The sequence below is a fragment of the Homo sapiens genome, chromosome 2, assembly GCF_000001405.40.
Source record: "Homo sapiens chromosome 2, GRCh38.p14 Primary Assembly".
NCBI lineage: Eukaryota > Metazoa > Chordata > Mammalia > Primates > Hominidae > Homo > Homo sapiens.
The window spans coordinates 81,394,542-81,971,257 of NC_000002.12; the positions used below are offsets into that span (position 1 = coordinate 81,394,542).

The 576,716-nt window shown below is 35.9% G+C and overlaps 4 long non-coding RNA genes and 3 pseudogenes across 28 annotated transcripts, besides 2 other annotated features; 3 read left to right on the plus strand and 4 right to left on the minus strand.

The window, feature by feature from the left end:
- Positions 1,219–1,733: an enhancer, noted in NCBI's record as "NANOG hESC enhancer chr2:81622884-81623398 (GRCh37/hg19 assembly coordinates)". NCBI's record gives its function as "activates a minimal SCP1, AML or CMV promoter by ChIP-STARR-seq in primed H9 embryonic stem cells {active_cell/tissue: H9 hESC(primed)}" and the evidence as "EXISTENCE:reporter gene assay evidence [ECO:0000049][PMID:30033119]".
- Positions 23,874–24,809, minus strand: CHMP4AP1 (CHMP4A pseudogene 1; annotated as a pseudogene).
- LINC01815 (long intergenic non-protein coding RNA 1815) lies at positions 66,818–72,405 on the minus strand. Its single transcript, NR_110161.1, has 3 exons — positions 72,033–72,405; positions 67,913–68,300; positions 66,818–66,899 (listed from the first exon to the last, which is right to left on the minus strand). It is a non-coding gene; the product is annotated as a long intergenic non-protein coding RNA 1815 (long non-coding RNA).
- Positions 72,406–87,196: 14,791 nt separating this feature from the next.
- LOC102724542 (uncharacterized) lies at positions 87,197–456,192 on the plus strand. Of its 25 annotated transcripts, none has more exons than NR_187701.1 (6): positions 87,197–87,563; positions 154,077–154,206; positions 175,781–175,872; positions 427,729–427,850; positions 454,212–454,303; positions 455,647–456,192. It is a non-coding gene; the product is annotated as an uncharacterized LOC102724542 (long non-coding RNA). The 25 variants fall into 25 exon arrangements; NR_187699.1 differs by having other exon boundaries at positions 427,729–427,833; NR_187693.1 differs by lacking the exon at positions 175,781–175,872 and adding an exon at positions 403,277–403,977 and having other exon boundaries at positions 427,729–427,833.
- RNA5SP99 (RNA, 5S ribosomal pseudogene 99) lies at positions 101,697–101,786 on the minus strand (annotated as a pseudogene).
- Positions 263,243–264,442: an enhancer, noted in NCBI's record as "P300/CBP strongly-dependent group 1 enhancer chr2:81884908-81886107 (GRCh37/hg19 assembly coordinates)". NCBI's record gives its function as "activates an origin of replication core promoter dependent on BRD2, BRD4, P300/CBP, MED14 and CDK7 cofactors, with strong dependence on P300/CBP, by STARR-seq in HCT116 cells {active_cell/tissue: HCT116}" and the evidence as "EXISTENCE:reporter gene assay evidence [ECO:0000049][PMID:35650434]".
- LOC105374828 (uncharacterized) lies at positions 314,291–315,219 on the minus strand. The gene is made up of 2 exons (XR_940293.3): positions 315,114–315,219; positions 314,291–314,369 (listed from the first exon to the last, which is right to left on the minus strand). It is a non-coding gene; the product is annotated as an uncharacterized LOC105374828 (long non-coding RNA).
- An 18,033-nt stretch (positions 456,193–474,225) lies between the features above and the next one.
- Positions 474,226–477,751, plus strand: LOC105374829 (uncharacterized). Its single transcript, XR_001739195.1, has 3 exons — positions 474,226–474,264; positions 475,123–475,242; positions 476,764–477,751. It is a non-coding gene; the product is annotated as an uncharacterized LOC105374829 (long non-coding RNA).
- RN7SL201P (RNA, 7SL, cytoplasmic 201, pseudogene) lies at positions 572,538–572,833 on the plus strand (annotated as a pseudogene).

Genomic DNA, 576,716 nt, shown 5'->3' on the forward strand with positions numbered 1-576,716 from the left:
CAGCATCTTTCCCCACACGATGTATTATTGTTCTTTATAATGGAATATAAATCCTTTCAGATAAGGATGTGCTGTTCATTTCTCTTCAGTTCCACACTCCCCTCATTTTTTTTCCTACACTCTGTGTGCCTCTTTGTTATCTTTCTGGTGGCTAAAGGCATTAAAGTTTGGAATACCTGATTTAAGCATTTAATTCTCTCTTTTATATATTTATCCCACTCTTCAGTTTGAAGAGCTTTCTACTTGCTGCTGGTAATAGAAGAAAAATTAGACTAGGATAGGCTTCTGTCTCTTTGACATCTATTAAAATAACAGCGCTTGCCTCAAGCAGTTGACCTTCTTTCTTGTTCATCCTCCCACTGAAAACATTGCCTGAAGAACCAGTTTTCTGATGTTTATTACTGTCATAAGCCACAGCTCATTCTGAGCTCATGTTCTGCCACTCGTCTTCTACACCTTTGTCACTCTCTTTTACTCTTCCATGGATATATGCATGTCTCTGAACCACTTATAATTAAAAAAGAAAATAAAGAAGGGGGAGGGAGGGACAGAGAGAAAGGGAGAAAGGGGAAAATAGGAGAAAAGGAGAAAGAGTCCAGAATCTTGAAAGAAAAAAAGACATTGGACTTCCTTACTATGCATTTTACATTATTTTCATTTGATTTTTTTAAGTTATTCATGGTTCTCAATAAAAATTCCATTTTTTACATGGTAATTAATTTTGAATCATTTTCCTTTCTAAAGTGTCACTAAATCATAGCTATATTTTATATACAAAAATCTGCTTTCAAAAACTTTATGAAAACTGTCAATCGTTGAGCAATCTCCTATTTTGTTACCATAAGCTCTCAAAGGATATAGTCCCATCTAGATCATGAATACATTACTCCTGTTGATATTTTATTTCCCTGTTGACATTTTATTTCCCCCTCAAAGTTTCAAGTGATTAAATGTATCTAAAATGTTTATATAACTTTATAAAGTAATACTATCAAAACTACTCACATCAATGAAAGTTCCCAATTTTGGTCGGCGGGGGGTGTGGGGGCTCAGAGAACAATAACCAAGTATAGTGCTCTGGCAGGCTGAGTACTTTTGAATTAAAGGAAATTGGAAGGACTTAGAAGCTGCCTCAGAATGAAGGACTTTCTAACCTTTTTTTGTTTTTCTCCTGCCAAGTACAGGGAGGCATTCTCCCTGGAAGTTCCCTTGTCTGACTGGGAAAAACTTCTTCCAAAAGAAATGCAATTGTCTTGTAACCTCTTTAGGAATATTATCAAATAACCAGAAAAGATTAACCACCAGAGAGGAGAAAAGACTAAAAGTCATCACCATGTGCAGACAAACTTTTCACCTATTCTTCTAAGGGTAGCTCTGAGAGATTACCTGGGAGACGGTATCTGCATAATAAGAAAAACCTTTGTTCACAGTGAAGCTCCTTTTCTAACCTTCTTGAGGTTAATTGCCATCTCTCTTAATGAGCTCAGAGAAACATTGTCCCAGGTCATTGTTTATTCTTGAGGTCCCGTTCAGTATTAAAAGAGAATTATTTACAAACTATTGTCTGTTCCTTGGGCCCAGATTAAGTCTTCTAAAAATCATTTACCACACCCTCAAAATTGCTTACATTCCTCCATCTCCCTCTCCCTTATGAAGAGGGCACTATTTAAGCTTTAATCATTCAGCTCTTCTTTGAGTCATATTTTGTATGGCTCCTATATACATTTGAACATTAGTAAAACTGTATATTGTTTTCCCCTGTTAATCTATTTTCAATTTATTTTAGCAGACCAGATTTACCCGTACCCTACCTAATATTTTCCCTTTGACAATAAAGCTTTTAGAAAATAATAGATGTTTGATACATATTTGTCAGTATTGAATTGAAACTAACTTGAATTGGGGAATTTATCAGAGTTATTTTTGATCTACTAAGAATAACATCTTACAACCTTTCTTGCTACATCACCAATAGTGCAGTAAATAGGTGTTCAGAATTTATGTTCCTGTTACAGTAGGTAGCTAATCAGCCATGAGCAGGACAGGAAAGGGCTCCCCCTACCCACCAGGAATGTCAGGCAACCATCAGGTGATAGTCCTGCAGTTGTTACATTGCTTCTCTAAAATGATAATTGGTCACAGCGGGTGCCAGGGAGAGGAAATTTCCCAGTAGATAGAGACACCTGAAATTGGTGATCGGTAGCTTCCAATAAGATCTCAGGAACTGGGTGAGTGGGCTTGAGCATGCACATTAAAAGGAAAAATGGCACAGTATGACCTTCTGGGGGCACTGCACTGGAAAAGAAAAAAAAGTCTCAGGTGAGTATGCATACACCTCCAGTAAACACACTGTGCATGCTTACCTCCCCAGTACTAGCAGGCCACCGTGCATGCGGGGAGATCACTTTAAGAGAAGAATCAGGGGGAAAAGGATGCAAGACCCCAGAAGTATGCCAATATATAAAACTTTAAAAGTAAAAAGATCAAACCCCACACTTGACCTCCAAGAAGCCCATTTGGGTCTCTTCCAAATGTACTTTTCTTTCTTTCCTGCTGTAAAGCTTTTTTAGTAAACTTCCACTCCTGCTCTGAAACTTGCCTCAGTCTCTTTTTCTGCCTTAAGCCTCTTAGTTGAATTCTTTCTTCTCAGGAGACAAGAATTAAGGTTGTTGCAGACCCATACTGATTCGTCGCTGGTGACTTGGATACTCTCCACCACTTACTGTCATGCGCGTCCATGTGAAGAGACCACCAAACAAGCTTTGTGTGAGTAATAAAGCTTTTTAATCACCTGGGTGCAGGAAGGCTGAGTCCAAAAAGAGAGTCAGCGAAGGGAGTTAGGGGTTGGGCCGTTTTATAGGATTTGGGTAGGTAGTGGAAATTTATAGTCAAAGGGGGTTGTTCTCTGGCGGGCAGGGGCGGGGCTCACAAGGTGCTCAGTTGGGGAGCTTCTGAGCCAGGAGAAGAAATTTCACAAGGTAATGTCATCAGTTAAGGCAGGAACTGGCCATTTTCACTTCTTTTGTGATTCTTCACTTGCTTCAGGCCATCTGGATGTATATGTGCAGGCTTGGGCTCAGAGGCCTGACACATTCAGATTGATGATTCTGAGGACTTGCAGGATCTCAACCCTGCAAGTTTGATCCTGAGTTTGATCAGTAATTTCATTACAGAGAAGCCACTAATTGGCTACCATGGCTTTAGGCATTTTAGGAAAATTTTCTATAGTAAAACTTAATTTGTGTGTGTGTAGAGTCACCCCTTGGCTGATCAGGAAATTCATTTTTCTGGCTACTTGGATTTTCCAGATATTTTGATCGAGCATCTTCTCATCATTTTTATATATGATAATTACATACATGCAAGCTTCATGTTGTACTGATATAATCTGTTTTTAAAGCAAGAAAGTTCAAAGGGAATTGAATCAACTATAGAGCTGTCTTTATAAACTAAATTACCTATGTAAATTATTTAACCTTTTCTACTTATCTCTTAGTAAAAGACATTTTAAAAATATCACTTCATATGCAAATCCCTTTATAGGCAGAGAATTTTAGTGTTGGCTTTTCTTTTGAAATTTGAGGTTTGACAGGCTAGCTCTCACCAGCTTCAGATTTTATTTTCCTACCTATTGTTTTAAGTTTGATGCTCAAAATAAGTCACTAGGTAACTGGTATCAACTTGTTTGTGATTTTTAATGCCAAAGAGTGAGGCTTTTCACAGTTGATTAGCTGAGTTAAACAAGCCATGCTCTTTCATTCAATAGTTTAGAAAACAGGCCTAAAACAAAATAAATGTTCCAAATTACATACTATTGATATAGGAGTTAAGGAGGAATTACTTAGGCAGATAGCAAGGGCATGAGAGTCCTTGGTAAGGCTTTTCTTTTTAATGAAACGCAGCCCCAAATCATTTTCTAACAAAGAGCAGCCTGCAAGCTGGAAGCTTGCAAAGGTGAATGCTGGCAGGAACTAAGGATTAGACATCTTCAAAATGGCGGCACAATCTTCCCTTCTCTGCCAGCCACAAGTACAGCAAGAGGAAGACAGTAGGGTATCAATGAATGGGAAAGTCCATTTGCATAAGAAGATTAGAGTGGGGCAACCAGCCTTCCCCACCCACTATGTAAAGGTCACACCTGATCGAACCAATCTGTGAGCCCTAGGTAAATCAGACACCACGTCCTTAAACTGAACTGTAAAACTCTGCGCATTCGCTGCGCCCGCTCTCTTTCATTTCGGAGAGCTCTTACTCTATAGAGGGAGCTGTTTCTCTTTCTACCTATTAAATCTTCGCTCCTAAAATCCTCATCTGTTTCCATGTCCTAAATTTTCCTGGCACGTGATGACGATCCCCAGGTTCATACCCCAGACAACGTAGCCACTTCATTATTAAGAATATTCTAGGCCGGGCGCGGTGGCTTACGCCTGTAATCCCAGCACTTTGGGAGGCCGAGGCGGGCGGATCACGAGGTCAGGAGATCAATGCCATCCTGTATAACACGGTGAAACCCCATCTCTACTAAAAATACCAAAAAAATTAGCCAGGCGTGGTGGAGGGTGCCTGTAATCCCAGCTACTCCGGAGGCTGAGGCAGGGGAATGGCGTTAACCCGGGAGGCGGAGCTTGCCGTGGGTCGAGATCTTGCCACTGCACTCAAGCCTGGGTGAGAGAGCGAGACTCCATCTCAACAACAACAACAACAACAACAAAAAAGAATATTCTAATTATTTGGCCTGCCTGATAGGCATTCTTTTTATTGTTTTATTTTATTTTACTTATTTATTTATTTTGAGACGGAGTCTTGCTCTAGTCGCCCAGGCTGGAGTGCAGTGGTGCAATCTTGGCTACCTGCACCTCTGCCTCCCGTGTTCAAGCGATTCTCCTGCCTCAGCCTCCGGAGTAGCTGGGATTCCAGGCGCCCGTCACCTTGTTGGCTAATTTTTTTTGTATTTTTAGTAGAGACGAGGTTTCTCCATGTTAGGCAGGCTGGTCTAGAACTCCTGACCTCATGATCCACCCACCTCAGCCTCCCAAAGTGCTGAGATTACAGGTGTGAGCCACCAAGCCCAGCCAGGACATTCTTACGTGAAGCAATACCACTGAATAACTGTTACAAAGCAATATATTTCTTAATTTGGTAGATTATAACATATTAATATTTTACTAAGAAGTTAAAAATATCACTCAATAAAGAATGAGGTTAAACTAAACTGATACCTGTTCTCCATTTTCTAATAAATTTTTGAATGGCATGTTCAGCTTGGAGATGAATAGTTATCCAGAGTAGTGGACAAATTGCCACTGAATAGATACCCTAGGAACTAGCCACTTCTTATATATAACATATATAGCTATATATAGATATATATCTAAGATGAGCATTTTGAGGCAAGGAAAAGCACAACGAAAAACAATAGTGTGCCTCTTGCAGCAGCTAGCGGTCATCTGACTTATCAGAAGGAGTCAGACTTCAGGGTGAGGCTGGAGACACAGCCAGCAGGCAGCCCACTTTAAATAATTCTTGCCTGCAGCAGAGCTTTACAGCAATAGAGCAATTAGGAATCGATTGCTTATTAAGATTTCCCACCATGTTGCACTGTCATTTTCAGGTCAGTCTTCAGGGAACTTTGTTTACTTAGAGCAAGGATGGAAAGTTATTTCAGATCTGGAAAATGGTTCTCTGGTAGAAACATTTATAGACTATATTTAAACAAGAATTTGACATTGATGTAGATAGTCTAATTTAAAGTTACAAGGCACCCCTAGGTTTTATGACTTGATGAGTTTGGTTACCATTTGTCAGTTTTCTGATTGATTGTATTTTTTGGTAGAGATAGGGTTTCGCCTTGTTGGCCAGACTAGTTTCAAACTCCTGAGCTCAAGCAGTCACCCAGCCTCGGCCTCCCAAAAGTGCTGATTACAGGCATAAGCTGTGCTTGGCTTCAGATCATTATTTTTCTCGTTGTTGTTGCTGTTGTTGTTGTTGTTGTTGTTTTGGAGACAGAGTTTTGCTCTTGTCGCCCTTATCTGTCCTTCCTGTCTGGAACTAATTTGCTGCTGACCCATCTCTGGCCATAGTATAAAAACCCTATTTCCAACAATATACTAGACATTACACCTGCATGTCACAAAAGCATCCAACTTAGGTTAAAATTGAATGTACACCAATCCCACTTCCCGTGAATACTGGATACTCATGTTTTTATACTCATGTATATTATCTCTCGTAGTTAATATTATTAAATGAGTTTCAAAAAAAGAGTTTCTAACAAATTATTCTTGGGCTGTGACTCATTCTTGGTGGAGTAATATTTTAATAAACCGTATCAAGTGAATGTGGGAACCTAATAGGCAAAATGTGGTATACAAGGCACAGAAAGAAAGGCTTCATCCTGAACATCTTGTGATTTTCATAGATGAGTTCGGAAACAAACTGGAAGCAGAACTATATTACTCCACATCACGATTATCGAGTGACTAAAGTATCTAGACGGAATGTAGAAAAGAGCCTCCAGCAAGGTTGGACATTCTATGGGGTTAGGAATCATGGACAAGATATAACGAATTATATTTTATCCAAATATTTGCTTTTAAAGAAGTTTTCTTTTTTAAAATATTTTTATTAGGAGTGTATATTCCAATATCTCTTCTTACTCTTCATTAAATCTTACATTGCTCAGTAATGCTTATGCAGAAGTGTATTATTTAGGGAAAATTCAAAGAAATGCTGAATTCTCTGGCTAATAATTATCAACTATTAGGCATCCATTTTGTGCCAGTCACTTTAGTTTAGGAGGCTAACATACACTATTTTCTGTTATTTTTACAAAACTTTATGAAATCACTATTAGGAGATAGTGAGACATCTCATAAAGAACTACCCAAAAAAGAGACAGAGAAAGGGTGAGACAGAGCATAGGGAACATAAGACTTCTCTATTATATAACATTAAAATTCATCCAGTCTGAAAGGTTAAAAGCTTGAGAATCAATTTCTTTCTTTCTACCTCTTCATCTTTCCTATCCAGCAAGTTACCAGAGACCATTGATAAACTGTGATAATGCTATCTCACAGCCACTGCCATAGTGTAGAATTTCATCATCTCCTCACCTGGGCTATTGTGCAGTCCTATGGTAGCCTATTTGGCATTGGGCATCAAGGGAGTTACTACCATCAAGACTGGTGAACAGTGACACACAGGGAGACAATGCCACACCAAGGATACATTTCCATCTTGAAAACAAAGTAGAAACAGATTTACGCTTCTAAGTTTAAATCAGATCAGTTTAAACTCTCTCTCTGCTGTACTGTTGCCACAGAATATATAATGCTGTTGTGGTGAAGAGAACATGAGGAACAAAAAGAACCCAGACGTGCAATACTAAAGAATGTACAGGGGAAAAATAGTATAGGCATGTTATTAAGCATTTAAATAGGCCAACAGCAGTTTGTTGATTATATGTAGAACTAAAACCATTTTTAGAAATTAATTATTAGCTGGGCGCAGTGGCTCAGGCCTGTAATCCCAGCACTTTAGGAGGCCAAAGGCAGGCAGATCACTTGAGGTTAGGAGTTCGAGACCAGCCTGGCCAACATGGTGAATTCCCATCTCTACTAAAAATACAAAAGTTAGCTGGGAGTGGTGGTGGCGCCTGTAATCCCAGCCACTCGGGAGGCTGAGCCAGGAGGATCACTTGAATTCAGGAGGCAGAGGTTGCAGTGGGCAGAAAATGCGCCACTGTACTCCAGCCTGGGCAACAGAGTGAGACTCTGTCTCAAAAAATAAATTATTATTATTTATTTAAAGTATTGTCCTTAAGCTTAATACTTACAATAAATATAAACTATTAGGCATCTATTTTGTACCAGTCACTTTAGTTTAGGAGGATAACATACACTATTTTCTGTGATTTTTACAAAACTTTATGAAATCATTACTATTATTTTTAGATTGTGGATGAAAAACTAAAGAGGTTAAATAACTGGTATATTGTAAAGCTGGCGTCTGAATGCGGGCCTCTCAGATTCTAAGGTTTACACTATACCACCTCTCATAAAGTCACACAAAGGCAAAAGCCTTCTAATCCACATAACTTACACAATTTTGTCTTATCAAGATTTATGTTTGAATGAATGCATTTCATTCATTTATACTCTTATCCCTTTGAAACATCTCCCAATCTAGTGGGTCTTCTATAGTGTTACCTGATGTATCTTGATAGTAACAAATGTCATTACATCATTTCATCATTTAAAAACTTTCTATTGATTGACTATAGCATAAAATCTATACTTCCTAGTCTGGCATTCATGAGTTTTGATAATGTGGCTCCAACATTCTTCAAATTATTCTCTTTATACATTACCATGTCATAGTTGTTTAGTCACAATTTCTCATACTTTCTCATCAGAGTATGTCTTATCACAGTTGTGACTTTATGCATACTGCACAGTTTTAATCCTTCAAGTCTTACTTCAATATCAAGATAATTTTCTTTTTAAAATAGGGTCATAGAGTCAGTTTTCCTTCACTACAGACCTAAGTATCAGGTTCTTAGGTTACAGAGAACCCACTAATTGCCTCCAGGTGTGTTTCTCACCTCTTAGGTAAAATCTTTCATCTTTATTAATATGAAGTCTCTCTGCTTTGAACAGGATTTGGACCAGATTTGCCTATTCATAAATTATTTAGGAATCAGTGTTGTGCTAAGCATTTGGTAGACAACGCTGGACTCGACAAAGATAGGCAAAGACCTGGAGGTAGAATGGATGGTCTTAACAATGATACAAGAATATACACCATGGGAAGATCATGGAGGGCTTTCTAAGACACACTAAGTAAATTAAGCTTCATAATTAAAAAGTGGTAAGTTATTAGAATGTTTTGAGTAAGAGTATGAGGAGTCAGATTTATTATATTCTGACTGCATTATCAAGATAAGCCTGGAGAGTAATAAGCCTGGACTCTGAGGGACAAATTAAAGAATGCTGCAGACATCCTAGGAGGAAAGGCAGTGCTTTGGACTATAATGACAATAGGGATGATAAGAAGCATTTAGAAGAGTTGGTAATAGGTTGCTTGTGAAAGTGGGTGTTTGGTGGTTGGATAGTAGAAATCATTTTCATACATTCTGTAAATAACTCAGATTTATATTCTGATTTCCCTGAATCAGCATTTCAATAAAAGCAATTGTGACCATTTTCTAAAGCAGTGTATGAATGTTTCTTAGAGAGTCTCAGCGTCTTTTACTTTATAAGCATTTATTTTTGCCGGTGAGGTATCAGACAGAAATCTCCAAGGTGCTTTATTTTTCAGATGAGTTGTGAAAAGATATAAGTCTTTGTTTCTTCACTGCACAATTTTTCACTGAATTCATGATCAAGGTGAGTAATGTTTTGCAAAGAAGTTTAATGTAGCTTTGCAGTTTCAGCATTCAGCAGCTGTGGAAATAGGGGGTTCACTTTAATGCTGCCTTCCCATTTATTTCTAAGGTCACATGCAATCTATGGAAAGCCTCTACTGTCACTTCAGAAATTGCTCAATCTTTAGTTCTATCTTCCATTTGTAAATATTTCTCACATCTGGCCTTCAATCTATTGGCCTCATACCCACATTATGCCTTAAAGTTTAGTCCTCCTGGAAGGAGACAATTCCTTGCTTATGATTTAAAAACTCAGAAAGTTATTTTTGCAGCCGCCTTCTCAGATTTTTATTATAAACTGGAGATAGAAAGCCTTTATGATGAAAGTACATTTCTGGAATATGTGACTTTAGTCTGGACCTCATTAATACTAGCTTATATTGGATTTTCCCTAAATTTACAGATTAGAACTACTAAGGAAGATTCGTGATGATTCTGCATTAACATGTTAATAAACAGTTGAGGAGCCTAATCTTGCTACAATTCAAGATTTACTTTGAGTGAGAGAGGTAAAGTAAAACTCGAAAACATCCTGAGAGAGTCATGCTTAATAGAATGACAAGAATTATAGAACCTATGTCCTGCAGATATTTCCTTTTTCTCTTCTCTTTTTTGCATTCGGAAGATAGTGCAATGGGAAAAAAGTTTAAGAATTTAGATTTTAGGAGGTCAGGCAGACAGTCTATATTTGAGTATGCACATTACTTTAAAAAACTAAATGAAGATCCATATGGAGGCAACTGCTAATAGCATGTACTTGTGTGCACACACAAACACACACAACAAGGCAAACGGCTTAAAGAGCTATGTGACCTAGGGATTTTTAATATTTAAAACCGTGTAGAATGTGAAATACGTCACAATAAAAAGTGAAACTTAATTCTTACAGATTAAAAAAAGGTAGAAAGATTCTACTTTAAGTAAAATAAAGATATCGTTTCCTTTAAAATATCGTTTGACATTTGGAAACTTCTAAAACTCCCAAGAGTACATGGAAAATTGAAAGCAGTTTACAACAGTGAAAACTGAAGGATTTGCTCAGTCATCACCTCATGGCATGCTCAAACTTGGTCTCATGAACAGAGAGTCAAAACATTGTTTGCTGTCACTCCACCTATGGACTGTCCTCTCACTAAAAGCCCAGAATTTCTTAGAATCTGAAAGTGGGTGGTGATTTTGGACTTGATATACTAAAACCTCCCTCGTCTTTTCAGTCTATTTAGAGAAGAAAAAAAAAAAAACTCTAAGAAAAACAGTTTGCCAGAAAAATAAGCAGATCAGTGGTAAAGAGTTAGATCTAGAAAGAAGGGACCTCACTGTAAAAATGTTCAGATAGAAACTGACAAAATGAACTCAAATACCAGACCATATTGTAATGCTGCAGAAACCTCATCCTTTCAAAGTATCATGAACTAATTAAGAAAGGGAAGGTGTCATTTTAGCTTTTAGGCAAAACTGCAATAAACAGAGTATAAGATAATTTGAAGCACTTGAATATTTACAAAAAATGAACAAAAGGACTACGAGGGAAACAATGATAGGTCAAAATGTAGAAATATTAAAGATTAAATTCTGAGGGCTCAATTCACCAAATCTAGAATATAATAAACAGTGGAACAAAGATACTTCAAACTATAAAAGCATGTCCCTGTTTTTTGTTTTGTTTTGTTTGTTTGTTTTCAGCTGTGTAACCACTTATTTGCCTTCTGGCACTAAAAGCTTGCTTCAGGCTCATCTGGAGCGTTACCTGACCCATCCCTAAAATCAACCATTTCTACAAGGAGCCCTTGTTGTTTTCATTGGATAATGGTATCAGGAGCCAAACACCAGGTGATAGACATGCTCATGGCTTCCCAATTTAGACTGGAAACTGGTAAGTTTCCAGTCTAAACATCACTTTTCTGGTGTTAATTCGTTCAACTCCTTATCTCCACCCCATACAGTGAGGTCATGTTGTGTTTTTTATTCAGTTAGATTCATTTATCATAGTCTCCATTCTATTTTGGGATCCTAGGCACTTGGTGGGTTTTTTTTTAATACATTGAAGTTTATCCTTAGGGATGTACAATTTTATAGATTTTGATAAATGCATAAAGCCATGTATCCAGCACTCCAGTATCATACAGAATTGTTCCATTACCACAAAGATTCTCTTGTGTATCCTTTTATAGTCAGCCATCCTTTCTCTACAACTAACAAGCATTGCTCTATTTTCCATTCCTTAGTTTTGCCTTTTTAGAATGTTACATGACTGGAATAATACAATATTTAATTTTTGAGTCTGGCTTTTTTCATGGAACAAAACACAATTTGATCCATGAATTCCAAGGCTGGGTCAGAAAATCTCCAAATAAGTCCAGAATATTTTGTTTTTACAAATAAAGGATGCTTTCAAAAATGCCTACAGTAGCTTTAAAAAAGCATTAAGAAGTTGCCCTGATGGAAAGATCAAGTAGTGACCACTTAAATGTTAAATATAATAAATATTTATAGCTAACTAGAACCAGTAAAGTTTGTAAGGAACCATTAATTCATAATGATACTCAAAATGAACAAATAATATAAAATATACCAGAGAAAAATCATACTGACCCAAATTATTCATGCTTACTCCTTGCTAAAAAAAATGAATTATTGAATTTTTAAATGAAATGCCTGTTTGTTTAGTTCATACACCTCATACTCCCTAATAAATTATTCAAATACTTACCATAATAATAGGAATTAAAACTTGTTTCTGCTATTTTGCCAGAGATATGTAGACCTACGCAGCTTATGTTCCAATTAAAATGAATCATTGACAAGGAAATTAACTACAGAATTGAATCTAAACAGCCTGCGCCTTTGAGAGACTGGCTGGTTATAGAAAGTAGTACTGTTTGATTCACCTAGTCTTAAAACACACACTTGAAATATTTCATAGTTCATTGTACCTAGTGAGCACAGTCAAATAATCATATTCTCTAGAATGACTGGGAAGGGAATTAGTTCAGGAAGGAAAAAGAACAGAAAACACACTTGAGCAAACAGTAGAAAAGCTGTGGCACTGAGGACAGTCCTTACCCTATTTTTCATGTCAGCACCTGTGTGTCTCTGTAATGAACTCTGGAGTTCGTAGGGTGTCTTTATCTCTACTGAGATTTGTTCTATGTGGTTTCTTCCCTAGAAAATCATCTCCATAAATTTCCATACCCTTTACCATTAAAGTAACTTTCATTCATCTTCAACTTTTGCTTCCTCTATTCTCTCCTTAAAAATCTTTGCATTTATCCCACCAGGTATAAATTTTGATTACCATACAATTATTATTTTAAAAAACTAAAGATGAAAATAAAAATAAACCAAAGCAAAGGAATGAAGTGCCCAAGAGATATCAAGGACTTAGGTAAGAAACAAAAGGTTAACTGGTAATCTAATGCAGTAGCTGATATTTTAAATTCACAAAATTGATCAACCATTAGGTAGCCTAATAAATCATAAAAAAGGGAAAAGAAATCCAGATATCTAACAGTAAATTAACTGAATATACAGAAGACAAAAATATAAAATTTTTGTTTGTCATTAAACCATTAGTTATGCCTCATTAAGGGATGGAAAAGCCACACCTATAAAACATCTTTGAAGAATTTGAGGCAATTATCTAAGGACGAGACTCCACCTTATGCAACATGCCCATATTGATTCACAGGTGAATTACTTTCACCTATTAAGAAACTAATGGCCAGGTGTGGTAGCTCATACCTATAATCCCAAGCACTTTGGGAGGCCCCGGTGGGAGGATAGCTCGCGCTCAGGGATTTGGGACCAGCCTAGGCAACATAGTGAGACCCCATCTCTTCCCTCCCACGAAATTTTTTTAATTAGCTGGGTGTGCAGTGTTGCATGCCTGTAGTCCCAGTTACTTGGGAGGCTGAGGCAGGAGGATCACTTGACCCCAGGAGTTCAAGGCTGCAGTGAACCATGTTTGTGCAGCTACACTCTAGCCTGAGCAACAGAATGACAGCCTGTCTCAAAAAAGAAACACAAAACCCACTAACAATTTTTACCTAATTTACTCCTAAAATGAAGAACATTTTCTATTTTTAAGCCAGCATAACAGATATGAAAATAAATAATGAAGATTGAAAAAAAAACTTTACAGGTATCATTTATTGAGCAATGATATAAAATATAATATAGAAAAGATTGGAAAGTGAAATCAAATGCATATTAATGAATAATTCATTTTGATGTTTATTTTGGCAAAATGAAAGTAGAATTTAAGGAAGCCTATTAATATAACTCAAAATTGAAAATAATGGTTTCCTTAACATATGCTAAATGTTTAATATATAAGAACTATTCCTGACATTTATAGAAATTTCATTTTTTTTGGAGATATGGTCTTGCTCTGTCACCCAGACTGAAGTGCAGCAGCTCAATCATAGCTCGCTGCAGCTTGGAACTCCTGGACTCAACTGACCCTCCCACCTCAGCCTCCTGCATAGCTAGGACTGTAGGCACGTGGCACTATGTCTGGCTAATTTTTTTTTTTTTTTTTTTTTTTTTTTTTTGAGACGGAGTCTCGCTCTGTCGCCCAGGCTGGAGTGCATTGGCGCGATCTCGGCTCACTGCAAGCTCCGCCTCCCAGGTTCACGCCATTCTCCTGCCTCAGCCTTCCGAGTAGCTGGGACTACAGGCGCCCGCCGCCACGCCTGGCTAATTTTTTGTATTTTTTTCTAGTAGAGACGGGGTTTCACCGTGTTAGCCAGGATGGTCTCGATCTCCTGACCTCGTGATCCGCCCGCCTCGGCCTCCCAAAGTGCTGGGATCACAGGTGTGAGCCACTGCGCCCAGCCCGTCTGGCTAATTTTAAAATATTTTTTGTAGATTGGGATCCTCATCTTGTTGCCCAGGCTGGTCTTGATTTCCTCGCCTCAAGCAATCCTCCTGCCTCGGCCACTCAAAGTGTTGGGACATTTTAGAAAAATATGTTTATGCCAATATAGATAGATAACTTCTTTAAAAATAACTTAAAAGTAATATAAAAATTGTGATTAATTATGAATCATAAGAAACAGTCTAATAAATTTCAGGAAGAAAATAATTTCCCACCTACAACATAAGTATTTAATGTTCTTTTGGGAGTGAATGGCACATAATGTGAAGAAATATAAATGAAAAAAATCAATGAATTAATGAATTGTTCCATTATTGGTTTTGAGAACCATTTGCTCATCTATCTAGGGGAAGTAAATCTGGTTTCTTATTCACTCCATACCTCAAATCATTCTATATGAATAAATAAAGGTAATATAAAAAGAATATACCTATGTGTTAATCAAATGAAGTGTGCATGCTTTTGAAGTAAAAATTTTTCTAAGAAATCACATCTAAAATCCACAAAAGAAAAGGCTGATTGATTACATACATTTTTGCTTAAAGATAACAATATTAATTACAATAACAAAAATATCTCAAATATTTAAAAAATTAAAATGACAATGCAAATATGAATCAGATAGTTATTTAGCACAAAATTTTCATTGAAATATTCAAAGAAAACAGTAGCCTGGTTGAAAAATGGAAGTTTATAGAAAACAATTATTACAAATGACAAATTGGCATAAGAAAATTTGTTAAAACTTTTCAATAAAGAAGAAAATAGGACTGACAATTACAGTGAGATAATAGCTTTTATAGATAAGATTGAAAATGCTTACCATTTGATGATGCTCAGAAAAGAATATGGAAAAATAGCCACTTCCATACAATGGCAATAAAATAATAAATTTGCTAATTTTGGGGGGCAATTCGTTAACGTTTATCAATATTTTAAATGCATATGCCCTTTTTAACACTACAATTTCACCAATTAAAATTTGTCTTAAAGAAATATAAAGATTAAAATAGGATTTATATTAAGAATTAACTAGAAACAACTCAAAAGTATAATCAGAAAATAACTAGTTCATTTAAATATAGTACAGCTTCACAATAAAATTCAATGTATTGTATTTTATTGTGAGACTATGTCATAGTTAATTAATTATTCATTTTTATTAACTTTTAAATTAAGAAAACAAAGCTGATTGGGACCTAGTGTGTGGTTTAAAAATTATAAATGTATATATGTAATAATGCATAGAAAGAATATGGAACACACCAAATATATACATAAAACTGTAACGCCTGTGGAGGAGGGTTGCAGAGGGAAATTTTCCTTTTCCTTTTAGAAATAATCAGATAAGTACTTATGGATAATTAGTTTCAGAAATATATATAGGACATAATAGATAATGAAAGACCTCAGCTGGTGAAGAGGCCTGTGAAGGAACAGGAGAGAAAAGAAGGGAGAAATAAGGAAGGGAGAAAAATTCAGGCTCACATATAATTTTAATTCATTTTTGGAATGTCCTCAGTAATCTGTTTTAAAATTAAAAGTTTTGCTTTCATGATTTTATTTCAGTGCCCCCATTTCATTTATTTTGACACACTATTTAAAATTCCCCAAAAATAATGAGCTAAAAAAAATGATTAGTAAAATGCCTAGATCTGCAACTTTATTTGGGATTTTTTGCATTTGTACCAGGAAAAGAGATTACTAGCTTGGCAGTAAACTTCCCTCATTAGCTGCAGAACTTAGCAAAAGAATGTCGAGTAAATTCACACTGACCGTTATCTTCTTTCATCCTTTTGGCATACTGGGCCCATTTTGTGTTGTCCTTTGTACTTTCCACCCTTTGGCTACAAATCTCATTTTGATCATTTTTAGTATTTTTTAAGAAAGTACAACACTTGTCGCTTTCTGCAAAATTCTGTCAGCTATAAGACTCGGGGTACGATCTACAACTAAACAAGTACGTGCTCATTTGTAAGTATCTGGAATAGTCCTACAAACCATTGTACCATAAGAATGATAAAATTAACCAAACACAAACAAAAAACACTGAAAATCTTTTTCACAATTAAAAACTGGTAGCTATTTCAGCCACATTTCAAAATAATTTAGTTATTTTTTAAGGCCCAAATTCATAAGGGCCACTTTTAGTTTTCCTTTTGTTTATTCACTTATTTAAAACAAAAATGAACAAAAAATAATACTCCTCCCCCAAATATTAATAATTCAATTGGTTTGGGGTGACCATATAGAAGATGTTTAGAAAGGTTTACTAGGTCACTAAAAGAAACCAATTTGTGAACAAAACAAAACAAAATGTACACTTTTTATTTAAGTTTCAATTCCATCTCTTCCATCTCTTCAACTTTGGCCTCAGAGTATTTGGGCAGTAAGGACTGATGAGTTCTAAATTAGTGGGAGGAGGAGGAGGGGGAGAAACTGATTCGATATAAATTTTTAAGAGATTCCTGGAGGTGAGGCCGGGCGCGGTGGCTCACGCCTGTAATCCTAGCACTTTGGGTGGCCGAGACGGGCGGATCACGAGGTCAGCACTAAAAATACAAAAAATTAGCCGGGCATGTTGGCGGCGCCTATAGTCCCAGCTACTTGGGAGGGTGAGGCAGGAGAATGGCGTGAACCCGGGAGGCGGAGCTTGCAGTGAGCCGAGATTGCGCTACTGCACTCCAGCCTGGGCGACAGAGCGAGACTCAGTCTCAAACCAATAAAAATACAAAAAAAAAGAAATTCCTGGAGGTTAAGATTACGAAATGGTCCAAACTAAAGACAGAAAGAACAATTTGTAGAGTTTTGTAATAATTTGATTGAAAAGTGATAATTGTCTCAAATAAGTACAGACAGTGGCAAGGGTTAAGATGTGATGTTTTAGAGCATTATTAAAGAAATAGCATTTACTGGACTTAGTAAATGATTAAAGATGCATGATAGAGAATTACTTAGGAGTCATGTTAGATGTCCTAAATTGGCTATGTAACTGAGCATATATTGTATGCAATATTTTCATTGCGTTAGGGAATAGAAAGGAGATGTATATTTGTTGTCAATATGATACAGGAAACAGCTTAAGTGAGCATGAGAGAGAAGTCCAAGAGGAAGTGGGGGAAAGGAGTTAAGGACGCAAGTGAACATGTTTCCATCACAAAGGAGAAGTAGGTAGAATTCCCTAACATCTCTTCTCTGAACTTTGAGAAAAGAAGGGAAAGATAGTTAAGAATATAGAATGAAGTTTAATCTTGGTAGGAGAGAGGGGTTGTTTAGAGGAATTATTCATGGAAGCTCTAACACCCCTACAAGAAATGAAAGGAAGGTTGACTTCTGTCTTCTGGGAAAGAGAGAATGTGCTTGAGTAAGAGACTGTTAGAGAATATTCAAGTTTTAAAATAGCAATTATGAGGAGTCAGAAAAAAACAAAAAGCAATTGGTGGGTTGTACTGAAGCTCTTAGAACAGTAAATGAAAATGGTATTTTTCTTCTAAAGTTCACAGTAACTCAGACATGCAAATAGAGAATCCAGATTGTAACCTTCATCCAAGATGGTCTGTTGTTAGAATGATCTGGCACGTAGCAAGGGCGGGCGTGGCATTATCGGTGAGAGAGTAGGTCAGAGGTGTTATTTAATTCATTTGGTAGAACAACTATTTACCCCATCATTTTACATCTGTTATGGAATGGCAGAGTGATATATCTACAGCAATTACTCCTCAAATTGATACCTCACCAAGAACAGGATACAATCTGAGCACTCTGTTTTGTCAGTACATGGCACAGCCCTTCAGGATCTGACCCCAACTTACCTCCCTAACAATGCCTCCTAATAAGTTTCCTTTTTTATACTGTTACTATGGTGAAATCCTCGGTGAATTATTTTTGAATGGATACCAATTAATACATTATCCATTATGCATTATGTCACACCATTCCTACTCGTGATAGCCGAATTGTTTCAATCCTTCATGGTTTTACACAGCTTCTTCCCTCTTCCTAAGATTCCCTTCCCCTATCTGGGGAATCATAGTCCACCATCCACACAATCACTGCATATCACTCACACAGTCAAGCTTTCACTTCAATAACTTCAACAGACTTTGACCTCTGTTTAGTGAATCACTCTTTCCTTTATACAAATGCTGTGACTAATACATACTTCTTATCATAATTTATTTCAATTGCTCATTTAAAAATGTTCTCCCACTAGATTGTGAGCAGATTAGTACCAATGACTTTGTGATGCTTCAGTATTTAGGACAGTATGTGAAACACAAAAGTTAATAAATATGCATTAGTAACAAGAGAGTGTGGAGTTGAACATCAGGGAAAAGGTGGGTTTGAAGAGAGAGTGAGTGTCCTATGGGCAATTCTGAAAGAAAGATGATGTCTTAGGCAATCCTTGCATCACTATAAATACCTGGCTAGGTAATTTATAAAGAAAAGATGTTTAATTGGCTCACAGTTCTGCATGCTGTACGGAAAGCTTGGTGTTGGCATCTGCTTGGCTTCTGATGCAACCTCAGGAATCTTACCACCATGGCAGAAGGCAAAGGGAGAGCACGCATAACACATGGTGAGAGTGGGAGTAAGAGAGAGAAGGGGGAGGTGACATATGCTTTTATACAACCAGGTATCATGAGAACTCACTCACTATAGTGAGCACAGCACCAAGGTATTCATGAGGAACCCATCCCCATGACCCAAACGTCTCCCACCAGGCCCCACCTCCAATACTGGGGGTCACATTTCAACATGAGATTTGGAGGGGACACATGTCCAAACCATATCACATGGGAAAGTAAAAATGAGGCTGCTGAACTTGGAAGATGATGATGGATCTGCCTTTATAGACTCCTTCAGAGAGTAGAAAATCGTATGAATATAAAGGTCAGAGGAAACAAGACTGTAGAAAACTTTAAAAACTGTATGATGGAGATTAGATGAAATGTTAATAATAACGAGAGTTCTGATGATTTAAATGTCTCTCATTCCATTTTTGGAAAACATTGGTTTAAGAGGTGAAATTACTCAAAAATATTCCATTATACTAAAATGTTTACCACTTTTTACTACAACCATATGTTAAAAGTATTTTCTTTATTCACTTAACTGAGCTTTTAATGGATTAAATTGTTCAAAACATCACTATTATGCTTTGGGGCCTTTTAGTCATCACATAATTGCTATGTACTCTTTTCCAGCTGTATATTAACATAAAAATGCAAGCATTATTTTTGCAAATATTGCATACCAAAGCTGAAATTTTGTTTGATAATAGAAAAAATTAAGACAAAAATGCTTTAGAGTGCTCTATAGTTCACATGATTTGATAGCTATGTACACTTTTTTTTAATTTGAAGACCTCAATTTAATCCTAAATATTAGGTATGGTTTAAGACATTTGCTAATTAAAGAAGTAAAATCTAACATTTAAATGAAATAAATTGATATGAAAAATCAAGTTATAGCTTGACAAGTTTACTTCAGTTATCACTGCGTGCATCACTTAGTTCTTTTAAAGCATTTACACATTCCCCATGGTACTGCAATTCTAGGACTAGAAACAGGCATATGCTCAATGGGGCACCACTTGGAACTTCTAAAGATGCTACACCAAGTACCCTTTTCAGGTTTACATAGGCTCCTAATTTTTCATTATGTTTCATCTCAGTTCACATATACTCTGCTTGCTTTCTTCTCATATAGTAGATACTATCACATCTTCAGTTTCCTCTCTGCCTCTGAGTAAAACAAATTCCAGGGGCAGACTTAAAGGTAACCCCCTCAGTTACCAATTTTCTTGATGGTCTCAAACATTGACAGTTTCTACTTAAGGACTTTAAATTTACACCCCTGAGGGAAAAACCAAAGGAGGGAGGAGTAAGCAAATTATAGATAATCAGAAATAATTCTGCATATTTTTTGTGTGGCAGTGAGTTTACATGCTTGTGCAATCTCCACCCCAACCCCATGGGACAGGTCCTTTTTAAATTCTGGTTTTTCAAAGGAAACAAATGAGTTTTGGCCAAGTAACATGCTCAGAGATGCACAGAAATAGTGAAACAGACATTAAAACCTAGGTTGTCTGATATCAGAACCCCAAGTCTTAACTTCTACATTACAATGCATCAATGAATAATTAAACATTAAAAAAATCTTACCTACCTCTTAAAGATATGCTTTATAGCTTCCGAGGTGGTAAATCTGGTGCATAAACCATAGTATTCCTTTGATATTGCCTTTGATTATCTCAAATCCTGAAGATGAAAGTTACATAAAATAACAGATTTACCCTGTGCTTTGAGGTTTCAAAGTGTGATAACATTTCTCTTAGTTTCTCTCATATTTCTACTCTCCAGGAAATATTGTTTATACTTTTGCCTTTAAAAGTATGAAGGCAATTCCATCCCCATTCCACCCTGCCAAGAATGGTCAGTGAAACTGGGAAGACACTATTGGATATTGATATTTAAGATTTCTTGGTCACCACATAGCAGATGAAAGGCATTGTCATCTCATTTGTTAATCAAATGGATGACAAATTTGCTCAGGCCCCTTGATATTAAGATATCTTAAAAGCCGAGCATTGGCAGGAACTGTTTTTCCAATAATTGAGAAAGATCTGCTTAAGCCAATCTTAGATCGTCTACACTCCAGTGCACTTTGTAATCAAATAGAGTTAGTTTAAAAATTGATTTACTCTTTTTATTCCAATAACAGGTATTAGAGATCCCCCCTGTAGTCTCTCCAATAGATATCAACTCCTATATTCTTCATTACTGAATGAGATATTCACAACTGCTGTACCAGTCAGGAAAGCAGAATTATGCTGCAGTAATAAACTATCCCCATTTTTTGTGCATGGTTTATTCAAGAATATATTCATTTTAGGTACAGCCAAAGGAAGAAGAGCCTTGAATAATTACAGGTAGAGGAAATAAACCAAAAATGTAAAAATTAAAAATGGGTATGAATGACAAAGAGATCCAAAAAAACTGTATCACTGGATCAGTAACCTTTGTTGACATTTAAAATTTTAATTTTGGAGAATCTTAGCTATGGGAGGTTAAGGAAGGGAATTTGAGATAGAGAGTTCTCCTTAGACATGGAGATAAATGTAGCTAGATGTCACAGCTAGAGAGTAATTAATTGCCTAATGCTACCAAGAAGAACTCAGAGAAACAAGGAATAAGTATGGGACTGGGATGAAATGATGGTGAATGACTTCTTGGAAGGGGTAAAAATTCAAATGGAATTTAAGTTTGGTGAAATTATAAAGTAATTAATTGAAAAGAGGAAAAGCACTACAGGTCCATACAATAAATAAAGGCCCAGGAGCCATATGAGAATAAGTCCATAAAATAAATAAAGGCTGGGAGCCATATAAGAATAAGCCACACAGGTAAGGATAAAGTTAAACTAGACTGAGAAGAAGACTGCTGACTTCCAGCCTGTGCTGGCTGGGTGCATTACTTTCAATTGGTCATTTAAATTATTTTCTAACCTGAAGAATGAAAGTGTTAAATTTTGACCTCTTTAACTCTACAATAGAATGACTTTTTTCTTTGTATTTTATGTCTTCAGAACCTCACGTTTCTTCTGAGCAAGTTGCTTCTCATTTTTAGACTGCTATAATCTGATGGTGTCTGAAAATGTCTAAATGCAGAGATGTAAAATGTGTCATTTAGCTGATTCCAAATACAGATAATTATTTGTTAATTTTTTTCTATATTTATGTTCATTTTTTTTTGAGAACTGTGTTCTTATTTAGGTATGTGTTAAAAGCCAGAGACCACAGTAACTATGAAGAATTTTAGGTATAAAATACCCAACGAGAACCACTTCCAGTGTTACCCTGGCTAGCCACAAATAGCTCTAGGGTAGACAAAGAAACAAATTTCAGTCTATTTCAAGAAAGTGCAGAAGATTCTAATAAGCAGATTCTAACAGTAATGTGTGAGATATATATGTGTGTATATGTGTGATATATACATATATATGTGTGAGATAATGTGTGTGTATATATATACACACACACATACACACACATATTTATGTATAACATACATAAATATATAGAATTAGAGAAAGTTGTGTTATAATTAGTGTATATTTGGACAGCAGACTTAAAAATTTCTAAAAGCATTGCAAATAAGTAATCTGCCATCAGTTATCCCAGGCTAAGTATACGGACTACAGTGGCAAATAATTTGGGAAGAATGATAGAGTGAGATTGTATTCCTAGACTAGTTATTCATCAGTGGACAAAAACCAAAGCTGACCAATAAGTTTGATTGTCCTGCTTCTACATTTAAGCAGTTGGGGCTCAGAAAGTGATACCCTTATAACTGGCATTTTGACATGTTGAGAGGCCTTGGAAGCTGCCTCAGAATCAAGGTCCTACAGACTTCTCTTGTTCTCCTGATAGAGAGGGACTCTCTCTGGAATTTTCTTATCTGATCAAGAAAGATTCTTTCCAAAATAAATGCAATTGCCTTAAATCACCTCCCTTAGGATCTTATTGAATAATCAGGAAAGATCAACCATAGAAGAAAAGAGACTGGGAGTCACCGCTATGCCAGAAAGACTTTTCATCTATTCTAAGGGAAGCTCCAAAAGATTACCTGAGGAACTTTGTATAATAAGTCAAGCTTTGTTTTTGTGCAGCTCTACCTCTTGCCATGAAATTTGCCTTCCACCTCCCAGGTCCATGGATCTCTCTCCTATGAGGAGAATATTTAAACATCAAACATCTGGTTCCTCTTTGACTTAATATTTTGCATGACCCCCCTATGCATACGGGTGCACATTAATAAACTTTGTATACCTATCTATTGATCTACCTTTTGTTAGCAAACCTTCAGAAAGTAAAAAAAAGTTTCCCTTTGCCCATATAAAGCCTGAAGTGAAATATTGGATCTGGCCTCTTTCTATGATGATAGATACATGAGACTATGAATAGACTCAATCAGGACACCTAGTGCCTCTAGTACCTCCCTTAATGTCTAGGTGAAACTGTCCTAGACATACTTCCTTCTATCTTTTTTCCTCTCTTTTTAAAGACAGGGATAGGGAGGAGTGAGTTCACCAGGTCTTCCTCTAGGTATGCATTTTGCCTTTCTTAGTGTCTGCCAATTTGAACAATTGTGTCTGTTGTAGGTTGATGTTGATATAATAATTATCTACTTCTTATGTATCACATTTTTCTATCTTTTTGCATGCCTAGCATTCTTTTAATGTCAGAAATTTGAAATTTTATGTCTTTGGTTGATGGATATTTTTATATTCCTATAAATATCATTGTGGTTTGTTTTGGGATATAGTTATTTGGAAGACATTTGATCCTTTTGAGTTTTTTTTTTTAGATCCATTACTAGCTGTGTTATTACTTAGAAAGCTTCTGATTAGTTTCTTCAGTATCCCAAGGAATATAAAGTTTGCAATTCTGGGTGATGGGCACCATATGTGAGTATTGGATACTATTCCCTCTATCTTTCCTGGTGGCTCTTTCCAAGGTCTCAGGTATTTTCTTTTATGCATATGTTTATATTGCAACTGCTTTTAAATAGAAAGGAGCTCAGGTCCTCCTCCTACAGCAAGTTTCCTCTTCAGAATTGAGCCAGGGCTAAAAAGGCAACAGACCCTTTTCTCTGGGAGGGTCATACTACCAGCCTCAGCAGGATTTCCTCCAAAAGTTATACTCCTTTTGTTCAGCACTTGGCACTTAAGGAAAAGGGAACAACAAGACCAGCCCAGACTTATCGGGATTCCCACGCAGCCACTCCTTTTGTGCTTCTTTGTCTTCATCTGCTTTGGGAGCCGACCCTCCCAGGAAGGCAGATAGTGTGGAGGATACACTAGCCATTTGACTGGGGTTCACTTCCTCCTTGTTGCCCCACATTTAACAATTCTTGGGCCAATTCCTCCTCCAGCTTCTCTAGTTCCTCCAACAGTTCATGATCACCCACATCTTCTTCAAAACCCACAGGTCAAGAAATGGCATCTGAGATCTGCTGGGCCACCTCCTGCTATTCTGTGATGTCATCCATCAGTTCATCTACCTTGCCAATGTCCAGGTCCTGGTAGGCAGCTAACCATGCCTCAGGCAGCTAACTACAAAGTACAAAACATTTTTGCATTGGTAGTGGCATTCTCAATGACTTCATGCTGAAACTCTAGGGTGGATGATGTTCTATCAGTTTGTGCCAGCTGCTGTTCCCATCTTTTTTTCCCCTGTAAAGCCTGCAGAGCAGCTCTCTTATTCTTGGAACCATGGTTCTTTGAAAGTCTGTTCTCAATGCTGCTAATGAACAATTCATGTTGAATTGTCTGCTCCAGAAACTCCTGTTTCTTGATTACCATCTCCTCTGTCTCCTTCAATTTCTATATTGTTTCTTCAGGGGTTTCACTCCTCTTCTGCTCCTTCCTCAAGAGTTTTCTGGGACGACTCATGGCAAGCTTGCCTCTCTAGCCTCTGCTTCTGGGCATCCTCCACAGTTCTGCCTTGTGTTGATCATTATTCTGCCCAATACTCAAGAAGGACCCTCTGCAGGTCTATGGACTTCTCGCTCTGAATATCACTAGAATTATCTCTCCATGCTCCTCTTTCTGTTACAAAGTCTATCCTCCTTCGTCTCGCTGGATTCCACTTCCATATTCTCGACTCAGAGAGTCTCCCAGACTCTTTTTAGATTCTGTTTTCTTGCGCTGTGTCCTGGAAACTCTCTTAAGGCAATGCACTTGGACAATTTTAGGGCTTTCTCTTTTATTTCCCATATCTCAGGGAACACTGTTCTTTGTTTCCTGATATATCTTGTTTTGAAGATTGTTGTTTCATATCATTTCCCCCCCGATTTTGAGTTTGCTTCACATGTAAAGTTTCTGCTACACCATCTTGGCCAGAAGCTTCCCTTATGCTTTACAGGTAGATATAATTTCTACTATTCCCTCCAGGATAGAATATTGCTTCTGATTTACCATCTGACTGGCAACGAAGAGAGGCAGTTACACAGCTTCCATTTCTACAGCAGCTGTTATACAGGACAGTGACCAATTTTTGAGTTCTACCAAATTTTTTATAGTTCATTTTCAATATACTTTTGTGTACATGGAAAAATAACTGCCAGTTAAGTTTGTGGATAGAGAAGACACACTGAGGGCCACAGCATGTGTCACAACTTCGTTTATTATCTGTTCCCTTATGTTTTTCCCATTAGAGAGCCTAATGATTATTTTGGACCCTGAATAGAGTATCAGCCTAATTTCTGTGTCCAGTCATCCTCAAAATGTTTGTGTATTTATGTTTCCTGGTATGCCCTTCCCTAAGTAAGTGGCAATTGTATTATTCTGTTCTCAATACTGCTAATAAAGATATACCCAAGACTGGGTAATTTATAACGGAGAGAGGTTTAATGGGCTCACAGTTCCACATGGCTGAGGAGGCTTTGCAATCATGGCAGAAGGCAAATGAAGAGCAAAGTCACATCTTACATGGCAGCAGGCAAGAGAGCTTGGGAAGGTGAACTCCCATTTATAAAACCATCAGAGCTCATGAGACTTATTCACTGCCACAAGAACAGTATGGGGGAAATCGCCACCCCCCCACCCCCCCGCCCATGATTCAATTATCTCCACCTGCTCCCACCCTTGAAACATGGCGGTTATTACAATTCAAGGTGAGATTTGGGTGGAGACACAGTCAAATCATATCAGCAATAGATCCATTTGAGGAAGTACTATGGGAATTATTGTAACATCATTCCCCCCAAATACTCATTGTCTACCGTAGTCAATTGGTACTGGATCTGAAAAACTGTCCCTAAACAGAAATTAATTCAGAAATTGTGACTTGTTTGCGTATGGTTGCCTTTAGCCCCTGAATAACTATATTTGACTTCTTTGATTCTATCCACCTCATCCCTACCTTGGTGTTTCTCAACCTCAGATACATGGATATTATTGTTTGCATATTTCTTTCTTGTGGGGGCTATTCTGTGTATTGTGTGATGCTTAGCAGCAACTTTGGCCTCTACTATTCTGATGCCAGCAGCATCATTCTGCCAAAGTGACAGCCAGCAATATTCCTAGACCTTGTGCAATTTAGAAAACTTTTTCCTGGTTGAGAACCACTTTCTAGGAACTTTAAGTATTTTTAAGCATCTTTATAGGCCTCTCAAATATTTATCAGATTATATCAGATCTTCTCCAGTTACCTCTCAAATAATCCTAATTATTATGATCAGTCAGCCTTCTGTCTACCACTTGTTTCCTGTTTTTCACAGTCATCTTTATTGCCAATTATGCTCCAAATGTTTGAGTAGCATTTCTTATCATCAGTATGGAAATGTAGAAAGTGGCCACTGAGCTTCTCAGGAATGTGTGCATACTTTTCATCAGCACTGGGGTAAAATGAGTATTCTCTAGTCCCTCTCATGGGATATACTCAACTGGTGGGTTTTCCAGTCTTATGTTGTTTATCCATACCAGCATTCCTACTTCCATTTTTTCCATTTTATGCCATATCAGTTTTGGCATTTCAATTTTACTTTGTTTGGGTATCACCTTTCTCAAACTTCCAAAAACAGTATGTCAATTTCATTTCCTAGCACATTGCCAAGATGTTAAATCCTGTATTATGAGAGAGTGCTCTCATATCCACAAACTCTTCTTCTTTCAATTTTGCATTCTCTTATCTTCTCCCCTTAGTCCAGCCTCCTCAGTATCTAACCCTAATTCTAACAGTAAATGTTGGCTGAGCCCAGCAGCAAATTCTAGGTATAATCTCCTACTTATGGTACACCCTGCACTTTCCAGCTTGGTTATCTTCTAATTTAGTTTCGATTATTGAACTTGCAGACTGAAGGGTGTTAGTGTGGGTAAATTCTAATGGGGGTTTATAGTTTCTTGCAAAACAGCAACCTATACATTGATTTCAAGCAAGAAAGGCACTCTAGCAATTAACAGAGAGTAGTGGGCCTTTAATATGGGCCTAGAGTCTTCACAAGTATCTGAGCATTCAATAGTTTGAATTGCATTTACCCAGATAACCCTATAATATGCCTTTGAGTCCCAATTTACATAATCAGAACCCTGGTTTTAGTAAGGTAGGCATTCATTCCAAGTTTGAGAATTCAACCCTCTTGATAGTTTTGCTGCTACTATTATTCTTAAATCCTGGGCTTGATTCTGTGTTTTGTCTGCTCATCAACTGCGGTAAAAGAGAATTTCAGTAGAACTAACCAAGGAGGCCCTCTAGTTTTCGCTCTTAGCTTTTAATTGGTGACTAACTACCCTTAGCCTTTTCTTTATCGAATACATCGTAAGTCCTAGTAAGAACCATTCAACTCCACTTTCCTAATGATAATTACTTCCCCAGAATTTCTTAAACACCTGAAATATGCCCCCATTAGTGTATATGCCCAATATTACTTTAGCGCAATGGAAAGCTTAATGATTACATTGCCAGAGCATGCAAGACGCTAACAGTGTTACACATTCTACCAGTGATGGAGTTTTCATTGCTTGCAGTATGGTGGTTAATCTAGCTCCAAATTTGCGCTTTCAAGTAGGCTTCCTCAGTGATTTTTGGCATCACCTGTCTAAGGTAAATTTCTCTAAGAAAAACCTGAAGCTGAGATTTGTGTGAAAAAAATATTAAGTAAGGAATGCTTCTGGGATCAACAACAGTAGGAGAATGAAAGAAGTAGGACAGAGCAGAGGGATGTTGAACCGTGATGAAGTCACCACAAATCCTTCAGATGGTTCTGTGGGGAATTCTGGAGTGGAACACACCTACAAAATTCTTTACTTAAAGCAAGGGAGCAAGCCCTTTAATTCCTACATTGACCCATCAGTGGATGTAGGCTGCTTCTCATAAAGGTGGTGTAACCCTGGCCAAGTCAGCTTTCTTTTGCAGAGTACAGTTACCAGAGAGGGACTTGGTTGACATTTTTATGCTGCCAACGTCTCCAGAAGCTTGGAAAATAAGCAACTCAGTCCTGAAGTGGAGAGTGGCATCTCTGTGTTACCCCACACTCATTATGTTGCTTACACCAACAAATGAAGATGTGATTGTAGGACCTCCCTCACAGGCTTCAGTGAGCTAGATGATTTTTTTTTTTTTTTTGGCAGGGGGAAGGATGGCTTCTTGGCCCCTAAACAGATGACTTCTTTTCGTAGGGACTCAGGCTCAGCCCTACTTAAAGACAAGGTGAATAACTCAAGAGTATTTCTAGTGAGATAATTGGCTGTCTCCCCTGTGCCCCCGACCCTGCTAGTTTTGTTATTGACCTCATTCCAGAGATTGCAATTAATCAGTGATGTTTCTTCTGATGACTGGTATAGATAGTGACTTTCCTAAGTGGCAACTCAGAACTTTTTATTCTGAGTGACCTAAAAGGTAATAATGCGAGCTTGAGAAATATAGCCTGCATTGTTGTGGCCCTGAGCATTTGCTCCCATAAATAATACATGATACAGTCTTCCACATGGACTGTAAATTATTAAATGATGTGTGATACTTCTGAATTTAAATAGCACTGCTATCTAGATGCAATAGACTTTGCACACACACACACACACACACACACACACACCCCACTTCCCTGATAACAAGTAATGTCTGCAGTAGGAGACAGTGTGGTAGTAGAGGAGCTAAGATTTTTTAAATGTTCTATTTAATTTTGTGAGGAACTTTTTAAAAAGTGAAAGTTCATTAAATGGAATGTTACCATTTGTAATTTTACTGGCACTTCCTGTCTGTGCAGTGGAAATTAATGCCCATTTTCATGTTCATATAGGGATCAGTATCTTAAACTAGACCTGGAAAACACGTGTTGTACTACATGCCAATGTTTCATATTAGTTCTGCCTTAGTGGGCAGTAATTAGGTCATGCCTAATTACTGAATTTTTTTTCCATTCTCGTTCTTTTGCCTCCATTAAACCCACACATTTTTTCTTATGTCTGCCCCTTTATTCTCCCTTTTCTCAATACTCTATTTTCCCATTCACCTTAATGGATTGATTAACAGGTAATAGTACACAACAAATTTGTTATCACTGATAATTTTATTTATTGCATATAAAATATTCTTGGCAATCCAATTTTTTAATCTTGTGGGCTATACTCACCAAGTTCATTACTAAACACAAACCTTATGAAATTATAAAAAGTGAAAGTGCAATAGCTGCCTTTTAATTTTTTCATTCTTTTACCAAACTGCTGAATTTGGATGAAAATTCAATATACTATAATTGTGAAACATGTGGAATATTTTCTCACCTGAGGGATATTTGTATATTCTATAACCGTCATCCACTGAGGTAACAACAAGAAAGAAATTATTTAGGTTCTCTAATGTATACTTTCATATTTTTTACTTGATTGTCCCAAATTCCTATACTCTTTCCTAGCAAATTGTACCACTCATTGTTTTATTCATATATTATACCTATGAGCATTTCACACCTTACTGATTCTTCCTTTACTCAATTTTCCTTCACTCTTTTTTTTTCCTAAAGAAAACTTACTTAGTCTGTGAGAGTAATCTCTTATGTCACCTCCTGCCAGATGGAAACCTAATTATCCTTTTCTCTGTGCTTTTACAACTATTTTCTGGTGTTTACCCAATATAGCAGTCATTAAATTTTATTTTCTTAAATGTGTTCCTTTACCTGTGTAACTTGAGAACAAAGAATGGGTCCTTCCATCACCACATTTGTTACAGTATTTTGTGAAATTTTTTGACCAATGGCATTTTGGTTTCAATCAGGGATGGAAAGTGATGGGAATGGAAAACCCCATTGGAATGATGCTTCTATTTAGAGCAGTGCATTGTATACTGGAGGAAATAGTATACTGGAGTGGTAGAGCAAATGGGAAAGCCCCAGACTTGGGATCAGGAGAAGTTGCTTGCAATAGTTTCCCTAATATTCTCACATTGCATACTTCTGGGTTTGCTACTTGAGTCCTTTGAGCCTCATTTTCTTTATCTGCTGAACATAAATAGAAATCCCCATGTCATCTTTATGCTTTATAAAGTTATGACTTAGATGTAGCAATTATAAAGTGAAAGCCACAAGTAAAGTGCATGAGAAGAAACTATATAATGGCTCAGAGCACAGTCTTCAGAGACATACCTGTTTATATCCATTCTCTGTCATCTATGTTAGGCAATGACTTTAGTCACTTCCTCCCCGCCCCAGGTGTTGGGATAGTCCACTGGAGCCAACCTGGTCATGGGAAAGAGCTTGGAATCTAAGTCTGCAGGGGTTGGCCTGGGATAGGGGTGGGTCCAAAGCCAGGGGGATTGAGATCAGTTCTGGTGGTGGGGCAGGCTTGGAGGCTCTGTGGATACCAGCCTGAAGCCTGGGGCTGTGGGATAGACCCAGTGTTGGGATCTGAGGCAAAGCCTGGTGCTCAGTTTCCTCTCCATCCCCAAGCAGAGAGTACCTTCTCTCTGAGCTGTGCCACTTGGAGTCTGGGGAGCGTAACATGGATAACGTAAAAGTGTTCTTCCTATCCTTCTCTATGCATCTTCTCTTATTTCTGTGCTATACTCAAGTGCTGTAATCTCACACTTTTTGTGAAAGTATTTTCCTGTGTGGATAGTTGTTCAAGCTGATGTGGCTTTTTTGGGTGGCGGCAAATTGAGTACTGGAGAGTCCTCTTCCACCATCTTGCTCTTTAAATGGCCTTAAGCATTTTTATTAGCTCCACTGAATTCTAGTTTTTCTCAATATAGGGACAATATGCTCATCATAGATTGTTCTAAGTATTAAATAAGACAATACATGCAGAGCACTTACTGAAGTGCTAGTATATAGTAGTGCTCAATAAATGACAGTGGTGGTTGAAGCAGGTAGTATTGGTGGGCTGTGATTTCAGATGACATTTGGCTTGGAGTAAATAATACAGGGATGCCAACAAGTGACAAGAAACACCTTATTTATATTAGCGCATATATAAAGTATCCACGTTTCAGTCATAGTCATGTTTATGTAAAACACCTCTTTTTGCCTTTATCTTTTAAGTAAAACTAAACTTTTATTAAATGAAAGCATGCAAAGCAAAACTAATATCCATAAAGTATATTTTTAAAACAAAAATTTAAAATGATAATTAGGTACATTTTCACAAATCATGAAATATTATCAAACTTCCTCAAATTATCTGTTTTAATTTAAAGAGTGAAACCTTTGGCTTGTCTCACTTATCATTTCACTTCATATAAACATTCCGAGGTTTCATTTCTGAAGCGTTCTTCATAAATGAGGCCTCTCTACTATCAATGATTGATCTCAAAGCAGAGAAACAGGAGAGTGGTAGAAAATTATAGTGCCTATCTTATGTGGCCACCCGTTAGAGTTGCCCTTAAGTTTTCTTGTATTTTGAACTAACATCAAAAATGGAAAGGTGTGCATTATATCTGAATTTGCTTCAGCATCAGCCTCATAAATCCTGCACTTCTCTTTGCCCAATGAGAAAACAAAGACTATACATTGGAGGAATGTGTTGGTGAAAGTCTTCGTAGAAAGTAGGTTACTTTATAAGTTAGAGCCAAGGATCTTGACAAATCTTTTTCTTAACTTCTTGTTTTACTTAATATGATAAACCAAGAACATATGCTGATACCCTTGGCATTTTATAACTTGCTACCATGTTCATAACCACTCAGAGAAATTAACAAAAAATAAAACCATTGTACCTTATACACTAAGGAATACCAACTTACAGATTCCTATTCAGATTATAAAAGGTGGAATAGCTAGAAGTCAGTGGATCAATACAGGGCAGTTTAAGGCACAATACCACCCCAGTGAAAGAGATGATTTGGGGCAAGATGTGTTTTTCAATAATTCTTAATTAGATGCTCTGTAGGAAATTACATTTTTACTTATAATTACTTTCTTTTTCTTTTTTTGAAAGTCTCACTCTGTTGCCCAGGCTGGAGTGCAGTGGTGCAATCATAGCTTACTGCAGCCTCAAACTCCTGAGCTCAAGTGAACCCCTATAGCTGGGACTACAGGCATGTGCCATCACACTGGCTATTTTTTTTTTTTTTTTTTTGGTAAAGACTGTGTCTCACTATATTGCCTAGACTGGTCTCAAAATCCTGGACCCAAGTGGTCCTCCCATCTGGCCCTTCCAAACTGCTGAGATTACATGTGAAAGCCATGGTGCCTGGCCTATGGCATTTTTTCATATGATGCTATCATCAGAGCAAGAATGTAACAAAAACACCATTACTTTCCTAGGTAGAAAAATTTTGGTATAAATGATTGTGAGTTGTAAACGTAGGCTGGTGCATGTGTCATATCACCAGTTTCACCAGATGGTACATAGCTAAGGCTATGCACCATCTTCAGATATGCCTACCTCCAAAAGAGAAGAGGGTCAGTATGAAGGTCGATCATGGGGATAACTGATTTTTGTAGGTTGTGTAATATCATATGTGGCCCTGGATATGTTTAGATTACCACATGGGACTTAGAGTTGTATTTTAGCCTCCAAGATATTTTTAAATTTTAACTTTTCTCAGACTCTTAAGGAAGAATCATGTCAATTTACCTGTAACTTCACAAATTAAAGGCACTCTTTGGACATATTCATGAAGCTGACCTTATATAAATCTATATTTCCATAATTATATATTAGAAAATAAATTGAGTATTTTCTACTGGGTTATGCATTTTGATTTTAACTGAAGTAGCAGAAGGTAATCTGAAATTGTATTAAAATGCTTAGGGACATTAGTGGGTTGAAATGACAATAAAATGCTTAAAAATAATAGTGTATTTACCATCTTCTTTTCTTAATTCACCTTCTGCTATTGGCCTAGGGTGTTATAAATACAGCATCCATTGAAGCTGAAATAATACTTTATAACTCCTGTTTTGTCATGATTGAGGCATAGGCTGAACACATAAATGATAGTCAGTACCAAGTATACATTAGATGCCTTGCATTTTCATTTAAATAAAATTTGAACTGAATTTTGCTAAATTATTTTCCTTTTATTTGCAAAGCTGGAGGTAATTACTTGGAATTATTTGCTGTTTTGGGGTAGTATTGGTGTCTTAATCCTGATTTCCTATACTTTGCTTCTAAAACAGAGGTTAGGGGTGAACTGGATCTTTTCTGTCTTCAGTTTTTCTCTTCTTTCTTTTGGATTGCACACACAATTATGTTCAGTAAGAATTTTGGACAGTTTAAAAACGTGAATACACAGGAAATGTCAACTCTGCAGACCCAGGTTGCTCAAAGTGCATATCCCAAAAAAGGCCTGTTTTCAGGGCTGGCTTTTGACTTAACTCCTGGAAACTGAGCTCCTGAAGTGTTTTATTTGATGAGTGCTTTTGTAAGCCTAAGGCTTTGAACCACAGTATCTAGTATTTCCAGATAGTTTTTGCTAACAATATTATATATGGTGAGCACCTGCTTTTTCTTTGGTGTTCCGGAGCTTAAGTAACTGAGGTCAGTTCCACTGGTGCTGCATGCCTACAGGGCTGACCCTCAGTAAAAGTCCTGGACATCTAGACTAGGGAGAGCTTCCTAGGTTGAAAACATTTTGCGTGTGTTGTCACACATTATTGCTGGGAGAATTAAATGTGATCTATATGACTCAACTAGAAGGGGACACTTACAACTGGTTTCCTGCAGACTTTGCCGCAGCACCTTTTCCCTTTGCTCATTTTCATCTGCATTCTTTTCCTCTCATAGGCAGTAAATAGGAGTATAACACTTCTAGGATATCATCTAACCTCAGGGTGGTCTTGGGGACCCCTGACACAGCGGGCTATTCTCCAGTTTCAGCTGTAGCAGTGCAAATATAATTTGGGCATCACAGGCTATCAGTTTTAGATTTCCAGTCTTTTATGCCATCTATTCCTCTTCTTGTCCTCTTATCATAAATCAGATAAGCCTCGTCTCAGCTCCTTACTTTTTCCTCTATTCTATTCTATTCTATTCTAAATTCTATTCCACTCCACTCCACTCCACTCCTCTCCTCTCCTCTTTTCACCTCTCCTCTCCTCTTCTCACCTCTCCTCTCCTCTAGTGAAATCAATGAGGTCTACAAAAATAATTGTGAGAAGAAAATATTGGAATCAATGAAATACCCCAAATTGGTCATTGTTAATAATTTCCACTTTTGTCCCTCAATTCATTCTTGCCATTCTCTCTTCTGGCTCTCTCTCCCCACCAAATCAAACTGAAATCCCTTTGCTTGGCTTCAAGACAACAAAAATCTAGTTTTCCATCATCCAATCTATTTTATTTAACACTACTTTGCAATTATAACTTCTTCTTTTGTATAAGCTTAGTTTGTCCACTTTACTATTCCCACACTATATTCATTTATTTAGCTCAATTATACACTCAGCTACTCTCTTAATAAAAAACTCACTTATTTGGTAAATGGGTGTGCCATACACAGAGTTAGACATTATAAATATACAAATAAAAACACAGATATCTTGCTTTTATGGAGTTTACAGACCTTCGATAAATGCACAAATAATTAACTCCTTATAATTATGAGAATGTTTTCAAGGAGAAGCATATCTTTGCTTAAATCTCCTCATCTACACTTGTATTATTTGTTTTACTATTATGCAACATCCTCCTACCTACAACAATGGAATAACTATAAATAGATGTGACATTTGAAATTATTCTAAGAAATACTAGAAAATTTCTATACTTTGGCAGTATAACTTAGAATGAGTTCTCATATACCCATCAAAGTGGGAGCTAAAGGTAATCTCTTTTAAAGAGACACAAATCTTTTCAGGCATATTCTGCATTGTGAGATATCTCTTCCCAATTTTTTCCCCTATCACATTAAATAGAACCTAGACAATACCCCTCACCCAATGGCCCTCTTTGAAATAAGAGTATGAGCCACAATTTTTTGCTCCATATGTATTAACTAAAGAAAATTAAGATGTAGTTTATAATTTTTTTACCACAGATTTTGAAGCAAAGTGGGATCTTATTGTTTGTGTGTGTGTTTCTACTTTTTGTTCTTTTTTGTTTTTATTTTCTGAACATTTATTGTTTTGCTGCTTGTCATATTATTAGTGCTTACACTTAACGACATTTTACTTTCTGTATAAGATCAATGTTATTGTATGTGTATAATTCAGCAACTCAAATTCTGCTATAAATACACATGCACACATATGTATACACACATACTCACACACTGATACCATAAGTTTAAACAATTATTTCTTGTCTAGCTATAAGAGGACCAATGCAACTAGTTCATCATATCCCTTATTTGCTCCCCAAATTCTGTATATTTTAAATATTTCCAGGAATTAGGAAGTTGGCTAGCCCTTTGTATTTTGTCAATCTCTCTGTGTAGTCTAATGTAAGTTTTTGTGTAATACAAAGATAAGGTAAGTTAGAGTTCAATTGCAAATTCAGATTAGGACTCTCAACCCTAATATATCATTACTTAAAAGAACTTCAAATATATATATATATATATATATATATATTTATTGAATATATATATTCAATATATATATATATTTATTGAATATATATATTCAATATATATATATATATTGAATATATATATTCAATATATATATATATATTTGTTGAACACTTCCAAAAAGAGTAAAATAGCAACTGTAAAAGGAAGAGACTTGATACAGTTCATGTGCTTATTTTTAAAAATTCATTTGCAATATGAGTAGGGCACCATAATCTAAATTTTACAGATGAGGAAACTGGGACTGCCCTCTGTGACACTGAATAATAAGTCCAGGGTCACAGCAAAAGTAATTAGAATAGATCGAGGCCACTAACTCCAATATTAGTGCCCCTTGCATCACAAATTACTCCCACTTGAGGATTCTTTTTACCTTCATGATGGCATTTTTTTTATTTCCGACTCTGAGTATTTGTTTTCAAATACATATAACTTTAACTTTATTACAGTTTTGAGTAAAAAACTTGTTAATTTCTTATAAAATTTTCTCAATGCATCAGATAATTCTGTTAGTAAATATTGAGTTGATGATTTAAAATTCTTATTTATATTATCATTTGTTTTAAAAATAATTGGAGATGACTTAAAGAAACACAGACAATATCTTGAGTGAGCATGAATGGACAGTAATTAATGAGTTATTAATTGATAAAAGAAAATTTACTTGTGAGTGTCCTATTTAAGAAGGTTGAAATAAATTGAACATCTTTAAAGAAATATAATATTTAATCATATAATTATAGTTCAGTTGTTAAGAATTTGGGAGTTGAATCAGAGAATCCAGATTCAAATTAGAATATCAATCATTCCATAGCTGAGGGACGTTGAGCAACTCACAAAACATCTGTAACCCTCAGTGGAGTATCTAAAAAAGCGAAATAATAATAGTATATTGTGAGGATTCAATGAAATAATGAATGTTAACAACTTAGTCCCCTACCTGGAACATAGTAAGAACTTAATTAAGATTATGTGTTATTTTAAAATTATATATAAAATCAACCTGAGTAACAGTATTTGTTATACCTGCTACAAAAACCCATTAAGTGCATTGTCTCTTTTAACCCTTTACAACCACACCATAAAGGAATTATTATTAGAGAGGAAAAATCACTCACTAAAGGCTTCATATATGGGGTAATATATGGCAGAGGTGGCTGGTTACTGAAGTCAGGCTTCATAAAATCGTCTTAAATCCTCTTCTCAGCTTCCCCATCATTCATACAGAGGCAATGAAATAACAAATACATAAGTTCATAGTTTTTATTAGTACCCATTTAGATACATATAAATTTTCTATTTACCATTGCTAGGTTTACATTAGTGATTATTTCTGGCTAAATTAAGTGCCACATGACAAATGTTAATATTAGTTTGATAACATATTTCACTTTACTATATATATCATGGTGGTTTCTATTCACTTTGTGGGGAGCAGGGGTGGGGAGAAGACCCACCTGCAAATAAATGAGGCTGGTGAGAGATTGTGCCAAATTCTCAAACTTAGAGAACTGTTGTCAAAATGGAACCTGAGACTTGTTACTTTGACATTGTGAAGCACAATCGTGAATGACATTATGAAGCACAACAGTGACCCTGGACGATCAAGGTCAGATTTCAGGATCAGCCAGACAATTGCGTTAAGTCCCCTATTTAATATTCTCCAGAGGCAGAAACTGGCTATTGTACAAGCTACAAATAAATTATCATTTTAGCAACTCTTCCCGTAAAGTAACTGAAAGATTCAAACGTGATGAGCAAAATTACTCAAATACTATGACCCAATATAAAATTATTTGGAAAAATTGGTTTTGTTGATTCTGATATTTGATAAAATCAAGAAAACTAATCAATACTTTACTTAATATACATTCTTCTTACTGGTCGTATATGAAGGCCCACCAATATCTTCGGGGATTTGGAGATGGATTAGCAAAGTCCAAAATTCAAGGAGGTTGTAGCTTTGTAAGAGATAAATACAATAAACAATAACAATACTAGTGTAATAGAGCCAATGATGGGACACTCATATTTGAGTAGAAAGTCATTCTGTGCACAGAATGGTGTAGAGATATCTTATTATGTAGGCATAGTGAAAGATGATAATTAAAATTTGGAAGGCAGCAGAGGTATTATCACAAAGGACATTCAGTTCTACGAAAGGTTTTCAGGAATGAAAGTTTCTCAAGCACTGGTAAGAAATTCTACCTGGTCGGGAGTGAAATACTTAAACTTATGGCAGTGTCACTATAAACATTACAATTGTTGTTCCGATGTCTCTTGTGCTTCTGATGATCCTATCCAAAGCTAAGTCATATTTCTGACTAACTGAAACTCTATCTTTGCTTCTCTCACTCAAATTAAAATATCTCAATGTAAGTGAGAAATGTGAATCTACCCTACTTCATTTAAAAATAGGTAATATACCCACAAGCAGAGGATATTTGGTAATATATCATTTCAATCTCATTCATGGACATTTAGTACCTCAGTCTATTAATATTGTCAATGATACCACTATGCAGAGAGTTTGCCTCAGTTGATATGTTCAGGGACAGAGATGAACATGAGGAGTGGCTATTTGTGCTGGTTTTCTGAACTTACAGCCTTCAAACCTTCTAAATGGCTCTTCTCTTTAATGTAGGGACTAATGTTTATTTTGCAAGTTGTTCTGCATATCTACAAATTGTTTTTCTTCCAAGCACACTAACATATTGCTTTCACATCAAAGTTGAATGCAATTCTCAGGTGCACTGTTATGTCCCAGTAGTGGGTCTTAGAAAAGAGAAACATATAATTACTCCTATTCTGGTGTAAATTTTCAAAATGATACACAATTAGTGAATTGATCTGGCAAACTCCCCTAAGGAAATCCACTCCTCAGAGTGCTCATTAGCTCTCCAGGATTCAGCACTGTTTTAGCACCTTTTCTTACTAAATAGCAGCTCCCCTAGGGTAAACTCTAATATGTTTTTCATTCCTAACTTGCTTTAGCAACAAGATTTGTGTATGATAACCACTGAAAGTCCATCCCATCTCAGCAAGTAGATGCTGACTATGTTACCTTAACCTGTTTATGAAGACTGGGACATGACATTTGCTCTTGTAGTTAGGGTACTGCAAATTTCTTCCCTGTGACTGGTCCTCATCCTGTGTGGAAACTTTGTCTTTTCTGTCCTTCTCACTCACTCACCGATTTTATTTGTTATCCTGATTTCATTTAACAATAAATATTTGTTAGATCAAGCTTATCCAACCTGCGACCCGTGAGCTGCATGTGACCCAAGATGGCTTTGAACGCAGCCCAACACAAATTTGTAAACTTTGTAAAACATTATAAGATTGTGTGTGTGTGTGTGTGTGTGTGTGTGTGTGTGTGTGTGTCTAGCTCATTAGCTATCGTTAATGTTAGTATATTTTATGTGTGGCCCAAGACATTTCTTCTTTTTCCAATGTGGCCCGGAGAAGCCAAAAGATTGGACACTCTTGTGTGAAATGCTCCTCCTGTACTATCAGTCATATCCATAAACAGAATGTTTTCAGTTACACTCTTCCTTGCATTTTGACCTCATATTTATTGGAATTTATGCTAACAATTCTAGCTATGTAAGGATTGTAGGTTTAAAAGAATATATTCATATTTAATCTCAAAGATGATGCTGATGATAGAAACTTGGCTACATTTCAAATATGATGAAATAGGGCCAAATGTGTAGTCAAACCTCCTTCTCCTTAGTACAAAAACCAGATATTTTGAAAATCCATTACATTTCAGGGGAGTGGAAAGCATCAAATATGTAAAAATTGACCCTGGACTTTAAATGGCTGAATTAGCAAGTTGTACTTTCCAGAGATTCAAAAAAATCAATAGTAAGTAAACATAATACATGTACAAAAGAAAGTAAAAATAAAAATACTCAAATAAGAAGAGTGGAGCTTTGAAAATAATTTTCCACTACTAAAAACTCCTTGAGTAGACCATATATGTCCTTTCCCAGCTCAGAGCTCAACATAGGAATATAGGTTTTTGAAATTGAGGAGGGAATTTAAGGTGTTACTAATCTGTTTTAATTGGTCATATGAAAAATTGACTGTGACACCACAATATGTAGAAAATTTTTCAATAACGAAAGTATCTGTAACGTAAAAACCAAAAACTACAACACAAAAACATACATAGTTTGACCTGAAATATAACACTCGATCAGAATATTTCATAGGAAGCTTGCCCTAGAAAATCTTAGGTGGACAATCATTTAAATATAGTACAGATACTACTATAATCTACATAATTTAAAATTATGTGTATATATACATATAGGTTCACAGACATAGCAATGTTCAATGCATGATATTACGTTTGGATAGTATTTAACCTTATCTATGGATTATCATGCAGAATCATAGCAGTTGAATGTCACGACAGTTTTGTAAGAAAGACCAAATATTATTATTATTCCAATTGTAGATGAAGAAATTGAGGTTTAGAAAAATTTCTTTAATTACAGTGTAGGTGGTTCTTCAGATCGAATCCTTGTATATGGAAGTATGTTTAATATAGTAGCCTAGTCACTGATTTCTACTTCTTGCTAATGGCTCTTCAAAAGATGCTGTATCCGTAGGAGTCATAGTATGTGTGTGGGTGTGTTGAAGTACTTCTACAGCAAGACCATGATTTAAAAACTTTGTCATCTTATTTTTTCAGACTGTGTATATTTAACTCTCTACATTATTATTATTTTAAAATATTTAATAAGTCAATATAGCCTTCCATTCTAGTATTCTTTTGACATTTCTGTGACTTTTATTCATTCTTGTGCTTAGATATACAATGGAAAAATTATCCTTTACCTCATCTTAGAATAGAGTTTAGGTTTAGCATCAAAAACTTTTGAAAAACTGCTTTACTAATTTCTCCTAACATAAATTTCTTTCAAATTACTTTAACCAGAGTTGGAACTAATGAAACTGGTCAAATCTTTAATATGAGATACTGCAGCTCCATTAAAAAGAATCATGGCCTTGACCAAATGGGAATTAATTAATGTTATCTATCACATCAAATAGGCTAACAAAGAAAAATCTCATGGTGATTATCAGTAGAAGCAGAAAAAACATTTCACAAAATTCAACAACCATTCATAATAAAAACTCCTAGTAATCTAGGAATGAAGGAGAACTTTCTAAACTTGATAAAGAACATCTACAAAAACCCTACAACTAATATACATAATAGTGAGAAACTAAAAACGTTTTCTTTTAAATCATCTAACAGAAACATCTAAACTGATGTTTGACCAAATAATCTGCGTACCTTCACCTAGCCAAGTTGACAAATAAAATTAGCTAGCACAGCCTAGTTACCATAGACAGAGGAAAGAATTTGAGAGTTAATTAGTAAATAGCAATAAGCCTAACTTAAATCCTTTCTTTCTATAGCATCCCCTGTTCATTCAGAAGTTCAACTATTCTCTCCCTATGCTATTTTCCTCTGCTGTATGAACATATTCAGTATCTCTTTAAAAATCAGTTCATTTATATATATATATATATATCCTCTCTAGTTTTTGCTTGTTTTCACTTTCCGAGCCATCAGTAAAATCATGTCCATAGCATGCACCTGCACAATCTGGTACAAAATAAGCCTGCAATAATGGCTGAAAGTTGTTAAAGTTATCCTTTCTTTCTATGGTTTTAATCATTATAAAGATAATGTCTATGTTTCCTCAGATTATTTTTCAATTGTCTTGAAATCTTGGACTTCTAATTCTTCTCTTTATTCCTGGCTGTTGCTTATGGTGGATTTTTCAGTTTTTTGTTAATTTGTTTTTAGGTAAACTTTGAGAGTTCCTTTTACTGTTGGGAATTCCTTGCAGCCTAAGTTGTAAAAATGTCACTCCACAGTGCTAGGAACCACAGTAGTATTAACAACTTGGGAAGACTATTTTTGGTAGTATTTTTGCTTGTGATTTTCTGCCGAAAGTATTAGAATAAATTTAAATCTCTAATGTGTATGACATTTAGGGATCTTCCCTGGATAGTACATGAGTCATACGAGTGGAAGCAGAGACCTCTACAAAGCCGGCATTGTATACGGAAGGGCTGTACCCATGGTGAAACATTGGACTAGTTACCAGAGAAGAGAGTCAATTAAGCAACATCTCGAAGTCAGTGGCTTACAAACTTGGCTGCACATTAGAATCACCTGGGTGGCTTTCAAACAAACAAATGTACAATAAAGGAACAAAAACCACGATGTGTAGGTCATTTCTAGCAGAGTAATTAAATCAGAATATCTGTTGGCACTAACATTTATGGAAAGCTTCACAGGAAATTCCAATGTGCAGCCAAGTTTGAGAACTACTATCAGAGGTGATCTTTTCTGAGAATCTAGAACCCTAGTGTTTATTATGGTTTTTGTTTGTCAAACTGTGGTTGAGAAGACACTAGACAATTTGTTGCTCTGTAATTGCTCCAGTGTTAAGACATTTATGACATAGAGGCTAAAATCTGTGTTTTACACCACAGTAGCCATTCATGTGGTTATTTCAATTCAACTTTAATTACTTGTTAAAGAAATCAGTTTCTCATTCATGTTAGCCACATTTCAAGGGCTTAATAGACACATGTTTTTAATGGCAAGTGTGTTGAATAGCACAGATAGACTACCTATCCATCATTTTTGAAAGTTCTATGGGACAGTATTAAGCTAGAAAACTAGAATATCTTCTTGAGGCAGTCGGCCCTATTACTCTGGAAAATTATCCAAAGTATATTGTTAATTCTCAAATGTAACTTTTGAACAAAATTGTAATTAAGGCATATGAGACAAAAAAATGTTAGTTTATTTCCTTTATTATAGAACAGTTACAGAGGATTTTATGTCCTTAGGCTTTCTACATGATTGCAACACGTTGAAGTTTCTCATTTTACAGTCAAGAAGTTTAGAAGCTTCTCCAAGCCCAGGCGGCTAGTTGAAATAAGAAGAGGTAAATTGCAATAGAGAGAAATGAACCCAGAGCTGGGCCTACTGCTCCACAGAGTAACCATGTGCAGATGGGTATACTAAAATGTGCAAACACAGTTTCAGAGTGCCTGGTGCTAAGACACAAGGACTGCTTTTGTACTTCTACAAGCGCAGCATGATTTCAATGATGTGTAGATGGAGCATCTATAAAAAACAAGGTGGCATCAAAAATTCTGACTAGGCTTGCCACTAGAGTAAGATCCTCAGGAGTCTTTGGCTTAAATTAGCTCAGTATTTCCAGAGCTGCAGCACAGTTACCTCTAGTGTACTATTTAGCATTACAATAAATCCGTGCTTCTTTGTTCCTTCAGCTCTCCACAGCCTCCATGGACTGAAGCAGCGCAAGATGTTTATATTCTATTCCAAATGCACATGCTTTTACACAGCTCATAGTTATGAGAATGTCTTTGGATATTCTTGGAGTTTTCCATCAAGTAGAAGAAGTTCAATTCTGTTTGCTAATTATTATCATAGAAATTCAAGTAAATGCCAGAATACAGTTTTTAAAATACACTCCTTCGGAACACTCTCTCTTCAATTATCTGAGTCTTAGGCAAATCATTTCTTTTGTAATTCACATTTTTTATTAACTTTGACTCTTCAGTGATTTGTTTGAAAAAGCTCACTACAGAGACATTTAATATAATAGGTGCACTCCCCACCAACACACGTTTATATTTCTCCCTTAAGATAGAGAATAGACTAGTAGTATTCATCAAGAGGAAAATATTCAGATTTCTTTTTTAAAAAACCCAAGTCTAGTGACTGATTTTTCAAACTTTATGTCAAAGAATGGGCAGACATAAATTCATTGAACAAAATTATTTATTTGTTTGTTTATTTATCTATTTACCAATTCAGATTAAATTTGATTTGTTGTTAAGTGTAAAAGGTCCTTTCCTATCTACCTGGAGACTTTCTTTGGGTGTTATGAGCCTCAGAATCACCTTTAAAAATATACTTACTCTCAGCAAGGTTACAATGTTAGTACAAATCAACATCAATGGCTTTCTCTTGCCACCGTCTTTTAGACTACAAGATGAGGACTTTGATGTAAACTGGACTGAAAACAATTCTTTTGAGTCTCCAACAGTTTAGCAAATTCTAATTGGTTGAGAATAACATGCCATGGTTCTCAAAAAAACCCACCTCCCCTAATAACACTCTCAAAAGATACAAAGTAGAAAGAATTATTTGAAATATGTGCTTTAGACCTACTTATGTAAGTGAGGAAAAAAGGGCCCACAGATACATAAATGGTGAACAAGAACAAAAAATAAAAGATGTTCAGAATCATTACTCATTAGGAAAACGCCAATCAAAACTCAAAAAATTATTGTAGTTGTATCTGGCATTTTCATTATGTTTTGTTTTGTTTTAATGTTTTTGACAGTTCTCTGTCAAGTCCTCAAAATTTATTTTGAAAGTTTTTTGACCTGGTAAAAGAATCTTAACATTGCGACTCACTAAGACTAGAGCAAGTATCTTTTTCCTCTTCAGCTAAATTTGAATGATATCATTCTGGGATTCATGACCTAATTGCTATGTAACTAACTCAAATTAGGCAGTCACTTGCAAGAGCTACGATGAGACAAAAATAAAGGAAAACAGTTTCATTTTTTCTTAACACAGAGGTTATAAACTAGTAGCCTACATTCCCTATGTAGCCCAAAGTTATACTATGGGCAACAGCATGGTTGTTTTAAAACTAAGTTTTACCCCAAAGTATAAAAACCCTGGAAGACAACCTAGGCAATACCATTTAGGACATAGACACAGGCAAAGATTTCATGCTGAAGATGCCAAAAGCAATTGAAACAGAAGCAAAAATTGACAAATGGGATCTAATTAAACTAAAGAGCTTCTACACAGCAAAAGAAACTATCAACACAATAAACAGACAGCCTACAGAATGGGAGAAAAGTGTTACAAACTATGCGTCCAAAAAGATCTAATATCCAGCTTCTATAAGCAACTTAAATAAATTTACAATAGAAAAACAAACAACCCCAATAAAAAGTGTGCAAAAGACATAAACAGTCACCTCTCAAAAGAAGACATACAAGTTGCAAACAAACATGTGAAAACAAGTTCAACATCATTAATCATTACAGAAATGCAAATCAAAACCATAACGAGATTCTATCTCACACCAGTCAGAATGACTATTATTAAAAAGTAAAAAAATAACAGATGTTGGTGAGATTGAGAAGAAAAAGGAACACTTATACACTGTTGGTGGGAGTAAAGATTAGTTCAATCATTGTCGAAGAAACTGTGGCAATTCCTGAAAGACCTAAAGACAGAAACACCATCTGACCCAATAATCCTATTACTGGATATATAACCAAAGGAACATAAACCATTCTATTATAAAGACACATGCACATGTATGTTCATTGCAGCGCTATTCACAATCAACCTACATGCCTATCAATGATAGACTGGGTAAAGAAGCAAAGACATGGAATCAACCTAAATGCCCAACAATGATAGACTGGATAAAGAAAATGTGGTACATAAACACCACGGAATACTATGCAGCTATAAAAAGGAATGAGACCATGTCCTTTCCAGGGACATGAATGGAGCTGGAGGCCATTATCCTTAATGAACTAACACAGAAGGAAAAAACAAATATCACTTGTTTTCACTTATAAGCAGGTGCTAAATGATGAGAACACATGGACACATAGAGGGGAGCAACACACACTGGAGCCTATTGCAGGGTGGAGAATACAAGCAGGGAAGGTAACAGGAAAAATAATAGGTACTAGGCTTAATACCTGGGTAATGAAATAATCTATATGAAAAAGCCCCCAAGACACAAGTTTACCTATGTAACAAACCTGCACATCCTGCACATGTACCCGTGAACTTAAAATAAAAAATAAAAACAAGTGAAGTAACTCAGGAATAAAAAACCAAACATCATAGGTCCTCACTTATAAATGGGAGCTAAGCTATGAGGGCACAAAGGCGTAAGAATGATACAATGGACTTTGGGGACTTGGGGGGAGTAGTGGGAAGCAGGTGAGGGATAAAAAACCACACATTGGGAACAGTGTACACTGCTTGGGTAATGGGTGCACCAAATCTCAGAAATCACCATGGAAGAACATTGTAACCATTCACCACCTGTGCCCCCAGAACTACTGATATTTTAAAAAAGTAAATGTCATCTAAATCAAAACAAAAACCCCAAAACTGGGTTCTAATTGCCAATTTTTAAATGTATTATTTTACATTAAAACTTGTATTTCTGGATTATCTTTAATAACCCTGAATTCACAGTCTGACATGGGCAAGAGCAGCAGGCATTCCATCTGATTCAGTATGCATTTACGATTGGACTCATTGCTCCCCATTTTCTATCATCTCTTACATTTGTCCCACTTGACTCTTGTTTTATTCATATGGCCCTCTGTCTTCACACCAGCTGAAATAAGATAATTTGATCAAAAGAAAAATTATCTAATAAAAGATAACTCTAGTTCATTCTTTTTCAATGCTCTTCTTAGGTTGTCTTACAAACACATTGATGGTGAAAATATTCCATTAAAAAAATTCGAACAATTGTTTTGAAGTTTTGTTCATGTTTATTTATTTGCTTTTGTCATCTCGTTTTCTAAAAATTGAATTCAGGACAAAAGAGGAAGAAACCTCTGCTTTTAATTGTGTAATTCAGCTAGTTTTTAAATGTTTTTTTCCCACCTTACACCTAAATGGCTATCTACTTCCATAGGTAGCAGTAGATAAACTGGGAGGCATGTGTCTTTCACAGTAGAACGGACTTAGCAGGGAGAGGGGCTCTCAGGGTTCAACAGAAGATGGATGTTACATAATTTTTTTTAAAAGCTCAGCAATTGATACTAAGAAACTGTTCCTCCAATACCAAAAATTACTCCCATAGAGAGTTATTTATTTTGAGCCTTTCCAAACATGTCTGGAAAAGCTTGGAAATCCCTCCTGATTGTTTAAAAATACATGAATGGATGCATCTAGGGCATGTCTAATAAAAAGCCATATTACTAAGGGCTCTGGTGAATGGATAATTAGCTCCAGAAATGGGATCAAGAGTCACAATAAAAAAAGAAGGAAATATTTTCTTCTTTCTTCTCACCTCTCCTTAATGACTTTGTATTCTATTTCTTTCAACTCAGAATTGAATAAGGAATAGAATGACAAACTAAAAAAAGAAAAGAAACAGAAAACCACCCTGAGTGAATTAATTCATATAGTTGAATGAAATGTTTATATCCTGAAACATCACCTCTTTTATATTTATCTTGCTTACATTATGTGGCAATATTTTTTTCTCACTTCTTTATTTTCCTTATGCTTAATGCACCCATCTCCCATTTTAACTCTTTTCAACGTATCTTTTCACCTTCTTTCTTGTAAGATGACACATTAATCACTTCAGTGGAAAAGATACAGCCTTGAAAATTAGTATTCATTAGTCATACTCTCCCTCCAACCCAAATCAGTATTTTGGCCCATATCTAACTTATTTTTGTTCTACTACTCCCAACCCCAGCTCAATTTATTTTTTCTCTCCCATCTATGTCCTGAGATTCAAACAGTCTGGTTCCTAGGCCAGTTCTGCCTTTGAATAAGCTGGATCATGTCTTTGAGCCTCAGTTTCCTCATCCATAATCCCCAACTTTCATTCCATCACTACCTTTCTGTGCTTCTCTAGGATCACACACCTGTGGATTCAAAGGTTTCCTCTACACCAACTATGCCCCAGCTTTGTGGACCTGGAAAAGATCTTGGCCTAAGCAAGTTGAAGGCACATATTGTGCTTTGCCAAGGGTATTATGGGGGTGGCCAGAAGCAACTTTAAATCTATATGGTACATATTATCTGCTCTTTCCATCTTTTCCATTTGAGCATTAGTCCTTTCATTTATCAATTCATTCTTTGAACATCCATTCTATGAATGCCTACTACCTCTTAGATACATTGCTGGGTGCGATGGATTTAAAGACAATGGCAGAGACAGACCATTTAAATAAACCTTGCCAATATTCCAAAATAACTAAACAAACAGCAGAATATTTTATCTTTTTTACACATCACCTGAAATAAAGAGGAGACATGATGTCAAAATATGAGGATGCCAGCCTTAAAAACTTTAAAAAGTAGATTTACATGGGAGTAAAACAAATCCTTTTTTCCAGAGGAGAGGAAGTAAATAAAAATGTACAGATTTTTTCCAAGTATATAAGAAAATGTTAAGTGAATTATTACTTGAAGATATATTATGAGTATTTAGTAGTTAGAAGAACATGGTGAATACCTCTAATATGGAAGGATGACTCCATGGAAAGCTTTCTTAACACCGTTTCCTTATGCCCTCATCAGATATAGTTCCTGACTGGTGGGAATATGAAACGTAGTTTCAAGGCCGTTTCTGATTCCAGCGTATACTTGTGTGGCCTCATTCTGCAACATTCCCCACTTACAGTTAATATACCTGCTGTTCAACCCTCTCCCATTTCCAAACACAACTTCTTCTCTCTTGACCCTTTGTCTTTGCAAAGATTCTTCCATAAGCCCAAAATATCTGTTTTCTTTTGTCTACTGGTACACGTATAACTCATTTATCAAGGTGATCTTAAAATTTCCTTTAGGAAATTTTCACTGACTTTCAGCCTAGGTAAATTTCATCCTCTGTACATAACAATTGCATGTAGTACATTATATTATATATAATTCCTTACATTATTGCTATAACTTAGTAGGCTTTTAACCCTTGTGATCCTAAAAATGATGTCAAATTCACATTAATAACTTAAAATTCTAGTAATCACTACCAGATACATATTTGTATATGTTTATTATACATATATGTACTTTTGAGAAAGAAATGAACAAATGAATGTGCAAATTAATGCTGTGTCTACTAGAAAATTTGATTTTGTTGAATGTATTGACTGTTGTGAGAAGAGAATATAAATCACTTTTTGTTTGCTTTATAGACTAATTGTTAAGTCATCAATCCCTCTTTAGTGCTTTTGTACTGAAGATAGGAGTTATATCAGCTTTATGGATAAGGATTTACATCCCAAATTCAGAAGAAAATATTTTTTATGCTGGATTTCAGATTGGTAAATATTGAGTAACAGAGTAACCAATAGACAATTATTCTACAGTTTAATTGAACAAAAAATATTTCTTGCCTCACATAGTTGATGCTTACTGCTTAGATTTTCATAATTATATCACTTCTTCCACAGTCCTTTCAATACTTCAGTTTATTTTTAGCAGACAGGTTACTAATCTCAAACACCACCCAGGGAGAATAAGAAAAATGGTTACTACTATGGGTGTAATATCTCTTTGCATTCCTGACTTTTCTTATAAACTGGAACCATCTTAATGTTTCACTGTTGCAAAAGAAAGGTAATGTTTGCATATAAAAGTACCTAGAGTTCTTTTAGCTGTCACTTAGGAAGACCCAAACATTTTATATAGCATGATTTATATAACTTTTGACCTTTTATATTTTATTTTATTTTATTTTAAATTTGTTCCAAATGTCAGGAACCATCAAGGTCACCTCAAAGAAGAAAGTTAGTCCTGGGGTGAGTGACAGTGTTTCTCTGTTGTCTGATACAGGATGTCAAGTACTAATTGTAGAGTGCCTGAAATGATAGCTTATTATCTTCACTGATCCCAGATTCACAAGAAGGTTTCAGGAACTTCTGCAGCTATTTCCAATGCAAATCTTGTGAAATGTGACAATTATCCAAATCTAACTATCATGGTAAATGTAAGTCAGTGTCTTAAAATGCACGTCTTTGTGAAAGCCATTTCTATATTCTCCAAATAGAGTCCGTATTTATTTGAAAGTTCTTCATCACTGTCCCAGGTTATCAATACGGAGGTACCACTACAAACTAATTGCCATGTAGGAGTATGATTTTTGCTTATAACAATGTATTCGATTGAATATCATTCTTACTGCAATTATATGATAGAATAAGCATATAAAAAAGCACAAGTTTGTTGCAATGAAATAGAATCACACTCAAGACTTTTCTTGAATAGCCAATTCTAAAAGTAAATGAGTTAACTGAATATCATGAAATTATTATAAGTATAAAATGCTACGGTTGTGATGAACCTTCTCGTCTATTATTAAAGAACAGTTTTGTTCTTCAGAATAAAGCATGAAGATCGAAGGAAGCTGAAGCTAAGCACCTTGCGCAGGAACTACAGCTCATTACTGAAAAACTTAGGGCTGGAAACCTGTTTCATATCCTTCTGCAGTACATTCTGTCCCTACACAGTTTGTGTCTACTACAATACACAGGTAAACTAGACTTTAAACTTTGCTATTTGTTTGAATTGTAATGACCTACTGGTTTCAGGAAATGTTGATGTCAAGTCAACTTTTAAGTCTAGGCGTTATGGTCATAGAAGAGTAATAAAAAGAAATAAAGATTGTAAGACAAAATTTATGGTTCAGTTTAATGTTTGAGATTTAAAGAATTTATAATTTATAATCTCAGAATATGTACTATTTTACTAAATCCATGAGTTCAGATTTAGAAAGTAAGATGTCAGTCAGTAGACTCCCTTAATATCTTATTTGCAATAGACTCTATAGTCAAATATATGACAAAAATAAAGTTGAAAGATTTTTTTAAAAAAGTTCTGTAGTAACCACTGGAATGGAGACTCTGCTCATGTTCAGGAATTAAGGAAAGGAGGGACTTACAATGCAAATAATAGCCAGGAGTCATCTCAGCTGCCTAAAGTAGCAAACTGGGTGAAAACAGAAAGTCACTAATAAAACCTTACTCCTTTCCTCAGTCAAAGCCCACCACCAATCCCGTATCAAAGCCCTCATGTCTGTTCTAAGTGGGCCAGACACCTGCCTTCCACTGTTTGGAAAGTAATGACTTCCCTTCTTACCTGTCTTCCAACCCTTGTGCAAATGCTTCTCATTGGTGCAATCTACCATGCCAGAAAAGGGAGTCTGTGGAACAAGTTTTTCAGGTCTCCAGCCACTGACAATACAGAGAAGAATGCAAAAATTAGGTGGATTCATGCTTAGATGCCAACAGGCAATATAGCATGGTTTCTGTCCTAAAGAAGACATACCTGAATGTAAGCATTTGTATTCTTTATTAGCTTTGTCCCATCTTTTTGGGAATGTTTTTGTCACATAAATAGAATTCAGTCTTATATTGTCAGAAGTTGATTTGGTTAATTTGTACAAAGGAGATCTTCATCTTGGCTTCATTACTTTCTCATTTAGACACGGAGCATGAGCTTGAGCAAAGATAGGTAGTTGGAAGTGGTTATTGGAATCAATGTATTTCTTATTTGTGAAGACAATAGTCCAGAATTGAATAAATCTTACCTCTTAAAGTGTTCTGGCTGAGATTTGCATGTTGTGACTTTATTTTAGAAAATGCAGGCTTGTCTGGGGAACTGGACAAATACACCATTCTTCAGAAATGTAACTTTTAGTCAAAGTCGTGAGTGGTGATATGTCTATTTTATAGCAAAAGTCAAAGGTTACCCTATAGCAGTCATCCTTCACGTAAGGTTCCAGGATCAATAACATCAGTATCACATAAGAATATGTTAGAAATGCAAATTCTTGGGTCCCATCACATATCTAGCAGACTAGGTCTCTGAGCTTGGACCCAGATGTCTGTATTTTAAAATGTCCTCCAAATAATTCTAAGCCAAGATAAATTTGACAACTGCTGGCCTACATTATGTGTAATTGGGAACATGGCTTCCGGAGCTGAATTTAAGAGAGCAGGCCATTGCTATTGCCAAGTTTGCTATGAGTGCAGTGCAGGTGACTATGTAGAGAATGTTACAATGAATCAGCACTTAGAATATAACCGTTAACATTAGAGACTCTACTAAGATCCTTCATTCTTTCTCCTGCTCTTCACTCTGTTTCAGTCTTCGGATGCTAGCATTTACATGGAGGTGATTTTTGTGGTTAATATTCTCCAACGAGCTGCTATTGATGTACCCCTTTATCCAAATTTCCAGGGTATAAGGATATCCGGTAAGAATGAGGATACAGTATGCTGATAAGCATAAGAATATAGTTTGACATGCTTGATTTCTAAATGATTGAAGATATTCATTGGGAGACAATTCTTCATAGGTCTCTCATGATTCTGGACATCACACACATACAGAAATTGACTCCTTGTTCTGGACTAGCTTTTTAAAATATGGTTATATAGTAAAAAGTTTTGGGGGATATAGTGTCTCCATCTAGATCAAAAGGCAGGTTTCTTACAGTTTATGATGAAACAGATAGTGTCTCCCTTCAAAGAAAATGGTAGTTCAGCCTATTCTCCTTTGTAAAAACTTGGATTCCCTAAATTCATGAGTCCTTTCCTATAATGCAACCCACTGCACATGCAGGCATTACTTGACCCTCTTTCTATCGCCCTGTCCGAATTGAGGTTCAAGGAACCTATGCAAACACTGAGAACTCTGGCTACGGGTATTGCTGTGAGTAATAAATCATGCTTCATCTCTAACGCAGAAGTCTGTTATCCTGTATCAGCACTCATAAACAATTCAACTTGCAATTAGGTTAAGAACTCTTAACAGTTTTTGGAAATGCCCTGTGATTTCAATATTTGTATGGACCAGTGACTACTCGGGCTTTCCAATTTTTCCCCTTTTGAATAAGAGTATCTAGAGCCATCATCCTAGGTCTGCGGCATCATTTCATGTTGGGTATGTGGGGACAAATGACTCGTCTGTTTATTTCACAAACCTCTGTACAGGAAAAAAAAAAAGAATTCAATGTGTTGTACCTGATAAAATGCACCTACAGAGCCTCATATTCACCTGGGCCTAACTGAATGAACGTAATCCTGAAACTGGAGCTTGATCCTGATGCCTACTAGGACAAGATTCGGGAGGGGACTATCTTGGAAGGGGATGAATATGTTCTATATGGAGGGGTGCACAGTTAGGATTTGCTGTGGCTGGAGGGCAGACTTTCACAGGATGTACTTTCCAAAGAAGGATATCACCATATCTCCCATTCTATATGCTCCTCATGAACCTTGACTGAGGATAATCAGCTCTAAGGAGATTATTGTTAAAGGTCCTAGTGGTTTTCATTTCAAACCTGCAGAATCAATGACCCTAACTGCTTCTTACATATATATTTGTAATCAATCCAGTAACAATTTTGTCTCCAAAAATGAACAAAAGTTTCTTTCCATTAGGGTGAATCAAGGTCCTTAGATTATTATTTGGGATACCAATTTATATTTGCATGTACAAGCTATTTAATTAGTCTTAGTGGTTGAATTAGTGAAAACAGTTTCTGCCATTATAATAAATATTAAGGAAATACAACAAGGAGTTAAATGTGCCTTATTTGAAGACCTTGTACATGAATTAATTCCATAAATATATAAATTACTGCTATTAATGAGAGCAAGGAGCAAGATTGACACTGGCTGGAATTGTCAGAGAAGATATCACTTGATGTGTGGAGATTAGATGAGGTCTTCAGTGATGACATAGTTTGAACAATTTTCTAACTGTTAAACTTTTTCTTGGTCTTAATATATTGCATCACACTGATTAGAGAAGATCATTCTGTTTTCTTTGAATTTTTAATGTGCACCATCCATCCTGGCTTTGAGGGACTTCCTCCTACCCCAAACTTGACTACAAAATGAAAAACTTACCTTCCATACTCCTCCTCGTTGCTTATTTCCACTTCTTTCCTAACACTAAAGAGTGGCGAGCAGGCCTTTCTTATTTGCAAGATTTATCTCTATTTACTGGTGGTTGGTAGAGAAGAGAGTCTAAGAGTAATAAAATAAAAAATATGGGGGACATATAAAATCTAATGTCCATTCTTCTTTTCTCTCTGTATCAACTGACACTTTTTTAGCAGTAGGGCTCAGAAGAGCACTCTTTGATCTTTGTGTTACCTCTCTCTCTTTCCATTCTCTCTCTCTCTGTCTCTCTGTGTGTTTGTGTGTGTGTTTCCTTTCTAACAAACACACACATGCACCACACTAAAGTTATTCTCCTGTCATTACTATTAATTGGGTAAAAAATTTAAGAACCACATCAGTGACCACTTAATAAACACTGAATAAAATTGAATGTCACTTGTATGTTTACTGTGTTCACTGTGTATTTCCAAATAAATTGCAAATTTGTCGAGAGCAGGGTTCATACATCATACACTATTGGTCCCATTGCACATACTCTTGGTCCTCATACACGTTGGTCCAGCACGGTGCTAGCAAGTAAGGATAGTTCATAAACACAAGCTCTGTTTCTGCTTACCTTCTGTCATGAAGGACCCCACCATTCATTTATGATCATCTCAGCATTAGATGAAACTAGTTCTCTCTCTGTGTAGCCCTGTCCTTTACTTAAGTGACTGTGTTTGAAAATAAGATGTTCTTATTTGCATTTCACTACTAGAGCAAGAAAACATATGTGTGAAATTTTACATAGAGAGCAAACTGAGCCAGAAATAATCATGAAAGTATGATATATATTATGGTTAACTCTATCATGGTTTTCCCCTCATTCTCTAATTATATATATGATTATTTATAAGAGATAATACATATATATGTATATATATAATTAGATATATATAATTAGGTATATATAAAATTAGACATATATGTGTGTGTTTGTGTGTGTGTGTGTCTGTGTGTGTGTGTCTCTCTGTGATATTCGGTGATTTTATGCTCCTCAAATTATAAAGATTTTGCTTGATTAGCTCTTAAATTTTTTAATAGCTAAAACTTCAATTGTTTTACTTATTAAATCAGTTTTGATTCTGTTTTGAGTTATTCAGTAGTGTGCAGAAAAGCTTGCTAGAACAGTTTAATAATTATTTCTCTGTGCTTGTAGTCAATTATAATTTTTACTTGTTTTATTTGTATTGTACAATCCATGTTGAAAAACCATCCAATTATTTTTATGCACAACTTACATCTTAAATAGGTATATGTATATGTGTGGATATGTTTTGTGTGTGTCTAGCCACTAGATGATAGTCATTGCATCAGTGTTGTTTTATTTATCTAAATAACTGAACAAACATTTGCAATGTTTTTTATATTTTACATACTTTGGCAATTATAAAATGAATGAGGTTCCAAGAACCTTATAAAAAATCATTTCATACTCATTAAATTAAAACAAGAATAAGTGGTTTGGGATTTTGCAATATTTCAAGAATTATTAGGGTTTTGATAGGTGGAAAATAAAATGTTGGAAGAGGGTACTATGAAGTTAAATATATTAAACAATTAAACTTTATTGCTCAGTCAATGAAGAGTAAAATTACTAGACTATCAATGTTTGACAATGAAATATATTTGTATTACAATAAATCTGGAAATACATATCAGGAACCCAAAAAATAAAAACATAGCTTGTGATGTAGATGAAAATGAAGTGGCCATGGGAGAAACATAGACAAGGAGAACGAGAGAGAATGGAGAGAACTATGGAGAATTTAAATCTTCTGAGTCAGAATATTAGAAGAAGCTGGGCAACTGAAAGGAGGAGGCTGCAGCAGAGCACAATTAAAGATGTCCAAATGCAAAAGGCAAGGGAAGGAAAACTGATTTTCAGGAAGAAGTATGAGATTAAATGCAGTCAACAAGGGGAAAAAGAGGCGAATTGCCTTTGTAAATTTCTATGTTAGCAGTACACTTTGAGGAACAGTCTGAGTGTAGAAAATGGGAACAAAGCTAGATGTCAATGAATCTAAAATCTGATATCAAGTGTGTGGAAGTAGAACCGGTGGGGAGGTATAAGTAAAGAATGAGCAATGCCATCATGAGAAGTTATTTTTCAGGAACAGGAAACCTTGACTGTATTTTAAATATGTTGAGAAAATAAACCATGAGGGAGAAATTGAAGGTAAAAATGGAGAGAATGACTGAGGGGACACATTTTCAGAGATGATGAGAATTGTGGGCAATAATAGCAAGGGTTCAGGTGGTGAATTTTTCAAAAAAGAGCAGAGATAATTATTCTGAGACAATGGAAAATAAATAAATATGATGAACATTCTGAGAAATGTTGAAATAAAAAGAAGGAAAGGTAGTTTTTAAATAGAGAATTGCTATTAAAGCTTTCCAGATTATTTTTAGGGTCTGCGGGGGCAACTTGGAGTACTGGGAAGAGCCGTGAAGTAGAATCAACAATACCCGTTGTGATTTCCAGATCTATAACTTTCTATGAGGCCTTGAACACATTTATTTCTCCTTACTTCTCTTGTTCTCATATTCTTCTATTTTAGAACGAAGTTATGATGGACACAGAGACAGGATGCCCAGACTCCTTATCAAAAACAAACAAACAAACAAAAACTTGCAGCCCTAATTAGTGGTAGTAACATCTGTAGGCAGCATTTAGCTGTCAGCCCCTTCAAAGATTGCCTCAGTTGCAGAAAGCTACCTTACTCAAGGCCAAGGACTTCAGGGGATAGCCCCATGTGCAATGACTGATGGAAATGGACATAAAGGCCTGCCCATTTTGAGCCAAATATGAACCAATCTGATGGGACATTTTAGTTTTAGAGCTACCTTGGGGTTGGCCAACATAGTTGCTTGGGTCTGCTGTGCAGCTGGACTTTTCTTACAAATCTTGCTACCTCCTCCTGTCTTCCAGATATGTTAATTCCACGGCAACCCTGTTATAAAACTTCCATCCTTTAAACTCTGCCTTAAAGTAACTTATAAAAAACCCAACTTGTCACCAGAATTGTTGAGAGTTTTCAAGGAGGTCATGGTGAATATGAAACTGTTTTACACTGATTAGATGCTCATAAATACCACAGATGATAGTTTATTTATAGCTCTTATTTCATAAAACGCAGGCCATATTCTTCTGAATATTCCAAAATGGTTTGTTTTAACTAAACCTTTTCTAAACACAGTTATTTTGTAATGTCTATTTTGTAACATTTGCTAACGTTAGACAAATGTTACAAAATAGATATTATAAAATAATGTAGTAAACATTATGTAACAAAATGATGTAACATTTTATAACAAATTTGTTACAAAACAATGTAACAAAACATGTCCAGTGGTATTCGACCAATTTTTTTCAGGAGTCTGATTGAGTAGTTTTGTAGGTATTCCTAAATATTAACTTTTTAAGCATAGCTATCATATGGAAGGGGGCATTATACTAGTGTGTGGACATGTTTGAGGTTCAGTCTGTAGCTATAATAAGAGATCAGTCCCTGCTAAGAGTTAGAAACCATTGTGTATCCGGGATGTGGAGCTTTTCTGAGACATGATAAGGAATTTGTTCAGAGACAGATATATGGGGGCAGCTTATGTCTAATGACATCGGCAAGGAACACAGGGAAGTTTTAGCCAAGTGTCAATGACTGTATGCCTTCTGCAAGGCAATGGTAAGATGTTACTTAGCCTTCTCTGCTGATTTCAGTGTCATACTTAGTGTAAGCTCTAATTATTACAACTCATGGAGTTCTCTTTCTTTCTTTTACTCCTATTGCTAAAGATTTGTTGTCAATAGCAATCCATTCAGTATCAGTGTCTAGTGTTTCAAGAACTACAGCTTCCCTGAAGTGAATGGAGATTCATAGCTGATAGCAAACCATTGTCGAGAATGAGTTCACACCAGCAAAGCTATAACTCCAGTCAAAGGACCAGCAGTTCAGTCTGATAGTGTCCTCCTGAGACAAATAGTTCCCATTTAAGCGCCAGGATGTGATAAAAGGGTAGGAAATCGTTGCTTTGTCAGTATTTCTCAATGGATTTACTTTGGATAGCTATGACCTACCTCTGCTTTATAAATCATCTCAAAAGTTAACTTCTGAGTTTATGCTGAAATATGTCTCTGCCGGGAATAATCTGCCATTGATAGAAGAGTTAACACAAAGCTTTTTTTTTTTTTTTTTTTTCATCTTTAGTCAGGACCATCTCACTTCTCTTTAATATTTCCAACTATCTTTCTTGCTTTGGTCTGATTTCACCAAATGAACAAAGGACTCAAGAAAAGCACCAGTTCAGGTAATGAATGGATTAGAGTAAAAAACATCATTTGGTTTTGTGTGACTTATCCATGAAAGCCATCTGTATTAAGTGAAGCAGCAACTTTGCTTTACTTTCCGTGGAGATGAAAGCTTGAATTATGTGTACACAATTTTAGAATGATTTGTCAAATGAGTGAATTTAGTTAATTTTCAGAGGGAAAAAAATTACCAGGACAGATCTATTTAGTCTGTTTAGGAGGTCCAGTAGTCCTGATAAAACTAAGCCTTGAATAGACATAAAATTCTTGGCAGCAATTGATGTAAACCCCAGCCTGATTCTGCTCAATAAAAATCTAGTTTATCCATTAATATCATATTTTCTCTTTTTCTGTTTTCCTCATAGTTTGGCTGACTATATCATGAACATTTACATACTAACAATGTAATTGTGTACATATTTATATAGAATAAAATTAATAAATTAAAAAAGGTACACTATGAAAATTCAATCTCCCTTCCCTTCCTGGCCTAGGCCATACAATATTCCCATCAAAGGTAACCACTGTTATGAAGCTATTCCAGCATATACATATTAATGTGTGCATGCTTACATTCAGACACACAATTCAGTTTTGTACAAATATTGGCACATTATATTTCCTATTCTACATATTGCTTTTTTTTTTACTTACCAGTATGTCTATGATCACAAGATGAAAAATTTTAAGATGCTGCTACATTGTTTGTAAACATACCAAAACCACACTTGAGCCACTTTTAATTTGTAACTATATCACCCAAAGTAAAGAAGTTTGTCCCAAATAGAATTACGTCTTAGATAGAGAAAAGTTTAACTGTAGCTCTGCTCATGAGCTTTGCAGATTTGTTGAGCTACTTTGTTTAAACAATTCACTAATCAATTTTACTAATCAAAGAGGCCTTTGCTACTATTTCTCCACTCCAGTCTTTCCTTTGTCTATGATGTCAGTCCATGTATTTATTCAATATCTGTTTGAAAAGTACCAGCCATATATCAGGCATTTAACTAAGTGGTCAGGATTTGAAAAACATGATGGACCCAGTCAAAGTTGATACTGCTTTGGTAGAGGTGATTCAAAGAACAGTAGGAAGGAGGACACCAGATTAAAAAAACACAATGCAACTCAAGGTGATACACACACACACACTCACACACTCCACCACACACACACACGTATATACACATATATTTTTATATATTTATATATAAATATGTAAAAGATACATTAATCTCACAAAAGGAAGGAGGGGTTATCTTTACTGAATAAGTCAGAGAAATTATGACAGAAAAAGCAACACTTGAATGTAGTTTTGGAGAAGGAAGTTTTCAAACAACGAAAACAACAAAAACACATACAGTAGCATTCCAGGTGAATGAAGCCACATTCAAAGAGCACACAGAAGGAGGAAGAGGAGCAGAAGCAGGAGGAGAGAAAATTTTAAAGAAAATAGGAAAGGAAAAAATGTGCTGTATATGGAGAGGTACACATATTTAGTTATGACTCGAGGTTAAAGTTTAAAGGTAAAACATTGGAGAAACAGATGGAGAGATGAGGAGAAGACAGCTTATTTAGATAACAGAAAGTGCACAAATGTCCTTTGGTAGTGAAGTGTCCCACTGGAGTACTTTAAGCAATGGAGAAGGCATTTCTTTGTATTTAAGTAAAATAATGCATCTTGCTGAGTGGAGAAAAGCCTGGAAGAAGAGACTTGAGGTGAAAAAGTATTTAGAGGATACTTGTCTTGGCTCCGTCTAATGAGGCTCATAACAGTGGAAGCAGTGAGAGCATAGTGAGAAATTATCTGGAGCAATATTTAATAAAAAGCACTAGGTTTACTGGTAATGGGAGTGAGTGAGTGGAAAGGAGTGAAGATAACTCTCAGGTTTTGGCACAGCAAACTGGTGGATAGTGATGGCAAAATCTTCCACTGTGGAGATGACTACGTCAAATACTCCATAGTTAACATCATGGTCAAATCACATTTTGGAAGGGTCTTATTATAAAAACAGATTGTATTAAAATATATATTCTTTAAGTATATAAGATTTATTTTTTATGCAAGGAATTGTCATTAGGAATTTGCTACATATCTGCCATATGAACTGAAAAATACATTTTAATTGAGTCAGGAAGAAAAATAGTATGCCTTATTTCATCCACTTATTTTAGAATAACAGGAAATTAAGACTCAGAGATATTATAAATGACTTTACAACTACTATTAAGAATTGCTTACAGTCTTACAGTTACCAATCTTTGTATTGTATAAAATGCCTCAATACAAGCATACATTAGTTTATTGGGTATTTGCCATGATTTTAATTTAGCTCTGCCATTGGTTAATCGAGCTATATTTGACAAGTTGCCTAACTAATCTATATTTCAATTTTTTTATTCTTTGTATAAGAGAGATAGTAAAAACTTCACAAGCTACATCACAGCTCTGCAACAGAATAACTGATAATACCACGAGAAAAAAACACAAAATATTTGAAAGAACATTATTTATGAATGGCAAAGGCATGTTTTTCTGATTATAGGTATGTTAACTACGGGTCAAACATGAAAATTTTATAAATAAGGTGTTTCATTAGCAGATTACTAAAATGTCATTTATTTTCAGTGTACAAAGTATCTGAACCAGGAGGTGGTAGAAATTTACTGGAAGAAACTCTAGGGCAGGAAAAAAAATTGATATTAGGAAAACAGCAAAGTCAAATATGTAAACTGATGTAAGAACTTGCTTGTGACTGGAAGGGATTTAGGTAAAATGTAGAGATCAATGGAAATATTTCTTTAGAATTTGACAGTGGTTTCAGGGTTAGTAGATGACTCAGCTAAGATTCAAGGTCAGACTCTAGTCTCAGAGGGTGTTTTGAATGTAAGTATTTCAGGCAGTAGGTATACTAAACAGATTGTGCATACACAAAGAGAGTTCAGTAAAGAGGCTGCAAGTCAATGTTCAAGTAGCTACCTCTCTTAACATTTGCATTCAGCTGCATGTAATAGAAATGAAAACACCAGAGACTTCAACAAGATAAGAGGTTTATCTTTTACTCAGATAACAAGATAAGAGGTTTATCTTTTACTCAGATAACAAGATAAGAGGTTTATCTTTTACTCAGGTAACAAAATATTTGGGAAATAGATAACATAGGATTATGTAATGACTTAGGTATACAAAAGCGGGGAATATCAGCAGTGACATTCAACATTTGAAACCACCAGTGTGGCATGGACATAGAACTAATCGGAATGGATACCTGGCCAGTCAAAATGGGTTCTGGGCAAAAGCAACCAGTAAAGCTCTACTAAGATATAGGAGCCAGCTGTAATCTTTGCCTGTGATTCAAATTTTATATCAATGCTTCTGGCAGAAAAAAAGAAAAATAATAAGAAAAGGACATGTGTTAATTGAATCAATATCCTTTCTAAGAAATTTCTCCCAAATCCTACCCAGTGACTTCTGCAGATCCCTCATGTGCCAAACTATTCCAGCAAGAAAACCAGCTGCAAGAGAGCCTAGAAAATACTGAGCTATATTTCTTTTTGTTTAATTTCCTTGTTTATTTGCTTGTCTGTTTACTTTTAAATTGGGCACATTTCTACCCCCCATCCCCAAAATCAGAGGTCTCTTAATAAAGAAGAAATGGAGGAACAGATATTGGGCAAACACTTCTGAAATTTAGCCTTTTCTTCCTCCTATGATGACTAGAGCAGAAGCAATCATCTTGACAAAATGACAGAAAACCCAGGAAACTATAAAACTTCAGCCCTGACTCCCTTGAGTCACTGAATTAATGTCAGTTATCACTTATATGGGGATTTAGAGTAATACAAAAATAAAATAAATTCTAATTAATTGCTGTTATTTGATTTATCCATGTTATGAAGCAGAACACAGTCTCTAAGTAATAAATACACTGTCCAAAGGTGTGATCAACTCCGAGTCTATAACTAGGCTTCAGTGTGCACTTAATACCTAACTCCATCAACTGATATAATGCTAGACTGGGTTCTCATTGTCTAAGGACAAAAGTCTGAGTCTTATGAACTAGGTTTTCATTGTTGGCTGCCAGCTGAAGTTTGAACAGGCAGAAGATGAAAAAAAAAGTTTAAAACTTGATAATAAGGTCTATCCATGCACCACAGACTGACATTTTGGTCACTGATGGACTGCATATATGACAGTGGTCTTATAAGATTATAATGAAGGTCAAAAACTCCTATTGCCTGGTGACATCACAGCCACTTTGATGTAGTAGCACAACACATTACTCATGACTTTGTGGTGATGCTGGTGTAAACAACCTATTGCACTGCCAATCACATAAAAGTGCGGCACATACAATTGTGTACAGTATATAATACTTGATAATGAAATAAGCAACTATGTTACTGGTTTATGTATTTATATACTACACTTTAAACTGTTTTTTAGAGTGTAATCTTTCTACTTTTATATAAGGAAAGGTAAAACAGTCTCAGGCAGGTCCTTCAGGAAGTATTCCAGAAGAAGTCACTGTTTTACATCAAAGATCCATTTATGTTATTGCCTCTGAAGACCTTCTAGTTGGACAGGAAGTAGAGCTGGAAGATAATGATATTGATGATCCTGACCCTGTGCAGACTTAGGCTAACGTGTGTGTTTGTATCTTAGTTTCTAACAAAGAAAGTTTAAAAAGTAAAAAAAAAAATTAAAAAAAAGGTAGAAAAAGTTTATAGAATAAGGACATGAAGAAAGAAAATATTTTTGTGTAGCTGTGCAATGTGTTTGTGTTTTAAGCTAAGTGTTACTATTAAAAAGTCTAATGGTTTTTTAAAAAAGTGTACAAGGTAAAAATATTACAATAAGCTAAGGTTAATTTATAACCCAAGAAATAATTTTAAAAAATAAATTTAGTGTCATCTAAGTGTTCAGTGTTTATAAAGTCTACAATAGTATACAGTAATGTCCTAGACCTTCACATTCACTCACCAATTATTCACTGACTCACTCAGACCAACTTCCAGCCCTGCATGCTCCATTCATGGTAAGTGCCCTATACTGGTGTACCATTTTTTATCTTTTATACCATATTTTTTACTGTACCTTTTTTAATGTTTAGAAACACTAATGTCATGGTATAACAATTGAATATAGTATTCAGGACAGTAGCAGCCCATACAGATTTATACCATAGGAGCAATAGGCTATACCATATAGCCTAGGTGTGTAGTAGGCTATACCGTCTGGATTTGTGTAAGTACACTCTATGATGTTTGCATGATGATGAAATTGCCTCTTCACATATTTCTCAGGATGCATTTATTAACAGACACATGACTGTATATTCTAAAGTCAGAGAACTGAAATTGGAATCAAAAGATTCTATTGGTTTGAAGGAATACAATATGCACTAAAAAAATTGAGGTGAAATATGAACTTCCAACTTATAATTCAATTAATCATCCCAGATAAAAATACGCTGTTATATTTAGAGTACCAGTCTAGCCAAGAAAATTTGGTACTTGTGCAGTAAAAAGGATATTCAAAAGTGAGAGGGAAATTGGGTGTTGGGAACTAAGAAATGAGAAAACTGGAATCCAGTGGTAGAATTTCCACCATTGAGGGAGTTGAGCTTCAGGAGTGGAATTTCAAATGACTAAGTATAAGGCAGGAATTCACAGGACAAGTGAAGGAAAAAAAAGAAAAGAAATGTAATGAAAAATATGAGAATTAAAACAGAACCCATTCAGTGTAGACTGTGATGCTGGGTTATTAAATTTGATGCCAAATTCTTAAGTTTACATCATAGAACTCCTTGGAATACTTTTTGAGTACCAGGGCTGATTCAAGAATGTGAAATAGAAAAGAAAGAAACCTTTCAGCAGAGGTTAAATGGCTTAGTAATGTGAATGTGAGCAATTGAGTATGGAAATTCCAAGTAGGTCATTACAACTCAAGCATGATTTTATGACTTTCAAGATATTCAGATACAGAATAACCAAACATTTTATAATACCTATAGCAAGGTCTATTTTAGGTTAGCATAGGAAGCAGTTGTATGTAAATTAAAAGATGCGGGAGTTCATATTAGGATGAGAAACCTTAATGAGAAAGTGCTATACTATATTGCTATTATCACTGAATTCCAATTTAATTTGATTTTTCATACCATTTTAGCAGTATTTATTAAGGCAAATAAAGCAGTAGAAATTCAACCTGTTAAGGTGTAATCAGAATAGGTCAAGAAAGAATATGCCACAGAATGTTTCTACGCCCTTGTCTTAGAGCAGTGGTAGAAATTATTGGGAATGAAGAAGGTTAAAAAGATATAGGAATTTAACTATGGCTAGAAAGAGATTCATGTAAACAAATATGAGATTAAGTGAATATGAAACAAGTGTGTCATCCCCCCCATCTTTATAGTTCAAGACTTTGTTATCTATAAGCATATTCTTCAAAAGTGAAAATGACCTTGAAAGTTTCACACTTTAAATTACAAGCCACTAATAGATCTGCATGAAAAAATACTTCAATTAAATTCAGCAAACATAAATTTAACAGTATTAAGTTACCTAGACACACTGTTCCACCTCAGGCCTTTATGGTAGGCAGACTTCTAAGGTGGCCCACAACGAGAACCATCTCTTGGTATTTAATTCAGTCCCTTTGTGTGTGGGCTGGCAGAAGTGACTCACTTTCAACCAATAGAATGAAGCCAGAGCAATGGATAGTCAATTCCATAATTAGGCTACAAAAGGACTCTCTCTCTACTATCTTCTTATACTCTTTGATAAGCAAGTTGCCATGTTGGAGAGGCTCATATGACAAGGAACTGAGGGCATTCTCTAGTCCAACAGCCCTTGACGAACCAAATTCGGTCAACAATTAAAGCTCTTGGAAATAGATACCCAGTTCAATCTTCAGATGATTGCAGCCCAGCAGGTACTTGAAGTGCAGCCTTGGGAGAAACCCTGAACAAAGGACCCAGCTAAGCCAGGCCCAGGCTCCTGACCCACAGAAACTGTAGATAATAAATGTATGTTGGTTTAAGCTGCTACATTGGGATACTTTGTTTGCAACATTAGGTAACTAATAACAGACTTTCAGGAATAGAAAAAAGGATGAGATAATGTCATCCAGAAATTCTCAATACAGGTGACAACATTTCTGAGAACATTAATAACCAAACTTCTGGCTGGAATATGTAGATCTGGATCTTTATAGGTACATATACACATTTTTGTATGTGTGTGTGTGTGTATGTCTGTGTGTCTGTGTCTGTGTGTTTATATGTACCTTTTGGAAGCACTAACAAGTGAGAATAGGCAAAAATAAGAAAATATTATCAAGGGGTACAGTTTTATCAAGCATATTTCGATTTTTTTAGAGTGAATAATTAAGAACTTATTAAATGGATAGAAGTGTACATCCTTAGAAGAAAAGGGAAAGCACTTTTGTCTAAAGTGTGGGGTACTTAGTGGGTGGGATAGTGGCATGTAGGCTAGAAAAGTAGATCATGAAAGAAAATGGAACATCTTAAAGGCAAAACTGAATGGGTTGAGCTACACTCCTTAGGTGATGATTGCTTTCCTTCTTGCTTGGAATCTGCAATCAGGCCAGGAAATGAGGAATAATCAAAGAATTGGCATTGTCTAGCCTTGACAAAATTCATGCATATCAGCATGTGGAAATAATTGGCTCTTCACAGTTTCTCAGTTGGAACTGAGAAACTAGAAACTGGAATGAAAGGCCAATACAGTCACCAAAACAGAATAAAAGTACCTTAAGGGATAAAAAGTTGTAATCTATAATAAAATAATTCAATAGTACAAATAGAGAGAGATAGAACATGTCTTCTCATGAAAATATTTAACTTTTCAATCTGCTTGTTGGAAACAACTACTAATACCTAAGACTACAGACCAACACTTTCATGGGAGAAAGAATTTGATTGGTGGCACATTCCTTCCCAGTTATCCTCCCTCATCAGAGCATGCACTTTTAGAGTAACATGAAAAAATGCCATCAACATGATGAATAAACTCAAAAGTCTGCCATAAAAAATATTGATGAAATAGTATGAGATGTAGGGGCCGAAAAATAAATAATCAGTAAAATGGGGGACATTTTAAGTGTCCTTATATATTCCAAAAGTTGTCATGTATAAAACAGGTTAGCATTGGTTATGGGAATCCAATGGACAATATTAGATCCAGTGACATGCATGCTACAATTCAATCCACAAACAATTAAAAGACACTTATGGCATATCAGGCCCTCGATAGATATGGGAATATAAAGATGAAAGAGATAAAGTTATTGGCCTCAAGGAATTTACAACATAGCTGGATAAATGGCTAATGTAAATATGCTATAAATGAGAAGAGAGATTTAAATATTTACTGAAAGGAGAGAAGAGGGTTGGTGTTAGAAGTCATATTCCCACATACAGTATACTAAAATGTGAAGGAAACGTTAGAAATGGAGTTTCTTCTTTGCATAGCTCAGAATCTAAGGAAGTAGCAGTATTCATGGTTTAATCATTGTGTCAAACACTGTGCTGAGCCTTCTTTTGGAGGAAAAGCTGTGAAGCAAATTGGAGAAATGTAGGAGAGGCCCAGAGACCCCCTTTTTCCAGTTGGCATCAGAAATCCAGGTTGCAAACAACATGATGGGTCAACTTCTTGCTGTAGCACCCAGATAAGAGATTGATCATCTATAAAGCTTTAAGCAATAGTGAGAAAGGAGTATGATGCATCACTTGTGTGTTCTCTCAAAGAGGCAGCCAATATAAGGTGTGATTTATCTGACTTAGCAAATCACCACTCTTTTCTCTCAGAAAAGCTGAATATATGAATAGCACTATTTATACTTGGTGTGTATCTTAATCCCTTTTGTGTTGCTATAACAGAATACCCAAGACTGGGTAATTTATAAACAATACAAGTTTATTTGGATCATGGTTCTAAAGGCTGGGAAGTCCAAGAAAATGTCACTGGCATCTGGCCCCTGGTGGAAGACAGAAGGCATCACATGGTGAGAAAGAGTGAGAGCATGCAAGGCAGAGGAATAAAGGAGGCCAAACTCCCTTGATAACTAACCCACTCCTGTGATAACAGCATTAATCCTTCATGAGGGAAATGCCCTCATGACATAACCACCTCTTAAAAGTCTCACCTCTTAATACCATCACAATTGCAATTAAATTTCAACATCAGTTTGGAAGGAATATTCAAACCAGAGCAGCATGTATAGAAAGCCTTACCTAGGCTTCATGCTGAGACCATGTGCCAATTCAACCTTTTCCCAAGGCTCTTTTCTCTAAGTCAAAAAGTACTTACTATTAGTAAAATGCTACATTTTAATCAGTATCCCTCTATTTATTCCCCAGGGTAAGTAATGATTGGCACCAAAATACTAAAACATCCCTGATATATGATAAAATTAATTTCAAATGTCATCTTGATTCCTAACCCTCCTAATCCTCCTAACTCCATACCTGCTACTACTTTTGAGAGTTAATACTAAGTAGACCCTGGATTAAACCTACTACCCCAAATCTGATATTATTATCAGCTTCCAAGCTCATTGCCAACCCATTCCACAACTCTACTATGCCTTCTCTTGACCCTGTTTTATTGCTTCCACTTTTTGGTCCTGAATCTATTCCTTTTCTCCACTGTCTGCCTGCCTGTTACCCAGAAACCATCATATCTCCTTACTATAGGCACAGGAAACACATTGGACTCTGCAATCAGTCCTACACCAATTTTAATCTCGACTTTATTTGAATGCTGTGCCACATTGAGCAAGCCATGTAAATTCTAAATGTCCACTTTCTCCTGGGGAAATATTAAACTTAATGCACCACAGAGTACCTGGTAAATAGTAGGCATTTTATAAATGTGAATTATGTTCCTTCCTCATTTCTATAATCTTATATAAATCAATCTGAAGAAAATGCTTAACTGTGAGGAAGAAAAAGAGAGAGCAGTATTATACAGTTTCTGAAGAGAACTCACCTTTCTCTTGAACGATTTATCTGTCAGAATAAAGAACTGTGTTCACCACATTCTTTCATTCTGTGAAGTGGTCACACTCTAGATGTGGTGATGAAAGGAAGATGCCTTCTTCTTCACTTGCACAGTATAGCATGCTGCTATCTGGTGAATGTTTCCATAGAAACAGCAGAATGGCTGCCAGGGCAGGAGGTACGCTGGAATTCTTCATGGAGCCTTTTCTTCCCTTTAGCAGCCAGTGGCAGTCCTGGTTTGGTTGAACTTATGAGCAGACAGACATTGATTTGAAGCTGCATGTTCAAGAAGAACCAAGCTCAAAGCAAACTTTCAACATGTAGTCTTCTAACTTCAGGCAGAAAGGGGAGAGTTTCAGACATACGTTCTACTGGCACTAAATCAAAGAAAGTGTCAATCACCCATTATTCAGTTAAACTGATACTTGGGGCTAGTAAAACCAGCAGAACTGGCTGTGCATTTGTGGTCAAATGATTGATTTAAATACTTTGGTACTTTCGTAGGTCTACCAGCCTATGAAAGAGTCACCTCTACATTTTTTACCAATAGATGATCGTATGAACTGCATGATTTCCAGGATTGGAAAGATCTCATCGGTAAAAATAGTCCATTACACTGCTGCACAGTTTTAAGTCTGTTCTTCAATTTCACTGAAATTTGTTTTTCCCTCTATTTTTCAAGCAGAAGTATAACAGTAAAAATTATATCTATGGCCATGTTGAATTTGGAGGTAGGCATAGGTAAGGAGTAGGAATTCTATTAATCTTGAATAAAGGATGTTTCTCACAAATTTTTTTTTGTTAGTTTCTATCATGAAAGAGGATTTTAATGTTTTGCATTCTCAGAAATATTTGGGCTCTTCTGTGTCCTAGGATTTTGCTTTGTAATTTATGTAGCTCATTTCTTAAACAGCTTATTTGAACATAAGTGAAGTTCTGTCAAATTTTTGACAGATTCTTATTCCTCACATTCTCCCTGGCCTTTAATAAACAGAGCTATCATGCAAAATTTTTGGGGGTGTGTGTGTGTGAACCAGTTATGGATCAAGTTATTTGAAGAGTTTGAAAGATTTATTTGGAAAATCAAAGATAAATTAGTTTTTGGAAGAAAGTATCTCAATCAAGTGTTTCTATACTCATCTATACCAACTGAACCTGCAGAATTCTTAAGTTTTATTTCTCTAAGGCTGTGCATAAAAAATAGTTATGCATGTGTGTGGGGGGAAGTTTTTGAATCACATTACAGTAACAAGTTTAGGAAAATAATACACTTCAAGTAATTACATTGACTTTTCCTCTAAATTTTTACTTCAGTCAGTGAAAAGGCCTTTTAATTGAAGAGTGGCATGATTTAAAAAAAAAAAGCTTTGACTACTTTTAAATGTTAATCTTAAATAGAAAGGCACAGATAATGTGTTAGAGCATGCAATATTGCTAAGAAAAATATAGGGAGATTTATTATATGGTTACTGTATTAGTCTCTTCTTGAATTGCTACAAAAAAATACCTGAGACTGGCTCATGTATAAAGAAAAGAGGCTTAATTGGCTCACAGTTCCAGAGGCTGTGCAGGAAGCACCTTAGCATCTGTTTCTGGGGAGACCTCAGAGAGCTTTTACTCATGGTGGAGGGAATCTTTTACCCATGGTGGAGGGCAGTGGGGGAATAGGCATCTTATATGGCAGGACCAAGAGAGAAACGGGAGGTGCCACAAACTTTTAAACAACCATACCTCATGATAACTCACTATTACAGTGACAGAATCAAAGGAGATGTTGTTGAACCACAAGAAACCACCCTCATTTTTAATTACCTCCCATCTGGCCCCATCTCCAACACTGAGGATTGGACTTGAACATGAGATTTGGGTGTGTCCAAACCGTATCAGTTACTTATTTGCAATTTTCAGATGAGATGGAAAGGCAGAAAGGGATAAATAGTTGAAATGGCAAAAAAAAAATAATCAACAGGATAAGGTTTATATTTCACTTTCACCACATTATATTTTCAATATAGCTTTCTTTCTTTCATATGCATTTGAGTAGTATTTAAAATTGCAACTTCAGTTAGAGTTTCCTTTTGTAACTCTACCTTAGTTACCGTAGGCCTTTTGGTAATTCATTATCCCCTGAAATCTCAGTTACCTAATGACACACAGAACCTTACTAGTTCTGCTGATCCTACCACACCCTTTCTTCCTAAATTCTTCACTTATGATGATGTATGCATATAAAAGCTCCCCATTATTCTCACCTTTTTCCTGTCCAACATTTTTCTAACCGTCTTACATTAACTGAAATTGGACTGTCTTCTGATGTCATTAAATTCCCTCTCCAACTTCACATTTTCTCACACCTTATATATCTTACGGTGGGGAGCTGGGAATGGAATTATCTTCATGCATCAGAATCAACTCTAGGTTATTACTTCCCCTCTATTTTCTAACACTGTCAGCTCTTAAAGTTCATTCCATTCACCTAAAACCTTCTCTTTCCCACCTGGTTGCTGAAATCTGTAGGCATTCTTCATTGAAATTTTGTTTATGCTCAGTGATTGACAACGTCATCTCCAAATTCCTTTTCATCCTCTCTATTTTAGCCACACAATCCCAAGGTTACACCATAGATTTTGTTAACAAACACTGCAGATTGCCAACATCATAAATTCAAACTGGCTACAGTTTTCTAGATTTTCAGCTCATCTAATTTATGACATTGAAAGCAATCTTTGTGGCAGAGAAAGTATTTGCCAAATTCCCCAAATGAAATGAGCTTCTGTTTACTTTCAAAACTCCCTTGGAGCACACTGAATTCATGTGGCTAATTCTAGTTAAAGTATACCAAATGAAAAGTGGTTGTACAACCTCTATCCCATGCTGCCTCTGCTTAAACGACTTTGGGAGTCATGCATTAAAATAATAGCATGACAACACGGATGAAGGCTAAATCAACTCCTAGCTAGATGAAATAAGGAGTCCTCACTAACACATTTCAAGATGGTCTTGCCTAAGAAATTACCTTTTGTTATACTAGCCAATGAAAATTTGAGGATTTGTTTCTTGTGCGACGAGTGTTAATTATCCCAAAGAAAAGTTGGCTGTCACAATCCATTGAATTCCTTTCCTTTTATGTAGTGACACTCCCTTTCTGCCTCTACTTTCCTTTTCATCTAGCTTGTATTTTATGGTCCATACTTATATTCAGCATTTTGTTAATTAAGTCTATCACTCTTTATACTTTCTCCTGTCAAAACCTCACCCTTGGATCAATAAATCATCTGCATTCTCTAGTCTCACACCAAGCACCCAAATGTTTTCTTATCTACAATGTCATGATTACCTCTTTAAAAGAGTACTCTACATGGGAAGATGTTTGATTATTATTTTTTAGTATGTTTACTCCACAAAATGCTTATTACATACTTTTAACTTAATATTAAAAAAGTCTCTTTCTGCTTTTATTTTCAGTTAATATGTTTCACACCTTATTGAGAAAATAGAAACCATTTAAAAATAAATCTCTTCTTCTACCCTCAAAACTATTTTAAAACTATCATCCTCTTCATTAGTCATTGTCTTCTTTTTTCCACTCACTTCTCCATTCCTTCATTCTAATGAAGTATTTCTATTTGTATGAAGGACTTATTCATTCCCATATGTTCAGTTTCCATTACCTCTCATCTTCTCAAAGAACCTAGTATTCTCCTCCACATGTCTAATAATAATTCTATCTGGAAAAGTCACAAATTTATTTCCTGTCTCCTTCTACCTACTGCCCTAATTCCTGTTCCACTTCACACTCAAACTTGTGAAATAAATGTTTTAACATTTACTGTGTCTACCTCCTCACCTAACCATTCTCTCCAGTCCCTGACTCCCCTGCACTATTTGGCAAAGACTGTTCTATGTATATACATATATATTTACAAAATGTATTATTTTACTACCTCTAATTTTAACATATATCAGGCACTTCAGAACATCTAGAAAGACTAGACCTTACAAAAACTTTAGCATTGTCAACTATATATACAGTAGTGAGAATAAAATGCACACAAAACAATGGATAGAGTATGAAAAGTCTTCTAAATATGACTAGTCTAGCACAGAACCTTCTTTTCCTTCTCAGGTCTTCTGCTCCATGTCCTCTAGCCCATTGAACAAACGTGGACGTGTTGCTTCCAGAAGTGGTCTAATAACTCCATTTCAAAAAGTCAACTCCAGAAGACATTTTCTATGACTTCTTTTTAAACTAATGAGAATTTGCAAGGTGTGTGATTTTCTAACTCTACTTCATACGTTGGCAACCTCTTTACTCTAGAAGGGCTGGATGTGGCAAATGTTTTCTTTTAAAAGGTTTTGGGGGAGAAGTTGAGAGCAGCTTTTTCATATTATATAGGCAGGCATTCTATAAACAGCCAGTAAATCTTCCCAAAAGATGGTGGGCATTTCCAGCGGGCCAAATGGGGGATGTCATTCTGCCATTTCTCTCTTCCGACAGCAAGGTCGATAGAACATAGAGCAAGTGCCGCTAACCGTTCCACTCGTTGTAGGGACTCTGCTCACCTTCCAGGCCCGTTAAGGCCGTTGTCCCTTGTCGTCAGGACTAGGTACGTCTCTTGCTCATTCGGGACAGAGTGGTCACCCAGGACCTGGATCTGCACGGCTCTGTGACCTGAGAAGGCAGCTAGCTGAGGCAGCGTCTGTGACCGCCTTCCTGGACCCTCCACACCCTAGCGGCTCTGTCACGTGACACTCAAGTGGCCGCCATTATTATGGCCCGACACACCTGCCGCCACCCAAAGTCGCTGAGTCCTCGCGGCTCGGCAGGGGCTTTGTCTAGGCCCGACAGGATTGGACCGAGAGACCCGGCGGCCAGCGGGTTCAGGGCTGGGAAAGGCCGCCGCTGCCATCAGGTCTCCAGGCGGAATAGGGAAGAGAGGTTCGCCGCTGCTTCAAAGCCTGGCTGCCCGGCCTTGGCTGCCACAGCTAGGTCTCGGGGCGTCTGCAGGGCAGAGGGCGCGCCCGCTGCGTCCCCAGCTCGCTGCAGGCCCAGGCAGCGTCCAAAGCGCCCCCGGGGCGAGGGCAGCTGGCCGTGCTTGGCTTGCTCTCTGCCAGAACGGAACTCAAGACCGTTAAGACATATACCTGACCACTGTCTTCCTGCATAGAAGAGAACATTTTTTTCTCCTTATCTTTTTAGAACTCATAACAACAGAGTTAAGCACTTTTCCTCTTTCGAAACACATTGGTATGTTTCAAATGGCCACTCCCTCTTTATTCGCCAAATCTCATTGTACACAAATGTTTGTTTCTTCTGTTTCCATCCTTTTACTTTCTATTTTCTGTTACTAATTCATTTCATTCAGTTTTTACGTCTGTGAATATCCTCTCTAATGCCTTAACTACCAAAATTTTCTCTCTCTTTTTTGTTTTTAGAGAAAGGGTCTCACTATGTTGCCCAGGCTGGAGTGCAGTGTTGTGATCTCAGCTCACTGCAACCTCTGCCTCCTGGGCTCAAGTGATCCTCCCACCTCAGTCTCCTGAGCAGCTGTGACTGCATGTGCACCACCAGGCCCTTTTTTTTTTTTTTTTAATAGAGACAATCTATTTTGCCCAGGCTGGTTTTGAACTCCTGACCTCAAGCCATCCTCTTGCCTTAGCCTCCAAAAGTGCTGGGATTACAGGTATGAGCCATCACATCCGGCCAAAAATTTTCTTTCTTATTTTGACTCCTAAGCATATTCAATTAGTGCTTGATATCTTCACTAACACCGTTCAAAGTTTCCCAAACTTAACATGTCCAAAATGAAATTCTAAATATTTTCTTCCAAGATTTCTCCTGCATTTTTATATATTTCTGTAAATGTGCTGCTGCTAAAATGCTGGAAATCTGTCATTATTAACAATTCACTCTAGCTCAACACAATGTTCTATAACCAAGCCTGTTTATTTTACATTAAATATGTACTTATAATTCATGCTTTTTCATTCAAATCTTTGCAGCTACTGTTGACTCAATCTTGTTGTATTAAAGTTGTTTCTTTAGTGTTGCCCCTGTTTGAATTTTCTTACCTTTATCCCACCCATCCTCAATTTACAATCCATTCTACTACACAACTGATAGACTGTTTAAAAAATCATGAGTGAGATCAAATTTCACACAAGGTTTAAATTACCAATTGTGAAAAATTGGCATTTTGAATTGTGAAAAAAATTTCAAACACCTTTGCATGTATTACAAAGCCCTGGTGAGCTGATCCCTACCTAGCTTTTCAGCTGTGTCAAGCATCACCTTTCTCCTGTGCTTAATATGTTCAAGACATTTCTTTCAGTTTTTCAAATTAACTTTTAGAAGTTTTACATATACAAAAAAACGGAGGAAGAGTATAAAATTTCCCACACACTTTATAGTCAGTTTCCTCTATTATTAACATCTTACATTAATCTGGTCTATTTGTTACAATTAATGAATTAATATTTACATATTAATAATAACCAAAGTCCATACTTGTGTTTTTTTTAGTTTTTACCTAATGACCATCCAGGACCCCATCTGGCTTACCCACATTAGAGTTAGTCATTATGTTTCCTTAGGCTTCTCTTGGCTGTGGCAGTTTCTCAGACTAACCTTGTTTATGATGACCTTGACATTATGGAGAGTACTGATCAGGTATTTTGTAAAGTGATCCTCTATTGGGAATTGTTTGATTTTTTTCTTATGATTAGACTTAAGAGTTTTAGGGAGAAAGTCCATATCCCATTATATCAAGGGTACCTACTTTTAACATGACTCATTACTGTTGATGTTGACCTTCATAACTCAACTAAAGTGTTATAAAAGTAAGTATAAAGTTATTCTGTTTTATTTTTTTCCCACTTCTCTTCTCTTTGGAAGAACATCATTATACACAGTTACGCTCTACCTTCTTCATGGCAGAGAATATATATAAATTATTTGGAATTCTGAATAGGAGATTTATCTCTTCTTCTTCACTTATCAATTCCTTTAATTATTTATTATATTTATATAAACTGGTAGATATTGATTTTATACTTTGGAGTTTAATACAATACTGTTTATTTATTTTTTGGTTCAAATTGTTCCAGCAATTGGCTATATAGGGAGCTCTTTCTATTGGCTCCCGTTTCCCTTCAACATATTCCCATCATCTTGGGTTTTTGGTTTTGTTGTTTTTCTGAGCACTTCCTTACTTCTTTGCATTACACGATGCTCCAGGCTTATCTTGTATATGTCCTGCCCTGTGTTTGTATCAGCTATTTTACCAAGCAGTCCTGCTTCCTTTTATTGTAGAATGTTAATAGACCCTGAAATCTGGGAGCTATGTGTGCTCATTGCTTTTGCGGTATCAATGTTTCTAGGGTCTTTTAGCTGACAGAGCAAGAAAATGTATGTGTAAGCAAGCATCTCTTCATATTTCTATATGTAGCCATCTGTATAGATATTAAGCTAAAGCTGAGTTCATAATGATGTCTCCAATTCTACTTTATTAACACCTGGACCTCTATAACTTCCTGCTCTTGCTTATCTGTAACCTCTCTTTGCAACAGTGAGAAATCTGGCTACTATCATTGCCATTCATTTGCAATTGTTTATGTTCAGTGTGCACATTAGCACTCTTAACTGGAGTATAGTGCTTATATACAGCATCTTTTGTCTTTAATTTTAGATTCCTTTTCCAAAGGTATTTAGGTCACCTGCCTTTACCCAACTTCATTCAGGGAGGTTGTTTTATATTTCTAATGCCATTTGATTTTTTTTCCACATTCTGCATTCCATCCTGGATTTCCGCCAACCTCGTGAAAAAACATATATATATATAATTGAATATATATATATATATAATTTTGAATATATATATATGTGGAAAACCATCCAATATCACTAAGACCAAGGGACCGTGCAACAAAAGAAGATTCTATATTAATCAATGCAGTTGCTAAATTAACTTTTAGTCATTTTTATATGTTCAGAATACTTGAGCTTTTTTTCATGGGTAATTTTTTACTAGAATTGAAACGATTAAGAAGAACAATAAAGAACCATTAGATCACTAACTCCGTTTATCTCAATTGCATTCTTTGGTAATAAGTTTCTGTTTAATAATTTTGCATGTTTCTGTCATTCAATTTTTTTTTTATTATGCACTTGGACAAGTTTCCATTGTAGGATAGTTTTGGTCATAGTTTTGGTTCTGTTTGTTTGTTTTGTAACCCATGAAATTAAAGATCAAAAAACTACCTTGAATAATAATACCATTTTATTGTCATTACCCTCCTTCTGTCTCTGATACCTCTTCTCTTTCCTTACCAAACTAAACCTCATTGGAATAATAGAAATAATAATACTGTATGTGAAACATGAATGAAATAGAAACAGTTTTAGTAAGCAAAATAACATAGCTTTGTATATCATATTTATCTGGGCTTGATTTCTCTATGCTTACATGTTTATACTCTTGAACATGGTCTTCTTTTCACCAGAAGAAAACAATCAAAAATAGTTTACTTAAATTTAAAGTCACAGTCTATAGCCTGACGTAGCGACCATCTCTACATGACTCAGTGTGCCTAAATATGTTATTTTATTACAAAAACAGTACATTCTCACTTAATAAAGACATTTAAATAAATGAAAAAATGTTCAATGGTATATAATCATATAATCACACTGCCTGCATATTTTATTACTATTTTCATAGTCTATGAAACACATTTGTGTGATTATATTATGTATATGTGCTTATACGTAAACTTAAATGAGTGCCTTACAAAATGAAATGATATACATAGATACCATATGTATACACATACATCATGACATACATACATTACATATATAAATTACCATCTTTATGTTGGCAAATAATTCTATGAAAATGTAATACCATATTTGTTTAATATGTATAGCTATTTAGATTTTGTCCCATTTTTTACAACTTTAAACAGTGATATACATCTTTGTATTAGTATCATTTTCAATTGTATTCTTTTTAATATAACTGTGTGGAATTTTGGAGTCAGTATCTGATCATTTTCTTTTAACTTTCAAAACATTTATTAAACAACCTGAAAGGAAGTATTTTGCCAATTAGCAATCCTAACTGGTATGTGTGACATGCCCCATCAATTAAAACTTTTTAAATTTTGGCCAGTCTAGAAGGCAAGGTTTTTACATATCTCTTATTTTTGAGTTCTATTTCCGGTAAGTTTGACTTTATTTATTTATTTATTTATTTATTTATTTATTTATTTATTTCTTCTACACCACAGGCAAATTCTGAAGAGTCAGAACGTGCTAGAAGGAGGACATGACCTATGTATTACCTACAATATGTCACAAATTATCTCCCCATATTAAGAAGAAAGCTAGTAAAAGCACATTACTGAGTATGTGGTGAACCTGTTCCAACACATACAATAAATGACATGTCAGACCAGGCTGGCTTTATGGGTGTTGCAACAGGATGCATTTGGCCATTTTGAAGTGACTTACTACCAAAAATATCTCCTGCTTTGTTTAGCCACTGTGCAGATATTTTTATTTTTTACCATTCCTTTTAAATATATTTTAAGTAAGAAGCTAGATACGAGAACAATTTAAGCAGGAGTAACTCTGTATTACATTTAGCTTGGAAATATTTATTATACTTAATGGAATACAACATCTGTGGCACTGATGAAAGGGAAGTCCATTTTCATGGTAGATCTCAAATCAATAATTACTCTTTCTGAGGTAAGGAACAAAATTTAACATTACTGCTTTGATATATTAGTAAATTTTGAGTTTCTGTAGGAGGGGGATATGTAATTTACTTTCTATTTATATTCGTTTATAGTAATACTAGAAGTCCTAGTAGAAATGTTCAACTTATACTACTTTCTGTCATTTTTATAGGTTAATACCCTCCAAATATTTAAAAATCAACCGATAAGTCTTTCACATCTAGTGTTATTTCTTAGACATACATATATGTATCTAAGAAATACACACACACACACACACACACACACACACACACACACCAGTAAAATGATGGCCTTGCATGCAATAGTTCTTTCCGATATTCCTCAACTAAATCCACCTGGCCATAGTCTGATGGGTTTTCAGGGCATTGACAACTTTAGATAATTTAAGTCTCACTAGCGCTACAAGCTAAAGTCATTAGTATGAGAGATTTACTACACTGTTGTAGATCAGGTATCTTTTCACTTTCTATAATGCCTCCATTTTAGGCATACTTTCTTAGTTTGAGAACAAAATATCACACACACACACACACACACACACACTTAAACACACAAAGATATATGCAAGTGATTAAACCCATTAATATTTCTATTTTCCTGAAGATAAAAAGAAACTTACAAATCTTTGTTAGCACTTCATCCAATGCTAATTATATGTTACTATTCTCTAATATTTTAGTTCGCTGATATTTTGTTATCCCACATTTAGACATCATCAAGATCTTTATTATTATTATGTTAGACAGTTCATATTTATTTATAGTACCCATGATTACTAATATCTGGCTCTCTTGCTTCTTAGACATTATTCTTGCTTCTCAGACATTCTTTCTGGAGCTATTTTACTTTGTCCTGTTTTCTTTCATAATAATATCCAACTATCATATCTCTTAGCGTAGGCTAGATTATACTATAGAAATAAATATGCCCAAATAACCAAAGGTGTATGTTTCAAACTTATGCTGTATACCCAACATAGGTTGTTTAGGATCTTGGACTGAAAAGGCTCTATCTCAAAATATGCTTCTACCATCAATGCAACAAAGGAAAGGGATTGGGCCACTGCATTCTGGCACTTAAAGCTTATTCTGGAGAGTGGTCGTGATGTAATTTTACATGTCAGCATGGCTAGGCTATGTGCCCAGATGTTCGGTCAAGCACCCGTATAGATGTTTCTGTGAAGGTGGTTTTTAAATGTGGTTAACATTTAAATCAGCAGGATTTGAGTAAAGCAGATTACTTTTTATAATGTGAGTGGGACTCATCCAATCAGGTTAAGGCTTTAAGAGCAAACACTGAGGTTTTTCAGAGAAGCAGTTTTGCCTCCAGACTTTCTGCCTGAGTTTCCAGCCTGCTGCCTTACAGAAATTGAATTCAAGACTGCTACATCAGCTGGGCATGGTGGCCCATGCCTGTAATCTTAGTACTGTAGGAGGTTGAGGTGGTCAGATTGCCTAAAGGCCAAACCTCATCTTCACAGAAAATACAAAAAACTATCTGGATGTGGTGGCACGCACCTGTAGTCCCAGCTACTTCAGAGGCTGAGGTGGGAGGATCACCTGAACCCAGGAAGTTGAAGCTGCAGTGAGCCATGATGGCAACACTGCACTCCAGCCTGGGCAACAGAGTGAGACCTTATCTCAAAACAAAAGCAAAACAAACAAAAAAGACTACTACACCAACTGTTGCCTTAATTTTCAGTATGGTGGCCTGCTCTAAACACTTTAGATTTCCAGCTCCCACAATTGCATAATTCTGTTTAACTTTTTGAGGAAACATCAAAATGTTTTCTCACCACAGCTACACTATTTTATGTTTCCACCAGCAATGTATGAGGTTTCCAATTTCTCCACATCCTCACCAACACTTATTGTCTTATTTTAAAAAATATTATAGCCATCCTCCTGAGGATAAAGTGTAGAAGACTATTTTTAAATCAAATTGATGTGAACTTTTTATTTACCTTTTGCTTTTTTAGAAAATGTTTTCTGTTTTCTAGGTTTGAATCATAATTAATTATAGTCTGTCTAATAATTTTATTAAATTAAGTCCATGTTTCTTTTGTTTGTTTCTGCCTACCCTTTTCTATAGTGAATTTTGTTTTTGTTTGAGCTTATGCTTTCTAGCACTGCGTGAGTAATTATAAAAGGTCTGAGCATTTATCCCTCCAAACAGGATTTTTCTTTGCTTCTGCCAGGCAGCCTAGTGGTGGTAACAAATGTTGGGTCATATTAAGTTAATTTCGTAGGTTGGTGTTACATCCTTATAGCAGTGTAAATTTTAATGGCAAATTAATGTAAGGATAAACTGGGTTTCACATTTTCGGTGGAGTTATTTTTTTTCTAAAGCTCAACCACATTCTCTATTACTGTTTAATTTTTGTTTGTTTATTATGATGAGATTTTTCAGGTTCATTCAATTGAATTAATCATAATTCTTGGCTATCACTAACATTGGTCATTAGTTAATGGTGGACTTTCTATATTGGTCTATGTATGGATTGCTTCTTTTTTTAGTTAGATATATATATCACTATTTTAAATAGCATAATAAGCACCTATAAGTCTACTGTTGAAATAAATGCTGGGAATTTAAAAATTATCTACGTGTAGCCATATGTTTCTCCTGCCCACCCAAGCTTGTGCCATCCCACAACCAACATAATCATCAAATCATTGCCCTGAATTCTCTTTATTATTTCATTTCTTTTTAATATTGTTTTATTATATCTGTATGCACATTAAGATGGTGTGTGTATGGAAGTACTCTGTATACTAGCTTTAATATATTTATTTGTACTCTTTAAATATCTATGTATAATTTTAGTTGCTTTTAATTGTATAAAAATATATGTCATGCTACATATAAAATTTGTAGCTGGGCATCCGAGTTGTACTTCCAGGTTTTTGTTACAATACCTATTGCTGTTATAAGCATTGTTATACCTGTCTCTGATTACAAAACTTTCTCTGGGTATATGTCCAGAGTTGAATTCTTGATTCATAGAGTATGTGAAAATTTAACCTTAGGAGTTAATAACAAAGGTGTTTTTTTAAAGGGGCTGTACCAAATACAGCAGACCAGCAATGTATAAGTTGCAGATCTATTTAATTCGTACCGTTTCTCCCTGAAGTTTTAATTTTTGCATGTTCAGTGAGATATAAATGATATGTCATTGCAGTCTTTTCATTTTGTGGTCATCAGTGTTGTTGAATACCTTGTTTAAAGTTTACTTGTAATAGGTTTGTCTCTTATATAAAATGCCATGCAAATTTCTTGTCCATTATTCATTTATTTCATGTTCTTCCTAGTAATTTTTCAGAGTTTTTAATACATTCTTCACCTTAGTTTTTGGTCAGTTCAATGTAGGGTGAATATTTTCTCATTTGCATTTTTATTTTCACCCTGTTTAAGGCATGATTTGTTAAATAAAAGTTCTTAAAGAATGTCATGTTTCTGGCCGGGCGCGGTGGCTCACGCCTGTAATCCCAGCACTTTGGGAGGCCGAGGCGGGCGGATCACGAGGTCAGGAGATCGAGACCATCCCGGCTAAAATGGTGAAACCCCGTCTCTACTAAAAATACAAAAAATTAGCCGGGCGTAGTGGCGGGCGCCTGTAGTCCCAGCTACTTGGGAGGCTGAGGCAGGAGAATGGCGTGAACCCGGGAGGCGGAGCTTGCAGTGAGCCGAGATCCCGCCACTGCACTCCAGCCTGGGCGACAGAGCGAGACTCCGTCTCAAAAAAAAAAAAAAAAAAAAAAAAAAAAAAAAAAAAGAATGTCATGTTTCTGAAGGGTTTCTTTTATTATAAGTGTTTTGTATATCTTGTCTCATACATTTTGTTACCACAAGGTCTAAAAGATGTATATTTCTATATTCTACTATGAGATTTGACATCTATTCTGATAACTGAAACCTTAATTTATCTTGAATTGGATCAGGTCGAATTAAGTTTGAAATAATTTTCTATGGATTTCTAATTTTTAGAGCTCCACTTCAAGAAGAGTTCCTCCTTATTCCAGTAATCTGCATACCAATTTTGTCATTTAACAAACTCCCATACATCTGTGGGTCTCGTTAATGTTTCTGCACCCATACTACATTGTTGTTTATTATAGTTGTGTAGATACAATTTCTGTATCTGCCAGGGAAAGTTCCTGGTCTTTGAGTTTCTTCATCAGTAACCTAAACAGCACAGTACTGGTACCAAAACACACAGGCCAATAGAACAGAATAGAGAACCCAGAAGTAATGCTGCATGCCTACAATTATCTGATCTTTGACAAAGTCGATGAAAACAGCAATGTGGAAAGGACACTCTATTCAATAAATGGTGCCGGGATAACTGGCTAGCCATATGCAGAAGGTCAAAACTGGATTATTTCATTACACCAAGTACAAAAATGCACTCAAGATGGATTAAAGACTTACATGTAAAAGTAAAAATAATAGAAATCCTGTAACATAACTTAGGAAATATTCTGGACATAAGACCAAAGATTTCATGACAAGCATGCCAAAAGCAATTGCAACGAAAACAAAAAAGACAAATCAGACCTAATTAAACTAAATATCTTCTGCATAGCAAAAGACACTACCAATAGAGAAAACAGTCTACAGAATAAGAGAAAATATTTGCAAACTCTGCATCCAACAAAGGTTTAATAGCTAGATTCTATAAGGAACTTGATCAAATTTACAAGCAAAAAATAAACCCCATTAAACGCAGGAGCAGAAAATCAAACACTGCATGTTCTCACTCATAAGTGGGAGTTGAACAATAAGAACACATGGACACAGGTAGGGGAACATCACACACCGGGGCCTGTCGGGGGGTGGGGGCCAAGGGGAAGGAGAGCATTAGGACAAATACCTAATGCAAGCAGGGCTTAAAACCTAGATGACAGGTTGATAGGTGCAGCAAACCACCAGGCCACACGTATACCTATGTAACAAACCTGCACATTCTGCACATGTATCCCAGAACTTAAAGTAAAATAAAAAAAGAAAAAAGAAAATTAACAACAACAACAAAAAGTGGACAAAAGACATGAACTGACACTTTTCAAAAGAAGTCATACATTTGGCCAACAGGCACTTGGAAAAATACTCAACATCACTAATCACTAGGGGAATGCAAATCAAAACCACCATGAGATACCATCTCACACTAGTCAGAATGGCTATTATTTTTATTTTTTTGAGATGGGATCTCACTATGCCACCCAGGCTGATGTGCAGTGGCATCATCTCAGCTCACTGCAACCTCTGCCTTCCTGGCTCAAGAATTTTCCTGCCTCAGCCTCCCCTGCAGCTGGGACTACAGGCATGTGCCACCATGTCTGGCTAATTTTTGTATTTTTTGTAGAGATGGGGTTTAGCCATGTTGCCCAGGCTGGTCTGGAACTGCTGGACTCAAGCAATCCATCCACCTGGGCCTCCCAAAGTGCTGGGATTTATAGGTGTGATCTACCACAGCCAGCCATGGCTATTAATAAAAAGTTAAAAAAGTAAAAGTGCTACAGAGGTTACGGAGAAAAGGGAATGCTTATACACAGCTGGTAGGAGTGTAAATTAGTTCAGCTTTTGTAGAAAGCAGTGTGGCAGTTTCTTAAATAACTTAAAACAGAATTACCATTCAACTCAGCAATCCCATTATTGGGTATACACCCAAAGAAATACAAATGATTCTACCATAAAGACCCATGCACGTGTATGTTTATTGCAGCACTATTCACAATGGCAAAGACATGGAATCAACCTAGATGCCTATCAATGGTAGACTAGATAAAGAAAATATGATACATATATACCATGGAATACTATGCAGCTATAAAAAAGAACTAGATTATGTCCTTTGCAGCAACATGGATGGAGCTGGAGGCTATAATCCTGACTGAAATAACACAAGAACAGAAAGCCAAATACCACATGTTCTCACTTATAAGTGAAATCTAAATGTCAAGTACATATCGACACAAACAAGGGAACAACAGACACTGGAGCCTACCTGAGGATGGAGAGTGACGGGAGGGTGAAGATTGAAACACTACCCATCAGGTGCTATGTTTAAATTGGTTCACAGTTTTGCAGGGCTGGAGAGGTCTCAAGAAACTTATGATCATGGTGGAAGGGAAAGCACACATCTTTCTTCACATGGCAACAGGAAGGAGTAGTGCAGAGGGAAGGTTGGAAAAGCCCCTTATGGAACTATCAGATCTCATGAGAACTCACTCACCACCCCCATGCTCTAATCACCTCCCACAAGGTCCCTCCCCGAACATGTGGGGATCAAAATTCAGATTCTCATTCAAGATGAGATTTGGGTGGAGACACAGAGCCAGACCACATCATATAGGATGATCAGTTCACACAGTTGCCTCTCTTCGCTTATGGACAAAATGATGGTAATCTATTCTCGCTATGATATGTGATCCTCCACACCCTCATTTTGCATGTTACATGCTCTACTATCCCTTGTGTGGTCACTAGGAATAGAGGGAACCCACCAATAGAGAACCTACAAACCCTCATTTTGCACATTCCATACTCTGCTATCCCCTGTGTGGTCACTAGGAATAGAGGGAACCCACAAGGGTACACATTAATTTGGGGTCAAATTAAGAGGCTTTTGTCCAGGAACTTCTCTTTCTTTAACTTTTATGGAATGTATTGACACCTGGAGACTTATCTTTCAGTTTAGTAGAACCATCTTTGACTTTTAAAAAAATAGGATTTTCTAACTACCTATTGGGTAGTATGCTCACATGGGTGCAATATGCCCATATAACAAACCTGCATGTATACCCTTGTATCTGAGATAAAATTTGAAATTTAAAAGAAAAAACCAATTAAAAAATTTGTCCAGCTTTTGTAGATGTTTTGTTTCACTATTTTTGAGAACATATTGCTTGACATGTTTCTAGAAACAAAAAGTAGGCTTATTAATTTTACAGAATTATATCATCCTCATAAAGCTCTGAATTAAAAAAATCTTTATATCATTGAATATATAAATGTCTACACAGGATGGGCTTGAGTTGTTTCTTATAAATAAGATTCTGAAGTCCAGGTGTAAAATTTTAAAGGAAATTAAAGACAGATGTTTGAAAACACATATATTTATTTGCCTGGGTGTGTTGTGTGTTTGCTTTAACTAATCTATACCTAGTCTAATTTTCTTTCATTTAATTCTCTTTTTTGGCATCAGAGATATTTTCTTAAACAAAACTCAAGATGTCATTGCCATGTGTTAAAAATAATTTTTTTCCCTCAATCACCTACATAATTAATAGTCAAGATTGCATAGCATAGCAAATCAAGCAATTCAGTTTTGAACTCTCATTTTATTGGCCGGGCTCAGTGGCTCACACCTGTAATCCCAGCACGTTGAGAGGACAAGGCAGGTAGATCAGGAGGTCAAGAGATTGAGACCATCCTAGCCAACATGGTGAAACTCTGTCTCTACTAAAAATACAAAAATTAGCTGGGGGTGGTGGCACATGCCTCTAGTTCCAGCTACTCGGGAGGCTGAGGCAGGAGAATCACTTGAACCTGGGAGGTGGAGGTTGCAGTGAGCCAAGATCATGCCACTGCACTCTGGCCTGGTGACAGAGAGAGACTCCGTCTGAAAAAAAAAAAAAATCTTATTTTATCTCATCCATCTGTAAATCCGACACTTCAGCTTCAGCCACTGTGAAATACAGGTAGGGTAAGAACACGAGATTCTTAATCACACCTCTCTTTCTTTGTGCATGCTGTTCTGTCATTTGTAGTTTTTTGTTTTGTTTTGTTTTTTGCTACTGAGTCGTATGAGTTTCCTACATGTTTTGGATATTAATTTCTTATCAGATGAATGCTTTGCAAATATTTTCATCTATTTATTGGGTTGCCTTTCTTAATTTTAATTTTATTTTATTGCTATTCAGAAAATTTTATGTAATCCTACTTCTTTATTTATTTTTGCTTTTGGTGACTGTGCTTTTGGTGTCATATCCAGAAAATTACCATCAAGACCAATGTCCTGGGGCTTCTTCTATATGTTTTCTTCAAGGAGTTTTAGAGTTTTAGGTAATACACTTACATCTTTAACCCATTGTGAGTTAACTTTTGTGTATGATGTAAAATAAAGATCCAGTTTCATTTTTTTGGTGTGTGTGGACATCTGTATTTGTAAATACTGTTTGTCGAAAAGAGTATCCTTTCTTCATTGTGTATCCTTGGTGACTTTGTTGAAGATGAGTTGACTATGTATTCATGAATGTATTTCTAGGCTCTGTTCCATTGGTCTATAAGTATATTTTTATGCCAGAACCAAACTGTTTTGATTACTATGCTTGTAATATAATTTTAAATGAAGAGGTGTGATGCCTCCAGTTTTGATCTTTTTTTCTCAAAATTGCTTTAGCTATTTGAGGTCTTTTGTGGAGCCATACACATTTTAGAATTTTTCTTTTATTTCTATGAAAATATCATTGAAATTTTGATAGGGATTGAATTGAATCTGTAGATCACTTTATGTAGCGTGAACATTTTAAATTTGTGATATTTTCTATTTATTGACACAGAATATATTTCTATTTATTCATATCTTCTTCAATTTCTTTCATGAATGCTTTATAGTTTTCAGTTTTCAAATCTTCTACCCTCCTTGATTTTTTTCTTTAATATTTTATCCTTTTTGATGTTATTGTAAATTGGACAGATTTTTAGATAGCTTGTTAGTGCCTCAAAACACAACTGATTTTTGTATGTTCATTTTGTATCCTGCAACTTTACTGAATTAGTTTACTAGTGCTAACAGGTTTTTTTGTGGAATATTGAGAGTTTTTGATGTAAAAGATCATGTCACCCGCAGAGACAATTTAACTTTTCTTTTTCTACTTAGCTGCTTTTTATTTACTTTGCTTGTCTAATATCACAGGATCCTTTGGGTGTCGCTTCGCCAGCCTGAAACAACTGTGGCCGGCAGTGCCTCTACTTGAGTTTGCTTGTGCCCACTGGGCTCGTTCTGCTCACTTGGCTCAGCAGGCTATGCTCGGCCCAGCAGGCTATGCTCATGCTACTGGCCTGGATCATACGCTCCCTAAGGGCGAGCCAGGTGCAGAGCAGCGAGCGGTGTGTGAGTGAGCGAGCGCAGGGTCAGGCCACTGTGCACAGCTAAACACACTGGCTGCTGTGGCAGGGCAGGAAGCTCCAGGCACTGACGTAGGCACTGGCTCTGTTTGAGGCTGCCGCTGGACTAGGCATACCACAAGCAGCTTTTGATGCAGACGCCGACATCGGGACGAGGGGAACACGGTGACGCCCCAAAACTCGAGACACCAGCAACAATGGAGCCCCAAGTGGTGGGGGGATGTGCTAGAGTTCTCTCACGCCTGCCGCGCACAGCTCAGCGAGCCATGGGTGGGGGATTACATGTTTCAGCTAGTTTACTGCCGCCACCTCGCTCTGGAGGGCTGCTTCCGGGCTGGCTCAGCCCTGCCGCCACTTCCGGTCACATGGGGCAGCTGCCGGACACCAGGAGACGATGGAAGGTCTATAGTGTTACAGCTCTGACCCAGGAAGTCCCAGGGTCTTGCCTTCCAGAAGGGTCGCGGCTCTTCCCTCCCTCAGTCCAACGAACAGGAGCACGTCACCTCCCGCAGCTCGGGGAGCTGGCCAGGAACGTGTTACAGCCCGTTTCGCTCCTGTCCGCAGCTGGGTGAGGCAGCCAGGAAAATATTACAGCTCTTCTCACGCCCGCCATTCAGCAGGTCCTGACTTCTTGTGTGACATCCAGAAGAAAGGGGTTACACAGACAGCTGGAGGGTGAGCAAAGTGGAGAAGTTCTCAGCAGAGAGGAGACTGGAGTGAGTTGCCCCTACCCGCAGGTGGGTAATCCTGACGTGTGGCTGAGCCTGGAGTTTTCATGGGCTCACAAATGGAGGAAGTATATGCCGGTTGGTCCGTGGGCAGGCCTGGAAAAACACCATTTGATTGGCTGAAAGGCATCAAGAAAGTTTTTACTCCAGGTTGCCAATCCTACTTGGAACTGGTAGCCTGGTTTTTAGGCTCCAGGCTGTCTTTGGCTTGAAGGTCGGGTTTCACAGGGGACCCAACCATTCCTCCTAAGAATTGGTCTGCCTCCTGCTGCTATCACGAATTGCTTTGATTAGGACCTCAAGTACTATGTTGAATAAGAGTGGTGAGAGTGGGCCTCTTTATTTTGTTCCTAATCTTAAAAAATTTTCATCTCTTTATAATTGAGTATGATGTTAATTGTGGGCGTGTGATATGTGGCCTTTATTGTGTTGAGATACATCCCTTCTCTATTTTATTTATTCAATTTTTATCATAAAGGATAGCAAATTTTGTCAAATGCTTTTTCTGCATCTATTGTGATCATTTTATTATTTATTATTTTAGTGTTCTGTATATATTTGAGATTTGCATATGTTGAAACAGTCCTGTATTCCAGGAATTTGATCCTGGTGTATGATGCTTTTAATGTGATGGTGAATTCAGTTTGCTAGTATTTTATTGAGGAATTTTGCATCTACATTCATCACATATTGGCATATAATTTCCTTTTCTTGTAGTATCTGTGTCTTGCTTTAGTGTCTGGGTAATGCTGGCCCGAAGAGTGAGTTTGGAAGTATTCTCACCTTTTTAATTTTTTGAAAGAGTTTGAGAAATATTGGCCTTTATTCTTCCTTAAATGTTAGGATGTTCAATTTACCAATGAAGCCATTTGTTCCTGGTCTTTTCTTTGAGGGAGGTTTTTGATTACTAATTTTTTTTAATTTTTTATACTTGTATTTTAGGTTTTGGGGTACATGTAAAGTTTTGTTACATAGGTAAACACACGTCATGGTTTTTTTTTTTTTTTTTTTTTTTTTTTTTTTTTTTTTAGTAATTTACCCATTTCATCTAGGATATCCAATTTTTGGTGTACAGTTGTTCATAGTAGTGTCTTAAGATTCTGTATTAGTCTGTTTTCATGCTGCTGATAAAGACATACCAGAGACTGGGCAATTTACAAAATAAAGAGGTTTATTGGACTTGCAGTTCCATGTGGCTAGGAGGCCTCACAATCATGGTGGAAGGTGAAAGGCATGTCTCACATGATGGCAGACAAGAGAATAGAGTTTGTGCGGGGATACTCCTGTTTTAAAACTATCAGATCTCAGGAGACTGACTCGCTATCACGAGAACAGCATAGAAAAGACCTACCCCCATGATTCAATCAACTCCTATCAGGTTCCTCCCACAACACATGGGAATTGTGGGAGTTACAAGATGAGATTTGGGTGGTGATACGGAGCCAAACCATATTAGATTCTTTGCATATCAGTTAGATTCTGTGATATCAATTGTAATGTCCCCTCTTTCTCTCCTTTCTCTCCTTTTTTCTTAGTCTACCTGTTTGTTGATTTTATTTTTTCAAAAATCCAACTCAGTTTATTTTTTTCTATTTAAAAAAAAATCTTATTTTATTTCTGCTCTGGTATTTGTTATTTTCTTCCTTCTACTAACTTTGGGCTTATTTTATTTTTGTGGGTCCTTAACATGTAAAGTTAGGGTTTTTTTTTGAGACTTTTAATTTTCTTTATATAGGCCTTTATGGCTCGAAGCATCCCCTTTAGAATTACTTTTGCTGCATCCCATAAATGTTGGTACCTTATATTTCCTCTTTTGTTTCAAATTATTTTTCCATTTCCTTTTTGATATCTTCATCGACCCATTGGTTGTTTAGGAGTATGGTATTAAATGTTCACTTATTTGCGAACATACTCATCTTCCTTCTGTTATTGGTTTGGTTTCATAAACTTATAGTCAGAAAATAAACTTACTATGATCTTAATCTTCTTAAATTTGTTAAAACTTGTTTTGTAGGCTAACACATGATCTATCCTGGAGAATGTTCCATGTGTGCTTGAGAAGAATGTGTATTCTGGTGCTGTTGGATGGAATTCTTTGTATTTGTCTGTTAGGTCCATTTGGTCTAAAGTGAAACCCATGTCCAAAGTTTTCTTATTGATTTACATCTTGATAATCTACAAATTGTTGAATGTGGCATATAGAAGTCCCTTACTACTATTGTATCATTCTCTATTTCTGCCTTCAGAACTTTTAATATTTACTTCTCATTTATAGGTGCTCCAGTGTTGGGTGCATATATAGTTAACAATTGTTGTATTCTTTTAATGAGCTGACTCATTTATTATTATATAATGACCTTCTTTGTCTCTTTTTACAGTTTTTGACTTAGAGTCTATTTTGTCTAATACAAAGGCTATGATTTAAATGCTGATGTTCCCCCCAAAATTCATGTGTTGAAATTCTACCCCCAAGATGATGGTATTAGGATGTTGGGCCACTTGAAAGTGATTAGGTCATGGGAACAAATCTCTCATGAATATAATTATTGCCCTTATTAAATAGACCCCAAAGAGCTTGTTCACCCCTTTATGAGGACGCAACTAGAAGGTATCATTCATGAGACAGAAAATAGTTTCTGTTGTGAGGAAAATGATTTCTGGTTGTGAGGACACAACTAGAAGATATTATTCATGAAACAGAAAATGGTCCCTCACCGGACACTAAATCTGCTAGTGTTTTGATCTTGGACTTCCTAGCCTACAGAACTGTGAGAAATTAGTTTCTGTTACTTAAAAGCTTCCCTACTTATGGTATTTTATTATACCAGCCAAAATGTACTACAACAATAAGTATAGCTACTTATATTCTCTTTTGGTTTCCATTTACATGTAATATCTTTTTTTTATCCCTTTATTTTTAGTCTACGTGTGTTCTCAAAGGGGAAGTGAGTCCCTTAAAGGCAGAATTTAGTTGGATTTTTAAAAATCCATTCAGTCACTCTATTTTTTTTCCACTGGAGAATTTAATCAATTTACTTTAAGGTAATTATGCATATTTTAGAGTGATTGAAAGTTCTGTGGATGAAACTAGTTTTTTAACAGATAACCTATTATATCTCATAAATCTCAATGTGGACATTTTAAAATAAAGCATTAAGATGTTGATTAAACATCCGACCTTAAATTTGATGTGTCTTTAAATTATAATTTGTAACTTTTTGTTTCTTTTCTCTATAATTTGTAACTTTTCTTTTTTCTTTCTCTTTCCCTTTTGTTTTTCTTTATTATAGTGGTGTAATTTAAAATCAGTGGCTTCTTAAGCTCAAAAAAATTTGTTTTCTATCAAATCAAATATATGTTATGTTTGTATATCTGTATGTGTTTACAAAACTAGTGGATAATACCTGCTTAAATAATTGGTTTTCTAGAAAATTACTGCTTTCAGGATGTCCATGGGGATATAACATTAAATGCCTACATTACTAGCAAAGTTATCATATGGCCCAAGACTTTGTTTATAGGCTGTGGTAACCAGCCTTTCAAATAGACCCCCGTGATCTCTGCCTCCTGGTATTCACATTCTCATGTATTGCTTCTTACATTTTACTAGGCTTGGTAGGTGTGATCATTAGCATATGGTAGAATAAAAATGTAAGAAAATATTTTTATAAACTTGGAGATATGAAAAGTTTTCCAAAGTCATAAACAATACTCCGAAACAAAATAAAATATTTACTTGTCTGAGTATAAAAGCATTAACAAATACTATGGCAAAACAAGGTTAAGAAACATAACATTTTTTTCATTAAAAGTTTAAACAATAGCACCATAATTTGAAGAAAATTTAAAAAAATACAAAAGAAATATCTATAACAAAGAAGAATCTACAAATTTTTAAGGTAAAACATAATAAAAACAACAAATGGGCTAAAAGCAAATGAATAATACCTTGAAGTAATAGCAATAAAATTGTATTAACACATTAAAATACATGATAATTCAAATTAAGGCAATAATAATATGTCATTTCTGACCCATTTCATTAAAAATTTAGAATGAGAGATAGTAATTATTGTAGTCAGGGGGATGCAGGAAATGTTACATTATAAATAGTATAATCTTAAGGGCAATTTAGTAGGATATATCCAAATAACAAAGTGTACCTTCCCTTTAAAGTATTGATACTCTTTCTAATAACAGTATATAGAAAAACTTACACATATGAAAAAATATATGACAATGATATTTATTACAGCAGATTTTATAATAATAAAATTTTAGAAATAACACAAATGTTCATTGATAAAGGAATACATAGTTATCATACATGCATATTGTTGAACCCCACATAGCAATTAAAAACAGTGATACCTATCTATATGTAGTGACCAGAAATTATATCTAATATTGAAAAGTAGATTAAAGTGGATTATCTTATGTGATACCAAAGGTACAGGCAACTAAATAAAAATAGACAGACTGAACTTCATCAAAATTAAAAACTTTTGGCCAGGTGAGGTGTCTCACGCCTGTAATAGCAGCACTTTGGGAGGGAGAGGTGGGGGGATCACTTGAGGCCAGGAGTTTGAGACCAGTCTGGCCAATATGGTGAAACCCCATTTTTACAAAAAATACAAAAATTAGCCTGGCATGGTGGTAAGAGCCTGTAATTATAGCTACTAAGGAGGCTGAGGCACCAGTATCACTTGAACTGGGGTGGCGGAGGTTGCAGTGGGCCAAGATTGGGCCACTGCACTCCAGCCTGAGTGACAGAATGGGATATCACCTCAAAAAAATAAACAAAACAAAACAAAACAAAACCTTTTGTGCATGAAAGGAAACTGTCGATGAAATAAAAAAAGCAACATACAGAATGAAAGAAAACATTTACAAATTATGTATCTGGTAAGAGAAACATCCAGGATGTAGAGAGCATTCCTAAAACTCAACAACAATAAAAACTCAATTCAAAAATGAGATTGAATAGACATTTCTCCAAAGGAGATATGCAAATGACCAATAAGCACCTGAGAAAGTGCTCAATATCATTGATCTTTAGGGAATGCAAAACAAAACCAAAATGACATACTATAATATGTCACAGTGCAAAAGTCACAGCATTCCTATACACCAATAACAGACAGAGAGCCAAATCATGAGTGAACTCACATTCACAATTGCTACAAAGAGAATAAAATACCTAGGAATCCAACTTATAAGGGATGTGAAGGACCTCTTCAAGGAGAACGACAAACTACTGCTCAAGGAAATAAGAGAAGACACAAATAAATGGAAAAGCATTCCATGCTTATGGATAGGAAGAATCAATATTGTGAAAATGGGCATACCACCCAAAGTAATTTATAGATTCAATGCCATCCCCATCAAGCTACCAATGACTTTCTTCACAGAATTGGAAAAAACTACTTTAAGGTTCATATGGAACCAAAAAAAGAGCCTGCATAGCCAAGACAATCCTAAGCAAAAAGAAAAACGCTGGCGGCATCGTGCTACCTTACTTCAAACTATACTACAAGGCTACAGTAACCAAAACAGCATGTTATTGGTACCAAAACAGATATATAGACCAATGGAACAGAACAGAGGCCTCAGAAATAACACCACACATCTACAACCATCTGATCTTTGACAAACCTGACAAAAACAAGCAATGGGGAAAGATTTCCTATTTAATAAATGGTGTTGGGAAAACCGACTAGCCATATGCAGAAAACTGAAACTAGACCCCTTCCTTACACCTTATTCAAAAATTAACTCAAGATGGATTAAAGACTTAAACGTTAAGACCTGAAACCATAAAAACCCTAGAAGAAAACCTAGGCAATACTACTCAGGACATAGGCGTGGGCAAAGACTTCATAACTAAAACACCAAAAGCAATGGCAACAAAAGCCAAAATTGACAAATGGGATCTAATTAAACTAAAGAGCTTCTGCACAGCAAAAGAAACTATCATCAGAGTAAACAGGCAACCTACAAATTGAGAGAAAATTTTTGCAATCTATCCATCTGACAAAGGGCTAATATCCAGAATCTACAAAAAACTCAAACAAATTTACAAGAAAAAAACAACCCCATCAAAAAGTGAGCGAAGGATATGAACAGGCACTTTTCAAAAGAAGACATTTATGCAGCCAACAAACATGAAAAAAATCTCATCATCACTGGTCATTAGATAAATGCAAATCAAAACCACAGTGAAAAACCATCTTATGCCAGTTAGAATGGCGATCCTTAAAAAGTCAGGAAACAACAGATGCTGGAGAGGATGTGGAGAAATAGGAATGCTTTTACACTGTTGGTGGGGGTGCAAATTAGTTCAACCATTGTGGAAGACAGTGTGGCAATTCCTCAAAGATCTAGAACCAGAAATACCATTTGACCCAGCAATCCCATTAATGGGTATATACCCAAAGAATTATAAATCATTCTACTGTAAAGACACATGAACATGTATATTTATTGCAGCACTATTCACAATAGCAAAGACTTGGAACCAACCCAAATGCCCATCAGTGATAGACTGGATAAAGAAAATGTGACACATATACACCATGGAATACTATGCAGCCATAAAAAGGATGAGTTCATGTCCTTTGCAGGGACATGGATGAAGCTAGAAACCATCATTCTCAGCAAACTAACAGAAGAACAGAAAGCCATACACTGCGTGTTCTCACTCATAAGTGGGAGTTGAACAATGAGAACACATGGACACAGGGAGGGGAACATCACCTACTGAGGACTGGATGGGTGCAGCAAACCTCCATGGCACGTGTATACCTATGTAACAAACCTGCATGTTCTGCAAATGTACCCCAGAACTTAAGTATAATAATAAAAAAAGTTCTTCAAGTAAAATGGAAAAAAAACCCAATGAAGTGTTGGCCTTAATGTGGAAAAATTGGAACCCTTGTACATTGCTGATGGAAATGTAAAATAGATACAGCTGCTATAGAAACAGTATGGTGGTTCCTCACAAAACAGTAAATTGAATTAGCATATAACCCAGCAATCCCACTTCTGGATTGGGGTATATTTCCTTCTTATTTTTAAAGAAATGAAAAGCTGGGTCTCAAAGAGATAGTCATATATCCATGTTCATAGAAGTATTATAGAACAACAGCCAAAACATGGAAGTAACCCAACTGTTCACTGATACATGAATGGATAAACAAAATGGGATATACACACACAATGGGACATTACTCAATTTTAAAAAAGGAGCAAAATTTTGACAAATTCTGCAACATGGATGAACCCTGATGATATTATGCCAAGTGAAATATGCCAGCCACACAAAAAAATCAAGTACTGTGTGAGGTACTTAGAGTAATCAAATTCATAGAGAAAGTAGGATGATGGTTGCTAGAAGCCAGGGCAGGAGAGAGGGGAATGAGAAGCTGTTTTTTAATGGGTATAGAGTTTCAGTTTCATAAGTTGAAAAGAGTTTTGGAAGGTGGATGCCCAACAATGTCAATGTACTTAACATTACTGAACTTCACATTTAAAATGATTAAGATGGTAAGGTTTATGTTTTATGTATTTTTCTGCAATTAAAAAGTAAGAAAAACTTAAAGCAGCTTATGAAATAATATGGACAGTATACTCCTGTTTTTACAGAAAATACATACATAATCTGCGTGCGTTTGTAAAGTATATTGAGGGCTAAAACTCTGAAAATTATAAAAGGTATTAGGGTGGAACTAAATGAATTTTCACACTTCATAGTTAAAAACTGTTTGCATTTTTATGAGTATGTATTATTTAATTTAATACCACGGAGAATTGAAAAATAAGAAAAGAACAACACATTAGTGGATTGTAGAATTTCTCATGTAAAATGATAGCTTGATAGACAATTTGTACAGCTCCTCTCATTTGTCTTTGACTCAAATTATTTAATTTGGAAATTACTAACAACTGCAAATGCAGATGTAAGGTTCACACTTGAATTTAGAATCAAAATCATCTTAGCTAAGGGGTTATAGGAAAAGGAAGCCAGGAAGTTTGCATCTATAGGTAATACTGATAGGCAGCTACCCCAATACTCCATAAACTCTTTTTTTTCTATACCTTTTAAAGTTGATGTTCATTTTTGCCATATTGCATTAAAACATTTCATTATGTGGCAAAGAAAAGCATGTGAGTCATAGCCCCATTTATTATTTTATCTAGATTAGTCCTGGACAATTACCTAGCTACATAGAAGCTAACCTCCCAAGTTGGAGAGAAGGAAAATAACTTCCTTTCCTACTCAATCAACTGCCCAGTCCCTAAGTTCCCTAGCCTCTTTTATGTCAACTACCAACTGCATTTTGTCTGTAATCTTACTTCTGAATAAACAAGGTGTATGGGAGTCCCGAAAACACTGTTATTTTTATGAAGCCTGTCCTAGTCTCTTAAATAGGGAAAGTCACTCTGAAGTCATTACTATTGGTCCTCAGTGGGTGTGGGGGTTGGGGATAGCATTGGAATTTATCTACAAAGTAAGTTCTGCACCTTGTTATAATGTTTATGCTGCTTCCTCTTCCACCTAATTTCAATATAGTCTCAATAAAGCTTCTTCTTTAAGGGTTATGCTCCCCAGGATGATTTGGACTTTTCTGTAAATAAAGTAATTGAGTTAAAGGGATATAAGCTAGGAGTGGGGTATAAAATTTATCTGAGAATGAGTATATTATTCATTTGAATGGAGCCTGCAGAACCCACAAATTACAATAGCTGTGTGGCAGTCAGGTCTACCTATGTGCATGGCCTGCTATAGCCAGGCAGAAAACAGTACCATGTAGTATTTAAATAACACTGATAATATTTATTAAGAACTTGCTTTATATCTTGCACTGTTTTAGGTGCTGGGCTTTAGAATTGGAGAGATCTACATTCTAAATTCACTCTATCATTTCTAGTTGTGTGACTTGGGGCAGATTTCTAACTTCATTAATCTTTTGCTTATTTCTAAAGTAGAGATATGAAAACACTTGCCTGGCAGAATTGTTGTGAAGATTAAATCTATCATGCATTTTATGTGTTTAGCAGAGCACCTTACACAAAATAATCATTTGCTTGTATTTTAATTATTTCCCATAGACTGGCCTCACTATGATTTTTGGTATTCTGGTTTATGACTCAGAAAATCCAGCTATTTTGCTTCACTTTGGTCAAAGCATATGTTAATGAATTTTTATTTTCACACTCTGTTTAAAGCAACTAGGTATAACTTCTATTTCTTCTTTCTGTCTCCCACTTCCCTGTATATTTCTTAGTGTCTTAATGGCTGACAGCAAGGTGATGAAATTTCCATTTCAAAATAGAAAAAGTCACAATTTTCAAAGCAACAAATTTAAAAAAGACTTTTGACTCTGTTGTATCAGATACAATAGAATTACTTCTACTTACTGCCGGGCGCAGTGGCTCATGCCTGTAATCCCAGCACTTTGGGAGGCTGAAACGGGTGGATCACGAGGTCAGGAGATCGAGACCATCCTGGCTAACACGGTGAAACCCCGTCTCTACTAAAAATACAAAAAATTAGCCGGGCGTGGTGGCAGGCGCCTATAGTCCCAGCTACTCGGGAGGCTGAGGCAGGAGAATGGCGTGAACCCGGGAGGCGGAGCTTGCAGTGAGCCGAGATGGCACCACTGCACTCCAGCCTGGGTGACAGAGCGAGACTCCGTCTCAAAAAAAAAAAAAAAAAAGAAGAATTGCTTCTACTTACTATTGTGTTTTCGATGAATATTGTGGTTCCACAGACTTTGATTATATAGTAATCTCATCCTCCAACCCTCCTTTTATTAAAAAGTAAATGCATATATGTATATATAAATGATGAGCACATATATACATACACACATAATTTGTTTATTGATTTTTCAGCACCTGCACATTCAGAAACAATCAGAGCAGAGCAAGAGAGATTACCTGTAACCCAGGGTCACTTCTGTCTCTGCCAGAGTGGGCTGTGTAAAAAGGCAGACTAAGTGACCACCTTCCTTGAGTTAACCAGATGGTGCTACTTAGCCTGAAAAATATCACCTCCCATTGGGCCTTGTAAGGTCATTGTTGGAATGCAAAACTACTTTCTAGGGGAAGGTATCATGTAAAGAGAAGTTAAATAAAATGAGGGAAAAGGAATTTCCAGGACATAGAAGCCTAAATATTGTGATGTTTTCAATTTAAATATTTTGGGGGGGTTGTGAACCTTTTAGGGTCAGAAAGTGCATTTATGGCCTGAATAAGGGCAGAGACGTGATGAGTGATGAAGGAGAGAATGCACTGGGAGCACACACTGTCTGTTTAAGATTAGTGCCCCCTCTTGCTTTAATAGGAGTGATAAAGAGGGTTTAGGGTGGGATAGAGGTAGAGATTGGAGTGACCAACTGGAAATACATACAGTATTCATAGACATTTTCTTTTGTCTGAATGGAGATACTCAACTTGGTGGCCTTCATTGACCTCCTTATCACAATGCTTTGACTCTGGTCACTCAGTAAGGTCTGGAGCACTTGAGATGTTTAATTTTACAAATCTGAAAGCTAATTACATGGTGATGTGGCTGGCTGATTTAGAATTGATGATGTCTGTTTTATATAATCCCTACCACCTCTCAAGTGAAGCAAAGTTGGGTCACTTGACCGGTTTTACTCAATTTCTTGTATCAGTTTATGAGGATGCAGCTGGGATCCTAAAAGCAGATCTCAGGTTATTATTTTAGAAATTTTATAGTATAACAAGGCAACAGGCTACGCACAAGCAGAATCATGTTCATAGTTGGTACTAAATGCATCTTTGTTAAATAAATTAATAAATATCACTGCTACTCAGTTCAATGGGATATTGTGTAGTATATTAGATGATATAATTCTACTTTTTCTTGATATACATTGTGTAATTTTAATAAAGACCAAACTTATATGAGACAGGGTAGGCAATTGCCCCATGATCTCTACTCTAAGGCTTCCATGTAGTGCATCTGCAAAAATCAAGAGCAAAAATAACTTCTCTACAGTGATTCTAATGAGTGACATTTTACCTCTGGAAGTTTGTATTCTTGGAATTCATGAACATCTTCTTTCTAATAGTAACTTTACGTTCATTAAGCCTCTTATGTTAAAGGGCTTGATTACATGTCTTGATAGATTTTGAAAAATATTGTAAAAATGTAGTTCATGAAAATCATCAGCAAAAACAATATTGAAGAGATCATAACTTTTATAGGAAAATGAAAGCAAAAGGAAAATAATGTTCAGATATTTGGTCGTATCGGGCCCAGAGAGAGAAGAGACCCTATTTTGTCAGAGTAGTCAAGTTGTATTAGTCCATTCTCACACTGCTATAGATACTACCTGAGACTGGGTAATTTATAAAGGAAAGAGGTTTAATTGACTCACAGTTCTGCATGGTTGGGGATGCCTCAGGAAACTTACGATCATGGGGAAAAGGGAAGCAGGCATCTTTTTTCACAAGGAGGAACTTCCAGACACTTATAAAACCATCAGTTCTTGTGAGAACTCACTCACTATCACCAGAACAGTATGGGGAAAACCGTCCCCATGACCCAATCACCTCCCTCCCTTGACATGTTGGGATTACAGGTCCCTCCCTCGACACAGGGATTATAATTCAAGATGAGATTTGGGTGGAGACACAGAGCTAAACCATATCACAGGCCTTATCAGTAATTTAGTAATACATAAAGCTATAGATTTAAATGAATTCATAATTGAACACAAATTGCAACAGATCAATAATGAGTGCTGACAGTTTTGTATTTGGAACAGTCCTAAAGTTACATTTGTATGTATCTTGAATGTCAATCATAACTGATTAATTAGTGGGAAAATGGCAGTATAGAGGCTGCGTATTCACTGTTGTTATAACCATGTATTGTAAGAAATGAATATGTAGTGTTAAGAAAAAGTTGACACAACTCCAGGCAATGGAATTAAAATGGCATAAAAAGGACAGCATAGGAAAGCTCAGCCTACCTTTCTGTCAGCTTTAACCTGTGTGCCCCTCCCTAAGCAAATGACAGTGCTGCAGATGACACCATCCAGCAGCCTTGAGAGATATTTTCTGTGATGAATTGGCAGCAGAACAGCAGTGATCTCTACGTTTTTACTTCTATCTTTTGTATTAAATTGCACAACCTGAGGACAAGAATTCAGCTTTTTATCTGAATGTGTATTGGGGTTTGCTATGTGAAATGTCTTCATTATTCTCAAATAACCTTTCCCTTGAATATAGAAACCGTCACCCTCGACAAAACATAGCAGTCCAAAGAGATCATCAATATTCAGTCTTCTTTCCAGATGTTGTAAAGGAATGAGTGAGTTCCCACAATGCTTTAGACTAATTTCACAGCGAGATGTAAAAGGAATAAATTTCTTCTCACTCCAGCCAACAATCCGTTAAAACTCTGAAGCATAAGGCCAGGTATTTCTCGCACAGTGGTTTTTGTCCCATTGACTATACGTATGTGCCATTCTTATTCAAGACAATGACTGACTCCAACCGGCCAACCAATTTTCTCTATAGAACCTTGAAACTGCTAATACCTGATGGTGAATTTAACACTACTGGCAGGATACTTGCATTTATATATATTTTAAATATGTCTGTAAAATATGTGGCAATTTTAGCTTGGTGAAGGAATTTATCTTTTCTTCATCTCTAACTTAACAACATACTGAACCACTCTCATAGGCAGAGGTGGTACATCAATCCTGTTGTACAATTACTCTATGACAGAGAGTCCCAGTGTTAGTGCCAACAAAGACCTCAGAATTCATCTGGTTGACTTACTGAAATCTGGAGAGGTTACGTTACTCATAGTCTCTTATATAGCAGTACTAAATTTAATTGTAGACTAAGAATAATCTGTAATTATTCTTGATTTGTTTAATAACAGAATCAGTTCCAGAAACCAAATCACCAAGTCAAATATTCTTTCTATCATGTACTCCCTGTTAACCAAAATCTCATCATCTAGTCTTTATTTTAAAGTAGGGAAGGGGGAGGAAGAGGAGAAACTATAATTTTTAAAATATTTATGATGAATAAAATATTATGCTAAATATTACCACACATATCTAATCCCCAGAATGCCCCTGCAAGTTATGTATGAATATCACTAATTTTTATATTCTAGCAAAATAAAATCAGAATGTTTAATTACTGTTGCCCAATGCTCTACAGTTAACGAAACATCCATGAATCTACTTTGTACAATTCTGTTGCTAAAGTTCAACTGCAAAAAAAAAAAAAAAAAAAGAATTCTTCAGGTTCTTTTGCAGGGGCAACCTGGAGTGCTCTGACTAAATACCAAAGATAAATACTGAGGTTATGTTTTCTGCTGTCCTTATTAGTCTAACTCTTGTTTCCACTGTCCATATCAGTCAGGGGAACAAAAAGGAAATTTAGATGAAATAGTTATGGAGAATGAATGTGCTTTGCCTCTCTGTCAGCTCTCCATGGTATCACTGCAACCATGACTCTTCCGTTTCAGTTCTATCTCCTGTTTGTAATGGAGCTCACCTCTCATCCTTGCTGGTGCTATCCACTTGGTACAGGCTTGTTTTTCTCAACTTGTATGATTCTGTTGCAGAACCAGTTTCACTAGTTGTCACTGCTCGTGCCTTATAATGTCTCCCTACCAAGTCACTGCTAATGTTATTCCTGCTTCCTGGTTTAAACCTTGCCAGAGTCACACCTTGTCTTTATGCTTACCTTTGCTGCCATCACTCCTTATGTCTCTGCTTATGTTGTCCATTTTAATACCAGCTCCATCACAGCTGCAGCAAGGCTCACAAAAGTGCAAGAGTATTCTTCTTGAGTCCTTTCATTAGGATTCAACAAAGCCCTTCTCTTTCTCTTTTCTTATGGATGCTCCAGGGTTGCAAATAATATATTAATCTTGGTCCCTCACTTTTGAATCAGCCTTGCTGGTTACATTTTTAATATGTATGCTTACCTTTGCTGCCATCACTCCCTTTGCCTCTGCTAAAGTTGTTCATTTTAATAGTAGCTCTATCAGAACTGCAGCAAGGCTCACAGAAGTGCAAGAGTGTTCTCTGTTTCTTGGGTCCTTTCATTAGGATTCAACAAAGCCCTTCTCTCTTTTCTCCCATCCAAGTACTAACCAGGCCTGACCCTGCTTAGCTTCCGAGATCAGACGAGATAGGGCGCATTCAGGGTGGTATGGCTGTAGACGCCCTTCTCTCTTTTCTTATGGATGCTCCAAGGTTACAAATAATATATTAAGTTTAGTCTCTCACTTTTGAGTCTACCTTACTGGCTACATTTTTAATATGTATGTCAACATGGCAGAGAACACTAAATTGCTACCATAAATTGTTTCAAAGAAACAGTGTTTTATCTTGTTATTATCAATCCATCTCTCAGTCCAGTGTCGAGACCCTTCATCTCTTTTCTTCCTCAGGATGCACTTTAAGGGCACATTTCTGAATACTGGAAAGAGATGTGTGCACCAAGTTTCATTTGGGAGAGAATGTCGAGAGACTCACTCCACATTCCTGATATGATTCTTCAAAAGTTTTCCTAAAAGACTCATTAAATGCTCATGCAAAGAAAACTCCTGTTATAACATCTGACTTCTCAGCATCTCTTTACAGTGTATGTCAGTTAGAGTTCCTTCTGGAAGTCTCACAGCACTCACTCTGGCCAAAATTAAATAGAACTTGTCTTAGTAGGCTGTTTCTTCTTGTTATATATTTTACTAGAATTATTCAATTCAACCAGTGACTACATTCACCTCTTAAGATAACACAGTGGTTTACCTCAGCAGTCACAATTACCCTAATGAGTAAATCTGAAGAGGTTCTTTAAATGAAGTTGCTAGGAAAATATTTCAATAATTGGAAAGAGCGTGGGGCTCCTCCAAAAAGCAGGTATTTAGGATGGGTGTTATAATGGTGAGACTCAGAAGAGCAACATATCAAAGAATTCAGTCAATGATAGGGAAATAAAAATGAAGGGAGAGATTGCAGGGAACTAAGAAAACAAACAAAAGAACCCGTACCATCTAGATTGCAATATGCATGAATTTTAGTGAAGATAATATTGCTCCAGATGTGGGGACAGTGGTGGTCGAGGGTCACCACTTTCATGAATGGTCATCAATTTTAATGAAGGCATAAGATGACATGTTATTTTCAATTAAAAGAAGAAAATACTCCCAGGGTACATCAAATTCATTGATTATTTTTTCTCCTTATTCCTGGCTGTTTCTACTAGGTGTTGTACTTCTTGAGTTTTTTCTTTTTTATGATTGGCTTATCTTTTGCTATTGCTGTGGACTAGATGCCACTTGGCACCACCATATGGGCTCGTTTACTTCCTGCTATTTTATTTTTTTTTCCAGGTGTCCAGCTTCAATCAGAGTCCAGTGTATTCTAGATTATGAATATTTAATAATTAGTCACTTGCAGTGGTTCTCCTACCATGCCATAGAGAAGGCATGATCCCTGCCCATGTAGATATAATATGGGTCCAACTATCCTGCTCCTTCCTCCTTAAATGCATCAGCACATATTCAGGCATCTGTCTGTAGTGCTGGTTGTTGCTCTCCCGTCCAGGAGCTGGTAGGAACACAATGACCACAGATACGGCCTAAAAAAGGGTTGAGTGTCAAAAACATGCACTTCCTTGCTTTTTTACATTTCTTAGCCTTTGGTAAGAATGTTCATCACATCTACCACCTTCACACTCATCCCAACTTCTGGGAAACTTAATTCAATTTTGTTACTTATTGGAATCCTAGTCTGAAAAACCAGCTGATTGACTGCATGGGATATTAATAATTTAATGATATACTCAATCCACTTGGGAAAGCTCAAAGTCCTTTATAGTGAGCAAAAGAAGAGCTAATACCCTGGATCATTGAGAGCTACTACCCTGGATCATTATGGGGTTAAAACCTAGGCCAGGGTATCGTAATACAATGGTTTGGAAATGAGTGAAGAAATCAGAAAGCTATACATTCAAATCTTGCTCTCCTACTTTCTCAACGAATAACATGATTTAGGTTGTGTGAACTTCATTTTCCTCTTTGTTAATACAGACTTAGCTGTGTATATGACTTTTGTTAAGACTGAGTGAGAAAATGTATGTAAAGAGCTTAGCTCAGGCTCAGTACAAATGAGCACTCATTAAATCAAAGCTCTTGTTATGATTAAGAATTAACAGCATCCATTTACAGGTTTTAGTGTTTCTGTGAATATTTGCTCTGCTTTTGCAAATACCCCCTTTGAATGTTGGTTCCTCCTCATAGTTGGTGTAGTCTAATAGGATTGAGGCTTTCTCCTGACTGGGAGAGTACCAGGCTTAGGAGTGACTGAGCTCCTGTCTATACATGAGAGAAAGAGACAGCCTTTGGTTTTTCCTTTGGTGGAATTTTCCCCGTGTTCTCTTTTTATTTTCTTCTCTTTCTTCTAAGACCAAGAAAAGCATGGATGGGTAAGATGAAAAGGACCAAAGAATAACTCATCCTGGCTTATAGGCAAAACTCTTTATAGAGCTTCAGAAAGATGTTACAAGAATTATAGAGCCTTTATACAGCTTACTAAACTACTCTGTGCTTCCTTTAGGTCACACAGTTTTTGGTTTAAGCCAAAATTCTCAGCATTATATGTTATCAGAGGATTACTTTTCATTCTCTCTTAGGACCCTTTTAAAATTGGGTGTGATTATTGTGTGTTTCATTACAGATTCATATTTTCAAAAACTTGTCAGGATATAGTTCCAACTTTTTATGATCAATAGATTGAAACAAAAAATTGTCACTGAGCAAAATCAATGATAGTGGATTAAGAACTTTGTAAGTTCCACCATCACTGGAAGTAATTGTGTTCCAAACATAAAATCAAAGCAGACATCATCATTGCCTCAAATTATGATTGTCACAGTTTTTTTTCTTAAGTTCAATTTAGGCTGAAATGTTTTGATTTGTGATAAACTAAATATCTTTCTGAAATTAACAGGCATTATCTAAGAAGATCTCAAAAAAAAGCACTTAAAACATAGCATATGGCTTGAGATCCAGGAGGGAGAAAATCATTACCAGAGCACATAGAAAATACCAATTAAATTAAGGTTACCACCTGCCTGGTCTCAATCAGGATATTTCACAATAAAAGGTCTGTGTCCAATATCTTGATTTACTTTATTTCTAAACCAATCTTTTCCCTTGAGGTTTGAAACCTTAACTTTCACTATATCATTCAGCTAATCTCTATACTCACAGCCATGCCTATCTTCAGAGAAACTTATAATTTATTGTTAGGATTGTTATCAAAAATTCTTTTTTTTTTTTTTTTTGAGACAGAGTTTTGCTTTTGTCACCCAGGCTGGAGTGCTGGATCTTGGCTTACTGCAACCTCCGCCTCCCAGGTTCAAGCTATTCTCTTGCCTCAGCCTCCTGAGTAGCTGGGATTACAGGCACCCACCACCACACCCAGATCATTTTTGTATTTATTTATTTATGTATTTATTTATTTACTTTTTGAGACGGAGTCTCATTCTGTTGCCAGACTGGAGTGCAATGGCGTGATCTCTGCTCACTGCAACCTCTGCCTACTGGGTTCAAGAGATTGTCCTGCCTCAGCCTCCCAAGTAGCTAGGACTACAAGCATGTGCCACCACACCCAGCTAATTTTTGTATTTTTAGTAGAGACGGGGTTTCATCATGTTGGCCAGGATGATGTCGAACTCCTGACCTCAGATGATCTGCCTGCCTTGGCCTCCCTAACTGCTGGGATTACAGGCATGAACTACCACACCTGGCCAGGATTGTTATAATGAAATTCTAATAGGACACCTACTCATAGTCTTGTTCTCTTCCCATCTATCTACTACATTTTTTACAGAACAATTTTTCTAAATTGTATACATGATCATGCTATTCTTCTAAATCATTTTAGTGACCCCAAATTTTCTTCATGAAAAACTTCTAAAGCCTTTGACATATTGTTAGTACAAGGCCTCCACTGGTTTTCTCTATATACTGCTCCTTCTCCCACATGTACCTGTAACTTAGACATTTCAGATCATCTCCAATTTATTATCACCAACATGCAATTTCTCTTGCAATTTTTGCTGAAAAGAATGTCGCTCTTCTTTCTTCCCAAGTCTTTACTAATCCCATAGGTCACTAGGCTGTATGAGGGCAATCATCGTGTGAGTTGTGCTTCCTATTATATTTCCAGCACTTATTAGAGTGACTGTTAAGTAGTGAGTAGTCAATAAATAAATTTTCTGAATAAATGACAAATTACCCAATTTAAACATAACATCATCCAGAAAATTGTCTTTAGATTCTGGGCCTTACTAAACTCAGTATTTTGGTAACAGGTAATGAATGTTTGTAGTCACTGGTTGTAACTGTGTCCTGATTGCATACCATCCCTCTCATGATTAAGAGCTCCTTCAAGATTGGCTACATTTATTTCTGTACCCCAAGTTTTAGCATGTGGTTTGTTTTTGGTCCAAATATTCTCATTCCTTGTTCTGTACTTCATATTTTTGTTTCTATCAAAGTGCAGGGGAGACAAAAGAATTGGAAGAACTCTAACCACACTTGGCAAAGTAAAATTTGTAGATGAGAAGAATTGAAGAAATGGCTCAGAAATAAAGCAGTGGGCTTATTCAGCCTGGGGCAGAAGTCAAAGTCAGGAAATGAGTTAAAACAACTCTAATCATCAACAAAATGGTCAAAAATGAATGGATAGTCACCTCACAAGCCCATTTATTCTTTCTGTGATCATTTACTGAGCTCTTATCACCTGTTAGGTATTATTCTGGTGATGGGAAAAAGCAGTGATAAGCAGATAAAAATCTCGTCTGTGTTGGAGCTTTCTTGTTGGAGAGACGATAAAAAATAAATAAGTAAAAAATGTAGAGCACCATTTGGTGAAGATTGCCACTGGAAAAAAAAAAATAAAATAAACCAAGGCAAGGGAAATTTATTACCAGAGAAAGATGTTGCTTTTAGATTTAAAACAAAAAAAATTAAATGTGGTCAGGGAAGTTCTTTCTGAGGTGACACTTGGCAAAGGAGCTTAAGGAAAACCATATAATTCACAGCGACAGTCTATGCTCTAGTAACAGATTAACTCTGCAATATCAGTGAGATAATTCAACCAAAGATGATTTCTTGCATTTGTTGCACGTTCAGTAAGGGTTGGTGAGGTGCTCTGCTCCCCATAGTCAGTGACGCACCAAGGCAGGTGGCAGCTCCATCTTATTTGTACTGCACAGGAGCACATGGCTCTGGATGTCTCTGTACTGTGGGAGAGAGACTAGAGAGTCACACATCAGTTTTTATGATACATGCTTCAGTCTCAAAGCCATACATATCCCTTCTGCTCACAGCCTAGTAATCAGAACTAATCACATGACTCAATCCTACACAAAGGGGCTATCAAGCAAAACGCGATGTATTAGTTTCCTCTGGCTGCTTTAACAAATTACCACAAACTTAGAGGCTTAAAGCAAGACAAATTCATCATAGTATGGTTCTGAAGATCAGACCTTCTAAAATAGGTGTTGGCAGCTGTGCTTTTTCCAGAGGCTCTGAGGGACAATTTATTGTATTGCCTTTTCCAGCTTCTAGAGCTGTCCTTATTCCTTGGCTTATGGCTCCATTTGACATTGTCTCTTCTCCCTCTGCTTTCATCATTGCATTGCCTTTTCTCCAATTTTGAGCCTCTTTCCTTCCTCTTACTAGGATACTTGTGATTATATCAGACACTCCTGGATGATTCGAGATACTCTCCCCATCTCCAGATCTTTAATCACTTTGCAAAGTCTCTTGTTATGTAAGGCAACATAGACGCATGTTCTGACATGCTCTGGGGCATAGAATGTGGACAACTTTGGAGGCAGAGCATTGTCCTCTCCACCACACTTGATATGATACAACAAAAAGATCTCTACTACTGGAATGAACCCAGTATTCTAGATCTGGGTCAAAAACAACATAGTTAATGGAGCAACAAATTCAAAATCTCTGTGTTGGGAATACATTGAGGGCTCACCAAGGACATGAGTGTGGATAGGTGGAGCACGAGGGAGAATGGCAGGAGATAAGATCTGAAAGGTGAAGGAGGAGTGGGTGGAAGGAGGTCATGAAGAGCCTTCCCCGTAGGCCTTTATCTTAAGTGGTCTGGGAAGCCATTAGAAAGTATTTACCAGATGAGGAACATAATTTGAGAATAGACTGCGGAGTTGAAGTAAAAAGCTGGAAAGAACACATCGAAGTGAGTCAAAACAGGAGAACATTCAAAGTGGCAACAGCAGCTGAGAGTGAGGTCCAATCCAACTAACTATGTTGACTACACCAGCTGATTTCTATTAAAATTCTGGTTTATCTTTCAAGAGCCCTGCGGATTCTGGCAGCAAGAAAATTGTGTATAGAAGAATTGAGACAATTTACCTATCCAGCTACATTTTAGAATATTAGGTCACAATTCTTCCCAAACTTTTTGTCATAATAATTATATATGCATAGTGATTTAGAACAGAATACGTTTATTTAGTGCTCTATGTATATATTTAGTGTAGAAGGTAGGTGAAGAAAGGTTAACACAACACTGTCATAAGAAGGAATTTGTGTGTTATTTTATTCACTAGACTCTAACTAATTAGAGAAAACAGAAGATTTTCTCCCCTTTGAGTTGATATTTAACCAACAGAGAAAATAAGGGGGTGGGGTATAAATAGCTTCACGAAAAGAGTCAACTTTTATTGTGTGCTAGTATTAGTGAGCACAAAATAGCGTAGATTATTATTATGCTAAACAATAAATGTAAGGGGAATAATCTTATCTTCAAATTTAGAGATTAGGAAACTGAATTTGGAGATTAAGAACTGCTTAAACTCAACATCAGTCACAGCATCTAAGTTGTACAGCCAGGGTTCCAACAGGTAGGCTCACCCCAGCATCAACCCTCTCACCACTATGTGTCTTCCATGATCTGAAGTCTACCCCCATCTCAATCAAATATACACAAGTATTTTCAGAATATTCAGCCAATTATCATAGTAATTAAATTAATAATCAAATTAATTAATTTGTAATTTTTGAATTATCAAATACATTTGATGTTCATAGGTAATTCTGAGCCTGTAGAAAGAAACTCATTCAATAAATACCATATAATTCCTGGTGTAGATATCTAACACTGTAAAGTAACTCATATGTTTTATAAAGCTCTCTGGTAAACCACAATTGAAACAAAAAATGTTTTCAAATTAAAACTCATTGTAACTTTTTATCCATAATTTTTTCTAAATTCTTTTTGCAGATATTTTTCTTTCTAGGCTCTTTAACCTCTTGGGAGTAGCAAACATCTTAATTTTGCTTTTTACTGTATAAAATTTGTGATTTATTTGACCTAATTTAAAAATCATTCTGGTATCTTGGGATTTTTATAATCAGGCTTATGCTATATCTCTTTTTCTCTCTTTCTTAATTTTGTCCAATTAATCATATCCCCCTGGACTTCCTGTTTTCAGAATTCAGATTGCAATGTTTCTTTGATCAAGTGTTGGCATTTAATGTGCATATGTGGGGGTATACATGTATACCTGTCAAAGGCATTTGAAATACTGAGGCCCCCTTCCCCCAATTACTCGTGTACACATCATACCTGCCCATTAACATTGCAAAAAATATTTCAGTAAAACATATTTCAGTGGATAAGGTCTTCAACCTAACAGTAGATTTTATTATTTGCTTTCTGTCCAAATATTGGAGAAATGATTCAGTAAGAAACACAGAACAAGAATGTAAGATTTATCCAAAGATATAAAAAATCTTGTGTGTGTGTATGTCTGTGTGTGTTTGTGTTAATTCAGACCATTTTACAAAGTGTATAAATCAAAGATTTAGAAAACAAAACATTCACTTTACCTTTATGAGACAATAGGAAGTCTAATGAGAAAAACGAGTTTATATTCCGTTAAGAATCAGAGAAATGTTTCAATAATTTTTAGAAAAGTACTTTTAAAATTTTAATATGTTCCAGGATAATATTATAATGCCTATGTTTTGTTACCCAAACCTTTATATTATACAGAATTCTCATCACCCTCTCCATATAATGGCACATATTTAAAACTACTTTTGCTTTTGCCTTTTTTTTGTTTGTTTGGTGTGTGATCATCTTTAATCTTACTTATTTCAGTTTCTGTGCTCACTTCTGATTCTAGCAGCAGTTAGATCATAGATATACCCCTTTCCCGAATTCAATCCTATGATATGTGAAATTTACACAGGCAATTGTGTTCCATGCCGGGATTGGTAGTCAGTTGCCAGTTTGAATCAGAGCTTTGCTGTTCTGCAAATGTTTTAAAATTTTTCTGAACAAAGAAATAAGACCACATCAGGGCTGTGGAACTGTATGTCTTTCGCCATATGACCACCCTGTCTTCCTTCATTGGCTGTACAATAGCAGATACGGAATCACTGACTGTGGAGTCATAAAAAGAAGCGGGTTACAAATAAAACAGTTTTTTCTAAAGCTGTTCAAATCAATATATTTTCTTCAAATTGATGTATCTTTTCTTAGAGAAACAGGAACACGGGATTACTTTTTCTTTCAACAAATTCAACATTGAGTGAATAAGGGAACAGTTCAAATATAAAAGTAATGGGAGGCCACAGCAGATTTACTTAAACCTCCCCTCAATGTTTTGCATGTGAGAAATATCAGTGGACACTGGAATGAGAGGAAGATAATTTTCCAGAATCACAGAATCACAGATCAGTTGCCCTTTGTTTGGACCTAAGTGACAGAAAGGGGTGAATTGAGAAAAGAAATAAAAATAAACCAATTCTATACACTGAATTAACTGTGCAAAGCCTATGGCTGAGCATTAATAAATTGCATGATGAAAAGCAGAAGAAAATTGTTATGTCTAAACTAAAGGCCGATTTTTCAAAGACATTAGAGAAAATTAAAAATAAGCAGGATGAGACAGTGAGAGATGATTACCAGAATGCTGATAACTTGGAAGAAAAGCAAACAATTCAGTGGTAAAGTAAAAACAAGGATTTATAGAATGCATCCCTATACATCTCTATCTGGACAGAAATTCAAATAATTTAATAGATCATGAAAAGTTAGTTATTTTTGTAGTAAATCACCTTTTAGAGTAGGGGCTGTAATTTATTTCATACTAAATAGTATGTCTGTTATTTCAGAAACTGTTCTGCGGACTGCAAATTAGAAAGGATTAGACCTTGCTCTTGCTGTCCATTGACTATTATCCATTATTTTTTACTTTATAGTTACAAATACATATCAGAGGAAAGCAACCCAATTCTACTGAAAATGTCAAAATGAATGTTAATTTAAAAAATAACTATTGCTTCAGATTCTTGATTTTTAAGTTTTCTAGGTGATGGAATTTTAATTTGTTTTCCTACTTAGAGAAATGTTTTGACCTGAACTTGTTTGGAATTTAATACACCCACACATCCATAAAATTGCAGCTTTTAAGCACTTCTAACAGATGATCCAGCTGATGGCAGGATGACATTGATGATCTGTTTTTTTCCAATTAAACATTACTCCAGCTGCCACAGTTGTGCTGAATAGAAGGGAAAACTGCAAACAATGAACCCTGAGGGATATAAAAATTAAGTATCTGTCTGCTTGAAGAAGAGGCTGATAATGAACCTTCTTAGCAGTTAGCCATGTGGACCACTCATTTGTCACTTTGTGTATAGTAGACTAAGCAGTGCTGTTACTGTTATTTATATTTTCACATTCATGAATGGCCTAAACGACTAGACCAAAGGCCCTCAAAAGTAGAGCGTATATGCCAATGTTTATATGTCCAATGTTTGGCAAAGTTGCCTACATTTAGCAGAAGTGAGGTAGTATCAAACTCAAATAAATTACAGAAATGAAACACTGAAATTAAATGTTGTATTTGAGAGGAAAGAAATGTAATTCAGGGCATACACACAAACCAAGTGGTCTTCTGTACATCTAAAGAAAAAAACCAGAAGGTTAAAGAAAAAAGAAACTTTCAAGATAAAAGCATCAGTTGAAATGTCCAGGGGAACTACACAATTCTGCTTTTGTTTCTGTAAATATATTAATATATAGTTTCGCTGTAATCTATATTTCTTAAAATTAATATCTGAATTCTTTGAATTCGAATTTTGATATTTTATGCTTTTTAAAATAGCTAAACATAAAATATAAAGCAAATGAAGTTTGAAAATCAGACTATAGCAAAAGGAATACGATGTATATATTACCCCCCCACATTAATGTGGTATATTGATAGCAAAGTAATAGACTTTATAACAATAAAAGATGTAATAAGGAAAAAAGTGATTGATGCATATAATAATAAACAATTTACCAAAAAATCCTCTAAGCTATTTTATGCCTAATAATATAGCTTCAAAAGATATAAAGCAAAAATATACCTAATAGGAGAAATTTCAAGAACATATTATCGAATGTGTCAACACAATGGAGAAGAGTTTTCTAAGAAAGAAAGAAACACATTAAATACAAAAAATAATAAGGATATACAGAAGTTTTGAACAGACATTCTAGAACACAGAACTTGCAAATTAGAAGGTTAAAATTTTTTCTAACTCCTACGTGAGATATTTTTCTTAAAATGGAACAGGTGGTACTTTATTAATGCTCAATAAATTTGAAGGACCATATGTCATAAGCTCGTACTCTCTATAACTCCTTTAAATGCTCAGAAACCAAAGATATTTTACATAAGCTTTTATATTTGAGAATTATTAAAGTTCCTTCTAAATAGGTCTTGGATTCAATAATAAATATTTGACTAAATGTATTAGTCTATTCTTACACTGCTAATAAAGTCATACCCAAGACTGGGTAATTTATAAAGGAAATAGGTTTAATGGACTCACAGTTCCACATGGCTGGAGAGACCTCACGATCATGGCAAAAGACAAAGAGTAAAGGAATGTTTTAAATGGTGGCAGGCAAGAGAGCTTGTGCAGAGGAACTCCCATTTATAAAACCATCACATCTCCTAAGATTCATTTACTACCCCGAGAACTGTATTGGGGAAACCAGTCTGATGATTCAATTATCTCCACCTGGCCCTGCCCTTAACACATGGGGATTATTACAATTCAAGGTGAGACTTGGGGGTCGTGGGGGAACAGCCAAACCATATCACGAAAACATTTATAAATTTAATCAAAAGAAAAAAATGAAAATTCTATATAACATCACATGGGTGCAGCTAAAGTAGTACTTCAGGGTAATTTTATCTTAAATGCTTATTGGGATAATCATCTAAATTAGGAAGTTAGAATAAGGAAAAAACATAAAAACTGCAAGAAGAAATAGAATTAAATAAAGATAGTGGTAGGTATTAACTAAATAAAAAACATTCTTACAGTAAAGAGGAGAAAATGGCTGTAAGTACATTATTTAAAACAAAAAAGTACATAGATAAGCCTCTGGAAGATTGACCAGGAAAAATGAGAAAAACCCTAATGATCATTATTAGAAAGGTCATATTTAGTTAGAAAAGAGAAGAGTTAGGCAACATAAGAGGATATTATTTAAAAAATATTTGAAAACATAGATACTGAGCAGTGCTCAGTAATTAAGGTGAGAGTGTTTTCCAGAATGTCTATTTCTAACCATATTGGCATCTAAAGAAAGTGAAAAGGTTTTGAAAGAATACACAAGGCCTAAATTACTCTATTGACAGTGTCACACAAATTTTAGGAAGAAATAATTCCTATATTATGCAAACTATTCCACTGAGTGAAAAGAGAGTAAAAGTTCTTTTCAACTAGTTTTATAAGGCTAAAATAACCTTATACCCAAATTAGATAAGGACGGTAGATTTACTAGCCAGGATTTTTTAAATAAACAAAACCAACAGGATGTATATATGGAAAGAAATGTATTAAAAGGAATTCACTGTCGTGATTATGAAGACTGGAAAATCCCAATATCTGCAGGGTGAGTCAACAAGCTGGATCCCCAGGAAAGCCAATGGTGCAAATTCTAGTTGAGCTGAAAAGCTTGAGGACCAGGAGAATAGATGCTTTAGCTCCTGTCCTGAGGGCAGAAAACTCAAGACCCGGGTTGAGCTGATGTTTCAGTTCAAGTTTGAAGGTAAGAAAAAGGCAATGTCCCAGTTTGAAAGCAGTCAGGCAGGAGGAATTCTCTCTTAGTCAGAAGAGGATCAGCCTTTAGTTCTACTCAGGCCTTCAACTAACTGACTGAGGCTCATCCACATTAGGGAGAGCAATCTGCATTACTGAGTCTACTGATTTAAATGTTAATCACATCCAAAACACCCTCACACCCTCATAGAAACACTCAGGAAAATATTTGACCAACTATGTGGGCAACCAGTGGCCCAGTCAAGTTTACACATAAAATTAGCCATCACAATATACCAAAAAATTAGTTAACAATATTACTTATAAATATACATGTGGCCGCTGGGCGCAGTGGCTCACACCTGTAGTCCCAACACTTTGGGAGGCCGAGGCAGGAGGATCAACTTGAGGTCAGGAGTTTGAGACCAGCCTAGCCAACATGGTGAAATGCCTATCTCTACTAAAAATACAAAACTTAGCTGGGCATGGTGGGGTGTGTGTGTAATCCCAGCTACTTGGGAGGCTGAGGCACCAGACTCACTTGAACCTGGGAGAAAGAGGTTGCAGTGAGCAGAGGTCACACTTCTGCACTCCAGCCTGGGCAACAAAGTGAGACTCCATCTCAAAAAAAAAAAAAGGTATATATATATACACACACACACACACACACACACACACACACGCACATAGAAAATCCTAAATTTCTAATCATCAAATCAAATCTATGAGGGCCTATCACTGTACATGTATATGTATATATACATATATATTTAACTTTATTTGCAAACAGTAGAAAAGAAGAGGCATATTATCATTATAAAATGCAGAAAAATGGATATCATTTATTTAACATAGTTATATATATGTATAAATCTTTTAAAATTTAATTAGAAGAAAATATACTCAGCCTGATGAAATACAAAATTAATCAGCAATTTTTATCTTTATGGTAAAATCTTAAAGACTTCATGTTAACAATCAGGAATAAGATAATAATTGCCAATATTAATGTTCTTCTTAATTTGTACTTCCTAGATGTTCCTAAAGTGAACTGAAGAAAAATGAATGAAATATATGAAGATTAGAAAAATAGAAAGTCTAATATTACTATCTGTAGGCATGATAATTATTTCTTCTACATTTATACTAATAAGAGAATTTACCTATATTAAGCATGCAATTAGAAAATAAAATTATATTTTAAAAGATCTAAAATTATGTAATTTGACTCAGAGTTAAAAAAATATGAAATTAATATAAACCTGAATGGACTTATGAAGAAAATTAATACTACTAAAAAAGGATTAAGATAAAAGAACAGATACCCAACATTCATGAGGAGGGTGATTATATTTTAGAAATGTCAATTATTTCTAAATTCTCTATAAATATAATGCTATTACAACCAAAGAAAACTGAAAAACTAGTTCTAAGTGACATGTGGATAATTAAAGTGCTAATAATAAAGTGATTTTGAATAAGAGCAAGGTGTTTGTGTCCTAGTTTGAGATCAAGATGTATCATTAAATGATAGAAATTAAAATAAAGGAAAATGACAGATACAAACCCATGTAACAAAGTCAAATCCAGAAACATTTTGCATGCCTAAATCTTAGGCATGTAGATTAGGTGGCAATGTAGAAGATTTGAGAAAGAAGATTGTTCAACAAGCACTGCTAATATAATTGGTTTCCACATAAAAGATAATATTAAATTAAGTCACTCTCAACATTTAATAAAAATTCTAAGTGCATTAAATAATAAATACAAAAATAAACTTCAAAATATGAGAAAATATCTATATACATTTGGGAAATGAAAGAATTTCTCAAAAAAGAGACAAAAAGCATTAGTATAAAATAAAACTGATTGCATTTAACATTAATAAAATATAATCAACCCAAATATAACGGAAAATATGAAAAGACAACCAGAATAGGGAGAAAATATTTACCACTTACTGGTATGAGAAAGACAAAATTCACACTATGTTAATACAGTCTACGAATCCATCAGACTCACAAACACACACACACAACTCAATAGAAAATACACAAAAGATACAAACAAGCAATTTATAGAAGAAACATGATCGACTGATAAACAGTTGTCAAGATTCAGAACTTTAACAGTAATCATGGTAACGCAAAATAATCAAATTATTCTTAAAAATAAAATAAATATTACATGGAATACAATTTTCTTATTAGATTTACAGTTTTTTTTTTTTAACTATGCCAATTCCAACATTAGGGGAAGATGTAAAGCACTGTTTTGCACTGCTGTAGTGTAAATATTAAGAAACCCTCACATAAGCACTTTGGGAGATACAGAAATAAATGTTCATACCCACATTGTTTTTAAAAGAAAAACAAACAAATCTAAAAGCTTCTCCCTAGTAGCATGGAAAAAATACGTTATTTTTTATTTTTGTAATGAAATGCTCTAGCATGATCTCCTTTTTTTTTTTTTTGCAATATTTTAACTCTTAGTCTGAGCTTAGTCACTGTATTAATTTTACATATTTTATATATTTTAAATAGTAGCTTATATACTGCTGGAAAAACAGAAAATCACAGTACTATTTATGGGATACCAGAGATTGTATTGCACTTTTGAGGAGGCACGTCCTTCAGCTGAAGATCACTACTCCTTCTGGGCAGCTACTCTAAACAGCTCTATGTTCTCTGAATTCCACAATGCCCAGAAAACAGCCATCCTAGAAGCACAATTCTCATTTAGTCATGTTTATTTTTCTTCTGAATGATTGCTGAAATCTGTCCATTCTTTTGATCTCTGCAGTCATCAGCTGCCATCGTTTTTCACCTGGATAACTGCAAAAATCTCTTACTTGGTCTCTATATACCTATTTATGGTGCCTTCTAATCTGTTCTCTACACTGCATTGCAGATGAAGGGATAGTTTAATTTAAAAGTCGACAGTCAGACTTTTACATGGCTTTCTGTTTTTCTGATAATAAAGTTAAAATATGTAATCTGATTTTACATGACTTTGTAATTGTATATGATCTTACCCATGTCTAACTCTTGTTTACAGTACCTCAGTTACCACCAGTATTTTAATTTTTACAGTCTGCCATGTTTCCTTCTAAATCAGCACCTTTGCATGTACTGTTTCCTTTACTTCAAGCAGACTTTCATTCTCTCTTGGCTTCATAAACTTCTCGTATTTCTTCATTTCTCTACTCAGATTCACTGCCGAGGAAATCCCTCTGTGAATCTCTAGACTATGTGTTTCCTTCTACAGTATGCTTTCATGGTTTCGTATCACTTTTCTTCATTGTACTAATTTCTGTTTGTAATAATGATCCAAATACATAATTTATCATTTGATTAATATCTCCTTTTCCCACCATGTTGAGTAACAATTATGTCTGCTACAGGCCTCCTGGTATCAATGTTTGCTAGTACAGCACTAATAGAGCTGCCTCTCAATAAATAATTGCTGTGTAAGAGATACAAAAAATTGACTCTATAAGAATTCCATTTAGAGGAAGCCCTGAATTAAACAAAAAACAGGAAAATATTTGGGAGGCCGAGGCGGGTGGATCATGAAGTCAAGAGATCGAGACCATCCTGGCCAACATGGTAAAACCCCACCTCTACTAAAAATACAAAAATTAGCTGGGCATGGTGGTGCATGCCTGTAGTCCCAGCTACTCAGGAGGCCGAGGCAGGAGAATTGTTTGAACCCGAGAGGCGGAGGTTGCAGCGAGCTGAGATTGCGTTACTGCACTCCAGCCTAGCGACAAAGTGAGACTCTGTCTCAAAAAAAAAAAAAATTGTTAAGTGTTTTAGGGTGAAACTCCAGGGGTACCTGAACTTAGGAGATAGTTCTATGAAGGAGAAGACAGAGGAGAAATAGAAGGAGGAGAAGGAGAAGGAAAGAGAAGAGAAAGAACAGGGGAGAGAAAGGGGGAGGGCAAAGAATAGAAGAAGGAATTTTAAAAATTGATAATAAGATCAGTGAGGAAAAAAACTAAGGAGGTAAAATATATATGTAGTGTTATTCAATTGTTTGTTATTTTATTTATGTACTAACTACTAATTCAGCTATTATTTATTGTACCTTTACCATATACTAGCCACAAGGGCTACAGCAATAAGCAAAACAGAATATTGTTCCCCCAGTTTATAATATAATGAATATAAATATTTAAACAATGAATACATGAGCAAGAGCATTTTAAATAGTGCCATGCTTTGTAGAGCCAAACAGGATGTACTGCCATAAGCCTACATGGATGATGGAGAAAGAGTTTGGGATGTACTCCCCTCTCAATATTGAGTAAAATTCTTTAAAGAAGCCAATAATAACAATGTAAAAGCAGATTTCTGCACTTAAGTTATTACCAGTGAGACTGAGACTGCACAAAATAAAGATATACAAAGTGAAATGGAAGAGAGAGCAACAAGTCATGGGAATGGTTAGAAACTGTGGCCAACTTTCTAGATTGACAAAGGGTTAGAAAAAAGCTAGCCTTAGCTGATATCAGTTCAACATTTGCAATGTGTTTAAATTATCTAAAATAACTTGAATCAAAATATTGTAGTTCATCACTCAAGCCTACAAAAGAGAGAATATGGGCACATGTGATACAGAGCTTACGATCTTATGCCTTCTTTGATGAAGTAATATAACATTTAAAAGCTGGATTTTGAGGAGATCAGAGTTAAAGTGCAACATATTTAATCTAAAAGAAATAACATTTTAGAGAACATCTTATTATCTTGATCCTGTCTGTAGTTCATAAGTAGAAGAATAACAACAAAAAAAAAAACTCCATGGAAATTTAGAAGTAAATAATTTGCTAGCTGGGAAAAAAGAAATGCCATCTATTGAAGATTCAATAGAAGAATAAATGAAGTAATGGAGTAAGAAAGAAATGAATTCATTGCTTTCTTATTTTTCTTTGAAATCAATGAAGAAAACAAACATTAGATATAACAAACAGCTTCCTTTGCCACTTCAGGTCCATTTTCCCCCTTCTCTACCTTGCTTTGTGTCCATTATAGTTGGCCTATGTAAATTATGTCTAGAGTTCATTTGCCAGTAGGATTTAGAAGAATTTGGATAATGAGGATCCTTCCATAAGATGAGAAAGAGGGAGGAGGGTGAGACACGTATTTTTCCCTAGCTCTCTTGCTGCAACACAACACTTGTTTTGGGATGACCACATAATTTCTTTTCCAAATTGGGACATACTTGAAAGTGAAAGAGGCAATACTAATGGTTCTACTTGCGCAATAGGGATAAACCTCAACTAGCACAAACCTGTATGTATGTTCATCCTACCTTGGGCTATGATCCTCAGTAAGTCACATTGTTCTATACAATTCCCTCCTCTTCTGGGCACCAGCTACCTCTGCTTCCTCTAGTCCACTGTTTCTCAAACATTATCATGCATCAGAGTCACCTGTGAAAACAGATTGCTGCACACCAGTCTTAATGAGAGTTTCTAATTCAGGGGTGGATTCTGCGAATTTGCATGTCTAATAAATTCCCAGGTGAAGCTAATGCTGATGGTCCGAGTTTCAAGCTTTGAGCACCACTGTCCTCATCCTTTCAGTTTTGGTGCTACTAGCTATTGGTCTCTGCATGGTCACAAGAAGCCCTCTTACGCTTGTTCACACTTTTGCATATGTCCTTTCTGTAAATAATTTTCCTTTATTTATTTAGATTACTATACAATTATGAAAACCAGAGCTTCATCATTATAGATTCTTAAAGTTTCCTTCAACGAAATGTATTCACAGCTAACCCTCACCTCAGAGTGAAAAGGATGGTTAGTTGTGCAGGGCCTCATGGGATTCATAGGCTTCAAGTATGTCCTCAGTGTGCTTGCTTCTGTGGAATAGACACTACTGGAGAATCTATAGCTTTTGTTCTGTCTCACTATATCTAGCAAGTCAAGGTTTATGACCCTATGATTAGGAATGATGGAAAAAACAGAGAGCTGTGGAAATAGATCCATATTGAAGAAAGGACTCATAGCTTTTGTATTATTATTACTAATTCTGAAAAGTTTTTCCTCAGCAAACATCATAATTATCTAAGAAGTAACTGATAGTACTATCAAGTTTTATCTGGTTATTTTAGTCACCTTAATGATCACCAGAACACTTCATGGAATATTTCATTGATGTCTACTCAAACAAATCACTAAACTTGAAAATACCTGTAGCTGAACCAGGGGCTTTTTTATCCACTCAAAGAAGAGTTTGCAAGTTTAGGCCCAAGGACAGGGAGAGAGGAATACAAAATAAAAGGGAGCACAATAATTTGTGTCTTCTAAGGGGCCCTGCTAATTGCCACTTCACAAATGTAATTTGCGTATCAGCCATAACCAGCAACAGTCTAAAATCACTTTGGGGTTGAAGGTTGGCTGGAATGGGAAAGGGAATTTAAATAATTCTACTTTATCTTCTTAAGGAAAAAACAAGCTCAAGAGCAATACTCAAATTTAATGATGCCAAGTGAACTAAACCTAAATGTCTGTGTGTATAGGCCTAAATTATTTTAACATTATGTTTGCATCTCTGAGTGATGGGAATATCTTAATCTGCCATATAACCAATAGATTGTCATAGATTTTGCTAGCACTAACATTTGCTGGGTTTTCTAAAACATACTGTACAATTTGATTGCACCAATGTATTCTTTTCAGTGCTATCTTATACTTGTAATTCTTTCTAATACTCCTATGCAGCTAAGTTCTCACAGCTAAGCAGTACATGGCAGAATTGGAATTCAAACCTGGGTATGTACAACTCCAAAGTCAGGACTCCTAACCATCAAATGATTCTGTGTCTTCAGCCCCTATATGACTTTCCAGATCCCTTTCTTTCTCTTGTTTACATAGAATATACATTCACTCACTCACTTATTGACATAACATTTGTGAAAATCATTCTAATGCCAGGTAACATGTTATGACCACATGATCCAGTATTGTGAGCAAACAGAAAGACAACACCAGTTTTGAGGCAATAAACACCTTGAGGACAGAGATGGGTCTTTTCTCTCTATATCCCAGGGATCAACAGGACCCTCATAAAGCTGTGGTCTCATCTCCATGGAAACCCAGGCAGAGGAGTCATTGATGGGAGTAGGTCTCACAGAGGATGTGGGCCGTGAGTTGCAAACATGAATCAGGAAGGATACTGTGAGGCTAAAACAAAGAGAACTGACCATAAACATTGTGCCCTAGTTGGTACATTGTTTTCTCACAGGGATATAGGTTAGGAATTCCAAAACCATTTTATTCTTTTGCTGGTGTTGAATAAATAAATTGTAAATAATGAAAGTAATGTTTCTCAATGCTGGAGAAAGCATCTGCAATGAAGGAAAAAGTAGGAACTAAAATAAAACCTGTGTTTTTAGACTGGAACTTAAGGTATCAGTATAGGCTGCATGAAAACATACACACACAGAAAGATAAATAGATACAGATATAAATATAGATGTGTATATGCATGAGTTTATGTGCGCATATACATACGTATGAAAGTCTTTGTGGATGCATTTCTGTTTCTCTAAAATGCCTTCCTGTGCTTCAAAAATGTAGTGCTATCCCCTGTGAGAGACTAGGGGCAGTGACATCCATTAGCAATGAGCACAGCCAGCACCCAGATCTTGGCTTCTAATACCATCCTCAACTACAATGAATCAGGGCTCCTTAGTAAACTGGCTGATGGTGGGGCTCGGGCGGGGAAAATAAAGACAAGCCTGGAGCTCCTGGCAGTGCCAGAAAGTAAGAATGTACTAAAAAAAATCCATAAGTTCGTACTTATATGAATAAATATTTAAAAAACAAATAAATTAAAAGTGGACAGGGAGACTGGGCGCAGTGGCTCATGCCTGTAATCCCAGCACTTTGGGAGGCCAAGGCGAGTGGATCACCTGAGGTCAGGAGTTCAAGACCAGCCTGGACAACGTGGTGAAGCCCCGTCTCCACTAAAAGTACAAAAATTAGCCAGGTGTGGTGGCAGGTGCCTGTAATCTGAGCTACTCAGGAGGCTAAGACAGGAGAATTGGTGAAACCTGGGAGGTGGAGGTTGCAGTGAGCTGAGATCATGTCACTGCACCTTAGCCTGGGTGACACAGTGAGACTCTGACTCAAGAAAAAAAAAAAAAAAGTGGACAGGGAGATGTGCCAAGTGTTTCTTGCAAGAAATTTCAATTAATAAATATATAAATAATGAGGAAAATAGAAAATCACCATTAATACATCACAGTAATAAATTCCTGGACAAGATCCACCAATAAATGCTAAGATAAGTAGGTGAAAGTTTCAGCAGAAACAGAATGTTTGCATAACCTCAAAGTATGTTCCCCCACATGTTTAGTAATTACAAAGGGAAAAAGTAGTTTAAGGTGGAGAACCCTGGCAGCCTTCACCTTAGTCAACTGCTTGGGGTTCATATTGCCAGTAAAACACAGCATCACGTACCCTCTGAAATGATGTGCAGTGCACATCAACTCTGTTGTATCCTTCCCACTAATGCATAGCTTTAAAACTCATCTTAAGAAAATGTTAGGCAATTTCAAATTGAAGGACATTCAGCATACTAACTGACCCTTTAAAAGTGAGTTGAAAAATATTAAAGAAGAAACATGAAAAAATGTTATGAAAAACAAGAAAGAGTGACGAATTGTTACAAGTGGGAGGAGACTACAGAGACAGGACCACTAAATTCATGTGAGATCCTGGATTTGATTTTGAAACAAACAAACAAATAGCAACAACAAAAAAAATTGGTAGAAAGAATGGACATTACAAATCTAATGCCTATGAGACACTACCTCACACCTGTTAGGATGGCTATTATCAAAAAGTCAAGAGTGAGGGGGGAAAGAAGGAGAAGAAAAAAAAGTCAAAAGATAAAAAATGTTGACTAGGTTGTAGAGAAAAGGGGACTCTTGTACTGTGTTGGTAGGAATGTAGATTGGTACACCCATTATGAAAATAGTATGGAGGTTTCTAAAGAAATTAAAAACAAAATTCTCATATGACCCAGCAATCTCTCTTCTGAACATATACTCAAAGCAAATGCAATCACCACCTTGTAACGATATCTGCACACTCCCATGTTCATTGTGGCATTATTCACAATAACCAAGATAAACAACCTACGTGTCCATTGAGGAACAAATGGATGAAGAAAATGAAATATTATACAGCCCCCTGAAAAGAATGAGATCTTGCCATTCTCACAACATAGATAAGGTTGAAGGAGATTATTTTAAGTGAAATAAACCAGACACAGAAAGAAAAATATTACATGATCTCACTAATATGTGATAGAAAACAAAACAGTAGTTACTCCTCTGAGGGTGGGGAGAGCAGAATTGGAGATGTAGGTAAGAGAATGTAAAGTAGCAGATATGTAGGATGAACAAGTCTAGAGATCCAAGGTACAACATGAGGGCTATAGGTAATTAAATTGTAAACATGGGATTCATGCTAAATGAGTAGACTTAGCTACTCTTGCCACACACATGCGCGCACACACACACATGCACACACACAAATGGGTAACAATGTAAGATGATGGATATATCAATTTGCTTTATTATAGTAACCTTTTCGCTATCTATATGTATCCCATAACATCATGTTGTGTACCTTAATTATACACAATAAAAATTATTTTTAAAAAAAGAATATAAAAAAAAGAATGGACATTTAACCAAGTTTAATAAGGCAAATAAACACCGTATGGTTATGTAAGTGGTTGAGTAAGGGAAACTGAATGAGGGATATACGAGCACTCTTCGTCATACATTTGTAATTTATTTGTAACAGCCCCACAGTCGGGACTATAGCTAAGAACCGTAGGGCACAGAGAATTTAGAATTCAGATTTTCTCTTTAAAGGATACTAAAGGAGCATAAGCAAGCCTCCCCATGGGAAGATGAAAATGTACAGGGAAATGGGAATACATTTAAGGCTCAGAGATCTCCGTAAGCCTGTACGGACACTCAATGGAGGAAATGAAATCATAAGGCAATGTTTTCAAAGTCCTCATGATGGCACAGAGAAATACCCGAGCTAATGTTACAAGAAAACACAAATAAAATATACACTATATTATAATAACTGTGTGAAAAACAAATTTACTCAGAGAGGGGGGAAGATGAAAGCAACAACCACTGTTAACATTTCCTTATACATCTAGATGATGGGAACAGATGATTTATTTTCTTGTTTCAACTGTTCTGCATTTTATTTATTTACAATTTCACCTTGCTCAAAAGATAAAAGATTTAAGGCAGCTTGATCTGAATTTTTCATTAATAAACATGGCATTTTAAACATGCAAAAAACTTTGAGGATTTTTGAGGCGCAGGAACGCATTTTAGACAAACAAAACCTCATCAACAAAGATATGAAAACACACACTGCATATTTGAGAAGTGGTAAACAGGTGTGATTGGAGCACAGGGTGAAAACAGGGTAAATAATGAGGCTCGCAATGTAGGCTGACAAAAAAATGTGGCAAAATGCTCACAGGCGTATAGAAGAGCTCCTGGACAGATGTGTTGGCGTGAATTTCACAGAGGAGAAGTGGTAGAGTCTGTATATTAGAAAAAATAACCACAGTAAGGGAGGTAGGGAGTAAATGATGTCAGGTAGGGATACGACTCATAGACTGAGACCAGGAAGGGGTCTAGTGGCCTTAGATTGCCCTCTGGGACCTAGGATTCCAGCTTGAGTGTGCCTCTGAACTTGGACTCATTAGTCTGAAACAAATCTCCTTTCAGACAAATCTACTCAGATACCATGCTGGAAAATATCTGATAAACAAATTCACATAAGGGCATTCATGCATTCATTATGGTGAAATTCAGTTATTATTTTCAATGACGTTCTTTTAGGCTGACTTTAGTACCAGGATAACTTCAGAAAATCTATTAAAAATATCTGGAAATATAAGTTGCTGATATCAACATCAGGACACTTGAAAATATTATCATTATTCTTCATAAAAAACGTAATAGAATTACTATTATTTTTTAATTGGGAAAGATGTAAGCTAGATGATTTATTTTGTGTACTCACCATAATAATTTCTATTGCCTCTGGCATATTAACAGCATTTAATCTTAAAAAATATTAGGAAGAGGTTTTAAAATTAGTTTCCTGTTTAAAGTATTGTAGATTGCTTGAATTAAATGAAACTGTCATCACTGTGAATAAATATGGCTAATGTCAGGAAAGAAATATGACTTGTAAAAGGAATTAAGAAGTAGAATTAGCATGATTCTATGTTTTCTACATTAAAAACATACCAGTGATGAATTGAGGTCAGTGTCTTATGTATTATGTATTTGAAGTAGCTTATTTGCATAAATAAGAACCGCTCATTCTCTATATATGCTGGAAGTAAAATATACCTCGCATCTATAAAGGATGAGTTGATATGCCATTTTATGTACACAAGCGAGAATGTTTTTCTCCTCTAAAGCCAACACATACTATTGCTAAACAGACAATCAAATGCCAGAAAAAGAAAGAAAACACAAATTGAATCTAGCTCAAAGAAAGGGGCTAGGTTGAGGAAAAATAAATGCCATTACCTAACTACATTTTGCTAGGCTAGCTCTAGCTGCAGTTTTAAGAATAATCAGCATTAGTCTGGGGATAGGCGGGAGCCAGGGTAAAGAGTTAGAAGCTTTTGTAATAAGTCAGGTGAGAGCCAATGGAAGCTTGGATCAGACAGTGTGTCGGGGTGATTCTGAGAAGTTAGTAAAAAGGTGAGGGATTTTTTTTTTTTGATAAATATGACTAGATTTTCTGATAGATTGTATGTGAAATGTGAAAGAAAATAATGAATCATTACTGAATGCATCTGGTTAAATTAAGAGACATATTTTTGGGGGGAATAATCTGCAATAGAGAAACTATATACAGGTGCTTTCCCTAGGGGTCAAAATTAATAAAATTCTGTTCTAAAGATGTACATGAGATTAAAATAATAAGGAAACTCCCTATTAACAGGAAAAGGTAGACACAAAAGTTTGACGTTTTCTGATTCAAAATTTGACCTATGTCTGACTTGATCAAAGATGATATAGATCTTGGAAAGTGAACCAATAATAAAAAAATTCAATGTCCAACAGTTGAGAATGTTAAAAACAGTTGTCTGTTATGACCTTAATTATAAACAGACATTTAAGTTATTATTATTATTGTGAGACAGAGCCTTATTCTGTTGCCCAGGTTGGAGTGCAGTGGCATGATCTCAGCTCACTGCAGCCTCTGCCATCTGGGTTCATGATTCTTGAACCTCAACCACCTGAGAAGGGATTACAGACACCTACCACCACACCTGGCTAACTTTTTTGTATTTTTTAGTAGAGACACAGTTTTGCTATGTTAGCCAGGCTGTTCTTGAATTCCTGGCCTCAACTGATCCACCCACCTTGGCCACCCAAAGTGCTGAGATTGCAGGCGTGAGACACTGCACCCAGCCATTTAAGTTATTTTTCGTGTTGATTTTAATTACCTGTTTTTGTTAATTAATTATTTCTTAAATGTTTCTTATTGTGACGTGTTATTATTTGCTAAGTTTAACCCTGAATCTTATTGCCTATTTTTTTTTATAAAGGTCTTGCCTGATTCCCAATTTTTCTATGTCCCAGACTTCTCCACCACCATAAATCCTTAATAGAAGTAACTCCCAATCCGTGCTTCACGCATAACTTACCTTGTTTTCTCTTAGTTCCTTTTGCCTGAGAAGTCAGAACAGATTCACAGGTTTCCCCCTGGCCATTGTGCGGGTGTTGGAGCTCTACCAGTCATTTATGCTACACGTGATCCCTTTAAGTGTGAGCTCCTGCTTCTTTCACCAGCCCACCCCTTAAGTTTTGTTCAAGTTTTTCCAAGACGCCTCTACTGAACTACCCTGAGAACTACACCTAAGAAAAAGCAGATACCTCACAAATTACAGTCTCTCATTCCTCCTTTTGGCCTGCTGCCATTGCAAAAGTACAGTCTTCCCATGAAAGGATGGATGTGGTGGAGGTTACAGGTTGGCATTCTCCTTGAGCAGCTCCTTTAACCAAGCTGCAGCTTTCATGAGGTTTTCTCGAGAACAAGGGCTAGCTTTGTGCAAGGATTGTACTTTAGAAAACAAAAACAAGAACAAAACAAAACACAAGGACTTCCCTGAACTGGAATGTCTCTTGGCATTTATTTTCAAGGAATCCAGCAATTGTTGAGCCTTTACTAGAGGTCGGATACCATGATATCCACTTAAAGTCTAAAAACATAAAAAGAGATAGCCCCTACCCTCAACTCATTGTCTTCTAGTAGGGCAGAGAGTGATGCAAGCAATTGCAATATAAAATATACTCTGATAAGTTCTGTAATATACAAGAAACATGAAAGTGTGCAGGAAAAAAATGGGCTTCTTTTCATTGAGAAAATCTGTCATGAACTTTAACGAAGAGTGAGGAAAGGGAAGGTTGTGGTAAACAGAGAAAAGATAGCAGGAAAACAGCATTCTAAGAAGAGCGAAAAGTATAAATAGAAATACAAACACTTGTAAGTACGTATTTGAGCAACAGAGGACAGTCTAAGTGACTGATTTATGGAAGAAAATAAAGAGAAATGACTATGGGTCATTTGGCACCCAACGGAAACTTGTCTTATATACTCTACATCCCTTTTCCTTTATCTTCATCCTATGACATGGGCTCAAGTGTTTGGAAATGAGTTTCTTTCAGAATTACTGTTTAAGTATGTTTCGTCTAGCTTTTGTTGAGATGGGTGGCTCCCTATGAAGTGGCCCTGGCTAAGTGAATCCTGGAGTTTCTCTCATCTGAAGCTTAATTGATTATGTAAGGGCCATGGTGGGTAGAAAACAGTAAGACAATTTGCTTTCTTTATAATCAATACATTTTTTGATGACCTTGTTGTTCTGCATTGCTTTCTTAGAAGAACTGAGGCAGATTTATAGTCAAAAGGTAAGTTATCATCTATGCACTAACAATTATATTAAACAATAATTTACCCCACAAATATTTCACTCTAAGTACCAGAAAATGCTCTAAGCAACAATGGTATACAAATAATAAGACAGCTCTCCTGCCCTGAGATGGCTTACATTGCATGCTTCTTGTAAAAAACAGAATGGTTGTTAGATATTAGCATGAGTTCACTAAAATATTATTTTTATGTAACCTCCATCTGAAACTCTCTAAAGCTTAGCCTCTTGGATTGCAAAACTCTTGGAAGCTTAACCTCCTGAATTATAAAATGTATTTAATAAAGTTTGCCTAAAACATAAGGTTTTATTGAGTTTTATATTCATTATATACAAAATATTTTACATGCTGTAGAGTGTTATACAAATATAAGGTATAATTAATAACAAGACTACTATTTATTTTTATTTTTCAGAATTTTATATCCTGGCAAGTCATGGGTATATCATGTAAAGTGTATCTTAAATTCAGATAGGTAATTATTTTAATAAAAGAGACTTCATCTTTGCCATCGTGGAAGAGAAAAATCACAAATAAGTAAAGTCAAAAGCATTTGAGTGAAAGTAGAGCCAGAGTATGTGCTGAAAAAAACTAAGAAGAATTTTCAAAAAACAAAAGAGTAGATTTCATGAGGTCAATTAATAGAGAACTGGCCAGAAAAAAATTTAATTAATATGTGTTTGGACTGATTCTTTACCAAAATTGTCATTTCCATGCCCACAAGTTCAGCAACAAAGTTTCCTTAAAATGGTTTCTCTTTCTGGATCCATTCCCTCAAGTTGTAAAACTTGCAAATCTCTCTTACTACATCTCATCTCTTTTTTGTAGCCACTTGTGCTCTCCTCCCTGGGTCCAGAGGCACCCAGCAATATGGATAATTTTCTATTTATCAAGGCTACCCTACTGTTACATTGAATATTGTTTTGTCTATCACATGCTCCAAGTCACCTTTTCTTTTTATATGCAGTCCGTGGTTCATTCTGAGGATTTTAGCCAGAATTACAGTGCCTAACTCCAAATTCCCTATCTTTTAGAAAGGGGAGATAGGCAACACTGTACTTTCTTACATTCAAATTAGTGCTTTCTCAGTGCTTCTGGAGTAGGCTTATGTGCCTAGACACTTCATTAAGCTTAATTTCTTCCTCATATACCTACCCTGGGAATTCGAGATAGGCTGATTTTTTCCAAGACTAGAGGCCAGATTTCAGCTCTAGTGTAGCTACTCATGCCCTCTTCTGGCCTGCAGTGAGAAGCCTGCACATCGCCCCCTGTCCCCCCATTCCTCTGCCAACCAGGAACAAGCACCATCATGTTTAAATGTGCCCAAATGGTCAGTACACAGCTCAGACCATCATTTATCTGGGACTGTGCTTTAGCTTAAGTGTGTAAGATGCTTTACATGTAGTCATTTTCTCCATGTCATGGTGGGTATATATATTAATGCATGACATACATGTAGAATAACATGGGGCCTTGGAATCAGATCCTCTGGTTCATTGCCCGGCGCTGCCACTTACTAGCCTGTGATCTTATGTAAATTAACTCACTTTTCTGTATCCAATCCTGTGTCTTCTAAGGTGTGGCAGGGAAGGGCAGAAATCCAGCCAACGATTTAGGTCCCTCTAGATGAGTGAAAAGATAGGGAAGGAAATGTACTACAGGAAAGCATAGCATAGGCACAGTGCAGAAGAAAACCTGTGGTCAAGGGCTCACCTTAAACTCCTTGGAAACAGCATATTGGGCAAGAGGCAAATAGGTCATAATCTACCTGACCTCCTTAAAATCTGAAAGCTTTCTTGATACAGGCTGTGTGTTTGGAAGGGAGGGAGTGGAAAGGGCGACACCATGAGTGGCTGACATTGATTTCTCAGTAGGCTTTTGCAAAGCCCTAATTCTACTCACTCCAGACCCGGGGTTTTGCTAATGACCTCTGTGTGGAAGAAGGGCCTACACTGGCTCTTTTAAGGTAGCCCCAGGAAGTGGTAAAAGCTGAACTTAATAACACCTCCAAAGCCCTCTACTGTTTCCTCCAGACCTCACCTGCAGCCACCCACTACCCACCTCATCTCTAAAATACATACCAATTCAAGACAGCGATCGGTCTCTCTCCTTCCTTGCTTTTTCTTTCTTTCATTCTCTCTTTCTTTCCCTCTCTCTTTCTCTCATTTTTTGTCTTTCTTTTCTTTTCTTTTCTCTCTTTCTTTCTTTCTTTTTTCTTTCTTTCTTTCTTCTTTCTCTCTCTCCCTCCCTCCCTCCCTCCCTTCCTTCCTTCCTCCCTTTTTCTTTTCCTTTCTTTCATATAGTTCCTCAAATTCATACTTCTCTTTTTCTCTTTAGTTTTACTGGAGTTGATTGTGGGAGGAGGAGCCAGCCACCTATATGATTTCCTCAATTTAACAAGAAATTGTCACTTGTTTTTCTAATTCCATACACATGCTGCCCTGTCTATCTTATCTGACTCCTTTTTTTGTTTGTTTGTTTGGAAAACTGCTTCTCATTTCTGCATCTAGTTTATTTGTGATGTAGTCTTGGAAAATTTTTTTCACTGCAGACAAATATGTCTGTTTCCTCCTTGTGCTACTCTAGCACTTGATAGAAGACTGAATTGTATTGCCATTCACTGCCCTTTTGAATTGTATTGCCATTTTTTCTTCATTTCTGTCTCACCAGGGTAAGGAACCATTCATGTTTCTTTTAGTATCCTGAATTAAGTACAGAACCTGACTCATGATATGTATTTAGTAAGTGTTTAAGTGAATTTGAGATGAAAAACTACACTGAAGTGTTCTGTGATGGAAAAGCTTGGACTAGAACCCAGGTCTCCTGCTTCTCCTGTCCATCCTCCTTCTCAGAATAATTTATAAAGTCTCCAAAACGCAATCTTGAAACAATGCCAATTCAGTTGCAGGGGATAAAGCAATGCCACAAGAGCATTTGCATCTGAACGGGCAAGCCGTGCCACACATTTTGATTTGACAGAGCATCTTTAATATAAACAAGTATCCCAAAGAATCTTAACAATTCACAGATAATGGAATTACAAATATAAATAATTTACAGCAGAAGAGATAAAGAAACTAAAAGGATAACAACCAATATGAAAAGGGCAGAGGTAACTGACTTTAGAGTTCAAATTCATAACATATTGGAGAGGTAGATGGGACCCAGGGTCATAGAGAGGCCATTACAGAGTACAAAGTCTTTAGAGGACAAGGCGGCTACTCTAAGTATGAAGAACATTTGCGGGCAGATGGAAAAGAGGCGAGTGCAAAGCAAACAGACAAGACAAGAAATATCCTTGGGAGGCGAAACCAGTGAGCTAAATTCAATCTGGTTTTAATCTCTTTCTATTTTAACATCAAGTTTAATATCAAGTATTTGGAAGGCAGTTTAAGCAGAAAAAAAAATCCTGTGTATAGTTTTCTTCATTTGTTAGAGGATAGAATAATGCAGTCACAGTCTTATAAACTCAAGAAAACAGAGAACAGGCAATACATTCCTGTGACTCTCCTCCAGGGTAATGAGTGGCCTGGCTCGTCTGGGCCTGGATCACTCTGTTTATTATTAATCATTAAGAACTTGCATTCTATTCAGATTCAGTTTTATTAGTTCCCTGTAGGTTCTGCTGGTCAGGAAAGGGTTACAGATCAATCCTTACTTTATAGGTGAGGATGCTGAGCTGTGGAGAGTATAAGGGTTTTAAATAATCTTGGACTTAGACATGATTTTGGTATGACTTGATTTGTTGGCATTCTGCATTGTGTTCATTCATAAACATATGTTTATGTTCATTCATAAACATAAATCTCTCTCATTTGGTTCAATGGCCAAAGCCTAAATCAATTAAGAGAAATTTAGGTGTATAAGTCATCCTAAGGTATAGCTGTACTTAAGTCATCAGTTAGAGATGAGGAAACTGAGGCTCCAAAAGGTTAAATGACTTAATTGCAATCTAAGCAGAGTTGGTTCATGGTATAGGCAGGCCTAGAACTCAAATCTGCTGATTTTCAGTTCTGTTTTCTTAGAAACAATACTACCTCCTGTGTCCTGATTAGAAAAGCATAAGTCACGCTCCAAAGTGACCCTCTAACATGACAAAGCTTACAATAATCTGCTTAGACTGCTGTGAAATAAGTGGTGCTAAAAGATCCGTCAATGGGATGAAATAAATTATAACATAAACTTTAAAAAATAACTTGGCAGGGCCGGGCGCGGTGGCTCACGCCTGTAATCCCAGCACTTTGGGAGGCCGAGGCGGGCGGATCACGAGGTCAGGAGATCGAGACCATCCTGGCTAACACGGTGAAACCCCGTCTCTACTAAAAATACAAAAAATTAGCCGGGCGTGGTAGCGGGCGCCTGTAGTCCCAGCTACTCGGGAGGCTGAGGCAGGAGAATGGCGTGAACCCGGGAGGCGGAGCTTGCAGTGAGCCGAGATCGCGCCACTGCACTCCAGCCTGGGCGACAGAGCGAGACTCCATCTCAAAAAAAAAAAAAAAACTTGGCCTGCTTGGATTTTTGTTTAATATTTTAAATAACTACTTCAAAATAGCCCTTTCAAAGGAGAGCACTTTTTTTTCCTAGAAAAGGAACCCATTAATGATTTCGAAAAAATTAATTTATTGCATCTCACTCATTGGCCCCAAAGAAGACTAAGGAGATTAGATTTAGCATTTGGAGGAGTGGAATCAAGAAAAGACAAAGAATATGAAACATTGTTGAAGAAGAGCAAATATTTCACTGGTAGCAAAGGACTGTGACAGTTCTACCTATGTGATAAATAGACCCAATATTCTTATTTTTCCCCATGTTTTAAATTTAACTAAACACCAATATTCTTGTTTTCCAGTAATGTTAATATTAATATCTTGAATATCTTAAAAATTATTTCATGAATCCTTAATCTTAGCCTGTGAAGAGAAAGATCATAATGTTGGGAGTTGTAGTAGTCAGCCTCCAAGATGGCCCCTAATAATGCTATCTTCTGCTTTCTCTAATCTTTTTTTTTTTTTTTTTTTTTGAGGCGGAGTCTCGCTCTTGCTGCCCAGGCTGGAGTGCAATGGCGCGATCTCAGCTCACTGCAACCTCCGCCTGCCGGGTTCAAGCAATTCTGCTGCCTCAGCCTCCTAAGTAGCTGGGACTACAGGCACATGCCATCATGTCTGGCTAATTTTTTGTATTTTTCGTAGAGACAGCGTTTCACCATGCTGGCCAGGCTAATCTTGAACTCCTGACCTCATGATCCACCCGCCTCAGCTTCCCAAATTGCTGGGATTACAGGCGTGAGCCACCATGCCCCGCCACTTTCTCTAATCTTGTATAGTCCTATTCCAACTTGTACCCCACAGGGTTAGCCTGTGTGACCGACAGCATATGGCAGAAGTGAAGATACTTCTGAGATTAGGTTATAAAAGACCATGGCTTTTATCTTAGGCTGTTTCTCCACTTCCTTCCCTTCTCCTCCTCTTTTTTTCTGCTACTTCTTTTTTTTGTTTTGTTTTGTTTTGTTTTGTTCTTTGTCTTCTTCTTCTCGTATCTATCCCTCTCCACTTCACACATTCACTCTAAGGAAGCCAGCTTCCATGTCTTGAGGACACTGAGGAATCTCTGTGGAGAGGCTCATGTTGACAGGAACTGAGATTTCTAGCCACAGCCAGTAAAGAACTGAGAACTCCAGCCAACTGCCATGCGAGTGTGTCAGCCTAGAAGCATATGCTACCTGAGTAAAGGTTTTAGCAACCTCATGAGAAGCCTTGAGTCAGAACCATCCAGTCTCTGAATTCCTGATGCTCAGAAATTGTTAATAAACTTTGTTTTTTTTAAGCCATCGTGTTCCAGGGTGTCTTTTTAAATGCAGCAATAGGTGACTATTACATAGGCATAGTGGGTTTGAAGAACTCATTAAGATATCACTCTCTACATAAATAAACATGTTGTAAGGACTACTTATTGGCCAAGGAATGCATTCTACCTTAACCTATAGCAATAAATTTGTAGCCTGAAACATAACTGCAATGGACTAAATGTTTGTGCCCCTCCCCCAAGTTCTGTGTTCAAATCTTAACCCCCATATAGTGATAATAGCAGGTGAGGCCTTTGAGAGTTAATTAGATCATGAAGGTGGTACCCTCATGAATGGTATTAACACCCTTAAAGGAGACACCAGAGAGCTCTCTCATCTTCTTACCGCAAGTAAAGATACAATGAGGAATCAGCAGCCTGCAACCCAAAAGAGGACTTTCACCAGAACTTAACCATGCTGGCACCCTGCTCTTGGACTTTTAGCCTCCAGAATGGTAAGAAATAAATTTGTATTTTTTTATAAGCCACTCAGTCTATGGCACTTTGTTATAGCTGCCTGAACTGACTAAGCCAAGGCCTTCTCAGAAAAACACAATATTTCTTTGACTTCCCTTGCATTTAGATTTGGTATTTGACTAAATGTCGGCCAATGGGATATAAGCCGATATATATATATAAAACTTCTGACTCATCTTTAACTTTACAGTTTTGAATGTGGCCTGGACCAGTCTTCTCTTTTCTTTCCCATAAGATGCAACATACTAAGGGATAGCAGAGTTTGTAAATTAATAGAAACTGAGTCCCAGGATGACAATTAAGATCAGGACCAGCCTTGAGATTGTTTGTGAGAAGGGAATAAATTGTTTTCCTTTTTAAATTTGTTCATAGTATTGTGGGGTACAGCAGGTTAGTCTTTCCCCTTATTAATAGAAGGTATTGAAAAGTTACCCAATGCATAGATCATTGCTATCTGTAGATATGAAAATGCCGGGGAGAATAGCTCTAACAGAGAAATGAGAAAATTGGTTAAGGTGGTCAATTGAGGAAGGGAAACTGAAAATAAGAGTGAAATTCAAACTAACTCAATACCTGGAGTACCCTAGTCAAATGCAGGACAAAGACCATTTAAAGTATATACTTTGACGTACCACTTCTAGACAAGGGGACTTCCTCTAGGAATTTACTTCTAGAGTAATCATTAGCCGTTTCTTGCCACCAAATGCAAATAAGACCCTGAAATAGTCTCTTTTAAGTTAACCTCACTTCATTTGAGAAATTCCCAATTCTCTTAAAGTATCTGTCCTTTTCCCTTCCTTTGCCAACTTATTCTTACCTCCTTTATGCATCCAGAATGTTATTTCTTGTTGTTATCAGCTCTCAGTTTAATACTGAGGCTGGCTAGCTTGCATGAGTTAGCTTGGATTAAACTGCAAAGTAGGTTTCTGTCTTCATGAACTACCACTTTTATTGCTCAGGTTTTTTTTTTTTTTTTTTTTTGTGACTGAGATGGGAATATGGGTTTGAGTAAGGGTATTTTGGTCATCTTTAATGAGAAACAGGTTAAATTAATAAAAAAAAAACCTAAAAAATGCTAGAGAAGAAAATGATAATAGTAACTTGAGGTGCTGTAATTGGACAGTAAGAGGCATAAATCTGACATAACCACAAGACTAAGTGTTATTTTCCCTTGAAGTCATGTCTCCATAACTAAAGCCTGTTTATATGGCAAATAACCCGAGGATTCATTTCATCATAATATGTTCAGGTAGTACTGCAGTCTTCTTATTGACTGAAACAATGAGAATCAAATCTCCAACTGTTACTGACTAGTAAAATGTACTAGGTTAATGATTTTTTTTTTTTAATTTGCCTTCATCAGATAACCCACTATTTTTCTGGCTAATTTGGAATTCAGAAGTAACCTTTGTTTCCTGTTTAGCAATTCTTAACGTTTCCTTTTTTGTTGTTTGTTTTTGTTTTAACATAGCAGCAGGATAGGACACAATTACTTCACACAGAGTGGCTCACTTTCACGGTGCTCTTGAGTAAATACAGAGACCCTGCTCATGTCTGCCTGTATTGAGAATCATCGTTCTAGCACTTCCAGTCAGTTCAGTTCCGTGGGTAATTACGAGCACCTTGGGCTAGTAGAATCCCTTCCTTCATAGCTTAAATTTTCCCCAGCTCTTCAGAGCTTGCCCATTTTTTCGTGTTTTGGTTCAGGCTATGCAAACTCTGTAAAGTTTGTCCCAGCTCCTCTTTTTTCCCATTTACATTTCTTGTGTCCAGATCAGTTTTGTTTTTGACCAATGATATGGATGGCATGCTTTATGAGCTCTATGCTGCCTCTTACTTTCTTCTCATCAATTCTATGACCCAAGGCGACAACATCCTGTCCCACATTTAACCTTTTATTTATTTATTTATTTATTTTTCTGGCAGGCTTTAAGGATAGTTGACCAGGGTGAGGAATTCAAACATAATGTGGCACAGGGTTAAGTTAACTAGCTCACATTCAGGTGAAAGAGGAGAGCTTATTAGAACCAAATAATGTAGCTGTTGATTCCATTGGCTCTGCTTTCTAAGTAGTAACTCAACTGGTCACAGGCACAGTACTTACTAGGTGACTGTATAGGGCAGTATCTGTCTAACTAAGATGTTCTTAAAAGCTTTTTTTTTTTTATTCCTGAGGATTAGATGACTCAGTTTTTTATTTTTTTTCAGATAAAGGAACATAGTATCAATTTTCTGAGCCCTTATATGAGCTAGACTGTTTGATGTTCACTGTCTACTCTCTGACACTCCTACCTAGGATCATGAACCTTTAGTAAAAAGGACCCATAATATACCCTGTCTCTTAGGTGACTCTATATCCACTGATAAATATTGTAAATTGCTCTTTAAAATTTAGAGATGTTATGATTAACACGCCCTTCCATTCACTCTAACATCATTTCTGTGAATATCGAGAGGACATATTTGATCTGTTTGATTAGGGCAAGATGGTCAGACAATGGCTGTGCCAGGTCATAGTCTAGCATTTGTGATTACTGGGTCACATGGGCTTCATTATGCTAATAACTATGCTATCCATCCATACAGATATTTAACTTACTGACTTCGAGGTTATTTCAGATATTTTCCATATCTTGGGGAAATTATACGTCATTAGATGTAAAGTCATTTTAATTAAGGGTACATTAAAAGTAAAAAACAAATTATTGATGGGGTAATGTCTCAAGCATCAGCAGACTCCATGAATGAGAGCAGTACTGCTCAGACACCAATCATTCTTGTCTTTAGCTGCAGCTTATTTTATTTTTCAGAACCATCTCTAATTAGAGTTTTGAAACGAGACCCCATAAACAAACTCTAAATTATATTTGACAAACTAGATATTCAATTTTAAATATTCTGCATGTTCTAATACACAGCAGAGAGCCCAGAGAAACATGACCAGCATAGCAAGTGAAGTCAGCAAACATGATCAGAATGCATAATGCAAAATCCATACTCAGTAGTTAACTTTTTTGTTTTTCTTTTATAATTAATGAATACCAGAATATTCTGTTTGTGGAGAAGTTGGATTAAAACCATAAATTATTATTGAAGCAGCCAGGTACAGGTTTGACATTATTATGCACAGTGAGAGGTGTTTAAGCATTAAACTGTTTGAGGCACCATCATCAAATAATTTTAGTTTGAATTTGTTATATTTTAAAGGTCCAGATTAGCCCATATTTCTTTGAAGGCCATCCTTAGATAATATTTTATATATTCCTTAATCATTTCAAATATTGTGCTTATATTGCTTGGAGTCTTAGCTCCAAGGACTCTTCTTTCTAAGAGTATAGTAGGGCTCCACCCACAATCAATAGCTGCTTTAACACATTGGTATGTGGAGACTTTTTGGAGACATTTGGTGTTGTAGAAACTGTGTGTTTCAAGTCTGAAAGTAACATGGTTGAGGTAGATTTCAATATGTTTCATATCACTTCATGTAAACAAGCAGATTCTTCAATTGCTCACATACTCTTTGAAGAAATGAAATTTGATCAGAGGGGGAAAAATATTACCTGAGCCATGGGATTTCTGTGATTTTCTTTGTATATTTCACAAACCCAGCACTTAGTGGAATATTGACTAGGAAACAAAATCACTAAAATTTTTACGGCTGTATTTTGGAACTTCCAATTTCTCTCTTTCATTTTACAAGTGTTTATTATGTACTTACTATGCACTAGGCAATCTTTCTCGAACTAGGAATAAAATGATAAGCAAGAAAGGCCAAGCCTTTGTGCTCATACAACTTATATCTTGGAGAGTGAAACATATGATAAATAATAAACAATAAGATATTGTAAGTTCTACTCCTTGTGACTGCTATGACAAAAAATAAAACGAGAATAAAGGGAGTGAGTGGTGTCTGTTTTATAAAGTGGACAGAGAAGACCTTGTAGAGGTGATAGTTAAGCGGTCTGACAATAGAGGAGGGGGCATTTCATGACAAGATAACAATGACAGACAGTATTCAGCCACTTTCTCTACTTAGCCACCTTCTAAGCATCTTACACAAATAAAATCATTTGATCCCCATCACGACTCTCTGAAGTAGGTGTGACTATTATCCTCATTTGACTGACAGACTGAGAGTCACAGGCACTAGGCAGTTTTCCAAGGTCATGCACTTAGCTTGTGTCAAAGCTAGGCCTTTAACCCAGCAAGTCAGGATTCAGCATCCACATTATTAACTGCTGCACTACCTTGCTGAGAGAAGATGTCTCTAGATAGAGAAAACAGTCAATGTAAGGTTGTAAAGATATCAGTGTCATAAAATGTCAGGGTACTCAATGAATGACAAGCATCTCAGTGTGGCTGAGAAAGGTGAGGAGAAGAGAAGTATCAGATGAAGCCGCAATACAGTATACCATGGTAAGTCTTTGGCGTTTATTTTGGGCACAATGAGAAACCTTGCAGGCTTTTAGGTAGAGAGGCAACATTACTTGTTCTAAGCTTTCAGAAAGACACTTTGGCTACTTCCTGGTAGATGAATTTTGGGTTAGTATGTCTGAAGACCAAAAAGAATGAGGGGTGTGTGTGCTGCTACAGGACAGGGACGTTAGTGGTTTAGGCTAGCATAGCTGTGTTAGTGAAATGTGATGAGTTTGAGATACATTTGAAGGATGAGCCATCATGATTACACAGATCATATGTGGGAGAAAGGCAGGTAAAAATACATCCAAGTGGAGTGGTTTAGACATGTTGAATATACAAATTAAACATTAAGACCATGGGCTAATCTCATCCATTAGTATACCAAAATGCATACTTAAACAAGTTCCAGCACAAATATCAATATATCATATTTCATCATTCTAATATGCAAGCTTTATCACACTTCAATATATCTGGAATTACTATTCTCTTTATTACTGATAAGAGTTTAGGTTCAGGCCCGGCGCTGTGGTTCACGTCTGTAATCCCAGCACTTTGGGAGGCCAAGGCAGGCTAATCACCTGAGGTAAGGAGTTCGACACCAGCCTGGCCAACATGGTGAAGCCCTGTCTCTAGAAAAATACGAAAATTAGCTGGGCGTGTTGGTGTGCTCCTGCAATCCCAGCTACTCGGGAGGCTGAGGCAGGAGAATCGCTTGATCCCAGGAGGCAGAGGTTGCAGTGAGCTGAGACCAAGCCATTGCACTCCAGCATGGGCAACAAGATTGAAACTCCATCTCAAAAAAAATAGATAAATATATAAAACTTTAGGTTCAATAAAATGTTAATTGAACTTTCCTTTCACATAGGAAAAGTTGTTAGCATTTGCTAAGTTGTACCTTTCCTTGATATTTCCACATTAATATTTCTCTTTTCTAGGAGTCTCTACGAGAATATATGGCATGTTCAACTCCTTTACACTGTTTTTTAAACATGTGTTGCATGTATGTTCTGCTTTCAATATTAAAAAAACAAACTGTTTTGGAGCAGGAGTTTCCTCTTCTGTGCATTTTGGTATTCCATAGAGTACCAAAGTTAGAAATAGAGCCAGAGTTAGAAATGAAGTAACAAGCTCAATAAATTACTCTTGAGTTGACTTGACAGGTGTCAGTGGGGTGCTACGCTATTCAGAATTTCCTTTTCCAATGGCAAAATTCAGCTAAATGTCTATTTCTTGAGTCTCTGTTTTGTTGGCTAATTGGCTATTAGAGTAAACAGAAATATCATCTGTATAATCAAAATTCTAACAGGATAGGAAGGGACAGGGAAATATTCTTTAAGGAAATGAATAAGAGTGAAAAGGTTACTGAAGAAAGAGACACAGAGAATAAATGTCTTCACTACAAATACACAGCATTAATAGACATGAGCAGGGCACGAGCTGCCTAAATGTTTATTATATTTCCTTTTCCAGATGAGCTCTTTCCTTTTCCTTTTCAAACTGGCTTATTGTAGATCATGACTAAATATTAGAAAAATAACATCAGAAACGTGAGGAAGTTCAAAAGACCCACATTATATAATAAGATGACTTAAAAAATACATTTTGAAATATGCACATGTAAAACAAACTTACCAAAATGTTACACTGAGTGTTCTTCTGAATACATAATAAAATATATATGTATACATATATATGTTTGTACATATATGTATGTATGTATATATACATATATGTATGTATATATGTATGTATATGTGCATATATACATACATATATGTATATGTGTATGTATATGTGTATATATACATACATGTGTGTATATATGTATATATGCACACATGTGTGTATATATGCATACATATGTGTATATATGCACGTGTATATATGTATATATGCACACATATATGTGTATATATGTATGTATATATATACACACATATATACGTACATATATATGGCTCTATTTCTAACTTTGGTACTCTATGGAATACCAAAATGCGCAGAAGAGGAAACTCCTGCTCCAAAACAGTTTGTTTTTTTTAATATTGAAAGCATAACATGCATGCAACACATGTTTAAAAAACAGTGTAAAGGAGTTGAACATGCCATATATTCTCGTAGAGACTCCTAGAAAAGAGAAATATTAATGTGGAAATATCAAGGAAAGGTACAACTTAGCAAATGCTAACAACTTTTCCTATGTGAAAGGAAAGTTCAATTAATAACATTTTATTATACCTAAAGTTTTATATATTTATTTATTTTTTTGAGATGGAGTTTCAATCTTGTTGCCCATGCTGGAGTGCAATGGCTTGGTCTCAGCTCACTGCAACCTCTGCCTCCTGGGATCAAGCGATTCTCCTGCCTCAGCCTCCCGAGTAGCTGGGATTGCAGGAGCACACCAACACGCCCAGCTAATTTTCGTATTTTTCTAGAGACAGGGCTTCACCATGTTGGCCAGGCTGGTGTCGAACTCCTTACCTCAGGTGATCAGCCTGCCTCGGCCTCCCAAAGTGCTGGGATTACAGGCGTGAACCACAGCGCCCGGCCTGAACCTAAACTCTCATCAGTAATAAAGAGAATAGAAATTCCAGATACAATGAGGTGTGATAAAGCTTGCATATTAGAATATATGTGTATATATGTATACATATATGTATGTTTATATCTACATATAGTAGATATAAAATAGTAAAAAATTTATAGGCATGCAACAACAACAGAGTTCATTAGTCTGCATACTTAGCAAGTTGATTTAAAAATTTAGACTCTCAGACTTTGATCTGCAGAAGGGTATCCTGGTCCTGAACACTCAAAGGTAGCCAGACCTTGGTGCTTTTTGGACTTGGGTAATAACAGACAGCTGAAACCGAAACCTTCCCTAGAACAATTGTGTCTACAGTTCCCTTCACACTTCTAATGTGTATAAAAATCACATGAATTATTTTAAACTAATGGCCACAACTTGGATAAATAAAATGCAAGAAATGAAAATCAGAGACTTTTCTCTCAAATTTATTCCTATTAAATCAGTACATCTTTGGTTCAGAAACCACTGTGAAATTTCAAGAATGCATAACATAGTCAGTACTATTTATAGCAATTTATAAAATACACTACCTAAGCATATAATATGGGATATTACAATATAGAATAATGGGAACACATCGCATTGTTAGCCCTGATTCAAAGCAAAATGAATAAAAGGAAAGTCATACTTTTTCCTTGTTCAGAATTTGTCTTTCAAAGTCAAAGCAAAGACACGAACTGATCTAACTCATATAGTGTCTTGAATATTTCTGGAATATTTATGCATGGCAGAGTTTATTCCAGAGACTATCACATGGAGCAAAATACAAAATAAAGGGGGAAGCTACTCTGCACAGAGCTCTGTAAATTTTTTGGGAATGTTGCACTAAAGAGATTCCAAGACAGCCCTCTGATATCCTGCCCCAAGAACACCCAACTCAATCTGCTAAATGCAAATTTCACTCATAAAGGCTATGTGGGGAATTCAGACGAGAAGTTTAAGAGAAGGGCCAAAAGGAAACCAAAAGACTGGGGAAGGAAATTAACCAAGTTCCAGAGCAATTTGCGAACCAGTGAATTAGGAAGAGCTGCTAAATAATTGGGTAGACATAAAAGCACAAGCTCTCTGGAGGTCAAAAAGAGATAAGGTTCAGAAATAAGGTGTGTGGAGATTTCATGAAGGAGCCCCTTTGAATTACTTCTTTTTTTTTTTTTGAAATGGAGTCTTGCTCTGTTGCCCAGGCTGGAGTGCAGTGGCACAATCTCGGCTTACTGCACCCTCCGCCTCCTGGGTTCAAGTGATTTCCAGCTAATTTTTGTATTTTTAGTAGAGACAGGGTTTCACCATGTTGGCCAGGCTGGTCTCGAACTCCTGACCACAAGTGATCTGCCTGCCTCGGCCTCCCAAAGTGCTAGGATTGCAGTCCTGAGCCACCGCACCTGACCTGAATTACTTCTTTTATTTTACTTTTCTTACTTTCTGAAGCCCACTGAAATTAGTAAAAATTAAAGACACAAAAAACTATCTGTACTCATCTTTAAAATGGCCATAATTGCATACCATATGCTCTGAAAAATATTACCTGGCAGATACAAGAAAAAGAAATAAAGAAGTTAAAACATCTTTTAAAGCATTCATGTAGGCAAGTCCAGGCTATGGTATTGCGAACCGTTTAGCACCCAGGACACCCTCAATCTCTCTTTATTGAGTGAAGAACAGCATGATTTGATTTGGACCACCCATAATTCCAGAACAATGTAGCATTCTGAAAGTGAGCTAGTTCTAAGAGGTCTCATAAATACCTTAACGTGGGGTGTGAGAGACAGCTGTGGAGTCACGCCAATGCAAAATAATGTTACTCAGAGTGAGACAGTTTCTACTAAGTCTAACTGCAGACAAAATGGGACTGAAGATGAGATAAAGATGAGACCATTTTTCTCCACCCACCACCCAAGTCAGTTAGGAGAGTCATCTGAGAAGGTAGGGGTAGAAGATGTAGGAAAGAATAAGCCGCAGCTAGTTGGGTGGCTGCTTAAAGCTGAGTAGTGACAGCTAAATGTCTCCTGACATCCAAACAAAAGGCTTGTGAGGAAACTTTCAAAGAAAGACCTTCCAAAAACAGCTATGCTGGCTAAATTATTTTAAAGTTTCAAGAAACAGATAACTTTCTTGCTAGTTAAACTATTTCAATTGCTAAAATTCTTAGTTTGCTTTTTTACAAAAATGTATCATGTTAGTAAATCACAAGCACAGTGATATTAGCTCAATACCTGACAAAAAGTACTTAAGTGTCATTTCTAAGGAAAAATAAAGTAGTGCCTTTAGTGGTGGAGATGGAGATAGAGATGGGGAAGATGTTGGGGTGGGGTAAGGGTGGACATTTTCTTAAAAGAAAATACTTAATATGAGAAAGCAAAAAACAAAAAAACAAGGGAGAGAAGTTATCTTCATTGAGAAGCATTACCACCAAAGTGAGATATAAGTATCCACTGTCATTAATACTACTTAGCATTATTTTGGAAATGTTACCAATGGCAATTAAGATACTTTGTAAAAAGATACTAGTTATGACTACATATGCATCCTTGGAAAACCTAAGAGATTCAACTAAGATGGCTGTTTATAAAATTAATATGACTATTAGTATTGTTTGTATATTTGGCTGCTCCTATATAATAAGATCAAAGTCACTTTTGTACTACCAAAAATACTGTAAAATGCCTATGATAAATTTTTTAAAGAAAAGCATGTACATAAGTTATATAATGCTTCTGTGGACATTTAAAAAATGAATAAATGAAGAATCACACTTTATTCTTCAATGATAATCTATAATTCAAAAGATTTGTTAGTATATATTACATTATTCTCTAAGCTAATTTATAACATCAATGATAACATCTACAAAATGCTACTGTGTGCAGGGCAGGTAGTTTAGTGATACACAGGAATAATCAATAATATAATCCCCTTATAACTATTTTGTAATCTAATTAAAATGTAAATACTTTAGTGTCAAATGATACAAAAATCAACTTATGAAAAGCAACACGTTTTTCCAAGCATCTATCTCCAGTGTTGTGCCCTACAAATAATCATTGCTGTTTACATTTTTAATTTCTATATTTAAAAAATTATCACCCATACACAATGAGCTTATACTATTATAAATGGACTCATATGCTGAATAAACTACTGACTTTTTACAGTGATGGGTGAGAATTTATCTCACTTGCTCGATATCACTAAAATCCTATTTGTACTTATTATATTGGTTATCAATCTGTAGCTTGAATAACTAGTTTTCTACCCAACATGCATTTTTCTCTCTTCCCTAGGGAAAAAAAAATTCCCTTTGTAATAAGAAAGTTTTACTTCAGCCTGGTGAGAGAGTGAGACTCTTTCTCAAACAAAAAAAGAGAAAGTTTTATGCTTTTTGTAACAAGAAAGTTTTATTCTTGTGACCTTTCCTCACCTTCTCCATTTTAACCTTCCAACCGCTGTAAATTGAATATTTATTTTCATATATCAAGGTTGATTATACTTACATTCAGTTTGCAACCCCAAGTACTCTATATTTCATCTATTGTTTCATTATAAGGGAATAAAATCAATAATTAGTATTTATATTTTTATACTTATGCGAATATTGTTTATTGTAGTTAAGTAGAACATTGTAATTACCTATCATTTTCTTGGGTAATTAAAAATTTTTTTTTTCCTAGCGTCTTAATTGACTTTTTTTTTTTTTTTTTTTTTTTTGCTACATCTGTCTTCATAATCCAAGCTTCTTCAAAATTCTCAAACATATCCTCTAGCTCAGAGGACCCCAACCTTTTTGGCACCAGGGACCGGTTTCATGGAAGACAATTTTCCCAGGGATGGTGGGTGGTGGGCGTGGGGATGGTTTCAGAATGAAACTGTTCCACCTCAGATCATCAAATAGGCATTAGTTAGATTCTCATAAGGAGCACGCAACCTAGATTCCCAGCTTGCGCGGTTCACATTAGGGTTTGCGCTCCTGTGAAAATATATGGCATTGCTGATTCAACAGGAGGCAGTGCTCAGGTGGTAACACTCCCTACCACTCACCTCCTGCTGAGCGGCCAGGTTCCTAAGGGGCCATAGACCAGTACCAGTCTGGACCGGGAGTTGAGGACCCCTGCTCTAGCTCATGGCATTCCTTATTCGTCCAAGACCTTCCTCCTGAAGTCCCTCTCAATGTGCCTGGATGTAATGCTCTCAAATCCAGCTGCACAGGTGGCATCCTGGGTCTTCATTTATCTGTGTCTAAATTCACTCTCCCCTGGATCATTTACATTCATTTTCTTGATTTACTCTCTTCTTCCAATGACTTCCTATGATTAAGCAGATCTGTTAGATAGACTTTATGAGAATTGGCATCTTGGTAAATTTCATGATATTGCTCTCACACATCTAATTGTAGATTCAAACATTACCCTCAAAATTGTAAGGAAATTTCCCTCATTGCATTCTAACAACCAAAGTACTCAATTAAATATCTAATCCCTGTCTTTATTTTAATTTTTTTAAGTTGTTCTCTATTTTCATCAGTATGGAGAAATTTTAAAATATATCTAAATTTGGAATATGAGTCTTTTATTATTTATCCTGCTTGAAACTTGGAATAATTTTTCAAATTTTTGATGTGTATCTCTATTTCACTTTGGAAAACAATTTCACATTGGTTCTTTGATAAATCTCTTGTTTTTCTGTTTCTCTTTCTGAAACTCCCATAAATCCAGTTTTGTGAATTCTGAATTAATGTTCTTTTCTATTATCTGTTCTATATTTTCACTGTCCTTGATATTTGATCCACAGTTTGGGAAGTAGCCCCAAGTTTACCTTTCAGGTTTCTATGGTTATAATTATGACTATTTTGAAAATTGTATTCAAATTTCTAAGAACTCTTACCTTTTGGACTTTATTCATAACATGTTTTTGTTTTAAGAATAGTCTATATTTTTGTAGTTTCTCTTAAGACAAAATCAGAACTTTAAAAGTTGACTTTTGTTCCCTCAGTTTTCTGTTTCTTTTGAGGAAGTTTATTTATCTTGGTTTTCTTCTTTCAAATGTCAGATTATACTCAAATATTTGCTAATTATTTGTTGTGTGTAAGATGATGCAAAGAGAGAATAGGAAATAACGTGACAAATTACATTTTTGTAGGTGAAAAAGGAAAAGCTAATCAAGATGTGTGTTTCCACAAATTCCAGAATATACAAGATTTTACTGTAAGACTTATTCACTTGGTATAAGAGACAAGTCATTAAATTTATGTAGAAAATAATATGTGTTGTTGTTGTTTATCTGATAGATTAAACTATATTTATTTGTTTTATTTTGTTTTTAATATCCTAGGCTCTTCTAGGCATTGGAGATACAACTGTGAACATTAATAGACCAAATTTTCTGCCCTCACAAATAATAAAGAAAAGAAATAATAATATATATAACACATTTGCTATATCAAAACTGAAAAGGAAGGGAAAGAGTATAAGAAATGTGTGTGGGTATATACATTGGGGAAGTCAGGTGAAAACTTTGTTTTGTTGTGTTATTCTTTTGCTTCTCATTGTTTGACAGACAGTCTTTGCTTAGGGAGTAAATATATGGCTTATAGAAATTACTTCTTGAAGTGCAGGTGGACAGTTTTCCATTAAAATAGACATCAACTTGAAAAAATGGCGGTAGTAAAAATAACTAGCCCATAAAATATTTACCATGGGTCAAATACTATTTTAATAACTTTACATTTTCCTAAAATTTGCTATGTAACTCATTCAATATCCATATTAACCCTATGATGTAAGTACTATTAATTATTACTACCATTTAAGTGAGACAAAGCTTAGCTTGAAAACTGGCTTTATCAAGGGGGTTAAGTACTTGAGTATTATATGTTAATCATACTCCCCTACGAATAAAAAATTAACTCATCCTCATAAATATATATTAGTTTACAGATTGTATACCTATGCTACTGTAATTAATCTACATATTTAATGTTTCCAGTTTCATTAGATACTAAATAAAATAGAAGGTTTTTCCCCTCTTCATTAAGTCCACTTCTTTACCTTGTACACACACCCTGCTGCTATCTAGTAGAGAAAGAAGAAATATATTCAGGAAAAGTACAACTGAGTGAATCTCTGTAATCAGAATTGTTTCAGCTGGATCTTGAAGAATTAGTAGTATTTCAAAGCAGGGACATGACCAAAATGCCTTCTGCATTATAAATGTATCAGCAAAACACTGATACAGGAAAATGAAAGAAGCATTTGGGAAAGACTAAGTCAACCGGAACAGAGCAGTATTCATAGAAAAGAATAATGGGAAAAACCTGAAAAATGGATTAGAACAATATTACTGAGGTTTCAATTCAAGAATGTATGGATCTTATCCTTTAACAATGAAAGTTAAAGAAATGTTTTGTAAATGGCTAGTGAGAGAATCAAATGGTGTTTTTAAAGTGCCACCTCATTTTTCATAGTAAAAGCAGCAGTTATAAACAAACACGGTAGAAAGAGATCTTAGATTTTCTTTTTCATGAAAGCAGGAAAAATGTATTTTAGACACCAGGGGATTATCTCCTCTTCCTCCCTTGATTCCATTCCACCTATCATAATAATTTTCTTTGGTAACTCCTAAGTAAACATTTTCACATCCTAGTTAAACATGTTTAACAATTGAAAGATGTACCTAATGCCCTGCAGTTACAGACACATCCTGGAAGTCTGGTTACCTGACTCCCAATCTGTGATTCATCACATATTGTTTCTGATTATCTTCACCCAGTTGAATAGTAAATGCAGAGGCCAGTGTGATGTATAATAATGAAACCCCTGTATTCTTGCTCCGATCTGCCCATTTTATTCCTCCCTTCTCAGAAATTTCAACCCTAAAATGTGACAAAAATATGTATTTTGATAAAGTATTTCAGGTAATTTATATTTTTCTTGTATAATTTTCTTACATATGCATTACAGAAATAAAAATTATAATGTATGATTTCTTTTATATATTGCTACATATAGTTGGCTAATTTTACTGAAGATTTTTCTTCCATGTGAATGGATTTTTTTCCTTGTACTATCAATGGTTTTTGTGTCAACATTTTACAAGCATCATAACATACATTGAGTAGTATTACTTCTCTCTTCATTTATTTCATTTCTTCTCATTTTCATACATTGAGTAGTACTTCTTTTTTCATTTCATTTCTTTCCTATTCCGTATATGACTTTGTTTAAAATTGGAATTACCTTAGAATATATAAACTTAATTATAAAGCAACTAGGCCCTGTAGTTGATTTGTAAGAATATTTTCTTTTTCTGAGCATGTTTGTTTTCTTCTTGTGTCAGTAGTAATAAGTTGTATTTTTCTCAGGATTTATGGATTTTATCTAGATTTTCAAATGCATCAGCATAAAGCTTTTTATAGTATTTCATGATTTTAAAAATTGCTAATATTGTTTATGCCTCAATCTAGCTGACTGCTATTCATTTACTATTATTTTTGATGGAAACTTTTGAATGTATTAGTTCCTCATTTGATTTTTATTTCAATGAATTGTATAAATTTATTATTTTCTTTCTTCCTTTCTCCCTTTTTTTACTTCTTTGAAATGTTTCCAGATTTTCTCCTTTCCACATTTGAAATTGGTTACTTAGTTCAATCTTTTGAATTTTTCACCATTTTGAATGCATATACTTAAGACTATAAATTTCATTTAATTGATACCTTAGCATTATCCCTAAGTTGTAACTATACTAATTTTCTTATCCCATTACAAATATTTTTCATATCCATTATAATTATTTAATTCGTGAGTTATTTAGAATTGTTTTTAAATTGCTAATCATAATTTTTGTAATTATTAATCAAAATACATTGTTGTTGGACTTCTGATATGTAGAATTTCAAACCATTGAAATTTGTCAGACTTGTATACCTAGCACACAGCAGATTTTTAACAAAGTTTATGAATTCTACAATTGTTGGTTGCAATATTTATATTCATCCACTAGTTAGGTTAGTTAAAATAATTGTTTAAATATTCTAAATTTCTATTTGTATTCTTGCTTGTTAAATCTATTAATTAGGAAAAAAGCTAAAACATTTATCAATCTCTCCTTATAGTTCCATCAGTTTGTGTCCAAGTTATTTTGATATGTCGTTCTTTGTGTAGACGAGTTTAGATTCATTGTTTTTAATCATCAAGAAAATTTGAAGCTTTTAATATTATGAAGTAATATTCTTTATTAAAATAATTTTTCTTTATTAAAATCTATTTTAGTTAAATAAAATAAATTCTATTTTACTTGCTATTAATAACTATTTGTTTAATGACACCAACTCTGTTAGTATTTGCCTAATAATTCCTTTTTATTATCTTTCTTAGTATTTCTCTCTTTTTTTCATGTCTTAGGTTGATTGCAGCTGATAGCATAAAACTATATTTTTGGAATCTAGCCTGCTGTTGTTATCTTTTAAACTAAGATTTTAGTCCAATTACATTATTAGTTAATAAAGGCAGTCAGAATATAGAAGTTCAGAATTCTGAATCTGCCACTTATTACCAGGTACATGACTTTGTGCAAAACACAAAGACTTTCTATGTCTCTTCATTATTTGTTAATTTGGATTTATAGTGCCAATTCTCTCATGAAGATATTGTGAAAACTAAATATATTAATATTTGTAAATTCTTTTTAACAGTCTCTGGAATATAGTAGGTTCTATACAATGGTGTGTTATTGTATTTAAATTAAATTTCTCAACTGTTTTGCTCATTGTTTGCAGTATAGTTAATTTATACTGTTTTATTTCTACCAATGTTTTTCTCCTTTTTACCTTTTGTTGATTCATTTAAAAATATTTTAATCACACTTAACTTTAAAAATCTCTCCTTGCTTTATCATCTTTTTTCAAAGTTTATCATGGTTTTCCCCAGCAAACAGTAAAAAAGTCTGTTCAAGAATGAAAGCCAGACTGTAAAGTGCTGCCTGTAATCCCAGCACTTTAGGAGGCCAAGGGAGGATGATTGTTTGAGGTCAGGAGTTTGAGGCCAGCTTGGGCAACATAGAAATAACTTGTCTGTACAAAAAATTTTAAAAATTAGCCAGGCATGGTGATATTCACCTGTAGTCCTAGCTACTTGGGAGTCTGAGGCAGAAGAATTGCCTGAGCCCGGGAGGTCAAGACTACAGTGAGCTATAAGTGACTCCAGCTTAGGCAGCAGAGTGAGATTCTGTATCTTACAAAAAAAAAAAAAAGAATTAAATATTTCCAGCAGATAAGATAACAAATCAACTAAAGTACTCATTAAAATCCAACACAAATTATGGTTAGCAAATACCCTGCTGGCAACTTTCAAAGACTATATGTGTAGTCATTTCTTTTTTGCCAAAATTCAATATAATTTTTCCCTCAACTGAATATTAGAATAAATATTTAAAATATAAGCAGCAGAAATGGAGACATACTTCATTATGGAGGAGATACAGTGATTCAAGTCAGAATTGGCTGATGAGGAATTTAAAAAAAACTTTAGTTAGGCAACCGATTAGAGGTTGCCTTTTCGACAGAAATATTTTAGTTATAATACATTAATATAGGGAAGAAAGGACATTGATAGCATTCCAAAGCTATCAGTGAAAAGGGGTAGTATTTTCAGTGATTTATGTACTGGGCTTTTCTAATTTTCAGATCAAAGAATTTTCTTTCTATATCATTTTTAACATGCCACTAATAAATTTGGTGAATCAAGTCTTCATCAGTCTGGGAAGCCTCATTGCTATCTCCTGTGCCTTGGGTTGCCTGTAAGCATAGGTCACTTTCTATCTAGGTGTTTCTCAACATCCAGACATTAAATGGTAATCCTGTTTAAGCATCACATCATGCTGGAAGGCTCTGAGTGAATATACATTTACCTTTGTTGTGTAAAACCAAACGCTGAATCTGTCCAGACTCAGAACTAATACTTGGGTATACCGCATATTAAAATGGATAAATTAGGACTCAGAAACACCATTTCTGTGGATAGAATAAACAAATTCTAAAGATAGAAATATCAGTACCATCGTGTGCTTTATAATTCTGAATTACAGTTTTGCAGAGTTTGTGGGAACCTTGGATATTATTTGGTCCAATCTCTCATTTTACAGACATGGAGCCTAAGACATCAAGAGAGGATAAGTGACTCATTTATTGCCTTAGAAATATAAATGCCAGCTCAGAGAAACAGCATTCCATGCAGTTTCTTATTTGGCAATATTACGGGTTTGATGTGGTTAGATATACTGATTGCTGTTTTTTGTTTGGCTGTTTTTTTTTTTTTTTGTGGGGGGCATTTATTACATACAGCTTTGCTGTCTAAGTAGATTGTAAACTATTGAGGAGAAGGATTACATGTTGTTAAGATCTGTACAATAGCACCAAATACCATCTCAAATTGATGCCTAATCCCAGGTCTAATACTTATTAAGAATTCAATAAATTGCTGAATAATTTATTTTTGGAGGAGCAGCTGTAGAAATTTTATGTTTTTAAAACAGAAAAGCAATAGAAATAGACAGTAATGCCATAAATACTGGTGATAGAGGTGAGAGAGTAGCAAAACCATTTCAGGGAATACTGCAGAAATCATCCATAATGCCTTTTTTGTATATAGAGCTACCTAAGAGCAAATATGCCCAGATTTAAGGAAAGAGCATGTTAGGCTCATTTTATGAGTAATCAAGAATTCTGCCTAAGGAAAACTGAGGCTTCAATTAATTTCTTTTCTGAAAAGATGATATCAAATTAAACTTCTGTTTGGAAGTTGTCTTATTTTGTATATTTAAACAATAATTCTTGCTTTTCATTTATCTTCTCATGAATCAGCTGTTTTAGAACTGTAGCATATATAAGGAAAAGAATAGCTGGATGCACTTAGTTTGAAAGGATGAGTTATTGATCACCTTTCTTGAAAAAAAAAAAACTGATAGGCAGGAGGATACTCTGGAAGCTGCTGGAGAAAGGGATTATATAAGTCAGGACTGGTTTGCCTGAACCATGTAAACAAATGAGCTTCCAAATCTCAATGATTCAGAGAACAGAGGCTTATATTTTGTACATGCTTACTGTCCAGACCAACTTTCCTGCTTGGAAAAGTGTTGCATTCCACCTCCTCATCAGCCTAGGCTTTTACAATCCCAGGAGCCCTTGCATTAAATTCTTAGAACTGGAATATCACTCCATATCTACTCACATTTTACTAATAGAAGCAAGTCACATGATTCTACCTAACTTGAAGCTGGTAGGGAGGTACCTTTTATTTTATGCCCTGAAATAGAAGAAAACTGAATATCAGTGAACAACCTATTGTCTTTGATAGAGATGCATGTATATTACTGATTTTATGTTTGCTCAGGCTTGAGACAGGAGACAAAGGCGACTATTATCCTCCTTAAAGGTAACACATACCCTCACGTGGTTAAAGGAAATTATTCCACAGTGACCTCAGATTTATTTTGAATAAATAAAAAATAAGAAGGTGGCCTTTTGTTTCTCAATCACAGTTCAAGCCTGTCTATAATTTCATGGCATTTCCCATGAAGATAAAAGTTACTTGTTACATGTCAAAGGCAAAGATTGTTAGTCCTCCTTTGGTCTAGAAATGCTAAATTACTTAGAAAATGGCAAAAGTAGTTTCTTGGCAATTTTTATGAATCTAGTTTCTCAGGTTGTCTAATGTAATGTCACTATTGCTAGGAATCAATTAACTACTAGAAATCAGATGAACTGATAGCTTTAATATGTATGTCTGTGAGTGTGTGTGTGTGTAACAATAACACAACCCCTGGATTAGTAAGGTTAAAAAAATGAGAAGGGGGGAGATCTCTTTTTTTTCTTTTAAAAACCACCACATTAAAAAAAACTTGTCTTACACTAATACAATCAATATTTACAACCAATTATTAATAAACGAAACCTATGGTCCCTCTAGAACTTTTCATTTTTCTTCATTTTTGCCATGGTTTTCCCCTATCACTTTGCCAGTTGTGTCTCTATACACTACTAAATTTTTGCTATGGCCTCAAATATGAATGTATTATTGCCTATACAATAATAGAGTATACTAGAGTGTCTCTTATTTAGGTCTGTGGTCAAAATTCACAGTACAAATTTGTAAAAATATATGTCAAATATTCATAAAAATAGCAGGTGAAATATGCAGCTCCGAGAAATTAAATAACTTGGCAAAACTTCCATGGAGAGTAAGTGGCAGAGTTAGGGTTTGAACTCAGATCTCCTATGTCTGTATCTGGGAAATGTAAATTTAAGGAATATTGACTTTAGCTTGTTTAAATATTTTTTCCTATTGCTTTCCTAAGACATGTAATACCTTTCTTTTCTAAAAATGAAATGATATATTTTAAAATCTTTAAAAGGTATTTTCCATGTGTAATCAAATGGTTATTTTTTGAGCTGCATAATTTCAGATTTCTTGTCTTTATAATAAAAGTAGCTCTCACTTTATGCTAAGAATAAATGTCTCCAAAGGACATACAGAAGAAATATGTATGATATGAATGTCTTTAAATTTGCTGCTTGTAGCCATCAGGGATTTTTGAATTTGTGGAATGAACATTCCAAATTCCAACCATTCTTAAAGTATTAAAATTATCTATCTAGTTGAATGATCCTCCTAAATGGTCATAAGATAATAATTTCTTTTAAATATTATATTTTACTTACTTCAGTTAAGTAAAAATGGGATATGAGATTTATTTACTTGTTCTTGTCCAATCACTATATAGTGAAGTATATATTTATGTAATTAAAAGAGGCTTTAATTGAAGTTTTAACTTACTGTGTGAAAAGAAAATATCATGACTATTTTTGGATGACAAAATCAATTTGACAAAGGAAAGGAACATAGCTTCATAAGGTTATTTTGTGCATTCTTTTCTGAGTAAAGACTTTGCAGGCAGAACTTATTTATGTGTTGGAAATTGCATCTCATTTCTCACCTCAGGTGTCTCTCCACAGGTGCCAACTGTAATACATCAGTAGCTGAACAGCTCATTGCCCTCAAGTGTTCTTGCTCATGCCTGGCTGAGTTATTGAAGAAATTGCTCAGATCTCAAGCCCTTGTAGATCACTGGTCCTGGCAGATGTTGTAAGTTTGGTTTCTTCTCAGCTCCTGTTTCTTTCATCAAAGAGCCACTGTTAGTTGATACAGTAAAAATTGGTGAATCAGTCAATTAACAATCTTTACTGTCTGCATAAAGGAGAAAAAAGACTCATTATTATTCCAGTATGGAAATCTCTACCATCTATTTGAATTGAGTGATTCAAGATCCTCAATACATTATATTATGTTATTTCTGAAAGAAAACCCATTAGGTTACACCACCTAGAATATACTCACTTTCTGGCCCATTTTTAATGCCTGGTTGGCTGACAAAAGGCCACAAAATCTCCAGGGCTTTTGTATCCTATTTACTCTGTGCATGGCAGACATTTGTATCAATGACCATGTATTTCCAAGCATTAGAGCATTTCACGTCTCTGCCCCCTTGGAAAGTAGGCATGACCATATTACTTCTTTTGACCAAAAAAAATTGTGGATCTCCTTCCTAATTGGAAGCTTTAAGAGCTAGTATGCAATTCTCCATAGTCTATCCTCCTATTTCAACAGTCTTGGAAGTATATTTCAAAATGAAGCCTCCAATATTCTAGATTCCAGAGTAACTGTGATGAGTAAAACCCCCAGCTCATCCAAGTCAGATGTGAGTGTGTGTGTTAGAAATATAGTTATGTTGTGTTCATGCACTTACCTCAGCATAACCTGCTATTTTGACAGATAAACTGTGTTTTCCCAGAGTTTGTGCTATAACCTAAATGAGCTGGAGTCCTGGAGGTGCACTGGGACTGTACTGAAATGTAGCACTGCGTCTGCATCAGGTTTTATTTATGTGAAGTTAAGCTCAGAGAAATTGGTTGTTTCCATTAGCAACTTGCTCCTTATTAACCTCCCAAATGATATTAAAAATACAAAGTATGCTTCCTAGTCAGAGAGCTAGAAAGTCAATTGAATATTCATGCTGTTCCTTTCTTCTCCAAGTCCGCCCATATCCTCGACTACTCTTCTTCAGGAAAAGCTTCACAGAGCTGGAGACTGTGTGTTCCTTCTTCAAGCAGCATCGATGTTTTCCTGATGGTGCTCAGTGAATTCTGACCGCACTCTCTGGAATCTTACTTTTTCATGACGCTAGCTGTCTCATCTCAAGAAAGCCTGGGTGGCTTTCTCTTGATCTTTTATTACACATTTCCTTATTCCTTAAAAATAACTCAAATGCAGTTTTAAAACAGCTGACTCTGAAGCCAGATTAGGTGGATCCCAATTTTGGCTCTTGTGTTTGCTAACTTTAGGACACCCTAGACAATTTTATTAAGCTTCTGTGTTTTTCATTTTTATATAAGAATAAAGGAACAGCATTTTCTAACTCATAGGAGAGCTATGTTACAGATTAAATGAGTTAATTAGCATTTACACATTAAATGCTCTAATTACCACCTATGTCAACCCTTTGGAATACATGAGGCTGGCTATTGTCTTTGCATTTCATTCTAGGACTGCATATGATATAATCCACACTGTTACATAATCCACATTATTGCAAACATACATTAATTTTCTTCTTTCATGAAATTAAAGTAGGAACTCCTTAAGCTTAGCAAATAGTGCTTTTTCCACTCTGCCTACCAGCCTTTGTCACAAAGGCCTCTTTTTCATAGTTTACTAAATAACGGACAGGCTAGCCCAGGATGTCATAGACACATGTTGCTTTGCTGGGGATATATGTCATAGGCTGTTTTCATTCAGAAAATTCAAAACTCATTGCGTAATCTTGCCTTTTTTGACCAACCTTTAAATAATTAATGAAAATCAATTATTTCATTATACTATTAAGGTCTCTCACTTGGCGGAATAATATCTTCAAAGCTTTGATTATCTAATCACAACTCTACATTTTAGTGGAGCAAGCCTGGTATGCAACACAGCAGGGTTTTTAAAGACTTCAATATGATGTCCTTCCACAGGAGAAGATTGTTTTATTTTTCTGGTTTTAATTTTGTAATTCTTAATTGATTACTCATTTGAATGTTGTACATAATAATTTCTTACTATGTGGGCTGTTTTGTCCAATTAAAATCATTCAAGTCTCTGCTTTGGAATAAGCTTCAACAAAAGGTAGAGGGAAGGTTTATCATTAATTTTACAATTTGTGTCTTTGAAGATGTAATTACCTAAATTGTTTGGTTTAAAAATTCCTATGTGTTTGATGCACAGAAAATATTTCCATATATATGTATATATATATACACACATATATATATATATACACAAATTTTGTTTTATATTCAGAATATAAATGTTTTTGAAATAAAATAGTATAGGAGACATCAGACAAACACAAGAATATGACATAAATTATAGAAGTCATTTGTCTGAATAAGAAAGAACATTTTGATTTAGGAGATAATTTTAAATTAAGAGTCTACTTTCCATTCAGAGAATAATTATAATAAAGTTACATTAAGATTCTTATGTCAAAATCATAGTGGCAATGTTAGATTCCTGGAATGTCTCTTCTATGACTCATTATCTTCTCAAGAAATAAATGGAGATGTAACAAGTAGTGAAATCTATCTGAAGTAAGCCACTAAGATATTTTATTCATCCTGAAGTTCATATGTTTGACAGCCGTTAGATTATCATTACTGTGAGAAAAATTGGAAAGTGTGGGATCTTTGGTAGTTTGTCTTTTTCCCGGCTCCAGAGATTATGCTGGTATCCCATCAGTCAGCATAATTCCATTGAATTTTTGTTCTAGGTACAGGCTTCACTATACACAGGGTTTTGTAGAAGAGTGTGTAAGGTTTTATTTGTTCATGTGTTTGCCTGTTTTGGTTTCCAAAGCTATCAGGCCACGATCAAGCAGAAGGCAGAAGAGAAACACCCAGATTAGTAATCCATGATTTTTGTGGCTACTGTTGCTCTTCGCTATTTGCCAATGCAGAAGTAGAACTGAGAGATTGGATTTTTACAACGTCATCCGCTTGGGGTATAAATGTTGTCATTCAAGGCACACCTGTGTGGTGTTTTAGTAAAACCCTCATATCCTGAGTAGAGATCCAAACTATTAACATCATTGGGACAATAATTAAATAGCAATAAGCAGGCACTTGTGCAAACTTTGGCTTAATATCGAGTAACTTGTTTCTAGGCCACCGTAGAAATAGTTCAATCTTCAAAACTGGATTAAGGCATTCTGTAAGGTTTTAGCACCCCTGGGCACCAAAAAGGAGCAAATAAAAGTTCTCAATAGACCAGGTGTGGTGGCTCACGCCTGTAATCCCAGCACCTTGGGAGGCTGAGGCGGTTGGATCATGAGGTCAGGAGTTCGAGCCCAGCCTGGCCAACATAGTGAAACCCTGTCTCTACTAAAAATACAAAAAGTTAGCTGGGCATGGTGGCAGGTGCCTGTAATCCCAGCTATTCGGGAGGCTGAGGCAGGAGAATCACTTGAACCCGGGAGGTGGAGGTTGCAGTGAGCCGAGATCCCACCATTGCAGTCCAGCCCAGGTGACAGTGAGAAACTCTATCTAAAAAAAAAAAAAAAAAAAAAAAAAAAAAGAAAAAGAAAAAAAAAAGTAGTCAATAAACAATATCATAGGTCACATGTTTTTTGTCATGATTTTTCAAACTTAACCAAAAATAACTAGAGACACAGAGAGGCAAGGCAACATGAATAAGAATCATTACATACAATAGACAATAACTATATGTAGCTAGAAATTAGAACTATACTACACAGAATTTGGAAAAACTACACTTCTTATGTTTGCAAACTAAAATACAAAATTAAAGCAGTTTTTAGGGAGCTGTCAACTATTTTTTGAATGCTTATCAGATATTTTAAAGAACCAAGTAAGATTTCTAGGACAGCAAACAAAATAATAACCACAATTAAAAATAAAACTTGATTGAAAACAATAGATATCTCTGAAAAAGAATTAGTGAACTGGAATATAAGTGAAGGGAAAATATCCAAAATAAAGCTCAAAGAAATAAATGCATGAAGTAGAGAGATGTTACAAGGATAAGGTATACAATAGGAAGGTCAAGCATCTAATTATTCAAAATGCTAAAATGAGAAGAGAGAATGGAAAAGAGGTAATATATGAAGAAGTAACACCTGAAGTTTTCAAAATTTGTGAAACAAATCTAAGCACATATTGAATAAATCAAACAAAAATAAAAACAAACAAAACAAAAAACCCTCAAGGCAACAAATAAAAAGAAACTACATGCAAAAACACATCACTAAAAATTTGTAGAACATCTAAGGAAAGGAAAAAGTGTTGACTATCTTCAAAGGAGAAATATTTAGACTTTGTAACTGAGAAAATAAAACATAAATCTACAATGTGCTGAAAGACTTGTATATTTAGGGAAAACATCCCTCCAGAACAAAGGTGGCACACAAAAGTTAACAGGACTTTGTCACAAGAAAAACTTCATTAAAAGAAATAATAAAAAGTGCTTTAAGTGGAAGCAAAATGACACCAAATGAAAGTTCAAGGATGCAGAATGAAATTAACAGCAATGAAATTGCAAATAAACTTGTACACACATACATACATATGCATACATATGTGTATGTGTGTATATATATATATGTATGTTTTACATACATTTTTGTTTATATACACACCATTGAAAATACAAAAGTATTATCTCATAAACGCACATATATATGTTTGCACATGTGGCGGTGTTTATGTAAATATATGAATGTATTTAATTTAGTAGAAAGGTAGTAAATAATTTAAAGTTTCTGAAGGACTAAATATCATAAGTGAATAAGATAAAAAAACAAAATTGCACTAGATTATGATATGTCAAGGTTTCAGATTATAGTTTTGACGCTATTCTTTTCAATAGTTTAGTTGCTATTTACATTTAAATGAAGATTAATTAAACTTTAATTAAAAAGTCACACTAGCCACATTTCAAGTGCTCAATAGCCATATGTGGCAAATGACTACCTCATTGGACAGCACAGCCCTAGAACATTTCTGTATGACATAAAGCTTTATTGCAAAGCATTAAATTCAGAGTAATAAATAAAATAACAGAAGTGTATGTGATGTCCCAAATAACTAAAAATAATAATAATTTAAACACCCACCCACATTTTTTCTGGTTTGGCATGTAAGAAGCTGTTAGTTGTTTCTGCATTCTAAAAACAAATGAAAACTGAACAAACTGAAAAATCAACTACTTTTAGCTCTATCAGAGAGGTGTGGTCACAGGGAAAACGATTTGCTCCCAAATTGGAAAGACTGATAGCCCTAACCTCTGCAGGAACAAGTGTTGAGGCAGGAGAACTGGAATTATAACTACTGAGTTACTGGAGGCTCAGCATCCACAAGCCTGAAAGAAAATCTGTAGAGAGACACAATCATAGTGTCTCTTTAGACACTATGACTATAGACAGGAGCTCCGATGCTTCTGTGATTTTTACCGCTAAGAGCTGGACCGGGTTGTCACGATGAATATTGATGGCAAACAAACAACAAAACCTTTTGTACCTCTAGAGGGAGAGGGGTAAAGGAACCATTTAAAAATATGCCAGAGCATTCTGTTCTTAACAAGCTCTGCTCTCAGAAAAAACTAACCGGAGCCTAACCTGCTGGGTTATTAAAGTCTAACCTTGGAGAATGAAAATTACTCAGCTCTAGTCAGCTTTAGCCTTCCATATAGGAAAAAAAAAGAAAAAAAAGAAAAAGAAACACTCTAGTGACTGAGTCCCACCAAAGTGGGGAACAGCCCTAAGAAACACATGTGAAGCTCACAGCCTAGAGGTACAAGCTCAATAAAAGACAGACCCACTTAAAGATTTATAGAACACTCCCACTCTCCCAGGCCTTACCAGTACATCACTGAATGCCTATTTATAGCCTTTCTATTACCCAGTACATCTTATCTAGCCATCAAGAAAAAAATTACAAGACATATTAAAAATATTAAAGAGATAGAGCAAATTAAATTAAAAATTAAATAAAATTAAATAAAAAATTAAAGAGACAGACCTAAATATAGCAGAAATGTCGGCATTATCAGACAGGAATTTAAAATAACTATAATTAAGATGCCAAGAGCTATAATGGATAAAGGACCCAGCATGTAATACCGGATGGACATTGTACATGGAGATTAAAATTCTTAGAAATAACAAAAATAAATTTTAGAGATCAAAAACACTGTAAGAGAAATCAAGAATGTTTTTGATGGGTTTAGTGGTAAACTGAGAATGGCTGAAGAATGAATTTCTGAGCTTGGAGATGTCTCAGTAGAAACCATCAATATTGAAAAGCAAAGGGAAAAAAGTCTGAAAAACAAACAGACAAACAGGAAAGCTGCCTCACACTTTTAAACAAACAGATCTCACTAGAACTCAATCACTATCTCAAGTACAGTTCCAAGTGGTTGGTACTGAAACAATTCATGAGAAATTTGCTCCCATGATCCAATCACCTTCCACCAGGCTCCACTTCCAACATTGGGGATTACATTTCAACATGAAATTTGGGCAGGGACAACATCCCAACTATATCAGACACTGAACCAATAAATAAGAACATATAAAAACAGAAAGCACAAGGCTAATTTGGGTTCAATTGTGAATTCTACTAAACATGTTAGGAAGAAATTGTACTAATTTCTTACAATCTCTTTAAATATTGAAGTAGAGGAAATACTTCCTAACTCATTTAGGAGGCTGTAATATCAAAACCAAAGATATTATAAGAAATGAAAACTAATAGACTAATATCTACTATAAACATAGATGCAAAATCTTCAACAAAATATTAGCAAGTTGAATCCAACATGTATAAGAAGACTTATACACCACTACCAAGTGGGATTTACTCCCTTTATGCAAAGCTGGTTCAACATCCAAAAACTGATTAACGTAATCTATCATATCTGTTGATATAACATAACTACAGTTTAGTGATGTAAGTAAATAAAAAAATTATGTAATCATGTCAGTAGATGCAGAAAAGTGTTTAACAAAATGCAATATTAATTCATAATAAAAACTTTCAGTAAAATAGAAAGAGAAGAGATTTTCCTTAACTTGTTAAAGAACAACTACAAAAACCTGCATCTAACAAAATTTTTAACTGTAAAAAAACCAAAACTTTCCTGCTATGATCAGAAACAAGGCAAAAGTCTCCTCTCATCACTGCTTTTCAGTGTTATATTGAACATGCTAGCTACTGCAATAAGACAAGAAAATAAAATTTAAAAGTATATAGAATGAGAAAAAAAGAAATAAAACTGATTTTTCTCAAAAATGAAATGATTGTTTATGTAGAAAATAAAAGAATTTACCAAAAAAAAAGAAGAAAAACAGTCCTGGAACTAATAAATTACTTTTCTATATACTAGCAATAAATAAAGAGAATTTGAAATTAAAAAAAAACACAAATCATTTACATTAGTACCCCCAAAATTAAATGCTTAAATATAAATCTAAGAATATATGTACAAGATATGAGAAAAACTATAAAACTTTGATGAAAGACATTAAAGAAAAACTAAATAAATGGAACTATATTTTATATTCAGATAGGAGGACTCGGAAATTGTCAAGATACTGGTTCTTCTCAACTTGACCTATAAATAAACTAAGGTATTAATACATTAAATACAATTAAATCCCAATAAAAATCCTACAGAGTTATTTTGTAGATAATGATAAACTGATCCTCAAGTTTATATATGGAGAAAAAGGACCCAGAAAAATCAACACAAGATTGAAGTAGAACAAAGTTGAAGAACTGATGGTATCTGACTTCAAAACAGACTTTACAGCTGTAGTAATCCAGATAATATAGTTTTAGTGAAAGTGTAGACAGATAAATGGAACAGAACAGAATTTTCAGATATAGACCCACAGACATATAGACAACTGATTTTTGACAAAGATGGAAAGGTAATACAAGGGAAATAAGATAAATCTTCAACAAACAATGCTGCAACAACTGGCATGTACATACACACACACACAAAAATGAATCTAGACACAGACCTTCCACCCTTCGTAAAAATAAACACAAAATGGAGTGCAGATCTAAATTTTTATATATACAATATGTAAATATATATATTTACATGCAACACCAATCGTAAAATCTATAAAGAATTGGTAAGCTGGTGATCATTAACATTTCTAAAATATCTGCTCTTTGAAATAAACTGTCAAGAGAATAAAAACACAAGACAAAGACAGGGAGAAAATATTTGTAAAAAACATATCATATAAAGGACTGCTATCCAAAAGATACAAAAAAATTGTTAAAACTCAACAATAAAGACACAAACCAATTCTATAATGGGCGAAAACTTTTGACAGACACCTCACCAAAAAGACATACAGATCCAATTATCATATGAAAAGGCACTCCACATTGTTTGTCTTCAGAAAAATACAAATTAAACTAACAATAAAATATCACCACATGCCTGTTAGAATGGCCCAAATCCAGAACACTAAAAGCACCAAATGCAGATTCTGGATATTAGCCCTTTGTCAGATGAGTAGATTGCAAAAATTTTCTCCCATTCTGTAGGTTGCCTGTTCACTCCGGTGGTAGTTTCTTTTGCTGTGCAGAAGCTGTTTAGTTTAATTAGATCCCATTTGCGAATTTTGGCTTTGTTGCCATTGCTTTTTGTGTTTTAGACATGAAGTCCTTGACCATGCCTATGTCCTGAATGGTATTGCCTAGGTTTTCTTCTAGGGTTTTTATGGTTTTAGGTCTAACATGTAAGTCTTTAATCCATCTTGAATTAATTTTTGTATAAGGTATAAGGAAGGGATCCAGCTTCAGCTTTCTACATATGTCTAGCCAGTTTTCCCAGCACCATTTGTTAAATAGGGAATCCTTTCCCCATTTCTTGTTTTTGTCAGGTTTGTCAAAGATCGGATAGTTGTAGATATGTGGCATTATTTCTGAGGGCTCTGTTCTGTTCCATTGATCTATATCTCTGTTTTGGTACCAGTACCATGCTGTTTTGGTTACTGTAGCCTTGTCGTATAGTTTGAAGTCAGGTAGCATGATGCCTCTGGCTTTGTCCTTTTGGCTTAGGATTGACTTGGCGATGCGGGCTCTTTTTTGGTTCCATATGAACTTTAAAGTAGTTTTTTCCACTTCTGTGAAGAAAGTCATTGGTAGCTTGATGGGGATGGCATTGAATCTATAAATTACCTTGAGCCAGTATGGCCATTTTCACGATATTGATGCTTCCTACTCATGAGCATGGAATGTTCTTCCATTTGTTCATATCCTCTTTTATTTCCTTGAGCAGTGGTTTGTAGTTCTCCTTGAAGAGGTCCTTCACATCCCTTGTAAGTTGGATTCCTAGGTATTTTATTCTCTTTGAAGCAATTGTGAATGGGAATTCACTCATGATTTGGCTCTCTGTTTGTCTGTTATTGGTGTATAAGAATGCTTGTGATTTTTTGCACATTGATTTTGTATCCTGAGACTTTGCTGAAGTTGCTTATCAGCTTAAGGAGATTTTGGGCTGAGATGATGGGGTATTCTAGACATACAATCATGTCATCTGCAAACAGAGACAATTTGACTTCCTCTTTTCCTAATTGAATACCCTTTATTTCCTTCTCCTGCCTGATTGCCCTGGCCAGAACTTCCAAACAAACTTACAAGAAAAAACAAACAACCCCATCAACAAGTGGGCAAAGGCTATGAATAGACACTTCTCAAAAGAAGACATTTATGCAGCCAAAAGACACATGAAAAAATGCTCATCATCACTGGCCATCAGAGAAATGCAAATCAAAACCACAATGAGATAACATCTCACACCAGTTAGAATGGCAATCATTAAAAAGTCAGGAAACAACAGGTGCTGAAGAGGATGTGGAGAAATAGGAACACTTTTGCACTGTTGGTGGGACTGTAAACTAGTTCAACCATTGTGGAAGTCAGTGTGGTGATTCCTCAGGGATCTAGAACTAGAAATACCATTTGACCCAGCCATCCCATTACTGGGTATATACCCAAAGGATTATAAATCATGCTGCTGTAAAGACACATGCACACGTATGTTTATTGCGGCACTATTCACAATAGCAAAGACTTGGAACCAAGTCAAATGTCCAACAATGATAGACTGGATTAAAAAAATGTGGCACATATACACCATGGAATACTATGCAGCCATAAAAAAGGATGAGTTCATGTCCTTTGTAGGGACATGGATGAAGCTGGAAACCATCATTCTCAGCAAACTATCGCAAGGACAAAAAAACCAAACACCACATGTTCTCACTCATAGGTGGGAATTGAACAATGAGAACACATGGACACAGGAAGGGGAACATCACACACCAGGGCCTGTTGTGGGGTTGGGGAAGGGGGGGGGATTGCACTGGGAGATGTACCTAATGTAAATGACGAGTTAATGGGTGCTGCACACCAACATGGCACATGTATACATATGTAACAAACCTGCACATTGTGCACATGTACCCTAAAACTTAAAATATAATAAAAAATAAAAATAAATATAAATAAATAAATAAATAAAATGTTAACCTACATGTGTAAAAAAATAATAAAAAAGAAAGCACCAAATGCTGGCAGAGATGTGGAACAACACGAACTCTCATTTATGGCTGGCAAGAATGCAAAATAGTACAACCACTTTGGAAGACACTTTGACAGTTTCTTACAAAACTGAATGTATTTTTACCACATGATACAGCCATCACATTACTTTGATATATAGCTAAAGGAGTTGAAAACTATGTCCACACCAAAATCCGTTTACAGAATTTTATAGAAGCTTTATTCTTCTATTTTGGCAAAATTTGGAAGTAACCAAGATGTCCTTTTGAAAATTAATAGATAAATAAACCTGTACATTCTGTCATTGAAATATTATTCAATATTAAAATGATATGGGCTATAAAGACATGAAGGAAACTTACAGGAATATTACTGAGTGAAAGAAGCCAATTTGAAATGACTACATACCGTATCATTTCAATTATATGGCATTCTACAAAAAGATACAACTATGAAGACAGTAAAAAGATCAGTGGTTTTCAGGAATTGGTGAGAGGGATAGATGAGTAAGTGAAGCACATAGGCTTTTTAGGGCAGTAAAACTGCTGTTTATGATACTACAATGGTAGATACATGTTTTTATACATTTGTCCAACACCAAGAATGATCCCTAATATGAACTGTGGACTCTAGATGACAATGATGTGTCAATGTATGTTCATCACTTGTAACAAATATATCACCTTGGTGGGGAAAGTTGATAATGGGGAAGCTATGCATATGTGGAGGCAGTAGATACATGGGAAATTTTTCCCTTTCACTCAATTTTGTTGTAAACCTAAAACTTCTCTGCAAAATAAAATCTCTTACATGCACATAAACACATAATCTTAAACAGATCAAGAAAGTAAATGTATACCAAACTGAAAGTAGAAATAGAAAATATATAATGAGGTAATAGATTTAATATCATAATTTTGGCTATCACCTTAATGTAGATGGACTAAGTTCTTCCAATTAAAAATCAAATATTATCAGATTGGGTAAAATAATAAAACTCAACTCAAATGTTTCCTGTGAGAGCCACTTGAAACATTAGCCTGTGAAAGCATAAAAATACAGGAGAGAAAATATTATATCATCCCAACCAGCAAAAGATAGCATATATTAATATCTTAATTAATTCATAGCTATATTAAGCTAATAAAATAAACATTAAGTCATAAAGCATTGCTAGAAATAAAAAAGACTTGTTAATTATAAAAATATTTTACTAGTAAGCTAAAATAATTTTAAATGTGTATGCATTTAATAACCTAAATTGAAATGTGTGAAGCATATCTTCCAGAATTTTTAAAAGAAGCCAAAGAGGCAAAGCTATAATGAAGAGTTTTAACATGTTTTTTAGCTGCTGATAGAATAGAGAAATAACATCAGTAAGGTTAAAGAAGATGTGAATCAGGAAATTAACATAATTGACCTTACAGAAAAATTCAGAGGAACATTTTTACAAATGCAGAAGGAAAGAGATTTAATGCACACAGGGAATGTTTACAAAAATTATCTATTTAATGAGAAATAGAATAAATCATAATGCATATCAAATAATTTCAACTGGAGAAAAATTTCTGTGGCCATAATGCTATTAATCCAGAAATTAAACAGTTGCAAGTTTCCCACCTTCTTAAATGTTTGGAAGTTAAGAAATGTCCACAAAGTAATACTCCTTGGTCAAAGACAACGTGACGATGAAATTCGAGGAAATATTTGATCTTTTTGAATCCTAAATATACATGCACCTAACACTGGAGCTCCCAAATTTATAAAATGGTTACTACTAGACCTAAGAAGTGAGAGAGACAGCAACACAACAATAGTGGGGAACTTCAACACTTCACTGACAGCACTAGGCAAGTCATCAAAACAGAAAGCCAACAAATAAACAATGAATTTAAACTAGACACGACTGGGTGCAGTGGCTTATGCTTGTAATCCCAGCACTTTGGGAGGCTGAGGCAGATGGATCACCTGAGGTCATGTGAAGCCCCATCTCTACTAAAATTACAAAACAATTAGCTGGTCATGGGGATGAGTGCCTGTAATTCCAGCTACTTGGGAGGCTGAGGCAGGAGAATCACTTGAACCCAGGAGGCAGAGGTTGCAGTGAGCCAAGATTGCACCACTGCACACCAGCCTGGGTGACAAGATTGAGACTCCATCTCAAAAAGTAAATAAATAGGCCGGGTGCAGTGGCTCATGCCTGTAATCCCTACACTTTGGGAGTCTGAGGCAGGAGGATCACCTGAGGTCAGGAGTTCGAGATCAGCCTGGCCAACATGATGAAATCCCATCTGTACTAAAAACGCAAAGAATTAGCTGGACATGGTGGTGCATGCCTGTAATCCCAGCTACTCAAGAGGCCAAGGCAAGAGAGTCACTTGAACCCAGGAGGCGGAGGTTGCAGTGAATTGAGAGATTGTGCCACTGCACACCACCCTGGGCAACAAGAATGAAAATCTGTCTCAAATAATAATAATAATAAGAAGAAAGTAAAATAAATAAATAAATAAACAAACTATACCCTAGAACAAATGGACTTAATAGATATTTACAGAGCATTTTACTCAACAACTGCAGTATATACGTTCTATTCATCAGCACATGCAACATTCTCCAAGATAGACCATAAGATAGGCCACAAAACAAGTCTCAAGTAATTTAAGTAAATTGAAATTATATCAAGTACTCTTTCAGACCAAAGTGGAATAAAATTGGAAATCAACTCCAAAAGGAACCCTCAAAACCATGCAAATACATGGAAATTAAATAACCTGCTCCTGAATGATCATTGGGTAAACAAGAAAATCAAGATTGATATTAAAAATTCCTTGAAGTGAACAATAATAGTGATGCCATCTATCAAAACCTCTGGATACATAGTAGTATTCCATTATATATATGAGATATCATATATATATATCTCATATATATATATATACCACAGATTATTTATATACTCATTGATTGATCAGCATTTGGTCTGGTTCCATATGTATATAGTATATAATACATACTATATGTGTGTGTGTGTATATGTGTATACATATATATATATAAAATGAAATACTATTATGTTAATTTTCTAATTCACATCTACTTTGACCTTACTGATGTTGTTTTTCTATTCTATCAGCAGCTATATATACACATACACATATAGAAAATGGAATATATATAAAATATTATATATAGTAGGATATATATAAAATATATAATGTATATAATGGATATAGATATAGATATAGATATATATTTTATATAATATATATTATATATTATATATAATATATGTTATATATATTATATATTTTATATAATATATATATTATATAAATTATATATATATAATATATAATATATATATTATATATATTTTATATAATATATATTTAATATTATCTATTATATATTTTATATAATATATATTTTATATAATATATAATATATAATATATATTTTACATAATATATAATATATAATACGTATTATATATAATATATAATACGTATTTTATATAATATATAATACGTATTATATATAATACGTATTATATATTATATAATATATAATACGTATTATATAATATACGTAATTATATTTTATTATAATACGTATTATATATTATATAATATATAATACGTATTATATTATGTATATTATAAATATATAATGTATATATAGTGGAATACTACTCAGCCATAAAAAGGAAAGAAATAATGGCATTCACAGCAAGCTGGAGGGTATTAGAGACCATTATTCTAAGTAACTCAGGAATGGGAAACCAAATATTGTGTGTTCTCACTCATAAGTGGGAGCTAAGCAATGAGGATGCAAAGGCATAAGAATGATATGATGGACTTTGGGGATTTGGGGGAAAGGGTGGAACAGGGGTGAGGGATACTTGCCTTTGATGTCCATTTGCATGGAATATCTTTTTCCACCCCTTTACCTTTACTTTATGTGAGTCCTTATGTGTTAGGTGAGTCTCTTGAAGACAGCAGAAACTTGATGGTTAATTCTTATTCATTCTTCCATTCTGTATCTTTTAAGTGGAGCATTTAGGCCACTTACATTCAATGTTAGTATTGAGATGTGAGGTACTATTCCATTCATGTTGCTATTTGTCACCTGAATACCTTGATTTTTTGTTTGTGTTTTATATGTCCTGTGAGATTTAAGCTTTAAGAAGGTTCTATTTTGGTGGATTTGTTTCAAGATTTTGAACTCCTTTTAGCAGTTCTTGTAGTTCTGGCTTGGTAGTGGCAAATTCTCTCAGCATTTGTTTATCTGAAAAAGACTGTATCTCTTCTTCTTTTATGAAGCTTAATTTCACTGGTTACAAAATTCTTGGCTAATAATTGTTTTGTTTAAGGAGGCTGAAGATAGGGCCCCAATCCCTTCTAGCTTGTAGGGTTTCTGCTGAGAAGTCTGGAGCAGAAGTAAATTAAATAAAAAGGAGAACAACGTGAATGAATCAACAGAACTAAACTTTTTTTGAAAAAAAAAAAAAAGAGAAAGACAAACTCTTTGTTAGACTAATTAAGAAAAAAGAAACTGTAATCCCAGCAATTTGGAAAGCCAAGGTTGGAGGATCACTTGAGGCCAGAGTTTTACACCAGCATAGGCAAGAGAAACATCAGATCTCTGAAAAAAAAATAATAATCCGAAGAAATAACAAAAATAAATTCTAGAAATCAAAAATGCTGTAAGAGAAGTAAATAATGTTTTTTTGTGGGTTTAATGGTAGACTGGGAATGGCTGAGGAAAGAATTTCTGAGCTTGAAGATATCTCAATAGAAATCATGAAAATCGAAAAGCAAAAGGAAAACAAAAAACCTGAAAAATAAAACAGAGCAGAATATCCAAGAATTATGACACAACTACAAAAGACATAACATACACAAAATGGAAGTTCCAGAAAAAGAAGAAAGACAGAAAAGGACAGAAAAAAATATTTGAAACATTAATGATTATTACTCAAATTAATGTCAGACACCAAATCATGATTCAGGAAATTCAGAAAACTCCAAGCAGGATAAATGCCAAAACAAACAAAACAAAACAAAACCACTACATCTAACCACGTAATTTTCAAATTATAGAAAATCAAATATAAAAAATAGTGTAAAGAAGCCAGGGGTGTAGGGAATTCTTACCTATAGAGGAGCAAGGAAAAGAATAACATCTGATTTTTCTTTAGAAGTCATGCCTGACAAAAAGTAGAGTGAATTTTGCTGAATGGGGGGAAAAAAAGCCTAGAATTCTATACCCTGCAAATTATCCTTCAAGATAATCCGAAAGTGCATTTGGATTAGTTCAAATGTATATTGCAAACTCTAGGAACAGATGGCTTTACTCGTGAATTCTACCAAACATTAAAGAAAAATAAATTCCAGTCCTTCTCAAACACTTCCAAAAAACTGAAGGGTAGGGAGAACTTCCAAATTAATTTTATGAGGCCAGCATTATTCTGAAACAAAAACCAGCTAGACACCACCAGAAAAGAAAACTATAGGTCAATATCCTTGATACAAATACATATTAAAAAATCACATAATTTTATCAACAGATGCAGGATAACGTTTGACAAAATTCAAACAGTTTTATGATTAAAATTCTCAACAAACAGGGCACAGAAGGAAAATACCTCTACATAATAAAGACATATATGAAAAGCCTACAGCTAACATCATACTCAGTGGTGAAAACCAGAAATATTTTCTTTTAAAATCAGGACTAAGGCAAGGATGCTCACACTCACCACTTCTATTCAACATAGCCCTGGAAGCCCTAACTAGAGCAATGATGCAAGAAAAAAGAAAAGCATCCAAAATGGAAAGAAAAAAAAAGGACATTGTTTATATTTCCAGATGACATAATCTTATATATTGAAAACTCTGAAGACTAAATTAAACACAAAAACAAAACTGTAAGATCTGGTAAATGACTTTAGTAAAGCTGCAGGTTACAAAATCAATGCACAAAAAGCAGTTGTGTTTCTATATATTAACAACAAGCAATCTGAAAAACGAGATGAAGAAAACAATACCATTAATGAGGGAATAAAGAATAAAATACTTAGGAATAAAATGCTGAAGAATAAACTTACCTAAGGAGATGTAGAGCTCTACACTCAATAAAATATTGATGAAAGAACTTTAAAACTACACAAATAAATGGGAAGACATCCTGTGTACGTGGATTGGAAGACTTAATATTGGTAAAATATCTATGCTACCCAAAGGGATCTACAGATTCAATGGAGTCCCTGTCAAATCTCAATGGCATATTTTATAGAAATGAAAGCAATTCTACAATTCGTATGAAACCTTGAAGAATTATGACTATCCAAATCAATCTTTAGAAAGAAAAAGAAAGCTGAAGGCATCACACTTCCTAATTTCAAAATATATTACAATGCTACAATAACCAAAATTGTATGGTACTTTCATAAAAACAGATATATAGACCAATAGAACAGAATACAGATATAGTCAACTGATCTTCAACAAGGAAGTTAATAATATATGATCAAAAAATTACGTTTTTTCAATAAATTCTGGTGGGAAAATTGGATATTCACATGAAGAAGAAAAAGTGAGATCCTCATCTTACACCATATAAAAAAATCAAATAGAAATGAATTAAATATTTAAATGTAAAATCTGAAATTTTAAAACTCCTAGGAGGAAATATATGGAAAATGCTTCAGAATACTTGTTTCGAAAATTATTTTATGCATATGACACTAAAAGCATAGGCAACAAAAACAAAATTAAACAAGTAGAACTACATCAAACTGAGAAGCTTCTGCACAAAGAAGAAAATAACAGAGGATAAAGGTCTAAATAATGGAATAAAATATTTTTGAAATGCATATTTGATAAGTAATCAGTTTCCAAAATGTATAAGAAACTCCTACAACTCAATACAAAAAACAAAGCAAAACAGAACTAATAACCCAATTTACAAATGGGCAAAGAACTTAAATAGATATTTCTCCAAAGACATACAAATAGCCAACAGGTTTATTAAAACAAATGCTCAATGCCACCAATCATCAGGAAAGTCTAAATCAAAACCACAGTGAGATGTTATCTCACACCTGTGAGCATAGCTATTTTTTTTTATTTCAACCGCTGTTAGAATATGAAAAAAAGAAACTGTGTACTGTTAGTGCGAACTAAAATGACGCATCTACTATGTTGATATGGTTTGGATCTGTGTCCCCACCCAAATCTCATGTCAAATTATAATATGCAGGCCGGGCGCGGTGGCTCACGCCTGTAATCCCAGCACTTTGGGAGGCCGAGGCGGGTGGATCATGATGTCAGGAGATCGAGACCATCCTGGCTAACAAGGTGAAACCCCGTCTCTACTAAAAATACAAAAAATTAGCCGGGCGCGGTGGCGGGCACCTGTAGTCCCAGCTACTCGGGAGGCTGAGGCAGGAGAATGGCGTGAACCCGGGAAGCGGAGCTTGCAGTGAGCCGAGATTGCGCCACTGCAGTCCGCAGTCCGACCTGGGCGACAGAGCGAGACTCCGTCTCAAAAAAAAAAAAAAAAAAATTATAATATGCAGTGTTGGAGGAGAGGCCTGGTGGGAAGTGATTTGATCATGGGGGACGGTTTTCCCCTTGCTGTTCTCATGATAGTGAGTGAGTTCTCATGAGATCTGGTTGTTAAAAGTGTGAAGCACCTCCTCCTTCTTTCTCTTCCTACTTCTCTGGCCATGTAAGATGTGCTGCTTCCCCTTCACCTTCTGCCATGATAAGTTTCCTGAGGCCTCCCCAGCCATGCTTCGTGTACAGCCTGTGGAAACATGAGCCAACTAAAACTCTTTTATTTGTAAATTACCCAGTCTCAGGTATTTCTTTATAGCAGTGTGAGAACGAACTACTACATATAGAAAACAGTGTGGAGGTTTCTCAAAAAATTTTAAAATACAAGTACTATTTTATCCAGCAATCCAACTTCTGGGTATTCAAAATAATTTAAACAAGGATCTCAAAGAGATACTAGCACTGTCATGTTCATTACAGCACTATATACAAAGGCCAAGATGTCAAAACAACCCAAATGTCCATTGAAATACAAGTTGACAAAGAAAATGTAGTATATACAGACAATGGAACACTATTCAGATTTTAATATTGCAGAAGGAAATTCTGCAATATATAACAATATAGATCAACCTTGAGGACATTATGCTAAGTTAAATAAACCAGTCCCAGAAATAAAAAATCTGCATGGTTCTACTTACATAACGTGTCAAAATAGCCAAACCCACAGACTCAAGGAGTAGAACAGTGGCTGTCAGGGGCTGTGGTGACAGGAAAATGAATGTTACTAATCAACTGGCTTAAAGTCTCAGGTAAGATTCAGAAGCTTTAGAGACTGGCTGTAAAACTTTGTGACTTTAGTCAAAAACAATTTGTTGAACATTTAAATATTTTTAAGAGGTTACATTTCAGGTAAAAACAAAGCTTCTACTAAAAATATAGATAAGACATTTGAACATGCATTTCAGAAAACAGAATATCCAAGTAGAGATTTTCAACCTCATTAACAATAAATACAATGCTAAATAAACCCCAATGATAAACTACTGAATACCCAGTAGAATGGTGTATTTTAATATTCAGCATTTACACTCCTATGCCTATACTCATCAACATTACAATGTATAACTTGTGAGAGTGTTACAATGTTGTGTTAGTTTTTGGTGGAACAAATTATCAAAACTTTAATTGATCCATTTAAACGGTATCCATTTATCATTTTACAGTTCAGTCGGTCAAAATTTGGATTGGCTACATGAAGTTCTTTGATTAGAATCACACTAACCTGTTTTCTGGAGACTCTAGATTTATCTACTTGCAAGCTCATTCAGTCTGTTGGGCAAATGAAATATCTTGTGTTTGAAGGTCTGAGGTCCTCATTGTCTTCCTGGCTGGCAGCACCAGGTATCTCTAAGGTCCTTGAGCCCATTTTCAGGTCCTTCAATGTCAGCAACATTGAAAAATCCTCATGTCAAATTTCCCCTATGCTTTAAATTTCTTTGTCCTCATCTAGGAATAGCTGGAGAAAATTCAGCTTTTAAAGAGGTCCTGTGATTAGAATGAGCTCACTCAGATAATCTCCCTTTTGATTAACTGAAAATCAACTGATTAGTAACTTTTATTACATCTGGAAAATCTGTTTTGCTGTGTAAGGTAAAATTTTCATGGGAGTAATATCTCATTACGTTTCCAATACTGGGGAGTAAGGCATAAAATCTTCGGAGTAGGACACATTTATGGTTTTACCTACCACAAATGTAATATAACAGATAACAGAAAAAATGAACAAACTACTCTTATTTGCACTAACATTGTTGAAACTCATAATATAGAGCGGGGGGAAAGCCCAGCACAAGAAATGTTTACTATTTGATTGCATTTGTATGAAGTTAAAAAATATTGAAAAATGTGGTTCAGACACAGTGGCTCACAGCTGCAATCCCAGAGCTTTGGGAGGTTAAGGTGAAAGGATGGCTTGAGACCAAGAGTTCTAGACCAGCCTAGGCAACAAAGAGAGACACTGTCTCTACAAAACCATAAAAATAATTAGCTGGGTATGGTGCCAGGTGCCTGTAGTTCCACCTACTTAGCAAGCTGAGCCAGGAGGCTCAACTGAGCCCTGGTGTTTGAGGTTATGGTAAGCTATGATCCATGACCACTTCACCATACTCAGGTCTGGGAAAACAAGCAAGATACTCCTAAAAAATTTTCTTTAAATAGAAAAATGCAAATTAGAGCACTTAATATAAATTACAGCATTTAGAAAGACATTTTTGGTACAGAGATTATGAGTAAAAACAGATATTATTATCATAAAGTGCTTGATGTTAATTAACATTGGAGCACATATGAGTTAGAAACTTCCTTATTTTAATTTTTTCTTTTTTTAAATTGTACTTTAAGTTCTAGGGTACATGTGCACAACGTGCAGGTTTGTTACATAGGTATACATATGCCATGTTGGTTTGCTGCACCCATCAACTCATCATTTATATTAGGTATTTCTCCTAATGCTGTCCCTCCCCCAGCCCCCAACCCCCTGACAGGCCCTGGTGTGTGATGTTCCCTGCCCTGTGTCCAAGTGTTCTGATTGTTCAATTCCTATCTATGCATGAGAACATGCGGTGTTTGGTTTTCTGTCCTTGTGATAGTTTGCTGAGAATGATGGTTTCCAGCTTCATCCATGTCCCTGCAAAGGACATGAACTCGTCCTTTTTTATGGCTGCATAGTATTCCATGGTGTATATGTGCCACATTTTCTTTATCCAGCCTATCATTGATGGGCATTTGGGTTCGTTCCAAGTCTTTGCTATTGCGTACAGTGCTGCAGTAAACATACGTGTGCATGTGTCTTTATAGTAGCATGATTTATAATCCTTTGGGTATATACCCAGTAATGGGATGGCTGGGTCAAATGGTATTTTTAGTTCTAGATCCTTGAGGGATCGCCATACTGTCTTCCACAATGGTTGAACTAATTTACACTCCCACCAAGAGTGTAAAAGTGTTCCTATTTCTCCACATCCTCTCCAGCATCTGTTGTTTCCTGACTTTTTAATGATCACCATTCTAACTGGAATGAAATGGTATCTCATTGTGGTTTTGATTTGTGTTTCTCTAATGATAAGTGATCATAAGATTATTGGATCATAATTACAAAAATTATGAGTAAAAACAAAGATATTATCATAAAATGCTTGATATGAATTAACATTGGAGCACATATGGGTTAGAAACTGCCTTATTTTAATTTTTTCTTTTCTTTTCTTTTCTTTTTTTAAGGACAGGGTCTCATTCCATCACCCAGGCTGGAGTGCAGTGGTGTGATTATAGATCATTGCAGTGTCAAACTGCTAGGCTCAAGCAATCCTCCTATCAGCCTCCCAAGTAGCTAGGACTACAGGTGCTGCATCACTATGCTCAGCTATTTTTTTATTTTTATTTTTTGTACAGATGGGGAACTCGCTATGTTGCCCAGGCTGGTCTTGAACTCATGGTCTCAGGCAGTCCTCCTGCCTCAGCTTCCCAAAGTGCTGGAATTACAGGTATAAGCCACAGTGGCTGGCAGGAATTTTCTAATTTGTAATCTGTGTTTGGTTACATTGGCATTAGCCTTATCAAAAATTATTCTGCTGGACATTCATGTTTTGTGCACTTTTCTCTATGTTTCTTATGTTTCATAACAAAACCATTAAAATAAGCAAACAAACAAAAATCCTTGTATGCAAGCATGTTATTATATTCATTCATTCATCAAATATTCATTTGTTTCATGTCCATTATATGCTAGTCTCTGGGTGGTGGAATTCCAACAGTAAACAATAATGAAAAGATGTCCACATGAAGCTTGCAGTCTAGTGCTAAGATGCTGTCAGTTTTCTGCTTTAATTTAACTCTGGATGTAAATAAAGTATCAGCTTTAAAACACTTATAGCAAAATAACTGCAAGGTGAAGCATTAAGCCCTTTAATTACAGTACCACACGAAGTTACTTTTCTATTCATACTATATTCCCAGCATTCAAAGACTGATGTAATTAACAAAGATAAAGTTTTGTAAATAGGTCCAGCTGAGGACCCAGAGAGAGAGAAAGGGGTAGACAGCATAATTATGCTGGGTTCTTGAAGACAAAGGAGGCTGATCCCTGCAAGCACTAGAGAGAGTCTCTACTTACCACATTTTGTCTGCACTCAGTAACCAGGCAATCTTACCAAGAATTTATTTTTTTGGGGGGGAGAAAAAGAGATTAAAAACACATTTTTTCTTCAAGTGTCCTGAACTTTAGTATTGGAAGGCAAAGAATCATGGCATGTTTCTTTGGACTACCTAAATCTCAGTTTTTTAAAGCATTGATAAGCTTTCCTTTCTGAATATAAAATTTTATGATAAAAACCTATACCTCCTTCAGAAAACAGTTTGGGACACAATGTTTATGCAGTTCCAAAAATTATATAAATATATGTGTGTGTGTGTGTATGCAATTTGTAAAATGTTTTGTTTGGGACTTTTAGGAAGAAACGCTATATTTAAATGTTAGTTATAGGCCATAAGAAATGAAATAGTCTTGGAAAGGAGGATGAGGAATGTTTTCTGAACTCCAAGAAAGCTTTACTTTTTTATGAGAAAGAAATAATATAAATTATTCTTGAGATTTACTGGAACAATCTTTTTTCCTCATAGCTTACTGACCTAGAATTCAGTATGGATTCTCATCATCAGTCATATGAGCATTTGCTACATATAGCCCTAATTGTTTATGTAAATAGACAATTACCAAATAATTAACTGGATTCTTCTGTAATGAGTGGTAAGAGGCAGAAATACAGACCTGTATTAATTTATAAAATCTCTATAAAGAAAAACAAGCACATACAGAGAAAGAATTATTCATGAAAATGTTTTCAGGATAAATTATAATAAAAAATAAGCGAAAAGAAACAACTGAAATACTAGTATAATATTGAATATAATAAAATACATTAAGAATCTAAAACATTAAGAACTAAAATCCTATTATATAGAATTTCAATAAAATGCCAGTAAACATTGTATTTACCTAAATAAATTATATAGAAATATATAATTATATCAAAACTACTTTCAATAGTGATGTATAAGTACTTTAAAAATATAACCATAACTGTACTGGCATCTTGTGAAAGATGTAATTAGATACAGAGGACTTTTTTATGTTTGTCCAAAACCGTTTATGATACTCTCATGTATCTCAGCTAAAAATACAAGTTAGAAAATTGACCATTTAATCATTACTTCTCAATCTCTTTCATATCTTTATTTTAGGCATCATCAACTCCTAAGTGGATAAGGCAAAAAGTTTAACATATTCTGTTTCCAATCCTTTCCATCTTCCTTCAGCTGGACATTTTCCACATTGTAGACCTTGTGATCTTCCTAAAATGAAAATATAAACTTACTTTCCGAGAGTTGCAGTGGACAGTATTACTTGTCCACTTTCCATTTACCCTCTCCCCCTTCCTAGTAATTACCTTCTAGATATCCCGTTCTTCTCTCTGAATATCATGATGTTTGAGGAAACTAATATTTTCCTTCATCACTTTGCTGGCCAATCAACAGGTTTACCCGATTAGTTCAAAGTTAATCCTATTCCCTTTATCATAATCATTAGTTCGCTTGACCAACAACTTGACTGATCAACAAGGTACTTCCCTGTTTTGTATAATAAAAAGATTGGCTTCTGTAGGGAGATAGAATCATATTTAAGACAATGAAATATGGGCGATATTATGAGGGAAATATATCTGGATAGTGTGGAATTCTAGACCAATTTATTGCCCATTGAGGAATCCAGCATCAGCCAGAAAACAACCTAGGCAGAAGAGTATAAAAGAGGAAGTCTCAGGGAAATAGGACCAGAGACACTGGGTTGAGTCACCCTGAAGCCCTTCCAACCTCGGCATTTATATTTACGCAAGTCCCCAAGTTTCATTATGGATTTACCAGTTTGAATGGAGTTGCCAGCTTCTTGCATATAATAACATCTAAACTGAATTATAACTCTTCTGACTTTCTTTTGATTTTAAATAAATTTTGAAAAGATGGTATGCCATTATCTCTCTCTATCTCTCTCTTTTTTTTCTCAGCTTCCCAAATTTCACAGGTTCTCTCTTAACTCAAGATGTTTGCAAATAATACTATTTTGGCCTGGAATTCCCTTTCCAATCCCTCTATTCTTGATTAAGTCCTCTATCACCTTTTTGTTTAATCTAAGATTGCTTTTCTAATGCCTCAACTAACTCCCAATTTTCTACAGACTCTCGTGGTACACTAATACCACAGCATACATGGTACACTAATAATAAAGGAACATAGATGTTCCTTATTGAAACATTTAACGAGCAGCATCATATAGAACTGCATTTTTACTGCAGTGAGCTAACATCAAGCACTGTCATTCATTATCCTAGTACTGCTTGCTTCAAGTATTGGATCTAGAAAATAATGTCTGAATAAATAATATGGAGTCAAACATACATAAGTGAATACATGAATAAATATATACGCATTAAAAATTAACTTATGTGAGTTGTTGAAGCATGATGTCATTGTTAATCAATTGAACTCAGAAGAATAATTACTTCTTTGACATGGTTTTATACATGTCTCTTTGTCAGTGCTACATAATGCCTTGGATAGCAAGGAAATCAGTGTCGTACTCCCTTCTCAGCCTTTTGTCAATTAAGTCTCCAATGGCAGTAAGAGCATTTCAAAAGTGTTAGGACAGTGATCAGTATTGTGTGCTGATAGAAGCTCGGTACGATATCACCAATAATGTCTCCTGAATCTTCAATAGTGATAGACAACTGCTTAAAACACAAAATGAGTTATGTGTACAATTTATAAATGTGTATGTGATTTACGGTAGGTATCTTTAAACAGCAATTTTATTCATTTTTTAATGAATGCTTTCATTGAATCAAGTCATATACTATAGGTTGATTTATAGATGTTTATTAGGGGAAAATAGTATAAACGGAATAGAACATAAGAAATAGACCTGGGAATTTCTGAATAGGAGCTGCTTGGTCTGTAACATTTGTATGCTGCATACCCTTGGGCATATGAATCTGTTTCTTGTTTCTTCTAAATTATGAGCTTATGATTACTATACAGTTTTTCTAAGTATTAGAGATAATCTATGTAAAATATTTAGGACAGTTCCTTCTACATAATGAGCTTTTGATAAATAGTGGAGTTTATGATTTCTTTTATTGCTGCTGTTGTTATTATTAAAGATTACCAATATGTTTAAAATTATTGCCAGGCTTACACTCTTTAATTTAATTCTCCTAGATGTTTTTAAAGAAAAAATGATACAACAGAATTAAACATCTTTGGCTGTCAAACTGAAACCAACATTTATCTCTGTTTAGTTTCCGCTGTTTTGAAAACGTGTGAGGTTACAGGTTAGGGGGAGTGAAGAGTTTTCCAAAAAAGTATGAAGATAGGGTGACAAGAGTTTGAGGTTGCAGTGAGCTATGACCATGCCACTACACTCCAGCCTTGGTGACAGAGTGAGACCCTGTATCTGGAAAAAAAAAAAAAAAAGAAAAGGTGAGATGTGGGTGTGAGGACAGAAAGAAATTAGCATTTAATTTGCATTGCCATACATTTTACTTCCGCTTTTTCACAACATACTTCAAAATAGGAATTATCATAACCATTTTACAGATGAAGAAACTAAGGCTCAAGCAATTAAAGTAACTTTTTCTAGATCACATGGACAGTAAGTGTTGAAATCATGAGTTAAACCGGGACTTTTATAAATGCCTAAAGCTATGCTCTTCCTACAATTACATTCGTCTTCAAACTAAATATTAGCAGTCATTGTCCATTGAGCTTTAATAGCAAATGGAGATAAATCTATCAGAAATATTAGTAGCTTTTCAGAAGCTAAAAGGAGAAAGCAATGCTAGCGGCCATCTTGGCTAACTGCCCACCTAATGCAAAACTGATATAATTTAGCAAAAATAAAACTAATTTTCTTGATACCAAGGTTTTCATGAATGTGTCTCTTACATAATGAAAACAAAATTTTCATGGAATAATTACTTTCTCAAATGAAATCATAAAACTGTAAAACAAACTTATTTATATATTATAATTACAAAAATCTAAGCATATTGAATTACAAAAAATGATGAAATTGATGGACTAGGACAAGAGGGCTATGATTTATAACTTTTTCTTCAAAACTGAAGTAAGACTAAGATATTTCCTTAAAGAAAATAAAATTAAAAACAAAAGTCAATATTATAGATTTTTTTTAAAAAGAAAGAAAGAGAAGAAAACTTACCAGACAAATCAAATTTCATGGAAAAAAGTAGTATCTAGCTCTCATATGTAGCATACTTGCAGACGTCATAAAGGATGTCACACGAAGGTCTTAATTCTCCTATTTTTTCTTTAAAATTCTGAAACAATGAAAGATAAATGTGTTCAGGAATTTTATCATCCTCACCTTAAAGAACATTGAAACTTGCAGCTGCTTGCAAATTGTTCATTCATTCACTTATTCATACATGTTATGATCACTGATTATTTTCTATGCACACAGCAAAGTGCTACACAGCAGAGACTACTCTGTCAGGAACGCAAAACAAATGCAAACTTGGACTCAATTCCAGAAGTCTAGGAGCCCACTGGAGCTGATATATAAGGGCTTGATTACATAAATCTAGGTGTCTTCTTGGTAATTAGATGGGGTAGAATATTATCAGTGCTTGAAAGGAATAGTGCAGATAATAAGTTCTAGAGTAAGTCAGAGAATCAAGATATCATTTTGGGCTAGCATCTTCAGAGAAGGCATCACAGAAGTAATCACCATAAAAAACAAGCTAGACATCCTTACAGGGATATCAATACTCTCTTAACCAAAAATTTAAGAGCTTTTTTATCTTTATTCCACAAAAAATGCAAACCTAGTAATGATCTCTCTGAAACTATTCAGAAGTGAATTATTCAATTAATCGGACTGTTAGCCATCCAGTAAGCCATTTAGTCATTCATTTTTTTTCTATACATATTTATTGGCACTAGTTTGGTTTAGGGTATTCTTGGAGATAGAGATTTGGCGGTGGGCTACACAGACTAGTTTTGGTTTTAACGAAGCTAACAGTCTATCAAGAAATATAAGATTTAAATAAATTATCAGCCCAAAATATTACTTCCAATTATATAAGGATTAGGAAAGAGAGTTACAGGTTGATAAAATAATACATTAGAAGAAAGTTGTATCTCCTCAGCATAGGCTATGCAGGCTGTGCACTGCACAACTCTAGGGGCATCTTTCACAGAAATTACAGCATAAATGTATTTGAACTTTATTTAAACTGAATGGGAAATTACTGCTAGGAGTGACATAATCAGCTATGCATTTATAAAAGATGCTTTGTCCAAAGTGTGAAGAATGGATTTGAAATTGAGAACAAGAGTCAGCATGGAAATACTAACAGCTTTTTTAAATGATCCATGAGAAAAATGGTAATGGTGAAGAGAATGGAGTCACAGAGGAGTGAATGAATGTATTTTAAAGACAGAATTGACAAGACTTGCTGCAGGTTGTATATGGGGCTGAAAACAAGGAGGATGCAAACTTTTCAAAGTGTTATTTACTGACAAAGGTCATGGTGTTAAAGATACAAATTTGGTGGAAATATTAAATAATTATTCTTTCTACTTACTTTGTATAATTTACCATGAAACCCCTAAGTGGATAAATCTATCAGGCATGTGGAAACACACAAAATGGGCTGGAGATTTTTACTTGAGATTTTTTTCATAAGACTGTATAAGATATTCTGAAGAGAAGTAATATTGACAAGAGAAACTAGGATTAATTTCACCTCCAAAAATTGCAGTGGATGGGTGAACTTCATCTGTCTTAGAGCATTAACTTTACTCCTCAGTTTACATTCATTAACCTCACGGCTGATGCAGAAATTTTTTTTCTGTTCTTAAGCCTGTAGCTCGATTCCTGGGACAGCCTCAGGGCTAGGCCTCTTGCACAATCTCAGCAGTCATCATCATCATCAAGTGCCTTGGTTCTCCCTCAGGAAGTCCTTGTCAGAATCTGGGGAATCTTCTTATTTTCCTGTATATTTAGCTCAAGAAAGTGCCTATGAGCTGCTGCTCCCTGGCTCCTTGCTTTTATTTCATTTATCTGCACAGATAAACAGACAGACCCAGTTTAAATTTTGGCTCTATTTGCTTTAGGTGAGTGACTCCAGCTATCCTACTCATCTACTTTGTGAATGTTACATGTGAAAATGTATGTAACAGCGCCCAACATATATCAGGTGCACAATGACTGTTATTTACCATTTTTCCAAGAGGAACAATTCTTACTCTGCTTTTACTTCCTTCTAGTCTGTATTTCTGGTCCCTACCTTCTTTTTCTCCCGAAGGTTGCTCATGTTTGTGCTACAGTCTCAGACTCAGGATATCTATGGCTCCATCATGATACATTTCTTGCATCTATTTCTAGATGATTCTAGTTTGGGGAAAATGCATGGTGGGAAGAGTGCATGCACAGAGATTGCTGTTTGTTTACCATGTTAAGAGATATAGTTGCTGTGTACAAAAAATTGGGGAGAGTTTAGTAATCAAAACCCAGTTTAAGAGAATAGAGTGAAATAAGGATAATCTTTGATTCCACAAAAAGAAGAGGGCTCTAGGAGGTCATGCACTAACAATATTGCATATTAGTATGGACACTTTTGTTTATCAAATGCATCACATCATGATTTTTTAAATTACTTACAACAACTTTATGAGGTGAGAATGGATGATATAATTCTCATGTTAAATAAGAGAAAACAAAGGTCAGGACATTTAATAGATTCAAGGGTAACCGCTGGTGGCTCCAAGAGATCTGAATTCTAGACCAGACTCATTAAACTAGCTGTGGCTGCATATAACTTATACTCTCTGAAGTGCTGAGTCTTCTCAGTGGTAACAGAGGAACAGGATTTCTCTAATATCTAATCCAAACTTAAAAGCATGGGATGCTATATCTTGTCTAATATAAAGAGATCATTGGCAGAACTGGGATAAGAATTCTATTCCCTAATTCAAAGCCTCTCCAATACACTACTTTGCTTTAAGACACTTTTCTGGGCTCTGAATAGATAAGAATGGCAATTTTATACAAATAAAACAGCTACATGGGGAAAATGGAGAAGAGCAGACAAAGGAGTATTAAAATCTTCTCATGGTCCTTCCAAGTGCAGAAGCAGGTGATCAAGGTATTGGGTCAGTAGGATGAAAACTGAAAGTAAAAGACTATGGCATGCATACAAATTATAGTGGATAAAATATAAAAGTGGCCCATATCAGTAGTTTTGGAATAGCTGAGACTGGTGTCAAGCAGTTGACTTAATATGGCCTTTTAAATAATCTAGGTGGATTAGAAAGAGGAGTATGGATGGCTAGGAGAGAGTTTGTGGAGATGAAGTGGAAGGATTAAAGTCTTGACTGGAACTGGAGAGATTACAGGCTGAGCCTCAGTTTTCTGGATTGAAGTCATTCTCCAAAGTGTTCCTAAGAAGACACTGTGTCAGCATCTTTTAGCTGGTCATCTATTGAAACTAAGTTAACACTGTTGTTCACAAGTTTGAACTACTAGGGTCAAGGGAGACACCAAGTTATGAATAATATAGTGGCCAAGAAGCTAGTCAGCATGTCTAAATCATCATGTTTGTCTCCTTTTACATAGATTCTAAAATAGTTCCATTTCAGACTCAATAAATACAGGCAGGGTTATTTCAGTAATATAAATGGATGCAGTTATGATAGATTATTTTTTATTTTTTATCTGCTGTAAAGCTGTTACAGTAACAAGATAGGTATGATTTTATCAAAAATTTGTTTTGGTTAACAAAAGAACAAAAACTGGGGTCTTTGAGGAAAGTATCAATGCTGACAGTCATTTGAAAAAAAATCAAATGTGTTACGTAATTCATTTAGCAAATGTTTAAATGCTTATTACATCCCAGACATTTAGTTTGATATTAGATATAAATGTATAAATGGGTATAGATAGGTCAATATAGTTAGATAGATAGTAGACTAAGGTATTACAGTCTCATGAAGAGATGGATATGTAAATCATAAGAGAAAATAATTCTGTAAGAAATTTTTAGATGTAAATTTTCCCTCAACATGCAGGCATAAAAGGATTTAATTCTTCCTGGGGAAATCAGGGAAGAGCTCATGAAGTGCAGACTTCACATAAAAACTTCAAGAATGAACAAGAATGATCAGAGATACACATGTGTAACTAACTTGCTACAGAAAAAGAGAACATGTGTCAGAGATTATTCAAAATTCTCCAAGGAGTTTAATATTTCTGAAGGCTTGAACAAGAGATACATTGGTAGAAGTGAAGTCTTAAAAGGTATAGAGGCCATAGCAGAACATAAAGTGTCTTGTAACCTGTGAAAATAAATTCAAATTACTTCTTGGAAGCCATGAGAAGACTGATGAAATTTAAGAACAGGAATAACATCCAAGGTGTCTTGCAAAGTACATTTCTATAATGCTGAAATCAAATTCATTTTCAGATGAGGAAAGCATCTCAGAGGTAGTGGTCAACTTAAGAAGGGGTCTTTTATTCTAACGCAGATACGTGAACAGAAAAGCCTGAACTAGGGAACTGACCATGAAACTAAAAAGGAGAAAGCATATGCAAGTGGACACAATGTGAGTATCCTGGCTTCCTGTGTTCTGCCTCAGGAAATAGAGAGATAAGTGATATTATTCAACAGAGTCATGGTACCCGAAGCAGTGATGTGGGGGAGATGAGGCGTTTGGATTTGTGGCTGTGTGGGTATTGCCTGGAACTTCTTCCCTGATTTTCACAACTTTAAGTTAAAAGTTAAGTACCAGAGGGAAGAGGTCATTGAAGGAGAAAATCAGATTCATTATTTACTACTGATATATGCTAATTTTATTTAAGGGCAATCAATTCATCAACTTAAATGTAATTTAAGTTACTTTGCTATAGGATATCATTGTTAATGCAAGACTCCATTGCATAGGTTGGCAATCGCATTACTGTGTCCACATATAAAATTATGTTGTTTCCAGTATTTTGATACAAATTCTTTATTTCAGAGGAACTATTATATATTACTATTGTTAACTATTATTGGGATGTCATCCAAGATATGGGTAATGTATACAACTATTACTGTCAGGGAAGGAAAACATAAACAAAATTCATGATGTAAAGCTTCTTATGTGGATCAAATATCATAATGTTCTGGAAGTTTCTTAAGAGCAGGAATGAGAGAAAGAGTTAACAAGTTGCCATGAAGTTAAACAAACTTTCATTTCAAGACCCCTTGCTTGCCTGTCTCTCTTATGAGGAGCCCTAGCAATGTGTTGACTTGGTCATCTATTGTAGTAAAATTTGACCAAGTGTCAGGTTGTTAAGTGCAGGCCGTCGCAATACCAGTGGCCCTATCACACTTGTCCTCTAGTCAGGTGTTGTTGATGGCTACTGGCATAAAGACGTGGGCTAAAGAGAGGTTGTCAGGAAATTCAGAGGCCAGTGAAGACAACCTAAGATGTATAATACACAACCACAATAAGACATGAACAAGAAACTTGTTAACAAGTGACGGCAATTAAGAGTATTTAGATTAGTCACTGGAAGAAAACTTGCAATGTCAAGAAACTCAGAACTCATCTGTGAATGAAGCTCAATAGACATTTTCCTAAATTTGACAAGAATCCTAAAAATGTTCATGATATCACCAGTAATGACTTGTGAAGTAGAAATAAAGAGACTACAGTGAATAAACAAATACCATAGTAAAATAACGCATTATTTTCTTTTATTCTATATAGAACTTAGTATAAACGTCTTGTCTTACAAGGGTGTGATTTTGCAGCCAAAAATGTAAGACAGGGAAGGGGGAATGGAATAGAGTACGGCAAGGCTATTAATGAATACAAATATTATCTCATTTTGTGTTTTATTTTTAAGTTGTTCATGGTATTGGTTAGCTTTTTAAAATTTGCAGTTTGTTGTGATTACTGATTATAAATATTTAATGTCATACCTGTTTATAATCACCATTTTGTGTAAAAGAAGGCCTCTAAAATTATTTAAGCTTCACATCACATAATCACTGTAATATTTCTCTCAAGATCCCTAGCACCAAACTAAAAACTGTAGAGAAAATTGCTCAGTAAAGTTGACCGTTAAACGAACAAGAGAGTGTCAGGATTTGGTAATTAAATGTTAAGTGAGGAACAATAGGGAACACAGCATCTTGATCCTGCTGTAAAAGTAAGGCAAAGTGAATTCAGGGAAAGAGAAATCTCAAAATAAAAGTTTATTCTCAGCTCTATTCATGAACTTTTGACTGTTTACAGTTCATAAAGTTACCTTCATAAATTACATGGGCATGGAGGGAGACAGACATCAAGATCCTGGAGATGAAGGAAGCTAACTCTTATAAGACAATCAACAACAACAAAATTATCTTTGCTCCTGATTTTAAAGGGCTAAAGGAAGAGGAGAAGGGGAACATGAAGGGAGAACACATGCATAGGAAAAATGAGGGGAAATAAACAAAGAGAAATTGTGTAAGGTGAGAAATGACAGTAAAATTCACCTATAATATGGAGGCTGAAAACCATTTTAAAAATGGTGAAACCTTCTATTCTATTTGAAAAATATTTTTTGGTACAATAAAAAATCTTCTAGCACTCATCCATCCCAATTCTTTCCCAACTGAAATGTCAGTGAATTCTACTCTACTCATAATGTATTGTAAAAAAAAGTTTTTTCCCCTTTAACTAAAAAACTTACCTCAATTTTACATATGAACCAGAATGAAGAATTCTACAAGAAAGTAGAAACATGACAGAAAGAAGAGTACAGGAGAACGGGTGAAACTTGAAAACTGATAGAAATGATAGAACAGGATCTATACTTCTGCAGGTCACTGAAGTGAAGAGTTTGATGTTCTTCCTAGATCTTCATAGACGTAGAATTGCCTGTGTAATCTCCTTACCTCACTAGTCTGCCCTGTCTTCCTTCTTGCTAGATGAGAAATAAAGAAAACAAGAAAAGCAAGGGAAAGGAGAGAAAAAAGGAGGGATACAGCAAGAGGGAGAAAGAAAAGGACGAGAAAATAAATTACTAAAGGGAGAAAAGAAAAAGAAAAAAGAAAAAGCAGAGAAGAAGTTAATCCCCTGGTGAATTTTTCACAGGCTATCTGGAACTCAAAAGTTCAATCTTTATCCATCTATCACTAAGTCAACTTCTGGAACCTCTTCTTCTAGAACCAGTTAGGGAAGCCACTGAAGGAGGGTTATAGGACAAAATATATGTTGGTGTGAACTTTAAAAAAAGAATTTGTGTTTAAGGATGAAACTGTAATGGTTTTGAAATTGCACTAACCACATTTGATTTGAGCTGAATCAAAAGTAGAAAAATCAGCAAATTCTACATAAAAAACTAAGGAAGAGGAAGAAGATCCAACTTAGAAAATCCAGTGGAATAATAATTCCATTAGTAAGATAACGATACAGAGAGATGATGACACTGGAGTTTTCAGAGAGCATTGAGGCAATATGTAGCTATGGAATTTGAAAAAAAAAATGGTTCATTTTTGGAAGATTACTACAACAGTCATGTTAGATTAATTGAAATGAAGGTTGGTGTTATAAGGCTTTAAAAATAGTCCAACTGGAAATACGAAAGCTTGAAAAGCAGCTTTGAAAAACAAAGACAGAGGGGAAAGGGATGAAGAGAAATACAACTGAGATTTAAGATATAAAATAACTGAAATCTGGAACTAATCAACTGTGAAAATCAAGCAACGAGAAAGAGTTGTAAATTATTTTAAAATATCTGGCTCGATCAACTTTGCCAGTTTTAGAGCCAGTCTTTGCAAAAAGGGAGAAACAAAACAGATGAGACAAGAAAGGAACATCCAGCATGCTGTGAACCCCCTGAGACTGGCCATGATCTGAAAGAGTAAAGCTCTATCCAGGGAACCTTTTCTGAATCATAGTGTCAGACTTCCTGCTCTTTTCAACTCCCCTGGTTTTATCATCTCTACTCTGTTTCAGCAATCTACTGCCATGGCCACATCCTGAATGTTGACAATACCCTAAACTGTGCCATTTATAAGATCTCTGACACACCAACCTCTCTCCTCTTACAGCTCTCAATGATGTATATGACCTCAGCTTATTCTAATATGCTTACAGATTATACACCCGTGATATTGATGGCAGTGGCTGCTGCTGTCGTGGCTGCTGCTATCACGCCTGCTGCAACACAGAGGTGCGACTGGGGCTGCACATTTCACGGAGGTGTTGGGAGTTCCGCCCCTTCTGATGTGGGGAAAGAGATCCCCAGGTGCCCCTGCATCTGCCCAAACTGTGGCTGTGGATCGGAGGCTCCAGGTTGGCAGGTTGGGAGCTTCCGGGTGCAGCTGCGACCGCCCTCCCAGGTGCAGGACCCTGGTGTTTCTGCAGCCTGCACCCTTGGGGGCCCCAGGAAAGACCCATATCCTTGCAGGCTTGGAGGTGTTTGCTTCTTCTGCCTGGCCTCTCTCGGCTCCCGGTGCATGCTCTCATATCTGAGTGGGGGTTGGTGCTGAGCCCCGGGGCCGTGAATTGCAGCAGGAGGCAGATTTATTCCTGGGCAGAAGGTGGCAGATCCCAAGTAAGGGGACCTTCAAGCCAGGGAGGGCCTGAAGGCTGGTGGCTGGGCTACCAGTCCCACCGACCAGAGTGGGGATTCGTGGGCCTCTTCTGGGCCACCCATAGCCACCCATGGACCAATCAGCAAGCACATCCTCCCCTCTGAGGTCCGTAAAAGCCCTGGGCGCAGCCTGAGCAGGGCAGAGGAAGGCCAGAGGTGAAGGAGTCAGAGAGGCGACAGGATAGGCAGCTGCCGAGAGAAGTACGCCTCTCTGCTGAGACCTGGAGATGACGGGAAGGCCAGATGCAGAGAGGAGCTACCCTCTCTGCTTAGAGCTGCCAGGAGGAGCTACCAACCTTCTCTGCTGAGAGCTGCAGAGATGACCTGCTGGCAGAGAGGAGCTACCCACTGCGGGTCTCCTCTGATCTGTTGTAATGCTGAATAAAGCTTCTTTTCATCTTGTTCACCTTCCACTTGTCTGCATACCTCATTCTACCCGGACGCAAGCAAGAACTCGAGCAAAGGCACAACCAGCCACAGAGGTTTCTGGCCAGAAAATCGACACCCCAAAAGTCCTATAACAATCTGATTCTAAAAGCAACATCATCTTTTCAATGTAATTCTAAAAGAATTTGGGATTATTTTATTTAATTTCAGGATCCCCTCTGAAGAAAATCAACTTACAAAGGATGGCAGGTCTTAAGAAAGGTACTTAGCAAGTGCTGGTACATTCTAAGCAATCAATATTTGTCAATGTTCAGTAATTGTACAATTGTACTAGAGAAAACAATTCCAGGGGCTTAAAATTATCTTATACAAGGATCCACTTTATTATTATTTTTTCTGTTTGTTTTGGATAAATTACTGACTCCTTATCTCAGTTATGTTATGTGTTAAATGTTTACAGTGTTATTTTGTATCTCTCAAGGGCTTTTGTTAGAATTTTCAATGAGATACCTTAAAACCTCTAAAAAGAAAATGGATGTTATAAGTAAATAAAAATAAGTCTGAATGGCCAAAAATATGTGTATGTTTGTTCTTACTATTTATCGCCAAGGACACCAATTCATTGGCCCTTTTTTATAGCAATATGTAACTCAAACTTCTGGTTTATTTGCTTTAGACCTGAAAGACATAAATTTATTTTTCCATTTACATAGCAAGTTGAAGTTGTGAGGACAGATACAGTAGAATGTGTTGATTTCCACAGTCTCTAGAAACTGGCATTTCTCTTATTTCCCAGTTCAGGGATTTTCAATTCACAGTATTTCACATTAATGTTAGACTTGCTATAAGGTTATTTCTTAAAATATCTTATGCGTTGCCTTCAGGAAAACATTAGCTTGCTAGCTTTCTGAGGTATTACTCATTTATATCACTCAAAATAATGACCAGTGAATATATCAGAATGGAGACCCACCTAGAGGCAGCATGCCTTAATTCTGTAGTGCCAGCAGTGTGTGACTAGATGGCTACCTTTCTTACTTATTGTTATATAGCAAATTTTAGAGGCACTTGTGAGAATGATTTTTTTCAGATCAACCACATTTGTGTATGAGCAAATGGAGTTTGTCTCAAGTGATCTAGGCACATGAAATCAAATTATTCTTTAAATTACCTATTGAGAATGTCGCTCTATTGTTACCTGCAAAAAATACATACAACTTCTTAATAATGTATTCCATAGAACATGTTGAAGTTTATAAGGCTCTTGGATTGTAATATCTCATTATATTCTAAAAACAAGTTCAGTTAGGCAGGGCTGGAATTGTGCGTCTCCTTCCAAGAGCCTTGCTTAAGACCAGCTGAATATATAGTAGGGGACAACCACAGATGTTCAGTGTCACCACTAAATCCATTTGGGATTAAGCAGGATCTGTCAATAAATACTTCTGTTAAGGCCTTGGTGTAGTCCTATGGGATAATGCGAAGAACGTAATCACTGTAGGTGTTTTTATGATGCACAACACAATATTATGACATGACATTGATGAATTTGTGATTATTGTAACTGGCTGTCTTTTGTCTCATTTCATCATTTCAATTATACATCAAATAAAATATCTGCAATGAATGGAAAAGTGTTTTACCTGCTGGTATAAAAAACGTTGTGAATATTGGGATTAGACAAAACTGGACATAAATCTCCAGGCCATCGCTTACTAGCTTTGTGTCCTTCAGCAATGTACATTCTCTCTCTGAGACTCCATTTCTTATTTTAAAATAGGGATGACAATGCTTTCATCATATGGTGGCTATGAAAATTAAGTGAAATAGCATGTATAAAGGGCAAATACAGGTTAATAAACGTTATTCTTCTTCCTCTCTCCTATCTTCACCCTAGAGAGCATCAGGGATGCAACTCACATGGCAGTTTAACTACATGTCTAAGATTTCTATCCCTGTATTACATGATCCATATTATCCAATTCTAACACGTGGGAAAATCCAAAACACTGCAAATTGCAAAGAGAAACTGTGCAGTAAAGGACTAAAAATATCAAGTGTGTCATTCAGTTAACGTTAATGTTTCAGGTGAACTGGAGACAGAACTTGTGTTATTGTGCTGAGCTATAACATCTATGCCCTCTCTAAGCCTATATGGAACTGTAATAAAGTATTTTATTACAGTAGTCCATCTAGGTTTGCTTTCTTCTATGAAAATAGTGGGTCCATGTGTTTGATGCTGTACAATGTAATTCGACAATTAGTTAACTTGTAATAAAGTAAATGAGTCAGTTTTGCTCAATTCAACTGACTTTAGGTGAAGCAATACATAATTTTTTTTTTTTTTTTTTTTTTTTTAAGAGACGGAGTCTCGCTCTGTCACCCAGGTTGGAGTGCAGTGGCGAGATCTCAACTCACTGCAAGCTCTGCCTCCCGGGTTCACACCGTTCTCCTGCCTCAGCCTCCCGAGTAGCTGGGACTACAGGCACCCGCCACCATTCCTGGCTAATTTTTTTGTATTTTTAATAGAGACGGGGTTTCACCGTGTTAGCCAGGATGGTCTCGATCTCCTGACCTCGTGATCCACCCGCCTCGGCCTCCCAAACTGCTGGGATTACAGGCGTGAGCCACCGCACCTGGCCAGCAATACATAATATTTTATAACAACTGTTACTCATTCATATCTGATATTTGGACATTAATTGATAAAAATAGTGATTTTATAAAAGAAGTTAAAGAGGTGTTTGTTATGGAAAACATGGGCAAAAATGCTGAATAATATCTGAAACTAAATTATTTTATATATTTAAAAATGTTTCAAAATGCAGGCAGCCCTCTGTTTATAGGATTCCAATTTGCATACATTTCTGTTACAATGCTTTAATTAAGTAACACCAGTCCCCAACAACATGATTTCAGTAAACATGCTATGTGCACTGTAATTGGATAGAAGTACAAACTTCACTGCTATAGCTCTTCGGTCTATCAATCACTACACAAAGACAGATGCACATCATGAAGACTGACCAATCATATAATTTTTTTCAAAGTCTGTTGGTTATTGGCCACTGAACATCTGTTATTTAGTTCACACCTAGACAGCAAAGTTTGTGCTTGTGTAAAAAATGCACTTGAAAATATTTTATGACATTGAAATTACAAGAAGTTAAATATTAGAAGCTGATCTAACCTTAGAAAGGAATATGACACTTTGCCAAGGCATAGAAGAGATACCTGTTCTTTATCATGTTATACAACAACAGGCAGGGAAGCAATGTTCAAACTATTCTTTTTTTTTTTTTTCTTGAGACAGAGTCTCACTTTGTTGCCAGGCTGGACTGCAGTGGTGCAGTCTCAGCTCACTGCAACCTCTGCCTCCTGGGTTCAAGTGATTCTCCTGCCTCAGCCTCCCGAGTAGCTGGGACTACAGGTGCGCACCACCACCCCCAGCTAATTTTTGTATTTTTAATAGAGACGGGGTTTCACCATGTTGGCCAGGATGGTCTCGATCTCTTGACCTCGTCATCCGCCCACCTCAGCCTCCCAAAGTGCTGGGATTATAGGCGTGAGCCATTGTGCCTGACGTCAAACTATTCTTAAACTTTAATTCCCATGTTTCTAACATTTTAAAATATGGTGTTCAAAGATATTAGGTCTACTTTAAAAAATGTTCTATAAATGTATAACTGACAGTGATTTAATGTTTTGATAAAAATTGTAAAGGTCATGGAATAATCGAAATATTTCACATTGACTATTAAGATCCTTTTGTAGATTTCAGGTTTTATTAGCATTTTTACAGTCCCATACTACTGTGCCAAGTGAGGACTACTTGTATTTAAAACATTGTAAAATAGAGCTTATGCCTTGGTTTCATGTTTTAGGTGAAAGAGATGACTAAATCTAGGATTTTTATTTCTTCCATGGGTTATGTGAAATCCAAATATATACTTGGGTAAACTCCTGTGTTTTTATTTCGTCGTGGTTATCAAATGGCTTAATTGAGACAGAAATTCAAAGCTAATTTTTCTTTTAACCTACAATAATCATGGAGCTTAGAAATAGAACAATAATCATGCCTTTCATCTGTGAATGTGGCCATTTCCATTGTAATGCTCTGACAACCAGAGTTCAACCTTTCAGCAGCACATCTGTCCATGAATAAAATTTGAGTATGTAAGAAGCTGAAAGCATGGACAAGCAAGGTTCAAGGTTTGAAGGTTCAAGGCTTTTCATAGAATCTACTGATCTGGAGTATTTCCTTCTCTTTAAGTTCATAGATTCAAATTTTACTTGGACGCTATGCAAACAACTGATGAGTCACATTCTTATATAAGTTCTGATGGATTTGTTTTAACTTTCCAATTCACATGCAGAAGTAACACTTTCCCTGCTTCCTCTCTATCATGTCTATCTGTTGCCATCCTGCTTTTCTGAATTTGATCCGAAGCCTACATCCCAAGGTTAAATGGAGTACCCTTATCTTTTTTTTCTTTTTTTTTTAAAAAAGATATATTAAGACAAGAGAAGAAGAGAAGGTAAAGTTAGCATGATTTTTTCATAGTACAATTTTCAGAATATATGCAACTCATACCCTAAGACTTCCAAAAAGGTTTCAAAAGGAATTTGATTTAAGACAGAGCTTTTGTGTTTTGGTTAGAAGTAGAGACAGATAAGTACTGTTTGGTGACTTTTTTCATGACTTGTATTAAGTTGAGGTAGAGTAATTAAGTGACAAATATCTCCCAAATTTAAATTGTTCAGCACAACTAAAACTTATTTTTCACTGAATTTGGTGTCTGTTGGGTCCATGGGGATTGAGAAGCCTTGGGGTGAGTTTCTGTATCATGAAGTCATTGAGGGTCCCAGATCCATCAATCTGGAAACTCAGTCTCCTGTGTAACCAGAAGATGGACCAAGCAAAAGAGAAGGCCCACCTGTTCATTTTCTTGGCTTGTAGGTGACCACCTCACTTCCAATCATGTTCTGTCCATGAGAATTCACTACAAAACTTGTCTTTACGCAAGGGGCTAGAATATGATCTATTGATATACCCAAAAAAGAAAAGGACCAAATATTGGCAAGCACATGAATTTTGCCCTATGGCCTTATTTAGACCCAGGCTACTTAGATAAAAGCCATCGTAGATCCAGGACTAGCCACATAATTTGGACAGCCCAGTGCAAATGAAAATTCAGGGCTCCTTGTTGTAATAGCAGGAAAATGGGGATAATGATACCTTTGTGGGAGGGTGTTTATAATGTATTTGTACACTAAAAACATAAAAAGTACTAAAATATAAAACTTTTTTTTCTTCTCACAACTCTTTTTTGACATTGCATTAAAAAAAGTTTCCATTTACTATAACCCTCTTTGCAACATGCAGATATTTGCAGGGATTATGTACAGTCTCCCATGCACTCAGAGCACTGGCCCAGGAATCTGTGTCCATTTGTGACTTACCAGCTGCTGAGTTCTCCCTCCTTCCAGCTGCTGAACTGACATGTTTATTGGCCGTGAATGAGGAATTCGATCTCCCTTTCCCTCAGCTTGTCATCCCAGCCCATGGTAGATAGTTGATCCTCAAGGGATTACAAATCAGACATGCTCAGTACCTGCATCTGGGGTGGGCCAGCCCAGAGCCTCATCCCCACTAAGTCACTTTCCCAACAGCTGTGGGGCTGCTAGCTTAGGACAGGGATCATGTCACCCTGAGGCACCATGGAGTGTGCATATCCAACCCTGAGATTCCTCATGACTTTGCCCAGGCCCCTACTAGGGTTGAAGGACCATGACTGCATGCAGGTCTCCTCCTGAATGCAATCCCTGCTCTAGGAGGAGAGCTGTATTAATCCTTGGTCAGGGGAGAAAATATCAAGGCTGCGCAAGCCCAGACCTCAGGGCGCTGGGAGCCAGTGGTTGAGAATCTGTGCTGGAGAGGCAGGGAGATGGTATTGCCCATGAACCAAGATTAAAAGCCAGTATTTGTTCCATTGTCCCATTGGATTTCACTTGCAAACCACAAATTTCAAAGATGAAATCATTAATAGTTTCAAGACAACAGCAGAGCATTAACCCCCTGGGTGCAAGTCCCTTAGAACTGCACTGGCCACACACCCATGAAGCTGGCCCTGCACATACCATATTGGTTTAACCATACCAGTGTCCCTGCAGATGCTCTCAGTAAAAAGGTGGTCTTGAGGTGTCTGTCTTCTCCTTTCCCATTCATTACACGAAAGCATCACTGTACAGAAAGTACGTTTGCAAAGGCTTTTAAGGTAGATGCCCTCTCAAAATCAGTAATCATGAACTTTCTGCCCCATGCTTTTGATATTGTCATATATTCTTGTGAAATATACATATTTTCTTTTCAAAGATTGCTTTTTCTGAAATACTTTAAGGAATTATTTCCAAGTTACCCTTTCTTAAGACCTTCCATGATCACCTAGACAGAAAGAACTCTTCTTCCCTTTAATTGGGTGGTTTACTACAGGTGAGAGTGAGCTTATCAGAATCACCATGGGGGCATTTTAAAACCATCTTTGCTTACTCTTATTCTCCACACTCAGGATTTAGGCATGAGAGGCACCTATAAATTGAAAATGTTCTCTAGATTTTTATAACAGTTTCTACCTCCATTGAAGTATTTGCTTTAATGCCAAGGCTTTATGCAGACATCATTTAAAAAAATCAAGTATCACTTATGTTTTCTATTATGCTTGGGCACATGTCAATCTCCCCTAGATTGCACATAATTTTTGCATAGAAGGTCTTATTTGTCTTTATTTTCCCAAGACACATGTAACCTTAACTAGTATATAGTGGGTACTCAATAAATATTTGTGATTTGAATCAATGGATTGAGATTACTATAAATTTGTGTATATAAAACCTCAAAAGAGAGTGCCTACACAGAGTCTTACCACAGTCTACCAAGTCAAATGCCTGGTGTTGTTTCAGGATGATTATAGATTTCTATGTCCTGTCTTAAATAAAATAAGGCATTCTTTCTGTTTGAGAAAAAAGTCAGTGTGGACATCAATGCTTGGGGCTTGAAGCTCTTCATAACCTGCCTTTTTAGAGAGGTATAAACCCTGAATCCTGTAGGGTCTTTCTTGGTGCTTTGTTACTGTTTTTTTCTTTCAGACAACTACTTTATTATTGCTCTCGTAGGCATTACAAGAGAATGTATCCACTTGACTAGAATGATGATATTCTATTCTAGACTGTACAAAATATTTGCATATTTTCTTAACTCAGAGTACTTAGTCAAATGACTGTAGCCACTGCTTTGGAGCTGGTAAAGTCCCTGTGGATAGCACTGGCTCTTGCAATTACTGTAAAAGCCAAGATGGTTTCTTCACTTTCCATTGCATTATGTCCACATGCATACAGTCAAGGACAGCTTTGGACTGATACTACTTTGCCTTTTACTTGATCAAAATATGCACACGAACCAGAAACTCTTAATGATATAAGATGGTTCTCAAAAAGCATTGCTCAAAAATGTTAAATTACAATATTATAATACGTTGCCATAAAGCTGGAACTTTTTGTAAGAATAACAAGGTGATTCAGCTAAATTAGTTGTGATGTTCTCATTTATGGTAAAGTGTCATTTTTTCTTAAGAGGAGCAATTGCTATTTTTTTTACTGCGTATTCAAGGCCGTTTAAAACTACCAACATGATGAAGCCTTATTTAATTAACTCCAGCTGACCTTGACCATTTGTCTGCATCCCCTCACTTGTTATAGTTTAAGCTTCTTTACATAAAATGTTTTGCATTTATTTATAATATAAAATAATCTAACACAATACCGCATGACTTGACATATAACATTTGTAACTTGGCTGCCACTTATCATATATCTAGCGCTGTTAAGTGCTTTTCATAAATTATATAATTCAGTTACCATAAAAAGTTGGTGCTATTAATATTGCTATTTTATATACAAGCACATTGAGACTTAGAAAGTTATTTACAGCATAATTATCAAAGCAGATTGATAAACCTGGAAATTACAGGAAAACACAAAGGAACTATTAAACCATACATTTTAAAAATAATGCCTATGGATCTACATTTTCCTACCGTGCTGGGTGGTTCATAGCCATCCTAAAAATTGAGAATCACTAAAATACCTTTAAATGTATGTTTGATTTCCTCAACTGGACTTGAACTTTCTGAATGGAAAGGAACACAAGTTATTTTCTCTTCCCAATTTCTCAGTTACTACTATGAGATGTTGTGCACCATGAGATAACTGTTTGTAAAGGCTTTGGGGTAAGACAACTGTAAAAAAATCTCAATTTTTCTAGGCTCTAGTAAAGGACAATCATCAAGTCAACTGCATACCATTACTGGCTGGACTGATGAAATAACGTGGCTCTTGAAGATATTTGACAATTGGATTCCATTTATTGACTACTAAAAGGAAAAACTGATTACTTACCTAGAAAATAATGTCTAGAGTTAGGTCCATGTAATCAAATTTGGGGCATGTCACCTTTTAATAATTCCCCACATGATTTGCAATGTCCTTTTAAAGACAAAGCAGTGAAGGGACTAGGGCAGAGCTAGGAAGACAGAAAATACATGATCAGAAATCAGTTCTGCAATCCGTAGTCAACCAGTCTCAGTACAGGTGTAAGCCTCTTAGAGGATAGTAGAGGGAAGAGTTGGAATGCTTCTCTTTACCCCCTCAACATGGCCAAACACCATAGCCAGAATACAAACAAGTTTGAATTGTTCTCTGAAAAGTTCTGCTCTTATTAGCAGAGTGGTTCCCATAATAGGATGCATATTGGAACCACTTGGAAAAATTTAAAGAACACTGATGCCTTAGCCTCAGCCCTAATTCTGATTTAATTAGCATAGAATGTAATGGACGTGGGGATTTTATAAGTACTCAGTGATGATAATTTGCCTTTAGGTTTGGAAACCACTGCTGGGGGATTGTCCTTTTTGTATTTCAGTGAATAGGCAAAGCTAAGTCTGTTCACTCATTATACTTGCCAACATTGAGCAGATGATGGCAGTAAGTGAAAGGTGTATTCTCACCATCTTTGCACTCATTATCACTCTCTGAGTTTACCCACTTTTTGGGGGGCTAGTCCCGGGATTCTCCACTTCCTCTTGTACCTATTGCCATTTGAGTTGTCTCCCTAAGGAGCAACTCTGCTTATACTCTTGTCCTGCTGAAATTTTTCCAGTGACTTCAGTGAATGAGTAAGACTCTTAAGCAACGAAAAATATCTGATAGTAGACTAAAAGTACTGAAGCTGCACATACATAAGCTTGTTTTTTTTACTGTGGATGGACCTTGCCGTGATCACGTTAATGACTACTTTTACCTATAATCACCAAAGGAAGAGATAAATCTCTGTCCTACTTCAATCTGCTAATGGATGCCTTGAAAGGGAGATGAATAAAGATTAAATAATTCTTCAGGGTTATGGGATGAAAGCTTCACACAGTGATTCTCCACTCTATCTGTATATTGGCATCACCTGAGGAGCTTAGAAAACTGTCACGGCACCACCTCCGCCGTCTCTGATTTAATTTAATGTCACCAGGTCCAGATTTAGGCCTTTTTATAAGGTCTCCAGGTTATTTCACTAGGCAGCCAAGTTTGAGAACCATAGCTCTGATGAAAGACTAGTTTATCATAAAGGAATTTAGTTTAACAAAATAATAATTAAGGTAGGAGGAAGCCAGAAATAACTGATGTGAAATGTGGATATTTAGCAGGAGGAAAGGATGTTGCTAGGCAATGGGATAACCTAGGCTGGGAAAGGAATATTAGGGTGACTGAGAAGAGAAAGCAAAAGCCAGATAAAGAGACACATATTGTCAGACATAATCAAAGAACATGAAAATCCTAAATTGTAGTTTGTGGGACACTGGGAAAAACCCTTAACAGATGTTATTCCAACTGAATATTAAAATCTGCCAAACCAGAAATTACTTTTTCTTCCTGCTGAGACAATTATGGAAATAAATAATTTTGGGAGAGTAATGTTTTCAGCTGTTATTATTTTTTCAAATTTTGTGAATGATGTTTTTAAGACCTATGGTGGCTGTGGGGAAATATCAAAGAAGAGAACCTGCTGGCATGACATGGGTAAAGTCAATTTTTTATTTTAAAGAAGGGGGATAAATTAGACAAAGGGGTCTAAAACTTTAGTTAACATACACACACACACACACACACACACACACACATAAATGATGCAGAAATTCTTTGCTTAGGGTAGCACATAATAATTTAAAATATGTCGTATATTAAATTGGACAATTTGCTGTCCAATTTAATACACAACGTATTTTAAATTATTCAGTGAAACAATGTTCAAAGTAGCATTGATCACTTTCTAGCCCTTTAATATTTGATTGTATTCATACAATTATTTAATATTAAATATTCCCTATTTGATTACTTTCTGTCTTTATAGTATGTTTTATTCATAGGATATACAGAGAAGCAAAGAAAAGTAACTCATTATTAAGTTAAACAAGCTAACTTTTTTCCTCATGTGAAATTTATGATTTTGTGTGAAGAGCATGAAGGTCTAATCACACTTTTGGTTCCATTATGTAGGATATATCAGCTGCTAATTCTCAATCAGAAAACAAAGTTTTGGTTCCTTCTACTTGGTGCCTGCCCTAGTTATTATTGTATTAAAAGCTTAGTTTTTCTTTGAAGGATTTTTTTTTTTTGAAAACTTGTTCATTTAACTCCTTGTCTTTGCCTTGAATACCTTTTCAATAATTTAGATGCCCCAAGCTTACCTAGTTTCCAAAAGACTGTGCCCAAACTGGCTGCATATAAGTCTTGAAGAGCTGTCAGCTAAGATTAAAAAAAAAAAGGAAGAAAGAAAAAAATGTTACATTTCTTATTAGGCATTGCAATGTTCTGAATTGCTTTAAGAGATGTACTGGGTAAGAAATTATTGAAGCTTTAATAGTGGAACCTGAAACATTATTCTGAATATACAAGAGGAAATATTTGGGGAGCTGGAGGCTTTGCTATGCATTTTTAAGGTTTACCATGTATGTGGCCATACCTTCATTCACAAAAGCAATTCAGTTTTCCTCCCCAGAACTGCTGCTATTCATTTTATGCTGCATCTCTAGTTTTCATGATTAATTTTAAAGTCCATCTATTTTTAATTGGTTATTCTTCATTATTTTAGAATATATCTAGCCCTATGAAAAGAAAAACATAGACTAAGGACTCCTCATTTGCTTTAAGATGGAGGGGTTTTCAGCAAGATAGACAATTTTTAAATTAAATTAAGGGAGAGTATGTCTCCAAAGAGAGCCTTGCAGGCAGATCATGGACCAGTTCCAAAGCTTTTGTTCAGTAGAAAGCCTCATGCACAAAAGACAATGGATCACCCTCCTTGTTCTGGGGTATGTATTGTACACTTTATACATTATCATGTAATCCTCAATTGAGTGAAAAAAATCTGAATGAAATAGGCATCCACTCTTCTAATAATAACAGAAAAGATATATAGTTTTTATTATGTGAAAGGCATTATCCTAAATGCTTTCCACATATTCACTTATTTTATCTTGACATTTATTTTATGAAATGGGTAATAGTATATTTCTTCACTTTATATATGAGAAAAAATATGTACATGGAGAGGTTAAATAACTTGCCCAAAATCACAGAGCTACAAAGTAGGAAAAACATTCTAACACAGGTAATTGAAACTGTACTTTTTTGTAAATCACTATGATTGCCCTCATTTTTAATAAGATATACGTATTTGAATGAATTGATGAGATCTATCATGTGTGAAACATATTATACAATTAAGCAAAATTAAATTTAAAGGATTTGAATTTCTCTAGGTTTCATTACAATCAAACAAAGCATTTAAAAATACTTTTTTTTAGTAGGGTTGTCATATTCATTGAGCATTTTTCATAAGTTAAATGAAAATGTAATATTTCAAACCTTTATATGGATGTACCCACTGTCAAAGTATCTTCCCAGCCACCAGTGAAATTATCAGAAAAAGAATTATAGTAAAAAAGAGTATTTGGAGAAAGTGACAAATGTTGTTTCTCTGCACTTCATAGGTATGTCACTACCCAATAATTCATCTATCTCAGGATCAGTACCTGTGAGAGGAGGACAGAATTTCAATGTGAGAATTAAAACCTAGAACCTATTTCCAAGGAAAGAACCCTAGAGTGGATTCCAGAGTGTGGGTCTGTGCTCCCGAACAGCCATTTTCAGCTCCGGAATCCTTGCCAAATCAACTGAACAATAGCGATCAACAAACAAATAAAATCCATTGGGGCTGAACTAATTTGTTATACTAATACGCAATTATCTGAATTTACAGGAAAGTAGACCTTCATTTTATTCAGTTCTGGGGCTTAGAATAGTGACACCTTGCCTAAATAGAAGTCAATCATAAGCACGCTCAGCTGTCTGGAACAAAGAAAATCCTGGGGGAAAAACAAAATAGGAACATAACCATCCAAGCAGCCAAAATGATGTCTAGGTACCAGCATGCCATTGTAGGTTTAGTAAGGCCTTTGGTCAAATTCAATTAAATTTCATTAACATAAATTAAATGAGTTTTCTGCTTGTCTGATACTATATTGCATGAAATAAGCACAATAAATTTTGGCCAACATCAGAGATTATGTCTGAGAGAGTACAATTAAAATAATAGACTATGTGTTAGGTAGAGTAATGCCCCCCCACCCCAAGGTAGCCACTCCCAAATCCCCAGAAACTGTGATAGATTACCCCACAAGACAAAGTGGAGTGAAGGTAAAAGATGGAATTAAGGTTGCTAATTAACTAATCATGAATTATCCAGGTGGGCCAAAGTAATCACTAGCGTTCTTGAATGGGTGGGGCCTTAATGGGCCTTTAAAAGGGAAGCAGAAGCGCATGTCAGGTAGTCAGATAGTATGAAGGAGATTTGGTGGCTTTAAAGATGGAAGAGGCTTGTGAGCCAAGGAATTCAGTCGGTGTCTGCAAGAGGAAAAAGACAAGGAAATGGATTCTCCTCTATAAACTCTAGAAAAGAATCCAGTCCTGCCTGCATCTTGATTTTTAGTCCAGTGAGACCTATTTCAGACTTCCAACCTCCAGAACTGTAAGTAATACATACGTTGTAACTTGATGCAGCAGTGATTGATAGGGAGATAATACAGGTTATTTGGTTCATGAAAAAGTCAGTTTAGGTGATTTGATGATGGGGTCGCCTCCATTCAAAAAAAAAAATAGGCAGCTCAGCTCTCATTTGAAGTTTGTTGTGCCGCTTATTCTGTTTGTCCTTGGACTCTCTTCTCACCCTTTCCCTGCTCTGCTCGGTAGGGCAAAGTGCGTAAACCTGAGGCTTAATTCCCCAGGTTACTGTGCTAGCTTGTTTCCTGATGATGCAGTAGTTTGCTACTTTCCTCCTGAGGTCAGGAGGAAGGGGGAAAACGGAGCATCTCTGCCTAACACTCCCTGCCTCCACTAGTACCTCTGGAGGTGACTTGAGCCTTTTTTTGTGCTTCAGCTATAACTACGGGGTGATGCTTGGCAATTTGACAAACCTTTCTGCAGTCCCAGCTTGCACTAATGTCCCTGGACCCGGTTTCAGCCCTTGTTAGATGGCCTCAAGTTTTTAGCTACAGAAACACACACTCTCACTATTGTCTTTTAGTCCTTTCAGCTGATGCTTACCATAGAGAAGCCTCATTTTCACCTGATAGTCTTCCTAGCTTGCTCATCACCTGTGTAACAAAGTATTTTGCTTAAATTTCCTCTGTTTGGAATACCCAGGGAGCTTTTGTTTTCCTCACTGGAACTTGCAATGAGTAATAAATTCCCCAACAGTATTAGATTGTTTAGATAAATTGAGATATAATTCTAACAGCCACAGTTCTTGATGGGGAACATGGTTTTGGATGACTCTCAGGAATAGGAACCTTGAAGAGCGAATAAATCAGGGAACAGTCTCTGTGTAACAAGATTAAGGTGAGGTTGCTGCTGCTACTCATTATAGTGATAACAATATCAACAATGATGAAAGAATCAAAGAAGTGGAAAACTGCTATTTAATCGTTTTGAGCTGAGCCTTTATCAAAAGTCATACCTGGGTAGGCTATTTGCTATGTAGGAGCTGTGACCCTTGTATAAGCCGCCTCGCTGCTCTGTCTTGGTTGCTGCATCTGTAATGTGAGAATGATAGTAATATATATCTATTACTGATACTAAGGGGACATATAGAAAAAGCTGATAAATTGGAACATGGAACACTCACATGTTGGCAGTAATCCTGAGCTGTTATATTGAACTTAAGTATTAATAAAGAATTCTGACTTTTGTTTAAAGATGAACACTCACTTTTTAATCTAAATTCTCTAAAATTTATCTAGGATTCACCTTTTCACAGTTATTTTTACTCATGTTTCGAATACGCTGCTGGCCTAGGATAAGGAACTCCAAATATTGCTTCTTCCTAGGTCTTACGTTGCCCTATTCCATCTGCCTGATGAATTTCACTTTGTAAATTCAGACCTGAAGCTGCTCATGCCGCCTGTCACCACATACTCTCAATACCAAGCTCTGTCTATCTGATTGGACTATTTCCAATTATTTGATGCTGGGCTGCACCTACACCAGGAAAGCACTTGACTCATTTAACCCTTCTGTGCCCAGCTATAGAAGAAGACATAACAGGAGCCACTTTACATATTATTTGTGAGCACTCATGTGCTTGAGGACAACGATAATACTCCTCATTTAGGATAAAAAGAGACACTTCTCCCAGACACTTAATACTACTGAACAAATTGTTGTTCCCCTTGTTCTATAAAACAATGACTAAAGCCATTTTCTGAAAATGAGTATTGTTAATCATTGCATCATTAACCTTTACAATGTCAATGTGTCCTCCATATCAAATTCAGTTAAATGACTGCTGGAGGTAACAGTTAAGGGAGCATTTCACGTAGAGGAACATAGTAATGCTTTATTTAGTTCTAAATGCACTGTGAAAGATTCAGGTGAGAGCTAATATATGTTAAGAAAGCAAAGTACCAGAAAGAATAATTTCGCAGCAAGAACGTGGAAATCTGACAGACAAAATGTAACCTGCCTTCTAATCTTTCACATTTCTTTGTTCCGTAGTTTTCATTGCTTTTTATATTACTTTCCTTCAATAGGTAAGACACACTATCTAAATTGCATACAAAGTATAGAAATAACAGAATACCTTGTGTGTACATGGTGTGTATGGGTGTGTGAGTTTGTGCGTGTACATTCTGAAGCCCATTTGTGTGAGTGGCATCTCTTCCATTGTGGCTGGAAGCAATTTGTCTCCTCATGCCTTCTGCTTGCGGGCAGGTGGCTCAGAATCGCATTTTATACTTTTTTTTTTTTTTTTTCACTGTTCCGATGCTCCACTGGTTCAGATCTCATCAGAATTCATGACTTACATTTAAGAAAGTCTTCTGTAAGAACAAGTTGTTTCTTGGATTAGCTCCTTACATTTAAATTTTATCAGAAGATTTTGAAGCAACTTCTGTACATTTTAATTTTAACAAAAGGGTCTAGGTTGAAAATCAAAATTGTGTTTACTAAATATCTAGTGTGGCTCGCTTCCTATCAGGGTAGGGACAGAATATTAGAAAAAGTCAGTCAAATTTGTTAAACTTGCTCTGAAAGTGGAGAAATATTTTCTGTATTGGCAAACCAGCCACATTCACAGAAGGAAACTCCTGAATAATTTGGTAATGGTGAGTTAAGACATACAAAGCAGTGTAAGTTGTTGGTCCTCTAGAGTGTTCTCAACATGTCTTCACAGGAGACTCTCAAATTGATGTAATAAGATTATAGATACCCACAAGCTTTCCTCTCCCTCAAGAAAAAATATATAGAGAACAAAGAACGGATGTTATCTTTTACAAGGGATAATTTGAATCTAGATTTAATTATGTAATGGTAAGTCATTTGCACACTTACGTATTTTAACTAATATTAGTAATAAATTACTTAGAGCATGGTTCCCAACAGTTCTTTGACACTTGGTGTGTCTAATCCCTCACTGAGAATCTCAGCTCCAATACCTAATAAACACTGAAACATTGAAGATTGGGATCTGTGAGTGAGGCTTCTGAGATTTGCTATATCAAGAGTCAATCATCAAAGACCTTCACTTTGTGAATACCATCAATCAACTCCAATTTCTCCTGCCATATCCCCATCATTGATGTTAGGTTGCTTCTATGCACTGCCAGATCAGCCAGTCAGATTCATCAAGCGAATAAAAATGTCTGTCAAACCAATCATTCCAGGCCATTTAGACAAGACAACTTACTGATTAAATTAATATTTCACTCCTGAAAACACTGCACTGGTGTCATAAAGACAAAAGTTTTTACACCTTGGTTTGAATATCTTTTTATGTAAAACTACTTCCAGCCACATGCATGTGTGGACAATTTGTCTTCAGTTAATTTCACTTCATATTTTGTACCCTGTTGGCTTTCCGTGGGGACACCTGGACCTCCTCTTTTTACTTTAAAATCCAATCTCAAAATTAATGGTCCTTATGATAAACAGTTATATCCACTGGTCAAAATGTATACTAATGTACATGCAAGTGAAAATTGAGTATGGCTTCTGTAGGATGTATGCCAACAAATGACTTAATTTTAACATTATGTCTCAGATATCAGACGAGGAGAGGTATTTTGAGGACTGAAGAGTGTGTCTGGTGGCCCTGAAATCACTCTGAAGAAAGCAGCCAATCTCACCTACCTTGAAAACCTTCCATGTTAGTAGGTTTATGTGATCTGGTTTATCATTCAGGGCATTTCCTCGTTTGAACTTCTGCAGTGCTTTAAACTTAGGACTGTAAGTACGCCTGTGGTGAAGGAGAACAAAGTATTGGAAGAATTATGTGATTGTCAATATCTGACTAGTGACTAAGCTGGGACTGGAATTTAGACATTGTGGCCTCTAGCACAGATTTATTTTAATTATTTTAAACTTTCTGTATCACTTTGGAAATAGATTGGAATATAAAGGTACAGCTATATGATCAAGTTAAAGTAAGGTGCTCATACATCTCAGTTTGCTGGGAAGAGTCCACTTCATGTTATTGCCTACTGTTATTATCTCTCCCTTTCACTCACAGATGTGTCAGGGTTTGGCTGTTAAAGTAAATAATTGCCTTTAAGTTTTTTTAAAAGATTTTTCTTTGAGAATGAGGTCTTAGTTCTTTAAAATAATTCTATTTTATTTTCACCAAACTTTTACCGAGTACAAAACCTAGCTTTACTTTTATTTATGACCTAAGGTTTCTTTACAAATCTTGAATGTTAAACTTTACATCTTGGACTTGGAGTGTACAGTTGTGACAAACTGACAACTATGCCTGGACATGACCCTGCCACTGTTTTGACTTGTGAGTTCTAACATTCTCTGCCTGTCTTTTCTGGCTCTAAAACTCCTCCATCTTAGAGTTTAGTTTACCGTGGCACTGATAGCTGGAAACATCCTTTCTCTATCATGATGCAAGTTAGCATGCTGTTTTACTTTCCTAACTCTTAAATGACTGTTAGAGAATTTCAGAGGATTAAAGAATTTCTTATCACTTTTATAGGTATGGCCTCAATTCTAAGGCTTCATGATTCAGCTTGTTATGAACAATAGTCTAGTGCATGAGATTGACATTTCCAATAAATTTCTACACGCAGCAGCTGAGCGGTTTGAATGTGTAAATATTAGTGATCAAAATGTTGTCAGAGCTTTCCAGCTGGACCCATCAGTTCATTTGGCAATTAGAAAACGAAAAATAAATAAACCAAGCCCTCTCCTAAATTGTAATCTCCTCAGTACACACATTATACTTTCTTGCCATCTTTTCAATGATCTGGAGGATGCTTTCTTTTTTTTTTTTTTCTTTTGAGACAGTCTTGCTGTGTCATCCAAGCTTGAGTACAGTGGTGCTATCTCGGCTCATTGCAACCTCTGCTTCCCAAGTTCAAGCGGTTCTCATGCCTCAGACTCTTGAGTAGTTGGGATTACAGGCATGTGCCACCATGCCCAGCTAATTTTCGTATTTTTTTTAGTACAGATAGGGTTTCACCATGTTGGCCAGGCTGGTCTTGAACTCCTGGCATCATGTAATCCTCCCACTTTGGCCTCCCAAAGTGCTGGAATTACAGGCATGAGCCACCACACCTGGCCATGGAGGATGCCTCCTTGATAAATTTTAAGATGAGCTGGAAACTAACAAAATAAACAAATACGTGGTATCTGAAGCCCTGCTATTTAAGCCCAAACTGCATTTCCAATATTAACTATGTAATCTTTATTACATTGCTGAATGTCACTATGCCTCAGTTTCCCCATTTGTAAAATGGAGATTGTTATAATAATCTGTGTCAAAGTTATTGTGAGGATTGAATGAATTACAATATGGGAAGCCCAAAGTATATAGTACCTATTAATATTTCAGCCTGGAAGAATTCACTTGGTTGGAAGTAGCTAACATTCAATGAGTACTTATCAAATGGTATCTTTGCTTTCAAACCAAGTTTAATATGTGCCCAAGTTTAATACATGCCCAAGGTTAATGTAGCATAAGCTCTGCTTTTTGAAATCATGATTCTCTCTGCTTTTAACAGTTACATGTTCTTTCTGCTTGTAGAGAAATGGACATAGCAGAAGAAAGGGTCAAAGGAGAAAAGGCTAAGTTTATATTGTAGAAAAGATGGCCACTATTTGATGTCCCTCTCTTATTAGAGAAACTAGGAAGGCTGAGCAGGCTTGTATGAATCTAGAGATTAAAACAGGAGGAAAGATTGTTACCCAAAAACAATGCACCAAAGTTGTGAGAATGTAAGGAAGCAAGAGGAGAATGAGAGGTCTCTGAAAGCTGTAGGACAAAGCCCAGAAAAAAAAAAAAGTTTGAGCCTGATACTTTTAACTTCAATTTCTGGTGCATTTGCAGGTTGCAGGTCAACCCACATGTCTCTGAACAGTTAGAAATAAAGAAGCTTTTTAGGATGGGCAACGTCATTTAGGGAACTGCTGTTGCCATCTACTAAGGAGACTACTGGAATAGCCTTTGAGACTGATAACCTCACATCAATATATAATATCTTGAAAAAAGAAATGAAGTATTCACTCACTGATTCTTTCATCTTTTTCCTGCTTGGAAGTCTCTTGTGAACATAGACATGTAATAAAACATAATTGGATGTATTTATATAAAGAAAGTATGTGAATAACTCTGTTAACATATATAAACAGAAGAAAGGCCAATGTTAATGTTAGATCATGTTGGATTTTGAGTTAATGAACCATTTATGACTACAATTGACAAAATGCAATATGGAGCACTGCCTGTCTGTAACAACAGCACAGATGGCTAATAGAAGCCTTTCTTATAGAAATTAATATTGAATCACACCCTAATGGCTTAGAGGGACAGATCAGCAGAAAGAAATCCCTTCTGGAAAAAGGGAAAGGCCATCCTATTCATGGCACAGATGGCACAGAGTAGCTGACAGAAAAATGTTTATAGGAACAAAGACTGGAGAAGACCTGGAAAATCCTTGATTTAGGTCTGTGAGTAGCAGAAACACTTTGCAGCTAATACCTGCATTAGCTCAACCAAAATATATCTAAGGCAAGTAGAACTCCACTCAAACTAGTTCAAATATAAGTAGTATTGCAAAGATACAGGAATTCTGTGGTACACAGTGATGTAAGTAAAGACACATGACATAGAAAATGAGGAATCATTAGGCAACTATTCTCCGTGCTTCGAGGCACGGAGACATTTTAAATATTTGTTCACTTCTTCTTTCAACCTGGTTTCCTCTTTTGCCTCTGGGACTCTAGCTTGCATATACATTAAATTTCTATAATGCCCATTCTGGACTTATCTCTAATGATCTTGGAATTTAGCTCCCAGAACTAACAACTTAAATTGTTTAGTGTTTCATATCTAAATTCCCTGGAAAGTAGATTAGAACATATTTATTTTTTCTTATTTTCTTACTATAAATTGGTTTTCTCTAGGTCAGTTAATACCTGATCTGATCAACTATGAATCAACCCTTTGGTTATACTGTACCAAACATTCCCAATATATATAGCGTGTATTGAACCATGAAATTTCAAAGAAATGGAATGTGAACTGTGTGGGTATGCTAACTTAGATCCTTTACTTATCAAAGTCAATGACCTCTTCTCATTCTTCTCAAGTTCTCCATAAAATTAGTATAACCAAGTCCCTTTTCTTTCTAAGGTCTATTAAAATATTCCATAAATTTTAATTTCATGCATCTTCCTGGCTCTCTTCCAGGCACTGCTTTCTTGGATTTCAACTTATTCCCCCCCTAGTAAGAGCAACATCATTGTCAGTTTTAATAGCTACCTCTTCAGGGTTGATTCTTGCTTCTCTACTCCCACTCCTAACGCTCTTAAAGTTCAAGCCAACTGCCCATTTATCCACTGTCAAATATCTTTGAACATGTTCTCCTGAATGTTTATCAGTCAATTCTACCTGTCAAAATGTAACTATATTATTCCAATTTGTTTGTATTTCATATTGAATGTGGAATAGAGGTGAGGCTCTTAAATTCCTGAATATTAAACACTTCCCAAATATATTGTAAATCTCATTGATGGGCAGTAGAGCATCACAGTTATTAAATACTTAGATGTCTAGAGCAAAACTTTCCTGCTTCTAATCTCAACTCTTCCACTTGTTGGATTTTCTTAGGAAGGATGTAACTCTTCAGTGTCTAAATTTTCTCCTGAGTAAAATATGAATAATTATAGGAACTACTTTATAGAATTATTGTCAGGATTGACTAGCATGCAACATGATCTGCTAACCTTCTTATTTCTATTGTAATGAATTCATTTCTATAGGTTTGGTAAATGGGAAAGTGTATTGTATATAATTTTTTCAATCCTTTTATATTTTATATTAATATGTAACAGCTCACAGAAAAGTATGCTAGCACAACTGAACACAGCAAGTTGTACAAAACTGGAGTAAACAAAAAGTCACTCCAATCCTTCCTCTTAGATCAATTTAGCCATTGGCTTTGTCTTAGAAGTTCTCAATTCTTCCCAAACTCTGTACATTTTGCTCTTCATAATTCAGATTCAACCCTACTTTTCATCCTCTTTCATCAGCTACATTCAGCATTTTCTTAAAAGACAAAATTCTGTGTTACTATGGTATTTTTCATTAGGAACTTAATATTTCTTTACAGTCATTCTTGGGTATTTGAAGATTGTTACAATTTTTGTTATACTGGTTACAAAGTTTCAAAGGTCAAGTGATCCATTCCAGCTGCATTTTCCCCCTTAGTCTCTGTTGTATTTGTGCACATGATTTTTAGGAATGCAAACACCTGTACATATAAAGTCTTGAGAATAGGACGTGGCCCACTGAGTATATTTTAGGAAATTTCTGCTTTGTCAATAGCTAGGATTTGCATCCTAAAATTTTCTTATTAAACAATGGGATGGGCCGTATTTTCCCTAAAGAGATTCTACCTAGATTATCATCAGGGCAATATCCTTCTTGCTTCTTAGCTTTTAAAAGATGTTGACAAACTAATGGTTAAAGGAAATGATAAAGGTAAAAATAAACTCAGAGTGATATTGAAAGGATTTTTCCTAAAGCTTAGTGCTGAGTCACCTATTCCATGACTCTTCTACCTAGACACCATTTCCCTACCCCAACTCCTGACATACAGTTCTTTTATCTTTTTAGGAATGGAGGGGAGTCTATTAACCTTAATATGTCATTTGTATGAATGATGAAAGAAAGGATCAAACAGTATTAAATACAGCCAAGAGAGCACATGCAGCATACTAGTATTATTTGTGACATCTTCATTCCTCCTCCTGGAAGCTTCAAATCAGCAACATTAACTTTGGAATACCCACTTACCCCCACTTTCATATTAGATTTTCTTTACCTACCCGGGGCATATAGATATGACAAAGGGAAAATTTAAATACCTCCAATGATTCCAGTGAGAGGTTTGAACATTCTTCATCTTCTAAATTCAAGGACTCTCCCAAAACGCTTTCTGATTTATGGTTTCTGCTCTGGAGTCTGCACTTAACTGAAGCAAGATTGTTCTCAGTGTTTTGATACTCTTTGTTGAGAAACCCTACTAGAGATAAGTAGCTCTAATCAATGTTTTGTGTAAATCTCCCTCTCCCATGTTTTCTACTTCAGCAAATGACATCTCATAATTTCAGGAACTCAAACTCAAAATGTCTTTGTCTTCACTCCTTGCCTTTCTCTCAATCCCCCATCTCCAGTCAGTTGGTAAATCCATAGTTTCAATTCTGCAAAATTACTTAAATTATCCCATTTTCCCCCAGTCATTTGATACTGACTGCATACAAAATTCAGCCACTTCTCATCTAAAAGGGTATTTTAGCTTCAAATCATCCCTTCTCACTGGCTCTCAACAATCAATTTTTAGTTCCTTTCCTAGAATCCTAATGATGATTAGAGGTATATTTCAAAGCACTTATACAATCAATATATTCCCTTTATTAAAATGCACACATAGAATAAAAAATTCTAAAACATGGGTAAGGATTTCAAGGCTCTGTGTTTTAGGGTTCTCCAAAGAAACAGAACTAGTAGGAGATGTGTGTGTATGTGTGAGAGATGATGAGAAAGGGGGTGTGCAGGAAATTTGGGGATGGGGGAGAGAGATTTATCATAAGGAATTGGCTCATGTAATTATGTAAGCTGGGAAGTCAGAATCTTCAGTGTGGGCCAGTGGGCTTGAGACACAAGCCAACCTATGGTACAGTTCCAGTCTGAAGTCAGTCTTGCTCTGGAGGTCGGTCTTTTTGTTCTTTTCATTCCTTTAACTGAACAGATAAGGTTCACTGACTCACATTATGGAGGACAATCTTCTTTACCCAAAGTTCACAAGTTTAAATGTTAATTCCGTCAATAAAACACCCGTCAAGTTGATACCTAAAACTAACCATCACACCTCCTGAAACTTATAAGCAGCCACTCAGGCTTTCTATGCCCTGCATGGACTGCAATTTACCCTGTACTCGAGGTACACTAAATGCTTTCTTTTTTCTCTTTTAATTTCGACACATATCTGTTAAGCACCTACTTTATTCTAAATACTGAAGACAATATGGGCCAAGATACAACCTTTATTCTTCTACTTCTGTTCATACTTTCCTTTCCTTGGAATTTCTCCCACTTCTCTACCCAAGATCAATGCTAGTAAGACTCTGCTCCACTGTGGAATATGCCCACTTCTTTCTTTAAATCTTTTAAAAATCATTGCCATATTTATAATGACTCTGTTTTGCAATTGCATATTGATGCTATATATTGTTGCAAAAATTAAGTCTTTTAGTTTTTGTTATATATGTGTGAATACACACACTTGTATTGAAATATTATTATTTTTTTCCCTATCCCATCATGAATAGCTGAGGGAAGAAAGTTTATAGTCCACAGTAACCAACCCAGCCCTTGGTATATGGGAAATGTTGAAAGGGTACAAATAGATATAATACTAGATAACAGAGCCTTTGTAACATTGCTTCTGCCTTATTTATTTTTTTTTTTATTTATTTTTTTTTTATTATACTCTAAGTTTTAGGGTACATGTGCACATTGTGCAGGTTAGTTACATATGTATACATGTGCCATGCTGGTGCGCTGCACCCACTAATGTGTCATCTAGCATTAGGTATCTCTCCCAATGCTATCCCTCCCCCCTCCCCCAACCCCACCACAGTCCCCAGAGTGTGATATTCCCCTTCCTGTGTCCATGTGATCTCATTGTTCAATTCCCACCTATGAGTGAGAATATGCGGTGTTTGGTTTTTTGTTCTTGCGATAGTTTACTGAGAATGATGGTTTCCAATTTCATCCATGTCCCTACAAAGGATATGAACTCATCATTTTTTATGGCAGCATAGTATTCCATGGTGTATATGTGCCACATTTTCTTAATCCAGTCTATCATTGTTGGACATTTGGGTTGGTTCCAAGTCTTTGCTATTGTGAATAGTGCCGCAATAAACATACGTGTGCATGTGTCTTTATAGCAGCATGATTTATAGCCCTTTGGGTATATACCCAGTAATGGGATGGCTGGGTCAAATGGTATTTCTAGTTCTAGATCCCTGAGGAATCGCCACACTGACTTCCACAATGGTTGAACTAGTTTACAGTCCCACCAACAGTGTAAAAGTGTCCCTATTTCTCCACATCCTCTCCAGCACCTGTTGTTTCCTGACTTTTTAATGATTGCCATTCTAACTGGTGTGAGATGATATCTCGTAGTGGTTTTGATTTGCATTTCTCTGATGGCCAGTGATGATGAGCATTTCTTCATGTGTTTTTTGGCTGCATAAATGTCTTCTTTTGAGAAGTGTCTGTTCATGTCCTTCGCCCACTTTTTGATGGGGTTGTTTGTTTTTTTCTTGTAAATTTGTTTGAGTTCATTGTAGATTCTGGATATTAGCCCTTTGTCAGATGAGTAGGTTGTGAAAATTTTCTCCCATGTTGTAGGTTGCCTGTTCACTCTGATGGTAGTTTCTTTTGCTGTGCAGAAGCTCTTCAGTTTAATTAGATCCCATTTGTCAATTTTGGCTTTTATTGCCATTGCTTTTGGTGTTTTGGACATGAAGTCCTTGCCCACGCCTATGTCCTGAATGGTAATGCCTAGGTTTTCTTCTAGGGTTTTTATGGTTTTAGGTCTAACGTTTAAATCTTTAATCCATCTTGAATTGATTTTTGTATAAGGTGTAAGGAAGGGATCCAGTTTCAGCTTTCTACATATGGCTAGCCAGTTTTCCCAGCACCATTTATTAAATAGGGAATCCTTTCCCCATTGCTTGTTTTTCTCAGGTTTGTCAAAGATCAGATAGTTGTAGATATGCGGCATTATTTCTGAGGGCTCTGTTCTGTTCCATTGATCTATATCTCTGTTTTGGTACCAGTACCTTGCTGTTTTGGTTACTGTAGCCTTGTAGTATAGTTTGAAGTCAGGTAGTGTGATGCCTCCAGCTTTGTTCTTTTGGCTTAGGATTGACTTGGCGATGCGGGCTCTTTTTTGGTTCCATATGAACTTTAAAGTAGTTTTTTCCAATTCTGTGAAGAAATGATTGTTTATCTAGAAAACCCCATCGTCTCAGCCCAAAATCTCCTTAAGCTGATAAGCAACTTCAGCAAAGTCTCAGGATACAAAATCAATGTACAAAAATCACAAGCATTCTTATACACCAACAACAGACAAACAGAGAGCCAAATCATGGGTGAACTCCCATTCACAATTGCTTCAAAGAGAATAAAATACCTAGGAATCCAACTTACAAGGGATGTGAAGGACCTCTTCAAGGAGAACTACAAACCACTGCTCAAGGAAATAAAAGAGGACACAAACAAATGGAAGAACATTCCATGCTCATGGGTAGGAAGAATCAATATCGTGAAAATGGCCATACTGCCCAAGGTAATTTACAGATTCAATGCCATCCCCATCAAGCTACCAATGACTTTCTTCACAGAATTTTTTTTTTTTTTTTTTTTTTTTGAGACAGAGTCTCGCTCTGTCGCCCAGGCTGGAGTGCAGTGGCGGGATCTCGGCTCACTGCAAGCTCCGCCTCCCGGGTTCATGCCGTTCTCCTGCCTCAGCCTCCCAAGTAGCTGGGACTACAGGCGCCCGCCACTACGCCCGGCTAATTTTTTGTATTTTTAGTAGAGACGGGGTTTCACCGTTTTAGCCGGGATGGTCTCGATCTCCTGACCTCGTGATCCGCCCGCCTCGGCCTCCCAAAGTGCTGGGATTACAGGCGTGAGCCACCGCGCCCGGCCTGCTTCTGCCTTATTAAGAAAATCTATAAATTCAGGGCTTTTGCACCCATGAGGAACAAATAGTTCATGCACTAGAACAGAGGAGTGATATTATGTTGTTTGCACAATTTCGTTTCATTAAGTCTATGACCCTTAAATTGCAGCTCCAGCCACCTCAACACAGGGAAGATTAGATGCCATTTGTTTTTCAAAGAGGATTTTTTTTTTTTTCCCTGAGGGTCATGCTTAAGAGGAAACAATATTCTCCATTTGTTGGTCAGATTTCCTTATAACATGGTACAAAGATTTCACTGCCTCCTTTTGTGACCATTCACCTCTTTATATTTTCTACATCATACATTCTTTTTCTGTTTTTGGTAGGGGATGATCAGTAAAGCTGAGAATAAAACTGAATGGGGAAGCCTTATTCAGGTAATTTTTCCTTCTTCCCCAGTCAAGTTCTTAGATTACATAATTTTATGGGGTTGTAGATATTTTCTAAATTTCACTAATTTTCAGAACTGGATGCATTATAATGTTTTGAGAAGTCAATAAGCTCAATATGAACATAGTTTTTTACCTACATATTGTTTAATAGTACCTTATGATTCTACAACTTAACACCTGTCCTTGATCTGCTACATTCTCTTGGCATTTGAGAACCTTTGACGTAGTTAAGTTCCTTACCTTTCAGATGAGGAGACCACTGAGTCAGTCAACCAGTATTAATAGCTGCATTTGAACTCAGCTCTCCTGATTGCTGGTCTGAGTGTCTGCTGGTTAACATTGCCTCTTCTAATAAATAGATGCCTTATTTTATTAACCTGACTAATAAAGAGGCAAACTTATTGAACCTCACCTTGGCAAAAGCCATGGGTCCTGAGATTCAAATATTTCACAGGAACCACCTGTGTTTGCATTTTCCTGGGCAGACCATTAGCATGATAAAAATGTAGTTTCTGTAGAGGGAACAGAATGATCAATTTAAAATAAAGCCAGAAGAATTAGCCTCATATACGTGGTGTTATAATCAGCTTAATTAGGAGATAAGCCAGGATGTGTAGCATCTCATCTTTGCACAAATACTCAAAAAGCAGCAGGAAGAAGGAAATAGTGTCACAATCTGGAAGGACCAACAGAGCCAATAAAATTTAACTGACACCAAAGCCACACATCAGGTATAATTTGCTAATGGACTGGCACATTGAGCACCTTGAAGATAAAATTAGGAACCAAATCCTCTTGCATTCAAAAGGTACAAGGAATTAGTGGAGTTAATAGGTTTTATAGAAGCATTTGCTGGTACTTTGCTCTGACTGAATGTAAAGGCTAACCCTGTAATTGCAGAATAATGAAGCACAAGCCAAGGCAGGGATGATAATGTCTATGAATGGCAATAACTTTATCAGCTAAGAAGGGATTTTCTAGAGCTGCTTGATCCAACAAGATGATTTAGCTAAAGGTGCACATATTTTCTGATTATGAAGACCTCCTGATATCAATGGAGAGAGTAAGATAGGAAGGAGAAAAATGTGCAGATGAACAATAAGATATCAAGTTAAGTGTTACAGCCAAGAATATATTAATAATGACCAAAGGAATATTGTGTCTATTCAATTAACAAATCAGGTTATTGTTGTTATCCTTTGGATATTCCCAGGGTCTAATTTTTTTTTTAAAGATGGCACAGCATTTTTTTTTTGTCTTTCTAAATTACCTTTGACTTATAGGGCAGCAATGAAATATAGATTATACCCTTTGTGCAAGTTATCTAGCCTTCTTCCCCTAGGCTCAGGATTTCTAATTATAGAACATTAGACTTGAAAGAGACCTGAGTCATCTAAAGACTTGGTTCCCAAGTGCTGTAATATGGAGCAGGACTGACTGGGAAGCTTCAGATTCAGCTAGGGAATTGAGAACAACAGAAACCTGGGACCCATTAATAGAATTATTGATTCAGTGGGATTGAGACTGGTCTAGAAATCTGAATCTCTTCAGGTGATTCAGATATACGGCAAGTTAGGATAACATGGAGAATTTACAGTATGTTTAAGAAAAGCTTTTTCACATTTTTTTGAAAACTTCTCATGAAAAGGAATTAACACATAAGTCACACTTTACAGACAAAATCTCTACATTGAGACACTAGTTTGCTCCACAATAAGAAATCTACCTTTGTTCTGACCTCTAAATCAATTTATACATTATTTTCCTAATACAATTTGTGTGTACCTGTCACTTAATTCAGGTATACAAACACACAAATCCAATCAAGCCCTCTTTGCATTTATTCTCATTTATACCATTTCCAACTTATTGTTTACAGAAAAAGACATATGGCTATTTGCCAAAGAAGCTGTCTTAGTCTACCCAAGTGTCAGGATATAGCCAAGCTTTTGCCTATACCTAGCACCATGTCATACAAACTACGGTGATTCAGCAAAGCATATATCTTTTTCTATGAAAATTAAATAATGTTTTTTTTATCTGCATGGGATAGAGAATCCAGATATTTAGATTGAGAAGGATGTCATTAACACCTTCTTTATTCCACAAATAAACTGAGGCCATAGAAAAACAATATCCAAAATTATCACGTTTAATTTCAACAAAACAGTAAAACTATAGCATTTGAAAAGCTGTCTTTATTCATATGTATGAATGTGTATCTAGGGTACATGGAATACAGAAGAGTTGCTGAGCGTTGTCTTAGATGGTTTTATGTATCCTTTTTTAGTCAAGTGAAATTAAGGAATTAATCTAGGGGAAAACATTGTAACACACTGACATTCAATTTATTGGACTCAAATAATATTCAGTTGGCTGTTTTGAAAGGGAAGAGAAAATCATAAATATGAGAAGTTTCATGTTCAATTGGAATTTGATCATTTGTAGATCTGCAGTTTAAAAATTACCCTAGAACTTTTTTCCCCTAGTGGGGAGAGTACCAGATAAACTTTAGTTGAATTCATGTAGCATAAAATTCAAATAAGATTTCTGTGCCAAACAAATATGGGCAAATTTCAAACCAGGTTTGAAAGGGACAGTGATGATGATGATAAAAAGACAAGTACTGTCAATATCTAGGTCAAATATACTTTTTCTTCTATTTCTCCATATAGAGCTCTGAACAAGATAAATCTTTAAAAAAACTATGAAAAGTTTTTGCACCTTCCTTTCACTGTGTCCTCATTCCGTATACTATCCTTTTTCTTGTTCCATTCTCCCCTCCTACCAACTGCTTTTTATGAGCACCTATAACTGTAGGCATCATTCTCACTCAAGTCTAATTGATTGAAAAAAGCAAAATTAGTATACTTTTCATTTGACTGTCTGCGTTTTCACAGGAATTGAGTTTCCTTAAGTGGATTACATTTTAACTATGGAATTTTAGGCCTCTTGCTCTTCATTAATTTACCAGTCATTTCCTGATGTCTTATGTGCCAGGACACGGTCTAGAACTTCCGACTATGAAAATGAATAATAATGCTCAGGGTGCCTGTCATTAAGTTATCCACCGTCATGTATGGTAGACAGAAAAGTAAACAATTACAAATTGCACATAATATAGTTGATCTGGGAGCAGAGAGAAGGCACATTTACCTTGGCATGAAAAGTGTTTGTCCCATGTGCAGGGCTGAAATATATTTTTTTAATACAATGGAGACATGAGTTTGTCTTAAGGATCAAGAAGTAGTTATCTGGGTGAATGTGGTTGATGGAAAAAGAGAAAGAGAGCAACATTCCAGGGAGAACAAAGATTTGTGCAAAGTATGGGGGGAATAGAAAGAGTGTTTTGAGAAATAATATGTGAATTGAAGGGCCAAATGAATGGCCTAAGAGATAAGTGAGCATATTAGTTCGTTTTCACACTGCTATAAAGAACTTCCTGAGACTGGGTAATTTATGAAGAAAAAAGGTTTAATTGACTCACAGTTCCACAGATTTAATAGGAAGCATGACTCGGAGGCCTCAGGAAACTTACAGTCATGGCAGAAGTTAAAGGAGAAGCAAAGACCTTATTCACATGGTGGCAGGAGAGAGAGAATGAAGAAAAGTCACACACTTTAAAACCATCAGATCTCATGAGAACTTACTATCACAAGAACAGGGAAGGGGAAATCCACCCCAATGATCCAATCACTTCCTACCAAGCTCATCCCTTGACACATAGGGATTACAATTAGACATGAGATTTGGGTGGGGACACAGAGCCAAACCATATCAGTGAGGAAAAGTGAACTGCAAACGGAAACCACCAAGGGTTTTAGCTCGTGAAAGCAAACAAACACATGCAATTCCATCAACAATTTTTGTTTTTATGTTTTCCTTTGTGCTACTAAGTACCAAAGGCAATGTATCCCCTTTTTCCTGATCAACTAGAAAACAGACCAAATGATAGAATATGTATGGTATAGGACCATGCCCTAAACCCTTCATCTGGTTAAGTTTCTCACTCCTAGAGATTATTTTTGATCGTTTGCTTTTGTATTTCATTATAGCAGTAAAATGTTAAATAATTTTTGGGGCCAGATGGGTAACATAAGTGATCAAATTGTTGCCAAATGAATTGGCTCAAGCCACCCTAATATAGGAGCCCACTATCCCTCACAGACACTGCTATGAAGACAGGCCTTTTCTAAAATAAGCCATAAGTCCTGTTTTTAATATAAAATCTTATTTTCTTATGATCATGTCATTTAAATTTGGAGAAAGGAAGGGAGACTGTATTGGCCAAATAAGCCACATCTTTGAACTGGCTTTACCCAGAAGATGACCAGTTTCTGATCTGAATTACAGCTACTCTCAGTCTTAGAAATATAACCTTCACATGTGTTCAGCAGCCTGAAAGTGTCACATTTGAACACTATGATTTTCAAAATAAATATACATAAAGGAAACATAATTTGGCTGATTTAGTTGTGGTGAGTAGATGTGGTGGAACATAGGAAAAGTGAGTTTCTTGTTTTCATACAGCAGAGGTACAAGAAAAATCAATCTTGTTGACACTTAAAATTCTATTCAACCTTTTTAAAAGGTGACTGACAACTTGAGTGATCTTTTTTTCTATTGCTTTCTGCTGTAGTATGCTATATAATTAAGTAGAATTCAATTATTGAAACATGTAGCTATATCTTTATAATTTCTGGAAGAAAAACTGAGAGGAAGGGTGGGAATAAAACCACATTTTGGTATTTGAGATAAAGGGTAAATTGAAATGTATGTAAGCTTTCTCTCAATGATCCATCCTGGTAAACTATTGTCCCAGAACAATTTTGAATAGTCTTTTAGTTTTAATAATAATGTAGCTATGTGTGCATAGATTGAGGTTTGTGACTAATTAGCCTATTTCAGTTCTCCAGACAAAGAAAGCACCATTAACCCACGCTAATCATCAAGTTTGACATTATGCACTATCCAAAGAAGTAAAGGGTGCGAGTAATCAGAGTTCTAGAAACAATAGTCAAGTCTCACATCTGAATAAATCAAATGGGTGCGCTTAATATTCTCAGATCAAGGCAGGTCTGTAGAAATAGTGTATACTGCAGCTCTGATTCCCACGAAGTGTTCTATATGCATATGTAACAATATAAGTCATTTATTCTCACTTTAAACAAAGCTAGAGCACAATTCATAGTAGAGAATGTTGTATTTGCCAGAGGTTTATCGATGTATTTGCTGGTTTCAGGCCCAAGTGTCACTTCAATATTAATGAGAACTTTTTATTTTATTTTTTAAATTTAATCAAATTATATATGTACACATTTTGAAACAATTATTACTAAGATGTATATTACAAAGTACAACAGTCTCTGCTTTGATTTCTTTGCGACACCTGTCCTGATCTTCTGGAGGCCACCATATTCAGTTTAACCTCCAAAGCTTTGTCTTCATATTTGCAAATAATTTGCTTACAATTGATATTCTTTATTGATACACCTAGATTATATTTACTGACTTTTATGATTGTTTAAAACTTACAATTTCATACAACTTTCAATCCTCCATCCTTAAGCTAATTATATCCTAATTTTTATTTCAGTTCTTTATTGACATGACTATAATTTCATAAATATTCCTTGCTGGTGAGCCTAGTAGTATTTTCACATAAGACTTTCTTTTATAGAATTTTTACAAACAAATCTACCATGGATTCATTCATAGTTATTCCCAAGGTCAAAAATAGTACCAAATGTATCATTTCCATTATGTTCTTGGAACTTTCCCCTCAGTCCGTTTGTCTTTTCAGTGTTTAGCTCTGAGAAACTTATGTCATGATATTATATTGTAAGCAAACATTTATTCTCTAAAGGACTAATATATATAATATTATATCTTATATAATATATAAGATATATTATGTTATATATTATATTATATATACTCTTAGTGATTCATTGTTGTCAGAATATTGAATTCTTGGTTAGAATAAACTTTTCTCAGATTTTCAAGTTATTATCTTACTTTTTTTCAAAATAATGTGCTGTTGGTAAGAAACAAAGCTCTTTATATTCTCCTTTCTTTTGGATGTGATCTGTTACTTTTGTTCCTCTGGATGCTTTTGGGATCTTTTAACTTATTGATAATCTTCAATTTCATAAGGATTTGACTTGCAGTGAGCTTTTTATCAATCACTCAACATACTGTCTACTTATTAATACCTTGGTCAGAAAATACACATAATTCAGTTCTTGCATGTTTATTTCTATTGTATTGAAGTTTCTCTACCTTTATTTTTCCTTCTCTAAAATTTATATTGTTTCTGGTAGTTGGGCCTCCTTTAATGATCTTTTTATTCATTCGTTCTTTCTGTTCTAATTTCTAGGATATCTCCTTGACTTTATATTCAAAACTCTTTACCTATTTTACTTTAGTTTCATTTATTTCAAATGATATTTTTATCCTACATATCTTAGTAGCAGTATTCTTTTGCCTAAATGTTAGAGCTTACTTTATATATCTGAAACTATTAATTGTGTTTTTATTTGCTTCCTATACTGTTTGCATTGTGTCAATTTTTTAACGTCCTCCTTATCCTGTAAACACTCTCAAACATCTGGTGATCATTGACTCTTTATTATAATTAAGAATAAGACACTGGGAGGCTGGCTGTGAGCACAAGTTAACAGATGGGGCATGCTGACTGGAGGTCTTGAATATAAGGTGACTGGGTGGAGTGCTGTTTTTTTGTTTGTGTGTTTGTTTGTTTTGTTTTGTCTTTTTTTGAACAAAACCCCACATATCAGCATCTCAGACTTTTTAAAGGTATTTTAACCCTGACATTGAGTTTCTCTAGAACCTGTCTTTCAGGCTCCAATTTGGGGAGGATATAGAACAACGTCATAGCAATGGAAGGTACCTGAAAATATCTCATCATTCAGTTTTCAGCTTCCAATTTATTCCTGAGTTTCCTTTGTCATTTTTTAGGTGTCCATGTCCCCATCTCCTGCCAATGTAGCCAGAAACCCAGAAGCTCTGAACTTATTTTCAAAGAACAACATTTACCAACAAGCAGGGTGGAGTTAGTTTTACAGCTATAGACTGGGAAGAAGTAAATGAATATGTGAGGATACCAATAGATGTTACTCCTGACAGGTTTTAACTAACCTCTCTGATTGTAGCTTGATGCCTTACCACATCTTCTCCGGTACCCCGTGCCATCAAATTCCAGGTTTACTCACTGTAATCTCTTAAATTTTATCCAGCTCGTTTGACCTTCTAAGTCAGTCAATAATCCTCTACTGTTCAGGTTTATCTTCTAGGACTCTATTGGGCTATTAGCCAAATGCTGGCTAGTATCTCATTTTTCTCAATTCTTATTGGTTTCTACCTTCTCTTTGCTGTTACCATTATAAAATCTTCAGAGAAATACATTTCTGCTTTCAATTCCTTAGGTTTCACTCAGTTGAGATTCAGGATTTTTCTCTGCATTTTTAAGAAGAATTAAAGTGGCCAGGCATGGTGGCTCACACCTGTACCTCCCAGCACTTCGGGAGGCCAAGGTAGGTGGATCACCTGAGGTCAGGAGTTCGAGACCAGTTTGGCCAACATGGTGAAACCCTGTCTCTACTAACAGAGATACAGACCAATGCAACAGAAAAGAGCCCTCAGAAATAATACCACACATCTACAACCATCTGATCTTCAACAAACCTGACAAAAACAAATGGAGAAAGGACTCCCTATTTAATAAATGGTACTGGGAAAACTGGCTAGCCCTATGTAGAAAGCTGAAACTGGATCCCTTCCTTACGCCTTATATAAAAATCAATTCAAGATGGATTAAAGACTTACATGTTAGACCTAAAACCATAAAAACCCTGGAAGAAAACCTAGGCATTACCATTCAGGACATAGGCATGGGCAAGGACTTCATGACTAAAACACCAAAAGCAATGGCAACAAAAGCCAAAATTGACAAATGGGATCTAATTAAACTGAAGAGCTACTGCACAGCAAAAGAAACTACCAACAGAGTGAACAGGCAACCTACAGAATGGGAGAAAATTTTTGCAATCTACTCATCTGACAAAGGGCTAATATCCAGAATCTGCAATGAACTCAAACAAATTTACAAGAAAAAAATCAAACAACCCCATCAAAAAGTGGGCAAAGGATATGAACAGACACTTCTCAAAAGAAGATATTTATACAGCCAACAGACACATGAAAAAATGGTCATCGTCACTGGCCATCAGAGAAATGCAAATCAAAACCACAATGAGATAACATCTCACACCCGTTGGAATGGCGATCATTAAAAAGTCAGGAAACAACAGGTGCTGGAGAGGATGTGGAGAAATAGGAACACTTTTACACTGTTGGTGGGACTGTAAACTAGTTCAACCATTGTGGAAGACAGTGTGGCAATTCGTCAAGGATCTAGAACTAGAAATACCATTTGACCCAGCCATCCCATTACTGGGTATAAACCCAAAGGATTATAAATCATGCTGCTATAGAGACACATGCACTCATATGTTTCATATGTTTACTGCGGCACTATTTGCAATAGCAAACACTTGGAACCAACCCAAATGTCCATCAATGATAGACTGGATAAAGAAAATGTGGCACATATACACCATGGAATACTATGCAGCCATAAAAAAGGATGAGTTCATGTCCTTTGTAGGGACATGGATGAAGCTGGAAACCATCATTCTCAGCACACTATCCCAAGGACAAAAAACCAGTCACCATATGTTCTCACTCATAGGTGGGAATTGAACAATGAGAACACTTGGACACAGGAAGGGGAACATCACACATTGGGGCCTGTCGTGGAGTAGGGGGAGGGGGGAGGGATAGCATTAGGAGATACACCTAATGTAAATGACGAGTTAATGGGTGCAGCACACCAACATGGCACATGTATACATATGTAACAAACCTGCAAGTTGTGCACATGTACCCTAGAACTTTAATAATAATTAAAAAAATAAATAAAAGTACAAAAGAGTAGTGGGTGTGGTGGTGCATGCCTGTAGTCCCAGCTACTCGGAAGGCTGAGGCATAAGAATTGCTTGAACCAGAAAGGCTGAGGTTGCCATGATCCAAGATGGTGCCACTGCAGTCCAGCTTGGGTGACAGAGCGAGACTCTGTCTCTCAAAAAAAAAAAAAAAAAAAAAAAAAAGGATTAAAGTATCATTGAACTAAGTAGTGATTTAAATGGCTTTTTCAATTTTTTAAAACAAAATCACCATTTTTTTTTTCTGAAAGCAGTATTAAGGTGACTAACAGGAATTTGTTTCTATGACTTTTAGTACAATCACTTCTCTCAGCATTAGAGCAGTCGCTAGGTTGTTAGAATGTCTAAAGTGACAGGGAAAAGTACCCACTGGCAAAAATATCTAGTAGGAGAAAGGACCCTAGGATTTCTGCCTAACATAATGGTTTTTTATTTTCCCTCCCTCTGACTATGGGGGAAAAAATCACCTCAAAAACTGACACAAATATATCAACAGTTTTCATTAAAAACACATTTATGTCAACATTAAGTAAGTTCCCATCAATTGTAATGGGACATTTATGCATGTGCAAAGTAAGGAAATAGAAACAGAACAATGTAGGGCACATTGTAATCCATTTAGAAGCTCATCATTTCCATAACAAGATCATAAAGCATTTCAGATGCATGACTTATCACCAGATTACTAGAAAGATTTCTCCATTCCAGTTTTCAAACTTTCTATCCGGTGCTTTGGTTTACAGAATGCTTTCCCATTGAATATTTACAGGCAGAGCTTGTAGAAAAAAATAACAACATAGGCAGGGATGGATTTTGCTCTTACCAAATGATGTTCCAAGAGAATACATAAAACAATATTGATTAGAAACCTGCTAACAAACACTTTCCAATATCTGTCCTAAAAGCACTATTCCTAAAAGTATTAAGATAAATTATGACCTATGGTTTGCACCATGTTAGAAATCAATATATGAAAATGAAAATAGACTTTCCAAGCCTACTTATTCCCTCTAAAGTCTTTCCTGGCCTTTCTGGCACTTGAATTAGATCCCTGCTTTTGAGCCCACTCACACAAAGCCAGATAGATACCTGCTCATCTGACCCAGGGATATCTAACACATCTTTTCTTTAGTGTTGTTAAGTAGTTTATTCTTGATATACAGGATGTTCCTATCTTGGCTTCAAATAAATTCTAGGACCAGTTGAACAAGACACTGAGACGAAGAAGCAATGAATATTGAAATGTAATAACAAGTCTCTATTTCATTTCTTCCTTCTGAATCTTGCCCCTTGGAAATAAATAGTTGGAAAAGTAAGAAATTATAGTAAAAGCATTGATATATATGGGAGGAGTAATTCGTGAATTTATTGCTGTTTTATACCCATTATCATATTTGATCCTCATCTCAGCTATGTGGGGATAGAAAGGAGAAGTACTGGACTTTTTCCCACTTTACCTAATTTTAGTGAGGATAGGTGAGCTAACTTCACACAGAGCTGGAACTAAATAGTTGGAGACACACAGAGGGGTTATTTTGATAGAACATACCTCACAGATTGCGTCAGGGTTTTATTCCAACTTTGATTAGTCAAAATTTCTCTGGTGCCCAAGAGATCATTCAACACTATCCTTAGTTTCCACTTCCATTGACAAATTCATCATTTTTCTTTTATTAATACTGATGAGGAAGGTAGATCACACATCTTTCTACTCACGCTAGAAAATTTTCTCATCCATTTTGATAATATATAACATGTCTTATTTAATGTTTGTCTTATTTCACAGTAAGGCGGCATACAAATATAACATTCTTAAAATACAAGATGGTTTTATTAATGTATTGATGAGGGTATATGAACCTGAATACATTTAGCAATTGAATTTATTGAACCTTTCATCTAATATTGTCACGACACAAATATTTGGTTATAACTTGGTGTCCCACATAGGTGTGCCTATACTGCTGTTGGTCTTTAAAACATCCCACTTTAAAGAGAAACTACAGTATTTGTCTATTTTTCCTTCTTTTAGTGTCACTTAAAACTAAATGGTTTACTACTATGAGTTCTAAAACAGTCATTGGGGTACCTGGCTTCAGTTTGATTTTGCTACTGACAAACTGCTTGACATCAGGCCATTTTTGTCACCTCTAAGTTTTAAGTTTATCTTTTCTCATTCAGTAAAATGAGAGAGCATTAGAGTAAATGATCTTAAAGTTTCAACTCTGATACTCAAGCACTTGCATGAAGTGCTGAAGTTTGTTCTAGGTTATAAGATAAGCTAGCAATGGAATTGGAAATAAAGCCCCTGGGATATATCTTTAGCTATAATCAGATGACCTAGAGAAAAGATAAATTTTATAAGAAGAGAAGAATAAATGAATCAAAGGTGATATGGGAAATAAGGTTAAACACAATAGAGAGAATCATCTGAAAAAGAGCCAAGGATAAAATAAACACATGACATGACTGCATAATTATCTTTCCAGACACTACCAAGTCACAAAACCCAGATTATTTAACTTTGTCATTCCTTTACCACTAAAATTATGCTACGCAAATATCTACCATGTTTAGAAACTCTATTTTTCTATTATTCCTGTGTTCTTTCCCCAGCATCCTCCTGAACGACATTTACCTTTCTTGGTACCCTCATGTGTTGTTGGCCACTCTAAGTGATAACTTCCGTTCCATCCTGTGCCACCTGCTTCCTAAACCCTAGCTGGCTGGAATCTCTGCCCTGGGTGTATCAATCTATAATGTAACCACACAATGAAATAACTTTATTTTAATGCTAAATACTTTTTATTTTCTGGCTGTGGCCTACCAGGGCTTTGCAAAGATTGTGGAGTAATAGCATCTTTCAGGAGGACCATCTGGATGTGGCTAAATGAAATTTGGTAAGGTGTTGATTCAGGAAATAAAAGTGAAATGGATATATTACATAAATCCCTACATATTTTTTTCAAGGCAATATGATGCAATTTTTAAAAACCTGAAAAAGGTACATCCTGTGGGTTTTGCCATCTTTTAACTTGATTTAAATTGGCTGCAAAATAATCCATGATTATTAACAGTAAAATGGTCAGTTACGTGAACAAATATATGCATATCCTAAGAACACAGAAGAATACAAAAGGCTATACAGACATTCCTTGAAGATATTGCAGGTTTGGTTTCAGACCACCTCAATAAAGTAGGTTACACAAATCTTTTGGTTTTTCCAGCACACATAAAAGTTATGCTTGGGGCCGGGCGCGGTGGCTCACTCATGTAATCCCAGCACTTTGGGAGACCGAGAAGGGCAGACAGCCTGAGCTCAGGAGTTCAACAACCAGCCTGGGCAACACAAACCCCGTCTCTACTAAAAATACAAAAAATTAGCCTGGCATGGCGGCGAGCGCCTGTATTCCCAACTCGGGACTCGAGAGGCTGAGTCAGGAAAATCGCTTGAACCCGGGAGGCAGAGGTTGCATTAAGTGGGGATCGCGCCACTGCACTCCAGCCTGGGCACAGAGGCTCCGGCTCAAAAAAAAAAAAAAAAAAAGTTATGTTTAAATTATACTGTATTCTACTGTATAAAATAGCATTATGTCTAAATGTACATACCTTATTTGAAAATTTATTACTGAAAAATGTTAATGATCATCAAAGCCTTCAAGTAATTTTGTGTGTGTGTGTGTGTGTGTGTGTGGAGGATCTTTTGATGTTGATCACTGCTTGACTGATCACGGTGGTGATTAGTAAACCATACAGTAAACTGATGTGCTGTCATTTAGGCTTTGTTCCGTTTATAGAGCACAGGGAGAGTAGATCTAGCATAATTCTCAAGGGCCCTAGGATTTTCAGAATGGTAACTTAGCACTAGCTTCGATTTAGTCACCAGCTACATTAGCCCCTACCAAGAGTCGGCCTGTTCTTTGAAGCTAGGCATTAACTTCTGTTTAGGTATAAAAGTCCCAGATGACATCTTTTTCCAATAAAAGCCTGTTCTGTCTATAATGAATCTGTTTCATGCAGCCACCTTCATCAATTATCTTAGCTAAATCTTCTGGATGACTTGCTACAGCTTCTGCATCAGCCCTTGCTTCTTTGCCTTGCCCTTCTATGTTATAGAAATGGCTTCTTTTCTCAGACCTCATGAACCAACCTCTTCTAGCTTCAAACTCTTCTTCTGCAGCTTCCTTCACCTCTCTCAGCCCTCATGGCATTGAAGAGAGCTAGTTCTTGCTCTGGATTAGGCTTTGTCTTAAGGGAATGTTGTAGTTGGTGTTTTTTGTGTTTGTTTGGGTTTTTTTCTTAATATTTTTCAATCTAAACCACTCAAACTTTTTCCATCAAATATAAGACCCTTACATTTTCTTATGATTCTTGTGTTACCTGGAGTAGCACTTTTAATTTGCTTCAAAGACTTTTCCTTTGTATTCACAACTTGTCTAATTGGTACAAGAGTCTAAGCTTTCAGACTGTCTCAGCATTTGAAATGCCTTCCTCACTAAGCTTAATTGTTTTTAGCTTTTGATGTTAAGGGAGAAACATAGGATTCTTCAGCTGAACATTCAGAAGCCATCGTAGGGTTATTAAATGGCCTGATTTTAATATGGTTTTGTCTCAGGCAGGAGAGACCCTAGGAAGAGTGAATCAGGGAACAGCGAGTTAATGGAGCAGTCAGAACATACAGTGTTTATAGATTAATTTTTCCATCTTATATGTGTGTGGTTTATTGCACTCCCAAACAATTATAATAGTAAGATTACAGATCACCGTAACAATTGATGATAATTTCAAATATTGCAAGAATTACTGAAGTATGAAACAGATACAAAGTGAGCACATTTTGTTGGAAAAATGGCACCAATAGACTTAACACATGGTTGCAACAAACCTTCAATTTCTGAAAAACCCGCTGTCTATGAAATACAATACAGCAAATCATAATAAAATGAGGTAGGCTAGTAGTTGGATTTCAAAGGGAAGTACCTAGAATAAACCATAGTAGGTAAAGGCAAACTCTTCTTGTGTAACCAGAGTAGAATTTTGCAAAGCTCTCTACTCCTGGCCCCAAAGGTTCAGCCCGTGGCTCTACTTTCTTTCAACCTGGAGCTGTGTGATAGCTTCCACATACTGAGAACCTGTAAATCATTAGGACATATTTTATGTAATTTATATTAAGATTTAAAACAAATGCTCATAACCACTCTTCATTTCAGGTACATTTATCTTCATCTAGGAAACAACTAAGTTAAACAACTTCCCACAAGGTATTTAACCACTGTTTGGAGTTTAGTTTGGCTGACTTTAAAATCTAAATCCATAATCTGAACTCCATCTAGCACTGTCTCTTAAACCACCTGGATTTCTCTCCTTCAGTAATTAGCACTCCTGATTTTCTGACATTTGGGAGCTTTGGATGCACATTATGTAGATTCAAACTTGGGTTTAAATCCCAGCTCTACTACTCACTACTCATAGGGAATGATAATATTCATCTTCAGAATCATTGCAAATGAAAAGAAATATATGTATGACTCTTCCTCAGTGTCTAGCATATTGTAGCTATTCAATTAATGGTGGCGGTGGTGATTTTTGTTTGATATTAAGTAACTTGGCATCACAACCTTTTCCTGGGGTATTCCCTAAATTTATCTGACGTCACCCTACTGTCTCACCAGGAATAGTTTGGGCAGCTCTTCTAGGCTCTAGAGTTGAGTATGTGGTTTTTTTGTTGTTGTTGTTGTTCTGGTTGTTGTTTTGTTTTTTACCCATGGTGTGTTGAAAAGTGTCTCCCAAGGACCTTTTGTGGGTAAGAAGTTCATAAGCTAGGAGCCAGACACTTAGAATGTACAAATCATCAAATTATTAGCTACGCCGCTGCTTGGGTGGGAGGATGTTAGGGATAGGTCAATTTCAACATTTAAACTTATATAGATATTTATAAGCACTATTTATAGAAGTTGTATTTGTTAATAGAGTTAATAGAAGCATTTTATTCCAGTCCACTGCAAAAAAAGAAAAAGTTATACTTGTTAAGTATTGATATTACTTCTTTGAGGATTAAGAAAAATACCTTGAGTCAGGTGCAGTGGCTCACACCTGTATTCCCAACACTTGGGGAGGCTGAGGCAGGCAGATCACTTGAGGTCAGGAATTCAAGACCAGCCTGGCCAACATGGTGAAACCCTGTCTCTACTAAAATACAAAAATTAGCCGGGTGTGTTGGCACATACCTGTAATCCCAGTTACTCAGGATGCTAAGGCAGGAGAATCGCTTGAACCTGGGAGGTGGAGGTTGCAGTGATCCAAGATCACCACTGCACTCCAGCCTGGGCAACAGTGAGACTCCATCTTAAAATAAAACAACAAAAAAAAAACCTGAGGCTGAGATTGAAATTATTTAATTAGTTCTTTAGTATACTTAAGTTTGAGCATTTTATTTCTCCTTGTTATGATTGGTCAGCTGAAAGGGCACTGGCATCTCTGAAAGATCATATTCCATTCAGCCACTTAAGAAGAAAACCTTGGGTACGTGTCGTAACTATTAGAGCAGAATTTCTCCTTTTTAATCAACCTCATTAATCTTAAGAGTTTAAATTTCATTATACTTATGGAATAAAACCTTTAAAAAGAAGGTATGTATGTATGTAATAATATACTACATATATATTAGATATAATAGTGATATCCATATATACTAGATAAATTATAGAGAAACATACATATGCATATACCTACTATGGAACATGAATCAAATTTGATATATCCATTCTTATTTTATTCCATACAAGTTAAGATTTTTACATTTCTAAGTTGCTAAAAACATCAAAATAATAGTGCCTTACACATTAAAATTATATAGAATTCAAATGTTACTATCCATAAAATTAAATTTTATTAGAACATTGCCATGCTTTTATTTATCAATTGTTTATTACCGCTTTTGTTATGACAAAGTCTCACGTCTCATCTAATATGCTCATCTGAACCTTTATAAGAAGTTTTGCCAATATCTGATATTAAAAACAAATGCTAATTGTAGCTATTCATTGCTTGCTTGGCTGTTCTTCTGTTCCCCATTGCCCACTGTTTAGGTTTCTGCCTCTTTCATCCCACTAACCCACACCCACTTTCTTGTGCATGAGTTACACCTCTCTATCTCCTCTCAAGCTATTTTAATTCCAGTTCGACTACACTCCTTATCCCATTCACTTTCTTTCAGTAGTCTTCTCAATATGGTGATTACTCCTATCTTTTATGTAAATACTGTTCTCAACTTTTACCTTCCCTCATAGCAAAGGAAATAGTCAACAAAATGAAGACACAGCCCACAAATGGGAGAAAATATATGCAATCTGTCCACCTGATGAGGGCTTAATAACTAGAATATATAAGACATTCAGACAACTGAATAGCAAAACACAATAATTTGATTTAAAAAGGGACAAAAACATCTGAATAGACATTTCTGAAAGACATACAAATGGCTAACAGGCATATGAAAAAAAATTTCAACATCACATTAGTGGTTACAGAGAAATACAAATCAAAATCATGACAAAAGATCACCCCAGTTAAAATCGCTTTTATCAAAAAGATAGGCAATAACAGATGCTGGCGAGGATGTGGAGTAAAGGGAATACTCATATACTGTTGGTGGGAATATAAATTAGTACAAAAACCATGGAGAAAAGTTTGGAGGCTTCTCAAAAAACTAAAAGTAGATCAACCAGCAATTCCACAATTGGGTATACATACAAAAGAAAATAAATTGATATAGCAAACAGGTATTTGCACTCCTATGTTTATTACAGCATTATTCACAGCCAAAATATGTACTCAACCTAAGTGCACATTAATGGATGAATGGATAAAGAAAATGTGGTGTATATACACAGTGGAATATTATTCAGCCATGAAAAATAAAATTCTGTCAATTGCAGTAACATGATTGGATCTGGAGGTTATTACATTAAGTGAAATAAGCCAAGCACAGAAAAATACCACATTCTTGCTCACACATGAGAACTGAAAAAATAGATCTCATGGAGATAGAGAAGATATTAGGTTAATGCTTATCAGAGACCAGGAAAGGTAGGGCTGAGGGAAGGGATGAAGAGAGGTTGATTAATGGGTATATAAATATACAATTTGATGGGGGGAATAAAAACTAGTGTTTGATAGATTGTTATTAACTAAAGCCATACTAATCTATTATATATTTCAAAATGGCCGAAAGAGAATAATCTGATAGTAGCATAAAGAAAAGATACATTTTTAAAGTGGTGGATATTCCAATTATACTGATATGAACTTTAGAAATTATATGAATGTATTAAATTATCACATGTACCCCTAATAAATGTACATATTCTATGTATTAACAAAATTATCATTTAAAAAAATCAGAAGAGTAGAAAATATCTTATACAACTTTAAAAATACCTTTCTTCAGCACTCCTTCCCTAAAATTTCTTCTCAATAATGGACAATTACTTTTATTTCTCCAACTTTTTGAAGAATATTTTACTATACAATAGGCTTTCCAATGACAATTTTACATCATTGTAATTCCCTAAGTATTAGTAACATTTTTCCTGTAGAATCAATACCTGTGACATATACTTTTACTAATGTATTCATCCATTCATTATTTTATCCATCCAAACATTTTATTCATTCCCACAAATGTGTATTATTTACATGTCAGACATGAAGGAAGATAAAATATATTTTCTGCCCCTGCAGATCTCACCTTCTGATATGGAACAAATACGTATCCAATCAGAGCTGAAATGAACAAGAAGTTAGTGAGGGTTATGAGGAACAAAGATTAAAACTTCTGTATTAGAATTGCCTACCAACCTTTACAACAACCTTTCCACTTTGATATTTTATCAATGCTTTTCCTACTATTCATTTTCTAAGCATAATGATCTTAGTTTCTTAAGCTCTTCTACTCCTGTAATTTGATATGCACTTCACTTTATGACCTGAAGATGTTCAGAATGATTCTGAAGTTCTTTCTATAACAGTGTCATTAGGTCTGCTATTCCTGCCCTTACTTAAACTGCTCTTGACCCATATTTTGGTCTCCATTTCTTCCACATGCACTACCAATCCCGATTTGACTTTGCCACTTCTTTTAGCCAAAAACCCCAATTTGTTATATCAAGAGTGTCTTACTAGATCATATACTCTAAAAATTTTGGTTTTCATTTGTACTGATATGGCTAAACCTGATCCTTTAGTAACTTACCAATGTTTCCTCTTCTGCCATTTTCTACATTTGAATGACTGCTGCAGACAATCATAAAAGGGTGTTGAGCCCAGTTGCGGTGGCTCACGCCTGTAATCCCATAACTTTGAGAGGCCGAGGTGGGTGGATCATGAGGTCAGGAGATCAAGACCATCCTGGCTAACACGGTGAAACCCCGTCTCTACTAAAAATACAAAAAATTAGCCGAGCGTGGTGGTGGGCGCCTGTAGTCCCAAGCTACTCAGGAGGCTGAGGCAGGAGAATGGCGTGAACCCGGGAGGCGGAGGTTGCGGTGAGCCGAGATCGCGCCACTGCACTCCAGCCTGGGCGACAGAGCGAGACTCCATCTCACAAAAAAAAAAAAAAAAAAAAAAAAAGGATGTTGAGTTAAACATTTTTGCTGTCTAACATCGCATGGGCTTCAAAGCTACGTAATATTTTTAAAGTGGCTAAAGTACTTAAGCTCTCTTCCGGAAGCTCTCAAACCTTCCTTCATTTTATTCACTGACTGCCATAAAGATACAGTCTCTGACTTTTACTTTCTTTAAAAATAGAAAGCTTGTACCTCAATTTCACCCCCACACCTTTTTACAATCTAGGCTACATGTAGTTTTGTTATATGTAGTTTTGTTATAGCCTCCTGGGTCTTTGGCCAAATTGGGAGTCTAATCATTTCTACCAAAAATGGTAGAAGAGAAACCTCTACATCTCTTCCAGATCAGCAGAGATCATGAGTTCAGTTTCACACAAAGGTAGCGTATATGTACACACAAGTTCACGCACACATATTAGGCCTCTCTAAGCTATTTTTACATGCCAACACTGGAACTATGTCAGTGGTCTTGCCTGACACTGAATTTACTGTTTCATAGCCAAACTCCAAAATAAATATTGACTTTCTATTTTTACTATGATGACCCTTTAGTGCATCAAACGAGATCCATTTACAACAGTACACAATCTCAAAATTCCCAATTCTCTCAGCTGCATGTCTCATTTTATTTCATCTTATAATTTTCAATTTTTCTAAGAGCACTAAAGTTCTTCTAACACAAGATTCGTGTCCTCTTCCAATCCCAGCTCCCCACCTCTCAAGTCCTATTTATTTTTTCCCACATTACAACATGGACCTTATTCCCCTCCAACCCTTTTCATTATTTTTCATTATGTATTCACAGAAAACATTGTTGCCTCCTATTAAATATACATGCCCATAGAAGCTCTGTCAGAGCATCCTTCTGACCGGATAGATGGGTGTTTTGAAAAATACATTTTAAGAAAGGCCATGGAGAGGGTACCTTAATATCTATTTGATTAGAAGAAAACAAATGATTTCCCTGGGCATGTTTCTCACATCCTCTAATCACAAAAGACTATACACTCATTTAAGGTGAGGCTCATACCTTATTTACTTTTGAAAATCCTGCACCACCTGACATGTGGCCTGGTTCAAGATAAAAGCTTAAAATGTGTATTCGGTAAGCATTGAACGGGATCCTTGATCCATGTCCTTACTCAAGTCCCTGCTCCTGTATAATCAGCAAATATTTCCCCTCATCCCTACCTATTTTAACAACCAACATTTACCAAAGTGCATGGCTAGAAGAAATTGTAAGAAAGGAAGGGAAAAGTGAACGTTAGAGACTGGAGAAGTTAAGTCTCTTCAGAATTCTCTTTTCCCCATGTCTTAGAAATGAGGCCACCTCGTTTGTGCAATTCATTATTCTCAACAGTATTCAGAACTTCAGAATTGCATTTATGGAACATAGTAAAGCTTAAGAGAGTAATAGGATAAAAATGGACAGGGTTCTGGCAGAATCTAGATAAAATCTAAAGAAAACACAAACCATTGGCTTTGTGTCATATTCTATGATATAAAGCTATACAGTAAGTCTAACTTTCTTTTTTCTTCCAGGCACACAAACTTTATTATACCTAATATAAGGCAGGTAGGTAAAGTGATAGGAGAGACTACTCAATGTGCAACTGACAGGTGGTGTTCATTGTGCAGACGTGTAAATTGTACCTCTTAAACATTTCTTAGATATTTTCTCCACTCTGACTATCTTAGTTCAGGCCACTTTCATCCTAAACTATTGTGTCAGATCAGTAACCTAAATATCTACCTACCTATGCAATTTACTATGCATTTTTCCCTCACATTTTCATGTGATCCCTTTACTAGAATCTTTCACAGACATACTTTTTTTCTACTGGAATAAAAGGCAAATAACTTTTAATGGGCATACAGCCCTTCAAAAATGATCCACAAGTTCCTGGCTAATTGTTGAGTGCTTTTCTAAGAAAATTATTTTTCCCCAAAGAAAGGCATATAAAAAATGTATCCCTTAGGTTAGAAACCCCAGAAGATTTTGGAATTGAAAGCAAGGAGCTTAGACATTGTTTTATTCTTACTGTCATTTCTTACCTAACTCGTCTTGGCGCAGGGGGTCCTTCAGATCATCTTCATATTTGGATATTCACTAGAAGGATGCCCAGGGCTCAGCTTATAGTCATCTTATGGCTAAGATTTATTACAGTGACATAAGAATATATAGCCATATAATAAGGGAAAAGACACAGGTTGGGTCTGGATCATGTTGGCTTCCTTGTGTTCTCTCTCTCTCATGAGGATTTACATGAAGCATACACCTCCAAGCAGCAAATGCAACAACATGGGTATGATCTTTCTACCCAGGGAAACCAAGTACTGACTTACTTTCCAATTACTCTCCAAAATATGTATTGGAGCTTCGTCATGTAGACACCTTCTAACTTATGTGTACCAAAGTTTCAGACTCTCAGAAGAAAAACAAGAATTCAGGAGAAATTACATTGTTTACATGAATAGTCTAAGCACAAGTGAGACAGCTGTTGACTGGGAACATTCCAAGTGTTCTCAGAAGCCAAAGGATCACCTTGCAAGGAGATAATTCTAAGAATAGTTATCTCAGACTTGCTTTGTTAACTGTTTTCTATATACTCTCTGAGTCCTATATCTGAATAAGATGTGTAGAAAAGTGAGAACCTGAATGCATCAGTCGTGGTGACCTAAAACTCAAGAACCATGAGGCAAGTTGCTGTCCACACTTAATATAGCACAGAAGAGGTGACAGCTGAAAGAAATCAGATGGATGAATATAATTTAGTGTAGCTGGTTCTCCATGAAAATAGATAAAGTCAGCATCTCTTAATGACAAGGATATATTATAAAAACATTTGTCATTAGGCAATTTCATCACTGCATGGACATCATAAACTGTACTTGTACAAACCTAGATGGTATAGCCTGTTGCTGTTAGGCCACAAAGCTGTACAGCATGTTGTTGTACTGAATACTATAGGCAATTTTAATACAATGATAAATATTTTTGTATCCAAGCATATATAAATGTATAAAAGGTACAGTAAAAATAAGGTATCATAATCTTAAGGGACCACCTTTGTATACGCTGTGCAGCACACAACTGTACATGAAAATCTTACACACCTGGCATTGACATGTGACAATTGTGATGGAAAACAGACCATAATATGCCTGACAACAGGACGAAGATGCTATAATGTACAGATGTATTTAAGACCATAGTAAGAACCACAGGTTTTGGTGGTTGTTTCCAAACCCTATTTTAAACATCCAGAAAGATCAGTTACATCTGTGTGTGTCTGGGAACAAATATTATCTATTTCACCCCCAGATACTGATACTTTAATGCCACAATGACACAGTAAACCTCCTTGTGCATTTAGACTCTATCTTGAAAGTTGACAGGACAGGATGCAGAATAGTGAATGAGCATTTAAAAACAAACTAGATCACCCAAGCCTCTCTGTTTGCCTGATGTCTGATATGAATAGAAAGAATATTGAATCCAGTAAGAATGCATTCTTGATGAAAGGGAATGTTAAGTGGCCAGTCTAAGTTGCAGTGCTATCCAGATGTTAAGTGGCCAGTCTAAGTTGCAGTGCTATCCAGAAGGGAAGGTCTGGAAGTTCATAAAGTATTTTATGAGCTTCATTAAATAAAAATTCTTTACTATCTTGGTGTGCTCTTGTTCTACAGTTCTTTTCAAACTCTCATTACAAATAGTTGAACAATATAATTTTGGTTATATCTCTTTCTATAAACATAAAAGTGAGGTGTTATGATAGGGACTCAGGGGGGCAACTTTCATGAAGATTAGTTGATTGGGAAATCCCTCACTGATGAATGATAATTACTTTGAGACTTGATGACAAAAGAGGGCCTCATAAAGTTCTCCATTCAAAGTGTTCAGGTCTAGGGCACAATTAGTGCAAAATATCCAAATATGAAACAACTTTTTCAAGGTTGTGGAAATAAAATATGAAAACGACGTATAGTTTCGGTGAAATGTATTGGTGGCAGTAGTGGGATCCGTTTGGCACATGGAATGAACTAAATATGGGACAGAGAAGGAGAAAAGAAGGGGTCCATGGTGCTTTCCAAATCTCTTCTCTACTTTATATGTTAAAGCTCATTTAAGATGACAATCAAATAATTAAATCTACCTGGCTAGTTTAAGTACATAAGAAATGTAACCATTTAATAAAATGCTGGTAGCATTACTTTTAATAAAAGAATTGCAAAGCAATGCTGAATTCTTTTATAGTCAGGATTTTTATTGCTATAAAAATGCTTTTAAGCTTTCAGGTGAAGAGTAGAACAGAACATCTAATGCTTTTTATGTTCTCTTATGTATTCATGTTTGTCATGGCTAAGGCAGATAAAACAACTGCCTTAGTGAGAATAAGATGTGTATAAACTCAAGGCAGATAGAACAGCCACTTTAGCAAGAATAAGTAGAACTGTATAAATTCCACTAGGGTCTGAATTACTGACCACTTTATAAAGTTTATAATAATGAAGGTATAATGAACAGATAACTGAATGAAATATGCTTCCTACTTCAAGAACATCCTCTTAATTGAGATGCAATATGTAGTGGGCATTGGTGTGCAACAAAATAAAAAAACAAACTTTAACTTATTAAAATCAGGACACATATTTAAATTTAAGCCTTTAATCTTGGAATATCTAGGTTCATTTTCTATCAATTTCAGTGTGCTTTGTATATGACTCAGATGACTTGCCCAGTATTTTCAATAAGATAACTTAAAACACCCTAACCTGAATCTTTAATTCCATTGTCAACAAAAATAAAATACAAATTATCTGAGATAGGAGGCAGAGCAAGATGGCAGAATAGAAGTGTTCACCAATCATCCTTCTCACAAGGACACCAATTTAACAACTATCTACACAAGAAAAGCTCCTTCATAAGAACAAAAATCAGGTGAGCACTCATAATACTTGGTTTTTAAACTTTGTATCACTGAAAGAGATGCTGAAGAGGTAGAAGAAAATAGTCTGGAACTACTGACAACCCCCCAGTTTGGCCACAAGATAGGGTACTGGTCAGAGTTGCAAGACCCTCTTTCCAGGCCCTAGCTCCTGGACGGCCTTTTTTAGACATGCCCTGGGCCAGAAGAGAACCTGCTGCCTTGAAAGAAAGGACCAAGTCCTGGTAGCATTCATTATCTGCTAATTGAGGAGACTTTGGTTCTGGAATAAAGAGCAGTGATACCCAGGTACTATGTTGAGGGCTGTGGGTGAAATTCTGAGACTTGCTGGCTTTAGGTGAGACTCAGCACATTCCCAGATTTAGTGGCTATGGGGCAAGACTTGTTCCACTTGAGAAAAGCAGAAAGAAGACTAAAGGGGACTTTGCCTTGCACCTTAGGACCAGAATGGCCACAACAGGATAGAGCACCAACCAGGCTCTTGGGTTCCCTGATTTTAAAACATGGCTCTTGGATGGCATTTCTGGACATGCTTTCCACCAGAGGGGAGCCCACTGCCCAGGAGGGTGAGTCCCAGGCCAGACAGTATTCACCACAAGTTAACTGAAAAGCCCTTGGGACTTACGGGAACATTGGTGATAGGCTGGCAATACTCTGTGTGGGTCTGTGGTGGTGGTGGCCATAGAGTGAGCTCCTCTGCCTTTGGAAAGGAGAAGGAAAAGTGGGAAGGACTGCATCCTGTGGAGTGAGTGCCAGCTCAACCACAGAACAATAGAATACCAGATAGACTTCTAAGCCTTTTGATTCTAGTCTCTGGCTCCCAGAGAGGACCTCTGGACCCACCCAGCACCTGGGGGTACTCACTGCATGAAAAGGAAGGACACAATTCTGACTGACTTTGCTACCTGCTGAATGTAGAGCCTCAGAGCCTTGAGCAAAAATAAGCAATAGCCAGGGAGTGTTTACAGCAGGACTTGGGTAAGACCCAGCACTGTACTGACTTCTGGTCTGACCCAGTGCAGGCATGGTAATGATGGCCATAGGGTTGCTTGTGTCACTCCCCTCCTAGCTTCATATGGTTGAGAACAGAGGGAGAGACTCTTGTGTGTTTGAAAGAAAATAAGGGAAGAGTACAAGAGTCTTTGCCTGGTAATCTAGAGAATTCTCCTGGATTATGAGTAGAACTATCAAAATAGTACCTGTATGAGTCTACAAGAACCATAGCATTGCTGGGCTTGGGGTGCCCAGATACAGCTTCGATCACAACATTCAAGTTTTTTTTTTTTTTAATATTTGGAAATTCTTCCCAAGAAAGATGGGTACAAACAAGCCCAGACAGCAAAGACTAAAATAAATAACTCTTCAATGCTTGGACACAGACAAATATCTGCAAGTATCAAAACATTCCAGAACAATAAGATCTCACCAAATGAACTAAATAAGACACCAGGGACCAGTTCTAGAGAAAAAGATATGTGACCTTTTAGACAGATAATTCAAAGTATCTATTTTGAGGAAACTCAAAGAAATTCAAGATAACACAGAGAAGGTGTTCAGAATTCTATCAAAGAGATTGAAATAATTAAAAAGAAACAAGTAGAAGTTCTTGAGTTGAAAAATTACAATTGGCATGCTGAAGGAATGCATCAGAGTCTTTTAATATCAGAATTGATTAAGCAGAAGAAAGAATTAGTGAGCCTGAACACAGGCTATTTGAAAATATGGGGTCAGAAGAGATAAAAGAAAAAATAAACAATGAAATATGCCTATATGATCTAGAAAATATCCCCGAAATGGCAAATCTAAGAGTTACTGGGTGTAAAGAGGAGGTAGAGGAAGAGATAGGAGTAGAAAGTTTATTTAAAGGGATAATATCAGAGAACTTGTCAAACCTAGAGAAATATATCAATATTCTAATACCAGAATGTTATAGAGTACCAAGCATATTTAACCCAAAGAAAGTTACCTCAAGGGATATAATAATCAAATTCCCAAAGATCAAAGATAAAGAAAGGATCACAGAAGCAGTAAGAAGAAAACAAAAACACACAATGAAACTCCAATACTACTAACATCAGACTTTTCATAGAAGGCTTACAGGCCAGTAGAGAGTGGCATGACATATTTATCATACTGAAGGAAAAACGTTTTACCCTAGACTAGTGTATCTGGTGAAAATATCCTTCAAGCATGAAAGAGAAATAAAGACCTTATCTGACAAACAAAAGCTAAGGGATTTCATCAGCACCACACCTGTCCTACAAGAAATGCTAAAGGGAGTTTTTCAATCTGGAAGGAATGGGTGTTGATGAGCAAGAAATCTTACAGTGCAAAACTCATTGGTAATAGGAGACAGAAAAACACAGAATATTAGAACACTGTAACTGTGGTATGTAAACTACTCTTAACCTAAGTGGAAAGACTAAATGAGCCAATCAAAAATAATAACTACAATTTTTAAGACATAGTACAATAACAAATAGAAACAATGAAAAGGTAAGAAGTGGGGGGGGGTGAAGTAAAGGCATAATTTTTTGTTTTCTTTTTGTTGGTTAGGCCAACAGTGTGGTTATCAGACTAAAATAAGGGTTTTAATATAGTATTTGAATGTTTCATGGTAACCATAAACCAAATAAAACATAGAGTGGATACACAAAATAAAAAGCGGAAACTAAATCATGTCACTAGAGAAAATCACCTTAACTAAAGGAAGATAGGAAGGAAAGAAAAATATCAGAAAACAAATAACAAAAATGACAGGAGTAAGTCCTTATCAATGATAACATTAAATGTAAATGTAAATGAACTGAACTGTCCAATCAAAAGACATAGAGTGGCTGAGTAGATTTTTTTTAAAAAAGGAACCAATGATCTATTGCCTACAAGAAACATGTTTCACCTATGAAGACATACATACACTGATATGGTTTGGCTGTGTTCCCACCCAAATCTTATCTTGAATTGTAACTCCCACAATTTCCACTTGTGGGAGGAATGTGGTAAGAGCTAATTGAATAATGGGGGTAGGTCTTTCCTGTGCTGTTCTCATGAGAGCAAATAAGTCTCACAAGATCTGATGGTTATAGAAATGGGAGTTTCCCTGCATAAATTTTCTTTTGTCTGCCATCATTTGAGACATGCCTTTAACCTTCCACCATGACTGTGAGGCCTCCTCAGCCCTTGGAACTATAAGTCCATTAAACCTCTTTTGTAAATTGCCCAGTCTTGGGTATGTCTTTATCAGCAACATGAAAACAAACTAATACAGTAAATTGGTACCAGTAGAGTGGGGTGCTGCTGAGAAGATACCCAAAGTTGTGGAAGCAACCTGGAACTGGGTAACAGGCAGCAGTTGCAACAGTTTGGAGGGCTCAGAAGAAGACATGAAAACGTGGAAAAGTTTGAAACTTCCTAGAGACTCATTGAATGGCTTTGACTAAAATGCTGATAATGATATGGACAATGAAATCCAGGCAGAGGTGGTCTCAGATGGAGATGAGGAACTTTTTGGGAACTGGAGCAAAGGTGGCTTTTGTTGCCATTGATTTGGTGTTTTATTCATGAAGTGTTTCCCCACGCCTGTGTCCTGAATGGTATTGCCTAGGTTTTCTTCTAGGGTTTTTTTTTTATGGTTTTAGGTCTTATGTTTAAGTCTTTAGTCCATCTTGAGTTAAGTTTTGTATAAGGTGTAAGGAAGGGGGTCCAGTTTCAGTTTTCTGCATGTGGCTAGCCAGTTTTCCCAACACCATTTATTAAATACAGAATCCTTTCCCCATTGCTTATTTTTGTCAGGTTTGTCAAAGATAAGACAGTTGCAGATGTGTGGTGTTATTTCTGAGACTTCTGCTCTGTTCCACTGGTCTATATATATGTTTTGGTACCAGTACCATCCTGTTTTGGTTACTGTAGCCTTTTAGTATAGTTTGAAGCCAGGTAGCGTGATGTCTCCAGCTTTGTTCTTTTTGCTTAGGATTGTTTTGGCTACCTCTAATACTGGCAAATCCAATCCAGCAGTACATCAAAAAGCTTATCCACCATGATCAAGCTGGCTTCATACCTGGGATGCAAGGCTGGTTCAACATATGCAAATCAGTAAATGAATCCACCACATAAACAGAACCAATGACAAAAACCACATGATTCTATTAATAGATGCAGAAAAGGACTTCAATAAAATTCAACTAAAAACTAAAACCCTTCATGCTAAAAACTCTCAATAAACTAGGTATTGATGGGACGTATTTCAAAATAATAAGAGCTATTTACAACAAACCCACAGCCAATATCATACTGAATGGGCAAAAGCTGGAAGCATTCCCTTTGAAAACTGGGACAAGACAATGATGTCCTCTCTCACCACTCCTTTTCAACATAGTATTGGAAGTTCTGGCCAGGGCAGTCAGGCAAGAGAAAGAAATAAAGGGTATTTGATTAGGAAAAGAGGAAGTCAAGTTGTCTCTGTTTACAGATGACATGATTGTATATTTAGAAAACCCCATCATCTCAGCCCCAAATCTCCTTAAGCTGACAAGCAACTTCAGCAAAGTCTCAGAATACAAAATCACTGTGCAAAAAATCACAAGCATCCCTACACACCAATAATAGACCAATAGAGAGCCAAATCATGAGTGAACTCCCATTCACAATTGCTACAAAAAGAATAAAATACCTAGGAATACAACTCACAAGACATGTGAAAGACCTCTTCAAGGAGAACTACAAACCACTGCTCAAGGAAATAAGAGATGACAAAAACAAATGGAAAAAACATTCCATGCTTATGGATAGAAAATCAATATGAAAAAGGCCATACTGTCCAAAGTATTTTGTAGACTCAATGCTATCCCCATCAAGCTACTATTGGCTTTCTTCACAGAATTAGAAAAAAACTACTTTAAATTTCATATGGAACCAAGAAAGGGCCCGTATAGCCAATACAAGCCTAAGCAAAAAGAACAAAGCTGGAGACATCATGCTACCTGACTTCAAACTATACTAAAAGGGTACAGTAACCAAAACAGCATGGTACTGGTACTAAAACAGATATATAGACCAATGTAACAGAATAGAGGCCTCAGAAATAACACCACACATCTGTAACTATCTTATCTTTGACAAATCTGACAAAAACAAGCAATGGGGAAAGGATTCCCTATTTAATAAATGGTGTTGGGAAAACTGGCCCACATGAAGAAAACTGAAACTGGATCCCTTCCTTACACCTTATACAAAAATTAACTCAAAATGGGTTAAAGACTTAAACATAAGAGCTAAAACCATAAAAACCCTAGAAGAAAACCTAGGCAATACCATTCAGGACATAGGCATGGGCAAAGACTTCATGACTAAAACACCAAAAGCAACTGCAACAAAAGCCAAAATTGCCAAATGCGATCAATTAAAGAGCTTCTGCACAGCAATAGAAACTATCATCAGAGTGAACAGGCAACCTACACAATGGGAGAAAATTTTTGCAATCTCTTCATATGGCAAAGGGCTAATATCCAGAATCTACAAAGAGCTTAAACAAATTTACAAGAAAAAGTGGGCAAAGGATATGAACAGACTCTTCCCAAAAGAAGACATTTATGCAACCAACAAACATATGAAAAAAATGCTCATCATCACTGGTCATTAGAGAAATGCAAATCAAAACCACAATGAGATACCATTTCATGCCAGTTGGAATGGAGATCATTAAAAAGTCAGGAAACAACAGATGATGGAGAGGATGTGGAGAAATAGGAATGCTTTTAAACTGTTGGTGGGAGTGTAAATGAGTTCAACCCTGTGGAAGACAGTGGCGATTCCTCAAGGATCTAGAACCAGAAATACTATTTGATCCAGCAATCCCACTACTGGGTATGTACCCAAAGGATTTTAAATCATTCTACTATAAAGACACATGCACCCATATGTTTATTACAGCACCGTTTGCAATAGCAAAGACTTGGAACCAACCCAAATATCCCTAAATGATAGACTGGATAAAGAAAATGTGGCACATATACACCATGGAATACTATGCAGCTATAAAAAAGGTTGAGTTCATGTCCTTTGCAGGGACATGGATGAAGCTGGAAACCATCATTCTCAGCAAACTAACACAAGAACAGAAAATCAAACACCGCATGTTCTCATTGATAAGTGGGAGTTGAACAATGAGAAATATGGACACAGGGCAAGGAACATCACACCCCAGGGCCTGTTGGGGAGTGGGAGGCTGCGGGAGGGATAGCATTAGGAGAAATATCTAATGTAGATGACGAGTTGATGGGTGCAGCAAACCACCATGGCATGTGTCTATCTATGTAACAAACCTGCACCTTCTGCATATGTATCCTAGAACTTAAAGTATAAAAAAAGTCACTACATAATGATAAATGAGTTAATTCAGCCACAGAGTATAACAACTTTAAATATATATACACCTAACACTGGAACACCCAGATATGTAAAGCAAATATATAAAAGATAGAGAGATAGGCCCCAATGCAATAATATCTGGCGACTTCAACACTCCACTTTCAGCATTGGAGAGATCTTCCAGACAGCAAATCAATAAAGAAACATCAGATTTAATCTGTACTATATGCCAAATGGACCCAATAGATATTTACAGAAAATTTCATCCAAGGGCTGCAGAATACACATTCTTCTCAGCTCATGGATCACTCTCAAGGATAGACTATATGTTAGGTCACAAAGCAAGCCTTAAAACACTCATAAAATCTGAAATAATATCAAGTATCTTCTCTGATCATAAAAGAATAAAGCTAGAAATGAAAAATGGGAGGAATTCTGAAAACTATTTATATACATGGAAATTAAACATGCTCCTGAATGACTGGTGGGTCAATGAAGACATTAAGACAGAAATTTAAAATGTCTTGAAACAAATAATAATAAACACAACATACCAAAACCTATGGGATACAGCAAAAGCAGTACAAAGAGGGAAATTTCTAGCTACAAGTGTCTACATAAAGAGAAAAAACATCAAATAAACTAACAATGCATCTTAAAGAGCTAGAAAAGCAAGAGCAAACCAAACTCAAAATTAATAGAACAGAAATAAAGATCTGAGAATAAATAAGTGAATATGAAATAAAACAATACAAAAGGTCAATGAAATAAAAAGTCCATTTTTTGAGAAGTTAAACCAATTTGGTTTAACCTTAGCCAGATTAAGGAAAAAAAGATCCAAATGAATAAAATTAGAAATGAAAAAGGAATCATTACAGCTAATACTGCAGAAATTCAAAGGATCATTAGTGGCTACTATGATCAACTACGTGTCAATAAATTTGAAAATCTATAAGAAATGAACAAATTCCTAGAAACATACAGCCTACCAAGATTGAACCACAAAGAAATCCAAAACCTAAACTAAGCAATAACAAATAACAAGATCAAAGCTGTAATAAAGTGTCTCCCAGTAAAGAAAAGCCCAGGACCCAATGACTTCACTGCTGAATTATTCCAAACATTGAAAGAAGAACTAATACCAATCCTACTCCAAATGAAGGAGGAGAGAATACTTCCAAACTCATTATATGAGGCCAGTATTTCCCTGACACCAAAATCAGACACCTTAAACTACAGCCCGCTGTCTCTGAATATTGATGCGAAAAACCTTGACAAAATACTAGCTAGCTGAATTCAACAATGCATTAAAAAGATCATTCATCATGACCAAGTGGGATTTATGCCAGGGGTGCATGGAAGGTTCAACAGATGCAAATCCATCAATGTGTAATACATCATATCAGTAGAATGAAGGACAAAAATCATATGATCACTTCAATTGATACTGAGAAAGCACTTGATAATACTCAACATCCCTTCATGATAAAAAGCAAAAAAAAAATGGGTATACAAGGAACATAACTTAATATAATTAATGCAATGTATGATAGACACACAGCTAGCATCATACTGAATGAGGAAAAACTGAAAGCCTTTCCTCTAAGATCTGGAACATGACAAGGATGTCCACTTTCACCACTATTATTCAAGACAGCACTGGAAGTTGTCACCAGAGCAATCAGACAAGTGGAAGAAATAAAGGGCATCCAAATTGGAAAGAAGTCAAATTATCCTTGTTTGCGGATGATATGATGTATTTCAAAAAGCCTAAAAACTCCACCCAAAATCTATTAGAACTGATAAATTCACTGAATTTGCAGGATACAATTTCAACATACAAAAATCAGTAGCATTTCTATATGCCAGCAGTGAAAAGGAAATCAAAAAAGTAATCCCATTTAGGATAGCTAGGAATAAAATGAAATACCTAGAAATTAACAAAAGAAGTGAAAGATATCTATAATTAACAGTATAAAACCCTGACTAAAGAAGTCGAAGAGAACACTGAAAAATAGATATTCCATGTTCATGTTTTGGAAGAATCAATATTGTTAAAATGTTCACACCACCTAAAACAATTACAGATTCAATGCTGTCCCTATCTAAACACCAATGAAATTTTTCAAAGAAACGAAAAAAAAGTCCTTAAAATTTATATGGAACCACAAAGACTCAGAATATTCAAAACAATTTGAAGTAAAAGAACAAAACTGGAGGAATCACATTACCCGGCTTCAAATTATGCTACAGAGCTATAGACACCAAAACAGAATGGTACTGGCATAAAAACAGATACATAGACCAATGGAACCGAATATAGAACCCAAAACCAAATCCACACACCTACAGTGAATGCATTTTCAACAAGGCTGCCAAGATCCATACATTGGGGGAAAGACTGCCTATTCAATAAATGGTGCTGGGAAAACTGGATATCCATATGCAGAAGAATGAAACTAGATCCCTATCTCTCACTATGTAAAAAGCATAACAAAATGGATGAATGACTTAAATGTAGGACCTCAGATTATGAAACTACTATAAGAAAACACTGGGGGAAATCTCCAGGATATTGGTATAGGCAAAAATTTTGTGGGTAATATCCCGCAAGCACAATCAATCAAGGCAAAAATGGATAAATAGGATTGCATCAAGTTAAAAAGCATTTGTACAACAAAAGAAACAGACAACAAAATGAAGAGACAACCCACATAATGGGGGAACATTTGCAAGCTACCCATCTGACAAGGGATTAATAAGCGCAACATATTAGGAGCTGAAACAACTCTATAGGAAAAAAATCTAATAACCCAATTAAAAAACGGGCAAAAGATTTGAGTAGCCATTTCTCAAAAGAAAACACAAAGGGCAAACAGACATATGAAAAGGTACTTGAGATCATTGATCATCAGAGAAATGTAAGGCAAAACTACAATGAGGTATCATCTCACCTCAGTTATCCAAAAGACAGGCAATAACAAATGCTGACAAGGATGAGGAGAAAAGGGAACCCTTATACACTGTTGGTGGGAATGTAAATTAGTACAACCACTATGGATAACAGCTTTCAGCTTCCTCAAAAACCGAAAAATAGAGCTACCATATGATCCAGCAACCTCACTGCTGGGTATATACCCAAAAGAAAGGAAATAATATATTGAAGAAAGATCTGCATTCTCAGGTTTTGTTGCAGCACTGTTCATAATAACCAAGATTTGAAAGCAACCTATGTGTCCATTCATAGATGAATGGATAAAGAAAATGTGTCACATATGGAAAACTGGGTAATATTCACCCATAAAAACGATATGCTGTAATTTTCAATAACATGGGTGGAACTGGAGATCATTATGTTAAGTGAAATAAGCCAAACACAGACAAACGTTGTATGTTCTCACTCATTTGTGGGTTCTAAAAATTAAAACAGTTGAATTCATGGAGACAGAGTATAAGGATGGTTAGTGGAGTCTGGAAAGGGGGTTGGGGATAGTTGGTGATGGTTAGTTGGTACCAAAAAAAATAGAATGAATAATACCTAGTACTTGATTGTACAACAGAGTGACTATAGTCAGTAATATCTCAACTGTACATTTGAAAATAACAGTATAATTGAATTGGTAACACAAAAGATAAATGCTTGAGGATATAGATACCTCATTCTCTATGGGATTATTATGCATTGTAGGTCTGTATTAAAACATTTCCTGTACCCCATAAATATATATACCTACTATGTAGCCATATAAGTTAAAAAGAAAGAATATTATGTAAAATCATGTAATAACATAAGGTTTGCTCTTCATTAGCAAAGTCAAAGTGTGAAAATCTAGACATGTAAAACTGCTAAACTGCGCTTGAAATCTTCTCAATAAAAAACAAACAACTTAATTTCTTACTCTTTTTTCCAAGTTGATTAGACTCCTTTTTTTCTAACATAAATAGCTAATTCCCTCTAATGGGAACCCAATTCACATTTATTCATCTGATTGTCTGTGAGTGGTGTTGTGGTGGGTGTTGTAAATATAGGGAATATGATTTCTATCCACAGATAACATGTGGACCTGAGGGAGTGACTCAGGATATATTGACTCATCTTTTAATGCACAGCCAGTCCTTTTAATGCACAGAAATTCCCATGGGAATTTCTAGCCATTAGCTTCCACACCAGGGGACGTTTGGGGGAGGGTTGTATACCTATTTCAATTCCTCAAGGGAGGCTCAGATAGCACTGTACCTGGAGGATGGTTTCTTTCCACTAAATACTTCCATCATTGGAAGTATTTAGCATGAAAGTGTTCACCATCAGAGGCAGAAGGCATGGGTGAACCAAGAGTTGAGATAGAATTCTTAAATCTGAATATGTTTTCCAAGCAGGAACCTGGGACATTGTCATGTCTCGAGGTGGGTAAGGGACTCACTAACACAGAACACTCACAATTTTACTCATTTTTTCTCTAAAATGCTATATATATTGCTTTGATATGATACCTAAAAATATTCACACATATTGAGTGTTCTGAGTGCTGTGCAAAGTGGGTTTCATTGGTTACCTGCCCCAAATTTATTGTTTTCCTCTTTTCTGGAACTTCCAAAGTACCCAGAAACTAACACTGAATCCGAAAGCCTAATATTCCGTAATTTCCTATGCAGGTAGAGGAGAGCACAAAAACGGGGGTGACAGTGAACACATGAGAGTTCCTCGAAAGTCCTATAAAATAATTTAATCCACTGGCAGGGATTATCTCGCTCTACCAAATTTTTGGCATGAAGACTAGTGCTACAGAAGCTATCACAGCTAACTCATGTCCCATCTGAACCTTGGCTTTGAAACTTTTCCAACAACTTCTGCATTAACTTGACATTCACTCCGTGGCTAAGGATCTCTTCAGATACTGGAGAAGATCTTAACCACCTGTCTCTGCTTCCAATTCTAAATTATCCCAGTCTCTCTTCAGGCCTCAACTTCTTTCTCAACATTCTCTCTTCCCAAACTTTGAAAGAGAATTGTATAATTCAGGGACTGACCACAGACTGTGAATGCTGGTCCTTTAAACACATGAGCCAGAGTTTGGAGGGGTGGGGAGGAGAGTAGAAATGGTTGTTCTTGTTTGTATTCCAAGACCAGTGGTCTGAGGTTTTATTATTTGTCTTAGATGCTATCAAATGAGGGCAAAGTAATGGTGTAACCTGCATGTATCAACTTAAGGAGAGTTCAGGCCAGCCATTGATGCAGTGTGGATAGAGATTAGGTACACTAGAAGGGCAATAGGCAAGATGTGTAACATGTCCAAATAGGCATTATTTGAACCCAAGAATTTTGAAAATTTAACCAGATTTTTAACAAAATCATTGATGTCTACGCAGATTTATACAAAAGTATTTTTGTTGTAGGGGAAAATCTGACATAACCTAATAAGAGAAATATTTATGAAACAAATTCATTCATAAGGTGAAATAATTTAGAAAGTTATGTCAAATTATGCCCCAGTGACTCAAAAGTTAAAAAGCAGAACCAGGCAGCTGTATCTGGGTGGGAGAGTGGTCACATGCCCTGTATGCTGGCAGAATGATGTAGTGTTCTCTGAAAGATGTTGTAAAAGTGTCACAAGACCACCCTTTATGCAATCAACCCGAAGCAGTTCTTGTTGTTGGTGCTGAGATAGACTGCAGGTGGAAATTCCCCAGCTGACCAACAGACCATGTGATGTCAACCGACTGACCACCTGAAACCATTCAATTAGAAACTGTTGATTTGAGACTCCCCTGGATTTTCTCTGTTCCCCTGTGGTTTATTCCTTTGTAATTTCCTACTCCTGGATTCCTTCTCATGGAGCACACTTTTGTTTTGCACCAAAGACTGTGTCACCTAATCTGTAGATTGCTATTAGAAAATAAAGTTCTCTTTTGGCCTCTGCAGATCTCATTGGTCTTTTAACAGTTTCTACAAGTAAAAATATTAATAATTTGATGGATTGATAATTACTTGTTGTCAAGGGAAGATATGATATGCTCACAAACAATATACTCTCCTTTAAACAGACATATATAGGCAAATGTTTAAACATAAAAATCATATATTAAAAAAAGACACTCATCTCTAACTGGTAGTATTATTCTTTCCTACTCTTGGTTCTCACTACTTTAACATTTAAGAAAAACATATAAAGGTCACTTCTAAAAAGTATTTCTTAACACGTCATTTCTGTGGGTTTTAGTAAAATTAGGTTTTTTTTTTTTATTCCTTATGGGCCATTGGAGACATAGATGTTAAATCAGGACATAACTAGAAAATTCATTTTCTTTAAGTCTTTCAAAATTCTCATTGCAGTATGTCTTTTTTCTCAACTTGATATTTTTTTGTAGGCTAGTTCATGGTGCCGTGTCTTGGCTTACTTTTGAGTGGCATGATAAGCTTGTTGACCAATAGCCCCTCATCCCAGTTACACATCTATTTCCTATGGCGAGAACATTTCCTGTACTACTCATATTTTAGAGTCTTTTCTAATCTGCCTGGAATTTTCTTGTATAATTTCTTTATAATACTTCTGCTTGCTTTCACTCTAATTCCTCACTGTGTCCTTTTATTGTACTTTAGCAAGGATAACAAACTAGAACAACTCCCAAATAGCTACTTAATTCATTGTAGCCTTGTTTACTCTGTTTCCTTCATCAATTATTTATATTTTCTTAAGAGGATAGAACTGCTTAGGCTGCAACAGGCCTGACTGATACTTCCTTTGGAAGATACACTCATGTAAAATAGTTATATTCCTGAAATAGTTTTTTCAAGTTTAATCACACTGGAAAGCTCTTATCTTGAAACGAAATTCACTTATTTTGCTGAATTGGACTCTCGGTAGGAAATGCAGCTGGTAAAACAACTTGTTTAAGCTGCAACCTAGCAGGTTTTTTCTTCCTTCAACTCCTCAATTCCTAGATGAAGAAAAAATCTCTTTAGTTTCCTATTTTTTTTTACAGAATCAAAATTTGTGTTCTACAAGAAGGAGGAAACTCATTAAACTACTTTAAAAGCAAACTATAATTAAAATGTTTGAATTCCGGTAGTAAGATTCACAGGATTTATGGTCTTAAATTATTTACACTATGTAGAATTCAGTTTTCTACTCTGAAATTAAGAATCCCTACCCCACTGCATTCTTGCAAAATAAACTAATTCAGGCAATATGACTGAAAATGTATAGATAATAACAATGATTTTCCTAATATGTGTTAGATAGTACAAACAAAACAGTATCTGACACAGATCTTAATCAATTTAGAGGTTTATTTTGTCAAGGTTGTCCATGACACAGACTCAGGAGGTCCTGAGAATATGTGCCCAAGGTGGTTGGCTTACAGCTTGATCTTATACATTTTAGGGAGACAGAAGTTACAGGCAGATGTCAATCAATACATGTAAGGCATACATTGGTTTGGTTTGGAAAGGGGGGACAACTCAAAATGGGGAGCTTCCAGATCATAGGTGGATTCAAGTATTTTATGATTGGCAATTGGTTGACAGAGTTAAGTTATTATCTAAAGACCTGGCACCAATAGAATGGAATGCCTGAGTTAAGATGGGGGGTTATGGAGACCAAGCTGCTTCTTATGCAGATGAAGCTGCCAGGAATCAGGCTTCAGAGAGAAAAGATGTTTAATGTTTCTTGTGAGACTTAAAAAGTTTCCAGGCTCTTAGTTAATCTCTCCTAGATCAGAAAAATACATGGAAAGGGAAGAGAATTATCTACAGAATGTAGACTTTTTTTTACTGTAAGACAGCTTTGCAAGGGCATTTTAAAATACATCAAAGATATATATTTCAGGGTAAAACACTCTGATTTTTTTCAGGGCCTGCTGTCTGTCATATGATGTATCTTGTTGCTATAAAGAGTCTGTTTGGTCAGTCTTAAGATATGTTTGGTTTTTTTGTTTGCTTTTTGTTTTTTTGTTTGTTTGTTTTTCTGACATGGAGTTTCACTCTGTTGCCCAGGCTGGAGTGCAGTGGTGTGATCTCGGCTTATGGCAGTCTCTGCCTCCCAGTTTCAAGCAATTCTACTGCCTCATCCTATGTAGTACCTGGGATTACAGGCTCCTTCCACCACGTCTGGCTAGTTTTTGTATTTTTAGTAGAGGTGGGGTTTCACCATGTTGGCCAGGCTGGTCTCAAACTCCTGACCTCAAGTGATCCACCCACCTGGGCCGCCCAAAGTTCTGGGATTACAGGCATAAGCAACCACATGCCTGGCCTAAGATTCTGTTTTAATGTTAATGCTGGTCAGTTATGCCTGAATTCCAAAGGGAGGAGTGCGTAATGAGGCAGATTCTGTGGCATAAGAATTCTTTATAGGGGTGAAGTGCAGGTTTTCCTTCTACCCTCTGAAGGTTCACTAAAAATTAACTGACAATAAGCAGATTAATAGGAAAATGCGTATAAATTTATTTCGTATAAACAGAGGGGAATTGCAGAAAAATGATTACCCAATTATTCAATGAGATCTTTCTTTGCAGGAGAAGGGGAGATGAGGGAAATGTGACAATTTTTAGAGGTGTAGAAAATGACTTTAGGAAAGATAAGTAGACCTGGGAAACAGAAATTAGCTTGTAAATGATTCTCTTTGAAATTTGAATGAGTCCTAGAGGCAGAAATAGTTTATAACAATGTGCATCTAGGTGTGGTTACATTCCTTAGTCTGTTTTCCTGGGATAGATAATAAAACTTCAGGGAGGGGATAGAAGGCAATTGTCTTCTTTTTGGAGGGTTTGATCATAAGGCAGATAAGAGAATATCAAAGTAAAATTTGCTGGTGTGGGGAGATAGGAGAGGTCAGAAAGTTCTTCATTCTATGATAGTTTCTGAGGCCTTCCCATTTTAGTTCAAAGTCTCAGCATGCCAAATGCCATACTTTTAGGGTATCATTTTCTGAGCCCCAACATCTTCAAGTTGTAAGCATAGGTCCAGTAAGTCAGTAAGACTGTAGGAAGATGCATGAGAAATAATGGAGAAAAACAGTCTTGGGAGAGTTACATTTCTTGCAGGATACCTTGTAATCAGTATTAATAATTATTCCTTATTCACTCTTTTTGTTAAAGCTGTATGTATTACAGCTTCTATATGCACTACTAAGTAATTAGAGTATGATGTTATAGAAGACATACCTGTTACTGCCTTAGTGAATTTTGCATTCTAGGAAGAGTAGAGGCAAGTGAAAGAAACATAAAGATGTAACCTCTCAACAGGTTCATTTTGCCCACTGCCCACATATAGCTGATTCATCAAGACAGGGAAATTGCGATAGACAAACTTTAATCACACAGAGCCAGCTGAACAGGAGAGCAGAGTTTTATTATTACTCAAATCGGTCTCCCCAAATATTTTGAGACTGGAGTTTTTGAGAATAAGTTGGTGAAAAATGTCAGACCCTGAAAAACATGCAGGGGCTGAAAAATATTTTGATCACCAATCTGAAGTTTTATAATAGGGATGTTATCCCTAGGAGCAATTGACGGAGGATTAGAATCTTGGAATCTCTAGCTTCATGACTCCTAAACTGTAATTTCTAATTTTGTGGCTATTTTGTTAGTCCTAAAAAGGCAATCTGGCCTCAGATAAGAAAGGGGTTTATTTTGAAAAAAAGGAAGTTATAATTGTTACATATAAAGTTTTGGTGCCGCAAAAGAAGTAGCACTCGAATATAAAATTTTCTTTTTAATTCTCAGCAAGGCAAGGTACTTCTATAGGAGAGTGCCCCCTTAAAGATGGAGCAATGGTGAGCACACACGTGGACAAGGGAGGGAAAGGGGTTCTTATTCCTGATGCATGTGGTCCTTACTGCTGTATCATTCCCCTATTGGCTAGTGTTAGACTGCACAGGCTAAACTAATTCCAATTGACTAATTTAAAGAGAGTGACGGGGTGAGTGGTTTGGCAGGGAAAATGTTTATGAAATGAGTCAGGGTGGCAAATGAGTCAAGATGGAATAGGTCATCGGAAAAGGTTACCTTACAAGAAAGTTAAGTTTAAAAGTAGAAGGCAAAGAATTGAACATACTGATGTATTCTTTGAAGAGTAATTTAGAATTTAACAACTTCCTCCTCTTACATTTTTCTTACATCTTTCTCTTCAAACTTATTTAACATGTCTTGACTTAGGTGTTGTCCTTGATTTTCCAAAAGAAGAAGCTTCTCTGGATAAGGTGGAGGATAGTTAAGGGAGGTTTTAGTAAGTGCCATTTCTATGAGCCTCTGCACCAACCTACGGAGGCATGGTATGACACAGCACCCAACAAGAATAAGTACACCTATTATGGCTATGAGGGAAGTAAGAATTGAGGCTATTCTTCCTTACCATTTACCTAACCACTTTTCGAGCCATCCTGTAAAGGGGTCATTTACCCCTGAGTTACTGGCTACCTCATTGGATAAAGCAGTCAGACATTGCAATGCCTTTGTTATACTTCCACTAGGGGCAGTGTTGTTTGGGATGAAGGTGCAACATTGATATTCATGATGCAAACTCCTTCTCTATCTGCTAATACCATGTCTAAGGCTATCCTATTTTCCCAAGCCATCTAGGTAGCAGCCCCTAGCTGTTCAGCTATTCCTTTAACATTTCTAGTGTAGTTAATAAATTGCCGTTGGTTGTAATAGATGTAGTTTATCCAATCTATATTTTTATTAATTGTCACCCACCAAAATATTGACTCAAATGCTGCAGCTATTTGATTTCAGGCTTTAAATTGATCTGGTATTCCCTGTGGGACTCCAATTGCATCTAAATAGACGTGAGAGTTGAAGGACCCATAAGGGGCTTCTCTTGCTTTATGATGTCTTATTTTTCCTTCCTGTGGTTGATGAAATGCCACGGTGAAAGGGATAGCCAATTGGACTAAAGCATAAGTGCCACTCCAGTTATTCGGCAGAGTGTCCAGTAAAGGTCCACCACAATACCACCACACATCCGCTCAGGGATGAACAAGGGCTGACTGATTGGTAAGCTCTTGAAAATTCTTAAGCTTACTGCGTCCTTTCAGGTCTCCAAGGAACGCTGTTTCCTCCCAGTCATGAGAGACATGAAGTGAACTTAGTGTTGGGAGATGGAAGCTGGATGGCCCTGGGGGGCTAACCCGCAGGGTGTCAGACTTTGGGATATAGCAGAGAGAGAGCTTGGCTGACTTGTTACCCCAGGCTGTAGAATCCTGGAAAAGAGCTACCATGCAGCCCATGCTCGGTCAACTGGAGGACCACCCTAGTGGAAAGGGGACAATCTGGGCCTCTGGCTTGCCATGTGCACAAGCATAACAATTGCTTTTGTTTGATGTGCAGACAGAATATTTGATCCATTCCAGCCAGGCATTTACAGCTTGGTATCCCATCTCAATTGCCAAAGATTGTTTTAAGTCTTTAACTTCTATCATCGCTATCTCGGCCTTGTCATTAGATGGAGGAGGAACAATGGTTCCGCTGTGAGAGGTTTTGGAAAAAGGCTTAGAGGTAGGTGCAGGCAGCGGGGGATCAAAGAAATGCATTTCAAAGAATCCAATAGGGTCTATTCCTGAAATCTCAGCCCCCATACCATAAAACCGGCTTAAAGAAGGAAACCAGCTTAGAAAAGGAGAAGAACTTTGGGGGCTCAAAATAATAACCTGTTTAGGATTGCACCTGGTTTAGCTGACAGTTAATGTATGGTTTTAGGAAATTACAAAAGCCAGTTGGAGCAATCCATCTTTGCTCTTTGGTGGTCCACAGAAGGTTGGACCAACTATGGCATAAAAGCTCTACATCGGGGGTGGGGTCAAGACTCTTGGTTGCCACTGGGGTCTTTATTGAAATCTCCCCAGATTAAATGGTCCCAATTCACTAATGCCCAGTCTGAGGAGAGCCAGGAGGGACAGAGGTACTGTTCTGAAGTAGAGAGCTGTCTTTGACTTAACCAATCCCCACAGGGTATAACAAGGCAAGCATCAAATGCAATAGTTTGAAGTGAAATTGACTTGGTTATGTTAATAATTAGATGGTCAGCAATAGAGCCAGGAAAGAAGAAAGAGTAATAGATGAAAGAGAGTTAAATTCTTCTTAGCTTTAGTTTGGTAGGGTTTTCTCCTGGGCCTATGGCCCACGACTCTGGAGGGGGTGGTGCTTTCTTGACTTGAGTGTGGTGAGTCCATCCTCTCTCTGCTGAGCAGACTGTGGTTTCAGTAGTTAGGAGCACTACGTAAGGACCTTCCCAGGCTGGCTCTAGCTTCTCCTCTTTCCAGCTGTTGATGAGGACGTGATCCCCAGCCTGATGTTGATGTACTGGGAACTCCAAGGGTGGTGCCTGTGCTAATAGACCTTTAGTTTTAAAAGAAAAGAAAGTAGAAGATATATCAAGTATATAATTTTTAAGGAATTGATCTTTTGTTTCAAAGGTAAGAGTATCAGCAGTGGAGTGCAAATAAGGTAATCCATAGAGCATCTCATAAGGAGAAAGATGAATGTCTTTCCGTGGTGCAGTTAGAATTCTCAGCAGGGTGATAGGAAGACATTTGGTCCATGGCAATTGAGTTTCTAAGACTAATCTGGTTAAATGATTCTTTAGAGTCTGATTCATTCTTTCTACTCTCCCCGTTGAAGATAGGTACCAGGGAGTATGGTATTACCATCTAATGTCTAATGTTTGGGATAGCTTTTTAATAATGTGTGTGGTGAAATGAGTTCCATTGTCTGAGTCAATATTTTCTATTAGTCCAAACCTGGGTACTATATTTTCAATTAGGGCTTTAACTAGATTATTGGCTGTTGCATTTGAAAAGGGGGTAGCTTCAACCCAGTGAGTGAGGTGGTCTACTATCACTAGTAAATATTTTAGATGGCCTATTGGAGGCATTTCTGTGTAATCAACTTGGATATTTTGGAATGGCCTTAAGCCCAGATTCCTTCCCGTGAGAGGTAATATTTTTATAGTATGTCTATTAGTTTTCTTACATAGTAAGCAACTATCTATAACCTGTTTGTCCAGGGTATAAATTCCTATACAATCATAAACTCTGAGAACTGCATCACACATGGCCTGGGGTCCCCAGTGGGTCCCCTGATGTAGTTGGGATAAGACTTCCCTCATAGGGGTTTAGACATTTCTCTCTGGTCTGGCAGTATCCACTTTCCTTCTGAATTCTCTTTAGTACCTATTTTTATTAGTTTCTCTTTTTTCGGTGGAAAAGAAATGGGGATTATGGTAGGAGGAGGGAGGTAGGGAGTTAAGTAAAAAATGTGCATTTCAGAAGACATAGCAGCCTGCTTGGCTACCTGATCTGCTAGGTTATTTCCTCGACTTTCAAAAGAGAGACTTTTCTGGTGTCCAGGAACATGGACAATGGCTATTTCTTCCTGCAACTGAAGATTATTCAATACTTGGGTGATCAGCTCCTTGTGAACAAGGTCTTGACCTTTACTATTAATGAGATCTCATTCAGTCCAAATTTTCCCAAACGTATGGGCCACCACAAAGGCATACCTTGAATCTGTATAGATGGTTCCTTCCTGGTTCTGTAAGTACTTTAATGCTTGCCTGAGTGCAAATAGCTCACACATTTGAGCAGACCAACTGTTGAGCATTTTTCCTGACTCTCTTTCTACAAGAGTTTCTCCATCAGTCACTGAATACCCATTGTGTCTTTTTCCCTTAGTCACCCGGGAAGAACCATCTATGAATAAGTGCTGTCCAGTCCAGAAGGGAGTTTCTCCTAAGTCTGGTTGAACCTTCGTATGGTAATCAATTAAATCTAAACATGTGTGTTCCCTCCTTAGATTTGGATTCTCTGTTAGGAAACCTGCTGGGTTGAGTGAATTATCAGTGGTCAATGTTAAATCATCCTTTTCTAACAAAATGGTCATCCTTTAAGATTCTCGAGTTAGTAAGCCATCTCCCTACTCTTTGGTTTAAGATAGTTCTAACTTGGTGAGGCATGCTGTTGATTTTCCTCCAAAGATTAACTTTCCGCTTTCCTCGACTAGCATTGCCGTAGCCGCGATGGACTGGATGCATTGAGGCCATCCACAAGTGACTGGGTCTAAGACCTTTGATAGGAAGGCTACAGGCTGCTGGCGATGTCTGTGTTCTTGAGTCAGCACTCCTAAAGCTACCCCACTGTCCACATTAACAAAAAGGTGGAATGGCTTTTCTAGGGAGGGTAAGGCTAAAACGGGAGCCGTTATGAGCCTTTCCTTCAGCTTCTCAACCTGATCAACTTCCTCAGAAGACCACAGGAGATGGTTAGGCCTTTCCTGGGCAAGTTTTTGATATAACAGTTTACTGTGCAGTGCATATGAGTCAATCCGTAAGCGGCAGTATCCAACTAACCCTAAAAATTTCCTGAGGTCTTGTTTAGTTTGAGGCAAGGGTAGGGACAGGATTCCCTCAATTTGTTCAGGCCCTATTCTTCACTTGCCTGCACTTATTAAGTGGCCTAAATATTTAACTTTAGGCTCTACATACTGAAGCTTTCTTTCTGAGACTCATAGCCCCTCAAACTGCAGATGGTTAAGAATATGTGTAGAGAAGTCAGTTACCTTCTCTATATCTTTACCAGAGATAAGAATGTTGTCCACGTACTGAAGAAGGCATATTTTTTCTGGGATGACAACTTTTTCTAGTGCTGTTCTAAAATTTGGCCAAAAATATTAGGGGAGCCTGTGATCCCTTGGGGCAAGACTGTCCATCGATATTCTTGTTTCCACCCTGAGGAGGGATCCTCCCACTCAAAAGGAAATATATCTTGGCTATCTTCAGCCAGCAGACATGCCCAAAAAACATCCTTCAAATCTATTGCAGTGAACCATTGATGATTATATGGAATCTTGCTAAGAATGGTGTAAGGATTGGGGACAATGGGGTTGGTAGTCTGGACTATTTGGTTGATCACTCTAAGGTCCTGTACTAGCTGGTATGACCTGTCTGATTTCTTGACTGGCAGTATTGGGGTGTTATAAGGGGGTATACAGGGCTTGAGAAGCCTGTCCTTAAAAAGGCCTTTGATTATAGGTTTTAACCCTATCCTACCTTCTAGGGGAATAGGGTATTGCTTTCTTCTTACTACTTCTTCCGGGGTGTTTAGCTTGATGTGGAAAGGAGGGACTTGGAGCTTCCCTCAGTTTCCTTCTTTGGACAAGACATTAGGATTAATGTATTTTTCATCTGTAGTGTGACTAGGTTTAATGAGGTGAGGAATCCTCTTGGGCTGACTTGCAGACCTATGTCCAACTTTAACATTAAATCCCTCCCCAGTAAATTAGTTCCTGCTTCAGGGATTAACAAGAACTGAATACAAGCTGAGTGATCCTGGTATCTAACTTCTGTGCTTTCTAAAATTTTTGCTCTAAATCCTTCCCCTTTTACCCTGGAGCCTAAAAATTCCTCTGAGGAGGAGATAAGGTTAGACGGGGAAAAACAAACAGAGGAGCGAGCAGCCCCTGAATCGACTAAAATGGTGATAAGCTCATGTTTAGGTCCCACCTCCAAATTTATCAAGGGCTCCTGGTGGGACTCAAGATAAAAGAGACAGAGCCCCTGACCCCCCTATTCTTCCTTGAAAGTCATGAGTGGAGGGGCTTCTTTCTCCTTTTTTAGTTCAGGACATCCTCACTTGAAGTGGCCTGTTCTTCCACATCTAAAGCACCTATCTTGTTCTTCCTCCTTCTGAGTTCTGAGATTCTTTACCCCTGCTCTCCTATACTCTTTAGGGGGCCTGGTAGATCAGTACCTTGGTCCTCCAGATGGAGGCTGGGGTCCTTTAAAAGAGGGTTCGGACCCTTTGTAGTTTCTGGCTCCCTGGAAGCTCTGTCTAGAAGTACGTGGGTTTGGAACCAACTGTTGGAAGGTGGAAAACATAAGTTTTGTCTTTTGTTTCTGTTTTTCTTCATCCCTTTTCATGTATACTTCCTGAGCTTCCCTGAGAAGCTCACTTAGGGGATGATCTTCCAAATTTGTCTATCTTTTGTAACTTTTTTGAAACATCTGGCCAACTTTTAGCGACAAATTGGAGTTTCAACATTCCTTGCCCGAGGGGATCATCCAAATTGAGGCCTGCTTGTTGCCTCATTTGTTCCCTCAGCCTGTCTAGGAATCTCATAGGCCCTTCCTCTTTTTCCTGTTGTATATCAAATGCTTTAGAAAGAGTTTGGGTTTGGGGTACTGATTCCCGAATTCCTTTTATTATTATCTCCCTTAGGTCCTGCATATTTTCCCGGTGACCTGTGTTGTTATTGTCACACCGAGGATCTCAAGTGGGGGGGTATTTCTGGTCTGTGTCAGGAACATTTTCACCAGGAGGGTGCTCACATTCCCAAACTACCATAGCAGCCCTATGAGTCGTACTCCTTTCTTCCCCTGAGAAGAGGATGCCCAAGATGGACATTAACTCGACCCAACTGTATAATTGAGATCCTAAGAATTGGTCAATTTGGTCTGCCACTCCATAAGGGTCATCTAGTAGCAGTTTAAGCTCCTTTTTAAAATTCTGGACTTCTGAACTGGTTAAGGAGCATTTACAAAGCCAATGCCACCCCCTCTCCTTGTGGCACCTCTTTCAAAGGGAAGAGGGTTGGGGCTGACCTCTTAGGTACAGAGGGAAATGGGAAATTCTGCATACTTTTTTTATATTATTCTGCCTCACACTGGAGTCCTTTTAGACAGGGGTCTTTAGGTTGGAGGGAACAGACTGATGGGACTGTAATTCCCAAGAGTCAGGGTTATAAGGAGGAGGGATAACGTGAGTAGAGGGGGAATTTGGAATGGGATCTGAGGCGGCAGTGGCTGTCTGAGGGGAAAGATTGGGGACACTGAGTGGGGGAAGATAGTCTAGGGGATCCCATGCACTGGAGTCTTTAGGCATGACAGCTGGCTCCTCTGACTTTTCATTTTGAGGTGCCAGATTGGGTTTTTCCCTATTTGTTTTTAAGGGAAAAAGGAGGGCAGGTCCTTGCCTCCAACAAAGGGCATAGCCTAGTTCTTCTTGACACACTGGATATATATCATTGACATATCGGATCAGAAGCTGACACATTACATCCTCATTCAACCCAAACTGTGGCCAGAAGATTGAGGATTTGAGGATGGGTCCCTGAGTCCAAATAAAACAGCAATATTTTATCATTTGTTGCTTTTTCCTATGTTTAGTCCTTTCATTATCTTTCCAGTGTTTTAACATGAGACCTCAGGGGCTATCTGGGGGAGATATCTTTGTTACCATCTTTATCCCCCTTGCTTCCTGTCTTGCTTGGGGTATTTCCCATCTTGATGGTTTTGGGGTAAAGTTGAAGGTTCAATTTCCCTTACTGGAAATTTCTCACCTTTTGGGGTGAGGCTCAATTTCCCCCAGCGGAAATTTCTTGCCTTTTCTACTACTACAGGTTCATGTGAGGTTCAATCCCCCAACAGTGGGGATGTCTCACCTCTTTTTAACCTCTAAGCCATGCCGACCAAGGAGTACTTCACCACCGCCCCCCACCCAAAGCCCCCGTGACTTTCTTACCTTGGTCCCAACCACCAAGGAAATACTTTACCAGCTCCCACAGCTTCTCCTTCCTTGGTCTGTGCACAGAGTTGTCTCTGCAGTATGTGAGGATCCTTTAAGCTAGGTTGCTAGCCAGTTTTTTTTGTTTTTGTTTTTGTTATTTATTTATATTTTTTTGCATTGCTGAGAGCTCGGGTTATTCCTTGCACTGGATGGGTTTTGATTTTTCCCCCCTGAGGCTGCCACAAAGGACAGGACATGCCTCCTCACAAGAGAGAAACAGAGACCATCCCCTGAGGGGAATGTAATCATGGGCGAGCCCCCAAATTGTTTTCTATAAAGTTTCGGTGCCGCTAAAGAAATAGCACTCAAATATAAAATTTTCTTTTGAATTCTCAGCAAGGCAAGGTACGTCTATAGAAGGGTGTGGCCTTACAGATGGAGCAATGGTGAGTGCACACCTGGACAAGGGAGGGAAAGAGATTCTTATTCCTGATGCACATGGTCCTTACAGCTGTGTCATTCCCCTATTGGCTAGGATTAGACCGCACAGGCTAAACTAATTCCGACTGACTAATTTAAAGAGAGTGAGTGGTTTGGCAGGAAAAATGGTTATGAAATGAGTCAGGGCAGCGACTGAGTCAGGGTGGAGTAGGTAATTGGAATGAGTCAAGGTGGAGAATGAGTCAGGGTGCAGTAGGTAATCGGAATGAGTCAGGGTGGAGTAGGTAACAGGAATGAGTCAAGGTGGAGAATGAGTCAGGATGAAGCAGGTAATTGGAAAATGTTGTTTTATGAGGAAATTAAGTTTAAAAGTTGAAGGCAAAGAATTGAACATACTGACATATTCTTTGAAGAGAAATTTCGAATTCATATTTAACATTATCTTTGTTTCAAAGTTAAACTATAAGTTTCTCTCAAAGTTAGTTTGGCATATGCCCAAGAATGAACAAGGACATCCTAGAAGTTAGAACAAGGACATCCTACTGGTCAGAAGCAAGATGGAGTTGGTAAGATCAGATCCCTTTCACTGTAATAATTTTCTCACTGTTATAATTTTTGAAAAGGTGGTTGTAAGTAGACAAAAAAAAAACAGTTTATCTTAGGTGTAACGAAGAAAACAAGATTTGGATTATTATGTTAAAAAGCACAGCAGCTGGTCAAAGATGATTTTATTAAATGTGTTAATTCATAGTTCCATCCTCTAAATAATACAATGAAATAACATAGTTCACATGTATCTTTAATCTACAAAATCTACAAATCCTTAAGAGGATTTTGGGATTGTTGCAAGTTTTAGATACCATATTGTGTTGATCATATACTGACAGTTATCAAATCTCAGTGTTAAAATCAGGGAACTTAGAAGATAGGGCAGTGTTTTGACTGTGCTGACAGTCCCTTTATGAGACAATAAATACATTTATTTGTGTATTTCATTCAACACATATTAAGCATGCTTTGTTTCATATACTTTATAAGAAATAAAGGAGTTTTAATGATAAATATTACACAATTTTTATGTTTAAACTCAGAGTTTATTTGAAGAAGAAAAACACAGTTTGTACATTATCAACATTAGAGTAAGCAGATAGTTAGACATGAGCAGGAAAGGGATGCCCTGGTGGAGAAAGCTCTGAAAAAATCTCACATCAGAGGGACTACCTAAAACATGCATGCTAAATATGAGCAGAGGGAGGGGGAGATACCTATGCAGAAGGGAATGCTCTGAAATGCCCTGAAAGATGCCCCAAAATCACTCATTCTGCAGTTAACCTGTCTGAATGTAGCTACATATTAACAAGAAAGGAAGAATGGCAAAGTGGAAATTCCTAAGAGGTATGCAGATGTAACTGCTATATGACCTTCCAGGGGTGGTGGTCATGAGCAGTGCTGCCATTGGGTAGAATTCATATTGATCACCAGGCCCCATGCACATGCATCAACTGACATTAAGCTGTCTTAAGACAGAGAAACTAGACAAAGACAAAGCAGAGACTTACAGCAGAGGTGGGAACTTAAATAAGCAGCCTGACATTATAAAAACCACAGTGCAGAACTCTTCTTATAGTTCCCAGCCAGGTTAGCCTGCTCCTCTCTTGGAGCATACTCTTATTTCCTTAATAAACCTTTTGCTTACTTTACTAATTGGTCTCTTGGCCAAATTCTTCTAAGAAGACTAAGAACTGAGGGCCCCACACTTCCCAGTAACATAAATATAATAAAATAAGATCTATCTATCTATCTATCTATCTATCTATCTATCTATCTATCATATGATGGGATCCTAGCTGTGGCTATGTGGGGATGTTATGGGGAGTGTTTGGCCCTGAAATACTATTTAGGGGAGAAAAAGCTTTCTCTTTACCCTTTTAAATTTAGTAAGTGTAGACATTAAGCATTAAAATTACAAAAGACAGATTCACAAGAGAAAAAAAAAGATGTGATTATGTTTCTATGGAAGTTCATGAAGAAATGTGGTTCAAAGTGATTAGAATTGGGGGCTCATATCTTAATAAGGGATGGAAAGGGCCAAGGGGCACTGCTGGAAAAACACATGACTTGGAAGAGAGAAGAAAGGAATGGAATAACAAATGACATTTTGTAAAAGTAAATGGGACCTTAGGAGAATAGATGAGGGATATGATAGTTTTGTGACAGTGTCTCTTTGAGAGTGGTGCTGAATGAATTCTTATCTCGAGAAGATTATAGTTGCTCCATGGGAAGAGATTTATGACAGTTACTTTCTTTTGGAAGATTCATTTTTAGGCAGATAGGAATTTTCAGAAACTCAAATGCCTTCAGCTCAAATAATTTTTATGCCACAGTGGCTTATTCTGGGCCCCCTTTACTATCTTTAAGAATAGAGACTTTTAAATTGAATTTGGAAGTAGAGGGGAAGATTATACATGGGTAGTACATGCTTGGGGCTGTTTAATTTTACTGACCAGGGGAAAAAACAAGCATGCAGTAGATTGTTAAAGAAATTCAGAGAAGTATTTTAGTTAGACAGTACAAACAGATTTTATTGATGGACTATTGCAATATGCTAGAAGAGTCTTCAGTATAGGACTGGGCTCAATTCTAAATACTGTCAGAACAAACAAGGATTTACAGCCAGCTATCAGAGTGGAGGTCAGCAGATGAACAATCACCAAGAGCAACAATGGAAGTAAGGGGGGATTCTGGCTGAAGACAGTCCAGAGTGATTAGATATTAAGGGTGGGAGCTGAGGAATTTGATTAGATATCGAGGGGGATGAGATATCCAGAATGGGGGATTCCCTTCTCCCTAAACTGACTAAGCGAGATTCTTGCCTTCAAACAAAAAACAACAAGAAAGAAACAAGGAAGCCCATAATGCGGGGCCTGGTAGAAAAGAGAGCTCACAGGAGCCTGGCTAAACTTGAGGCAGGAGAGAGTCTCAGTATGAAACCAGGGAGTGGGAAGAAATGGTGATAGTGATAGAAGCAAACGGCAAGTAGGATGATCTGGAATTCTTCATTTGTAAGGAAATTAACTGCCTCTGATTTTGTTTAAAAATTTTTAGGTTTAGCTTGAGTCTCACCCACTATCTATATAAGTAGTGACATTTACTGGCAGAGATGTTATACCTTTAGATGGCAAATAATTAAAATTCAAACAATTGTTTGGAAGACAGTTTCCAATCAAGCAGGACTAATTACTCTAATGAGGTCAGGGCCTTAGTGGAGAACAATATTGATCATTAAGGGAAAGCTTTGCTGTGGTTGATCTTGAATGGACTAAATTGCTCAGTGAGAAAATTTTCTATTTAAAAGAAGTTGTCAGAGTTCTTCAAGTTCTTTCCTAACTAAGCTTTTGAATTTGAACTATAATTTCAAAAAAAAAAAATGTGTGTGTGTTTGGGGATGAAGAGGGTAATAAAATTCTGTAGCCAGCAAAGAACTGTGAATGGAATAAAAGGATAATTTTAAAACCTTAATGAAAACAGAAAATAACAGCAATTTAGGGAGCTCATTGACATCATTTTACTGTTTGTAATTGGTAGGCAATTAGCATGCAATTGTCCCATGTCAGTTAGTTTTCAGAAAGTTTTCTCTTTTGCTATACATAGACAAATTCTTCATTTTTTTTTTCCCATCCAGACTCTGTTGGCCTTCTCTCACAGGTCTTATTGTTTTCACACTCTTTAATCATATATCCCTTAGTAACTGTGTGCCTTTTCCATAATGTTGTTGCCAAACACTTAAATTCACATGTCTAAAGATACAACCTCTTTGTGCCTTTTTTGGGGAAACATAACTTGAGTTTTGTCAGTGGAGTAATACTTGCCAAATTGTTTGATTTTTAAGGGTAATGCAACATTTTTTTTTTTGCACCAGAGTACTTTTCACATGAATGCTTGAAATCCTCTCATTAAAGAGTAATTACTGGCATTTAGTGTAAATTTCTCCAGCAATATAAATGTCTTTTTTTGTGAGATACATTAAATAAAATCTGTACTTAGAATGGATTTTCTAGTTGTTTTCCTATAAATATATTTTCAAAAATTTCCTCTTCTATAATACATCTGTTCTGAATATAACAAAAATATGCACTTAACCCAAGACAAAACATACAGGGGGATATTTAGCTACCACATCCAGCACCAAATCCTGGATCTATAATCCAGATTTATTCTATCTGATTTTGATATCAATGGATCAATGATCATTGAAATCACAACACAATTCTAAGTAATAATGGAGGGAAAAGAGGATAACTTAAATAAGTCTTCCCTATTGCCATGTTTATATCGTATAGTACAGATAGCTCATCTTTCTCTTTAGTGATGTTACTATTGACAAGCTTGGGTTTTATTGGTCAACCCAACACTGAAAGCACTGTAACTGCCTTATGTGTCAATTCTAGTGTACTCCATTGGATCATAGCCAGAAATCCTATTGGGTAATGGTCCTTAAACATATATCCTACTTTGTGTTTGCAATTTTGGTCTTTTGTAAATGATAGGTGCTTAGATCTCAACCAAATGTCTCTGTGTTTGTAGTTTGCTCAGACATACAGTGAAGGAAGTATTTGGCTAGAGCAGCAAGGCTTTGGCAAGTCCTGTCTGCTGTTCTGCTGCCCCGCCCCCAAGGAAAGGCACTTTCAGTTGAATCACTACCTTTTTACATAATTTGGTGCTCAGCAGGAGATATTTGGGAGGACCCAAGGACATCAGGTTCCCGTTTTTTATCTTTGTCCTCAATGTCCATATCTTATCAAAACTCTGGTCCTCCCTGTTGCTCCCAAATGTGTTCACTTAGAATCTTTCTGTTTTCTATTGGATGTTTCGAAAGGATGTGAGAAGCAGCCTACACACTCCAAATTTCTGGCTATTAAAACTCAAGCATCTCTAACAAGGTCTTTGAAAGCTCAGGGGTTGGTAGTTCAAACATGATTCAATAACAAGCATCATTATTATCATTCATTTCCTTAGGAATAAAGAAATTTTCATTTCCTGCCATCCCATCTTAACACAGTTAATATTCTTCATCACTGGTAGCATTGTATTAGAGTGCAAGCTGCATCTGAAAGATATCTCCTCCAAGGAAACTAAGTGGAAAAGAGTTGAAAATGCATTAACTCATTTACCTGAGGAGAAAAGGGGTTGAGTTGGCCTCTGAAACATCACAAATACAAAACACATAATTTAAATTTTTTTTATTCTGTTATTCATTTGCTCTCCAAGATCCTCTTGACTTTTGCCCTTATTTTTTCCTGGTTTTATAAAGGGAAACTTGGCTACCAAAAGAAATAAAGGGTTATGTTACCTGAGTTTTATAAACCAGGAGAAAAGGGAGACTTTCAGGGAGTCAGTGGATAATGAAACCATCCCTTGATCAATCGCTGTGAAAGCAGAAACAAGGGGGAAGGGTATAATGATTAGCAATTATTAGGTTGCATTCCTATTTCTAAAGACAAGGCACTCAAATGATAGCCTCCTGAGACCTACATGGAAATGAGGAAAGTGAATCCCCCAAAGGAATAAGTGTTTTGCTTTGAGAAGAGATTGGTATGCTTAGCAGAAAAGTACAATAAAATAGAACAGATGTCCACACTGTATAGGTTTTCTCTATTTCCCTTGAGATACATACATTTAATTTCAGATTCTTGAAGCAAAATATTCACTTTCAGAAATAGTTGCCTTCCCTCTTGTTAACTGTAACATAAACATATCTCTGGGGGTGCAGGTTTTATATTTTGATACTTTTGCCAGGGAAAAAATTAAAAAAAAAAGGAGCAGTTGGTTGGAACCACTCATGCTCCAAAATATTTTTCTTGCCATCCTGAGATTCCACCATCTGTAACTCCATTGTATAGGCCATTAAAATCTTCTACAAAAAACCCCATAGAATTGGGATTTTGTGACTGAGAAGAACTGGACGACCATTAAGTAAGTCTGTCTTCCAAGCCATTCAAGAAATACTGCTTTTTAAATCATTAACCACTGTTTACAGCTGACCTTCAATGATGAAGAATCTACTGTCCTAAGACAACCCATTCTGATGTTGGACATTTCTGATTATTGGAGAGCAATCTGAATACACGATGAGAAGAGTCAAATAATAAATACTTTTTAAATGATACAAAGTATTTTTTCTAATATTGGGATGAAGGCTACCATTCTGCAATCTTTTCATTTAGGTTGGAGTCAAAGCAAGTATAATTTCCCTTTCTGAGACAGCCCTTCACATATATTAAGAGACAGCTGCATGCTTCTTATTCATCGCTTTTCCTTCAAGGCAAATATTGCTAACTCCCTCAGCTTTTTCTCATTTAAATAAGTCTAACTCATACCTGTTCAAAAATACTTTCAATTTTTGAGAACTTCTGAGACTTAAGAGGAAAAAAGCGCGAATATCTTTTTTGGTAAACAACAGAGTTTATGGCAGTGGCAGAATTTTGAATTTTCTTGAAAGAGTGAAAGAAAGTGATAGAAACTAGGGAAGACATAAATAGGGGTAGAAGAAGGGAAATTGCTGTTTAAATTACTTACTGCATTTTGTTTGTTCTTGGTCCTCTTGGATAAGACAATTCTGGTACAAAGGTCTCTTCATCACAAATCCTATTCAAAACTATAGTTAAAACTTTCATTACTTAAGATCAGACTAAGGCTTAATTTTGCTTAATTCTCACAACAACCCTAAAAGTCAGGTATAATTTTCTCTGTTTTGTTGATGAAGAAACTCTGTGCTTAAATAGATATAACACAGCTGGGCATGGTGGCGCACGCCTGTAATCCCAGCAATTTGGGAGGCTGAGGCTGGTGGATCAAGAGTTCAGGAGTTTGAGACCAGCCTGGCCAACATGGTGAAACCCTGTCTCTACTAAAAATACAAAAATTAGCTGGGTTTGGTGGCACACACCTGGAATCCCAGCTACTCAGGAGGCTGAGGGAGGAGAATAGCTTGAACCTGGGAGGCAGAAGTTGCAGTGAGCCAAGATCTTGCCACCGTACTCTAGCCTGGGACAGAGCAAGGCTCCATCTAAAAATATAAAAAAAAAAGTAAATGCATTTTCCAGGGGTCAAAGTTCAAACACAATTACTTCTAATTGTGAAGCCTATGCTCTTTCCGCCTGTTCTTGGGGCATACAAGCCTGTCACAGAATGGTGTGGTGCTAATTATCCCAGTTGTGAAGATACCCATTGATCCTGATGGAAGCTACAAAAGAAACCTCAATATTATGCTAAGTGAAAGAGTTTGGACATGAAATACCATGTATTTTATTATTCCACATACATGGAATTAACAGAAAAGACAAGTCTATAAAAGTAGTTGCCTAAGTTTGGGTAGGGAACTAGGAATCGGCTACAAATGAACATAAGAAATGTTCTTGGGGTGGTGAAAATATCTTTTAAGTAAATTGTGATATCTGTACAATTTTTTAAATTTACTATAAATTTTTGAATTGTAAATTTGAAAAGGAGAAATTTTATGTTATGTAAAGTATGCCTCAATGAAGCTGTTAACTGAAAGGCAGGACTATTGCAAATAAAAATAAGAAAAGTACTGAAAGAAGCAAATTGTAGAGTTTGTACCTTAATAGTACTGTTCTTTGTATACTGAGATGTTATAGATTATGTCATGCCATTGTTTTGTGTATATCAAGAAAAACATTCTGCAAATTAATTTATGACAATATTTTCTTACCATGTTATTTACATTCATTTAAAAATTCTTCTAATTTATACCTTGTCTATACCATATCACAATATGCACAACTATGAAAAAGTTCACGTGTACTGATAACTAAATCATCACCACTGTGTAGCTCTACAGATTGAAAGGTGCCTATTGATTTTAAAAACGTTAAAACGTGAAAAACACCTACATCTTAGAATCTGTGATGAACCACAGAGTGAAAAGAAAACCAAAGGCCCAGAGTAACCAATATCTGGGACATCCGCAAAAGCCGCCTGGGTTAAGATGGGGAAACGTGATGGTTTACTTGGGAAAAACTTGGTGACTAATGGTCTTGGGTGCAACCAGCTACAGGGGGACAGGTACAGAAACTGCTTGAGGCTGAGCCAACACTTAATATCACTTGTCCTTCATCTTTCAAGGATTCATCATATGCCATCTCCATGAAGGATCTATATCCACTGGGTATCCTTTCCATCAATATCTGTTAATACAGATCTTAATAATAATTGTGTCTGTTTTTAGGCCTAATGTGGGAACAGCTCATGAGTGTAAGACATCTTGCGATGTAATTATTATACGAACGGGAGCTTCAACTGGGAGGACCACCCGATTGTCAACGTCAAGGAGTCATAGGTCACCTGGCTCTAGATATAATGGAGGGAGTATATAGGAGTTGAAGATTAGTCCACCGTAGTCGGTGTATTCGCAGGTTCAATATCATTGATGGCCGATTGATTTGATAGTAAAGGAGGGGTCATATTAATAATAATAGGCTATAACCTGTTAAAAATAGTAGGTTAATTTACAGAAGTGTGGCCCGCTTATTCCTTGAGAGTTGCTGGTTCCCATCTATATTTGTGTGGTTCCTCCTCTTGACAATGATTCAGAATACTCATAGTCACTCACCCCTGAAACAAAATATGGGATCCCTGCTACTCGAAGAGATGGTCGTGGTGCAAAAGGAAGAGTCCTAGTACTTGTGCAGCAAATACTTACCTTCCTTTCACTTATTCTTTGTTTTAAGGGAAAAAGTGACAACTGGGTTTTATTGTGACTAATGCCAGCTTTAGACAGCATACTAAGTATAGTGTAATAAAAAAGCATGACTTTTGAAAGCCAAGAGATTAAAGTGTGAATCTTACCTTTGACATTTATCAGCAGCTAAATCTTGCACAAGTTATTTCAATTTTCAAAGCCTTAGTTCCTTTGTCTAAATTAGTGATGTGATTATCTCTTTAGAATTTTTGTAATAATTAAATGAGACCAAGTATGTATAGTACATAATACCTTGAATACAGGAAAGTCCCAAGTTTATCACTGTGGTCACCATCATCATCCCCACCATCGTCATTATATCAGCAGCATCCTCATGATTAATTTTGTTACTCAGGCTCAATTTGGAAAGTATGCATTTGTTTGGAGAACTGCTTTTCTCATGTTAGGCAATATCACGTAAGGGGGAAGACATTTTGACTCGCAGACTATCCTTACTTAGACAAGTGACTATTATCAGCTCAAATGCAATTACTGAAAGTATGCAAAAATCCAATCATTGCCAAAGTGACCTTATTTAGTGAACAGTATAGGTATAACATAATATCTTCAGAATTGTGAAATTGTGTATTCCATCTGGGTTCTTTATATAAGGATATTTCTCTGTGACCTTAGCATAAATTCACTTGATAATTTCACTCTGAACCACAGACATAAGGTACATTATAGCTGAAATCTAGTGTACTTAAAGTTCATTGCTGGTTGTATCTTAAGTACCCTTGCCTGCTATAGTTTCAGCTACTTATGCTATCATGCTGATATTTCATGTGATTCATCATTACATCTAGATTAGGCACCTCATTGCAAAAGTTCTTTGTTTTTAGGATTGTAGTAACATCCCTCAACCTCAGCTATTCTTGATCTTCATTCTTCAAATATGGACCTGATTATGAGTTCTCCCTTGCGAGGCTGGTTTCAATACATGCTTTCTAGGAATATTAGTGCACTTAAGCTAATACATGCTTAAGAAACTTACATTATAAGATGTGAAAAGTGTTAATTATATGTATGTGTATGTGTGGATATATCTCTCTATCTCCTCTCTCTCTGCGTGTATATCTCAGTGACAGAGAAACTGGATTGAAGTATAAAGTAGCATTTGAGCTGAGATATATGTCTTACTGAGATTTCAGGTTGATTTAGACATTTCTGGGTAAATAATATTCAGTGTGGGCAAAAGACTGAGGAGGTTTGAAATGGGTATTTTTAGTTAGAATAAAGCAGTTCTCAATGGCAATAGATTTCAAAAACAGTTCACTAATTGTTTCCATTGTGGAATCTAAAATGACTCCTCTATTGTATAATTTCAGAAATCATACTAAACATATCTGCATATAATTATTCCATGTTAATTATTTTAGTCACATAATTTGTTTCTATCCTAACAACACTCTTAATTACTAGCACAAGTTAAATTTTTCATTTTTAACAAACGAAGTGGGAATACAAATAGCAAGTCATATTAAAAATCAAGTGTACCTTAACGACTTAATTTGAGTTAAAACTGTTTACACTTCTCATTAATCTAAATATTGGTGGCAAATCATAAAGAAATGACAAAATATGAGAAAGTTAATAATTCTTAGAGAATATTTTGCTAATCTTTTACTTTTCACAATTTTTTTCTTGGCTTTATACGAAATACAGAAGTTAGATTTATTTTTCCACACATACTATTATTATCTAAACATTATTGAATAGTTCATTCTTTTACCCAGATGACCAATAGAAGTTCTGATACACCATTTGGGAACTCTGAATCCTATTCTCTTCATCTCTTTGTATATCCCTTCACCATTACTGTACTTTTAAATTTGCTATAGCTTCTAAATATGTCTTAATTCTACCCCTACCTGGTTCTTTAAGACTTTGGTTTTTTGACCTTCTAAAATTCTGGAATAACTTGCTAAAATAAACAAAATAAAGAATGAGGTGGAAAAAGGAATCTCAAGTTAGGCAGGATTACTGTATAAATCCTTCACAGTATCATAAATAGGTACATTCAAATTTGTCATTTCTGGGAGTATATTCTTAGTTTTCTATAATTGGAAAGAAAATTCTGTAGAAAAAAAATGGTTCACAACCCAGATCAGGAAGTAGATCTCTCTCTCCCTCCCTCCCTCTGTGTGTGTGTGTGTGTGTGTGTGTGTGTGTGTGTGTGTGTGAGAGAGAGAGAGAGGGCAGGAGCAGAAGCACTCATGGTGTTTTTGTTTATTCTTTGGTCTAGGATGTTATATCTATACCATAGCCCTCATTTCCTTCTGCTTTACTTTCAATAAAGATGACTGAGCAAAGAAAGAAAGATGTAAGTCCTCACTAGTAGGTGATAAAACATTTTTTAAAACAAAAACAACCCTCACCTACAACTCAGTCCACCTACCCTATTCTCTACATCTCCTGAGAATCACACTTGGATGTTTGGTAAAAGAGCAATATGAATAAGAAGAGATGACCATTAACACAATGATTTAGTAAACATATTTTATAGGCCTTCATCTGATCTGTTATATAGACCTTTATTTTTTGCAATAGTATTCTTTAAGAGGTAACATTGAGTCTGAAATTATATTTAAAAACTTTAGTAAGTATTTTCAAAAATTTAAGATGTTTGACATAGACTTTCTCCTTACTAAGTTATCTCTCTCTCAGTAGAATGTGGCCCTGCTGCTTTTGAGACAATCCTCTTGAGATTTCAGTTTTTGCGTTTGGAAAATGTGATAATGTCTTCCTTCTAGGACTGTAGGGGTTAAATAAGATGATAAATGTATGCAACGCACACAGTGGGTACAAACATGATAGAAGATTAAATAGCTAGTCATCCAAAATGATCTAATTATCAACCAAATAAAGACAGATAACTTTTATTCATGCTTCCCCAACACTATTATTTTGCAAAATTTCAAACCTATAAAAAAGTTGAAATTGTCTCAGTAAATATTTGCACACTTTTAAATTATTTTGTCATCAATATTTTGCCACATAGACTTCATTTATTGATGACTGCATAGGTAGGTAGGTAGATGGTTTTTGCTAAACTATTTGAAACAGTTGTAGACTTGAGATTTCAAATCTAAATATTTTAACATGCATCTCTTAGGAACCATTATTTAAGTTTTTAAATTGATAACAATTATTTTTATAAAGTCAGTAGCTTTTATGATTAAGTTTGAACCAAAGCTCAGTGAGAAATAAAATATTATCATTCACTTTCCATATGAGTACAACACTGTGCTTTTCTAAAATCATGTACATCTACTGTCTCATTGATTCAACTCTAATGCCATGATAGATTAGGGAAGAGCAAGCACTATTGTATTGTCAGTGTTTACAATAATAGAGAAAATTTAAAAGCATTAAGTGAGTTGGTAAAAATCAAACTTGTTTTTAAAAGCCAGCTCCATAACTCTGATATACCATTTTTCCAAGTGAATGAAAGGAAAGTGCTTCATGTTAGGCAGCATGCTAAATGTTTAGAATCATTATCAACTTTTATTAATGGAATATCTCTATAAGGTAGGAATCATCTTCCTCAGTTTAAAAATGATGATTCAGAAACTCAGAGGAAACATATTCTTTACCCAAGGAAATAAAAGTAGGAATTAAAGCTGACTCTTTCTGGCTCAAAACCTGTGCTACTTGTATCTCCAAATTGAGAGCACCTGAGTCACTGCTCTGTGCTTGACTTTTGTCATGAAGAGTTGCCAGTTTTAGTCAGAAACCATAGTATCATGGGTGCCTTTTTTCTCTCTGTCCTTGGAAAAATAATATGAGTGGAAAATGGCAAACAAACTTTGCCTGAGAAATAACTTTAAAATATGGAAGGAAATAGCACTTGGATACATATTAATATTAATTTACATGCACTGAGCTAGTATCTATAAGATTAATCCTTTCAAGAGCTCAATTAGAAAGTATTTTCATCATCACATATGAGCTAAAACTGATAACTAAGCTAAAGCAGACATTCAACTTTGGAATTGTGGAATGTGTGTACATGCTGTTTTACTTGAATGTTATAGTTCAAAGGCAAAATTCAGCCATGGCTATGTTTAGAATGGTATTGTGCAATAAATCATGGATAAAGCAAATTCAGAAGAGTGGTCACTATGTGGAAGCTCTCTTCCACCTTTACATACTTCTATTTTTCTTCCTTTTGATATGTGCCCTCTTGTTCCCTACATGGCATTTTACGTCTCCTGATAATGGTTTAATAGTATTATTATTACAACTTTATTCTCTAAGGAAACAATTGTATTTGTAAGAAATGTCCAATTTGACAAAATGTTTATCTTAGTGGAAACACTATCCAGTAGGGCTGGGACATGTAGAGCTGATGGGGTATAATTCACAAGCAATTCTTTGAAAACCTCTCATAGGACACAATATTACTGACAATTGTGATATAAAGGACTGAGATGAATTAATATTTGGGATTTCACAGAGAAAATAATTCAAGTCCACATTTTTTGTTTGCTATTTATGTAAAAAGCTGGCATCCAGAATCACATTAAATACAATCTGCTACTATCTCATGGATGCTCTTTTTCTCTGCCTATTTCCCCCTAGATGCCCATCCTCCCCATCCCCTCTTTAGGGATCTGATAAGCCCCTAGGCTGCCTTTCCATACCTTCTACAAAATTCGATCTTAGATATGACCTAGTTTAATAGTAATTTATCTCTTCATGTGAATGTAATCATAGCAACATTAGTAGTATTATGTTATATATTTTACTTCAGATGAGTCATTAATTTTCTATTTCTATCTATTTAAAACATTAACTCAAATTTTGGTACAAAAATAATTATCCCCATTTTACAAATTTCTGGCATCACTAAGTTTGTGTATATAATTGCTTCTTAGAGATTCTAAAATAATATATCTCACAAAGGGACCACCTACTCTGCTTACATATAAGTCAGCTTTGATTGGAGTCCAATCTATGGTTGGAAAGGAACTAAATTATGTGTAATTGAAATAAATTGTGTTTAGTTAAGTCTAACCAACCACGTCTCTCTAATAAGGAAATACCAAAAAATACTCTACATTCACATCCTAGAGATGTTGTAAAAGAATCATCTTCCTTAATCTCTAAAACATTCACCTGTCAAATCAACCACCCCTGGAATACTTCAGGTCTAACTTAAATAGAAAGAAGCTCTTCTTTATCTCTAACTGCACATTCCCTTACTCAATATGTTTATGCATCGATGTCAGTTTTCAGAGTGCTCAAGAATATATATAAACACAAGAAAGAGACAAGAGGCAAATACATTACTAAAATTAGAAAAAGCTACATGTTAACCTCAATCTACTTTCCAGGGAGAATATGCTTAATGTTCTAGAAATATATATTTTTTAATTGATACAATTTCGATCTCACCTTGCTTGCACAGTCTAAGTTTCCACTTTACTTTGAGCAGTAAGAGTTATTCTGAAGCTTACACTATAGAGCTAGAAACCTAATCCAAGTCCATAAATGCAAAAGATAATCAGGATTTAGTATTTAAATAGGTGTTTTATTAATATCACCATATGTTTTTAAATTAACTTTGCTCGGCACTTCCTTAAATTTCTTCTCAAATAAAAAAGAAAAATGTCACTCACTCGCAGCAACCTGACGTGTGATAACAGATGGCTCTGGGGAATTTTTAGAGTAAAAAAGCAGTAAGAATGAAACATATCATCTATTATTTTGCCTTGCCCTCTTTATCACTTTCAATCTAAACAGAAAAGTGATGTATTACAGGAAAATGGTCCGTTTTGTGACATTTCTGATGTGACTATGCAATTTCAACACCAGGGTGGTTCATTTTCTGAAATAAATGAGACATGCTTTAACATTTCACGAATTTCATGTTTTGGAAATGAATCCTACAGAAATTCATTAAGCTAACCGCATAAACTCTAAATATCAGGAATTATCCTATTTCAATGATAAAAATATCCTAAGAAATACCCTAAAATATACATATATGGAAGACAATGGTTACAGCATGAGACTCATTAGAAAATTAATACTTCTATGTTCTGCTGATTGTGAAAAAAACAGAAACCAAAACAAAATTGAGTGTCTCTTATGCAAAGTTGACATCTGTCTCTGTGGTAAGATTTCAAAGTGTCTATGAAGATGCCTTTTTAAAATTGTCCCACCCAGACAGCCTGAGTGAAGACTTGATTTTCTTTTTCAGTACAAAATAGCAATTGCTATGACTTATTTTATGCTTAATGAATTAGTAATCACAGAACTAAGTGCTTTTTTTTTAATTTGCTTCATAACAGTTATCTCCATTATATAGATAAGACATAGAGGGGTTAAAACATATGTTCTAAAAAACATACTTAATAAACTATGTGCCTGAGGATAGAATGCAGATCAATGACAGGCCAAAATTTTAGAAGTTTATTCAGTCTTGCTGTTTGGAGATTTGGGGTAAAAATGTCACCTTTAAAGCAATACCACTTATGATATATTGTAGTTTATGACTAGAGAGAAGCCATGGTTAACCATGAAAATAACAGCATTGACAAAACTGTTTTAAAAATTTCTCATTTTCCAAATGTTCTTATCATTGTTAGAAGCAAATAATCGTCATCATTTTCGAAGAAAACCACTTTTTCTAGTCTTCAAAAATTACATCAAGTCACAGAGCAATACAGCCCTTTTGATCATTGCATTCAACCAGAACATTCTTAGGTCTCATTAGCCTGTAGTGGAAAAAATAAGATGGCGTTAATTAGTGATTCATTTCTCACATAGGAGCACCCCCATTGCTTGGTAAATACTCTCTGAACATCTGTGCCCCCTCTTCAGACTGTCTCTCCTGCTGGTGGTCACTCTCTTCAGCCACTGACCACAGCACAGCACTGCCTTGCTTTAAATCTCTGTGCTGTGCATCTATGAAATGCTTTCTCTGGCCCACTTCTTCATGCTGTGCTCTGCATCTTGGCATTGTTGAAATTGGGGAAATGGCCACAATTCAGATCACTGATCCAATGTGTAATTCCTAATTTCTTCCTTTGGGGCAATTTTAGCTACATCTCATAGCAGAGACTTATATGGGTCCTGAGATTAATAAAATATTTTAGTGCTATGTATACATAATCCTTTTTCCTCTAGGAAACACAGATACCCCCAGAGTGACTGGATTATAAAGTTTCAATAATAATTGGTAGGCTTTAGTAAAGACTATTTCTCACCTCCAAAAATCAGGCCCTGTTTTACACAAAAGCTAGATAAAAAAAAAAATATATGCTCTGGGTGAAGTGGGGATTGGAAAAACCTAGGCATAATTAACCCCCCAATCTTGATCCCTGCAGTAACATCCACACACATAAATCACAGGTTATAAAACACTAGTCTATAATACCAATTACTTAGTTTTTTTAAATATGTTTTTTCTTTCTGTATGCAATTAAATGGTATTCTTATGGAATCAAAGATCATGTGTTATGGGCTCATGATATGAAGCACTGTATACATAAAGGCACAATATGTAGCTGATTATCTGATTTAAATGTATGATTAGTATGGTTCTGAAATAACTTCCTATTATAGTTTTCATACATATACAAAACTTAAATCATTTTTTTCTAAAAAAGCACCTAGATATCTTGTGACTAAGATATTTTAAAAACCATAAACATTTAGTTAAACAATGTAAAATATTTCTACTTTGTCCTAATTAATTATATTAGTACACTTATATTAAGGCCATTTTAAAAATAGGTGCTGCTATTTCAAAAGTAGCATGTTATAACCAATTCTCATTTCACAGTTGAGCTAAAGACTAGAAATGAATAACCTATGGCCCATGGCCAAGCACCCATAGGAGAGATGAAGAGTTCTGCCATCTGGCATCCCAGGGGGGCCTTCATAAATAGCACTGGACTGTCAGATTTAAACTGAGTTTAAAGAGGGACAGCATGGCAAAAACAGGAAAACATACTGGGGGCTTCGGTATAATGGGAAAAAAGGCAGAAAAGATAACTTTTTCCATAAATTATCAAGTGGGACATAAATGCCCATACTATCCATGCTCCGAGAACAGGTCTCAGCCTATTTCATGAGGAAAACAAGTCCTGATGTAAAATTTTTAGACTTGGTTCGGCTACTAATCATCCATACAAAATGAGAAGCATGTCAATTTCCGAGACTTCCATTTATTTATTGTTAAATATATAAATATAAATACATGTTTGTGAGCATTGTCCTAAGATCTCTTCTGGATATATTGTTCTCTCATAATGAAAATCCTTTTCCTAGCGGATATTTCAGTAACATTTCTGCCTGCCCAAAATCCATTGTCTTTCTCTTGTTTGTTCCATATCCTTATGTTGCCCTGTTGTGCTTATGTCTCATTAAAAGGTGGTACTGCTTATTGGAATAGAAAAACTGCATTTATAAATTATTCTAATCTAGAAAAGATGGGCATTCAGCATCTCTCCTTGTATAATTATTCAATTGAATGTGATATTGCAAAATCATTAGTTGAATAAAATCATCAGGTGAACAAGTAATTTCATTGTGAGTCTAGGGAGATTTAAATTTGGTTCAGCACTTGTAAGCAGTATTGCTCACAGGAAGTACCTTCTGGGTACTTTATATGTTCTATGAATGATAAGTCCTGCGGTAAAAGTCATAATTTAATGCTCAGGAGTTGACATACATCATAAAGTCATTTATTATACAAATCTCTGTTGCTAAACATGAAGAGAGGAAAAAAATGTATTCAGGAGAAGAGGGAACATTTAGGTATAGCCTGTCATTTTCAATTCCTCAAGGCAGCTTAACTGTGGTTATTAGCCTTCTGACTGACCTCATGTCCAGGAGGACTGAGGGAGCATTCTCTGCTGAAGGGTTTCAAAAATCACATGGAAGTGTTGAGTTTGAAAAAAAAAAAGATCATATTTCTGGAGTTCAGGGTGATTTGTTGTCTCCTGAAAACCCATGATTAGAAAGCTCGCCATTTCTGAATGCATTCAAGAGGAAGTTGAATATATGTGTGGTCTAGGATAGTGTGGGTTTATCAAGAGATAAGCTCTGAAGACCCTTGCCATTTGGGAGAATCTATAGTTCTGAAAAACTTTAATTTCATAGAGTAAGATATTTTCAGCAAATTTATCATCTTACAGATATTTTCCCTTGCTTTTTAGTTTGCGTTCTCTGAGCACACATCAACAAATGCATAGAACAAAACTGTAATTAGTATTAATTGAAGAATAGAAAAAAATACAATAGGATTATTAAAAGTTTGTTCTTAGAGAAATTTAATAGATGCATATATGTACATATATATATATATATACACACACACATATGCAGCATAATTGTGGTGATATCAAGGGTAAAGGTTTTGAATGCATATTATAAGATTTTGGACTGGAACACATCTAGGAAATCCTTTCAGTACTTTCCCCTAAAGGGAGTTTTTAAATGTACTCAAGCTTTAGAAATTATATATTATTGTCATTATAAATGTTTCTTTTTATCTTACCTTTATAGTATTGTTAGTGTTATATTGATGGTTTAAAAATATATGCATGTTACATTTTTATTATTTTGATTTCATGATAAAGCAATTTCACCATAAATCTGAGGCAAAAAGAGAGTGTTGGGACTTATTAGGTTAGAACCAATGAAGTATCACAAACTTTTTCCCTATAAATGAAGAAACTAAAGTTCCGAAAAACAAATGACTTGCCTCTTATCACAGGAAAAATATTAGGAACACAGCCACAGCTAGACGGTGGGCATCCTGTCTCTTAGTGCAGCACTTTTGTAACTAAGTTAACCCTTAGTAAACTGAAGAAAAAATAAGACGTGAAGTTTAAAAGAGTCTCCTGAGGTTGTATTGAAGAAGAATGAAAAATTGCAATTAATAACATTTTTGTTTTTATTGGGGAAATCAAAATAATTGGCTGATTTCAGTTCAATTATTCACAGGATCTGCTTTTTCCTACCTATTTTTATCCGCTGCTTATTTTCATCCCAGCCTCTGAATATCTGCTCTCTGAATATCTCCAAAAAGAAAACTGAATATAATACAATATTTAATTATCTAAAGATATCCACAGCTTGTTTTTACCACATTAACCTTTGTACATAATTGACAGGGTAGCTTTGGTGCTTGCCTTAAACTAAAATAATAACTCTGAAATTTTTTTTTGTAATGTACTCCTTGGATAAGATTTTAACCCTATCCAGAATTCTTCAAAGCATTTTATTTAAACAAATATTACCTGTTAAAAAAGAATTCATTACTCAAAGTGAAAAATTGTTGCATATTTTCTTCTAAAGCCTTTTAAGTTTCATTTTTTACCTGCAGATGTTACTTCCACTATAATTGGGGGTAGAGGGGGTGTATGTTTATGTCTTTATCTGATATATTATCTGATTCATTAATTGTTTTATATATATATGCATATGTATATATATGTATGTATGTATGCACTGAATAACTCAGGACACTTAAATGGCTAGTCCATTCTTTTCCCATTTCCTTTTATGCAGTCTCTGTAATACGCCAAACAATTCATAGTTTCTTGGGCTTCTGTTCTATTGTATTTCATGAGATTAGTCCCTCCTTTTATGAATGTAATATTGCTTTAATTACTATAAACATTTTAACTCTTAATATATCTGACAACTCTTCTTATTGGCCTAGTGATCTTCCACATGAATTTTAAAATTACATTATCAAGTTTATTGAATCCCAATTGGTGATGTGATTTTATTACTCTAAATTAGAAATTAATGTAGAAATACTTTACTTCTTAATGATATTGACATTGTCTTTCCATTAGACATTCATGGAGAAATGGCATACAGTTTTTCTACTGTGGACTTGGATAATATTTTGAAATATGCCCCACAAAGTTCTTTTTAAAAAATGGATTTATTTTCTCATTTTGTATAAACTGTAGATATTTCGAATGAGTGTTAGTTTCTGTTATATAAGAATTCTATTTTTTAAATAAACTTTTATTTTGAGACAGTTGTAGAATCACATGCAGTTGTAAGAAATAGAAAGTATCCTATGTACCCTGTACTCAGATTCTCATAATGGTAACATCGTGGGAAGATACAGTACAATGTTACAGCCAGGATATTGACATACATATAGCCAAGATAGCATTTCCATCACCATAAGGATTCTTCCTTTTAACCTTTGTATAGATATGCCTAGTAAGAAACATTGCTTTCCTGTACCTACCCTCTCCCTAACACTTGTCAGCTGCTAATCAGTTGTCCATTTCTATAATTTTGCCATTTCAAGAATGTTATATAAATGGAATAACAAAATATGTTATATCTTAGGATAGATATTTCTTGCACTTCACATAATTCTTTAAACATTAATCTGCATTTTCGAGTCTATCTGTATTCCATTTCATCTATCAGTAGTATTTCATGGAATAAATGCTCATAAGTGTAATTGCTGGGTCATATGGTAGTTTCATGTTTAGCTTTTTGTTGTTTTATTTAAGAAATTACTATTTTCTGTAGGTGCTACACCATTTGGCATTTTTATGAGAAATGTATAAGTGATCCAGTTTTGCAACACCCTTATCAGAATTTGGTATTGTCACTTTTTTACAATTTTAGCCATTATGTGTTTGGTGGCATTTCATTGTGGTTTTAATTTGCATTTTCCTAATGACAGATATTGAAAATACTTTCATATAATTATTTGCCATTTGTATAGCATCCTCACTGAAATGTCTCTTTATGTCTCTTGCCCATAATTGTATTGCTTGATTTTTTTACTGTTGAGTTTTGAGTGTTGTCTTAGCTCTGGTTACTGTAACAAAATGTCATGGACTTGGTGGCTTATACAACATTTCCATTTGGTTCATTTTCATTCAGTTTGACACATAAACATATCTATAGGTATATTTTTATTTCCATGAGGTTTTCTCTTTGGCTCATGAATTATTTATTAGTGTGTTGTTTTGTTTCCAAGCATTTGGAGGTTTTCCTGTTAACTTTTTGTTATTGATCTCTAGTGTGATTCTATTCTGGTCAAAGAAGATTTGCTTTGTGGTCCAGGATGTAGTCCATCTTGGTAGATGTTCAGTGGGCACGTGAAAAAAAATGTGTATTCTGCTTTTGTTGGGTGTTCTATAAATATATTTTTGTTATGGTTATGCAGCAAAGTGTAACTTAGCAGGTCTAGGTTGCCCAAACCATGCACATTTCTAATTAAGGCCTGTGTTCAGGACTGGCTTTGCCTATATCCTGGGAATGAGCTCTGAGTCCTTGGAATATTCTGCCTGACAAGCAGGTTTTTGTATTTCTGAAGCACTGGGCCATGAGGTACATTTTTAATCAGATACATTCTCCTAGCAATGAAGTTTGTAGTGAATGCCTATTTTGCTCTGGGTGAGTGATCTCCCAATAAAAACCCCAAATACCACGACTCACTGAGCTTCCCTGATTGATAACATTTGCTAGTGTTTTTGCCTACCATGGTTAGGCAAAACTGTGATTCTTCTAAGAGAGACACCTAGAAACTTGCACCTGGTCTCTCATGGGCTTTATCTTGGGCATCTTTTTCCTTAGCTCTTTGTAAACATTAAGATTTATTTTCTTTTGAATCACATATTTAATAATATGTACTCTCACAATAGGAAAGGCTTTTACTTTTTCTCTCTAAAGAAAAGCTGAAAAACCAGCAAACTTAAAAATTCAGATAATTGGCAGAAGAGTTTCTAATTATGATAAATATAAAACCAAAAAATAATTAAAACACAGAACTTAAAAAAATTACTCAACAAAAAAGTAACTTTCTATATAAATTACACCATAAGCGTGAGTTAATATATGGAAAACAATCTGAAAAATGCTACAAAACAGGCTGCTTAAAGGTATTATAGATATAAAAATAACATTTTCATAGTTATACATAAAAACAATTATGCAGCTGTTCACTGTTTTTACATAACTAAAGATTAAATAATTTGCAATGCCTTTTGATGAGGATTTGTTTTTGCTTTTAGTGGTAAGAATACTTAAGATCTACCCTTTTAACAAATTTGAGTGTACAATACAATATTATTAACTATGAGCCCAATATTGTGTGGAACATCTCTAAAACTTATTCATCTTGTTTAACTGAAACTTTATTCTTATTGTTTCTTTTTCCCCTCCTTCCATCCTCTGGCAACCACTGTCTAATAATTTATAATGCCCATACTACCAAAATTAATCTACAGATTAAATATGATACCTGTTGAAATCCCAGTGGTATTTTTTTAACAAATACAAAAAAATTTATGTGGATCCCAAAAGACCCCAAATAGCCAAATCAATCTTAAAAAAGAACTAATATGGAGGCCTCATACTTCTGATTTCAAAATATATTACAAAGCTACAGTAATGAAAACAGTATAGGACTGGCATAAAGATATGATAAGTAGAACGATCAAACAGAATAGAGCTCAGAAATAACTTCAGGAATATATGATCAACTGATCTTCAACAAGGGAGCCAGGAATATATGATAGAGAAAGGATAGACTCTTCCAGAAATGTTTATGAGAAAACTGGATATCCACATGAAAAAAGAATGAAATTGGATTCTTTCTTATATCACTCAAAAAATTAACTCAAAATAGAGTGAAGACTTAAGTGTAAGACCTAAGACCATATAAAACTTTCAGAAGACAACATAGAAGGAAAGACTCATGACACTGTTCTTGACAGTGTTTTCCTGAATATGACACTGAAAGCACAGGGAACAAAAGCAAAAATAGACAAGTCAGGCTACCTCAAATTAAAAAAGCTTCTGCATAGCAATGGAAAAAAGTCACAGTGAAAACAAAACCTATAGAGTAAGAGAAAATATTTGCAAGCCATATATGTGATAAATGGTTCTAAAATATATAGAAACTCAAACCCTCAATACTAAAACAGAAAACCCAAAACATTAAAATAAAACCTTATAATCTAATTTTAAAATGGGTTAAAGACTTAAACAGGCATATTTCTAAAGAAGACATACAAATTGCCAATAGGTATTTGAAAAGATATTTAATGTCACTAATCATCACACCTGTTAGAAAGACTGTTACCGAAGAAGAAAACAAAGCCAAAGACAAGTGTTGGTGGGGATGTGGAAGAATTGGAATCCTTATATAATATTGGTGATCAGTGCAAAATGCTGCAGCCACTATGGAAAACAGTATGGGGGTTGATTAAAAAAATTAAAATAGAACTTCCATATAATACAGCAATGCATTTATTAGCATTTTGGATAAATTTGGGTATTTATCCCAAAAAATTGAAATTGGGATCTCAGAGATGTTAGCACTTTGACGTTCTTTGCAGCACTATTCACAGTTGTCAAGATGTGAAAAAAATTTCTTGCATATTTAATATATGTTATTTCATCAGAAATATAAACATGAGTGTAATAGCTTTTTTAGTCTGTTAAGTCCTTCTAGAGAATTATCAAGACTGAGAATTGTCTTTGTGGACCCCTGACATCATAGTGTTTTTGTTTCATTCTTCTGTATCCTTGCTGATTTTCTATTTGTTCTATCAAATATTAAGAGAGAGGGTGTTGCAGTCTCCAACTATAACTGTGGATTAGTCTATTTCTTCTTTCAGTTCTATCATTTTTTGCTTTATATATTTTGTATCACTGTTGTTTGAATGTATGTTTTTTATTGACCTGTGTTCTTGGTGGAACATTTTACATTACATAATGTAACTCTGACTCTGGCATTTTTTTTTTTTTTTTTGCTCTAATGTGTACTTTTTCTGATATTAAAATAGCTTATCCTATATCAAAATAATTATTTTGAATTATTGTATGGTTACTTTCCATTTACTTTCAACCTCGCTATATCAATATTTTGAAGTTAATTTCTTGTAGACAGCATGCATTAGTTTCTTATACCTGCTGTAACAAATTATCACGAACTCAGTGGTATAATGAATACAATTCTAGTATCATAGAGTTCAGGGAGGCAGTAGTATAAAATGAGTCAGCAGGGTTGTATTTCTTCTTGAAGCTCTACAGAATAATCTAGTCCCCCTTTTTCCAGTTCTCAGAGGCTTACTACCTTCCTTGGTTTGTGAGGGCTTTCCTCCAGGATTTTTTTTTTTTTTGAGACGGAGTCTCGCTCTGTCACCCAGGCTGGAGTGCAGTGGCGCGATCTTGGCTCACTGCAAGCTCTGCCTCCCGGGTTCACACCATTCTCCTGCCTCAGCCTCCCGAGTAGCTGGGACTACAGGCGCCCGCCACCACGCCCGGCTAATTTTTTGTATTTTTAGTAGAGACGGGGTTTCACCGTGTTAGCCAGGGTGGTCTCGATCTCCTGACCTCATGATCCACCCGCCTCAGCCTCCCAAAGTGCTGGGATTACAGGCGTGAGCCACCGCGCCCGGCCTTTCCTCCAGTTTTAAAGCAATTGGATAGCATCTTTGCATCTTTCTTTCTCTCTCATCCCTTCCATCATCAGACTTCTGACTTTCCTGCCTAATCCTTGATAGAAAACATAATGATTGACTTCCCTCTCATCCCCAGGTTTGAAAAAACAAAAGCAATGAGATCCGTGTATATCCATTAGATAGGAAACACTTTTTGTTTAAATTTTAAGTATGATTCATCAGAGTAAGGAGCTACGAAATAATTCATATCATAAAACAATGATGAGAATGTATTTTAGTACACTTCCAAAAGTATTAATAAAGAGCTTTAAAAATGATAAACTAGTTGACATAGTGTTTCTTCTTTTATGATATACCTTAAATAAACTATCAGAGGTAGACATAGATATTTACATTCTACAACAAAGAGCATCCTTATACAAAAAATGTTCAGTTGAATGATGTACTAGAGCCAATTTGCACATCTGTACCAAGCTTTGCATTTAGTTATGTCACACTGGTAGATTGAAATCAGCTATGGTATAACATTTATACTACTAAAATGGGAAAACTCTACAAATTATCAACAACCCTCTTTGACAGAATGTTTTATAAATGTTTATAAGCATATTTCTGATAAAAGAGTTATAAAATATCTCTACAAACAGTGTACTGAAAAACAAATAATTTTTTCAAGCAATATATAAAGAAAAACTTCTTAAAATGATTGAAGACATAAAACTATACATATTCATTTTTATAATAACACAGACATGATACAGTGAATTAAAATGTTGAGTATATAAATAAAACTTACTTGAATATACAAGATAACAAAATGTTTATAATTTTTAACATATATGAAAACAAATAATAAAGGTCATTTGCTCTAAAACATAACTTTGGTTGTTTACATTTAGGAGAGATTTTGTACAAGTATTAATAAATTTTTAAATTGTGAAATAACTAATGAGTAAATTAATCAACTTTTAGTTCCTATAACGTGTCCCAGATTGTAACTGATTACCATATGCTGTTATCTATCTATGACATAAATATAGCGGAGATTTATGAAACTAAGAAAAAAATAATTTTTAAGAGAGAGGATCTTGCTATGTTGCCCAGGCTGGTCTTGAACTCCTAGGCTCAACTGGTCCTTCTGCCTCAGCTTTTCAAGTAGCTGGGACTTTGGGTGCAGTGCCAAAAAATATCTGACATAACTGAAATATACAGTGAAGAAAATTACAAATAGTTAAAGCTTTGATCCATATACCAGTGGTGTAACCTCAGATACAAAACTGAATAAGACATTCTTCACCATCAGACTTGAAAGAGCTAAAGTATAGTTTTATTTATTTATTCTTTCATTTATTTTGAGACAGGGTCTCACTCTGTCACTCAATCTGCAGTTCAGTGGTGTGATCTCAGCTCACTGCAGGCTCAACCTCCCAAGCTCAAGCCATCCTCCCATCTCAGTCTCCTGAGTAACTGGGACTGCTGGCACACACTACCATGCCTACCCAGCTAATTTTTGTTATTGTTGCATTTTTTGTAGAGAGGAGGTTTTGTCATGTTGCCCAGGCTGGCCTTAAATTCCTAGGCTCAAGCAATCTGCCTGCTTTGGCTTCCCAAAATGCTGGGATCACAAGCGTGAGCCATCATCCCTGAACTTTACATTTTTATAGAAGAACAATAAAGAACACTACACACAAGGAACAGAGCTGTGTTTTGCTGGATTAAAAAACATAAAAATTGTCATAGAAGAAAGAACTTTCTAGATTTTTAATATCATATTTTTTCTTTCATTAGAACAAAACAAAAATTTTAAAATATTATCTCCTTGGCTTGCTGATATGATCCTTCTTGCTAAAAAATATCTCATTTCAAATTAAATTTCAAGTTTCTTGGCTTCCTCTGACTATGTGTGCCAGATGTACTTACTGAGATATTTGCCTTTTTCTTTTTTAATGCGATCATGTGGCCACTTGCTTTTACCTTTCTTCTGATTTTGAATTGTTTCTTTCTCTAATTTGAACTTCTAGTTCATTATATAGTCATCACAAAATCTAGATCTGAGTCTGGTGCAATACATCTGTTACCTGTGGCTGGATGCAGATTCCAAAGTTGTCACTGGTATGTCCTCACTTTGCAGATCAGCATGCAGTGTGAAGCCTGTGTTCTAATGACCTACACTGGTTACCTATAGGTGTACAGCTGGCTCGATTTTCTTTCATCCCACACCCCTCTCTTTTCCCCAGTAGTATTCTTTAGTGTCAAAATTTTAATCTCCCCACTTTACAGACAAGAATTTCTCTTTGGCATAAGGAAACCATTTGAAAAAAAAAAAGGAATTTCTCAATTACAAGTGAATATTGGTATACATTACATAAAATGATTAGAAAATGACAAGAAAATGTTCTTTTATGATTTTTAGTTTGTTACTGGTTCATCTGATATATAAATATAAGCTTTGACTTATATGTTTTTGTTTATTTCTACCCTATTTTGCATGTTTCTCTGTGTTTGGTAAAGTAGAACGTGTTAATTTTTCTGATTGAGTAATATGTGTTCTGTAAAACTCTTCCTGAAGTGAGCATGTAGAGAAATATTAATAGCATTTAGATTTATTGTAAGAAGATAACATTATTTAGTCTTTCTTTTATGTGAAAAGGTATAAGAACATATCAAAATAAATGAGAATAAGATAACTTACAGCAATAAAGACAAAACGATTCTACAGTGGTGGATAACATCACTAAGCCATAAACTTTTGTATGTGTGTATATTTACTAAAACTATCCTCTGAGGAATAAAGAGATGGAAAGGGGAAAAACATGAACATAGGCTGTATGGCAGGCGAGCCAACAGGATTAAGGAAAGACCCAGTAAGACCCATTGTCCCTGCAATTTCCCCTCTGATATTTTTATCAATATTTTAAGAGGTTCATTTAACCCTGTTCACAAAATAGAAAACCAAAATGTTACTAGACAGACATTGGTAAAACCAATCAAGATAAGGGTATATATTTATTTGGCTGCCAGTCAGCCAACAGTTTGGTATTAACGAACTACCATGCGCATAATAGTATGCTATATCCTGGCGACATTGTATTACATGGGCCATGGTCCTTTCCCTCAAGAAGTTTACAACCTAGATTTATTTTTGGCATAGTCCCTTCAAATATTATAAAACAAAAGATTAAATAACAGTACAAAATAATGATGCCAGGAATAATACATAGTGTCAAACATAATAAGCCACTTATGCAAACAGAACACATATGCAATGAATGAGTATTTCTTCAATATTTGTAGTCTTATATGTTTTCTTTCTTTCCTATTAGGAAAACATACAAGACTACAAATATTGAAAGAAAGACGAGATCAGTATTTGGAATGATTAGAGAAGGCACCATGGAAAGATAGGGCATGTGTTGGACTTGGAAAAATGAATATGTAGGTAGAGTATTCCTCATCCAAAATGCTTAGGGACCAGATGTATTTTGCATTTCAGGGTTTCTTTTTCTCTTCAAATTTTGGAATATTTACCTATATATAATGAGATATCTTGGAAATAGGACTCAAGCCTAAACATGAAATTCATTTATGTTTTACATATTATCATACACATAGCCTGAAGGTAATTTTATATAATGTTTTAAATAATTTTATAAATAAAACAAAATTTTGACTGCATTTTAACTGCAACCCAACACGTAAGGTCAGTTGCAGAATTTTTCCACTGGGGGGGTCACGTTAGCACTCAAAAAGTTTCAAATTTTGGAGCACTTTGAATTTCAGATTTTCACATTAGGAATGCACAGTCTGTAATGTGGATAGTTTAGGAATATAAGATGTGTGCGTGGGGGTGGAGGGAGTGTATATATTGTTATATAACATTAATTTCCAGAATAGCATTGTGAAAAGAAAGACTGAGACCAATCTGGTTTATTTATAGGAATTATAGGAAATATTCAAGTTGAGGAATAGGAGTAAGGCAGTTACTTCTAGAGTTGAGAGGGATGTGAAGAACATCTTGGTAAATAAATAATTTTCCAAGGCGTTCACTGTCCCTCTGTTTCTTTACATGCGTAACAAGGAAGTTTAAACATAAATCTATAAGATATTCTGTTGCCTCTCATGGTATAAAGCTGTGATTAAGTTCTGGAGGAATTCTAATAATAGTACATAGTTGGTACTATGCAAGAACCTTCATGGGGCTTGTAAGTACTAAGTCATTTCAGGTTTAAAAGAATAGAATGGGAAATCTCCGCCTTGAAGACAAGACCTTAAAAATTATTTTTATTCAGAAGATGAAAATAGATACTACAATACACATTTTTACCCCCTAATTTTGCCTCTGGAAAAAGTCCTAATAATTTTCTAGTTAACAAATCAAATAAAGGACAATGACTAACTCTTAATGGCTTTTTAAACGGTTGCCCACAACTCTAATGAGTAATTATACCATTTGCTGTAATGGTATTCCTAAAATTAATTATAGATTTTTGAAGGAAAAATATATATGACATTACTGTGAAGAAAAAAATGTGATAGGAGTGCTAGGCTAATGATGGGGAATTGTATACATTTTGTATAATCACACTTTTATGTAGCTTGCAAACATTTATCTTTTACATTTATTGGCTCTATTTTAGTTTTTTAAAGCACTAAAAAAACTCATTCTCAACATAGTTTATTGAATGTGTATGCTATAAAAACTGCATTCCGACTGATTAGTAATACAGGTGAGAACAACGGTTCTCATTAAGCTGAAGGGACTTACCTGAGGACAAAAAGTGAATCAGTTTTGTTTTTTTTTTTTTTCAAAAACAAACAAACAAAAAAAAAACCAACCATATGGTTTTATTTCTATCCACATTTTTGAAATTCTATTTTTTGTATGTAAGTTAATAGGATTCCTATGTTGGGGACATAGGAAACAATTCAAATAAAAATGTATAAATGGAATTATTTTGCTGTCTGGTCTAATTTTTTAGTAAGCATTTTCTGCTCATCAATAAAATGGTATAGATAATCAAATATGAAAGAGGCTAGCCACAAAAAACCAATGTGTTTCGACTTTTATGTAACAAAGTTTTCAGTTGTTTTTTTAGTTGCCATGAACCCTAAGATCATGTAACCTGAGCATACCCAGATGAACCAAGGGTGCAACCCCAGTGGGAACCTAAATGCTCAGTCTGAGGATTGGAGACTGAATTAAGAGCAGATACAACATGGCAGGATCCAGGATCCAATGAGAAGGAGCTCTGGCATCACTCCATGGCAGAATCCAGTCAGATCATGTGACCTGACATTACCTCATTGCAAGATCAAATCAGATCATGCCTCATTACCCTATAAAACCTGATCTAGTCCCCAGGTCCAAGAGATGCGTCTTTGGAAATTACCCCTGGGATATTCCCCTAACTTGTTATAAGTAATAAAATTCCCTTGCTAAATTCTCCTTAGTTGTGGTCATTGGGTTGACACCTGCCAAGCTACCAAACTCACCAGTTGTGTAACAAGACTGCTTGGTAAACAGTAATGAATGCACATTGCCATAATTACCTTTAGTTTTTGGTAATACCATGTTTCTAATAACACATCTAAATTATAGTTGACAATCTCAGAGAATGCATTTCTAACACTGCCAGGTAGGTCATGCATGTTGGTCAGTCTGGTTCTGCTCTAGTTGTAGAGACAGAAGTAGAACATTGCCAAGGTTCAGATCATTTAATCTCAAATGCTCTTATACCTTCTCAAATGGAAATTGCTTCCCCCATTACCAGTTCATCTCCTCCAATAATCCTGTCACTTATAGCATGAACAGAAAATGTTGGCATAGTTCTTTATCATCTGGAAGGATAATCTTCATGAATCTACCTCTGAAGAATAAGCAATTTCTCTATCTGTGGCTTTTGTTGGTTCCAGGTATACTTCTCATGCAAAGTGCCTCCTTAGCATTATGAAGAATTTGAGTTTCAATCAAGTTTTCGCTGTTTTTCTGTGGGAAAACAAAAAAGGTAGATAGTTTCTAGCTTTCTTAAAAAGACATCAAAAGGAAAAGGAACATGTTGAGAATGTAAAACTCTTTTTCCAACGTCATCATGTTAGTTCAGTGCCATCCCTTACACATAACTTCTATAAGACAAATGTCTCATAGTAACACACGAAAGATAAGAAAGTTTTTGTTTTTTTCCTTAAGAAAAAAACTTTCGTATAGAATCTTAGCAATAATATTAGTTAATACATCACTCATAGTCTTTTTGTGTTCAAGACCCATAAAACTTTGTTAGATCTCTTCAAATAATCATCTGTTTTATTTTGATGCTAATTTACTTTAAGCCATAGTTCTTTATAGAATTTTCTTGGAACTAATAATTACAAAAAATTGTGAGAAGTAGAGAGATACAAATGATTATTGGAACAAGTTCTTCAGGATACTCCTGTAACATAGGCTAGCAATACCCAAATCTAGATGTAAGAAGGGCTTTTTTAACTCAAGAAAAATTTACTAAAATCTAGATAAAAAATAAAGCTGATTCAACTAAGAATTTGATTTGAAAAGAGTTGACCTTACAGTGACAAATTCTCAAAGAATGTGACTTTGAAAACTATTTCTGTGGATGGAATTAGGCACAACTCATGCACACAAACATAGGGATAAGGGTCATGTAATATTAGAAAATGCTGTGTTAAACACTTACTAAATGAATCCTTGAGTTTAATGTGTAACTATAAATTATTAAAAACAATACTTAGTGTGCTATGTCTAATGTTATTTGGTCAGAGACCTCTTAAGACTAAGAAAATAGTCTTAAGACTCAGATTATCTAAACCACATCTTAGAACATTCTACTAAAGAAGAAATAATAGAAAACTAGGTTTCTGAAGACTTTTTCTTTTTTTTTCTAACTTTATAAATAAGATTATTCATGTTAAGTGTAATTCTATGAACTTTACATATTGATGTAAAAAAATTGTTAAAGGCCTATTGTGTGACAGATGCTGTGATATAAACTAGGAGATATGGAAAAATAAAGAACTCTCTTTTTATAATTTTGTAATACAGATATAGGGGAAAGTTATTAAAAACTGATTACAATAGTGAGACAACTGTTATGTGACAATTAGTGATTTTATTAAAATATATCTAATATCCCACATGTCATGTTTGATCTCATTTAATGTTCACAAACCACATGATATATCAATGTTATTATAGATGAGATACAGAACCAGGATAATAATAAAGCCAAATCTCACAGTTGATAAGTAGAATATATTTAAATGTGGTTCTGTCCAAATATAAAGTCAATTTTCTTAATCATGTACGCTTCTTCTGAGGACACAGAGTAGAAACTAGTTCAACTTGAGTGAATTAAGATTTCATGGCCAGGCACGATGGCTCATGCCTGTAATCCCAGCACTTTGGGAGGCTGAGGCAGGCGGATCACAAGGTCAAGAGATCGAGACCATCCTGGCCAAAAAATACAAAAATTAGCTGGGCGTGGTGGGACACACCTGTAGTCCCAGCTACTTGGGAGGCTGAGGCAAGATAATCGCTTGAACCCAGGAGGCAGAGGTTGCAATAAGCCAAGATGGCACCACTGTACTACAGCCTGGCAGCAGAGCGAGACTCTGTCTCCAGAAAAAAAAAAAAAAAAATTCATGAATAAAGACATTAAAACATTAGAAAATTCATTAGATCTGACTGTTTCAAGATGCCTAAGGGGAGGGGAGGGGAGGTTATTATAGACCAAAGAAATGAAAATTGGAAAGGCAAAAATTCATGATAAGAATGACATAATCAGGAAATATACTAATTTAGTGTGTATTTAGCATACAGCTCTTAACAAGAAGTGATGACAGAGAATTTTTTTTTTTTTGAAATAGTAAATAATCTCACAGGGCATGCCAAGGGTGATGAATTTCATTCAACAGGCAATGAAGCTGCAGGACAAATAATATACCTAATTTAGGAAGTAACATCATCTGATTTGGGGTTTCAGAAGATAAAATGATGATCAGGTAAGAATAGGAAACCATTAAGGAGCTTATTTTAGTAAGAGGGATTAGAAGCCGTGACATAAATACTTTCAAGGTGTTATTATTGGCCATGGAACCTAGAAACAAGCAAATGTCCATGCCAGTTCATACCAAACATTTTAGCTAAGTTCCCAGGAGCTTCAGTCAATGAGAACTATTGGGCCAGGGTATCATTGTTTCCAGACTGGACATCCGAAATGGTTAAGAAACCATCTCAGCTTGTTGCTCTGTTTTTAGTCTTCCTCCTATACCTTCCCAATCTGTTCTTACTTTGCCTAAGACATATTTTTATCTACTTAAGAAAACAGAGTGACTATCTCTTAAATCAAGTAAAAGTCTCTGTAATTACCTTATATATCTGCCCCTATGCATAAATCCCATCTTTTCCCCAGGAAGCCATAATGTAGCATTCAGAAAATATTTTTAGTCCCACATCCTGCATGTGTCCATGCTGATTGCACACCCAGCATTATCTTTTCCTTGGCATTTACACATCTAATCTCTACTTATTTGGGCTGAAGCTGCAGCCCTATCAAGTCTATGAAATCACCTCCTACTACCCATATGTATGAGTGTTCTGATGCTGAAGTTCCATTGTACAGTACTAACAAATTATCACAATTTAGCACTGAAAAATTCCAAGTTCACTTGTTATTATGTGGAACAATTAAAATGGAATCTCACATTTATTTCCATCTCTAGAATGAATTGTATTTGTTTGTAATATTGTCAGTAGGCAGAGAAAAAAATGGCTTAGTACCAGGATATACAATTTAAAAGATCTTTACAAACTCTAATCCTTTAGCTTTTGCTGCATAACAGTTTTTGCCTCACATGGTTTCAGCATTCCAGAACACATTTTGGAACTCACAGGGCAATCTAGACTTTCCCTAGATATTTCCTTTGAGCAGACTATAAAATGCACCACACAGGGTTAGGGATTGCAGACAAGATACCTTTGATTGGAGATCATCAATAATCAGCTTTGACTTCTACCTATTCTCCGGAAACATGATTTAAACAGACAATCGGGAAGCCCCAAGGGGCTAGGCATGAAAGCTATGAGAATCCACAGATTGGCAGAAATATTTTCTCAGACATCCCTAACATTGTCATAGCCATCCTATGCTACATATAGGCAGCTGGTATCTTTACATATGAACAGAGAAAATGATGGTCATGGCTCCTTACAATGCTGGCTTCTTATAGGGAGAGCTCAAGGGTCAAACTGCAAATATTTGGCAATGTGAAACATTCTAATAGAAACACATTTAGAGGGGACAAGTCGGTAGGAAGGAAAGCTGGAGACGACAGAAGATATACTACTGACATATAAAAAACTGACAGTGCAGAATAGATACAAGTCTAAGGATATCAAGAGTGATGTGGGTCTTCATACCCACTGCCTTGAAGGCAGGCTGATGTACCATAGGCAGGACGCACTTGATGACTGTTGTCAGAATCACCTTCTACCCGTCTTTAACTTGGTGCTGAAGCCCCTGAAGATCTTGAGATTGCTGTTTAAATTTGACTTCCATTTGCTGCATTCTTCTTGTAGGTTTCTTAGTTCACGTTTGCCTGCCCATCTTTAAGGAACTCAGACTATAACATGCATTTTGCTTTTGGGCCTCACACATATATATATATATGTATATAGCATATATATGGCACATACATAATTTTATTTTCTGGCCTAGAATTTATTTTTGTTATGATCATTCATCCACGGTGTGATGAAAAAGAGGACCAGAACCAAAGTTAACAAAAATGTAGACAATTAATGTAACTGTAATATATAATCAATTCTGGTTATCTGTAATAGTTCCATAGAGTCACCAAGATTATTGAATTATCAAATACTGAGGCATTGTTCCTACTGCAAATAGTTATATTCCTTGAACATCTATTCACCACATTTAAAATGACAAATCAGCACATAATCTTGTTGTGTGTTTCTGTTTAAAGACACCTTGTTTAATATATAGTTTTGATTCATTAACATTGAACTCAAAGGCAACAGTACCGTAACTCATGCCTCAGCATAGCTTAGCTAACATAATTCTTTTCTGTTAGGCACACCACACTTGTCTTCTGCTGGGCATACTAGACAGTGCTTCAGCACCACAACTGGGGGCCAATTTAAACAACAACATCAACAAACAGCATGAAAATGTGAAAACTGTGAGGCTAAATAGACCACAATAAAGGATACATTTGTATCATGAGAGCTGAAAGAAGAAGAGTGTTGCCTTTTTGACACCAGCTAAGAACATGTACACTAGGTGACTCAAATTTTTTGGCACTCTGTGCATGCCCACGAATGATGAAAGTGCCAGGAGAATTGACTTGGGGGATATAAATAAATTGTAGTGAGTAGGCAAATTCACAAATATAGATTTCATGAATAATGAGGATCAACTGTATGTGAAAGAAGTCAGCGGTTTCATCTTGTCATATTTAGACTTGCAGAAAATCTGTTGGGCGTTTATAATTATGCAACAAGTTTCCAAGTAAGAGAATAGAGGAGAAAAGTGTTGGGGTCAGTTGTTATAGCAGGGATAATTGACACTGTACCAAATCATATCGGCAAATCACTTGGAAGAAAGGAGTGAAATTTAGGAAAGCAAAACATGTACTGAGAATTGAAAACACTAATTGATAAAGAATCAGATAAAGCTTTTTATCTGATAAAGCATCCAGATTACTTTCCTAAAGAGGGTATATAATATTTTAGACTGTGATATGATAGGACTTAATGTTAAATATTCCCAGAAAGAGTTATCTTAATGCTGAAATCAAAGGCTCCCTTTAGCTTGGTGATTTCTCCATACTGACATAAGGTTACCTGTGCCAGAGTTCCAGATTCCAAATCTCAAACCTTGAATTTCTGGTTATGCTTCTGATGCTCATAGTTGCTCTGCTTAACTGCATTATGTCCCTGTTTCTCTCTGGTCATATTTCTCTCTGTGTCACATTGTCCAATGGTAGAACATAAAGCATGCATTACCCTTTTGCCATTATATCTAATATTTCTACCATGCCCCCCAACCGAACCCCAGCTGCAGATCCTTCACTGTCATTAGGCCCACCAGGGGACTTTTCATTACTTTATCTAAGATGCTAGGTTCTTAGTCTTGCATACTTTGATTGAAGACTGCTATAACTTTTAAACATAGAATTTAGGCTGCTCACTAAAATTTGTGTTTTCATCCCAAGCAGTCTTCACAAGTCTCTTGGTGCCTTTTTCCTGAATTGGGTGAATCAATGCCAGCGTTTTACCCACCAAAATCCTAAGATAAAAATATATAAAAGACTTTTGAATTCTGTACTACAATTCCAAATAATAAAAATCTACTCATGCTGACTTTTGCACCTATGAGATCAATGCCAGTTATATAGCATATTAATTTGGTGAAGGTTGTAAACTCTTTCGTGTTTAACAACCATTTATTCCCCATGCCTTCTAGGGTCACCTCTTTTATGATAATGCTCTTCAAACTCTCCTATCTCGCTGTCCTTTCATTTTTTTTTTTAAATCCTTGTGAACTAAGATACTAATTCATCTCTAACTTCCTGATCATTTTTTGCCTTTCTCAGTATGAATGCTGACCAAGCCATGTTTCATGATCCCCCTCATGAGCTAAATATTTCCATGCAGCTTTGTTTTCCTTTGCCTCTTCAACTATTTATTGCCTCCCTCACAGTCGTTTTCTCTAACTATACTGCATCCATTTTCAACAGCACTGCCCTAAATATGTGCATTCAACCAGCCATCAGAGTTTTGCTAGCAGCATCCCATCCCTATCGATCAAATATATGAAAATGATGCATTCCTAATGAAGAGTTTGTTTGTGCCAGTTAGCACTCTTTTTTAATTGTCAGATCAAATATTGTATGCAAAAGAACAACAGTGTATTAGCTCCTCCGCTCCTTTACTTCCACACTTTATTTAGCACTTTATCCTTAATTTCTTACTACCAGCCCAAGTCCTGTTGCTTTGCATTTCTCAATAATCATACAGCAAGCGCAAGCACTTGCTTAATGCATTTCATAAATATTTGGTACTTTGTGGTTGTGGTCTAAACTTTCCAGATTATTTACTGAAAAAATATTCAGTGTAATCTCATGCTGTCCTGAATTTCAGACCATCACTAACACTAATTCTTTTTGCCTGGTCCTGCCTTATTAAAATAGGCAGCATAATGAATAGCAAAAAATACTGCTTGAGGACTATTTTCCTCAATTAACCTCTCTGGATGCTGACAAAATTAGAAGAGTTTTATTAGCTCATTCCAAGTTGGATAAGCTATGGATCTAGAAGCATTCCCTTTATATTTCAAAACATTTGAGAACAATTATTACCTACTATCTAGAGTAAAACCAAAACCAAACATAAGTATACATTGAGAGCCTATAATGCATCAGACACTACATAGCAACAGTATGCTTTAACAGCCTCACAAAACTGCTGTAATTAAGTATTTTTATCGGTTCTTACAAATTAGAAAATTTATACTCAGAGAAGTTAAAAATATAATGATTAAATACATAAGCCACATCTGGACTGTATGAATCCAAACCTCATGCTTTTTTAGATCCCCCATAACTTCTGTGCTAATATTCAGGCTTGATCAGCAAGACTTTGAATAATCATAGCTCGTTGATTATAAGTCTTAAATCTATCCAGCACGGTATCTGTAGAATGGTAGTATATATATGGCTACTACAAATAAATCCCAAAACATACAAATGTTTAATTTATCAAAGCTTCCATGATAAAATTAAAATAACTTATTTTATACTATATAATAATATAACAAATTAGGCTATATTAATAAGTTAATAGTGGCCGGGTGTGGTGGCTCATGCCTGTAATCCCAGCACTTTGGGAGGCCGAGGTGGGTGGATCACGAGGTCAGGAGATCGAGACCATGGTGAAACCCCGTCTCTACTAAAAATACAAAAAATTCGCCGGGCGCAGTGGTGGTCGCCTGTAGTCCCAGCTACTCGGGAGGCTGAGGCAGGAGAATGGCGTGAATCCAGGAGGCGGAGCTTGCAGTGAGTCGCGCTAGTGCACTCCAGCCTGGGCAACAGAGCAAGACTCTGTCTCAATAAATAAATAAATAAATAAATAAATAAATAAATAAATAAGTTAATAGTATGAAGTTTTAGCTTTATGGACTTGCCATTAATTAATTGACACTCTTTTTTGGAATATTCACTTCTCTATCTTTGTAATCAGTTCAAGTATTCCAATGTTACAGCCTCACCTTCTAGACATGGTGACAGATAACTAAGTTGAAGATACCAATGTTTGCAGTTGCTAAAAGTTTCCTCTGCTACACTTTATCAGACCTTATAGATACCCAGTATTTTGAGTCAAGTTTTGGTAAACCTACTGAACTTCTCAATAGGGTATCTTATAAGCACCTCTATTCTAATTTATACATCAAACGTTTCTGGTATCTGGTCTTTTGAAGACAGCGTACCAAAGGGTCTTGGTTCTCTATCCAGCTTGCCACTCTGTGTCTTTTAATTGGGGCATTGAGCCCATTTACATTTAATATTAGTATTGATATGTGTGAATTTGATTCTGTCATCATAATGTTAGCTGATTATTTTGCAGACTTGTTTATGTGGTTGCTTTATAGTGTCACTGGTCTGTGTACTTCAGTGTGTGTTTTGTAGTGGCTGGTAATGGTCTTTACTTTCCATATTTAGTGTTTCCTTCAGGATCTCTTGTAAGGTACGTCTGGTGATAACAAATTTCCTCAGCATTTTTTTGTCTGAAGAGGGTCTCAATTCTTCTTGACTTATGAAGCATAGTTTAGCTAGATATGAAACTCTGGGTTGAAATTTCTTTAAGAATATCAAATATTAGCTCTCAATGTGTTCTGGCTTATAGGATTTCAGCTGAGAGGTCCACCGTTAGTCTGATGGGCTTCCCTTTGTAGGTGACCTGCCTTTTCTCTCTACGTGCCTTTTAGATTTTTTCTTTCATTTCAACCTTGAAGAATCTGATGGGTGTGTCTTGGTGATAATCTTCTATCAAAGTGTCTTACTGGAGTTGTCTGCATTTCCTGAATTTGAATGTTGGCCTCTCTAGCTCTGTTAGGGATCTCATGGATGATATCCTGAAATATGTTTTCCAAGCTGGTTTACAATTGCAACAAAAGCAAAAATTGACATGTGGGGTCTAATTAAACTACAGAGCTTCTGCAAAGCTTCTGCACTCAAAGAAACTATCAGTAAACAACCTACAAAATGGAAGAAAAGTTTTGCAAACTACGTATCTGACAAAGGCCTAATATACACCAGCTATAAGGAACTTAAACAAATTGAGGCAACCCCATAAAAATGTGGGCAAAGGACACGAGCAGACACTTTTCAAAAGAAGACATACATGAGGCCAACAATCATACGAAGGAAAGCTCGACATCACTGAACATTAGAGAAATGCAAATCAAAACCACAATGGGATACCATCTCACACCAGTCAGAATGGCTGCTATTAAAAAGTCAAAAAATAACAGGGGCTAATGTGGTTGTAGAGAGAAAGGAATGTTTATACACTATTGGTGGGAGTGTAAATTAGTTCAACCATTGTGGAAGACAGTGTGGTGATTCCTCTAGGACCTAGAGTTGGAAATGCCATTCAACCTAACAATCCCATTATTTGTCTTCTCTTTGTTCTCTAGTTCTTTCTGTTGTGTTAGTTTGTTAACTTGAGAACCAGTATTGTTAAAATGGCCATATGACCCAAGGCAAGTTATAGATTCAATGCCATGCCTGTTAAACTATCATTGACATTCTTCTCATAACTAGAGAAAAACTATTTTAAAATTCATATGGAACCAAAAAAAAATGCCCAAATAGCCAAGGCAATCCTAAGCAAAAAGAACAAAGCTGACGGCATCATGCTACCTGACTTTATATTACAGGGCTACAGTAACCAAAACAGATTTGTAGTGGTACAAAACAGACACATAGATTAATGTAACATAATAAAGAACCCAAAAGAGGACCACACACCTACAACTATCTGAGCTTCAAAAATCCTAACAAAAACAAGCCATAGGGAAAGGATTCTCTATTCAATAAATGGTGCTGGGATAACTGGCTAGCCATATGCAGAAGATTGAAATGGGACCCCTTTCTTGTACCATATACAAAATTAATTCAAGATCGATTAAAGGCTTTAAAACTCAAAACTATAAAAAACCTGAAAGACAACCTAGGCAATACCATTCAGGACATAGAAACAGGCAAAAATTTCATGACGAAAATACCAAAAGCAGTTGCAACAAAAGCAAAAATTGACAAATAGAATCTAATTAAACTAAAGAGCTTCTGCAAAGCAAAAGAAACTATCCTCTATTGGTTGGAGTGTAAATTAGTTCAACCACTGTGGAAGATAGTGTGGTGATTCCTCAAAGACCTAGAGGCAGAAATAACATTCAACCCAGCAATCCCATTACTGGGTATATACCCAAATGAATACAAATTGTTCTATTATAAAGACACATGCACACATATGGTTATCGCAACACTATTCACAACAGCAAAGACATGGAATCAACCTAAATGCCCATCAATGATAGACTGGATAAAGAAAATGTCGTACATATACACAGTGGAATACCATGAAGCCATAAAAAGGAATAAGATCATGCCTTTGCAGGGACATGGATGGAACTGGAGGCCATTATTCTTAAAAGAGTAACACAGGAACAGAAAACCAAGTACCACATGTTCTCACTTATAAAGGGGAGCTAAATGATGAGAACACACACTGGGGCTTGTGGATGGTAGAGGGCGAGGGAAGGGAGAGGGTCAGGAAAAATAACTAATGCATACTAGGTTTAATACCTAGGTGATGAAATGATCTGTGCAGTAAATTCCAGTGACACAAACTAACCTACGTAACAAACCTGTGCTTTTACCCATGTACTTAAAATAAAAGTTAAATTTTTTTAAGTGATAAAAATAAGTCAACCAATATTTTTGGATGAACAGGAAAAATATTAAGAATGAAACTTATGGAAGTACTCTTTTTCTGCCACAGTAAGGATATAATTACCTTGTTTTACGAATAAGAACAGAAGAAAAGCTGAAACTCAATGAGTTAAGCATCTAACACAATAGAAACATAATGAAAAATAAGTAGAACATAGAAAATTTAAAGAGCCTAAGTTAATAAAAAGAGATATTCCTAATATAATGGAAATTAATAACAAAACCAAACACTGATTCTTTGACAAGATTATTAAAATTGATCTTCATATTTGATTAAGAAAAATATATTATATAATGAATGAAAAGAATCTTACATATCCTGAAGATGTTAAAATACTATTTTGAATAACTGTCAATAATTGAAACTTTGAAAAAATTTCTAGAAAATAAAACTTCAAAAATTGACACAGGCAGAATTTGAAAACCTATGTTTAGCTGACATCATCACCAAGTTGTATTTAACATTCATATAAAAATAAACGCAGTATTTGCCATAAACTTCCAGGTGACTACATATGAGTGTATATTTCAGAACTCATTTTATGAAGCCAGGATATTCTATAAAACATTGTCAAAAATGACAGAAGAATGGAAAATATCTGTTTAATCTTACTCATAAACATAGCTGCAAAATTCTTAAGCAAAATATTATGAATCAAGTAATAAATAGCATAATTTATTGTGTAAATATGGGTTTACCATAGTTTTATTATTAAAAATTAGTCAATGTAATATGTAAAAGGATAAAAAGATACAACATGACAATATCAAATTATGTAGAAAAAACCCCTATTGAAAAAATTCAATATAATTTTAAGGCAAACTTATGATTTTGAGAACAAAACAAATTTTTGGAAACTTGGAGTTAGGAGATACCCTTTATTTGATAGAGTTTTCACAACCATCATAATTAATAGTGAAACATTGAAAGATTCGATTAACATCAACAATGTAAAACAATGAAATTTTGTTTGGTTTTAGGTGAATATTAAATAGTAAATCAAGAAGAAATAATAAAATTTAAAATTCAGCGTTTATCAGCCAACATAGTAAAAACTTATTTCAGTCAAAAAATATCAATACAATTCATCCTCCCTTAGCCACAGCTTTCACATCTGGAGATATTAATCCAAACACGGGTGGAAAACATTTAAAATAAAAACAAGTAAAATTATAAACAAAGAAAACACAAATTTTAAAAAGCATACAGGGTAATAACTACATAGCATTTACATTGTATTAGATATTTTAAGTAACCTAGAGATGATTTAAAATACATAAGAAGATACATATAGGTTATATACATATACTATGAAATTTTAAGTCATGGACTTGAGCATCAGAGGGTTTTGGCATTGGGACAGGAGTGCTGAAACCAATCTTCCAGGAGTACCAAGAGATAACTGTAGATGCAAAAAATAGTGGGTGAAAGTTTCATGAAGAACAATATTTTCCTATCTCAAAATACTTCCTCACAAAAATGCATTTTAATTATAAAGGGAAAAGAAGGGTAATTTTGTTTCACTTGAAAACCTGGCAAATATCTCCTTAATCAAGTCACCTGTTAACTTCAGAAGGTAATGGGCAAATCAAAATTGTAGACCACACAATGGGATGCAATGAGAAGAGTATAACAACACTTCTGGGATGTTCTTTCAAAAATGTATTATCTGAATGGTAATCATGAGAAAACATGAGGAATATTATTCAAAGCTACTTGCCTGTCATCTTCAAAAGTGTCAGTATCATGAAAGTCAAAGAAAGATTGAAGAATTCTTCCAAATCAAAGGAGTCGAAATAAATACAACAGTTCAGTGTAGCTTTTGATCCCGGGTTGGATCTTTTTCAATAAATGACATTAATGTGATAACTGGCAAAATTTTTACACAGTCTATAGATTACATACCAGTAATGAACCATTGTCAGCTTCTTCATTTAGATGGTTATATTACAGTTATATAGGAGAATATTCTTGGTTATAGAAAAAATAAACTGAAGTAATTGGGCATGATGGGATATCATGTCAATAAGGTACTTCTCAATGGATCAGGACTAACAAAGGTCTTTATCCTAGCCTCCCAACCTTTCTGGGAGTTTGAAAACATTTTAAATACAAATAAATAGTGGTCAAATGGTCCCCAAAGTTTAACAAGATATGCCTGCCAGTTTGGCAATAATTAAAAAGTTTAATAATACCAAGTACTAATGATGCTATAGAGCAATACAAAGTCTCATATGTTGTCTTCGGATATGTACATTGGTTAAATCATGTTAGAAAATAAGTTGGAATTGGCCAGGCATGGTGGCTCACACCTGTAATCCCAGCACTTTGGGAGGCCGATGTGGGCGGATCATGAGGTCAGGCAATCGAGACCATCGTGGCTAACACGGTGAAACCCCGTCTCTAATAAAACCACAAAACAGCCGGGCGTGGTGGTGGGCACCTGTAGTCCCAGCTACTTGGGAGGCTGAGGCAGGAGAAACGCGTGAACCCAGAAGACGGAGCTTGCAGTGAGCCGAGATCGCACCACTGCACTCCAGCCCAGGCAACAGAGTAAGACTCCGTCTCAAAAAAAAAAAAAAAAAAAAAAAAAGAACATGAGTTGGAATTAATGTGGTGAATTTGAAGATATGCAAACACTATTGCCCTGCTATGGTAGGCAGAATTCTAGATGTAGAATTCATGACCTAGAACTCATGACCTTTGGTCCTTACTATTACTCCCATGATTATGTTAACTTACGTGGCAAAAGGGATTTTACAGATGCATTTAGATTTACTAATCAGTGTTCTTAGGATGGGGAGATTTTCTAGGTGGGTGGTGAAATCACACGTGACCCCATTAGAGTAAAGTTTTCTCCAGCAGGTGGCCGAAGAAGATTCAGAGCACGGCGAAGATTTAAAAGAGGGATGTTCTTTGCTGTAAAAATACATACACATCGTGACATGGTACTGTGACTAGTCTCCCGGGCCTGAGAGAGGCTCCTAACAACCTTAGGAACCTCAGTCCTACCACCACCAAGAACTAAAGCAAAATCTTCCAAAAGGCAAGCTCAATTAATACCTTGATTATGGCTTTATAATATCCTGAGTAGCAAACCCAGGTGAGTGAATGCAGGCTTCTGAACTGTAAAATTGTGGGATAAGAAATTTGTGTTGATTTAAACCCCTAAGTTTGTGATAATTTTTGACATAGAAATAGAAAATTAATATACCAGGCTCCCCACCTCTAAGTATATACCAAAAAGAAATTTCTGAGCATGAAAATCATTGTACTCGTGTAGTATATATGTGTGTGTATATATATTTATTTATACATACATGAATGACATTGTTCTAATATCTAAAAATAGAAAAAAACCCATAGCTGTATATTCATATATTCATATAAACCCATATATTCATTCAATGCAATACTTCTGCACTGAAAGTAAATAAATTTTATCTACAAAAAAAAGTGGGTAATCTTACAATGTTAGGTGAAAAAAGAAAGACATAAAATATATATAATATGAATCAATTTGCATAAAGTTAAAAAACACACAAAACCAAGCTATGTTTTTAGGGGTGTTTTTATAGCATCCCTATGAACTAAAGCAAGGAAATGAGATACACAAAAATCAGCATAGTGATTTTTTAAATTGTGGCATATACAGTTCTTTGTGTTTGCAGATAATGTAACAAACACAAAGAAAATTATAACTATGGCAAAAATATTTCAAGGAATTGTTTTTAAAGTCTAGTATTAAAGGAGTATACTGGAATCTTAAAAAATTTAAGGACTTTTTGATTTAAGGAATTCCATACTTGGGATATTAGGCAGGTCATTTGGACTCAGCATATTTCTCTATCCCCAACAGTTACATGCCAGTGATGAAAATTCTACCATTGTTGCCTTTTCATTTAGACTTTCCCTCTCTGTGATTCTAAAATAGGAATGCTTGCAACAATAAAATATTAAACTAATCTTTCCGTATCCAGAATAACAGAATCACTTTTCTGAAGATGCATAGTTAAACCTCAAACACTAAATACCTATTGGATATTAGATACTGAGATGATACAGCGGCAGCAAATTGAAAAAATATGGGTTTCAGCAAGGTAAAGAAAATTGACTTAAAAGGGCCATTGATCACATTCAGGACGTATTTTACAGCATCATATCCCAATTTTGGATTTCCTCCCTTTGTTCTAATATACATACAAAGTTTGGGCGAGAAGAGTTCTTAATGTAAGAAATACTGGATGAAAGAAATACTGAAAAAAGGTAGTTGACTATGTGGCTATATGTCAATATGGGCCTCAACAATGAATTTACTTTTGGAAAAGGAAATGAATGACAGCAGAACAGAGAATACAGGCTTTAAATTTTCTTCCACAAAGAAGTACAATTTACAATATAAAAACACAATATAGAAACAGAGGAAAAACATAGGAATGTTCTTTACAATCTCCCTCCCTGTAAAGCTATGAACAAAAAAAATTTGCTTTCAATGATTTATACTATCAAGTTTTTAAATATCTTTACCAGCTCCAGAATTGTTCATCTACAATCACGTTTATGTTGATAAGGGCAAGCAGATGGTTAGGAAATCATATGATTAACAGCACGCTAAAATAGTTATCAGGATGAATGAGCAGTTAATTACCCATTGTTAGATGCATATTCCCCTATGAAAAATATACTATGACAATTTTCTTAAAAATTTCAGGAGGGCCTTTTAGACAAGGCATTGTAAATCCCCCAGGGGACAGGATAACAAGATGGGTGGAAGTTTATAGGAGGAAGACAAGTTGCAACCCCTTGGCTCATCTGTTAATCCAATACTCACAGCAGCTTCTCCTTTCATTGCAATATATATTGAGGTTATACAGGGAAACAGTCTGATGAAGTAATTAAAAGGTCGAGACATACTGACATAAGCCTGTAGTCTTAGCTACTTGGGAGGCTGAATCAAGAGGATTGTTTGAACCCAGGAGTTCAAGGCTGCAGTGAATTATGATCACGACACTGAACTCCAGCCTGGGCAACAGAGTAAGACCTTGTCTCTAAAAATAATTTTTGTAAATAACTGTTTTTAAAGGTCAGGATATAATGCTTTTTAAAAAGGAGTTAAACTTTTTCTCTAGCAATTGCCTACTCTAAGTTATATGAAGTCCCTAGCTATGACACTCAAACTAAAAAAAGCTGGGATTCATGGGCTAATTTTCCCAGGTGGAGCACAGGGCTGAGTCTCAACTTTATGAGTCAAGAAACGTGTTACTGTCCTTGTACTCAGAGATAATGAATGTGAGATAATATTCCTTGGAAAACTGAGTCTCATGTTCTTGACTCAACCTGTTTTTTTTTTGTTGTTTTTTTTTTTAATCTGGGAAATCTATCAGCAAAACAAAATTGAGATTCTGAGGGTGTTTTTGGTGTGAATGGATGAGTCATGGGTATTAGCGAACTTGGTGGCCTAGCAAAGTCAGGAGGAAGAAGGACCTAGTTTTTAGCATTCCCAGGACACATTGTTTCCTTGTAGCCAAAACCTGCTGTCCTACCTCAGGGCGAGTCTAGGAAGACTAGCAGGGTAGATGGAAGACCTGTCAGCACCTCAAGTCTCTGGGCTAGGTGGACTGTGACCTCAGTCTGGAAGAATCTGCTATAATTCTGGGACAACTCTGCTCTCTCAATTCTCTTTTTCTCAAGTTATTCTCTTTCTCACTTCTGTCATGCCTTTCCCTTCATTGCTAATCACTGCTGAAAATGAAAGCTCAGACACTATCCTGCTATTTGTGCTTTCAGCCTTTCCCTGAGGTAATTAGGCATAGTCTCTACGTGAATGTGGGAAAATAAGAGAATATGTATGGAACATCGAGAAGAAGTAAAACAAAAAACATAAATTAATAAGTTGAGCGGGTAGGTCTTATGCCTAGAATTCATGTTAGGTCCCACAGCCGAATGCAAATTATTCCACATTCTAAAGTCAACTCTAAATGTGACCTGTCTTCTCCCCCTATGCTGCGAAAGCCCTGCCACAGAGCATCATCAAAGACAGTGATTACAAAATAATAATAAATTCCGTAGTCAGACTGCACTGAGTTGAAACTGCACAATAAATCAGTAACAGATCTGTCCAATTAACAATGAGCCAAATATTTAATTTCATCACCCCTGTAATTTATTCTTGTTTATGAGGTCATTTCACATCCAAAATATAGAATCTACACACAACATCCTTAGATAGCTACCTATTACTATGGCAAGAACTGCCTTAATTGGTTATATTTACACTGACTTAAACAATGGAATTGTCTGGCTGATGAACTGCAAAATGAGGATTCTGCCCAGGTTTGGCCAAATGCTAATGGTGGGCTTGTCATTTATTAACTTCTGTAAATCCCAGAGAAAAAGGGAGAGTGTTTGGCATGTAAATAACATTGGCAGATTTAGCAAATAAAAATGCAGAATGCCTAGTTAAATTCAAATTTCAGATAAACAGCTTTTATTTTAAAGAATAAGCATATTGCAAATATTGCCTGGAATGCATTTATACCCCCAAATTAGATTTTGTTTATTTGAAACTTCAATTTAACTGGATGTCTTTTATTTTATCTACCAATTTTACATGTAAGATATCCCTTGTCATCAAACTTTTTTTTCACTGAAGATTTATCTACAAGTGGAACCAACTGTATCAGTAAGAAGCAAAGCATAAATTGCTTTTTGAATATATTTGTTGGAGCTGGATAGAAGAAACATATGAAATGTCATACTCATTGAAACCATAATATAGTATGATCTGATGTTTCAAGTTCTACCAATAATAGTCCATTTCTTTGTTGCTTTTATCAGGATTCCTTTCTAAATGTAAACTGTGGTAGGGAGCAGTTAATGAATTCCTGGTGCAACTGAATGTTAAAAATGAAATTCACTTTTGTGTCAAGTTTCAGCTAAGTTCCACAGATGCCAAAACAGAGTGAGTATTTATATAGATGTATGGTGATCATCATCTATGTAGGTTTAGTAAAACAGCCTGAAATCAGTTCAGTAACGATTAGCCTAATCCCCACGTTGAGAGCGTAAGATTAAGCTCAAGTAGCTGGGGAAGAGAATATTTTTGTGGGGAGAGTTCTAAGTATGCAGTAAATCTTTCTCCCATCTAAGTATGCAGTTAAGTCTTTCTCCCATGGAAAAGGTGGGGATTTGCTTTCTCTCATTTCAGCCTTAGTGAAAAGATTGCAGGAGATTTTTTTTAGAGAGCATCATGTGTTCTCTTGGAGTGGACTTCCATGAGATGTGAGCATTACAAAATAAATAAAGTAGAAAGAAAAAGACTACCATTGTGAGGCTGGCTAAAGTGGTCTGTGGAAGCAGGTTGTAAGATTATTTGGGGAAAATAAATACTCTTTGACTGAAAGCAGGACACAATTTCATGTTTCTAGGGAACCAGATGTGGTAGGTGTATTAGCCAGAGGAAGTTTTAAAAGCTGGAGAGGTTTTTCTGCAAAGGGTGAATTCATTAGAGGTTCATTAGAGGCTGAGGGGAGGTAGCAGGTAGACAACCGAAAAAAAGAGACTTTGGCCATTTTCTAGGTGGTACCAGCTAGAGGTGTTCAAAAGCAGAACTCTGAGTCATCCAGGAAAGCACTAGGAAAGGCAGATACAGCTTCAAGCAGTGGCCAAGGGGAAAGCCAGCTCAAAGACTATCAGTCTCACCAGACATTTTCTGGACTTACCTCTGAATATTTCCTCTCTCAATTCTGCAGAAAGAGGACCACTTAGTGAATGGGAGAAGGTGAAAAGAGGATGTCATAGGTAGTGAAATAGAAAATAATGTAATCATAGTTCATCACCAAAGTCAGTTACCACCTGATATAGGCCCAAGAGGTCAGGGGAACTTCAAGTGCAACACTGAGCTTCTGACTATTCTACAGAAATAAATATTTCAAATACTGATTGAGCCCATTCTTGGATAAAAGTTGCCAAAATACTTTTTATTATATGAGTAGCTGGAGATATTCTGCCACCTGCCCAAGATACATTATGCTAATTGATGAGGAGTAAAGGGCAGATTTAGTACATTTGTAAGGTAGGAGACATTTCTGTTTGACATCTAGAGCAGGGGTCAACTTTTTCTGTATAAGGCCAGATAGTAAATTAATGTTTTAGGCTTTGGGGGCCAAGAAAAAAAATGAGGCTATTACGTAGGTGTTTGTAACAACCGTTAAACCATATTTTTACTGAATGTTTATTAACAAATTCAGAATATAACAAGAATTTAGTAATTTTTTGGTAATACACATGTATAAGTGAGGAGAATTGAATTCTTTTTGGGTGGATAACATTTTTCTTAATTGGGCTTCGATGTTAGTGTTCTTTACTATCAAATAGATTACAGAGGTTCATCTGTAAAATCAGTTCTTAGCTCATGAGCTGCACATAAACAGGCAGTAGAATAGATTTGGCCTGCATGCTATTTGCTTACCCCTCTTATAAAGCCCCAATTCTTTCATCAAAATGGTTACAACTGGACATGTGTAGTTTCTCCAGGTTTCCCCTAGGTGAAGGTTTGAATGCAAATGAAGCCATCAGGCACTGGGGCGTGAGTAAGCCAAGTGAAATGTAAAAGGAAGTGTTCAGCTCTCTGGCAGAGAGGGAAAAACTGTGGACATGAGGGACATCTCACTTTCCCTGCTCCTGGTGATTTCACTTGCGGTAATAACCCTCCATAGTGGTCTTTCTGCATTTGCACCTGCCCAAAGTACCACTGACACCAAAATTAATCAAAGAGAATGAATTTTCCAGAAGGGAAGAACTACCACAAAGATGCTCCTCTTATGAAAGGAAGCAGCCAAGTCACTTGTTCCATAGATTATTTTTCCCCTGTCTTTCTCCTTAAAATTAGTCAAGTTAAATTGATGCCATTTGTAAAGACACTGACATAAGTAAATGAGAAACTTTGCAATAGAGTTGATCGATAGCTGAAATTATGTTAATTTTTCTCTGAAATGGAGATGAGATTTCTTCAGCAGAAAACATACTACTCCATATAATATTCCATTTACTTTGTGACAGTTTAGCATGTTCAATACTTTTCTCTGGAGTTGGGTACCCAACACTGAAAATTCCACAATTTAGTGATAAAACTTGATTCAGTGCTAACCCAGCGAGGTGGTAGTTATTGCTTTGCGGAGATGAAAGGATTTTGTTATTGTTTTCTGGAATAGAAAATGAGCAAAAAAAAAAAAAAAAAAAAAAAAAAAAAAAAAAAACATAAACTCAACAGGAGCTCTGAGAAATATCTGAGAAATACTGACATGTTATTATAAATCATTATGTGAGGCAGAAAGCAAGGCAAAGCCATGAAATCTTCCCTAGATTCCTTCATTTGGGTTGAGAAGCTATTTGGCTTGCTTTGATACATTCCTAATGTAGTGTGAAAATGGGTTTACTAGATATATAGGACATCATCTGGTTACCTGTAAAACAGAAGAAAATTCCCTGGGAATCACTTCACAGTCTTTTGGGAAACCCTATATGATGCTCAGTACCAGTTACCTGAAGGGGTTAAGGAGACAATCCCTACCTTTCGGCAGTTTTACACATTCAGAATTTCTCAGACTTCCTTGACCCTTTCAAACTGGGGATGCCAATTATCCTATTAGATGTAAACAAGGATCCAATCACAGGGAGCAGAGTGGGAGATATTAGCTTCTATGTCATATGCTAGCCTAGTTGAAGGAAGCTAAAGGTCATTTGTAAACCTCCTGTTAACTTCTAGAAGGCCTGAGGATGGTTGCAATCTCTGGAGTCACAAGGGCCTTTTTTACAGATGACCAGCTGGTTAAAAGGAAGAAAAAAAAAAGGAAAAGAAAAAACTGTTATTAGCTTTTTAAATGATAGTGTAACGAGGCTTGGTGAGACAAGAAATGCTAATGTGTCTATAGTAGAGAATAATGTAAATAAAAATTAATCAGAAATGTACTAAAACCCCTTAAAAATTAAAATCTAAGAAATTTTGTCAAATATGGATTCAAATATATTAGTAAACAAAATAATTCACTGAACTTTACACTTTGGATTTTGCAAATGCATTTTGAATGTCTACCATTTATACATATTATATTAAAAATCAATTCACTCACAGAAAGCTAGAGTCAAGAAGGGACCTTTGAAGTCATTGGGGTCAGCATGTCTCTGGCCTCTGTGAAATAAATGTCAGTGGCATTCCCCAGTCACATGTTATACAAAAACCTTCACACACATTATGCATCATTTTACTGTTCAGAGAACTAAGTGGAGAGGAATTGTATTACAGCAGAGATATCACAGCATAGCTTTTAGAAGTTCAATGCTTAGAATTAATTAGACTGACCCAAATCCTGGTTCCACCACTTGACCACTGACAGATATTGAGAGTTTTAAAAAATCTCCATCAGCATCTATTTGGTTTCCTGTTAAAAGAAAAAAGCACATAGCTCTATTTACCCCCAATAAATATTGTGGGAAAAATGGTGAATTTACCTCCTGTGCATGTTTTTGCTTGCTTTTCTAGTTGATTTTAAATACTCTATTAGTAAAAATATTAACCTTTATGTTTCTAAATCTTGCAAATGTGTTTATCATGATAGTTGGCATGGAAATTTATGATTAAAAATATGGATTCTATATTTCAAACCGTTTCTGCTCTTTCTCCTTTGATGTTACCCTCTGTTTCTTCCAAGAATCAAAAGAATTCTGAAAAGATCTGTACAATTAAAGTTTACAGTCTAGTTCCCAGATTGACCATTTATCAATTTTGTGGCTTGGTTACCAAATTAATTTCTCTAATTTTGATTTCCCCATCCATAATGTAGTAACAATAAGACTTATATTACTACAAGGTTTTCTTAGAATTAAATATACTTAGTAAACTATAAAGTATTATGTAATCTAAGAACGCATTGGTTCTTAAGAGAAGATATGCAGGTAGAACAAAGATATATTTACAGTTTTCTCTATACTTAACATTATTGTTATATAGTATTACAAAAAATGTACTTTGTAAGTTTTTAGTGGTATAGTTTTTTCTTACTCAATTTTAATGTCTATAGCTATTTTCACAAATCCAGTATACACAGTTCAGTTGTTGCTTAGAGTTAGTCAATTTTATTCTCCAATGTAGATGTACATTTCTTGTATGGTGTCTCAATTCTCACCTGGTGTGTTGTGCTTGTTTGCTTGCTTTTGCTTATGTTTTACTAAAAACTGATGGATCTAATATTCCATTCACTTAGAGTGCCTTTATCTGCCTGATCGGTTGATCTGAAAAACAAACAAACAAACAAAAAAATGATGAGCACTACTGAGTTAGCCCTACTTAACAATTCAGATATTGAAACATAGAAAGCAAACTCACTATAAAAATAAAGTAGAGTGTGTTGACACTGTCCTGGAAGGTAACACTAGACAGGCAGATGACAACATTAGATATCAAAAGTATAAGTATCCTATTTGAAATCAGTTAAGACATTATAGATATATACTGTTTTTACAATAGTTACATTTGGATTTGGAGTAACCAGTGAGAATACTTAGAAGCCAGTAGGGTTTTGGGACAAAAAGTAGGCATTCTACAAATTGTACGCAAGAGGGCCCCAAGTATTATACATAGTGGGCTCCTAAAAAGAGTTTTTCAGGAAAGATTTTTGCATTCAAAACACTTGAAAACCTTTCACTGGCTTGATAACTATTGCAGTCATTTATCCCAGCAAAAACAGTCTCCTAAATCTCATCTTGACCTTTGTGATTGATATGGTTTTGGTGTGTCCCCACCCAAATCTCATCTTGAATTGTAGTTCCCATAATCTCCATGTGTCATGAGAGGGACCCAGTGGGAGGTAATTGAATCATGGGAGCAGTTACCTCCATGCTGTTCTTGTGATAGTGAATGAGTTCTCATGAGATCTGATGGTTTTGTAAGGGGCTTCCTCCACCCCTTTGCTCTGTATTTCTTACTGCCGCCATGTGAAGAAGGATGTGTTTGCTTCCCTTTCTGCCATGATTGTAAGTTTCCTGAGGCCTTCTGTATTATAAGGGTTCTCTTAGAGGGACAGAATTAATAGGAGATATATGTGTGTGTGTGTGTGTGTGTATATATATATATATATATATATATATATATATATATATATATATGAGTTTATTAAGTATTAACTTACATGATCACAAGGTTTCACAATAGGCTATCTACTTGCTGAGGAGAAAGGAGAGCCAGTCCAAGCCCCAAAACTAAAGAACCTGGAGTCTGATGTTTGAAGGCAGGAGGCATCCAGCACAGGAGAAAGATGTAGGCTGAGAGGCTAGGCCCATCTTGCTTCTTCACATTTTTCTGCCTGCTTTATATTTGCTGGTGGCTGATTAGATGGTGCCCACCCGATTAAGAGAGGGTCTGCCTTCCCCAGCCCACTGACTCAAATGTTAATCTCCTTTGGCAATACCCTCATCCAAGATCAGTATTGCATCCTTCAATCTAATCAACTTGACACTCAGTATTAACCATCACAAGTCCACCCCTTGTCAAGTTGAAGCCATACACAGCTCCTGAGATCACACATAATCTTCAAATAAAGACAATAAGGTCATAATTACACCTAACGTAATACAACTATCTTTTGTACAAGCAGAAATGCACCAATCCCCAACCCAAATACTATTACATAAAGTTAATACTTAAATGCTGATATGAAGTCAATAAATCATATGTCACATGATAAAAAGGAAATAAAATGAAGATATTGTCTTCGTACAAGTGTGCACATTCACAAACATGTTTTTAACAAAAGAAGGAGGAAATACTAATGACAGTTATGGTCCTTTCTGCAGCCGATCACGTGGTCATGGGTGGTATTGATGACTACCTCCTTCTACTACCCATTAGGTATTCCCTTTGCCTTCAGGAAGCACTTGAGCAGGTTGTGTGTGTGTGTTTTTGTTTTGCTTTGTTTTTTGTTGTTTTTTCCTAGTGTAGTGACCCAAACCTTCATTCCCAAGGGGTCTGGACCATTTGTAGTCCTACTTGGATTGGGCTGTTGTAGTTTCCCATTAATCTTAATCACAGGGCATGGTAATACTAAGAGAAGCCCTAATAGATCTCCTGTATTCCATGCGTACACTTCGTTACCTCCATTGTAGAGTAGTAGACTGATTTCATCTTGATAGTCCAGACCAATCACCCCAGCCAACACTGTAAATCCCTTTTCAGCTTGCTGACTCAAAGGTAGGAGGAGCCCAAAGTGCCCAGGTGGCAATCTTAACCTCCAGTTTAATGGAATTGTTATTGTGTCTCCTGGTGGCAGCATTCCTCCCTCTGGAACTGAGACCTCTAGGCCAGCAGAACATAATATCTTGGGAACAGGAAGCAAAAATTTTGCTAGTGGATCACTAGGGGTGACAGTGAGTGGTGCCACTTCAATTTCCACCCCTTGATTCCCAGACCCGTGAATCTGGGCTACAAGAGAAACAGTACCATATATTGAATGCTGATTCAGAGCATACATGGCCTTCTGGAGAACTTTGTCCCAGGCCTGCAAAGTATTGTCACCTAGTTGGCATTGTAATTGTGACTTCAAAAGGCCATTCCACCGTTCTATCAATCCAGCTGCTTCAGGGTGATGGGAAACATAATAACAGTGAATTCCATGAGCATGAGCCCACTGCTACACTTCTTCAGCTGCAAAGTGAGTGCTTTGGTCAGAGGCAATGCTGTGTGGAATACCATGATGGTAGGTAAGGCATTCTGTGAGTCCATGGATGGTGTTCTTGGCAGAAGCATTGCATGAAGTATAGGCAAACCCATATTTGGGGTAAATTTCTATTCCAGTGAGGACAAAACTCTGCCCTTTCTGTGATGTAAGAGGTCCAATGTAATCAACCTGCCACCAGCTAGCTGGCTGATCACCCTGAGGAACGGTGCCATATCAAGGGCTCAGTGTTGGTTTCTGCTGCTAGGAAATTGGGCACTAGGCAGTGGCTGTAGCCAGGTCAGCCTTGGTGAGTGGAAGTCCATGTCGCTGAGCCCATGCTTAACCTCCATCCCTGCCACCATAGCCACTTCGTTCATGGGCCCATTGGGCAATGACAGGGGTGGCTGGGGAAAGATACTGAGTGGTGTCCACAGAACGGGTCATCCTATCCACTTGATTATTGAAATCCTCCTCTACTGAGGTCACCTATTGGTGAAAACTCACACAAGATACAAATATCTTCACAGGTTTTGACCAGAGAGGTCCATCCACATACCTCTTCCCCAAATTTCTTTGTCACCGATTTTCCAATCATACTTCTTCCACGTCCCTGACCATCCAGGCAAACCATTGGCTACAGCCCATGAATCATTATATAATCACACATCTGGTCATTTCTCCTTTCACGCAAAGTGCACAGCCAGGTGTACCGCTTGAAGTTCTGCCCACTGGAAAGATTTCCCTTCACTGCTATGCTTCAGGGATGTCCTAGAAAGGGGCTGTAGTGCTGCAGCTGTCCACTTTCGAGTGGTGTCTGCATATAGTGCAGAACCATCTGTGAACCAGGCCTTAGTCTTCTCTTCCCCTGTAAACTGATCATAAGGAACTCCCCATGAGGCCATCAGGGCAGGCTGAGTGACAGAAGGAAGGGTGACAGAAGTGAGAGACCATGGACATTTGAGCTACTTCCTTATGTAACTTACTTGTGCCTTCAGGAACTGCTGGATCCTGATCACATATATACCCCTTCCATTTGATGCTGGAACACTGCTGTGCATGACACACTTTACGACTAGATGAATCAGAAAGCACCCAGCTCATGATAGGCAGTTTAGGTCACATGGTGACTTGATGACCCATAGTCAAACGTTTAGTTTTCACGAAAGCCCAGTAACAGGCCAAGAGCTGTCTCTCAAAAGGAGAGTAGTTATCTGCAGAAGATGGCAAGACCTTGCTTCAAAATCCTAGAGGCCTCTGGTGTGATTCACCTATGGGGGCCTGCCAAAGACTCCAAATAGCATCCCTATCTGCCACTGGCACCTCAAACACCTTGGATCTGCTGGGTCATATGCCCCAAGTGGCAGAGCAGCTTGCACAGCAACCTGGACTTGTTGCAGAGCCTTCTCCTGTTCTGGAGTCCCATCAAAACTGGCAGCCTTTCAGGTCACTCAATAAAAGGGCCGGAGTAAAACACCCAAATGAGGAATGTGTTCACCCAAATGAGGAAGTTTACCTCAATAATTGCTAGAATATCTAATGGACTATTTCCTGCTACACCTACACGCCCCATCCCTATTCACTTTCTCTGTTGGCTTCTTTACCTCTTCTTCCAAGTCCATTAGTGACCTTTACCTACAAGTTTGTGTAGAAATCAGCCTTGACAGAGACAAGAAGTGTAATACAGCCTCCTCAGCCTCTCATTGCATAGAATTTAGAACTCAGCTACTTATCCTGCTTGTTGGGAGCCTGGTACATAGTAAACAATCAAATAAATATTTCTTGAAAGAATAAATGAACAAATAAATGAATTTTTATAGCATCATTTTATTATTGAGTACCCTTTGCTGACAATTAGATATGAAGTCTTCTGATGCCCTGGAATTAAGTTCTGCATACTATATTGCTCCCAAATCAAGTTTGTCTTCTTGCTTAGGTGTAGGTAAAACTCATGATCAGATACATCACGACCAATTGCTCTCTCAATACAAGATAGCAACTACTGAATAAATCTCTTAATCTTCTTTTAGATTTTGTACTTCGTTTTTTACCTTTACCATTATAGTCATCACCACAAGCTTAATCTATTACATTTTTTTCCCAAGATAATGGTAAGGATGCATTTTTTCATTCAGATCTATACTAGAAAGCTAGTCATCCAGTCTCACTAATAAGCCAAAGACCTAGGAGGAGTGGACAAAGTAAATTACATCAGAACATTCACAGATCCACATTTGAAGTCTAGAATTGTTCTACTAAAAAGAAATTATAAAAAATTAGCTGGGCGTGGTGGCATGTGCCTGTAATCCCAGCTACTCTAGATGCTGAGGCAGGAGAATAACTTGAACCTGGGAGGCAGAGGTTGCAGTGAGCCAAGATCGTGCCATTGCACTCCAGCCTGGGCATCAAGAGTGAAACTCTGTGTCAAAAATATAAAAAAAAAAGGTGTATGGTTCTTTGTCATTTGTTTGGTGGAGACTGACTAGTCTCTTTCCGGAATATTCAAGCTCTTTCGGATGAGTCTTAACGTCTCCTAAAAAAGACAGGCCAATGTTCCCATCATTGCCATTTACTCAATGATCATTTATTTTCCAGCTTGTCCACCATCTCAATTTTAGTGTTATCACTGTTGAGTAAATTGTCCTGAGGCAGCAATCTGTCATTCTCCAAAGACAACTCAACTCCCTCAGAACTTTACAGGGCATAGGTGTAGCATTCAAGAATATAATTTGCAAAATGACATCCTGGGATGCTAAAATCTTTGATTCGTTTCACATGATAAGTCATTTCTCTGAAATGGTTATGTCGTCATTGCACTGTGGCAGAAGGCCAAGGGTAGGCCATTTTAGCTAGCTGAGGTCACTTGGCAAGTCTGCTTACAATTCCTGGCCCTGGTGAGATTCATTCCAGTGATGAAGTAAATCTTTCTTTGACAAAATGAAGATATCATGTTCCATTAAGTAGAATTTATTAAAATAGTCAAATATTCTCTGCAAAGTTCTATGATAAGGAAAAAAACAATTTTGTTCAATATCCAAGTAAATTACCATAGAATATCATAAAAATACTGAATAATTGATTCATTAAATCATTTATGCTCCAAACTAAACTTATAGTGTGCCATAGCACTGCATTTGTTATAAAAGGAAAAGGTTAATGAATTAATAATAAGATTTCTTGCCTGTCAGAATTAATTGAGATATTTGGAGGAATATTTAGAAAGAAATACAAAATAACTTCTATGAAACTAGTATACATCAGTGAGGATATATGGTCCAGAATTTTTGAATATCTGCTTAATGGGATATTTGGAAGAATCAAGTTATAAGATGGGAGACAGAGGGGAAGACATACTGGGAGAGACAATGACATTTGCCAAGGCCTATAAGCCCACTAGACTAGTAAGAGTATGAGGGAGAGAGAGTGGGAAAATGAGAGGAGATTTCTAGTCTACTTAGACATCTTCTATTCCAACTACCAGAAGACATGACAAATCTCAAAAGTGGTAGAGAAAACTTCACTTGGTCGGAAGTTATATAGATCTTGATAAGTCTGTGCCACTCACCATTTGAGAAAGCTGTTTCACCTTCCTGAATTTCAGTTTTCTAGTGTTTAAAATAGTAATAAGTTGTAATGAGGATCAAATAAGATGATACATGTAGAGCTCTGTGTCTGCAACAGATCCCAGGGAAATGTTAGAATCCTTCCTAAGTCCCCCTTAATTTAGAGGGGTTGCTATTGTTATTTAATTCTAAGACAACAATCACCACACAGCCTACCAAAAGATTCCTATTAATGCATCTCCTAGAAACCAAATACATAGAACTGTGAGCTGAGGTCACCCTGAGAATATTTTCCATCCTTGTACCTAATATAGTCACTTCTAACTGTATCTTTATGAATCTAGATTTTCTGTTTTCTGTATTTGTATTGGAATCAAGGATGTGAGAAGACTTTGGAAACTGCAAAAGAAAAGAATTCAATTATACCAACTATGTCTACATTTTAAAATTTATTGTTCATTGTAATTTTTCCAATAATTTTGATTTTTTAAAATTGTGTTAAATATTATTTGATTACTGATTTGGGGGGTATCTTTTTAAATCATGTGGCTGAGGCAAGTATCTTATTGTCTTACCCTAGTCCTGGGTCTGTAGGAGGTATTTTTAGATGTTGATTGAGCAATTTTGTTTTTGTGTCACCTTACAATAGAATTCAGGGTGAGCTTCATCATAATATATTATGTCAAACAAAAAAGAAAATTGATGTGCAAAAGAATCATCAGCAGAGAGGGCATGAGATTACTCCAACCAAGGAGATGGGATTTCTTGACTGCTCTCCCTCCCATTTCATTATCACAGATATGGCCTCATGGCCTGTGTAGCCCAGTGCTCAAAGGCCACTTCAAGGTGTTTGGCATGCAGTCAGCATCACTGGAAAACTAGACATTTCTCTTTTTGTTAGTGACACCTCCGCTGGTTTATGCTTTTCTAATAATAATTTATGATTCATTGAGCACTTATAGCATGCTAGACATTGGAATATGTATTTATATTTCTCGACCAGTTTTAATTATTTTTAAGGAGCCAATAGGAAGTTTTTATTAACATTCTACAGATGGTGAATCTGAAACTGAGAGACATCAGCCAACCTGTTGAAAGCCTGTTCTTAGAATTAAGTTTCAAATATGGCAGCCTTCCTCAAGAGAAAAGAACATTAAAGAGATAAGACATTAAAGTTGGAACTCTGAACTCTGGAAATAAATATAAATTAGACTACAGGTTACCATGCCCATAGTTGAAAGATCTTTATGATCAGCATAATGTCAAAAATAATATCCTGATTGGAGTTATATAGAATTGATAAAACATCAACAAAGCTGCAACAACACACACACACAAAATCAAAGTATCATCCCTGAAAATACAGAAAAGATAAGAAGCTAGGTTATTACTGTGGAAGCAAAAAAAAGGACCAGGCTCTGGGAAAATTTCAGCAGTTCATATTGGCAGAGTTTGGAATACAGAATACAATAGTATGAGTAGTCTAGAAAAGTAAAATAGAAGTTATGAATCAAATAGAATTGGGTAAGCTCTCAGCTGACTAAAAGCCACATTGGGAGAAGGGCATAATTATTGGATAAAAGTAAGCAGCAAACCATCCTAGTTTGCCTGGGACTAAGAAAGTTACCCCAGACATAATCACGTAGGGCTAAAATGAGGACAATTCCAGGAAAGTTGTACAGTCCCAGGAAAGCCAAGATAGTTTGTCACTATAGAGTGAACTAGAAGTTCATAGTCTAAGCAATCAATACTCAGAATGGCCTAACTGGATGAGGCAAGTCAAGTCAAGTGGTGAGTATGCTAAACTTAGAGATGGAAGGTAGACAAGTCAGGTGGTAAGATGAGCTAGATTCAGAAATATGAGTGTAGGCAGGAAAGTCAAAGTTCTCGGTTATTCAACAATCTGCTCGGCTAATGGATCGAATAATGCATGTGCAAAGAGTTGCAAAGTAAATGGTAATACATTTCAAAACTGAAAAATAGATCAAGTATTATGGGGAGTTAGAGGGTGGAAAATTGCCAATTGCAGTGAGATGAGTGAGGAGGGATTGAAACTGATATTTTAAGCAGATTGATTTGTCATTAAGCATATTTGGAAGAAAGCAGATGGAAGATGTGATATCAGAATGGGCAGGAGATGTACAAAGTACACACTAGTTGTATACCTGATATGCCCTACCGTTTGAATGGAATTTGGAGCTGAAATGGTGTTGTAGAAAACTGCATCTGGAATTAACATTAGGATTGGTCTTTAATATCAAGGTAAACATTTTAGATTGTATTCACCAAATATCAGTGAACCAACCACTTAAAAACTTGTTATTAGGAAAACGGGCAATGAAGCTGAGCTGTGCTTTAGAGAAATTGCCCAGACAATGGGGAGCTTTGGGATAATGAATCACTGGATACGTCGAGTCCTGCAAGGTGTAATGATAACTGTCCAGAAATGGTAGGAGACAAAAGCTTGATAAAATGAGAGGAGGATGGAAAGAACAGGATAGTGAAAAGATGAGAATTCAAGGCAGTGTGGCAAAGTGGGATAAGCTCAGGTTTTAGAGCTAGACACACCTCAGGTGATTCCCCTGATCCTTGGCTTAATGGCAATATGAACACAGGAAGAAATCTGAACTCTTCCAAGCCTCAGATTCTCAGCTGCAAAATGAGAATAATATTACCTACATCAGAAGCCTGCTTTAAATTATCAAATATGACAACCGATGTAATATCCATATTACAATGCCCAGCACCTAGACCTTCAGTAAATGGTGACTATAATACCAGAAATTGGCAATTGGTTGCAGATGGGAGTCAAGGCTAAAGTATCAAAATATTGTCACAATTTTATATCAGAGTTATGCAAGGGTTTTCCAAAAGTTAATGAGATAGCTATTAGGTTTCTCCCTCTGAAGTTATAAATAATTTATCTGCCTTCAAGCCTCATCTTTGCCAGGTTCTAGTCCTGTAAACTTGAAAATTCACCCAAATTTCTCCTGCAATTATATTTGAGGGGGAGAAGAGATGTAAAAGCACACACATAATTATATATCATTTACTAGTTGGCAAATTGCTTACAGAATGCTTACATTCTTAAACATTTCTTTAGGATTAGATTTTGGTGTTGGGCATGCCAAAGAAACACATGGATTTTCCTCTAAAGAAATTGATTCAGTTGTTTCCAACATGAAATAGATAGGGTTAGGATCAAGCACACTAAACATAAATATAGGAGCTGCTCAGATAAGAGACTGTACTGTGGGATAGATATTCTTACGGGCCGGTTCACAGGGAATGCAGAACTTGAGCAGCAATGAGTAGGATTTGTTGATGGGATTCTTAAAAGGGAATCTGGAACAGTTTTTGGAATACTCTGACCTGTTCCATTAGAGTACAAAAGCCTTGTTCTGTGATAAAACCCCCTGGAGTATCTTCCTTTTTCAAATTCATGAGCTGATTCTTCTTACTGCTTGAAGATCTTGATGATTGGAATTTGCATATTAAGGTGTAAAGTGGGACCAAGAGTTTTCCAGGAGCAGCCACCTGGCACAAAGTTATAAAAATGTCTTGAATGACGGCAACTTAAAAGACCTAATAATCCAGCCTAAATGGAAAATAAATGTAAACGTAGTACAGAACCATTCCCAAGAAATTTTGGCATTAAAAGAAGTTCATTTTGTATGCCACATTGGTCCTCTTTGAAGATGATTTTTTTTTTAAAAAAAGGCAAACTGAGGACATTCTATGCCCCTCATGCAGCCCACAGTAAGATTTGAGAATACCAGTGCTCACATTGGAATTTCCGTAATGACTAGGGAATATATGTCCATATGGCTTGGGAATGTCCCTCAGCCAATAACTCTTAGAAGGAAATTGTAAGTGCACTAAGGGGCATCGTTAACAATGCTATTCTCTTAACCTTACAGCAATGTATTTCAGTTTATGGAACTTATACCGACATTTACAGACCTTTGGGGAAAGTACTGAATGTGGGTTTAATCATCTTGGTTAGATATGTGACTGTCCAGGCTGGGAAAACTCTTTTTGAAAGCATGCTCCTTCTTTCAGTTTCAACAGATGTTAGAAGAATAGATCTGTCTAGAATATTCATGCCCTTGTATGCATGCCTATATCTATCTAGTGAAGAAAATGAAAGGTGCTGCTGTAAGAATTCATTGCCAATATGAGTATATTAAGAAAACCAAATTGTTGGTTGCTAGCATAAAATCAATTGTGCTTTGTTAGAGAAAGTTGAATCCACAAAACAATTGTGAAGACATTCACAGCACTGTAGGCACTTATTGGTTTGAACAACTCAAGCTAACACATTTTTATTAGAGGTAGATATGATTCAATCATTTGCTGGTAAGTAACGTTTTCTTCCCTCCCTCCATGTATGAAACTGTTGCCTTAGCAACACAAGTGCCCAGATGACTTATGCATATTGTTGTGTCTTTTCTTCTGCTTTGATCTGCTTTCTAATTTGTGAAGTTTAAAAAAAAAACTTAAAAAAGGAGACTTTAAAAAATGCTTTGGGAATATTAATCAAGAAAATAAACTAGGAAAAGGGAGTTTTTGACATTATTTTTCTCCACTGTTAGGCATTTGATCATGTAATCAATGCAGTCAGGTGTATCTTCTCTGCTACATCCCATGCCCATTCCTCAATGCTTAGTTTAACTGGCTCCTTGGTGAAGTTTCCCGGACACCATATTGATTTAAATTTCTGTTGCTCCAAAGTTTTGTAACAATTCATAGTTGAAACATTTACTTGGCTGCCTTGTTCTTTGGTTATTGTTTTTTGTATGATAAGGCTGAATTGTTAAGGATATGATAGAAACAAGAAAAGTTTGCAGTCATGGCACAAAGGAGTAAAACCTGACTCAGTAGGTACAAAACTTGCTCTATGCTTGGAGGATAAGGAACAGTTATCCCAGGAGGAAACAAGCCATTATTGTGTGTGAATATTGCTCACTTACATAAGTAAAAGATTATCATTTTCATAATTCTCCTTGCTAGATGACAGAAATGGGTTCTGAATTATGTAGGTACATATTTCTAAAATAATTTTAGCAGAGCTTATTTCTAGAAATAACTTATGGAGACTGAACTTTTCCTATGCTTGATACTTACATAGACTGAATTAACTGTCTAATTACCTGTACATACACTATACAGACCCTACCCTTAACAAAGATATAAGATGGATAAATATGGTTTTCAGCCCAGCTGTATCCTCTCTCCCTCTCAGTGATCACTTCTTCTCCACAAAGCTGTTGTAGTACTCTCAATGTTTTTCAGTATGACAACTTCCTATGCATTTTCTGATCGGCAGCATCTCATGCTAACCATGTCTCTTACTTCCTGTGCCTGTTCAATGACTGCGTCATCCCCAGAGCTGCTAATTTTCCCGTGGCAGTATACTGTTTGCTGACAATGCTCAGTGCATTATATCTCAGATATTACACTTTTATATTTAATAAATGTCTAAAGGCATGATGGTAAGATGTGTTTGACATACACCAAAAGGACATTTTGTATAATATCCTTTGGTGTATGTCAAATTATACAAGGTAAGCAGCTTTCTCTGTCACCAAGCTATTCTCTTTGTCTGGCCTCATATCACAACTAATAAAATATCAGTTGTTTAAGGCCAACTCTTCCTAGGAGGATGAAAACTTGCATTTTTCTGTCTTTTTTTTCCCCAGAAAGAATTGCTCCTCTCGCATGAACCAAAAAAGGTGCTTTTCTTCTCTGGAGACTGCAATACCACTCAGGATTATGATTTAGGATGCATTGCAAATTCTTTTTTTCAGAATAGACAGAAGCAGTGAGGGCTTTTTAGTACATTTCCTTCCCTCTCAGTAAATCGAATTGTGTGATGGTGTTACAGACATGATACTGATCAAGATTGCACATCTTTGCAATTCAGGACCCTTGTGATTCATAAATCTTACATAAATCTATTCTGATGATATTTATAAAGAAACACAAACACTTTGCATAAATCAGCGTAAACAGACATTTTTGTAGAAATTACTTAAAAATTTAAAAGGTGGGGGTGGGAGAATGCTATTAAGTCGCTTCAGAATGTTTGAGAATGATTTCCTTGTTCAATCGGTAAACTATCTTCCCAGTGCTCATTTTTGGTATAAGAAAAATCCATACAATTGGTACTGGGGTTCTCTTCTGTTACACTTTATAAGTTCCTGTATACTTTATTTTCCATTTCCTGAGGAATGTGAACTTTAGATCAACAGAAGTATGCAGTCACTCAAGCTACCTGTCCTTGCTTCCCTACACCCACTCATAGGAATGTGTTTGTACGCCAAATATGATGCCGCTTTTTGTCTCACAAAAGACAGGATGTTATAACTTTAGTGGTATAACCCCACCCTTAATGCTCCCAAGTATGAAGGAGGTGCCACTGGTAAGAGGACGGATTAGATTAAGTGTTGAGACATCTGACCAGAGGAATTATCTGGGCATGACATTAAATGTTGTGGGGGGAAGGTCAGCTCCTTTCTCAGGTTCTTTCAGCTGTTTTAGTTGATGGAGTCGGAAGACTTAGTTAATGGCTAGTACATCTTTAACATCTTTCTATCCACCACTTACAGACTCTTCATTTTACAGTTTCCTTATTCTTAAAGAAGGGATAATAAAAGCTCCTACCTCAAGCAGTTGTTATGATCAAATATAGCATTACACAGACATAAAGCACTCAAAAAACAGTCACTCTCATATGATAAATTCTCAGATTCTATTGCCCATTATTGCTGTCATAATTATTTTCCGTTAAAAGGAAAAGCAAACTCCAGGCTCAGAATCTTAGGCTGGTAGACATTAATACCTTGCTAGAATTCAAAACCTTGCTTTGCTTTCAGTTTATTTTATGACTTCCTACTATTAAAACATGTTTCTGTTTGTGGATATGCTACAGTGTTTATAAATGAATCTATTCAAGTACAAAAAAGTGTCATTTAAAGAAAATATTAGTCATATTTTAATTCGTGCACCAATATAATAAAATCTGACAAAAATCAGGTGAATGACCCACTCTTGGGATTACTTATTATTCTGTCTGCCTGTTACCCCAAGTTTTATTGGTGCACACACCTGCATGCCACACTCCTGCCTCTCTTAATCATGCTGCTTTCCTGTCTAAAACATCCTGCCTGCCCTCACAATTTGGGTCATTTTCTGCAGGAAACCATCCCAAAGTACCCTGACCTATAATGATCTTCATTAATTATTTTTGGAAATCAATTATTTTAAAAGGGCTTTGCAGTCAAACAGCACCATAGTCAATCCTGGCTCTACCATGACTCTGAAAGAGGTCCTTTACTTCACAATTTCATCATCGTTATTATGAACAAATTGCAAGTAATGTCTACTGATATGTTAGCGTGAGGATTAAATAAGGTAAAAATATATGAGACAATTGGAATAGCTCCTCAAACTCAAAGTTCAGGGGGTATGAAGGCTATACATGTATTTTAAAAAGTATCAGTTTTTATTATTTCTTCTTTCTCCCCTTCCTTCCCTTTCACAACTACTCTTTGAGTACATTCTTAGGTGAGGACCTTTTCTAAATACCACTGTATGATTGTAATAGACAGGTCTTGTCCCTCTCCTGAAAACTGTATTTACTCATTTAATTTTTGTTTATTGAAGTTTTAATTTATATCTCCTTTAAAGGTTTTTTGTTTTTTTTTTTTTTTTTTGAGACGGAGTCTCACTGTCTCCCAGGCTGGAGTGCAGTGGCGTGATCTCGATCTTGGCTCACTGCAAGCTCCATCTCCTGGGTTCACGCCATTCTCCTGCCTCAGCCTCCCGAGTAGCTGGGACTACAGGCACCTGCCACCACGCCTGGCTAATTTTTTTTATTTTTAGTAGAAACGGGGTTTCACCGTGTTAGCCAGGATGGTCTTGATCTCTTGACCTCGTGATCCGTCCGCCTCGGCCTCCCAAAGTGCTGGGATTACAGGCGTGAGCCACCGCACCCGCCCATCTCCTTTAAAGGTTTTTGAGCTTGCTTACAATAAGGGAAATTTAGAATAAGACCATTTACATGTAAATGTTAAGTTCAAATATTATATAGAGAGAATGGGATGTAAATATGCCAAATGCTTTGGCTAACAGAGTTACTGTAATTGAACACAAATTTAGTTGTGCAGTCTTGGCAGCCAGGGCTTAAGGGAGATTGTGACAGGTTATAAGGAGCCTGATGAGTACTGCCAAAGTTTGGCTACATCTGACTCTACTCCCTGAAGGCTAAAAGTTCCCTTCAACAAGCTGGATCAAGGATAGTTGAGCTATAAATCTATTTCCCTAAGTGTTTTCTGTTGGGGAATATTTGTCAGATAAGCATGGTATAATTTAATTAAATATGACTAAGTCAGGCTACATATTTTGCAAGACAATTTTCCAGTTTGCCACTATTTTTGTGTTTTTCTAAATGAAACGTTCAACTATAAATTGGAATTTGATATATCGCCCACCAAGTGACCAAACTGAATGCATAATGCAGTGTTTGGAGCTAAGGGATTATTTTTGGAGAGCTGATATATCAACAAACTAATTCTGTGGATTTGTTTAGTATTTTATAGTTTACAAAATGCCATGGAATATATTATCACTTTTAGAAACACAGATAAAATATATGAGAAAGAGCTCTGGGCTTGAAGTTAGATGATTTGCATTCCATTCTGTCCACCATGACTTTATGACGGCTTCACCTACTTCCGGTAACTTTTTCTTCCTGACTGATGCCTTAACAGTGATTCTGAAGATAGGCATCTCCAGGCTAGCAAAAATTTTGATTTTTAGTTCTTTCATAATTTTTTATACATAGAAAGAAATGCTGGTATAAGCCATTACAAAAAGGAAACAAGTTAGTAGCCAACCATAAAACGACATAAAATGCGTCTTATTTCCCTGAGATTCTTTTCAGTCAGTGTAGACAGTGTTTGGGAATCCTTTCTTCACCTTCTGCCTTTCTTTGCCCACCTCCTGTGGAACCCCTACCCCTCTGCACTCCTGGCTGTACTCTAGAGGCAAGTGAAAAACTTACATAAAGTTTGATGTTCGTTGTTAAAAAAACAAACAAACAAAAAAAACCAACCAACCAACTCTGGTCTTTCAGACTTTTAGATAATATTGATTACTTCTTTTTCTATAACTTCGATGTCTTAATTTATTAAAATGTTTCTATTTGGTTTTGCTGTATCACCCATGATAACTTCCCTTTCTCCTCAAAATTAAAGGAGGAAAACCAAATAACAAAGGGGAAAGATATGCATACGACCCCAAAAGTGAGAGAGAGCTTGGACTAAGAACTAAGGCTATTGTAAAGTGGTCACTTCAAGGAGAACTACAAACCACTGTTCAAGAAAATAATAGAGGACAGAAACAAATGGAAGAACATTCCATGTTCATGGATAGGAAGAATCAATATTGTGAAAATGGCCATACTGCCCAAGGTAATTTATAGATTCAATGCCATTCCCATCAAGCTACCAATGACTTTTCTTCACAGAATTAGAAAAAACTACCTTAGAGTTCACATGGAACCAAAAAAGAGCCTGCATTGCCAAGACAAGCCTAAGCAAAAAGAACAAAGCTGGAGACATCACGCTGACTTCAAACTATACTACAAGGCTACAGTAACCATAACAGCATGGTACTGGTACCAAAACAGAGATATAGACCAATGGAACAGAACGGAGCCCTCAGAAATAACACCACACATCTACAACCATCTGATCTTTGACAAACCTGACAAAAAAACAAGAAACGGGGAAAGGATTCCCTATTTAATAAATGGTGCTGGGAAAACTGGCTAGCCATATGTAGAAAGCTGAAACTGGATCCCTTCCTTACACCTTATACAAAAATTAATTCAAGATGGATTAAAGACTTAAATGTTAGACCTAAAACCATAAAAACCCTAGAAGAAAACCTAGGCAATACCATTTAGGCCATAGGCATGGGCAAGGACTTCATAACTAAAACACCAAAATCAATGGCAACAAAAGCCAAAATAGACAAATGGGATCTAAGTAAACTAAAGAGCTTCTGCACAGCAAAAGAAACTACCATCAGAGTGAACAGGCAACCTACAAAATGGGAGAACATTTTTGCAATCTACCCATCTGACAAATGGCTAATATCCACAATCTACAAAGAACTCAAATTTACAAGAAAAAAACAACCCCATCAAAAAGTGGGCAAAGGATATGAACAGACACTTCTCAAAAGAAGACATTTATGCAGCCAACAGACACATGAAAAAATGCTCATCATCACTGGTCATCAGAGAAATGCAAATCAAAACCACAAAAAGATATCATCTTATGCCAATTAGAATGGCAATCAGTAAAAAGTCAGGAAACAAATGCTGGAGAGGATGTGGAGAAATAGGAATGCTTATACACTGTTGGTGGGAGTGTAAATTAATTCAACCATGTGGAAGACAGTGTGGTGATTCCTCAAGGATCTAAAACTAGAAATACCATTTGACCCAGCAATCCCATTACTGGGTATATACCCAAAGTTTATAAATCGTGCTGCTATAAAGACACATGCACATGTATGTTTATTGCGGCACTATTCACAATAGCAAAGACTTAGAACCAACCCAAATGTCCATCAATGATAGACTTAGATTAAGAAAATGTTGCACAGATACACCATGGAATACTGGGCAGCCATAAAAAAGATGAGTTCAGGTCCTTTGCAGGGACATGGATGAAGCTGGAAACCATCGTTCTCAGCAAACTATCACAAGGACAGAAACCCAAACACCACATGTTCTCACTCATAGGTGGGAATTGAACAATGAGATCACTTGGACACAGATTTTCTCACAAAATGTATTTGAATAATTTGAGAAGTCAATTTAAGGAAGTTAAAAAGTTGTTATTTTTATCTTTGAAATTTGCTTTTCAGTGGTCAATAACTAAACTTATAACTTTCGACTATCTGTTCCTATATTATGCTCTTCTGACTCCACAAACTTCAAAATCTTTGAAAAACTGATTTTACCACTTCCCTTGATAATCTCAAGATTGCACTCAAAGTTTAAAAGGCTTCTCAGCCTGCGATATTTCCTTCTAGGCAGGAGTTGTGAAGAAGAAAACATACTGATCTCAAAAACTAATAGGGTTATATCTGCATGATGCCAAAATAATAGATTGATTTGATCAACATTGTTGAAGAGCCTGCCAACCTGGGTTTTAGTGTCATATTAAACCCAGGAAAATATAAATAATAAATATCTAGAGGGTAAGACTTATGGGAAAACATGGCAGTTCCATCAATTATTTGAAAAACTCTCAAGAACGAGGGTTTGACTTGTTCTGAATTGCCTCAGAGGAAAAGAGTAGGGAAGAGAGTCCAATTTTAGCTCAATTTAAGAAATAATATTCCAAAGCTAGAGTAGTTCAACAGTAATATGGACTGACTCAAAAGACAACGAATCTGTAATAAAAGTCAAGCTGATTCTGGAATATTAGCATTAGGGTCTGGAAAGGAGAAGAGCAAAATGATGAATGGAAAACAACTAAAGAAAAAATATTTGGCAATTTTATTTTCACAGAAGGAGCTTGTCTTTTGGTGAGGTCAAGAGCTAGGAGGATTAGGTCTTGTTTATAATAATGTATAGTGCTGTGAACTCCATTTTCTGCACCTCTTCTCCCCATCTTCTTTCTCCAGACTATTAAGATAGCCAGCGGAGCAGCCTGGCCAATATGGTGAAACTCCATCTCTACTAAAAATACAAAAATTAGCCGGGCGTGGTGGTGGGCACCTGTAGTCCCAGCTACTCAGGAGGCTGAGGCAGGAGAATTGCTTGAACCTGGGAGACGGAGGTGGCAGTGAGCTGAGATGGCACCACTGCACTCCAGACTGGGCGACAGGGCAAAACTCCGTCTCAAAAAAAAAAAAAAAAGATAGCCATTTTATTCAGCTGTGTTCTCAGTTTTCTTCTACTTTCAGTAAATCTCATGCTCATAAAATAATCTGGAATTAAATATATGAATAATTTTAAAAAAATATGCATTTTAACCAAGATGTAAGTATCACATGAATTTAGAATAATGTAATGTTAAACTTTCTGGCATTGTTCATTGAAGTTGGAGCTATTAGGGGGAACCTAAATGCCCACAAGTAAACCCTAGGTTATTTTAATAATGGGTATATGGTTTTAAATGTTTAACAAATTTAACCACAATGAAATTGTATCTGTCCTTATGAGGTCATGCTTATCCACTTGGTCCCTGACATGCATGTACACGCCACCTTCATTCTCACAGAGACATTCTGTTCTTCATATCTAATATATAATTACCATAGAATTAAAAATAACAACTGGGCCAAAACTGCCTGTTTAAATTTCTAAATTTCAGGGATCCTTTAGAGTCAATACATACCATTTATCCAGATCTGTTAACTAGAAAAACTTGAATCATGTCAGAATCCTTACTATACCTGAATTGATGATTTACTATTTATTTTCAAATATTGATGTTTCTGGAAAGCTTTATTTCAGATCATTTGATTAAATGGTGACTTGCCATTTAATGTGATTTTGTTTCCAGAAAATTCAGAGTAGTGGTGTAGCAAAATGTTCATTTACCTGAAATAGTTTTGATTCTTCTTCATCTAACTCTAATTTCCAGTGTTAAATGCTGAGGATAAGCTTTTGCTTAATGGGCCTCAGAAGAACATCCTAAGAATGATAGGGATCAAATTGAACAGGAGGGGGAGTGAATGTGAACTTGGGAGGTGGGTGGGGACTGTTAGGGGCTGAGTAAAATAGCTCTCAAATACTTAAAAATTATGCCATGTCCAAATATGAACCTAGACAACTTGAACCTAGCCAAAAAAAAAAAAAAAAAAAAACCCACAAAAACAAACAAAAAAGCCAAATAAAAAGAGCAAGCCAAACATTGCCCTTGCAATCTAAGGGCAAGGGAAAATACAGCTTTGAAAATGCGAAGTTGATGGGAATATCAAGGTCCAACCCAAGAAAATTCCTTGAAAAGAAAGCACAATGTAATGAACATGGAGCTCAATCCATAGCAAAGAACCAGAAAAGACAAGGCGAGAGAACAGCACATAGTCATTTAGCTGGATATAGACGAGCATCTCCACAGTGCTGGGTTACAGAATGGGAAGAAACAGGCAGAAGAACCTAGGTTTCTAAGAGACGCAGATATAAAAAGAGCAGGTGATAAGATCTGGCTTCAGTAAGAGATGCACAGGAGGGACGTCCAGGACACATTTTTTGACATGTTCAACACAGCTGCCTAGTAGGGTTTTCTAATCAAATACTATCACTATGTGGGCTAATTATCACTGTTGGTTCCTGGAGTGGAAGGGTACTCTGCAGGTGCCTGGGTGTTCGTCAGACAGAAGCAGATGGATTCTAGGTCAAGGCAAGAATTTATATTCTCTTTGTGCTACTTTACACAGACCTTTTTTTCACCATTTTTATAAACCCATTTTCTTTACATATGTTATTATAAGGTGTATTTTTCTCTGTGCAATGAGAATAATTGTAGCTTCATCTGTTAATTTGTAGCTTTTACAATCAACTCCATATAATCTCATATAGGAGGAAGCTTCAGCTTTGCCATTAAGTCTTCCCGTGTGTTTAACAGGTCTCAATTATAATTTTGGCGGACACTGATTCCCTTCCTTTGGCCCAGGGAAGTACAAACTAATCAAGTGAATTTGGCTACTAATCAAGTGGCTAAGAATCACTTGATTTTTAATTAGTCATAAAGTTACTAAAACAAAGATTTCATATTTTTTCCCCTCAAGACTATGAAGTGTGTTATATTGTTATTTATTTTTTAAAGTGTTGTCTAAATTGCTATATACTTAAATTACAGTCAGAAGTCTATAATATTGAATTCTTTAGGACATTTATCAACAAAACATCTTTGAGGAGGAATATTTTGGAATCGGATGTGCAAAGTCTGGAATTTAACAGGTTAGAAATGAATAATAAGAAAAGTAAAAACATGGATACAAGTAATTTGCAAAAAAAAAAAATACAAATGACTTTTTTTTGGCTTCCTTAGTGGCTGTGGCTTTGACTCGAAAACAGGGTCACTCAGCATAATTTTGTTGGTCTGCTGTCATGCTCTCTTCCTGAGTCAGTGAATTCTGAGCTGCCTGTTTGGGGATACGTGGACCTGAAAATGAGTTAATAAAAGGCTGAATCCGAATCACCTTCTTTGTATTTTTGTTAGTGTTAGTTATATTGCCAGGAGATGTCTTAAGGAGCAGGAATCACTGTGGTTCTTACGTTTATTAATGATGCTGTCTTTTCCCCTTCACCCAGAATCAATATTTTAAAGTCACATTGACACCTCCTTCTTCCACTTCTCTTCACGTCCTGGCAAGTGTATCTTTTTTTGTTCTACATATATGATGTCTCTAATATGTGTATCTTTCTTCCCCCAACACTAATCAATGAAATAATAATAGTGCAATTGTATTGATAGTAAGCAACTATTGAATACTTGGTAATTGCCAATCACTTTAATTCATACGAATCATCACAGCAACACTGTGAGGGAGGTGACGGTATCTTCATTTTACCATTAAAGGAAATAAAGCTCAGAAGAGTTTCACAAATTGCTCCATATTACACAGCAAGAAAGTATGTTAGGATTTGAAATAAGACAAGTCTGAGTTTTTGAACTCTACTCCATCTCTTTCCAGGTCACACCTCCTAGGCTATATTTTCTTAAACACTGAACTCCTGACTAATCTTCCTGATAGGTATGTCCAGTCATGTCAGTCCCCTTCTCAGGGATCATTCCCAAGTACTAAGGGAGGTAAGGGAGTGATTTTGACTGTGGCCTGTGGCAACTGACTGTCTTGATTTGAAACTTTTTTTTTCAGTACATCAAATCCTCTAAAGTCTCCTTTGTTCAATGTTAAGCTCTTTAAGAGTGAGACTGAGGCTTATTGATCCACGTATCTGTGATAAGTACCTGGTCCATGGACTTACCCACAGTACTCACCATATAGATATTTATAGGAAGACGCTTAACTGAACAGGTGAACATTATTTTAAAGATAATTTTGATTACATAATTTAAAGAGGCTAATGTGGCTGCTTTTTGAATACTGATAGAATTAGATGAGAAAATCAAACTTTTGTTAAGTGGTGTCAGAGAAGAATACAAATAAGTATACAATAATGCAGTACAGTGATCACAAAGACAAAATGAGGTCCATCTCTAATTTTGTTGTGAAAGGATACAATCTATTAGACAAATTGAGTTCCTTTGTCTAATCAAGATCATCATTCTAGCAGAACATCCTCAATTGAATATCCTGTATTCTAGCACTCTCTCATTCTATTCCATGTTCCTTTGCATTCACTTCATCTACTTCATGACTTGTAGGATCCTCTAAATCATAAAATCTATTTTAGGTCTTCCAGAAGCTCCATCATCTATTTTTGGGTTCTGGCAGTAGAAAAGGAATTGCATTCTCTCAGTGCTTCAACCAAATTAGAAATTCTGCTCAAGAACCAAGGGTCAAGGACATAGTCTTGCCTCACAGGTGTGTTACACTGGACTGCCACTCGACTGGGAAGCCTTACAATATGCAGTTGGGACAAGGCATTCCTTGTATGCAGAATGTAGGAAAAAGTACTTCTTGAGGGGAATCTACTTTAAATTCAAGGATACATAATTGTCCTGGGAACCTTGCAAATATTGAAACAAGTTAATCTGCAAGGGTGGAATTTAAACACATGTCTAGAGAGATAGTGGTCCTTTCATCCAGGGTACTAAAATTAGACCAGTTCACCCAGTATCACCCACTGCCTTTTACACTCTGAACGATACTGGAAACCTTAGTTTCTCCATTCTTCCATCTGTAATATGGAACTAACAACAGTACTCATATGATAACATTATTTTGAAGATTTGCGAGCTATAAACTGTGATATCTCCAAACACATAAAAAGTTCTCAATGAAATAATAGTAAATATGCCATTATTGTAAAGTATTATCATATCATTATTCTAAGGTTGATTCTACATGGGGTGTAGCCAAGACCCTTCTAATGGGGTTTTGAAGGCTATGAAAAAGCCCTCTGCCCCCTATACCTAGTGCTAGTATAATGCATTGGTTAGTTTTAAGATTTGTAGAAGAAGCATTTAGAAGAAAGGAAAGATCTGGCCCACAGTGCTGACCTGGGATAAAGTGTCATAATGGAGGACATAATTGTTTATACAGAGACAGCATCTAAAACGTGTCAGGTAAAAGGCTATGTAGACCTAGATTGACAAACCATCAATATTGGCACATTAAAGGAATATGTAATCCCTTCCTAGAGAAAGACAAACCAGAAAATGATTGCAACACAATGGCATCATCGTGCTAACATATGTAAATACAAGAACTGTAGAGAATGAAGTATCTAATATTTTCAGGTTAAGTGTGAATGCTTTACAGGAAAGGTTCTATTGTCTATGTACACCAATGCCTGAGAGCCAGTTTGTCATGCAGACAAAAGAAATCAGCATGTGTAGAGACAATGGAAAGACCAAGAAAGGAGTCTCTAGAGATTTGAAATTAGTTTGGTGTTAATTTAGAGTATATGACAGATGGGGTCTGAGGGCATCATTAGTAATAGGAGAGACTAGAACAAAATGCTGGGATTTATTATTAGAGATCCTACATGGGAAGCAGTCTGTTCTGAATTCTGCCTTAGGAGTGTGATCAGGAGCTGATATTATCAGAATTTAAAAATTATTTCTGACAGCAAAGTCAAAGGAATGTGGGAGAAGGCAGCAAACACAGCCTGAAGGCCTACAGCAGCACCTCTCCAACTGTGGTTCCCAGACCAGCAGTATCAGCATAACCTGGAAACTCGACTGAGAAATGAGAAATTCAAATTCTCATTTTTGTTTTTCATCCCAGAAATCCTGAATCAGAAACTCTGCAGCCCAGACATTGGTGTTTGAACAAACTCTCTGGAGCATTGAGATGTTTGCTAGACAAATCCTTTCCCTTTATTCAAGTAATTATGTGCTATTTCCTTCCAGCAGAGTCAGTGAAGATGGACAGGAGTAACAACATTGGAAATAGTGATGAGTTTAAAGTGGGCAGTTGGTGAGAAGGAGATGCTAAGAATGAATTTGTTTAGACAATCAAGTCTATAAAGCCTAAAAAGCAGTTACAGAATAAAGGATAATGCAATGGGATGATTTGGAGGAGAAAAGCGGTTTTAGAGACCTGTAGAAGCAAAACATTACAATTAGAACACAGAACATTTGTCAGGAGGAAGTACCTGCAGTGGGGGTGCAGAGAGAAAAGAGAAAAACAACTTTATTTACATCCTGGATTTGATCTAATGTTATCTACGATTCTCATGAGCTTCAGTGGTTTTAGAATTGGTCCACATGAAAATAATTGATTTTCTTTATCTTTTTAATAGGGAAGGACCAGAGCTGGAGAGAAATTGGTAGAGACAACCTAGTACTTGATATATTGATATGCAATAAATATAACACATTCTCTTCCATAACTCACTACTAAAAATATCTGAATCCCATCCTCCATCAATTTACAGAAGCTCAGATATTTGTGAGCCCCACACAGTTCCGACTAAAGTTCTTTGTTTCTGCCTCTCAGGCCCTTACCAATTCTCAGTTTGACAGTGTTCTTTTCCCAAGTAATTTGAAGTAATTTTATATGTGAAGCTTCATGAGACACTTCCTCAAATTCTTTGCTTTATTCCAGATATATAGCATCCACTGCACACTCTCAGGCACTAATCCTATAATTCTCAGTGAGTTTGACTGTTGTGATGTTCTTTCTCCTCCAGCTTCACTTCAACTCCTTGTGAAATTCCTAGGCTCAGAACAACAGGGCAGTAGGGTGAGGAGCAGGCAAGAATAGGAGCAGTAATTAGGGTGAGCAACTGGGGGATACAGGGGAATTCACAGTATCTATAAAGGAAAACAACACTAATGAAGGAGTATGAAGTGTAGAGAAGAGAGGAAAGGACACAGCATTGCTTCCACAAGCTGGAATACTAAAGATAGAAGTATTTTTAAATGGTCAGCCCCAGGAATTATAATGAATAGGTACTCCCTCATTTTCAGTGATCTCCCTTAGGCCACAGGAAGTCAAGAAACATTTTTGTCTTCTTCACCATGCTACCTTAGATACCCACTGCCAACCTTGTCAAAAATCAGGCACTCCTTAAAAATTTGTTGTAATGTATGAATGAATGCAACTTCACTGATTCCCAGCTCCATCTCCCTCTAGCCCTGGTGTTCTACCTGATATCTCCAAAATCACCATGTTATGTATGTCACCTGCTGGATACTTCTCATAACCCATTACCCCACCTAGGTCTAAAAATCTTTGACTACATTTGAAAGCTAAAGGTTTATACTTCAAGTGATTCAAAAGCCAGCAAAAAAGTCCATAAGGTTCATTAAATTTCTATAAAAACCCAGATAGTAAACATTTTATTTTGTGGTCCAATCTCTATTACAACTACTCAGTTCTATGACTGTAACACAAAAGCAGCCCTAGATAATATGTAAACAAAAGGGCATGGCTATACTTTAATAAAATTTTATTTCCAATAGTCAGTGGGCCAGATTTGGCCCCTGGGTCTAAACTTTGCTAGCCTCCTGAGATGTAAGTCTTTCCCTATCTATCTGAGTAGTTCTGGTATTATTGCAAGATATCTAGACAAAATATTGTTATCAATGGTCCAACCAAATATTGAAACAAGGAGAAATCTTTGAGCCTAATATAATGGTAGTGAAAACAAATTCTAAAGTCAGACTGCCTAGAATTATACTGAGCTTATCTGTTTACTCTAAGTTCTTAGCCAATAGATATGTTTTCTTTAAGTTCCATTATCTTTTTCATAAAATGGGAAAATACTGCATACCTGTAGTTTAGGGTTCTCGTGAAAATAATCCATGTGAAACATAACAGTGACTGGCACAGAGTAAGAACTCAAGGAAAAGAGTGCTGGCCAAAACGGAAACTCAAGATCAAGTGATTTGCTCAAGTTTTAACAGTTTTTGACAATGTTCCATAAATATATAATGCTTTGACATACTGAAATGGTGCCACCAATATTAGGCAAAGATGCCCTGCAGTTTGAGGTCAGAGAAATGTGTTTGCCCTTCTTATGTGACATGTACCAATGAAACTGAATCTATTCCAGAGATATTGGAGTGCTGATTGATGAAGATACCAATTTAATCACTTACAGCAATCTGCTAAGATATTGTGCTGTCTTTTTAGGTAATGATCAATTGTAGGCAGAATATACTTTGACTTTTTTAACATCTGCTTTCATACTGGTTAAGTATATATCTCTACTGTTCAATCATTTTATGAAAAAAGTTCAGGGAACATGAGTAGGAATAAACAAAATTGCTGACTCACTATGCAGCATACAATCTGCATGCATTACTCTGCTTCCTGCATCACAATTAGTCAGAATTCATTATTTAGTTCATTTCCAACCTGATCTTCCAAGACATCTGCTAACAGATACCAAGTTCAAGTTGATTTTTGAAAAATAATAACATTTTCCAGTGTGTGCATGGCCACGCAATAAAAAAGTCAGATAGAGCTGCCCATTTGTTGACACAAATAGGTAATGCTACATGCAACAAAATTGGTACAAGCCTAGAACTGGTGAGACAAGACTCACTGATAAATGGAAGAGAAGCAAGTTTATTCTCATAAGCACATGTTAAAGCTTTTTAAAGCAGGGTTTTAGAATTATCAGCTATTAAATTAGCAGTTTTGCCTTTAAAGATAACTGCAAAGCAGAAACAAACCCAGAAAGCAGATCACATAACTCTTAGTTTTTTTCCCCATTAAATTATGCTATCATATGAATCATGCAGATGTATATAATTATTAGGTATAATAATTTCAAGCTCTTTTTTACTCTCCATTTAATTATATTCTATAAAAACCCACATGAATTATTCAAGATTGTTTTATATGTGCAAAATTGTTTAGTATCATGAAAATACCAGTGTGCATCTACAGATTGTTTATTCCCTTTATTTCACAATTGAATCAGTTTTCTCAGAACCTTATGCTCCTAAGGCTGAGCTATTACACTATCACTCCAGGAAAGAGAAGGAGAAGGTAGGGTCCCTGAAGAAAAAGAGGTTACTACTCCATTGACTTAGTTGACGGTTTTTGATAGTTGATAGTGGTTTTTTTTTTTTAAGCCAACATGAAAGTGTAAGATAAGAAATACTAAATTTAAAATCTAATTAACGGCATTCATGTCAGGCCATATTATGTCTTGGAGTTTACACCTACCAGGAAAGACAAGCTCCTGGAGAAAATGTGGAGTGTGTAAAGAATCTGCCCCTGCTAGATCAGAGATCTGATGGAAGCAGAAGGAGACTGACACATAGGAGCAGACATATCCTCCTTTTTTCTTGGGGTGGTGGGAAAGAAGAGAGAGAGAGAGATTCAGGTGATTTTAGGATGTCTGAAACCATTGCAGACCAAGGCACCCAAGCCTTAAGAGAAACTGTGCAAATTAGTACTTCTAATATGGTTGAGAAGCCTAGGTTCAGTGCCGTAGGTGTGAAATGTTGGTATAAATGAAACTGATGCCTTGTCCCTGGCTTTTCCTCAGCTACATGTGGAATGCTGGGCACCACAGGGTCCTGCATCTTTGATGAATTTGCTGAAAGAGGCTCAGATTCTGGTCCAGTAAACCAGGGTGTGGCTTAGCAATCATGAGAAATTCCTTGGACTAAGTAATCCAGTGGATAACCCCAAATTACTCAATATGCAATAGAGAACAGTGAAAATCAAGGAAAACTGAATCCTTATAGAAGCCTGTTTTCCCCACAACTACAAGATATGTTAAGTCCTTATATATTAATGTGTTCAGATACCATGAAGGGGACTAAAAGAAGATAACAGAACTCAGAGATTAGTAATTTCTCTAAATACACTGAATCATCCATTCAAGCCTATTTACCGCAATTATGTGAGAGAGAAAACTTTCAATAGGCTAAATATGTAAACTTGAAAGAGAATATATAAACTACAAGAGAATAGGATGCTTTTGATTGGGGAAATTAACTCTCTCATCTACTTGGTGGGATAAAGATTCACGAGGAAGGTAAGATCAGCTACAGAGATTAATAGGGGAATATGATAAGATCAAGTAATACAAAGAAGTTACATGAGCTAGATAAAGCTCTTTTGAAAGGCTCTGGAGACTCCGTAATGCATAACTGGATCCACATACTAAACTAGTTTAATTTAGGAAAGGATAAAAGGAATAAAAATCACAAGATAATTTTATGAAATAAATTGTCTGTCTGTATCTAGGTAATAAGATTTATCATTCTATTTTAAAAATGAGGGAACTAAATCTCATAAAGATTTAAACAGTGTTATTAGGACCACCTATCCAAGACTATGGGAGGCCTGAGACGATTGCAGAACATCTGCTAGTATAAACTTCAAGAATCTCTCTGTAGTCTAAATTTTTTTGGGGAAAATAAAGTGCCCACATCAACAAAACTAATCACATGTATGTATGTTGTACCTACATATCAAAATCAGTTGGGTTTTAGATGATTCACGCGATCTGAATTAATTTAAGGGAAGATATTAATATTTACCAAATTAAAATAGTGTGCCAATTTCTGGAAAATTACTCATATTAAAAATGTGATCTTTAATGCTGAAGAAAATGATCGGAAAAAAATAATAGAACTCATTAATCAGCCTTCATATGTAGCTATATAACCTATAAGCTAGCACTTATTCATGGACCTCAGAAGTTTACTGATGCTTCCTTTATTAGGAAGTTCCGGGTATACCTAAAGAGGCCCACACGTTTCTCTGAAAACTTCCTAGAAGAACTTGAAAATAGAAAACATGATAATGTAATGATTAATACATCTTTGTTTCTTTCACCATAAACAAAATTAGGAGAGGAGAATAAACTTACTTCAGAACAGTAAAAGATAATGTATTAAATTTAATAGGGGGAATTTCACTTTAATTTACAAATTGTTTCCAGAATCAAAACAGTACAGTCTTTATTAAGTTCTGTATCTCTTCAGCCTTACATTTAATTTTCAATCACAGGAAATACCAATTTGTCTTAATTAATTTTTTTTTCTCTTTTTTTTGGATGGGGTGAGGCAGCTCAAGCCTAGTTATTTGGAATTTCTGTATGTTTATTAATGAGTTCTGTTCTTGACCTCTGGGGTCATAAAAAATTATTTATAGAATTCCTAATGCAAGCTCAAGTATACAGGAAACAAATATTTTTCATTTACTTTTCTCTCTTTTATTGAATATTTTGGACTACTTTTTATTATTGTACTGCCATCTTTGAATCAGGATTCTACCAGACTATTACACTGTCAGGTGACATGTATAATATAGAAGATGTTGCTCACAGGTAGAGGCAAAATCTTTGGGAAACATGTAACTGACTACTACAGAGAGAGAAATTGTTAATCTTATAAAGAGCGTCCGCATATATTAGTAGGATTTTAATAATCTCATAATTATATCTTTCCATAAAGGCAAAAAATAACCTGTCAATTCCATAGACACAAAAAGAAAAAGGCCAATATCTGGCTTAATTTTATATTTATAAAGAAATCAAGTTAGTTATAATTATAAAATGCTGAAGTCTATCAATGCTTTAACTTCTCAGGATGTAAAAAGTGAATTCTTGTCAATTGAGATATTTTAGAAATTCAGCTTAAAGAATTAATATCTATATATCAGAAGAACATATAGATTAAATGCATTGGGTTCTCTAGTTTACACCAAAAAATGTGTATTTAAGAGATATGAAATAGAAACCCAGTTATGTGCTTAATTATGCAGGACCGAAGGAGAATTATATTGTCCATGGGCAGAAGAGTTCATCTATCCTTCAGGAATTTAAAGCAAGGACTTACTGTCTTCAGATTGAAATTGGAGTCAGACAAATCAAGTGAAAATGCAATGATGAACTAGAAAAAACATGCAAAGTCTGGAAACACACATTTTCATGGGCCTAAAATTTTTCTCCCATCTAGCTGTGTGAAGTTAAATAATTTGATTAAGCTCTCTGGCCCTCAGATTCACCACAGATAAAGCCCTAGTTGTATAAAATACACAATTTGTGTAACAGAGGGCAACAATGTAAATACCTCTTTAAAGTGTTTTATAGTTTTCAATTACTTTTATATAAATTGTTTTAATATGTAATTAATATGGATACATGAATCAATTTTCAAAAAAGTTCATAATTCCAAATTTGTTAACAAATTGGAATAACAAATAACAACAGCTTTTAACCCCCCATCTACCCAATCAGACTTTTTCTGTTTAGCAGTTGTTACCCCTACACACTAAAACTTTAAGCAAGTCTACTAGAGCAGAAATATTGTGGGTTTTTTGCTCACTGTTCTTAGCACAGATTGACCTATAAGATACTATTATTGAGTGAAATATATCATTCAGTATTCTCTAGATTATTCTGCAGTAAGTAAAGCATCCAAATCCTACTCAATGTGTACAAAAAAGTGTTAAAGTTTTGTTCATATTACTTGTCTGGTGGGTCAGCAATGAGTCCACCTAATGGCAGTGTGATGGGTGGAATTGCATTCCACCAAATTTATATTTATATAAATTTATATATTTATATTTAATACCTCAAAGTGGGGCTGTATTTGGAGATAGGTCCTTTAGAGAAGTAATTAAGGTAAAATGAAGTCACATAGATGGGCCTTAATCCAATATGCCTGTAGTCCTTATAAGAAGAAGAGATTAGCCAGGCACGGTGGCTCACGCCTGTAATCCCAGCACTTTGGGAGGCTGAGACGGGCGGACCACAAGGTCAGGAGATCGAGACCATCCTGGCCAACACGGTGAAACCCCATCTCTACTAAAAACACAAAAAATTAGCCAGGCGTGGTGGCGGGCGCCTGTAGTCCCAGCTACTCGGGAGGCTGAGGCAGGAGAATGGCGTGAACCCGGGAGGCGGAGCTTGCAGTGAGCGGAGATCGCGCTACTGCACTCCAGCCTGGGCGACAGAGCGAGACTCCGTCTCCAAAAAAAAAGAAGAAGAGATTAGGACACCGACAGATGCAAAAAGAAGATCACGTGGAGAAGACAGCCATGTACAAGCCAAGAAGAGAAGTGTTAGATAAAACAACTTTGCCGATACCTTGATGCGAGACTTCCAGCCTCCAAAACTGTGAGAAAAAAAATATGTTTTTGCCGTTTAAGCCGCCCAGTCTTTGGTAATTATTATGGCAACCCTATCAAACTAATATGAGTAGTCACTCAGAAACATGGGCTAAATGAGGTTTCATCTGGCAAGGCAAAGAACAAAAATGTGGAGGATTGTACTCTGATTCACAAATCTTATGTTCACATGTGGTATAAATCATTGCCTCATACATTAAATTGCGCAAAACAAATCTTACAGCCACAGTCAACTTCAAAAAGCACGTCTCCAAGAGAAGAAGCAGGATATTCATGCACATTTACAGGCTCAAATTGAGGTTTTTAATTTGGGGTAAATCCAATGGGGGCTGGATTAACCTATCCTCTTCTTTTTATAAGAATTATATACTTTGAAAAACTGCTTTAATTTATCCACCTGTCCCGAAATCTTAGCTTTGTTTTACATCTGTGTTTTGATTTGCAATGTTCTGTCTCCCTGGATAGTCTCCTTATGCTTTCTGCAAAATTTTCCAAATTAATAACCAAATTAATCTTCTTTTCTACCATAAATCTTTACAAATACAAAACAAAGTCAAGTCAGCATGCCTGTTCACCGTTGTGAATCCCCATAGGATTTGGCTCCACCGTTGATTTGGCACTTGAAATACGCTGCCATGAATTACATAAAGTACCATGGAGTCAAGAATACTATAAGAAACATCTAGATGATGCACTGCCCTTCAAAGCGCACACAGTATATACTATATGACTTTTTAGCAATTCATGATATTGCAAACCCTTAATCAAGGATAAGTGTCATAAAGTTCTCTAGCTTTCAGATCATTATTTATTGCTGTACAGAGAAAGTATTCTTATTACTGTACATAGAAAGTATTCTTATTTCTGTACATAGAAAGTACAACGAAAATATTTGGTTGACCTCTGACTTTAAAACTCAACTATTATTTTATTCCTCATTGGTATAGTGGTGAGTACCCCCACCTGTCCACTATCATTTTATATCGATATGAAATGATACACTTATATTGCAATGGATATTAGCATGTTTGTAAAATAATTTGGCAGTATATGTCAAGGGTCTTAAATATTATTACCCTCTGGCAAGGTAATTTCATTTCAATATATGTATTCTAAGAAAATGATCCTAAATTCTACAAAATAAAATGCAAAATATGCTTTTAACAGCATCATTGTACTAACAAATTGTAAACAATATAAATGCCAAACTGAAAGGCAATAATTAAACAATGTCATATACACTTAAGAACCACCAAAAATAAGTTAGAAATTTTATATAATGCTATGAAACAAGTTGGCGGCTGGGCGCGGTGGCTCACGCCTGTAATCCCAGCACTTTGGGAGGCCGAGGTGGGCGGATCACGAGGTCAGGAGATCAAGACCGTCCTGGCTAACACAGTGAAACCCCGTCTCTACTAAAATTTTGAGAATATTTCTAAAGGTTTGGAATAGGGCGAGGAAAGAAGAAATAACTTATACAACAGGAATACTCATAGCCAAAACTACTTATTAATCCTAAATTTAGAGGGGTCAGAGAAGTTCACAGATATGTGAGAATTAACATACTACTAAATAGTGAATCAAATAAGAAATCACAAGGGAAATTAGAAATTTTTGAGATACAAAAATGAAGATACAGCATACCAAAACTTATGGGATGTAGCTAGAGCAGTGGTTAGAGGGAAATGCATAGCTGTAAGTGTCTGTAATAAATATAAGAATGATCTCAAATCAACAACCTAACTTTCCATCTAAGGAAACCAGAAAAAGAACATTATAAGCAGAAAGTAACCAGAAAGAAAGAAATAATACATAGTAGATTGAAAAATAATGGCAAAGGAAATAAATAGCTAATGAAAAACCAAGAACATCAGCAAAATCAAGTTTTTTTTTAATCAACAAAATAGATAAAATTTTAGCTAGACTGGCCAAGAAAAATAGAGCAGACCAAATTAATACAATAGAGAATGAAAGGGGGCCGGGTAGGGTGGCTCACACCTGTAATCCCAGCACTTTGGGAGGCCCAGGCAGGCAGCTCACAAGGTCAGGAGTTTGAGACCAGCCTGACCAACATGGTGAAACCCTGTCTCTACTAAAAATACATAAATTAGCCAGGCATGGTGGTGCACACCTGTAATCCCAGCTACTCAAAAGGCTGAGGCAGGAGAATCGCTTAAACCCAGGAGGTGGAGGTTGCAGTGAACTGAGATCGTGCCACTGCACTCCAGCCTGGGTGACAGAGCGAGATTCTGTCTCAAAAAAAAAAAAAAAAAAAAAAAAAAAAAAAAGAGAGAGAGAGAGAAGATGATGTTACCAACCTTACAGAAATAAATAGGGATTATAAAGGAATACGGTTGATTCTTGAGCAACACAGGTTTGAACTGTATGGGTTCACTTACATGTAGATTTTTTTCAACCAAACATGGATTGAAAATACAGTATTCTCAGGATGTTAAACCTGAATATATACAAAGGGTAAACTTTTTGTATACATAGGTTCCCCAGGGCCTACTTCAGGACTTGAATATATGTGAATTTTGGTATACAGGGGTAGGGAGAGTTGTGTTTCCTGGAAACAATTCCCAGCGTTTATTAAAGGATGACTGTACTATAAACAATTATAAGCAAGTTATCTAAAAAATTTAAATAACTGGATTGAATGAAAAAACCTCTGGAAAGACATAAATTACTGAAACTCAAGAAGAAATAGAAAATACGAATACATGTGTAAAAATTAAAGTGACTGAAGTAAAAATCAAGAAAATTATCTTACAGAAAACCCCAAGACCAGCTGGTTTCTCTGGTGAATTCTACTAAACATCCACCAAATAATTGGCACCAATCCTTCACAGACATTTCCAAAAATGAAAGAGAAGTTTACACTTCTAAAATCATTCTATGAGGCCAGTATTACCCAATAACCTATACCAGGTAAAGAAACCAAGAAAACTACAGACCAATGTCCTTTATGAATATAGACACAAAAATCTTTAACAAAATACTAGCAAATAGAATCCAGCAATTTATAAAAATGATTATACACAATAACCAAGTGGATATATTTAAGAAATTCAGGGTAAGTTCAACATATAAAAATCAATGTAAAATACCATGTTAATAAAATAAAAGTAAAAAACGTAATTATCTCGATAGAGACTTTAAAAGATTTGGTAAAATCAACAGTTTTTCATAACAAAACACTCAACATGCCAGAAATAGAAGCAAACTTTCTCAGCCTGATGAGGGCATATTTAATGTTGAAAGACTGAACTTGCCCCCTAAGATCAGAAACAGAACAAGATGTCCACTCTTACCATTTTTATTTGACATTGAGTTTCTAGTCAGAGTAATATAGCAAGCAAGAAAATGAAACAAAAGACACTCAGATTGAAAAGAAGTGAAATTATCTCTATTTGCAAAAGGCATGAAATACACATGGAAAATTGTATGAAATACACATGCAACTATCAAGCCAAATAATTTCAGCAAGGCTGCTAGATACAAGATCAATATAAACAAATAAAATTTTTCTATATATTAGCAATGGACCATCAAAAAGTGAAATTAAAAATAATTTTATGTACAACATAAAAAATAATACTTAGGTAGAAATTTAACCCAAAAAATGCAAAATGTGTACACTGAAAACCACAAAACACTATTGAAGGAAATTGAAGAGCTAAATAAATAGGAAAGCATCCTAAATTCATGGATTGAAATTTTTCATTTTAAGGTGGTGTATTACCTAATTTTTTTTAAATCATAAATTCAGGGGGTACTTGTGCAGGTTTGTTACATGGGTATATTGCACAATGGTGGTAGTTTGGGATTCTAGTGAACCCTTCACCCAAATAGTAAACATAATACATAATGGGTAGTTTTTCAGCCCTCGCCCCTCTTGCTCCCTCCCTCATTTTGCAGTCCCCAGTGTCTGCTGTTTCCATCTTTATGTCCATGTGTATCCATTGTTTAACTTCAACTTATGAGTGATAACATGTGATATTTGATTTTCTGTTTCTGGGTTATTTCACTTAGAAAAACTTCCAGCTGCATCTATGTGGCTGCAAAGGACATGATTTCATTTTTTATAACTGGATAGTATATCTTGGTATCTACATCACATTTTCTTAATCCAATCCACCACTGATGGACACTAAGATTGCTATTGTTAATAGTGCTGTTATAAACGCATGAGTGCGAGTGTTTTTTGATCAAACAATTTCTTTTCCTTTGGGTAGACACCCCATAGTAGGATTTCTGGGTTGAATGGTAGTTCTGCTTTTAGTTCTTTAAGAAATCTCCGTACTGTTTTCCATAGTGGTTGAACTAATATACATTCCCACCAGTAATGTATAAACATTCCCTTTTCTCTGCATTGTGGCAAAAATCTGTTATTTTCTGATTTGTTAATAATAGCCATTCTGACTGTTGTGAGATGGTATTACATTGTGGTTTTGATTCACATATCTCTGATGATTAGTGATTCTGAGCATATTTTCATGTTTCTTTACGACTTGTATGTTGTCTTTTGAGAATTGTCTGTTTAATGTTGTTTTGTCTTATTGATTAAATTCCTTATAGATTTTTAATGTTGTTTTGTCTTATTGATTAAATTCCTTATAGATTTTTAATGTTGTTTTGTCTTATTGATTAAATTCCTTATAGATTTGCAAATATATTCTCCCATTCTGTAAGTTATCTCTTTACTCTGTTGATTGTTTCTTATGCTATGCAAAAATTCTTTAACTAAGTCACATTTGTCTATTTTTGTTTGCATTTGCTTTCTAAGTCTTACTCATGCATTCTTTGCGTAGGTCAATGTCCAGAAGAGTTTTCCTATGAGTTTTCTTAGGGTTTTTGTAGTTTAAAGTCTTACACTTAAGTCTTTAGTCTATCTTGATTTAATTTTTGTATATGTTGAAATATAAGGGTCTGGTTACCTTCTGCTGAATGTGGCTAGCCAGTTTTCCCAGCACCATTTATTTAATAGAATGTCCTTTCCCCATTGTTTATCTGTGTTGAATTTGTTGAATATTGGTTGTAGGTGTTTGATGTTTGGTTTGATTTCTGGGTTCTCTATTCTATTACATTGACTTGCGTTCCTATGTTTATACCAGTACCATGCTGTTTTGGTTACCACAGGCTTGTAGTATAGTTTGAAGTCGGGTAATGTGATGCTTCCTGCTCTGTTCCTTTTGCTTGGGAATGCTTTAGCAATTCTGGCTCTTCTTTGGTTCTGTATGAATTTTAGAATTTTTAATGATACTGTGAAAAACGATGTTGGTAATTTGATAGGAATTGTGTTGAATCTATAGATTGCTTAGAGCACCATGGTCATTTTAACAATATTGATTCTTCTAATATGTGAGCAGAAAATGAATTTCCATTTGTTTATGTCATTTATGCTTTCTTTCTTCAGTGTTTTGTAGTTCTCTTTGTACACATCTTTCACGTCGTTGGATAAATGTATTGCTGGATTTTTAATCTTTGTGTATGGCTATTGTAAATTGAGTTTTTGATTTGGTTCTCAGCTTGAACATTATTAGTGTAGAGAAATGCTACTTATTTTTCCACATTGATTTTGTATCCTAAAATTTTACTAAAGTTGTGTATCAGATCTGGTAGTTTTTTAGAATTTTTGGCGTTTTCTAGGCATAGGATCATGTCATCAGTGAGCAGAGATAACACAACATTCTCTTTTCCTACTTGGTAGGAAACTTAGTAGTTTATTTTCTTGCCTGATTGATCTGACAAGAACTCCAGTACTATGCTGAATAGGAATGGTGAGAGTGGGTATCCTTGTCTTGTTCCAGTTCTTACGGGAAATGTTTTCAACTTTTGCCCACTCAGTATGATGTTGGCTTTGGGTTTGTCATAGATAGTTCAGGTATGTTGCATTGATGCCTAGTTTGTTGAAGGCTTTTCATCATGAAGGGATGTTAGATTGTATAAAATATTTTTTTCTGTATCTATTGGGATAGTCATATGGTTTTTGTTTTTAATTCTATTTATGTGGTTAATCGCCTTTATTGATTTGTGTATGTTCAACCACTTTTGCATTTTCAGGAATAAAGCCCAACTGATTTTGATAAATTATCTTTTTACGTGCTGTTGCATTTGGTTTGCTGGAATTTTGTTGAGGATTTTTGCATTTCTACACATCGGGAACATTGGTCTATTTTTTGTTTGTTTGTTTTCCTTGCCATATTTTGGTATCAGGATGATACTGGTTTTATAAACTTAATTAAGGAGAAATCTCCCCTTAATCTTTTGGAATAGTTTTAGTAAGATTGGTAAAATCTCTTCTTTGTACTTCTGACAGAATTTGGCTCTGAATTCATCTGGTTCTGGGCTTTATTTTGTTGGGAGATTATTTTTATTACTGATTCAATTTTACTACTCATTTACTACTCATCTGTTCAGGATTTCAATTTCTTCCTGGTTTTATCTTGAAAGGTTGTATATTTCCAGGATTTTATCCATTTTCTCTAGGTTTTCTAGTTTGTACGCTTAGAGAGGGTTATAGCAGACTCCAAGTAGCTGTAGTATTTCTTTGGTGTCAGTTGGAATATCACCGTTGCCATTTCTGACTATGCTGATTTGAATTGTCTGTTTTTTTTTCTTGGTTAACGTAGCTATCAGTCTACCAATTTTGATTATCCTTTCAAAGATTAAGCTTATAATTTTGTTTCCTCTTTTTATAGTGTTTCTGGTCTCAATTTCATTTAGTCTTGCTGTAATCTTTTAAATTTCTTTTCTTCTTCTAGCTTTGGTTTTCTTTTTTCTTGTTTTTTTGAGTTCCTTTAGGTGTGACATTAGGGTGTTAATTTGAAAGTGTTCTATATTTTCATGTAGACATTTAGTGCTATAAACTCTTCTCTTAACACTTATTTTGCTGTATCCCAGGGGTTTTGGTATGTCATCTCTATTTACATTAATTTCAATTTTCTTATTTCTGTCTTACTTTCACCATTTATAAAAAGTCATTCCAGAGCAAGTTGTTTAGTTTTCATATACTTATGTGGTTTTTGAAATTTCCTCTTTTCACCGATTTTTTTTTAATTCCACAGTAGTCTGAGAAGATGCTTTATATAATTTTGATTTTTTTGAATTTTTTGAGATTTACTTTATTACTAGCAGGTAGTCAATTTTAGAGACTGTTCCATGCACGGATGAGAAGAATATATTTTCTATGGTTGTTTGATGGAGGATTTCACAGATGTTTATTAGGTCCATTTGTTCAAAAGTCCAATTTAAGTCCAGAGCTTGTTAATTTTCTGTCTTGATGATCTGCCTAGTGCTAATGGTGGGATGTTGAAATTCCCCGCTATGATTATATGTCTTTTGATCTCTTTTCTAAGTCTAGTGATGTTTGTTATAGAAATCTGGGTGCTCTGAAGTTGAACCCATGTATATTTAGAAGAGTTAAATCTTCTGGTTCAATTGAACCCTTTATCAATATATAATTGCCCTTCCCTGTCTTTTTTTACTTTATTTATAGTTTGTTTTATATGACACAAGAACAGCAACACCTGCTGTTTTTTGTTTTCCACTTGCATGATCTTTCTCCATCCCTTTACTTTGAACCTATTGTGTCATTACATGTGTGATGGATCTCTTAAAGGCAGCAGAAGGTTAGGCTTTGTTCTGTTTTAATCCAATTTCCCACTCTGTGTCTTTTAAATGGAGCATTTAAGCCTATTACGTTCAAGGTTAATATTGATATGTGAGATTTTGTTCCAGTCATAGTTTTGTTAGCTACTTTGTAGTTTTAATTGTGTAACAGCTTTACAGGATTTCTTAGCTTTCTATTCATTTGTACCTTTATGTTAGCAAGTATTGTTCTTTTGTTTCAATGTTTAGAACTCCTTTGTGCACTTCCTGTAAGGTCAATCTGGTGGTGACAGATTCCCTTAGTGTATCCTTGTCTGGAAAATACTTTACTTTATTACTCCTTTGTATATGAAGCTTAGCTGAAGCGTAGTTTGGCAGAACATGAAATTCTTTGCTGGCATTTTTTTTTTTTTCCTGTATGAAGGCTAAAATAATTATTGTATGCATCCAGCCTCTTCTGGCTTGTATGGTTGTTATTTAAATTAATGTATGCATTCAGTTCAATCCCATCAAAATCCTAACTGCCTTTTTTGTAGAAATTTGCAAGCTGCAAATCTAAATTTTGTAGAAATTTGCAAGCTGATCCTTTTCAATTTTAAGACTTACCTCGAAACTACTCTTTTCAAAACAGTGTGGTAGTGACATAAAGATAGACATATAGACCAAAAAGAATAGAATCGAAAGTCCAGAAATAAACTCAAGTTTTTCGTAAATTTATTTTCAAAAAGTTTTCCAAGACAAGTAAATGGGAAAGGAACCCTCTTTTTTAGCAAATAATGCTGGGACAACTGGATATCCAAATGCAAAATCATCCTACCTCACAACACGCACAAAATTTAACTCAGAATTGATCAAAGAACTGCATTTAAGAGCTAAAATAATAATACTCTTAGAACATATAGATATAAATCTTAACATGGATTATGTAATTATTTCCTAGATTGACACACACACAAAAACACCAAAGAAAAAGATAAATTTGACTTTATCAGGATAAAAATTTTGTTCTTCAAAGACACTATTAAAAAGTGAAAATGTAAGTCCGAGAATAGTAGGAATATTTACAAATAATTTACCCAATAAGAATCTAATATCTACAGTATATTAAAGAACTCACAACTCAACAATAAAAAAACAAACAACCTAATTTAAAATGGATATAATAGATATTTCTATAAAGAAGATATACAGATGGCCAATAAGCTCATAAAAAGATGCCCAATGTTATTAATCAATAGGGAAATACATATTGTGGTCAAACCCACAATGATATATACCACTTTACTCACACTAGGATCAAAAGACAGATAATATCAAATCCTGGGAGGAGTGAAGAGAAACTGGAATCTTTTGCTAGTGAATATGTAAAATGATGAAGCCCCTTTATAAAACAGTCTGATAATTGTTCACAAGATTAAACTCACTCTATGACTGAGGATTTCTACTGCTGGGTACATAACAAAGAATTTAAAACATATTTCCACACAAAAACTTGTACATGAATGTTTATAGGAGCATTACTCATAATAGCCAAAATGTGGAAACAGTGCAAATGTTTGTCAACTGCTGAATGGTTAAACAATATATGGTATAGCCATAAAATGGAATATCATTCAGACATAAAAAAGAATATTGATTCAGGCTACAATATGAATGAACCTTAAGAAATGTATGCACAGTGAAAGAAGCCAGACACAAAAGGCCATATACTACATGGTTTTATTTATATGACATGTCTAGAATAGAAAATGTATAAAAACATAAAGTAGAGCCGGGTGCAGTGGCTCAGGCCTGTAATCTCAGCACATTGGGAGGCCAGGGCGGGTGGATCACATGAGGTCAGGAGTTCGAGACCAGCCTGGCCAACATGGGAAAACCCCGTCTCTACTAAAAATACAAAAATTAGCCAGGCATAGTGGTACACACCTGTAATCCTAGCTACTCGGGAGGCTGAAACAGGAAAATTGCTTAAACCTGGGAGGCGGAGGTTGCAGTGAGCCAAGATCACACCACTGCACTGCAGCCTGGGCAACAGAGTGAGACTCCTTCTCAAATAAATAAATAAATAAATAAATAAATAAATAAATAAATAAAGTAGATTAATGGTTGAAAGAGGATAGGGGCAAGAGAGAATGAGGAGTGACTACTGAGAAATATGAGACTCTCTTGAGGATGATAAAAATGTTCCGTGATTAGAGAGTGGTGATGGGTGTATAACTGTGAATATATTATAATTCATTGAATTATAATTTTTAAAAAGGTGAATATTAATATTAAAATGATGAAAGAGGTAGTACTGGCTAGATTCCCAGGGAAACCACAAGTGTAGGAGAGCAGCTATGACCTATAGTAGGACTAGTCATCAATCCATGGTGTGACAGGGAAAGAATAAATAGTAAGTCCTTTCCTCCTCTGTCTTATCTCATGCCAATGTTCCCAATCAGTTAACTTCAACCAGAATCTGGAATTGAAAAGACCCTTAAAGATGCAGTCAGGCTTCCAGACATGGAGAAGGAACAGAAGTGTAGTACTTAGACACGGAAAGGAAATTGAGAATATCTACACCAACTCTCAAAGTCTGGATAGTCTTCACTCTGTTGAGATGCCCATTAACATTACTTGCAAGTCATAATACACCCAACTTTTGTATTCTCACTGAATTTTATGACTTTATTATAGTACAATTACTCCTGTATTCAGCACTAATTACTTCTATATATATCTTCCCCAATTAGAGAACAAAATGATGATCAGAAAATGTTAGGAATTGTGATCTGAGAAGTCATGATAAATGTTACATAGGTTGATTTTTTAAGTTGTATAGGCTGTGAAAAACTGGAGGGAATCACTTCAGGTGGAGATAATAGTACATTTAAAGAATCAAAATGGAATTAGATAAATAAGCTTTCTCATTTTTTAGCTAACAGTTACAACACATATGAGGACTAAAAAAAAAAAATGCAGGTCCCACCAGGCACAGTGCTTCATGCTTGTAATCCCAGCACTTTGGGAGGCTAAGGCAGGAAGCTTGCTTGAGCCCAGGAGTTCAAGGCCATCCTGGGCAATAGAGTGAGACCTCATCTCTATTAAAAAAAATGCAGGTGCCTATATCTAACTCAAGTTGATGAATTAGAACTTGTGTAGGAGTCATTGTTATAACTAGTGTCCTGGAGAACAGGGACCATGCCTTACTCATATATGTATCTTTCAGACCAAGTATAGAGCAATTTTGCAATATAATATGAACTGAAGCTCTCCCCATAATTGTATATACACATAAATCAGTAAAAGTAACTATTTTGCTCACTCTGTGACCACCATGGCCAAATTGTATCAAAGATGTTTGCCATAAATTACTCCTTAATATTCAAGTTACAAAACAGGTGGCCAATTGCAAAATTCTTGGGAATCTTGTCAAATGGCTCAATTTTTGTAGGTAAACTCTATTGATTCGGCCTCTTTTTGCAGCCCTGAGAATGAGCATCTACAAACCTTATTAATGCCATCAGTTTCCATATTTCAATGCAAGGCATTTTATGGGAACCTGTCATTAACAGTGTAAAAACTAATTGCAAGTTGCATGCTACATTAATTTTTCCCATAAACAAACATCTGAGAAGTAAAACATATGCTGCTAAAGAACTGATAATTTTATCTTCATACCTGCCAAGACAGATGGAGGGCACCACAGACACAGAATTTTGATAAGCAGAGGATTGCAAACCATCACACGCTTTTGTAAGGTCTTGACAAGTTTTGTGATCTGATGTCACATGTATACCTGTAGGTATCATTTTCCTACATCAGCTTCCTGTTATTTTTGAACTCATATTTTTGATGGAATATGAATATTCAGAGTGAGAGATAGTCCTGTGTGATTACTGTACTCTAAATCAAGCATATGGCTTTGAGTATTGTACTCCTGAGCTAATATTTGTCTGAAGAAATACATAGTCCTTCCTGTGGCTTCATACTTCAAGATGTCTAGATGAGCTAAGACAGATGGCTCTCTTTTTTCTTCGGTTAATTAAATATACTTCTTTGAGTAATCTTGTCAGGGGATTCTCTAAGGATTAAGTCTCATGTACAATCTGATTCAAATAAAGGGGTTTCTGACAAGTAAGTGCCCTACACATATTTTCTAGGTCATGTTAAAGCCAACAAAATATATATCCATTTTCAGTTTATAGAAAAAAAGAACTATAGTTAGGCATGTCATTATTTCTCTTTTTATCGTTAGAAACCTAAAGAATGTAAGATAAATGATATCAGGAATGTGCTAGATAGGAGGCAGGACTAAATTGCAGCTCCCACTCAGACAGAGCAGCGTGTGGAGACTCACACTGTGAAATTTTGCTCCAAGAACTACTGTAGGAACACACCAAGAAAGCCGAGAGAATCTACAGATCCTTTGAAGGAAATGGATTGCTCCTACAGGACCCTGGAGACAGCCCAAATACTGTGAGAGCCCGAAGTGTGAAAGTGTAAAAGGGGGATCATCTGCCCCCAGACACACACCCTCACTGGGGAGTCTGAAGGTCCAGGTTACAGTAGAAGGATCTGACCTTACCTGGAGCTGAGATAACTTAGAGAGCCAAGCAAAATTCAGGAGTAGAGGAAACAGCAGGAAGAATCCTGTGGGCACTTTCGGTCCCTACAAAAGACATTTCTGACATTGTCTCACAGAGTTCTTTGGGGAGGACTGCCAGAGGAACTGGGAAAAGATCACATGGAGAAGGAAACCTCCAGCTGAACTTTGTAACAATTCTAACTGAACATAAAGTTTCTTGGACAGAACTTGGGGGAGGAGGTGACTCCAGAGTACAGATGTGGGCAGGCAGGGAGGCGTGAAACCTGGAAGCCCCGCTCCCTTTTTCAACTGGGAGGCTGTTAGCCTGGGGCAAGTTCTCAGCCCTACTCGCCCATTGCCTGGAAACAAACTCCGTGCTGTTGGGGTGGGGCACAGTGGGAGTGAGACCAGCCTTTTGGGTTGCATGGGAGTTGGGTGAGGCCTGTATCTGCCGGCTTCCCCAATTTCCCTGGAAACCTGCATGACACAGCAGAGACAGCCAGAATCCTCCTGGGAATATAACTGCAATGACCTGGGAAGGACACCCCAGCCCTGACAGCAGCCACAGCAAGCCCTGCCCAAGGAGAATCTGACCTCAGACACGCCTAAACCTGCCCCCACCTGATGGTCTTTTTCTATCTGCCCTGCTGACTGAAGTCAAAGGTCATTTCTCTTGGGAGTTCTAGGGCTCCACCCACTACCTGATCCTACATTACCACAGCTGATGCTCTCTTGAAAGCATCTCCTCTTTGCAGGAGGCAAACCAGCACAAAACTAGTGCAATAAACAACAATCATACAACTAAGGACCCTCACAAAGTCCATTTCACTCTTTTTGCACCTCCACTGAAGCAGGTGCTGCTATACATGGCTGAGAGACTGCAACACAGTTCACATCATAGGACTTTGTGTGGACACCCCCCACAAAAACCAGCCCAGAATCCAGTAGCCCCCTGGATGGCTAGATCCAGAAGAAAAATAACAATCACCACAGCCCGGCTCTCAGGAAGCCCCATCCCTAGGAAAATGGAGAGAGTACTACATTAAGGGATCACCCCAAGGGAGAAAATAATCTGAACAGCAGACCTTTAGCCTGAGATCTTCCCTCTGACATAGCCTACTCAAAGGAGGAGAATCCAGAAAAATAATTCTGGTAATATGACAAAATGGATTTCTTTAACACCATCAATAAGCCACACTATCTCATGAGCAATGGCTCCAAACCAAGAAGAAATCCCTGATTTTCCAGAAAAAGAATTCAGAAGATTGATTATTAAGCTAATCAAGGAGGCACCAGAGAAAGGTCAAGTCCAATTTAATGAAATAAAAAAAATTATAAAGATGCATTAGTCTGTGTTTACACGGCTGAAAAACACATACCCAAAACTGGGAACAAAAAGAGGTTTAACTGGACTTAACAGTTTCACATGGCTGATGAGCCCTCAGAATCATGGCAGGAGGTGAAAGGCGCTTCTTATATGGTGGTGGCAAGAGAAAATGAAGAAGAAGCAAAATGGAAACCCCTGATAAACCCACCAGATCTCATGAGACTTATTCACCGTCATAAGAATAGCATGGGAAAGAATGGTCCCCATGATTCAATTTTATCTCCCCGGGTGCCTCCCACAACACATGGGAATCCTGCGAGATACAATCCAACTTGAGATTTGGGTGGGGACATAGCCAAACCAATCACTCTACCACTAGTCCCTCCAAATCTCATGTCCTCCAATTTCAAAACCAATCATGCTTTCCCAACAGTCCCCCCAAAGTCTTAACTCATTTCAGTATTAACCCAAAAGTCCACAGTCCAAAGTCTCATGTAAGACAAGACAATCCTTTCCACCTATAAGCCTGCACAATCAAAAGCAAGCTAGTGGCTGGGCACAGTGGCTCATGCCTGTAATCCCAGCACTTTGGGAGGCCAAGGCAGGCAGCTCACGAGGTCAGGAGATTGAAACCATCCTGGCTAACACGGTGAAACCCTGTCTCTACTAAAAAAAAAAAAAAAGGCCGGACGTGGTAGCGGGCGCCTGTAGTCCCAGCTACTCGGGAGGCTGAGGCGGGAGAATGGTGTGAACCCAGGAGGTGGAGCTTGCAGTGAGCTGAGATCACGTGCAAGCTAGTTACTTCTTAGATACAATGGGGATATAAGTATTGGGTAAATACAGCCGTTCCAAGTGAGAATAATTGGCCAAAATAAACGGGTTACAAGGCCCAGGCAAGTCCAAAATCCAATGGTGCAGTCAAATGTTAAAGTTCCAAAATGATTTTATTTGACTCCAGGTCTCACATCCAGGTCACACTGATGCAAAAGGTGTCTTCCCATGGCCTTGGGCAGCTCTGCCTCTGTGACTTGACAGGGTACAGCCTACCTCCTGGCTGCTTTCACAGGCTGGCATTGAGTGTCTGTGTCTTTTCTAGGTGCATGGTGCAAACTGTTGGTGGATCTACTGTTCTGGGTTCTGGAGGACGGTGGTCCTCTTCTCACAGCGCCACTAGGCAGTGCCCCAGTAGGGACTCTGTATGGGGCTCTGATCCCACATTTTCCTTCTGCACTGCCCTAGCAGAGGTTCTCCATGAAGTCCCTGCCCCTGAAGCAAACTTTTGCCTGGGCATCCAAATGTTTCCATGCATCTTCTGAAAGCTAGGTGGAGGTTCCTAAACCTCAATTCTTGACTCACAGTTTCCCATAGGCTCAACACCATGTGGAAACTGTCAAGGCTTGGGGCTTGCACCCTCTGAAGCCACAACCTGAGCTCTGCGTTGGCTCCTTTCAACCACTGCTGGAGTGGCTGGGACCCAGGACACCAAGTCCCTAGACTGAAAACAGCACCGGGACCCTCAGCCTGACCCATGGAACCACATTTTCCTCCTTGGCCTCTTGGCCTGTGATGGGAGGGGCTGCCGTGAAGGTCTCTGACATGGCCTGTAGACATTTTCCCCATGGTCTTGGTGATTAACATTAGGCTCCATGCTACTTATGCAAATATCTGCAGCCGGCTTGAATTTCTCCTCAAAAAAATGGGTTTTCCTTTTCTGTGGCATTGTCAGGCTGCAAATTTCTGAACTTTTATTCTGTGTTTCCCTTTTAAAACAGAATGCTTTTAAGACCACACAAGTCACATTTTGAATGCTTTGCTGCTTAGAAATTTCTTCTACCAGATACCCTAAATCATCTCTCTCAAGTTCAAAGTTCCACAGATCTCTAGAGCAGGGGCAAATTTCCCCCATTTTCTTTGCTAAAACATAACAAGAGTTAACTTTGCTCCAGTTCCCAACAAGTTCCTCATCTCCATCTAAGATCACCTCAGCTTGGACCTTAGTGTTCATATCACTATCAGCATTTTGGTCAAAGCCATTCAACAAGTCTCTAGGAGGTTCCAAACTTTCCCACATTTTCCTGTCTTCTTCTGAGCCCTCCAAACTGTTGCAACCTCTGCCTGTTACCCAGTTCCAAAGTCGCTTCCATATTATCGGGTATCTTCAGCAATGCCCTACTCTACTGGTACCAATGTACTGTATTAGTCCATTTTCACGCTGCTGATAGAGACATACGCAAAACTGGGAACAAAAAGAGGTTTAATTTGACTTACATTTCCACATGACTGGGGAGGCCTCAAAATCATGGCTGGAGGTGAAGGGCACTTCTTATGTTGTGGCGGCAAGAGAAAATCAGGAAGAAGCAAAAGTGGAAACCCATGATAAATCCATCAGATCTCATGAGACTTATTCATTATCATGAGAAGAGATCTGGAAAGATCGGCCCGCATGATTCAATTACCTACCCCTCAGTCACTCCCACAACACATGAGAATTCTGGGAGATACAATTCAAGTTGCGATTTGGGTGAGGACACAGCCAAACCATATCACAAAATATGAAGGAAGAAATCTTCAGTGATAGATAGCATAAATGAAAAACAATCAGAACTTCTGGAAATCAAGGACAAACTTATAGCAATGCAAAATGCACTAAAATGTCTCAGCCACAGAATCAAACAAGCAGAAGAAACATCAGAGCTTGAAGACAAGATTTTTGAATTAACTCAATCCAACAAAGACAAAAAAGAATAAGAAAATTATAAAGCCTCCATGAAGTTTGAGATTATGTTAAATGACCAAACCTAAGAATAATTGGCATTCCTGAGAAAGAAGAGAAATCTAAAAGTTTGGAAAGCCTACCTGGGAAAATAATAAAGAAAAAACTTTCCTGGACTTGCTAGAGATCTAGACATCCAAATACAAGAAGCTCAAATAACACCTGGTAAATTCATCACAAAAAGATCATTGCCTAGGCACATAGTTATTGGGTTATCTAAACTCAAGACAAAGGAAGAAATATTAAGAGACATGAGGCAAAATCACCAGGTAACCTATAAGGGAAAATCTATCAGATTAACTGCAGATTTTTCAGCAGAAACCCTGCAAACTAGAAGGGATTGGGCCCTATATTCAGCCTCCTTAAACAAAATAATGATGAGCCCAGATCTTTGTATTCAGGGAAACTAACCTTCATAAATGAAGGAAAGATACAGTCATTTTCAGACAAACAAATGCTGAGGGAAGATGCCACTACCAAACCAGCACTATAACAGCTGCTAAAAGGAGCTCTAAGTTTTGAAATAAATCCTTGAAATACTCCTTAAAGCATACATCTCAGAAGACCTATAAAACAACAGCACACACACACACACACACGCAACCCCAAAAACAAGGTATTCAGGCAATAAGCAGCACAGTGAATAGAATGGTACCTCACATCTCAATAGTAACATTGAATGTAAATAGCCTAAATCCTCCCCTTAAAAGATATGAAATGGCAGAATGGATAAGAATTCACCAACCAAGTATTTGCTGCCTTCAAGAAACTCACCTAACATATAAGGACTCACATACAATTAAGGTAAAGTGGTGGAAAAAGACATTTCATGCAAATGGACATCAAGAGCAAGCAGGAGTAGCTATTCTTAAATGAGACAAAACAAACTTTAAAGCAACAGTAGTTAAAAAAGACAAAAGAGGACATTATACAATGATAAAAGGCCTTGTCCAAAGTACCTCAATCCTAAATATATAAACACCTAACACTGGACCTCCCAATTTTATAAAACAATTATTACTAGATCTAAGAAATGAAATGAGATAGACAGCAAAACAATAATAGTGGGGGACTCCAATACTCCACTGACAGCACTAGACAGGTCATCAAGACAGAAAGTCAACAGAGAAACAATGAATTTAAACTCTACCCTAAAACAAATGGACTTAACAGATATTAACAAAACATTCTACTCAACAACTGCAGAATATACATTGTGTTCATCAGTGCATGAAACTTTCTCCAAGGTAGACCATAGGGTATAGGGTAGGCCATGAAACAAGTCTCAATACATTTAAGAAAATTGAAATTATATCAAGTACTCTCTCCAATCACAGTAGAATAAAGTTGGAAATCAACTCCACAAGGAACCTTTAAAACCATGCAAATACATGGAAATTAAATAACCCAATCCTGAAGAATCACTGGGTTAACAATGGAATCAAGATGGAAATAGAAAAATTCTTTGAACTGAACAATAACAGTGATACAATCTATTAAAACCTCTGGGATACAGCAAAGGCCATGATAAGAGGAAAGTTCATAGCCTTAAATGCCTACATCAAAAAGTCTGAAAGAGCACAAATAGACAACCTTAGGTCACACTTCAAGGAATTAGAGAAACAAGAACAAACAAAACCCAAGCCCAGTAGAAGAAAAGAAAGAACCAAGATCAGAGCAGAATGAAATGACATTGAAACAACAACAAAAACAAAAGATAAATGAAACAGAAAGCTGGTTCTTTGAAAAGATAAACTGATAGACCATTAGCAAGATTAACCAAGAACAGAAGAGAGAAGATCCAGATAAGCTAAATTAGAGATTAAACAGGAGATATTACAACCCAACATCACAGAAATACAAAAGATCATTCAAGGCTACTATGATCTCCTTTAAACATAATCTAGAAAACCTAGAGAAGATGGATATATTCCTGAAAATATACAACCCTCCAGCTTAAACCAGGGAGAACAGACCAATAACAAGCAGTGAGATTAAAATGGTAATAACAAAATTGCCAACAAAAAAATGTTCAGGACCAGATGAATTCACAGCTGAATTCTATCAGACGTTCAAAAGAGAATTGGTACGAATCCCATTGACATTATTTCAGAAGATAAAGAGGGAATCCTCCCTAAATCATTCTATGAAGCCAGCATCACCCTAAAACCAAAACCAGAAAAGCACATAACAAAACACACTACAGACCAATATCCCTGATGAATATAGATGCAAAAATCCCTAAGAAAATACTAGCTAACTGAATCCAACAGCATATCAAAAAGATAATCCACCATGATCAAGTGGGTTTCATACCAAGGATACAGGGATGGTTTCGCATGCACAAGTCAATACATGTGATAGTTCACATAAACAGAATTAAAAACAAAATTCATATGACCATCTCAATTGATGCACAAAAAGCATTTGACAGAATCTAGAATCCTTTATGATTAAAATCTCAGCAAAATCAACATAGAAGAGACACACCTTAATGTAATAAAATCCATCTATGACAAACCCATAGCCAATATAATACTGAATGAGGAAAAATTGAAAGCATTCTCTCTGAGAACTAGAATAAGAAAAGGATGCCCACTCTCAGCATTTCTATTCAACATAGTACTGGAAGTCCTAACCAGAATAATCAGACAAGAGAATGACATAAACCATCCAAATCAGTAAAGAGGAAGTCAAAGTGATGCTGTTTGCTGATGATATGATTGTTATACCTAGAAAACCCTAAAGACACCTCCAAATAGCTCCTAGAACTGATAAATGAATTCAGCAAAGTTTCAGGATACAAAATTAATGCACACAAATCAGTAACTCTGCTAGAAACCTAAAGCAACCAAGCTGAGAAGTAAAAATCTCAACCCATTTTACAATAACTGCCAAAAAATAAATACTTAGGAATATACCTAACCAAGGACGTGAAAGACCCATACAAGAAAAGCTACAAAACACTACTGAAATAAATTGTAGATGATACAAACAAATGGAAACACATCCCATGTTCATGGGATCAATGTAGTGAAAATGACCATACTGCCAAAAGCAATCTACAAATTCATTGCAATTCCCAGCAAAATACCACCATTATTCTTCACAGAACTGGAAAAGGCAATCCTAAAATTCATATGGAACTAAAAAAGATCCTGCATAGGGAAAGCAAGACTTAAGCAAAAGGAACAAATCTGGAGGCATCACATTACCTGACTTCAAACTATACTGTAAGTCCATAGTCACAAAAACATCTTGGTACTGGTATCAAAATAGGCACATAGACAAATGGAACAGAATAGAGAACACATAAATAAAGCCAAATACTTACAGCCACTTGATCTTTTACAAAGCAAACAAAAACATAAGTGGTGAAAGGACACCCTATTCAGCAAATTATGCTGGGATAGTTGACAAGTCATATGTAGAAGGATGAAACTGAATCCTCATTTCTCACCTTATACAAAAATCAACTCAAGATGAATCAAAGACTTAAATATAAGACCTGAAACCACAAAAATTCTAGAAGGTAACATCAGAAAAACCCTTGTAGACATTGGCTTAGGCAAAGACTTCATGACTAAGAACCCAAAAGCAAATGCAACAAAAACAATGATAAATAGGTGGGACTTAATTTAACTAAAAAGTTCATGCACAGCAAAAGAAACAATCAGCAGAGTAAACAGAAAAACCATAGAGCAGGAGAACATCTTCACAATCTACATTTGACAAAGACTAATATCCACAATCTGCAAGGAACTTACACAAATTAGTGAGAATAAAACAATGCCATCAAAATATGGGCTAAGGACATTACTAGACAATTCTTAAAAGAAGATATCCAAATGGCCAACAAACATATGAAAGAATGCTCAACATCACTAATGATCAGAGAAATGCAAATCAAAACCACAATGCGATACCACCTTACTTCTGCAAGAATGGCCATGATAAAAAAAAATTAAAAAAAGATGTTGGTGGGCATGCATGAAAAGGGAACACTTTTACATTGCTGGTGGGGATGTAAACTAGTACAACCACTATGGAAAACAGTGTAGAGATTCCTTAAAGAACTAAAAGTAGAACTACCATTTGATCCAGCAATCCCATTACTGGGAATTTACCATGAGGAAAAGAAGTTGTTATATGAAAAAGACACTTGCACATGCATGTTTATAGCAGCACAATTCGCAATTGCAAAAATATGGAACCACTCAAAATTCCCAGCAATCAATGAGTAGATAAAGAAATTTTGGAATATATACACAATAGAATACCATTTGGCAATAAAAAGGAACAAAATAAAGGCATTTGCAGCAATCTGGATGGAATTGGAGACCATTATTATGAGTAAATTGACTCAGGAATGGAAAACCAAATGTTTTATGTTCTCACTCATAAGTGGGAACTACGTTATGAGGATGCAAATGGATAAAAATGATACAATGGACTTTTGGGCCTTGGGTGTATAGTTGGAGGGAGGTGAGGGATAAAAGACTACAAATTGGGTAAAGTATACACTGCTCAGGTGATTGCTGTACCAAAATCTCAGAAATCACCACTAAAGAACTTACTCATGTAACCAAAAACCACCTGTTCCCCAGAAACCTATGGAAATATAAAGATATCTATATAGATTTTAGATGGACACATTTGTCTATCTGTCTTTTAAATAACCTAATAGTTTTGACTGATTTTATTTTTTTCTACAGGATTGAACAATTTAGGGAAAATGGTTGATTGGCTGTTGGTTGACAGTCACCTAGTTTCAGGAATCAAATATAAGGGATGAAGTAGAAAATTTGCAAATTTCATCCAACCATTCCATATAGCTGCACCTGAAAAGGTAGAAATATCCAAACTGTAATTATTGAGTCAGTTTTAGTTGAACATTATTCAGTGTACATGTATCCATATACTGTTCATGAGACATACATGTGCTTTTCCTCAATGCCCAGCCCCCTGAAGTTGTGAGTCTATGTGACCAGGTCTTGCCAATTACCTCTGGGAGGCAGTGGCAAGTATCACATCTAAGACAAAATATAGAAGATAGGTGTAACTTCTCCAGGCACTCTGCTCTCTTGTCCTTGTCATCATGGAAAACCCAAACCAAGATGGCCCTGTCGCAAAATGGAGTGTGCCATACATTTTTATGTATTAAGTTTCTGAGATTTAAAGGTCAGTTTCTTAATTCAGCATAACCTAATACACCCTGATTGATACAAATATATACTAAATTTTGAATTTAAAAAATTCAAGTTTTAATCTCAATACCCTCATCAGCTTTCCAATCTTGATCGTGTCAGGTAACAGATTAATGACTCCTCCATAAATTTAGTGATCACCAAATATCCATATTCTTTCCTGTGCTTCTCACTTTTAATTATACTTAGATTGGAATCATATAATCAATTCTGGTTAATGCACTAACAACAATAATGATCTGCATTCCTTACTGTAAGAGGCAGAGAAGTAGTATTCCTCCACATCTCTCTTCCTGTGTCATGAGGATGAGGAGGCCAAGTATCCAAAGCAGCTTAAGCTGTAAGATAGAGGATCACAGCCTTGAATGATTCAGTAAGAATGCTTTATTAGTTTAAGCCACTAAGATTTTTTTTAACCTCAGCATTTTAACTAGATATCCTTTAAAAAAATCATGCTTTAATTCTTTTTATTATTATTATTATTATATTTTAAGTTTTAGGGTACATGTGCACAACGTGCAGGTTTGTTACATATATATACATGTGCCATGTTGGTGTGCTGCACCCATTAACTCGTCATTTAACATTAGGTATATCTCCTAATGCTATCCCTCTCCCAACCCCCACCCCACAACAGGCCCCAGTGTGTGATGTTCCGCTTCCTGTGTCCATGTGTTCTCATTGTTCAATGAGAGAGAACATGTGGTGTTTGGTTTTTTGTCCTTGTGATAGTTTGCTGAGAATGATGGTTTCCAGCTTCATCCATGTCCCTACAAAGGATGTGAACTCATCATTTTTTATGGCTGCATAGTATTCCATGGTGTATATGTGCCACGTTTTCTTAATCCAGTCTATCATTGTTGGACATTTGGGTTGGTTCCAAGTCTTTCCTATGGTGAATAGTGCCACAATAAACATACATGTGCATGTGTCTTTATAGCAGCATGATTTAGAATCCTTTGGGTATATACCCAGTAATGGGATGGCTGGGTCAAATGGTATTTCTAGTTCTAGATCCCTGCGGGATTGCCACACTGACTTCCACAATAGTTGAACTAGTTTACAGTCCCACCAACAGTGTAAAAGTGTTTCTATTTCTCCACATCCTCTCCAGCACCTGTTGTTTCCTGACTTTTTAGTGATTGCCATTCTAACTGGTGTGAGATGGTATCTCGTTGTGGTTTTGATTTGCATTTATCTGATGGCCAGTGATGATAAGCATTTTTTTCACGTGTTTTTTGGCTGCATAAATGTCTTCTTTTGAGAAGTGTCCGTTCATATCGTTCACCCACTTGTTGATGGGGTTGTTTTTTTCTTGTAAATTTGTTTGAGTTCTTTGTAGATTCTGGATATTAGCCCTTCATCAGATGAGTAGATTGCAAAAATATTCTCCCATTCTGTAAGTTGCCTGTTCACTCTGATGGTAGTTTCTTTTGCTGTGCAGAAGCTCTTTAGTTTAATGAGATCCCATTTGTCAATTTTGGCTTTTGCTGCCATTGCTTTTGGTGTTTTTGTCATGAAGTCCTTGCCCATGCCTATGTCCTGAATGGTATTGCCTAGGTTTTCTTCTAGGGTTTTTATGGTTTTAGGTCTAACATTTAAATCTTTAATCCGTCTTGAATTAATTTTAGTATAAGGTGTAAGCAAGGGATCCAGTTTCAGCTTTCTACATATGGCTAGCCAGTTTTCCCAGCACCATTTATTAAATAGGGAATCCTTTCCCTATTTCTTGTTTTTGTCAGGTTTGTCAAAGATCAGATAGTTGTAGATATGTGGCATTATTTCTAAAACAGTGGTACTCAAAAGTGTAGTCTACAGACATGTGCTGAACTATACCCTATGTGTTACCAGTTAGCAAGTGGTAGCAAATTAAGATTTTAGAAACTTGTTAAAGCAACTCAGTATTTCCATAATATCTATATATGTGATATTTCCAATAGTTTATTGTTTATCCTATTTCACATGTTTACCATTATCTTATTCTACTACATTGTTCCTTGACAGATTTGAGGGAGAAAAAAGAGAAACTGGCCTTTATGACATATCAAGCACATAAACATGTTGAATGAATGGGCTGTGTCTGTTTTCTTCACTTAGACATATGTAGTTTGGCATGATGTTAAAATGAGGTTTATCATTTTTGGTAAATATGCATACTCCTTTTAAATAATGTAAATATACTGAAAACTACAGAGAGTAAGTAGATCAAGTCACTAAAATTTTTTATCATTAACATTTTGGTGAGTTCTAGATATCTACATATGAGTTAGACTTTTGTATTAGCTGGATCATAACAAATTATGCAATGTGCTTTTTCAGTCAGATATATTTCATGGAAAAATTTATAGGCCAATAACTTCACTTGTGCTCATTATTAATGGACCTCTAGGTATTTCATTGTATATACGTACCATAGTTTACTCATCCTGCCTTCATTGATATATTTTTATTTTAAATCATTTTGCATCACAATGAATTTTCCATACTTGCAGATATATGTTTTCACATGTGTATGATGTTTCTTAAATTGTAAAACATGAAATCCCTGGAGCAATGAGTATGCCTAACGTCTGAGAGTGACCATTTTTTCAAACTAAGACTTACAGAAACTGTAAGGAACATTTTTTTTCATCAGAGATCTACCTCCTTTTTGCACCCATAAGTGATACACTTCTTAGTGCCCACATATGTGTAATATCTGATGGGCAGCAATTACTATAATTACTGGGAGAAAGCCGAGGATAAACCCAGCTGGCCAGCAAGGCCTACAGAACCATTCTCTTGGATGGTTATAAGTCTATGAATTGGATAATGTCTATTTTGTATCTCTCCCATGGCCATCAGATGTAATGGGATGAGACTAAATTTTCCTTGGTGAGCCCACACTTTTATGATCCATCTGTTCAAGTAGGAGATAATGAGGCAGGTGGGATTCCTCATGCTACAACAGGGCCTAGGTAGAAGCAAATGGAAACAATGATTTTAATCATCTTTGCAGAGCTATAATTCATATTTTCTAATTTATATTAAGACTGCATTTACACTGCTATGAAAGCTATAACTAATAAGGGGTGAATTTTAAAACAAAATCATTTTATCTTACATTTAATATATGAAACTTTCTCAATGCAACTTTACAACAGTAAGCTTTTACACAGACTAGTTCATTGTGAAAGCAAGTTGTACATTAGAATCATAATGATACAATGGACTTTGGAGACTCGGGGGAAAGGATGGGAGGGGGTGAGAGAAAAGACTACACATTGTGTACAGTATACACTGCTTGGGTGAGGGGTGCAGCAAAATCTCAGAAATCACCACTAAATAACTTATTCATGTAGCCAAACACCACCTGTTCCCCCAAAACCTATTGAAACAAAAAATAAATTTTAAAAAATAAGGTATTACTGCTATCCTCTTTAAATGCAAGAGGTTGTAAACTGTCTTTTCTTAGGTTCCATAGCATGTAAGGCGGTACTGCAGGTTCTTTCCTTCAAATTTCAGGGGGCTCTTTGCTACTACTTCCATTCTATCAATCCCATTGCTTCCAGTGGTATCTGGAGTAAAAAAGAAAAAGCCTTGACAGGAAACACCAGGGAGAGGGACTTCATTCCATGGGAAGGCAGCATTTAATGGCTCAATAAGTCACTGTATGTAAGTCTTGTAGCTTACATGTGTATGTTAAGTAAAGGCAAGGTCATTGATACAGGAGTGCTGGGAAGGGAAGAGCGTGGTCCCTTTAAATGATACAGAAGAGGGGAAGGGAAGTTCTGGGTAGAGGAGGGCATGGTCCCTGGCTAGGGCTCTACCCCCATGGACCTAGGTAAGGAGAGGCACTTCTGCCTTTGAGCCCAAATGTTGCATTTTCCAAGACCACCCTGTCCTGCCATGTCCTCATCCTGGGCCTATAAAAACCCAAGACCCTAGCAAGGCAGAGACAGAAGCTACTAGATGGTTAGAGGATCACATCAGTGGAAGAAGACAGCGGCTGGACATCAAGAGAATGTGGAGGGGAGCTTGCCTACAGAACAGCACACAGACAGACACCGGCATGCCAGCAGGCCATTGACTGGTGGGAGGAGGTGGAGTTTGGCCAGAGCAGTCTGAGGAGAGCTGGGGCTGCCTAAAGTCCCAACGCCAGGGAAAAGCCATCTCCCTCCTGGCTCCCCCATCAGCTGAGAGCTACTTCCACTCAATAAAACTTTGCACTCATTCTCCAAGCCTATGTGTGATCCAATTTTTCTGGTACACCCAAGGCAAGAACCCGGGATACAGAAAGCCCTCTGTCCTTGCGACAAGGTAGAGGGTCTAACTGAGCTGGTTAATACAAGCTGCCTATAGACAACAAACTAAAAGAGCACCGTGTAACACATGGCCACTGGGGCTTCAGCTGTAAATATTCACTCCTATACACTGCAGTGGGCTTGGAGCCCCACAGCCTGCCCATCTATATGCTCCCATAGAGGTTTGAGCAGCAGGGAACTGAAGAAGCCAGCCACACCCCCATCACATGACCTGTGAGGGGGACAAGGGAACTTTGCCCATTTCATTATCCCTTTGGCAGAAATAGAAATACTTAGATATGGACTTTACATTGAGCTTAGTGTAAAACAGGTATGACTAAATCTTCAGGATTGGTAATATCTGAAATACTGTTTTCCAAAGCATCAGAGAGAGGAAAAGTCCCATTCTGCAGCTGTGAAGATGGTGATGGGAGGATTATTTTTGAAGGAAGGAGGTTCCCAGCGGTTATAACTGGAACGATTAAAGGCTCTTATCTGGAGACTGGAATCCTACTGTGGGACTCCCAATTAAGGAAACATTAATCAGAGATGAATTTGGTTGATTTTAATGGGTGAAAACAATGGGCAGCATGGAAACAAAACGACAAACAGGATCTAGCTACAAAATGGTTATTTTGAACATGGATTACCCAAGAAAGAGAAAGCAAAGCACTCTTTTCCAATCATTTAATTATTGTTTAAGCCGTGTGTGCGTGTGTGGTTGTACATGTGGCCACGTGTGCATGAGACAGAGTGTTCTATACCTTTACCATTGGGGATAGGGCTTGGGTGGAGGCTAAAAGCCTTTAGAGACTGGACAAGTTTTTATGAAGGACAGAAGTCAGTTTTTCATTGGGATTTTTGTGTTTCAGATAACTCTGATAAATGTATCATTATACCAGTTGGAAAAGGCTAAGGAATAATATTTAACCACAATAGAAATTTTAGGGCACCACTACCTGCCAATTCTTAATAGATGCAAGTATGTTTGTGTAGGTAGGTACAGGACAATGGAAAATGAGTACTGAATTGTGTAGCTTCGACTTGAGGAAAAATAAGTTCAACAGAATTTCTAGGGGAGATACAAACCAATGACAGTCATTCTTAAAAATTTTCAATGTCAGGCTAAATTGCCTTTATGAGAAATTTTAGGTATACAACTGCTGGTTGATAGGACATATAACTAGATCAAATCTACATTCTTTAAGTATGAATAGCCATGCTTCTCTCTGACTCCCTAACACATCTTCCAGACCTTGATGATGCTGTGTCCATACTTTTCATCTCCTTCATAACTGTATTAACTTTAATTTTTTTAAAACCTTCTCAGAACGGGTAGTAACAAGTTTTTAGTCTTTTCTAAGCAAAAATCTGTCCTCTCTCTTCACCAATATAATAATCTCACTCCAGCATTATCTATTTTCGTATGTTCTTATTATAGTTTTGCAGAGTCCCTGTGAATGGCAGACACAGGGCAAGTGTCCTTAGTAACTTCCTTGCCTTGAATAACAAAAGAAAAAAAAAATCATGAATTGAATCTCTACCCTAGCATGTGGCTGAAAAATGACTAAGCTTGGACCGACTTCTGAGGTTTCTGAAAAGAATTCCGGCTGGAATTCTGATGAAGTCAGACTAAGTATTAAAACCAGAGCATTCTTCAATTCAACTTCAGCTTTCTGTTTCCCAGGAATAGCTTTCTTGATAAAATGGTGCTGCTTTGGATTCTGCATCCAGATGGCAATGCAAAATGAGGAGAATGTGTCAAATAATCTCAGAATCTTCCAAAATGTTTGTTTTGAGTACTAAGAAATAAGTTTGTAAGGCTGAACATGTGGTAGTGGAGAAGGCACGGGCAGCTTTTCTAAATTGATTCTCACTTGCATAAGACAAATCTGTTTGCCATGTGACTTTTAAAACCATTCAATGATTTTATGAAGCAAATATTTCTCTCACTGCAAGAGGATGGCTCATCATGCTGTGACCCTGAACATGTAATCTCAAATTGTACGTCCCCTCCTGAATTTTGGGATTACAGACACACAGAAGCATGACATATTAAAATCAATTCTAAAAAGCTTTAAACTGAGAAAGCCCCACCTTTATCTGTTAGTTTGAATAACCCCATACCATATATCAATACCTATATATCTTGGTATGTAACCACAAGGCTTATGTCCTAAAGTCATAAAGTTAAAAAAAATCAAATTATCAAACTCCGTAGACTCTACTAGATTAGCAAATATATTAATGCTTGTGAACTGTGCGGTAAACAGCCAGGTTTGCTAATTGCCAAAAATTTTTTGGCCTATATCTCTGATATTAGTTATTCAGACTTGAGTGTGAATCTATCTTCACCCCATTACTTTTTTTTCCCCAAATTATAAGACTAAGTCATTGAACAGTGATAACAAGTTGTTTCTCCTTCAAAAATATAGTTGTGCAGTTAAGTCCAGCAAGCAGCAAGAATCCTCTCTTTGAATTGCAGTTACCAATATGATGCTTGCTGGAACAGGAATCTCATACTCAATGAACCCAACTAAATGCCAGAGAAACAGTGGAAGATTCAGTGGATTTAGTTAAATAATAACAGAAATCTTTGATTAGAAAGGAAGAAGACACTCATATGCAATATATGGCTATGGGATTGGGTGACGGCGGTATGTATTTGTGTGCACACATGCATGCTAATTCTATTATGATATAGCAAATATTCACCTCCCTGTTGACCACAGTGGTACTTTCCTTTGTCAGTGATATTGGGTTTTGCCAGTAACCTACTTTAGCCAATGAAATGTAGAGCTTGCTTAAAATGGCTGCGCAGCTGTGTTTACTTTTCTAAGCTCCTGCATTTTGCCATAAGAACATGTTTCAAATAAAGTCTGGTCTAATTGAGAGTTACATAAAGCAGAACTTGATCTACCATGCAGCTTGGAACCTAGTACAGTAGAGGCTTAAATCAGCCATACCCCAGCTCACCCACAGACACATGAGTGAAATGATGATGATTGCATATCAAGATATTTGGGGAAGTTTTTTTATTATACAGCAGTGTGAAAATATGCTACATATGTGTTTATTTTCAATATTCCTCTTCCAATAGACTTTGCTCTAATGGCATATAATTGTTGTGAACATGAATAATTGAGTCAAATAAACTGTGCTCAAATTCTTGCTCAGCTGCTTATTACTTACTCTCTGTGGGACTTTTGGGCAATCTAAATAAGCCTTAGAGTTCTAATTCACAAAATTCTGATAGTGATATTTACCCCATGGCATTTTCATGAATATTAAATATGACAATATATGTCAAGTGTGAGTAAAATATCTGATATAGTTAGGACTCAAGACACAGTAATTATTATTTTAATTACATATATTCAGTGTATAACCATACAGAGTTAAAATACAGTACATTTATTTTAATACAGCACTACATTCAATATCAAATGCTCTGAACTCTAGGTTAGTTACCTGTCTACTGAGTAATCCATTTGTGTGCACATATGCAATGTCAACCAGCAGCTACTTCTATTACCAGAATAAGGCCCAAGAGGGATTAATCTGCATTAAGGACCACTTCGATCAAGTTTAATATATCTACAAAGCAGCAAACATGCCAGACCACTTTTACAATTATAAAATTTAGACTCTGAGTCCCTTCAAGGGAATAATAAGTGATATCACCATATCTCAAGACTCAGTAATGCATTAGAATTATATTAGAATATTTATTTTCTTACTGGAAGAGGCAAATCAATATCAAGTATTTTTCTTTTGGTATCTTGTTAATAACTGTTGAACAGATAATTTATAACATTTTGTTTATTCTTATGGAATTTATAATTTTAAATTCCTGAAGTAGTTTAGAGAGAAAGCATACTTAGAATGCCAAATAAAGTAGAAATTCTAAAAAATCAGATTCTAAGTACCATTTTATCTTCATATTGCTAATACCTGTTCTAATATTTCATTATTTAACTATTATAATGGAACTCCTAGTGGAAACAGAGAGGGATGATGGTTAGGTAATCATCAGCTATTAGATATATGAAATATAGCAAATGAAATTTATGAGGATTTAGAAAATGTAGCAGGGTAGTGGTGAGTAAGGTGCAATAACAACATTCTGAATGACAGGCACTCTCATTCTTCTTCCATGTGCTTTATCCTTCAGACTACACAAGCAAAATCATACATAAATTAACTCTAAGATAACTGATTCATGTATGAAACTATATAGGCAGTTTTTAAAATAAAATTCATAAGTTTATTTCCGTAACATAAAAATCCCATCTGTTATACCAATTCATTTATTCTAATAACTTTTTTTTAAAGCTTTTAATAGACTATACTTTTTTTTTTTTTTTTTTTGAGATGGAGCCTCACTCTGTTGCCCAGGCTGGAGTGCAGCGGCAGGATCTCGGCTCACTGCAACCTCTGCCTACTGTGTTCCAGTGATCCTCCTGCCTCAGCCTCCCAGGTAGCTGGGACTACAGGCACGAGCCACCACACCTGGTTAATTTTTTATATTTTTGACTATATTATAATAAAAAATCAGTTGACTATATATGTGTAGGTCTATTTCTGGGCTCTCTATTCTGTTCCATTTATGTATTTGTTTATTTTATGACTGACATACTATCTTGATCACCATAGATTTATAGAAAGTCTTGAAGCCATGTAGTCAATATTGCCTCCTTGGCTTTGCTACGTCTTATCTTTTCTTGTACACTTTAGAATCAGTTTATTGATATCCATAAACTAAATTGCTGAGATTTTTATTGGGATTGTTAAATGTGTAGGTCAAGCTGGGAAGAACTATCAATCATCTTAATATAGTCTTCCTATCCAAGAATATGGAATAACTGTCCATTTGTATAAAATCTTGATTTCTTTCATCATAGTTTTATAGTTTTCCTCATATAGCACTATACATTTTTTGTATTTTTAGTACAGACAGGGTTTCACTACGTTGGCCAGGCTGGTCTCAAACTCCCGACCTTGTGATCCACCTGCCTCAGCCTCCCAAAGTGCTGAGATTACAAGCATGAGCCATCAGTTTTATGTTTACAGAAAAATTGTGCAAAAATATAGTGTTGTCATACACACCTGCCCTCCACAAACACAGAGATACACCCAGTTTCTCTATTATTAACATCTTGCAATATAGTATAAGTAATGTACCATAATTATTAACTAATTCTATGGTTTACATTAGAGCTCATTTTTTGTGTTCTATGTTTTTCAGAAATGCACAGTGTTATGTGTTCACCATTACAGTATGATACAGAATAGTTTTATTGCTCTAAAAATGCTCTGTGTTCCACGTGTTCATTTCTACTTCCCTTACTGTGAACCCCTGGAAACCACTGATCTTTTCACTTTTATCTTTTCAAAATGTTATGTACTGTAATTATTCAGTATGTTACTTTTCGTATTTGATTCTTTGACTAAGCAATATGCATTTAAATTCCCTCCTTGACAGCTCTTTTGTTGTTGTTGAGTAACTCCTCGGTATGGATGTACCACAATTTACTTATTCATTCCCTTTTGAACGTTCTGAACAAAGCTGCTATAAACATTTGTGTGTAGGTTTTTGCATGGATATATGTTTTTAACTCATTTGGGTAAACATCTGGAGTGTGATTGCAGGATCATATGGTAAACCCAGGATTAGCTTTGTAAGAAAATGCCAAATAGTATCATTTGGCATTTCCACTGTATCATTTTTCATTTCCACCAGCAATACATGTGTTGCTTCACATCCTTGCCAGCATTTGGTGTTGTCAGTGTTATATTTTAACCATTTGATAGGTGTGTAGTAGTATCTCCATGATGTTTTAATTCACAATTCCCTATTGACATACAATGCTGAGCATCTTTTTCTGTGCTTGCTTTCCACGTGTATGTCTTCCTTAGAGGTGTCTGTTCAGATCTATTGCCCATTTGTTTACTGTTTGTTTTCTTAAGTATTAAGACCCTTAATAATAATACCAGTTATCAGATGTTATTTGAAAAATATTCTCTGTCTGTTGCAATTCTTTTTACTTTCATCTGTTCTTTTGAAAAGTGTAACTTTTTAATGAACTATTACATCATGTTTTCTCTGATAAATTATGTTTTTTTGTATCTAAAAAGTCATTGTCCAATCTAATGTCAGCTAGATTTCTTCCTATCTTCTAGAAATTGAACAGTTTGAATTTTAAAGTTAGATCTGTGATTCATTTTGAGTTAATTTCTTTTATGGAAGGTTTTCTCTCTCTCTCTCCACACACAAACACACACACACACACACACACGCACACAATGCGGATGTTCACTTGTTTCCACATTTGTTAAAATGACTGTTTTTTCTCCATAGAATTGCCTTTGTCAAAAATCAGTTGACTATATATGTATAGGTCTATTTCTGGGCTCTCTATTCTGTTCCATTTATGTATTTATTTCATGATTGACATACTATCTTGATCACCATAGATTTATAGAAAATCTTGAAGTCATGTCAATATTGCCTCCTTGGCTTTGCTACGTCTTATCTTTTCTTGCACACTTTAGAATCGGTTTGTTGATATCCATAAACTAAATTGCTGAGATTTTTATTGGGATTGTGTTAAATGTGTAGCTCAAGCTGGGAAGAATTATCATCTTAATATAGTCTTCCTATCCAAGAATATGGAATAACTGTCCATTTGTATAAAATCTTGATTTCTTTCATCATAGTTTTATAGTTTTCCTCATATAGCACTATACGTTTTTAAGTTATATGGGAGTATTTCACTTTTTGTTGCTAATGTGAACACTATTTTGTTTTTAATTCCAAATTCAAGTTGTTTATTATTGCCATGTAAGAAACCAATTGACTTTTGTATATTAACTTTGTATTCTGTAACTTTTCTATATCATTGTTATTTTTTTAGCTCCAGATTTTTGTGTGTCAATTATTTGTGATTTTCTACGTAGACAATGATACCATATGTGAAAAAGACTCTTTTTCTTTCTTCTTTCTCTTCCTTCTGTCTTTGTCTCTTATTTATTTTCTTGCCTTACTGAATTAGCTAGAATGCCCAGCTCTTTGTAGAATAGGAGTGGTGAAAGCATAGAATATGTTTTTTATTATAGGGGGTAAACACTTAGTTTCTCACTATTAGGTACTACGTTAGCTCTAGGGCTGTTTGTAGATGTTCTTTATCAAGTTGATGATGTTCCATCCATTCCTGATTTGCTGAGAGTTCTGATCATGTACAGGTATTGGATTTGTCAAATGCTTTTTCTGCATTTTTTGATATTATGGTCTGATTTTTCTTCTTTAGCCTATGAATGTGATATGTTAGAGTAATTGACTTTTGAATGTTGAACCAACTTTGTATACTTGGCCTAAATCCCACTTGTCTGTGGTATATAATTATTTATATATATAAAATATGTATATTTAGTTCTATTCAATTTGCTAATATTTTGTTGAGGACGTTTTTGTGTATATTCATGAAAGATATCTATCTGTCTAGAATTATTTTCCCAATTAGTATATTTCTTTGCTTTTGATATAAGGGTAACTTTGGAGTCATAAAATGTGTTAGAAATTATTCTCTCTGCTGCTTTTTTTCTGGAAGAAATTGTAGATAATTAGTATTGTTCTGCAAATACTTGATAGAATTCAGTGAGACCAACTGGCCTGTTGTTTTTTGTTGTTGTTTTGGAAGGTCATTGATTGTGGGTTCAATTTCTTTAATAGACATAGGCCTATTCAAATTATCTTTCTCCTTGTGTCAGTTTCAGTAGGTCATTTCTTTCAAAGAATTTGTTGATTTCATCTAACTTGTCAAATTTTGAGGCTTGGAGTTAATAATATTTCTTTATTATTCTTTTAACAACCATGGGATCAGTTGTGTTGGCTCTGTTTCATTTATGGTATTAATAATCATTGTCTTTTTCCTCCTGTTTGGCTAGGCTAAAGAGTTATCAATTTTATTGATGTTTTCTGAGAGCTAGCTTTTGGTTTAATTGGTTTTCTATACTGATTTCCTATGTACAATTTCACCACTTTTTGCTGTAATTTTTATTTCTTTTTTCTGCTTATTTTGAATTCAATTTTTTTTTCATTTTCAAGTTAATATTGAAGCATAGATTTTAGATTTTTCACCTTTTCTATATGTATTCAACATTATTATATATTCTCTCTAAGCATTACTTTTGGCATATCACACAAAATTTGATAATTTCTAATGCCATTTTGTTCAAAATATATTTTTAAAATTTCTAATATATCATCTTTGACCCATTTATTGCTTTGAAGTCTGTTCTTTACATATCCACATAGCAAAACACTTTGGAATTTTCTTGCTTTTATCTGTTATAGATTTCTATTTTAATTCCATTATGGTCTTAACGATGTACTTTATATGATTTTTATTTTAAATTTGCTAAGCTGTATTTTATAGTCTAGAATGTGTTCTCTTTTAGTGAGTGCTCCATGTAAACTTTAAGAATAATGTGTATTCCATGCTACTGGATAAAATATTCTATAGAGACAGGTGTGGTGGTGCTTGCCTGTAGTCTCAGCTACTTAGGAGCCTGAGGCAGGAAGATCACTTGAGCCCAGGAATTTGAGTTCAGCCTGAGCAAAATAGTAAGACACTGTCTCTTAAAAAAATTAAAATTAAGTATTCTATAAATTTTCATTAGATTCAGTTGATGTTCAGTTGAACTGTATAATTCCAAATTTTCTGCCTGCTGAATCTGTCAGTTAGTGATATAAAGGCTTAAATTGTCCAACTATAATAGTGGATTTCCCTATTTCTCCTTTGATTTCTATCAGTTTTTCAACACTAATTTTGATGCACTGGTGTTAGGTGTAAACACATTAACAATAGTCTATGTAAATAAATGATCCCTTTATCATTATGTAATGTTCCTGTTTATCCCTAATCATTTTACTTGCTCTGAAATATGCTATGTCTGAAATTGATGTAGCTACCCTAGATTTCTTTTTATTTATTTTAGCATGGCATATTCTCTATCTCTTTACCTTTAATCTATATGCATCTTTATAATTGAAGTAGGTTCCTGTAGATAGCATATATTTGGTATCCATTTTGATGGTCTATTATGTGTTATATATATCAAGAACATTTAAATTTAAATTATTGACATAGTTGCATAATATCTACCATATTTGTAACTGTTTCTATTCGTTGTTCGTGTTCCTTTTTCTGCCATATTTTTCATTCTCTGGTTTTAATTAAGCATTTTATATAATTTATTTTTAGTTGTTTATTCAAAGCAGGCAATATACATTTACAACTAATATCAGTCTACTTTCAAATAACATTATACTACCGCTTAGGTTGTTCAGGAAAATTATAGCTGAGTATTTCCATTTCCTCCCTTCTGTCCCTTACAACATTGCTGTCATACATTTCACTTAATCATAAATAACTGTTCAAAATAATAATGACAACAAAATATTGAACAAACTATTATGTGTTCAAAATAAGAACAAAAAAATTTTTATTTTACCTTTTTATTTCTTTTCAAATGGCCTTCCTTTATGCAGATTTGAATTTCTAAGCTATATCATTTCCTTTCCCTCTGAAGAGCTTTTTAACATTTCGTGCAAGGCAGGCTTACTAGTGACAAATTCTCTCAGATTTTGTAGATCTGAGAAAATCTGTATCTCCTCTGCACTTCTGAATAATAATTTTGCTGCTTATAGAATTCTAGAAGGTGGGGTTTTGTTTGCTTTCAACATTTTGAACATTTCACTCCACTCTCTTCTTGCTTTCATGGTTTCTGAAGAGAAGCTTGATGTTAACTTTTAAACTTGTTACCCTACATGTAAGGTTTTTTTCACCTTATCCCACCCCTGCCCTCTTTAAAGATTTTCTCTTTGTCTTTGACTTTCTACGGTTTGAATACATGACTAGGTACAGATTTTTTGATATTTGTCTTGCTTAGCATTCTCTGAACTTCCTTGACATATGGTTTTGTGTCTGTCAATAATTTTGCAAAGTTTTCAGCCACTACAGCTTCAAATATTTCTTCTGTTCCTTTTTGTTTTTATATTCCCATTGCATGTATGGTACACATTTTGTAATTGTTTCAGAGTGTTTAGGTATTGTGTTTCATATTTTTCATTATTTTCTTTGCAAAGTTTCTGTTGCTGTCTGCTGAAGCTCACTGATTCTTTTCCTGTCTGTGTCTGATGTCTCAGTTATTCTTCATCTCTGTTATGGAGTTTACAATTTCTATCAGTTTCTTTTGATTACCTCTTAGTAGTCAATCTCTATTAAATTATTTAGTGTATAATACTTGTTTTAATTTCCTGGTCTCATAATTTCAAAATCACCTTCATGTCTAACTTTGGTTTTAATGCTTGCCCTATGTTTTCAGACTGTTGTTTTCACCTTTTAACATGCCTTGTACATTTTTACTGAATGCCAGAAATGATATATTGCCTAAAAGGAACTGAGGTAGGTAGAACTTTACAGTGATGCTTTATGTTTATCTGCTATGAGATAGGTTCACTTTGCTATTTGCTGTATCTGCAGGTGTCAGAGGCTAAAATTTACTCTAGTGTCCTTTTTGTTGCCCTGTTGATTTCGTGTTTCCATAGGAATTTCTTAAATAGAGGCTGAGTCTTGCAATTATTTTCAGCTGTAATCTCCTGTTATTATACAGGAATCCTATTTTTGTTGTGGTAAAAATGTGGGGGAGAGGAAACATTCTATAATTCTATGATTGAGTATCAGTCTTATAATAATACTCTGCCCAAGTGCAATGACCTTTCTAAATCATTCTCATCTCTTAAATTTTACCCCATAGTGAGAGAAAAACTGGAGGGGGCTGGAGATGGCCATTTCCTTTCCCCCACATTGAAGGCAGAGGAAGCTGGAGTTGGGTATTTCTCTTTCCTCATGCTGAAGGTTAGTGAGGTCTAGTGTTGGGTACTTCAATTCTCCACATTGTTTAGGCTCTGCAGAAGAGTTTCCTTTGAGCACAGACCCTTTTTAAGGATTACCAACTGTTTTGGTTTTATTTTTAAATTAGCTACTTTTCTCCTTTCCTGCTGGAAGCAGAGCGGGATCTGTCTCACTTATTTACAGTTAGAACCTCGTGGAGCTCCTGAAGGTAAAACTCAAAAAACGTATGGGGAATTCCGCTCCCAAGGTCAGGGTTCCAGGAATTTTTATCTCTTGAGCTAGCCCACAGTCCATTACCAGCAGTTAGTCAACTATCCTTTAAGCATTCATACCCGAGGCTGGCGCTGCCTCTTGCAGTGGTTTCTACTCTGGTAATATGTGCTTCTCTATATATGGCTGTTACAGTTTTCAGGGCACTTACTTGACCTTGTAACCTCAATTCTTTTATGGATCTAAGAAGTTGCTGATATTCTGTTCTTCATCTTTTGTCTTGTTGTAAGGATTAAAGTGATACATTTCAATCTTTTCACTTCTCAGACTGAGAAGCAGAAATCCATTTTAAAAATCTTCAAAGAAACAACAAGAGTGAATATTGCAGAACAACATTTTAGAGGGGAAAATTAAAAACACTTTAAAACTTACAATTCTATACCCAGCAAAAATATCATTTTAAAAGACATCAAAAATAGCAGCATTATCAGACATACAAAAGCTGAAAGTATATATTACCAGCAAACACCAATTTTGAAAAATATTAAAGTCTTCCAGGCAAAAAAACTGTTACTAGATAAACAAAATGGAATAAAGTACACACAAAATGGTAACAGCATGGATAATTATTTAGTTTTTTGGTGTATGAGGTAAATATCTTTAAAGTATAATTGATTGCTTAAACAAAAATAGAAATGTACTCTGGAACTTATATATATATATATATATATATATAATAAAAAGCTATGACAATAATAGTATAAAAGCTAGGAATTGAGACACAGAAGTGCATTATTATAAGATTCTTGAACTATATTTGAATAGATATGATCTTACTTAAAGGTCAAATTACTAAGATAAAGCTGTATGTTGTAAACTCTAAAGCAACCACATTAAATTAGAGTTATTGTTAGGTTAGCAGAGATTGAAAACTAACAAAATAACCTAAAAGGCACAAAAACAGGAGGAAACAGAGAGAAAAGTAGAAAACAAATAGTTGACGTATTGAAACTCACCACATCAATTATCATATATAATCATTGGAGAATGACTGAAGAATAAGGTCCCAATAAATGCAGTCTACATTGAAACATACTTTTAATATAAATACACAAATAGGCTAGAAGTGAATTAACTGGGGAAAAAAACACTTGTTAACACTAATCAAAAGAAAGTTGGAATGGCTCCATCAATATTAGACAAAATAGATTTTGAAGCAAGGAAAATTATCTGAGATTTTAAAATCATTTTATAGCAATCAAGTGTTGGGTTATCAAGATAACATACAAATTCTGAACATGTATGCAGTTAATATAACACAATAAATAAAAAAACCTAAAGATATAGAAGACTTGAATAACAATTTCAACCAACGTGACCTGAGCTAAATGTGTAAGACATTTGATGCAACAGCAATAAAATGAATATTCAAGTCCACATAGGGCATTTACAAAGTGAGAATCATATTCTAAGACAAAAGAGTTTTAGTAAATTTAAACAGATTCAACTCATACAAATAATGTTCTCTGATGACAGTAAAATTAAATTAGAAATCATTGACAAAAGAGCTCTGAAAAATTTCCATATATTTGTAAATTAAATTATATACTAGTAAAGAACTTATGGCTCAAAAAATATTCACAAAGAAAATTAGCATTTTCAACTAAAAATGAAAATACAACATATCAAAGGCATGGAATGCCACTAAAAAATATTTAGTGGGAAATTTATAGTATGTTACTAAAAAAAGGCAGGCCTTAAATTAATGAACTAGAAAAATACATGGAAGAAAGGAAGTAATATGAATAAGAGCCAAAATAGTTTAAACACAACCCAGAGAAATCCTAATGAGAAAAAAATGAAAGCAAAAGCTAATTGTTTGATCAATAGAGAGGTTTCCAGTCATAATGAGAAAAATATGAGAGAAGGCACTTATTAGCAACACCTGGATTTAGATAGGACCATAACAACAGAATCTACAGATATGAAAAATAAAGTGCTAATGTAAACAAATGTATGCCAATAAAATCAACTGATTAGGTTAAATAGACAAATTCTTTGAATGACAAACTACTATTTTTAAAATTCAGCTTGTAGTCAAATCTCCACAAACAATATTCTAGAACTAGATGGCTTCACTAGTGAGTTCTACCAAATATTTAACAAAGAATAACAAATCTGTAATAAATCCTATAGTTTTGTGTGGTATTTAGAGTTTTCATATATATATATATTATATATATATACACACACACATATTTATGCACACATATATTCATATATATTTCATATAAATATATACATATGAAAACTATATTTCATACCTATGTAATATGAATATATATGAACTCTAAAGACTATTAAAAACTGTATATATACATGTCAATATATGACATATATATTCGTATATATTGAATAAATACACATAAATTATTTTCCCTGTTTGCAGATGGCATTATTCATATATTTTTTATATCATATCATATATATTTTTATATATATGAATGATCATGCCATCTGCAAACAGGGAAAATTTGTCTTCCTCCTTTCCAATTTGGATGCCCTATCCTTCTTTCTCTTGCCTAATTGCTCTAGCTAGAACTTCCACTACTATGTTAAATAAAAGTGGCAAAAGTGGGTATCATTGCCTTGTCCCAGATCTTAGAAAAAAAGCTTTCCGGCCGGGCGCGGTGGCTCACGCCTGTAATCCCAGGACTTTGGGAGGCCGAGAGGGGCGGATCACGAGGTCAGGAAATCGAGACCATCCTGGCTAACAGGGTGAAACCCCGTCTCTACTTAAAATACAAAAAAAATTAGCCGGGCCTAGTGGCAGGGGCCTGTAGTCCCAGCTACTCGGGAGGCTGAGGCAGGAGAATGGCGGGAACCCAGGAGGCGGAGCTTGCCGTGAGCCAAGATCGTGCAGCTGCACTCCAGCCTGGGCGACTGAGCGAGATTCTGTCTCAAAAAAAGGAAAAAAAACTTTCCATTTTCCTCATTGGGTATAATGTTAGCTATGGGCTTGTCACATATGGCCTTTATTGCTTTAAGGTATATTCTTCTATACCCAATTTGTTGTGAGTTTTTATTTGAAAGGGACATTGGATATTATCAAATGCTTTTTCTGAATTTATTAAAACAATCATATGAGTTTTTTCCCTCGATTCTCTTAATGGGATGTATCACATTTACTAATTTGCATGTGTTGAAACATCCTTGCATACCTGGGATGAATTCCATTTGATTTTATAATTATGATCTTTTTAATGTGTTGTTGAATTTGGTTTGCTAGTATTTTATTTTGTACTTGTGCTTCTATGTTCATCAAAGGTATTGTCCTGTAATTTTGTTGTTGTGTCTCTATCTGGTTTTGACATCAGGGTAATATCGACCTCATAGAGTACGTTTGGAATTATTTTCTCCTTTTAATTCTTTAAGAGTTTGAGAGGAATCAGTATTCGTTCTTTAAATGTTTGTAGCATTGAGATGTGAAGCCATTAGGTCCTGTGATTTTTTTGGATGAGAGAGTCTTTACTACTGATTCAATCTTGTTACTCAATGTTGGTATGTTCAATTTTTCTATGTCCTTGTGATTTAAGCTTATTATGTTGTATATGTCCAAAAATTTAACCATTTAATCTAGATTTTGAAATTGATTGGTATATAGTTGTTCATAATATTCTTATGATCTTTTGTATTTCTATAGTGTCTGTTGTAATGTTCCCTTTTTAATCCGTGATTTTATTTTAATTTTCTCTTTTTTCTTAGTCTAGCTAAAGGTTTGTTAATATTATCTTTTCAGAAAATCAACTCTTTGTTGATCTTTGGGATTGTTTTTTCATCTATTTTATTTCTGTTCTGCTCTTTATTATTTTTTCTTGTTAATTTTGTGGGGTTTTGTGGTTGTTGTTCTTGGTTTTCTAGTTCCTTGAGATGCAATCATTAATTTCTTTGGGATATTTGTACTTTTTTGATGTATTTATTTCTATAAACTTCCCTCTTAAAACTTTTTTTTGTATCACAGTGGTTTTTGTATGTTGTGTTTCTATTTTTTTTTGTATCACAGTGGTTTTTGTATGTTGTGTATCTATTTTCAATTATTTTAAGGAAATTTTAAAATTTACCTTTAAAGTTCTTCATTGATTCATCTGTTGTTCAGGAGCATGTTGTTTAATATCCATAAATTTGTTTAGTTTCCAGTATTCTTCTGTTACTGATTTTGTGTTTTACCTTATTGAGGTCATATAAGATACCTGATATAATTTAAATATTTTAAAATTTACTGACTTGTTTTGTAACTCAATATATGGACTATTCTGGAGAATTTTCTATGTGTTATTGAGAAAAATGTATATTCTGCAGCTGTTGGATGGAATGTTCTGTAATAATCTGTTAGATCCATTTGGTCTAGAGTGCAGTTTAACTGATATTTCTTTGTTGATATTTGTCTATTGCCGAAAGTGAGGTGTTGAAATCCTCTACTTTATTGTGTTATATTCAGTGTCTCCATTTAGGTCTCTTAATATTTGTTTTACATATTAAGCATCCCAGTGTTGAGTATACATATATTTAAAATTGTTATATCCTCATGCTATACTGATTTCTTTATCATAAGATAATGGCCTAGTCTTTTTTTAAATACTTTTTTTTTGGCTTAATGTCTATTATGTCTAATATACTCCTATTCCTTTTTGTTTTCCATTTGCATGGAATACCTTTTTCTTTTCCTTCACTTTCAGCCAATATGTATATTTTTAGGTGAAATAAATTTCTTCTAGACAACATACAGTTGGATCTTGGTTATTTTGTTTGGTCTTAACCAATTCAGCTACTTTATTTCTTCTAATTAGAGAATGTAATTCATTTGCATTAAAGATTATTAAAAGGTAATGATTTAGTACTGCCATTTTGTTACTTGTTTTCTGGTTGTTTTGTAGGTACTTTCTTTTTCTTCTCTGCCTTTTTTTGTAGTTAAATGATTTCCTCTATGTGTATGTTTTGATTCTTCTATACCATTTATTGTGTATGCCTATTACTTGCTTTTGCTCTGTAATTACTACAAGGTTTATAAAAAATTCTTGTAGTTATAACATGTTATTTGGACCTGATAATGACAACTTTTATCACAAAGAAAAGTAAAAAATATATATTTTTAAAATAATGCCCTTCTCTTAACCAATTATTTTAAGTATTGTCTTTAATAGTTTTGTCTTTGGTCTTCATACTTAAGATGTAATGTATATACCACAATTATAGTATTAGCGTATATTCATCTTTATTATGTTTACCAGTGAGTTTTATGCCTTCAGATGTTTTCTTGTTACATGTTAGCATTCTTTTCTTTCATATTGTAAAACTCCCTTTACCATTTCTAAGATAGGACTGGTGTTGATGAACTCCTTCAGCTTTTGTTTGTCCAAGAGCCTTTATCTGTTTTTCATGCTGGAAAGATTTGCTGGGTACATTATTCTTGGAGGGCAGTTTATTTGCAGTTTGCCTTCAGCGTTTTAGATATATCATCCCACTCCCCTCTCTCTCCTGGCCTTATGTAGTTTCTGTGGAGAAGTCTGCTAAAAGCCATATTTGGGCTCCGTTGAACGTGGTATGTTTATTTTCTCTTGCTGCTATAAATATTTTTTATTGTCTTTGATTTTTGGTGACCTATGAGCTTTCTGTACTTAGCTGCTGATGTCTTCCTCCAGGTTTGGGAATTTTTCAGCCATTTATTTTCTTAAATATGCTTTCTAAGCCTTTTTCTCATCTCCTTTGGGAACTCCCGTTATGTAGAGGTTGGTATCCCATAATTCTTATAGGTCTTCTTTACTCTTTTTTTCTCTCTGCTCTGCTGATTGGGTTATTTCATATGTTCTGTCTTTGTTCTGATTCTTTCTTCTGCTTGATCAAATATACTGTTGAAGCTTTTTAATGCGTTTTTCAGATTAGATATTGTATTCTTCTAAAATTTCTATTTGGTTGTTTAACTTGTTTCCATTTATTTTTCAAGTTTCTCTTGTTTGTTCCTGGATTGTTTTCCACATTTTTTTAGAGTTATTCATATATTCTTGTGATTTTCTTTTGAAGTTCTTCAAAAGAATTATTCTGAAATTTGTTAGACATTCATATATCATTAACTTTTATAGGTCCGTTACTGGACCTTGGTTGGTTTCTTTTGATGATATCGTATTTCCCTTATTTTTCACCGGCCTGCATTTTCACATTGATACCTGCAAATTTGAGGAGAAAGACACCTTTTCTAGCTTTTGCAGTCATTTTTTTCATGGTGTTCGGCTTGTACTACTTAATATTAGAACTTAATTGCTGGCTTGCTGTTCTTCCCAGGCTCGGTAAGATTTATAGTGAGAATCAGAACTTAAATGCTGCACTGAAATTACACAGTAGTGCTACTGTTGTTTCTTGCCTAGGGGAAGTTATAGTAAGAACCAGAACTTGAATGCCGCCTTGCTATTGTTTCCTCATTGTCTGGGGAGTATTTATGCAAGTGCTGAAACTCAATTGCAAATTTTTTAGTTGTTTCTATTTTGGAGATAGTTTCCACATGAGCAACCAGGCTTTGTGAAAAATCTGGCCAGGAATTCAGGTCTTCCTGAAGATCATGCTCCATGAAGAACTATGGCAGCTACCAGTCTTTTTAGGATGGCTGATAGGGACACAGAGCAGTCACTAAGATCCACACACCAGTTGCTGTGATCATCACTTTTTGTCCCCAGTTTATCCCAGGTGTTCCAGACCTCCAGCGCTCATAATGGTTCTTGTGGAATGAGACTTAAGTGGGCTTCTCACAAAGATTCCCAACTGGTGGGGATATTGAGCATCCACCTCCAATTTTCTTCTCCCACCTCAGAAACCTTGGGTCCAGAAAAATTATGTTAGTGTCATTATGCCTGCTTGGGAGAGAAAGTGGTGCAATTTGAAATGACAATTCCTCCTAACTAATTCTGGCTTCTCTTGATTCTGTGCTCCCAGTGGATTTCTCTTCTCTCCTGAGTTCTCATGAATTCAGGGTGGTATTCTTGTCTTTGAATAATTTTGACTTTTACTTTTGTGGCAGGAAATGATGCCAGGAGATCTTCTAGAGAGTTTTAACCTTTAAGTGCTGCAATAATTTATCATCATTGATAAAACAGCTCAGGTCCACATACACCATTTGTGAGAAATGACTAGCTAATTTCTACTTTAATACTCCCAGGACCTAAAACCTAAGGATATGAAGCTGTGACATCAAAAATCTATGCTCAATTAATATAGCACTATAATTTACTAAAAGTACATTTTATTTTGAATTGAAATGTATCTCTGTGTAAATTTTATCTATCAATCTTAATCATATTCCCTTGAAATATCACAAAACATAACAAGGATTAAAGAGTGTGGTCTCTGGTTTCAAATCTCAAGTTAACTATTTCCTGGCATTCTGACCTTAGGCAAAAATATTGAACTTGGCGCTGCCTCAATTTTGGAGTTGTTCTGGTAATTAAAAGGCATGATTAGGTAATTCATTTGGCTCAATTGGTTTATAAGCACTATTCTCTGATTCAGATTGGTAATCAGAAGTGGGAGTTTTTTGGTAGTTTGTTTTAAGGAAAGTTTTTAATAACTATCACTTGATGGCTGGCTTAAGAAAACAATCCTGGGATTTTTATTCTACAGCAGAGGCTGATAATCTTCATTTTCTATGGAAATGCTCTTGTTTTGCATCTCCAGAAGCATATGCAAGTGACCTTTTGCATTGAGTAGAACGACTTTTTAGAAATTGTTTGTCTAAGGTGGTAGTTGCAATGTGAGCCTGAATGGTTTCTAATTTACAATTATTGGTGTCTCCCCATTATGTTACCTCTCCTATCTCAGATGAGCCTCCACTGGGACTTCTATGGGACACTTGCTTAGGAGGAAGCTGAGACAGCCTACATAAGTTAAGGAGCATGCTCACTATTAGAACTGGCTCAAATGACTTTCCTTGTAGACTGAACTCTGTAACCTCACCTACTGGGTTCTCACTGGGCTTTCAGAAAGGATTTGACAAATGCATGACTGAATGAGTAAATATAAGTCAGCAACAAAGATTCTTTTTGGGAAAGAAGTAGGCCTGTGCCACGAACTACCTTAAATATTTATTATAATTTTTGTTATCTATTTAAATAAATATGGGCCTCTTGTTTTGGAACAACAAAATCATAACTGAATAATGTTGAGTTTTCCTCAGGCCAGTCAGCATCATTTATAATCCAGATTATCAGGACTAACAATTATAATATTTATGATACTTAGACTTTGTAAAGCTTAAAACACGTCTAGTTTCTCATTGGCTTTCTCCTGCTATGAGGAGATCTCTTATTTGTCACCAAAGCATTTTCACAATAATTTTTGTTTTGTCCTGGCAAAATAACCACATGGTTGTTTGAACCATATTTCATTTTAATCCAGCTTTTCTGGTGGGTGTTTTATGAACCCATGACTATCATAGGAAATGCCACCATCTGGAAGACATTCTCCCAAATTTAAGTACAAAGTCTAAGTGAAGATTTATTATCCCATAAATAAGTAGTTAAGTGTCTACATAGAATCTCCCTGATATGAAAGAAGTTGTTATTTATAAGCAAATCTATAAATTACATCTACTCCATTCTTCACAAATATAGCAACCCATTTGTTTCATTTACTATACCTAGATAGCTTCTTTTTGCATTTCTTGTGTGAATAGTAAAATGGATTATCTGCAGTGAAACAATGCTTACCAGAACTTTAGCCACATACCTTTCTGGTTGCCTTGTTATATAAGAGTTGAATCACTAACCAGTTTTAAATTTCATTTAATTGTATTACTTTCCAGTCTAGATTTTAGACCTTCAAAACTGCATTGAGCTAAAGATGGCTGCTTCAGTAGTCACAACATAATTATAAATTCCTCAGTGTCTGGAGGAATTTGTTATAAAACTTGGTATTAGGTGATTTTGAGAATGGACTAAAGAAGTAGTCTAAATGGACTAAAGAAGTAGGTCTTGTTTTCTGATAGCATCCAAACCAAAGACAAGGGTAATTTTATGATTAGGTACATCAATTTTTTATTTAGGAATGGTAGGTGCAGTGTAGGACGAATGCCATAATTGATAAGGAGAAGCAGTTACTTATGTTCAGTGGAAGAAAGACATGTTTGTTCAGTTTTGTCATTGTACAATGCTAGTTTTTCGCTGTGCTCCCATATAATAATGTGTCATCCTGTTTGGTCTCAATGCATCAGAATAACAGAGTTATCTTGTCTGAGGTTAATGTTCTGTGACTTATTTCTGTTGAATATTGACCACCGTGGCCAAGCTCTTAGGGCCAGGCTTGGTACCAGCTGGAAGCTCAGAAAGTTGGCCAAATTAGGTGGAGAAATCATAGTACTAACCTGGGGAACCGAAGTTAAGAAGAGAGCTGAGTCAATCATGTGGCCCAAAACAAGAAACACAAACAGATTAGAAAATCTCTAGATGCCAGGAGGATTTTGACTTAACGGGAAATCAAGTGTTTTCAAACTTTTTCAGTTTTGTAAATAATTAAGAATAGGGCTTCTGGGATCTATTGCTAAATCTTTCAATGAGCCAGTGCTACTTTGAGTACCTGAGCTATCAAGAAACATACTTATTTTGTGATATGTAATCAAAATAAGACTTTCAGGTGGGAGAAAAATCTAATCCTTAAAACATCCAAGTATCTAGTCGATTTTATTTTGGGTACACATGACATCTACTATCCCAAATGTTGGGAAACAACAAATATCCATCCAAATTACAGACAAAATATCAGTTTCTCATTTAGTTACAAGGTCTACATTTGAGTGAAGTCATGGTCCACCCTGAAATTGTGATATTTATTTAAAATATCTAGTGTCAATCACCCTTTAAACAAATTAATGCAATATTCCTACTCTTGTTTGATCTCTGGAAGAATGAAAGATAAATACGTTGGTTGATGGTTCTTGATTTTGTAACCATTTGGCAGCTAACCGAAAATGCAATCTGTGTCTATTATACTCTTCTTCTAAATCCATTCACACCCTTCAAAATGTCACAACTAATCACCCTGCATCTCCAGCCTCTGGAGAACAGAAACTTCACACCCTCAATTTCTTCAATCATAGAGCTCTGTACAGTCAAGCGTGTAATCAGCCATTTGTCATATACTTTGGAAATTTCATAGTCAAAACAAAACAAAAAAAAACCTAGACAACTAAAAGATTGTTAAAAAGAATGAAGTTTCTATTAAAATAGATTATCCCATTTTGCATGTTCTTTCAACCTCACATTTTCCCTTTCTCTATCTTAACATAGAGACACATAGTTGACACAACTATATTCATTTGTTTTTAGCAGCACTGCTTGATCTACTTTGACATTGATGTTCATACAATCTATAGGATGGAGTAAATGACAACTGAAAATGGAACAATGACTTCAGCAGAGGGACCTTGGGCATAAATATTAGACCATATGCCAAATAAGGGTCAAACGAATAATTATTAGCTACTGACGCCTGTAAAGTTCATGTCTGGATTTTTCAAGTCCTTAATATAATGGGATCTTAGCTGGTCAGAAAAAAATATTTTTATATCTTAATAAACTTAAGATTGAATAAAATATCTATTAATACCAAATTCTGTATTTCTACCATTGTAATCATAAATTATACTTTAGACTTCAACTGAATTAGGTAATTAGGAAAATATAAGAGATCCTGACCTAGACTTTTAAAGAAGGCTTCTCAAATCTGTCCATGTCTGATCCTTGTTTCCTCTGTCCCCTTAGAACTTAGGAATTACCTACTTACCTGATGTCCCAGAACAGCACATCAGTTACCCTGATGTCAATGAGGAGGTCTGATTCAGGGGTACTCCTAATCAGTCTGTCTTTCACTTCTTAGAATGTTTTTGTAGTTCTGTCTGTTACTCACAACCTAGAAGTTGACTATATGGCAATAAGGAAAACAGGATTTATTTCCTGTTCTGTATCTTGCTATCTAGATGATCTTGGGTATATCTTTCACAGTGATACAGTTGGGTCCACGGTCTGCTTTTTCTTTTCTTTAAATTGAAAATGATATAGTAGAATCAGTGATTATTCTGAAATTAGAGATGGAGGAAATGCTGTGGAACAGGAGAGTTGTAATATGAGAATTTTAGGAAAGTTTGTGTATGGTAGAAATAAAGCAGGGAAGAGTCTCTGTTTGATTTATTCTAGCAACATTTGAATTACAAATCTTAAGTGAAGGTGTATGATATCTGTATTTATCAATGCTGGAATTGTACATAGATTGAGAACCACTGGACTAGGTAAACTTTAGGATATCTTCTGGTTCTCTATCCTTCTCTCTCTCTTCTTTTGGTAGTTTGTATAATTTACTTATTTTAATCTATATATTTGGTTTCTTGTTTGTAGATTTTTTTTGACAGCTAATTTTTTCGAAGGCAAGGATTTATCTTTCCTCTTTTGTACACACTAATTATATCTTGCACACTGCTGAGGCTCAGAGAATGATACCCAAGTATCGTGCTTTGACATGCTGAGTACTTTAAACAGAAAGATACTGAGGCTGGGCACAGTGGCTGATGCCTATAATCTCAGCACTTTGGCAGTCCCAGGTGGGAAGATCACTTGAGCCCAGGAGTTCAAGACCAGGCTGGGCAAAGTGAGACCCTATTTCTACAAAAACAAAAAAATTAAAAATTAGCCAGGCATGATGGTGTATGCCTGTAGTCCCAGGTACTCAGGAGGCTGAGGGAGAAGCATCACTTCTCCCACCTTTCTGTGTAAAAGCTGGCCACAAAGAAATTCTCTGACTTCCCTTGTCTAATAGTAGGTCATAGAACCTTTATTCTAGACAGAGTCCTGCCATATACCCAAGAGGAAGGAATGCCACACAGAAAGACCAAGAAAAATCTGAAAAGAGGCCTTGCTGAATGTCTTCATGTAGCCTGTCACCATTAGATCATTTACTTTTTTTCAATGGTATTCCTACATGGATGTCCATTCTTCATCAAACCTAATCATAAAAATAGACAATTTTCTCTGGGTCTTAACTTCTGAAAGCTCCCATGTCAAGTAAAACTTTGGTTAAATACATCTGTTATGTTTTTCTCTTGTTAACCTGTCTTTTGTTTTAGGAGTGTGAGCTGTGACTCCAATAATGGTAAGAAAAGTTTTCACACCTTTTCTATTCTTAAAACACTGAACACTTGATAAGATTCCTTGGAGGTCCCCTGGTGGGTTCCTCTGACAGGGAAGCAAGATTTTCCCAAGGATGAAGGATGAAAACCCTGGGAGCGGAGTATTTGCCTTTACTCTTTTCTTTTTCTATTTTCCCTAACTTGTTTATTCACTGTGAGCATCTATGTTTGTTTCTTCCCTTTTTTCTGTTTCAGCAAATGTTCAGTGTCTTCACTTGTTCTTAATTACTTAACACTTAATCTAAGGAAATAACTGATAAATTCATTAGCACTGAATTTTAAAACCTAGTAAAAAAGCAGAGTGCTAACTCTTTCATGGGGTATTTTAGCTTTCTAATGAAAAAGTATTCACACTAATTGAGAAAATGTTCCAATGGTAAGATTTCAAGTATAAGTAAGGTCAGAGGAAAGAAAGTTTTGCAAATACAGAGGTCTTGCTAAAAATTCAGAAGTGATAGGATGTAAAAAAAGGAAAAAAAAATCTGGGATATTCTAGGATAATTAACTTATTGTTAATAATACATTTTATTTTTATTAATGAAGAGAACTTTTTATTTCCACTTCAGAAAAAACCCAAGAAACTGGAATTTGTGCCAGAAATTTTAAACTTTTAAGAGAAATATTAAGTGAAATTAGATCAGAATTTCGCTCAGTTTGGGCATCCTTAATAAAAATGTAATTTTAATTTTTATGAACCAAAGTTATATACGTTTAACTCCTTCAAACATGTATTTGATATCAGAAAGCAGATGTGGAGAACTACATGTGTTTAACTATTTTGAAATTGTGATGGGCAATAGCCATAAAAAATTGTATAATATAGTATTTGTAGACATTTTCATGGCTTTTTAAAAACATTTTTATAAAATCTGCCAAATTTTATGAAATTTACATTTAAAAAGTCTAAGATTTATAAATGGTCTGTTAAAAATATTTAAGGACTTAATGTACGTAATTTATCATATTAGTTGGGTTTGAGCTCTTTGTGAACTTCAGTGGGGATGGAAAATTGAAATAGTAAAAGGAAAAATAAATGTATTGGTTCAGATATTTTAGTTACCTGTAAAATAATAATAATAGTAATCATCATCATCATCACTCCAAATGGCTTAAGCCACAAAGTAAGTTTCAGCCACTGAAATAGTAAAGACTGGGGTCAGGCTGGCCTTCATCTCAGCTGGCTTCCCTCATAGTGGCATTTGCAGGATCTATCCATGTACATACCAATGCCCAGAAACAGAGATCTTCTAGCTTCCTCTGAACTACTGAAAAATTGCTACACTCTCCTCTGATCTCTACCTATAACCAGGGGAATATCAAATTATCACCCACCTCTGAACCATGCACTGAATAAAATAGATGAGTTTAATTGGCTTAACAAATCAAGATTCTTGCTAAAACTAGGTAGATGTGAAGACTGGGCTGTAACTGGAAGGCATGAGACACAGATGTGGGGTAGGCAATCTCATGTCTACTACACATAGTATAGGTTTCTACTGAAGATGGCAGCTGATAGGTGGTGAGAAATGGAAGCAAAAGAAAGCAAAGCCCTGGGAAAATGGAGAAAGTGTCCTTATCTTGGTCTCTGGGCTAGAGGCTTGGGGACTCTAAAAGAAAGATTGTCTCTGAGAAGCAAGCAACATTCTTTGTCATTTTATTTCTTCTCATGATTATCTCATTTGTCACTAAAACTCATGTGCAGCCTCAATAAGGAAATTTGTCTTGGAAACACAGCCCTGAAAGTATTGTGATTATCTTCAATGTGGGTTGGTCTCACTGTAAACTAACCTATTAGGAAACAAAATGCCCTTCATTTTCATAAGACATAATCAAAGAGTGGCTTTTTATTTTGAAATAATTTTCACTTGAAAAATATTAACCATTATGATTACAAAGGACCTGTGATAGCATTTGTTGAGTGCTTAATATTTTTATATGCATTATCTTTCTTAATCCTCACGACTACCTGATGAAGTAGATCTACCATGTCACTTTTTTTCCAGGTGTTTTGAAGCATAATACATTGCCATACAAGTCACGCTTTGTTGGGGTAAAGTTTTAGAACCTTTGGCAAATGCATAAAGTCATGTAATCTCAGTCCAGTCAGCAGTCTCTTTACCCCAAAAAGTTCTCTGCTATCTTTGGAATTAATCCTTTCTCCTCTTTTAGAGCTCGTTGTAACCACTGATTTGCTTTGTGTCCTTCTGCTTTTGCTTTTTCCATAATACCATATAGATGGAATCATACAACATATAGCCTTTTATTTTTAGATTTTTCATTTGCATAATGCATTTGATATTTATCCATGCTGTTATCAATGCAAACCTCCTTGGATGTTATTGGTAATTCATTTTTAAAGGAATTCTTGAATAATATCACAGCATACAGATGCACCAGAGTTTGTTTTCCCACTCACAAAGTAATGGATATTTGGATTTTTTTTTGGTGATTATGAATAAAGCCAGAGTAAAATATTGTGTCAGACTTTTTTATATGACTATATATTTACTGAGACTTTCTTTCATTTATCTTTGGATATTATCTATAAATGGGATCACTGTGTTGCATAGTAGATATATGCTTCATTTAATAATGAGGAAATCAAGCAATTAAAAGGTTAAATTAGCAGAACTCCAATTTAAACAAAAGCAGTTTAGCCCCAAATTACATAGTTTTAACCATGACCTCCACATACTTGATCTAACATATCATTGTAAATAATAATTTTTTAGATTGAATGCAATTTTTACTCTGATAACATATATCGTAAACATTGCCGTATATAAGAAAGGACCAGCAAAGATCAGGATTTGCTCTTTTATGGCAGATGCTGCTCTTGGTACTTTTTTGTTTCTTTAAAACCTTTCTCCTATGTCTGGAATTAAACATTTTCTTTGTTTCTATATAAGATTAACATCTTCTCAAGAGCAAAATACATACACATACCCTTCCATGTGAAATCTTCTTTCTCTCTAGTGGCCACCCCAAGTTTAAGAAGGACCTCATGCCCAAAATAAAGTAAAAAAAGAAATCCTTAGATACTTTGGAGTCTAAACTGTTTGGCTTACAAATAAGGAATGAGCGTCTTTTGTAAGGTTACTGAGCAAATCCATAGCAGAACTGATTTTAAACTGAGGATTTTGCATGCCCCCCAGATTATTCTCCAAACTGATAGTGTTTCTCTTATTGAATTCAGCATAAGCCAATAATCAAATATTTATTGATGTCTACTAATATATTAGGTTATTTTGAAAAATACCACCAATATCATCGTCAATGCCATCTCCTGATAATGTTAACTCAATAACTCCCATTATAACAACTTTTATTTACATTTTCTTCATTCTGTCACCTCTGAAGATGGCTATTTCAGCTTCATAGTAAGTGTCATTAAGGTCTCCAAAAGTTATGAGTTACATTCTTTTTCTTTGCCTAAACATTGGTTCTCAATGGAACCAATTATACAACAGCCTACATCTACTTACAATGGTTAAAACTCTGCTTTTCAACTGATTTTAAATGTGCCCTAGTAAACATTTGAAAAGATAAAAATTATCAATTGCTAACCTTCTTTTTCAATACTTCTTTCCTCTTTCCTGTTTTTACTATTTTTCTTCCAGAACTTATCAATTGCTTTTGTGGCAGCTTTTGGCTCAGGGACACTATTGAAAATTTAATCATGCTCAAATTTTACCCAGTGAAAACTTAATTGCTAACTTTTTCTCATTCAGATAGGACTTGTGTATTATTTAATAATCTTTAAACCAGGAAAAGCCTTAAAATTCTCTAAAGCACTAGGAAAAAAATTAGAAGTAAATTATAGATAGCTTTGACAAATGTTCCCTCAGTAGAAATCTTTACATTATAAAGGTAAGAGGATATTTGGCTTTTTAAATTTCATGCTTTTTATTTTATTAAGTTCCAGAGTACATGTACAGGACGTGCAGGTTTGTTACACAGGTAAACATGTGCCATGGTGGTTTGCTGCACCTACCAACCCATTACCTAGGTATTAAGCCCAGCATGCATTAGCTATTTTTCCTGATGCTCTCTCCCTCGCGCCACCCCTTCCCAAAGGCCCCAGTGGGTGTTGTTTCCCTCCCTGTGTTCATGTGTTCTCGTTGTTCAGCTCCCCCTTATAAGTGGGAACACGTGGCATTTGAATATTTGGCTTTTAAGGCTAGTTCTGCTCCTGTTCACTTTGGTTATCCACCTATTTGTGGAAGACCTATGGGAAAATTTTAAAAGATTAGCTTATTTTCTTCTTTACCCACAGTCTAAATTGTCTCTTCTCCTTTACGTTTGTGCATTTTAAAGTATTGTGATATAGTTCTCCATTAAATTAGAAAATATATAAACTAAGCTACCACTATCTGAATTAGGGAATGATTTTTGATAATATTTATTTTTTAAATCTTTGTGTTAAAAGCAATTATAAAAAAAAACAATCACACATATGCTTATGGTTCAGGGTTCAGCAGATTGGGAGGATTTTGGATTTGGGTTCACTGGTTAGGTCAGTGGAAGTTTCTGCTAACTCTAGAAACACTTTAACAACTTTTGTGAGGCTAATGCAGCAGTCAGACAAAGCTAATTTATCTCCATGGCTTTCTGTTCTTCTAGGGTGACAGTTTGTCAGTTTGACTTCCCATTTAAAGGTCAAAGCAGTGCACCTTAATTGATGGTGGGTGGAAAATGTCTTGAGAAGATTATAACCTTCAGCTTGCTTAGGAATTTGGTAACTGATGTTTGCTAAACTTCATTTGCTTTACTCCCCAACCCTCACCTCAAAATTTTATGTCTGTGAACAAAGTGGAACTGGTTTATTATACCAACCTGCTTATCCCCATAACTAAACTATAAATCTATACATTAACCAGTATACAATATAATATGCCTGTATGGTCAGCACTGAAAAGATCATAGGAAATGATTTGCTAGCTAGCATGGAAGATCGTATTAACTTAGGCCATAGGAACACTGCACTGTAAGTAACAGACCCTACGTAATGCCTTACAGGTCTAAAATGATTAAGTGATTACAAAGCATTCACAGAACTACTGCTACTACTATTTATAACAATGAGTTAAATGATTTTTATGTGCACTTGTCACCAGGCTAAGTGACTTACAAGCATTGTCTCATTTAATCTTTACTAAAATCCCATATATTATATTTTGTAATATAATTATATTGCATTAAAATATATTATCACTATTTAATGGACTGAATATTTGCATCCTCCACAAAGTTCATATATTGAAGACTGAGGTGGTTTGGCTGCATCCCCACCCAAACCTCATCTTGAACTGTAACTCCACAATTCCCACGTCATAGGAGAAACCCAGTGGGAAGTGACTGAATTATGGGGGTGGGTCTTTCGTGTGCTGTTCTCGTGATAGTGAATGAGTCTCACAAGATCTGATGGTTTTAAAAATGGGAATTTCTCTGAAGCAGCTCTTTCTTTGCCTGCTGCCGTCCACATATGATGTGACTTGCTCCTCCTTGCCTTCAACCATAATTGTCAGGTCTCCCCAGCCATGGGGAACTGTAAGTTCAATAAATCTCTTTCTTTTGTAAATTGCCCAGTCTCGGGTATGTCTTTATCTGCAGCATGAAAACAGTCTAATAAATACAGTAGAGTATTGTTGAAAAGATACCTGAAAATGTGGAAGCGACTTACTTTGGAACTGGGTAACAGGCAGAAGTCAGAACACTTTGGAGGGCAGAAACACGTGGGAAAGTTTGGAACTTCCTAAAGACTCATTGAATGAATGGCTTTGACAAAAATGCCCATACTGATGTGAACAATGAGGTCCAGGCTGAGGTGGTCTCAGACGGAGATGAGGAACTTACTGAGAACTGGAGTGAAGGTAACTCTTGTTATGTTTTAGCAAAGAGACTGGTGGCATTTTGCCCCTACTCTAGATTTGTGGAACTTTGAACTTGAGAGAGACGATTTAGGGTATCTGGCAGAAGAAATTTCTAAGCAGCAAAACATTCAAGAGGTGACTTAGGTATTGTTAAAGGCATTGAGTTTTACAAGGGAAGCAGAGTAAAAAAGTTTGAAAAATTTGCAGCCTAACAATGTGATTGAAAAGAAAATCCCATTTTCTTAAGAGAAAATTCAAGCCAGCTGCAGAAATCTGCAAAGTAAGGAGGAGCTGAATGTTAATCCCCAAGACAATAGGGAAAAGGTCTCCAGGGCATGTCAGAGGTCTTCATGGAAGCCCCTCCCATAAGAGGCCTGGAAGCCTAGAAAGAAAACAGGGTTTCCTGGATCAGGCCCAGGGTCCCCATGCTATGTGCAGCCTAGGGACTTGGTTCCCTGTGCCTCAGCCACTCCAGCCATGGCTGAAAGGGTCCAACATAGAGCTTGGCCTGTGGCTTCTGAGAGTGCAAGCTCCAAGCCTTGGCAGCTTCGATGCCGTGTTGAGCCTGCAAGTACACAGAATACCAGAATTGGGGTATGGGAACCTCCACCGAGATTTCACAAGATACATGGAAATGCCTGGATGGCCAGGCAGAAGTTTGCTGCAGAGGCAGGGCATTCATGGAGAACCTCTGCTAGGGCATTGCAGAAGGGAAATGTGGGGTCAGATCCCCCCTACAGAGTCCCTACTGGGGTACCACCTAGTGGAGCTGTGAGTAGAGGGCCACAATCCTCCAGGCCCCAGAAAGGTAGATCCACTGACAGCTTGCACCATGTGCCTGGAAAAGCTGCAGACATTCAACACCAGCCTGTGAAAGCAGCCAGGAGGGAGGCTGTGCCCTGCAGAGCTATGGGGGCAGAGCTGCCCAAGACCATGGGAACCCACCTCTTGCGTCAGTGTGACCTGGATACTAGACATGGAGTCAAAAGAGATCATTTTGGAGCTTTAAGATTTTACTGTCCTGCTGGATTTTGGAATTGCATGGGGCCTGCAGCCCCTTTGTTTTGTCCAACTTCTCCCATTTGGAATGACTCTATTTACCCAATGCCCATACCCCCGTTGTATATAGGAAGTAACTAACTTGCTTATGATTTTACAGGCTCATAGATGAAAGAAACTTGCCTTGTCTCAGATGAGATGTTGGACTGTGGACTTTTGAGTTCATGCTGAAATGAGTTAAGACTCTGGGGGACTGTTAGGAAGGCATGATTGGTTTTGAAATGTGTGGACATGAGATTTGGGAGGGGCCAGGCTGTTTCCCTACCCAAATCTCATCTTGAATTGTAACTCCCACAATTCCTACATGTTGTGGGAAGAACCCGGTGGGAGATGATTGAATTATGGGGGCGGGTCTTTCCTGCACTGTTCTTGTGAATGAGTCTCATGAGATCTGATGGTTTTAAAATGAGAGTTTCCCTGCACAAGTTCTCTTTGCTGGCCGCCATCCATGTATGACATAACTTGCTTCTCCTTGCCTTATGCCATGATTGAGAGGCCTCCCCAGCCATGTGGAACTGTAAGTCCAATAAACCTCCTTCTTTTGTAAATTGCCTAGTCTTGGGTATTTCTCTATCAGCAGTGTGAAAATGGACTAATATAAAAGCCTTAGCCCCTAATGTAACACTATTAGGAAATAGGGCTTTAAGGAAGTACTTACATTAAGATGAGATCATGAGGGTGAGGTCTTCAGGTTGGCATTAGTGTCCTTATAAGAAGAGAAAAGAGAGGATATTTTGTCTTGCTCACTCCCCCCCCAGCATTTTTTTTTTTTTTTTGGCTATGTCAGGATACAGCAAAAAGGCAATCAGCCACTCACTAAGAGGGCCTTCACCAGAACCTGACCATTCTTGCATCCCAATCTTCAGAGTAAAAAGAAATTTATGTTGTTTAAGCTACCCCATTCTCCATCTATAGTATTTCATTATAACAGCTAAGCTGACTAAGATACTTCATTATTTGTGTGAGGAAACTGAGACTAGATAGGCTGAAAATAATTTATTAAACTCGCATAGGTAGTAATGATGCCAGTGGAGACAGAGCATAGGCCCAGGCCTTAATGGATCAAAAGCCATGTTTTTATTTTGGGTTTTGTGTGTGTTTGTGGTTTTTTGCACAGAGGTAGGTATAGCAGTACTAAAGACAGATGTAGCAACCCCATAGTTTCCTCCCAAAAACTTTCTATGGAACATAGTAAGGGCCGAAGTTGAGATATCACTCCATTTGTTTATTCATTTACTCCATTTTTGGCTTTTCATATCAGAAGACATACTAGTGTAGATGATGATGTGTCTAACACATAAAGGCAACTATTAAAGCAGTAAAGATACACTATAGAATGCTGGCAATTCTACTTTTGTTTGCACCTGACACTTTTCCTGTATGACTCATACTATTCTATGTAATACTATGTTAGTCTAAGTAATTATCCTTTTTTTTGGGGTGGGGGATGGGGTGGCAAGGCCTTGCAATCTTGCCCAGGCTATACTTGAACTCCTGTCCTCAAGCAATCCTCCTACCTCAGTCTCACAAAGAGCTGGGATTATAGGCATGGGCCTCTACTCCTGGCCAGCAATCATCTAATATATTGTCAGGCTTGTACAAATTGAGTATGGTAAACAATTTCAATCTTAGGTCCAAGTAGGGCAAAATGCTCCCTTTCTTATCTAAGAAAATCATTGATTTTCTTTTTTTTTTCCCCCACAATTACTCTCTTCTCTTAACACAACTTTCATATTTTCTTATGTCATGGAGATTCCAAACCATATTTGAGCAGGGAGAAAAATCAGTGCACTTGAAGATAAGACAATGGAAATTGAGTCTTGGAAGAAGAGGGAACAGATTCTGTGGGACACAGCAAACAGACCACCATGTGCATTGTGGGAATCCCCGAAGAAGAAGAAAAAGAAAATGGAATAAAATACTCAAAGAAATAGTGGCTAAAAACCTCTTAAATGAAAAAGATACAAGTACGAACATTAAAAAAATTCAAAACACATCAAAATGAAATCAAAGAGACCCACACTAAGACACTTTATAATCAATCTTTTGAAAGATAAAGACAAAAAGAAGATCTTAAAAGCAGCAAGATAACTGACTTACATACAAGAGATCAGCAATACCATTATCAGATTTCTCATGAGACATTTTGAAGGCCAGAAGGCATTGGACCTTGAAAATCTCCCAAGTGCTGAAAGAAAAAGCAAAAACAAAACAAAAAAACCCACAAAAACAAAACAAAACAAAATAGCCACAAAAAATGCTGTCAACCAAGAATCCTATAGAAAATCTGTCCTTCAAATGTAAGAAATTAAAACATTTTTAGATGAACAAAGCTTTGGGAATTTATTACCACTAGACCTACTCTACAGAAAAGTTTCAAGGGACTTCTACAAAATGAAATAACACTAGACAGTAATTTGAAGCCATATAAAGAAATAAAGATGTCAACAAAGGTAAGAACATGAGCGATTATAAAACTAGTGTTATTGTAATGGTTTGTACTTTCACTTTTTGATTTCTACATAATTTAATTAATACATTAAAAATAATTTTAAAAGCTAGTTTTGTTATAGCTTTAGTTTGTAACTCCACATTTTGTGTTTTTTAAAATATAATTTAAGACTAATACATTTAAAAGAATTATTCGTTTCTTTGGGGGCATGCAGTGTATACCAGTGTAGTTCTATCACATAAGTGACTAAAAGAGGTGAGTACAAAGCTGCAAAGTTTTTGCATGTTATTCATGTTAAATTGATACAAAGTTAATATAGAATATTATAGCTTTAGAATATTAAATGTAATCCACATGGTAACATGTATATATACAACAGGAAGTAAGAAATTTAAACATGTCACTACAAAATAAACAGAAGAGGAAAAATAGAGAAAAATCAAAAAACCCAAAAGTTATTTCTTTGAAAAGATGAACAAAATGAATGAAACATTAGTCTAGCACTAAAAAAAAGAAAAGACTCAAATTGCTAAAATCAGAATTGAAAATGGGTATGTTACTCCTGTTTCTAAAGAAAATAGGACTCTGGATAATTACATAGCAACAATTGGATAATCTAGATAAAATGAACACATTTCTAGAAACACAAAATCTAGTAGGAGTAAGTCATGAAAAAATAGAAAATCTAAATAAATCTGTAACTATTAAGGAGATTGAATTCATAATCCAACATCTGCTGACCAAGAAAAAGAAAAGAAAGCCCTAAACCTGGGCTTTTTGGTGAACTTATTTCTTTGTTGAATTAAGCTAAACAGTTAAAGAAGAACACCAATCTTTAAGTTTTCTGGAAAACTGAAGAACAGGAAATATTTCCCGATTTACTCTATCAGGCCAACATTACTCTGATCTAAGACAAGGATGCTAATAAAATTATAGGCCAAGATATCTTATAAACATTAATGCAAAATTTCTCAGCAATATACTAACAAATTCAGCAATATAATTTAACATATGCAAATTGATCAATATAATAGACTGCATTAATAGAATATATATTTAAAAATATATGTGTATGTAAAATTTTATCTTTGACCCCCAAGTTGTTTAGAATTCTTACTAATTCTTAAACATGAGAGTTTTATTCTCTCTCTCTGTTATTTCTAATTTAATTTTATAACAAACAATGAATATGATCTGGTAAGATAAGACTTAAAGTGTATTTTTTTGCTGCTTTGTGGTTTAGCTTGTGATCAATTTTTATAGTCTGTGTTGTAAAAAAAAGAATGTATATCGCCCATTTATGAAGATCAACATCCCATGTTAATTTTGTTGTTTAAATCTTCCATAGCACCTTTAAACTTCATTTATTTTTTCCTTCTTGATCTATTAATATTCAAAAGATATTTATTCAATCTCCCTTTAATCCCATCATGTTTTACTGCTTTCTGAATAACTTCTACAGATCTTTCAGTTTACTAGTTCATTCTTTACCGTGGTCTAATAGAAATTTAAATGTGGGAATGATTAGTACATCCATCTTACATGTGAGAAAACTAAACTTCAGAGTAACTTGGCTAAGAAAGTACATTTGGTATTTAATGGTTGAACCAGAGTCTAATTATACAGGGCTTCAAAATCTATTCAGCTTTATCCCTAACACAATAAAGAACATTTTTCTAAAGAACAAGAAAGAATTGGATTGATATTCTAGCAATCACATAGAGACACCTAGCTAGAATGATAATATTGGGGATTCAGCTTCATTTGAAACCAGCTGATTACATTTGTTGCCATGAGGGTTTCTGAGCTAAACTCACAGCTTTGAACTCTGTGTGGACCAGTTTATTTGTTCAGGGACCCTGAAATTCTATCAAAACTATGCACTAACAGGCACATGTAGAACCAATGTAAAAGTGCATTTGGGGGAGTAGGGAAGAGCTTAAGGTATTTTCCTGTCAAACTCTTCAATATTCTTGGCCTCAGAAAATAGATCAGAATAATATATTTTTTTAAATGCTTGCTACTCTGCAACCTCCAGATTCTTGAAAAGGATAGATAAATTGAGATTTACTTGGAGATTTGCTTCCCTACTATTTTGCCTTTGTTAGTCAGTTTACAGAGGAAATTTATTAGCTTTTGTGATAAAAGATTCTTCATAGTTCTATCTGCAATGGAATGTTTTTACTTGAATAGAAATAGATCAATAGAAAAATATGTGATTTTAGCTTTTCTACCTACAGATTCTATCAATTATAAAACAAACATTTGAAGTAGATTGTCTTCTGCTCCCCTTAACAGAAAAAATTTCATTGACTTGCAATTTTATTGATCCTTGAGGTTGCTCTGCACTTTGCTAGTATTAAGAACCCTGGGGAATGAGAAGCTATTAGAAATTCTGATTCCATGCACGAGAAATCCACCCATTTCCCCTCTCATATTTACACCTGCCAATATTTTTCTCATTTGCTTCAGAGTGTGATAAATTTAGGCATCTTTTAGCATGCTATTCTTCATGTAATTCTATCATCCACACAAACTTCTTTTTAACGTAAGCCATTAAGCATTATGAAGTTTCAATAGATGGCACCTACATAGCAGTATTGGACTATAATATTAAGTTCACTAAAGAAATCATACTTGCTGAAACTCCTTTATCCACTTGATATAAAAGGCTATATAAGATAGAATATATCAATATTTTCAAATTACAGCATGTGGGAACTATTCACTGATCAATACTCTGTATACCTTAATACTATCTAGAAAATCCACACTGAAGATTTTTATTTCTTATTTTAACCTGTTATTTTAGGTCTTGAACCTTCTGTTAGTCTCCATCTCCAACTGTGACCTTATTGTGTTTTTTAAGCCAAGAGCAGAATGTAATCAATGGGACATGATATTAAAGTTACTGTAATCACTGTTTTGAAAGTTATTCCATATATATGATCAGAATAACAAGTTCTGTTAAATCATAGCTATAGATACCATAAATCTTTTGATTCACGCATTTATTCATTTACTCAGTTAACAGCATAGATTGAATAGATTCTAGGTGCTCAGCACTTGGTTACATACTCGGGACACCAAAATAGTATATTATGATTACTTCGATAAAAAGTTAAAGAAATTTAACTATTTAAAATTAAGGAAAAGGGTAGAAAATCATTTATTCACTCACTTCTCTAGAAAATGTACAGTTAACCTTTGCTTTCAGCTATGGTGAGATCCAGTAAAATAATACTCTCCAAAGTTTACCTTATTTTCTCTATATTCCTGCTCTTCTTCCTCTACAACACACAGACAAAATGGCCATAGCATTTGTTACCTTCCAGGTTTATGTTTAACACATAATTCATAATCTCAGTTGACTTCTCTCATGATCATTCCAGAAAGTATCACAAGGGATTTTCTAATTACTACTTTTCTATATTGAGTCACTTGCTCATTCTTTAATCAGACTATGGCTAGGAGGTTAAAATGTTCTGATGATTCTATTTTGGTTCATGAGTTCACCCCTAATGTTAGTATCAGAAATGTACACATTCATATTTCATAATGACTACGAATGAAAGTGTTGGTTCTGTTAACCAGTCAGCAAAGACAGAGCTTGAAGGGCTCCAGCTGTTATGGTGTTCTTACACATACACACACTCATATACACAGAAAAAGAAGTAATACATGCCAATCAACTATATATGTTCCTGCCTTGTTCTCAGAGATGCCAAAGCTTGCCTGAGGATGTTAATTTTAACCTGACCTATCATAAATTAATAGGATCTAGCCAAAAAGGTAAATGAGATTGCTCATGGGAAGTATTATAGGTGACGAGAATAAAATATTTAAAATCCCTAAGGTTGGAAGGATATTGACTCATTCAGGAAGCTTAATGAGAGCTAGTAAATCTAGAACACAAAGCATTTGATAGAGAGTATCAGAAGGTAATGCTAAAGAAACACATAGATAACTCTATGTCTGTTGTACCAGGAAATGTAGATACTTTATATTTTCATTGGAAGAAGAAATAGTCACCATTTCTTATTTTAAAATACAGATATAACAATCAAATAAGCAATTTTGGAAAAACACAAAATGAAATGTACCATCTTAATTATTTTGAAGTGTATAATTCAGTAATGTTAAGTACTTTCACATTATTGTGCAGCAACTCTGCTGAACATTTGCCTCTTGCAAAACTAAAACTCTATAATGACTAATCCAATTGGGGTATAACTGACAAGCAAGAAGTATATATATTTACAGTGTACCATATGATGTTTTGATATATGTATACATTGTAAAATGATTTAATCAAGCTAATTAACTTACCCATCACCTCTTATTTTTTTGTGGTGAGAACATTTAGCATTTCCTCAGTAATTGAGAATATAATTTACTATTACTAACTATAGTAACCACGCTGCACAAATAGATCGCCAGAGCTTATTCATTCTACCTAAAACTTTATATCCTTTGGCTAATCACTCCTCATTCCCTTCCCCCAGCCCCTACTCTGTGCTTGTCTGGATTCCACATTTAAGTGAGGTAATATAGCATTTGTCTGTGTCTGGCTTATTCTACTTAGCATAACATCCTCAAGGTTCAGCCATGAGGTCACATAGGACTGGATTTTCTGTAAGGCTGAATAATAATATGTTATATATATACATCACAATTCCTTTATCTATTGCTCATGGACACTTAAGCTGATTATACATCTTAGCTGTTATAATGTTGCAGTGAACATGGGAATACAGAGATCTGTTTAACATTCTTAGGCTATTTCGTTTAGGTATGTATGCAGGAGTAGGATTGCTAGGTAATATGGTAGTTCTATTTTTAATTTTTAAAGGAACCTCAACGCTATTTACAATGGCTGTACTAATTTACCTTCCCACCAACCACATACAAAGTTTCCCTTCTCTCTACATCCTTGACAAGACTTTATCATTTATCTTTTTTATAATAGCCATTGTAATAGGTATGAGGCAGTATGTCATTGTGGTTTTAATTTGCATTTTCCTGATGATTAGTGATGTTGAGCATTTTTTCATATACTTGTTGGCCATTTGTATGTTTTCTTTTGGAAAATATCTGTTCAAGTCTTTTCCCCATTTTTAATTGGGTTGTTTTCTTGACATTGAGATGTGTGAGTTTGTTATTTATTTTGGAAATTAATGCCTTATCAGAAGTAAGGTTTACAAATATTTTCTCACATTCCATAGGCTTTTTACTCTGTTGTTTGCTGTGCAGAAGTTAGTTATTTAATTTGATACAATTTCATTGTCCATTGTTGCTTTTGTTGCCTGTGCTTTTGAGGTCATGTTCAAAAAATCATTTCCAAGACAAATGTCAAGAAGCTTTTCCCTTTTCTTCTACGACTTCTACAGTTTCAGGTGTAACAGTTAAGTGTCCATTGTCATTCTTCTATACATAGACACTCAGTTTTCCCAACACCATTTATTGAAGAGACTCTTTCTTTCCTCATTCAAAGGCCTTGGCAACTTTGTCAAATATCAATTGACAATAACTGTGTATATTTACTTCTTGGCTGCCTATTCTGTTCCAGTGACCTATACATTTGTTTTTATGTCAGTACAATGTTGCTTTCATTACTATAACTCAGTATATTTTGAAACAATGTAATGTGATGCCCTAAGCTATGTTCGTGTTTCTCAACATTGATTTGGCTATTTGTTTTATGTGTGTATAGTTCAATATAGGTTTTAGAATATTTTTCTATTTCTGTGAAACATGCCATTAGAATTTGTATAGGGATTGCACCGAATGTACTGACTGCATTAGGTAGTATGGCTGTTTTAACAGTATTATGTGTTCCAATTCATGAACACAGAGTATCTTTCCATTTGTGTCTTCAGTATTTTTCATCAGTTTTTAAATTTTTCCACTTACAGCTTTTTTTTACCCCCTTAAATTCATTCCTAAGTGGTTTTATTGTTTTTGATGTTTTGTAAATTGGATTTCTAAAAAATTTTTTTTCAGATAGTTCATTGTTAGTACATAAGGGAACTAATTTTTGCAGTTGATTTTGTACCCTGTAATTTTACTTAATTTGTTCATTAGTATAATAGTGTTTTGGTGACATCTAAAATTTTCTGTATATAAAATTATGTCATCTGCAAACTGAAAATTTTATTTATTTATAATTTAGATGCCTTTTGTTTCTCTTTCTTGCCTCATTGTTTTGGCTTGTATTTCAAGTACTATATTGAATAAACGTGGCGAGAGCGGGTATCCTTGTCTTATTCTTGATCTTAAAGAAAAAAGACTTTGGCTTTTAGTTGTTGATTATGATGTTAGCCGTGGGTTTGTCATACGTGACTTTCACTATGTTGAGCTACATTCCACCTGTATCTAATTTGTTGAAAGTTTTTTTTAAATAATGAAAAAATGTTGAATTTTGTCAAATGCTTTTTCTGTTTCTATTAAGATAATCTTAATAGATTAAGGAAATTATATTTAATCTTAAGATTAAGATATTATCTTTATCTTTCATCTTGTTAATGTGGTATATCATATTTGATTGGCATCTATTGAACCATCCTTGTCTTCTAGGCATAAATCCCACTTGACCATATTGTACAAGTCTCTTTACTTGTGGCTGAATTCAATTTGCTGAATTTTTTGGAGGATTTTTGCATCTATGATCATCAGGGATATTGGCCTGTAATTTAATTTTCTTGTGGTGTCCTTGTTAGGCTTTTGTATCAGGGAAACATTGGCCTTGTAAAAAGAATTGGGAATTTTCCCTCCTTTTCAGGCTTTTTGAGAAGTTTGAGAAGAATTGGTGCTAATTATTCTTTAAATATTTAATTTGCCAGTGAAGCGATCAGGTCCTGGGCTTTTCTTTGTTGTGAAGTTTTTGCTTTCTGATTCAATGTCCTTACTAGTTATTGTTTCATTCACATTTACTATTCGTAATTTTGGCTTGTTAAGTTGCATGCTTCTATTAATATGAATGTTTCCATTTATTCTTGGTCACTTAATTGGTTGGTATATAATTGTTCCTTGTATCTCATGATCTCTTGGATTTTTGTTGTCAATTGTAAAGTCTTTCATTTATAATTTTGTTTTAGTCTTTTCTTAGTCTAAAAGTTTATCAATAAAGGCCTCAGTTTCTGTGATGTTTTCTATTGTTTTTCTAGTCTGTTTTTTTTAAATTTCTGCTCTGATCTTTATTATTGGATTTATTCTACTGAATTTTGCTTGTTTTGTTCTCTAGTTTTTTATTCTATAAAGTTAGGTTGCTTATTTGAGATCATTCTTTTTTTCTTAATTTATGCATTTGTTACTATACACTTCTCTCAGAGCTGCTTTTGCTGCATCCAATACATTTTGATATGTCATATTTTTATTTTTATGTCTCAACATTTTATTTTTCTTAATTTCTTGTTTGACCCACTGGTTGTTCAGAAGTGTATTGTTTAATTTCCACCTATTTGAGAATTTTCCAGTTTTCCTCTTATTAATTTCTAGTTTCATATACCATTGTGGTCAGAAACTGTATTCAATATTATTTTAATTTTCTTAAATGTGTTAAGACTTGTTTATTGGCTTCACATATGATATATCCTGGAGAATGTTATGTGTGCACTTTGATTTGGTAGGTTTTTGTTTTTATTTATGGATACTTTTTTGTTTTTCCTTTTAATTTTTTACTGTGTGCACTTGAAAAGAATGTGTATTCTGCTGCTGTTGAGGAGAACATTCTGTATGTATCCAGTAGGTCCATTTGGTACAGGCTGTTTAAATCTGCTGTTTCTTTACCGATTTTCTCCCTGAATAATCTATCCATTGTTTAAAGTGGGAGTACTGAAATTCTCTACTATTATTGTATTGCTATTTATTGTTCCTTTCAGTTCTGTTAATATTTGCTTTATATTATTTAGTTGCTCTGATAAGTTTAATATTTTATGTTTGTGGGTACATGTGACGGTTTGTTGTACATATTATCACATCACCCAAGTATTAAGCCCAGTACTCAGTAGTTATCTTTTCTGCTCCTCTCCCTCCTCCCACCCTCCTATCTCAAGTAGACCCCAGTGTCTGTTTCCTTCTTTGTGTTCACAAGTTCTTAGCTTCCACTTATAAGTCAGAATATGTGGTATCTGGTTTCCTCTTCCTGCATTAGTTTACTAGGGATGATAGTCTCCAGCTCAATTCACATTCCTGCAAAGACATGATCTTGTTCTTTATGATTACATAATACTTCATGGGGTATATGAACCACATTTTCTTTATCCAATTTTTCATTGATGGGCATTTAGGTTTATTCCATGTTTTTGCTATTGTGAACAGTGCTGCAGTGAACATTTGCATGCATGTGTCTTTATGGTAGAATGGCTTATATTCCTCTGGGCATATACCCAGTGATGGGATTGCTGGGTCAAATGGTATACCTGCTTGTAGTTCTTTGAGAAATTATGATACTGCTTTCCACAAATGGCTGAACTAATTTACACTCCCACCAATGGTGGACATGGGTCTTTTTTCATAATAATGGTCATTCTGACTGGTGTGAGGTGGTATCTGATTGTGGTTTTGATTTCCATTTCTCTAACGATCAGTGATATTGAACTTTTTCCCCACATATTTGTTGGCTGCATGTATGTCATTTTTTGAGAAGTGTCTGCTCATGTCCTTTGCCCACTTTTTGTTTTTCTCCTATAAATTTAAGTTCCTTATAGATGCTGAATATTAGATCTTTGTCAGATGCATAGTTTCTTAGTAATTTTTCCCATTCTACGGGTTGTCTGTTTACTCTGTTAAGAGCTGCCCAGCAGAAGAAATTATCAAGTTTAATTAGATTTCATTTGTCAATGTTACTTTTGTTGTGATTGCTTTTGGTTTCTTTGTCATGAAATCTTTGCCTCTTCCTATGTCCAGGATGGTATTGCCTAGGTTGTCTTTCAGGGTTTTTATAGTTTTGGGTTTTGCATGTAAGTCTTTAATCCATCTTGAGTTGATTTTTGTATATTGTGTAAGGAAACAGTCCAGCCTCAATCTTCTGCATATGGCTAGCCAGTTATCTCAGTACCATTTATTGAATAAGGAGTTTTTTCCCCATTGCTTGTTTTTAGCAGCTTTGGCAAAGATCAGATGGTTGTAGGTGTGTGGCCTTATTTCTGGCTCTATATTCTGTTCCATTGGTCTATGTGTCTGTTTTTGTATCAATATCATGCTGTTTCGGTCACTGTAGCCTCGTAGTATAAAGTTGGGTAACGTGATTCCTACAGCTTTGTTCTTTTTGCTTAGGATTGCCTTGGCTATTCAGGCTTTTTTGGTTCCATATAAATTTTAAAATAATTTTTTCAAGTTCTGTGAAAAATATCATTGATAGTTTGATAGGCATAGTATTGAATCTGTACATTTCTTTGGGTAGTATAGACATTTTAATAATACTGATTCTTCCAAGGAATACAGCTTCATAGGAATATAGGAAGGTGAAAGAGCTCTATAATGAGAATTACAAAACATTGCTCAAAGAAATCAGAGAAGACACAAACAAATGATAAGTTTTTTAAATGCCCATTTTGTCTGTAGTGTGCATAATAGGTTGGGAAAATACTGATTTCTAAGCTATTAGAATAGTCCCTGGAAACAGTGGTAATGGTTGGTTAAGTATACTGATAATGGGAATAGAAAGAAAGACATTTGAAGATATTTAGTGAAATATCTAATTAATAAATTCTAAACCTAAATTCTATGTAGAATGTAAGGAGGAGAAAGGCATCAGGAAGGACTTCAGTTTTTACGGGTTTATAGCAGGGGAAGGGAAAATGAGTATATTAGATGGATGGAGGTTTATTTCTGTGAGCTGAAGATCTGAGAAAAGCCTAGTGCTGCTGTAGCCCAATATGTATTTTGGAGATTATAAAGAAAGATGGCTATGTGACTAACTTTGAAAGTGTTGCATTTCAGTTGAGAAAGCATACAGCATGCTTACTGGGAAAAAATAGCAAAATTACAGTAAAATATGTCATTATTGAAAAGGTAATAAATTCTTATTACTTATGTGAATGCTCATATATAAGAAACGAAAGGAGAATGAGACCACCTCGTATTTGGATGGTCAGAAAATTGTAGCTGGAAGAGGAAAAGCCTTGGTCAGACCAAGATTTCAGAAATAAGTATAGAATATTGTGAAAGAGCAATTTTGTTATGAAAACACAAACATTGGATTCTGCGGAGTCAATGAGTTGATTAATGCGTGTGAAGATTTTAGACTGGGAAATAATGGAAGGTTATCAGGGGAACAAGCCCCCAGTATTTCAACGTAGGTTCTATTTTCCCTAAGTGTTTGTCGGTCTGAGAAATAAAGAGAAAGAGTAGAAAGAGAGAAATTTTATAGCTAGGCCTCTGGGGGTGTCATCACATATTGGTAGGACAGTGATGGCAACCTCAAGCTGCAAAACCGGCAAGTTTTTATTAGGGATTTTAAAAGGGGAGGGGGTGTACGAATAGGGTTCACATGCTTCAAAGGGCAATAAAGATCACAAGGCAAGGCAAAATTAGAATCATTGATGAGGGTCCATGTCCCACTGTGCATGCATTGTCTTGATAAACATCTTAACAGGAAACAGGGTTCGAGAGCAGACAACCAGTCTGACTAGAATTTACCAGGCTGGAATTTCCCAATCCTAGTAAACCTGAGGGTACTGAAGGAGACCAGGGCGTATTTCAGTCCTTATCTCAACCGCATAAGACAGACACTCCCAGAGCAGCCATCTAAAGACCTACCCCCAGGAATACATTCCTTCTCCAGGGTTATCAATTATTAATATTCCTTGCTGGGAAAAGAATTCAGCAATATTTCTCCTACTCACACATCTGTCTATAGGCTTTCTGTGAGAAGAAAAATATGGATCTATTCTGCCCAACCCTGCAGGCATTCAGACCTTATGGTTATCTTCCCTTATTCCCTAAAAATTGCTGTTATTCTGTTCTTTCTCAGGGTGCACTAGTTTCATATTGTTCAAACACATATTTTACAATCAATTTATACAATAGTGGTCCTGAGGTGACGTACATTCTCGGCTTACGAAGATAACAGGATTAAGAGATTAAAGACAGGCATAAGAAATTTTAAGAGTATTGATTGGGGAAGTGATAAATGTCCATGAACTCTTCACAATTTATGTTCAGAGATTGCAGTAAAGGCAGGTGTAAGAAATTTTAAAAGTATTAATTTTGGTAACTGATAAACGTCCATGAAAACTTCACAATTTATGTTCTGCCTCGGCTCCAGCTGGTCTCTCCGTTCAGGATCCCTGACTTCCCGCAACAGAAGATAAGGTTGGAAAGATGTTTTAAGACCTCGCAGTGAAGTGTCAGTATACCAGACAATAGGCAAGATTTTGTCCATGAAGAAAGGGGTGGGTCATTGAAAAATGAGGGAGTCTAATAAGAATTACAATATTGGTCAATCCGAAAGACTATATATGCAGTGATGTTAAGTCAACCTACATTCTGATCCACATCATGCCTACTGATGAAACATGTATGCCTTCTGGAAATAAGGATAAACGAGTCAATATATGTACCTAACTAAAATTTTGCCTCACTAATATGGTTTGCCTGTATCCCCATTCAAATCTCAACTTGAAGTATATCTCCCAGAATTCCCACATGTTGTAGGAGTGACCTAGGGGAAGGTAATTGAATCAGAATCATGGGGGCTGGTCTTTCCTGTGGTATTCTCGTGATAGTAAATAAGTCTGACGAGATCTGATGGGTTTTATCAGGGGTTTAAACCACTTTTGCTTCCTGCTCATTTTGTCTTGCCTCCACCAAGTAAGAAGTGCCTTTTGCCTCCCACCATGATTCTGAGGCCTCCCCAGCCATGTGGAACTGTAAGTCCAATTAGATCTCTTTTTGTTCGCAGTTTTGGGTGTGTCTTTTTCAGCAGCATGAAAAGAGACTAATACACTCAGCATCCCAGGATCTACTTCAGATAGCAGTTGAATTAAGCATAGTGTACACCGACTTCTACAATGATATCATAGTATTGACTGTTCCACAAAACTTCACAAATTCTCCTGGATCTATCATTGACCAAGACATGCAGCAATAGTATTTGCTTCTTCTACCCCTCATGTGTGTGGTTATTTATGGCATGCTCACTACTGGTGAAATAAATAAGCCTCTTCTTGACAATCACCTGTTTTATCAAAGTCCTGTGGCTCTATTGGCTGGGGACTCACCACTCAACCATGTAACAGTAAACTCTACCCTAAATTTCACTTCTAAATACTGCTTTCTTAGATTTCTAGAAACACTCAGGCTTGATCTCACCTGTATTTCTACTCTAGAGAATTAAAACAAGAACAAAGATCTTTAGGAAAATTTTTTAAAAGAAGATTTACTTCTTATACTAAAAACATTAGCAGTGCAGTAAACCTGGTATCTAAAAGGGTTTCTTTGCTAAATCATTAAATAATATATTTTTAAATCCAATGTCTACTATTCCATAAAGATTCAAAAGCATTATATAGAGAATGTTTATTAGATTTTCACTAGCAAAAAAAATGGAGAATTTTGACAGCAGGGTTTATTATTGTACTTAAGTTTTTTTTTTTTTTTAATAGTAACACCAATGCATAGGTCAGTAAGAATGTCCACATTTGTGGAAGTTTTATCTTTAGATCTTTCCATAAATGAGATTTTAGACATGTCAGCATCTCAGTCAGGGCCAAGATTAGGGTGATTCAAGTGAGGACAAGTTGCTACATTAAAATATTATATATCTTGATCTCAGTTTTCCACACCTCCTTTTAACTTGATGCCCCAGGCAAGTAACTCAATTCACTTTAGTCCAAAACAAGAAGGTTAAGAAAATGGCTTTTTAAGTTTCTCTGTGACAACCTCTCATACCTGGTGATTCTCTTTAGCCCACTGAGTGAGACGAACACTTTCTAGCTATTAGTGAGAGAAATCCCACTCTACATTCAGTCATCATGCTTCTTCAGGAATGCACTGGCCTCTGATCTGAGAGTAGCACCTCTAAGCCAACATTTAGAAAATCAGCCTTGAATCTTGGAATAAAAGTACCTAGTTTTCTTGTATCTTGTTTTGTGTGGTTGAGTGCATTTATGCAATGTTCATTAGTAATGTCACTGCTTAGAATGAGAAGTATAAAAGAATGGTTATCAAATTTTAATGTACATATTAATCACTTGGGGATTTGGTTAAAATACAGATTCGGAGTAGTATGGTGTGTGATATGATTTAGATATTTGTGTCCTCCAAATCTCATGTTGAAATGTGATTCCAAATGCTAGAGGTGGGGCCTGACGGGAGGCGATTGGAACATAGGGACAAATGCCTCATGAATGATTTAACACCATCCCCTTGGTGATAAGTGAGTTCTTGCTGAGTTAGTTCACATGAGATCTGGTTGTTTAAAATAATGTAGCACCTCCCATAACGCCCTTGGTCTGGCTTTTACCATGTGACTCACCTGCACCCACTCACCTTCTGCCACGACTGGAATCTTTCCAACCAGAAGCTACAGCCTGCAGAACCATGAGCCAGTCAAACTCTTTTCTTTATAAATTACCCAGTCTCAGGTGTTTCTTTATAGTGATTCAAGAACACACTAACACAGTGTAGGATTTAAATATATTTCTGTATTTCTAACAAGCTCCCATGTAGTGATGTCCCTCCATGGCTCATGCTTTGTGTAGCAAATCCCCCAAATCTGAAAGTATTAAAGATTTTAATTTTTTTCAAGTTACTATATCTCAGGCAGCATCTTTTTCTTTTTAAACTCAAAATGCTTATGGATAGGGGACACATGATATTGAATACAGACTACAGAATAACACTGGATTTTGGCTGCAACTGAACAATTCCCATACATGAAAAGTATGATCATCTCCATTAAAATATTTGTCTACCCTAACTCATGGCTGCACCATGACAAATAATCCTTCCAATAACTAAGAGTTGCCAATCTATCATTAAAAATCAGCATGGCACATGTTTACCTATGTAACAAACCTGCACGTGTACCCTGAAACATAAAATAAGAAAAAACCTTCGGCAAAGGTGATCTCTGCCTATGGGACTTGTACTCTAGAGAATAATCCCTAGCAGTACTGGAAACTGAAGGCATCATTATGGCATCACAACCCTAAATCGCATGCACTGAAAAATAAAATCGCCCACTCCTAATGAAGCAAAACCAAAAATTCTACTCTCATAGGAGCTTGTCTTGCTCAGTCAACAATTTGAATTCTGTTCTCAATGTATGGTAAGCAAAAAGAAGCAGCAACTAAACACCATAGCAAAGAAACGTGATAGAGCCAAATCTATCTCACTTTTTTTTTTTTAATGCAGCCTTATGACTGCAATTGGAAACAATCTGGCAGGAAATAAAATACACAGCCTGAGAGACTGCACAGTTCTCTAGTCAAACAAGTTATACATGTGGCCACCAAAAATGTATTGAGAACCTACAGTGAGCCAGGCAATTATATACGCTGGTGAATGCATCTACACACATGTACTATGTTATTGGTACCAGCATCACTGTGGTGGGTTACTGCATCTTACTGAAAACACTAGACAAGGTCAGTTGTGTGCTTTACTGGTTTGACACACCATACTCTGATATTCCTCTACCAAAAAATGAGCTGAAAGGCTATCAAAGAATGATCAAAGAGCTACTAACACTAATGTTTATCCTCTAGTAACCATAAGATTTGGTTTGATTAAAAAATATGTCTACTCCTTAAGACACAGAATGTCTTGGTGGCATTGGTGGTTGCCTCACAAAGGTAGCTTATTCATCTCCTTCTTGGCCTCTTAATTATCCCAGCTGCTTTTACTATAATCTTTGATAAAGAAACTTGATTCTCTGTGGGCTTTAATACTCTCTCATCTCTATCTGCTTTCCTTGGTTTACATCACGGTCCTGGAAAGTACTTTCTGGATCCATGTCTTTCGTGATGTTCCATCACACTTAGAATCTCGTCAAAGAAGAACAAATCAGCTAGATGACACAAATATACTATCTTACATTTCTGGAGGTTAGAAGTTCTATATGGTTCTTATAGGACTAAAATCAGTGCTTCATTTTTACTGGAGGTTCCAGGAGATAATCTGTTTTCTTGTTTTTTTTCTCGTTTCTAGAGGTTACCTACATTCCTAGGCTTGTGCCCCCTTCTTCCATTTTCAAAGAGCATCATGTCAACTTCTGCATTTTTCATATTTCCCTTCCGATTTTTACCCCCATTTTCTTTCTATAAATCCCCTTCTGATTACTTTGGGACTACCTGGATAATCCAGGATAATCTCCCCATCTCAAGAAACTTAACTTCATCACATCCACAGTCTTTTGCCCTTCAAGGTAACCTATTTGCAGGTTCTGAGGATTTGAACACTGATAGCTTTAGGGGGCTATAAATCTGTGTACTACAGTACCTTGTCTGCTTCCCAAATAAACACAAACAATAGTTTTGACAAAGGCTTTGCCCCTTCAAAACATGGAGAGCATTATTCCAGCCTCGAAAATCAGTTTCCTTTTTTACTTATTTACTCTGGGACTCAGGCTGATAGAGCACCTGCTATCTGGAGTATTACCAAGAGACTTGTAGAAAAAAATAGAGCTCTGGGTGATTTTATACTGAAAAATAAAGGTCCCATAAGTGACACACATTACTCTTGCTCACAAATTATTAACCATGACCAGTCTTATGGAGCTACACTACCACAAGAGTGCTAGAAAGTGTAATCTCAACATGTATCCAGAAAAGAAAAAAATAAATATTAAATATCATCATTAATCACCCCAGTAAGTATTTTATTCCCCTATAGGTATCTTTCATTCTCAATGCAATGATTAACCTCTTAGTAAGTGATTTCTCTTAATTTACTAAAATTTTACAGGCCTTAAGTGCTGGAAAACTGGCACAGGTGCATGTACTGGAAAATGTAAACAAAATGTTTCTTAGTGTAGTCTTGTATTACAGAGTCTATGTTCTTTGGCAATTAAAAGCATAAATTAGATTAGACTAACTATTGGCTTCAAGGAAAGTCATTTTCCTTAGGGTAACTGCTCTAAGGTCTATCAGTTGAAATTTAGGGCCAATAATGTGTTAATCTTGTATGCCTTTAAATATTTAGACTTTTTAAACAGCATGGAATATGTGATTCATTCAACTTGACAGGTGCTGAAATGGACAAAAACTTGAAGGAACTTTAACTGAGTATCTCAGTAATACTAGACTATATTGATTGATGCATAATATAATAAATGTTGAACTTTTTTGTACTTCCTTTAGATTTCACCTTCCAAGATAAATTTTTGATATTTTTTACTTTTATAAGTTTTACATAATTTCTCCTTTGAATTTGATAAAATTAGAAGGTTCATGCACAAATAAAGGGCATATCTCTATAGTTGACATTGTAGCTATAATATATAAGATTATATAATATATAATATATATATTAACAGACAATATGGATAAAAAATAAGATTATATAATATATATTAACTTAGACAATATGGATAAAAAATAAGATGGGAAGATGGTCTAATATAAAGTGAGATCTTAGAGTTAATTTAAATAATGTACTGATATAAGTTATTTTATTAGTCTTCTGGAACGTTTTAGCCCAAAACCCAAACTGCTAACCCATGATTCCAGGAAGATTCATAAGGCGCAGTGGTTGAAATTGGAGATATTAACTCATTAAGGTGGAACTAGTCTCTAAAATTGACCTCCTCCTATACAGGGGAAGATCTATCATTTTTTTTTTAAATAAAAAATTGGAATTTGGGGAAGTGTTTATCCTTAATTTCTTATTTATCCTAGAAGAGACTTTTTGCTTGTGGGGAGTGTATATCTTCTGCACTCTGCAGCATTGAAGATAAAAGAGAGGCTGGGCATGATTCAAGCTTTGCAGAGTCTTATATAAACTAATTTTTAAGTCACAGGCTTTTGAATTCTTTTTTCTGCTTGTCTTTCTAGTAAATTGGGACAAAAAAGTATTTTCTTTCTATTTGCCTCAATGTGTTTTTTCAGATATCTGAAAAAACTCTGAACTAATATTTTCAAGAGTTTTTTCAAGTATATATCTGTCTTTGTTAAATCTTATCTGTCTTCATAGAAAGTTTTTATATCTGCTGTCAGATTTTATTCAGCCACTTTTCATTCATAGAGATGCTGAGTGCAAAGGCAATAGTGAGTAAGAAACAGGAGCCCTTCTTGCTGATTCTCTTCAACTGTAACTCCTTACACTGACTATATTTCTAGAAGGCTGATGTCACCTAAATATTAAGATTGTTTTTAAACTTAAGTGCCAGAAGACTACTAAAATAACAGTATTTTTTAGAAACCTACTAAGCAAAATTTCAATTCCTTCTTAAATCTTTTGGTTATAATTGCAGGCAATGGTGCCATCCTCAACATGAATTTCTGTCTTCCTTACAATTATTTTCAAAATGTTCATTATCAAATCATAAGAAAATGTGTTCTTTTCCCCATTTCTCATTTCTAATATAGACCATCTATTTAATAGAGATAGAAACAGACTCCTAACTCTTCCTTCTATCCCACTCTACCTCCTGCCTAGCCCTATTATAGAGTTGAACTCAACTAGATCATTCGATTTCCAGTGAAATAAATTTTAAAATAGAGAGTTATTATTTATATATAGTTAGAAATAATGGGGCTTATTCAGTACAGAGTAAATGCTTCATAGAGTAAAGAACTACTTATTACAGGGTAGTAGTAATGTTGGCACTGCTAAGACCCTGATAGTTTGTTGTGAGAGGATGTTCTGTGCACTAAAGGATGATTAGCAGCATACCTGCCTTCTACCCACTAAATGCTAGTAGGACTCACACAGTTGTGATAATGAAAAGTGTCTGTAGACATTGCCAAATATCCCCAGAGAAGGGGAAGGAAAATCATCCCTGATTGAGATCCAGTGATGCAATAGGTTTTGTGTCTTTCTCATTGTACTAAGCAACTCAGATTCTTAAAAAATCTTTTATTCTTTTGACCTCATTTGTAAATAAAACCACTCCTAACATTATACCACTGCACCAATGCATCAAATTGAAATATAACTAGCAAGTCTTAGAGCATATAGGGAGGAGGCAGAGCTTTAATTGAGTGCTTGCATATGGATGAAAAAATTAATTAAAGCTGCAGTACTGTGTCATTAAAATCTCTGTGACATGTTAAATCACTGAGACGGCTCCTAAGGAATGTGAAGGTAAGATGTCTTTGCTAATTCTTTGGCATATAATACCACACTTGGAGACTTGCTTTGCTCCTTCCTCTGTTTCAGATTGTTTTCCTGGAGCTCATTAAACAATCTTCTGACTGCCTTCATAAACATTATTTGGAGCATTTTATTTTTTTAATCAATTCATCCTGTTTTCCTCAGACTCTCTCATGCTCAGCACCATATTAAGTTCTGGCTGCCCTCTAATTTCCTCAATTTCTTATAGATTTATCATATCTACAATTTGTGAAGCTAAAATTCCAGAGGAAAAAAAAATTGAACCAGTTCAGAAAATCTGCAGCCATCTTAGGAGAGCAGAATCTAAGAAACTAATGCAGAAAAGCTTCAGATGCATCCGCTATTGGATAGATACTTCAGATAGATGTGTTTTACAAAGCCAAAGTCAATAACTGGAAACCAGGGTATTAATACCATTGATCAAACCTTAATAATTTAAGAATTAGGGGGATTAAACTCATATTGATGTCACTCTTATGACTATTGATCCTAAGATGAAGAGGTTGAAAAGACTCAAAAGTTGTAGAAAACAGACTTAAACAATTTATAATAAATCTAAATGTTGAGAAATGACTATTTACTAGACACTATTATTGAGTTACATGTATTAATTTTTTTCAAGAATCCTAGAAATAATTCTTATTTCTCAGATACAGGTGACAAAAATTGAGGCAAGGAAATATTAGGTAGATTATACAAGAGCAAATGGTAAGAACAAGATTCAAATTTAGCCAACCTACTTCTGAGTCAGTGCTCCTAAGATAGAATGGGGTTGATGTTAATATCCTTGTCTTCTGAGACCTCATTATCCCATAATTATGGAGATATCTTCGACAAATAGTTTATACATTTAAGTCTTAAGCCAGAATCCTGTAAGGTTAAAGTTAAGTTTCTTACGTTAAGTCAGTGAATTTTCTGGCAGGAAGTGAAAGAGAGGCTAGAGAAGAGACAAGTTCACCAGGATTTTCAAAGTAAATATTTTCGTGTTGTTTTGTTTTCTTGGATTTGATGTGAACGTTAGAGAAGATGGATATATACTTTAGGATAATAGACATAATAGCTTTTTAAAAACATTATTAATGTGTTTCACACTTTGCAAAGCACTCACACATAAAGACTTCTCTAGCTTTTACTGCACATGCATGACACCCGTTTTAATGAAAAAACTGAGTGAGGTTAAGATCTATGACTTCATCAAGATTCCAACCACCCTGAAATTCTACCAGTGACCTTAATGATGGATTATTATACAGTGCCCAATTTGCGCTTGTTTCTTTTCCTAAAATTGCCAGCCTCCCCAAACACAAATAAGCATGCCAACATCCATATGCTCGCATCTCCCTATACACACACAGTTCTCCTGAATGTCTCTTCTTTCTCTTAGATCCTCTGCATACAAGGAGTACATTTGTGTTAGGACATTATTGCATTGCTGTTAATAAATATCTGAGACTGGGTAATTTACAAAGAAGAGTTTTAATTGGCTCATGGTTCTTCAGGCTTTACAGGAAGCATGGTGCTGGCATCTGCTCTGCTTCTAGGGAGCCTCTGGAAGCTTACAATTTTGGTGGAAGGTGAAGGGGAGCAGGCATATCACATGGCAGAAGCAGGAGCAAGTGAGAGAAAGGGTGGGTGGGGAGATGCCACATGCTTTTAAATGACCAGATCTTGTGATAACTCACTATGGAAGACAGCACCTGCTCCCACGACCCAAACACCTCCCCCCAGGCCCCACCTCCCACATGAGATTTGGGCGGGGACAAATATCCAAATAATATCAAGATTCGTAAGTCTTCAGTTAACAAAAGTGCACTTAGCTACCTAAGAGTTCCTGGGATCCTTTTTGTTTACTTCCACAAGAGCCTAGGTTAGGGAATCATTGTGAGTTGATGTTTGGGTAATAGTTTATCATCAATACTCAAAAGTAAACTATGAAAATAATGGACAAAATAATCTGGAAGTATATTCATTAGGAATATGTCTGAAACTTTTGTAGACTTGATATATTTGACCTTCTTTCCCCTCAAGAGCCTTTCTTGCAGGGGCAGGGAGGGAGAAAAGGACAACCTTGTTATAGTCAATTGAGATGTCATGTAACACTACCACTGCTAACAACAACATGCAGTCTACACCATTTTGCTCTTTGAAACAGATAACTGCAGTTTCTCAACAAGAAGTTTCATTCTATAAAGGGTTGCATGATTAAAGTGAAGGGGATTATATCAGGGCCTGCCCAGGATGGGGGTTGGGAAAAGGGTGATGAGGAGGCAGACGATGACAAAACCTGGAAGTACTATTTTAACAGATAGTCGTGATCATTTCAAAATACAAAGGCTTTCTTCCCTTATTACCAAACCTCTAGTTACAAATCACTTGTTCAATTCCACTGCTATTACTAATATGATTACCAGTATCAAATATGATGTTTATTGTAAAAATGTCATATTTTAAATAATAATCAGGGTTGGCTTAAAGAGGGCTTAGGAAAGGTAGCCAAAGGTGAGTTAGGACATTTTTCAAATTGAATTTTTTTCTTATTGATGTTAAAAGCCCTCATTTCTCCTGCCTACTCTATATTCCTCAAGCATTGCATATCACATTCTAGAACCAGATGGCTTAAGCAAAATGTTATTAGGCTGCTACCTAGCTACTTCCTCTTCTTTGCCCCTAGGATTCTGGGCACAGATTGGTTGCTGCCAGGCATCTGAAAGCTCCAAGGAGGGAAGACTATTCCCATCCCACTTTCTCTGTCCTCACAGCTGGAGAGGTGTCACCATGACAGCTGCACAGGTTTTCCAGCATCCTTAAACCATTCCTATTAAGCTCTACACACAGGAAATCTTCCTGTACCTCATAATTAGATGTGTGAAAGTAGTCAAAGTCGGAAAAATAGGAAATAGTGCTTTAGTGGCTAATCAGAGAAGTATGGTTATTTTATACTTTTAAGGGGCTCTTTCAAATGAATTTCAGTAAGACCTTGCATCATGTCTATCAAACATTTTATGCTTTAGCAAAGAGTTTTTAAAAATTAAAATATCACATTGGATAAGTTAAATATAGAAATAGAGAGAAATTTTTCAGGCTTATGGAACAGGCTGAGTCTGAAGTCTGACACCCAGAACTAAGAAAATTCAAGGCTACTTGCGTCCTAGAAAATAGCCAGGGTTTAGGAAACAGAGGAATCATGCTAGAGTTGCAAGAATATCAAGGACTTTATGCTGGAGGTGTAAGAATACCAAGGTTTTGAGTCAGTCAAACCTACTGTTGAAGACTGACCACATAATAGATACATGATAGTATGATTTCCACAGGTGATAGAAGGAAACACTAGGCCGGGCATGGTGGTTCACAACTGTAATCGTAGCACTTTGGGAGGCTGAGGCGGGTGGATCACCTGAGGTCAGGTGTTTGAGACCAGCCTGGCCAACACTGAGAAACCCTGTCTCTACTAAAAATACAAAGTATTAGCCAGGCATGGTGGCTGGTGCCTGTAATCCCAGCAGCTTGGGAAGCTAAGGCAGGAGAATCGCTTAAACCCAGGAGGCGGAGGTTGTTGTGAGTCAAGATCGCACCATTGCACCCCAGCCTGGGCAACAAGAGCAAAACTCCATCTCAAGAAAAAAAAAAAAAAAAAAAAAAGGAAACACTAATGCTTCTGTCTCACAATGCATACTTGCCCACTTGGCTTAGTACTGTCATATAGGTTAGTGCTCACCATATATCATTTTCTTTCATTTCCTGGGTTCCAGACATGTCTTGAGGATCAGCCCAGATATGATGTTAATCTAATTGTACCTAACCAACTTCAGCAGGATCTGGACTACCTGAAGAGCTGCGGTAAAATAAGTGCCTCACTTTTCTGGTATCTTCTAAAGCTACCATTCTTAAGTGTTACCACCAAGATACTGGTGAAACTTGAGGACAGCACTAGAAAATTCATGACAGGCCAGAGAGCCTTCCTTTTCCCTCTCATTGATTCCATCTCTAATCATTGCATTTTATTTTATTTTTCTCCAAACGTAATATATATAGATTTTTATGTACTATAGATAATATATATTTTATATAATATATATATTTTTATATATATTTATATATTTTATATATTTTTATATATAATGTATATCTTATATATATTTATATATAATATATTGTAGTTCTCTGGGTCTCACTGGGGGGGAAAAAACTGTCCTAGAAAGGATTTTACTTAATATTCCATTCTCAATTTCTACCAGCAACTTCCTGTATAACATTAAAACATACAGTGGGTACAGTGGCTCATATCTGTGATCTCAACACTTTTGGAGGCTGAGGCAAGCGGACCATGAGATCAGGAGTTCGAGACCAACCTAGCCAACATAGTGAAACCCTGTCTCTACTAAAAATACAAAAAAATTAGCCGGGTGTGGTGGCAGGCGCCTGTAATCCCAGCTACTTGGGAGGCTGAGGTAAGGACAATCACTTAAACCTGGGAGGTGGAGGTTGCAGTGAGCCGAGATTGTGCCACTGCACTCCAGCACAGGTGACAGTGTGAGATTCTGTCTCAAAAAAAAAAAAAAAAAAGAAAAAGAAAACCGAAAAAACACCATACAATGTTAGAGCTAAGATTGAGGTGTGAGTGTGTGTATATGTATCACAGCACACAGATGGATTATTGTTAAGTCTTAGCAGTTGTAAGTATACTGACTTGGATTATTTGTTTTTGTTTGGTTTGGTTTACATGAAGGCTAAACTGGGTCTGGAGGATGCACTTCCAAGGTGGCTCCCTTGTGAAATGTGTACCTTTCTGAATGCTGGATAAAGGCCTCAGTTTCTCTTCACATGGAGCTCTCCATGTGACTCCTTAAGGATTCTCATGACATGGTACAGGCTTTCTCTGAGCCAGTGATACAAGACACCAAAGAGGAAGCTAGAATGCCTTTTATTATCTAGACTCCAAAGTCACATTGTGTCATTCCACTGTATATCACAGAAGGCTACCCCTAATTCAGTGTAGAACAGGACTACACAAAAGAGTGAATAAGAGCAGGGAGCAGAATTAAAGACTATCTTGGAGACTGACTGCCTCATGCCTAATATTATGATAAATTAGCATTTCAGGATCTTTATGATCTTGTCCAAACCTTATCTTTCAATATAGTCTTCTAATCTACTCTACAACGTATCTCCTACAGAGAAAAAAATATGAGTATTTTGCTGTTTTCTATTTACCTTCAAGGCTTTCTATCATCTAAGTCTTTTTTATGCTGCTATGATTTGAATGTTTTTGTCCTCTCTAAAGTTCATGTTGAAATTCAGTCCCCAGTGAAACAGTATTAGAAAGTGTGAACTTTAGGAGGGGATTGAGCATTGAGGGCTTCACCCTCATGAATTATTATATGCCCTTATAAAAACACCTTGATGGAAATTTCGTCCTTTTTTGCCCTCCTCCCTTCTGCCACATTAAGGGCACAGTATTTTTCTCCTTCAGGAAAGACAGCATTCAAGGAACCACCTTGTACGCAGACACTGAAACCTCGCGAGACAACAAAACTGCTGACACCTTGATCTTGGACTTCCCAGCCTCCAGAACTATGTGAGACATAGAACTATGTGAGACATAAATTTATGTAAATTTGTAAATTAGCCAGTCTCTGGTATTGTCTTAAAGCAGCAAAACCAGACTAAGACTTATACCCTTTCCCTATAATTAAAATTTCCTGTATATATATCCTCTTTATTCATGCCTACATGCCTCCAGAAACTTTTCTAACCTTCATATTTACTTGTGGCTGTAATTAATCTCTTTTCACATTTTAAATTTTGTGTCCTTTTTTGCTTTAATATCTTTTTTTGTTTATAGTAAACATATTTATGAATATATTTCATTTTTTTTTTTTTTGAGACAGAGTCTCGCTCTGTCACCCAGGCTGGAGTGCAGTGGCGAGATCTCAGCTCACTGCAAGCTCTGCCTCCCGGGTTCACGCCGTTCTCCTGCCTCAGCCTCCCGAGTAGCTGGGACTACAGGCACCCACCACCACACCCGGCTAATGTTTTATATTTTTAGTAGAGATGGGGTTTCACCGTGTTAGCCAGGATGGTCTTGATCTCCTGACCTCGTGATCTTCCCACCTCAGCCTCCCAAAGTGCTGGGATTACAGGCGTGAACCAGCATGCCCGGCCTTCATATTGAATTCTGACTATTTTAAGAGACGAGGTCCTCCACTATCACCCTGGCTGGTGTACAGTGGCACAATCGCAGCTCACTGAATCCTCAAACTCATGGGCTCAAGCCATCCTGTCACCTCAGACTCCCAAGTAGCTAGAACCACAAGTGTGTGCCACATGCCCAGCTAATAGGTTTATCTTCATAGAGAAGGGGTCTTGCTATGTTGCCCAGGCTGGTTTCAAACTCCTGGCCTTAAGGGATCATTCAGCCTTTGCCTCTTGAAATGTTGGAATTACAGGTGTGAGCCACTACACCTGGCCATGACATTTTAAAATCTGGAATCAATTTTCAGTTCATCTGTTTAATGTTTACAGTAACTAGCATCACTGTATTTAGCATCATCATAGACTTTCAATAAATATTTGCTGAAGAAATTGATTTAAACTATCAGAGCAGATCACATAGGGAAAAAAGGTGGTAGACAGCTCATGAAAATTTTACTTCAAAGAAGGATATCTTGCCTTTTGCTAGGTAATTTAAAATAAATCTAAAACTAAGAATATTAACAGATTTAATATTTGATTAGCTATCTTATACAGACACATAAGCACATAATCTTTTAATCTAATTCTCACAACAAATCTGAAAAGTATCAAATTTCTTTTTCATTTATGAATTGAGGCTATAAGAGTTAGTAGGTAATAAAGTCCAAATGTGACCCTGAGTCACTTTGGATCTTACTCCTATGTTTTAACTGGTTTAAAATAGCATCCCAAGATTGTGTCTCATGAAATCTGTGCGAGAAAGAAGAACCTCACATTATTCTCATAATATTCAAATACATCAAACACTATGAGAAACTGATTAATGTTAAGTAATTACAAAATCACATTAGTTTTGACTAAAAGAGGCAGATGAATGAATTGATAAAGTTAGGTCAAGCTCTTGCTTCCAGTACATAAAAAATTTAGAGGTGTTAGTGTTATAATTTTCAAAAGCTGTTACAAAGATTTTACATACACATACTCAAGTATAAATTTACACAAACCTGATACTTTGTCAATATAAACTTCTAGAAAGGAACATATGTCTTAACCTTTATAGTAATAAAATGACCTTTGTAGTCAAGAAACCTTGTTTCTCTTTAGAATAGGTATTGTGTAGATTTCAGGGCAAGGTAATTTCTAGTCCCTCCTCTGCCAACCAGAATCACTAGTAAGTACAACACCAGCAGTAGCCCAGGCCATATATTTGCATTTTGTTTGCAGATCTACCAGGATCTGATTGTATTGCCCCATTTTCAGAGTTGAAATGTATTATATGCTTACCCTAATGGCTGAGTGCCAGCTTTCCAACACTATTAAAAAAACTGACAAACTGACATTAACAAAGCAATAAGGAGTCAACAGTGGACCCTTGGCTTTTATGTCCACCAGAAAGTCAGGCTCTGAAATGCCTTCCTGGCTGCCCTCTGGAAGTTGCTGCACCAACCACTGTGCAGTGGCAGAAAGATGTTTTCTTGCTGATCATGAAGGTCTTTAAAGATCACTATCTGCTGATTTAGGTTTATTGCCATTGTGAATGTGTCATACTAGTAATAAACCTCCACTTGTTTAAGCAAAAACAGTGGAGATTACTACTTTTGCAGCTGGCAAACTTATAAATATAAAAAATGAATACACATAACGTGGAAAGGAAAAAATAGAGCAAATACTAATTTTGGGAATGAATTCCTAAGCAGTTGGGTGTGAGTAATGAGATAAGGTTAAATTATTGATCATGTATAACATGGATTATAAAATAATATGAGTATATCCTAAAGTAAAATCTCAAAAAGTACACTTTCTAAAATAAAAATAAAATTAATCTAGTTTGTTTGGCGTTCTATGCAAAACACATTTTAGGGTCAGTTAATTTTGGGGATATTTGTTCTGATAAATGATTCAACATATATTTTGTCTAGTATTTGTTGCTCTTTTTCCTTTCTGCCATTGTTGCCTGCTCTAGTCAGACTTCTCATTGTTGCCTGCTCTAGTCAGATTTCTGATACCAGAGCTCATAGGTGAAGTAGATCAAAATTTCTATTGTCACAAAATCCCCTAAGTCCCAAGGTAAAATAAAATAATGATGTATATATATAGATATGTATAACTTTTGCCAATTTGTCCCTTTATTACCAATGACCACAGAAAGGTCTCTTTTTTTCCATCCGTTGAGTAAAATGCCCTTCTTTTTAATTTTGCAAGCACCCCATGTCTTTGAGCAGTTCTGTTAGCAAGATCTACATTCCTTGATTTGGGAAGAGCAGAGCACATACCTCCTTCTCTTGGGAGAAGAGAAAATCCAAAAGGAAATTTAGTCCTACAAATTCCTTTCAAAGTAACTTTTCTTTTTTACACAGGCTCGAGGTATGTCAGGAGAGATGATACTCAAACCACCAAGTGCAGCTTTTCTTCTTATGTCCCACAGGATATGTTTGTAGCTCTATTTAGAATACTTAGCATATTGATTTTAGCTTTGTAACTTTAACTGACATTCCAAGAAAAGAGAAAAAAAATCACACATTTAAAGTCCTGTTATTCTAGTTTAAAATAATCCATTCATGTTCTAATATTTTCATTTACTTAGGTTTCCTGCTTCTGTATGATTGAGGGTTACTCCAATTAAAGTGCTTTTCATCTTCAAAGTCTTTTACAAACAGTCATTACTTACAGCTACATATGTAGTCAGGTAATGATTTTGGATTTCTCAGGGGCTTCCTGATTTATGTTTCCTCAGGGGCTTCCTGATTTATGTTTCAAAATACATGATAATTAGCAATTCCTTCTAATTCGGCATAGAAGGTGACTCTTGCGTAAATCAGTAAGCCAGAGATAAGTTAGTTTGGACGTCAAATACATAGGGTATTTTATCATTTTTCTTCTTTCCTACCTTCTTTCCTTCCTCCCTCTCTTCTTCCCTCTTTGTTTTTAATCATAGAGAATGATAGAAAACAATTTGACTTTTTCTCTTCCAGCAGTAAAGAGAATATCTATCTAATTTCAGAGTATGAAGGTGAGAGCAAAGGCAATGTATGTTTCTCCTCACACACAGCCCACAATGGTCAGAACAGAAAGGAAAATCAACCACTTAGTAGCAGGAGCTGCTTTTATACCCAGATATTTCCTAATATGTCTATCCTAATATTTCCTGTATATCTGTCCATCTCATCAGAAAGATGGTGACCATACATAGTTGTGAAAATCACTGAGTTGTCTTTTTCAAACCAGACAGTCTGGTTCTAAGATACTCTGTTGGTCCAAAGCAGAGCATAGATCATGCGTAATCCTACTTGATATTATTTCTTAAGCAATTTGATTATCTGATAAATGTAAAAAATGGTACTGTAACCACTAAAAAGTCAGGCCACTCAGTCAACCTAATGCAAAAGCCTGAGGGTGTTGCCATCATGGAGGGCAATCAGCTAGTATCACAGAAAACCATATGCTTATGGAAATCATTCTGTAAATATTTTATGAAAACTGTGGAGTATTGGCCTAAGAGTTATACATTACCATATCTAATATTAAGTAATGAAATGATACAGTCATTAGTTTATTGCTTAGAATCTGGGCATTTTGAAACTATGAAAACCTATGTGGTACCAATGACACTAAGACTAACACAGGAATACATTTGGCATCCATTTTCTCTGATCATGACTCTTCTCTTCTCCCTCAGTCCTACTTGTCAAACTTCTTTATCCCTGCATTGTAAATCTACTAGTCTAAAGTATGTTACTGTATAAGTAAAAACCTTAGAAACTATTCAGAACTCTTAAATAGGTATGAAGTCAAATGACATTTTATAACATATACAATAAGGAGTTTGTCAAAAGTTGATAAACTAAGTTCTATGATATAGTATGGTTATGTGTCCCCATCCAAATCTCATATTGAACTATAATCCTCAGTATTGGAGGTGGGGCCTGGTGGGAGGTGATTGGATTATGGGGGTGGATTTCTCATAATAGTTTACCACCATCCCCTTGGTGCTGTCTTTATGATAGTGAGTGACCTCTCATGAGATCTGGCTGCTTAAAAGTATGTTGCATCTTGTTCTCTTTCTCTTGCTCCTACCGTATGAGATGTCTGCTCCCCCTTCACTTTCCACCATGATTGTGGGTTTCCTGAGGCCTCCCCAGAAGCTGAGCAAATGCCCCAAGCCATACTTCCTATATAGCCTGCAGAATCATGAGCCAATTAAACCTCTTTTCTTTTTAAATTACTTAATCTCAGCTATCTCTTTTTAGCAATGTGAGAACTAATACACTCCATCACCTATTACATATGTAACCTGTGGAAGCTGACTTGACATTCCTTAGTCACAAACTTTTTGTCTATCAAATGGGAAAAATAATATTCCTCTCATAGGTTTTTTGTGGACATTAATAATGTAGAAGGCTTGAGGTGATTTCTATTCTGCAACATGGCAGAATAGAAGGCTCCTGACTCTCTCTACCAGTAGGCACTCTGAATAAACATTTATTCACGTATTAATTCAATCTAAGATGAGTTAAGAGGCTTCCTCTTATCAACTAAGAAAACATTTGTATCAAACCAGCAAAAAAAGCTGAGGTACACTGAGGCATGGACCAGGGACCCCGGTATGTGAAATAAAATCAGGAAGGAATCCCAAACAGCCTGCTTCTCCCTGTGGAGACGAGAGTTTGGACAACACATATAGCACTCTAACTATAGTGCAGCTGTTAATTCACCAACTTCAAGAGCAGAGGAAATTAGGCATATGTGAGTCTCTTCAGACTACAGAGAAAAAAGTGGCAGTTTTTTATGGGCATGCAAACATGTTCAAGAGCCTTGTCCCCTAAAAGCAATGCAGAGACGGGGCTTGAAAACAACTTCCTGTTTCTTTCCAGCAGGGGTTTATGATACAATCTTCCAGAGGCTATTTGATGGCCTGGCTTCTAACTTGCTTCAGGGAGCCATACAGGGACACAACAGTAGCCCTCTAGCAGCCTGAGTAGGAGCTCAGCACATGCTAAGCCTTTTCTTTGGCTCACCCCAGTGATAAATCCATGTCTAGCCATTCTACCTGGAAACACTTTATGCATGCACCAAAGCCACAACTTTAGATTCCACCCATGAGACTGTTTGCTTGATGATCTAGTTCTGGGAGTCTACAGGACTTTGTCTTCCTGAGTCTCCTAAGACCACAGAAAACAAAGGGTTGGACATACAACAGAACAACTTCCAGTAGCTGTCTCCTCAGGGTCAGATAGTACAATATGAATATGAATATGGACCTTCCCCTCATATTTTTTCCCCAGCTTAGTGCAAAGTGAGAGACAAACACCTGTGTTTAGCTTCATTATGAAAATAGAAGGAACTAGGAAAACTTCATACTCCAACCTTTCCAGCTATATCTAGAGAAACTGGTTTCTGACTTATCAGTCTTTGGGTGCTGATGGGACATTGCACATCATAATCTTCTGAGGACTACCAAAAACAGAAGAAGCAATTCAGACAAACACAAAGATTAGAAGAGGCATCTTAAAATTTCTGGCCAGATAGATTGCTGAGATCATTCTCCTACACAACTACAATCTGAAAAGAATGGGAGAGACATATTTCTTATACAATGTGCAGAAACAAACACAGAAAAATCAAGAAAAAGAAACATGGAAATATATTCCAAATAAAAGAAAAAATAAATATCTAAAAAAACAGTCTTAGTAGAATGAAGCTACCCAACAGGGAACTCAAAATAATGCTCATATAGATGATAAAAACTTCAGCCAAATTAAATTTAAAGGAGTTTAACTGAGCAATGAATGATTCACAAATCGGGCAACTCCCAGAATCACAGCAGATACAGAGAGACTCCAGGGCAGTCATGTGGTAGAAAAATATTTACAGACAAAAACAGGAAATGACATACAGAAATCAGCAGTGAGGTACAGAAACAGCTGGACTGATTACAGGTTGGCATTGCCTTATTGAACACAGTTTGAACACTTAGCAGTCTATGAGTGGTTCAAGTATTGTTGCTGGGATTGGCTAAGACTCAGTTATTGTTACAGGTGCATACTCCTAAGTCAGGTTTTCAATTTTGTCTGACTATTAAGCTAGGTTACAGTTTATCCACAGGGACTCAAGTATAGAAGTACAGAGTCCTTCTCAGGCCATATTTAGTTTGCTTTAACAAAGATGACCTCCGAAGACAGCAGAGCAATGCAAGGAAAAAAATCCCATTAATTTCAACAATAAGATAGAAAGTACAAAACATACCAGTCAGATATCATAGAAGTGAAGAAAACTATAACAACTAGAAAATTCAGTAGAGGGTTTCAACAGCAGACAAATCAAGAAGAAAAGTCAGTGAATTAGAAGACAGATACAAGAAAATCTTCTAATCTGGATCAGCAGAAGTAAAAAAGGAGTGATGAGTGAAGATAGCTTTAGAGATATATGAGACATCATCAAGTGAAACAACATACACATATTTGTTTTCAGGAGAAGAAGAAGAGAAAGACAGAAAACACAATCAAAGAAATAACGGCAATGACCCAAACCAGAACAGGTCATAATTGAATTGTCAAAATTTGAAGACAAAGGGAGAGTTTTGAAAGCAGTAAGAGAAAACTGAATTACTACGTACAAAGGAAACTTCTCATTGTATTATCAGAAGATTTTTCACCTGTAATCTTACAGGCCAGAAGAGAGTGGAAAGATACATTCACAACCCTGAAAGAAAAAAATATTGATAAAACATTCTCAGACAAATGAAGGTGAGAGAGTATATCACCAGCAGACCTACATTATAGGAAATGCTAAAGGGAATTATTTAAGTTGAAGAAAGAAGACACAAAATTACAACATTAAAACATGAAAGTAAAAAAAAAAACTGATAAAAATACATTGTCAAATCCAAAACACTAATACTGCAATGGTGGTTAGTAAAACCACCATTAAATATCTAAAATTAAGGTTAAAATGCAAAACTAATTAAAAGCAACTGAAATTACAACAATTTGTGGAAACATACAAATTATAAAAATTTGTTAATTGTAACACCAAAAACATAAAACATGAGAGGAGGGGGAGTATAGAATCTGTATATACAATCAAAAATTAAGTTGTTATCAGCATAAAGTAGCTTGTTCAGTATATGGTAATTATCTAATCCTCTAGGTAACTACAAAGCAAAAAAGCATATGATACACAAAAGATAAGATCCAAAGCATATTATGACAGAAAGCTGTCAGACCACACAGTAGAAGAGAGAAGAATAAAGAAACAAGGGATACACATAATAACCAGGAAACAGCTAACAAAATGACAGGAATAAGTCCTTACCTGTCAGTCATACAAATTGATTATATTTCCCAATCAAAAGGCATTAAACAAACAAACAAACAAAAACCAGTGGCTATTAAAACAAAACAAAACAGGGGCCGGGCGCACTGGCTCATGCCTGTAATCCCAGCACCTTGGGAGGCCAAGGCGGGTGGATCCTGAGGTCAGGAGATTGAGAGCATCCTGGCTACCAAGGCAAAACCCTGTATCTACTAAAAATACAAAAATTTAGCCAGGCGTGGTGTTGGGCACCTGTAGTCCCAGCTACTCAGGCGGCTGAGGCAGAAGAATGGAGTGATCCCGGGAGGCAGAGCTTGCGGTGAGCCAAGATCGCGCCACTGCACTCCAGCCTGGGTGACAGAGTGAGACTCTGTCTCAAAAAACAAACAAAAAAAACCAGCTGGGTGCCGTGGCTCACGCCTGTAATCCCCTCACTTTGGGAGGCCGAGGCAGGCAGATCACCTGAGGTCAGCAGTTCGAGACCAGCCTGGCCAACATGGAGAAACCCTGTCTCTACTAAAAAATACAAAATTAGCCAGGCGTGGTGGCACATGTGTGTAATCCCAGCTACTCGGGAGGCTGAGGCAGGAGAATCGCTTGAACCCGGGAGGCAGAGGTTGCGGTGAGCCGAGATCCTGCCATTGCACTCCAGCTTGGGCAAAAAGGGCAAAACTCCGTCTCATTAAAAAAAAAAAAAAAAAAAAAAAAGATGTAACTATACGCGGCTGCCCACAAGATATTCACTTTAATTAATGGACACTTACAGACTGAAGGTGAAGGGACAGAACAAAATATTCATGCAAACAGATATCAAAGGAGGGCAGGAGGGGGATATGTCCTCCTGCCATACTTATAACAGGCAAAGTAAATGTTAGGTCAGAATATATTTAAAAAAGGAAAATAAGGTAATTACATAGTGATAGAGAAGTATATGCACCCAACACTGGAGCACTTAAATATATGAATATTAAAGGATCTGAAGTGAGACCTAGACTGTGACAGTAGGGGATTTAAGTAACCCACTTTCGACTCCAGACAGATCATTCAAACAGAAACTCAAAATAGAAACATTCGACTTAAAGCATACTTTAGTTGAAATGAACCTAGCAAACATATGCAGAATATTTCATCCAACAGTTACAGGATATATTTTTTTCCAAGTTCAGAAGGAATATTCTCCAGGATAGATTATATGTTGGGCAAAAAAAAGTTTTTACACAGTTTAAAAAATTGAAGTTATGTCAAGTGTCAAGTATTCTTTTTTTTCTGACCACAATGGTACAAAACAAGAAATCAGTCACAGAAGGAATCATGGAAAATAAACAGAAATTCAACAATATGCTTCTGAACAATTACTGAGTCAAAGAAGAAATTAAGAGAAATGCTGAACATACTTTGAGACAAATGAAAATGGAAACACAACTTACCAAAATATATGGGAGGCTGCAAAGCAGTTTTAGGAGGAAAATTCATAGCACTAAAAGCCTTTAATAAGAAAAAAAGAAATATCTCAAATAAGCAACCTAATATTATACCTCGAGAAACTAGGGAAAAGGAAAAAAAAGCCAAATACAACGATCCCTCGATATACAGAGAGGATAGGTTCCAGGACCCCCTATGTATACCAAAATCTGCATACTCAAATCCCACAGTCAGACCTGCAGAACCCTTGGTTACAAAATGTTGTCCTCTGTATATGCAGGTTTTACATTCCACAAGTACTGTATTTTTCATCTGCATTTGGTTGAAATATTCTGTAAATTAGTGGATCCATGCAATTCAACTGTATGCTGTGTAAGGGTCAAATGTAAATCAAAAGTTAGCAGAAAGAAAATAAGATTCAGAGTAGAAGTAACTAAAATAAGGACAATGAAAAAACTGAAAAAGATCAACAAACTAAAAGATGGTGTTTTGAAGAGCTGAACAAAGTTGACCAACCCTTCGCAGACTAACCCTTAGCAGAAATACAAAGAATCATAAGAAATTACTAGGAACAATTGTGTCAACAAATTGGAAAACCTAGAAAAAAATGGATAAATTGCTAGAAGTATGTGACCTATCAATATTAAATCATGAATACTCTGGAAATCTGAACAGGATAATAACAAGCAAGAATATTGAATCACTAATTAAATGTCTACCATCAAAGAAAACCCCAGGACCAGATGGCTTTATGGCTGACTTTTTATCCTAATAAAAATTTAGTGATTTAATGATTTTTATCCTGAAATCACTCAGAAACAAAGTGAAATGCCATATATTATCAATTTTTATTTTTTAATTTTTTTATTGAGACAGAGTCTCACTCTCACCCAGGTTGGAGTACAGTGGCATGGTCTCAATTCACTGCAGCCTCTGCCTCCTGGGCTCAAGCAGTCCTTCCCCTTCAGCCTCCTGAGTAGCTGGGACCACAGGCATGTGCTACCAAACCTGTTTTTTTTTTTTTTTGTATTTTTGGTGGAGACAGGGTTTTGCCATGTTGCCTCGGCTGGTCTCGAACTCCCGAGCTCAACGGACCCAACTGCCTTGGCCTCCCAAAGTGCTGAGATTACAGGCATGAACCACTGCACCCAGCCTGCATATTCTCACTTTTAAATAGGTTAGGTGCTAAACAATAGGTACACATGGACATACAGAATGAAATAATGAACACTGGAGACTACAAAAGGTGGGAGAGTAAGAGAAAAGTAGCATTGAAAAATCACCTACTGGGTACAATGTTCACTATTCAGGATATGGGTGCACTAAAATCTCAGACTTCACCACTACACAATATATGCATGTAAGAAACTTGCATTTATAACCACTAAATATATTAAAAATTTAAAATAAATTAAAAAAATAGGATATATCAAATCTACAGATCAAAAAAAAAAACATTATTTTGATTAATGCCAAAAAAGCATTTGATAAAGTTCAAAAACCCTCCATAATAAAAACTGTCAATATACTGGGTACACACACAAAAAATATTCAGAACCATGAGGGCCACTTATGAAAAACCCACGGCTAATATCATGCTAAAAAGGGAAACTTTGAAAGCGTCCACTAAGAGGTGGAACAAAACAAAGATTTCCATTTTTAACACTTTTATTCAACGTAGTACTGAAAGCACTATTCAGAGCAATCAGGCAAGCAAAAAATAAAGAGAATCTAAATTGGGAAGGACAAAGTAAACTTTGCAGATGGCATAATCTCATATGTAGGAAAACCTAAAGACACCACCAGAAACCTCAAAAGTAATAAACAAATGTAGTATAATGGCAGGCTACAAAATTAGGTATTTCCACATACCAACAACAAAATAGCTAAAAGGAAATAAAAAAGCAATTCCATTTACAGTAGTTACAAAACAAAAAAAAAACCTAGGAATAAATTTAACAAAGGTGGTGAAAGAACTCTACAATAAAAAACTGTAAAACATTTGTTAAAAAAAAAAGACACAAAAAATGAAAAGACATCCCATGTTCATGGATTGGAAAAAAATAATATTGTAAAGATGATCATACTATAATACCCAAAGTAAAGAACAGATTTAATGCAATTCTATAAAATGACTAATGTCATTCTTCACAGAAATGAAAAAATCCTAAAATCTGTATGGAACTACAAAAGACTCTGAATAGTCAAACCAATCTTAGCCAAAAAGAACAAAGCTGAAGACATCGTACTAGTAAATTTCAAAATATATTACAAAGCTATAATCAAAATAGCAATGGTACTGGCATAAAGACACATTGACTAACCAAATAGAGTTCCCAGAAACATGCTTATACATCTATGGCTTAACTGATTTTTGACAAGCCAAGAAAACACAATCTCTTCAATAAATGGTATTGGGAAAACTGGATATCCACACACAGGGAGTGAAAATGGATTCTTACCCTTTATATATGAATCAATTAAAATGAATTAAAGTTATAAATGTAAGATCTGAGACTGTAAAACTACTAGAAGAAAACATACCATGCAAAACTCCATGACATTGGTTTGGGTAGTAATATTTTTTATTTTTTTATTTTTTTTTTGGAGACGGAGTCTCACTCTGTCGCCCAGGCTGGAGTGCAGTGGCGCCATCTCGGCTCACTGCAAGCTCCGCCTCCCGGGTTCACGCCATTCTCCTGCCTCAGCCTCCTGAGTAGCTGGGACTACAGGCTCCCGCCACCAGGCCGGCTAATTTTTTGTATTTTAGTAGAGACGGCGTTTCACCGTGTTAGCCAGGATGGTCTCAATCTCCTGACCTCGTGATCCACCCGCCTCGGACTCCCAAAGTGCTGGAATTACAGGCATGAGCCACTGCGCACATGACCCCTAAAACACAGACAACCACAGCAAAAACAGACAAATGAGAGTGCATCAAACTAGAGAACTTTCTCACAGTAGAGGAAATAACTGAGTGAAGAGATACTTAAAACCTACAGATGGTAGAAAATAATTTTAGAAATCATACCTTGAATAAGAGACTAATATTCAAAAGATACAAGACACTCAAGTTACTCAATAAAAAGTAAACAAATAGCTATTTAAATTGAGTAAAGACATTGAATAGACCCTCAGAAGATGACATACAAATAACCAACAGATAAATGAAAAAACAGCAAACATCTCTAGTCAGAGAAATGCAAATAAAACCATAATGAGATATTACTTCCCACCTGTTAGGTTGGCTATTGTCAAAAAGATGAAAAACAAGTATTGGCAAGGATGTAAAGAAAAGGAAAACCTTGTGTACTGTTCGTGGAAATGTAAATTAATATAGCCATTTTGGAAAAGAGTATGAAGGTTTCTCAAACTAAAAATTGATTTACTATATGACACATGATTTCTGTGTATCTATGCAAAGAATTAAAATCTATATGTCAAAAATATGTTTGTACTCCCATACTCTTTGAAGCATTATTCCTAGCAGCAAATATATGGAAACAACTGAAGTGCCCATCAATGGATGAATGGATTAAACAATGTGGTATTCGGATACAATGAAATACCATTCAGTCCTAAAAGTACAGGAAATTCTGTCATTTTCAACAACATGGATGAAACTAGGTGTATATAACACTGCATAAAATAAGCTAGGCACAGAAAGACAAATACCACATGATCTCACTTACATGTGCAAAATGAAAATTGAACTCATAGAAGGAGCGAGTAGAATAGTGGTTACTCAAGGCTGGGGAAATAGGTGGTCATGGCTACAGGAAACACTGATTAAGGTTACATAAGCTCAGAGTGGAAGAATTAGGTTCTAGTGATCTATTGCACAACAAGGTATATATAGTTAAAATTAATGTACACTAGTGCCCATTTATGTGTGGTTTCACTTTCCTTGGTTTCAGTTATTCATGGTCAACCATAGTTAAAAAATATTAAATAAAAATTCAGACACAATTCATAAGTTTTAAATTACAGGATATACTGAGGAGAATAATGAAATCTCTCATTCTACTCTGTTGCCCAGGACATGAATCATCATTTTGTCCAGCCTATCCATGCTAAATATGCTGCTCACCCATTAGTCACTTAGTAGCTGTCGATTATCAGACTACTCATTGTGATATTGTAGTTCAAGTAATACTTATAGCTCCAGAGTGCAAGAGTAGTGATCATGGTATTTCAGATATGCTAAAGAAAAGCCACAAAGTTTGTCCTTTAAGGAAAAAGGTTAAAGTTTTTACTGTATGTATTTGTTTATAGAAATAAAAGGCATATGGTATATGTACAGTTTGGTATTATTGGAGGTTTCAGGCATCCACTGAGGGTCTTCCAAGTTATCCCCTGTGAATGAGGGGGGCCTACTATATTGTATATTTTAAAACAATTAAAGGAATGAATTTTAAATGTTCTCACCACAAAACTATTTGAGATGAGGGATATGTTAATCCACAATATATACATTTATAGAAACATCACATTGTACTTCACAAATATGTGCAACTTTTGTCAATTAAACATAAAACTTGAAAAATTAAGAAAAATAATGTAAAAGGCTTTAAGATATTTCAATAAATGTATTATCACATAATGAGTTTACTTTGCAGTTCGAACTATAAAGTATACCTATTCCTCAAGAACAAACCGAACACAAACCTGGGAGAAAAAAGAAAGACTGAAGTGGAACTAAATAATATTGAAACCAACAAGCAATACAAGGTATCAATTAAATAAAAAGTTGGCTCTAAAAAGAAATAAAATTTACCTTTGATTGATTGCTTTTGGTGTCATGTCTTAACAATTCATTACCAAGGACTAGGTCACATACACTATTTTTTTTCTTCAACTTTTAAGTTCTGGGGTACATGTGCAGGATGTGCAGGTTTGTTACATAGGTAAACATGTGTCATGGTGGTTTGCTGCACAGATCAACCCATCACCTGGGTATTAACTCCAGCATCCATTAGCTATTCTTCCTGATGCTCTCCCTCCCAGCCCCCTCACTCTGACATGCCCCAGTGTGTGTTGATCCCCCCAATGTGTCCATGAGTTCTCATCATTCAGCTCCCACTTATAAGTAGAAGCATGCGGTATTTGGTTTTCTGTTCCTGGGTTAGTTTGCTGAGGATAATGGCTTCCAACTCCATCCATGTCTCTGCACAGGACATGATCTCATTCTTTTTATGGCTGCATAGTACTCCATGGCATATAGGTCCCACATTTTCTTTATCCAGTCTATTACTGAAGGGCATTCGGGTTGATTTGATGTCTTCATGTTGTGAATAGCACTGCAATGAATATACGTGTGGATGTGTTTTTATAATAGTATCATCTATATTTCTTTGGATATATAGCCAGAAATGAGATGACTGGGTCAAATGGTATTTCTGCCATTTTTGAGGATCTTTGATCTTTGAGGAATTTCCACAATGTCTTCCACAATGATTGAACTAATTTACACTCCCACCAACAGTGTAAAAGCATTTTCTTTTATCTGCAACGTTGCCAGCATCTGTTGTTTCTGGACTTTTTAATAATTGCCATGATGACTGGCCTGAGATAGTATCTCATTGTGATTTTGATTTGCATTTCTCTAATGATCAATGATGTTGAGCTTTTTTTCATATGTTTGTTGGCCACACGAATGTCTTCTTTGGAGAAGTGTCTGTTCATGTCCTTTGTCCTCTTTTTAATGGGGTTTAGCTTTTTCTTGTTAAATTTGTTTAAGTTTCTTACAGACTCAGGTATTAGACCTTTGTCAGATGAAAAGATTTCAAAACTTTTCTCCCATTCTGTAGGTTGTCTGTTCACTCTGATTATAGTTTCTTTTGCTGTACAGAAGCTCTTTGGCTTAACCAGATCCCATTTGTCAATTTTGGCTTTTGTTGCAATTGTTTTTGGCATTTTCATCATGAAATCTTTGCTCGTGCCTGTGTCTTGAATGGTATTGCCTAGATTTTCTTCTACGGTTTTTACAGTTTTAGGTTCTGCAGTTAAATTCTTAATCCATCTTGAGTTAATTTTTGTATAAGATGTAAGGAAGGAATCCAGTTTCAATCATTTGCATGTGGCTAGCCAGTTCTCCCAGCACCATTTATTGAATAGGGAGCCCTTTCCCCATTGCGTTTGTCAGGTTTGTCGAAGATCAGATGGATGTAGGTGTTCCGTCTTATTTCTGAGTTCTCTATTCTGTTCCATTAGTCTATGTGTTTGTTTTTGTACCAGTATCATGCTATTTTGGTTACTATAGCCTTGTAGTATAGTTTGAAGTCAGGTAGCATGATGTCTCTAGCTTTATTCTTTTTGCTTAGGATTGTTTTGGCTATACAGGCTCTTTTATAGTTCCACATGAATTTTAAAATAGTTTATTCTAATTCTGTGAAGAATGTTAAAGGTAGTTTAATGGGAATACCATTGAGTCTATAAATTGCTTTGGGCAGTATGGCCATTTTCAAGATATTATTTCTTCCTATCCATGAGCATGAAATGTTTTTCTACTTGTGTTCTCTCTGATTTTCTTGAGCAGTGGTTTGTAGTTCTTTTTGAAGAGGTCCTTCACTTCCCTTTTTAGCTGTATTCCTAGTATTTTATTCTTTTTGTAGCAATTGTGAATTGGAGTTCATTCATGATTTCAATCTCTGCTTGCCTGTTTTTTGTGTATATAAATGCTAGAAAATTTTGTACATTGATTTTGTATCCTGAGACTTTGCTGAAGTTGCTTATCAGCTTAAGAAGTCTTTAGGCTGAGACAATTAGGTTTTCTAGATATAGAGTCATGCCATCTGCAAACAGAGATAATTTGACTTGTTCTCTTCCTATTTGAATAGTTTTTATTTCTTTCTCTTGCCTAATTGTCCTGACCGGAACTTCCAATACTGTGTTGAATAGGAGTGGTGAGAGAGGGCATCTTTATCTTGTGCTGGTTTTCAAGGGGAATACTTCCAGCTTTTGCCCATTTAGTATGATGTTGGCTATGGGTTTGTCATATACGCCTATTATTATTTTCAAGTACATTCCTTCAATATCTAGTTTATTGAGAGCTTTTAACATGAAGAGATGTTGGTTTTTTTGAAGGCCTTTTCTGCATGTATTGCGATAATCATGTGTTTTTGTCTTTAGTTCTCTGTTTATATGATGAATTACATTTATTGATCTGTATATGTTGAACCTTCTTGCATTTTGGCAATAAATCCAACTTCATTGTGGTGAATAAGCTTTTTGATGTGCTGCTGGATTCAGGTTGCCAGTATTTTATTGAAGATTTTTGCATTGATGTTCATCAGGGATAATAGCCTGAAGTTTTCATATTTGGTATTGTATATCTGCCAGGTTTTGATGTCAGGATAATGCTGGCCTCATAAAATGAGTTACGGAGGAGTCCCTCCTTTTAAATTTTTGGAATAGTTTCAGTAGAAATAGTGCCAGCTCTTCTTTGCACCTCTACCAGAGGTGCAAAGAAGAATAATAGCCTGTCAACCAAAAAAAGCCCATCTGGTCCTGGGCTTTTTTAAATTGGTGGGCTATTTATTACTGCCTCAATTTCCTCCTTAAAATAAATAAATAAATAAATAAAAAAGCCGGGTGCTATGGCTCACGCCTGTAATCCCAGCACTTTGGGAGGCCAGGGTGGGTGGATCACGAGGTCAGGAGTTCGAAACCAGCCTGTCCAACACGGTGAAGCCCTATCTCTACAAAAAATACAAAAATTAGGTGGGTGTGGTGGTGGGTGCCTGTAATCCCAGCTACTCAGGGGGCTGAGGCAGGAGAATCGCTTGAACCTAGGAGGCAGAGGTTGCAGTGAGCCGAGATCACACCACTGCACTCCAGCCTGGGTGAGAGAGTGAGACTCCATTTCAAAATAAATAAATTAATTAAATTACATAAACTTTATTCTGCAAAAAACACTCAAGAAAATGAAAAGAGACACAGACTTGAGAAAGTACTTGCACATCAAATATTGAAGAACTTGTGTCCAGAATGTATAAAGAATTCTCAGAACACAATATGAAAAGGTCAACAGAAAATTCAAATAAGCACATTCAGAAATGATAATGGTGACGTTACAACTGATACCACAGTAACACAAAGATCAGATATTTCTATGTGCTTCTCTATGGACAAAAACTAGGAAATCTAGAGGAAATGGATAAATTCCTGGAAACATACAACCTTCCAACATAAAACCAGGAAGAAAGAGAAGTCATGAACAAACCAATAATTAGTCATAAACCTGAATCAGCAATAAAAAACTTCCCCCTCCACGCCCAGAAAAACAGCCCAGGATCAGGCAGATTCATAGCTGCATTTTAACAGGTATACAAAGACAAACTGATACCAATCCTACTGAAGCTGTTCAAAAATATTGAGGAGAGATTCATCCCAAACTCTTCTATGAAGCTGATATTACTCTAATGAGGCAAGAAAGCAATAACAAAAAGCAAACTATAGGTTAATATCCTCAACAGAATACTAGGCAACAAAATCTAACAGCACATCAAAAAGAATATGCCACAATTAAATGAGTTTTATTCCATGGATGCAAGAAGGTTTCAACATACACAAATCAATAAATGTGATGCACAATATAAATAGAATTTTTTAAAAACCACAGATCATTTCAATAGATGCAGAAAAAACATTTGACAAAATTCAGCATCCCTTTATAAACGCCCTTAACAAATTACTCATAGAGGGAACATACCTCAAAGTAATGAAAACCATATATAACACACTCACAGCCAACATCGTACTGAATGAGAACAAGTTGTAAGCATTTCCCTTAAGAACTGGGACAAGACAAGGATGTTCACTTTCACTACTCCTATTCAACAAAGTACTGGAAGTCCTAGCTAGAGCAACAGTCTTGAATTAGGATTTAAAATTTGGCTTTACAGGAAATTACATATGTAACCCCCTATATAATGCACATTTACATGAGAATGTGGATCAAGTCACGACATTGAAATACAGAAGGACAATACAGATAAGAAAAGGCTCAAACTTGCAAGGCAAATAAATGTAAATTACCCACCCAATTAGTTATATATAAGTACAATATTTGCTGATACCCAGGCAAACATGGGGACTGGAGCGGACCTTCAGCAAACTCAAACAGACCTGCAGCTGAGGGTCCTGACTGTTAGAAGGAAAACTAACAAACAGAAAGGACATCCACACCAAAACCCCATCTGTACGTCACCATCATCAAAGACCAAAGGTAGATAAAACCACAAAGATGGGGAAAAAACAGCAGAAAAACTGGAAACTCTAAAAATCAGAGGGCCTCTCCTCCTCCAAAGGAACCCAGCTCCTCACCAGCAACGGAACAAAGCTGGACGGAGAATGACTTTGACAAGTTGAGAGAAGAAGGCTTCAGACGATCAAACTACTCCAAGCTAAAGGAGGAAGTTCGAACCTACGGCAAAGAAGTTAAAAACCTTGAAAAAAAATTAGACGAATGGCTAACTAGAATAACCAATGCAGGGAAGTCCTTAAAGGACCTGATGGAGCTGAAAACCAAGGCATGAGAACTACGTGACAAATGCACAAGCCTCAGTAGCCGATTCGATCAACTGGAAGAAAGGGTATCAGTGATGGAAGATGAAATGAAGCGAGAAGAGAAGTTTAGAGAGAAAAGAATAAAAAGAAACAAACAAAGCCTCCAAGAGATATGGGACTATATGAAAAGACCAAATCTACGTCTGATTGGTGTACCTGAAAGTGATAGGGAGACTGGAACCAAGTTGGAAAACACTCTGCAGGATATTATCCAGGAGAACTTCCCCAATCTAGCAAGGCAGGCCAATATTCAAATTCAGGAAATACAGAGAATGCCACAGAGATACTCCTCAAGAAGAGCAACTCCAAGACACATAATTGTCAGATTCACCAAAGTTGAAATGAAGGAAAAAATGTTAAGGGCAGCCAGAGAGAAAGGCTGGGTTACCCACAAGGGGAAGCCCATCAGACTAACAGCTGATCTCTCGGCAGAAACTCTACAAGCCAGAAGAGAGCGGGGGCCAATATTCAACATTCTTAAAGAAAAGAATTTTCAACCCAGAATTTCATATCCAGCCAAACTAAGCTTCATAAGTGAAGGAGAAATAAAATCCTTTACAGACAAGCAAATGCTGAGAGATTTTGTCACCATCAGGCCTGCCCTAAAAGAGGTCCTGAAGGAAGCACTAAACATGGAAAGGAACAACCGGTACCAGCCACTGCAAAAACATGCCGAATTGTAAAGACCATCAAGGCTAGGAAGAAACTGCATCAACTAATGAGCAAAATAACCAGCTAACATCATAATGACAGGATCAAATTCACACATAACAATATTAACCTTAAATGTAAATGGGCTAAATGCTCCAATTAAAAGACACAGACTGGTAAATTCGATAAAGAGTCAAGACCCATCAGTGTGCTGTATTCATGGAACCCATCTCATGTACAGAGACACACATAGGCTCAAAATAAAGGGATGGAGGAAGATCTACCAAGCAAATGGAAAACAAAAGAAGGCAGGGGTTGCAATCCTAGTCTCCGATAAAACAGACTTTAAACCAACAAAGATCAAAAGAGACAAAGAAGGCCATTACATAATGGTAAAGGGATCAATTCAACAAGAAGAGCTAACTATCCTAAATATATACGCACCTAATACAGGAGCACTCAGATTCATAAAGCAAGTCCTTAGAGACCTACAAGGAGACTTAGACTCCCACACAATAATAATGGGAGACTTTAACACCCCACTGTCAACATTACACAGATCAATAAGACAGAAAGTTAGGACACCCAGGAATTGAACTCAGCTCTGCACCAAGCGGACCTAATAGACGTCTACAGAACTCTCCACCACAAATCAACAGAATATACATTGTTCTCAGCACCCACCACACTTATTCGAAAATTCACCACATAGTTGGAAGTAAAGCACTCCTCAGCAAATGTAAAAGAACAGAAATTATAACAAACTGTCTCTCAGACCACAGTGCAATCAAACTAGAACTCAGGATTAAGAAACTCACTCAAAACTGCTCAACTACATGGAAACTAAACAACCTGCTCCTGAATGACTACTGGGTACATAACGAAATGAAGGCAGAAATAAAGATGTTCTTTGAAACCAATGAGAACAAAGACACAACATACCAGAATCTCTGGGACACATTTAAGGCAATGTGTAGAGGGAAATTTTTAGCACTAAATGCCCATAAGAGAAAGCAGGAAAGATCTAAAATTGACACTGTAACATCACAATTAAAAGAACTGAGAAGCAAGAGCAAACACATTCAAAAGCTAGCAGAAGGCAAGAAATAGCTAAGATCAGAGCAGAACTGAAGGAAATAGAGACACAAAAGACCCTTCAAAAAATCAATGAATCCAGTAGCTGGTTTTTTGAAAAGATCAACAAAATTGATAGACTGCTAGCAAGACTAATAAAGAATAAAAGAAGAATCAAATAGACACAATAAAAAATGATAAAGGGGATATCACCACTGATCCCACAGAAATACAAACTACCATCAGAGAATACTATAAAGACCTCTACACAAATAAACTAGAAAATCTAGAAGAAATGGATAAATTCCTCAACACATACACCCTCCCAAGACTAAACCAGGAAGAAGTTGAATCTCTGAATAGACCAATAACAGGCTCTGAAACTGAGGCAATAATTAAAAGCTTACCAACCAAAAAAAGTCCAGGACCAGATGGATTCACAGCCGAACTCTACCAGAGGCCCAAGGAGGAGCTGGTACCATTCCTTCTGAAACTATTCCAATCAATAGAAAGAGAGGGAATCCTCCCTGACTCATTTGATGAGGCCAGCATCATCCTGATACCAAAGCCAGGCAGGGACACAACAAAAAAAGAGAATTTTAGACCAATATCCCTGATGAACATCGATGTAAAAATCCTCAATAAAATACTGGCAAACTGAATCCAGCAGCACATCAAGAAGCTTATCCACCATAATTAAGTGGGCTTCATCCCTGGGATGCAAGGCTGGTTCAACATATGCAAATCAATAAACATAATCCAGCATATAAACAGAACCAATGACAAAAACCATATGATTATCTCAATAGATGCAGAAAAAGCCTTTGACAAAATTCAACAACGCTTCATGCTAAAAACTCTCAATAAATTAAGTATTGATGGGATGTATCTCAAAATAATAAGAGCTATCTATGACAAACCCACAGCCAATATCATACTGAATGGGCAAAATCTGGAAGCATTCTCTTTGAAAACTGGCACAAGGCAGGGATGCCCTCTCTCACCACTCCTATTCAACATAGTGTTGGAAGTTCTGGCCAGGGCAATCAGGTGAGAGAAGGAAATAAAAGGTATTCAGTTAGGAAAAGAGGAAGTCAAATTGTCCCTGTTTGCAGATGACGTGACTGTATATCTAGAAAACCCCATTGTCTCAGCCCAAAATCTCCTTAAGCTGATTGATAGGCAACCTCAGCAAAGTCTCAGGATACAAAATCAATGTACAAAAATCACAAGCATTCTTATACACCAATAACAGACAAACAGAGAGCCAAATCATGAGTGAACTCCCATTCACAATTGCTTCAAAGAGAATAAAATACCTAGGAATCCAACTTACAAGGGACTTGAAGGTCCTCTTCAAGTGTAACTACAAACCACTGCTCAAAGAAATAAAAGAGGATGCAAACAAATGGAAGAACATTCCATGCTCATGGGTAGGAAGAATCAATATCGTGAAAATGGCCATACTTCCCAAGGTAATTTATAGATTCAATGCCATCCCCATCAAGCTACCAATGACTTTCTTCACAGAATTGGAAAAAACTCCTTTAAAGTTCATATGGAATCAAAAAAGAGCCTGCATTACCAAGTCAATCCTAAGCCAAAAGAACAAAGCTGGAGGCATCATGCTACCTGACTTCAAACTATACTACAAGGCTACAGTAACCAAAACAGCATGGTACTGGTACCAAAACAGAGATATAGACCAATGGAAGAGAACAGAGCCCTCAGAAATAATGCCGCATATCTACAACCATCTGATCTTAGACAAACTTGACAAAAACAAGAAATGGGGAAAGGAGTCCCTATTTAATAAATGGTGCTGGTAAAACTTGCTAGTCATATGTAGAAAGCTGAAACTGGATCCCTTCCTTACACCTTATACAAAAATTAATTCAAGATGGATTAAAGACTTACATGTTATACCTAAAACCATAAAAACCCTAGAAGAAAACCTACGCAATACCATTCAGGACATAGGCATGGGCAAGGACTTCATGTCTAAAACACCAAAAGCAATGGCAACAAAAGCCAAAATTGACAAATGGGATATAATTAAACTAAAGAGCTTCTGCACAGCAAAAGAAACTACCATCAGAGTGAACAGGCAACCTACAGAATGGGAGAAAATTTTTGCAATCTACTCATCTGACAAAGGTCTAATATCCAGAATCTACAATGAACTCAAACAAATCTACAAGAGAAAAACAAACAGCCCCATCAAAAAGTGGGTGAAGGATATGAACAGACATTTCTCAAAAGAAGACATTTATGCAGCCAGCAGACACATGAAAAAATGCTCATCATCACTGGCCATCAGAGAAATGCAAATCAAACCACAATGAGATACCATCTCACACCAGTTAGAATGGTGATCATTAAAAAGTCAGGAGCTGAAGAGGATGTGAAGAAATAGGAACACTTTTACACCGTTGGTGGGACTGTAAACTAGTTCAACCATTGTGGAAGTCAGTGTGGTGATTCCTCAGGGATCTTGAACTAGAAATACCACTTGACCCGGCAATCCCATTACTGGGTATATACCCAAAGGATTATAAATCATGCTGCTATAAAGACACATGCACATGTATGTTTATTGCGGCACTATTCACAATAGCAAAGACTTGGAACCAACCCAAATGTCCAACAATGATAGACTGAATTAAGAAAATGTGGCACATATGCACCATGGAATACCATGCAGCCATAAAAAATGATGAGTTCATGTTCTTTGTAGGGATATGGATGAAGCTAGAAACCATCATTCTCAGCAAACTATCTCAAGGACAAAAAAACCAAATACCACATGTTCTCACTCACAGGTGGGTATTGAACAATGAGAACACATGGACACAGGAAGGGAAACATCACACACCGGGGCCTGTTGTGGGGGTGGGGGAGGGGGGAGGGATACCATTAGGCGATATACCTAATGTTAAATGACGAGTTGATGGGTGCAGCACACCAACATGGCACATGTATACATATGTAACTAACCTGCATGTTGTACACATGTATCCTCAAATTTAAAGTGTAATAAAAAAAAAAAGAAAAAGAAAACAAAAAAAACACATGTTCCTGATATCCAAATCAACACTATTGATAAAGCCAAAGTCTGGAAGCTACTTAAGTGCCTATAATATTAGAAAGGGTTAATAATTTGGTCTATCCACAGTTGAATACTACACAGCAATGAAAATGAGCAATTTACTACTGCACGCAATTTTACAAACATAATGTTGAGCCAAAGAAACAAAGCAGTACCTACTGTATGATTTCATTTATAGAATATAGAAAAAGGAGCCTTTTTCTATATTCTAGAAGCAAAGATATTGCTTATGCTCTGTATGCTTCTAGAAGTGAAGATATTGCTTATGCTCTGTAGGTTTAGTGACTTTAGTAGATTTGTTTCCAAATCTACAAACACTCAATTCCCTTATGTAGGTTTATATAGTGTTTGCATATGAACCATGTATATCCTCCTGTATAGTTGAAATCATTTCTAGATTACTGTGTTTATAATACCTAATATCATGTAAATGCTATGTAAGTAGTTATACTCTATTATATTTTATTTGTATTATTTTTAGTTATATTGGATTTATGTTTGTTTGCCCATGGACACTTTAAATCTGCAGTTGAATTTGTGAATGCAGAACCCATGGATACAGAACCTGTAGTTATGGAGGACTGACTGTGTGAGACACCCAGGAGGGGTTGGATTAACTAAAGCCATTCTCCTTTTTCCTTTTCATTTTCACATTTCTATCTTAGATAACTAGGTGCCACTAAGAAAAGAAAAAAATCCAAAACTAATATAAATTTTAGCAAGAAAGGTGATTTTAATTTTGGAAATGTTGAATAGAACTCTTTATGTCATTCCAGGGTTGTGATGTCTATTAAATAAAGTTTAGCCTAAAGCTGCCCTCTTACATATTTTAAGTTCCACCAACAGTTCTCCATACATAATGAACTGTAACAACTGGATGTGTAAACCGACTATAACCTACCCTTGCACTAATCACAGAGTGGTCAAATCACAGGCAGCCAACTGTTCAAACATGTTCAAAAAGGCAGCCACTGAGCTGTAACCAATTTGGCTGCTTTTGTACCCCATTTCCATTTTCTCTACATCATACATCACTCTCCTTTTTCTGTCCATAAATGTTATCTGACCATGTAGCAGCCCCGGAGTTGCTCTGCATCTATCGTGGTTGTGGAGGCTGTCTGATTTGTGAATCATTCTTTACTCACTTAAACTCTGTTAAATTTGTCTTAAGTTTTTAACATGTCTTTCTGACATACTTAGGCATATATGGAAATCATGTTTTGAATTAGACATTGTTGAAATTGACCCAAGCCCTGTGATCCTGAAAAACAGAAGGTCAAAAAATCTTTTCACCTTTTATGTTTTTGGAAATGGCTTACTGACAAGAACCATCCTTCCTAAGTGACTTGGATGAGACTCAAACATGCTTCCTTATATGACAAGATCAGACAAGGTTGTTCCAAATTCCCATCCTTTGCCAGATAAGGAATTAGTAAATTCTTTGTCCCCACTGATCAATCTAAACAAAATGTTTATTAACCAACCTTTGCTTAAGATTGTTTCCTCCAAGTCCTTTATCTTTGAGTAAACTTAGTCTATGACAGCATACAACCCATCTTTAACAGTCACTTCCAATAGGCTGGCCTCAGGAAAACATTCCCTAATCTGCTGAATCATGACACTGTTATTCATCTCACTTCCACATCTGGTTCTTTCGATCTTTGTTTACTCTTTCCCATTAAAAAACAACAACAAAAAACCCTTTTCCCTAACTTTTGATAAACTCATATTTTCTGGTTTTAATGTTCTCCCTACTGCAATAGCCCTCATTTTTCTATGACAATAGTCCCTTCCCCCAACCGTTTTCAATAATCCTTCTGAACAAAGTATCTTACTCAGTTCATATTTATTGTGTATTTGACAGAGCAATTAACATATAATTGGTATGAGAAAGCAAAAAAGAGAAGAGAATTTTACCACGTATGTAAACCCGAATATCATCAATATTTACAACGTAGAATAAGGATAAAAAGTCCAGGAAATGGTTTGGAAAACAAAACAAAACACAGACACCTGAAGAATACAATGGAAATTGGAGAAATTTATTGAAAAACTTAAGAGATGTGCATCCCTCATCAAAACCAAGATTTTATTCTCTTGTCAGCTAGAAGGGACAATAAAGAGGGTCTAGGAGGAATCACAAAGTATTTAGCACCTAATAACTGCCAAAATTTCCACTAATTACTCTAGCACTTAACCCTCAGCAAGAACACTCACCAGTGTAGGTGAGTATGGTGTGGGCTTTGAAGGTCAATAGACCTAGATTTAAATTTAGATATTTCTTAGACACTGATTGACTCAACATAAAAATAGTAACAATAAAGTATTAGAACTATTAACATATTGAACGGTTATGTTCTAGGAATGAAACTAAAAACACTTATACTATTGCATCTACTTCCATAGACATTATATGATGCAGCTATTTTCAATACCTGCATTTATCTATGAAGAAATTGTGGCACAAGGAGGTTTAAAAAGATGCCCAGTCTTATATGATGAATCTGGGATTTGAACTCAGGCACATCTTCCTGGTCACTCAATCCCCTAACTTTTACGTTTGGTTGCTGACTTTTCCAAGTTAATTAAACTCCTTAAATTATCTTCTATTCTATTTTCTCTTATAGAAACCAGCAAAGAGTACATAGAACAAACATTTTTTTTAGAAGGATTAAATGGGACAATTAAACAATTTGATCAGCATAATGTCCAGCTCAAGGTAAGGCCTCAATAAATGTGAGCTCTTAATCTTTTGTAAGTGAGAATACCAAGTCTCAGAAAGAAAAATTCCATCAAGGTCATTCAGGTAGCAATTAAAATAATTAGGATTCAAAAGCATGTCTTTGTAATCCAAAGTCTGTTATTTTCCACCACAGCTTGCTGTCTCAAATGAGTGAGATAAATCGAATTTTGATTAATAAATGAAACAGTGCATTTACTTTTATCATTATGCTTTTTGGGAAAGATTTTAAACTAGTTCTCTTGTGATAAGGGCAGTGAGACCAACAGGACCTTATGTCATAGAGATTGCTTCTCCATCTGGCATGATTGAGTAAGGATGCAAGACTTTGGAGGAAAATGAAATCACTCTCAGCTGTCACCTTTCTTTCTTTCTTACCAGTGTTTTACAACATCTGCTGCTGCTCTTTTCACACCCATGGATCTTAATCATTTTTTTCCAGTTTAAAATTACATTCTTCTCTAGGGGTGTCCTCCTCACTCATTGCTAAATAATGCCATTCATGATGTCACACCATATTCTGTTTCTGTCCCTGGTGAGTGGACAAAAACTAAGCATATGTGGAACATTGTGAAACAGAGATGTCAGAAGCTCTCCAAAGCTGCCTCCAGTGAAGGCCTGATTCCTGAGCCTTGTATAAAAGGAGATTTGATCCAGGATAACAAGAATAGGAGACACTGAGGCTTGGAGCTGATTACATGTCCATCCTTTGTGGAAGAATATAGAATACAGCAAACTGAGCTGCAAAGGCCCATCTCAATTGACAAGGTGCCACCTCAGGCAAGATGTAGAAATTGGATAAAAATCATAATGTATTTATGGGCTGATGGTACAAAATTAGCTGCATTCAATGGAATTTTTAAAGAGAATCATACTTACCCTATTTTTTGAGTCCATTAGAACACAAAACCTATAAAAACATTTAATTTGCCATGTGCATGATTTGTGTCAGAGACAAAGTAAAACATGGCATTCATCTTGGATTTACTTAATGTCTACATTTCTCACTAGACTACAAGTTGCATGGTACAGATAATATTTGCAAGTTGTCTTTATTGCTGTTCTATTGCCAAATAGTAGCAAAATGCCTAGCGTTGTGCTTGGAGCACAGTAGGTGCTCAATAAATGTTTATATAATTAATAAATTGATGAATAAATTCATGAGCATGAGAAAGGAAGACTGGAATTAAACAGAAAAGATATATCTTAAGTTAGTGGACTGTTAAAAAAGACAGGTAAAGAGATTAAACAGGATGTTGTGAGTAAAAACTAATGGTTTACCCAAGTTTCCCACATTTAATACATGTTTGCTTCCTTTACAGGATCTTGGAGGTGGTGAGGCAGCCCAAGTGGAAAGGCAGCAGAAGGGGTATCCTTGTTTTACCAATTACTCATATGTAGGAGATGGTGCATTAAATGAAATATTCTCTGCTCTCTCCTAACATCTACCCCCTCACACCAAGAGGAAGGCATGTCGCCTGAACCTTTGCAGTATTCAATTAAAGTTCTATTCACACGGTATTGCAGTTGTTTGCTTATCTTTCTTTCTTATTAGACTTAAAACTTCTGGAAACTAGAGGCTATATTACTTATTTGCCTCAGAGTCCTGTTGGCCTATCAAATGGCACACCTTCAATCCAAGAATGAATTAATTAAATAAATGTGAAGAAAAAAAAAATCCAAGTTGCTTATTTTTGTTAAATTTATTTTTCCCCAAAATATTTACTGAGAAAATGACTCTGGGAAGATAGCAGAGTGGAAAGCCCCAGAAATGTGTTTCCCCACCTAGACAACAACTGTACTGGCAGAATCTGTTTGATGTGACTATTCTGAAGTTCTGAATTGAATAAATATGAAGAAAATACAAAGTGCAAGTCTTGTTACTTCCAAGGGATGGCTTGCATAGTAAGTTGTTTATTTTGGTGAGTTTCAGCTTTTGATTGATTGGGTAGTGGCTACTCATCCCCAATCCTAGCCATGGTAGGAAGCTGTGTGCCTCTTCCTGGAGCAGCTTGTACATGGTTTGTGGGAGCCAGGGTGAACAATAAGGATCCTAACCTCCAAACATCAGGTGTCTGTGCTCTGATTACTAATTGCTTCTTCTGATTGAAGAGATACAGACACAGGTGAGGAGCCATTGTTTCAATCCTCACTGAAATAGTCATTATTCACAATAACCAAAAGGTAGAAACAACCCAAATGTTCATCAACAGATGATGACTGGATAATCAAATTGTGGTATAGACGTACTGTGAAATATTATTCAGCCTTAAAGAGGAAGGAAATAATTTTGACACATGCTATAACATGAACAAGCTTTAAGGACATTTTTCTTCATCTAGCTAAAAGACAAACTGTGTAATTCCACTTATACAAGGTACCAAGAGTATCAGCTTTATAGAGACATAAAGTATACTGATTGGCAGGAGTTTGGGTAAGGAGGGTGTATCAGGCCATTCTTACATCGCTATTAAGAAATACCAGATATTGGGTAATTCATAAAGGAAAAAGGCTCATGGTTCTGCTGTACAGAGAAGCCTGGTGCTGGCATCTGCCAAGGCCTCGTGAAGCTTTGAATAATGGCAGACGGGACCCTGTGCAGTGGCTCACCCCTGTAATCCCAGTACTTTGGGGGGCCGAAGCTGGTGGATCACCTGAGCTCAGGAGTTCGAGACCAGCCTGACCAACATTGTGAAACTCCATCTCTACTAAATACAAAAAAAAATTAGCCAGGCATGGTGGTGCATGTCTATAATCCCAACTACTTGGGAGGCTGAGGCAGGAAAATCACCAGAACCCAGGAGGCAGAGGTTTCAGTGAGCCGAGACTTTGCCATTGCACTCCAGCCTGGAAACTCCATTTAAAAAAAAAAAAAAAAAGAAACAAAAGAAAAGAAAAATAATAATGGCAGAAGACAATGGGGGAATCCAGTGTCTTACATGGTAAGAAGTTGGGGGAGCTGCTACATACTTTTAAAAAACCAGGTTTCCTGATAACTCACTCACTGTCGTGAGGACAGCATCAAGAAATGAGGGATCCACCCCCGTGACCCATGACCTCCCACCAGGCCACATCTCCAACAATGGGGATTGCAATTCAACGTGAGATTTGGCAGGGGCATATATTCAAGCTATATCAGAGGGCATGAGGAGTTAATGTTCAATGGGTATAGAGGGTTCAGCTTTTGCAAGATGAAGTCAGTTCTGCAGATTAATGGAGATGATGCACAAAAATATGAATGTATTTAACACTATTGACCTGTACACTTCAAATTGATTAAGATGGTAAATCTTATGTGTATTTTGCCAAATTAAAGAAATTAAAATTATTTACTGAGCAAAGATTAAACACATAAGAATATTTAAAATTTTATTATAACTATATTGATTAGATTTTACTGAGCTTTATACTAAAATATGAGATTATACTAGGCTATGTACTTATACATATTCTATATACTACATATTATAGTCTATATTCCTCACAGTAAGAGGAGGTAAGTACTGTTTCATTTTGTTAATAAAACAGACCAGAATAGCAAGATAACTCAATAAAGATAATACTGAAGAAGTATCAGGATATGAACCAGTTCTTTCCCTAACATCCATTTACCAATAGAAGTGAAACTCAAGTTTAAGTCAAGCTATTAAGTTGCTTATAGTCATTATATCTTTCATTTGCTGGCATCTTGCCACCACTTCTATAAAACCTTACTCTTGAAAAAAAGTGAGAGGTAAAAGGTAATATTCACAGTCAAAAAGAGCATCATCAGCTACCCAACACATGGGTGCCATTTCAACACCATTCTCCAAAAGACAAAGTAGACATAACTTCCGCTTAGAGAGACAGTTGAATACTTGTCAAACAGCTGCCATAAACCCATGGGGTCTGCTACATTGAACAGTGTCATCCTCTGAACATGACTTTCAATGATATCTTTGTATTAAGGCAAAATACGTCAACTGGAAATAACATTTTCAACCTTGTTTGAATCCAAATGTCAGTGTGTTTACATGTTCTCTGCTCTTGCCTATGACACTGGCATCTTAGTGCATGAGCTGACATATATTTTGTGGTCATGCTGGCATGCTACATCAAGGTCCTATGATGAGCAGTTTTAAAATCAAACTTAGAAAATATTGGTGTTTAAAAACTTTTCTATTTGTCCAGAGGATATTTTCTTAAATATAGAAAAAAAGGAAAAAGATCAGGAAATACTAAGTATCCTTTTCTCGAAGAAAAGGAAAAAAAATCTATAGACTTAAGGTAGGGAAATAAATGTTTGCCTTAGGTCAATTTAGTAAAATTACAAGACAAATAAATGGCAAAAGGAACATTTTCTGTATTTTTCAAATTTTATTAAGAATAGGTGATATGCTTAGTCATCACCTGGACTTCTCACCTAAAGCTTTGAATTCCTGTACCATCTCTATCTCCCTTCCTTCTACCCCATTTCCTTCACATTACACTACTAGAAAGAAAAAAAAGGCAAAGTAGTAGACCTAAGGAGTAAGAACAAGTGGAGCAGTAAGCAGAAGGAGAAACTAAGGTTAAAGGCAGAGATGTTAGAGCTTGTTTATTTGCCAGTGGAAATGGTTTAGTAGAGAAGAATGTGATGATGCAAAAAAAAAAAAAAAAAAAAAAGATGTCTTAGTCAGAGTTTCCCAGAGAAACAGAACCAACACAGCAAGGAATTGACTCACATTAGGGAAGCTGAGAAGTCCCAAGATCTGCAGATGGCAAGCTGTAGACCTAGAAAAACTGATGTGTGTTTCAGTCCTAAGTCAAATGCATACGATCTAGGAGACTTGACAGCTTAAGTTCCAGGCTGAAAACCAGCAGCCTCGATATCCAAGAAGAGCCAATGTTTCAGTTAGAATTTGAAGCCTGGAGAAGACCAAAGTCCAGCTAAAGCAGTCAGGCAGCAGGAGTTCCCTCTTATTCTGCCTTTTTGTTCTATTCAGGTCTTCAACTGATTGGAAAAGGCCCACCCACAGTACAGAGGGCAATCTGGTTTATTCAGTCTACTGATTCCAACGTTAATTTCATCCAGCAAAAACCTCACAAACACCCAGACTCATATTTAACCAAATATCTAGGCATCAGTGGCCCAGTCAAGTTGATACATAAAATTAATCATTGCAAGAGATAGATGAAGGATCTGGGAAGATAAAATTCAGATAAAATACAGAGCACTAATAAACAGATTGGCCCTTCCTAGGAAGAGAAACAGTTTTTCCATTTTAATAGGTGGAAATCAGAGATGATGGCAAAGGCAGATAATGTATAATGTGGAGTTTTATGGACTGGAGAAACAAGTCAGAAAAACCAAATACAGTGTGGGAATTTTATGCTATTAAGCAAACTTTGTATTTTTGGGGTTTCATAATTGTATTATATTTAAAACAAGCTCTTTTCTATTGACTATATATAAATACATTTTATAGATAAAATATGTCTTGAATTTGAATTAAGATATTCCAGAAAAATTATGTACTGCTAAAATTTAGGGAATGTGTTGAATATAGAAGTGAAATGTAAAAGAAGATATTAATAGATCCTAAGAGCTCATTTAAAGGATTTGACTTTGTCCTGCTTGGTAATCAATCTATAATGATTCCTGCCTCCTGGAACTTTTACCCTGTCCCTTTCCATGTTATACTAGTATAGCATATTGCCGACTTGAAGACGCCTCACTTCTCAGATTAGGCTATAAATGTCTTAGGTGTTCTCATGTTTGTTCCCTCTTGCTCTGGTCACTTGCTTTGTGGGAAACAGCTTCAACATACAACGTTGCTGTTGTGGCTTAATTAATAAGAAACTGAACTCTCTGATAGCCGTGGAGGAGAGCTAAGTTCTGCCAACAATTTTATGAATAAGCTCAAAGTTGATCCTCCAGTCCCAGAAAACTGTAGCCCCAGCCTAGAGTCTGACTGTACCTCAGAGATCCTAAGCCAGTTTAATTGAACTAGTCAAAGTTCAATTAAAAATCAGTAGTCAAAAATATCTGGAGTGTGAAAAAGTTCTAATGGAAAAAAACAAAGAAATCTGATCTTCAGTTTTATCTTAACACAGTACCCACAACTTATTAGGAAATTAGCCTACATCTCTGTATTTGATCATTTCCTATTTCCAGCCATATATACTTGAATTTATGTAGTGAATTAAATGTTTATTTTTAAAGTTTACTTGAAAACACATTTTCTTATGATATTTATATCTTAGTTCTAGCTGTCTCTTAGCTCTAGTAGCTTGTCTCAAATTATGTTGTCAGGCCCCACGCTCACTTTTTAAAAAATTCAGTATGTACTCAATAGTGATTTGAATATGCAAACAAACAACCTTCTTTGTTGTGAAAAATGTCAAGATTTATAGCAAGAAAATGTCTGCTACAATCCTGAGTGTGTAAATTTCTGAGCCCATAACCTTAGGCCTTGTACTCTGAGCCTCAAATTTTTACTTATAAAATGAAGAAACTGATGATATCTATATCACTAATTGCTTCATTTGCTGCAGAGTAGACTAATGGAAAAGAAATATTTGAATAAATGGTGATTACACACAGAAACTAAAGTATTAAAATGGGAGCACAATAAAAGAAATTGCATTACAGCATGAGATATGTGTTGGCTAAGTTTTAATGTCTTCCTTAGTTAAAAATTGGTTTTTATAAGAAAATAACTTTGAGTTTCAATAACAAGCTGTTTGTTTTTTAATCTGCATCTTAAAACCAAAGTATATTTCATCTCATTATAGTCTTGGGCTCTCATGACCAGCTCTTCAACCCTATTTCTTTTTTAGTTAAGATATTTGCTATGCAGATGACTTGACACAAGGGGATATGATTGCTTTGATTCACCATCCAGAATTTTTATAACCATAGCTTCCCACAAACAAGCTTAATATGTTTAACTACTTAATTATACTTTTACTTTAACAATAGAGTTCTTTCTGAAACTAATGAACTGCAAGATATTTAAACATCATATAGAGTAAAATGTAAAGAAATACTAATGTATACAATTAAGTGTCCTCTACATAACAACATGAATCTTAATGATTTCTTTCTTTTCATCAAAGGTGTTCTTTCTAGTAAAATCTGTTTATTATATTATCATAAACCACAGGGGGTAATCTATGATTCTCGTAACATATCAGAGTGATATATGCCACTTTCTAAGACTTGTACCCATAGTCCACTATGTGCTTAATCCCCAGAAAAAAAATCTTCCCACCAAACTCTTAAAATATTTTTGTGATTCTTCTCTTTGGAAAAGAGTAGCATTCTCAGCTTTTAAGTCTGTTATCTAAACAGGCTAAATTCAGCGTTTCTTCTGACTGATTTTAATGTTTTTGTCTTGTCTTTGCTTTTTAGCAGTTTTAATATGATATTCTCACTGTTTTTGTTTATATCTTGCTTAAGATTTGAAGTGCTTTTTGAATCTGGCTTTTTATATTTCTTTTTGTAAAATTCATATCTAATGTCCTCAAGGATTGCTTCTGCTCCATTATCTGTTTATTCTCCTTCTGGGACTCTGGTTGCAGATTTTTGAGACTAAATTTTTTTTTTCTAAATGACTTCTATATCTATTGCCTTTTTTATTATTTGTCATTCCATTGTATCTGAATGCTTCAATTTAGATATTATTTTCTGACATGTTTCCCAGTTTAATTTTGTCTTTAGTTGTCTTTAATTTTTACTTATATTTTTAAAATTCTAGATATCCTATTTGATCTTTCTCTGTAGTCATTCCATTATCTCATGAAATTATTCATCTCGTATTTTATTTCCAGAACACAATTCTCATTTGTTTTTTGTGTCTAATCATTCCTTTACCTGGATCTGCTGTGTTTGTTGATGTTATTGTTCTTATTTTAATATGCCATGGTAGTCTGCGAACTATAATTTTTGCACAACCAGTCCCACAAATCCAAATATCCTGCTCATTTTCTCAGCAACTATCCTCAGTATTAACAATTATCTCCTAGAAAAATGCAAAAGTTAAGGTCAGCTATGCAAGTTTCCCTCTGTTGATCTTGGCATCACAGTTTCTTATTACTATGGATAAATTTCCAATGTTTTAAAACATTTTTTTTTTTGTCTAATTTTCTAGTTGTTCTCTCTGGGAAGGCTGGTCAAACCAACCTCATCTGCTCCTGCTAGAAATGGAATCTCCTCCACATCATTTAAGGAGTTGATCTGTCTGTATCTACAGTCTTAGCCAAATATGAACTTAAAGGATTTTACACATCTATTTCAAAACATAGATCAAAAATGTAATAATATAAAGGAGGAAGAATAATCTGCAAAAGCAGCATTAAAAAATTCTAATGTTAACTCCTTATTTAATTACAGATTTTCTACTTTTCATGGTCTTATAAATTTAGTTTTCTTCTAGAAGCTACAACCTCACTTTTGACAAAGCCATCACAATTTTTTATACGTTTTGGAAACTAATAATGCAGAGTGAGTTTTTAAACTTAGCTAAAGTAAAATGGCAAAGTTGATTTGAATTTGTCATAGCAAATGTAGAGCTATAAATATGCTTGTTAAATAGCCAAGACATAAGGGAAAATTATAAAAACTTGAAGCCTAATTAACTTTCTATAGAAACATACTATAAGATATCTTTGCTATCTATGGATTTATAATTTTGACTGTTGATTTAAATTTCAAGAAAACAAAAGTCAAGTTGTTCACTAGTAATTTTGCTAAATCTGTGTGACAATTACTTAAGTACTTGGAAAGTAGATAGATTATGTTCACAGACACACAAACACATACATACATTCACAAGAAAATTTCTCAAAGGGTTATATGAACCCCAAATTCTTTTAGTGGACCACATTGATAACCTAATTGTGTTGGCTATATTTTAACTCATAAATTTGCAAACTAAGAGATGCTAAATCACCTGTCCTGACCATGCACCAGCAGTAATCAATGATTAATTATAGACAACATTAAGATTCACAACTGACTCCTATTTGTAATGCAAATATTTTCAGAATCTGTGAAAAAAGGGTCCTTATATCTGTCTCTTAATTATATTGTGGTCTATGGTATTTTCCAAAGATATCTGCAGAAACATCTCTCTTCTTTCTTTTCCTTCTGTAATGTGACCTTACAGCTGTCTCATTGAGAGGTGAGGTTTGTAACTTCACTCCATAGAATCTAAGTGGCCAGTAGAATAAAGAGAAAGTGAGACTTTGAAAATCCTATGTATAGCCCTAAACTGGCCTAGAATCTTCTGTTTCCTGGGTTTTGAAAATCCAGCAGCAATATGTGAGAACTCCTGGTCACTTAGAGAGAACATGTGAGTGTCTTGTTGCCTGCCCTGAACTCCAGCCAGTGACAGTAAACGTCAACTGTGAGTCAAGCTTCTCCTATGTGCTGTGTAGGCAAACCTTCAGATCTGACTCCAATCAAATAACCTCATCTGAGTTCTCTAATCCATAGAACCATGTGAGAGAATTATTTGAGTCGAACATTTTTGGGTATAGTTTGTTCTGCAACATATACATATTTATGCCCAGCAATACATCACTCAAAGGTCAAATGCCGATTACCAATTGTCTTTTTTTTTTTAAGAAATTGTTGTCTGGGCACGGTGGCTTACGCCTATAATCCCTGCACTTTGGGAGGCCGAGGCGGGCAGATTGCCTGAGGTCAGTGTTTCAAGACCAGTCTGGCCAACATGGTGAAACTCCATCTCTACTAAAAATACAAAAAAATTAGCTGGGCGTGGTGGCAAACACCTGTAATCCCAGCTACTCAGGAGGCTGAGGCAGGGGAATTGCTTGAACCAGGGAGGTGGAGGTTGCAGTGAGCCGAGATCATGCCACTGCACCCCAACCTGGGCGACAGAGCAAGACTCCATCTCAAAAACAAAAAACAAATTAAAATGTCATGATCTAGGTGCACTTACCTTAAATCTTTCATCCCCTTCTTGCAGCTCAACTCTGAAAATATTGGAGCTGGAAAAAAATATCACTGTATTCTATCTTGGTTTATAGATGAGGAAACTGAGGATTTTACAGAAAAACAAACAAAAAAATGTGAAAAAACGTGATTGTCCAAGATCTTATCAAAAGGGTGCCAAAAGTTTGATAGTGTTAAATCAAATTTGGGCAAGAGCTGCTTCCATATTTTGCAGACTGAAACCTAACTTAAGACTATATTCTTGTAGAAGACAGCCAAGTCTCAGCCAATCATGTCAATTGAGTTTCAGCCAATCACAGACTTTCAATTGATAGAATATGTCTATATAAGGCAATGCCTCACCACATCACACCCACATAAGGAAATGCTGAGCTGTAACCAATCAAGCTGTTTTTGTATTATCACTTCCTTTTTCTGTCTATAAATAGTGTCTGCTCACGTTGCTGTATGGAGCCACTTGAACCTTTACCGTTTCAGGGTGCTGCTCAATTTATGAATCATTCTTCCCTCAGATAAACCTTGCTAAACGTGTCTAAACTTTTCTTTTTAAAGGAAAAAAAATAGTAACCTATAGCTTCTACCACCAATCTCAGTTTCAGCATGTGAATGTGATTCTGACTCCCACCACGTGCACAGTGAATGAACTATTCTTAGATGTTTTTGCTATTATAAAATTCAGTCTCCTCTTCCCTTTCTTCTTCTCTTACTCTGTATTTTAGATCATGTATATTGTGATAGATAGGGATGTTTACCCTTCTTGAGTGTGGACTGACTGACTTGTTTCTAATGAATAGAATGAAGCATATGTAACAGACTGTGACTTCCCAGACTAGGCTATAAAAAAGTTCTATGGCATCTGTCTTGGTGACTGTTTTTCTCTTGGGTCACTTATGTCAGCAAACACAGCTTCCCAGTTTTGAAAACACAGGCTGCTCTGAGGAAAGGTCCGTAGAACAAGGAATTGGGACCTCCAGCTAAGAGGCAAGTGAGTAACCCATCAGAAAGCAGGCCCTCCATCAGTTAAGTCTTACATGACTGGAGTCCAGTGGACAGCTTATGGGAAATTATATGAGACACTCCAAGCCAGAGAGAAACTGAAATAGTAAATGTTTCCAGTATAAGCTACTACATTTTGGCATAATTAGTTATATAGCAATACATAACTAATTTAGCTTTTACATTTTTCCAGAGTTAAAAAATTTACAAGGTTAAAAAGAACATTTTCCTAGCATATATATCTGCCTACTACTTGCTCAGCAAGCATAGTGAATTCTAAGGAAACTACATGTGGCCTTTTAATTTTTTTATATAGGTTATTCATTTTTATATCCAGGTATTACTATAGCTGTTTACATAGTGCTCCATAAATTTGTTATTAGAGTTTCTGCTATACACAGTTCAGTATCTAAATTCTGAATTTCTAACTGTGAAATTTTACCATTTGAACCTCTAAAGCCAAGGCAGCATAGCTGGTAAGTATGTATAAGTTCTGGTTCTCCAGCAGGTTGTGTTTAGAAGTCATAATTTTACTCTCACTGTGTCACAGTCCAGTTGTTTAGAGTTCTGTCTTTTCTTTCTTTTCACTCTTCCCACTCCTTTGTACCCTACTGGATAAAGCACCTCATGTTGAATCCTGAGTTTGTTATTGTGGCGGTCCCCTACTCTCTCACCCACCTGATTACACTCAGCTTTAGTTCCCCTGTATGTCCAGGTGTGGGCTTATGCCTGTAACAAAGTGAATCCCTTTCCTAATATCATAACATAGTAAAATAAGCATGCTTTGAAAGAGAGAGGGTGGCAAGGAGACCTTAGAGTATTTCCTCAAAAGCCAGACTTATAGGAAGCACCTTAAGGTCTCCATTATTTTTAATTATTATTGTAGTAATAGCAGTACTTAGTAAAAGAAGAGGTTCTCTGAGCATCTCAGTATGAGGGGATGGTGAGGACAATTCTGAAGGATAATTTGTCATAACAGATCAAATGAGAATGCATGAGGAGGAGGAGCACAGAATGAAGAGGAAGCATGGAAATTAACATTTATTAAGCACCTGCTAAGTGTCACTTTGAAAGTTTACATTATTTCTAATATTTCTTATAAAAATCTGAGTGTAAATCACAACTATTTTAACTTTATGGATAAGGAGGGAGAATATTGGACGTTCGAAATGGCACTTAGTAGTTTGTACAACTAATACCTAAACTGGAAATTGACAACCACAACAGTTTACTTCCAGTATTTGCTCATTTGAATATACCTTGATGAGCTCAGAAACCAGGCCACAAGAAGAATATTGAAGGTGCTAGAAATATTTAACATAATAAAAAGAAAATTTTGTATGGCCTTCCCACAATATCTTAAGGAAACTAAATGATCATCATTTGTAACATAGACATAAAATCCTCACAACAGGAGATTTCTAGGCTGGTAAAATAATAAGTACATTGATAAAGGAAATTCTTATGAAGACGTTGGGTCAGAAATTTGTGGAAGCTTATTTCAACTCTAATAGTTTCCATTCTTAAGTTTTGTCCACATAATGACTTTATACAGATTCAGCATTTTCTACTATACATAGAGCTCATATTTGTATAATCCCAGCCACAAAAGGAGAAAAAGAAGATGGTGATTATATTCTCTGTGCATTCCTTAAGTATACATCAGTCGAAATTTTATTTAGTTTCTCCCACCTGGGGTCTTTAACTCATTTTTCCTCTGAATATTTTACTTATTTTGCCACTATATTCCACACATATATATACATTTCCAATTTCTTTAAGTTACACATTACATAAGAGAGATGAATCTCCCATTAATTCATTTTCTCAGTAATTTTTTCAGTCAGTCTATCCACAACACTTACATAAGTCTTTATGCATAAACAATTGGGTAAGAGGTTCCTTGACCTTAAGGAGCTCTCTGCCTAAAAAATAAGGCAGGCAAGTTAACAAAAAATTGCAGTGCAGTATGATAAGTTCTATGAACAGTAAAGATATATGAGTGAGAAAAAAAAAGCAGACAGCTAATTGAAACTGGCATCATCAGGGACAGCTTTGAGAGGAACTGGGATCTGAGCTGAATTGTAATAGACATGTTGAATGAGAAAAGAGAAGGGGATATATCTTTCTTAGGGCACATAGGTAGTAAAAGGAGTCCATATGTGACAGTGATTTGAAATCTACTCTGCTTTTTTTTCTGCTATATAATTGATATGCTTTTGAGGTCGAGAGGATATGAACGAGTCTTAGTTCAGCAGTTTTCCACTGGGAATAATTTTGCCTTCCCAAGGAAAAGTCCTGGAGTCACTGTGCGACTAGGGGTGGAAATGCTGCTGACATTTAGTGGGTGGACACCAATGATGCTGCTAACTCTCCCTAATATACAGTACAGGCCCTGATAAACCATTATCTGGGCCCAAATATGTATAGCACCAAGGTTGAGAAATTCTGCTTCAGATGCTTGAAAAAGTTTGAAAACCTCTGCTTTAGAAAAAAGTTATCACTGGAGACTTTTAAGCAAGAGATTAACATGGTAGATCCTTTTTCTCTCTTCCCCCTGGCCATCCTGAACACTGCTGTGGAAACGGTAGGCATTGCATACTGTTCTGCCAAGCTTGCCATTTTTATAAAGTGCCTTGGGTTTGCTCTGACCTTTCTGCATGGGAGACAACCTTGCATTCCTAATTCTCTGGGATTCTTTTCTTAATCTAGGGAAATGTATTTCTCGATTAAGTGCAAGATCAAGTGTATCCTCTTCCTAAATTAATGGTTCTCTTGACCAGAGTGCTCAGTCATTTGTTAGTGCTCCAAAAGGAAATGTGCATTTCTGAGACTCCATAAATCACATAAACAGGATTTTATATTCACCATTTAAATGGAGATAAATCATAACTTGTCTGCAATATCTTTATGTTGTACTGCAAATATGTATCTCTGGATATATATCTCGGGCTTTGGTAACTCTATCATTTCCTCCGAGCCCCAGTCCATGGTAGAATCTTCTTTATCCTAAATAGGATTATCAGTTGCTCATGCAATTATTATATCTTAGAATATTGGCATCATCTTTTAAACATATATCCAAATGTTATAAGCATACTGGGCCTATATAACTCAAGGTCTATATTTTGTTAGTCCTTACAATTTGATTGAGATTTACATTAAACTTTCATATTTAATTTACCTAGAAATTAAAGACAATCAGGTTGTATTTTATTCTATTTGGTCATCTTAGCAAAAATTACATTTAGCCTACAATTAGTAGGTGCTTATGCATACATATAAGTATATACATACACACACACACATACACACACATACATATATATATATGCTCCTCAACTTTCAGTGGGGTTACATCCTGACAAACCCATTGTAAGTTGAAAATATGGTAAGATGAAAATGCATTTAATACACCTAACCTACCAAATATTGTTCAGCCTACCTTAAAAAACATGCTCAAAACATATTAGCCTACAGTTGTACAAAATCATTCAACACAAAGCTTGTTTTATAATAAAATATTGGATATCTCATGTAGTTATTGAAAACTGTATGTTATGCCAAAATTGTGATGGTTTTGCACCTTAATGAAGTCTAAAAATCTTAATTTGAACCATCATAAGAGACCACCTATATATGTTCTACTATCTCATCCTGTTCCCGTGTGCTCCTTTTGTTATTAGACTTTTAACTCCTAACTGGTGTGGGCTAAAATAAGATCCAATATGCATTACGAAGTAAAGGAAAATGCCTTGTCTCCAGAAGCTATTGCATATATAAATAGCATATCTTTGCTGCTATTACTATGAATTTAACCCTTTCTCTTGGGAACCTAATTAAGGATTGCAAATATGTTTTAACTCACATGCCAACTTGGGCTACATTCTAACTAAGGCTGTATCTGCTCTCAGCAGGAAGGAGTGAAACGATTGATTAGCGAGATCTACTGTGGACTCCTGAATGATGAACACAACAAGGATGCCCTGCATTCATCAAGCTGTTATTGGCCTATCAGGTTAGTCAGCTGAGTGCTTCAGAACAGATCAAAATATTAACTATTTCATTTATGTAAATGAGGTAATTGAAACGAGCAAAAAAGGAACACATTTCTGGGGCATGTTCTATATATTTTGTATCTGCATTATTTAATATTACCATAAGCCCTTCAGATTGCCATTACCTACATTTCAAAGATGAGGGAAACTCAACTTCGAGGAGGAGGCGTTTATTCATCTAGTAAAGGGTAGGGTTTGAATTCAAACTTGGCTTTTAAACCTATGCTATCTTAACGTTTACAGGGCTTTGGTCAACCACAAATATTTATAATTTGTGTTTGGTTAGAAATGAGGAGAAAATTGAGAATGATGCACTAAGAAAGAAGATCATGGATCTATATTAAGTTTTGAGAATATGCGGTATCTGTAACCATTGCTACCATCAATTTTAGAACATTTTATTTCAAATCTTTTGTTCTGAATCAACTCATTAAACACATGTCCCAGTCCTCTTGTTCCTAGTCAGATTGGACACTTTACTCTGTGCCCCAGAAGCTGAGTTAAAACTTTCTTCTTTGGCTTTTAATGCTATGCCCCCATTCTGCAGTGTCTTCCTTTTGTCTACAATCCAAATTAACTATTTCAGGAAAACTCAAATTCAATATATTTCATATAGACTTTCCTAACAATTTCATCCACAAAAATCATAAAACCTATTTAATAAAAGCTTCACTGATACTTTTATTAGGTATCAGATATGAGAAAAAGGCAAATAAAACATTATGACTGCTATACCGGTGTAAGGGATAAACTTGCAGGAAGTATGAAAGTTGAGATAATGTATTGTTACTAGAATAAAGTGGAAGGTCAGATACATTTTACGTTCAATGAAGGTAAGTATCTATGCCTGCTTTATTTAGTCTTATATCAGCAATGCATACATAGTGTCTGGCAGAGAGCAGTGGTTGAAATAAACTCATTTTGATTTAAATTTTTTAAAAATCTGTTGGTAAGAACGGGATTGATGCTGATGATTTTGAATTTAATACCAAAGGACAGATTTTGGGCCATGAAAGGCAGAAATAGGGAAGGACATATCACAAAGATGGACACTCAAAATAGTGAATGTGCGACCCTATGTGGTTTTGAATGATGGCTACGGCAAAAAACATTTGAGCTGAACAGTTAGAGATGAGACTGCACAAGGCGTCCAGGGTCAGTTGAGGAAGAGACTTATGTTTTAGTTTTAGGGGGTTACTTTTATCCTGAAAGTATGAGGAATAGCTGAAATGTTTAAAGCAGTAAAACAAAATGAAAAAAAAATTCAGGTGAGAAAACTCTATAGTAATTGTATCAGCCTGCTCAAGCTGCTCTAACAAAATACCATAGACTAGGTGACTGAAACAGGCTACTTTTCAAAATCTGGAGGATGGGAAGTCTAAGATCAAGGTGCCCAATGATTTGGTTCTTGGTGAGGGTCCTCTTCCTGGGTTTCAGATGACTACATTTTCACTGTGTCCTCACATGGCTGAAAAAGGAAGATCTTGTGTCTCTTCTTCTTCTTATAAGACCCCATCATGAGCCCCACCCTCATGACCTCATCTAAACCTAATTACCTTCCAAAAGTTTTACCTCCTTATACCATCACATTGGGGGCTAGAGACTCAACATGTGCATGTTTGGGAAGACACAAATAACAGTCCATAACTGGGATTTTTTTATACTGCTTTAGGTTAAAATTTATAAAGGCCTAAACATAAAAAGAATGATAAAGGATATGGACTTAAAAAAAGTGGGTGACTGATCATATATAAGTTTTTGTAAGGTTTCTGCCTGACTTGTTAATGCTGTTAACATTTACCAAGGGAGATTATACTATGGAATCCTGCATTTTGTTTTTTGGGGATAAGAATCCTTGCAAAGTCCAGGTGCAGTGGCTCACACCTGTAATCCCAGCACTTTGGGAGGCCAAGGCAGGTGGATCACTTGAGGTCAGGAGTTTGAGATCAGCCTGACTAACATGGTGAAACCCCATCTCTACTAAAAATACAAAATTAGCCAGGCATGGTGGTGCACACCTGTAATCCCAGCTACTTGGAAGGCTGAGGTAGGAGAATCGGTTGAATCCAGGAGGCAGAAGTTGCAGTGAGCCAAGATCGCAACTTTGCGCTCCAGCCTGGGCAACAAGAGCGAAATTCTGTCTCAAAAAAAGAAAACAAGAATCCTTGTAAATATGAGTTTAGCTGTAAAGTTTAAGCTTCCTGTGGAACACAGGGATATGTAGTATAATTTACTATTTTTCTAATCACTTAGTGAACAACTGTGGATCTTAGGCTTACACTCACCTTCTTACTCAAACTTGTTTCAGAATACTATCCGTTTTATGATAGTATGTACTGACTTCTCAAGTAGTGTGAAAATTTCTTAAAGGAAGGGAAAATATGTTATACTTGGTTTCTGCGTTTCTTGTGAGCTATTAGAACAGGAAAGTCAATATATTCTCAGAAATCCGTACTGAGTTGTGGAAGCCTGAGTCTTGAATGTAAATGATAGTAAGATATTGATTGGTCACATTTGTGCAATGCTTTGTGGTTATAAAGCACCTTCAACACTTAGAATCCAATCTTTGCGACAATCTCATGTGTTAGGCAGATCAGGTATTTCCTCATTTCAACAGAAAAGAGTAGTAAGCATTGAAAATTTTAAGGTTTTATACCAGATTAGAGAGGCATAGCAAAATCATCATACCATGTCTTCTGCCTCCCATGTAGCTCGTGCCTTATTAGGATTCTTGAAATCTATTTCCTCCATCCCTTGACCCCACTCAGATGCTCTTCCCTGCATCTAGTGTCATTTCAAGTCCTATTACTTCCAATTAATTTATATGCTTGCACCTAAACTAAGATTCAAACCCCTAAGGGTAAAACTGATTTTTGAGGGCAGGACCTTCACAACTTATATTAAAAAATAATAGAAATGATTTTATAAAAATTATAAAATTTTTATAAAAATTATAAAAATGATTTGGAGTTTTGTTTTTATCTCCCCCTTGAATGGGAGCCTGAGAGGAAACTTCATTTCTTGAGAGAAGTAGAAAAATGGTATGGTGTCTGTCCAAGACAGTTGTACCTTGACTTAACCTATTGGTTCCCATTTAAAAAACAGTACAGATGCTAGGTTGATTTTTTTTCTTCTTCTTTTTGGCCAACAGCACAGAACCTGTTTTCCCATAACTTCCCCAAATCTGCATGTTATTAATCTTTTAAATTCTTAGTTTTATTTTGTTGACTTCTTCCCCAACCTCCCTCCCCCACCCCGTGTTACTAGGTATTTCCAAATGCATCCAGGGTAAATTCACAAGCATGATTGTGTAACACTAGCCATTAGAGATTTTTCCTGGGCAGCATCACTCATTTTACAATTAAATATGCAAAGGCCCAGAGGGACAAAGTAACTTGCCCCAATCCAGTTAAAGCAACACAGCCGACATCATATTAACTATTGCAATAACATCTCCAAACATTCTGATAAAATAAATTGGGGGTGCAATATTGAGATGCACAGAAGTGTGAGGCAAAACTTTATAAGAAGAGAAAAAAAGAAAACAGTAACTTTTGACTGTCCCTTATATTAAAATCATGTTATTTCCCCCACCTAGATTGAGCTCACCCAGCTCTCCGTAATCAGTCTATTCCTTCAACAGCCTTCACGTGTGTGTGATGGTTCGGCAACACAGTCACAGTCTCCATTATAGTAGAAACGCTTGTCTCTTTGTTGTTCATGTAAATAAACGTTTGTTTTAAACTCCATTTGTTCTTATTGGTCAGGTAGACAGTATTACATTTCTTTAAATAGTTTACTCAGATATAACTACAGACATTCACAAGTTCTTCACATGCAGCTATCTGACATTCTTCAAACAAATGAATAGAGAACATCTGCATAAATTGTCTCATTGTTTTCCACTTCAAGAGCAGTCCCTTTTCTTTGCAACACATTTACTTAGATGTCTTCATTTTCTCATCTTTTTGAGTTTTTTCTATTTTAATATATTCATCCTATTATACTTTCTAAGATTTCCTGATCCAGTGACAATTTTTATATCCACAATTTATATAACTCATTTATTGAATTCCTAATTATCTAATTAGGAATATGCTTACACAAGGAAATTTACTACAACAATACCTGACTCTGAACTAGATAAGACAATTAGGGATTGTTGTCTGGCTGTTTCCAAAGTGAACAAGTAAACGAGTCAAGAGGAACCTAGGGGAGATGTCTCGGATACAAACATCAGAAGATATTTCCATCAGAAGCTTGATTGACGACACGCTTTATAAGGTGATTGATTTTATTGATGGGAGAAGGTAAGAATTTGATAAAGGTAAAACAAGTCAATTGTAAAAAAAGGAAAGTAGAGGTTCCTCTTCAAAGACTTTCCTCCCCGTCTAATTAGGAATAAATAGTAACTTCTCATAGAAGCAAAATTTATTCAAACACCTGTGCTAACATTCTTAAATATCTGCTAGCCGTGATAAAGAAATCAATGTACTTTATGTTCTTAGCTCCCACCTTAGCCTAAATATTTGCCCTGGCATGCTTATACTGGTCCAAGCAAGCTTTAGGTCATAGCCTGTTCCTCTTCCTTATTTAAAAGTGGGTTTACCTTTCTCAGCATTCCACAAGTTACTTCCTCCTTCCTTTGTTCTCATCTACCTTTGCCTCTTTTAAAAGGTTCTAAGTTGCTAGACAAATACAGAATGTGAGGTTCCGTTCCAGCCAATGGAAACCGGACACAGCAGTAGGGTGGACGCGTCAGGTTTTAAATGACCCTGTCTCCTTTGTTCAGTGTACTCTCGTGGCAAAACTGCTGGCGAGTGTACCCTTTCTGCAGGAGGTAAAAATTGCCTTACTAAATTAAATTTATGTTCAAGTGCTATTTCTTTATGGCACTGGGGAACAAGCATTTCAAACACAATGAATGAGAAAAAAATAAACTGGTAAGTATGAACAATTATTAATTCTCAGAAACTTTAAAAAATTGATAAAATAATATAGAATGTAAGAAACAAAAAAATTCACAATTTCTAAAAAAATAAAAAGAAAAGAGAAAGGACTCTAGACTACTATAGAACCCAACAGTGGGTTTTCCAGTTTTTGTCTCTGTATTATGTGTAATCTGTATTTTGGTATCTTTATGTGAACTTAAATATAAATAGTATAAGCTAAAACAAATTTTTATACATATAGATGAGAGAAGGATTTCCAGAACCAACAGTTGGAAACAAGTTTCAAAAATTGTGGCTATTAAATGATCTTCAGGAGAAGAGAAAAGATAATGATCTACACATTCATGTATATATTGCAAGTTTTATTTTCCCTAAGTTGACATTAGAAAGCCACCTTAAGGTTACCTGTAGGTTAATTATTATATTTCATTAATTTTGCCACTTAATTGATTATAAGACTCATCACTAATTCATGTATGATTATGAACACAAAAAATTTGGAAATTTAATCATAAATATGGCTGCTTTGTTTCTGAACCCTCCTGCATAATCAAACATTTCATTTAAAAAATGACTCAGTGTAATCTTTCTGATGCCATTTTAAAAAGCAATTAAACTCAATATATATATAGTAACAATGCAGCACACAGAACAATTGCAATGAAGAAAAAAATAGCAATTATCAAGTCTGTGAACATGAAGGCAATGAAAACAATTTTATGGCTCCTGATTGGCTAACAAAGATTTTAAGACATCAATAAGATAAAAATCCATTTTATGTTTGATATTTGAAACAATGTGAATCTTACAAAAATCAATGAAATACAGTATGTCGTATTTTACTTGCAGCCCACTGCCATCTTCAGGACTTACTCCTTCCAGTTAAAAATGTTGGTCCAAAGAAAAGAGGAAAAAAAAAAAAAAGAATAGATTGTATTTATGCTGTGTTGTCGGTCAGACAACACACATGTAAGTATAGGAACACCTAAATTCAACTGCTTGTGGAATTTAATTGCAGAATAGTTCCTGTTTTACGCATTGCTCCCAGACCCCAATTGTCACCTTTACTGTTTATATTTGATAGAGGGAAAGTTTGTCAGGTATTGGCAAGCTACAGCCCCTTTTCCTCTACTTGTTTCTGTAGAGTTGGAGAGCTTTGAATTATTTTTATACTTTTAAATGGTTGAAAAAGGTAAAATAAGAATATTGGATGTGAAAAAAAAATTTAAATTTTAGTGTCCATAAATAAAGCTTTATTAGGCTGAGCACGATGGCGCATGCCTGTAATCCCAGTTACTTGGGAGCCTGAAGCACAAGAATTGTTTGAACCTGGAAGCTGAAGGTTCTAGTGGGCCAAGATTGAGAGATTGAGCCAATTTATCCAGTCTGGGTGACAGAACAAGAACTTGCCTGAAAAAAAAAAAAAAAGGAAAGAAAAGCTTTATTAGAACCAAGCCCCACCTATGTATTTACTTATTGTCTGGCTGCTTTAGCACTGTAACAGCAGCATTTAGTTGCTGCCATAAAAAGCATATATGGCCTGTAAAACCTAATCTTTTCCAGAACAAGTTTTTGCATACCTGCTCTACGTAAGTTTCTCATGACCTCTGTTTATTTGGTGCAAATTATATTACAACAGGATGACAGTTTGGAATTTTAGTAATTTTCTGTTTTCTAGTTAATAAAGGTATCCTCCCTTCAAATTTTTACTTGTGTTCAATTTTGCTAATTTCAGTATATTGAAATATGCCAATGTGCTCTTTTTCTTGTATCTTTCTTGGAACTCATACTTGTAATTTTCTAAATAGACTAGAATTACCATAATCACCTCTTCTTTGACCCATGAGATATTTAGAAGAGCTTTCCATCTTTCTGGGTTTTTCAGATGGTTTTTTTTTTTTTTTGCCTTTTCTTCTGTTGTTTTTAATCTTGCATATGTTGCCCTGAACTCAGAAAACATGGTGTATATAATTTCTAACCCTGTAAAAATGATATATAATCCTTTTTTGAAAACCAATGAGAAATTTTAAAAAGAATGTACATTTTTAGCCATGTACAGAGTTTCAATATATGTCATTTAGAAATCTTAAAATAAATTCATATTCATTATATATGATTACCAAATACTTTTATTCTTATTTTTTGCATAATTCATCTGTCAAAAGTGGAAGGTGCTGTCTTAACACTTCTGACTAAACTCATTTTAATAGAGGTTTAGATACATAAATGATTTTTAAAATTCACTCAGCAAATATTTCAGGAGCACCTAATCTGTACCCCTTAAATACAGAATACCTGCTATTATGAAGTGCTCATGATGGGAAGTATTTTATGGAAACCAAAAGAAAGTGAAACAAACTCTTTATATACTATATAGTTTTATTTCAATTCATGTAAGGGCTGTAAAGGAGACATAGGGTACTTTAGATGTGCAATAATGGAATTTACCTGAAAAGTCAGAACATTTTTTCCTTTTTGTTTTTGTGTTAGGTGCTATGTAATCTACGGTTTCCTAGGACTTGTGTGTTGAGGAAAAGATGGTGGCAGAATGAGAATTACAGACCAAGGAAAAGCAAAAGTGTGAAGGCCTTGAGCGAGGAGGAGCATGAAACTTCAGAAATGAAAGCAAGTAAAGAGGGTTGGAGTGGAGAGAGAAAGGAGAGAATGACAGCACACAAGGCTAATTCTCTGCCTGGAAGACAGGCTAAGGATTCTGGATTGTTTCCCAAGAACAAGTGAACAGTTTTAAGAAACAATATGATCCATTTTTCCCCCTATTTCAAATAAATCCGTTTGCAATGTGCAGGATGGTTTGGAGAAGACAGGCAAGACTTGATGTCAGAAGACTATTCAGGGGCTAAAGCTCTACTACCATTTATAAATGAAGGGAGTTATTCTCATTTAAGTCTCTGAAATTGAGATGTACCTACTTAAAAATTAATATTGTTATCCCTTTTATTTTTCTGTGGTCGTGAAACAAATTTGCAAAGATTATGACAGTGAGAAGTATAGTGTGGCTGATTCTTTTTTACTTCTATCCTCACAGGTTGTCTATCCTTGCTCATTCCTGAGTATAGGCCAAGCTAACCATAGGAGGAATTTATAGAGTAACTTTGAAGCAAGGATGACAACAGTCTCTTCCTAAAACTAACCCCCTCCTTGAGGGACTGACATCACCTTTGTAAAACTAATTAAAACCACATAATTAGGATTATGGAGAGGGCTAAATTCTGCTAAGATGTAGGCATAGTTTCTATAATCCCTTACTAGCCATGAGTCATGTGGCCTGAGGTCACAAGATTTGTGACTTCACCAATTGCTCCTATATAAAAAATCACTATTGTAGAACCTAATATTGACATTTTAATTTGTTTTTCATACTTTTGCTTTCTGGTAATTGACCCCACCTAGACCCATGACTCATGACTCAACTGGTCCTGTGGCCACCCCACCCAGAGGTGGACTAAGCACAAGAGGACCTTTTCTCACACCTCTGTGAGTTCATACTAAACCAATGAGCAGTACCCATTCTCTAGGTCTCTGCTCACTAAATTATTAAAACTTTAGCCTCTGAGTTCTCGGGGAGGTAGATTTGAACAATAACCAAGTCTTATGCTTACACTTGGTCAGCCTTGCATTAATTAAACTCTTTCTCTACTGCAATAGTATGGTCTCAGTGAATTGGTTTTATCTGTGCACCAGGCAGGAAAAATCTGTTGGGCAATTACAGATCCCTAATGAGTTTACCCTGAATTTTCTGTTTATTTTTCTGTGCTTCCAGATAAGTCATGATTTCCTTAAAAAGCATATCGTTGATGAGTGTATACTTTTATGTAAATAATATTGTGTTATCTCATCTTGTGTTGTTGTACCTAACTGCTGTTTTCCTCTATATGAATCAACCTTATTTATTCTGCTAATTATGGACTACCAACCCACTGAGCCCAATCATAAAAAGTACCTCAGTAACCATAATCATTCATACCCTTGAAAGGAGCTGTGTGAGATTTTCTTTGCAGTATATATCCAGAATCAAATTTCAGTTGCATAGTCTGTTTGTGTATCTCCTGACTGCCTACCATGGCCTACTTTCCATGAGAAATGGATGAGGGTTTTTATATTCTCACAGCTCACCGACACTTCATATTATTTAGTTTTCTAAATTTTATAATATATTTAAATGATAACTTTAAATAGAAGTTGTATATTTTTCAAACATACCTAAAAATACAAAGACTAAAACTGGCCTCCTGCAGTAAATAGTTACTTATGCTTGCTTTATTTAAATTTTTAAAATTATTATACTAAAATGTTTAATTCAAATCTCGGAGTACTAGTTTTTCATTGCTGGTGTGAAATATTACCACAAATTTAGAGGCTTAAACTAGCAAAGATTTATTACCTTATAATTCTGGAGGTCAGAAGTCCAAAATGAGTCTCCCACAGATAAAATCAGGGTGTTGACAGGGCTATATAATATCACCCTGACACTGCATGTTTACCTCTTTTACATTTAAAGGACCTTGTGATTACATTGGGCCCACCCAAATAACCCAGAATAATCTTTTTATTTTAAAGTGACCTTATTAGCAACCTTAATTTCACATGTAGCCTTAATTATCCTTTTTCATTGTAGCGCAACATATTCACAGTTGAGAAAGGGACTTTTAGGATACAGACAACTTTGGAGGGCCATTATTCTGCCTGCCACAGAGATATCATCCATAAGTGACTCGTCTCTAAAAATTAAAGGTATGTTGTTATGTACCCACAGTACCAGCAATTTTTTTTAAATCAGGATCCAAATAAGATCTACCTACTGTTGTTTAGTTACGTCACATGAGTAATTTTTAATGTATATAAGGCTTATCATGTCCACTTTTTCTCATGCAATTGATTTGTTGAAAATATCCAGTCTACCGTTACAGAATATACCACTTTATGAATTGTTTTTCTCCTGTTTCCTCGTGTTGAGATTTAAGATGTTCTTTTTGTTTTTAATCTCAAGCTGGAGCTAAAAGCCAAAGGCGATTCAAGATTAATGTATCTGAGAAAAATACTCGTCAGATGATCCAATACATTTCACATTATATCATATTAGGAGAATCATAACATATTCTTGCTCCACTGTGTTGAAGGTTTTGCCATTTATTTATATGGTTGAAATTTGCCCACTAACAATAGCCATTTTATTACCTCCACCTTGCCACCACTAGAAATCTTGGTGGATTTCTAACACATGATCCACCCACCTATTATCCGAGTGTTTTCCCCACTACCGCATTTAATGACTCCTAGACAATTTCCTTTTCTTAATTTGGTCTTATCTGAACTATATTTTTATAAGTCTTGTTTGAAATTTTTGGTTGGCAGATGATGTCCTTGCCAGTTTCCCAGTACTGATATAGAACCTCATATATGTATTTACATATATGAGAATACACACACACATACACTTTTACCATTTTGAGAGAGTATGACTAAGTTGATTAGAAGTTTTTCTGTAATGATTTGTAAAGAGAAATGACAGTACTTGTGATTTTAGTAGATAATGATTGAGAATATAGTAAAAAGGCAGTATTAGTAAATCTTAAATATATGTGAATCTGTTTAATTCACATGTAACATTCACATGCTTTTTAAAATTAGCAATTCATGTTATACTAGACATTTAAATATTCTAAAAATGTTTGATGCCTACATGGATTTATGAACTCCTTGCAACAACTGATGGCCCCTGCTCTTCAGAAGACTAAACTTCAGAGTAGAGAACACGGCTTTAAGGAATATGACTTCCAATTTGGAATTTCAGTGGGACTTATTATCTGAATTAATTCTTAATCTCTAGGCTATGGAAGTACAATTGAAAATTTGCACATTAATACTTAAGTGATTCATAAAATGAATTCCTTTTTCGGCAACTAAATACCTAGAGGTGTAAAATATTTACCATATTTTTTCAAATTATCCGTGTTGTACTCATAAAGGACTGTATTTTCAAAAAGGATTCATTTCATTATTCAATAAGTGTTTTATTCATCTTTGACTATATATCTCTTATTGTTATATGTTAGGGATACAGTTGTGAGGAAATAGATACTGTTATATTGTTCTTGAATATAGAACTTGTAGTTAATTCTATGAAATTGATTTTCTATACATTAGCCAGGATAAGATAGGAATAATTTTGGCATTAAGGGAATTCTGTTATTTGGAACAGTTTTAGAGAGCCTGCATATTACTTTTGACCATTACCTGTGAGTAACAGACACCAGTAAATGAATAGTAGCTTAAATTTTACAAAATGTTTATTTTTGTCATCTGGAGGAATCAGTCAGTCCAGTTGCTGGTGTGGCTCCCTACCACCTAAAGAACCAACAGTTAGTTTTTTTCAGCTTAAACACTTGAACCTGTGGTTGAACCCTGTCAGAATGATCAAGGGATATCCAATGGGAATTAGTTACTATATAATTTTGGAAAGAGCTGGGAAGTAAATGTCCAGGAGAAAGTTGAGAGACCATAGAAAAAGTAGGTAGAAAGGCCTATGAAAAACCTTGTTTCTGCGTAGCTACCATCTTTATGGGTCTATTGCCAAACTTCTGAAAGGGCCTAGAGCTGCTGCTGGTTAATTGGGGTGGGGTTTGAGAAGGTAGACACATAGAAGAAGGGAGTGGGAGAGGAACCCACTGGCACCTCTGCATCTGCCTGTTACAGCAAGTGACCCTGGTGACCATCCAAGAATAAGAGCTGCTGCCTAAGTGCCCTCCCTCAAATGTATTGTGAATTCTTTTGGACAACTCTAACCCAGAACCATGCAGAAAAGATGATTCTGGGAAACTAAACCGAATTAACATAATACAAAAAACTCAGAGGTAGAAAAACCTAGTCAGGTCCTCAAAAGCAAAACACAGGGCAGAGAATATTCATTTGGATGCTAAAAAGTCACTTAAACCGTTGGTCTGTGTAGGTTCACTATTGTGAGAAAACTTGGGAAAATAAGATTAAGGTAAATTGTCAAAACTATTGTGAAATTAGCAAAAAGGAGAGTGTTTTAAATATATAGGTAAAATGTAAAGAAAATGTTGAGTATCATGGTAATATTAGGAATCAATTTATAAAATTTAGCTAGTGACCTCTGGGTTCCTTTTCCCTTTTAATCTTCATTTTAAATTATTGAAAAAACTGAATTCAGAACTATTTTGCCTTTTTTAGATGCATATACTATGTGGATGAGTTTAGGGAATGAGAACTGAAGAGTGTATTGGCCAGTGATGGAGTATGTGTTCCCAAGGCACTTGGCAAATGCTTTGAGGGAAATTACTTTGTTCTTATTCAGACAGATACCATCATGTTCTCCCTAAATAAAATGCCTATAACAAGTCATTTGTGTGTGAAGAAAAGGGATTGTCAGTATCGAATAGGAAGCAAACGTTTTCAAGATTTATTAAAATAATGGTTAAACTGTGAAGAGACACACATTGGTGCAATATTTTCCTGGTAGCTCAGATGAACTTTGCATGCAGAGAACCAATTGGCTGTACTTATATCTATCCAAGAATACCATGTAATTAGGAAAATGCCTACAGCTCCTAAGAGAGGATGGATGGGAGCTTGCCATCCAGAAACTAGGTTTATAAAAAGCAGGTTCTCACTGGGTTCGCCTTTGAAAGAAAATACCCTTCAGTAAAGCTGCCTTCCTTTCCACAGTCATCTGGCACTATTCCATACTGCAGTTTCTGAAGAATATCCTACAGAGTAGGCAGCAACAAAATAGACACAGTCTCTACCTGTGGACATTAAGAAAAATATAAAATTTCAACCTTACTAAGTTTTGTGGCAGAAACTTCTAGTTGTCTAAAAATGTCTTATACCCTTCCTCAATAGAAAAATAGCCCCAGATTTGATAGCTGGGCACATGTCTGCCTGAATACTACGTTTTTCAGCTTCCCTTAGAGCTCGATGCGATCATGCAAGTAAGTTCTGCTAACAAGACGAAAGCAGAAGTGGTTAGGGCAATTTTCAATGTGCCCTTTGAGGAAAGGGTGTTCCCTTTTCATTTCACCTTCTAGTCAGGTGCAAATATGGGTATCTTATACTAGGAGGTTACATTAGGAATGGATACTAATTATACAGCTACAGTCATGTGTCATAACAATGTTTTGGTTGGTGATGGATTATTTTTTCCATGTATAGATATATTTAGATACACAGATGCTGGCCACTGTGTTAGAATTCCCTACAGTATTCAGTACAGTAATATGCTGTACAAGTATGTAGCCTAGGAACAATAGGTTAGGTCATATAGCCTAGGCATATAGTAGGCTATACCATCTAGGTATGAGTAAATAAATTCTCTTATGTTGGCACAATGATGAAATCCCCCTAACAATGCCTTTCTCAGAAGGCATTTCCAGCTTTAAGTAATGCATAACTATAATAAGCTAAAAAGAGCCTAGATTTCTGTGGCAGATGACTGCAACTATGTTACCACTGCCCCCATCAATAAGTGCAATCTATTTTCCACTCTCTTCAGTGTGAGCTGGTCTTAGAGCTTCCTTTAACCAAGACAACGTGGTGGAGGTGACTCTAACTTCCAACATCAAGCTGTAAAAGACTTACAGCTTTCAGCTTTGGCCCTTCTGCAAAACTCCTGTTGGAAATGTAGTTGTCATGTAAAAATCTTATTACCCTGAGATTACTATTCTTTTAGAGAGCCCAAGATAAACATGTTACAGGCAACATAGAAAGAGAGATGACCAGCAAACCCCTAGCTGCTTGAGTTACACACGAGGCACAAAACATGTGAGTGCGAAATATCCCTGGGACATTCTACCCCTAGCATACACCATGAGCAGCAGAACCACTAACAAACTGTATCTGGTCCAGGATAAAGAATTATAAAAAATAATAGAATTGTTGTGGCTTTAAGCCACTAAATGTTGGAATGGTTTGTTATGCAGTATGGATAACAGATACTGTCTAGTCTGTATTCTACTCATCTGATAGAACTCCGGTTTCCTCTCTAAACACTACTCAGAGCAGTTCTGCCTAAATCACAGTTTGACTACAGTATTCATTAAGTTACATGAGATATTCAATACTTAATTATAAGATAAACTTTGCTCAGTTGTAGGCTAATATAAGTTTTCTGAGCACATTTGGGGTAGACTAGGCTAAGCTATGATTTTTGGTATGTCTTAAATATTTAAGTCAAAAATACATTTACTATACCTAAATGTAAGCTAGGTGTCCATTTAAGTGTAAACTGTAAGCTAAATGTTTGGCTTATAGTTTTAATTTGAAAACATTTTAAAGATTGTATTGGGAATTTTAGAGAGATGTTTTTACGTTTAATGATTTCACTGTTTTGACTAAATTCACATTTAATTAGTAAGAAGCAAATATATAGATCACATAAATCTTTTTAATAGTTCTGACATGGTCTATAGAAATGGCCAAAATGTAATATTCTGCTATGTCCAAAAGCTTGAAAATTATCTGTTTTATCTTTATATGTTTGATGAAAGTCACATAAGTATAATTATTGCGATTGTTGTTCTTTTAGTTTCTGTTATCACATTTTTTCCATCTTATAAATTCTTTTCTGTATTCCTTTGAGTTTTGTGGTGCTTTGATAACTCTGTCCCATTCTAAGCACAGTCTCTTAGTGCATGGAACTTTCCCCGTCTACCCCATGGAGAAGCAAGAATATTAAGGCATTGACAGCAATTTTCCTGCCTAGCTCTATGCGAGGTATGAAAGCATCACATATGGAGAAAAGAACCATATATCAAGTTAACATTCAACAATGTATCATGGTAAAAGGCAACAAGTGTCTGCAAGGAAGGAATATCCAGTCCTTTTTTAAGATGACATAATATAATAGTTAATGACCCCAAACCTTTAAAAATTCTATCTGATTCTAAATCCCTTCCTACCTCTTCTTCATTGAATAAAAAAAATCCAAGCCATTCATTCAAATAACATTTAAGATTCAATGGCTATATGAAATATTTCCTATGTAACATTACTGAATAATATTTTTCTTTGCGTAGACTTTGCCTATCCTTGTGACTCAGTTAATGATAAACTTATCATAAAGTTCTCACTGATCATGATAACCCCATTTATTTTCCTTCCTATCAACTCCTAGAGATATTATTCATTAATCACTTGGAAATGACTTTATACTGCCTTGATATGTATTTTTTTAACCTATTTTAAGCTTATGTCCTCAACTAGACTTTGAACTTATTTATTGGAAGAAGTATTAAGTTAAATCTTTGTTTTCTACCACAGAATCTAAGATAGTTTCATATAGTCATAAATTAATAGATTTTCTACTTGACAAAAATATAGAGCTCAAGTAAAAAAAGAAGAAAACAAAAAGTAACCCTGAATAGTTAACTTGGAGATAAAACTCAGCTTGAAGAAAAATAATAACAATGTTTGTGGAGCACATACTATGAACTCAAGTAATTTACACAGTATTTTACATAGTTTTTCATTCAGCTACTTAAATATTTGCTGACTTGAAATAAACTCTTTGTATTCAAAATAGCCTGGAATCTAGGTATTTGAAATTATGAAATACTCTAAATTCTCTGATTCCTACATTTTATGAAAATAAGTTACTTCTTATCTGATAAATAATTTCTTAGAGAACCTTTGAGGACATATTAGAGAATGTACTAAAATTTGGAGGGAAGGTGTATTAGTCCATTCTCACACTGCTATAAAGAACTACCTGAGACTGGGTAATTTATAAAGAAAAGAAGTTTAATTGACTCAGTTCCACAGGCTGTACAGGAGGCATGGTTGGGGAGGCCATAGGAAACTCACAAGCATGGCAGAAGGGCAAAGGGGAAGCAAATACATCGTGGCAGGAGGGAGATACAGGTCGATGGTGGTGGGGAAATGCTACAAACTTTTCAAACAAGCAGATCTTGTAAGAATTCAGTAACAAGACAGCACTAGAGGGATGGTACTAAACCATTAGAAACCACCCCCATGATACAGTCACCAGGCCCAACACTCCAGATCACAATTCAACATGAGATTTGGGTGGGGACACAGAGCCAAACCATATCAGAAGGCACATTAGGAGATAGCAAAATTTTTATATTGATTCGGCTATTTGGATTATGAAATAAGACATGCAAACCTGCTCCTTAAACTCTGTTTGCTTGTTTTGGTCTAAGCACCAAGTGAAAATATAATTTCTGTTTGTCTGTTTCTTAAAGTTGACATATCTCTAAATTTTGCCAGAAGCACTCATTTGCAAGTAATGCTCTTCTTATCCTCCTTGTTTGATTTCCATGTCTCATGATCAAATTCTTATAAGTTATTTTAATGTTACTTTATGTCATGCTATTTGCTTCCTTTAAATCAAGTTTGGTTTCCCAATACTCAGCACTTCTCTATCCTTAGGCAATATATTTTCCTAAAAGAGCATAATAGCCAACATTTTCTAACCCCTTTGTGGGTTTTTCAGGACTAAAAATTCATTACAATAGAGTAAGTGAACTCCTGCATTTTGTGTCCATATTTACCCCACCAAAATATGGATGTTCTGATTAACACATAATACAAATGCTTTATGCTCCAAATAGACACCTGGAGGTAAGAAGGCACATTTGATTTTATTGCTCAGCATTATGCAAGATGAAAGGGGCATGTGTGTATAATTAAAAAGCTACAAATGTCACTGACTCTGGTCAGAAGTCTACCTTAAAATAAAAAAATAAAATTAAGGCACTTGTGTATTTTGTGACCTTGTCTACTTGCCAAAATGGAGAGGATTAAAAAAGAAACTGCTGAGCTGGGAACACAAAGATCTTAGCCAGTGATTTCTTCCTGGCACAGAAAGATCAAAGCAGTACTATTTTTAGGGGTAAGGAATGGCTCCTATTCCAATTTTGTCTATTTTTATGTTGGTATACTAGATTGAGGGAATCATCTATTAAGATTAAAATACTGAGGTTTGGGTCCTTTTGACAGTAAGATAACTTAGTGTCATGATTCAGAGCACAGCCATAAGACTCATTCTTCCTGGGTTCAAATTTCAGTTACACTGCTTCCTATCCCTAAAACTTGGGAGGATATTTCATCTTTCTGTGCCTCATTTCCCCAGGCATAAACAAGAAATGATAATGGCACCTACCTCCTGGGATTGTTTGAGGATGAAATGGGTAGATATATAAAACAGTTTAGGAGAATGTCAGGTATACAGTAAGTCCCTATGTGTTAGCTATTGTCATTCTTGTGTACCCCGACCCCACCCCAGGAATCTTAATTTTCTCAAGTATTCAGATTCATCTTTTGTTCTCTTTGGTTCCTCATTAAAACTTTAGAGAAAGTCCGGCACATTAAAGGGAAAAAAACTAAGTAAAGAATTAGCACCATATTTAACAGGCACTCTATTAGGTGACTTTAATAAGCTTTTAAAAATAACTATTATGATGGCACTAGTGTTCAAACCCGAGAGACTCCATCTTGAATAGGGGCTGGGTAAAATGAGGCTGAGGCCTCTGGGCTGGGTTCCCAGGAGGTTAGGCATTCTAAGTCACAGGATGAGATAGGAGGTGAGCAGGACTGGTATCACAAGATACAAGTCACGAAGACTCCGCTAATAAAACAGGATGCAATAAAGAAGCTGAAAAAAACCTGCCTAAACCAAGATGTCATCAAAGGTGACCTCTGGTCATCCTCACTGCTCACTATACACTAATTATAATGCATTAGCATGCTAAAAGACACTCCCACCAGCACCATGACAGTTTACAAATGCCATAGCATGTCCAGAAGCTACCCTATATGGTCTAAAAAGAAGAGAAACCGTTTGTTCTGGGAATTTCCCTCCCCTTTCCTGGGAAACTCATGAATAATCCACCCCTTGATTAGCATATTGTGAAGAAATAATCATAAAAATAGTAAACCAGCAGCCCTTGGGGCTGCTGCGCTTATGGAGTAGTCATTTTATTCCTTTGCTTTAATAAACTTGCTTTCACTTGTTGACTCTGTGGACTCGCCCTGAATTATTTTTTGCATGAGATTCAAGAACCCTCTCTTGGGGTCTGGATTGGGACCTCTTTCTGTTAACAATGATATTTCCTATGTATGAATGCTGGCATCCCTTTCAGATGAGAAAACTGGGCTTTGGGGAGGAAAAGTTACTCGGACAAAGTCACACAGCTAGCATGTGGCAAATAGTTATGATGACCAGACCAGCCTTATGTGCCAAGTTTAAGATAAACCACCTTTGACAAGAATAAAAACTTCATCTTCTGGTACAGTAAGGAGTCAAAGGATGGAACTGAAAGAACCAAAAATTCAAGTCAACTCTACAGTTCTAAGTAGAGAACTGTAGGGTACTCGGGGATAGATGATATTTTCACCTCTTTTATGTATGTGGAGTTTTCTACTCCTAAATCTCTCAGTATAATGCTAGAAATTGTTTTCTTCCATCACATGGATTTCATGACCAGAATGACAGACTCATGAAAAGAATCCAGTTTGTTTCTCCAAATGAAAGACCTTGTTTTAGGGATGACTTGATCTGATACAGCAAAAGCAATATCTCAGTAGGATAATTTTTTTTTAAAGGTGGCAATCAAGGCATGCTTATTTAAAAGAAAGTATACTACCCACATAGAAACAAGACTTGTAATAATTAGGGAACTATAATCTTCATAAGTCTACTGAAAGTTGAGATGCTCTGATAAACTGAATTAACAAATGTTGGCAAATTCACATTTCAGAAAAAGAATGGAAATGTGGAAATAGAAATAGGAAAACTGTTGATCTGGATCTAATTCACATCAATAAGAATAAATAGCATTCATAAAAGACAATTATTACATCACATCTTGAGATTTTTAGTAGAATACAAAATATACGTGCACAAAATCAAGTAATCGAGCTATAGTTCACATATGTTTTAAAGCAGAGAAAGAATTTTTAAACATTATAAAGATATAATCTCATGACTGTCATTATCTGTTTATTGTACACCTAGTTTGTCCAAGAGTGTTGTAAAAATACTAGTTCAAACAAAATTACTAACAAATTTCAGGGTACACATTATTTTCATCATTTTATAGAGAAAGAGTCCCAGACTCAGAGATTATAGGGCATGTCCAAGTTTACAGGCATCAGAGCTAGGAATTCAACCTAGATCTAGATTACAAGCCTTGCTTTTGGAATACAGTAGTAAATGAGCTTTTCAACCGAGAAAGTAGAATAAGAGAGATATTAAAAGTACTAAAGAATAAAATTTACATTATACAGTAACAAATAATTCCTGAAAAAAAGGGTAATTTGACCAAAGCAAACACTCAAGCCCTGTGGCAATTCTGCCAATTGTGAAATGGATTTTTTCATAATTGGAAAAAGGTGTAGATAAATGATTCCAGGATCCTGAAAAAAGACCAGACCCAGAATGAATCAAAGTTTGTGAAATACTAGAAACATTGTTCACATACATTTTGTTTTTGTTTTTTCTTTCATTAAGTAGGAGAAAGGGATAGGTTCATTGTTTGAAGAAAAGGTACAGCGATGTATCATGGATAGAATACGGTATGATGAGAAAATGAGCTTCAACTTTGTTTTAATATTCTCTTGCAAGAAGAATATAATGAAAGTTCAAAAAGGTAAAAAACATGATAAATAGAAAATTGAAATTCAAGGTAATTTGGATATAAACAGTTCCAACTTGTTTTAGTATGCAGGCTCAGACAAAGGTTTATCAGGCTACTAAATGAATTTAAAAATGGAAAGCTAAAAATACAATTTAAACTTAAAAGTGATGAGAAAATATAGTAAAAAATGACAACATATTTTATTTCTAAGCATACAGAATTGGAAGACAGTAAAAAAGAGGGGCATTTTTTTTTTGGAAAAAGAAGATAAAGTGGCGACAATTCTTTTAAATGCCTGAAGGACAATTTTAGGGAAGAAAACGGTGTATTTTAAATGATTATCTCAGAAGAATGAAAATAACTGAGGTTTTTAGAAAGGAATATTTTATCAAAGGCTTTAGTCATAAAATTTCTGAAAATTTATATACTGAAATGATTATCCCTTGTGGAATTAGTCTGCATGTGTTTGATGTGGACTTATTCTTTTTTACTTTGTGTTCTAAGTAATTTCTACTTTTTTCCTCTGTGAACAAAACTCATGGGTTTTTTTTTAAATAGAATAATCAGGAAAGTAATGATTGACAAGTAACATTTAATTAAATATCTGGTTCAGTGTAGCAGCATTGAAGGAAATAAGTGGATATCTGGAGTGATTTCCTGGCAAAACAAATAAGTTTTGAGGTATAATTGACAAAAAAATTGTGTATATTTAAGCTATTCAATATGATGATTTGATATACATATGTGTTGTGTAATGATTACCACAATTAAATTAATCAACACATTTATCACCACACTGTTACCGTGTGAGTGTGTGTGTGGGTGTGTGTGTGTGTGTGTGTGTGTGTGTGTGTGTGTGTATGTATGGTGAGGAAACAAGATATACTCTTCTAGCAAATTTCAAATAAACAATGTATCATTAGTAACTATAGTCACCATTCTGTACACTAGATCTCTAGAATGTATTCATCGTATAGCTGACTCACTTTTTGGAATTAAAGACAAAGGTATGTCCTTAAATATTTTTTCATCAAAAGAGAAATTCATACTGATCAGAGATGTAAATGAATAAGAAAAACAAAAAAATAGTTGTCAAAGAAAATATAAAATACTAATATGTATAGAAATACTTTTTATCAATGTGACTTTATCAAATCAATGCTATCTACATTTTGGATAACATTTAAAACAAAAATCAGCAGATCACCAAGTGCAGGTGCTTTTTCTGATCTGTACCTATGTGTTTTTAAATAGTATTAATATATTGGCTGAGCATGACTTATTTGAAATGCTTGGGGCCAGAAATATTTCTAATTTCAATTTTCCTTGGATTTTGGAGTATTTGCATATAGATAATAAGATATCTTGGAGATGGGTTCCAAGTCTAAACACAAATTCGCTTATGTATCATATATACTTGATATATATACTCTGAATATAATTGTATACAATATTTTCAGTAATATACATTATCTATCATGTGAAGGCAGGTTTGGAATTTTTCACTAGAGGCATGTTGTTACTCAAAAAGTTTCCAATTTTAGAGCATTTCAGATTAGGGATGTTCAACCTGTATTATCATATTTTATTTTATGAAATATAAATACTTATTTGCTTTCATTTAAAGTAGAATAGATTTATCTCTGATAAATTTTTTCATAATACCTTTATAAACCATAACCCTCCCCACCTTCACAATTATGATTTTCCCCCTACATGTGATTATTTTGAAAATCCTCCTGATAAAGCCAGTGTGTAAGCAGTACTTACTCTCCACATCAAGTGAAGATCCCATGTTCAAAATAGCTTTTTATTAGGAAATCTCTAAATATTTGTATTACAAGGTCTTTTTCTGAAGCAATTTAGTTTTCCACAGGAGAATACCCTAACCTCTTGTCTGGGAGATTAGGATGGTTGCCCCACTTCTAAAACCAAAGCATGGGGAAAAAGTCTGGGCGGTCTCAGCATTGACTTTCACAGGCCACATCTTTATCATTTTGAGGCTATTTTTTGTCAATTACTGGGCTGAGACGCCTGAGTGTAGGGCCTCTCTAATTTAAATTTTCTTGAGGATAAACCATGTTTCCTTCCTGACTTTTTAGGGTTAAGGCTAGAGGCATATCGCTGTTTGGGTCTAGGTATAATAGGTCTGAGGTACCCAATCCTTCCTGTTCTCAATTCTTCAGGCTTACTTTAGGTTGGTGCAAAAGTAATTGCAGTTTATCATTAAAAGAAATGGTAAAACCTGCAATTACTTTTGCACTAACATAATAATCCATTTACAAGAATATTAGCACGTAGTCTACTCCCTTCTGCTAAACCAATTATCCTAATTTATCTGAATTCAGTCTTCTAAGAAGTATTGAAATGATTGTTTGCTGAGGTTTTCATTTCCATTTTTTTGGTCTTCATTTATAGTCTTTTCAAGTAAGATTTGAGGAAAGATAGAAGATTAAAGTTTGTGGAACGTCAATTATTTTAAACGAAATGATTTAGATTTTCTAACCATGATGCTAAAGGCATATTCTGCAAAATGGAAGATTCACAGACCATATTTATAAGAAATGAAAACCATTTATAAAGGCTAAAAATCACCAATAAAGTCAAAATTAAGGAGACACATAAGGAAAAATAACTTATGAGATTAAAAAGTGTTGTCAACTACATAAATAAAAACATGAGTACAGGAATAGAACAAAAAGTAGGCAAAGTGTACTTGCAGGCAGTTCAAAGAAAAAAGTGACTAACATATGAAAGATGATTAGATAATCAATGAGAGCCAAATATATAGAATAGAATTTCACAGTTACTTAACTGCCACAGTGACTAAGAAGAAAATGTTTGCCGGTCTCTAATCTAGATAGGGATATGAAGACATAGCCCCTCTCTTTTGCCAATGGAAGTGTAAATTGACTCAATGTACATGGAGAGTTAATTGGTACCATATATCAAAATCTAAAATGCCCTATAACACAGCAACTCATTTATATGAAGTATTCAGATATCTAGAAGAAAGCAAAACTGTATATATAAACTTATTTGCAGCATTCTGAAACGAATTAAGATGTACCTAAATACTAAGGAACATTATAAAATATAATTTATCCACACAATCCATAAAATATAATAATCAGTAGTTGAGAAGAAAGTATAAGAGACACACACACACACACACAAATAGGGTAAAATATCTAGGATTTTTAAATTGTATTTAGCTACTTCATTTTGTCAAAATCTAGGATCCTTTACATGTAAAGTCATATTGTACATACTGTGCACCAACTTGTTCATGTAAAAGAATATGTTGTTACACAGATGAATGCACTTAAAATTACTGGAATGATACCAAAAAATGTTATAGGTTTTGAAAGAAAGGACTGGAAGATAAAAGGTATGAGAGTAAGTTTTGTTTACACTATTATTTTATACTTTCTGTGATAATATGATTAGAAAATGTACTTACAAATGACATTTGAAAGTTAATGGGAAAAGCATGCTATGTTTTGCTAAGAGAAACCTAAAAATCTATAATTATGAGCCCATTTTGTTTAAAACTTGGCATATAAAAGTACTAAAGACTTGGTGAATATGTGTATGTACATAAATATACAGAGAGAAATGTACAGATATTTGTCCTATGCATTTTTTCAAAAAAAGTATCTTGTTTGCTATATAAAGTAATACCATAAAACAAAAGAAAATTTAAAAATAGAAGAGGAGAGTTTGAAAAAGTGGTTTTCCTCTTAGTAAAATGCTGTACTTCTATAGGAAGCTGAAGTAAATAACTTCTAAAATGTGACTAGACTGTAAATTGTTATGCTGTGTTTAATATTTTGTGTTTTTGTTTAGTGTAATTTGTAATACTTATGTCCATATTTTGAAATAAAATGGCCTTAGTTTGAACCATAAGAAGTAGTGACTCTTTAACGCCAAATTATCAAAAATATACTCTAATAGCTTTTTGTGGTTGAAGTTTTTTTTTTTTTTTGTAAATTTTACTTTAAGTTCTGGGATACATGTGGTGAACGTGCAGGTTTGTTACATAGGTATACAAGTGCCATGGTGGTTTGCTGCACTATGAATTTGTCTTCTAGGTTTTAAGTCCTGCATGCATTAGGTATTTGTCCTAATGCTCTCCCTCCCATTTCCCTCCAGTCCTTAACAGGCTCCAGTGTGAGATGTTCCCCTCCCTGTGTTTTCATTATTTAACTCCTATTTATGAGTGAGAACTTGTGGTGTTTCTTTTCATGTTCCTGTGTTTGCTGAGGATTACGGTTTTACTCTAGTAGTTTTAACTAGATTTTTTTTTTAATTTCAACTTTTATTTTAAATAGAGGGTGCATGTGAGTAGATTTATTACCTGGGAATATTGTGCGATGCTGAGATTTGGAGTACAGATCCTATCACCCTGATAGTTAGCATAGTACTGAATAGGTAATTTTTTTATAACTCCCGTTCCCTCCACTCCTCCACTGTCTTCTAATCCAGTGTCTACTGTTCCTTTATATGTCTATGTGTGCCCAATGCTTAACTCCTACTTATAACCCTATTAAAAATTAGAAAAGGACACGAACAGACACTTCTCAAAAGGAGACATACAAGTGGCTCACAAATGTGAAAAAAAAAAATGCTCAGCATCACTAATCAGAGAAATGCAAACCAAAACCACAATGAGATATCATCTCACTCTAGTCAGAATGGCTAGTATTTAAAAGTCAAGCAACAAATGCTGGCAAGGCTGCAGAGAAGAAACAACGCTTATATATTGCTGGTGGAAATGTGAATTAGTTCAACCACTGTGGAAAGCAGTCTGGAGATTTCTCAAAGAACTTAAAACAGAGCTACCATTTGACTCAGCAATCCCATTACTGGGTGTGTACCCAAAAGAAAATAAAGCATTCCACCAAAAAGACACATACACCATATGTTGATCGTTGCACTGTTCACAGTAGCAAAGACATGGAATCAACCAAGGTTCTTGTCAATGTTAGACTGGAAAAAGAAAATGTGGTTCATATATACCACGAAATACTACACAGCCATGAAAAGGAATAAAATCATGTCTTCTGCAGTAACATGAATGAAGCTTGGAGCTGTAATCCTAAGGAAATTAACACAGGAACAGAGCAACATTCCTTGAATTGCTACATCTCTTCAGATTCTCTCTCCTCTGAGACCCATTCCAAGTTCCTCTGATACTCATACTATGGTACATCCAAAATTCCAAAATTGCCTTCACCGACTGCCTCAGTAGCCTCATCTTCTGCTCAGCATCACTGTAATGCTCCATCAGTACCACTGTTGGTGCACAAGGCACGGTTCTGCTTGGCACCCTCTGCCTTTGTTCAATGTTGCTGTGGCCTGAAATGCTTTCTCAAACCCTCTTACTCCCGTCCCCTCACTCACCCTGTGTCTCAGGTGAGGTCCTTTTCCATATTCAAACTCTGCAAAGTTATCCCATTTGATACCACCCTCTCTTGCATCAGCCTACCTCTCGTGACTAGGTGGAAAGTTGATAACTGCCCTCTGACACCACTTCTTTTCAGTGTTGTACATTTCAAATGTTTGTTGACAAGTACATTTTTTCCAAGAATTTATTCTTATTGAAATTAGAGCCTAAGTTTATTATTATATCCAAAGTTTTTTTTAGCATACTATTAGGTAAAAGCAGGTCTTTCTAAATATTAGCACATTTAATATAGTTATTATTTAGTATCCCATGTAAATAAGGCCATTAGCTCAAATATATTTTTCTATTTCCACAAACATACATTGTGCTTTTTTATAGTTTATTAGTTTATGTTTTCATTTGCTTGCCTGCAAATAAAAGAATCTCAATTGGAAATTATTAATGAGCAACTAAGACAACCTGGACTAAATGGAATATTAAATTCTAAAAAAGTCTGAGTATATAAAATGTAACACTTTTTTTTTTTTTTGAGATGGAGTCTTGCTTTGTCCCCCAGGCTGGAGTGCAGTGGCGCGATCTCAGCTCACTTGCAAGCTCCGCCTCCCGGGTTCACGCCATTCTCCTGCCTTAGCCTCCCGAGTAGCTGGGACTATAGGCACCCACCACCATGCCTGGCTAATTTTTGTATTTTTAGTAGAGACGGTGTTTCACCATGTTAGCCAGGATGGTCTCGATCTCCTGACCTCGTGATCCACCTGCCTCGGCCTCCCAAAGTGCTGGGATTACAGGCGTGAGCCCCCCACACCTGGCCTATAACACTTCTTTTGGTACTATCATTATGTTACTGTAGTCAACTTTAGCATGTTGGAACTATTTTCAATAATTTCTTTATATTAGGTAAGAGTGTCTCTTAAAATGCTTCAGGTACTACCTGAAATTAAATGTGAGATATTAAATACAGTCCTTCTGGGAGATGAAGGCATTTTACTTAATTTCTGTGCTGATCACACCAGGCAAATCTTTAACACACAGCAGAGGGAGAAGCATCCACAGAAAATATACTAAGGAAGTAATTAATTTTTTATTACAAGCACTGTGACAAATGCACACACTATCAGGCCATACAGAATGCACACAAGAATGGAGGGTTGGGAGCCTACACTGCATGGAGACCCAGTAAGTACTGCCAGGCCATGCACACTTCATACCTCAAAATGGAAAGAGAAGCTAAGAAACGGTTCTCTCCAGGCAGCAGTGGTAAAAACTATGAAGAAACTTACTGTCTTTCAATGAAAAGCTGAAGGGAGATGCACTAATTTTTTTCCCTAAAAGAAAAAATTTAACTCTGCCAGCAATGATTTGCTTGCACTTAAAGGGTCCCAGAAGTGTTGAGATCCTTTATCTGCATCTATTCAAAAGCAGATAAATTAAAATGAGATAGCTCAAGTACACTGTAATGACACAGCTTCAAAGTCTGTCTTGAATAACTTGACTAGTCAGTAGTAAACCAGATTTAATGCAAATGAGAAATTATTTCCTCACCAAAGCTGGAGCATAATTATCCTGAATTGGTGAAAGAAAACAAATCAATTGATTTTGAATCTTAGAATTTACTCACGAGTAATTTTTCTCATTACAAAATAGATATAATGTGTTGAATGTTGACTACATTCTGGCCACTTTATTTCTGTTTTGTTTAAACATCCATTCCTCAGTTGTAGCAATTACCACTTAGTATATTGTTTAATATCTATGGTTTGTATTATATTTCTTATATCTCTCTCCAAATGTTGTGACATCCGAGAGGGCAGGTAATATTACCCATTTACCCTAGAGATAGGTGATGTATATTTTATGACCATTGAAATCTGCATATTGAGATTCTGCCTGGGCCAATAGGTATAGCAAGTAAATGGCTAATAAAATTAAGTCCAAGAAGCACTAATTGTTTAAATTTTGCCAAGTTTTAATTAGCACAGTTCAGTTAGATAAAACCAGTCTCCTACCTTCACAATTCAAATCTTAGTTATCAAGGTATATTCACTGCAAACAATTGCAAAAAGTGCAAAGTTTTCTGATAGCTCTTCAGTCCACAAATACCTAAATAACAGTTAAGAATTATAATCAAAGACCAATCACTTCTTTCAAAGTCTGTTGGTTTTGAGCCCTCTACATCTGTTACTCAGTTTGCATACAGAAAGCAAATCATACAATTGTGTTGTCTCCTTGTTTCCTAGTTATAAATTCATATGCCATCTTACAAAAATCAAAATAGGCTAAGAAAAATGAAAATGCAGGAAAGATAAGGGTGATAATATAGTGACTGAAATTTTAATCAAAAAAATGCAGTTATAGAAGCAATAGCTAACTGTGGAAACATTGACATTGCTGCTTTAGATATGTAGCTAGAAGAACTTACTGAAGGCTACTTTTTCAGCATAAATGAAGTGGATGTGTCAAAGAATGAAGATGTCCCAGAAGAAATGACACTAGCAAACAACAACAAAACAAAAACAACTTCACATTTTTAAAAGTCTTGAAAATATATCATAACATTGGAAGCACAAACAATAAAATGTTAGAAGCTGATCCTAATATAAGAAGCATGCTGGGTCAAACGGTATTTCTAGTTCTAGAACCTTGAGAAAGCACCACAATGTCTTCCACAATGGTTGTGGTTTCCACAAGACAACCATTGTGTCTTCCACAATGGTTTCCACTCCCACCAACAGTGTAAAAGCGTTCCTATTTCTCCACATCCTCTCCAGCATCTATTGTTTACTGACTTTTAAATGATCGCCATTCTAACTGGCGTGAGATGGTGTCGGTATCTCATTGGAGATGAGATGGTTTTGATTTGCATTTCTCTAATGACCAGTGACCTACTTAACAAACCTGCACGTTGTGCACATATACCCCAGAACTTGAAGTATTAAAAAAAAATCCCTTGGAAATTATTCAAGCATAAAAAAATTGAAAATAAAAAAAAGAAGCATGCTGATTCACCAAGGCATAGAAAAGGTGCTCACTCCATTGCAGATGTCGTAAAATGAGAAGGAAGGCAATCATTTTTCAAATTATTCTTGATTTTTCAAATAACTACTTTATTTTTCATTTCTTATATTTTAAATTACAGTATTCTAAATAAACTAGTTTTACTATTTTTAAAAATCTCCGTATGTATTTACCACTGACAGTATAGAGTTTTTGATGTTTTGGCAAATTTTTTTAAGGTCATGGAACAATCATAGTTTTTCCATTGGCTATGATCAATTTGCACAGGTTAATTTGTATGGGCATGTTTATGATCTGGCACTACCATAGAAGTGAGAACTGCCTGCACATGTTATCATTATCACTCTTCACAACAATCATTTTTTAAATGTGCTAGACCATAAAAATTAGACAGCAAATATCTATAGTGCTGTCAATGAACTACTAATAATAGTTTATAAGATTGGAAGAACATAGAGTTTCATATTTCAAAGTGACATTTCTGGTCATATACAACTACAAGGCAGGAGAATTCTTTGAATGGCATTTCTGAAAAAAATATTTATATGTATATATTCATTATATTGCTACACATTTAATTCAGATACACATCATTGTAATTTTTCTAGTTGTTTTAAATTTGCATTATGAACGAGTTTGGTCAATCAACTACAACACTTTCTAGCAGCCACATAGTAAAAACGTCCTGGCTGTGAACTTTTCAGAGATTCCGTGATCTCTTGATCATATCATCCTGTTATGTTCTAGTTCCCCACCACCTCCAGCACTGTTCCCATCTTCTCTACAACCAGTCTGTAAATCAATGTTCCTCAAACTGAGATCAAGATCTTTACTTCTAATCGTGCCCATATAATTCCTGCAGCAGCATTTCCCTATAAATAGCTTCAAATGCATGAAGTTACAGAAGCTTCCTCATGTATACTCTCCCATTTCACATTCTAATAGCAGTGGATAGATAGCTATGACTTTGGAATCTATACCTAACCAAATATTTGGAAAGGAGGTCAAGTCTAACATTTAAAATCATTAGGGCAAGAATTCTAATTGGAAAGAGAAAAGCAACATTTCATTTATTCATTCAAGTCTGAAGTTTAAACCAAGAAAATGAAGAAAGTTAAAAATAAAGCAAGGTCAGTTCAATATGAGGAGAGAAAAAGAATATGAGATGGTCATAATTTGTCTCTTTGTCTAATATACCACCACCAAGAGCAATGATCAAAAGATCAGCAGCAGCAATAATAAATAACATTTATTGAGAACTTCCCATGTTCCTGACAATATTCTTCCATGTTAATGCCTCATTTAATGCCCCCTACCTTCCCATGAGGTAAGAATTATCAGTAACCCAGTTTAAAAACAGAAAAACAGGCCAGGCGTGGTAGCTCACACCTGTAATCTCAGTACTTTGGAAGGCTGAGGTGAGAGGATTACTTGATTCCAGGAGTTCAACACCAGCCTGGGCAACATAGGGAGACTCCGTCTCTATAAAAAATTAGCCAGGAATGATAGTGTACATCTGGGGTCTCAGATACTTTGGAGGCTGAGATGTGAAGTCAAGGTTGCAGTGAGCAGTGATTGTGCCACTGCACTCCAGCCTAGGTGACAGTGTGAGACTGAAAAAAGAAAAAAGAAAAAGAAAAAGAAAAAGAAAAAAATAAGAAAAGAAAATGAAAGGAGAAATTAAGTACATCCCCCAAGGTCACACAACTAGAATCTGGATGGAGTTAAAGTCTTTCAATCCAGGGCACATATCCAATAATCATTACAATGTATTTAACATATAGATTCAGAAATGGGCTAAATGCATGAAGTCTCCTTAGCTACTGTCTTATTCCAATCACAGATGGTAAAAAGAGTAATGTAAATAAATGAGCAGATAGCAATAGTTAAATAAACTAACATTTAGGATTCAACAGTTGAGGGTTTACACAGCAATGCCAGCTCTCACTTTCTTTTGCCTGACATTTTTTAAAACAGTTTCTACAGAATGCAACGTGGAAAAGCAGGTCAGTTAATTCAAGTCATTATTGAAGACTTACCAGACATACAAGTTCCAGTAGAGTTTAAGTTATTCTTGGTGACAGAAATATGAGTATAATATTTAAAAGATATGAATAATCTGATTTTGCTCCAGTTCTTTGAGTTTAAAATCTGGGTAACAAAAGCCTGTAGAGGTCATAGGGTACACCGCGTATGGCATTTTGTTCCATTTCAGTCTAGTTAAGCATAAAAATGGTTCAATTGTACAGTACCAAAATGCGTGCTTGAGGTTTTGGTCCGAGTTTTCTTTAAAAAGAGCTTCATTGTTTGTCCAATTTGAACTCATTGATTGACAACCATTTATAGATTACATTTACCCATTTCAAGGGATACTAAAATCATAGAATTTTACCATGAGAAGTGTTTTGGAGTGAGGAGTTTCTTCTGCTTTCAGACTCTGCTTTCTTTCATACTTGATTAGAAGACCAAAATATGTAGACAATTTTACTTACTAAATATATGACCAAGATTGATTTCATTTTGAGAAGAACTGGGCAAATTATTGACACTCGCATTGTTTAGAAACTATCACAGTTAACCTACCCAGGAGCCTAATAAAATGTCTTATTCTTGTGTAAATTGAATCAGCATGTGCAAAAGTCGTTTTCATGTTAAATAAATGTGAAGGTCAATGGATGAATAGAAACCAAGGGAAAAATGGATTTTGTTTCCTTCTATGCCATTGCTATTAGCCTTTGCATCTATCAAAGATAGTTCATTCTGAAGCCTGCAAGTGGGAGGAAACTGCAATTCAAGAAACAGTAAAAGAACACTCTGTACTCTCCTTGAACTTCTCTGCCCCAGTCTCTACATATATTTTCATTTGTCCTCAGTCTTTTGAGATTGCTTTTGAGGAATAATATGGGCTCCCTCTGGTGACTAATTTCACATGTAAACATTCTCATGGCAGTTAGTTAAGAAGCTGCAACCTCAGGATCCTGTGCTTGTCTCATACAGAAAAGTATGTAAGGTTATAGGCTTACGGGAAAGCTTTTTGATTCAGTTTTTGTGTTTTTAAGTAAAAATAAATCTCAGAATTTAGCATGCGTTCTCCATTGGATGCACAGAGTAAATTTTCATCACTTAACTATTACATTAAATTCCCCAATTGTGTGCTATTTTTATTTTAGCTACCATTATTTGGAATGAAAAGATCTTCATAGTTTCAGAAAACAATACTTCAGACATTTAGACAAAATGAAAGTATGTAGAAGTAGCACAAATAGATTTTTTTTGTATGTTTTGTTAAGATAGAAAATGGAGTTGATGCAGGAAAAATAAGAAATCGATGTCATGGATAAAGACGACTTCTCCTGGTCTCGTTTCTCTAAGCAAAACAACTCAGTAGCTCAAGAGACTAGGTAAGGCCTCCTACCCAGCATTTTGTGGCAGATTTTAGATTGCTTATTCAGCTCATCCTTTTTCCTACTTCTATTTCATCCGTCTCCCCTCTCTCCTTTCTGCAAGGAAATAAAATGTATTCCAAGAGATATAATTAAAACTTTCAACATTGTTCTGGTCTCATGGTCATTCTTTTAAAATCAGAAGTAACCTTCATTTTGAAATTCCTATGCATCTTTCCCTTCAGAAGTTATAAATTTACTAAATGTCTATATAAACAATCTTAAGATTGAATATTGTCTTGAAACATTTTATAGTTTACTTATGTTAGTATCATTGTGTATATATTTTCCTGCAACTGGTGTCTTCATTAGCATGAAATTTTTAGAGATTTATATATGACACATGTAAATGTATATTATTCTCCTTACCTGCTTTCAATTATACTATACTACTGTAATACCGTTTATTCAGGCCAATAATTGCCTTTTATGTTTTTCATTTTTCAGTAATCCTAAGGGTTCAGAACAACATGTGAAAGAGGGCCTGCTTTCTCTTTCACTTGCAGCAGGGTTTCCCAGGACTGTGAATTTTGATTGATAGGTCTCAGAGAATGCACCTCTTTATTAACACAAAATTGTTCTCTAAAATGATTGTTTCCATTTGCGTTCCCACCTGCGGCAAGCCAGGTTCCCCTTAGCAACCAGAAGAATCAGTTTCCACTAACCCTTAACTATAATTGTGATGAAGGCATAAGTTAAACATTAAAGAACAGGAGAAACTGCTGCCTGAGTATGAGGTGTGGAATGTGAAAACAAACCCAATGGAACCTTGCCTGGGTTTTCTCAGACCCTCAAGTCTGATAGAATAATGAAAGCATGCTTACACATACACCTTGTACCAGAGCGACTTACGATTAAAAAATTTTCCAGGACTATAGAGAAAGCTTTCCAGACCCCAGATCCTAGTTAAAAATTAGATATAGATTGAATGAAACATTCCCGTTTGTAGGTACACTCCCACACGTAGGCATCGGGCTTAGAATATGTTTAAAAACAAACTTGTAACTTTGAGTTCACCTGGTGAGTTACTCTGACCTTCTCCCTGTAATTGGTTGTAGAAATAAACTCCCTTCTTTCTCAGTCTGTCTGCATCTTATTATTGGACCAAGAGAACAAGCCTCTGGTTGTTGTTCTGTCCAGGAATATGCCCACTTCTTACTTATTCTATGAGACCATTTTGCCTAATCAGAAAAATATGTTCTCAGTTTAATTTCTGTCATGCTATGTTATACATTTAAAGCTGGTCTTCAAAAGTGACTTCACTTGATGACAATCTACTAAAGTTACAAATTTCCTCTAGTCACCTAATCATTTCCTGTATGATTCAATAAATATACACTTTTTTGCCCCGATGTACAAATGTCAGATAGAGGAAAAAACATTAACATTTACACACCACTGCTACTTCTAAAACAAACAAACAAACAAAAAAACTCCAGCACCATATTCTAATGCCGCCTCCCTCTCCTTTTGAGATATCACCTGGCTAAACTACTCTACTCCCCTTCTTATATCATCTGACTAACTAGGTCATTTTCTTTTATTTTGCAAGATATTTTACTAAGGTGGTTCAGTTTTCTTCTACAGGCTTTCTCTGCCAGCTCCTTTGGAAGTAATAGCAATGTCCATACAAATGGCTTGATTACCTTCATGACCTTCCCCACAGTACCTGAAGAATCCTCATATATCCCTACATCCTGGTATTTATCCTGTCACCCCAAACACATTTACCTTTGAATTCTTTCACGGTATATAGAGTTAACCCAGAATGATAACTTTTCATCTATGCAATACCAGAAACATCTTATCTAAATGCAAATGGAGAAAAATAGACAACCATAGCACACATCATTTTTAGCTTTTAAGTATTAGTTTCAAGTGAGTTCTTATTGCTGCCGAGAAAACCTGCTCATTCTCCCTAGCCATTTTTTCCTATATCAGAAACAATAATTTCTATTCTTAAACTTTCAAATCTACTTCCCAACTCTTGACCCTTCAAAAATATGTATGTTTCTCACATCACTGAAAAAGCAACAAACCAAATACAACTTTCAGGCTCTTCCAAAGCTACATCTACCATTCATGCTATACTTGGCCATTATGGTAGTCAAATTATCCCATTTCTCTTTTAGGCAAACCTCCGTACTTTCACACTGAATCCTATCCACTTGAAGAATACACCTTCTGCAATCAACCCATTTCATATCCATATCATCAAGATTTCCATCTCAGCTGGATTATCATCCTTATGCCAACATGTTGTAATATCTCCTATCCTAAACACTCAGTCTTGTGTTTTATGTGACGATAGAAGATGTAGCCAGGATTTAAAAGGAACCCTAAATTCTGAAGTTTCTATTTTTTAAATTATTTGTCTATAGATTCCAGAAAATGACCAATGAGAGCTCTTTCATCAAAGAAAATATCGAATAAGAATAATTGTTTAATTTTATATTTCAAGAATTTCAGTTTGTATTCAAATGGATGTGCTGGGTTTTTAAAATTTGTATGCTAATCACCTTCAGCTTGGTAGGGGAAAGAAGAGTAATCTTTGTACAATATTTTATATTCTTCTTCCTATCAAAGGCCTACTCTCCAGAGGAATAATTTTACCAGAGCCGTGTCACTGAGCCAGGGAAGAAAGGCATTCCTCCCATTCAGCCCCACCCAGACTTCCTGTCTCACCTAGGAGATGGGAGAGTGGAAAAGCTGTATAAAAAGAAATACTGATGAGAGTAAAGGCCAGAGACACAGGCCAACACAGAAACAGATTTCACTGGAAAAGTTTAGAAAGTTCTCACTCCCCTTTATCTTATACCACATTAACAGGGGTCCATTGTGATAATAGTTGATTATAGCTGAAAGAACTACAATAAACCTACTTTTATTTTTTAAGGGAGGAGAATTTATAGGAGCTCAAAGTTAAGAGGAAAGACCAAAACAAATACACAAGAGGAATCTGAATTCGGTTAACTATAGCAACAGAAAGCATTAATCAAAGCAAATTTAGATCAACTTAAATCCTCATAAGAGAAATCTATTTTAGTTCCTATGGCCTGAAAACACATATTAGTTATTTAAAAAAATACAAGAAGGCAAGAAAAAAAAGAATCCACCATTTGAAGAGACAAAGAAAACATCAGAACCAGATTAGACATAACACAGATGTTAAAATAATCAGACAGGGAATTGACAATGACTGATTAATATTTTAAGGGCTGTAATGGAAAAAAGCAGATAACACAAGGACAATGGATAATAAAATTAAAAATAAAATATCCAGGAAAGAGTCAAAGGAAATGCTAGAAATCAAAGAATAATGTAAGAGAAAGGAAGACTGCCTTAAATAGACTTATCAGTAGACACAAGTCCAAAGCATCATTGAGTCTGAAAATAGTTCAACAGAAATTCTCCAGATTAAAATGCAATGGTAAAAAGGTTAAATAGAAAAACCCAGAACATCCAAAAACAGTGGGACAATTTCAAAAGTAACACATGCTGTCCAGGCACAGTTGCTCACACCTGTAATCCTAGCACTTTGGGAGGCCGAGGCAGGTGGATCACTTGAAGCCAGGAGTTTGAGACCAGCCTGGCCAAAATGGCTAAACCCCATCTCTACTAAAAATACAAAGATTAGTTGGGCATGGCGGCAGGCACCTGTAATCCCAGCTACTCAGGAGGCCGAGGCAAGAGAATCGCTTGAACCCAGGAGGCAGAGGTCACAGTGAGCCAAGATTATGCCACTGCACTCCAGCCTGCGTGACAAAATGAGAATCCATCTCAAAAAAAAAGTATATATATATATATATATACCAGTAACACATACATAATTGGAATATCAGAAGGAGAAAGAAGAGAGTAGATGAAATATTTGAGGTAAAAAAAAAACTTTCTACATCAAGTCACATATCCAGGAATGTCAAAGGACAACAAGCAGAAGAAATGCCAAACTAAACCGTTAAATATTATATTTAAACTCCAGTAAACCAAAGACAAAAAAGGATCATGAAATAAGACTGAAGGAAGAGCACTTTAGCTAGAGAGGAACAAGGATAATTATTGCTACAGCAAACTTCTCATCAGAATTCATGCAAGAAAAGGCAAGTGGAGTAAAATATTTGGAATTCTGAACAAAAAAAGAAAAAGAGTAGTATTTTATATCCAGCAAAATTATCCTTCCAAAGTCAAGAGAGAGGACAAAAACTTTCTTTTGATAACCAAAAATGGTGTCTCTTATGGAAGAAAAATATAGATCAGAAACGAATAAATGATAATACATGATAAAAAATATTTTATTTTTCTTATTTGTAAAAGGGTTTAAAAGACAACTCACCTAAAAGACACTTAAAATATAAATGTAAATGATGATTATAACATATAGATAAGTTAGAAGAACAACAATACTGCTAGAATAAATGACAGAGAGGAATTAAGAATTGTTATAAGATACCAGCATTGCAAATGTAATGGAATAGTGTTATTTGAAAATGGAGTTAGATCAGTTAGAATGTAAACTGAGGAAATCACTAATTTTTTAAAGAGTGTAATTGATAAACAAGAAATAAAATATAATCATCTAAAATTTTCAATTAAGACAAGAGAAAGCAAAAAAAAAGAGACCTTTGGCAACAAGTAGCAGCTACATAATGATTGATGCAAATACACCAACAATAACTGTAAATGTGAGTGTTCTATATACACAAATTAAGAAGATTGTCAGAGTATATAAAAATAAACACAACCATGTGGGAGGCTGAGGCAGGCAGATAACTTGAGGTCAGGCATTCGAGACCAGCCTGGCCAACATGGTGAAACCCCGTCTCTACTAAAAATACAAAAATTAGCCGGGCATGGTGGCAGGAACCTGTAATTGCACGTAATCTTGAGGCTGAGGCAGGAGAACCACTTGAACTCGGAAGGCAGAAGTTGCAGTGAGCCGAGATCATGCCATTGCACTCCAGCCTGGGTGACAGAGTGAGATTCCACGTCAAAATAAAATAAATAAACAAGACCTAACTATATGTTGCCCATAAGAAACACACACTGAATATAAACACCCTGATAGATTAAAAGTAACGAGGTGGAGAAAGCCATACTGTGCTAGTATTAGCCAACTAAGTTGGAGTAGCTGTATTGATTTCAAGCAAAGTAGGTTTCAGAACAGAAAAATTATGAGGATAGCAGAAAAATTATGAGGATAGCAGAAAAAATTATGAGGATAGCAGAAAAAATTATGAGGATAGCAGAAAAAATTATGAGGATATATTATTATTATATAATAATAAAGAGACCAATTTTCCAAGAATACATAGCACTTTTAAATGGGCAAGGACCTAACATGGCATCAAAATATGTGAAGCAAAACTAATAGAATTCCACCAAACACAAAGTATTATATCACCAGTTTTATACAATATATTTCAGGAAATAGAAGAAAGAACTCTTTCCCACTCTCTCTATAAGGACAGCATCTCCCTAATACCAAAACCAGATAAAGATATTAAAAAGAAAGAAAAACTACAAACCAGTAACTATCAAACTTTGACACTGCACCCTGCACATATTGTCATATCAAACCCAACAATGTAGAAAAAGAATTATACACTACAACCACATGGAACTTATTCTAGTATGTAAGGCTAGTTCAACATTACAAAAAAAAAAAATCAATGTAGTCTACTACATTAACACACTAATGAAGAAAACCTAACGATCCTATCAATTGACACTGAAAAAAAAAACCCACTAAATCCAGCAGACTTTCATTGTAAAAACTCTTTGCAAGACGGGAAGAGAGAAACTTTTTCCATTTGTTAGAGAATATATACATAAACCTATAGCTAACGTCATATATAATGGTGAAAAGTTGGGTGCAATTCCCCTAGGATTAGAAAGGTGGCAACAATGTCTTCTTTTACCCTTTCTAGTCAATATCATACTGGAAATTCTAGCTAGTACAAGACAAGAAAAACAAGTAAAATCCTACAAATTTTAAAATAAAGGATCATATGCTCTTGTTCATAGATTACATAATTATCTAGCTAGAAAATTCCAAAGAATTAACAACAAATTTCTGAACCTAAAAAGTGAATATTAAAAAGTCACAGGATATAAGGTTAATGTACAAAACTCAATTGTTTCCTATATACCAGCAATTAACAATTGAAATTTGAAATTCTAAAATGAATACTATTTACAAAAATTGATGAAACAGTTCAAAACAGATCCAAATAAAACAGATAATTGATGTTCACAAATTTGAAGACTCAGTATTTCTAAACTGACAATTATTCCCAACTTAATCTAGAGATTCAATGAAACCCCACTCAAAATCCTAGCAGGCTATTTATTGATATTGAAAAACTGATTCTAAAATTTTTTATAGAAAGGCAAACACAATACCAAAGTGGAAGAAAGTTAAATGGCTCACAATACCTCATTTTAATACTTATTATAAAGGCACAGTAGTTGAGACAGTATAGTATTGGTGAAAAAAATTAATGCATAGATAACAATAGAGGACTTAGAAACTGACTTATACGAACATAGTCAACTGATCTTTGATAGAGAAAGACACATCAAATGAGGAAGAATAATCTTGTCAACTGGTGCTGGAGAAATTGGACCTCTCCAGACAAAAACATGAACTTAGAAACAGACCTTACATATTACACAAAAATTAGCTCAAAAATAGAATACAGAGAATACATAATACAAAACTGTAAGATTTTTGAACATGGGAGAAAATCTATATGACCTTGGATTTGGTGATGGGCTTTTAAAATAAAACACCACTAGCATAATCCATGAAAGAAAGAATTGGTAAATTGCTTATTAAAATTAGAAACTTCTACTCTGTGAAAGACAATAAAATAAAAACACCCAGAGAAAACATTTGCAAAACATGTCTGCTAAAGAAGATGTACAGATGGAAAATAATCATATGAAAAAAATGCTCAGTATCATTTTTCATAAGGAAACTGCAAATTTAAGCAACAATGAGATAGTGCTACACACCTATAAGGACAGCTAAAATCCAAAACACTGACAATGCAAAATGCTGGTATGGATCGGGAGCCATAGGAACTCTCATTTATTGCTGGTGGAAAAGCAAAATGGTACGGCCACTTTGAAAAGCTGTTTGACAGTTGCTTGCAAAGCTAACAGTAGTCTTATTATATGATTCCCCTAGCATACTCCTAGGTATTTACTCAATTGAATGAGAGGGTTGTGTCCATATAACAACCTGCAGATAACTGATTATAGCAATTTCTTTTACAATGGCCTAAAATTGAAGCAACCAAGATGCCCTACAATAGGTGAATAAACAAGCTGTGGGGCATCCATGCTATAAAATATTTTTGGCAATAAAATTAGATGAGCTATCATGCCACAAAGTCATGGCTGAACCTAAATGAATATCATATGTGAAAGAAGCCAGTATGAAAAGCCTACATACTATAGGGCTCAAGTTATATGAAATTTCTTAAAAGGAAACATTATAGTGGGGAAACTCACTAGTGGTTAATTGAAGAGTTTGGCAGGAGTTGGAGGGTGAAGGTTGAATAAGTGTAGCACATGAGATTTTTTGCAGGGTGACGAAGTTATCCTGTATGATACTAAAATGGTGGATTCAAGACATTAAACATTTATCAAAACCCACAGAAATTGACAACAGACAGTAAATCTTAATGCACTCAGATTGCAAAATGTACATACTTTATGGATCAGATGATCCTGAAGGAAATGCAGAACACAACCAAATAAGCTAAATATATTACAAATGTATGCAACAACTTCACTGAAGGGGAAAATATAGTAAGGTGCTGACCTAAGTAACTTCGGGAGTGAGTGGAGTCTGCAGGACAAAAGGCAAATGGAATTGTACAAAGCACTGCACTTTAGTTAATAAAGTTTTTTTTTCTTCTCCCATGGAGGTAACATGCTAAAACTACTATATATGTATACTGGAACTGAGCAATTAAGTAAATGAATGGCAACTGGTAGAAGCCAGTGATCACACTCCAGGGAGTGGGAGGTTACAGATAAGCAAGGAAGCAGGCTAGAATGATCCATGTAGTAATGGATTAAAGTAGAAGGCATAAGTATGAACTCATTTTAGCTTAATATACATGCCAATAATTACATATGGACATATAGATAAATATGTGTAAGTACAAGGGTTCATATACACACATAACTTTCCCTGCTCTGTCAGCTCAGAGACAGTGACACATCAGTAGCAATGAGCACAGCTAGTGCATAAATTTGGTCTCTAATATGACCCTTAAATAGAACAAACCTGCATGGCTCCTTGGAGAAATAACTTATTCTAGGACTTGGAAAAGAACCATACGAGATGAGCCTGGAGTATCACACAGTGCCAGAAAATAACGAAGTGTTAAAACGAAACCAAACAAAACACAACGAGAGTATGCCAGTGGACTCAGCAGATAACTAAAAGAGGTCCAGTGGCCAAAGCTGGAATAATTTGGGCAAAAACTGTAAAGTGGTTTTGGATCTTAACCCAAAATATAAAATAAAGATCCAAAAGTTTATGATGACTTGTGATATTGTTCTAATTTGGTCTGGAGGTGCCTCTCTTGAGAGTGGCCATGAGCCATAATAGTCACTTTTTAAGGGAGCTTTCCTAGGGATGAGAGGAACTTAGGATGGGTGTGCCTGTTAGGTGAAACACGGAGGAGGCAGCACAACAAAACATGAAATAGCCAAAGTACTTATTACTCACTGATCCATAAATGCAGAGGGTTGCCCCTGAGAGAAGGCCGGAGACAACAGGGTACTCAAACGGTCCGTAGAGAGCAAGAGAGAGCGCGAGTAAGCACCTGGGGGACTGTGCCTTTATTAAGGTCCATGGGGCCATGGGTATCCCTTAGGGTGTGGATTGGCTAGTTAAAAAAAAAAAAAAATGTGAAAAGGGGAAACTTAATTACATGCCTGGTGTTGACCATTAAGTTTCATCATGATCAGCAGCTGTGGGATGTGTTGAGCCTGGGGTCAAAAAAATGAGGCACAAGTGAGTTATATCTCCCCAAACAACTACATGGCGAGGGGAAGTTTTAACTAGGCTAAAGGTTACAGGGTACGACTAGGTTTCAGACAACTCATGTCAAGCCTAAAAATGGATGCCATGGCAGCAACTGTATTAAACAATTTTATGACATTGACATAAGTAAATGCTTGAATAAATAATAGATGGAAGGAGAATAGATAAATCTGCCTCAGAAAACTCCAAGTAATTTTTGTAGATATGTCACCATCAAAGAGGTAGGACATAAATTCCCACTCCTTAATTGTAAATTTATATAATGATTTTTATTGAAAGGATATAGTATAGAGGAAAGTGGGAATAAGAGTAAATGTATGGCATAGAAACTTGAAAGCTACTGTCTTAAGCCAGGTGATCAAGATTAACATCAACAGAATCATCGCAGATAGTAAGTTTTGCTGATAGAATATAAGAATGGTACTTTACTACTAGGATCTTCTTCCCAAAAACTATTGCCAGAGTTTAACCATGAGAAAGGCATTAGATAAATCTCAACTGAGTATTATTCTACAGAATACCAGTACTCCTCAAAACTATCAAGGTCATCAAAAGCAAGAAGAGTCTGAGAAACCATCACCATCTAGAGTGGCCTAACCTTGTATCCTGAAAAAGAAAAAGGAACATTAGGGAGAAATTAAGGAAATCTGAATAAAGTACAAATTTGAGTTAATAATAAGATATCAATAATCTTTCATTAATTGGGACAAACATACCATACTAAGATGCTAATAATTTGGTAAATTAAGTGTGGGGTATATAAGGAACTCTTTGTATTACCTTTGCATTTATTCTGTAAATCTGAATTTATTCTAAAACCAAAGGTTTACTAAGTTTACTAATACCTATTAGCTAAGGAGTTTTTTTAAGTGGTAACTTTTCCAGATGAGTCTCCTTAACAATTCCAGGGTCTTAAGAATAGGAGAATACAGGAGAAGGTACTACTGTAATTATAACTTTCATCTTTGTTATTTAGGTAATTTAAGCTTGCAGATTTCCAAGTCAATATAAGTACTAGGTTAAAATAATCAGATAGGAAAGTAAAAACTTTCAAGGTAATTTTATTTTATTTTACATTAACAAGAGCTTTGGACAACAAAAAGGTCTTCAAGTAACTCGAAATTGAAATAGAAACTGAGTCACTGCTATTTCCGGTATTAACTGTTTTTGTATAATTGGCTATTTTTATTGCTTTTTTTTTAAGTAAATACTTTCTGTAACTCCAAGTTTGGCCACTCTTTTTTCTTATTTCCTTCTTCTTCTGCAGTCTCTCAAATCCTCTGGGAGATATAAATATAATATTAATTCCTTATATGAAAATGGTCAATACAGACCATCACTTGTGGTAGTACAGAAAGACATATATGAAATGTCATATATTAAATATATTATATGATTCTATTGTGCAAATCCATGTGCTTACTAATCCCAGAGTTGTTGTAATGATTACAAGTCAAGTAAGGTAATATGGTCCTCACTGATTTAAGTTTAGATTCTAGAAGGATCCAGAATAAATGTGTGACTCTGGGAAAAGGGTACATGTGTCTGCTTAATAGGTTCAACAACAAAGAAGCTTGTCTGCAACTAACTGCAAGGAAAATATTGCAAAGAACCTCTTGAGATGCATATTCAAAATGTCTTCTCCATTTCCCTATTCTGGTTTCCCAATGTGATTCTTTGAAATTTGAGAGGTCACTGATAAAATTGAAAATCCTTCCAAAACCCAAAGTGCCATCTATGGACAATAACTGAGTCAAGAGAACATTTACGGAGAAAGGAGGGAGATGGAAAAGAGATTCAGAGTGTAAGATCCTTTTATGTAAGAGAAGTGGGGATTATCCAAAGTGCAGGAGAGTCGACCAGACACTAAAAGGTTTTTGAGGTGTTTGAGAAAGTCGATCATAAATACAAAGCTAGAAAATATTACTACCCACCCTACACCATAAGAGGGAACTTTGAAGAGGAGTAGAGTCCTTCAGCTGTTTTCTTTGCAGTCTCATTTCATAATAATTTTCCAATACTGTTTTACTTTTTACATTGGCTCAATTTCTCAGAAATAACTTCATGGTTATTTGCACTTCTTGGTGTGATATTTCTTAAAAGGCTTAAGAAAAACAGTATTAAAACAAAATCAAATTTGCCCTCCATATGTCTCTACTGCAGTCCTTGAAGAAGGTGTGTCAATCTTCCTAAGTTACAGTCTTGTGCTTCAGGTAGTAAAGGGCAGTACAGTGAGGTGAAAAGAGACTGAAAACCTTACTTTCTGCTTACCTTCCTACTCACATATGAGAGAAAACCAGCCAATTAAATGAAAATAGAGGATGAAATGTGTGTTATATCTATGTTTGAATCTTCATTAGTGTTTTAGCTATTCATTGAAGCAAAACAAGGCACCCCCAAAACTTAGTATCTTTAAACAATGACATTAACTATCCCAATTCAGTATATGGTTCTGCTCCTCAGTTTTTCCTGAAGTCACTCATGGAGTTATATTCAAATATGAGCTTTCCTGGAACTGGAATTTCCAAGATGACCTCTTATCCTTCAAAGTGTCTCTCTTTCTGTATCTTCTGTGGGTATTCAGGTAATCTAATCTGACTTCTTTAAGGTTGGTGGCTGACTTTCAGGTGGGAGGGATTTGAAGATGATAAGCCCAAATGTGCAATTACTTCTCAAATCTGTGCTTTCTCTACACTTGCCAATGTCCCATTCATCAAAGCAAGTTGTGTGGCCAAGCTCAGAACTAGTGCAGGAGAGAACTATTTAAGTGTCTGAATGCCAGAAGACAGGGATTATAGGGGGGTACCAATCTAACAATCTCTCATAATTACAACTTCAAAATAAACACAAAAATCAATGAATTAAAGTTAAATTACTATACATGTTGGGTGATGGAAAGCATACATGGGAAACAGGGATTAGGCAATGTTCCAGAATGTTTTTTAACAAAGAATATTGGTTTCTAGTAATTATTTTCTGGGGTGCAAGTACCACTTTGACCAAATCTGTAGCTAAATTTTCTTCCCTGATGTATTAATAACTGAATTTTGCAGAACTGATAGGTTTCTTGGATATTTTGTCTGCTAATGTGGTTATTTCTAGACATCAAACTACCCCTCTCCCACCCAGCCCACTTGCTCAACACAATAAACACAGACAAACACACACACATACACACAGACACACACACACACACCTGAAATTAAATTTTTAAAAAATCACTAGAATTGATTAAATATCTTAAAGGCCTCCTTCCTGAAATAGACAGTGAGTCACTGCTATTTCCAGTATTGACTTTTTTTATAATTTTTTATTTTTTTCAGTTTTTTTAAAAAAAGTAAATACTTTCTGTAACTCAAGAATTGGTCATTCTTTTTCCTAATTTTCCTCTTCTTCTGCAGTCTTTCAAATTCTCTGGGAGATATATAAATAAAATACTCAACCCCTTATATTAAAATGGTCAGTACAGACCCTCATTTGGGGTAGTACAGAAAGTATTGCAATCAATACTGTACTAGGTACTAGATAAAAGGCAGATACAAAAGAAGATATGTGATATCATACTTTAATCTGTACAATACATTTTAATTTATACATTTATCCATAGGTTATGATTTTGTTGAAACTTCAACTGTATGAAGAGGTTTTCAAAAGTGATATCATTACATACATATTATGGATGATAAAAATGAGGCTGATAAAGAGGAAGTGAATGTCTACAGTTGTACAACTAGAAGGGGGTTGAATTCAGTCTAGAACTGAATAAAATTGAGTAGAATTTCAGTGTTTCTTTATGGTAGAATAATTGTAAGATGCAGGATTTTATAAATCTAAGTTTAAATTTTAATTTCAACATTTGAACAAATTGTATAAACACGTGAAATGCAGATTATATGTTTTCAGTATAATACTGATACCTTATATAATTAATATGGTTCTATTAATATTATTCTATTACATGATTTTATCTCTTTAAGGATATGGCTGCTGTCCTTAAAATCTTTCAAGCTGGCTGAGGAATAAGGTACGATTACCTAAACTAATAGCATTAGGTATTCAAAAGTGTTGAAAAGAAGAATAAATATAGAAAGAAAATAGTTAACTATTCAATTGTGTCACATTGAAGGAAGCAATACATACGTTCATTGAAGAGGAAGAGCAGGGAGATCTGATGTAGTCAGAGAGGATTTGACAGGAAAGGTGACACTTAAACTTGGCCTTCAATCTATTATACATGTATTTTGTGTCTTTGTATTCTCAGCAGAGTTCATATTCATTCTTCCTGTAATGACTGTTGAGAGGCATGAAGTCTGTTATCAATCACATCTCAACCATGAAGGCTTGACCCTTTTGCCACATTGATTAGGCATCACACTGATCTGCTATGCATTATGTCAGTTTGCTCTTCTTCCTTCTTTCCTCCCTCTCTATTTCACAAGTGCTGCATTGCCCTTTCACGGTCAAAGTATCCACTTCCAGCTTATTGTGCCTGGATTCCTTGTATTGAAAAGCACCAGGTTCTTTATGATAAGCACTTATATATGCGAAAATATTCTCTCCAAAAAATATAAGTGTGACTACCCTAAGTACCTGAGGTAAAGAACAATTGTGAAATTCAAAAGAAGAATGAAATGTTCAATTAGAGACCAAAATTGCTTTACAGCAGCACAATAAAATAAAACACAAACCAGTTTTTCTCAGCACCAGACTATTTTTTCACACACAGCAAAATAGAAAGTAGCCCTCATGGTTGCTTAACCAGTATATATGAGTGGTGAGAGTTTTCTTTCTTTCCTTTTATCCTCCAAGGAGCTATGGGGGAAGGGTAGAATGACTCACACTCAAGTATTAAGTGAAGATACTTTTTGTACTTTTCTTTTCTTCTTTCTTTTTTCTTTTTGAGATGGAGTCTCACTCTGTCACCCAGGCTGGAGTGTGGTGGCACAATCTTGGCTCACTGCAACCTCCACCTCCTGGGTTCAAGCAATTATCTTGCTTCAGCCTCCCGCATAGCTGGGACTACAGGCGCACCACCACACCCAGCTAATTTTTTACATTTTTAGTAGAGACAGAGTTTCACCATATGGCCAGCCTGGTCTCGAACTCCTGACCTCATGATTTGCCCGCCTCGGCCTCCCAAAGTGTTAGGATTACAGGTGTGAACCACCATGCCTGGCCCTCTGTCCTTTTCTTCTGCCATCTTTCCCACTAATTACTCTGATAAGCTGTTCAGCAGACAACAGAATATGTACCCTCTGTAGTCTTTTAGATAATTCTACCAATGAGGGGTAGAAAAGTGCACTGTCCATTAGAAATGACAAAAATGGTTTCCCATCCATATTGAGATAGGACAATAACCCTGGGCTTCTGAAGACACTGACTACCCATGCTCTGGACTTATAGACAATTAGGTTATGTCCTCATAAACCTATGATAACTTTAACATACTATAATTAAAAAACGTATTTAATATTGAAATGGGAGAGTTTCCTGATCCCCTTGCAGGATGTGCAAAAGGAGCATGGCTTGTCTGTTCAAACCCCTGATGGGAGGGGGAGCATGCAGACTGGCAGGTGCAGGAAGCCTGGGTGAGTGCTTTTGGCTCCAGCCCTGCAGTAGTGTCTAGAGGTGGGTATCTGAGGGCCCAGAGTTACAATGCTTTTTTACCCTTGCCATCTGCAGATGGCTTAAGTGTTAACCAGCTCAATGGACCCTCCGCCTTTTCCCAAGGTCGGAGGGCTGGTGTGACAGCTTTCTGTATCCTGAGCTCTTGCCCAGTGTCCCAGAAGAATCAGGTCCCACACAGGCTTGAAGGGTGAACGTGGGGTGTTATTGAGTGGTGAAGGGGGCTCTCAGTGGGATGGATGGGGAGCTGGAAGGGGGATAGAGTGGGAAGATGATCTTCCCCTGGAGTTTGGCCATTCAGCAGCTGAACTCCCCTCCCACCCACCACCAGTAGTCAAACTTCTCTCGGCATTCAGACATCCCTTCCCTTCTCTCATTCTCTATCACGCTGTTCATCTGCTTGTTTCCTTGTCTCCTCATCTGCTCCTGGAGCCTGGGGTTCAGGATTTATGTGGGTACAGAATAGGGGTGCATGAGGGGCCAAAAGATGTGTGAAAACAGAAATGCCTGTTCCCACTTAGGGCTGTGGGCCTCCAGGCTTGATGGTGGGACCTTTGCTGGAGAACTGCCCTCTTATGCCTAGTATTTCCCTGTCTCCTGTCCATATCAGTACACCTAACCTACATTCTCAGAACAACTGCATTAGCCTACAGGTGAAGAAAATCATCTCTCAATGCAGTGCACTGTAGAGATCTGGTGTTTACCCTTGTGATTGCGGAGGCGACTGGGAGCTGCACTTGCTGTCTCTGCTTAGCATAAGGAGAGAGTATCTTGCTGCACATCACTAGCCCGAGAAAAGGTCAAGATTCAAAATTCAAAGCACAGTTTCTATTGAATGTGTATTGCTTTCACACCGTTATAACGTCAAAAAATTGCAAGTCAAACTATCATAAGTCAAGGACTGTCTATAGTGGCCAAACTGAATTTCTTACCCAAAAATTCACACCGAACATCCAGTGACTTATAATAGCAATCAAGAACTTTTGTTGATTTAACAGAGACAATATTTATATAAAGATGGCAATTTGTGTAGCAGGTGAAGAGGAACTGTCAGGAATTTCTCTTGACACTGTTTGTTCAGGGAAGCACACGAATTTTACACAAATAGTGTGTTTATTTAGAGTAGCTTAAAAAGACAGCTGATGGAAAGTCATTTTTTATTCTTCTGTCTAGTTAAATCTGTTCATTTCTTCAAACTTAACACACTTTTTCCTCATCTTAGACTTTTTCTGTGACTGTTTTTGTTTTGCTAGAAGGGCAGAAGAGAGGAAATTGATAGGAAAATAAAATAACTATAACTGACTCTTGATTATTGACACCAAAAATCTTGTGTGCTTTCTCACTGAATCACACATATTTGGTTATCACCATTCTGTTTCTATATGTATAAAATGTTAAACCTGAACAGAACTTTTACAGACCATAGAAATTTTATCTTCTTTTGCAGTTTTTCTTTTCTTTGATCTTTACCAGCCTCTAATCAAATCTATTAAAATCAGATAATATTCCCAGTTTTTGGCATTTCCACTTTTTCCAAGCTGCTGTGCTAGTATTTTACAAGTTATCTACTAAAAAAATGACCAAAAATTTAAGTTGGAGGTAGTAAATATCCCTCCATGTTTAGGAAATATGTACAGTTGACTCTTGAACAACATGGGTTTGAACAGCCCGGGCCCACTTATATACGGATTTGTTTCCAGCTCTGCCACCCCTGAGACAACAAGACTAAGCCCTCCTCTTTCTTCCTTTCCTCAGCCTACTGAACGTGAAGACAATGAAATGATCTACTTCCATTTAATGAATGGCAAACATATTTTCTTTTCCTTATGATTTTCTTAAAAACATTTTCTTTTCTCTAGCTTACTTTATCGTAAGAATTATATGTATGTAATACATGTAGCATACAAAATATGTGTTAATTGGCCATTTATGTAATCAGTAAGGCTTCTGGTCAACAATAGGCTATTAGTAGTTAAGTCTTTGATGAGTCAAAGGTTATACTCGAATCTTTGACTGTGCCTGGTATCAGCACCTTAAGCCCAGGCTGTTCAAGGGTGAACTGTATGTATTAACCAAATCTTGACTCTCAGAGATTGAGCTGATGTAACATAGGAGCTATTTTGGAAAAATAGAGGTGAGGAGACAGTGGAGATCCTGCTTTCTTGCCACTCTGCAAAGCACCTTGAAGATGTAAATTGAATTCCTCTAAGATGTAAATTCTAAATTTCCATGTAAGATTTTAAAGGAATAAATCAAAACTGTGAAAACTACTGCTTTTTATAACCTACTAAATTGACATGTGAAAGAATGCAAGAGGATCATTCCCATAAAGAAAAGAGGGTTTAATTATAAGATGCCTTTTATAGGCAATGGCTTCATTATTTCCCAGCTAAACCACTTATGATCGGCACAGCAGGAATGTGAAATGGAATAAAGACGACACGACAAAAGGCCAATAAGGAGAATATTTTCAGGCAGAATCAAATGGCATCAAACCAACAGCAACACCAAGAAACACTTAGCCATATAGTGAAACATGTAATTGCAAATTAGGGAAGAGGCACTATCTGAATCACCTATCCTGCACCCTGGCACTTCAGGCAGAGAAGAGGTATTTCCTTTGTTTTTTTCTAGGCTAATCTTACTCATGCTCTTAGGGGAACTCAAGAGTCAAATCGTGCAAATAGTCGCACTTGTCTGTTCAAAAGCACTTCATTATTTTCTACCCTTAAATTCAGTTTATTTCCTTTCCTGATAGTCTGATTTTCATGTGATTTCAATCCTTTCCCTTTCTTTGCAATACCTAATTTATGCCTCCCTGATAGTGTCAATGTATAATAGCAATAAGACACTGGTGGGCTTCTGTGCTTCCTCAATTCCTTCTGTAGTTGAACTTTCTCACTGCCCTGTGAAAGCCAGCAAGTGACCCAGAGGTTTCTATAAACATTTCTATTAATAATCCTAAGTTGTATTTCTCAAAATATTGGCCTTTTTCTCAGTCGTTCAGAATTGACAATCATTCCTATTTACTATTACAAAAGCGGCTGCCTTAGTATTCTTCAAGTAGAGAACAAATCTTTATCTGTTTATGAAGTGAGTTTAAACATATTCTACCTCTGCTTTCCTCATTTAACTAGGGAGGTCAAATATGTTGCTTATTAATCTCAGTAGCATGAGCAGCGCAGACCTTAATACTTGTTTAGTATTAGAAAAATCACTGACAGCAGAATGGTTAACTCTGCTTTAGAGACAGATGGAAGGAAAAAGAGAGAGAAAAGAAGAATATTGACAATGGGAGAGGAATTATGTAAAAATATAAAATAATTTGAAAGAATAAATGAGAGGAAATGGAAGAGAAAAAATAGGACTACAGGAAGAGAGTTAAGAGGATTTTTTTAAGCTACACAAGGTAAGGAGACAGGAAACATCTTTTTATCACTCTCTGTTAAACACAAAGCCAGACATTATATTTGAACTTACAATGATATATATTTTTTTCTCATTGGACAAATATAATTAATCAAAGAAAAAGGAAGAAACAAACAAATAGCAACAAAAAAAGAGAACCCTGAAGCTTAGAGAGGTTGAGGTTCCATAAAGAGGTGAGAGAACAAGTAAATATAGTCATGTGTCCCTTTGTTGTTGGGAATGTGTTCTGAGAAATTCATTGCTGGGTTATTTCATGATAATGAGAACCTCATAGAGTGTACTTACACAAACCTAGATGTTATACACCAGTGGTCCCCAATCTTTCTGGCACTAGGGACCAGTTTCATGGAACATAATTTTTCCATAGACTCAGGGTGGGCATGGTTTCAGGATGATTCATGTGAATTACATTTATTATGTACTTTATTTCTATTATTATTACATTTTCGTATATAATGAAATAATTACACAACTCACCATAATGTAGATTCAGCGGGATCCTTGTGCTTGTTTTCCTGCAACTAGAAGGCCTCATCTCAAGGTGATGGGAGACAGTGATAGATCATCAGGCACTAGATTCTTATAAAAATCACGCAACCTAGATCTCTTGCATGCACAGTTCACAGTGGGGCCCACACTCCTATGAGAATCAATGCCACCACTGAGCTGACATGAAGCAGAACCCAGGTGATAATGTGAGTGATGAGGAGCAGCTGTAAATACAGATAAAGCTTTGCTTTCTTGCTGACTGCTCAATTCCCACTATATGGCCCAGTTCTCAACAGGTCACAGACCAGTACCAGAGGTTGGAGACCCCTGTTATACTCTACTTTACACCTAGGCTATATAATATAGTCTATTGCTCCTAGGTTACAAACCTGAACAGCATTACTGTTCAGAATACTGTAAGCAACTGTAACACCATGGTATTTGTGTTTCTAAACATATCTAAACATAAAAAAGGTATAGTACAAATATGATAGAAAAGATAAAAAATGGAACACCTGTGTAGGGTGCTTATCATGAATACAGTTTGCAAAACTGGAAGTTGCTGTTGGTGAGTCAGTGAGCAAGTGATGAGTAAATGTGAAGGCCTAGACATTACTGTACACTACTGTAGATTTTATAATCCCTGAACGCTGAGGTGACATCAAATTTATAAAAACAATTTTCCTTTCTTCAATTAAAAATTCACCTTAGCTTACTGTATTTTTTTATTTTGTAAACTTTTTATTTTTTAACTGTTTCACTCTTACAGTAACACTTAGCTTAAAACACAAACACATTGTACAGCTACACAGAAATATTTTATTTATATCCCTAATATATGCTTTTTTATTTTTATATCTATATTTTTTATTTTTTACTTTCTAAACTATTTTGTTAAAAATTGAGACACAAACACATACATTAGCCTAGACCTACAGAGGGTCAGGATCATCAATATTACTGTCTTCCACCTCCACATCTTGTCCCACTGGTAGATCTTCAGGGACAAAAACGTGTGGAGCTGTCATCTCCTATGATAACAATGCTTTCTTCTGGAATACTTCCTGAAGGGTCTGCCTGAGGCTGTTTTATAGTTAACTTTAAAAAAATATGTAAGTAGGAGTACAGTGTAAAATAAAGATAAAAACAATAGTAAATGCATAAACTAGTCATTTATTATCAAGTATTATATACCACACATAATTGTATGTGCTATACTTTTATAAGACTTGCACTGCAGTAGGTTTGTGTACACCAGCATCACCACAACCAAGTGGGTAATACAGTGGGGACACTGCCACAGCTACAGTGTCACTAGATGATGCAAATTTTTAAGCTCCATTATAATCTTACGGAACCACCCTTGTATTTGCAGTCCGTCATTGCCTGAAATGCTGTCACGTGGCACATGACAGTACAAAGCCATCATTCCTGCAACGTTTATCAGATTCCAAGACAGATTTTCTAAAAGATGAGAAGGAAAACCAAGGATGCCCTCTAGAAAGGAAGAGATGAATCTCCTCTAACATGGAGTTAACCCATGCTAAGGCAACTTAACCACACTGACTTTTTAAATTGGCCCGTACTCTAAATATAACTTCACTTTTTGCAAACACAAGAGTAATTTTTAAAGTATCAAGCAATTACTTTCCTTTCTTTTTTTTTTTTTTTTTTTTTTGAGACGAAGTCTCACTCTATCGTGCGGGCTGGTGTGTAATGATGCAATTTTGGCTCACTTCAACCTCCACCTCCCAGGTTCAAGCAATTCTCCTGGCTCAGCCTTCCGAGTAGCTGGGACTAGAGATGTGTGCCACCATGCCAGCTAATTTTTGTATTTTTAGTAGATACAGGGTTTCACCATGTTGTCCAGGCTGATCTTCAACTTCTGACCTCAAATGATCTGCTCGCCTCAGCTTCCCAAAGTTCAATTACTTTCTTAAAGCAAGCATTGACCTTTTCTCAAAAGGATTTATTAACCACTGCCCCCAACTCAAAAACAACAACAACAACAAAAACAAAAAAACAAAAAAAAAAAAACCAAAAAACAACTTAGCCAGGCCTGGTCACTCCTGCCTATAATCTTGGCAGTTTGTAAGACCAAGACAAGAGGGTTGCTTTGGAATTAGAGATAGCTCAGGAATTCAAAACCAGACTGGGCAACATAGTGAGACTTCCTCATTGCAGAAAAATTTTTAAAAATTATCTGGACATGGTGGGGCATGACTGTAGTCCCAGCTACTCTGGTGGTTGAAGATCGCTTGGGCCAGGGAGACTGAGGCTGCAACGAGCTATAATAGAACCACTGCTCTCCAGCTTGGGCAACAGAGTGAGTCATGTCTCAAAAAATAAGAAAATAAACAAATAAAAATGTAAAACAAAACTTAAACTATACTTTTGTTTTCTTAAAGAAAGTATGTAAGAGCTAATTCTTAAAGATGCCAACATTCCTACTCTCCTGAAAAATATATTCCCTCATACTATGAAAAAAAGTTGAATTTCTCTCCTAAATTGATTTCAAATAGGAAGAGGGCCCATAAAACTCAGAGTGAATTTTTTTAAAATCTGGTGTAAATAGAAGAAAGCATAGATATAAGCTTTCCCAATTCAATCTCCTTCACATATAAATAATACTCATGGGATAGAAAATAAACTGAGTTGTTAACAGTAAGTAAACATATTAATTTATCCATTCTTTTTTTTTTAATTATACTTTAAGTTCTAGGGTAAACATGCACAACATGCAGTTTTGTTACATATGTATACATGTGCCATGTTGGTGTGCTGCACCCATTAACTCGTCATTTACATTAGGTATATCTCCTAATGCTATCCCTCCCCCCTCCCCCCACCCCACAACAGGCCCCGGTGTGTGATGTTCCCCTTCCTGTGTCCAAGTGTTCTCATTGATCAATTCCCACCTATAAGTGAGAACATGCAGTGTTTGGTTGTTTATCCTTGCGATAGTTTGCTGAGAATGATGGTTTCCAGCTTCATCCATGTCCCTACAAAGGACATGAACTCATCCTTTTTTATGGCTGCATAATATTCCATGGTATATATGTGCCACATTTTCTTAATCCAGTCTATCATTGCTGGACATTTGGGTTGGTTCCAAGTCTTTGCTATTGTGAATAGTGCTGCAATAAACACACATGTGCATGTGTCTTTATAGCAGCATGATTTATAATCCTTTGGGTATATACCCAGTAATGGGATAGCTGGGTCAAATGGTATTGCTAGTTCTAGATCCTTGAGGAATTGCCACACTGTCCTCCACAATGGTTGAACTAGTTTGCAGTCCCACCAACAGTGTAAAAGTGTTCCTATTTCTCCACATCCTCTCCAGCACCTGTTTGTTTCCTGACTTTTTAATGATCGCCATTCTAACTACTGTGAGATGGTATCTCATTGTGGTTTTGATTTGCATTTCTCTGATGACCAGTGATGATGAGCATTTTTTCATGTGTCTTTTGGCTGCATAAATGTCTTCTTTTGAGAAGTGTCTGTTCATATCCTTCAGGCACTTTTTGATGGGGTTGTTTCTTTTTTTCATGTAAATTTGCTTGAGTTGTTTGTAGATTCTGGATATTAGCCCTTTGTCAGATGAGTAGATTGCAAAAATTTTTTCCCATTCTGTAGGTTGCCTGTTCACTCTGATGGTAGTTTTGTTTGCTGTGCAGAAGCTCTTTAGTTTAATTAGATCCCATTTGTCTATTTTGGCTTTTGTTGCCATTGCTTTTGTTGTTTTAGAAATGAAATCCTTGTCCATGCCTATGTCCTGAATGGTATTGCCTAGGTTTTCTTCTAGAGTTTTTAAGGTTTTAGGTCTAATATTTAAGTCTTTAATCCATCTTGAATTAATTTTTGTATAAGGTGTAAGGAAGGGATACAGTTTCAGCTTTCTACATATGGCCAGCCAGTTTTCCCAGCACCATTTACTAAACAGGGAATCCTTTCCTCATTTCTTGTTTTGGTCAGGTTTATCAAAGATCAGATGGTTGTAGATGTGTGGTATTATTTCTGAGGGCTCTTTTCTGTTCCATTGGTCTACATCTCTGCTTTGGTATCAGTACCATGCTGTTTTGGTTACCGTAGCCTTGTAGTATAGTTTGAAGTCAGGTAGCATGATGCCTCCAGCTTTGTTCTTTTGGCTTAGGATTGACTTGCCAATGCGGGCTCTTTTTTGGTTCCATATGAACTTTAAAGGAGTTTTTTCCAATTCTGTGAAGAAAGTTATTGGTAGCTTGATGGGGATGGCACTGAGTCTATAAATTACCCTGGGCATTATGGCCATTTTTGTGATATTGATTCTTCCTATCCATGACCATGGAATGTTCTTCCATTTGTTTGTGTCCTCTTTTATTTCTTTGAGCAGTGGTTTGTAGTTCTCCTTGAAGAGGTCCTTCATATCCCTTGTAAGTTGGATTCCTAGGTATTTTATTCTCTTTGAAGCAATTGTGAATGGGAGTTCACTCATGATTTGGCTCTCTGTTTGTCTGTTATTGGTGTATAAGAATGCTTGTGATTTTTGCACATTGATTTTGTATCCTGAGATTTTGCTGAAGTTGCTTATCAGCTTAAGGAGATTTTGTGCTGAGGCGATGGGGTTTTCTAGAAATACAATCATGTCATCTGCAAACAGGGACAATTTGACTTCCTCTTTTCCTAATCGAATACGCTTTATTTCTTTCTCCTGCCTGATTGCCCTGGCCAGAACTTCCAACACTATGTTGAATAGGAGTGATGAGAGAGGGTATCCCTGTCTTGTGCCAGTTTTCAAAGGGAATGCTTCCAGTTTTTGCCCATTCAGTATGATATTGGCTGTGGGTTTGTCATAAATAGCTCTTATTTTTTTGAGATTTGTCCCATCAATACCCAGTTTATTGAGAGTTTTTAGCCTGAAGGGCTGTTGAATTTTGTTGAAGGACTTTTCTGCATCTATTGAGATAATCATGTGGTTTTTGTCTTTGGTTCTGTTTATATGCTGAATTACATTTATTGATTTGTGTATGTTGAACCAGCCTTGCATCCCAGGGATGAAGCCCACTTGATCATGGTGGATAAGCTTTTTGATGTGCTGCTGGACTCAGTTTGCCAGTATTTTATTGAGGATTTTTGCATCGATGTTCATCAGGGATATTGGTCTAAAATTCTGTTTTTTTGTTGTGTTTCTTCCAGGCTTTGGTATCAGGATGATGTTGGCCTCATAAAATGAGTTAGGGAGGATTCCCTATTTTTCTATTGATTGGAATAGTTTCAGAAGGAATGGTACCAGCTCCTCCTTGTACATCTGGTAGAATTCGGCTGTGAATCCGTCTGGTCCTGGACTTTTTTCGTTGGTAGGCTATTAATTATTGCCTCAATTTCAGAGCCTGTTATTGGTCTATTCAGGGATTCAACTTCTTCCTAGTTTAGCCTTGGGAGGGTGTATGTGTCCAGGAATTTATCTATTTCTTCTAGATTTTCTAGTTTATTTGCGTAAAGGTGTTTGTATTATTCTCTGATGGTAGTTTGTATTTCTGCTGGATTGGTGGTGATATCCCCTTTATCATTTTTTATTGTGTCTATTTGATTCTTCTCTCTTTTCTTATTAGTCTTGCTAGCGGTCTATCAATTTTGTTGATCTTTTCAACAAACCAGCTCCTGGATTCATTGATTTTCTGAAGGGGTTTTCTCTATCTCCTTCAGCTCTGCTCTGATCTTAGGTTATTTCTTGCCTTCTGCTAGCTTTTGAATTTGTTTGCTCTTGCTTCTCTAGTTCTTTAAATTGTGATGTTAGGGTGTCAATTTTAAATCTTTCCTGCTTTCTCTTGCGGGCCTTTAGTGCTATAAATTTCCCTCTACACACTGCTTTAAATGTGTCCCAGAGATTCTGGTATGTTGTGTCTTTGTTCTCATTGGTTTCAAAGAACACCTTTATTTCTGCCTTCATTTCATTATGTACCCAGTTCAATCAGGAGCAGGTTGTTCAGTTTCCATGTAGTTGAGGGGTTTTGAGTGAGTTTCTTAATCCTGAGTTCTAGTTTGATTGCACTGTGGTCTGAGAGACAGTTTGTTATAATTTATGTTCTTTTACATTTGCTGAGGTGTGCTTTACTTCCAACTATGTGGTCAATTTTGGAATAAGTGTGATGTGGTGCTGAGAAGAATATATATTCTGTTGATTTGGGGTCGAGAGTTCTGTAGATGTCTATTAGGTCCAGGTCCACTTGGTGCAGAGCTGAGTTCAATTCCTTGTTAACTTTCTGTCTCATTGATCTGTCTAATGTTGACAGTGGGGTGTTAAAGTTTCCCATTATTATTGTGTGGGAGTCTAAGTCTCTTTGTAGGTTTCTAAGGACTTGCTTTATGAATCTGGGTGCTCCTGTATTGGGTGTATATATATTTAGGATAGTTAGCTCTTCTTGTTGAATTGATCCCTTTACCATTATGTAATGGCCTTGTCTCTTTTGATCTTTGTTGGTTTAAAGTCTGTTTTATCAGAGACTAGGATTGCAACCCCTGCCTTTTTTTGTTTTCCATTTGCTTGGTAGATCTTCCTCCATCCCTTTATGTTGAGCCTATGTGTGTCTCTGCACGTGAGATGGGTTTCCTGAATACAGCACACTGATGGGTCTTGACTCTTTATCCAATTTGCCACTCTGTGTCTCTTAATTGGAGCACTTAGCCCATTTACATTTAAATATTGTTATGTGTGAATTTGATCCTGTCATTATGATGTTAGCTGGTTATTTTGCTCATTAGTTGATGCAGTTTCTTCCTAGCATCGACAGTCTTTATAAAAATTAGGCATGTTTTTGCAGTGGCTGGTACCAGTTGTTCCTTTCCATGTTTAGTGCTTCCTTCAGGAGCTCTTTTAGGGCAGGCCTGGTGGTGACAAAATCTCTCAGCATTTGCTTGTCTGTAAAGGATTTTATTTCTCCTTCACTTATGAAACTTAGTTTGGCTGGATATGAAGATCTGGGTTGAAAATTCTTTTCTTTAAGAATGTTGAATATTGGCCCCCACTCTCTTCTGGCTTGTAGAGTTTCTGCCGAGAGATCTGCTGTTAGTCTGATGGGCTTCCCCTTGTGGGTAACCCGACCTTTCTCTCTGGCTGCCCTTAACATTTTTTCTTTCATTTCAACTTTGGTGAATCTGACAATTATGTGTCTTGGAGTTGCTCTTCTCTAGGAGTATCTTTGTGGCGTTCTCTGTATTTCCTGAATTTGAATGTTGGCCTGCCTTGCTCGGTTGAGGAAGTTCTCCTGTATAACATCCTGCAGAGTGTTTTCCAACTTGGTTCCATTCTCCCCGTCACTTTCGGTATACCAATCAGATGTAGATTTGGTCTTTTCAGATAGTCCCATATTTCCTGGAGGCTTTGTTCATTTCTTTTTACTCTTTTTTTCTCTAAACTTCTCTTCTCGCTTCATTTCATTCATTTGATCTTCAATCACTGATACCCTTTCTTCCAGTTGATTGGATCGGCTATTGAAGCTTTTTAAGGTCAATATTGAAGCTATTGAAGGTCATTTAAGGACTTCTCTACACTGGTTATTCCAGTTAGCCATTCGTGTACTCTATCTATTCTTTTTAAAAAGACTGAATTTCATTTGCAGCTGGAAACAGAAAGGTGGGGTCCAGTTCATAGAACAGGATCTGTCAATATAGACTGGTGGATATAGAACCTGTAAAAAAACCTGGGGAACTATGGTGTATTAGTCTGTTCTCACACTGCAATAAGATACTACCAGATAGTGGGTTATTTATTTAAAAAAGAGGTTTAATTAATTCACAGTCTGGCATAGCTGGGGAAGCCTCAGGAAACTTACAATCATGGTGGAAGGTGAAGGGGAAGTAGGCATCTTCTTTACAAGGCAACAGGAGAGAGAGTGTATGTAAAGAAGGAACTGTCAATGATTTATAAAATCATCAGATCTCATGAGAACTCACTATCATGAGAACAGAATGGGGGAAACAGTACTGGGGTACCTGCCTCCCTTTGGGTGTCTCCCTCAACATGTGGGGATAGTGGGGATTACAACTCAAAATAAGATTTGGGTGGGGACACAGAGCCAAACCGTATCATTCAATTCCTGGCCACTCCAAAATCTCACATCCTTTGTATGTTTCAAAACCATCCATGCCTTCCCAACAGTTCCCTTAAGTCTTAACTCATTCCAGCATTAACCCAAAAGTCCAAGTCCAAAGTTTCATCTGAGACAAGGCAGCCTCTTCCATCTACGAGCCTGTAAAATCAAAAACAAGTTAGGTACTTCTAAGATACAATGAGGTTACAGAATTGGATAAATGCTCCCATTTCAAATGGGATAAATTGGCCAAAACGAAGGGGCTACACTGAATCCATAATGCACACTGACATCATTTAAGCCAGTTTTATGATAGCTCACTTATTCTACCTCACATAACATGTAATGTATAACCAGGGATTGTTCTCAGTGATATAGCAGGGAACAACCTGGGTAAAAAAAGTCCTTAACCATATAAGGCTCACATTCTAATAGGGAGAGTAAACTCAAGCATAATCTTGAGTTTCTGACAATCAAAATGAAAACTTTTTGTGAATAGTAAGGACTTCCTGCTTTATTTCAACTAAGGGATATAATGGACAAGGGTCAGCGGGGTGGGGGGTGGGGCAGGGGATCAGTTAGGGATTCCCTAAGTAGTTTAGATGGAGGGTTTGTTGTCATACTGTGAAATGATAGTCATATCATTGGCAAGTGTGTTTTATTTTCACAATTAGATATATTCCAGGAAACAACCAAAAAATGTTTATTTTCCTGTACAAATTATTGTCTCGGGAGACAAAAACCTCTCATTTCAGATTGCCTTATCTTCATTTTGGATGGATTATATAACGTATATCCTGCATGTAATTATCTATGCCTCTCAGCCCTTGACTGCAGCTGTTTATTTATCTGAGTGCAAACAAAAAATGACCATGTAGAAAATCATTGCATGAAGAATCTTAGATAAAGCTTTTTGTAAAGTGAAGACTCATTTTATAATACAGTTTACCACTTCTTCTTTTATCCACATTATAAAATAGGATTTGCGTATGTGGCATCTTCATTAAAAAATAGTATCAGGAGGGCTCACTTATAAATTGTCCAGCAATAATCTGAGAAATAATAGAATAATAAATAGTAAATACACGTTCTGAGAGATTATTGCCCTAAAGTACTGAATGTAGGGAGGTTTCTTAAAAAATGAAAACCTCTTATTATGGAGAGAATGTTTTATATAGAGCTCAACCTCTGACCTGTTAGTAGCAAAATTAATATAATTAATATTTAGTCATGAATTACTTTAGCATTAAAAGTTTTTTTCTGAATGGATAAAAACTTCTTTATTCTAAGTAAAAATAAAATACTGAGAGACCTTTCATCTCTGATAAGTTCCCAAGTGGTATTAGAAAAATATAGATAAAGGAGTCTCTATTTTGATAGTCATGTGTGACTATGAATGCATACTTGGTTACCATCAGGTAACCTATAAAGGAAAACCTATCAGATTAACAGCAGTTTTCTCAGCAGAAACTCTACAAGCTAGAAGGGATTGGGATCCTATTTTTAGCCTCTCTAAACAAGACAATTACCAGCCAAGAAATTTGTATACCGCAAAACTAAGCTCCATAAAGGAAGGAAAGATATGGTCTTTTCCAGACAAACAAATGCTTAAAGAATTTGCCACTACCAAGTCAAAACTATAAGAACTGATAAAAGGAGCTCTAAATCTCAAAACAAATCCTCAAAATACACCAAAGTAGAATGTCCTTAAGCATAAATCTCACAGGACCTTTATAACAATAACACAATGAAAAAAACAAGGTATTCAGGCAACAAATAGCACAATGAATGCAATAGAAACTCACATCTCAATACTAACATTGAATGTAAATGGCCTAAATGCTCCATTTAAAAGATACAGAATGGCAGAATGGATAAGAATTCACCAGTCACATTTCTGCTGTCTTCAGGACACTCACCTAACACATAAGAACTCACATAAACTTAAGACAAAGGGGTGGAAAAGGACATTGCATGCAAATGGACACCAAAAGTGAATAGGAGTAGCTATTCTTATATCAGACAAAACAATCTTTAAAGCAACAGGAGTTTAAAGGACAAGGAGGTACATTATATAATGATAGAAGGCCTTGTCCAACAGGAAATATCACAATCCTAAATATATATGCACCTAACACTGAAGCTCCCAAATTTACAAAACACTTACTCCTAGACTTAAGAAATGAGATAGAAGGCAACACAATAATAGTGGGGGATTTTATTACTCCACTGACAGCACTAGACAAATCATTAAGACAGGAAGTCACCAAAGAAACAATGGAATTAAACTATACCCAAAAACAAATGTACTTAACAGATATTTACAGAACATTCTACCCAACAATTGCAGAATATACATTTTAGTCATCAATACATGGAACATTCTCCAAGATAGACCATATGATAGACCACAAAACAAATCTCAACAAATTTCAGAAAATTGAAATTATAGCAAGTACTCTGTCAGACCACAGTGGCATAAAGTTGGAAATCAACTCCAAAAGGAACCCTCAAAACCATGCAAATACATGGGAATTAAATAACCTGCTCCTGAATGATCATTGGGCTAACAATGAAATCAAGATGAAAATTTAAAAACTCTTTGAACTCAACAATAATAGTGACACAACCTATCAAAACATCTGGGACACAGCAAAAGCGGTGCCAAGAAGAAAGTTCATAGCATTAAATGCCTACATCAAAAAGCCTGAAAGAGCACACATAGACAATCTAAGGTTATATCTCATAAAACTAGAGAAACAAGAACATTCCAAACCCAAATCCAGCAGAAGAAAAGAAATAACAAGATTAAGAGGAACTAAATAAAGTTGAAAGAAACAAACAACAACAAAAACAAAACAAAAGATAAATGAAACAAAAAGCTGGTTCTTTGAAAAGATAAATAAAATTGATAGACCATCATCAAGATTAACCAAGAAAAGGAGAGAACATCCAAATAAGCTCAATTAGAAACAAAATGGGAGGGCCGAGCATTGTGGTGCATGCCTGTAATCCCAGCACTTTGAGAGGCCATGGTGGTCAGATCACCTGAGGTGAGGAGTTTGAGATGAGCCTGCCCAACATGGTGAAACCTCATCTCTACTAAAAATACAAAAAGTTAGCCAGACATAGTGGTGTGCACCTGTAATTCCAGCTACTGCAGGGGGTGCTGAGGCAGGAGAATAACTTGAACCCAGGAGGCAGAGTTTGCATTGAGCTGAGATCATGCCACTGCACTCCATCCTGGGCGACAGAGTGGGATTTTGTCTCAAAAAATAAAAAAGAAACAAAATGGGAAATATTACAACCAGCACCACAGAAATACTAAAGATCATTCAAAGCTGCTATGAACACCTTTATGCACATAAACTAGAAAAGCTAGAGGATATGGATGGATTCCTGGAAATATACAACCCTACTAGCTTAAAACAGGAAGAATTAGAAACCCTGACCAGATCAATAACAAGCAGCAAGATTGAAATGGTAATAACAAAATTGCCAGCAACAACAACAACAACAAAAAAAGTCCAGAGCCAGACAGATACAGCTGAATTCTACCAGACATTCAATGAAGAATTGGTACCAATCCTGTTGACACTATTCCACAAGAGACAGAAAGTGAGAATCCTCCCTAAATCATTCTACAAAGCCAGTATCACCCTAATACCAAAACCAAGGAAGGACATACCCAAAAAAGAAAACTACAGACCAATATCCCTGATGAACATGGATAAAGAAATCCTCAACAAAATACTAGTTAACTGAATCCAACAGCATATCAAAAAGATAATCCACCATGATCAAGTGGGTTTCATACCAGGGATGCAAGGATGGTTTAACCCACATAAATCAATAAATGCAATACACCATATAAACAGAATTAAAAACAAAAATCACATGATCATCTCGATAGATACAGAAAAAGCACTTGACAAAATTCAGCAACTCTTTATGATTAAAACCCTCAACAAAATCAGCATAGAAGGGATATGCCTTAATTTAATAAAAGCCATCTATGAGAAACCCATAGCTAGTATAATGCTGAATGGGGAAAAGTTGAAAGCACTTCCATTGAAATCTAGAACAAGACAAGGATGGCCACTCTCACCACCTCTATTTGACATAATTCAACTCACCTATTTGGCCTCTAAAGAAAACAGATCTTGAAGAATGAAAGTATATTTTCATAATATTTTTAGAAAACTCTTTCTCATTTCAATAGGTTTTTAGGAATCAGGTGGTGTTTGGTGACATGAACTCACTGAATAGGTAAGCTGAACGGAGATGTGATGGGAATCACCATTTTGCATCTTTCAAACACTTGATAGTGGTATTAATTTCTGCAATCCCTCCAGAAATATGTGCGTGTGTGTGTGTGTGTGTGTGTGTGTGTCTGTTTTCCGGGGTAGATGCAATTCTAGTTTCTGCCACTGGCCTTTTCCACTGTAACAGATGTTATTCCACAGGTCAGGGAACCAATTTGAGGATTCTGCCAGCTGCTGAGTATGTCTATTCCAATTATTCATTCTGAAACTAGAGAAATAACCACAGAATTGATTTAGGAAATCACTGTGGGACTCACTGAGCCTACCAGGAGACAGACCTGAGCTAAAACACCATTGATCAGTGATCGCCATAAGCCCCTCATCTGACTGGTGGGCCACCGTGACATTTTGGGTCTCCTGGAATTAGTGTCAGTTCAGAACCTCTGTCCCGTAGTTCCAAAAGAGCCTGATTATTTTCTTTTCCCCAACAGACAGTTACCGTGGTAAAAAAAAAAAAAAAAAAAAAAAAAAAAAGACATAAGTTCCATTGGGGAAGGCTAGAGGAAGGATCTCAGCTGAATAATTTAAGTCCTAAGCACACTTCTCAAAGGCCCCAAAACTGCCCATATTGTTATTCCATACCTCTGTTCCCATTTTTACCATGGTCTCAGTTTGTTCCTTATGCTATAACAAAATATCACAGACTAGGTAACTAATAAATAATATAAATTTATTTCTCACATTTCTGGAGTTTGAGAAGACCAAGATCAAGGTGCCAGAAGATTCAGTGTCTGGTAAGGACAGTTCTCTGCTTCCAAGACAGGATTTTTTGCTATATCCTCACATACAATAGATGAACAGATCCATCACATCTCTTTTATAAGGTCAGTAATCTCATTTATGAAGGGAAAACCCTCAGCACTTAATCACCTCCACAAAACAGGGGCAATTAAGTTTCAACATATGACGTTTAGGGGACACATTCAGACCATAACCAACCAGGTCCCAGAGGTCCTTTGAGCCCTCCTTCAATCACTAAGCACTAACAACCAACAATATAGCTTATTTAAATTATTTTCAATCCTACTTAATATCTTAACACGGTACAACTGAAAAAGTGCTTTGGCATTATTTATTTCAGTTGGTCAATAAAATATTTTTTAGAGGGATCTGACTAGATATTAGCATTAAGATGAGAAAAATGACCTGGGGCTCATGTCATTAATGTTATTTCATCCAAATAAATTTCAGAGACAATATCTGCTGAGGACACTAATGTCAGTATTCCTTTGGATTATAACTTCATTGTTCAACATTTCTAAATCAGATTACATGAAAAATTGTAAACTGTGATAATAAGAGTGTCATATTAAAATTAATTATATATACTCATTTCATGGAAAATAAAAACCTGAGGGATAGGTTGAATTCATTTGTATAGAGAGAAACTGTAAAATTTCCTTGGATTTAGAAATTTTATTAAACAAATAATTGAAATAATGGATGATTACAAAAGAAATTAATGGTTAATGCAAATCATGGTAATGGCCTTACATAGACCCCAGGCAGAAAAATATATTTATTCTGTTCCTAATTGTGACATTGTGAAATTTTTATTGGTATCAATATGAAAAAGATATGTGAACATGATGTGCTCTATTAGCAAATTCTTTCATTTGCATCTTTCATTTAAAAACATCATAAACAGATGGAATATGCTATTTTTATGTCTTCTATATGTTCTAACAATGTAGACTAGAGATCTGATTCAGTACAACTTAATAGAAGAAACTCATTCTAAAAAATATAGAAGAAATTCACATATTTAATCAAATAAAAGATAACAACCTAGAGAATGACATTAGACTAGCAGTCCACAGAAATTACAGAATAAAAGAACTAGATGAAATTTCAAGATCATATAGTTCATCCTTTCATATTTTACAAATGAGGCAATAATCTCTAAGAGCATGCAACTCGCTTAAGGTCATGGGATAACTAAATGGAAAAGTGAAGTTCCATTTAGTTCCACTTTTCTTTCAGTGAAAACATATAAACTTCCTCTGACAATTCTCCATTAAATTACACATTCTTGGTCCCATCATTGTAAACTTTACTTAAAATAATAAAATGGTCACCTTGTAACCAGCTTGCAGAAAAGCTGGTATATATGAACATAAATTTAAATATTAATAATAATAATCCAACAACAAAAAAAGAGAGCTATGTTCTCTGAAAAAGCAACTGTTTGCAATAGATATAACTGAAATTCACAAAATGATTAACAAGATAGTAAATCAAGGAAATAAATATTGAATGTTCACCAAGTTATTGCATGAGAGGATATAAGAAATTAACATTATATGTCTAGCATTGTATGTGTAACATTTCAATCATTACCATAAAATTTTAGCTCCATTTAAACAATTAAATAATTAAGATTTATATATGCTATGCTAATTGCTCAAATTCAAACATCTAGTAAATAATAGAAGATTTAGGCATGGTTTTGTTAAAAGATAATATTGACTGTTTTTGTTTGTTTGTTTGTTTGTTTTGATACGGAGTTTTGCTCTTGTTGCCCAGGCTGGAGTGCAATGGTGAGATCTCGGCTCAACACAACCTCTCCCTCATGGGTTCAAGCGATTCTCCTGCCTCAGCCTCCCGAGTAGCTGGGATTACAGGTGTGTGCCACCACGGCCAGCTAATTTTGTATTTTTAGTAGAGACAGGGTTTCTCCATGTATGGTGGTCAGGCTGGTCTCTAACTCCCGACCTCAGGTGATCTGCCCGCCTCAGCCTCCCAAAGTGCTGAGGTTACAGGCGTGAGCCACCGCACACGGCTGTTGATTTTTAATTGTTATGGTTCTTAAAACTTGGAAGTAAATTTAACTTGAATTAAGAAATAAGGTATATCGCCTGTAATCCCAGCACTTTGGGAGGCCGAGGCGGGTGGATCATGAGGTCAGGAGATCGAGACCATCCTGGCTAACAAGGTGAAACCCCTTCTCTACCAAAAATACAAAAAATTAGCCGGGCGCGGTGGCGGGTGCCTGTAGTCCCAGCTACTCGGGAGGCTGAGGCAGGAGAATGGCGTGAACCCGGGAAGCGGAGCTTGCAGTGAGCCGAGATTGCGCCACTGCAGTCCGCAGTCCGGCCTGGGCGACAGAGCGAGACTCCGTCTCAAAAAAAAAAAAAAAAAAAAAAAAAAAAAAAAAAAAAAAAAAAAAAAAGAAATAAGGTATATCAAGGCTGGGAGCAGTGGCTCACACCTGTAATCCAGAACTTTGGGAGGCTGAGGTGGGTGGATCACTTGAGGTCAGGAGTTTGAGACCAGCCTGGCCAACACGGTGAAACCACAACTCTACTAAAAATACAAAAATTAGCCAGGCTTGGTGGTGCCTGCCAGTAATCCCAGCTACTGGGGAGGCTGAGGTGGGAGGATCACATGAACCCAGGAGGCAGAGCTTGCAGTGAGCTGAGATCCTGCCAGTGTACTCCAGCCTGGGCGAAAGAACAAGACCCTGTCTCAAAAAAAAAAAAAAAAAAAACAGAAAAGGAAACAGAAATAAGGTGTATTGGTATACATTTATGAAATCTGTGGGTTTTTGATAACTAATAAGCAATTATTAATGATATTTTAAAAACTTTATATCCTCATCCTTGACCCATTTAAGACTTTTAGCTTTTCTGCATTATTGTTGTGATTTTTATTATTTCAAAATTGACATCATACTAACCAAAATTTCAATTTTAAAAATTGTATATAACATTACTTCAATTATTCAATGAACATTTATTATTTTAGCTACTTAAGATTTTTCTTGCTTTTATATATTTTCCTTTTCTAGTTGGCTTTCACATGTTTATTAGCAGAAGATCTCTATTACCTTTATCCAAAAGGAGATTTCAATCACCTTTATTAGAAAGGGTGCATTATTCTTCTAGAGAATGTCTGCTAGAAATTAGTATTTATATAGAGTTTTTTTAAATCAATGCACTTTTTACCTCTGTAGACAATCTCATCCATTTATACCTCCAAAATACAAATATTTCACAAATCTCTTATGGTAGATATTGGTAGTACTCATTAATATTTTCAATTATCTTGACATTCTAGGCAGATAAGATGATTATACTTGCTACTCTAAATTAGAACTGGCTATGTGTCTTACTTTGGCTCATGAAATGTTATTCACTTCCAGGTGGAAATGTTTAAGAGCCAGTGAAAGAGTTGTCTGTGTTCTCTTTCTATTCTTAAAGACCTTTATTGAGATGATGGGGTTGTAAATTGGCTGACCTACTGTCAGCCAATATCCATGGCACTGATAAGCAGAGCCTTCCTGCCAAACTACACTGGACATGCTTCTAAGAGCAGGGAGTGGTTTGTTACAGCACCATAAAATAACCTAACTTGAAGATATCTTTACAAAAGGCATATCTTCCCAGAACCTTTACTATTACATCCAAATTCAAACTAAACATTTTTAGCTAGATGATTCGGAGCCCTGTCAAGTTCTTCCTTCCTCTATTATTTACAACTGCCATCAACATGCTTTAGTATTTAATTGTAGGTCTTCGCTTTGGACTGATATCTATATTAATATAGCCTACACCAATCTAAATAGATCCAACTATGACAAAAAATACTGGTGTTATATTATGTGGTTGTTATACATTTTGGAGTAAAACCTTCAATGTGTTGATTATTACTACCCCTTATTTAGAATATACAGGCCACAACATGATAAACATATATGTATATAAATCAAGAACTAATAAATAATAGCATCATGCCACACTGAATCAGGCTCTAGTTTGGTTTTGTTTTTGAAATAATAGTCACAAGTTAAAGTCTCCATCAAGATAGCCTTTTTTTTCACTCCCCAAAGAAAGTCATTATCCTGGCTGGGCGCGGTGGCTCACGCCTGTAATCCCAGCACTTTGGGAGGCTGAGGCGGGCAGATCACGAGGTCAAGAGATCAAGACCATCCTGGCCAACATGGTGAAACTCTGTTGCTACTAAAAATACAAAAATTAGCTGGGCTTGGTGGCGCATGCCTGTAGTCCCAGGTACTTGAGAGGCTGAGGCCGGAGAATTGCTTGAACCTGGGAGGCAGAGGTTGCAGTGAGCTGAGATTACGCCACTGCACTACAGCCTGGTGACAGAGCGAGACTCTGTCTCAAGAAAAAAAAAAAAAGTCATTATCCTAAAGCCATTTACATTATTTTTATACATATTTTATCATTTTAATGGCAGTATGTAGTACATTGAAGTGATGTAATGACATGCATTTTTGCAACATATTTTTGACACAAAAAATATATTTCAGATTTATCCATGATAAGTAGAAAACTAGTTTACTTGTTTTAGCTCCAGTATAGTATTTTATCTTGTGAATAAACCATGATTCATACATTAATTCCTTTATTGTTAGATATTTAGATTAGTTTTGGTCTTCACATTTATTAATAATAGTGAAACAAATACCTTTGTACATTTCTACAAGTATAAATTTTTAACAGCTTCTCTCCAGAATAAATGTAAAAGTGGGATTGCTAAGTCATGGGGTAATCTTATCACCAGTTTGTCCAGATTTTGCTAATTATTTTTTAGAAATGGCTGTGGCAATTTGCACTCTCAAAAGCAATTTATGAGAGCTCATATTTCTCATTTCCTCACCATGTTGATTAAAGTGATATATATGAATGGTATAAAAATCAATTTATATTTATTTTACATTTTCATCAAAGTGGCTTATATGAAATACTACTAAATTAATTTTCCTTTTATTATTTTCAGTGTCCAGCAATATTTTGGTTTTCATTTTTGTGAGTTGCCCTTCACTTCTTTTGCTTTTTACCTGTTAGAATGTCTTTTTATTTTTTGTATGTTAATTTCTTACTAATTATGTGCTTTGCAGGTGCTTTCTGAAAGTCAGTCAAATAAATTTTTATATTGTCAAGGGATCTTTTTTATACAGGCATTTAAATTTTAGCATAATTATATTATATGCTTTATGAGTTATGTTTTCTACATTTTACAAAATGTTCTACCCACTCATTGTTATAAAAATTGTCTACTGTATGTATTCTAAAGGCTTTACATTTTATTATTTTTCACATTTGGATCTTGAATCTTTTTTTTAATTTAGTGTGATGGGAAAAAAACACATTTTTTTTTTATTTTCCCATATGAATAGCCACAAGATGTGGCTATTCTGGAACCATTTATTGACTAGCTCTATTAAACTACATATATTTCAAAATTTCCTTTAGATATATCCCATATTTTAGAAATTTTGTTCATAGCTAAGCTGATATCATACATTACCTAAAATTAGTTACTTCACTCTACACTTCTATAAACCTCATTTTAAACATGTATTAAATGAAGTAAAAGAATGTCCTACATAACTCTTATTAGAATATCTTGCTTTCTGTCTATCATTCATCCATACAGCCAATGAATTTAGAATAATTCTAACCATCCACCATGGCCTCTAACATATCTAGACTCTACCTAGTTATCAAGATCTCATTTTATGTAACTTTTCTTCATATTCACCATACCCCTAACAAATGGATCTTCATTTATTGTTTGACCAAACCAATTTCTCTCCCTTCCTAGGGACACTGTGCAATTTATTTTGTCTGACTGGATAACCTTTCCCAGATTTTCAAATGATTTTTATTGAAATTCAGCTTTCAACTCACATGTAACAATTCTAATAGAGGCCTTTTGATCAACAAATAAAAGGTCACCTTTTTATAATATCAAATTATCTACTACATAACATTATTTTCTCATTCCATAGAACTTAAAACTATATGAAAATGTGTAGGTTTTCTATTAGTTTATGTTTCTGTCTTCCAAATACTATATCATAATTTTTGTAAAATCTATGACTTTAATTTCTAAATTTCTCATTGTTCAATTCATAGCACATAGAAGCATATCTAGCATGTTGTGGCCACTCATTTGATATTTGCTCAATAAAGACTAAAGAAAGTAATAAAACTGTGCTTTTATTTACCAATTATTTTACACTGTATAATCTTCAAAATTATTCATCAAGTAACATTTACTTTTCTTACTTATTTTGCAAAAAATATCGACTATTTCATTTATATTATAAACTTCAGACAATGTGCACTAAAAATAACAAATCCAGTTGGAAAATGACCCCCCACAAAATAGAATTTTAATTAAGTAAATGATAAGATTGAACAATTAAAATCAAATCCCTACATTTCCAACTGTGTTGTTTTCAAAATAGATAATAAGAATTAATCTTATTGTTAGTATAAAATATCATCTGCCCTAGTATGTTAATGTTAAATCCTGCTTAAGTGTCCTTTTTGCCTATTCTTTTTTTTTTTTTTTTTTTTTTTGTGACGGAGTCTTGCTCCATCATCCAGGCTGGAATGCAGTGGCGCGATCTCAGCTCACTGCAACCTCCGCCTCCGGGGTTCAAGTGATTCGCCTGCCTCAGCCTCCCGAGTAGAGAAAGTGGGATTGCAGGCACCCCACCACACCCAGCTAATTTTTGTATTTTTAGTAGAGATGGGGTTTCACCCTGTTGGCAGGCTGGTCTCAAACTCCTGACCTTAGGTGATCCACCCACCTCGGCCTCCCAAAGGGCTGGGATTACAGGTGGGAGCCACCACACCTGGCTTTTGCCCTATACTTTAAAGCTCTGTTTTTATAATCTTCTTTATCTAGATTATCAATACAAAGTTTAATAATCATGTTATATTAGATACATTTAAAGAACTTGGTCTAGATTTGTGGCTCTGCCAGGGAAACAGAAAACATGACATGAAGATATTTTCTGACTTATGGCTTAAATGGTGTACTGTGTAATCTAGCTGGGTATAGAAGAAAGTCTAGACAGAAAGTAGTTTATATATTGATGGATGGATGGATGGCTAGGTGATAAATAGATATGCAGATAGAGAGATAGATAGATATTAGATGATGAAATGGGATAGTCAAGGAACTGTAGTCTTGATATAATAGAAAAAACAGATTGAGGTATCAGGATAAAAATGTAAGATATTATCTTGGAACTTAGAATTTTAACAATAAAACATTTTGCTCACCAAGATATAGGGCAGTACAACAAACATTAGAGGCCAAGTTAAAATGGAGATGAGTATCATGACTTTATAGATTAGTATTATGAGAATCCATGGATCTGAAAGGCAATATGGCTGGAAATGTGAGTCATAAGGCTGGTGAAATCACATAAGGTAATGACATAATTTGAGGTGCAGGGAAGAATCTATCCAGGTCCAAAAGTCTTCAAAGAATCCTGGATGATTCAGTAATCATTCTGACTCTAAGAAAAATCGGTAACATTGAGTTCAAGAAGAGACGGTACCCTTTATTGAATGGCAACGACTTCAGTGTGGTAGATTTTTTTTCTGAGAGTGAAAGATTAACATACTAAACAATGAAGTTTGGAAAATCCAACACTATTCCCAGAAAAAGCTCAAAGGTACATGTAGAATAAAAAAAAAATAGAATTTTCTTGAGAATATTTTAGAGGCAGCAGGATCTTTGAAAGGAAAATAATTTTTGATTGAGGCAAGTAGGATAAAATATTTAGTGAATTACTTGAGAATACAAAGGACAAGTTAGTTTTTATCCAACTTGTGCCATGAACTTTTAATTTATAAAATGGATTCTTTAGAAGAGTAAATAGCACTGTGAGTCACTGTTATTGATGTTATTCATTTCCTTCTTATTATAATTTATTATTTTACTGTATCATGAAAATTAAGAATTTTGGGGGCCAGGCACAGTGGCTCATGACTGTAATCCCAGCACTTTGGGAGGTCGCGATGGGTGGATCACGAGGTCAGGAATTCAAGACCAGCCTGGCCAAGATGCTGAAACCCCGTCTCTACTAAAAATACAAAAATTAACCGGGTGTGGTGGCATGTGCCTGTAATCCCAGCTACTCAGGAGGCTGAGGCAGGAGAATCACTTGAACCCGGGTGGCAGAAGTTGCGGTGAGCCGAGATTACGCCACTGCACTCTAGCCTGGGTGACAGAGCAAGACTCCATCTCAAAACAAAAAAAAAAAAAAAGAATTTTGGGGAACATATTTGAAAAGTTTGTGGGAGATTGATTTGAAGGAAAATACAGACATAGTAGTTATCCTGTGTAGATTACAGACATAGTAGTTATCCTATATAGATGAGAATGTAGGAAGATTAGATAGAAGACCACAAACATCTACTCATTTATTTTACTGCAACTTAGTATGATAGCATTATGTAATATGGTAGAAATAACAGCTGGAAAAATTCTCTAATTAAGGTGCTGCAGCCTATATTATTTGTAATTTTGAAGGATTTATCCACCAACAGTAAGTATAGTTTACTGGAAACTCACTAATAGTTACAAATTTTTCAGCAACAGGTAGATGGTGTTATCCAGGGCTTCCTGGAAACAATAGTCAAAATCTGCTTTGGACATCTTCACTTTTCTATTTTGATTGCCTCATCAGTTGAAACAACTTTGTCTCTTGGGGAATTCATTGTTTTATAATATGAAAAAAACTATTAATTACTTCTTGAGAATTGCCATGTACTCAATTTCAGATGGATAACAGCAAATAGCAAAGCCAGGTTTAGGTATAGATGCTATTTTTCTGGTATTTTTCCACTGAGTCAAACACAATGGAAATTATGAGGATATCATGTTACCCCCACTGTTTCTCAGTGTAAGAAAGACATTTCTAATGATTATTTTTTTCGAAATGGAATAGATTGTCTCAAGTAGTACCAAGTATGGAATATTTTATAGAAGTCATTGAAATTCTTGACTGGTGGGTAGACTTCTAAGTTTCCTACAAACTCTGATATTTCTGAAATATTTACTGCTATGATTTATATTCCTGATGCATAGCAGTACTTTGTAAATACTACTGTTTGGACCATTGGTTGGTTAAAAAAAAAAAAGAAGAAAACTCAGGAGCAGGAGACATAAATGATATGCCCACAGAGTTCTGCTCACTGAGAGGTCAACATAAATTAACCATGCTTGATTATCCCTCAAGAGTAGGAAAAATACTACCATATAAGTTATGACCTTTTGGCTGAGAATTCCCAGATCTAAGAGCAGTTTCTTTCTGCCAACCTTATATCTTCTGAGCTTACAGATACAGAACTAGTAGAGAACTCAGGGTGGAAGTTTAATAATCACACAAGCGTCCCCTCAATCCTAGATCCTTGAGAAGAGATTCATCAATCCTGTTTGCTTGCTAGCTTGCTTTCTTCCTTTCTGTCTTTCTTCTTCCTGTGTTTCTTTCATAACAACTCATGAAAGCTTACTCATGGCAAGCAATGTTCTAGACATTGGATATACTGCAGTGAACAAAACTATGAGTCTCATTTTATGGGGGAGAGACAAAAAATATACATTAAATATCACAAATATGCATATATATGCTGGGAATAATCTATATTCTAGGGTTCATAAATATTGATCTGTGATTTGTGCCAGATTAAATTGGGAAAACATTACAGTTACAGACAAAATGGGCTTGTTTGATAGGTCATACATATCCAGTGGGGATGTTTTTAGATGGAACACATTATGACATAATGCAGTTAAAACCAATTTGTCAAATAATTTAAGCAAAATAATTCACTTTACAAACAAACATCATAGGTCATCCTAAGTTACTTGAATTGTCTGCCTACAATGATCAGAGTAATTAAGTTTCAAATAAAGCAGATGATGAGTTTTGCTCTATTTTGACCCAGGTGACCAAAATAGGCTGTAAATTGGAAATAATTTTTAACTGTGATTCCAAATATTATTCCTACTCATCTATATGTAGTTCAAATAAATCACCTCTCACATATCGATGAGTAAAACAGTAATGCAAACTTAAAATTCGTATACACACTCAAGAGCTTCCTGGCAAAAAGTATTATAAGCAAACAAATGTTCCAGGTTTTAATCATTTTAGTCCATTGAATTGTAACATTGATTGTAGACATCATTTTAAAACCATGCAAAGTTATTCACTTAAGGATATCTTATAAAATTTGTAATATTTTTATAGTCCTAATGGAAAAGGTAACTAAAAATATATTCAAGGCTGGGAAGTTCTTATGCAGAATGTCTTTTTGGTACTTATACCATACTTCATGAGCGTTTGTGACATTAAGCAAGGCGTAGAAAAAATTATTTATGCATTTTAATTTTTTCAGAGTTTGTTCTATGCAGTTTTCCAACTTATGTCATCTGGTGCTGCCTTAGAAAAAAAGAAGTACTATATGAACTACATTTGATTTTATTTGTTTCTACAAAAACAAAATAGCAATCACAGTGAGTGAAAGGAAATATTTTGCTTTTGAATGTGCACAAATAAAATATGGAATTTAAAACAGAAACCAAATTAACCAGTGGTATTATGCCTCAATAATGAAATCTATTTCATAGTAGACTATAGATATTATTAGGTAAGATTTTTATACCATGTGCCTAATACTGTCTTTGGAACATAAGGTATCCAATGTATGTTTATTGAAATAAATAAATTTTGATGGAGAAAAGTGGGTAGGCAAGGACTTATGTTAGCCATGGGATTCTTAGTGAAAAAGAAAGAGAAAGAGAGAAAGAAGCATTTGGTTCACCAAAAGACAATGCATGGAAAGACTATGAACACTAAATCCTAGCTTTCCTAGATTTACAATTTTTCTCAAGGCCTGACTGGGTTTATTTACTGCAAAATAGAAATAGAAAAGAAACACTTTGGTGTATACTAGAGACAATGTAACCTTATTTTTAGTACATTCTCCTTATTGACTAGTGGTGGACTTGAACAAACATGTGGTTTTGTATGTATACATTTGTAAACCCACAAAAATATATATTTAGCAACTCACACTTGAACTTTTTTTTGCCACAGCAATACGATAGTTTGAAAGTTGAGTAAAACAAGGTTCCTTTCCAGCCTTCACAAACTCATTGTGTAGGAGTGGGAGACAAAACCAAGAGGTACCTGAAAGTTCACAAGTTTATATCTTGCTGGAAGATTAGACTGCATTTTGATAGCCTGTGGAAGCTCTGTGGAAATCATCATAGAATAATTAAAATGAGTCCCAATGCTTGAATGCTACCTTTATTTATATATTGCTTTCCCAAAGTAATGACACTTCATATAAGAAAAAACAGAGAGAGTTTTATGATATACTTGTTTTTTGGAGGTTGCAGTGAGCCAAGATCATGCCACTGCACTGCAGCCTGGGCGACAGTGCGAGACTCTGTCTCCAAAAAATAAAAATAAAAAATAAAAAATAAAAAAAATATATAGCAGTTGTTATTAGTGTTACAAGGAAGGGTAATGCAAATGAAACATCAAGGGCATATTCATCAAAAGTGTTTGTACATTGATGGAGAGATTTGAAGGAAAGGCCTGATAATATCAAAATCATGACTAGATGAAATCAAGCACAAAGTATGGGCAAAGCAGATATTATCCTTTTAACTACCTTTTATCACTTGAATCTCCTTTTTCTTTGGCATTAGCAGAAAGCATATAAAATGAGTCTTTGTGCATATCTCTTGATATTTCTTCAAGAATTAATGATTAATTTTAGTTAAGCTATGTTAATATTTGTAGTTGGCTTGTTCTGACCCTTTTAGTGTCTGAATAATCAATTATAGTGCACATTAATCAGCCAATATATTTGAACAATATAATATTTTTTCTTTGCTCAACTTTATCTTGTTCACTTAAAGGAATTACTTCCATTTATAAAGTTTAATAAATACATTAAAACTCTCTCCATCTACTCACAACCTCTCCACACACGCACAAGCACACATGTATATATGTATCCCCTGCCCAACTTAATCCTAAACCCCAATTAGTTCCCAGAGATTCAGAGTAACTTCTTTGCTTGAGAAGGTAAGTCTATAAAAATATTTATTTAAACTAATTCAATTAAACATTATCTAAAAAGAACTCTGAAATCATAATCCATCATTTCATAATATAATAGATTTTACTGTCATAGCTTTTGTTATTTCATCTATGGAAGTTTTTGCCCATGGTCCCACTCCCAGTGATCCACATGAATTAAGCAGAGGAATAGGTTTACGCATGACATTACAGAGGAAAATTTTGATGAATAATGAAGTCACCTTTATGGGAGCATGCCTTCAAAAATGAAGCTTGTGAATTCCCTGGTGGTGTAGTGGTTAGAAAACAAAACAAAACAAAACAACAATGACAACAAAAGTGAAGTTTGTGAGTAAGAAGATTAGAATGTGAACTGTTATAACTCAACTGTATTTTCTTTTTATTTAAACCTTGCCACTCATCAACCTCTTCTTTGCTTCCATTATTTTTTCAGATTGTAGACCATAATCTCCCACAGAAAGGGAGAGCTGAGGGCTGGGCAAAGATTTGCCATCCTTAAAATCAATTAGGCATGGTAGTGTGCCCATGCTCAGGGCACTGGAGGCCAATGTGAGCTGCAATATCTCAGGGATATAAAGGCAGCCAAGATCTCTCAGTGAGTTGTCCATCCAAAGATAGTGAGAAGAGAAGACAGACATAGTTAAATGGTTAAGAGACATAATTGGGATACCAGATATGACAAAGTTTGAAGTTGGAGCAGACATGATTGTATATCTCTCCAGCATTCCTTTGGGGAGCCAGTTCTTCCTTATTTGTAGGCTATAATGCTCTGATGAGCCTGATTCTTCCTTCTCACTACAGGTGTAAGTAGATATGTGATCCAGGACAACCTCTGAGCATTTAATTCTCCTGGATACAGTGATTGGTGAAAGACGGGCATGTAATTCAAGAAAATCCAGAGTCCTATCCCTCTACATTTTCTGTTATCACTAGCAAGAAATATAACCTTTATTTTCTGGTATTGATATACTAGAAGGATATTAAACAAGGAGGAAATAGGCATGAAGTAGGAAGGAATTGATGCCAGCACAGAAAGAGAAATAGAGCTGTTACCCGGAGGTGCAGGAATTCTCAATTCTTAGCTTTATTTGGGGAAGGATTTCTGCCAAACAACTAACTTACAACCCCTGCCCCCCCACCCCCTCCACAAGAGAGATAATTTATTGAGCAGAGGGATTATTTAGAGACACAATACGCTCTGAAATATGAGGCAGAGTAGGCTGCTGAAAGGGAGTGAGCCAGCAGCAACCCGAGACTTCTGCGTTGGGTTTTTATGGTGTCAGATTTTTTCTTGAAGTTCCTGCCTCTATCTTAAGTCTCAGCATTTTCCTTTGTTTAGTTTTCCCACTTCTGCCTTAAGTCCTCAACTTCCCCCCGCCCCACCCCATCCCCCTCCTCTGCTGCCTAGTTCCAACCCCAGGTTTGTGGAACCCCCACTTAGTATTAGTTGGTGTGCATGGCGGCCCAGGAGTTGGATACAAATTTCACCTGCCTATCTGTCGGGAATTTCCTCTCTCCTTTGCCCTCTTCCCCTTATCAGCATGCACCTAGTGACATTCTGACATTTTAACTGCAGCATGAATGATTACTGAGTATCTTAAGGAGTGTTCCCTTCTACATAGGTATTTCTCCTCTCCTCTGCTCATATCTAACATGCATGTTTTGGGTGATCTCTGGGTGTGACATTTTCCAGACCTCCCATTTCTCAGGGAATCCCCTCTCCTGCTCATGTCTAGCTATCTGCCTATTCTAACAGAGCTAAGAAAGAGGTATAAAATCATTTAAGCCCACAGAGTGCTGTCTGGAACCAAATCTACCTCCATTCTTTCAATCATGTATGCCATTTTGTAAGCAATTTTAAACTAACTTCTGTCACATGCACCAAGATGTATGCGTGCTTAAAAACAGGCAAATTCCAAATTCCATATTTTAGAAGAATTATGAGGACTCCTACCCCAGAAGTCTTCATGTTTTTTCATCTTCTGAGTACTCTCAACTAAATATAGCATTTGTATTTTAGAATTTAAATATATATACTTCATAAAATAATTTTGGAGATTTGGGTGCAAGAGAAGACCCAAGACTGCCTAAGTTAGAAGCTACTAGAATGCCAGCCCCTTGAATTACAATAGCAAACAGCTACAATGCAACAGAGGTGATAAGGTATTACAGTGTTTCCTTACTGAAGGGGGTAAAATTTGAAGATCAACTGCTGGAAAATAAAGAGATTTCAGGACCCTAGAAGGCATTTGCCACAAATGTAGTTTTATAGTCAGAGTAAAAGTAATATTTGAGATGGTAAAAATATTGTACCAATGCTAATCCTATCAAGGTGATAGCTGTGGTTCTGTATATGGAGGGCCTAAAGGAATCTTCATCCCTTTTCCAGCCACTTTAGAGTTTGCTCACCCTTTTTTCAGCAACACTAACAGTTCTCTTTGCTACTTTTCTAGCCATCTCCAACAGCTTCTCCATTGCTTTTTGATCCTTTACTCACCTACTGGTCCCAAACCAATACCACACACATTAGATTTTGTCATAAAAGCACCATGCCTCTGGGTATCAATTACCATATCATTCTTTGGTGCATAGCAAGCCCTCTCAAAATATAGAGGTTTGAAACAGCCATCATGTATCAGCTTACAGTATGTTGGGTTGGCATCTTGGCCTGGGATCAGCTGAATCATTTTGAACACTGGTGTCTTATAGGCTCACTCAAGGCTCTGAAGTCAGCTGGCAGGTGAGTTGGGGCTGGACAGTCTAGGATATTATGTGGATTGTATTTTCCAAACACAGCCACACCAATATTTTATGCCATAAGCTGTTCTTACCTTGTGATGTCAATACTCCTACATTGAGGGTACATTTTTCCTCCTCTTGAATTTGGGTAGGTCTGTCCCAAATGCATGATTTTCAAGATTAGGTTAAGAAAAGGCTACACAGTTTCTTCCTTGCTTTTTTTCTTAGGAACTCTGTTTTTCAACCAACCAACCAACCATGCTGAGAGGAAATCCATATGGGCTCACCCAGAGAAACAACACAGAGTCCTCCCTGAAGAGGAACTGGCACACCCACTCTAGAGTCAGCATCAACCACCAGAGATATGTGAATCTTCAGATTATTTTAGCCTGCAGCCTTTAAACTGTCCCAGCTGACAACAAGTAAAGCAGAGTTGAGCTATTCCTGCCAAGCCTTACTCAAATATCATATTCTAGAGAAAAAAAAAAAGTTAGTGCTGTTTTAAGCCACTTAGTTTTGGGATGATTTATTATGCAGCATGAAATGACTAAAACAGATGGCCTCATTCATATGTATGGCAGTTTGCAGGCTGTTGGCTGGGAGGCTTTAATTCTATTCAAAATGGTTTCTTTGAGTGGAGGCTAACTCAGACTCATTCACACTTTGATTTCATACATCCAAGCACAGAGAAAAGAGGCAAGCCTCAAATGTACAGCCACTCTTTAAGCCACAGCTTGTATCATACTTACTGATGTCCTTTTGACACAGCAGCCTACCTAGAATCTGTATCATAACAGAGTGCCTTGATTATGGGCTCTGAAAGGTCCAATATGCATTCTGAAGGCATATGACTTGTGGCACCAAATCAAATGTAACACACAGTTACTGCATATGCAGTTTTCAGTTTTCCTTCTGGGTAACTACCACAGATTTCCTGGTTTCCTGGGACCAAGGAGAATCTGTAAATTTGGAAAATTTTAGATGATGTAATTAGTGTTGATAGCTTAAGTATGATATAGAATAAAGATCAGAGATTTTTCCAGAGATAATCAGAGTGCAAGTTGCACTCTGAAGCAGGTCAAAGAGTCTTATGAAAAGCTCCAGACTGTTGGCATTTTCCCATGGCAAGCCTTATTGGGATTATATGCTATAGTAGAACATTATGAATGCTAGTCTAAGACTGGAGCTATGACATATTCTGACACTTCTCTTTCTAATATTGTCTCAACTGAAAGGCAGGAAAGCTGCCACCAACTTATATAACAAGAGACATGAAAAACTTCTTCTGGAGGTCAAAAACTCAAGCGAGAATTAAGATATTATTCCACAGTTCCCCCAACAGAGTAAGGAACTTCATATAGAGGTAGGCTTCTGTGAAGTAAAGAGCCTTTCAACTTTAATAAAGGCACAGTCACCAAACCTGGCTTACAGAAGCCTGGGCTGTTTTCATTAGAGTATTTCAAAAATGAGATTTTGAAATAGATATTTACAGCTCAGAAGTGAATCCGATTGACCTGAGGGTGAGAGCTAAGCCTCACAGAGATGAAATCAGAATGATATTCTATTTACCATGAGAGATCTGGTGAGATAGCCTTCTAGCAGAGGAGAATGGGGCAAGGATAATCGATTTGTGAAAAAGGCAGAGGAAATACAATCTCTGGAGTACAGGAGGAGCAGAGTTAGAAGATGATTGTGAAACACTGCAGTAGCATGTTCTGGGCATCTAGAGTATAACTGAAGGATATTAGACCGAGCCATATTAAATTACCACTTTTGTAGAATAAAAATGTTTAAATATTCTATTTGGTTCAACTTAATGATTAGGAAAAAGACAGCATTCATATATATTCTTTCCTCCATGTCTGTTATGTGAAAAGCAATTATCCCCAGCATCTGTGGAGCTGCACTATTCTCTTAATTTTTCTGATTTATCCATATGGGTTGCTAGGCAGGTTCTTGGGTGTCTATCTATAATATACAGTCGCATCATGATAGTTCCTTAGCGAAGCCAAGTATGCATTACTCAATCAATGCAAAGAAATGCAAAGGAATTATGGAGCCTGAATAATTAAACAAAAAAACTTGACAGCTTCCAAATATTCTAGATATATTCCTACAATAGGAACAAGGTATACTGCAGAATATGGTAAGCAAGTCTTAGCATTACATTAATTGCTACTGCATGGCACTAAAAAAGTTCATCATGACAGGTGTGGGAAGAAAAGATTTGGTGGGAATGAAAGACATAAATTCATAATAAGCAGCAGAAAAAGTTTTGATTAAAAATTCATCCCAGCGGGACATGGAGACTCATGCCTGTAATCCCAGCATTTTGCGAGGCTGAGGTGGGTGTATCACCTGAGGTCGGGAGTTCGAGACCAGCCTGACCAACATGGAGAAACCCTGTCTCTACTAAAAATACAAAATACAAAAAATTAGCTGGGCATGGTGGCTCATGCCTGTAATCCCAGCTACTCGGGAGGCTGAGGCAGGAGAATCACTTGAACCTGGGAGGCAGAGGATTGTGCCATTGCACTCCAGCCTGGGCAACAAGAGCGAAACTCCATCTCAAAAAAAAAAAAAAAAAAAATTTCATCCCATCTCTGCATGAAACACATACATGCACATATACACATATACATATATATACCTATAGCACTGAGATATGAATAAAATGATTGTATTCAGGACTAATCTGATTGCTGTAACCCACATGCTCCTGAAACTTATAAAAGCATAACTGATGGAGGCTGTTCTGCATTGAAGATTTTCACATCTTACTGGGAAACATAATGGCCTACCAGCAGAGGAGGTAAAAGAAAAGCATATTCTTTTAGAATTTCTATAGAAATTGAAGAAGCATAGGATGATTTGTTTCTCATTCAATCACATACAAATAAATATAAATAATTATATGTTTTGACAACACATTTCTTCTTTTTTTATTATACTTTAAATTCTTGGATACATGTGCAGAACAAGCAGGTTTGTTACGTAGGCATACACGTGCCACGGTGGTTTGCTGCATCCATTAAACCATCATCTACAATAGGTATTTCTCCTCCCCTAATCCCCCATCCCCCAATAGGCCCCAATGTATGATGTTCCCCTCCACGTGTCCATGTGTTCTCATTGTTCAACTCCACTTGTGAGAGAACATTTCTCTTCCTGTGTTAGTTTGCTGAGAATGATAGATTCCAGCTTCATCCATTTCCCTGCAAAGGACATGAACTCATCCTTTTTTATGGCTGTATAGTATTCCATGGTGTATATGTGACACATTTTCTTTATCCAGTCTCTCATTGATGGGCATTTGGATTGGTTCCAAGTCTTTGCTACTGTGAATACTGCTGCAGTAAACATAGGTGTGCATGTGTCTTTATAGTAGAATGATTTATAATACTTTAGGCATATACCCAGTAATGGTATTGCTGGGTCAAATGGTATTTCTGGTTCTAGATCCTTGAGGAACTGCCACACTGTCTTCCACAATGGTGGAACTAATTTATGCTCCCAACAGTGTAAAAGTTTCCCTATTTCTCCACATCCTCTCCAGCATCTGTTGTTTCTTGACTTTTTAATGATCGCCATTCTAACTGGCGTGAGATGGTATCTAATTGTGGTTTTTTGTTGTTGTTTTTGTTGTTGTTTGTTTGTCTTTCTGAGATGGAGTTTTGCTCTTGTTGCTCAGGCTGGAATGCAATGGCACCATCTCAGTTCACCCCAACCTCCGCCTCCTGGGTTCAAGCGATACTCCTGCCTCAGCCTCCCCAGTAGCTGGAATTACAGGCATGTGCCACTATGCCTGGCTAATTTTGTATTTTTAGTAGAGATGGGGTTTCATGTTGGTCAGGCTGGTCTCAAACTTCTGACCTCAGGTGATCTGCCCACCTCGGACTCCCAAAGTGCTGGGATCGCAGTCGTGAGCCACTGCACCCATCCCTCATTGTGGTTTTGATTTGCATTTCTCTAATGACGAGTGATGATGAGCTTTTTAAATATGTTTTTTGGCCGCATAAATGTCTTCTTGTGAGAAGTTCTGTTCATATCCTTCACCCACTTTTTGAATGTTTTTTTCTTTTCTTGTAAATTTGTTTAAGTTCCTTGCAGATTCTGGATATTAGCTCTTTGTCAGATGGATAGATTGCAAAATTTTTCTCCCATTCTATAGGGTGCCTGTTCACTCTGATGATAGTTTCTTTTGCTGTGCAGAAGCTTTCTATTTCAATTAAATCTCATTTGTCAATTTTGGTTTTTGTTGCCATTGCTTTTGGTGTTTTAGTCATGAAGTCTTTGCCCATGCCTATGTCCTGAATGGTATTGCCTAGGTTTTCTTCTAGGGTTTTTATGGTTTTAGGTCTTACATTTAAGTCTTTAATTCATCTTGAGTTAATTTTTGTATAAGGTATAAGGAAGGGATCCAGTTTCAGTTTTCTGCATATTGCTAGCCAGTTTTCCTAACACCATTTATTAAATAGGGAACCCTTTCCCCATTGCTTATTTTTGTTGAGTTTGTAAAAGATCAGATGGTTGTAGATGTGTAGACTTATTTCTGAGGCCTCTGTTCCGTTCCATTGGTCTATATATCTGTTTTGGTACCAGTACCATGCTGTTTCAGTTACTGTACCCTTGTAGTATAGTTTGAAGACAGGTAGCGTGAAGTCTCCAGCTTTGTTCTTTTTGCTTAGGATTATCTTGGCTATGTGGGCTCTTTTTTGGTTCCACATGAAGTCTAAAATAGTTTTTTCCAAATCTGTGAAGAAAGTCAATGGTAGCTTGATGGGCATAGCACTGAATCTATAAATTACTTTGGACAGTATGGCCATTTTCACAATATTGATTCTTCATATCCAAGAGCATAGAATGTTTTTCCATTTGTTTGTGCCTTCTCTTATTTCCTTGAGTAGTGGTTTGTAGTTCTCCTTGAAGAAGTCCTTCACATGTCTTGTGAGTTGTATTCCTAGGTATTTTATTCTCTTTGTAGCAGTTGTGAATAGGAGTTCACTCATGATTTGGCTCTCTGTCTATTATTGGTGTATAAGAATTCTTGTGATTTTTGCACATTGATTTTGTATCCTGAAACTTTGCTGAAGTTGCTTATCAGCTTAAGGAGATTTTGGGCTGAGACGATGGGGTTTTCTAAACATACAATCATGTCATCTGCAAACAGAGACAATTTGACTTCTTTTCTTCCTATTGAATATCCTTTATTTCATTCTCTTGACTGATTGCCCTGGCCAGAACTTCCAATACTATGTTGAATAGGAGTGGTGAGAGAGGGCATCCTTGTCTTGTGCCAGTTTTCAAAGAGAATGCTTCCAGCTTTTGCCCATTCAGTATGATCTTGACTGTGGGTTTGTCATAAACAGCCCTTATTATTTTGAGATACATTCCATCAAAACCAAGTTTATTGTGAGTTTTTAGCATGAAGGGGTGTTGAATTTTATCAAAGGCCTTTTCTGCATCTATTGAGATAATCATGTGGATTTTGTCATTGGTTCTGTTTACGTGATGGATTACACTCATTGATTTGCATATGTTGAACTAGCCTTGCATCCCAGGGATGAAGCCGACTTGATCGTGGTGGATAAGCTTTTTGATGTGCTGCTGGATTCAGTTTGCCAGTATTTTATTGAGGAATTTTGCACTGATGTTCATCAGGGATATTGGCCTGACATTTTCTATGTTTGTTGTTGTGTCTCTGCCAGGTTTTGGTATCAGGATGATGCTGGCCTCATTAAATGAATTAGGGAGGAGTCCCTCTTTTTTATTGTTTGGAATAGTTTCAGAAGGAATGGTAACAGGTCCTCTTCGTACCTCTGGTAGAATTCGGATGTGAATCCATCTGGTCCTGGGCTTTTTATGGTTGGTAGGCTATTAATTACTGCCTCAATTTCAGAACTTGTTATTGGTTTATTCAGGGATTCAACTTCTTCCTGGTTTGGTCTTGGGAGGGTGTATGTGTCCAGGAATTTATCCATTTCTTCTAGATTTTCTAGTTTATTTGCATAGAGATGTTTACAGTATTCTCTAATGGTAGCTTGTATTTCTGTGGGTCAGTGGTGATATTCCCTTTACCATTTTTTATTGTGTCTATTTGATTCCTGTCTCTTTTCTTCTTTATTAGTCTGGCTAGCGGCCTATTTATTTTGTTAATCTTTTCAAAAAACCAGCTCCTGCATTCATTGATGTTTTGATGTGTTTTTTTTGTTTGTTTGTTTCTATCTTCTTCAGTTCTGCTCTGATCTTAGTTATTTCTTGCCTTCTGCTAGCTTTTAAATTTGTTTGCTCTTGTTTCTCTAGTTCTTTTAATTGTGATGTTAGGGTGTTGATTTTAGATCTTTCTTGCTTTCTCCTGTGGGCATTTAGTGCTATAAATTTCCCTCTAAACACTGTTTTAGCTGTGTCCCAGAGATTCTGGTATGTTGTGTCTTTGTTCTCATTGGTTTCAAAGAACTTATTTCTCCCTTAATTTTGTTATTTACCCAGTAGTCATTCAGGAGCAGGTTGTTTAGTTTCCATGTAGTTGTGTGGATTTTAGTGAGTTTCTTAATCCTGAGTTCTAATTTGATTGCACTGTGGTCTGAGAGACTGTTATGATTTCCATTCTTTTGCATTTACTGAGGGGTGTTTTACTTCCAATTATGTGGTCAATTTTAGAATAAGTGCGATATGGTGCTGAGAAGAACATACATTCTGTTGATTTGGGGTGGAGAGTACTGTAGATGTCTATTAGGTCCTCTTTGTTCAGAGCTGAGTTCAAGTCCTGAATATCTATGTTACTTTTCTGTCTCATTGATCTGTCTAATATTGACAATGGGGTGTTAAAATCTCCCACTATTATTGTGTGGGAGTCTAAGTCTCTTTGTAAGTCTCTAAGAACTTGCTTTATGAATCTGGGCGCTCCTGTACTGGGTGCATATATATTTAGGATAGTTAGCTCTTCTTGTTGTGTTGATCCCTTTACCATCATGTAATGCCCTTCTTTGTCCTTTTTTAATCTTTGTTGGCTTAAAATCTGTTTTATCAGAGACTAGGATTGAAAGCCCTGCTGTTTTTTTGTTGTTGTTTTTTTTTGTTGTTGTTGTTGTTTTTGCTTTCCATTTGCTTGGTAAATATTCCTCCATCCTTTTATTTTGAGCCTGTGTGTGTCTTTGCATGTGAGATGGGTCTCCTGAATACAGCACACCAATGGGTCTTGACTCTTTTTCAACTTTGCCAGTCTTTTAATTGGGGCATTATCCCATTTATTTTTAAGGTTAATATTATTATGTGTGAATTTAATCCTGTCATTATGATTCTAGCTGGTTATTTTGCCCGCTAGTTGATGCAGTTTCTTCATAGTGTTTTTACAATTTGGTATGTTTTTGTAGTGGTTAGTACTGGTTTTTCCTTTTCATATTTAGTGCTTCCTTCAGGAGTTCTTGTAAGGCAGACCTAGTGGTGATAAAACCTCCCAGCATTTGCTTGTCTGTAAAGGATTTTATTTCTCCTTCACTTATGAAGCTTAGTTTGGCTGGATATGAAATTCTTGGTTGAAAATCCTTTTCTTTAAGAATGTTAAATATTGGTCCCCACTCTCTTCTGGCTTGTACAGTTTCTGCAGAGAGATCTGCTGTTAGTCTGATGGCCTTCCCTTTGTGGGTTAGCTGACCTTTCTCTCTGGCTTCCCTTAACATTTTTGCCTTCATTTCAACCTTGGTGAATCCAATGATTACGTGTCTTGGGGTTGCCTTTCTAGAGGACTATCTTTGTGTTGTTCTCTATAGTTCCTGAATTTGAATGTAGGCATGTCTTGCTAGGTTGGAGAAGTTCTCCTGGATAATATCCTGAAGAGTGTTTTCCAACTTGGTTCCATTCTCCCCCCCACTTTTGGGTACACCAATCAAACTTAGGTTTGGTCCTTTCACATAGTCCCATATTTCTTGGAAGCTTTGTTCATTCCTTTTCATTCTTTTTTCTCTGATCTTGTCTTCACGCTTTATTTCATTGAGTTGATCTTCAATCTCTGATATCCTTTCTTCCACTTGATTGATTCGGCTATTGCTATATGTGTATGCTTCATGAAATTCTCATGCTGTGTTTTTCAGCTCCATCAGGTCATTTACGTTTCTCTAAACTGGTTATTCTAGTTAGCAATTCCTCTAACCTGTTTTCAAGGTTCTTAGCTTCCTTGCTCTGGGTTAGAACATGCTCCTTTAGCTCAGAGGAGTTTGTTATTACCCACCTTCTGAGGCCTACTTCTATCAATTCATCAATCTCATTCTCCATCCAGTTTTGTTCTCTTGCTGGTGAGGAGTCGTGATCCTTTGGAAGAGAAGAGGCGTTCTGGTTTTTGGAATTTTCAGCCTTTACGAACTGGTTTTTCCTCACATTCATGGATTTATCTACCCTTGGTCTTTGATGTTGGTGACCTTCAGATGGGGTTTTTGTGTGGATGTCCTTTTTGTTAATGTTGTTGCTATTCCTTTCTGTTTGTTAGTTTTCCTTCTAACAGTCCCCTCTGCTGCAGGTGTGCTGGAGTTTGCTGGAGGTCCACTCCAGACCCTGTTTGCCTGGGTATTTACAGCGCAGTCTGCAGAACAGCAAAGACTGCTGCCTGTTCCTTCCTCTGGAAGCTTTATCCCAGAGTGGCACCCGCCAGATGCCAGCCAGAGCTCTCCCGTAAGGATGTCTGTCAACCCTTGCTGGGAAGTGTCTCCCAGTCAGGAGGCACGGGGGTCAGGGACCCACTTGAGGAGGCAGTCTGTCCCTTAGCAGAGCTCAAGCACTATGCTGGGAAATCCACTGCTCTCTTCAGAACCAGCAGGCAGGAATGTTTAAGTCTGCTGAAGCTGTGCCCGCAGCCGTCCCTTCCTCCAGGTACTCTGTCCCAGGGAGATGGGAGTTTTATCTATAAGCACCTGACTGGAGCTGCTGCCTTTCTTTCACAGATGCCCTGCCCAGAGGGGAGGAATCTAGAGAGGCAGTCTGGCTATAGTGGCTTTGCTGAGTTGTGGGGGGCTCCACCCAGTTTGAACTTCCAGGCAGCTTTGTTTACACTGTGAAGGGAAAACCACCTGCTCAAGCCTCAGTAATGGTGGACACCCCTCCCCCGACCAAGCTCAAGCATCCCAGGTTGACTTCAGACTGCTGTGCTGGCAGCAAGAATTTCGAGCCAGTGGATTTTACCTTGCTGGGTTCCGTGAGGGTGGGAACCGCTGAGTTAGACCACTTGGCTCCTTGGCTTCAGCCCCCTTTCCAGGGGAGTGAATGGTTCTGTCTCACTGGGATTCCAGACACCACTGTGGTATGAAGAAAAAGCTCCTAGAGCTAGCTTGGTGCCTGCCCAAATGGCCGTGCAGTTTTGTGCTTGAAACCCAGGGTCCTGGTGGCATAGGCACCAAAGGGAATCTCCTGGTCTGTGGGTTGTGAAGATTGTGGGAAAAGCGTAGTATCTGGGCTAGATAGCACCGTCCCTCATGGCACAGTCCCTCACGCTCCCCTTGGCTAGGGGAGGGAGTTCTCTGACCCCTTGCACTTCCCAGGTGAGGCAACACCCCACCCTGCTTCGGCTCACCCTCCATGGGCTGTACCCACTGTCTAACCAGCCCCAATGAGATGAGCTGGGTATCTCAGTTGGAAATGCAGAAATCACCTGCCTTCTGTGTTGATCTCTCTGGGAGTTGCAGACTGAAGCTATTCCTATTCGTCCACCTTCGTTTGAATCAACAACACATATTTTTGAAGGTAAAAATCAATTATAATTAAAACATGCTGAGCTCTACTTTATGAAGTCTATTGTTCCCTTGAACCTGTTTAGAAATGAGAAATTTCCATATGTGGTTGTCATAGAAACAAGAAAACTTTGGTTTTTTCTATTCTGGCAGCTGATATTACAATAATTGATCCATATCACAGGCCTTTTATTTTTCACCAGTCATAAATATGTCAATTTCATTATTAAAGATTATAAGGATGCTATATCCAAAAAAATACCTAAATCTCAAGATGGAATGTATTTAAAGGATGAATATCCTGTGCTTCATGAATAATAGAACCAATGAACAACCAGTGGCCCTTTTATCTTTTCAGTAATATGAGAAATAGAAAGAACATAAGAAGAAATGTTTTAAAAAATCACAAAAATTCCAACTTTGGCATCTGAATTTGATTGGGAAAAATGACTAAGACAGATCATATTCACCATTGCAACTACAAAACTCTAATGGTTCTAACTTTCTCATGTTAGTTATCCTCCATGGACCCTGATATACTTTTATCGGGATGTATTGAACACTTTCTATGTGCTGCATTCTGTTAATGATACAGGAATAGCCAAAGTACCCATTAAGAACTCTCCATCCAGTGGGGACCCCAAACTCATATACGACCAAGTCTCATCCAAGACTGAATCCAATAGGTGTCTGAAGAATAAACAACAAAAATGCAATATGAGAAATATTGAGTATTGGTAGGCAAATGATTCAGTCATTCCACTCCTGAGTATTCATCCAAAATAAATGAAATAAATGTCCATGAAAAGACTTGTACTTGAATGCCCCCAGCAGCTTTATTTGTAATAGACAAAACTATAAACAACCTAAATGTCCACCAATGAATAAGTGGATAAACAAACTGTGGTATATCTATAGAATGAAATAGATAACTATTTAGCAACCAGAAGAACCGATATATGCAATGATAATGACGAATTTCAAACTAAGAAGCCAGGCCAAAAAAAGAACACATACTGTACAAGTCCATTTATATTAAATTTTAGAAAATGCAAACTAATCCATAGCAACAGAAAATAGATCAGTGGTTGTTTGGAAATGGAGGGAAAGAGGGATGACAAAGGGAATGGCGGAAACTTTTGATGGTGAAACAATTTTGATTAACTATCTTGGTTAGCTAGGTTGTCAAAGGTTAACTTGGTTATCAAAGGTTAACTACCTTGATTGTGCTGGTAGTTTCACAAAAATATCCAAATTTAATAAGTCATATACTTTAAATGGTATGTCAGTTATATCTCAATAAAGCTGTTATAAAAATCATGTTTTATTTATAAGGATATATAGATCAATTGAATAGAATTCAGAGTCTAAAACTAAACCCTCACATTTACAGTCAATCAATTTTTCACAAAGGTGCCAAGACAATTCAATGGGAAAGAATTGTCTTTTCAACAAATGATGCTGAGACAGCTAGATATCCATATGTAAAATTTGCCATTATTACATAACATCAGAATGTGATTTTATCACATGTCTTAGAAGATATTTTCACTTGGATTCCAGCAGTTCTATTGCTTTTTAAAAAATTTCTCAATTAGGTGATTATTCTTTGTGAGTTATTATATAACTTCAGGTAGTATATTTTATCCAGCTGAGAGGAAAAGTGTATTACTTACACTTTTCTGTATTGTCATTGGTATTATGAAAGAAGTCAACATCAGAGAATGCTATAGTAAAGTCATCTTCATCATTTTCTATTACTAAATAAAATACATTTAAACAAATTAGGATAAAAATATAAGTTAATCAGTTGATTCTTAGGTTCAACTGAGTCAATTTACTCTGGATTGTGTGAGCACAAGATCTCATTCATCTTTGTATTATCATTGGTAATCAAGGAATGCTCAATATGCTGTGAAATGTCAAAAAAAGAAGGTGGTAGGGAAGCCTCTTGAAGAAAATAGGATTCAAACGATTTGTTAGCAAGTTGGTAGAAAATAGATTAGTATAAATATTTTTATCACAAAACATCTCAATTCCTTTTAAAATTGTATGTTTATATTTTATTCTGTACATTGTCTCAAGTAAATAAGTCTAAAAGTTTACTTTCTAGTGCAAGGAGTTAGTTTTACTTATGTGAAACTATCTATGACTAGCACCAGTTTTCAAATGGAGACACCTGGTTTTCCACAATCTGGGGTCTACTGAGCAAATCTCTGAACTTCCATTTTAATCTCTTTCTAGTCCACCAACCTCCTGTCTTCATCTTTGTCAAAGGATAAAAAATCTTTTTCCCTTTTTGCAATCCACCCATCTGACCGAGGTCTAATATAGAGAATTTACAAGGAACTTAAACATATTTACTAGAAAAAAGCAAATAACCCATATCCAAAAGTGGGTAAAGGATATGAACAGACACTTCTCAAAAGAAGACACTTACATGGCCAAATACATGAAAAAAAGCTCAACATCACTGATCATGAGAGAAATGCAAATCAAAACCACAGTGTGATACCATCTCATGATAGTCAGAATAGTGATTATTAAAAAGTCAAGAAACAATAGATGCTGGCGAGGCTGTGGAGAAATAGGAAAGCTTTTAAACTGTTGGGGGGAATGTAAATTAGCTCAGCCATTGTGGAAGACAGTGTATGGTGATTCCTCCAGGATCTAGAACCAGAAATACCATTCAACCCAGCAATCCCATTACTGGGCATATACCCAAAGGAATATAAATTGTTCTACTATAAAGACACATGCATACATAGGTTTATTGCAGCACTTATTTACACTAGCAAAGACATGGAACCAACCCAAATGGTAGACTGGATAAAGAAAAGCAATGATAGACTGGATAAAGAAAACGTGGTACATATACATCATAGAATACTATGCAGCCATAAAAAGGAATGTGATCATGTCCTTTGCTGGGACATGGATGAAGCTGGGAGACATCATCCTCAGCAAACTAACACATGAGCAGAAAACCAGACACCGCATGTTCTCACTCATAAGTGAGAGTTGAACGTTGAGAACACATGGACACAGAGAGGGGAACATCACACACCAAGGTGTGTGGTGGGTGGGGAGTGAGGGAAGGGAACTTAGAGAATGGGTTAATAGGTGCAGCAAACCACCATGGCACCATATACCTATGTAACAAACCTGCATGTTCTGCACATGCATCCAGGTTTGTTTCCTTTTTTTTTAGAATAAAAAAAAAATCTTTTCCCCTTCCTTCCTCATTTTCTCTTCCACCATTCTACTCCCCTGCCACAATTATTAACTTCCACATGACACATGTCTAGCACAATCCTTTAATATATCATCGAGCCATCAAAATCAAAATGATTCCTATTTAAATTACATAAACAAAAATCCATCTGTATAAACAAGTGTGTTTCTGCTTCTTGCAGGTGGGGATAGCATCTTTTTCGTCTTTATATTTCCAATCCCATCACCTAGTTGCTCAATAAACCTTTGTTGAGTTCAGCTGACTGGCATTATTCATTATACAGAAGGGTTTCTTACGAGTAATGTTATCTCTTCTAGTGAACTTATAATTTGTAAAAATGTATATAGTCATATTAACTAATATCTTATGAAAAAAAGCTTTTACCCATAATTTTCTTCACACCAATAATAAAAGCTCATAATATCTCGCTAGGCAAATTCATGTTTATTTATTCAGTTTATTTTGTACCATGCATTTTTAAGAACCCCCAAGCAGTTACTGTGGGTAGTTGTGATTCATTCATTTGCACTAATGAGTAGTACTACACTGCATAATACAGTTGATCTGTTTCACTTTTATAAAAATTTGTATCATTACCAGTTTTTGCCTATTAGGATAAATGTTGCTGCTAATATTTAGATCCATACAACCTGGTGCACATAAAAACACACGTACACTTAGGAATTAAATTGGTGGGTCATAGGATAATTACCTTTAATTTTATTGGATAATTATCACATGGTTTTCCAGGATTGAACCAATTTAAACCTTCTCTAACAACATGTGATACTTATTGTCACTCCAAAGAGTCTTTAATATTTGATTTTAAGTGACTTCAAACACACTTGCTGGTTGGGCATGGTGGTTCATGCATGTAATCACAGCACTTTGGGAGACCAAGGTGGGAGGATTGCTTGAGGTCAAAAGTTCAAGACCACCCTGGAAAACATAGCAAATAGCAAGACCTGATCTTTATCAAAAAAAAAAAAAAAAAAAAAAAAAGTAGAACAGTGTTCATGGAGGCATGCACATCTATAGTTTTAGCTACTTGGGAAGCTGAGGCAGGAAGACTGCTTGAGCCCAAGAGGCCGAGGCTGCAGTGAGCCATACCATTGCACTCTAGTCTGGACAACAGAGCTAGACCCCAACTCAAATATATATATCAAATATATATATTTTACTAAAATAAAACCTTTAAAAAACACATGTCAATCTAAAGTAAATATATATATCAAATATATATATATTTTACTAAAATAAAACCTTTAAAAAATACATGTCAATCTAAAGTAAATATAGTGCTAGCATATTTTGGTTCATTTTGAAGTTTCTTATAAGTTAGTAAGTTTGCTAGTTTTTCAAGAATAACTGATCTTCTTGTGTCCACCTCCATAGTAGCTGGGACTACAGGCACAGGCCACCATGCTTGTATTGAAATAACTTTATGTTGACCATTTGTGTTTTCTCTTACATGAAATTCCTGTTTAATTATTTTGTCTATTTTACTGCGGGGCTGATTTTCATTTCAGGATTTATTTGTGGGATTTCCTTATATATTCTATAAATGAATGCTTTTTATTAAATACGCAACAAATAATTTCCTTTTATCATGGTATGGCTCGCCTTTTTACTTAATGTTGTGGTTTTTAAATATATGTTCTTAATTTTAATTAAATAAAATTTATAATATTTTTCTTTATGAAATGTTTTCTATGCTGAATTAAAACATCCTTACTCCAAGTTTACAAAATAATCACTTCTATCATCTACCAATACCTAAATTATTATGCCATTTACAAACCAGCTAGACTTAACTTTTGTGTATGGTTTAAGATAGGGGTAAAGTTATATTATTTTTCATCATATGGAAATACAATTGTATCATAATAATTTATTGAAAACTAAGAATACGGTGTCTTGTAATAATAAGAAGTGTGAAAAAGGTGAATAAGTCAATGTATCAAATTATGTTGCTATGTAAGACAACATGGAGACAGAATTTGTCATTTGTGGATGACATCATGAAAAGAAAAATACCTCTGAACTAAGAACAAAGATCATATTTGGGAGTTAATTTCCTGTGTTTTCATTTCTCTGATACTCCATAAATGGTGTATATGTGATTATGGTGTCAAGGGTAGAAAATGAAGACACTGATATAAAAAAAAAGATCATGAGACATTTGGAGAGGCAATATAAGCTAAATAGGCTTTGACAAAATGTAATATTTTTACCTGAACTTGAATTCATAGCAGGTACTCTTGAATCATCTGCAGGGACTGAAAGGTTAAGAAAGCTTTTTGCAAATCTGTAAACTAAAATTAGCAGTTGTCATTACGTATAATATTACTTAGAGGCCTTGCTTACTAAAATGGGTATGGGGAAAGGAGGCTCCAAGTACTGGGTAAAAACTAATACCTATAAAATTACCACTTGATTGATAAATGTACTGATGATTATAAAGATATTTAGTCATTATGTATTTTTAAGCTGTAAGGATCTATTATTTAGGTGATAAATTATTTGGCACTATTTCATTAGTATCTGTGACTATAACACTACAAGGGGAGAAAAATATTTTAGGCAAAAGACAAGACATGTTAAACCAGTGGGAGATAATACCATTTGAAGGCAACCCCTGGAAAGCAGATACAATGAAAAAAGTAACCCTGGAGCTCAAGTTATTTTATGGAGCTTAGCTTTTACCAAAACCTACAGGGAACTACTGATTTTGACCCAATGATCTCTTGTGTTAAGATGCTGGCTGAAATGCAATACTACTCAAACACCCACCGAGAAATAATATTATTCCCATTTTTCATCCTTCTATTCAGCCCTGTGTTATGTATGACCTATGCAATTTCTCTGCTTGAAGATTTCCTGTAGCATGGTGGAAAATGATGTACTTAGCTAATCTTAGAGATCTTGTTCACTCTCTTCCCTCCATTATGAAATAATGCCCCCAAGAAAAAAACATTTGAGCAGTCCAATGGATGTATCTCTCCAGAGATTCAAGTAGAGATCTCGGTTAAATATACAGATATGGGAGCTACCAACCCTAAAAAATAGTATACCTTGGAATACATAAGCTCTTCCAGGCAGAATATAGAATAAGACTAGAGAAGAATTAAGAATACAACTCTGAATAGGGAATATTTACTTTTAAGATTTTGGTAGGTTTTGAGTTTTTAGCCCATAATGGAGCTAGAGAACTAGAAAAAAACAAGATAGCATGGTGTTAAAAAAGAAAACATATCAAATTGCTTTAGGTATTCCATAAGGATTCGAAGAATATGAGGAGGCAAAGTGTGAACTGGGAATGAGAAATTTCAAGAAAGCAGTAGGATATTAGCCATGAAGCAATGAGTAAAAGAGTAGAACAGGAAAATATCAAGATGGGGAAGGTAAGAATGGCATCAAGGAAACAGGTTTAGCCCATCAATAGAAGTTATCTCTTTGGGAGTACATGGTCAGGAAAAGAAGACACACATCAAGGAGAGAAAGAAAAATGGGAACAGAGGGGATAAAAAGAGAAAATATAATTAAAGCTCTCATTTTGACTGCAGAGGTTAGAAAATATCACCCTCAAAATAAGGCCCATTCCTACATCCTTTGCTACTGTTCTTGGCATCTTATTTATAACCCACTTTAAGAGTAGGTAGTATGTGAATGATTGTTAAATTTAAGAATATCTCCTTTGCTCCATTGATTGGGTCATAAATTGACATCAGCTTTTTTCTTGGCTGATAATCAGCCTTATGCTTCCTTTTGCTAATTCTATAGAGAAAAGTACTATGATGTATTATTGCACAACATACACAGAAACACACATGTGAATTTAATTTTATATATCTATGTTCAGTGGAAAGGAGATTTAAAGATGCAGTGGACGTGTTCCTCAATTTCATTTGGTTATATTAGAAATAAATCCACAACATATGAATTATTTCTAAATATAATAGGAACTATTTTCAAAGTGTGTTTTTTTCCACAGTTTAGATTTGCTTGGGGGAGAAAAGTTAGTGAAATAATTGATGGATACATTCTTAAATAGAAAAGCTTTATGTCTCTTACCAACTCAGTTTCTCAAATATTATAACCACTTTATATTTACCTTCCCACTTTCCTCCAAAGTACTTGCTAACAAAATTTTTATTTGCATTAGAAAAATCCATTAGAACTTAAAATAAGCATAAGTTCAATCAATTTGTTAACTAGTAAATAAAGTTCGCCAAATGTTTCTCATATTGTAATGCTTTAATTAAGACAGAGTACTTAGATTAAAATTAAAATTGAAAAAATCCTTGAGTTCTAGGTAAACCTTTTTCAGTTAAGAAAGCCTAATAAATGCACCAAGACATCATGTTATCTCAATAGCAAGCTAAGTTTAACACATACATTATTTTTTTTGTTGTCTCTATTGATTTTTGATTTGTTGTCTCTATTGCTCCTAAATCATATATATTTCCTGCTTTTTGTTGTCTCTATTGCTCCTAAGTCATATATATTTCCTGCTTTTTGAAAGTGGATCTGGGCCCTTTAAATATTTTTCTTTTGCCAGAAGGCACAATTCCAAGCTTTGCCAATAGATGGTGATGGGAAGAATTTGCAGGAAGAAAAGGTTTTGCTTTCTGGCTTTGGTTTTCACTCATTGAATTCCTGCTGTGCATAGCAATCAGTAGCCATGCTACTGGCTACTGGGGATACCATTCCTTGGGAAAACTTGTAGTAAAATGCCTCCAGTGAGACATCATAAACAACTTGCTGCATATCCAGGCAGGTGGCTTTTGCAGTTTCACTGGTGCAGTATTCAGAGACTTCTATGCCATTTAGTAGGCTATGGCTATTTATTTGCAACAAGATCTAGATCTCAGCTCAGAAGGGCTGAGTTAATTTCCTGTATTTTCGTTTCCCTGAAATACAGGGAAATAATCCCTATATTGTTTGATCCTTATATTTGATGTTCCTGTATTTTTTTAAGTTCTCTGTATTTATTACTAGTCAATCTCTCATGACTTCAATACCCTGTTGTAATTAATTGTTCTTTATATTAAATTTCTTCTGTTCAAATTACTATGTAGCTTCCCTCTCTTGTTTGGATCCAGATTCTCAGACTTTCCATGCTATAATTATGTAAAGTCTGCTTTGGGCTGATCAGTTTCTGTAGAGATGGTTTAATATCTCCTGAACAAAACCACTCACATTGTCTTTATGTAGAGAGCACAGGTGTTCAATTTGTTTTTTTTTTTTTTTAGATAGGTATGGATTTTCTTAGGCTTCAGTGTTAGCTCTGGGCTTTACAACACATTTCAATCCATTGCTGGCTCCTCACAGAAAGGTAATGGAAGCCCAAGATTTTTCTTGAATTCTGACTCTGCTTTGCATAGTCTAGCACTGTACTAATGTAGTAATGGCTGCTTCCACCATTTAGATAAACACTGTTTTTTTTTTTCCTTAAGAAAAGTGTTTAGTGAAAAAAATGGCAGAATAATTAATGGGTAAGAAATTGTTAATTTACGCTAAGTGGTAGCAATTTGGGAAATAACTGCCAAAAGAGTATTACCCAGAGAAAAAGTTGAATGCAAATACATATGAGTCATAATAGAAGAGGTGTTAGAGAAAATTAAACAGTTGTGATTTTGTGTGGTTTCAAAGCCATACTCACTATCCTCTTATCAGCCATGCTAGTTAGAGATTCAGAGGAATGCTATTTGGAGAATGAGAAACTTCATGTTAGGCAAAACAGATTAAAAGAAATGAAAAATTCTATACCTTTTTACACTCAAAACTTTATTAAAATCTCTTGCATTGGTAACTGTTATGCCTTCAGTCACTAGGCCCAAGGTAATGCATAACTGAGAATCAGTTATTTGCAAGACAGCAACGTTCAAGAAAATTAGGATAACAATTTAGGCAAATGAGAAATATAATACAAATATCTGGAGTCAGCTTGTGAAAAACTAGGGATCAATTATAATTCAAACAGATATATAATATCATGAACCTAGAGTTACTTCTCTAATATTAGAGTCCATGGTATTATTAAACAGAGACATGCTACCTATACAAAAAAGGTGGAGTGACCAATATGTCCTTATCCATTATATTGCTTAGATTCTCCATTTTCTTTTCTTGTTTATTTGTTGGTTGGTTGGTTTTTTCATATATGATCTATCAAAGAATAAAATTGTTATGAGACGATATTTAAATTTTCCTTTTGCCAATTTCTCTGTGTGAGTTTAAAGTAGAGGATTGGCCAACTATAGGGCTTTGAGATGTTACAAACCTAGCTTTGAATCCCAGTTCTGTAATTTAATAGGTGTTTGAACTTGGTCAAATCACAAAACTTCTTTTTTTTTTTTTGCAAAATAGAATAATAAAACCTACCTCTAGTTTTTGTTGCATGGATTCAATCAGAATATTTGTATAACCTTTAATTTAGTTTAGTTCTACATCACAGAAACTCAACAAATGTCTTCTATCATTGTCAAAAATATTACTAGTTAACATTGCTTCACTTAATTACATGATCTTCATTGTATAGGGAATCACTTGGTTTTGACACCTTCTCTGTGGATTTTGCCTTTTTGCAATATAAATTGAAAAATACATATGCTTAATGTTCCTATCTAGAATAATAAGGGTATCCTACATTATTTCATCTTTTTGACAAATGCATTTTTGCATTATCCATTTTAGTTTTAATATTGCAGTACTATTTTGCTTTTGTTATTGTGTAAAGCATTACATTAGGTGATTTTCTTTTGTGTTACTCTTATTGAGAGTTCTTTTCAAAATAATTTTTATTACAACAGATCTGTTTGGCTCCAATTTAGTTATTTTGTTTTATGCTTTTTGATTAACATCCTTCTATCTGTTAAATTTTTATATTCTATTTATTTTTCAATTTAATGAGGTGTTTTTATTTCCTCTTGTGATTTAAAAGTAATATTTTCGGCCGGGCGCGGTGGCTCACGCCTGTAATCCCAGCACTTTGGGAGGCCGAGGCGGTCGGATCACGAGGTCAGGAGATCGAGACCATCCCGGCTAAAACAGTGAAACCCCGTCTCTACTAAAAATACAAAAAATTAGCCGGGCGTAGTGGCGGGCGCCTGTAGTCCCAGCTACTTGGGAGGCTGAGGCAGGAGAATGGCGTGAACCCGGGAGGCGGAGCTTGCAGTGAGCCGAGATCCCGCCACTGCACTCCAGCCTGGGCGACACAGCGAGACTCCGTCTCAAAAAAAAAAAAAAAAAAAAAAAAAGTAATATTTTCTGTCCATCTAAAGGAACTATTATACTTAGAAGAAATATATTTAAATCTTCTGTTCTCTAATTATTGTTTATGAGTGAAACTGTACCTAGAATAAGAAATAGTGAAAATTAGCATAATTTTCTTTTTCTCACCCTTGCTTACTACCCCACACACATCTAAACAGAAATACACATACATTTCACATAATTTAAACCCAAATATTTGCTAAAATATTGTATTACAGAAACTATATTCTAGGTGATTTTTGTCTTATTGTATTTCTTGGCCTATCAATGTGAGCCTTTGAAAAAAAAGAATGTGATCCTTATGCATGTACTGTATTTATTACAGAAAAGCCTTCCCACATAACCACTTCATAAATTGATCTTCAAAAACCCATGAACACAAAAAGAATAACAGTCTAGAATATAATATTCAATTAATTAAAATCACCTGGGAATGAAAGCCTAGTTCGCACAATCTATTTGCACAATTATAAACTATAAAAACATTTATACATTGAGTATTAGCATATTCCCCATTACTGCCTCTCTAACATTAGTTATTTCACTCTACTTTTGCTGGAATTAGATGACAGTAAATTCCTAATTAATCCGTAGAATGAGTAGCTATACACATGTTTGCGTATTGTAGTGAACCTAATTTCAAAGACGTTCTGCTATAAAAATCAAAACGATTTACCTGTCATATAGAGGGGTCTGGACAAATCTGCAGAAGCTATTAATGATGGCTGGATTTAAAGTCATAGCATTTGGTGAAATCACAGTTCAGGGTAAATTAAGAAAAGTAATTTAACAGAACTGTAAGTAGACACTTGAGGGACACACACATTTAGAGATTCCAGACAAAACAGTCAAATATGAATTAGAGAGTTAATGCCATATGATGTTACAGAAGCCAGAAGCAAGCACTTCAGATGTAGTGGAATTCAACAGGAGTTAACAGAGCACTTAGAAATAAAAATAGAATTAAGAAATAAGGTATTTCTGATTATCCTACTGAGTTAATTCTCTAAAGAGTTAAGGTATAACTTTGGCAAATGAAAGTTGGTAATGGGTATAGATTACGCACTCTGAGCTTTTGGTATTATAGGAAAGAAGAAAAAATTGTGAGTTGCTTGAAATAGTACTTGACTTACTTAGTTCTTTTATGAAAGTCATGGAGATCCCTAAATACTTAAAGTTTTGTGCTAAGGGACATATGCAAGTTGTAAAGAAATTTGACATAAGCAAAAAAAAATTACTTAAAACCACCAATGGTAAACTATGTATTCTTTATTACTCTTCTAGGTTATTTGATTCTAGGACTTTATTGCTTTTGTGATATTATACTACTTTGTAAGTTATAGATGTTAATAACTGAAAAAATATAAAATTATTATGGTATAGACATGAAAATAAATTATTTCCAGTGAAGGTTCAATTAACTTTCCTTCCTCAATATAAAAGAATCAAATTTTGCCTTAATTTGCACATTCGTTTTACTATTTCTGATTGAAAAATGTCATTTTGTTTAGGTTGTCCATTGAATTGGTTATAATACCTTATTAGCTTCCTCATTAACAGTAAGTTAAACAAAATCTTTAACACACGTTGATTTTATATCTGCCTGTCTCATGATTTTACTTTTGATTATTTAATAAAATGGAAAAGCAAATAATAACAATACTAATGAAAACGGTTATTAAGAGCTACTCACTATTACACATGAACAAACTCCCTTAATTCCAAGCTAGACCCCATACCACTGAATTTCTGCCATCTGGTGAACTTTAATGCAATTGTTCTAAGCCTTTTTTTTTTCTTTTTTTTCCCTTGAGGCCTAGAACCCACTCTAAAAAGCAAGATTATTTTTCTTTGTACCGAGCCCTCAAACTGGAACATCAAAAACTGACAGGGTTATAAATGTTTCCAAGAATAAAACACAGACAGCCTAATGATTTAGTAAGCAAGAAAGAGAATGTGTAGATGAAAATAAGTCTTACATATATTCTTACTGTGATAATTTAATCAAAGTAAATATCACTCCTGAAATGGAGCCCTAAGAAAGGGCTATGTTAAAGTTTTTTTGGCTAAATCATCACTCAAAATTTTTTGAAATAAATTTGTGTGAGGCCAGCAAAATATTGTTTTTTATTTAAATATTGTTATATTACTCCTATCTACAAACAATTCTGTTTCCTTTAAATGTAGAAGTTATAGGACTGCATTCCTATTTCAATTCTGTAAGTTACTTTTGAGATAGTAACGGATTGTTAGAAATAATATGATATAAAGTATGAAAGAATTAATTACATGATATCTTTTCCTCATTTCCTTCAGAAGTCTGTATTGCCTGTCTAAAGTACTATTCATTATTTTATGAAAGTTGAAGAAAAATTCAAAATGTTTTATTATTCATTCTGATATGTGAATACGAAATATGCTTTATCTGTCTTATTATTTGTTAAATTGAAATTTTAGGGGGAAATACTCTGTAATACTTTTGAAATGAGAGTGTTTCATAGAGAAGTAGGAAAAGATATATTATGAACAGAAACTAAAGCATTCTGTTGTACTTAACAAGGCTCAATGAAAGATAAATACTATACATATGTACTAATAATATAGTCAATGGCTTGTTTAATTTGAATTCAAAAATGAATATTTACATATTGCACTCTAGCACTTTCGCACATGTCATATACTAAGAATGATAGTGAAAACTAGAATATGTACAGATGAACTAAAATAGAAGCCATCTAATAGTAAAGCAGCTACGGAAATAAGGCACACATTGTTATACGGTGCTTCACTTTATTGTAATTCACAGATACTGCATTTTTTCACGATCGAAGGCTTGTTACAGCCCTATATCAAGTAAGTCAGCCAGTGCCAATTTTCCAACAGCATGTGCTCACTCTGTTCTCTTTATCACATTTTGGTAATTCTCACAACATTTTAAACATTTTCATTATTATATCAGTTATGATGATCTGTGATCAGTAATCTCTGATGTTACTATTGTAATTGTTTTGGGATGCCATGGATGGTGCCCATATAAAAAAGTGAGTTTAATCAATAAATATCCCATCTGTTCTTACTGCTCTACCAACCAGCCATTCCTCCATCTCTCTCCTCTTCAGGTCCCTCTATTTTCTGAGACACAACAATGTTGAATTAGGCCAAGTAACAACCTTAAAATGGCTTCTAAATGTTCAATTAAAAGGAAAAGTCACACATCTCTCACTTCGAATCAAAAGCTAGAAATGATTAACATTCATGAGGAAGGCATGTCAAAAGCCAAGATAGGCTAAAAACTAGGCTTCTTGTGCCAAACAGTCAAATTGTGAATGTAAAGGAGAAGTTATTGACAAAAATTTAAAGTGCTACCCCAGTGAACAAATAAGAATGTGAAACACCCTTATTGCTGATATGGAGAAAGTTTGAGTGATGTGGATAAAAGACCAAACCAGCCACAGCACTGCCTTAAGCCAAAGCCTAATCTGGAGAAAGGTCATAACTCTCTCCGAATCCATGAAGGCTGAGAGGTGAGGAGGCTGCAGAAGAAATGTCTGAAGCTAGCAGAGGTTGGTTCATGAGGTTTAAGGAAAGCCGTTTCCATAACATAAAAATGCAAGGTAAAGCAGCAAGTGCTGATGCAGAAAATGCAACAAGTTATCCAGAAGCTCTAGCTACAATCGTTGATGAAGGTGCCTACATTAAATGACAGATTTTCAATGTAGACAAAACAGCCTTATATTAGAAGATGCCATCTTGGACTTCCATAGCTAATATCTGGCTTTGAAACTTCAAAGAACCGACAGATTCTCTTGTTAGGGGCCAATGTGGCAGGTGATTTGAAACCAATGCTTATTTTTCATTACAAAATCATAGGGCTATTATGACTTATGCTAAATCTACTCTACCTGTGCTCTAATAAATGGAACAACAAAGCCTGGATGACAGCTCACTCTGTTTACAGCATGATTTACTGAATATTTAAAACTCACTGTTAAGATAAACTGTTCAGGAAAAGAAAAAAAAAAGTTCTTTCAAAATATTACTGTGTTCATTGACAGTGGACCTAGTCACCCAAAAGCTCTGATGGTGATATACAAAAGGATGAATGCTGTTTTCATGCCTGCTAACAGAAATCCATTCTGCAACCCATGAATGAAGGAGTCATTGACTTTCAAGTCTTATTGTTTAGAAAATACACTTCGTAAGGAAAAGTGATTCCTCTGATGGATCTGGGCAAAGTAAATTGAAAACCTTCTGGAATGAATTCACCATTCTAGATGTCATTAAGAACATTTGTGATTCATAGGAGGAGGTCAAAATATCGATATTCACAGGAGTTTGGAAGAAGTTGATTCCAGCCCTCACAGATGACTTTGAAAGGTTTAATACTTCAGTGGAGGAAGTAACTGAAGATATGGTGGAAATAGCAAGAGAACTAGAATTAGAAGTAGAGGTGGAAGATGTGACTGAATTGCTGAAATCTCATGATAAAATTATTGAATGGGTGAGGAATTACCTCTTATAGATAAGCAAAGAAAGTAGTTTCTTGAGATGGTATCTATGTCTGGTGAAGATGCTCTGAATGTTGTTGGGATAACAACCAAGAATTTCGAGTATTATATAAACTTAGTCGATAAAGCAGCAGTAGGGTTTGATAGGACTGAATCAAATTTTGAAGGAAGTTCTATTATGGGCAAAATGCTATCAAACAGCACTGAATGCTACAGAGAAACATTTTGAGAAAGGAAGAGTCAATTCATGTAGCAAACTTTATTCTTGTCTTATTTCAATAAATTTCCACAGCCATTCCTATTTTTAGCAACCACCATTCTGATCAGTCAGCAGCCAACAATATCGAGGAAGGACTGTCCACCAGCAAAGAGATTAGGATGTGCCAGGTGCGGTAGCACATGCCTGTAGTCCCAGCTACTCAGGAGGCTGAGGCAGGAAGATCAATTGAACCCAGGAGTTCTATGCTGTGGTGCACTATTCCAATCAGGTGTCTGCACTAATTGAAGCATCACTATGGTGACATTCTGGGAGTAGGGGACTACCAGGTTGACTAAGGAGGGATTAAATAGCTCAGGAAATAAACAGAGCAGGTCTAAACTCCCATGCTGATCAGTAGTGGGATTGTTTCTGTGAAAAACCACTGTACTCCAGGGGCAACATAGTGACACCCTGTATCTAAATTTAAAAAATAAAATAAAATAATTTTAAGAAAAGATTATGACTTGAAGGCTCAGATGATTGTTACCATTTTCAGCTAACATTTTAATTAAGGTATTTACATTGTCTTTTAGACATAATAGTATTACACACTTAAGAGACCAGCAGATAGTATAAACATAACTTTTATATGCACTGAGAAACCAAAAACACTGAGTAACACATTATTGTGATATTAACTTTTATTATGGTAGTCTGGAATCAAACCTGCAATATCTCTAAGGTATGCCTATACCATGCATATAATTCTACAAAAAAATAAAATTTGAAAAAAATATTTTCTGTGTCCAAAACATTTATATTTTAATGTTATAAAAACCAATCAAGCTTAGTATTTATTAATGAAGAATGTTTTAAAAGTTTCTGCACATGCTCCTAAACAATGATGGAAGCTTGGTGCTTCCCCTGATGACCATTTTCGATGGCATGTTCTAAAACAGGAAGATGAGAAAATCCCAAACATAAATTAAGAGAAAACCTGATGTGGTCAGAGAACAATTTCAGAAGGAGTGGCCAAGTGAGAAAACTGAAAGATAATTGTTTGTGATCAGACATTAGAAAGTTTAAAATTAAGAATTCAGGAATGTTACAACTCTGATTTACTTCCATTACCTCCATGAAACTTTTAGCAACACCTTGATGCAAAACCGAAGTCTTATATTTCTTCATTTGACACAAACAAATGGAAAAACATTCCATCCTCATAGATTGAAAAAATCAATATCATTGAAATGGCTATGCTGCACAGAGCAATCTGCAGATTCAATGCTATTACTATCAAGTTACCCATATCATTTTTCAAAGTATTAGAAAAAAAAATTCTAAAATTCATATGGAACCACTGAAGAGTCCAAATAACCAAAGCAATCCTAAGCAAAAGAATGAAGCTAGCTGAAGGCATCACATTATCTGATTTCAAACTATACTAGAAAGCTACAGTAACCAAAAGAGCATGGTACTGGTACAGAAATAGACCAATGGAAAATAATGGAGAACCCAGAAATAAAGATTCATATCTACAGTCATCTGATCTTCAACAGAGTTGACAAGAAAATAAGCACTGGGGAAATAACTCCCTAATTCAATGAACGGTGCTGGGATAGATGGCCGGCCATGTGCAGTGGAATGAAACTGGACATCTGCCTTTCACTATGTAGAGAAATTAACTCCAGATGGATTGAAGATTTAAATGTGATACTTCAAACAATAAGAATCCTATAAAAAACCTAGGAAATGCCATTCTGGACATCAGCCTTAGGAAAGAATTTATGACCAAGTCCTCAAAAGCAATTGCAACAAAACCAAAAGTTGACAAGTGGGACCTAATTAAACTAAAGAACTCCTGCTTAGCAAAAGAAACTATCAAAAGAATAAACAGACAACCTAGAGAATGAGAGAAAATATTCAAACACTATGATCCAACAGAGGTCTAAGATCTAGAATCTATAATGAACTTACACAATTAAACAAGCAAAAAACAACCCCATTAAAAAGTGGACAAAATACATGAACAGACACTTCTCAAAAGAAGACATCCAAATGGCCAAAAATGTATTTTAAAAATGCTCAACATCACTAATTATCAGAGAAATGCAAATCAAAACCACAATGAGAAACCATCTCACATCAGTCAGAATGGCTAAAAACAATAGAGGCTGGGGAGGCTTCAGAAAAAGGGAGATGCTTATACACTGTTGGTAGGAATGTAAATTGGTCCAGCCACTATGGAAAGGAGTTTGAAGATTTCTTAAAGTACTTAAAACAGAACTACCATTTGACCCAGCAATCCCATTACTGGTATATACCCCCCCAAAAATAAATTGTTCTACCAGAAAGACACATGCACTCATATGTTCATTACAGCACTATTAGCAATGGCAAAGACATGGAACCAACCTAGGTGCCCATCAATGGTAGACTGGATAAAGAAAATGTAGTACATGTCCACCATGGAATACTATGCAGCCATAAAAAGGAAATCATGTCCTTTGCCATTATCCAATGCAAACTAACACAGGAACAGAAAACTTAATATCGCATGTTCTCACTTATAAGTGGGAGCTAAGCATTGGTTACACATGAACATAAAGATGAGAACAATAGACAATGAGGACTACTAACTAAATGGGGGAAAACAGAGAGGGAGAAAAGTACTGAAAAACTACCTATTGGGTACTATGCTCACTACCTGGGTGAGAATCGTTCATACCCCAAACCTCAGCATCATACAATATGCCCATGTAACAAACTTGTACATGTACCCGCTGAATCTAAAAGTTGAAATTATTTTTTAAAATTAAAAACAAATTTACAAAAGTCTAATATTTCTATTGTTTTATTTTGCCATTGTTGTTGATTTAGCCTCATTTGTATTTATTTCTGACTGCCTTTTATATTTTATTTACAGAAAGTGCATAGTTGAGAATATAAGCTCTGGTGAACAGGCTTATATTCAAATCTAAGCCCTATCACTATCTAACTCTTCTACTTTCTCAGCTATCAAATAGAGCACTTGGATATTTATCGTCTTGAGCTACAATATCTCAAATTCTATTTTTAATATGGCTGTCTAGATGTGAACTAGGCATTTTATTTATGTATTTATGTACTTATTTATTTTCTAGAGATAGGGTCTTGCTATTTTTCCCAGCCTCGTCTTGAACTCCTGGAATCCAAGAATCCTCCCACCTCAGCTTCCCAAGAGGCTAGGATTACAGGTATGCACCACTGCACCCAGCTAAAGCCTTAAAAAAAAACAAAACTTCTATGTTCCTTTTCTTTTAAAAACAGGGTCTCATTTTGTCACCCAGGCTGGAATATAGTGGTGCTATCTTGGCTTACTGCACCCTAGCCCTCCTGGGGTCAAGCAAGCCTCCTACCTCAGCCCCTTAAGTAGCTGGGACTACAGGTGCATGCCACCAAGCCTTGGTAATTTCTACATTTTTTGTAGAGACAGGGTCTCACCATGTTGCCCAGGCTGGTCTCAAACTGCTGATCTCAAAGGATCCTCTTTCCTTGGCCTCTCAAAGTGCTGGGATTACAGGAGTGAGCCACTGTACCTGGCCTGTTTTCTTTAACTTTTTTTTTTTTGAGATGGAGTCTTGCTCTTTTGCCCAGGCTGGAGTGCAGTGGCGCGATCTCGGCTCACTGCAAGCTCCGCCTCCGGGTTCACGCCATTCTCCAGTCTCAGCCTCCCGAGTAGCTGGGACTACAGGCGCCCGCCACTGCGCCCGGCTAATTTTTTGTATTTTTAGTAGAGACGGGTTTTCACCGTGTTAGCCAGGATGAGTCTCGATCTCCTGACCTCGTGATCCACCCGCCTCGGCCTCCCAAAGTGCTGGTTTACAGGTGTGAGCCACCGCGCCCAGCCTTAACTTTCTAATTTAACTGTCATAAGACTGCAGTTTGAAAAATGTTAAAGAAATACTCGGTTCCCAAATTAAATTTTAAAACCCAAGAAATCTTTTATTTTCTATTTCTTAATGTTGGTTATGAAAGTATTGAACAAATGTTTATAGAAAGTGTTTTTTTAGGTTTATTAGAACTATTCTCTCACTGAGGCTACCTCATATACATACAGCCTTAAATATTTAAATGTAATCTAAGCATGAAACAAGTATCTCAAAACAAGTGTTTAAAAATGTGTATATAACAGTGGCAAATCTTGATAGGACAGTTCTTTTATGATTAATTATAGGCAACTGAAACATAAAATAATATTGAAATATTATCTGTCTTGTGTTAGATGAGAGCTGACTAATTTTGTGTGTGATAGAATGCAACAACATTCTGCATACCTGGTGTCCAATCCAGCTTTGCTTCTTGTTGAAAGTGCAACCTAAT